The sequence below is a fragment of the Perna viridis genome, chromosome 3 (genome assembly GCF_037379345.1).
Source record: "Perna viridis isolate PV_CMFRI_1.1 ecotype Kerala chromosome 3, ASM3737934v1, whole genome shotgun sequence".
NCBI classification, from domain to species: Eukaryota; Metazoa; Mollusca; class Bivalvia; order Mytilida; family Mytilidae; genus Perna; species Perna viridis.
The window spans coordinates 28,254,350-28,827,856 of record NC_142447.1 but is presented as its reverse complement, the minus strand read 5'-3'; the positions used below and the strand labels follow the sequence as shown (position 1 = coordinate 28,827,856).

Below are 573,507 nucleotides of genomic sequence, written 5' to 3'. Positions count from 1 at the left end.
AAGAATGTAATCCAGGGACACAGACTAGTCGGGGAAAACAGTTACACATATTAAAGAACACTTGCAGAGAGTGGATTACACATTAACAAAATTATACATGTACTTACGAAGGCAATCGGCTAAGTTTAATTGGTTAACATTCATGTTAAATATTTGTCAAATGTGCTTACAATAATAGGTGTTATGATATAATAATGTTAGTCAAGTACTTATTTAGTGATTTACAAAAAAATATGTACCGCCGTCCACAAGATAAAGTGATATCATATCAAAAAAATCAATAGGAGGTTCACATCTTCGATATGTATTTAGGCGCCGTATAAGACGAAGTCGAAGCTTCTAAACATGCTTTAACATTTGGAGATGTAAGTAAAAATCGTGGACATAACCACTGAAGAATAAATATTTAACGAATAAGTGGTAAGTTTGTCAATTCAAAAAGTTAAGAGGACTTATAATTCTAGATAAAAAGAACAACATAAACATTTGACAGTGACAAAGAAGAATATGAAATACGAGGTGAAAAAGAAATCGAAAGAATCTATTTCAAAACTGTACAAATTGTCAAACAAATTCTACCAAAATGTTGAGCCAACGTTCGCAAATATTGTGCCAACGTTGAACAAACATTGATCCGTCATTGAAAAGCAAAATCATACTAGGTGATGTTTAATTTTTGGCTTTATATTTGTTTCGTTGATATTGAAAGAAAAGTGGACTATATATTATAGTAACCCATATAATATATATTCCTTTTGAATGAAACCAGACGTACTGACGGAAATTACGTTGATAAAAAATTGGCTAGACGTCGGGCTTCGGTATGAATACGACAATATATGGTTAGAATGTTGTGAAAGCTGTTTTAACGTTTTTTTGTTTTTTTTTGCTAATGTTTATTTTGGCATTGAATCAAAGTTATTTGCTTCATTGTCCATGTTTTTATAATTCACAACTTAAGCAAAAACTGATCTAAATGCAATGGCCCATCGTTAATTACCAATTTCAAAGATGAAACATATTTAACTTGTTACAATAAATCATATTGGAAAAATAAAAATTTCTATTCAAAAAAAGATTTTTACTGATATTGCTTTAAATGTTTAAAGTAAAATTAAAAGTTATCAAAATCATTTTATATTTTGATGAAAGGAAATTTTGTTTGGGTTTAATAGACGTAATTGTAGTAAAATTTAATGGGAAAATCGCTTTTATAATTTATAATTTAGTAAAATAACGATTCCAATCTCAAACATATTCTACAAAATAAGATTATGATTTAGATTTATTATTACTTCGAAAATGGATTGAATTGAATTATGTGCATACTAAAAGCATGGGTGTGCCTACGGATGTATTAGCTTCAGCGATAAAAAAGTCAATAAATACGAATGTGTCATACAACTCATAACATGTACCTTAATTATCTTGTTCACAAGTGTCAGAAAGTAAAATGCAGTATAAAGTTTACAGAAAAATAAGAATAAATGAGGAAAATAAAGAGTGCTTCAATAGCTTTATTTTAAATGGTTTAAGTATGTTCCTGTCTTATGAAATGCCGAGGTGATTCGTCACATTTCAATATAATCAATGAACCTGTTCAAATACATTTGTTAGGTCCTTAAACAACTCTTCATTTGTTCATTTCCTTGGATCTGCTGTACATCGTGAACAATGTTTTGACTGGTTATTATGTAAAACTTGCGGCCGGAATTTTTTCAATACTTTATTGTGTAGAATATAACCAAATTTTAAAAGTGTTAATATCTCCAGTGAGCAATTTTTATTTTCACTTTTATTCTCGAATACAGTTTCTATGAGGAATACTGAAGGATTTCCTATAAAAATATTCGGGATTTAAAAATGCATGAATTACTTCTGCCTGGTTCTCAGACAGGACTTTACGTAATTCCAGATAAGGTAATTGCAATTTATAAAAGAAAAAAAAAGGTTTGAGAAGGAAACCTCCTGAGCTAGTTATAATTTTAATTTTGTTGCAACAACGACAATAGCAAAAAAGAGTCTTCCCCGATGTAACATTGTGTTTGATGTATTACAAGATTTAACTGTGGAAACATTTCACACAAATATTATTTCCATCGTCGGATCATTAACATTTATAATCATAGTTGTCCATTCACATTCGAAGCATGTAGTTAATTATATATTTTCGGTTCGCTACTTTTTGTAGATCGTCTTTGTTTCACGTGTTCACGTTTAAGCCAAGCTTTTGAATTTGAACGTATTTGAATCCCCCACTGCTGACACTTAGGTATTTTATTGCCAATATTTTTTAAGATGACAAATTATGGGTTATGTTGCTACAAGATTGAAGTCATCACTACAGAAGTTTTATGGTCGTCATCATGAACTCGTGGATCGTTATGGTGTATCCATGAGCACCATGAAAACTGATGTATTCAACGGGTCATAGTTTTCCTTTCTTCGTTTGTCTACCCCGGACTTGACTTTTTATGAGCAACTCGGCGGGTGTTTCTAGAAAAGCAGAGGACGCTTACCCTACCGGTGCACCTGGTCCATGCTCCCAGTTTTTAGTGGAGTCCGAGTTGCTCAATTACTTTTGTTACTTTGTATGTATGATTTTAGTTACTTTATGTTCTTTGTTGTGAATGTCTGCATTCTTTTGATTACCGCTATAACCTTGGTTCCCATGATTACTCTTATGAACATTTAATCGTCAAAATAAAATTTTACTGAATATTTAATAAATTGAACAAGCTTATATTATACTGATTATTTAAACTTAATAATTACTAATTACATAATAACTATAATGCATGTTGACAAACAAAGTCTATGTTAATACTGACTTGTAAAATTCAGGAAGAGACAACTGCGATATCTCAAACAGTCAAGTTTCTGTAGGCCTCCATAACTTAATTATTTATTATAGGTTATAGTATGTACTGTACATTAAAATACCTCGTTATCATAAAATATGCAACATTTGTCTGAATGATCACATTTGCAAGTCTGTATTTATTCATATTAAGGTACATTCGTCCTCTTTTTTCAGAGTTAAACGCACTTTTTACATTTGTTCGTAGGAAGATGGTAAATTGATGATTGAATCGTCTACGTGTAAATTTAACGCATCAGCACTTGTGAAATTTGCACTCATTTCTTTCCGTAGACACTAACGCAATTACAAGTGTGAATCTGATAAAAGAAATATCGATAGCATAACAGGCGTGTTTCTAACTTGGAAATTAGAACATGGTAAAAATTGAATAACCAATTGACGAATTGTTCTATTAGGCCGATTTATGTCTAAACTTTTTTTTCATTTTGAATTTAAGAAGTTATTTTAAAGTAATTTCGGGAAATTAAATCAAATCAATCACGGACCAAGCTGTTTGTTCCAAGATATCTTGTGGAAAAAATTACGTGCTGTTTTTAAACAATGCCATTGCTTTCTATTATACATTCCTGCATAAATTAATACATTTGTATGTTTTTATGTGATGTGTCAAATATAATTTTGTCTACAATCTATAGCTTAAACACCTTTTTGGGCTTGCGTGAATACAATTTTTTTAAACAAACATATCTTATAATGAACTAGTTCCAGTATGGAGTTAAATTCTATTTAAAAAAATAGCAATATATATCTAACTTCCAATTGCTTCATTTATATATATATCCCTTTGACGGTTTCAACTACAAAATATATTAAAATCAATTATGTGCGGCCATACAATTTCAAAGGAGACACCTCAATGCATGGCTGGTCACTATCTCTCTGGCCTTACCAGTAAAAGTAACTGAGGAAACAAATTGCTCACGTGAATTATTTCCATATTCATGTAGTATTTGCCATTGTGGTCTTCATGTGTAATCGACACCATTAATGTTTATAGTATGCGAGATATAAAAAAAGAAAACTTTTTGTTGTTGAAAATTTAAAAGCTAGTATGCACAACTCTTATGTTCATGATAAAGATAATTGCGACATTCTGCTTGGAGGTTTTAAATGCGTCGTTGACACGGTCTTAGATAGTTCGAAACCGCAACGAACAAATGATACGGGTACAACCGAACTGAAATCGCTCATGGAAATTTATGATGTTTGGCGGGATCATAACCCTGATACAAAGCGATTCACCTTTCAATGTTACAATTCAAAATTGATTGCATTTTTTGTTCCTCTATTTTAAAATATTAAATATTAAATTATTAAATTATTTTCCATTCAGCGATCATGATATGGTATCTATTAAAGTAATTAAGAATGGGCGAATTCCAGAGAGGCCTTGGACTCTGAATATTATAAAATCCGTCGAATTCAAAAAGGTTTTTTGAAATATGGTGGGAATTTAAGAAATCTGAAATCCAATTGTTCTCTAGTTTAAGTGAGTGGTGGTAATCAACTAAAATTAAGCTAAAATCCCTAACAGTTGATACCAGTAAACGACAGAATCGATTAAACGAAAATAAAGGGGATAAGGAGGGGATAAGAGGATATGGAAATAAAAGAAAACCAATTAGGATTTTTCAAATCTCATTGTTCTGACTCAAATGGTGAAAATGAGAAAATCATTATCTTAGAAAAGTCAACTAAGAATTATTACTTTAATCAATATGAAGCGGCAAAAAACCGTTCAAGGGCAAAGGGTGAAAGGCCCACTTCTTCGATTTGGAAAAACGAGGGCAAGAAAAGTAAAGGAATAGAACTAAGTGTTCAGATAATACCTATACATGACATCAGTTCTATTCTTAGGGAACACGTTAAATTTTATTCAGACTTATGTAAAACGGAAGGGTGGAGAGAAAACCATGGTCACCTGTTGACGCGTCTTATTGGAAAAAAAGACTTAGTGAGGAGGAAAAATTTAGTTAGATAAAGTTGTCACTTTTGATGATGTTGAAAAAGTTCTGATTAAATATTAACCCCCCCCCCCAAAAAAAAAAAAAAAAAAAAAAAGAAAAGAAATCACCAGGAGAGGACGGAATAATCTCGAAATTCTATCTTTTATACTTGAATGTTATAAAACATGAAGTTATGTTAGTACTGCAAGAAAAATTCATCTTTATGATTCCCATTAAAAGGGAATAATAACTCTTCTTTTTAAAATTGGTAACAGAGATGAAATCTGTAATCGATGCCCTTTAACTCTTCTAAACAGTGATTATAAAGTTATCGCAAAAGTATTAACAGAAAGACTCAAATCTGTTATTCCTCAGTTAATTAACACTTACCAAAAAGGCTTTATTAAAGGAGAAGTATTTCAGATGCAAATTGACAAATGCAAGACATTATTGACTTTGTTGATGAGACAAATGAGGGAGAAGTAATAATATTTTTTGACCAACAAAAAGCTTTTGATAGGATGGAAGGGGGATGGTTAAACTGTTTTAGAAACAAATTTACTTTGAAACAAAATTTCGATTATGGATTCAAACATTTTTTAAAATGGGATTGTGACAACTAAAACTAATGGTTACATCTCAAACTATTTCCCTATCACTAGATCTGCCAGACAGGGATGTCCAATTGCACCCTATCTTTATATATTACAAGCTGAGCTAATGGCATGTACCATCAGGAGAGATAATTAAATTAACATTAATTACACTTCTAAGTGTAGTGGGGAAATCGAATCTGAATTAAACATATTTGCTGATGATACTCAAATGTTAAATTAATTTAAGATGAAGCTTCAACAAACAAATCCTTTGAGATTTTATCAATATATGAAAAAGCGTCAGGGTCAGACTTGTACTATAAGAAAATCAAAGTTATTAAAACAGGCCGTCTCAAGGCCAGCGAAGTCATTTCAACAATATTTCATGCGCGACTAAAAATGTTAAAACGCTTGGAATTAAGCATGGTTATAACATTTCTAAAATGTGGTCCTCGAAGAAAGAAAACAAATTAAAAATTAATATATGTTTGGAAAAGCAGAAATTTAACACTCTCTGTCAAGAACATTATTCTTTTATTATGTGGTTACGTAATTCAAACACGAAGAATTCCAGATAAATATGTACTACAACTAGATAATTTAATCTAGAAATTTATTTGAGACGGGAAGGTAAATCAAGCAAATGTTTGCTGCCTGGATGAGGAAAGAGAATGGGTATGGGAATGGTTATCATATTTTCCTTTATTAATAGTATTATTAAGAAGCATATTTATAAAATAGTACAAGCTCCGCTGATGAGTTGGAATGCATTAGGTGAATATTAGTTATGTAAATTTGATAATGAATTAAATGAAGATTAATTCATACACAAAGCTAGGAAAGGTTTAATAATACATCCAAAATAAAAAAAAAACATTATTGGAAATTTATACACCGCATATTATACACTGATAACAGACTGCAAGTAATGCGTATATCAAATATCAAATGCCATTTTTGTCACGAAAGAAATAAATATTGAGACCACAAAACACTTATTTTATGATTGCAATGTTATGAATGAAATAGTTTACGAATTTAATTAACATTTTCGTTAGTCATGTTTTTTTTTTAAATTAAGACTAACAACAAGCAAATTGTGTTTGCTTGATGCTTATAAGAACCACGAATTCAGTAACCTCTTTGATTCCTTTTTTGTACTTCTAAATTTGTAATATGGAAAATTCGTAACCAAATTAAATTTCTGACGAAACGAAACAGCACACTTGTGGTGCATGTAGAAATTGCAAGTTCAGTTTAAAAAATGAACTTCATATCTTATCTAAAAATTCCAAATTTAAAAATCTAAAATTTAAAAATTTGTAGATTAAAAATCATATAAATATGATAATAATCACGGTAGTATGTTTTATTTTTTAGATACTGGTTTTATAACAAAATACAGAAAGACAAAGAAAATTAATCTAATAGAAATATTAGATATGATCTATCGTTTATTAAGGTAGATCATATATAATATTTCTATTAGATTAATTTTCTTTGTCTTTCTCTAAGTTGACCCTGAATGAACAAACCTTTGTATTTTAATGTAAAAAACTGTATTGTTTTATAACTAAGCCTTACATAAGCCAATATTTTACATTTTATCATGATTCCGTAGGAAATTATCAATATTTCGCAAACTTCTAATAATCTAAAGGATAAAATCTTAATAAAGTTTATAATATGGGGTAGGCATTGCCTAAATCAGCGAGCACCAAAAGCTTTACCATACATGTACCGTTTGTGTGAAATAAAAATAGACTACAAAAAGGGGGGTCTACCCGGAAGAAAATGTTTGCTTCGCAAATGCAATATTTTTGTTTATATCTAAGCAGCAAGCGAATTCAACCATTTCATTTCAAAATCTGCCCTGTTAATTAATGGGGAAGTTTTTTTCGTTAAATGAATAACTTGAGAATTTTTTTTGCCCCAAACTCCAACCCCATACCCTCTTTTCCCTCGCTCTCAAAATGGTCGATAACATTATAGCACTTCGCAATACTTTACATATTTTATCCCTAAAGGGCATCTCTAGCAACATCCTTTTCAGTTTTTGGCCCGTCTGATCAATCTCTACAGATACCGGAAAATTACAGTTTTCCACGGATGATTGGAATATTTTACACATATCATGTGACGTAAATAAAATTCAGACGATAGCTGCAAATTGGTTGCCTTTACTATCTCAGAAAAGCTATGCTTCGATTTGGATAACATAATCGAAGTTAATTTTTTTTCCAAGGCGGGTTAGGTTCTTGACAACAGCGACAGTTGAACAGAGAAGATACACGTACGTACGTCAAAAGTGTTTCCCGAACTCTTTAAAAGCATCATGTTAAAGTCTTTTAATTAGTTAAAAAATAGAGAAAGACTCGAAAACTATCAAAAGATGAATTTATGTTTACTGAATCCTGATCTTATCTTAACCTGCGTACTTTTATTTGTTTTGTTTAAGGAGGCGATGACTTTTCTCCGTAAGGTTAGTTACTTTATATTACTTCCGGGACATGACTTTTTTTTCGTTAGTATATTCGGGAAACTTAAGGGAAATTTAGACAATACATGTAATAACCGTAGAGCTCACAGCGCTTCGCGGCGCTCGCTATAAATTTCATATAAAGAAAACTTAACTAACATTCTTCATATTTCAAAAAGAAAATTGGGTGTCACCGAAAACTTTTTTCTTGCACTATTAACCCCCGCCCCCCCCCCAAAAAAAAAAATCCTATCAGATTTCAATAGAATATTTTACCGTCTACTCTCTCCCCTTGAAAGAGACTTTTCACAAAAAAATGTTTTAACTTAACTATTAGAATTTTTATTTAAAAAATCATGTGAGATAATTTATCTAAATTTATTTTGCATCATTTCAAACACTTTTGGTTAATGGAAACTATATATGTCTGTTTGATTTGGCAATATTACATACAATAATGTAGTTTACCTAGATCTTACCCACCTTTGTTGTTCGAGATTATATATTTTGATAGACGAATAAACGAATTACAAACATAAATGACCATCTGCAGTGTTGTTATCTTGTAGGCATAAATAAGTAACAATATAATCGTTTGTTATATCTTCTTTAACAGAAACCATATACACATCAAATATGAATGTAGCAGGTTTATGATGATTTATTTTCAATATTCAATAATCATTATCGGAAATAAGCAATAAAAGTTTAATAAAGCAAATTTCTGTGTTTCCTATACTGAGTTTATTGTTTCGTGTTGGCGATAACATTACATCTATTGCAAACATTTACTGGTATTTATTAGAATTGTAATTTCCGATATATAGTAACAAGTTAGGCTAGTTCTGTTAGTTTTGCACAAAGTTTAATTATGTTATTTTGCAAAGTAGTAAAAATAAAACTCTAATAATCACAATATGTTGCTAATTGATTCGATATGTTTTTTTTCTGATCTTAAATAGAATACTGAAGAAAAGTTTTCTGCAATATGATGTCATACAATTTTTTTTCCAAAAGTTTGAATACAAAAAGTGCAGCATCAATCCGGGAAATCATAGTGCAATTGATATTGGACTTGTTTTAAAGCATTTTGTGGCCGTTTATTTCTCCTTTATTCCGGACAAAAATAGCTCTTGCTTTTTAGTGATATTTTAATATAACAGAATGGCCAGGTGAAATGAGAGATTTTGGCAAACTGAAAGAGAAGTATATTTAAATGGTTCTGCACACGATGGCAGCGGAAATTGCATCGTATTTTCGATTAAAAATAAAATATTTGTAACCAATTGAAGAAATGTGATACATTATTGAAACGGTTTTAAAAAAAAGTATATTTTGTCATCGCTATTCTCCCCTGTTGGATAACTAAATTTATTTAATATAAACAACTATCATTTAAAATATTCTTTTTGTAATCGTTATTTCTTTGATAGATATTTCGATAAACACCAGGGTAGAGTGAAAAATCAACTTCCATATATTTCTATGATTTGAGAGAGTATTTATTGCCAGGAGTCTGCAAGAAAAGTCACGATTCGTCACACAAATAGGGTTTATTATACTTTAATGAAATTGAACATCAAAGTGTAATTAAGGGAACCAAGATTATAGCGGTAATCAAAAGAATGCAATCCAGGTCAGACATGGAAAACAGACATACACAACAAAGAACATAAAGTATCTAAAATCATACATACAAAGTATCAAAAGCAAATAAGCAACTCGGAATCAAAACTCAAAACATAGACCAGGTGCACCAGTAGGGTAAGTGTCCTCTGCTTTTCTAGAAACACCCGCCGAGTTGCTCATTAAAAGTCACGTCCGGGGAAGACAAACGAGAAAAGGAAAAATATGACCCGTTGAATAAATCAGTTTTCATGATCCACGAGTTCATGATTACGGCCATAAAACTTCTGTAGTAATGACGTCAATATTGTAGCAACATAACCCTGTTCCAGAAGCCTTTTTGTTAGAGTTCTAGCGCGATAGAAAAAGTCTGCGTAGTTTCGGCAAGCTATGGCATAACGTATGACTTGTAATATGAACATTCCATACGCAGGTGTTGGAGGGATGTTGTCACAAATGAAAGGAACATTTTGTCAATAGTTTTCCTTTACCACCGACTTCTAAGTGTAGGTCAAGATATGAGGCTAACTTCACAGTGTCTGATATATCCTTTATCTCAAGTTCTTTGGGGTAGATGCGATGTATCAAATCCCCGAAATTAGGATTGTTTAAAGATAATACGTCATCTATATAGTGGAAACTAAAATTAAAGGATCCTTCATTGCAGGGTATACTTGTTATAGTAATGATCTAATAATTGTTTTAGAACAATCGACCAATCCATACTTTATTGCCAAACACACGAAAAGCTACCAAGTTAATTTGTATAGAGTCTTGGAGTTATTTTGAAGAAAAATAAAACAAAATAGACACATTGCATCAACGTAAGATGCTTCAAGCGCAGTAATGGGAATCAAATACCTTTAGAATCGCAATTGTAATTGTAAATGCACAAGGAATTATTATTACATGTGTCACAAAATAGAACTCGATCTATTGTCTTATCTTCATCTCACATTAAAAAAGCATGAGCATGATGACAATGCAGAAATAGAGAAGACTTCTTTTCGTTTGTCCTTTACCTAAAAGTACTAAAGGGAAAGCATTCATTATATCTTGTTTTTTAAGTGTGCTGTCCTCATTGTTGCCCCTCATCGTTCTATACAATGATTTCCCCCTTTTTATACCTTCATTATGGTCATTTTTTTGTAATGAGATTGCAAATGATTCACAATAAATGATAGAGTTTACTATTTACATAAAACCTTTTACTGACGTTTGGTTGTCCTAATTCTCCTGTCGCCACCTTTAAACTCTACTGGTGTCATCCTGACCTGCCAGACCGCTGTATGGAGTACTAGGCATGCAACCATTATATGTCATAGATATTCTTCGTTTTGAATCAGATATGACCTTCTCCCAGCAGCGCCGTGGATGTTTTGCAAGAAGCAGTAACTATGTATTTTTACGAATCACTCGATTTTCATTTCCTAATTTCAGCAATGTTCGTGCTTCTACCATTTATATGTAGTTGCTTTGTGTTTTTTTTAAATTGTTCGTTGACTTTTGTCTATATAAGATGTTCTGAGTTTGTTATATTTAATCATTTTTACTTCGTTTAAGTGCAAAAAGTAGTGTCAAAGACATATTACCAATTATTTTTTTATTCCTTTTTGCTGTGGTTATATCATCCGCGCACACTGCGTATATTTAACTGTCAAATCATAAATCATGCGTTATCATTTTTTTTTAAAGTTTTCCTTTGCGTCTTACTTGCCAATGGATTAATGATTTCTTTTTTTATTATTTACATTTGCATTATCATTTTCAACCTTTGTTTTGTTTTAGCAAAAAATAAAAAGCAGAAAATGGAACAAACAGAATAAGAAAGATTTCCGGTTGGAGCTGGTGTTGTTTCCGACGGGAGAGTGGTACATGTACTATTCAGTAGAAAGGGTGGTTTTCATGACGCGAAGGTGGTATTCCAGAATAATTTATCTTTGTATACCAATTAAAACAAATATATATACATGAAGTTTAATACAAGTCTATGGACTAAGACTTGATTAACTGAGAATACAATGCAAATACCAAAATTGAATATATTTTTATAAGAATTAACACATTGGTGACCTTGGGCTGATATTTTCAGATGGGGTTGTTCTCTCTTTGGCATACTTCCCATACCTGTCATCGTTGCATACATTAAATAATTAATGAGCAACCGGACGTGGATATATGGACCATGTTCATCGACAAAGTAAGGTTTTCTGATTTCTGGACAGAAAAGGAGGAGAGAGTGATTTTATATTAGATATCTAGCAGTTAAACATATTTGTATGATACAAAGCTTATTCGTTCTCATCTATATGTCTTAATTAACATAATAGTAAGTTCCGTGCACGGAACAAATTGCGGTTGGGATTTGTACTTAGTGAACAAATCTTTCAACGTTTGTGATGTACTATGGAAAACTAATCACATCAGCTGACATACATTATGGTACTTTTGAAATTTTAAAACGATAAGAATCTATTTTCATGATGTTGAGATCTCCTTTTAGAAAGAGGTATTAAAATAATGGATTACTTCTCACCTGGTAAATACAATAAGGTACAAGTTTACTTAATTAGATAAAATAATACTTGTCACTCGGTAGATAATGTTTCTATCTTACGATGTAAAATAAACTAGATTTACAGTTGAACCATAATAATATACTGTAGTATTAACAGTATTAAGGTATAATGTACCTTATATCAGGACCTAAAGAAAATATTCCAACTAAATGGTTATTGCATATAATGACAATGCAGTGGACCAGTTTCTTCTTGATTTTGAAAAGACGACGCCTATGTTTTGCACGAAATGGCGACCATTTTTGTGCAAGATTCTACTGTGAAATCGGTTAATTCTTAGGAAATTCCCGGTTCACTTAAGTTATTTGCTATTTAATAATGTTTCAGATGTTGTTTTAAATAGATTTGAATAATTGAAAAACCTGTCCACACGAACTTCAGACAGGAAAGCTTGATTGTTAATTTTTCCAGTTAAGAATACAAGCACGTTGCACGTCTAGTCATAATGTATCTATTTTCAGTTCTTATTACAGTCTGTGTACTCTTCAAATAGAACTACTTCGTCTGGTATCCCTTGTATAATAAAAAGATTGTATATTTTACTGTAAGAAGCAATACAAAATGTGAAATGTGAAATGTAAAAGGTTCCATTGGATATGCTACAAGCTATGCCAGTGTTGTAAATACAAAGTATTTAAACCTGGTAAGAGTTAACCGGTATGTACTAAATAAATCTGTAACATATTTTTCTTATCAGACAGCAACATGAAACGATGATAATGGTGGTGATGATGATACTTGACATTGTTTTCTTACCTACATAATGGTTATGTCGACAACTTTACACACTCAGCGAAGGTAAAATATGTCGATTATCTTCTATTCTTCTCTTAGTTGGCTCATTAGTATGAAATTAATTAGTGTGGAGAATAAGTTGTGTCTTGTGTTTTGGTTTTAATTTGGCCCATTATTGTTTACACTATTTATTATGGTTTACTTTCAAGAATGCAAAATATACACCTATTAGATAATTTCTATCTTTATTGTAATAAAAACAAATCAAACGCTGAGTTCTTGACCGATCATACTTGCACATAGATGAAGTAAGTAGCGAGAAATGCTACTAAAACAATAACTAATTGACGAAGGGTTATCTAATGATCAATTTTCAGTCTTCAAATATTATTGGTCAGGTTAATCAATATATTTACCACAAGGACAATATATTTGCAACTAAATTTTGAGAAGGGTAATAACAATGTCTTCCACCTAAACACAGTTTAGAAGGAATAAATATTAAAGAGTATCACAATAAAAAAATAATGAAGGTTACATTCAGACAGTTTCCTATTTCAATCGTAAAAATGAGTCTTAAAGTACTGTACAAAAATAACAACTTTATTGATTGCATATGTTTAATGGCAATACATATATTTAATCGTAATGATATGCAACAACAACAAAAAAAGTAAAACAAAATACAAAATAAGTTCGACAAAAAAAATAAATAAATAAAAAAAAAAAAAAGAAAGAACAGGCGAGGAAAATTACAACCCGTGACAAGTACTTCCGTCAGTACTTCAAAGAGTATCTTTAATGTGTATTTTCATAACAAAAATCCATCAGACTTAGACGTTATAAGCATTCATAGAAAATTTTTTTTACATCTAATTCATATAATTATCAAATCGCAAAAAAAAGTATGAATTTCACGTTGATTAAAAGGCAATTTCTGTTGATAACACGAATGTAAAACATATTAAACAATCCGAACCTCGTTCGTTTGTCTTTGAAATTTAAGTAGCTGTCTTTGTAAGAATCATGCGAAATCTGAAAAATGTGATACACCCCAAAAAAAAAAAAAAAAAAAAAGCTATATTTTTATTTTTGTAATTAAGTTGTTTTATGGGTACATACTATGAAATGAGTAATTATTCATTCAAATCTTCCTGCTCTTAGGAGATAATCAACATTGAAAATCCAGTAGATTCTATTGTATTTGAGCGTCATTTACAGAGTTATTTCCCTTAATTTTGAAATCTAGAGTGCATTCTATATAATTTTATATCCTAAGAGCACGGGTTATATGAAAAATCACATGTTATTTTCTGTTTACTATGACATTTCAAACAAAATATCAAAAAAGAAAATATGTAGGCTTTTACCCATGAATCACATTTTGCATGATTCTTAGCTGGAGTGCTACTTAATAACTTATTGGCTTTCCTCATGAAATTCAATTGAACGTTGTAAAAGGAATATTTATTGTTTTGTAACGATAATGAGAATAGACCAACAAAACATTATACTTCCGTTCAAAGTGTTATGAAAGTTATTTTCTTAGACTAAACTGAAATTCATCAAAAGATTAAAAACTGTAAATAAATTCTTTGAACCCAACTACAGACGAATTTATAAAAGAACATTCAATATGTAGCATATCTTAAGACAATGAGCAGTATTTGTGATTTAACTCACGTAGAACGTAAACAGAACCAAAGCCCAGATTTTGACATAATTGTCCTTTCTTTGATAGTTTTGTACCTTGTATGTATCAAATGATGGTTTTGAAGCATGTTAAATAAAATACATTGTTATTGGTTGGACCTCGTTGTGATTCCGCCTTGACAGAGTGTGCCAGAGAGAGACATATTTTGTAATTATGTTCTCTTGCTGTATTTTCATCTTGCTTAATGAGATGGATGTCGCTGGCGGTGCATGCCACGCGTACCGCTCCTGAGCACCTGGTGTCTTTTCCAATTAGCCCTGGCATCACTTTTTATATAATATCTGCATCTTTCATATGTAATTTCATTTATTTTGTTCGCTACATTGTGAATATAGATTGTTTCTGTTTTCTAGCCTACGGCCATGTTCTTAGGTATTGATATATCTGAGCTGTCCTGTTATTGACGCCTCGGTATTTTTGTTGCCGATATTTGAAATTTGTTTGTAATTCCAAGCCAAAAATATTTGACTTAGCTGACATCATTATTAAAAAGGTTTTAAGGATTGATTTGATTGTCTTATAATCCCGATAATGTTTTTTTTGATAAATTACGCCTGTCATTATATAAATAAAAATGGTTATATTTAAGGCAGTGGTTGGTTATGTCATTCGAACATTGTGAGGAATGATCATGTATATCTAACGGTTGATGTTTGGCTTATAAACTTTGAGGCTGCATCCAATTATGTCAAAAATCTACACGTGTTCTTTCATTCAGATACAAAACAAAAGGCTATATGTTGTCTTTGTGTGTGTCTCTATGGTATCATTATTATAAACACAATAAACTGACAACTAATTTTCTGTTTAACTATTCCTTATAAGGAAACAGAAGCACAATCTATATATCATGGAGTTATTACCCTTTCACAAACAGTATATCTAAAACATTTTAAATAATTTAAATACTAACACCCCAATTTTCACAAAGACATAACTCGCGTCAACATTTATAACATCAATAAAATAGCATCTATTTTCGATTCCAATTAAATTTGACACACTTTGGTGGTATATACCAGACGGTTTCACAGTTCTTCCTTTTTAGTGTACACATTTTACCTTAAATAAAGGAAAATGATGCCAGAAGGTGTATGTTCAAGACTCATTGCATTTCAGTATATATCATTGTAAACACTTTTAAAGCGAACACATTTCGGTGTATATGGTTATATGATTTACTAAATTATAATGATCATTGACTTGGGTCAAGCAGGAAAAAACGAACCACGAGACAGACACTTAATTCCATCCACAACACGACTGTAATGAAAATTATCGGTGCAATTATTAACTCACAGCGAAGCGTACCAGTGATTATAAAAAAAAATCAAAGCAAAGACACATATTCATTTGGAAATAAATGCTATATTCGTGAGGTATTTCTGTGCAACGGAGGATATTTTATCATTAAATGAGTGTTTCAAAACTACCGGGAATTAAGGAACATTCGATTCTTCAATACTTTCACTGGAGTAGCCTCGGATTTGACGGTCAACTTGACTGTGGGTGGTCTCTGATATCTATACAAACGAACTACAATTGTCAGTGACAAAATGTATTTGTAGACGTGTTGTGTCAATAATAAGTGTTTTTACGGGTTAATTGATGTTTTGATACAGCTTTTGCAAACAAGAACTATCGTGTCTAGTATATAGATTGGTTCCTCTTATTTTTGGCGTCTTTTTGTTTCTGTCCATTCATTTGTCTTCTCATCAATTTCAATCCTGTAAAAACATGCATTATGATGGGCATTTTTCGGATAAATAAATTGAAAAAAAAAGAAAATTCAAAACGCACATTGTTTTCGATTAGAAAAATAAACCGACGATAAACCTAACGACTGTACATATGTTTGAACGCAAGAACATCCTTAACGACTAACTAATCAAACAGTAAGTTATGCAACCATGGCTTTAAACTTATCACTAAGAACCAGAAACAGATGATGACATAGAAAGTTATGATGCTCGACATTGCTTGTTTTGTTTAATGATGATTGCGCCAGCAATTTTGCACACTTAGTGAAGATTAATTTCTCCGATGACCTACCATGATGAGCTGGTGTACAGAAACAGAGAATTGGAAGATGCTTTGAAATCAATCAAAATAATATTCTCTGTTTGGTTACTTGATGGTGTGAACGCCATAACTAATTAATTAATATTTCCTTTCTGTCAAAGAAGCAAAAAGGTATAGTTTGGTATTATTTCTATATAGGTTTATTGTATTAAGCTCTATCTATTTTCACGTATCAATTATTCGTATCTTCTGTACTGTTTTGACTATTTGTTTTACCAGTTTTGACTGGTGACAAATTGACGCTGACTATTTGTGTTGAAATATACCTGGAATCATAAACCGTAATAGAGCGTGAGGTTAAGCGCGTAATAAAACCTAGTTTAACCCACTTTTCATTTTCAAATGCCCGTAACTAGTCAGGATCATTGCGGTGACTTTCCAACTTTCCGATTTTTACTCTGATATAGCCATTTATTATACAGACTTTCCTTTTAGACTCTTGTTTTTGACTATTGTCTAAATTTAATCAGTCAATTAAAAACTCGTGCATTATGTTAATTCGCGCTTACTTATTGGAACTGTTTTTTTAGTATTCAGAAAAAGAAAAAACGATTGAGCAGGCAGAAATGTGTGCAAATCTTAATCGGCAAATATTAAAGGCTTAAGTTAATTGCAAGTAATATATACATGTGTAATTACATTTTATGCGGTAGTCTTTAGTCTATATCCAAATGTCTAATTCTATGAACAACGTTTCGATATCTACAAACTACTACAAACGCTGTACTAAAAATAAATCAGACTGAATTTTTAAACAAAATTAGAATTGAAAACAAAAATATTAGAAGACAGAATGACTATCAAGTGGATATCTACCATTAACAAATATAAAGCACGCATGTGGCGTTTACGAGCAAAACCATAAAAAATGAGCCAGTCGTATCTATAAATACAATGGCACCATCCAGAAACATCTTTAGATCATGAAGTAGTAAAGTATCGAAATAACAAGGAACATAAGAAACATGCTGAGATAATAATTAATGTTTTGTTTGATATCAGTCAAGAAAAAATTCTTCTTTTCGTAGTATGAAAATGAGGACGATTAAGAAGGTAGGCCTAGAGGAAAGGAGATAACTCTTGAAATCAGTGGTATGTTTATCATATTCAATTTCGCCAAGGTCTTTCAAGCTTTCCTTTTAAACAGAATAAAATCAATCCAAGTTACTTTGATGCTTTTACGAGATTGATGTAAAATGCTGAATACAAACGTTCCAATGATTTACCCTAGGTCTACCTCCTTCAAAAACCTATTGATCCCTGCATGCTTGTATCCATCTTTTGTTCAAAAGATGAAAAGAAAAGGCATATTTTAAAACAGAGTCTGGCCACATTAGCCAAGGTTGGTCTTCATGTTGGCTTGGCCAGGCCAGACCATATGATTAATAATAATAGCCTTGACTAGTCTCTAGTCTGAACATAATTTGGTCCGAATATTTTTTGCTTAAAATAAGAATAAACCTATCTTATATCATTTCGTCAATACAATTGAAGTCATTGTTCAGTCATTATGTATAAATTATTTAAATTATAATATTAATTTAATGCCTTAAGAGGACAAGTTTGCTTACGGACTGAAATAGATTTCTAATATAATGAGTTTTGCTCATAAAGCAATGACTGTAGAGGTAGTGTTACCTGTTATAATCTCTGGTCTGAAATGTTTGTTTTATGCTCATTTTTTACTTCTTTAAATATAATTGCCAACACTTTATGTCATTTGTACAGTCATAATTGAGCTGATTTCATGATGAATGGCACAGTGGTCAGCTAATCAATTTGAAGGAGATCCAACTACCAAAATTAAGTTATCCTAATGATATGAACTATAACTTATGACATCCCTTTAAAGTACATCGGCCAAACATTACCAATCATATTTACACCTAGTTAAATAGGCATGGTCCAAACATTATTTAGATGTATTATGGAAGAAAAAAACACAGAAGGCAATTTCCTCTTTTATTTTAAGTTAGCAATTGAATAACTGAAGGTTGTTATTAATCAGTTGTACAAACAATTAATCTATTAAGCTGGACATGACCTACATTTTTTTTGTCAAAGTGTAAACCATTGGTGGAAAATATGTAACATATTGTAAGATATTAAGTGAGAAAGTGTTTATCTAAACTGAAAAAAAGACATATCTCCTTTCTGTCAGGAATGCCTGATGTAAAAATGTAGTAGTTATAATGATACAAAAATGTTAATTTCGTTATGACACGTACCCGCATGCAAATGGACATTTTCTGTGGTCATGTAACTCATAAGACTACGGAAAAGCGATGATTACATTTATAACTGAACTTCGTGGTGAAAGATTTCTGAAGGACAATTTAAATTTAAAATATAACATTGCTTGCATAAACAAAGCCTTAATAAACCAAGAGTTTTTCTTTTCTTTTCTTAAACACAAGGCGAAACTTATTAGGTATTTTTTTTTATTTCACACATGTGTTAACCTATCAAAAGCTAATTTGTATTGGTGTTTATTTTAAACTCATACGTATTATTAATATAGGAAAGACAAAAAACCAACAAACAAACAAACAAACAAACCAAACCAAAAAAAAAAACAAAAAAACAAAAACAAAAAACAAAACGTAAAATTCCATTTGTATACTGAAAAAACTACATTTTATGAAGAGCAAATAAGGTCTTTTAGAATGCTGGAATTTTTTATCGACAACATATTTGTCCAGTATGGTGGACGCGTTTTTCCACAAATGTTCTGCATTCCAATGGAAACAAATTGTGCTCTTCTTGCTGACGTATTCCCTCACTCATATGAGGCTGACTTTATAGCTGATCTGACTCATAAGAAGGAACATCGTTTAGCTATATCCTTTTATCTCAGATTCCGCTATAACGATGGCTAATTATCGTTAAATAATTTTGTTTCGCATCTACCAAAAAGAACTTCAGAGGGTAATAAAGGGAACCAGAAATCAAAAGAATATAATCCAGGGAAAAAGACCAGACATGGAAAAAAGACATAATAATAACCAAAATAATACATCTGAAGTAACAAAAGTAAATGAGCAACTCGGACTCCACTAAAACTGAGAGTATGGATCAGGTGCACCGGTAGGGTAAGCATCCTCTGCTTTTCTAGAAACACCCGCCGAGTTGCTCATAAAAATCAAGTCCAGGGTAAGGAAAACTATGACACATGGTTTAGATGCCAGCTGTGGATATCGATTTAAAAATTTTGAAAGAGGTTTGGTGCTACATTTGGCAGATCCAGCTGTGTAACGTTGTTTGTATGGATTCTTGTGGAGTTTAGGAATCCAGTACACAGACGGTAAATCACAATCATCAAAATCATGATTTTACTACATCGGGGTCCTTGAAAACTGATGTAGCATTGACACTATTTATTAACCTACTTAAAACTTTCATCCGTTTGAAAATAAAAGACCTTACAGCCTTTACTCATTCTAACAGAGAATCAATGTCTTCTTGTTTTATCCATTTTCTTGCGTAGTCCTCCGCAGCACCCATAAGAACTTTAAAGTTATAATTCTAATTTATGGAGCGTTGTTTACGGTACTCTGGACCTTTCGAAATGACCTTACGCAGAGATTCGTCTTCGATGATGCTTAAATCTCCCGTAACGACGTGACCGGAAGGACAATATTTGAATAGCTAGTTTTTTGCAAGAACAGTCAAGTGGTTTAGCCTTGAAGTCTTGGAGCCTTAATTTGTTTTTGAAATACGAGGGAACTTTGTTCGTTACGTCTGTGGAGACCAATATCCAAAATTGATGAAGTAGGTTCGGAAACATGAATGTCAAGACTTGTTTTGTAAAGTGAGTATAGTAGCATGAGAGGTATAGAGTAGAGTTTAGTTCGAATATGATGAAGTCCAATGAGTGTTTGTAGGAAAGGAAGAAGACCATCTATGGAGACATCATGCATTTTAGGTGATGTATAGTGGCGATGGCCATGACTACTACTCCGTACTGGATTTTTGTCAAATAAATTCATCATACTTATGATATTGTTATATAGACTTTTGTTGTTGTCATTACACCGGTAAGGTCTGCATATCCAGTATTCCTCTCTTTCCCTACGATAGCTTTTACTTAGGATAGGACTGTTCGTTGGATGGTATTTTTTTTTCAAGAAAACGAACTTTCATAGAGTTGAGTGAATGATCCTATTGATTGAAATATTGATAAACTGTCGGAAATTTGGTGGTATTAATTCCCGAACGATGACCGCAATGAGGAATGGTATATTGGTTACATGGAAAATTAATACCACTCTGTAGTTGTAGCTCTAGTACCACATATAGAATTATATAAGTAAATTAAAAGTAAGGTGTGAGTCAGGTTACGAGATTACACAATGATGTTTGTTAAGTGCTTGTTTTTTTTATATCTCACTCACAATTTAACTTGACAACAAAAAGTACACGGAGACGAAAATAACTGACAATATTCAGAAACAAAAAGACCGTACATAAAAAAGTAAATGATGTGTTCAACTCTATCTTTGGGGCATTGAAAAAAAGAAACAATCATCTGTTGTTCTTCTATGATACCACTCGATTTGCTCATGTAATGAACATACGTTATAAGAAGTCAGTAAAGTGAATGAATGGTGGAGATTACCACACCAGATTGGTTGAAAAATTGAACATAGCAGATGTAGAGCATTTCTAGTTATGATCTATATATCTAAACTTTCTACAGAACAAAGCACATTGTTCAAACATTACATGAACCCATAGCGTTTTCTTTTTAATTTAAAATCAATCATTGAATTAATAATTGCAACATGTAATAGACATTTAATACTTTATATGCTTCAGTACAGCAAGGTAAGGAAATACGACGGGTTTCGTTTACCGGGTGGGGCTTACCGGAGATTCAAATTGAATTAAATGGCAATAAAGAGAAACAGTAAAAGAGTTATATATGTGATAAGCTGCCAATCCTCGCAACATGTAAATATAGCTATAGTGTCATTATATTTTAAACACACGCCAAAACCAACAAAAATACAATTTATAATAAACTGGAGATTCAATTACATTCACAGCAAGATTAACACATTGAACCAATAAAATCAAATAATATTGTTCCCTGGTATGGGATTGTACTATTTAATGTATGTGTGAAATGACCACTTTTAATAGCATCACGAGTTTTGAATTGATAAAAATTGTTTTAAGGGCACTGGGTGGATTTTGGATTTTTGTATTATTTTTTCTATATGATTTGTGCTGTTTAATCGCATTATCCTGTTTGACGTCCTCTAAAATCTAACACGAGTTGTATCAAAATATAATTTTGCAAGAAATCCCCAATTCAGGGATATTTCATATTCATAACCTAAACATTAATAAAACTTAATTTTATAAATAGGAATAAATCTGCCTATTCTCAAAACGTTAGTGGTAGGTTGCTCTTGGTAGAATCGAAGATTTTATTAATTACATATCAAACATGCTCTTTCGTCACTGAAATAAAAGGGGAAAAGCCTATCAATAGTGGGTAACCTTTCCAATTTTGTTATTGGTTAAACATCATACCAACAATGTTTTATAGGTTACTAACGCTTCGGCATACTACGTAGAATGAGATAAAGCTGGTCTGAAACTGACAAGACGTGGACAATAATTAGCATCAATTACCAAACGGTGTGATGGATTCATTTGTCTTATGTCCATTATTAAGGAAACTTAGTGACGTTATTTTGTTATTAATGATCTTCAAAGACAATCAATATCGTTCGAATATATAACAGTTAGTCCCTGAGATTAAATGTGAAGAAGAAATGGACATATCTCTCATGTTTTTTTGAAGTTATTTTTCCCCGTGTTGTGTAACCAGTTCATTTTCTGGCTATTACTTGCAAGGCATAATTTTATACATTTTGGCAGTATGCTATATTCTATTTATCGTGTTCATATATTCTGACTATATAGTTTCTATTTTTATTCCCTGCTAAAGCATTAACAGACAAATTACAATGCTCAATTGTCATACTGGAAACAAATAAAAATAACATAACAAAAGCAAAAAATGAACAGAATGTTCAATATTCTGAATTCTTTTTCTTTTTCACAGAAACGTCTATAACGACAAAAATTCTTCTTTTCTAAAATAAATGCAATTGATGTCAAAGCTTTCCAACATATTGATAGAATTTGATTACCATACAGCTATGATTTACAAGCAGTTTTGAATTAACATACGTGTTCAAAGTGAATTCGATTAAGCACCCGATGTGATTACAGCAATGAATCCTTAGTGTCCATGGTATCTTTACAATGTCTGGATAAATTTCCTTTTTGATTAGTACTATCATAAAAGACACAGCGATACACACAGCGTTTATCAATGTTACTTTGATACCCGTGAATGCCATTAAAGTTATGGTTTCATTCGGAGTATATTGATTTCGACAAACGGAGATAAAGACATAAAATTGACATTTGAAATTCTTTAAATCTCTATACTTTATTTCACCTTCCAATGATTAAAGGTTTGTTTCGGTAGAAGATAAAAGGTCATAGTGAATAGCCGTATCTGACAAATATTCAATATTCTAAGTTTCGGATAAAATTGAAAGAAAAACACACAAATATTTTTCAATATCAGTTAACATCAACAAGAGCTTAATCGGATAAGAACATTTTTCATTCATCTATGCAACTACCAACATTCATTTTATCACTTAAATCCCAATACCCTTGGTGAGAGATAAATCTTTAAGCCTTACTACTGCACAACGATGTTTTATTAAATGGTGAAAAAAGAAACGAATTTGAACAGAAAACTACTATTACTATTAAATCAAGTAACATCACGGGTAACAACAATTAAAGCAGAAAAGATTTGAAAGTATCGTACTAGTTACATTTTCCTTCCCAGAAAGTTTCATGTAGAACGTATTGAAAACCGGAAACCGATCTGCATTTTATTTTTTACTTCCAGGATCTCAAAAAGCTGCAATACAATGCAAAATATTCCCTTAATATCTTTTCTCAATACTTTAGATTGGAATCATCACTACAGAAATTTCATGGTCGTCATCATGAACTCGTGGATCGTTATAGTGTACCCATCTGCGCCGTGAAAACTGATTTATTCACCTGTCATAGTTTTCCTTTTCTCTATTGTCTACCCCGGACTTGACCTTTTATGAGCAACTCGGCGGGTGTTTCTAGAAAAGCAGAGGACGCTTACCCTACCGGTGCATCTGGTCCATGCTCCCATATTCAGAGAAGTCCGAGTTGATCATTTGCTTTTGTTACTCTGTATGTATGTTTTAGTTACTTCATGTTCTTTGTTGTGTATGTATGTTTTCCATGTCTGGTCTTTGTCCCTGGTTTTTTACTCTTTTGATTACCGCTATAACATTGGTTCCCTTGATTATTATTTGTAATGTAGAAATACGTATCTGTCATTTTATCGGAATTTTCACACAAAAAGCTTTGTTTTCCTTTCAACACTGAACTCAAAGCTGAGTAAATGACAAATTTTCGCACATTTGAATGGCAGGCTGGTATCCATTCTTGCGAAACCACAGAGTCGCGAGACGAGACCTACATACCTATATAAATCCAGTAGAAAGACATGAACAAATAACGGCAACGGAGACAAAACCAAATACAAAATTGTTTAGTGAACCGATTGCCCATTACTAATATCTCCATAAAAAGATATCGAAGATTTATTTACAAAGTGGGAAAATATAGATCAATCTAGGTATTGTATTTTGACAAAACGGAAGTTTAAAACATCAACTTGAACACGTTATTGCACTTGCTTGTACTAGAATAACAAATTCAGGCCAAAGCCATTACATCAGTACATAATGTACCGTCGAAACGAACACGACATATTTATCAATAAGTCGTCAGATTTCTCTCTAACCTTAAATGATTTACTTCTACAAAAACGGACGATCTAGTATCACTTATGATTTATCCTATATGAGTGTATACAAGTTATGTTCTCCCACGGTTATCTTCTGTTCCAATCAACTCGCTGTAATGTTCTTATTTGTTATTTAGAATGTATGTTAAAATGTACGGAATCGTATAATACCTCGTTTTCATAAAGTAACAAACATTTGCGTTTCAATAAAAACAATTCCCAAGAATACGACCTTCCAATATATATTCCAGAATTTGAACGGAAGCTTAAATAATCTGAAATTGGAAAAGAACCTGAAATACAAATCATTGTTTTATAGATGACATTCATGTTTTTAAACAATAAATACAAATGTATTGGGCGAATGAAGAGTGAGGCGATGTACATTGAAATATTTTAAATATTTATTTTAAATTTTATGTATTAACTCGAAATCAGAACTTGTTCAATATCAAATAATTTTTTAAAACAATACAATACATCCATGCAACCAAATTGGCATGTCTAAAAAACACTTTTTATGTATAAAAAGGGTTATTTAATTTATATTGATTAGTACTATTCCTCGCAAAGTGCCATATTCAGTTAGGAACACTATTACCAATATAAAAACTTGGACCATGGACCAGGTACACCGATGGGGTAAGCGTTCTCATGTCTTCCAGAAACACCAGCTGAGTTGGCTATAAACTGTCACATCCGGGGCGAACGAAAGAAGGACACGGAAAATTAAGCATTATGAACCAGTGACTGGTTCACATGTTACATTAACACTATTTGTGGAAAAATCTAAAAGTCACGATACGAAAAATCCGCATAGTTTAGAAAGGAAAATTTGTGAAAATACGGAATAAAAAGTCATCTTGTATCGTAAAGTTGGGTCATGGGTTTCCCATTAGAGTAGATCAAGTTACGAGGCTAACTTCATAATGTGTGTAGTGTCCTATGGGTCAAATTTTAAATGGTAGATGCGATCTATAATATTCCCGAATCTGATCCTTTTTTAAGACAATGTCTCAGCGAAAACTGGCTGAAATATTTTCCTTCTTTTTGATAAGACCAGCTATATCATCAGTCAGTCTTAAAATAGAGAAAGAGTAGGTCATCGATTGGCGGAGCTCAATTCAACTCCTACTGGAATACCGACCGACCGTTAGAAAACAATGCCACCATATTGAACAAATATGTTATCATAGAAAAAAATTGAGCATTTTGAAAACCACATTGTTATGTTTACTAAAATGATCTGGAATTCTTTGTTGCAAAGAATTGAGAAACTCTACCAAATGCCACGTATCTGTATCTCGATGTTCCATCTTTTTTATAGTTACATCAATGTAGAATGATTTTAGGTTAGAATTGCGACAATCTAAAAGGAAAAGTAGTGTAAAGAAATGAAAAATCATAGGTCTATCTAGAAATGATGGTTTCCAGACGATCTTTCGAATTTATAAGTATTCACATTGAAACCACTACGGTATAATGTTAAACACTAGACACATCTGGACAAGTCAGAACGATAGATGGTTAGATGGTAAAATTAGTAGTTTTAAAAGGTATATGTAATTTATTTGACAAAATTGATAAGTAGCGGAAAAAAAATTAATACCCATAATACATCATATGCTTTGATAATAGGTAAAAATTTTGAACGATGACCTGTCAAAAAAGCCCGAAATTCTAAAGAGAAAGAAGCAGTGAACGTGCTTGCTGTTTTACTTGTTATAATGACTAAAAAAATGTTGAGTAAATAGACTTGTATATCTGATCTACATAACACTCACAGTTACAGGATATCGACTGACTGATTAAATTAAATAAAGTTTGTACAATTATGATTTCTCACCATATTTCATTGTCTAGTGACATTAGTTGTAAAATATTTATTCACCAACACTGTAATATTTCTTCCAGATTGATTGCGACAATTAACGAGTCCATAAAATACAGAAAAGTGCAACATTGTTTGGTGTTTGAACAGTACTAAATGGCTAGAATACCCATCATTGATTCGCAATAAATCACACTATCTTTTTTTGTCTTATGTTTTTCGGATAAATCACGAGATGAATACAGATGTTGTTTTTAAATCAATTGTTTAAATATGTATTTTCCTTCAAACAGTGTGTTTCGATATTAAGTGTTCAAAACAGACATTTACTAAATGCATTTCATCTTATGTTCGACGTTACGATGATAAAAATGGACTACGACATACAAGAATAAACTAACTATTCTTTTATATGTTTATCTTGTTAGTACTTAATTTGCAGTAATTTTAAAATACTTAAATACTCTATTTTGCAGAGCCATTCTTGTAATATAAATGTAAGCTTTTTATGATAAAGTAATCGATAAATTTCAGTCGACTTGTTAAAACTTCAACTGATATCTATATATTCAAACACCAATCATAGGAACTTAACGTCTTTATGGGACCAGCGTGAATGCTTTGGGTTCTGAAATAGAAATTGCTCAAAGTCGTTCTAAAGTAATTGTTTGACCTATAACCAAGAGAACGAAATGGTCATCTTAGTCATGTTATTCATAATATTATTATCTGATATAAATGAATATACTTATAATTCAAACAATTTCAATGTTTATGGCTATGCATGAAATATAACAATCCTTTTCAGCGAGAACACTCTGAAAACCTCGTTAGTTAAATCATCAACCATTAGTTACATGAGTTTTGAAAAAAATGTATGCATATGAAATCACTTTCAATGCAAATGTTAAACGCCAATTAAAGACTGTTTGATCTAATGAAACAATAACACAACAACAAAAAAACAAACAAACAAACAAAAAATTACAGAAATGTAGTTTAGGTCATTATTGTCCGGACCGGGTAAACCCCCGCACATGTGTCCAAATATTAATCATGCTAAAACACGAAGGTACATAAGTCTATGTATATATATTTCAACCATGAATAGCTGGTTTAGTGTTTGTGTGTGTGTGTTTTAACGAGAACTATCATTAGGAGAATCATTACATACGGTATCAACTTCACAAACAAAACAAATCATATTAATGACATTTAATTCCTTTTTATTTTAATTCGAAAATTTCGAAAACAAATAACGTTGTATTAATTTACATGACATATATGTAATACGAAAATATATTCACAAGACACACCCTTCATCGCGCAATTTTTAGACCTCCACCTCGAATTTGGAGTAGTCATCTCATTATAAAAACGTATGACAAACGAGACTATTTTGATCTTAAAATCATAAATTACCCTTTCTTGTGCAGCAAAATACCAGCTTCCCTGTGTTTATATTTGTCAGTTGTTAAGGTACGTCTGATATAAAAGCGACTATTCTGACTTCTTATGATGTCACTATTGCCTTACACGTGTTTTTGTGCCAAGGTTATAAAAGAATACGGAAACTGTAAGACCCTTTATAAGCCAATATGTAAAATGGCAACATCGCTTTTCCAAGATTTTGGCATTGCAGAGACATTTTCTACTATCCATGATCCTGCATATAAATAGATAACATCGTCGCTGTCTGGAAAATTTACTAGCGAATAGCAGGTAGAAGAACTGGAGATTTGAACTGAACAAAACAGTTCAACATATACAGCCATAGCATCAAAGGACGATAGATTATCAATCACAAATCGGTATTATTTTCTTTGCCTTTGGGGTTCCATGGAAGACGAAGATTGTGGTCTTACTTTTTGTACTGGATTATTGGTTCATTCAGAAATTTAGCAGCTTAAAAGCAATAGGTAGAACATAAAATGCAACACAGCAACAACGCTCATCAGCTGCTTTTCAATATTTTATTAATCTTAATTTGATTTCAATGGTTGTGGGATATCATGTTTATTCACATACATTTTTGTTATTTTTCATGGAAAGTTAATCTATCGATAGTATTGTTAAACTTTCAAATGGCTACAAAGTACACACATAAATAGTATAATTTGTTACAATTCTATAAATTCATCAGGCAACCCACTTAAAAATATTCTGGCTTCATATCAAACTTAGGCCTTAAACTGACCTTTGAATGCCAATACATTAGCGTAATCAATTTACTCTATTGACGATGTCCAACGTCAAGTAATCCATGACCATTTACCATTGTTCTGAAGGGTTATTTGACTTGAACCAAATCAATTTCTCAAGTGTTGATAGTAGTAATCGACCTTTACAATAGCTGTGATTAGACACTATAAATACCACTTATTGTAACATTTTAAACACTGAGCAAACTAAGATTTAAGCTTCCTTTGCAAATGGTTTGTCTAAACTCGATAATTAAATAACTGAATTTCTCTAGGAATGCATTATGTATTAGCAACATAACCATTTAACTCTGTGTCTATGAAATGTAAGTCTACTCGTATGATTCATTTTAACAAAAGCTTTGGAGTACTTTAACAATTATTAAGTTTTAACAAAGTATAGATATATGACGGCGCAAACAATTGGAAGCTTAGCCTTTTGGAGCAAATGTTTCTAATATCAAAATTTTAAGCATTGCGTTAATTGTTTGAACCGTTCTGAAGTAAGAATCAAAAGTATGAATGTACCTAAAGACCTTCGTCTCAGCATTACAAACATGGCTACATTATACTCTACCACCTCAATAGTGTACGGTATTTGACTTTCTGGACAAGTCATTATTTCATGCATATTGAGTTTGGTTATTTGTTTAACTTTTACCTCAGTTCTTGCTTTATAGAAATTAGCAATTAATGAACATCTTAATTGCAACCATAACACTGTATCGTGATCATTCTGCTACTATTAGTGTCTAGATCCGTTTCAGTAATATACCAATTTTCTTCTATTACTGTTTTCTCTGATAGAAATCTTTTTATGGGAAGAAATGATTGTCTAGCCATGATAAAAACTAATTTCTTCCAGTCAGAATGAAACTATATAGTGCATTTGATTTAATTACTGCATAAATGAAAACAATCATGAAGATCAAGGTCAATGTTCTTTCAGATCAAGGAAATCGCAAAAGGAACAAGGAATACGAATGAAGACGCACAAATCGATTGATATGATTCATTGCCTTGTACATACATGTATTTGTCAGTGTTACGTACGCTACGTTTGTACCATTTTAAAGCAGTCTTAGTAGTTATTTTTAAATTATGTACAGGTAAGGGGTTTTCACAAATAATATTGTCCTGCCAGTTGATTTACTGCAGAAGCTCCCACGTACATTATGAAAAACTTACAATGCATCATAACATGTTTTGAAAACAAGTTGAAAATATCTTATGTACCTATATTGGTATGGCAAATAATAAAGGTTTTTTTTATTTACTAATTACAGTAACACCTGAACTAAAACCCAATTCATCACATATTTTTCCGTTCCGATTTGACTTTTTTATTTGCAATACAAAACTAAAGAACTTCAATCGACAAAATATTTTTGAATATGTACTTTAATCAATTTTGATTTTACATTTTATTGCATAACAACTGTAAATAATGTGATTTGATTTGATAATAATTACATATTCTTTTTCCTCTGATATTCATTGATGTATGATTTATTTGAAGCATTCCACTTTCGATAACGTTATGTGTGACGTCATTTCCCATTGATAAAAATCACGTCGAATGGATTTCAATTTCGCTTTGTTCCTTGGTGGATTTGACAACAACGGCTTGTTGATAACTTTTAGGATATTTGGGGCTCTGTTTAAGAATAAGTATTTAAAATGGTTGTGAGTAATTTTAGAAATTTATGCTAAAACAAAACAAGTAGAAAACAATGATGTGTCAGTGTGCTTGTTTTTGTGATATAGGCATTTGAAATTGTTGCGGGAAAAAGATTTTCTTGATTTTCAATGGGCTTTGCCTGAGTAGGTTACATCAATTTATTACATCACAAACATAACAAGAATTTTACAATATCTTCTCAAATAACAATTTAAAATGTGTTGAATGAAATTATGAAAAGAACGATTGGGATCACTTGGCAAAACATAATGAACACAATGCTACGAAATTGATCAAACCAGAGGAAACCGAAAACTGACCATGCGCAGCGAACATCCTTAATATAATTTGTGGTGACCTATATTTACTATTTCATTTCTTCAATACACTTGAAAGCAAAAACAATATCTAGGGTTCGTTCCTATTCACCGATGTCAACATCAACCTGTTTTCATGACGTTTCACAATCGATGGACCAGTCGCCCATTTCCAAGACATTTGTTGATTGATTAGGGCAATCAATGACTCAGTAGAATTAGCCTCATATATAAATGTTGATGAAGCTTTTGGTTTTTGTATCGTCGTAATTTTCCGTTTTATTTTGGAATATTCTTTCCTGTCACAACGACTTTCTTAAACTTCACTATTCATGCAAGAACGTTAACGACTACATATAAACAAAGCCATTCTGTCAAAATAAGATGGCTGCTGTCATGAACTATATTGACTTGTGAATGACGATAAATTATAAAATTAGATTTTGGTAATGAGTTTTCTTTTTTGTATACTTTCGAAAATCACCTGCATCTATTCGGTTGTTTTGTCACTGATTTTCTTTCTTTCTCCTTATTAATTAATATTCTCGGTACATTTTCTTGACTATTTTTAACTATACACGTTAAACCATTATTTTTTTAAAACTCTATTTTTACAGAAGAACCATGATATTGAGAAAACTCCTTCAACCATGTAATGTATGTATTGATAAATACAAACATAGGTCCCTAAAATGGACGACTTACTCCCGTAGTGGTATTAATTCAATGTGGATCCTGAAAATTCGAAAGATCTTTTGGAGACAATCAGTTCAAGACTATTATCTGAATACAATAGCATTAAAACCTATGATTTTCCAACACTGTATACTTCTATTCCCCATACTCAGTTAAAATCCCGACTTAAAAACATTATGCATCGTTGTTTTTCCAAAACAGATGGTACACTTAGATACAAATATATAGTTCTTGGTAGATATTCCTCATACTTTGTAAGAAATAATTCCAAATCATCTTCCAAATATACAGAGGAAGATGTTTACAAAATGCTGGAATTTTTAATCGACAACATATTTGTCCAGTGTGGTGGACGTGTTTTTCAACAAACGGTCGGCATTCCAATGGGAACAAATTGTGCTCCTTTACTAGTAGACCTATTCCTTCACTCTTATGAGGCTCACTTTATAGCTAATCTGATCAAAAAGAACGAATATTGTTTGGCTAGATCCTTCAATCTCAGTTTCCGCTATATAGATGACGTGTCATCTTTAAACAATCCTAATTTCGGGGATTTGATACATTGCATCTACCCAAAAGAACTTGAGATAAAAGATACTACAGACACTGTGAAATCAGCCGCATATCTTGACCTACACTTAGAAATCGATGGTATAGGAAAACTATTGACCAAACTTTACGACAAACGTGATGACTTTTCATTCAGAATTGTCAACTTTCCTTTCATCTGTGGCAACATCCCTTCGGCTCCTGCGTATGGAGTGTTCATATCACAACTCATACGTTATGCCAGAGCTTGCCGAAACTACGCAGACTTTTTGTATCGCGCTGGAACTCTGACAAATAGGCTTCTAGAACAGGGTTATGTTGCTACAAGATTGAAGTCATCACTACAGAAGTTTTATGGTCGTCATCATGAACTTGTGGATCGTTATGGTGTATCCATCAGCACCATGAAAACTGATTTATTCAACGGGTCATGGTTTTCCATTCCTCGTTTGTCTACCACGGACTTGACTTTTTATGAGCAACTCGGCGGGTGTTTCTAGAAAAGCAGAGGACGCTTACCCTACCGGTGCACCTGGTCCATGCTCCCAGTTTTTAGTGGTGTCCGAGTTGATCATTTACTTTTGTTACTTTGTATGTATGATTTTAGTTACTTCATGTTCTTTGTTGTGTATGACTGTTTTCCATGTCTGGTCTTTGTCCCTGGATTACACTCTTTTGATTACCGCTATAACCTTGGTTCCCTTGATTACTCTTGCATATTAATGCTTACATTTCAGACAAGTGGTTTGTAATGTTGTTTCACCTGACTATATGGTATTCTTTGCATTTACCTTTAATTAAATATAACTGATTTATTTTTAGATTTTAAATTCCATGAGACATTGCCAATCAACCAATACTAAAATCCAGTTACAAAAAAAAAAGACTTTTGCAAAGTAAACGCAGATATGGAGACTAAGCCACATTGGTCCAAGCTCTTATATTATTAAACATAACATATGGCTGTACATTTGTACATATAGAGGTATACATTCAACGTTGATTTTGAAAAATTCTGAAGATCGTCTGAAACATCTTAATGCTAGATTATTATCAAAATATAATAGCATCATAATAACATCTATGAACAAATTTACAACAAACATGATGTATTCTTACTCTGTATTGTCGACTTTCCTTTCATCTGTGGCAACATCCCTTCAGCACCTGTGTATGGAGATTTCATATCACAACTCATACCTTTTGCCAGAGCTTGCCGTACTTACGCAAGCGTTTTGTATCGCGCTAGACTTCTTACAATTAGGTAATGCATGGTCTTTGTTCCTGGATAACATTCTTTTAATTTTCGCTAGAATCTTGGTTCCTTTGATTTTTATTTTATAATGAAATATTAAGAAAAGAAATTTAGAATTCACCAACATTTCAATTGACTAAAGTGATATTGTGAACAAACACAAACACTACCTCTTTACATGATGAGCCTAGTAGCATGGAAGTTCTTCCTATGTACTAGCTTTCCAAACTTCAGAAATCACCCTATAAATATAGATTCATTTCCTCTTCAAGTAATTGCACTACAACCAGACTTTTTATATGGTGCGCTCAATGCCATTAAAAAGTCTGATTTCAAACTTATGTAACAAAGCTTATGAAAACTACTTTTTTAAATTGTTAAAGAGTAATCAATGAAACTAAGGTTTGAGCGGCAATCAAAAGACCAGACATGGAAAACAGACATACACAACAAAGAACATAAAGTAACTAAAATAATATACACAACGTAACAAAAGCAAATAAGCAACTCGGACTCCACTAAAAACTGGGAGCATGAACCAAGTGCATCGATAGGGTAATCGTCCTCTGCTTTTCTAGAAAAGTCATGTCCGGGGTAGACGAAAGAGGAAAGGAGAACTATGACACGTTGAACAAATCAGTTTTCATGGCGCAGATGGATACACCGTTGCGATCCATGAGTTGATGATGACGACCATAAAACTTCTGAAGTGATGACTTCAATCCTGTAGCAACATAGCCCTGTTCCAGAAGTCTATTTATTAGAAGTCTTGTTCGATACAGCAAGTCTGCATAGATTCGGTAAGCTCTGGCATAACGTATGAGTTGATATGAACACTCCATACGCAGGTGTTGTTGCCACAGACGAAAGGAAAATTTACAATTCTGAATGAAAAGTCATCACGTTTGTCGTAAAGTTTGGTCAATAGTTTTCCTTTACCGCTTGAAGTGCTTGGTAAATTACATGTCAAAGTGGAATCTTTCGAATCACTTCAAAGTTTTGATGTTTTCATACACTACACTTCCACTTATTATAATAAAACAAAACAAAAGATCACATATCTTGTCAAATGGTCATTTACTAGTAATAGATCGGGATGTGAATATATTTGTTCTGATTCTTTTAGATCATATTTAGTTAACGAAAAACATAAAATTCACGTTTATTCGACTTCGTTTGATATGCTTAAAACACTCGAATTCCTGTTGGATTGTATTTTCTTATGCTCTGACGAAACGTATTTCGTCAAGTTATTAGAATTCCTATAGGAACCAATTGTGCACCACATATTTTGGACATCTTTTTGTACTGTTTCGAATCACGATTTACGGCTAGAAAAAATAAAGACCCTTCCAAACAACATTTGGCAGAAAAATTTAATAACACCTTTAGTTATTTGGACGATATCTTGCCTTTTGACAACGATTACTTTAATATGTATACTAAAGATATATAAAATATATATCTTGTAGAAGTCTTTGCATAAAGCAAATATACATTAAAATTTACGATAAAAGGGATGACTTTTCATTCCCTATTGTCAACTATCAGTTTTCAGATGGTGACGTCTCCTTGTTATCGTCCTATGGTGTTTACATATCACAATTGGTTCTATTTTCGCGCACTTGTAACAACGATTCGGAATTTAACGAAAGGAATCTTTATATAACCAAGAAATTACTAAATTACAAGGTTTTTGAATGTCACAATCTCGTAAAAACATTCACAATTTTGTTTCAACAGATACAAGGAACTCATTCTCAAATACAGATGTACTTGTAAAGGATTAATATGTGCGAGTATCTCTCACCCTTTGTTTTACGGTACTATGCTAGACAAAGCACAAAAAGCTTGATACTCACCCAATGTTATCTAAACCTTTGAATAGGCTCATTTGTAAGTAATATAGTTTTGATGATAATGTCAAATCGTTAGGGATAGCATTTTAGGTATTAACACTGATTTGCTCATATGGTCTTTGCATAGAAATTAAAACAATATTATATTTAAAAGCAGTTTTTGGCATGACGTGGGTTGTGTCCTTATTATATGACTTGTGATGTGCAGTGATTCTCAACCCCGCATGGGAAAAACTGGTATTGATTTTACATACAATGGAAATATAACTTTTAGGAGGTTTAAACTGGTCTGGTGCTGGCAGGTCATTTAACTGCTAGTTATTCTTAGTTGAGTATATAGGGCAACTCCTTCGATGTATCTGTGTATGGTGTTTTGGGGCCAGCTGCAGTCTGACTTGTGGTATGAGGATTTTCTCGTCGTTCATTGGTGGCCGTGGGCTATTTTTATCCCGTTGGGCTTGTTGTCTCTTTGACATATGCACCATACCTATTCTCGTTATATTGAGATTATCTGCAAAAAAAAAAAAAAAAAAAAAAAAAAAACAAATGCATTTTTGTCTATTCAACCTTTGTATTTTTTTATGTCTATATTTACTATATTGCTTCATTAGCATATCAGGTCCAAAAGAGGAAGTCGTATTTCGACTTATGTAAATAGAAAAATTAGATTTTATTTGACAATAATTATAATTTGGCCGATAAAAAAGTATGATATAAAAAATTACATGTCTACGTATACTTATCTTGTCAAGAACGGTACATTTCTTGTTCAAGATTTAATAAATACATTCACAATTTACATCATATTACCGAATAAGCTTGAATAAATATTTGCAAGTAGGTTAAAACATATTAAGAATAAAAAATAATTTTAATGCTTATCAAAGTAAGTACAAATTTTCGATGTTCCATTGAAATGTTGATATATTAACCATTGAATTAAAAGTATACTCAATTGCTTCAAATTAAGCACTTAGAAACATAAATATACTGTCGCTTTTAATACAAATGTATTGTTAATTTCAATAAAGTGATTCATGAAATCATGCATTATTTCAATTAATCAACGCCGATTAAATATTTGCACTGAACTTGTAAATTAAAAGATGCGTTTACCGATCCATTTTACGTGCAAACATTACATGAACAAACTTTAAAGTGGTTAACTTTGCACTTCAGTATTAATTAGATATAGATTTTTCTGTTAAATCATATTTTATAAAAATAAAATGTAATTTACAATTCGTGCTATATATGGTTTAATATATGTTTACTCTTCTATAGCATTACATTGTACATTTATGGGTTGTCTATATCTATATTAGGACATTTGAAATATCTATTTTGATATATAAGAGTATATAAGAGATATATAAGAAAAATTCCCAACGATGTTAGAACTGTCAAATTTGCGAAGCAAATTTTTGGTCGTTCCCTCCGCGGTACTCGAACTCGTACTGCTGTGACATCTATGGCAACAGCGCCCTATACCACTCGGCCAGCTAGGCTATATAAAAAAATATAGCTTTCGCTGGCCGGGTCATTCCTCCTCGTAGGATTAAGCTAGGGCTGTACACGATGTATGGTAGTACGGGACAGTTCATCTAGGTGTTATTATGTAGGTTAGAGGATCAAATTAATGATGCATGTAACATGTAACTTTTCATATGTTAATGTCGAACCAGACGATAATCGACGAGCTGTTATTATTTTTCTGGTGTTTCTTCTTTTCTATTCGTATTTTGTCTTTTGAATTAAACAGAGGTTATAATTAAAACATTGATTATCTGAAACTTAATCGGATAGCTCAACTTGACTTTAAAGGTAGTGACACAAAGTTTTAACACAAAGTAAACGTATTTTCAATGGGAACTTAAACAAATTAATAATTTAGTAAACTAGATGGTTAGGAAATTTGATGTAGAAGTGAGACCGCTTAAGAAACTTTGCATAAGGTGGGCAAAGAATATGCTTGGTTACTTGGTAGTTGGTACATCAAGATAGTTTTTAAGTGTCAGTCCCTGTAAGAATCAGGCAGTCGGTGGTACATGGTATGAAAAAAACCATCATTTTAATAGCGTAACTTGACTATTTGCACCATCAGAATCAAGGAAAAAGACAAGACTTCCTATATCATGTTGATAAATTGAGTTATAATTTCATTGAAATGCACTGAAAATAAACATTTCAAGAGCAGTTAACTGTGTCAAAAACCTCATTTCTTTAGCATTCTGTTGAAAAATTTCTGAGCAAAGCCAGTAATGCAGAGATCAAATAATGTTCTTTTCCAGATTTCAATTATTTCACATTTCCTTCGAATATGTAGCTTCAAATTGTCAAATTTTCTATAGCCATATGATGGGTACTATTAATTTAATGCAACCTAATAACAAATGTCAGAAGTAAAGACAAAAATAGAAATATTCAATTTGTCTGGCTCTGTACAGATATTTAATGGTCAGTAGTATCATGAAACTGTTGTTGCGGTATCGTTTACAAGATAAGTGTCGTATATAAAATACAAACGATAATTCTTAGTATGCATTTGTTAAAGCTGCTAAGGGCTTAAAACAAATTATTCATATTTGCTCCTTGAAGTATGTTTGTTTGTTTGTTTGTTGGGGTTTAACGCCCGAGCAGCAATATTTCAGCCATATTCAGGCGATGAACATGAAGTGGATGATAAAATGAACATGAAATGATGATGAAATGAAAAATGGGACGGGACACAAGAATAATGGGGGTCGAGAAATGTTTGACAACCCAAGCATGTAACAACCAGGGGTACCCCATTAAACTACCTGGGCCACACAACCCAGTTGCTATGTGGGCAGAGCGCCCTAGCCCCCGGCTAAGGTTCTGAGCACTATTTAGTCGCCTTTTACGACAAGCTTAGCGCTGCTGCAGGCCTACTCTTTTGACACCCGGACCTGCACGGGTCCCTCGAAGTATGAGTAATCCAATTTATCATTTGATATTAATCAACAAAAATTTCAGCTTACATGCATATACTAGAGTACCAGAGACGGATAAAATACTTGATCATGTACTTAGTCTATTTCTGAATGTCCAAATGACTATATGACACGAAGTTGTTTATACCCCTGAGAGACACACATCATGTTGTCAGTGGAGGTACCTAGACATTAAAGTTCTATGTTTACCAACTGGACTTGATGGTGATGTGTTGTTACAGACAATGAACCGTAAAACTCTACCATATAAACAATTCAGGGACGGTACACAATTGTTATTAAAAATAAGTGTATTATTTCTTTTTCCTTGTCCAATGATAATTATTTTTAAATACCTGTTAAGAGGAAATAAATTGCAATGATGAAGACATCATTGTCATGTTGTGTCATGAATTCAAGAATCAAGCAACCTAACTCAAACGAAATTATAAAAGATTGAAAAATAAATAATTAGTCATAAATAAGAAATAGAATATACAAATATAAAACGTTTACGACCTTAATTTCATAAATAATGCGCTTTTTTTTTGTTTTGATACGGTCTGTCAAAGCCTGTCATATTTGGTGATTTAGTATTACGATAAAATATTTAAAACAACACACACACAAAAAAAAAAAAAAAAAAAAAAAAAAAAAGACTCAAATATTGTAACGTCTACACTCAACAATGTACGCAAAATCAGCAGTACAAATTGTCAAATAGGTATAACATGTGTAAAATATATCATTGTTATCTATTTGGCGTTGGTATATCTTACATTAAATTTCTTCACAAGCAAGTGTTGGTATTGTCATATATTGATCTGTTATGTTGATATAACAGTAAAATCCTACTTCTAACTATTTGTGTTTATGCTATATTTTCCTGTGAACTAAAAACCTACAAAATAATTTTGTATAATATGATAAAACTTTTTCTTTTAACAAATTATTTAATAATAAATTAACGTTTAAATATTTCTCAACATGAAAGACGTTAAGTAGTTAATTCCTAACTTAAAATTTATTAGCTAATTATAATGCATTAAACGTTAAAAACTTGGTGCAAAAATATGAATTTGATGCCAACATCAACACTACTAACATATTTTGAGGATTATTTAGAGTTCAAAGTGTAGAGTCCTCAAATAGGGGTGAACTTTTTATTCATCTGCAGTGATTACACGGCGTACTAAATACATCATGTTAGTACAAAGGTATAAATTTAGTGAAATGCTTATGGGAAAAGAATGCAAAATTCATAATTGTTGTCCTCTGGAATATTAAAAAAAATAATAAGAAAACAAGACAAGATTTTATTTGTAAAGAAATAATTCTTATATAGAAATGGATTGTTCCTGTTAAATCATAGTCATTAAGGTAATTATGTATTCGGATGAGAATGAGAAGAAGCCGTGAGTCAGTTTCACGTTTAACTTAAAATTTACCTTGAATAAAAAATTGTATTTTTACCAGAATATTTGATATTTTCTGCTTTGATATGCAATTCTCCTTGGAATATTTTGTTTCGAAACTTCCCCAATAATTTGAAACCTTCTAAAAGATTAGAACATGCACTTTAGTGATTAACAAACCAATTTCCTCTCTAAAGATTTGCTATCGGGTAAACAATGAATGACTTCAACATGTGCTTGGTCCCCTAGACACAGATATTTCGAAAATAGAACAATGTTCAATTTTGCAATTTTGTTTTTAGGACTTTCAGAACTCGATCTTCTATAACACTTACATTGATACATAGCGCTCATCTTTTCAAGAATATACGCATATTATTGTCAAAACTGACGTATAGATAGTATTTACTAATTTACACTTTTCATGATGTAATGCATGTCATACTGACACATTGATTTACAATTCTCCCGGATGAAGTTTCGTAATTTCAGCGTATTGGATGATATGTTTCCGAACAAAAAGAAAAGCCGAGACAGGTAATGCTGACATTACTTATTATATTTTGTATTCAGATTATTTCAATTTATAACGATGTAGCATTTTATCGAATATTCCAGCCAACATTTACTAAATCTTAATTTGAAAGGTATTATTCTTTTTATGTCCTTTAAGTTGCGCTTTCAAAATTCATATACGTTATAAAGAAAACCGCATTATGTCACCCGTTGACACTCTGTTTGTTTGTTACTTTTCCAATAATTTAAGAAAACAAATTTTCAATGAGATTTCCGCGAAATTGTCCAATTAAAATGCGTTTAGTTTTTTTCTACGCGTTTCTAAAGGGCCATTCCTAGATGGAGACGGCTTAAATATGTCAAGCATATCGCCCATTCAAATTCAGTGTTGGATAAAAGTAATCCAGGGAACCAAGATCTGAGCGAAAATCAAAGGAATATTCAAAGGATAACGAATGTACAGGGAAGCAGACGCACAAAAAAGAACATGAAATAACCAAAACTGGGAGCGTTGACAGGTGCACCAGTAGGATAAGCGTCCCCTGCTTTTATAGAAACACCCGTCGAGTTGCTCATAAATGTCATGCACAGGTTAGACGAGATAGTAAAGGAAAACACTATGACAAGGTGAACAAATCTGCCCTAAGATGGTACAGAAGGACAATGAATTCGTGATGACAACCACAAAACTTTCGTAGAAATGCCTTTAATTTTGTAACACCATATCCTTGTTCCAGAAGCCTAATTGGAAGATATAATTTAAATACATAAATAGATTTCAAATGGTAAACATAAATTACATCGGAAAATTACCTGCTAATTAAAAACTCTTTATTTTGGTTGATTAATCACACATTCATATGTACACACAGGGTGAAATGTTTTTTTTAGAATCAGAAGATAAAATTTCTTTAGTAACCACGTAATGCAGGTAGCACAGGAAGACTATGAAACCCAGACAAAGTCCAACTGAATACACGCAGGTACACGCAGGTAAAGAACATTTTAATTTAAAGTTTCTGTTTGATGTTTAAAAGTAATCAGTGAGACTTGCATTAAATAAGTAAAGTTCTTTTAACGTGTAATACACATGTACGAGAATTAATACGTCCAGTGTAGTTTTAACAGTACTTACCCCCAGTCAACTGCTTCTCATCATGCGAACGATTCCGCTAATTTGTCCGACGTCACTGTCTGAACAGAGTTCCTCTCTATTTTGAACAGCATAAGAAATAGGGTGCACAAATTAAAACATAACGCCAGTTTCAATTCTTTATTTTAGAAAAATACAAAAATGGATAAATTGTTGAGAGTAAGCTTTATCCTGCTTTATTTATGCGTTACATAAATTAAAGGCCAGATTAGTAAATAAGATAATACAATTTCAAGAGAAACCGTGATGGATGTCCGGAATATTGTAAATTCATTGACAACGTTAATGATAGCAGAAATATATTAGGAAAATGTTTATACATCCATATAAATTGAGTTACAACACGCGTTAACAAAACATCTACAGTAAGCTTTAGGTAACATTTCGTATTCAACATTTCATCGTTAAAATTTCGGACTTAAGACATACATGTACATGTAACAGTCCAAACTTAAACAATACAGAGTTCAGAGTTCTTACTTCATATTTTAGGAGTTTTAACTTCAAAATTCAGAGTTCTAATGTCATATTTTAGAGTTTCAACTTTAAAATTCAGAGTAAAAATACACTTCAGAGTTCTAACTTCATACTTTCAGAGTTTTTATTTTAAAAAATCACTTTTCAGAGTTTTTATATATTAAAAAAAATCACCTTCCAAAGTTTTAAGTTAAAGATTTTGTCATATATACATACATGTTGTTTACAGTTGGGTGTTCGGCTTTCAAATCACTCGACCCAAGAAACGATAGTGAAGACCGGGAACATCATAAAACAATATTTTACAAAGGGATTCTTACAGAATTGAATCCAGAACACATTGCTGTGTAATATTTGAAAAAAACTTGATTTACGACACATGTGTAGAACATATGTAGCTAAAATTAGAAAATATAACATCAAGGAAACACTTTCCGACCAGCCCGAAGCCAAACTCTGAACCAAGGTCACGCAGCTTACAGTTCTGGGGATCTATAATTTCCCGCACTTTTCCGACCCAGTCGGTATAGTTCCGCTTTTTGCCCTTTGACCTTAAAGACGCTCTTCCATGGAAATGCGAGTCACCCGATCAAAATAATGTTTCCAAATACTGCTAACTTAGTGGCGTTTGAAACAATTGTATCGGAAATTAAAATTGCGTGCCTTGTATTATTTCCTGATGAAAATTTTAAGTGAAAATATTTACTGTCGGCTATCTTTTTTTAAAGATAGTACTTGTTCCTTCTATCAGCAGTCAAAAAATATCTACGTCATAGATTCGTAATGATAAATTTAAATACTATTAGCTTTTCAGTTGTTTTCTAGATTATTGAATATATTTGAGGAAAAAAAAGATCAAATTGAAAATTCTGATATGTTACCCATTGCCTGATTCTAACACAAAATGGTATTTAAATATGTGTTTTGTATGTAATTAAACAAACGAATATAGTTTAACAAATCCTTTAATCTGTATTAGATGTATTAACACGGTATATTTAATCTTTCATTCATACGATATTCTACATTGGTGACAGTCATCCATGTATATCGAAACACAATTGCTAAATTCCCTTCATTCGCTGTGAGCATCTGATTTGAATCAATTAAATTGTAACAAGAGTAAATGAAAGCATGTAAAATTCTGTGCCATTAAATATAATGTTAGGATTTTAATTTGTGTGGTTCAGTAGCTGAATGAAAGCGGAATATCACTGTGCTGCTTGATTACGCTTCTGTTGTAGGTAAATTCAATAGCCGAAGAACGCCCCATGCATCATGATATAGTTGGCAATGCTCTTTACATTTACAAATAATACATTTAGTTTGGATTTATAGCTGATTCTGATTTACTTTATTGTGTTAAATGAAAATGTCCAACTCGTCATGTGGCTGATGTCAGGTTTTCACGGGAATTTTACATTTCGGAGTTCGTTACGGTGTTACATATTTTTTTCTTGGATTACCTTCTCAATTTCACAAACATTTGGTAAGTATTATTTTAGAACTTAAATGTTTGTAACATCACTTACTTGGATATGTATTACTATTGATAGAGTGTGTTATTGTTTTTAGAAAAAGTTTATGTAAAATGGCATAATGTACAAATCATGTGCACTACATTCCATGAAAGAAACCGAAACATTTATTTTATTACTGACAACATTAAATAAATGTTTATTTTTATTTATAAAATTTCATTTCAATTTATAAAGTTACGAAATTATCGAAATCATGACAATTTACTTGAATCAAATGCATGTTATTTGACGCAATTGGTGGCAGGAATGTTTAATACTACTCCAAATGACAATTAAATTAAATACACAAAAAACAAGCCATACTTATAAATGTATGATTTTTCTATGACTATTTTGAGAAATGAAGACTTACTCAAAAGTCAATATGTAGTTTATCTAGATTAAATACTTTGTAAAATAATAAAACGATAAAAATTACATTTATTTTTAAATTATTTCTTTCGGATAATTTAATATTGAGCATGTTGAGAGATCCAAAATCCCCTTTGCGTCCAAGTGGTATTACCCTTTTTTAAAATGAGATTAAAGAGATAAAAAGGAAACATCTGAGAAAAGTTATGTTACACATACGTGTATATGTATACTACTATTTGTAAAACATACCAAAATAACTGAGCTATTTCTTCTCTGTGATAAAACCACTTTATACAAAACACGTGCAATTCATTTATAAGAGAAACATAACCATTATATATGCATTACACAAGCAGTAAGTGTACTTAATGCAACTTTAAACGAACATTTCGAATGGAGTCAAAACCTCAAGTGTTATTACTGTTGTAAAGTACAAACAGAATTTAACACATCAAATATGTTTTGACAACCTTATTATAAAAGCAAAACCTTAGATATTCACGTCCTATTTTTCATAAATTTTGTTCAAAAGTTTGTGTTTGGGATGATGCACGTTTGGTATTTTCGATATGCTTGCAAGATTTTACTTGTTATTGACTTGCTTATTTTTTCTTATGTTTGATGACATTTGGGTGTATTACAAGTAAATTGATATATTACAAGTGAAATATTACTGACTGTATCAAACGCTTTATCTGCATAGTGTACTGTATTGCGTGTAAGGCTGATCTGTAAGGGACCATTGTATTTAAACCTGAGTTATGAAATAATAACTGGATAAGTTAAGATTGAGGCCCTATTGTATAAAAGATTGAACTTTTATACATGTATGCAGATTGCAAGCGAGATTATAGAATTATATATGAAGTCATTTAATGTAATATTATCCAATATTAAGTTTTTTTTCAGTATTTAAATGTTTATTTTTAGTATTTAAATGTAGGACGGTACATTGTATCAAGCTTGAATATTGCGTCAATTTCAGAGTTTCACTTAGTGGTCCTATCTAGCTGCTCTCTAATCTGCACACTTAAAGTGTTTAGATTCGTTCAGGGCATGACATATTTTTTTGGTCAGTATGAAAACATTCTATATGTAGTACATGCAAGCACCTTTACCCACTTTTTTGTGTTCGGAGTAATTTTTAAATATAACAAAGTGAAGAAGGAATCATTACATAAAGCAATGACATATCTACGACCATCATAAGGATAACTGATTAGCTGATTTATAACTGCAATCACGGCTATGTATTCGAAGAACTTTATTGATGAAATGCATACTGATTTAGACTTAGCATGCAGTATTTGTTTTAATTGATGACAATAGTTAGATTTAATTTGGGCAACCAAAGTCGTTTAAATGGCTTAAAAGAACCCCCTTTTCAGAACATCTTTAAACGAAAATATTCATTTGATAAGCGGAGTGGTAATGATGTACGACATTATTTGTCGTGTGGCATGTTGGTTGCGTGATTGACACACAGGCTGCTAACCCTCTATACTTTATCTGCAACGACATAGGAGGTAGAAACCTACATAGTAGCAAAAAACTTTAATGTAATACTTGATGGTAAACAGAAGCGGTTCAAATGCATCCAATTTGTGTGAGTTACAAGTAGGAAATTAAAGCTTTTAAATGTCAAGCGATTTTCCAATACCAAGGCATGCACGTTCAATTATACACGTATTTCTGATTTTCACGACAAGAACTACATTGTATACTCATCTAAAATTAACAAACCCGTATAAGTATCTTGAAGTGAAAGTATCGAAGCACTAACTTAATGAAAGTTAATAACTACAACTAAAATATCTACATGTATGAGGTAATTCCTTCAATATACATGCTTATAAAGTAAGATGTTTGTTTGAAACATTTTGACTTATTTGTGTGTGGGGGGGATGGGGGGGGGGTGTTGGTACTTTTATAAAGTAAAATGGCATTGCCTTTTATACATTTTAACATTTGCTTATGATTAAAAAAAATTTTATGTGTACTATTTAAACATTTAGCGTTGTGTTACGTTTGGATATAGTATCCTACCTTGCTCCATAAAATCTGCGACCGACCTTTGCGACAGTATGAAGCTGCATCCTGCATGTATGTTATCTAAGTCTTGACTGGAACTAACGCTAAGCCAAACTTTTATACGTTCATTGCTGAAAAAATTGACTATTTGGCCTTCTGGCAGGTTTCTATTCAAAATTGATAAGTGCGCAAGATTTGTATTATTGTCTACTTCTGCCCGATTCTTAGGCGGAACTATTACACTTGCTAATAGATTTTTACTACGAAATCTGCAAAATAAAACAAAGGAAAATTATAATTATCAATACAAAAATATTCATCATTCATTTCATGTTATAGCTGGTATAATCAATGTTCGTTTTTTTTTTCTAAATTTCTAAAACAAAATTCGTAATTGTTTGGGAACAATAGAAAAATCTTAAATATGAGAATGTGCAGCTGTCATAGAACATGAATTGTTGTTAACATCCTTAACGTTTCATGCTTCAAAGTAATGTAATGCATGTAAAATCCGAATATTTATATTCATCGTTGATGATTGGCATTTCTTACTGTTGTGCAATTGTGCAATTATCGATACTGTTTGTGCTTCAGTTTTCAATACCTTGGTAAACATGTTAAGTTGTTCATCGTTTTGATAAAAAAATAATCAATGGCACGTTTAATAGATTGCAAGAGCTTTTCAGAGAGAACCAACAATTTATTCAATGTTAGACTTGTATAAAAATATTGACATTTATACTTTGATGCAATAATAATGGTACAAAGTCGTACCGATGTACAACATTATAAGCTAAGTGTACGCATGATAAACATAAACCATATATTCATCTCTGTATCCATTAACAGAATATTTAGCAATACTTAGCATAGAATGTATAGAAGACAATGTCAATGGCAAATTTTACCCTAAAGCGAAATTTAGTCGCTGGAGGAAATGCGTCAGGGTCTTAAGCGCTTAATAAATGGTTATCATAATACGATACCACAATTAACCTTTAGTTATTTGAAAAAGCATGCTTTTATATTTATTAAAATTCGAAATGAAATTCCCAGCCATTAACTAGTCGTTTCACGGTGAGATTCCTGGCGTTCTTCTGTGCAAAACCAGTACTTGCCAACCATTACAAGTGTAGATGCGTGACATGTATAAATCTGATTAAGTTAAACTTATGATAATGACTAGAGACAAGTGCCCTCAAACTACCTATTACCTCCATTTAGACGAAAATGAATCCTGTCAATTTACGTCGCTTTTTTTCAACGTTAGATGTAGCATTTCGATAACAGTAAAATGAAGCTAAAATACATATCCAAAATTTTATTCCATGAAAGTAGAAAAAGACCACCATGATTAGAACGAGAAACAGAATATATATAATCCAAGATCAGACTTAACTACAAGAACAAACAAAACCACTTATATAGGTTACAGACCACCAATTCAACCAATGAGCATTTGGAACGTACGCAAAAAATAGTCCTACGCAGAAATTACCCCTGTTCCTCATAGTGCTGTGAAAAAAGTTCTCATCTTATTTAAAAAATTTAAACAGTTTCTGAAAGGAAAAACATTTCTGTACATTTTATAGGTGCATTTTGCTTCTTGTGATGTGAAGCCTAATCTCCATAATGATTTTTAATTATACCCCTATCTTGTGAAAACACTGGGATTTCCCATGCTATTTATAGACCCTTCACTTCCGGTGACCAGTACTGCACTGCAAGTCTGCTAACCCCACATGCCATTCTGAGGATTGTGAGCTGACATATGTAGAATCATGCTGATATATAGTCCTCTGCAGGTTAAAGTTAAGGTAAAGTCCAGAGAAGCCATTGAATATTGTGAAATTAGCATAGAAGCCTATGGGAAGTGGAATTAGTGGTTTTTAGCCTATATAACAACATATTAAACTAAATTAGAAAACGCACCGAGTAAGTCAGCAACCCGGATTACAATTAAACTTAGTAATATTAACAGAAATGTTTTCTTTTTCATTTCGTTTGTTTGTTTGTTTGGTTTTTTTTTGTTTATACATCTTTTTGTCTAATATCAAATTTATAGTTCCATAAGCTTCCTCTGTGTCAAATATGTAAACGCAATCTGAAAATCCGAGCTATAACAAACTTGCAAATTGTGCCCATGCTTATCCTTATTATTCTTGATTCAACCTATGCGGTCATATCAAGATGTGATCATATGGTGTTGTTTTATGGAGAATTTTCTTAAGCAGAAAATTATCTTTTAAGAGAGACTAATAGCATGAGCACCAGATTTTCAAACGAAAAGCCATTTTGACAACATGATAGCTAGTGACAAATAAAAAGAAATAAAAATGTATACATTAAATTGTCATCTAAACAATACTAAAATCACACGTATTCCGGAAGAATGCAAAATTCCTGATTGTATTTTAAAAAAAAATCCGCAGTTGTACTTCTCATTAAAGATAGTTTCCAACAAATGGAAATGTATGACCCACTTAATATGAATTTTGGAAAATAACACTGCGAATTGGTCAATCAGATGAATTTTTTTAATGAATTGTTCGATAAAAGTAGTTTGATTTATGACGAGCATAGTCCTGTCTTAATGACTTTCGTAAAAACCGCAGATATTCCTACCAAGGAAAAAGACACAATTATCTTATTGTTATACAAGCAAAATGTATCAGATATCATATTGTAATCCACACACTGGAACAGAGGGACTGGTGCATTAAAGAAAACGGTCAATGAGGGTCGTCGCCATTGTAATAAAGTTAAGGTTTTAATTGCCCTTATATATACTTTTTTTTCTATTTTTCAGACGCAAGACATGTACAATTATAGACTAATTAGTTTCTTTTAAAATTCGAAACTAACTTTGTGGGATGGACAAGGTGTATAAATGATACAGTATGACAAAATAATAAGTGCCGACAGCTAGAATCGAAAATTGTGTGCAAATAATTTTGGATGTTTTGAAATAGATATAAATCTTCTTCATATGAATGAAAAGGGTAAAGGCGCACAATTGTTACATGTACCTGTTGTAATGCCTATTGTTTGTGTGTATACAGATCAATCACGAAAGTTTAATATAGATGTTATTGAATAATTATTGTATTTGCTGTTGCTGTTTTAGCATAACAATAAACAAAGTATGTTATCTAATTATCTTTTTCCATCAAAAATATAACGTTAATGCTAAATCAAGATGCTTAGTCCTTCTGTTTGCTGGGAATGTGAATTGAACTGATGTGTCTGTCATTATTAATTCATTATTGATACAAATTTTGGTAAATCAAAAAGACAGTTCAAATTTTCGAATCTATTACATAACATAAACTTGCAAGTCAACTTATACAATGATAGTAAAATAAATGTTTTGCTTTATCATAGTACAATGAAAAGGTTACATAGATGACAAACAGTACTTTTGGAAGAATCAACATTTTTAAGTCAATGGCTTTCATCTGCCAAATAGTTATTATCACTAATGCTACTACCAACATGTCATTATCCACATCATTATTCAGCAATTCTTAAGATTATAAAAGTTATATATATCACTAACCAAAACGAACTTTTTTTCCCAATTAACAACCAGTATACTTTCAAATATTATCAAATGGATTTGATTACCAATTCGGTTGTATTCAAATTTATATGGCATGTTATCATGTTTTATTTTCAAAAGTAGAATATTTGGTTTTATCGTAGAATTGTTCGCCTGCTGTATGTTATTTCATTTGTTTGGTCTTGGCTTTTGTCTTTTTGACTTATATTAACATATATCCAACCTACTCTATGATATAACTGGCTCGGTATAAAAAAATCAAGATTTTAATAGTTGCCTTTTCATCTTTATGGTGTTAATCACTCACAACAGTTCTGCACCCTTTTTTATTAGTTATTTCTAGACACTTGAAAGCTGTAATTCAATGAGTGTAATTTCTAAAAAAAAAATGTGAGGTGAAAAGAGCATCTATTGTATTGCTTTACCTTTGTTCAAACGGCTTGGTTGTTTTGCAGTTTTATATACAATAACGTGAACATAAAAGAGCTATTAATTTCATTTCCGATGTTTAATGTAAGGCAAGGATGGGTAAAACAACTATGGAGATATTCTCAACCGCAGAGCGCTTTGACAGTTGCTTTTTTCTAAAGTTACTCTTTTACTTGAAAGAACAAAACTTATTTATCTGCAACATTATAATTGGACATCAATTTCAATACTAAGCTAAATGCATATTAAAGTTATGTTTGTTCTAAATATTGCATTGTATGTTTATTACTAGTTTAATGCTAACATTTTGTAATTCTTAGTTGATAAAACTGGTTATATGCAATAAACTATCATTACACCTGAACTATTGCCAAATAATAGAAACAAAGTTATATGTTATTTAAACATCTTTTCCGGAACAATATGTATCAAACGTTCTCCATGTTTGATTTTGATCACTGCAATCGTTCTCTTCGACAATGTCAGTGAAGTAAAATCTAGATTGCTTTAAAATTCATAAAAAGCGTAATGTAGACCTTTGAATTTGTGCGTAAACCCCATGGAATTATAGTATTTCAATATCTTAATTCAGTATATTGTACTTATACACTCGACCATTCATTCTCTTATCAAATTGTTTCTCCAATCATAATGTCGGGAATAGTAAATTAAGATATGACCTAGGCTTTAGAGGGTCTACAAAAACAAACCAAAAAAAAAAAAGAAAACGCGAGACTCGCCTAAGAAACAATTGTCTAGTATATAACGCCTAAATAAGGCACTATTTTTATAAAACGAACTACGTAAGCGCTTCGTTTTAATTGAATTTTCTGTTGTAGATCCTTATTCTTTATATGGTCTCAGGTGTTTTACAATGGAAATGTTTGTCATGAAGATGCCGTATATTTTTGATCACATATGTCTCATTCATTGGGAATAATTTCACATGTCGGAAGTTTGACCGAACATGACAAGATCTATCATGTTCATTAACTGGATTAAAGGAAGACTGAGAAGTGTAGGAATATCATTTAGATGACTCTGACAGGGGAATAATCATTTGATAAACGTCACGTTACAATGCCAGAACACAACCAGCATCGATTAAAAAAAAATACCAAAACTTCGGATTGATAACCATTGTTACACCTTTCAAATATTCTACAACTATTTATATCACAACTGCATTTTTTTCAAATGCCCTGATTGATGTCCCCGATCCTAGCGGCGAGGTTAAAACATTAATTTAAATTCTGTTATTTACAAATAATTAAGTATTATACCTTTTTCGTAAATAAATCGTATTACGATTTAAAATATTTTCTTAACTGTAAAAAAAACCTACTCGACGTGGCCCGGCTAGTTCATTTTATACTTTAAAGATATCAGTTTGTACCATTTGATTTAATTATTGGTTAACAACTGTTTGATAACAATACGGTCACGTTAAAACATTTAAACATGAACTTTGTCGTTGTCATAGTATGTGGACATATTTTTATTTATTTATTATTTTTTTTTTGCTAATAAACATATTGTCTCCAACACATCTTGCATGGGTAACGAGGTCCATGAAAATGTTTCTGAAAAAAAAAACTTGAAAATAATAGGAACCATGAAGTTAAACAAAAGAGAAAAGGATATTTAACAGTATGTGAAGGAAGACGTTTCTAAAACATTTAGCAACGTCAATCAGGACATACTCATAAGAAACAAAGGTATATATTTGTCCGTTTAAGGATCGTTTATTATTTTTGACCAAATTATGCAAAACTATAGATTATGGGCTGTGTTAGCTTCATCAATCGCGAAGCGGTTTATGAACTATCGTAAACTGTCCCTAAGTTGGTTATGCAAGCATAATTTTGTACAATTTTAATTTGCCCATTCAGAAAACCTTTATTTTGTTAAGAATTATTTAAATAACGGACCGCTGACCAATCGACGTTAATGATGTCACAAAACCAAATTAGTCTATGGAAAACAAACTTTTTTCCCAGAAAATAAACAATCAAATAAAATTATATTTAATTGAACCGAGAAGAAAAAACTGAAAAGGAGCCAATGTAATGTGCATATTGTGCATATTATTTTTTAAGCTGCTTTTACTCGTCGTGTTTTACTTGTATCTATCGTCCACATTAGCATATTCCAATATAATGTATGACGTATTTTTGGTAGTTTTAACCACGAGTTCAAAGTTTCTTCATTTATCATCAATTATAAATTCATACCTTCCAAAACATTTAAGCTACTACATGTATAAATAATTTTCTGTCCCACACAACTAAGTTGTATGTATTAAGATTAGAGAAAAGACTTAAACTATGGACCTGTAGTTAAACAGGTGTAATTTAGACCATGTGTCACCAAAAATGTATATTTTAAGTTTGTAACGTTCATATTTTCGAACAATGAAGCATGTCATCAAAGAATGATTTTCCCATACAAAATATTTTTGTAGGTGATGTTGATATCCCACCTTACTTTTGATAAGATATTAAGCCACTACTAATCAGGATTTAAGTTTTAAGTATCATGAATAGAATTAAATGAACATTTAAAACATTACAACCGAAGTTGAAAAAGTGTTTTTATATAATCCTGTACATTAGTAGAAATCTTCAGCAAGTTTTTTGATTATCATAAAGCAATTTATACCAGCGTGATACTAACTATTTACCAACATTAGAAATAAAAAGAGAATAAAATAGTTTATATATAAATTCAATTGATGGTGTTTACAGTTACAACGAATAGTTTATGAGCAGAACAAGTTAGAACTTCATGGACATTCATAACGTTAAACGTTAAAGGATATATTGTAATTTGTCAACGAGTCTCCGTAATATTTACAAAAACCGGAAATATGCTCTTCCTTGCATTAATGCAGTAATTTGGAGAAATGTTGATGAACATATTTGGAAGTATTCTATTACGATATATTCTTTATTTAAGCGAGTCAACAACCACGGTTTTATTATTACTGTGCTCGACAAGTTCAGTACAAGGTAAGTACATTTTTATCGTCTTTCCCATGTACTCTGAATACCGAAAAAAAAGATTCCTACTATAGTAGTTTCTGCAGCGTCTTTTATATTAGAAAAAAGTATCAAGCTCTGTGGGAATGTTTAGAAAGACTATTTGAGAAATAAAAAAAAAAAATAATTGAAAATTTTAAAGTGTTACGTAAGATTAATGCATTGAATTAATCATCTCAGAATAGTCACGTTTGTCCTGGAGTTGTGATTCCAACTCAATATATACTGTGTAGCTTTACAAACATGGAGTAGTACCTTTGAAATCTCTCTCTGTGCATCGTTAGAAATTTCATTTATGGTCAGTGTGATGATAAATGTACCATTATGTCACATTATAAATTGATCTAATATCAGTGATATTGTGTAATATAAAGACTAATTTGCAAATAAAGCAATTCTTATAGCATCTTTTTATTACCTTATTGTATCACAAATGAGATTGCTACAAACTAACAAGAAAAACCTAAAGCCTAGGCCAAAGTGCGATTGTGAACAATATATTTTGTAGCTTTGTTAATTTTAGCATCCCTATTCATCAACATTATCTCAACTGAAATTCGATAACAATCGGCACCCTAACCACCAAGTCTGTTTTGTACTTACATAAAAAAGAAAATGACTTTCAAATCCATTCGTTTAAAGATTACCGACGCTACTTTGCAATTCACTTTCCTTACTTTTGCCTGGTTATATCAGGTTCTTACCTTGTATCATTGCGAAATAGAAGATATACAATTATATGAAGAGGCAGTCACATAGCTAACAGCCAATAACTATTAACACTACTGAATCGCCCATAATCACTTTTCACGTTTTTTATATGTAAATATTTCACAAACGGTGTATATATGGAACTTGAGGAGATAAAGAGTTATAGTCAAATAACAATATCGTCTCTTTAACGATGGATTTGAAAAGAAAACATCACATAACATTTTATGACATGTACGATGATCATTTTGAAAAGGGAATTACATTTAGACATTGTATTAAACATCTTCCGATGATTCGTCTTGAGGAAATATGTTTAGCTGACTATACTAATATGCAATCTCCAGGAAATATAATCCGATTGTAAAACGAACTTAAATTGCTAGTTTTTGAATGTCTGAAGGGAATATTTGTGTATAAAATCCACCCAAAAATAGTTTTGACATTGTTTTATAAACGGATCCGATAAAGCAAGATATTGTATTAAAGCTGATGTTACAGCCACAATGGGCTGCGATGTATACATCAAAATAGTTGAGCGTTCTATTGCTAAAGAAAATTAAAATGTTATCATTTGGGGTACCAATAGTTTCAAAACATATCCTAATTTCGTGAAAACAGGGGTAGAGATGAGGAAAATATATGCACAGTAGCATTAGTAAAACTACGTAAAATGAAAATCGAATTCAGATTCAGAGTAAGATTTCTGTTTGATCACTTCTTTAAACAACATCTACTCTTTGAAATGTGTACTGAACAATTGTTTATGAAACAGTATATCTATTTATAACATGATAAAGACTTCTTTGAATATGAAAATAATCTATCGGTATTGATCTTAACATACGCAAGATGTTAAAGGCAATGCGCAAATTGTTTCTCAACATGAAAGAATTAAATGATGCCTTCAAATAAAAAAATATTAGCTAATTTACATGCAGCTTAAGGCGGACATTTGCGTGCAGTGTTGTGCTATAATGTTATTTAAAACAATTTTATCAGTTAAAGAAGTTTTTGCCCATGACATCTATCAGTGGTGGTGTCATATTGGGTAGGATTATTCAATGCAGATTTGAAATACATTATAGAATGAATTAGATGCAAGTTTCTAATGTAAGTTTTCTATTTGCCCACTCTTCCGATATATTTAGTAAGAAAATCTTATCATTTACAAGAAAAAATTATACCACCTAGATGCTCATTGCATTTAAACAAACAAACAAACAAATAAACAAAAACAAATACAAAACAAAAACAAAATCAAAAAAACCAATACAATTATACTCAAACAAATCCCAATTTCCGACGACTTTTTAAAGGATTTACGCGCAACTTACTCTATTCCAGACTCTCCAGCTACTAGATGCCTTATCGTAGAACATACGATACAATGATTTGAACTGTTTCTTCCTATTCAGTTGTAGTTAATTATTAACTGTGACTTTATGATACATTACTTATATTCACAGTCAATGATTTTGTCGAATCATTCTGATCCATACTTTATGCCTCTACATATATGAAAATACATAGTTTGATTCGATGTATGTGAAAACTAAACATTTTTATCGTTACAAGTGTGGACACAGACTGGTATTGCCCGAGGGACAAGTATGGACGCAGACTGGTATTGCCCGAAGAGCAAATTGAACATACATACGTTTTCTCTTCAACGTGTTTGCATTGTCTAGAAAACTTCTCCATTTATTATTACCAATAATTGAATTATGCACATGTTGAAAAATATCCATTAACATGTGTTACTAAACATCTATATGTGGAACAAATTGCACTATGGATTGCCATAAGACTAGTCACATACGTATTACAATGCTTCCTCCTTGAAGGCGTACTTGCATGGTTGAGTTCAAGAGTAATCAAAGGAACCAAGGTTATAGCGGTAATCAAAAGAATATAATCCAGGGACAAAGACCAGACAAGGAAAACAGACACACACAACAAAGAACATAAAGTAACTAAAATCATACATACAAAGTAACAAAAGCAAATGAGCGACTCATGTTAAGGATTGGTCAATTCACTTTATATAAGTTGGCTTGAAAAAATTCTGGACTCTCATGTTTTAGATTAACAGAAACCTACAGTGTGGTATCTGTTAGTTGCATAGATGGTCTTTATTTGAAAATAGTAGGGGCCATAAACTCAAAATCAAATATAAGAGCATTTCTTTATATAGTTGTTAGTAAAATCATATCAAACTTTCATAACAATTGATTAACCACAACTATAAAGTCATTGCACGAAAACTGTGACGCCGCTTTCAGCACCATACAAGTATACAATGTTTTACGGTGACATTATTATATTAAATATATACGCATATAAGCAAATCGGGGTTTGGAAATGTTCCATTTTCAATTCCCTAAAAATCCTGTCAATAACTCTTACTTAAGACCAACTTAGTAGCGTGTGATTTGTTGAGAATTTATATCTATAAGGTCTGTTTTTACATTAATCCTAGTTTCTCTTTTAATCATAGGTGAAATCGTAACAATCATCTGAAAAAAAAAATTATCATCATCATCACCAATCGTTATACTGGAATCAACAACATTATAAAAATCAACCATGTGGCACATTTGAATATTTTGATCATTTTCAAGTTGAATCTAAGACTTAAAATCGACTTTCCAAAGTTATAGTAGAACACCACATACAACGAATACATAAAATGTATGCGAATATTAGGCACAAATGAGCAATGATAGCATAGCACCATCTGGGTAATATATTGATGCAATATTTTGTTCCAAATATACCCGAAAATGTGTGTAAATAAGCATGTTTTTGAGCTATAAATATAAAATAGAAAACTGTAGATTAAAAGTGAATACACTTAATATAACGCACCTGTATTACAAATGGTTTTGCGAGTACTAATATTATGATTTAATCATAATGAATTCAACGTAAACAAATATTTTGAAGATTAAACATATCGTTTTAAATCGATCGAATAAACAAATAGCGTACACATTTTACATGACAAAAAAAGAAGACGCTGATACCTCTTTCTTTTATTAGACATAACACAAACTAAAATATTGTACGTCATTGAAGTAGAAAATTCTTTTTAACAAACACCGAAACATTGGTAAAATAATTTTTCTTTCATTCGGCTACCTTCAATGTAAATATTTGAATAAAATCAAATTTAGTTTTGTTAAAAATTAATCGGAACGTGTTAAAATTATAGAAACGTGGTGTCGTGATTTAGCATGATGTTATGTTTAAACAATCAGGGGCAACGACTGAATGATAAATAAATCATTCTATATATTTGTGGTAAGGTTGCTGAATAAATAGAGGAATATCGAAGAATGTTCCAATTCTTAGTGGGTGATGATCCTCCTGTTCAAGATAAATTCAATCCCTTCTGCACATACCATACATATAACGGATCTCTACCGGTCACAGTTTCTATCAGGAGAGATTTAATTTTGATTTGTTTTCAATGCAATGAATATGTTTATATCGCCATGCAGATGATACTGGAAAAAAGCTGCTATTCCACTTTTCGGAATTATATCAAATGGCATACGTTTCTATTGTGTGTTCTATTGTGGGTATCACAGAATTTGGGTAAGTTATCAAAACTTTGTTGACTTCACCTTTAATAGTTACGTTTGTATTTCATTATATTCGCTACATTGTGTATGTAAATCTCATTACTTTCCTGTTTTGACGTTCAGGGCATGTACTTGGATTCTAAATGCCCCATTATTGACGCATCGGTACTTGTATTGTCTATACATAAGATATAAAACGTGTGGACTATTCAATTACTATGATCTTTTGCTGTGCAGACATTTTACATCTGTTCTTCCGACTATAAGTATGTCACATGAACAAGATATCACTGGCGAATGTTTAATATAAGAAATTTGATATATGTAGTCTCCCTGATTCGACCAATATATAACATGCCATATATCTTAATGACAGAAAAAAATACTGAACCAAATCAACATTGTTTCTAATGGTGTACATACATACGTTTTTTGTAAGTAATACAGTGTCAAAAGACTTAGCGATTTATATTAATAAATACAGTAAAAACATGTATAAACCGGTAAATTGATTAAACAAGGTATCTTCCTAAATCCCTTCAAATCAGTTTCAAAACATTTTGAACCACTGTAAACTGAACACCTCTCTAAACTGGACAAATCTCTCATTCCAATTGGAGTTTGGTTTAGACAGGTTTCACTGTATACATATATACTGTATATATATATATTATTGCTCGTAACATAATGGGTAGACTATAAAAATACTTTAATCCGTATTTTAGCTCATCAGTACATTATTTTGTTATACTTGTGTATCTTAAGTGAACACTCATTTAATAATTCTAACGATACAGTCATAACGATATCATTTTGTTATTTAATTAATATTTAATCTTGATTTCACAAAGCACCTTTAATATCATCAACAACAACAAAAAAGTTAAACTTCTGATGATACCATTCTTTCAGGAAATAATAGCCTATTTTGTGTTTTTTTCTTTATGCCTTTGCAGCGTTTGAATTATGGTAACAATAGAATATTTAAATATAAGTTATGAATGTGTTTTAATTGTTTTTTTTTCTGTATCTGCTTTTTTTCACTGCAAGATTTTTCTCACGATAGACTAAAACAAATAAGTTATGTACGAATGAGAGTAACTTATGCCTTCATATAGTTTGTAATCCAACATACATATAATTTATCAGAAATTATGGAGGGTTTTTTGTTACAACAAACTCCTTTAAATCATCTACTTGCAAGCATGATGAATGTCTAACACGAACTTAAACTACAGTAGGACCTGAGTTCACACTGGTTTAGAACGGGTATTATTGATTTTTTTGTGGACTTTAAATTTTGATTTTGCAGACGTTGTTTTGCCGATGGATGTCCCCTAACATTTAATGTATCTGTATTGTCCATGTAGTGTTTGCCAATATGTATAACCTAAGTGTTGTTTTTTTTTTTGTACGCAATGGAACGCAATGTTACGTTTACAAGGTAATGTAAAGGTGAACGTTCCGTTGTTATGACAGTAAACATTAGGACATACACAGATGATTAGAGACGTGTAAACGAAGCATTGCATTACTTGTCTTATTATATGATGATTTTATCGTAAACATAATATTTAGTCTGATGTATTGCTACAACCACTACAGCTAAGGTATTCCATACTGGAAGGAAGTCCGAATTTTAATTAAAAATTCGGTCATTGAAGATAAACATTTTACTTCATTTCGTAGAAATAATTTTAGCTTTTGAAGTTTTTTGTTAACTTATATTGTACTGCCGTCACGAACTTTTGCACAAAGAGTCGAGCAATTTTTTTTTAATTGCATTCTGACATTTAATGAAATCCAATCAAACAGAATTAGGAATTGTGTCTTTTTTCAAAATTTCTTTTAAATATTTATAGCAATTTATTAGTAGTAATAACGTAAATTTGCGATTGGCAAGTTTGGGTGGAAATTAATTGGCATGGTTGTCGGTACCTCAATTTTTGTAACTTTAGTATTCAGCAAGTCGCCCGGAAACAGTACGTTGATATATAGTTGGTGGTACGTGCTAGACAGACTATCAATATTTCATTTCCTGAACACTTATGAATTTTACATGGGAAATAAGTCCTGCAACTAGTATCATTATGCTCCATCACCATTATATAGATTGTGCTTTTATGAGATAGATCGGCCTAAATTAAGGAGACAAGTATCGTAAACAAGACAAAAATAACGATAGAGTGTGTACGTCCAAAGTATGCAAATTCAATGGTTTATTCAATATTTATGTAACTACTATTTAAAATCAAAATTAATGTATAACGTCTGTGATTTTGGTTACGCCGACTTGTTGTATATGATCATTTTTAGATTTAACAGTAATGTTTCTATTAATGTTTTTGTTGTTGTTGAGATTTGATTTGGTATCATCTTTTCTTTCTAGTTTTCTGTTCATGTTAATAGCTCTAGTAGGATGTTGCTGTTTTATTTTGTTGGAGATAAATCTTGCTATTGACAAACATTAGAACAAAGATAGACAACATTATTGTAAGAACCACCACAGGCCAACCGATCTACTGATTGAAAATGGTTCTTTTCAATAGCCGGATGTTAATTCAATTTGTATAATCAAATATAACACCCCATCAAAATATTATTTTCCAAACTAAATCCAACGGACTTAATTGATGCATCTGTAATGAAAAGTAATTGTTGTTTTGATATTAATGTAATTTGCAAGCCTTACTATACTCTGGCATGCAATTATGCAATAAATAGTTTTATCATCTTTAGTCTTTATTTGCAGTTGTGTAAGCTTCAACGGTTCGTTTTCCAATTCTCTATAGCTTTAACAAGTAACGCACAGATATGATTAATATACAAGTTTATTCTAGCTTAATTGATACTGCAGTTTTAGCTAAGTGTGATCATGTTTGAAGGCAGAATGATGCTTTGTAAAACATCTTACTTATTTTTTTTTTATTGCTCCTGATATTTAAACCCCCGCTCCTTTGAAGATGGGTATATTATTTTATCTATATCCGTCATTCCGCAATACAATTTTTTGTTATAACATTCTCAGCTTCTGTTAATCACAGGATATTGAAATTTCATACAAAGCTTCATATGTATATATTCAATCGTTGAATTAGTTTCATATGACGTCTACTCCTTGTTTGGCAGACAAACTTGATTTTTTTATACAGTAGTAATATAAAAAAAATGCCACATTTTTCTGGGATACTATTAATTACGGGTAGCTGACATTTTATACCACACCCCCTATAAGGATGTTGTACCATGACTACTCATGTGACATCTACTTGCCCATAAAAATACATTTTCCTTATATTGTGATGGAAATCAGGGGTATCACAAGTAAGCCGTCGCTCACTGATTTCTTGTTTACATCTGATTTGTGTTGAACTATAACGATAATTAAGATTGTATTCAAAAGTTCATTCAACCGAAGTTTTGTATCATTTTTCTTAAGAATACAATAATGGACTAAACAATGTTTCTTACGAAATTCATCGGTGTGTAAAATCAGACCACCTCTCAAAAAAGCCCGATTGACTTTTATGTCAGTTTGTGTGTGAATGGTCCGTTTTTACACACCCATAAATTGTGGAGAAAATATATGAAATGTATAGCTTTATCTCTTGGAGTATCTAATTTAATAGTGAATTAATACCCGTAATTGACATTGAAAGCGCCGGCAATCCCAATAACAACGCATTTTTGTTGTCATTTCAATATTCGAAGTAAATAGGTCTTTCTGATAACCATTCTTTAAAAATTGTTATTTCGAATATACGATGTTGAAAAATGAATGGAATACAGCAGATGATATCGTTTTGTTCGTTACATCATCTCATTTTGTTCTTTTATTTTATTTATTTATTTATTTTTGTCGAGACGATGTATTTTGACGATATCTACATGGAATTTAAACATTTATCGATGATGTTGTAGAAGCCAGTAGTAGTTGATTAGTGCATTGTTTGTATGAGTAGAAGTTTTGTAATATTGATTACATCTTTTTTATATCAGTCAAAAATATATCAATATTTACCTTTTAAAAAAAGATAAACTTCAATTTCTTTCTATTTTACGTACCGCTTATCCATATTTTGTTATTTTTACAAAATTAAAAATAAATTGATCGACGTTTATATAGTAATTTAAAAGGTAGAAAACTTCATATCAATAGACGAGTACCTGATTCTGTCTTTCTTTTAAATGAATTTTAATAATTTATGATTTGTTACTTATGGGATAACTGTGCGTAGTGTTTGCAAAAGTTGTACCATAATTAGCCATAATGTATCATAGTGTTCGACTATCAGCAAAATACTTTAATAAGTAACAATTTAATGTACACTCGTGTACTTGGTCTATCTCTATATATTCATAATGAACCTATTTTAAGAGGTATCATGGCATGCACGTGCATACATTGACATGTGTTTGGGTGTACCTGACTAAGTTACCGATAAATATAATCATTAATGCATCCGTCAAATTATCTTTTGACAATTGACAACATCAAGTCTGTAAAATTCTTCTTCATGAATTTACTATTTTATTGAATAACAATATTTGCAGGTTTTTTGTATTTCTTCTTGCACTTGAAGATTGGTATCCCGTTTTAAAACCATTTGTTCATAATACGCAAGAAATGACTGACGCTGAAACGTTGCATGCAATAGGTGTTGTAAAAGCCGGAATGACATTTATAGCATAAGGTGTTAAATTTAAAAGTGAGTTCCTCGGTCTGTAATTTGAGTTTTGAAGAAATCTTTGAATGACACTGGACGCAGGATATATAAGGTAATGACAGAGAGCTCTGGAAGACCTAAGTAAACCATATCAAGGGAGATGACAAATCAACAACCGTTTAACATAAATAAAATGCTGCGTATTATAAGAATCACTAGATGTGAGGTCAATACAGGATTTCACTGAGAGATTGATGGACAATTAAGCGATAGATACTCTCACAGAGACATTAAATGGCCAGGTATTTGTGGGCTTGCATACAACTATATCAGATGTAGTATTCGCTCCTAACAGAAATGGTTGGTCTGATGAAAGTCAAATTTTGCTTAAGCAAATTGGTGGTAGATTGCTGGTTTTGTGAAAACTTAAAACACTACTTGTACTCGGAAAGATTATTCCCATACTTTGGTATAATGGGGATGTAGAATGGTAATGGGGGTTTTGTATGGCGATTGGGATTGTGAATGGAAGGAATAGAGGATATAGGTTTAAAAGTATTTGCTCAAATAAATGGTATACTTAATTTGACAACAACAATATTCTGAACTAAAAATGTAAATATGAAAACGTAAAAAATAAAGTTAGTTATTTAATTATATAATGCAGATAAAATGTAATGAATAGTAGTATATTTATTGTATTTACATAGTAATACACGTACCTGATGTTTCTTATTTCATAAGCATGCCATTTGTATGTTTAAATGTATAAAATGTCATTACTGAAAACCATTAATAAAAGCATAGTGCTTGTTTCCGAATCATGTTTCTCAAACTTTGATTTGTTTTGTACATATGTTTGATACTTATCAATAGAGTGTGTTTAAACTGAAAAGGGAATTTGGGCAATGGGGTATGGGGCTGTTATTGGGTGTAATGTAAATTGTCACTTTAACTTTTTCATGCTGATGTGCAGGCTTTGATCGACGCATGTTTTAGGAACTATACCGTTTGGAGTAGTAATTATAGCTGAAAATGTCTTGAGATGTTAAATCTCCATCTGGCAAAAATATCAGTATCAGATATTACGCCCACTTATAGTACCTAATATTGTCAAGTACCTAACTTTCTGGCGTCCAGTATTCATAGTTATAACATACTAGAACCCAAAGACGTAGAACTGTAAAGGCGGCCTGTAATAAATATCAAACAATATTGAACCTGTCTGGGACTGAATTAGTTCAGTTTGTTATTGTTCCTATACATGGTAGATGGATTTGGTTTCCTATTTAATAGTTTTGGCTTTGAGTACTTCTTGTATACAATCGATTTGGGATTTATTAGAACTTTCTACATGTTTCATTCAAATGCTGCTCATTAGAGGTTACTCCTTGAACACGTGTACAGGATATCGGATTTTACAATGTATATCATTGGTATTTTTTTTACCTGTACATGTTTCGAACATATATTTCATATGATGAAGACATGGGTATTTTATACAGATAACAGCAGGTTCTAAACATTGTCTTGACTAGATAATAAGGACCTTTACATCGTCTAGACAGTACAAGAGAATATTTGTCAATAAACAAAACACCTTTCCTATCGACTAATGACCTACTTTTATCATGTTATTATTGCCCTGGTTGCAAATAAAAATGCATACTAGTAATTGCTGGAAAATTATTATTATCATAAAAAATGCACTTATAAATACGTTTTTATTAACAATATAGAATATTCATGATAACTGTTTAATCCAACTTAAATTCTGACATCTCATATAACAATTCTTCAAAATATCTTGTTATATTTTTTGCTTTCTCTTTGTAAATCGTATTGTTAATTGTTGCTGAGGAAGGTCAGATTGTACCGTTATATTGAATGTTAAACATAAAGAAACTATACATGGTAAAACGACGATACATTCACCAATTATAAAGCTTTCGTGATGTCTAAATCCAATATGTGATATCGCTTATTAATGGTAGTGCTCATGACTGGGGTGAGTAAGTTAAAATACATTTCAAAAGCCAGTCGAATCCAGAAGTACAAGTTTGTTTTTCTCTGATTTGTCGTAAATGAATTTGAAATTCAGATTTGTACTAGTTGAATTTATTATAGATTAGAATCTTAATGTCTGAAAGAAACAAATGAGACATTACGATACGTCTATTTGTTTCCGTTGAATGTCTTGCAAAATCTGCAACCATGTTGTGTGCAAGTCTTTATAAAAATTAGGCAAATGGGAAGAATCAGAAACATTCATGTCAAATGTCCACCGATCTAACAATGTAATTTTACTCAGGAATGTTTTCTTCTCGGTTTTGAAAATAACACTTTTTTTTATTTCTGCATCATTGATTTGCTCAAATTTTTTTTAAAAGAATGTAAATAAAATTAGGTTTTTGACAAAGTACATTTACAATGCATGTTGATGGATTTGATGGAATTATAACTCAGTTGACCAAACTGATATATAAAATTTTGTCATTTCCTTGTTTCTTACGGTACAAATAATCAAATTATACTTTCTTTGTTGTGTATGTTTGTTTTCCATGTCTGGTCTTTGTCCCTGGATTACATTCTTTTGATTACCGCTATAACCTTGGTTCCCTTGATTACTCTTTAAAAATGGCAGGTTATACCATACCATGTTTCATACCATACTTGATTCTTACAGAAACTGGTATTTAAGTGTGTATTCATCCAATAAAAACTACAAACATGAAAATCGTTTAATTTATTTAATTTGTGAGCCGCCCAAACCTCAATGTTTGATATACATGTATGCTTAAACAACAAATTACGTTGTTCATGCACAGTGTCAATTTCTTAAACATTTCAACTTAATTTGGAGACAAAAACACGATTAACAATAGCATCATTTTGCCTAAAATGCAATCTTTTGGATTAATAACACATTTTATGTCATTATCAAATTGATATTTTGTACATTTTTTTTTCAAAATAGGGTAAATGGTACGATGGAAACTACTACAATTAATTTGCATATATTAAGTGCTGGCTCTAAGACATTCAATGGAAACAAATATACATGCTGTAATAGTGTTTATGAATCTTTCTGATAATACGTTTGTTGTTTTATATAATAAAACGGTAGTTCAAAAAAAGTGCAAAGCCTGCTTGTAACTGTGTTTTAGTGTTGCATGTAATAGTAAACATTAAAACGCCGAATAACACAACGTAGAATATAATATGACCGACTAAAATGCCACGGTAACACAGAAGCGACGGATGCTATTCTGAAAGCATAAAAAAGTACCAGTTGAAGCACTTTGATATACTCTTTCCAATGTCAACTTATTAATGGAACTAGATATAGACCTGTGAAGGTGCATTTTGTGTCTACTCGGCAACGTTTAATTACATAAGATTTTAAATAATTTAAATAATCAATCTATTTATTTTTAATGACACGAATACCTACTTAGTGCTATTCATCTACAATTTACAACTTTACAAATGTTTCAAAGGCAAGATTACAGGACCGTTAATCATTCATCATAGGATATTTATTGATAAGATATTGTAAGAAACGTTTGAGATATAATTACGTCTCCTCTTCACAAAAATCAGTTGTTGCCAGATTTTAAGTATATCTCGTATCTTCCAAGTTTAAATTTCTTTTGAAAAACTTACAATAAAATTCATCATTCTTCCTTTGAATTATCGTGCATTTCTTTACGAGCTGATTTTTTTTTATTAAAACAGTTTTTTTAGCGTTTTGAATGGAATGATTGGTACTAGTTTGGGTTCTGTGATTAATTGTTTAAAAACAGACTGTTTGAAAACAGTATGTAGTTATAAATAAAACAAATAAGTCATGTTTGGATTGAATTGTCATTATATCGAGCATCGCCAAGCGGTGTGAGCTCTACGGTTTTAACGTGTACTATATTAATTTCCCTCAAGGTTCCCCAATATACTAACGAAAAAAAGTCATGCCCGGAAGTAACAAAAAAATGACTCACCGTTTCCTCAAATCAAACAAATAAAAATATAGAGGTTAAGATTAAATTCATTAAAAATAATTTCATCTTTTCTGAGAGTTTTCGAGTCATTTCATTTTTTTACTTATTAGAAGTTAGTATGATGTGTTTTTAAAAACTAGGATGTATGTACGTGTATCTCCGCTGTTCCACTATTGCTTTTGTCAAGAATCTAACTCGCCTCGAAAAAAACATAACTCCGATTTTATTATACAAATCGAACTATAGCTTTTCTAAGATTGGAAAAGCAATCATTTTCTTCTTGGAATTTACAACTGTCAGTTGCGTCTGAATTTTGTTGACGTCACATGATATGTGTAAAATATTTCCATCGCCAGAGGAAAACTATAGTATTTCCGGTATCTGTACAAATTAATCCGACCCCCTTAAACTTAACAAAAATGTCATAAGTGTTGAAATTGTAAAGTAAGGCGAAGTGCTACAAAGTTATCGACCTTTTTTAAAGAAAGAAGAAAGGGGAATATGGCTAGTATTTTGGAAAAAAAACATTTTGTACTAATTCATTGAAAAAAGACTTTTCCCCATTATTTAGCAGGGCGGATTTACAAATAAAAATATTGATTTCGCTTACTGCTGAAATATAAATACAAATATTGCACTTGCGAAACAAAATATCTCTTCCGACCATACCTCTTTGAGCCAAGGGGTTTTTATATCCTTAACCATTTGTATGAGTATCGAACAGATGGTACACGTATGGTAAAGCTCACGTGCTCGCTGATTAAGGCGATGCCTACACCATATTAAGGTTTATGAACAAACCATCTTTCTTGTCTCTTATGCTTAAGTGTGGTATATAACATGTACATACATTCTATCCAAGTTCCTTTAACAGAGTTTTAAAGTGTTCTAAGTTTAGAACGAAAAAAAAATACTATAGTTTGAATACGCAATTCGTACAATAAATAAATAAATAAATAAATAAATAAATAAATAAATAAATTCAAAATATTGCTTGCATATTTTGTGCTTTAAGCGTATCAAAATAAAAGAACTCATTCCACCAGGTGAATATTATTAACATAATATTACAGCATAAATACGTGTGCAATAAATGATTGAGAAGGTGCATGCTTAAAGTATTCAAATAGACAATACAATGTTTTGAGTAAGAAAGTTAATTAACTATTACAGCTGTTCATATACGAAAGTGTCCCTTAAACAATGTACAATTATAAAAGGCGTTTTTTTGTGCAATAAAACACAGTAATTAGTGACTGAAGAAACTATGTTACTTCAGATAATTGTGTAAATTGCTTTTAGCAGATGGTCTTGATGCATGTTACCTTTACTATGTACTAAAGTTCATATATTGCTCCTTCGGGATTGCCAAAACTTTATGCAGAATTAATATCCCCCATCGAAGTTTGGGAAAATATTGTTTTTACTTATTGTTTATAATTCTTCAAAATGGCCGCTATTCAAACTTTATAAAATTTGTCAGAAGACAGGTACAAATCGTAGAAGGTTCATACTTGGTTTACAATTAGGTGTATAGGCTTTGGATTGACTCTATTGAAATATTATAAATGGCGGCCATTCCAAAATAGCCGCCGGTCAAACGTTAGAAAATTAAAAACAAAATTCAAAATTACATTATGAAGTCGTATAAGGTGATTTCAAATGGTCATGTGATAATTGGGAAGCTAGGAGAACACCCTGTTACGCTATGCACAACAATTTTGCCTAGTTTGTACTTTATTTTACATTTAGTTCGTTGAATTTGACCCTGTATAGGAAACAAATCAATACGTGTTAAGGTTTAATTACTGAAATGAAATCATATATGAGTTATCATGTATAGTTTTCTCATTTCTAAAATGTTCCATGAAAATAACTCAAATATATTTTACAAAAATAATCAAATGTACTTTATATATTGTTAGAAAAGCCATAGATTATATCAATGTACAAAAAGGGAAATCCTTGACCATGGAACATCTGTTCATAATTTCAGACTGGATTAAAATCATCGCACATAAAGAAATAAATGTGTCAATGGACACCATCATATCTATAATTAATGCACTTGAAATAGTCGCACTGTTTAATAATGTATATAACGAGATCGATTCATACTAAGGACTAGTAAGCTCTTTATTTGTAGACTCTTCTTATTTAAGACGGGCGCCAATGTTGTTTTACTATTGTAATGAAATAAGTATATACACGCCGTTCGTCCTAAAAAAGTGTCAAAAGATTAAGCATTGTTCAAACGAATTGTCACGATGACATTGTCATGGGTTTGAACAATCTTATTTAAACATTCAACTGATTACTTTATTATGTTACAATGCGCAATATAAGGTAAAAAGCATGTGGGAATCACATACTCACATTAACGTCTTAATAAATCATACACATGTATATATTTCTTTTTATATACGAGAACTGATATAAAACAGTCCAATTTATATAAAACAAATATATGAGTAAAAAACAAATGACACAAATTTTATATCAAAAACAATGGTTTTCCAAAAAAATAAAATATATTTCAAGCGTTCATCGTGACACAACACAACAAAATACGTCACAGATAGCTCCTGGGCCAATAGGACGGATCAAGATGATATTCAAGAATTTTAGTTTGTGGAATTTAATAGAAAGATAGCCGACTCCAATAGCAGACTCGAATTCTGTTGCTATAACGATCTGATGTACTGTGGGTCTTATTATCATCTTTTAATGTACGATCGCGAAAGGGTAAAAAGACGTATTGCGCGGTGCTGACGCTACGACGTCCATCAATTATTGGACAGGTTTGCCTAAGATGAGTAACCAGTTTTGATATTTTTTTTTATTAACAGATCGCATTTTATTGCACACGTATTTATACTGCTTTGGGCACACTATGTATGAAACAGTACTTAACAGTACGTTAAACAATCCTAGTTTTGGGGATTTGATACATCGCGTCTACTCAAGAGAACTTGAGATGAAGGATACTACAGACACTGTGAAGTCAAACTCATATCTTGACCTAAAGTTAGAGATCAATGATAAAGGAAAAACTATTAACTAACCTTTACGAAAAACGCGATGGCTTTTCATTCAAAATTGTCAACTTGCCTTTCTTCTGTAACAACATCCCTTCAGCACCTGCGTATTGAGTTTTTATATCACAGCTCATACGTTATACCAGAGCTTGCCGTAACTTCAATAGCATTTTGTATCGAGCTAGACTTCTCACAGTAAGGCTTTTTGGAACAGGATTATGTTGCTTCAAGATTGAAGTCATCACTTCAGAAATTTTATGGTCGTCATCATGAACTGGTGGATCGTTACAGTGTATCCATCTGCACCATGAAAACTGATTTGTTCAACGTGTCATATTTTCCTTTCTTCTGTCGTCTACCCAGGACTTGAATTTTTATGAGCAACTCGATGGGTGTTTAGGCAGAGGACGCCTATCCTACCGGTGCACCTGGTCCATTCTCTCTTTAAGTGAAGTCCGAGTTGCTCATTTACTTTTGTTACTTTGTATGCATTATTTGTGTTTCTGTATGATCATTGTCTGTTTTTTCATGTCTTGTCTTTTACCCTGGATTACATTCTTATGATTCCCGCAAGAATCTTGGTTCCCATGATAACTCTTCGAAATGGGTAAACATCCCATTTAATGTGGTATGGATAATAGGGAGTGGGGTGTAGGGCAATATGAGATTGGGGATGAGGGCAAAGGAAATCTGAAATCTGAATTTATAGGTTTCATGTTTATAACAATAAAAGTTTTTTTACTTATGTTTGTAAAATATATTGAATGTTTTAATTTTAGTTACTTTATGTTCTTTGTTGTGTATGTCTGTTTTCCAAGTCTGGTCTTTGAAGATACTATTACATTCTTTTGATTACCGCTATAACCTTGGTTCCTTTGATTACTCTTTAAATGAAGAGTAATGATAAGTGAAATATTGATATGCATTTTCTATGTCTTTTCCGTATAGGTCAAGGTTGAACATAAATGGGAAATAGGGCAAGGAGATAGAGGAAAGTGGAAGCTTCACTCAGTTGACACTATATAACTAAGTAAATAACTACGGAATTAAATAAAATCACACATTGATTGCAGTATTTTGACGTTGTCAACCCACTCATTTACTGACTGAATAGTAAATTTCGGTGTACTCTTGTACTTCCGACATTCCATTGAAGCTAATAAGTATCCTATGTAGATCAGCAGAACAAAAACTGCATAGAGATAGAAATGCACAGTAAATATGATAATTATATTATTTCTTTTGACTTCTACATGTACGTGTGTATGGACAAATTTCGTCACCAAAATATATGCTACACGGAATATCGTACAATTGTTATTAAATGCCTCGTTGTAATAAGTTGGTAGTTACAACCAATACATGTAGGTACTTTTGATCTTTATATTTATACAGGTCGAATCAACTAAAGCTAATCAGAGTTAAGCAGGTATTACAAACCATGATTGGTATCAAACAAACAAGTGATAGATTTAATGTGCAAGCTAAATTGTAACTAAAATAATTTTATACAATAGAGCTGACGGTTATTTTGTTTGTGTATAAAATGCCATTTTTAAAGCTTGTTATTTTCAGAATATCAGACAGACTGAAAGGTAAACTTATTCTTACCTTCCTGGTTGTATAAATATATATGTGATGAAAATAATGCTATTATTGATGATTCAATTCAAAATATGATTTTGCATACATGTTCTTTTTTGTTCGCCGAAGACTATTAAATATAAAATTCTTCGTTAGAGGTCGATAATTTGAATGATGGAGTATACAAAACAATTGGTCTAAATTGTTGGCTATAACCTACCATTATCACGCGCAATAACGTTGATATCATATTCTGGTTTTCGTATACAAGGTAAGAGTCGTCTTTGTTTCCAATATGTTGCCTCAATATATTTACATTAAGAAAATTGTCATGAATTGAAGACATAGGCAAAGTTTTAATATTGATTGTTAGATACAATTGGATGGTTCAATTTTAACAAACATGTGTTACTTTGTTACTAAGAGGATTACATTTAACCTGACCACAAAATAACTTCATATATTACATATGTAAAACCAAAACATTTAAAGCACAATGTCGATAGTTTTTGCATTTGTTTTTTTTAAATTTCTTAATTTCTTGGGACTTCCCGGAGATGACATCTTGTGACAATGCACTAGACAAAATATAATATCTGACAATATCGGACGTCTGATAAACGCCTTGGTAAAATTGTGTTCACATTTCGTTCAATTAAGTCAAACAGTTTCAAAGAAAATGACAAAATTGCACAATTTCTCATGAGCCTTCGATGTTGAACTTTGACCGCGTCTTTTCGAAAACTTCAACGACAGAACTTGATCGAAACGCCTTTTAAATAATAAAATTAGTCTTAGGGTATTTCGACCTATTAAAATTTCAAAATTAACCCATTTGTTCTCGTACAAAAATTAATGGCTGTAAGAGAGAATAAATTGCTTTCTGAATTAGTTTACAAAAAATACCATAGGACCAGCAAAGCAACTCTTTATCTACACAATTCTTCAATAGACACGGTTTGCCTTTTATTTACTGTAAATCATTGTCTGGGGTAATCCATGAAGAACATTTTGTGGAAAGTTCATTAGAGTTTGTCGAGTAATTTTCCGACTTCGCACAAATCTTGATAAATAAATGTGATAATAATTGAGGTATCTCTGGCAGTTTAATTGTAATTATGAACTTCTATCTGGTAGTTTTATTGGTAAAATGTAATTAGAATACTGGTTTTCATTACACTGTATGTGTAGTTTGACTGTTTATTGCTTAATTAATAACTGATAAATAACAACGTTGAAAAAAGGATTAATGAATTAATTAGTTGGAACTCAATATTTGACAGTGCAGCATTATCATTGACTCAACTCAATGTTTAAGGAAGATCGTCCTTCATGGTTAAGGTAAAACTTATTTAACGTCGTGAATACACAAACATGTACAAGTCTATTATCAATTTCATTTTCATCGTCTGAATATAGCTGAAATATTGCTGCTCGGACGTTAAACCCCAACAAACAAACAAACAAACAAACAAACATATTAATATAAGCTTCAATAAAGCTCTGTATAGCTTTTTAATTAGACGGCGAGATTTACAAGCAATTGATATTATGAGCTTAGCGTGTGGTCGTCAGGTTTGTGAAGGAGGAAAGTCCGATCTTCTGGGCTGAAAAATCTGTGACCCTTGAAAACCTATACACACTGTGGGGCTTTAATCTCGTTGTTACAGTTTAATTCGGCCAACCCACCCCTATAAAAGTTCTGGTATTAAGATCTTACATTGTAGTGTAAAACATGATTACACATTAATTCCACTTTCAGCATATCAATCTAAACATATTGAACCAATCAAACAATATCATTGATTTGACTTTATAAACAAAAGAATAAAAAATCGTGAATATGCAAGTTACATTTACTTTTTCATTCTAAATTTGTGTTATAAGGTAAGGTAAAATAAAAAAAAACAAATTCATTAAACGAACTGAAAGGCGTTGTTTTTTGTTTATTTATTTTGTTTTTTTTTTGTTGGTTTTATATTCGTCTCAACACACACACACACACACACACACACACACACACACACACACACACACACACACACACACACACACACACACACACATATGTCATTATATATGTTTTGCTTATTTATCTATATGTTTTTATACCATATTTAACAATGATACTATACGTTGTGACACAACTTAACAAGCGACAAACACAATAGCAAACACCTTTTTAAGATAAAGTTCTAATCTTTATACCATTTTTAAGTATGTTTCGATTGGTTTCCGGTTTGTTCAGTATGTCTTCAAATCGTAATAATACTGCAATGCAGATCAGTTCATGTTAAAATATTTGAATGCTACTATATCAAAAATTGTACAGAAAGTCATACATTTAATTAGATATATATTCATAGTTCAGTAAAGGGAAAAACATTCCTGTAAAATGGTACATTAAAACTGATTTAAAAGATGAAATGAGATCACATGCTAGTTTATATCAGCTGAATTTGTCTTTATGCCATTCATAACTGATAAAGCAAACATTACTGGCTTGTTACATTGAATAAGTTCGTCGGCTTACTTACCTTTAGACTTGTACGTGTATATTCAATTGTATATATCTTCAATAGTATTGTCATTTGTGACAAAACTGTGCATTTAGAGATGATAAAAATAAACATGTTTTAGTTATAAAGAAGCGCATAGTCAAATCCTTGGAATGAAATGATTAATTTTCGTATTTCTGCATTCTTTGCTATAAACTGATCTTAATGTATTTTTCACTAGTGTTAAAAATGAACATCTATATAATCCAATTATTTACAAGACGTGATATCTATAGAGATTTTAGTCACTCGGTATATAACTTATTACATTCTGTGAAATATAATGCAATTTACATTTTATGACTTTCCTTATCATTTCACTTTGTAGCTGTTATATCATCTGACTATTAACATTAGTTAAATATTTAACCAGCATAGGTTAAAATGCCTGTAACGTAGTAGTTATTAAGTTGTAATGAGAAAAATAGTGATATTTTAACGAATGGATCCAAACTATTCATTTTTCAAATAGGGTGTTACAATAGATGGAACCTACAAAATAAAAAATAAGAATGTAAAATCGTTGATTATGTTAGGTTAAAAGCAGAAGTTCATATGCACTTTCAGATAATTTCATATTGTTATGTTTTACCTAACAAACTTTGATTTACTACCTGATGAAGAAGCTTTCTATGCAAACTGTTTTATTTCCCATTATTTACTCATAACACACAGGTTTCAATAGCTCGATAAAAGCGTTCTAAATGACCAATTATATGATGATTATTTTAATACTCAAGTGTTTCTCTACATGAAAGGCGTTAAGCGTTTATTCTAAACACAAATCATTAGCCAATTTTCGTGCATTTAGCGAATTAATTTGCGTGCAGATACAACTTGCTAATGCCAAAAATAATAGTTGAACTAATTAAAACTAGCTTTTTTCTTTGATTTTATATGATCACTTGTGCAACAAAGAAAGTACTTAAACCCAAACCTGCGTTAAATAAACTAAGTCTTGTAAACTGTGACTTTTTAAAGTTAGTATTATTTAAAGGTTTTCGTTATTTGAGTATTATTTATAGTTTCAAATGTTTTATGCTTATATGCTAATGGATATATAACTCGCTAAGTACAAATACACACATATCGAGGGATATTTTCTGCAAGGTTCCTAAATACATTAGTAAATCGACTATATATATTTCAGAAATAAATTTATGGAATTTTCATTTTTTTTTTTTTTTTTGTAGTCACGACTTAATTTTCAAGGAAATCTTGACTTATGGTCCGTAAATTACCGTAAATTCATTGTTTATGTTTAAATTATTTTTAGAAGTTCATAAGTTAAAACATAAGTTGTGTTGTTCTGTTTTTTTTTTTTTTAAAAAAGAAAAACAAGGTCATGATTTCGTTGTTTTATTTTTCAGTTTGACGGTTGGTAACACATTCTTTGATACAAATACTTTGAGAGTCCAAAGCTTAAATGGTATTTTCTTATTATAATTAACAGGAATTTGATGTTGTTACTCTTGTAAACAAAATTATTACCGTGTTAATAAAGATGAAGAAAACGTCAAATACCATGTTATCTACAGCTTCAACACAGCAGTAAACTCACTTACATATAAATCTACAACTATAACTTGATGCTACTCAGAAAAGTATTTTTTAAAACTAAGTTCAGTAGTTAAAATAAAAACTGAAACATTTTTTTCAGTTTGCCATTTTATCTTATAGGTATTTTTTATTTGGATAAATTGATTTTTTCTATTGTCAATGAACATAATATTAGTTTCAAAGTCAATGGATTTAGCAGAAATGAAGTAAAAAGATCGTACTTCATCAGATAATACAACTGATGTGGAAACAAATTCATCTGAAAAGGTTCATTTATCGGATACTAGTAGACAAAAATCGAAACGCTGCAAGTTTATATCATAGTAATTACTTTCTTGATAAGAATCAGAGTGATAAGACTTTTATATGCAGGAAATGTTGAAGGCTCATTAAATTTTCAACAGAACATAAAACCAAACCAAAAAAATACGTTGATTTATTAGTTAGATCAATAATAGATGTCTAATAAGGGGTTTATCTGTGGAGGAGTGCACTCTCCGTGCATTGTCTCTTTACCCGGGTAAAATTCATGCTGAAACTGTAATAAGTATGTATATTACTGCATTTGTTATATAGCATGATTAAAACTTTGTCAATGTAAATCAGACCTCAACCTCCTACCAAAACCAAAACAAAACAAAACAAAAACGAAAACGGAGCAAAAAAGTAGCAAAAGAACATGCGAACTTGTTGATCGGACCTCCTTTTAAATGTGTTAAGACATCCATTCGATATATTTGGGTATATGATAACTAAGAAAAAAGTATGATTTGAGGATATCGCTGTCATCGTTTGGTTCTTTGCTTTTACCATTTATAATTTAGTAGTTTGTGATATTTTGAAGACTCTATTGCAACAGCATTTGTATAACAAAATGATTTTATATGCCAATAATGCAGCTTTTGACTGAAGCATAATTATATTCGGGCATATTTTCTAAATGAAGATATTATCATACATCTATGACTGGGTTTATCATTGTTTACTCGTTCCAATATATAAACATACTTCGATCTGAGTGCTGGAAATTTATTAATTGTTGTGATGTCATTATTGCGACTGACCTACAATCGAAATGATTTAAATTATTGAAATATTATCATGAAAAATCTCAAAATCACCAATATTAAAATGACAACCCGCAGTTACAGATGCACGCATTTTTGTTTTTTTGTTTTTGTTTTTTTTTTTTAATTTTGTTCCTGTTTCTAATTAAATATACGAACCAAACGATCATTATGTTGGTGGGATGTTTCTCACAAACAGAAGTTAAGTGCATTATGTTAATGTTTCATGTATCCAATACGCTATGTTTTGTTTGTTTGTTATTGTTTGTACATTGAAATAGCTTGTTGATATCAGTTTTTGTAACCCTCTAACATGTCTTGACATACCGTACTGTTTTTTTTATTTGTTTTTTTTTTATTATTTAAATTTTATCTTTATCCTATAATATAACGAGAACGGATATGGTGAATATGCCAAAAGAGACAACAACCCAAACGGAATAAAACATGTTTAAGTCTCTCTCTTCAGTAAAGATTGGCGAGTATGTTCGTTTGTTTGTTTGTTATTTTTTTCAAAATAATTTTATCTTCCTTTTTAACATTTAAAACAATAAATATACAAAATCATTCAACAAAGTTGAAGTATAACACTTCACTCAGTCTTGAGTGGATTGATTCATTACTCATTGTGATAAAATGCAGGTGATAATTACTTTTTGAAAACATCATTAATTTCTTATAATGTGCTAATTCTTTCTCACAATTAGGATGTTCTCGACATGAAAAGAATTTGTAAATGGAACCATATTCAATTCATTAGCCAATTATGATGCAAACCTATGAAAACAGATTAGATTCCTGCCAAAAATAACAGTTTAATGGATTAGAACTACTCTATAATTCTATATGATCACTTTTACATGAATGTCCTAGGTACACAAATAAAACAGTGTTAATCATGTTCTTTAAACAACTCAATATATTTAGAAAATAAACTGTGATTATCGCGAAGAATAATCGCGCTGTAAGAGTACCTATATATATTGGACGACTGAATATAACATGTCAGTGTTTGATAGAAATAGAAAATATATGCATTTATTCACCAGTAAACATTTTAATGACACATTGCATTTTGAAATTATGCCAACAGCTTCGTGTAGATGGAGGATTTAAGTAATTGACACTATAGATTGTTTTCTCATAGATGTTCTTCAAATAGTTGTATATTTAATCATTTTTGATACAGTTTTTGACTGAAAAATAACAAATATGATCTGCTTACGAAATACCTCCGTGCTTTTATGCACTAAATAGATCTGCAATCCATTTTGTGTTAAACAATTGATTAAAAATGCATCAAATTAACCAAGATGTAATGCAAAGTCCGGGAAAATGATTGAAGAAAATGCTGTCATACACTTAGAAATTACTCATTTGATAGGGATTATTGTGCATTTTCTAAACGTTTGATTATCATAACACATTGTTAAGAGGTAAAAATAGTTTCGAGTCACAATTAAAAGATATGAACGACTGTTGCCATCCATTTAATACAAAAGTAACATTTTTACCCCTTCGATAATGGTAAGCAGCACATGTAGTGGTGTTTGCTTAATTGATTGCAAACAAATTACATTATCGTGTTATTGTAATGGTTACCTTTAAAGTTGTCGGTACATTTCCTCATTCACAAGCTGTGAACACATTTGATGCTCATCGGAAACAAAACAAATATTATTGTTTAGGTTTATTTTTCATTTCAATGTAATTTGTTAGACAGGGTTGGCGACGTTAGATTTATACCGAATATTCCTAAAAGTTATTCGGGTATTATCCCCTCAACATTCGAACAATTAATTTCCAAATGCGCCTAGAGTTATGTTTAATTGGCATATATAGTACTTGTGCACTGTAGAAACAAATTAAACATGATTAAAAGATAAACAAATATTATATCGATATTTTATGTAAATCTTTATAGCTACAAAACCTAAATCATTAATGATTAAATTGTAGTGACCTGATTCATATGGCATGAATCATAGACTGCCTATTTTTTTAATGGCGTGTAATGAAATGTCATCGGAAAATAACATAGTCTTTACGTGTTTGTTTTTAGCCATAATGAACATTTACATGCAACCTTTTGTTTGAATTTGATCAATCGTTTATCTGTCATTCTTTATAAAATTATGGTTGTGTATTAATATATGATCCAGAGATTCATACCATTTCCTTTCTTGTTTGTTTTTGTTTGTGATTGTGAGAGTTTAAACTTGTATCGTTGCTCTCGTGTAACCATACTAACTTACGATTAAATATGTTAAGTCATCGTAATTTTTACCATTATTGCAGGTCTTAAAACAGAATACGACTATAAAAGACGATATCCAACTCCATCATTTTCATCTGACTCAGGGAATATAACATTTTTGGTTGGAAGCACAGCCAATTTGTCTTGTGTCATTGAAAATCTCGGCGCCAGAACGGTAAGCTTTCTTATGCTATTTCTTGATTTATGGTTTATACGTTCCAGCATGATGAACAACTATGAGAGTTTCCCAGACGAGATGCATTCAATATTCAGTGCTACTGTGTAATGATGACAAACGTCTTATCTACATTATATATCAAAGAAAAAATAGATTGATCTGCTCTTTAGGTTGAAATGAAATTTGACTTTGTCATGTAAATGATATAGAAGCTGATAGGCAGTGTTGACAAGCTTCTTTATCGGTACTTTTTATCATCAAGGAAAATGAATGTTCGGTTCTCTCCAGGCTAGAATGTTGTTATCTCTTCTATCTAACATATGAATCAACAAGTGTAAATGACTAATATACTTATCGACAAACCGTTGATAATGATACTGTGCAATTATCCACAACTTAACTCATTCGGCAATGCGATGACCTGACATTCCAAATATAAAAACACATGGAATTCTCAACTGTATTTATAGTCATACCCTTCAACGCGTTAAGTAATGAGCTGACAACACATGTCAAGTTCACGACGTTTGAAGTTAACCAGTAAATTTTTCAGATTTCAAGACTGAAGCTTTGTGCAATAGTAATTAAAACATTGTCAAGAAGAATAGGGTTGACATTGAATGAATTGTTTTGATAAAACAAAGTTTCATCGTCATACAGACGAGCCAACAAATAATTATTCAATGCATTGAATACGTACACTTAATTTGTGCATGTACTTTGAATGTAAGAGTCCTATCCTAAAAAAATCTCGGTTGCATTTGTGACATTTTTCGTTTCATTATAAATTGGGGTGAAGTGCATTGATCATACATAGGTTTTATATTCGATTAAACCAAATTTAGACGAAAAGGTTGACTAGGCGTACAAATATTCTTGTATATGTAATTTTGTAGACTTCATATATTTCAAACGACCAGTTGACAGCAGTGAATAATTTTAAAGCACATGTATATATTTCCAACAATGGTTTACACGTGCTTTATTCATTGTTTAAATAAATCAACTTAACAAAGCATGCATCATTTGTATATGTGGCATCGTACCAATCTATTTGCATAAAACATATAGCAACTAATCAATAAATCAACAAATATCATCAGTGCATGCTATATAGCAGATAGCCTACGGAGACAGGAAGGCAATCATATTTGATTTGGCTCTTTAAGTCATGCAAAAATTGACCGAGCAACCCTCGGTCGATTCACATTTATATTTATTGACATCTTTGTATCGTACGTGGGAAGATGTCATCAATGTTTCCGTAAATTTGGCTCTGAAATCTGTCAAGTTTGCAAAACATTTTGGACATTTATTCAATTAGCATTTATTACAGTACTTATTCCACAATATTGCTAAAAGGTGTATCAACACTTAGAACACACAGACTTTGCCCTGACTGTGATTCAAATAAAGACCAAATTATGTTGAAATCATGTACACGTATCGATTCCTTAAGGATTGTTCCATATCAAGTGCTATTAATGTATTTAGAGCTATTTAAAGTCAGTCACAACACAACACATGTCTCTTGTATGATGATTTTCAAGACAGATATTTAATTTGCATTTTCCAAATGTTGTTATATGTCGAATAACTCTAGTCTAAGTACAAGACTGCAATGACATCAATCAATCCTTAGGTTATTATGTATGAATATCTATATTATTTCTTCTATACGAGTCATATATTTTTTTATATTATATCGGAAAATCGGAAAATTTAAATAAAAAGAGTAAAAATGATTTTTTAGTCATAAAATCAACAATTATTTACAGGTAATATGGAGGAAATTACCTGACGAAAGTCCAATAACTATTGGAGAAACTATTTATAAAAAGTACGATGAACGTCTTTCCATTAGTCACGATTCCTCCAGAAATAACTGGGACCTTTTAATCAAAGACTTAAAGACGGAGGATACGGGTGTATATGAATGTCAAGTTGCTTCATCTAATAAAAATATTCGCCAGCATTTGTTTCTCAGAGTAAAAGGTGAGATTTTAAGTCCTGCAATTGGTCAATTAATCCCCCATCTAATCAACCTGAAAAACGAACCAGTCGAGGAAACGTTTAGAGTAAAGAGCCCAAAGTATTTCAAAGAACAACCCCTAATATTTTGATATATCATGATATACCAACCCTCTGCTGTTATATTTCAACCCCCTCTTTAAGTTGGACATTCTTTTTGCATATGTGTACCTCTCCTTTTGATGAAAAATCAAACCCTGTTGAATTATTTTAACCTCCTACTATGATTAATTAACCCATGGTATGACATTTAGCATACCCGGGGTCGTTATTTAAAGCAATCCCTTGCTTTCATAAGGGGTTAAATTATTGTGAGGTTAAGTATTTCGCGGGTGTCAAAATATCGTAAGACACCGTTTGAAATATCGACATAACATACCGATGCGTCAATTTTAGGACATTTTAGATTCACCAACATCTAATGGCCTGAACGTGAAAACAGAAAACAAAGATATACATACACAATTTAGCGAACAGAATAAAAAACATAAAATAAAAACTGATGATAATGAATACAAGACAACACATAATAAACTAAAGTCCTGGCAATATGAACTCCATTAAACACCGACAGTGACATCAAGTGCTCCGGAAGGGTAAGCATGTCTTGCTCCGATATCAGCACCCATCAAACTGGATGTGAGTAAAATTAGGCTAGAGTCTAGCTACAATAATGTAGAGTGAAGTAATCATACATGATGAACTATGAACAATTAACTGTTCAATAACTCAAAATAGTGTTAATTCATATTTACATTTCTACTAACAGATCGTCCTGTCGAAGAGAAAACAGAACCACCACCAGGTACAACCGAATTAAGCCATAATAACAAATAAAGGTTTTAGGTTTTTGTCAGTAAGAAGGACAAAGCAAGAATTATCTCAAAGCCCATAGTTATATTTGTGTTCAAGAAGATGGACCAAAATGACGAAAAAGCAAGAAAAAAGGAATATAGAATACAGCACCTTGTTACATTTATGTTCAAACTTGTAGAAACTAAAGGGGAAAATATTTTAAATAAAGTTAGAATGAACATAGAAAATACACTTAAATATACAATTTAAACGGATGATAATAGGCGTGCAGTACATTATATAACCTAACTACTGAATATTCTATTCTCTTACGTTTTTTTCTTTAAAATTTGTTTCAGTTATTTCAATAGCTGGTCCCGAAGTAAAACATGTTGGGGAAGAAGTTATCATTAATTGTAGTGCAACATTCACAGGAGTGGCAGGAATTGATTGGTTCTTTGAGGGGTACCTGTTAGAGTCAAATATTGACGAAGGAATAATAATAAAAGAGCGATACTCCGGTATAACAAAGACTGTACATAGCACTTTAACACTGAAAAAGGCTTCGATGAAAAATAAAGGGAAATACACGTGTAGGTCAGCCGACGAGTATGTCAAGAAATTCGAACTTACAATACTCAGCGACGGTTCGTATTATATATCATTACGTGAAGTTATGTAGATTATTTGGTACAGCGACTAATTAGCGTCTGGTATTCCAACCATGCGAAAAGACGGTTCTTTGATTAAAACGAAAAATGTGTTAAATCCTCCTAAATTATAAAAAAACGCTTAACTTTGCAAACGTGATAAATGAGTGTGTCGTTAACATACATTAGAGTGTTTTAGTTCAGATTATTCCCTGTGTAGTTTGATGAATGACTGAAAAAAACACGACAAATCACAGTGGATAAACTTTAATATGGTTTGCTTTTTACTTATACTTTAAACTGAAACAAGGGACGAGATACTAATAGGATGATCAATTGGAACGAATGAGTAAACAAAATATGATCACGTGTGCCGATGAACGCCTAGATTTTACGAGTCCGAGCACGAGTTAAATCTTAATGCGTTCTGGGCACGTGTGATCTTATTTTGGTCATTCAAGATGACCAATTGGTCATCCTATTTATTATATATAGATTTCCACCATTATTCATTGCTATTTTCAACATAAATTTTAATTTTTTGTAAATGGTGGATTGATATTCGTATTGTAACCTTCGGCGGGAGAATGTGCGAGATTGAAATCACCGATTTTATTTCACATTGTAAATTAGTATAATTTTTTAAACTGGGAACGTTCGATAAATCACACTGCTTTCTATATAATAACAGATAATATAACTTCGTTACAATTAACGGACTCGATATTTATTTGACTATTTATACTTTTTTCAGTGAAAACCAATAACAAGAAGCGAGGTATGTTTTACTAAGTGAAACTTATAGTATAAATGCATATCGGGCATGAACTACAGACAAACATTGCATATCAAAATATTGCTAAGTCATCGTTACTTTAAAATTATTACAACAGATCAGAATACAGCTAAATTACATCTTTCGATTTTGTGTGTTTCAGTTTGTTAATAATGTGAGTTAAGGCAAATGCAGATAAAATAACTTGTTATAAGATTTGTGATTGAGAGATTGTTAAAAAATTTTGTGTCATTTTTTTTACCAATACTATGTATATTCCATCATATTTTTACTAAAAAAAAATTTTCAATTTCAGCAAAAAAAGTACCGAAGCGTCGGCAGTGAAATGATTCAAATACAATAAAATCAAAACACATGGCCTGAACATGAATCAAAGGCGATCTGCATACACAATATAACTAATCGAATAAATTAGATATCACATAAAAACTGAAGATAAGGGAAATAAGACGTCACACAAAAAACTAATTTTCTATCAATATGAACTCCCGTACAAAGACTGGAGTGGCATCTGGTGTTGCAGGAGGGTAAGCATGTCTTGCTGCGCCAGCGACACCAGTTATATGGCAAGTGAGTGCAATACGATAATCTAGCAACAGTAATGCAGGTCTGCGCCTTTTCAAACACTATTCAAATGAAATATTAACAAAACAACATTAATAAGTAAAACAATCAAATACAAAGATGTTGATAACTCTCGGTTTTCTTTGCAGTACTTATATGCGCTGTCTGGCATATTCTTGCAAATTCCTTTAACATAAAATATATATTTTTACACATGATTTTGTTGTTACAACTGTGCATGCTAATTTAATACCTAATAATAATTTTTTCCAGTTATTTCCGACTTTTTAGGCACTGAATCGTCAACTTCTGGTCAACAAAGCAATACCTCTACACGTTGGAAGACGCATTATCCAACTGTGTTAATATTTCTGGTTACGTGTATTTGGATACCAAATTTACAGACGTGATAACAAGAGTTCTTAAATTAAACAATTATCAAGGAAACAACTAGTGTGTTTCCTGAACAAATGGAATATGTTTCTATAGCTGGGACATAAGTTAAACTGGCCGTATTTTCGAGTCATTGCCATTTAACTTCATAAAATTGTGAAAAACGTTTTCAAAAAAAACATAAAGTATGAAATCATATCACTGGTAACATGTACCATCTCCGTGTACATTTTTGCACACTTTAACCAGTTCATGTTAATATGAATTCAATTGGTACCCTTTTATGTTCAGTGAATCATTTTTGTACTGCGTTTATGGGGAATTCACAAGAAAACAGTACGAAACATGAATATTTAATACAGATATGGAAATCAAGATCAATTGAATAAAACACAGTTGGTTTCAGTTTTGAAATGTCGTATTTGTTAATTTGATTTTTTTTTATTATGTCGTAAAATTTTGTACTCAATAATTTAAAAGATTTCATAGATTGTATAATGTTTCTTTGGACTATTTGGTTTAGCTTTATTGAAAAAAATACTAAATATTGTAGGTCGGATACAAACTAAGGAAACAAGTATTTTGTTAGACTTTCCGAATGTTATTTGTTTTGTTAGACACTAGACCAAATGTTGAACATTGCGTTTTAGTTTGGTTCATTTTTTAAAGTCATACAGAATGGGGGTCATAACCTATCTTATGTAGCCTAGCATTTAAAGGTCATTTAAATCCTTGCAATATGTGTTTTCCTGGCAATAATGTATTCATTTCGAGATATATTTTTATTGTGTACAAATTTCGGTAGTGGTAGTATATATTCCCGTTTTTAAATCAGGAAATATTACTTGTAATTGTCTACTATTACTGACACTTTCATTGTTGCGTTCAATGTTTAGCAGGTCTCTTGAAGGACTTCCAGGCAAAATGTTTTTAAGATACATATGTATTTATATTTTCGTTTACTTATGAATGGTTCGTGGATGGGACTTTGCTTTTCAAACAAATAATGATAACAAAACGAAAATCCTCTTTTGAACATAGTTCTTCCAGAATGAATGATTGTCCATTGATCTATAAAAAAAATATTACAATTTTTGTTGTACTCAAAATATACCTGAGTTTGCGCTAAAGTACTAAAATATGTTATCGTTATCATGATGTTATAATTTAGGTTCGTTTATCGTTCATGTATTATTTATTTCATTCGTACATTCGAAATAAATATTTATTGTGTTTTGTTACATATTTTATTCTTATCTTTCCTTTTTTGTCTTGTAACTGACAAAAAGGTTTGTACATTCACAACTATGTTGCAGAGCCAGTGGTCCTTTTCACAAAAAATTGTAAGAGTAAAACTAGTCATAAGTTATGATGTCACAATACTTTGATTTACAATGACGTCATAATTTACGACTAATTTCACTCTTACGATTTTTTTTGTGAAAAGGACCATTGGTACTTAAAGATATTGATAAGCAGTAACTTAGTTTTTTTTTCTTTTTAAATCTTTTCAATGATACAATTACCTAAACGTATCATTTATACTCTCACACATGGCATGGTTATTTTAGCCTTATCTTGCTTGGCCTTAACTTTAACTTGGCAATATTATAAAAAGAGATGTCATTGACTGTAATAATTTGATAGCCAGCTGACTCGGCCTGACTCGGCATAAACGTAACCTTTTTTTTAGTTCTCATGAAACTAAATCTTTAAGATTTTGATTCCAATAATATTGTGCGTTTTGTTTTTCATATTCTGATTTATTATAACTATGGATATTCAGTTATCTTACTAGGTAAATACAGGTGTTTGCTACATTAAAATCTTAGTCTCAGATTTGACTAAAAACTCTAGGTTTTGTTCGACAGGTTAAGTATATTTTTCTTTGTATTCAGGTAAACTGACAATTTAGGCTAATCCGACGGAATTTTACTCATCAGCACTTATATAGTCAATAACAAAAATATTTCCTCTGTTAAATTTTGATATTATTAGTGTGTTGAATAACCCCAATAGATGTTCAGTTTGCTATCTTTAAGATTTTGTAGTGACTGTCTTGTTAAGCAGTAAAACGGAGGCAAGGAAAAACACATATATTCTGAAATAATACAAACCACAAACCAACCAAATTGCATGACGGATAGCAACGGACAGTGAGTGTTTGACTATTTTGGGGTATATTAACGGATTACCATGTTACAAAAAATGCAATTTAATGGATATTAATCATTATATAGATGGAACGTGATATACAATTTCTTTTCCTTTTCTAATGGCGTTGAAACATTCAAATTTTATTCCATCAAGTTTCAGCCAATGTCTAGTACTCCATAGATATTTTTGTTCTCAAATAGTGCCAGTTTATCAGTTTAACGAGGAAGGTTTTTTTTAAATTATTGAGTGCTGATGATTGTAAAGCACTTTATCTAGTAACAGACCCTCCCTCTTCGTAACGATTATTGCAGTACTTAACAGTCAAAAATCGTATTTTATCAAAATACAAATTTATAACTCGGGGAAGAAATAAATGTTACTGTTAAATTATATTGAATAGGAGTCTTAACGACTTCCCTATTTTCAATAATCAGGTAGCTTTTGTAATGTTCTAAATGAGTTTTCATCATACAATACCCGACAAAGTTATAACTGATTACTACTGCTCATCGGTAATCTTGAGATCGTTTACCAGAAGGAAAACCTTATGGCTTGATTATATACAATTTCGTCATTAGTTCAATAGGGTTTTATGTAATTTGTCATTGAAGTTGTAAGGGATTAATTGCTCATTAATCACGCTATAATGTAAAATGAAAATTAAAATACGCTCTATGTGATATGATAAAATTGGTTGCTGCGATATCTTCAAGCAATATTTGGAATTTGATTGGATCGACTTCCTTTGTTGTACCGATAGACAGGAAAAAGATAAATTACGCATTTCCGTTTTCGGTTTCAATATACAACACTTCAATAGAACATGACGAGTGTTTGATTACCTCAGTTGTTTCGCTGATTACATTAGTTTTATCAATCACCGTAATTGGCGTCTGATTCTAGGTTTGTTTTCATTTCATTTATCATTGTGATTTTATTGATATGGGAAAAGTAAATTTCGCCATTTGTTGTTTGTCTCCAGTATTCTTATTAGGCATATGAATCTGGCCTGTGACAGTACAATTTATGATAGCATTATGACATCGATGTTATCGTTAAACGACAATGTATCTACAATTTATGGGACATTGTCAATTAATATTCTGCAACAGTCAGCTATACATTAATTTCTACAAAGAAATACAACTTTTAGGTTAGAATTATATTAATTATGACAATCAAATAACATTCACAACATCTTATACAGTGATTCAAAACACTGTAAAGTCCCCGCCATCATATTCTGTTGTGTTTGAAACATAATTATATAAGTTGAAAACAGATAAGATATCAGATTTTAAGAATAAAATATCAAATTTCTTTTGAAATATAAAAAGTATCGTTACAGTGACTTATTACTAAAACAAAATCGTAAAAATGGAGAAATATTCAAGTGTCTTATGTAAGAAAATTCATTAAAAAAAACAAACAAAACAGCAAACAATAAAACAAATATTACATAAATGAAGAGACACTTAAAATGTAACAAACGGACGACGAGAACGTACAGGCATTTACAAACGGACAACGAAAACTTAAAGGCATTTACAAACGGACAACGAAAAGTAACAGGCATTTAAAAACGGACAACGAGAATGTTCAGGCATTTACAAACGGACAACGAGAACGTATAGACCTTTACAAATGGACAACGAGAACGTACAGGCATTTACAAACGGACAACGAGAACTTAAAGGCATTTACAAACGGACAACGAAAAGTAACAGGCATTTACAAACGGACAACGAGAACATTCAGGCATTTACAAACGGACAACGAGAACGTACAGACATTTACAAACGGACAACGATAACTTGCAGGCATTCACAAACGGACAACGAGAACTTACAGGCATTCATACCTAAAGTGTATGTAATGCAACTTAAAAAATATATATTATACAGAAATTAAACAAATAAATTACTGAAACTCCATTTTATCATTGGTTTACCACGGGCTGGCCATATATGTCGCATTGTTCCAGTCCGAGCAAGCGAGCGATTAAATAACGACATAAATTGCCAGTCCATGGTAAAACAATTACAAAATGTAGTTTCAGTGATTTATTTCGATTCTAATAGGACTAGTTTCTTCATGTTTTTGAATAGACGCAGCCTGTGTGTTGCACGAAATGTTGGTCATGTGTTTATCACTTTTTTACCCTGGCTGTGGTCTAAAGAGCTTTGAGGCACGTCATATTAGAATGTGCAGTGAAATACCCGGTATGTATCCCATTTCTATCGTAAACTAACAATGCCAACCGATAAATTATTCAATGAAAATTATATTCAAACGCCTTAATATACCATAGCATCAATGTATGATATAAGTACATACGATACCATAACGCTATATCTGGATTTACATAGATTTAATCTGCCTCTGTTGTAAATTAAACCTGTGTTCGTTATTATGTCAATTACTAAATTATTTCAAGACTTTAGTAGAACAATTAACCTTTTCTTCATGAATAGAAAACTACAGTAACCCGTTGAACAAAGCAAATAATTCGCTACAAAATCATAAGATTTTCTATTCAAAATACTCTACATTATGTAAAGGCTTGGCAAGATCAGCACTAGTCATACTGAATCAGAAAAGTATTAAGTCAAATTACTCTATCTGATGTGATGGACTCTTTTATGTAATGATCTAGAAAGATCGGGAGTGTCGATTGAAAGCACACAAATTGAATTTTTCATAAAAGTTCAAATAATCAAACCACAACATCAAACCTTTACAAAAGACCCACTAAGCAAACAATCCATTTCACGATTTAGTTGTTTTGAGCCACGCTCAATAATATGAAGTTAATTTCTTTTGGTATTTTTAGTTATAATCTAGTTATTTATATGGACCCTCTGGTTTCAATTTCGATTTTCGAATTGATTCAGTCGATGAATTACGAGTTTTCTTATCAATGTTTGATTGAATATTCTTCACAAAGAAGAACAGTTTACAGTATCAGTTTAATTGATGTATTATTTCATAATACTGTTCTACACACTATCAGCTTTGTTATATCAGCCTTTATTTAAATTGCCAATTAGAAGTTTTCAGAAAATAAGATAAAAAATAAAAAAGGGCAACGATATGATTATTATCCGTATATATAACATATTTATAAGTTTTTGTTAAAAGAACTATACTGTTAACAACATATTGAAGCAAATAATAATTTACTGTGTACACATTGTATATATAATATACTATAATTTAGTAATGTTCATGAAAACATCGGTTCACTCTAATATCATGAGAAAGTCTTAAAATACATTCACTAGAAACCTCCATTTAAAAATTCCTCGTAGAATCTGTTACAAAAGTTACACCACCAAAAACGTATTAATCATGCGGTCATAACTAATGGATGGACGTCAACGAAACGAAACTGGAGTTGCTTTGGGGGTTTGAATTCCTTGGATGAGTAAAACACGTGAAGATATTGACGTCACAAAGAGTAATCAAGGGAACCAAGGTTATAGTGGTAATCAAAAGACTGTAATCCAGGGACAAAGAACATAAAGTAACTATAATCATACATACAAAGTAACAAAAGCAAATGAGCAACTCGGACTCCACTAAAAACTGGGAGCATGGACCAGGTGCGCCAGTAGGGTAAGCGTCCTTTGCTTTTCTAGATTCAAAACAACGTTGTATCATGTCTTGTCAAATCAAGGGATAGTGGTAGACTATAAAAGAATTTCAAAGATCGTTTTGCGTATGAAAAGTGAGTGTCAGTGTGTGCGTATGGCATTAAACTAGTTTAAAACTTTAAATCGGCAATGGTATCAAATCAATTTTCCGTAGAAGATCCCAATGTTACATATTTATTGTGAAATGGCACTCAGTATTCTTTATTATTCTTTCAGTACTTCTATTGTGAATTACAACTTATTAATAAAATCAAAGGATCCAAATCACGTATACTTAGTTACCAGAAGCCTTGTAACAATATGTTAAATGACAAAACTGAAACTTAACTTCGCAAAAGTGCTTCTCCAACAAAGTCCATGTAATCCTTTACGACAACGCGAACAAACAATCCGTGACCGGGCCCAAGAACACACAACACAATTATCAAATGTTCAGCATTCCTACTGTATGTAAAAGTGCATTCATGATGTAACTAATCTGAATTTCTTCTACATGAATAGGATCAAAAACTTTTTTCGCGATGACAAAATTGGATTACATATCTTGCATGAGTTGACTTCAACAATTATCCACAGTTTAACCCGAACTTATGTGCCTTTGAGGGTATAAATTGAGTCATTACAGTTCTTGATTTTGATCCTACCAATGATCTAGCTATAGGTAATTCGCGCTCTGGAAAATAATGACTTTCAAAAATAATTGGCATGATTCTCAAGTGGCATAATTTTTTCTTTGTTAACCGAATGAAGGAACCTAAGAATTAATTAAAATCGATTTCTTTTGAAAACCAAGGTGTCGATATGATTTTTTATTTTTTTTTATTCCAGTATAACTTTCAATTGTTGGATTCCTTACAATATCCATATTACAAACGACGGTTAAGAATCCCTTTAGCTCATTTCGGGTCAGTCGAGCATGTTTGTTCCATAACCGGAATCTAACGTGGTCTGTTGATGGCATCCTGTTATCATTTTTGTGGCATATCTTGAGGATGACTTATTATAGCTTACCTACATATGATTCATAAAGAAGATGTTTATAACATATTAATTTAGAAAACTAAATTCCTTTACCATTAGAGCTGACCACAGAAATATTTCGGTGTATATGGGATTGGCAATGATGTCATTGAGCAACAAACTAATCAATCATTTAATCAATTTACTACAACTTGATATCATTTGTTGCAAGATAATTCAAGAAAAGCGAGTATTGATAGAACGCGACAAATAAACACCCGTTTGTTTCAAGAACAATCTTTTTAAAAAGATTCATGGTGAACATGAAAATGATATGGGTTCATCTCGGTATTACAGCATCTTTTTTGTTTAATGGTCAATGATTAATAATAAATTATTTGTATCTTTTGAGTAAATATTTTTTACATTAAAACTCTCCGATTATGTTTTCCGTATATCTTAAATCAAATACATTTGATAAAAAATGAATATCAAACGTTTAGTGTATTAAGATTGAAGTTTGGAACCTACAACGCAAGCGCTTGCACCGAGAAATTGTGTAACCATTTATTACCGTCCGAGGAAAAACGGACCAACGACATTAAGAAGTTTGAATTTTCCAAGTCCACGATATTACTATAGATTATAGATTTTCTAACATGTTTATATATATAATGTGATCCAGGGACAAAAACCACACATGGAAAACGGACAAACACAACAAAGAACATATAGTAATCAAAAGAAAATACATACAAAGTAACAAAAGTAAATGAGCAACTTGGACTCCACAAAAGCTGGGAGCATAGACCAGATACACCGGTAAGGTAAGAGTCCTCTGCTTTCTAGAAACATCCGCCTAGTTGCTCATAAAAGGTCAAGTCCGGGGTAGACGATAGAGGAAAGGAAAATTATTACACGTTGAACAAATCAATTTTCATTCATGTTTCTCAATGTTTGGTCTTTGTCCCTGGGTTACATTGATTTGATTACCGCTATAACCTTGGTTCTCTTGATTACTTTTTCATGGTGCAGATGGATACACTGTAACGATCCACGAGTTCATGATGACGATCATAATACTTCTGTAGTGATGACTTCAATCTTGTAGCAATATAACCCGGTTCCAGAAGCCTAATTTGCATTTACTTTACTACTGGTTAAAATTATATACAATTTCAGATTGTGCTAAAAAGAATAAATAGTAACAGGGCTTCGTACTTCAATGGCTTAATTCCACCAGTTGAAGGGTATCAGTCAGACATCTTGCGATACAAATGACATCATTTTTTCTCTATGTTTTCCCAAAGCTATTTAAACCAAATAAAGTATTCATGTTGGTAAATTACCATAGTTTATTGTTTTCCCAAACAATCAAAGATGTTTTTATGAGCTGATATTAATCTCTGTCATTTTACATTTATTTGGAACCTCTCAGACAAATGTAATAATCAAACGATCTGAATCTCCATCGGTTTCAATTATGTTCACAATTGGCGTTTCTCAATTGCCTGATTGCTTCATATCAGATCTTTATCAAGTAATTTCGACAAACAGACGGCCACCATCCCTTCTTGGATTTGATTAAAGAAAAAACCTAAGTGACTAAATTGTTATGACATTTAATTGTTTTAATGGGGGGAAAGTTGGTCAAGACGGCACGATAATTGAATGTTTTCATTCTCATATGCTTGTCATGTGGAAAGAATAAATTGATCTACCCCAACTATTTCAATGGGATTTCATTGCGGTTGAAAATGTAAATTACAGAAACGAAAACATCGGTAACAATCTGCAATAATATCGTATTTCCTGCATACACATATTATTTGTATCACATCTACACGATTTATTAACCAAACATAAATAATAAACTACAAATAGTTTTCTTTAATATGTTATACCCTTTACTTCTCTGAACAATTGTTAGATAAATCTACGATAATTATTTTTGATTTAAAAAGATATCTCCCTGAACTTGCTTCCAAGATAATTCAACTTTAATATTTGGAATTAAAAACAAAATTGTATACAGATTTGTAAGGGATTTTGCTTATCTCTCGAGCAAATAAATAATGGTCAACCGAATGACTAAAAATTATACTTTATTTGGTTTTCTGTATTGTGTATGTATATCGGCTTTGCTTCACACTGCTGACGCTTCATTTTTCCCCGATTTTCAAATTATTTCTATTTTATTTTGTAATAAAAAGTAGGGTAACTGCGACTTATTACGTTTTGTATCAGATTTACATTTGTTTTACAGTTTTACAAAACAAAATTCCCGCAAGAACTCCCTTTCAAAAGAAGCTTTTAGAAATGATGATTGTATATTTCTGATTTTTTCAGGAAGATTTTAAGATGAACGACACTGGCTTAATTTGATACTATATTTTGATTCATATGATTTGATGTTTAGTTTTATTGATTAAATCGTACCATAGAATCAGTCCTTTGGTTAAATCCTTGAATAAGACAGTTTGCGATTTTTTTTAATTACAAAAGTATCTTCATTAGTCATCCACCACAAAAATTTGGAGGTTTCATCTAAATTCTTAAATTTTGACAATAGTAATCGACCAATGAATATAAAACAGCACGTTTATTGTTGTAAAAGGGAACATTTTCATTTTGTGTACAGAAATTGCATATTCTCAAGTTCCTGTCAAAGGTTTGTTTTTATGCCTTTCTGTTTCCACTCTTAGATTGTGTGAGCTGATACGAAATTCACAGATTTCTCAGTTGAAAATTTTCTAAATTTAAGTATTTTTCTCTTCTGAATGAGAAATAAGTATTTATTTTTCCAGTTTATTATCCTTTTTATTTTACCATGCTACATTGAGCAGTGACTTCAGCTTTTACATTATCAGTCCTTTAAGTTTATAGAGGAGTATACCAATTTAACGAAAGACAACTCAAGCCAAGAAAAAAAAAACAGAAACTATGAGCGGTAGTATTAACCAATTTTAGGTGCCTTATTTTTTATACAATTTCTTCTTGTACATTTCTTTTTTTTTAATAAACACCAATCGTGCACATATCTGTATTTTCGCCTAGGTCTTATGTACGGACAAAGATGTGGATGAATACCAAAGAGACATAAATGCACTATTGTTACCTATACTCCGCTTCTGTACATAGGTGTAAATTATTGCAGAATATTAGCTTCTCGGATCTGTCATACGTAGTGCTTAACTTATGTCTCTGTTTGTACCAAATGAACATTTTACCGTCGTAGATAGAGATTGAAGAAGCTTGTAAATTTGATTTTAAAAATTTTCTCGCAATAAGAGTAAAGGCATTGCCTTTGAATGGCTGAGCTATTCTTACTCAAATTACATTTAACATTGTTGATGTATTACACCGCAGTGATGTCCCGACCAACGGGAATATGCAAGACTTCCTGAAACACATGATATGCGTCTGCGTTATACGTTCAAACGAACACACCCTAACTGCGGACATCATTTCCTATTTATGTCAATTTCGGCAGAAAGATTTTTTTCCTTTCACATTTCATAGCATCTATACATAAAGGACGTCGTTCACTACTACGAACTGATGAAAAAAAAATGTGATAAAATAGTATCGGAAATGGAAAATAATAATTGCTTAGCTCATCAGTTTATCAATACTTAATAGAGACAGTATGGCAGAAGAAAAAAAGAAGAGTAACAAGATTAGAATATATATGCAAACGCTGATCGAATAATTACATCGCTAGAGTAGCATATTTTTTCTCGTTTCGTCTTTCGTGTAACAGTTGATAGGGTCTGTCATTATTTTCAGTTACACTAAAATCCACTCTCCGTATCATAAGAACGACATGGACGTTCGCTGTCACTATTGCGTTCTTGTTCTGTTTCTACATCGTCCATGATTTGTAAATCGACATCTGAGTGAGAACAATCATTAGTTCCTTCCCTTTCTTCTGTCATTTCCGTTGGACCGATTCTAATAAAACTCAATCCATTCTTCTTCATATTCATGACCACTAACCGAATCTCGTGAACAAAGTTTGTGGATAAATTTTATTTTACAGATAATAATTACTGTAATAGCAGCAAGTGCTCCAATTGAAATACAAACCCCAAAACTACGCGATACTTGGAGACTGTAAATGTAGATGTTGTGTCTTTGTTACCATCGCGTATTTGACATTATAAGTTAAAAGAAAATATATAAAGTAAGTAACTGCTGTTTCCATGATTTATGATAACTCATTTACTGCAATCAAGATGACAATTCACATGCATGAACTACCAGAGTAAGGAAGGAAAACGAAAGTTTAGTTTAACATGGGTATTTATTACAAACATTTTGCCGTTTTGTTCTTTTTATAATTGTCATTGTCATGATCCCCCTTTAACAAGCACACATGTGATCTACCTGACCACTTCACCTAATGCATTTTCCGAATTTAATCGATTGATCGTAGTTAGCAGATATTGCATCCACCGTTTTAATGACAAGGACATTCGATTTATCAAGCCTTCCCTGCTTTGCACTACCAACATATATGGACACGTTGATCTTAAGTTTCAGTGTGCTAGCTCAAAAAAGCAACATCCGAAAGAAAGGCGTTTGTCCCACTTAAACACTTTATCATATATCCGAGCCAACCAATCGTCTTTTTGTCTCCCTATCGCAGACACAGGAACAGTATCTACTGTAAAATGATAACCGATTTAGTCACCGTGTCATAGTTTTCCTTTCCTCTTTCGTCTATCCTGGACTTAACATTTATGAGCATTCCGGTGGGTGTTTCTAGACAAGCAGAGGGTGCTAAACCTGACTGTGACCTGGTCCATGCTTTCAGTTTTTGGTGGAGTCCGATTTGCGCATTTGCTTTTTTTTCTTCGTACGTGTTATTTTTGGCTATTTTGTGTTTTTTTTTTTTTTTTTGTTGTGTGTGCCTGTTTTCACTGTCTGGTCTTTGTTCTAGGATTATCATCTTATGATTTCTACTCGAATCTTAGTTCTCTTGATTACTTTTTAGTATTACTTTGCTATGGATCCAAACCATGACTTCCAATACTCGAATGGATCATAATACCAAGAGAAAAACGATGTGGTCAACTTTGACAAAAGTCCCATTCTTTTATTATGTGTTTGGTTTGTGTGATATCTTTCCTTTTATGTTTATCATTTAAGTACGCGTTGTCTCTGTCGCTCTCTTTTGGATTATTACACTTTTTTTCAAACATATCTTAAGAAAATATAAAACGACAGAAATTGAACTTATCAATTTGAACGACCACTGAAGACAGCTGTCTTACTTTTTTAGTATTCAATAGAACATAGTACGTGGATTTGTTATTTGTCATTTCACCCAATCCACGAATGTTCCGTCTATTTATTCACAAAATATTTTGCCATTAAAATTGAATGTAAATTATTCATATTTTAGTTTTATTCGAGTTCACTGCACCGGTAAAATATTGTGCATGATACTTTGGAGTACTGTAAACGAATACTGTGACATTATCTTGATGACAATTGATAGCATACTGGTCATGTTCATTACTGATGACAGTTGATAGCATACTGGTCATGTTCATTACTTAATGACAGTTTGTAGCATACTAATAATGTTCATTACTTGATGACAGTTGGTAGCATACTGGTCATGTTCATTATCTTGATGACAGTTGGTAGCATACTGGTCATGTTCATTATCTTGATGACAGTTGGTAGCATACTGGTCATGTGCATTACCTGATGACAGTTGGTAGCCTACTGGTCATGTTCATTACTTAATGACAGTTGGTAGCATACTGGTCATGTTCATTACTTGATGACAGTTGGTAGCATACTGGTCATGTTCATTACTTAATGACAGTTGGTAGCATACTGGTCATGTTCATTGTGTACGTCTTGATGACAGTTTGTAGCATACTGATCATGTTCATTATAGGATGACAGTTGGTAGCCTACTGGTCATGTTCATTACTTAATAACAGTTGGTAGCATACTGGTCATGTTCATTACTTGATGACAGTTGGTAGCATACCGGTCATGTTAATCACTTGATGACAGTGGTAGCATACTAGTCATGTTCGTTGTCTTGATGACAGTTGGTAGCATACTTGTCATGTTCATTACTTAATGACAGTTGGTAGCATACTAATCAAGTTCATTACTTGATGACAGTTGGTAGCATACTGGTCATGTTCATTATCTTGATGACAGTTGGTAGCATACTGGTCATGTTCATTACTTAATGACAGTTGGTAGCATACTGGTCATGTTCATTACTTGATGACAGATGTAGCATACTGGTCATGTTCATTACTTTATGACAGATGTAGCATACTGGTCATGTTCATTATCTGATACAAAATACGGTAAATCTGAAGAAATCATCGCAGTTTGAAATGTGGGAGTTACGTTTGTCAATTTAACTTAACTATTTAAAATCCAACGATTTTGAAAAGCTTCAAGTGTAATCTTTGTATTAAGTATTATTGACCAAATTTTCAATATATAATAACAAAATAAAGACAAAAGTGTTCCCAAAGCAGGCTTATCATTAGCAATATTAAGGAATTACTTCCTTACATTCAAGTGATACAGTCAGTGTATGGTTTCAATACAATTGTGTTAATTATTTGTTTTTATAATTTAATTAATTAGAGAAAAGGAAACTTCAAAAAGTGACAGAGGATCAGTGGTACATGTATGTATGCCATTGGTACACCAGAGAGTGTATTAAATTTCTCTGTGTACTTGTAATCTGACAGCACGAATTTCTAACAAATGGTGACTTCCAATTATTTTTGATAAGCAATTTTCTACATTTACAATGTAAATTATAACTTACATCTTAATGTCAATCTTATCTTACACTCCACTGGGCGGTTTTGAAGAACCCGACACTTATACAGTCCTTCATCTGCCTGTGTTACATTTGTAATTTCAAGGTCTTATTTTCCGTCTTCTGAGTTTCCGATCACCCTTAACCTGCTAGATGCAGGAACGTTTCTACTGATATTGAAAAAATCGCTGTGTGGAGTTAATTCCAGTGGTCCGTACCACGTAACTGATTGGTGGGAAATAAAAGGAGAGCGTAGTATAGCAACTGTACCAACATTTATAATGTATTCAGACTGAAAGCTGCAAACTAACACAAATTGAAAGTTTCAGAAATATATCATAATAGTTAATATTATTATAACAGTTTATTGAGAAAAGGGCGTTAAGAATTCTAAATGACAGATTGCCAGGAAGCAAACTACATGTATTTGGCATAACTCTATTGCGTTAACGTTGCCTATAAATTCATGCTTTAACAAAATAAGAATGAAAATAAAAATAGCAGGTAAATATATATATATATATATATATATATATATATATATATATATATATGTGTGTGTGTGTGTGTGTGTGTGTGTGTGTGTGTGTGTGTGTGTGTGTGTGATCATCTGATGGGATGAAGCACCTATATCATCTTATTTGCTATTGCTTTACTATCTAGATATATATATATAAGTCTTAGAATGTGACGACTATTCACTATACTGCTCCATTGAATTGATACAGGGAAGATAACGTAAGCATAGAAGGGTCTGAAAAATTCCCAACGATGTTAGAATTTTCAAATTTGCGAAGCAAATTTTTGGTCGTTCGATTTGCGGGACTCAAACTCCTGTCACATCTATAGAAACACTGCCTGCACAAAGTCCAGTGCTCGTTTTTTTTCTCTTCGAAGTAGATAAAAAAAGATTTTCCCTCTTACCTGATCTATGAATTAAACTCACAATAAAGTATAGCTGGAGCTGTTTCATCTTTGGTAGTACACGGGAAATTAAATAATGATACATTGCGGCATCTAACAACGAAATCATATAGTTACAGAAATATAATCGCAGTAAGCCAACTGTCTATAATTTCCGTTTTGTAATAAATAAAGACATAACAATTGAATTTGTATTATTTAATCATATTGTTGATTTGATTAACAAATTTGTAAACAAAACTTTTAAAACTAATACAGTGATCTGTTTAAATTTTCCAAACACCCAGTATTCTCTCTGCAGTTATGCTAAATTGAAATCTTCAACACAAACTTGTGTTTTTCGACTAGGGCCTTATTGAATATTTTTTAGCAACCAGACTTATCAAAATAACTACAATATAATACCTTGAAGCTGCTGTCGGTGTGTCTTAAGTTTATCACCTTCCAAACTGCAGCATGAATGTAAATACTTTTAGATACAGATGATATACACAGTTTGGCCGTAAATAAAACTTCGAAAACTGTGTTACAATCTTATACCTGAAGAACCTGAATTGACCAAGTCTTACAATAACAGTACGATTACACTTTCCTTTGTTTTTTAAATGCCGGTAATCATACAAAAATTTATGACAAAAGAGTTATTTTCATTGTATGCATCACTGCACTTATGTCATGGAATTTCATTTTTGTTCCTCAAATACATCAACTTGATTTTTAACTAGAAACTATAGCATAAAGATTCATGTAATAATCATGAAACAACAGTCCGGGTATATATTTATATGATCATGGTAAGTAAACATTGTTTACCCTATATAAAATCCTGGGTATAGAATATACTTTAATATTTATAGAAGAGAAAGTAAATACTTTGTTGCAATATTTTAACAATAATTCAACACTAATAATAAATTTATAATGGATAATATTAGCAAAAAAAAATAAATAAATAAAAAAAAAAACTAAAAAAAAAAAAAAAAAACAGTTTTATGTAGTTTTAGATGGAAGCCAGTAGAACAACGGAAACTGGTCGACCCACAAAAAGTAATTCTACACAGTTCATCCTTTTCTTTATACAAGAAACACCACTGATATAAATATTGTAAATTACCAATTTATGTGAAGTTTGTATACTAGGACCACCACTTATATTCATAACACATTTTGCAGATAATTTTATACAATTTAGAAGTCTATTTTAGATGCTTATTGTGATGACTTTCTTCATTGATACTGCGCGTCCGTATGCATATGGTAGGTAAAATAAGATTTAGATACTTTAAATGTTCGTTTTCACTACTCTCTGCTCTCAAAAAGAAAATTCAGTCACGTATTGCTTTCCGAACGTAGAAACATTTCCTTTCTGAGAGTAAGATCAACTGCATCACACACACACACACACACACACACACACACACACGAGCGCACGAATTTCTTTAATCGGACGAAATAAGCTTAAATGGACATTGAAACTTTATTTCACCCCTACAGTGTTCCACGTCGCAATTCAGCATTTGGTTGCGGGACGTTTGAATGAAATAGTCTAAAATGTTCGCATATATTTAACTTCGTACTAGATTCTGTTTTTTTTTCTGTCTTATTGTCAATAGAAAGCAATCATTTAAAGATATCTATAAAAGCCATTATTTATGGCAAAAATATCTTAGCAAATATTTTGGTCATATTACCTTTATTTCAAAGGGTAAAAGTGTAAAATATAAAAAGATAGGAGCGAAATCATAAAAGGAGAATAGAATGCTCCAACATGGTTGTTTCCTTAACAATACATAATGATTTTCATAATGTTAATATGCATTGGGATCGAGATACATTTTATATTCATTTAGCTTCTCCTGTTAAATGGATGCTATCAAGTAAACCTGCTGTGTTTGGTAAAGATGTAACATTGACATGCTCCTTATCGGAGGAGCCCAACAAGCACATCATTGGAGCAAAGGAATAAACGCGTCAATAATATCTATCAATGGTATCACAATAAATGACAGCAAATATTCAAATGACATTAGTAGTAAAGACCGGACATCGACATTGACAATAATGTCACAAGATGAAAACGACGTAAACGTCCCATACACGTGTCAGTATGGCTTCAATATTTACAAACAAGTTTTAAACATGACTGTTGAAGATTAAAATTTTGAACGTAAGTTTATTTTCATTTGCATGTGTCAAAATAAGATAACCAAATAATATCTTAGTGTAATATATGTTATTTGCTAAATGATGTAATGGGAAAGGAATGAAGGGAACGAACCTGGATTCGAACGGTAATAAAAAGGAAATAATCCTGAGGTAACAATTAGTACAAATATATAGACAAAAAAGACGCACATAACAAAGAACATACACGCGCACACACACGGACTCCACTGAAAACTGGATGCATGGACCAGGCGCACAGGTAAGGGAACGCATTCTCTGCTTTTCTAATTACGATAAAGTCCTTTTCTCTTTTAATTTGCTTAACCTTTATTATGACATTTCAAATCTATAATCTTTATTCTTTTTGATTAAAGGATTGTAACATGCTCGCTTAAACTTTGGTGTTCAGGATACAAATTTAACTATTAACTATTTCGAGTGGAGAAATAATTCACCCCATTCATAACTGAAAGAGAATTTATGTTAAATGGATGGACCTTCATTTTTTCGTTTGATTTCTAGATCATCCTGCAGAAACAAAGTCTCACAAAGAAAACAAGAAGAAAGATTTTAAAATGACTATTTCCTTTGAGGAGGCGTATCCATCCCGAAGTTGTACTGCTATGTACGGAGTAAGTATTCAATATTTTGAGTGCTGACAAAAGAATAACAATACCACATGATATACTAGACTTATGATTCATATGCTTTTAAAAAATTTCAAAACGTCTTCAGTACGTTTTTGATACTATAAGTAGCAGTCTTTGTAAGAACCATGCAAAATCTGAAAAATGTGATATACCCCCAAAAAGGGGACATATTTTTATTTTTGTAATTAGGTTGTTTTATGTGTATATATTATGAAATGTGTAATAATTCATTCCAATCTGTTTGCTCTTATGAGATAATCAACACTGAAAATCCAATAGATTCTATTGTATTTGAGTGTCACTTACAGAGTCATCTCCCTTAATTTTGAAATATACAGTGCATTAAATATAATTTTTATCTCCTAAGAACACAAGTTATTTGAAAAAAAAACGAATGTTAATTTTCTGTTTATTATGGGAAGTGGTAAGTGAATTATAATATATTAATCACTATGCCTTCACCATTAATTTATGAATATAAATATTTCATGGGAAATGTTAAAACGACATAAATAAATGCTATTTTTTAGAATTTGTATACAGGAAATGAATTTAACGGATAACTTGTTTGTCAAAACAAAACCCGTATGTTTGTTTTATCGAGCGGAGATAGAACTGCATTACCACAATACACCAGAGACGTGCGTTCACCATCCTTTTGATTTGGTATGTCATGTTGGTACAAAGAGGATAAGCCAGAAATTTGAAATTGAAAAGGACATGTGTATGAATACGAAGCCTGACGACAAATCTCCTGAAGGTACTTTAATAAATGATTTCGTTAAATATGTATTACAGCTCATAATAATATAAAACAAGCTTAGAAGACACAATACAAGGTAGCCACAGGACATTGTCGTACAAGTATGTTAAAAATGTTTCATCTCATAGTAGGTTTCATTGAAAAAAAAGTAAAAATTCGATTCTTGCTAGATATTGTTGAAAAAAAGAATAGACTCAGTTGTTTCTCATAGAAAATCCAATTCAAGTTCATAATAATTTTAGATGTACCATATCTACAACTGACGATAAAATAATAGTATCATTTCAGGTTATCATGTAAAAGACCAGCTGGTTGGATCAGTCTCCCATGCAATATTTTGTATGTGTTCATTTTTTATTTGATAATAGTTTTAATTATAGTTTGCATTGCAAAGAAGATTGACTAACAAATCTAAGTTGAAATTACTGTCTTATTTTATGAATGAATGATAATGAGCTTGGATTTCTCGTGTTGCTGAGGCCAATGAAATCCAACCTTAAGAATGTGTGAAACGACTTTATGTGCTTATTTCACAGATTTCACAGAGTGAATTATCAAAATTTATTACACTGGAAAAATTTGATAAAACACTGCTATCTATACAATAATATGTTTTATTTGCCTTTACAATATAGTGCTTCTATAAGTCGCATGATTTTGTATGTAAAATACTAATGCAAGTACATTTGTACATGACTTGTACTCGTAAGTACTTGTATATCTTTCCCAAAAAATCATTGCTGAGCACTGCGTCGCTCCTTTCTGTCACGTCTTCGGACCATGGTGGGTTTTTTTTTTCAAGAATGAGAGAAAAATAGATTCCAAAACATGTTAACAAGTGTTCTGCGCTTTCTCCGTGTTTTTGGTTGGTATACGTAGAAAATTAAAAAAAAAAAAAAACTTAAGTAAATGTTGAAGAGTTTGGATGTTTTGAGTATCATTTACATCACAAATGGATGGTAGAGTGCTATAGTCGGGGACTCCGATAATGTACACTTTTTTTATCTAATAAACATTATAATTCAACAATTTCAGTCAATAATGTTTTATATTTGTTGTCTCATATTAATATTTAACTATATTGAAAATGTTATTCGTTTTTATCTACAATAACTCAGGACATATATACATTAATTTTCAATGTAGTATTTCACCTTTAACTTTATAGAATCAGTACGTAATAATAAGAGAAGCGGCATTTAAGTGCCACTCAATATGAAGATCATACAGTACATGTAGGTGATCCATGCATGCATGACTGTCAACATTCTCCCGAATTCCCTTTATTTCTCATGCAGAGACAGTTACAGAAGACATTACCACATTTAGTTTGTCATTCGACTGTTGCCTTTAAAATGTCTCGATTGTGAATGAAATTGAAACTAATTTGCACGAGATGTCGTTCTTCATTTGGTTTGTTTTTCTTCTTTGTTTTTATTAAAGTGGAAGTTGAATGTATGGTTTCCTCAAAAATGAAGATCTGAACACATAAAGGGCTATTGTTATGTAAAAATATAACACATGTAGACCGAAAAAGCATTGTTTGTTTTTGGGGTATTTTCTACACCATGAATTACCTCTACCATTGGCAGTGACTGAATTTTATATGGACTGGTACTTAAATGCAAATTAACAAAGTGGTTACACGAAATCTACTTTAAATCACAAGTAGCAATTTCTGATCACTTTAAAACTCGGAAGCATTTTTGATTCTTGGGGCAGGAGTGATTTAGACCATTTATAGGAAAAAATGTTTCTGTGGATTATGTGTATGAGCTATGGAATATGTTATACTAGCTCAGTCTGCACTATTCGAACAGACAAACATGGTATAAAAGAAGCTCTGTGTGAGGATAAGGGGCTTCAAAGTGTTCCTAATAACCTTCCTACGGATCTACTGAGGCTTGTCTTGAATGGAAATAAATTATCTATTATTACGAAAAGAGCATTTTACCGGTATAGATGTTTAAAGGAACTTTTTATTAATAAGAATGAATTACGTTATTTAGAGCCAAATGCATTTAGTGGATTAACAAATCTTAGGCATCTGTCCATGTCAGGTAACAAGTTAAAATTGTCTTCATCATATCCACCGGGAGCGTTCCGTGGAATCAGGAAACTTTCCATTCTAGATATTAGTCGTAATATGGAGAAGTCTCTGGCAAGTATTTTGAATTATACCCTTCCTGTAAATGAACTCCCGATGCTTCGACAACTCTCGATTGACCTCGCAAACAAACCAATGTTCGGAAGACACTTCAAAAGGATTAGGAATCTGACCATTTTACACTTTGATTATTGCAAAATTCAATTAATCAGAAATAAAACTTTTTCAAACTTGCCATTGAATATAAGAACTCTGAATTTGACTTCTTGTCGTGGTAAACCATACAAGATCGAAGTTAAAGCTTTTCAATATTTCCGGTTTTTACAAATATTAGATCTGACGAGTAGCTCTGTAGAATTAGCAGAAGTTTTGAATGCACTTCAGTCTTTCAAAGACAGGAAAATGAAAGCTTTACTTCTCCGAGGACTAATAGCATATAATACTGTTGTAACAATTGATCTGACACGTATCATCGGCAGTATTTGTGTAGAAACTATTGATATTTCTGACCTCGATATAATTTCTATCGACAAGAATGCATTGTTAATGCTTAGATATCCACATTGCTGGAAAAACGTGTTCATTTCGGCGAACAGATTCACATTTACTGATATATCAGTAATTACTCCCGTGTTAAAGATGCCAAAAAACATAAAGGTTCTTGACTATTCTTATACACCAATTCGATATTCTAATGTCGATTTCTTAAACATTGACTTTAATAATGAAAACAGTAATTTCTACCGAACCAAAAAAGAACCAGCAGTTACTCCAAAATTATCAATAACTGTTCCTCAGCTCTCGCTAACATTTTTTCGGATAACTCACACAATGGCTCGGTGGTGGGTTGAGGAACTTCGGGTTATTAATTCATCTGTAAGACATTTAGAAATGTCTTACTTCGATACAGAGATTTTCCCACGGTTTATTGTTGAAGGATATAATTCTCTGGAATATCTAGATATATCGGGTATAAGTGCAACAATTACTTTTGGAAAGTTTCCGTTTTTAGAACATCTTTCAGTCTTAATTTCGAGAGATGCGGAGTTGTATAAGCTTATACCTAGCCATGAGAATATCTTTGACTGGGCATCTAAAGTAGAAACACTGGATATTTCCCACAACTACCTTTGGTACATCAAGAAAAATTCTTTTGGTGACCTTCCATTTCTAAGGTGCCTAAATCTTTCGAATAATATGTTTCAAATAATACCAGAGACATTAACGAATTTTATTTCTATTGTCCAACTTGATATTTCTTTCAATCATCTCACCACTATACAGACTATCGTAAGGGAATGGATAAGCACTCAAATTGAACGTTTGGGTCATTATGACCTATATTTGAAGAGCAACGCACTAATTTGTTCGTGCGAAAGTGCTGATTTTATTCTTTGGATATCTGTTTCCGAAGTGAATTTTGACAATGCTGGGAATTACACGTGTTTGGTTCGAGGTCGAGGCGGGAACGATGTGGCTAACTACACCAAAAATGTTTTAGAAGACTACAATCACTATTTTATAGCTTGCAAAAGTAAAGTTTTGCTAAAGATAGGTATTTCTTTGTTAGTATTTTTGGTTTCGATTGTCATTTGCACTACATTGCTATACAACTTCCGATGGAGACTAATATTTTGGTTCTACCGAAAATTTCGGAGGTATGCAGAGAAACATTTAAAACTCGATTTTGAATATGATGTCTATGTGTCTTATTCGGATGACAACGTAACCTTTTTGACGAAGCACTTGCAACCCAAGATAGAGCGTGAATGGGGACTGAAAATGTGTTTTGGGGACAGAGACTTCAGTGTTGGTGACTCTACTGCAGATGTACGAGCAAATGCGATTCATAAAAGCAGACATGTAGTATTTCTTGTTACGCCAACGTTCGTTCAAAGCGAGTGGGGCAGATTCGAGATCGAAAGAGTAAAATATGAAAAGTTTTCTAAAGCCCTTCAGAAAGTCATTGTAGTCACTGAAGATGTTTCAGTCACGGAAATACCTGCAGAATTTGCCACATTATGGAAAGACGTTTTACTTATCGAGTGGCCAAATGACGCCGAAGAAATGAACATGGTTTGGCAAAAATTACGACTTTGGTTCTTTTAATCAAAATTAATGGACCTAGAGCTACAATACTGATTTGAAACGCTTGTTAAACTTACTTTATTATATTGACAGTTCAATTCTTGATATGTTGATTATTTATTTGTTCGAAGCCTATAGGAAATGTGTATTGGTTCAAAACCCTTAGCTTTTCTTTGGTCACATACAAAAGAATGAATGTTGCAGGAAAACAGTATTAAATAAATATATAAGTTTATAAATATATTTAAACGCCTTGCGGGTGGTCAAATTCAATTATTGTAAGCACAAATGAACGTAAGACCCATCCGTGTCTGGACCTGTGGCACCGTCATATATAACTGCCAGCATACAAGTTTCTTAAATATGATCAAAATTATAGTGTGGGGTACAAATTTTCATAAGAAATGTACAGAATAATGATGAAATACACTGCTGAAAATAGCTTAGTTAAAAAAAAATCAAATTTCTGGATAAAAGGAGGTGCTCATCTTCAATATACACATAAACACAGTGAATAGTTCGAATACTATTGGTTAAATACTTTTAGAGTTATAGATCACACTAAATTGGTACCCCGTAAGCGTGACGAGTGGACGGACAGAGTCGAGCAGCTGCTAGACCTATTTTCACCGTTGGTGACTGACGTAGGTAAAAACTTACAATTTGAACTGCAAAATCATCATTTTTATACATGAGTTTAGTCCAGAAATGACTAAAAGAGGTCAAGATAATATGATGTGTGACTGAGGTCGACTTAACCCACCAGGGATCTATGACAAGATCTGATAAGTCAGAAGATTCCGCACTTGGGGCGTAAAGGAAGTACAGTACTGTACTTGACATAGAAATCGATTCCTTCCTGCTCAATCGTGATACGTAAAAATTGTAAAAGGGGCATGCAGGTACATTTTACATGTATACTGATAAATATGTTAATCTTTTTGCCTCTGTAGCAGATGAAAAGTGTTATTATTATGTGTATGATTATAAAAAAAACAACTAATATTAATTATAAATTATTATTATAGTATTGATTGTTGAAACATATTGAGTGAAGTTGGAAAAGAACTCTCATAACCACATATATTGTTGACATCATGGTTTCCGTCAACTTCGTGTTATTCAAGGAATAAAATGTTCTGCACAACGCAGCTGGATAAGACAAAAAAAAAAAACCTACATTTATTATAATTGCGTTATGATATTTGACAGAAACTAACAACATATCATAGTTAGTTTTCGAACATTAAAATTTTTCTCTAAAAATTGTTGAAGATTAAAATACAATGCACACTGACATGATGAATCCTGTCTTAACTAAATTCTTATCAGGCATCATGAGAGTATTGTTATTGTATGGCAATGCATAGTTTCCTGTCGGCAGAAAAATACATTTGTACGTTAAAGAGCTTAGATTGAAAAGTGCGAGGAACCGAGCTTAGGTACAAGGGCAATAATTAAGATAAAACATCTGTAACGTTTCATCGTAAAATATAATGTACCAAATATCAATTCAATCAACATTGACAGTTATTTAATTAGTTTTGAAGTCAAGGATCATGATCACAACTCAGCAAAAAACTAGACTTGTTCCTATCGGGACTAATACCACCACAGCTCGTTGAACCCTGTACACTTGGGGACCAATGTGGACACAATTCAGACACAATTTTTATTTTGCTACCATTACCAACTCCAAACCACAATCAGCACTACTTTTTGTGTTGTTGACAATATATGATTGCAAATGTACTTAAAACAAAATATGAACATTCTAATATGGTAAATTAACACCCAAGATTTCATAACAATCCTGCAAGTTGTTGAAGAAAGGTTCCGGACAACACATAAGACCAAGGTTTGAAGAGAAACGCCCTAGCCCAACAGCCGTCATTTCTACAATTTTTGTCCAAACATAAATTCCTGACAATATGCACATCTTCAAATGGTATTCTATAACCATAATGATTTTCATTACAATCCTGCTAGTCGTTCAGGAGGAGTTGTGGACAACGCATTAGGCCAAGTTTTGCTGAAAAATGCCTAAGTCCAAACGGTCATCAGTTCTACATTTTTTGTCTAAACATAAATTCCTGACAATATGCACATCCAAATATGGTAATCTAACACCACATTAAGTTTCATGACACTCCTGCAAGTTGTTGAACGCACGAGACCAAGTTTTCCTGAAAAAAAACGCCTAAGTTCAACAGTCATTTCTACATTTTGTGTCCAGACATAAATTCCTGACAGTATATGCATCTCTATGCGGTTATACTTCATCCCACAAAGTCTCTTAACAATGTTGCAAGCTGCTAACAGTTTGGACAGACAGACAGGGTGAAACTTATATACCCCATAAATCGCATTTGCGGCAGGTACATAATAAACGAACCGGAATTAACGAAATTCCAACCTGATCTGAAAGTTGTAATGATAAAACAATCTACAAATATGAAGCTATAATCTGCAAAGATCAGAAAGTACGGAAACTGTCACCTAACTGACAATCAGACGGAGTTCAGACCGAATATACAACCTTTCAGTGAAAGCTTAACTTTCCAGAACACTCAAGTCCCCCCCCCCCCCCCAAAAAAAAAAAATGCAACCACGTCATATCAAAACACAATTTAAATCCCTCAATAGAGAATTGATTTCTATGGGGTGGTTCTTGGAAAAAATTTTAAAGGCAGAGTTGCGCCGATGAAAAAAAAAAGGCAGGACCTATGTTTTCTCAAAAATAAAAGCAGGATAGAAACTGTGGTCCTAGCCCCACCTCAAAAAAAATTAAATGGTCGCTCCCTTACCTTAAGAAATTTTCAGTCTGAATTTGTTTGCAGAAGTCAGACAGATTTAGAAAATTAAAGACTGGGGAAAGGGTAAAAAAAAGTCTCAAAATATTCATAATTTACGTTCTTTGTCAAATATTAATAAAACATCCGAAAGAATAGGGTGATGGGTGTTGACCTCAAGACTCCACTATCCCTCGACTGGACCCAGATTTACAGCAGGTTTATTACTTCCCAACGGTTAATTAATTCAATTATGATACGACCGCAGTGGTCAAACCCTGAACAGTTGAAACAAGTGTGGACACAATATTAGTGTTTGACACTCTTAAGCATAAGGACTTGCCGTTCATTATGGACACAACGACTGGTTTGGACACTCTATTGCACAAAATTTGAAATTCGATTAAAAAGTCAAAATCAGACAAAAACGTCGATTTTTTTATGTGTGGTCCCTTCGACTCCTTTTAACTTGAAACCCGTAAGCGATATCTGAAATCTGAATGAAAAAGGCAGGCAGGGGTTTTCATAAGGAATCCAGTTAAAAAACATTTCGAAATCGAACCATTAACTAAAAAGTCGATTTTTTGGGGGGGCGTGGCCCAATTTTGACCACTTTTAACTAGAAAACGGTCCAAAGCGCATCAACTTTGCAGATACATTTGTTTACCAGAACTGAATAAGGAACACAATAAAAAAAGATCTGCTGATACATTTGTTTACCAGAACTGAATAAAAAACACAATAAAAAATCAAAATCAGACGATAAGCAAAAATTCTACATGGATTTTAATAAAACACCCGTTTTACTCTTTTCGGCCGTTATTCCATATTATATAGGATCCTCACTTTAGTGGTTATATTAATCATATCATATCAAAATTTCATAGCAATTAGTCACCCACAACTGAAGTTATCATACGAAAATGAAGTGTCCACAGATGAATGCGCCATAACATCATATACGAGCGCCAAAAAATTGGTGGTATAAAAATCAGTATTTACAAATATAAAAACCTGTTCTTTTTTGTTCCATTTCAATGCGCATTTCAAGTTGACAAGTGAAGATCTGTCACAAAGGCAGATTATTTTTCCAATTTATTTTCAAAAGTGACATGTACGTGTATCCATTGAAAATTTAGAGAAAACAAAACAAGATGTTGCACGCTACGTCGTGCTAAGAACATCCCCAATGCACCATTTCAGTCAAAGTTGGTAAAGGGATATACTGTGCGAGTAAACATGCAGAAGCAATATACCAAATATCTAAGCGTTCCTTCCAGTAGAAGCTGAGAAATCTGTCATGTAGATAAGCGATGAACCTGAAATGGGGAGACACGGTACAAGTCATCACGAAAGAGCAATACTAGTATTCCAAATATCTTGGCATTCCCTCTGGTAGAAGCTGAGAAATCTGTAACAAACTAGTGTAACGGACAGATGGACGGACAAGGTGAATACCACTTCACCTGCCAACTTATTAAAATCCCCAAGGGGGGTGGTTAAGTGGGACAACGTCGGAACAGGCAATATCGTGATTACATGGGTTTTACACTGTATTGATGTATGAATGACACCCCTCCTGCATTAAAAAGTCTTTTTTTCAGTTGATCAAGTGTTTTTGACAATAACTGTACATGAAATATAATACAAAGAATTTAATAAGCCACTTACTGTGGTGATTTCCTCAAAATATAATTGAAATTCTGAAGTCTGAATACTCTCAAAAAGCAATTAAAAATATAAACATATTCCCATATTACTGGTGTTTTCAAACAACATTGTGAACACCTTCCCAATTTTTCATATTTATGTAATTTTAAAGAGGAAATTAGATTGATATACATCAACAAGTCCATGAAGAACATGAATGTATTGTTGTCAATGTATGAAAGCAGAGCTCCCTAAATTCTTCCTTTTGAATATTTTTTTGAATTGAGCATGAGAGGTTATGGCAACTGGGTAAATATTAAACAGTAAACACATATTGTAATAATTAGAAAGTGCATGGTACATTTATTTATTTCTGCTGTAGTATCATTAATATCATATTTTACCAGAAGTAACTCATTTCAGGCAGAAAAAAAATTATATGTTTCCTGCTACCCTACCTACCCCATTTTTGTGCCTATCCTTAGCATTTCATGGCCATTTTCAATTTTTTGCTCAAGCACCATTAAATTCTAAACTGTTTCCCCATTAACTCAATGTAAAATGTTTTGAAAATAAAATAATTCCCCTACCTACCTGCCCAATTGGATCTTGTTGGTAGCAGGAAACAAAACTATCATTTTTTTGCCTTAGCCTATATCTGGTAGTATATCACATAGGTCACCTCTAAATGTAGACATGGATTGTCTAATGCAAAAAAAATGACAGCTTTCTATAATTTAAATGTATTTTAATCCCTGTATTTAATGGTACATGATTGGCTAATAAACTTAACTTACATGTATACCATTATCACTGATAAACTTACCAAATTACTATTCAACTGTACTTTCACCTTGTGCAGTGAACATGTACCGGTACATGCATATACAAGTAACACACAAAATTAAGGATTCAGGGTATTTTATATAAGAACTCTCCATGTTGATCATACACAATATTTTCTTTTTGATAAAATGACCTTTTTCTTCTTCTAGTTGTGACTGATCTTGAATAACTATTGTCCTCAAGTTCAGCATATGGTATCTTCTTTGTAACAACCTTACCAAATTTATCAGGAGTGTATACTTCTGGTTCTGAGTTCCATTTCTTTATTTTTGAGTTTGTATCAACAGCACCCAAATTCTCATTTTGCAAAGCTTTAATCTTAGAAGAATTGATCTTTGTAGCTGTATTAGTTTCAATACCATGTTTGTCAAATTTTGCATTTGAATTTTCATATCTAAAACTTTGATTTTCTTCTGAACTTTGATGATAAGACTGGTAGTCAGATATAGAATCCTCGTTTGAAAGGTTGTGATCAAACACCTTTTGTTTTTTCTTCCATTTGAGTGAATGGTCAAGTTTGTTACGCTCCCTCCATGTTGACTCTTTAATTGTGGAAATATTTCTCATTTTATGATGTTTATTCATGTCCAATACTGTTCTATTATATTCATCCACCCTTTTCACACTAACTTGTCCTTTTTGTGAGATATAATCATTAGGATTGTTAGACTTTTTGGTAACATCAGAAGTCATTTGTGATTTTGTGCCTTCTTCCCTAGGACTAAATAAATTAGATTCACTTAATATTCCATTTTGCTTCTTAGTAACAATATTATTTTCTTCTACCTCCTCTGCATACTTTGCTTCAGGAAGTAAAACATACTGTTCCTGTTGAATTTCTGCCCCACTAGTCATTTTATCATAGTACATTAACATTGATTGAAATGGACCAATTTTCTTTGAAGGTCTTAGTAACTTACTATGAGCTGCAATAGTCTGTCTTGTTACAATCTTTGTTAAGGGCAGTGATTTTATACCTGCAGCATTACCAACCTTAGCTAATTTCTCCCTCAATTTTTCCATTTCTTGATCATCTAATTCAATGTCACCATTTTCTACATTTTGTTTGATAGTTTCAGTATTTTTTATTGCTTTATTGTCATGTTTTCTAATCTCTGCCTCATTCCTGGGAACATAAGTTGATTTCAATATATCTGAAACTCCATTTTTAGAAACAGGAAAAGTCTCTACTAATCTGTCCACATTCCACTCTTCAGGGTTTTCCTTTAAAAAACAACAATATATTAAAGATCACTAAAATACAAAGATGTAACAATGATGTACAATTAGTACAATGTAAAACTACTAGATGAGTGTTTTGTATCATATAGATTATAATGTTAAGAGTTATTCAATTGCTTGACAATGAGACAGCAGAGGTCAATCCAAAAAAAAATGGCCAATTATGGACCCAACATTCAAGTTTGGTACAGACCGGATGTTTAAAACATAACAGTTTTCTGAACAGAATCAAAGTGGTCAAAGAGCTTTTCAGTTCTTAATTTAGTGCAAGAAATAAGCAACTTACACAAAATTGAAGATAATAAGTCACCTAAAAGTACATGGCCAAACTGTTGGGTCAAGAATGGACACAGCATTCAAACTTGATACTGCTTTGTATTTTGTTTATAATTAGATAATTTACACAGGACATGAATTTGACCTGAATTGCAGCGGTCACTTTCTGGCCCCTTATTCCTAATTGACTGAAGTCAAAACCTCCAGGATCAATCCAATCCTTCCTTTGGGGGTATGGCACTTGTGGTACAATTTCAAAGTGATTCATTCCATTTTCTTCAAATTACCCAAAAATATAAAAAAAAATTACTTGTTTCTGACCCCTTTATGGCCATAATTCTTACTAATGGCTCAAATCACAACCCTGTGAATCAATCCCAGTCTTCCTTTGGTGGCATCTTGTAGTAAAATTTATGAGATCAAGTTTTTGTGCGAACATAAGAAAAATGCTTGTTTCAAGCTGTATGGAAAACACACTATTAATAGCTTATTACATTGAATTATCTACAATGTGTAACAGCATTATAATCCAAGTTCAAATTGACTGTAAGGTTGATAAGCTCACATTGTTCGAAGGGGTATATATGTACACATATATACATGTACATGTTGAGAGGATTTTTATACACAGCATTGCCTCATACAAAGGAATACAAAAGTGTATTGGATTGGAAAATTGTGATTTTCATCAAATCCTTGAGTTTTCCTCAAGTATTCATGCAATCTCAAGTTATCTAATTGGTCGCAATTTCAGTTTAGGAAAAATTTGAGGAAAATCACAATTTGAGATTTTTTTTATGAAACTGGGCCCTGGACTCACAAAAATTTCAAATAAATGGTCTCTTTTAGAAAAAAAAACAAATGTATTATGTAGTACTAAACAGTCAATTCTAAAAATTTCAGCTCATTCTGTTGAAATAAAGCTGTTTCGAGGCAGTCAAACCAAAAATTTCAACTGCTTTTTCCTAAATGAAGTACAAATTAATTAAATTCTTGATGTTAGGTGGTTCAAGAAATATGACAGTGCATAAAAATCAGTATAATATAAATATCAGGCAATCTACCACAAGAGGAAAACATTCATGGAGAAGTTGGAAAAAAAGGTAAAAATAATAAAATCCTTTTCGATTCAATTTCTCACAATTTTTAGTTCCTAAAGTTTGTATGTACATGTAATTAGGTACTTTTAATAAAAGTGCTGTTAGCATTAAAGGTTTTTGATTCTAATAAAAACTGAAGCATGAACTAACTTTCGAAGATTACATGGTGTAAAATAAAACATTTTAACTGAATTTTTATCCAACACTGTAATTATACTCAATTAAAACCAATTTCACCTTACGAAAATAATTTCCCTGATGAATGTAAGATTTTCGAGAACGAGACACTTTTATCAATTTGAATTTTCCCGCAAATTTTACTTGGTTAAAATCACTTCTTTTCAATTCCTGATAATTAATCATAAAATATGACAGGGTGAATATTTTGAGTGATAAATGTTTTTAAATGAAATATGCTTAACACATTTAAGTGTAAGTTTTTGTAAGAATCAGGCAAACTGGGAAAAACAGAAACATGTAAGTCAAAAACCTGTCGATCTGACAATATATTTTTACTCAAGAGTGATTTCTATATTTAAAAAGACTATTATTTGATCTCTGCATCACTGGATTTGCTCTGAAATTTTTCAATAGATTGTTAGAAAAGTGATATTTTCAACAGAGTTATCTGCCCTTGAAATGTTAATTTCAGTGCATTTCAATGAAGTTGTAACTCAATTTACCAACATGATATGGAAAATCTTGTCTTTCTCCTTGAATCTGGTCACATGCAAATAGAAAAAAATTAAAACTTTCAAAATGGTGGTTTTTTTCATACCATGTTTCACCCACTGCCTGATTCTTACAGAGACTGACACTTAATGTTTCTTGACACATTACTGCAAGAACTAAATTCCTTAATTGAATTTTATCACTAAATATCATTCAAGGCCAAAGGAGTCCCTCAAATCTCCAGTTTATTATAAGACTAGATCTTAATTTCATTTTACAGAAAAAATAAAATATTATTGAGCTAAATATTTGAAAGAAACATATATACTGGTTATGACAGGAAATGAATGATAAAAAAGAACAACATTTGAACTATATTTTCATGTTGAGTTCAGAAATAGTAGGGAACTTCCCTGGCATGGACCGATGGCATAGGGTGCATGTATTTTAATCCTAAGGGATCAAAAACCCAAAAATCAGCCAGCTGATGCTGAGAGGAGAACAAAAAAAAAACAAAAGGAATACCAACAGATATTTCATACCTGATGAAGATATCTCATTTGCTCCTTGGCTTGCCAAGTAAGTACATTGAGTTCAGGCTTTTTCTTAAATAATTTCTTTTTGATGATTGTTCTCTTTAATCTGTGTCTGTCATGTTTCTCCAATCTAGTAAGAAAGAATAAAAAGCAAAAAGCCATACATGTAGTAAAATTTTTTATCATCTGTAATATATGCAATCAGAAGAAGATTTATATGCATGGAGAGATCAATTTATGGTTTGGGCTAATCCATCTGGTGAATATTTGAAATTCTGATAATGTGACATTCTGTGATAAAAGTCATTTTTTCAGCTTTGGGTGATTTACATGTATGTATTTTATGTTTTTAGACCTACCAATGTATAGCCAATGTATAGGTACCCCTGTGCAAATCTTTCCTATGGATCTGTCCATGGTGGTATACATGTAAATACTCTATTAAAATCAATACAATCTACATCTGTATTGATTGCAAGGTCAGTGTACAATTAAGTCACTTCTTTTAACTTTTTTGTTACATTTTTTTTGTAAATTAGAAATGCTGTGGAAATTTTTAATCGATATTCTCTTTAATGTGAAGTATATATGTATAAGCAGCCACAGAAAATAATGTATTGTCAAATTAGATATAAACACAACAGTTTAGCCTATGTAAGCTACAAAAAATGCAGTTAACATACAATGTATATCAAGCACTTCAAAATGCACTTTCTTGATAAATGAATGATTTTAATGCAAAATTTTATACTTGAAATTTAATTTAAAAAAAAACACAAAATCTACCTACATGTATTTGTAAAAAAAAATTATATGAATTGGATTGTAAGGCAAGGATCATTTGATACATGTACATTGTATCTTTCAGATCAAGACTGAGTTGAATTATAATACACATACTGACAAGTGTGTGATACACAATACACAAAATATGTACATGTATAAATGTATGACACAGGTTATAAATATTTAATAACACTACCGTAATTTTTTTAAAATTCTTTGTACATTTAAACACATTTTAATTTGGCATTGGATACACATATTTAGCAAGTTCTATCATATTCTCCTCTCACAGAAGTTGCTATTTTACTGACACTGGAAATGTATGTTGCTTGCTCTAGAACGGCCTTCAGTTTAATGATTCGAGTATAGAAGAAAGGACTTCTCTTATTCCTTCTGAGATTCAGTGTAAGAAGACAGCCACATCAGAAAATAGCTTCAGACACTGAATCCAAAAAGAAAAAAAAATAACTACATGTACAATGTATACCTCCTAAAATCTGCAAATACATTTTGTAAAAGTACAATTATGTAAATCAAGGTCATTTGATTTTTTGTGGTTGGAGTTGAAAGTTTGTATTTCTCCTCTTGTCAAGTGCTATTTGTCATTTTTGGTTGAAAACTTCGGCAGTTCTTTCTTCTTTAAATCAGTTATTAAAACTGACTACTTGTATTTTATTTCTATTAATTTAGTTCTCTTGACCTTTATAGAATGTGGCTACTTTATTTCCTTATTTACAATTCTAATCAGCATGTAAATAACCTTTTTAATTCTCTTCTGGTCTCTGGGTCTTTCAAGTTAACATTAGCAATGAAGTCTACAAGTTGACTCTTTTCAGGATTACCAGCTAAATCGGCTAAATCGACCTCATTATCATCTTCTACAGCCAGAAATTCTTGAAATTCCGCATTTGACAATGGTTTTTTCCTTGAACCACCTCTTCCTCTAATAAAACGAAAAGTGGTTTCAATAATTGAAGGTCTACAGCCACCGATCAATATCTTCTGCTGGATATTTTTGCAAAGATATCGAAAAGTCATCTTGCAGCATGGCTATGTTGACAAATTAAAGGTAAAGGGTTGGTTTAAAACCTCACATTTTTGATGTACGTATGACTGAAAGTGTACCATAATAATGATTATTATTTATGAAATGCTGTGTATTGTTATGATTTATTTAAAATAAAATTTGAAATCCAAATACACAGTATATGATATTTCAAATCCGTTATGTCGTAATATAAACGACCAGTCAATTCAAAACGAAATGAACTCTTCATTCTAGAAATAGGACAACTTCCGGATATTGTTATATTTTTAAAGCATCAATGAAATGGAAAATCAAAACACTGTTACATTCTCTGCATACCAAATCCCTGAATATGTATTGAATGATTTGTGCAGGTTATTATTATTACCCGAATAGTAGTGTAATAGGGATACAGTAAATATCATTTTGTATTGTTCAGATCATAGACATGCACTTGTTTTATTAACACTTAACTTATGGATCAACAGAAATGAGAAAAAAAAACATTTTTAGTTCTTTGTGTGTGTCTGTTTTCCTTGTCTGGTTTTTGTGCCTTGATTACATTCTTTTGTTTTCTGCTGGAATTTTGGTTCCATTGATTACCCTCACTGGCCTCAGTACATCTGTACATGTCATCACATGTCCTGGTCAAGAAAAAGTTCTTACCAACCAATTTCTCATCCTCTCCTGTGAAACGAGTTCATGTAAAAAAATTAGGAAGAAAACATCCAACAGATTCCTGATATTTTGCTCTAAAAATGAGCTTGTGCAATGATTTTCATCCAGGAAAAAAAATTTGGTGAGCAGATAAGGTAGAATTGCTTCCCTTTTGAAAACATACATGAATCAGCCTTCGAATTTAGCCAGGGGCCCCGGCCTCTGAAATTATGTTGTTGGGAAGCCCAATGGACTTCTAAAAATTTTGGGGTGTTGCAGTGTTCTGTTTATTTTTGGGTTCTTAGACATATTTAAATAGTCTGAAAGTACACTTTGTATACTACTACCGGTGCACCTGGTCCATGCTCTCAGTTTTTAGTGGAGTCCGAGTTGCTCATTTGCTTTTGTTACTTTGTACGTATAATTTTAGTTACTTTATGTTCTTGGTTGTGTATGTCTGTTTTCCAAGTCTGGTCTTTGTCCCTGGATTACATTCTTTTGACTACCGCTATAACCTTGGTTCCCTTAATTACTCTTCTGAATCAAATGTGCGTTTGTTTGTTATGTAATTTCATTATGACAGGATAGTCTTATTACTAGACATAGATTCAAATGATATAGGAAATTTTTATCGGGCCACTGAAAAATCATTTGGACTTCCAATATTTGTAACTTTGGAAGTCCGAATAACTTCTGTCTGAAAAAGTTAACTGCGAAGACTGATGTATATGGCAAAATCTATTCTCTGACCAGTGGTATTATGTTAAAACTTACTGCATACCCTCTACCTACTTTTCTAAAGATACAATGTATCATGCATGCATATGTATCTGGAATGTATTCAATTATTCTCACTAAATCCATGTTAAGTGGTTTAACCTGTCTCTGGGGCAAGTGTTTCCCGTTGCAATTACAAGATATTAAACTATTCAGATGAAACCTCATTTAGTGGATAGTATTTCACATTTTTTTTTTGCAGGATTTTTTTTTTATTCTGAAAAACTGTCCACACCTTATTATTTCCCCACTTGATTAATGATCATGATACAATGTATATTCACCATATTATGAAATACTAAAGGTATACCTAATTGTACTCAGAATATTATTTCATACTTTAATACTAAATAAAATCCAGAATTTATACTGGAAAAAATAAGTCATGTGAAGAGAATTAAAAATAGCAGTGTTTATGTGTACTATTAATAGATTAAGTTGGATATGCTGACGTACATTTTTGTACTGTTGCCATAATTTAATGGGTGTGAACAATTTTTCATAATTATTAAAGTAAGGAATATTTTCAAAGTGTAAAAAAAATCAATTTGGTTTTAATTGAAGCAGTACTTAAAACCAACATCGATAAATGTATAAATATGCTTATAGTGTTTTGCTATCTAAAGTTATATGTGTACTTTGTAAAATTTCAATGTTAAACATGTTACATGTAAATAATATCCTAGGAATTATTTACTTTTTTTTTTATATATGTTATACATATACATGTACAAAAATGTACATGTAAGTAAATATTTTCAGGATGATACTTAACCATTAAATTATAAATATATTCTGAATAACAAAAACTGTGCATAAAACATCCCAATGGCCATGAAATAATATTCTGGATACTGATTGATATTCATAAAATAGGGAATAAAAGCACAGATTATTTTATTTTGAGTTTCTTATTACAGGTGCAAATCTTAAACTTTCGATCCAGAGAAATATATTAACAATTGCCTGCTAAGAAGCAATAAATGTACAATGTTGATGTATCACATTTATTGAATTGATTATTAATATTCTGTGTGATTATTTTATTCTTTCAGTCGTTTCATTATAAACATACCAGAGGAAGAAAGACAGGATCTGATTAGAATATTCTTCCAGATTGAATTGGCTCATTGGTTTTACCTGGACTTTTATTGTGCAGAAAACACAGAACTAAAAACATGTGGAATCAAGGACTTCTCAGCTCAAGATATCCTTTCATTCAATTAGATGCATGTAGATACATGTGGTAAAAAATTAGAATTTTATTGAGAATAAAATTGAAATGAAAAAATTACATTAATCAGCTTGATAAGAACAAGAACTGAAGTGCAGTTTTTAAGAAAATTAAAATCCATCAGGTACAATGTACATGTACATGTTCATGTACAAAAAAATGTAGCGGGTTTACATGTACTTAAACTTGAAATTCATTGAAGGCTTACAGTGTGGCTATGAGTGGGTGGTAGTTTATTTTACAGTTATTTTTGAAAATCTAAATGGGTAGATATTCTGCTAAATTCAAATTTATTTGCACACTTTTCCTGATTTGTAATTTTCTTAGGCTTCATAACTGGTACATGGGGTAAAAACTCTGAAATAATTATATTTGAGTTGTAGGAGTTCCTATTTTTAGTGCATGTCTTTCTTGGAATGATGTTGACAATAAGAAAAATAAAAACTGCATACATGTACATGTAGAGTTTCAGTGTTAGATATTACTATTGTGTTTTGGTTTGATTTAGTACAACTATATTTGCTTTCATCATTTTAACATAATGGAAGTCAAGGACATTTCCTTTGTGAGCTTTCTCATTGTATTTCTAGTTACTGGTAGATTAAGTTTTATGATTTTTAAAATGCCTTAACTCCATGTACTTTTCAAACATTGTCCTTTCTTGAGTGGACATGCTGGAGAAGTAGACAAGATCTTAGCCAACTGGAAATCATACAAGATGAGTGTTCCTACATATGGTGCCATCATTCTTGATACAGACTTGAAACATGTAAGGTTGATTTATGCATATCATGCTCGTACATTTAAGGTTGATTTATGCATAATCATGCTCATACATATAAGGTTGATAGTCAGTCTGACATGCTAATAATTCTTCATAGTATGATTTAATTTTTTTTTTCTCTTCCCACTATCATGCAATTGTATATCTCTTAATTTAATCTTAATTACTTAAAACAACCTACTAAGACTGGAATACTTTATTTGTCAAAATTTTCCAGGTAAGACATATTAAAAACCTTGCAGATTACCTACACCTTTACAAAATAAACTCCAATAAATCTCCATGAATATCCATGTATACATGTAAAATGAAAAATGAACAAATTTACCTGATCAACAGTGAAATCAAAATAATCTCAAAGAACTAAATGAAATTAATAGAACTAACTCACAAATTTTAATCTATTATACTTGTAACTTATAGAAATATATAAATATTGATAAAAAACAATTGTTGGTATTTATTTCTGTCTAGAGAGAAAATTATAAACTTCAAATTAAAAAATAAGACCACTACATTGAATTACAGTACATGTACATGTAGATATCAATTATATTGTCACCAGTAATTAATGATACACCTACCTGTAGTTTGACTTCTATAATTATTTGCTTTAATATTTTGGTGTTTTTTCATGTATATGTGTATTGACAGTTGCTGTTAGCACAGGGATTCTGGACCAAATCATCCTGGGGGTTCCCAAAAGGTAAAGTCAATGAAAATGAAGAACCTTATGACTGTGCCATCAGGGAGGTATGTATTGTAATGTTATGTTCTTATTGTGGTAAAAAAATGTAAAATCTTATCATGTAGTCTGATGGGGATGTAAAAATAATCAAAATGCCAATTTTAGAATATAAATGTAATTATACCCCACCACACAAAGTAGCTAGGTATTAGGTGAAATCCTCTGAAAGCTTTCTTGTTTTTCCCCTGTTGGTTTCAAGTTGATAACTGGAGAACAGATCATTGATTTTTTTTAAACTTTGTAACATAAAATATAGGTAAATTTAAATCTAAAATGCAGTTTTTTTTATTTAGGTTACTCCTTGATACACATATACAGCATTTTTAAATTTGCAATATATTTTTGTATTGAAAAAGACACTTATACAGAACAAAATGTAATGAAATATTAATACCTATATATATCCTGCAAAAGTTAGTTATGGATAAAACATCAATAATTAATTAGGTACAGCTCTGAATTATAATGTGCATCACTATTTTAACTCTAAATGTTGATATGCATCACTTTTTTTAACTGAATGTTAATGTGCATCACTATTTTAACTGAATGTTAAGGTGCATCACAATTTAGCTCTGAATGTTAATGTGCATCACTATTTTAAGTGAGAATCATTCTGTTTGTTTTCCTCTTTGTACTCTTTTTGTTATTTAGTGTTTCTTGTTTTGTTCAAGTATTTTATGTCATTTGTGCTCCCTTTTGCTACACGTACTTCTGTCTATAAATCCTAAAAAGAAAATGCCATGACATATTCCATTTTTCATTTTCTTTTTCGTAAAATGAAATAAGTTAAATTGGGATATCATCTACTTATAAAAATCGACTGTCTTTGGATATTCTTTGTTTACAACAGTACAACGCTGAGTTCTATGCCTTTTATACAAGTGCAAAAAAAATTAATGTTGAAAATGGTATCATATTGTTTTCCATTGTGTGTAGACATTTCATGTCCATTTAAGTAGCTGTCTTTGTAATCATGCAAAATCTGAAAAATGTGATACACCTAAAAAAAGGCTACATATTTTTATTTTTGTAATTAAGTTGTTTTATGGGTCTATACTATGAAATGTGTTGTTATTCATTCTAATCTGCCTGCTCCTGGGAGATAATCAACATTGAAAATCCAATAGATTCTGATGTATTTGAGTGTCATTTACAGAGTTATCTCCCTTAATTTAGAACTCTACAGTTCATTCTATATAATTTTTATCTCCTATGAACATGGGTTATATAAAAAACATGTAACTTTAAGTTAACAATGACATTTCAAACAAAATATCAAAAATAAAAATATATATGCTTTCCAACCATGAATCACATTTTGCATGATTCTTACGTGGAATACTATTTAACAACTTGAGTATGAGTCTATGTATCTTTATGAAATTGTACGACAAGGGGCCATACCACTAAAGAAAGTGATGGATTGATTTAGGGTTGTGACTTGAACTGTTTAGGAATTAAGGACCAAAAAGGGTACAGAAACAAACATTTTTATGAAGTCTTGACAATAAATTGAGTAAATGTTAATTTATCTCTTTGAAATTGTACCATAAGGCATCATACCACAAAGAGAAGACTGTGATTGATTTTGGTTGCTGTGTCTTGAACTGTTTAGGATTAAAGGTTGATAAAAGGCCCAAATCAAGCATTTAACTGATATCTGGATACTAACTTGACTATAATTGAATGGATTAATATTGTACCACAATGTGCCGTTCCTCCAAATAAAGACTTAGATGAAATTTTGGGGTTGTGATTGTTAAGGAATGAGGGGACAGAAACAAGCATTTTCATGTTGTCTGGACAATAAATTAAGTAAATGGAAATGGATCTCTTTTAAATTGTACCAACATGTGTCATTCTACAACAAAAGGCTTTAGTTGGTTTTTTGGGATTGTACTTATTGAGGAATGAGGTGCTTCTTCAATTCTGGTCAAATAATTATGTAGCAGTCTTTCTAAAAATCAGACAGAAGGTGATTCATGAGTGTCAAAAGACCATCAAATTCAATTTTTCTTCTTGTTCAGAGACAGTTACTGATCACATAACCAGTTTTAGTTTTTCATTTGGTTGTTGCACTTTTAAGAAAAAAAAATTATAGATTGTACATGGAATTTGCATTTTGCAAGAGTTTTCATTCTTCATTTGGCTACATTTTGTTGATTTTAGTGGGCAATGAATGTTAAATGTTCTAAAAAGTGCAGATCTGAATGCAGAAAAGGTTATCGTTATATGAAAGTTTAGCATATGTAGATTGAAAAAGCATTGTTTATTTGGTGGCTTTTTCTTCACCATAAATCAATTTACCATTGGCAGTGTCTGAATTTTATATGGACTGGTACTTAATTGCAATCTAAATTCTGAGCTGTTTCAAACTTGCATGGTATGTCCATACTAGCCCCTACTGTTCAGGGTTCAAACCCTGGTCTTATCAAGCTGCACCCTGCAAAGCTTTTTATTAATACTTTATGGGTACTACATGTGTATGCTACTGTCAACCAAAATTTTAATTTCTGTAAAAACAGGGATAAACTTTCCCCATTTCAATAGTTGTCAATATTTTTTTGTCCTTTACTAAAATGTTATTAAACTGCTAGGTCCATTAAATATACCTTGGTATGAAGACAGGAGAAGTTACTTACGGACAATTTTTGAGATGGTGACTGTGGAAAATGGAGACACTGTGACTCCACACAAAATATCTCCACTGTGGAGAGTGGAGAAATTAAAATTTGTGTTGACAGTAGTGTACATGTGCATGTTTTTATCTTTGACCTTCCTGTTTGCTGAATTATGAACTAATGATTTAATTTCAGATGTTACATGCTTTCTAATTGGATAAAAACATTTCTCCATCATCTTATAGACCAAATTTTGTAATGTGACTGTGTTGTTGTCAACCTTTTTTCCTTAAATTTTGATACTAGAATTAAATTATAAGGAATGACTGTTATAATTTTTTGGTCTTTTCAGTGCCCTTGGTGCAAACTTGAAAATAATCTGCTACGCATTTTCTTTAGTCCATTGTATCATTTTGTTTAAATTGATTAGAATTCATAACATACATGTATAATAACTGCTAGCTGACAAAAATAGCCATATTTTTTTCCCTTTATTGAACCTGTGATTGGTCACATCAAATCAGGTCGATTTGTATGTGTTATACTTTGCCGTCATTGATTTATGTAATACCGGTATTTCAGAAATATGAATGTTTTTTTTTTGTTTTTTCTTAGGTCATGGAAGAAACTGGATTTGACATCAGTAACTTGATAGACAAGACTGACTACATGGAAAATTATTTTAATGATCAGCTCACAAGACTATATATAGTACCTGGAGTTCCTCTGGATACTAAATTCAAACCAAAGACAAGAAAAGAGATAAAAGTGAGTTTTTAAGTTTTGGATACTGTACTTTGCTTATCATTATCTTCTGTACAAAAGGCAAAATTAAGTTCAAGTGTGCAATCCATCTTATCATTCAATTGATTGATAATGATAAGACTATTTTAGCCAAAAAACAAAATTAAAAAAAAAAGATAAATAAATAAATGAATTCAGCCTTATGCACCACTGGGCACAAAGAGGATAGGTAGGTAGGCACTATTTTAGACAATGTACTAGTTAACTGTTAACCTATTTTTACATACAAAGTTCACATCTAGGCTTGGAATCCAATCAAGATTTTTAGGCAGTTAATTTTCTTTTTGAAATGTTTTAAAAGAAATATGTTACTGTCAAGGCAATCTTCATTTATATTTGCTAAACCATACACAAAAAAATAATGCATCAAGTATGATAAGTCCTTAATTTTTCAAGTTAAAACCTTTTCCTTTTGTCAATTTTTTTCTTGATTACTCAAACAGAAAGTAGAGTATAAACTATCCCATATTAAAATACCATTTACAAAAACTGACACCAAAAAAATAAGCCATATGTACATTAGATTACACTATCACTGTCTGAATTGTGATAAAAAATGAATCTGACGATCCATCTAAGTATGCATAAATCCTTTCTACACAAAAGGATATGACTTAAAAACATATGCAACCAACATTGAACTGATGATGGAGGTGCCACTGAGATTGGTTTCATTAAAACAAAATAATGTAACAGTATTTGGATAAATACTTAAATGAAATAACTTTTACAGGCAGGTTACTTTTAATATTTGAATAGATACCAATAGTGAAATTAAACTAATACTGTTAATCATTGGATTGAATAGTGTTTAATACTGGTATGTTCTATTTTTAGACTGACCGGTAGTTGATGTTTAAAGTTTATAAGCACAGTTTAGGTTGGTAAACAATCTATCAGATGTGATCAAGATTGTTTCTTAACACATATACATGTGTATGACAATACTTTTTTTTATAGTATATTCTTTAATACACCTGACATTCTGTTGTAGAGTTTACAATGGTTCCCTATTGAGGCTTTACCAGCACACAAAAGAGACTTGACACCTAAAATGTTAAACATGACACCAAACAATTTTTTCATGGTTATTCCTTTTGTCAAGTAAGTAGAGAGTATGCAGGTTATCAGTATCAGTGTACACTGGTGAAATTACAATTATATTTTTGTCAGAAGAAATTGCTAGGTAAACACTGTAATTGTACTAATTTTCTCACCTACATATACATATTTTTGCTATACACATATATGGTTTTCAGACATTTTTCCAAGTTTCTAAATTTTCATTATGTTGAAAGTTATCATATGTTCACTTACATGTAAGTGTGAATAAATCCGTGTATTTACTGATCACAGAATTCATGAAAATAATGCAATGCAAATGACAGGCTGTATACAAAACTCAAAAAGAGACTAATACACAAACATATAGGGTATATTGTCCATTCTAGTATGACATGTTTCAAAACTCTTTAGACCACAAAGGGGATAAACATATGACCAACATTTCGTGCAACACATAGGCTGTGTCTATTCAAAAATATGAGGAAACTAGTCCTATTAGAATCAAAATAAATCTACAATTCAGATTGACTGCAATTATTTTAATTTTCTCAAACATCTCCTTCTAAGATCATGTAAATGTCAATGTACAATTGTTTTTTATTATATGTATGGTACATATGAGTATTTTTGATACATGTGTAGAGGGTATTATTGTATCCCCATCTGTCCATCATACTTTTTTTGTAACATTTTTCTTGGTATTTACTTGTCACAAACACTTGTTTTTTTGACACAAGTGTGCTATATTGTGTAATTCAATTTGAGACTAACAACAAGAATTTCCCGTTTGCTGACTGGGTTGATATTTTGACCATACTCTAAAGTTGGGGTTTTTGGGGTATCACTAGTGGGCATTGGTTCACAGATATCTTGTGTAACACTGTCCAAGAATGTCTTGTTTTTACACTAATCTTTGTAATAATGTCAGAAAGTTGTATACTTATATAAATCAACTAATAAAAGAATAATAAGCTGTATTTTTTTGTTGACAGAAATATTAGAAAGTGGTTAAAAAATAGACTATATCCTCAAGACAGTGATTCTGACATACCTGGTGGTAAACAGAAAACCATCAAGTATTGGGACCGTGAAAATAAGAAACAAAAGCTTCAACAACACTTTGCTCAACAATGTCAACAGGAATTCCAAGATTTATTCCCCTTTAAAGAAAATCAACAGAACAGAACAAGATCTGTTTCACCCAGGAAAGACCCCTACCAAAAGTCAAGATCTCAGAGTTCCCCTGTGCAGCAAAAACAACATAAAATTCTGGTTCCTATTTTCATAATTAATTCAATTTGCATTTCCTTTCTTTCCAAGTATATGGTTTCAAAATAACCTAAATTAATTTTTGAGTGTATCAACTAATCAGTAGTGTAATTAAAAAAATATACATCATATTCTATGTACCCTTTCTATGAAATGTGTTTGAAAACAGTAACTGAATAAATTATAGACAAAATACTGGTAAGTGGAGGAACAAAAAGTCTTGATATTTACCTTTTCAATCAGTTTCCAGCTTAGACTTTTACAACTTTATTTACTCTTTCAGAACAGGGATGGTACAATATCAGGAACTCCAAGAAGAAGTCTGGTCAGCCAGTTTGATGATCAAGGTAAGCTTACTTGTCAATCATTTCCTGTTTTCACTTCCAGGTTATGTACTGTGGTTTTGATGTATCTCAATTGTCTTTTATTGATGCCTCAATATTTTTTGCTGATATTTTTGTGTATATGTTGGACATGATACCATATGAAAAATACAAATAAAGAAAAATAGCACCACAAAAAATACACTTTATACAATACCCCTATTTGTTTAGAATATTAGAAATTCAAGATTTGATAAATTGCTTATGAAGAAAATCTCCTGCACTTAGATATACCTGTCATTTCCTGCCTCAGTAACAGACTGATGTACTAAATCCAGCCTCCTTATACACATTAGTTCACCAAAAGAACTTTGTCAAATCCCAACAAATTTGGTTGAAGTGTTCATAGCAATGAAAGCTTTTGATTGGATTGATTTACATATAAATCTATCGAAGGGTTGGAACATTTTTTCAGAGGGAACGAAAATAAATGATAGAAGTAATGGATATAGACCTGTCCCCTGAATAGCACCTTCATTTTTGTCAAATTCCTTCAAATTTAGATAAAGCAGTAAAAACATAAAAAAAACAACTTGGAATGGATTGAATTTCTTAGTGCTCACTTTAAAGTTCTTTCATTGAAATGTTTTGACAGGTAAAAAAACTAAAGACAGACAGGACAGACCAGATTATCTAAGCAGACTCATGGGCACTGGAGAAAATCTAACAGAATCTCATGAATATTCTCCAAGATCAAACAAAGACCTGCCTGAATATGGAAAAAGATATGACAGAATGAACCAAAACAGACCACCTTACAATAAACAATTGTATGAAAAGACAGGAAATCCGTTACAAGACAGACAAAGACATCCACACAACAGTCCCAGGATGAAATCAAATCAAATGGAAAAGAATAAATCAATTTTTTACAAGCCTTATATTCAAGATAAGAAATTTGTTCCAATTACTGACCCTGATGGTCTTGGTTCAGAGACTTGGCTTAACTTCAGACTTGACATAGATGCTGTGATGTCTTGTTTAGCATGACTACCGTAAAGGTGTTATTAAATCATTGGATGGTGAATCCGCATTCCATTTAATGGTCTGTGTCAGTAGGAAAGCTTTGAATATGCACTTAAAATGCCATCTTGTTTGTAAGTGGAAAGATATTTATTTTCTGGGAAGTTGAATGGTTGGTGCTGCCAAACAGTCTTAGTTTCAAATACTATGTAGTGGAGAATAGCTGCTGGTGTGTAAGAGGAGTTTTAAGAAAATAGAATCTGTAAATGTAGTGCTAAAAGAAATAAAATTCTGAAGACCAAGCTGAATTTTCTATACTTCAAGTTAATTTAGCTTTCTAACATCATGTCCTCAGCTACTTTCATACAAATAACCATTTGATTGCACATTTTTAAGGTTCTGCTAAATTCAAAATTTAGGACATTAATTGTTAAGATCATTTTAGTCAAGATGTTAAGACTGCAATTATTATCTTCGTGAAAACTTTGCTTAAAACTTCTTTATACAGTATTCTATATATATTCATGTTTTCTTCCTTCACAAAACATGTTACTACAGCTATATTTTGCTAACAACAAAAGCAAAACATCAAATTGGAAAATAAATGTACAGATTTACCAGGACAGATTTTTGTTTGGAAATGCTGTAGCTATAACTAGTGCAGTGTAAGCTGGCAATAATTTGTGACAAATTGCCAGATTTGAATGAAAACTTTAATATTTTATGTTTTTTAAGCTGGATCATGGCATAAAATATCTCAGTTCATTTAAATTTAAAGAAATTGCACTTTTTAAAAGAAAATTAATGCTAGTTTGCATTGCAAAATACAATGAGGACCATGACTTTATGAACATGATGAATTTCAGACTACAAATCTTGTTTTTGACCAGTATGGACCAGGTGCACAGGTAGGGTAAGCGTCCTCTGCTTTTCTAGAAATATCGGCCAAGTTGCTCATAAAAAGTCCAGTCTATAACTATAACACATTGAACAAATCAGTTTTCATGGCTCAGATGGATACACCATACTGATCTACATATTGATGATGACGGCCATGAAACTTTTGTAGTGATGACTTCAATCTTGTAGCAGCATAACCCTGCTCCAAAAGCCTATTTTTTAGAATTTTAGCGTGATACAAAAAGTGTGTAGTCTCGGCAAGCTCTGGCATAACGTATGAGTTGTGATATGAAAACTCCATACTCAGGTGCTGAAGGGATATTGCCACATGAAAGGAAAGTTGACAATTTTGAATGAAAAGTCATCAAGTTTGTCGTAAAGTTTGGTCAATAGTTTTCCTTTATCATTGATTTCTAAATGTAGGTCAAGATATGAGACTGACTTCACAGTGTCTGTAGTATCCTTTATCTCAATTTCTTTTGGGTAGATGCGATAGGATTGTTTAAAGATAATACGTCATCTATATAGCGGAAACTGAGATTAAAGGATCTAGCTAAATGATATTTCTTTCGGATCAGATCAGCTATAAAGTCAGCCTCATAAGAGTGAAGGAATAGGTCAGCAAGTAAAGGAGCACAATTTGTTCCCATTGGAATGCCGACCGTTTGTTGAAAAACGCGTCCACCACACTGGACAAATATGCTGTCGATTAAAAATTCCAGCATTTTGTAATCATCTTCTTCTGTATATTTGGAAGATGATTTGGAATTATTTCTTACAAAGTATGGGGAATCTCTACCAAGAACTATATATTTGTATCTAGTTGTACCATCTTTTTGGAAAAACAACGATGTATAATGTTTTTAAGTCGGGATGTTAACTGAGTATGTGGAATAGAAGTATACAGTGTTGAAAAATCATAGGTTTTAAAGCTATGAATGAAACCATTTTATGAAGGAATGTCTTAGATATTGAGTTCAGCTGAACTTTTAAAAACTATGAAAAAAAATGTTGTATAATAGAATCAAGCTGTAGTTGTGGTCATCCGATATGTGCTCGCCTCTAATGCAGAAAGACGTGTGTTTGATCCCGGCCAAATTCCAACAAAGACTTTTAAAAAGGAAGTCATTGCTTCTCCTCCAGCCCGCGGTATTTAGGTGATATAGTGAGGACTGTTTTGTTTACAGTCGGAATAATGTGTCCAAAGTGGTGACATGCCTTTTAGCGGGCGGTTGCTTCTGTCAGCTAGCAGACACAATTTTACGATTCACCTTGTCGGACTAGTATAGAGCAGGGTGTCTGTGATAGGGTAAACGTTCTCGTCTTGATATGCTTGAAATATCTGATAAAAAGCGTTAAACTATCAATGAATTAACTTGAAGTCGAATAAAGATATGCCTGCAGAGCAATTTACTGTCTAAAGAATTTGACTTTTGATTCAAGTTTTATTTTGATATCTACTATATGATGACTTGAATTGTCTCACAGACCTATTCTATGTGTAGGTCTAATCACGATCCAAAGAGAGGTGTCAAGTTTGCGAAATTAAACAATATTTTTAAAAGGCCATTCACTGCAAATGATGAGCGACTCGGTAGGTGTTTTAGGCAGAAGACGTTTACATGTACATAGCAGGTCTTTACTCCCAGTTTTTTTTATGAATTTACTCCTAGTGTTAAAGTGTGTTTTTTGTTTCGGCTTCTGTTTCTTTCATTGTTCTCAATCTCTTGATTTTCGAAGTTCTTATTTAAATTTACCGTTTCCGTGGATTTTTTTGATTTTATTGGTCTTGGAAAATTTAATTTTCTGCAGAATTATATAGACTGAGACCAATTGCAAACGGTGGTACTTTTTATTTCAGTCAGTGTAATTACAAAGAAGGATGGGTTTTAATTCCGATCAAAGTTTGAAACTAAGGACTATTCAAAAGTCATTCGGAAAGAACATGTTTCTCTATTTTTTTTTAGCCCGACGCTATTTATGTTCCGAAAAACCTACCAAGGCTACCATAATAAATGACTTTCAACTATTCAGTCAGTCCATCACAACAAACAAAATTACAATAAAGTAGATACATTTTGAACTAGTACACATTCCTGTTCTGTGTGGAGCATAGGACTGTTCTCCAACTCACTTTATTTTTGGTTGTTCTTTTAATTTGCCTCATTCCAGGTCTTTCCGATATTTTCTAGCTCTTTCATTCGTGTAGCTGTGCAAAGGTCGCCTTTGTTTTCTGTCATCGTGGATTCCAATCTAATGCCTCTCTAGGTTTTGCGACTCATCCTCCTTTTTTAGTTTTAACTTTCATAATTTTTTGTTATCTTGTTGATTTAAAGCCCCATTTTTTTCAGGTCTCATTCACTCGTTTGGACGTTTCTCTGATGGCCTTTATCTGGTTTGACTGTAGGGAGAGGTAATCCGCATATTCAAGGTATTCTAGCCAATATCCATTGTTTTCGGGCTTGTCAAATGCCTTTTGGGTAATGTTAACAATCAATATTAAGAAAAGTGGAGGTGAGAGTAAGCAGCCTTGTTTCACTCCATTTTTTACCTGAAAGGGGCCAGTGAGAGTTGTTTCATGTATCACTTGCACTGATAAAGTTTTGTACAGGGTCTTGGTTGTATGTACTTTCTTAGATGGTATTCCACTGTGTTTTAGCAGATGCCACATTCCATCACTGTCAAAGGCTTTCAAAGTCTATAAATTTTATGTATACAACGATGATTGCCATTCAACTGATTGCTCCACGATTATTCTGAGAGTTGCAATTTGGGCAGTGCAACTTCTATTGGATATGAAGCCTGCCTGTTCATCACGCAGAGCTTTGTCCACAGTATCTTTCATCCTGTTCAGTATCACTACACAGGATTTTACCAGCTACTGTCAGAATATTTATAACAGCTTAAGTCTCCCTTTTAGGCAGTTTGACAAGTAGCCCTTTATTCCATTCTGTAGGTATTTTGTCAGCCTCCCAAATTTTATCTAGCGATTTGGACAAATATTTGCAGATCTCTTCTCCATGTTTCAAAGCCTCTGGTGGTAGTCCGTCCACTCTAGCTGCTTTACCATACTTAAGTGACTTTAAGGCTTTCTTGATCTCATATTTCTTTTTAATTTATGTTTAGATCTACCCTAGTTGTACCCGGCTGTTCTGGTTCTGGTCTATTCAAGACGCTAATGAAGTGCTCATTCTATCTGTTCATTTAGCTTGGTAAGGTCCTTTCCATTGTTGCCTTTGACTGTTTTAGACTTGCATGTTTTGCGTCTATTTAAGGTGTTTGCGATGTCATATAGGATCTTTATACAGTCAGTATAAAGACATGTTATACATGTATGTAGCACTTTCTGCTTTCGTAGCAAGTAAGTTGTCATATTCTCTCTAGTAATTCCTGCTCCACTATTTTTACTTCCTTATCTAGTGCTTCGTGTTAAGAATATGCATCATTCTGTTATGTTCTTGTTTTTGCAGTGCTGACTTTTTTTTTATTGCAATTAAAGTTTGACAGTTTGTGTTAAAATGACCCAAATAGTTTTTTGAAAGTGTTGTATTTGAAAAGTTTGTATAGTGTGTAATACGCAGTACATTTTACGTAATACAATAATTTGAAGGCCATTTGTACGCAACTTACATGTTCATTTCCGTATCTCAAGATAGATGTAAATTTCGACATTTTCTTTTGCTCCTGATCTGAATCAGCCAATCATTTGGTTCATTTTTACTGCAAAGTTTTTCACAAGGTTTCCCGCAGAAATGAATGCTTGTTTATCAGTTTATGTTCTCCTCGTTCTTTTAGTTTTTCATGGAGGAGTGTTTTCGTCGGGAAAATCCATTGGTTCCGATTCTGGTAAGAACTAATCAAAAGTTATCTTTCTAGCTCCTTCTTTTTTCAAATCTTCTTCTTTTTGTCGTTCTCATTCACACTTGGATGTTTTGCATCCTTTTATCTTGGTAATCTGTAAGGCATCCACTGTTCCATATAACATTTCCTGTATTGTTATTGGTGATATTTGTGGTCTCAATATCTGATATCGCATGTCTGTAAAATGTGGGTTTTATCATGTTCTGCCTCATTACAGTGATACATTGAAGATATTATAAGATGTAGGTGTATTATGTTGTGCCCTTTGGTCAGTTTGAAGAAGCCAGTTTGGTCAAGTATCGACAATCATTTGCAGCTTTATTCTCTACAAGCACCTTATTTACAAAAAAAGATAAGTTTCATTATGATGTTTTGAACTGTCAGGTACCTTTTTGTTTGTTATAATTATTTTTTTCACTTAACAGGTGTCACTTTTTATGGTAAAGTTGCTGACAGAATCTTCAATCTTCTATTTAGCAAAAATCAACAATTGAGTAATGCAGGTTGTACAAGTATGTCTTATTCCTCTAAATATCATACACACAATTCCATTCATTTTAATATGAACTTTTTTGTTCGAGGTATGGAGATATAGTTGGGTGACCTTTGAACACGATCATTTATATAACTGAATATGTTATGATTGAATTGCATGAAAGCCGGTACGTTTGAATTCACATGCAATTATTCTTACGGAAACATGTAGCCAGAGTAAAAACATAGATGAATTAAAAACAAATGTTAAAATAAATTTTTATTTTTCCATTATAATATGCGATAAATGGATGCGTAATACAAAAATACCAATCATATAAATTGCAAATTTCGACGATGGTAATGATAAAGCTTTGATATAATGTAACATCTTGTATAAGTGAAAAGTCACTGTACACACTATTTAATTTCTTTTGTGTACAGCTATCAAACCTTCCGATTGTGGTGAGTTGAATAAGATATTTTGTCCGACTGGTATCTATACGATCTATTCTGACGACACAAATGGTTTTGATGTCTTCTGCGAGATGAAGAAAGATGGTGGTGGATGGACCGTACGTTTAGTTGGGATGTATCAACAAATAATTTTAAGAAGGAATATCGTAACATATAATAACAACATAAAGAAAAATACCAACAAAAGAAAAATATAAAAAAAAATATGCGTATATGCGATAACAAATACAATCTGGTACACAACAGAGATTTAGAAATGATTTACCACATTAACATTATTATGAGAAAAGAAAAGCGTTCAGATCTTAATTTGTAGGTATTTCAACACCGCCAGAACGGATTAGTGAATTTTTATAGAAACTGGGCTGCATATAAGCAGGGTTTCGGTTCACTGAGCGAAGAATTTTGGTTAGGTAAGATGATATTTAATCTAATAGTAAAATCATATACATGTAGAAAGCGTATTATTCAGCATAGGTAACATATATGTTTTTGACGTTTATAGATAACTATATATACTTATTTACTTATCATCTTCCGTCCGACTTGAGCATAAGGTTCCATGCCCTTGTCACAGCCTATTTTAAAATCACATATAAATTTCTCAACACTGTTTCAACAGTTTCGTGCTCAGTGACCGTTAGTCTTCATATTGGTCTCTTTACCTGGAGGGGGAATTCACCCAAGCTCTATTTAAGCGGTGTGGGATCCTCGAATCTTTGACACCTCTTCACTCCTTGTGATCAGACACGTCTTCCCTGTGGTTTGCTTATGTTATATGCGGACTTTGTCATATACAATAGGTCTTTGTTTGATGTTCGATATGACTAGAATATTGCACATAATTATATACATTATATTAATGTGTGATACAGGAAATCTATTGCAAGAAAGTGATAAAAGAACCAGTAGCTATAAGTTCTTTTTTTAGTTCTGCTGAATAAGATTCTATAAAAAGCAAAGCTATTTTACAATTTAAAAAAAAAACTAAAAACGTTTTCACTCTATCGGTGCACCTTGACCATACTCCCAGTATTTAGTGGAATCCGAGTTGCTCATTTGCTTTTGTTACCTTGTATGTATTATTTTAGTTACTTAATGTTCTTTGTTGAGTTTTCCATGTTTTGGTCTTTGTCCGGTAATTACTTTCTTTTGATTTCCACCAGAACCTTGGTTCCCTTGATTACTCTTTCACAAATCATTCCGAATTGTACTGGTCACAGTTATAAACACTATTTCATAGCAAGTAATGAGAACTCATGTTTAATAACTGTATATAAAGCATTCTTAATTTAAGCTATTATAAAACTTGTTTTAGGTAACGACCATATAAATCAAATAGCATCGCAAGGATCCTACACCCTTAGAGTTGATCTGGCAGATTTTGATAACAATTACAAATATGCCAAGTATTTAAAGTTTCCAGTAGGACCAGAAAGCAGTGGATATAAACTTGAAGTCAGTGGTTATAGTGGGGATGCAGGTAATATTAATGGACTATCAAATTTTCCTAAATATTGTAATGTATTAAAATTACATTGTATCTTTAAATGAATTACCGATGCATTTATACCTGCTATTCATTTACTTGCACTTCTTACGCGGGTTAAAGTATGATTTGTATTGTGCTTATTCTAGAAATATATTATTTTAGTTGACATTGTTCTAAACTTTACATGCGTATGATCAATGTTCGATCAGTAGCTGAAACTGTTTCATTCAATCAGACAGTACAGAGTATTTTTGACCAATGAATATATACTTGCGTGATTGGATTGATTGATTGGTTGCATATGAATATATAAATTTTATACGTGTTGTTTTCAAGAACTATCGGTTTTGTACATACCTTAATTTTTAAAGTTACTTGTCGCGCATGTAGAAAGGGTAAAAAAAGGTAGAATTATATAATTCGTAAAAATAATTACTGTACTGAATCAGCGTAACTCATTTCAAGATACAAAAATATGTAATATAATGTGAAAGTTATTTTTATGTATAATGTGTAGGTGACAGTATGCAACGTCATAATAATAATAAGTTCTCAACGAAAGACAGGGATAATGACAAAAGGAGCAGTAACTGTGCACTGTTGTATAAGGGAGGTTGGTGGTATGCAGACTGCCATCACAGTAATTTAAATGGACAGTACTTTAAAGGGGTCCATGCTTCCCATGCTGATGGCGTTAATTGGTATCACTGGAGAGGATTTAATTACTCTTTGAAGGCAACAACAATGATGATGAGAAGAACAAAATTATTTTAAATTAATTGGTGAAATGAATCTGAGTTATTGATAATATTGGACAAGTGTGTATGTGGGTGTTCTGTCTCATTTTTTCATTTTTATACTTATGGTTTAAACCAAAAATGACATACACAATTTACCAACACATATCAATTGCAGGTCTATGATCATAACAATAATAGCACGTGTGAACCTTCCTGGAAATTAAACTTTTAAGATTTTGATTTAAACCATCGTACAACCCATACTGACCTCTGATAGTTGGTATAAGATATGCTGTCAGAATTCATGCAGACAAAACAATACGACTTGAGTTACCGTCTATTGTTTTGTCATAAAAAACAATAATCTGTAGTATCCTTTATCTCAAGTTCTTTTTGGTAGATCGATGTATCAAATCCCCGAAATTAGGATTGTTCAAAGATAATACGTCATCTATATAGCGAAAACTGAGATTGAAGGATCTAGCCAAACGATATTCTTTCTTTCTGATCAGATTAGCTATAAAGTCAGCCTCATAAGAATGAAGAAATAGGTCAGCCCCTTGTAAGAAATAATTCCAGATACAAATATATAGTTCTTGGTAGAGATTCCTCATACTTTGTAAGAAATAATTCCAAATCATCTTCCAAATATACAGATGAAGATGTTTACAAAATGCTGGAATTTTTAATCGACAACATATTTGTCCAGTGTGGTGGACGCGTTTTTCAACAAACGGTCAGCATTCCAAAGGGAACAAATTGTGCTCCTTTACTTGCTGACCTATTCCTTCACTCTTATGAGACTGACTTTATAGCTGATCTGATCAGAAAGAAAGAATATCGTTTGGCTAGATCCTTCAATCTCAGTTTCCGCTATATAGATGACGTATTATCTTTAAACAAACCTAATTTCGGGGATTTGATACATCGCATCTACCCAACAAACCTAAGATAAAGGATACTACAGACACTGTGAAGTCAGCCTCATATCTTAACCTACCCTTAGAAATCGATGGTAAAGGAAAACTATTGACCAAACTTTACGACAAACGTGATGACTTTTCATTCAGAATTGTCAACTTTACTTTCATCTGTGGCAACATCCTTTCAGCACCTGCGCATGGAGTGTTCATATCACAACTCATACGTTATGCCAGAGCTTGCCGAACTACGCAGACTTTTTGTATCGCGCTAGAACTCAAACAAATAGGCTTCTGGAACAGGTTTATGTTGCTATAAGATTGAAGTCATCACTACAGAAGTTTTATGGTCATCATCATGAACTCGTGGATCGTTATGGTATATCCATCAGCACCATGAAAAATGATGTATTCAACGGGTCATAGTTTTCCTTTCCTCGTTTGTCTACCCCGGACTTGACTTTTTATGAGCAACTCGGCGGGTGTTTCTAGAAAAGCAGAGGACGCTTACCCTACCGGTGCACCTGGTCCATGCTCCCAGTTTTTAGTGGAGTCCGAGTTGCTCATTTACTTTTGCTACTTTGTATGTATGATTTTAGTTACTTTATGTTCTTTGTTGTATATGTCTGTTTTCCATGTCTGGTCTTTGTCCCTGGATTACATTCTTTTGATTACCTCTATAACCATGGTTCCCTTGATTACTCATTCAGCAAGTAAAGGAGCACAATTTGTTCCCATTGGAATGTGTATGTATGATTTTAGTTACTTTATGTTCTTTGTTGTATATGTCTGTTTTCCATGTCTGGTCTTTGTCCCTGGATTACATTCTTTTGATTACCTCTATAACCATGGTTCCCTTGATTACTCATTCAGCAAGTAAAGGAGCACAATTTGTTCCCATTGGAATGCTGACCGTTTGTTGAAAAACGCGTCCACCACACTGGACAAATATGTTGTCGATTAAAAATTCCAGCATTTTGTAAACATCTTCAACTGTATATTTGGAAGATGATTTGGAATTGTTTCTTACAAAGTATGAGGAATCTCTACCAAGAACTATATATTTGTATCTAGGTGTACCATCTTTTTTGGAAAAACAACGATGTATAATGTTTTTAAGTCGGGATTTTAACCGATTATTGGGAATAGAAGTATACAGTGTTGAAAAATCGTAGGTTTTAATGCTATTATATTCAGATAATAGTCAGACTTTTAAAAGTTTTTGGCAGATATATTTTTAACATCATATAAACTTTGAAACTATTTATCGAAAAAATCATCATGTGATAAAAAGTTTCCCATTAGCACTAATGCAATTTTTAACTAAAAATTACCATATTTATTGTACGCGTGCGCATGGAAAAGGAATAGCTCAGGTAAATATAAACAAGAATAGAAGCCTTGTGCTTTTGGTATATTTTGAACTTGACATTTGACTTTTGGGGTGCTTTTGATAAATTAAAAAAGATCATGCCATGCTTAAAATAGCCCAGAAGCACACAACTTTTGTTTTTATTTGTATTCAAATGGATATTACTTTTACCTGGTGACTCATACAAAATATATGGATATTTTATTGAAAGTTTTGCGTTATGGGTAATGTGAAACGTTTTTATTTCCAGATGATTATTTTGGGGTATATGCTTCATGAGTATGATACTGAAAATGTATTAGTCTATTTAAACTTTTGACATAAATCTTTAAAGATTTTTTATCATATAGACATCAAATTAATCATACGTTACCACAAAATATAATCATGGTAAAACTATGATATTTGAAAACGAAACAGAAAAAACTGACAAAAAGATACAATTCTTAAATCTTGAAATTTCGACTTTTTATTTATGTTTTGATTGTGATTAAAGAGAATATTTAGGTGAAAGTTTACGCCATTATCGTGGATTCACCACTGATGCAAAGAGGGTGTCATTTACAGTTTGTGTATCCTATAAATGAGCAGTTTGTATTATTTGAGAAGTTCAAATATTTACTACTTGGTCTCATTTAAAAGTAAAAACACTATCTAAATGTTTTCATTATCTCTTAAAGCTAGTTTGAAGTGTTTCTAATTGCAGGTAAAGAAATTCTGCAAAATCTTATTTTTTAACTGAAAACTAAGTGCCTGAAATGAGTAGATATGTTGGATACGTCGTCATCTTGATTGAACAATGTGACAAAATGTTTGTATTACAGTTTTTGGTATGTTTTGTTTTCTTTCAGTGTGAGAACAAATTTATAGGATACAGATAATATCATTCATTTTTCTCGGACAGATAGCTTTTCCTTCATTAATGATGCCAGAAAGATCTATCGAATGCTACCAAATATGATATTTTTTACATCTTATACTTATAAAGTCGAATATATGCGTCTTTTTTAGGAGAACACAAACGATCCCATTATTAGCGTTCTTGATACATTGTCACTGTAGAAAACGGCAAAAGTCATCATAATAATCCCGAAACTGTTCAACAGAAAATATAAGATTTATATAAGTTTATTTTGTATTAATGTGTACATACAATATAGTGGTCTGGCAATGACAAATTTGTTATGTATGTCATTTATGGTGATGTAGGGAACACTTTTGCATTTAGCTAAATAAAAATGTGCCCTCAATTTTATACCATTCCACGAAAGCTCAAATATTGTGCCACTTTATAATATCTTTACATGTTAAGCTTCTTCATTTGTGTTCTTCCGGGATGGCTTAGACGTTAAAACAATTGAGTCATAAAATTCTGAGCTGTTTTATTAAGGACGTACTAATATAGTCTAATACTGAAACAAAACAAACATCCATAAACATTCTTGGCAGCAAATTGAATCACAAATAGAATGGTGTAAAGGTATCTTAATTTCTTCATTAAGTTGATACATGGAAAGACACTTGATGACTCTCAAAGCCCTTTACCTATTTAACTAAATAACTGAATAACTAGGGAAATAAGTACCGAGTCTACCAAAGCTGCATTTCTTTTTTTTCTCTTCGACTAAATGTTGTTCTAAATTTCTAATAGACCCATCATCACTAATTGTCTTTTATTATGTATTCAAAAAAGTTACAAATTGTTGATTGAATAAAATTTCGAATTAACATCAGTTGATATTTACCAAGAACACAACAATATCATAATTACAAATATAGTGCCATTATTCTCTCCTAAAGACGTTACAAAGTGAGGGTGAAGACAATAACATTTAATGAGATATCAAATCCAAACGTTAAAAAAGAAGTTCAAAAGGGTTATTGGAAGAGTAATCAAGGGAACCAATGTTATAGCGGTAATCAAAAGAATGTAATCCAGGGACAAAGACTAGATATGGAAAACAGACATAAACAACAAAGAACATAAAGTAACTAAAATCATAAATACAAAGTAACAAAAGCAAATAAGCAACTCGGACTCCACTAAAAACATGGAACCATGTTGACCAAATTTTATAAGCTCGTAAACAACACTGCACTTGAACTAGTAATCTCTTGACATATGTAAGTGTCGGACACACGGACATTTAATTGCACACTTGAATTTTGTCACAATAACAGACAAACGGCCTTCATAGTGTTCAAACTGAGTTCGTACCTTCAAGTTATGTGAATGATGTGATTCATTTGCATCTAAACCAATTGAACTTATCTCACCCTTTGTTGAGTATTGTCGATATTGACTGCAACAATGGCATTCAGTGTGTCAGTCATGTTCTTTGTATGTTTTTTGCAGTAGTCATGTCTACATCTGATGGTGATACATACACGAAATCCAAATCAGGTAAGGAATATATATCTAAGCTTTCACTTCAGTCTTTACTGAGAAGCATTATCATATCTTAAATATCTTCAATAAATATTTACTAAAAAGAACTAACACACAAATACAACTTTGCGCCGTTTCATCATAATCATGAAGCGCTTTTTTGACGTTTTTTTTTTTGTAGGTTTAGGTCTTTATTGTGAAATCTGTAAGAAACTCTCCATTGATAATAATCATTTAACAATGTTTCCATTATGTCGAAGTTCTATTTTAGTTACTGCGTTGAAGGACGACTAGAAATTTCGATTTTTTATATTTCGACTTATATTTCTACTTTTTATATTTCGACTTGTTCAACGTGTCATAGTTTTCCTTTCCTCTTTATTTAAATTTTAAAGTTCAAATATTTTACCATAATGTTTTAATTAAAAGACAACTTATGTACTTTGATTAGATTGAAAAGTAATGCTCATGCTTATGAATACTAGCGATCTGAACAAATTTGTTTGTGCACTAAATGGTACATGTCTTTTAGTTACACCCAGAACCTAAAAGTAGTGCAAGTTAAGCAGAATAATGTGCACAAATGGCATCTATACAATCTACCCGGAAGATACAGAAAGATTTGAAGTCTTCTGTGAAACGGATAAAGTATGTGGAGTAAGGACTGTATGTTTCTGCTTTATTATGTTGTTTTCATTCCTTATTGACTACGGCAATTATATATTAAAAAAACAAAACAAACAAAAACAACAAACAACAAACAACAACAACAACAAAAAAACACAAAAAGCAACAACTGGACAATCAATTCTACTTTTAAAGCACCCCATTAACTCAGAAGTAAATATTGCGTGTGTTTATAATTATGATTTTGTTATTTTAGCCAAAAATTCAATTTTTACTTTTATGATTGTAAGAATAATCACGCATCACCATTGAAGGAATGTAGCCAATATCTGAAGAAAGTATCTTGTTTCGATTTAGGCAGAATAAACCGCGAAGTAGTTAATGCGTAAATCGGATCCAAAGTTCTTTATACAAGATAATATATTCAGATATAGGAGTTACATTCCTTGTAATTTAATATTTTGGCAAAAACTATGATAAATTCATATCAACATATTCCAATACACACGACTTTTTTTTAGACAGGATTATTGGTAAAAGTAGTCCAGTTAAAATGGGCGTGGTATAAAGTTCAAAACCTTGTTCATTGATCAGGTGATAAGAAAATTTTGTATCCAGGATAAAATAAAAACGGCGACATATTTTCTAACAATACATGTAGCAGTTACTAAATAAATGATATCATGAAACAGGTTCTTACTAATTTTCATACTGTCTTAAGCATCATCTTAAAATGGATACAAAACAATTTCGACATATTTAATTTTGGACTGTACAACATTGTGGTTGATTATGCACTTAATAGTAATATAACAAAACACAAAACTGTTTAATGGTGTGAAAAAAAGGGATAGCAAAATGTTCAAAATGGCACCCTTCCTATAAACTACAATTTAAATTTTGCTGAAAATCAACATTAACCTGTATTTGGTAGTCTGAAACAACTGTGCAAAGTTTCAACAAACTATATTGATCCGTTGACAAGTTATCATCTAGAAAACATTGAGGAACGGACAGATGGACGGACTCACAACCTTTCGGATTGTATCACATGATACCTTGCCGCTTTGTGAGGCGGTGTATGAAAATAAAGCAAACTATTGTTACGTCGAATATATAGTAAAAAGGGTGACTATAAGGGATTAACGTCATACTCCATTGACATTTGTCACATTCTTGAAGAATGATGTCTGTTATTCGTCACAAGTTTTGATTTTGTTAACAGTGGTGTTGCTTTTATCTAGATGTTTTGATCAACATTTTATTTATAGAGATGTTAAATATAAGGAGAATGGATATATTAAATACATGTATGTCAAAACGACAACAACTCCACCAGTATGACAAAATGTCAGCTAGTTGTAGTGTAGTTTAAATAGTCAAAATTTCCATGGCCGTCAGAATGGATTGGCGAAATTTTACAGATATTCTGACGCAAATACACATGGACGGATTTGGTGTATTGCATGGAGAGTTTTGGAGGGGTAAGACTAAACACTTTTAAAAACATCAAGTTTCTGACTGGCCTTTTGAATCGATATGGTTAGAAAAAAAGGAGGAACGCGGGAAGTGACCAACACTTCAACTCTACCAGACTGTGCAAAATAAACATAGGACAGTCAACAAACAAATCAACAACAGAAAGTACATACAAGGTCTGTTTTAACTTTTATGCATGATTCTATTGATTCAAAATGGTCTAAATAATCCAAGGTACATAATTGAATTTTAGGTAGTATATCTAGATAACGAATACTTTCAGAAAGATTTGTCACAAGGATTCTACGCACTTACAGTTCACCGTACATAAATATGCAAATATATCGGAATTTTCTATGGAACCCAAAATCAATGGCCAATAACTCAAAAATGTAGTGTAGGTGCGTATATTAATCGTTACACCTTTTTTAATCTATATTAGATGTCTTCACATCCAAATCGTTTTAATAAATATATTGCGTATTATAAAAGTTAAAGTTAAATGTATAACTGAGAAACGATAGGGATATAGTTAGAAATTAAATTTTCCGATAAATGGAATTAGGGGAAAAGAAATAAAACATTCAGTAGCTGTCTTTGTAAGAATCATGCAAAATCTGAAAAAAATGTGATACACCCCAAAAAGGCTACATATTTTTATTTTTGTAATTAGGTTGTTTCATGGGTCTATACTAAGAAATGTGTAATTATTTTATTCAAATCTGCTTGCTGTTAGGAGATAATCCACATTGAAAATCCAGAAGATTCTATTGTATTTGATTGCCATACACAGAGTTATCTCCCTTAATTTTGAAATCTACTGTACATTCTATATAATTTTTATCTCCTATGAACATGGCTTATATGAAAAAACACATGTTAATTTCTCTTTACTATGACATTTCAAACAAAATATAAAAAATAAAAAATATGTAGGCTTTTTGCCCATTTTGCATTATCCTTAGCTGGAGTCCTACTTAAACAATCAACCTAGATTGAGTATCACTTTAACCTTAATGGAAAATTATAGTTATCACTTTTGTTTTGGCTTAGCTTATAAGTTGTGTTGTAATAACTTTGCGCAATAAAAGTAAATTAAATTTTGGGATAAAAGCATCAACAGCTGATAAGATATTTTGTAATAATGACCCTCATTCATAGATTTAGTTTCCATGATATTCAATACACTGGATAACAAAAGAGATGACAGTGTTCTAATGTTTGGATAATGGTTTCCCGATATTGAAATCGAACAAATCATCATAGGAAGAGGATACTAAATTGTTGAAAAAATGCCATAAATATTTTTTAAATTAAGGATGAACAGTTTTTTTAAGTAGATACCAATATTCCCATTTTAGTTTAAAAATGCATGTGCTGTTCATTTGTTACAGTGTAAATAACTTAATTATAACAAAAAAAGTTTTAAAGTAGTATATCTTCGGTAAATACATTTTGTTTTTTTTTAAATAAGTTGTCACAAAAATGCATTATTACTGCCTTGTTGCCACATGTTTGTACCATTACATGAAAGCTGGTCTTAACTTTGTTGACATTACAGTGCCATGTTTATTTGAACTTTTGTATTTTTATTCTTTCGGACTAAGTATATACAAATATAAAAATCAAAGTCCACGTCTTGAATGTTTCATGTTAGAAATTTTGAGAATATTTGGTATTACCACAGAGGATTAATAGTTTATTGGGATTCATTAGTCAGGGATAATGGTCAGGCACCGGTCAGATTTAAATTCCATACGAAATTTTTTTTTTCATTACAAATGAGTATTTTGTACTGTGCTTTACTTACTATTATGCTTCTGGAACATGGTTATATTATTACAAGATTAAAATAATCACTACAAAAATTATGCTCGTGGATCGTTATAGTTAAGCTATCAGCACCACGAAAACTAAATTTTTTATCGTGTCATAGGTCTCCTTTGATATATTTGTTTATAATCTTCTTGGTTTAATTGATTATATATAAAAGAGGTTGTGCCTAAGAGGTGTGTTAGGCTTAAGTGTGTATCTTAAGTATTTCCATCTAATTTGGAGAGGATAAGTCACATAATTTCAAGATTTTACCTAAACGAAAATCGTATTGAAGTGCAAACTACTTTTCAAATTTCCGCTATCTAGATGGTTCTTAGTCTTAGGTTAGCAACCTTATATAACGCATATATATGAAAAATACTAACTCCAAAAGAGGTATCACATGACCTATACAAGAAATCGAAATTCAAGGTTATGATTATAAATGAATGATAACAATACGATACTAAAGCTCTAATCTCTAATTTGATGGGCTAGATCCTGCCTACACACTACTCTGTGTGACAACGAAAGATATCTAATTACATGTACTCAGAATGTTAAATATTGTTATATCAGACAATACAAGTGTTGGTTTATCTCCGTTAAACGTAATTTATTCCTGGTTGACATTATTCTACTGTTTTTATCAATTTATAACGCCCAAGATACATGCACGATCAAATATTTTTCAATGGTAATCTAGCTTCGCGTGAAATTCATATTTATTGAGCTTCACTTTGGAACTTCACATGAAATTTAGGTGAATTTCACTCTAAAATTAACGTGATGCCTATCAAATTCTAAAAAATCCTAAGTTATCCTTTTATTTGACTTTAAAAACTAATCCAGATAACGTGATAATCTGGAGTAGCCATATATCGTTGCTATCGATTGGCACTACGAGATTGCTAAATGACTGCTGTTTTTGAGTAATTTGCTAGCTGTATACTCGTATCCAACAGCAGTTGTCTCAGTAAATTTTTCATAACTTTTTCATAAAACATCGAGAGAGTATGTCCTATTTTTGTTTTCTGTTTGAATTTTCATATTTGGTAGTTTTTGTGTCCATTTCATTTATTGTTGGTTTCATAGGATGAGCATTTGATATCCCCGCAGCTTGTCAAAAATTCAGATATTTCATTTTGTTGTGCATTGTAAAAATTCTGTGTAATGTATCATTTGATGTATAATGTAGGCTTATTGCATGAATATTGGTGAGCATAAGCCTGTGCAATATGACGCTCTGCTAGGAACAATTATCACCAATTTGTATGCAATACCCTTTTATTATACATCGTATATTAATATTGTTACAAATGGATCTGAATAATTATTTTAACTGAGGTGTTTTACATACCGTTCAAATATTTCACATGGTCCAATATAGTCATATTAGCAGTAATACAATATGACTGCATTTTTCCTTGGACGGTTTTTACTTTCAATAAATATGTATGAATATGTTTAATCATTTCATTTTATTCTTTCAAATTAAACATGTTCAATGAATTTTGATTTTTACTCAGTCCTCCAAACTGTCCGACGTGTCGATTTGCAAGATCTTCATATAAGTTCTCGGTCAGTGCACAGTAATACATAGAACATTGAAATTCAAGTTGAATGTTTAGTTATTCCAAACTTTGCCTTTACCAGCTACTTAATTGACTTCGATTATTTTTTTTAGGATTTCACCAAATCCCCTCATTTCAAAAGAAAGGCGATGTCCTGTTCTATTATTTAATTTTGTTGCCTGAATGACAACTGTGCAATAGGAAAATCGACATTCGGAATGTACTTTTTTTCTGGAATCGATTTTCATATATATATCGTCTAAACAAAAGTCAACAATCGCTCTTACGGGGTGATGCATCGTTAAAAGCGATGCGAAACATAACATTAAATTAAATAAACGTCTATGGTAACCATCACCAGAAGATGGTAAAATTTATATTTAATATTTCGGATAACTGATATCCTTCTTCAGCGTAAAACTCATAAAACCTTATGAGAATAAAACTTATAAAACTTTAGGAGCATAAAACTCACAAAGTTCAAGATCAAAACAGATTCAGAAGCTGAATTGCATACCCTGAGGATGATTGTACCTTTATCAAAGACATACATGAGCAAATGATAAGAAGCCAGAATGGAAATAACAAAGGGGGTCTTTTTATAAAAATTAAAAATAAAAAATAACTGTGGAAAACAATTAAAACAAGTCAAAATATTGTAGTACGGCGTATTGATGTATAGCATGTACTGCTGTACCAGCCTTCGACCAAGACCAAAAAATGGATTATTTTTTCTCGTTTATTCCATCTGGAGAACTTGTTTGTAATTTCTTCATCCAAAAGTTTTCCGAGACACTCTTTTACATTTTGACCAGTCTTTATTATGTTTTATGATCGTAACAACAATGTTGTGGAGATCCTCTTGGGTGTTTGCGGCGGATCTAAGATGGCGACTTAGAAGGAGGTCTGGTTTACATTTGTAGATATATATATGTATATATATATACAAACGTCTCATAATGTGACGACTCTTTTCGCTACACTGCTCCTTCGGATCAACTGATAAAGGGAAGATAAAGTACACATATAGAAATGTCTGAAAAATTCCCAACGATGTTAGAACTGTCAAATTTGCGATGCAAATTTCTGGTCGTTCCCTACGCTGGACCCGAACTCGTACCGCTGTGACATCTATGGCAACACCGCCTGCACAAAGTTCAGCGCCCTAGACCACACGGCCAGCTAGGCTATATATTTCCTTGCTTTTGTCGTCATTGTTGGTTCCATTGCAAGGCATAATTTACAACGGCGGTTTTCGGCTTTCCTATGGTATGTTCTATTCAGATCCATTTTTTCCTTTTGATCTGTGATTAAATGGAGAGCTGATTGTCCCTGTACGATAACTCATCATTTGTCACTTTATCCTGCCATTGGATTTTAAGACAGCAGTTTATAAATGTTTGAAGCTTGTGCGTTACTGCTTTTGTTGTGCGCCATGTCTCAGAAGCATATAGTAACACTGATTTTACATTGGAATTAAAGATTTAGATTTTGGGTTATTACAAAAAAATTTCCTTAAATGGCCATAGAGTCTTACAATGTACATTCAAGTGAGGCAATTCCAAGCGGCATTTTATGTCTGTCTTAACCCCCATCATTACTTTCAATACTGCCTAGATATGTGAATTTGACTACATCTTCTAATTCATTTTCAATATATTTGAGTTTTACTGCATTTTAACCATTTATTCGCATAATCTTTGATATTTTTTCTTGATTTTTAAGGAGTCCAAGCTTTGGCCATGTTGTTCTAATGGTGATATTTTTGTTTCGAGATCTGAGATAGGGCAACGATATCGTCTGCGAAATCCAGGTTTTATAGATATTTTTGAAATTTCCACTGTATACCTCTTGAATGTAGTTCTGTGGTTGTTTCCATTACCCAGTTGACAGACAGCAAAGAAAGGAAAGGTTGAATGTAGGATACCCTGGTGCACTCCTTTTAGTATGTTGAATGGTTCAGTAAGTACATATTTATTGATGACTTGGCATGTGCTTGGTTCCTATGCTGATCTTATTACTTTTATCAGTTTTTCGAGTATATCATAGTGTTGTAGAAGTTTCCAAAGTTATGTTTAATCAATGCTATCAAAAGCCTTTGTTAAGTCCACAAAACAAACATTTTAGTGAGGAATTCCACTCAATATACTGTTCAATGATGGTCCCAAGTTCCGTTATTTCGTCTGTACATGATCGACTTTGTTTAAAACCAGCTTGTTAATCGCGCATAAATTTGTCAGAAGAATTCTATTTAGGATTAATGCAATGTCCTATTCGGCTATTTTATTTTGTTGTCTGGACGACAAGTGTGCAATGTGAAAATCGATATTTGTTTGTTTGTTTGTTGGGTTTAACGTCCGAGCAGCAATATTTCAGCTATATTCAGGCGATGAACATGAAGTGGATGATAAAATGAACATGAAATGATGATGAAATGAAAAATGGGATGGGACACAAAGATAATGGGGTCGGCAAATTTTGATTGCCACTGAAAATAGGGAGAGTTGGATAGGGTCGGGGTATTTAGCCTCCTGTGGCGGAGCCCTATGGTTCCTACTCCGGGAGAATACCACAGTAGTTTTTTAACGTGCGAGGAACATGGCATCTTTGCCCAACACGGTGCACCACTATGGTTTACGGTCAGGTTTTCCGTATTATAGCCTGACAACCCCAGCATGTAACACACCAGGGATACCCCATTCTACCTCCCGGGGCACACAACCCAGCCGCCCCTTGGGCAGAACGCCGCAGCCCCGGTCAAGGTTCTGAGCACTATTTAGTCTCCCTTTATGACAAACTTAGCGCTGCTGAAGGCCTATTCTTTTGACACCCGGACCTGCACAGGTGAAAATCGACATTTGAAAAGTCTCTGTATTTTTTATAGAATAAATATATATAAAAGAGCAAGAAACGGAGTTAAACTATCGGTGCATATTGCACATTCAATTTTATATAGGCAACACAGGTGGAGGGGAAACTATAAAGACTTTTTTAAACATCGGTACTATTTTTACACCTTGAAATTTGTTTTCTTTCTTTGATGATGTTTTATAGGTAAACAAAGTCAACAATACGTTGTACGAAATATCAATCTTATTTTTTGTAGAGCTACCTAATGTGACCCTTACGTCCAATTATAAAATGAAATATTGTATGACCAGTTAAAGTAAGCTTGTATTCACAGAACTTGGTTCAAAGTTATCGGGAAAGCAGCCAACCGAATGCAATTTTAGTACAAGTTTTTGATATATGTGAAAACTTGCAACTTCAAACTCATTTTGAAAAGCTACCTTGCAGATAGAATCGAGAACGTTGTGTCGTTGTGTTCATTTTGTTTCTAAAATTAAGACACATGCGTATTACAGCTAAGTTTATGAGCAAAACTTAAAAATGATGAATATCCGGTAATCAAAAGCTTTGATTTGTATAGACATTAGCCAAACTTAAAGTTAAGAAGTCACATCATAGAGTAATGTCATGAAACAAATAGGAGATTAGCTACAATTGATTATGCAACTGATTCAACTGAAATTTACCCTGCAGTTCGTACAAAGTGCCTAATTACTTGGTTAATTGCGATCAGATTATACGTATTATACAATCAACTTTTCTGCGCACTTTCATGACCTTAATATTGTAACAACAAACAACGCCCGGAAATATTATATTGTTAGGTTTTTGACAAATGACCTTCATTGAGCGTTACTTTAATGCGTAGCATTTGTGTTACGACAGATTTGTTTTGTCTTCTTATAAATTTCATTTGATCTTATCCAGTTTGTTAATATATAAAGGACATTCAATCGACATTTATTGCAGCAATGAATCTTAGTTTTCATGTCTTTTTCTTTTCATTACTTTTAGCTGGGGACGTGCTTGCATCTGGTAGTGATAAGTTTACTTCAACAAGATCTGGTAAGAGTACATGTACATGTTTTTTACCAGTTTCTACACAGAGATTTAAAAGGTTTATTTGAAAAAGTCATGATTTTAAATTATTTTAACCCCTTCATTTTAAACGACTACACAACCGTTTCTTCTTTTCTTTTATGGTTCCTCCCATTTTTTTTTATCTCAATAATTGAAGCTGCTCCAATAATAATATATTCGTCATTAAACTCTTTTTCCTCTTTTTTTAGAACGTTTGTGATTTTATGGCACATTTTTATCATTTTTTGCAGGCGTTTATTTTTATGGTCGAGCTGCGGATACAATTGCTAATATTCTTTCAGCAAACAGAAAACAATGGAATGGTGAAAAATGCCAAGGTTTACTAAAATTTAAGTCACCAAGCATTCACAAATAATTGTTATTAAATCACCATGCCTTAACAAACAGCTTGACATTTAAAACAAAATCACTGTTTTGTTGTCCTTACCTGTGGATTAAGTATTCGTTTCCTACGTTAAAGTAACCATTAATGTTCCAATTTTTGTGAAATGTGTAAACCAACGATGTAACAATGTTACAGAAAATCAAAGGTTGTTTATATCACTTTCTATGTGATCATATTCAGAATTGAAATACCCCTCTCATTCACACTGATTTTACCCGATGACACAACACTTACTTCTAGTAGAATACTACACTTTTTAACTAAGTTTCACAAACAGCAGCATGGTTTAATTTGACGCAAGTATATGCATAAAATCCCCCGAAATCAAATATTTTATTAATAATTTATCTCAAATTATAGACAACTTTTCACTTTCAGTCGTATTAAAATGTTGGAATTCAGCCATGGATATATCAACAGGTACTGTTATTTTAATGCACACACTTCACAATGATACAAAATTATGCTAAAATTAATTTTTCTTACCAAAGATGCAAGACCATCAGACTGCGGAGAGTTAGACAAGAGAGTATGTCCATCAGGTATTTATACAATTTACCCTGATAAATCTTCTGGATTTGATGTATTCTGCGACATGGAGAAAGATGGCGGTGGTTGGACTGTAAGTATACTTTTGATCATAAAATTCTTTAAGTAATTCATGTTATTATTTGATATGATAGATTAGATATCAAAACACACAACAAAACACAACAAAAACATTAATAACATTAGATAAAACAGAACCAGTTAAAGAGTAATCAAGGGAACCAAGGTTATAGCGGTAATCAAAAGAATGTAATCCAGGGACAAAGACCAGACATGGAAAACAGACATACACAACAAAGAACATAAAGTAACTAAATCATACATACAAAGTAACAAAAGTGAATGAGCAACTCGGACTCCACTAAAAACTGGGAGCATGGACCAGGTGCACCGGTAGGGTAAGCGTCCTCTGCTTTTCTAGAAACACCCGCCGAGTTGCTCATAAAAAGTCAAGTCCGGGGTAGACAAACGAGGAAAGGAAAACTATGACCCGTTGAATAAATCAGTTTTCATGGCACAGATGGATACACCATAACGATCCATGATGACAGTTCATGATGACGACCATAAAACTTCTGTAGTGATGACTTCAATCTTATAGCAACATAAACCTGTTCCAGAAGCCTATTTGTCAGAGTTCTAGCTCGATACAAAAAGTCTGCGTAGTCCCGGCAAGTCTGGCATAACGTACGAGTTGTGATAAGAACACTCCATACGCAGGTGCTAAAGGGATGTTGCCACAGATGAAAGGAAAGTTGACAATTCTGAATGAAAAGTCATCACGTTTGTCGTAAAGTTTGGTCAATAGTTTTCCTTTACCATCGATTTCTAAGTGTAGGTCAAGATATGAGGCTGACTTTACAGTGTCTGTAGTATCTTTTATCTCAAGTTCTTTTGGGTAGATGCGATGTATCAAATTCCCGAAACTAGGATTGTTTAAAGATAACACGTCATCTATATAGCGGAAACTGAGATTGAAGGATCTAGCCAAACAATATTCTTTCTTTCTGATCAGATCAGCTATAAAGTCAGCCTCATAAGAGTGAAATGAATAGGTCAGCTAGTAAAGGAGCACAATTTGTTCCCATTGGAATGCCGACCGTTTGTTGAAAAACACGTCCACCACACTGGACAAATATGTTGTCAATTAAAAATTCCAGCATTTTGTAAACATCTTCCTCTGTTATTTCTTACAAAGTATGAGGAATCTCTACCAAGAACTTTATATTTGTATCTAGGTGTACCATCTTTTTTGGAAAAACAACGATGTATAATGTTTTTAAGTGATTTTAACTGAGTATGGGGAATAGAAGTATACAGTGTTGAAAAATCATAGGTTTTAATGCTATTATATTCAGATAATAGTCTTGAACTGATTGTCTCCAAAAGATCTTAAACAATCAAAATATTTTGTTTTTTTTCTGTCTTTCCCATTGTCTCCCTGCCTTTTTTCGGAAAGCTCACCTGAACCAAAAGTCCGGTTGAGCAATGAATCATCACTTGTCTGTGATTTTCCTTCTGTAGTCATCAAGTAAATAGTAACAATATTTGGTCATCAGCACACCTTGGGTATATACTTACAGAATTGTGTCGATCATATCGATCAAAATATGTTTGCAATGGCTTATTTATAGAACACAGGGTAAAATGGAAATATATCTCAAAACTATTTCGGATTTTCAAAAATAAATGGAATTCGCTCTCTCTCTCTCTCTCTCTCTCACTCTCTCTCTCTTTACTAACAGGTATTCCAACGCCGCCAAAATGGATTGGTAAATTTTTACAGAGACTGGGAAGCATACAAAGAAGGATTCGGCTCTCTACGTGGAGAATTTTGGCTAGGTATTATTAGTTTTTTTCCAAGTATAATATTACATTTTCAAATGCTGTACACATTTTTTCACACAACCTAAAAGTATTCACTATTATACACTGCATTCAGAACAAATATTTGTTTTGTGTACTGATCATATTACACTAAATATTTAAAAACAATCATGATGATTACTACTTTAAGAAAACAAATGATAACCCTGGTTAAGGCGAAGTACAAGGTACATAATCCAATGGAAACAGACAAAATAATAGAGAGGAAAAACTATAAGTAAAGGGATAAAACTAACGAAGAGTTTTTGCTGACTTTTATCAAAAGTTATTCTAAAAAAAAGAAGCCATTGAGATAACCATAGAAATGATAATGCACGATAATGGATATGCTGACACTACGTGTCTGCTTATTTTCGACCTCATTATTAAAATAACGAAACATATCGGCCAATGAAAAGGCATATTTGGTCAATTAGTTCACATTCAAAAATATCTACCACTTTGGTCAATGTATTGTCAACAAAATTGAAAATAATCTCATTTGTATTGTAAGAAAGTTACTCTGTTTTGTACTCGCAACATATGAATCTCACACGTTCTTAGACAAACAAATATAAGTTATACATTTGAATTTGCATTTAAGCTGTACTTATAGAATAGGTGTGTACAGTTGAAAACACCGAAGAAATTAAATATGGTTTTCATAACAATCAACAGTTGAGATTTTTCCAGTACAAGTATCACCCTCTTTAAATATCTTCAGGTAATGATCACATTAACAAAATTACGTCACAGGAAATATACACACTTCGAGTTGATTTGGTTGATTTCAAGAACAATCACAAATATGCAAAGTATTCGAAGTTTTCTGTTGGACCTTTGAATAGCGAATATAAACTTGAAGTCGGTGGCTACAGTGGGAATGCAGGTAGGAAATGTATTTATTTATGGGAATCGTTGTTAAACTTAATTTACTATACATTTGATATCAATTTCCGTAAATGTTGGATCTTCACAAAATCTTACGTGTATCACTTACATGTTGTCACGTGTCAACGCCAAATAGGATTTGAAATCCCATTGTGTTTTCCACATCAACCGTGTTGTCTAATGAACGGTTGCACGTTGCCGATAAATTAAGATTGTGACTCCATGTATATTTCGTCTGCATGACCTGACTGACCGAGCAGCCAACATGGAGTTCTGTTCACGTATACCCATGTGTACATCTTATATCTTTGTTACTCCAGTGAAAGCTACACTGCTAGAAAATTTGCAGCGCATTAATGGTAATGAACAAAAAAAAACAACACAAATTATCTTCCTTAGTTTAAATCACTTTGAAGTGCCAAAAGAATGCACCCGACAATTACAAGAATTCAGGTTCACAAATGATGTAAAATCTCATGTACAGTAGTTTTTTTAAACAGTTACCTTTGTAATTGATGACAAATTTGCTTTTTATATTCAGGTAACGACTTTGGGGGTCACGACGGTCAAAAATTTTCAACTAAGGATAAAGACAATGACGTATATAGCGGCAACTGTGCTGAATCATATAAAGGGGGGTGGTGGTATAGCAGTTGTCATAGCAGTAATCTCAACGGACTGTATCTAAGAGGAAATCATACCTCTTTTGCGGATGGTATCAACTGGAAAACTTGGACGGGTTATAACTACTCGCTTAAGGCTACAACTATGATGATCAAAAGAACTAAATTATTTTAAATCCGAATAATAGTAAATAAATTGACAACATCTATTCTTATTCTTCTTTTTTGTGTAGATGTTTGTTTACAGATTGAAGCATACTGTCAATATGATTTATAATATTTTATAAACAACATTTACCAAAAAGCAGAGAATACCCATTTAAACATGATACTTAAACACTGACCTTCTTCATAATATGTTTTGATAGAATAAATTGTTGAAATACAAATGATATATTTTTAATTCAGACCAACCACACTGGCAATGATTACATTCCACGCTATTTATGAGATAAAATGTCAAATCCTTGAATGCATATTTACTTTATTTTGAAATGTCCAATGGGTTGAATTTTTATCACTTTCTAGTCCATGACCAAGTACTTTCCGTTTGAGAAGTCATCCCTTGTGTATAAAACCAACAACAATGTTGATTTTTATAACACCAATATAAGGTCAATGTATGAACATTTCAGTGCCGTCAACAAGTTTTATGTGTAATATAAAATTGGGTTTGACTAATAGAAAAAAGGTATCATTTCGTTTGAAAAGACAAAGTGAAAAACAGTTGTAGTCACTTTGGTCTTTAATTTTATGAAATTCATGAGTAAAAATCACTGGATGCACTCATCTTCTTCATAATATTGTTTGACAGAATAAATTGTTGCAATTATGTAAAGTTGATAGCTGTTGGTATACATTTGACACATTTTGTGGGAATCTAGTTTCTTTACAGTGTTTCACTTGGGTCTGTTAAACTTTTGCAATCCTTAAGGTATTTAACAAAACTTATTTGAAATCACCAGTACAACATGTCGAAATTACGTATATATAAGAACACCGCGTACATTTTACCGCTGCATTAGTATATTGCACCTGTCATTACGAAATGGATAATCTATCAAGAAAATGAAGAATTGTGTTAAATAAAATATCATACATAAAAAAACTGACTCATTACGTTATACATCACTTTTCAGTAAGTAATCCTTTTCGCACTTTTGTCATTGAATGATACAAAAAAGTTTTTAAACTGCCTTCCTTTTTATATGATACTCGAATGTGTTGGAAGCATCATATTTCTCTTTTATTATAAGGTAGTGTGAACTTTCAATCTTAAATCGGTCTGTTAGTTGAGCATCAAAATATAGGCAACAATCATAAAGTATAGTGAGTAATTAAAATTACTATAGCTTTTTTGTCAAATGCCTACTAGTTTTTCAGTATCTACAGTTTTATACGGCATGGAAAACACCCGACAATATATTTTTTCTTCAGTACGATCAGTTTATCGTGCTGTTAAGGAGGATAAGTAGGATACAATTTTCGACCTAGCTTCGAAGAGTTATTACAAAAAAAATTCCAAGACTCTGTATGTTTCTAATTTATTCCGCGGATGAGTCTGTTGAAAATTTGAAGTAAGTAAGATAAGTACAAGAAATATATTTTGATTGACATATTCATATAGTTTCTTTTCCAATTTAAAGATCTAACTTCCCTTCGTAATGTATTTTTTTATAAAATACTAATCATCAATGTCTAGATCGATAATCTATTTAACAATATTAGAGTTTTATACCCCCGCAAACACAGCTTTGGGTAAAAAGGAATCACCCCGTCCGTCAGTCGGTCTGTCCGTATCTTCGTCTGTCCATATGTCTTGTAAGCGCAACTCCTCCTAAACCGCACAAGGGATTTATATGAAACTTTAAAGAAAGGTTGTATATCATATGTAGATGTGCATCAACAAGCATTACTTTCGGAGGACTCCAAGATGAGAAAATGATTTACATGTTTAAACCTCGTAAGCTCAAGGCCTTCCTAACCACTCAATAGATTTAGGTGAAACTTTACAGTAAGGTTGGCCTCATATGTAAATGTGTATGAAAGAATAAAATTGCTGCTATATTGAAATTAGTGTTCGAGTCTGTATAACTTGAAAGAGTAATCAAGGGGACCAAGGTTATAGCGGAATCAAAAGAATGTAATCCAGGGACAAAGACCAGACATGGAAAACAGACACACACAATAAAGAACATAAAGTAACTAACATCATGCATGCAAAGTAACAATCTTAAGTAACAAAAGCAAATGAGCAACTCGGACTAAACTAAGAACTGGGACCATGGACCAAGTGCACCGGTAGGGTAAGCATCCTCTTCTTTTCTAAAAGCATCCACCGAGTTGTTCATAAAAAATCAAGTCCGGGGTAGACGAAAGAGGAAAAGAAAACTATGACACGTTAAACAAATCAGTTTTCATGGCGCAGATGGATACACCGTAGCGACACCATAAAACTACTGTAGTGATGACTTCAATCTTGTAGCAACATAACCCTGTTCCAGAAGCCTATTTGTTAGAAGTCTAGCGCGATACAAAAAAGTCTGCGTAGTTTCAGCAAGCTCTGTCATAACGTACGAGTTGTGATAAGAACACTCCATACGCAGGTGCTAAAGGGATGTTGCCACAGATGAAAGAAAAGCTGACAATTTTGAATGAAAGTCATCACGTTTGTCGTTAGGTTTTGTCAATAGTTTTCCTTTACCATCGATTTCTAAGTGTAGGTCAAGATATGAGGCTGACCTAACAGAGTCTGTAGTATCATTTATCTCAAGTTCTTTGGGGTAGATGCGATGTACCAAATCCCCGAAATTAGGATTGTTTAAAGACAATACGTCATCTATATAACGAAAACAGAGATTAAAAATTTCATAAAAAAATGCTTAAAAGGGTCCATAGCATGGGACAACAATTTTACAGACCCTTATTTCATCTGCAAACATTAAGCGCACTAGAGCGTTCACCAAAGTTCACTCTGCTAAACGTGATTTACCACAAAATTGAAAAACAAATTATAACTTTTATTCTGCTTATGACAAATGGAAACTAAAATGTATGTATTTGAGGGACAACCACTGCTTTGTGATCTAGTTATCTAGAAAACCTGAAAGTAATAAGCATAACTGTGAGTAAAATATCATGTTTCTTATTCTTTTTACAGTAAATCTGGAAATGTTTGCAACGATCAGGTTTCATGTAACTTTGAGTTGTGTTAAGGGAATGAAATATAATTTACAACTAATATGAAATTAACATGATTCTAACAGACTATGCTGGGCCTCTATGTTAAAATGAGAAAAACACACATTCATTAATGCCATGAATAGCTCATCAGTGATTACAATAAGTTCCTTATTCAAGTGGACCTTTCATGCCTCGATGCCTACCCGCCCATTACACATGGTACATTTTTACCATTCAATCAATAATCGCTTATTGTAACAGAGTGAACTACGGAGCTCAAGTTGTCACTGAACTGTGATTGTATAATATATACGATCGTACCGCGTAAACAAGATTTTAATATCACACGAATATTTCAGCAGTGACTTCAAAGATATCAGAAGGCTAGGGGGTAAATGATAAACTTCTTAAAATTCTAAAATGTTTCATCCCGCACCTGGTATTGATTAAGATTGTTTTTATGTTATTGAGTATGTAATTTTTGCATGCATGAACAATAATAATTTTGTTTTTATTATGATTGTCTTATGATTTTGAAATCGGATTACATTATTTTCATTCTTAGTGTTATTTCTTTATTATCGCGCATTTAATACATATACATCGGTATTATAAAGGTAAGGTTAGATATCGGTATAAATACAGAACTTCCGCTGGGAATATTATGATCCAAAACTTAAAGTGTATGTAATGTGAAGGACCCCGCCGGATTTGTTGTGTTAAGATAAAATGTTAATGAAATATGTATTGAAGGAAACATACCTTTCAAAACACTTCACAAGCCGACAAGACAAATCTTAAAAGGGGCTTGATTGTGCTGCATCAAGGACGCGATCGGCTGCATTTTGTCCCGACAGAAACACAAATGGCTTTTGCAGATTCATTAAGTGTTGTAATCTACCTATCTGCCTACACAGGTGATGTGTTTGTATCTGGGGAATCAATTTGTTACGATTCTGCATCAGGTAAGTTTGTTTAATAGGTGAAATATAATTTCAATTAATATTAAGTCTTTCAAATCATTATAAATATAACGTTGTGCAATATTTCAATCTAGCCTTTTGTTTAAGTTGAAATCATTGATGAATATTGTTTTTATCACCTTTGCACATTTTTCCTTCTAAAGTGTAGACATTTGTTATATTTTATTTACTGATGTTACATTCAATGGTAGAGCTGCTGAACGAATTGTCGAACGTCTATTGAGCGGACGAAAATCAGCGAATAAGGAAGGTTGCAGAAGTAAGTGTAGAGTTTTATTAACAAGTTATTTTTTTTTCAATATATCTATATTATCTATATATATACGTTTCAATGATTGAAGAAATTTTCAGCATGTAGTTCAGCCTTGAATTGGTGTGATTTGTTTGTTTACTTTGTGCATGTGTGTCTCTTTGAATGTGATATGAGTATAAGTTCCTGCTTCAACTAATAAGCTTATACTTCTAAGTTATGAATAAGATTATTGGAAGTTGAATGCAAATGTTTTTGCACAATTGAGTATTCAAGACGAACGTATAAATGCTTGGTAATTCCTCTAAAATAGAATTATAGATGTCATTTTGTTCCGACAGATTGATTATTAGTAAATTAAAAAAAATGTTTATTATTGCCAAATGCCAAATACAACATTTGGCATTTACAATAGGGACTTTATCTTGTGCCATTCTTATCTCATAAAATTCTTCCGTCCATCTTTTCTTTATATTTTTAAAGCAACCAGACCTTCAGATTGTGATGAGTTAAACAAGATAATATGTCCAACTGGAATTTATACAATATACACCGATGATGCATCCGAGTTTGACGTCTTATGTGACATGGATAAAGATGGCGGCGGTAAGTTCATGACTTTTCAGTTTATTTGATTACCGCTATAACCTTGGTTCCTTAGATTACTCTTTTATAGTAATGATAAAAAAATAAGAGCAATAAAGTGTTGTACAAAGTTTTATATACTCTTTTGCAGTTGAGACAACAAACTTCCAAACATCAAAACCTGTGATAAGCACCCTTATTCAAATTTAAAATACAAATTAGTTTACAGTGTTATTGACACATTTAGAATGAGTAAACCTGCTCATTCGTATAAAAAAAGGCTTCTCCGTACAATGTGAACTGTTCAAATCTAATGACATTTTAATCCAGATCACAATGTTTACATTGTCAAATCGGCTGTGATTTTGTTACCAAGACGGTTGTTGATAGTTTGACGAAAACAAAGAGTTACCGCCTTATATTATGTCAAATATTCTTTTCAAGGTTCTCGTTCCTACTAAGTAATTGTTTATTTTCAAATTCGTATGAATTTACATTTTTGCCAACATAGAATAGTTAATGAGGAGGATGGACGGTATAAACATGCACATTTTATTTCACTTTAAAACTGTTTTGTTTATTGTTGTTTATCGAATATGACAATTGAAAAAGAAAAAAAAACACCTTTATTTATGTTTCAACTTCACCACCAGTTTTCCTTAATGCTTATCAAAGAAATGATTAAACTTATTAGTTGATGTTCATATTCCATGACATTAATTAATATTTCAAATTTCAGTAACCGACCACAGATGAAAGGCAGCCCAAAATACTATAAATCAAATTACCAAAACATTGCATGCTTTTCATCGTAACATAACCTCTCTTAATACCTTAAAATACTTGATATACCTTTCCATATTTTTTTTGGAAATTTGACTTGTTTTATGTTTCAATATTTAATGTCAAATGAAAAGCGTTTTTACAGATTTATTTAGGAATAATTTAGTCGATATGTAGAATTTATCTAAATTATTATGAATAACTATTGTTCTTTTGAGTCAAAATAGTTCATGCTATAACAGTACCTCTTCAATACGTGTATTCTAAAAACAAAACAAAACATCAAATCTATAAATGCCTGCCTAGTCACGTGGCTTACAAAATGGACTAATTATTAATCATAAAGATAAGTGGTTGGGGAGGGTCGTATATGCATATGAAATATCGAATATTTTAAACAATGACAACATAAATGTTATGTCGGTAATAAGTTTAAGCCCATTGAAATGATAAAAAAAGTTTAAAATAGATATTGGACATAAACTCTGTCAAAGGAAAAGTACATCCACGTTGCACAAGTACTAATATCAGAAAAGTTTGCAAAATCACACATCATCTAAAAATGATACTTCAGAAATGCTAACACTTCTAATTTTATTACTATTCAATAAAAAGGTTGCATAAATAATCATGAATTAGTCCTCGCAGAGTATCATACACTACTTGCAATACGACATCAGCCTTACATTCACCAATCTCCAAGCAATAACCATACAAAATCTCATACAATATATATGTCAATACTATTATCGAATTGATAATATAAGATTATTGCAAGAATATTTGGAAGTATTGTGCTGAAAATATCACAATGAACGAGCTTGAGAGTGCATAAGTATACTTTTATGGAAAATATTTGTACTATAAAAATGTGGGACTCTATTGTAATTTGAGGTTGGTTATTTACTTTTGTCTCTAATATGACGCTATGTTTGAAACATTTACGTAAATATGAATACATGTATTTTTAATATGTAACTTTTCTGAAATGGACGAGCGAAAGATTAGTACACACTCAGGCTGATTCATAATTTTGTCAGGCATCAAATCTAGACCTATGTATTACTTTTTTATTATTGATCGATGACACTCACTATCTAAGGTGACAAATATATTCTTGTATTATCATAGGTGTTCCAACGACGTAAGAGTGGATTGGTATTTTTTTACAGAAACTGGACAGCGTACCAAAACGGATTCGGTTCATTAAACCGGAGAGTTTTGGATAGGTAAGGAAATATTGTCATTATCTTAGGAATTTGTTTACCACATATGACATGAAAAAAACCATGATAATATTTAATTAAAAAAATATAATTAACCAAAAGTCAATTTTGATAATGGACATCAGACTTATAGAAATGTGCATCACGAATACAAATATTAATTTAATACATGTTCCGATGCAAATCATATGACCATTGATATTTTTAATTTGAAATAATTATCTAAACTTAAAAAAAATCTTTCCAGTATGAGAAATGTTTTCTTTAGAGATAAGACAGTATACTTATTAAGATCCACGAGTATTAAATCGACAGCTTGCACTATCAAATAAAATAAACAAAACTTATTTTGTATTACAAGTACTATTTTGTATCATATCGTTTTAGATAATATACCATATTTTTAAACCCTAGAAATGTCAAACAAACAAACTCACCACCGACGAAGTTAAACCTATCATACAGAGCTACACTAATAAAACCTACTTATATCTAACATCATCTCCATCAAATAACATGACAGTGGTTCTAAACTCTGCAAGCGGACTTGAAAGATTTTGATAACAAACACAAATATGCAAAGTTCGCCACGTTTTCAGTAGGATCCAAAAGCAGTGGGTACAAACTTACAAACTTGGTTTTAGTGGAAACGCAGGTATTTATCTCAAGACATCATTATTTTCTTTCACCGTTTGATATATTTGCCGCCAAATTTATCTGTTTATATGAAATTCATTTCATCTTGGTATCAACAGTTTTGCACAGATAAAGCAAGGGCGGTCACAAACTCATTTTCTTAAAATATTTTGCAAATTCTTATATCCATTTCATTTTTTTACTCAATCGAAAAACAAACAATTGTTTTCAAATTCACTTTGTTTGACTATTTTTGTTCAGAGTTATACTATTTACTTACTTACTCACGTTATAATTGTCCAACCATCTTCAATTCTTTTCTTAAGTTCCGCAATAAAGATGAAGTTCTCAAATGCATAGCAATTTTTGAAGACGATTCAAAAAGTGCATTCATGAATATAGAATATGTTAACATATATTTTTTTATACTAGGCCGAGTAGGAGTTTCATTCAAATATTCAATCAGCCAGACACTAGTTTGCGTTAGAAATGTGTAGTTTATTTTCTTTAATAATTCTTTTTTCTTTAAGGAATTAAATATTCATTTTTCGATTTGACTCAATACCCAGAAACAAAACAAATCGTATAATACATAAACTTAACTTGTGGTGTTCATCAAAATCTTGTCTAGTGGATTGTTGACTATTTGAATGGTAGATATCAAAAGGTTGTTCTTGATGGTTTTGCCTCTAGTACACAAGGTATCTCAGCAGGTGTACCACAAGGTTCAGTAGTTGAACCCTTCTTATTCTTTATATACATAAACAGAATTGTTGATGATGTCAGCAATCACATTCGACATTTTGCTGACGATACTTCACTATTTGCAATAATTGAAAATAATATTAGTTATGTTACTGAATCTTTGACAAATGATCTCGGGCATATTAATACATGGGCAAATAACTGGGCTGTGAATTTTAACCCGTCTAAAACTGACAGCATGAATTTGTCACGAAGAAATATAAACTTCCCTGTTATTTACTTTGGTCAAGGCGAAGAAGAAATTGAGCAAGTTGACCATCATTGTCATCTTGGCTTAAATTTCCAAAACCATGCAAATTGGAAGTTGCATATTAATACTATTTACAAAAAAAGGCCTGCTCTAGACTTAGTTTATTGCGACAGCTGAAACACTCATTTGATAGAAAATCCCTTAATACTTTTTATTTAGAATTCATACGACCAGTTGTCGAATAATCAGATTCTGTCTGGGACATTGTACTCAACAGGTGTCAAATTTAGTAGAGGGTGTTCAAACTGAAGCAGCTCGCATTATAACTGGTTTAAGGAGAAAAACATCTCTTAACAAGTTATATGATGAACCTGGCCTTGAGCAACTGCAACAGACGAAAATACACAAACTTATAACATTTTACAAGATAATAAATGGTCTTACACCTGACTATATGCGAGAAATGGTCGCTCCATATTATCCAAAGCAACATAGTTATGCCTTGCGACAGGAAGGTCAAAACTTTATTCTGCCGCAGGACATCTAATTATAATAGCTTTTTAGCGGTTGAGAAATGAAGCCAGTGATTTAAAATCCCAATTGTTTCATGATTTCTTAGTAGATTATCCCTCTTGTCGATGCTGCTCTAGTCCATGTGAGGATAATTTTCATTACTTCTATGACTGCCCAGCGTATATTGATATTAGAAACATTCTTTTCGAAAATCTGTCACATGTGGGTGTAAATGTCGATCTCGATCTCCAAACTTGAAATATGAGAACAACATGTTTCCTATTAAACAAGTTCATCAGTGTTTTAGTGATTCAAATATATTTTTGATACTCTTTTATCTAGTTAAATGATATTGTGACATTGTAAACCTTTTTATCAAAACATCAACTATGCCTATTATTTGTATATACTTTACATCTTTATTCTTTTTTTATAAGAAAATGAAAATTTCCTGCTATTGCCAAATAGCTTATTATTTACATTTCTAGTGTCTGTAATATCTATATTTTCCCTCTCTTGTATTTGGTCCTTTCTATTTCATTTTAATATTCTTTTCTTCTTTCGTTTTTGTATGGTTTTCTCTCTCACAATATTTCCACTATTAATATACTGATTAAGATAACTGTTGTTGGCCTCTGTACTTATCCTAGTACTTTAATTCAGAAATTAAAATTTACAGTTTCTATGTAATAAAAGACAGAGGGAATAGGTCTTTCATATAGTGACAAATAATTATTAGTAATTCAACTAATTTACATTCTATTGCAATACTTGTGTTTACATATGTTACTCATTAATCCATTGTCCAAAATGGCCATGGCCTGCTGCCACATGTCTATTGGTTAATAATTCATGTATCAAATATTGTGCTATATTGATAATTTTAATTTTGTACCTTGTATCATGGAGAGGGCTTATATAGGCTTAGCCTGCTGCCCAATCCATTTCAGCTTTATACTGAATAAAATATTGTTTAAACTAATTAAACTGACGAAATATACTTATTCTGTGTGTAATCAAAATATTAATATTTCTAAAATATTTAAAGGTGGCAGTATGCAACGTCAGAACAGTATGAAATTCACTACAAAAGATAATGACGATGACAAATCATCAAATAACTGTTAAACAGTTAAAAGCTGCTCGGTGGTATGAATAATGTCATAACAGTAATCTTAATGGACAATATTGGAAAGGAAACCACTCTTCCTATACCGATGGTATCAACTGGAAAACATAGATGGGGTACCACTACTCCCTGAAAACCACTATGATGATGATAAAGAGAATGTAAGGGCAATCAAGGGAAAGAGCAATATCTCAATAATACAAAAAAAGTTTTGTAATTATATTTATTGGTTTCGATTATTGCACAATCTATTCTTAAAATATATAAGTCGATACTCATTTCTCTCTTTTACCGTAAAGTGTTCTCTTTGTATGTTTCAAAATTCATCAGGATATATTAAACACGTGATATCAGTGGGACAAAAAAGACAGCATTCTTTAAAACGGAATTTATCAAATAACATACGTAACAAAGAGCGAAGTAAATGACAACTAATTAACGAGTGTGAATGAAATATAAATGAAGTCTAAACTGGATATATTCAAGATATTATTCAAATCAGTTTAGAATATAAATTAAAGTTTCTTGGATTTCTTGTCAAAACGTGTGAACAATAAAACAAAAGTTACAAAATGTTGATGACCATGTTATATAAAAATCATGTGTATTGCTTCTAGTTGAAATAATAATGGTCCTGGTACAAGCATTTTCGATGGAAATGGTGGGTTAAACCAAGTTTTGTAGCGCCTTAAACCTCCCAATTCCATTAGTTAGTTAATTCCGGTTATGTGACATTACAAAAAAGACGCAAAAAGATGCCTCCTGGAATAACAGCTAAAATCAGTAGTAACTGTAGAGATGTAATATTTATGACATAATGAAAATATAATATCTAACATCGTTAAGAAATCCTTCTTAATCGTTCCGAATAGACACCTGCTCCAAAGGGAGATAAATGTTGACAAAATGTTGGTCCGTAAGTCGGGAATAGTCTAGAGGAGTAATAATATGAAACGCCTATTACTTTTGGGCGAATTTAAATACGAATAACCTTGTATACCTTTGCGTCCATGCTTGGAACAAAGTCAGGATATAGACATGGCTATGTCAGTAAAAATGTATGGTGCGCAGTACTGGTCGAATCTTAATATTTCTTACCAGAAAACGTTAAAAACATCATAACGTTTAAGAGATATTCTCCACTTGCGGAGCTTGGGATGCAGCCATATTTTGTCCTATTTTTGCAGAGTTACCCCCCGTAAGGGCACGTATAATTTCGAAGTCTCTCTAATCGATGTTCGGATTCGGGTGCAGAAAAAAGAGGTAACTCGAATAAAAATGGAATCCCCAGCAGACAAACACAACGCTGTTTCTAAAATTTACAGGGTGTTTCATTTTGTTGGTAGGTTACATAAGGGTGATTTCCATTTGTATCCCGGGTAAGGAAAATTTATGGCAGGGTTATTAGAACGAGAAATTCCCTTTTGACTTTCGAGATTTTCTAAAGTATCGTCGATATCGGATGGAAAACCTTACGTGTTCCGAATAGACACCTGCTCCAAAGGGAGATAAATTTTGATAAAATGTTGGTCCGCATGTCGGGAATAGTCTAGAAGAGTAATAATATGAAACGTCTATTACTTTTGGGCGAATTTTAATACGAATGACCTGGTATACCTTTGATTCCATGCTTGGAACACCATATCACAGCAAATTAAAAAATGTAAGATGTGGTTAAAAGTTTTTAGCCATATCAAAGTTAATCAACTATAACATTCACTGCAAGTAATATATAAACCCTGAAAGTATCAAATAGCGATAAAAATATATTGAATTATTTATTTGCTTTATTTTCAGGCTCCGTGCTCCTCTCCAAATATAAACATACAATCTAGCCAATTATAAGAGAAAATAAAAAAAGATCACTTCTTATAATTACTTTAAAATTGTAGCTATGTAATAAGCAGTTCAACAAATAGATAAACAACATTGATATGCTATCTAGAACTGATGACAACAAAATATAGTTAGTTCTTTGTGACGCTCTAAATACACCTATTTATACAAAGTACGGCAATATAAACATGTCAATTAATTCACTGAGGCACTTGTCTATCGTAAGACAATTATCAAAACTTAAAAACTCCCTCCATGCGAGGTCAACACCTAATTGTTTGATATAAGTTTAGATATGTCAACTTTGTCATTCCGGAAATACAACTGAATCAATATTATACAAAACCGGAAACGGAGAAACACGTAAATTTTTCGTAGCAGTACAAATTTTCGGGGCATTACAAAAACAAAAAAAAACAAAATCAGAAATCACTTGAGTGTTTGTCTTCATAGCGTGATGTTGTCTAGTGACGGGGAAATTGCAAAATGACTAATTGACCAGCTATGTTTATAAAACAAGGTAATACAGACTAATATGTATTCTAAGTACTTTGGCATACAGTTTTTAACTATCTTATGACACAGAATTGTACTTACATCTTGTTGGACAGATCCAGTTATTTAAATCGTCTTCAAAATAGTGTGGGCTCCTTGCACACGTGTGTAGGATAATACGCACACTGATAAAGATTTAACCTTTTTCAATAGCAGTATGTGGCACACCATTTACACTATTATCGTATTATTTCTATGGAGATGTTGGTTAATTAAAAGACAAGGAACAGTAAACTGGGATGAATTAATTGTAATAGACTAGTAATACATGTACGTGTATAATGCATGTTTATAATACATGTATCACTGTTCGGTATTTTTTTATTTTTAAATAATGATGTAATTATATACAGCGTCTATTGTCTTATAGTGCTAGATTATCATAAGTTTAAATTCATCACCCATTTACTTTTTATTCTATATTTGATACTTATGGGAAAATTGTCTTTAAATATGTAATTTAAAATAGTTTAAACACATTTTCTAAATTTGTTTTAAAACGTTTTTAAATTTATTAAATTTTTGTTCTTACATTTCTATTTATTTATTTATTGAACATTACAGAAGACCGTATTAAAACCATGTCTGGAAATGTTTTTACCCTATTTCAAAGGAATGTATTGAAAATATTATCAGAAAATACTTTTTCGTAACATATAAGAAACATTTTTATAGCATATCCAAATAATGTTTAAAAAATAGATCCAAAAACATTACAGTTTTTGTTATTTAAACATTTAAAAACATTTCAATAAACAGTTCTGAACACCCTTTTCAAACTTAAACGGTAAACGATAAGTTTCAAAAACTTTATCAAAACATTAAAAAAAAAACAAAATGTTTTAAAAACGATTTTAAAATGTTCTGTTGAAAATATTTTAGCAAACTACCAATAAAATCTGAATAAAATATTTCCAAAAAGGTTCGTACTATCTGGGTACTCATATCAAATCAACAGTTACACGATTGATGACTACTTTATAACAATTTGGGGAAATGCTATTCATTGCCCATCATACAAATGACACAAATGTTCTGAAAATTTACGCACAATCCACAAAAATGTTTTCGAGTTTGAAATACGAAAAGAAGACTTAAATAAATCATTATAGTGTTTACGACCACCATTTTGCAACCTGATATGACAATGTTGAAAATATGTGTTGAACTTCCCGTATTTTTACTGCTATAAATCAAACATAGGTTAATTAAAAAAGAATGTACATATATACCGATCTAAATAAAAATATATTCACATACCTATGTGTGTTGAACAAAAGTCTTTATTTTAATACCTCAACAAATTTATCAACTATGGGACATAAAGTAGAAATAAAACAACTTGATTAAAATAAAAATACTATGAAAGTTTATTGTGTTGAGACAGAACTGAGCGTATCAGTATAGGAAATACCTGTCAGTGTGATTGTTTGTGTGTTGTTTTATGAATTTCTAGTTTCCTTTTACATATGGTAACATCCCTGCAGCACCTGCGTATGGAGTTTCATATCACAAATCATAGTTTATGCCAGATGTTGCCGTCACTACGTGCAATGTTTGGTTATGTTGTTTTAGTATTTAATTCATCACCCCAGAGGTTTTATGCTCGTCATCAACAATTCGTGGATTGTTATGATGTATCCATCTGCACTATGAGCATCGATTTGTTCAGCAAGTTTTTCTTTCCTCTTTCGTCTACTCCAGACGTGATATTTTATGAACATCTCGTCGGTTTTTTTTCTAGAAAGGAGAGGACGCTATTTCTATCGGTGCACATGGTTCATTCTCCCAGTTTTAAGAGGGGTCCGGGTTCCTCATGTACTTTTCTTTTTTTTAACTTGTTTGTTTCATTTTTTTTTGTTACGTGTCTATTATTTCTGTCTGGATTATACTCCTTTGATTACTCTTTGTACTATAACGTGACTTAGTGGCATGTAATGGGTAATTATAGTTTCAATTGCACTACCCCGAACTTGACTTTTTATAAGTACATGTAACAAAAATGATTAAAACAATGATGTTGCTGCTGGTTTTATTGTGTTTGTCTAGGCAAGGACAGATGAAACCATCTTATTACGTCGTTGTAATCATTTTATTTAATCATTTAAACATAAAGGTAATTTTCCCCAAAAGAAATATATAATAAGGTGTACACACAACATTGTTTGTTCAGACAAAGACTTTTCGTAGGGAAAATTGTGGACAATAATTAAGAAAATATTCATGCTTATACTTTCAGAGACCTTGAGTCTACATGTTTCTATATGACCCAGAAGTAACAGACAAAAAAACTACAAAATAGGATAGGACACTTTAGTCTCTCCATAATGTAGTTAATTTGTCAGGAAATATATTCCATCCCTGTTTTGTTTGATATCAAAACGAAGAAAAAGGTTGGCTAAAATATAGCGTGCATTGCTCATATCATAAGATCTGTCTGGATTTTATACAGGCAGTCTCTCTGAAATTGTAATTTTTGGTTAGTTCTAAAATTGTGATTAAAGATATACGATGATGAAACTGATTAACAATTTATGTTGTACTTTTTCAATTTTGTGGGTACTTTAAAAAAAAATTCATATGTTGATCATTCGATAGGGTTGATAAACGTTGGAACAACTATTTAGATAAATATTTCATCAAAATGTCTCTCGGAAAATATATAACATGAGGAAAATATAAGTTACATAAAGTGTTGAAAAGTATTAATGTTGATATATAGTAGCTGTGAAGAAGATCCGTCTTGTCTGTAAGGTAGGGTTAAATGCCACGTTCATGGTAGCGTTCTCGCATCGAATACGGAAGGTCGTGGGCGGGCCATGGGTTCAATCCCTGACCGAATCACACCAAAACATCAAATTGACTGTCATTGCTCTTTTGTAAGCATGCGGCGTAAGAAAGATAGAGTGACAACCGGTTAGCTCAGGTGTCAATATAATATGCCAGAATAAAGGGAGACCTTTCTTATTTGCACACGTTTTATTTCTATTTAGTATAATTCATATATTTTATGGATTGAACAATAGATAGACTAACTACATATAGCAAATTGTTTTTTCTTATCTACATTAATCACGTCTCGACAGTTGCATACAAAAAACGTGCAACTTTAATTTTACATTGTTTTACCTCGCAAATTTAAATTATATAACAGATCATCAAATTTAAAACAGCAAATAAACATCTTACAGCTGTATTTTTGTGTAGACCGAAATGGATTGGACACTACAAGCATTGCTGTCAGTTGTCGAGTGTTTCAGACTGCAAAATATCTTCAAAATAAAAACTATATGTCCTTCTGTGTGCATAGGAAAAGCAAATTTACTTTTAAGTCTTAGTATAAATGATAGAATATTGAAAATAATCCGTAAGTATAAGACGACATCTTGGCTTTCATGTAAGACTGTTATATTATATATATTTCACTTGTAATTCATTTTGTTATTTGAAGCTGCAGTTCTACTTCTTGGAGGATTAAACCAATAATGGCTCGTGGTGTACCAGTTGTGTTTTTCTTATCAAGTTTAGCAGTAGTAAACATTACCTATGGGAATAGCACTGACGACAAAACAACATCCGGTAAGGGCCGAAAATGATAGGTAGAACATTACTTAGTAGAGTTATTCTAAATGTTTTCAATTTCTTGCTCTTCAAATCACAAGCAATTCAATTCACAAAAAAAACACCTTCAACCATTAACCTAGTTTTCTTTTACACTGTGCAATTATTCAAAATATTATTATAATTTCTCGTGTTACAACGTAAAGATGGATATCATTGTATTTAGAAATTGAGTATACCCAGTTTATACACGTGACAAGTACGGTTTGTCATTACATCAGTTCAGACGTTTCAAATTTCACTTTACATGTAGAACAAGAGGCTGTTGTCATTTTTGATTTTCTATTACTATAATTTGCTCATGTTTTCATTTATCTCCATTTATAATTACTGTCATAGTAATTATCTTCAGATGTTCATTGCATTTAGTTCTGACACACGTTTCCACTCCAATTAGGTTGTTTTTTTTTTCTGCCTTGCGAAATCTTTGATGATAGAGTTATTTTTTCTTGTTATCCTCATATTGAATTTATGTATGATATAACACATGATTACGTGATTATTTTTATATTGTATTAATGAGATGTATATTCCAGTTATAAATTATGTTAGTGACATGTATTTTATTTTTCTATAACAAAAACCAGTATCCTCTATGTACCATGGGCTATGGGAAATCGTATAGATATATGTTTTACTGTGATTTAGAGTATAGCATAACTACTTTCAATTGACATACACTGTCATGTCCACGTTGTATATATTTATAATAAAACAAAGAAAAACTAACAAACAACACAAAAATCTAATTTAAATCATAAAAACAACAACAACAACAAATACGTGTTAAACAACATCAAATGTAGTACATATCAAATATTTTTTTTCATGTGTTTCATTCATTAGTGAAATCTCTGAGTACATAGTTGATATTCTATTTGGCAGAAGAAAACAGTGGAAAAATAAAGGCTGTATAAGTAAGTTTATCAAAAATGACATTCAGTCTTAAAAATAGAATATTATTTACTCACCGGCTGTAAGAAAATATAGGACTGAAGACTTGAAAAAGAACCAATATTTAAAAGGTTATATATATATATATATTCTAACATCGTTGGGAATTTTTCAGACCTTTCAATACGTTTACATATCTTCCCTGTATCAATTTGATCCGATGAAGCAGTGTAGCGAATAGAGTCATCACATTCTAAGACGTTTGTATAATATTGATTTGTTGTGATATGCATCATTAATTTGATCCTCTATCCTACATAATAACATCTAAATGAACTGTCCCGTACTACCATGTATCGTGTACTAAGTTACAGCCCTAGATTAATCCTACGCGGAGGAATGACCCGGCCAGCGAAAGCTATATTTTTATATAGCCTAGCTAGCCGAGTGGTCTAGGGCACTGGACTTTGTGCAGGCGGTGTTGCCATAGATGTCACAGCCGTACGAGTTCGAGTCTCGCGTAGGGAACGACCAAAAATTTTGCCAACGCAAATTTGACAGTTCTAACATCGTTGGGAATTTTACGGACCTTTCTATACGTTTACATATCTTCCCTGTATCAATTTGACCCGATCGGCAGTGTAGCGAATAGCGTCGTCACATTCTAAGACGTTTGTATATATATATATATATATACAGAAACAGTAATCAAGGGAACCAAGGTTATAGCGGTAATCAAAAGAATGTAATCCAGGGACAAAGACCAGACATGGAAAAGACATACACATAAAAAAAAAACATAAAGTAACTAAAATCATACATACAAAGTAACAAAAGCAAATAAGCAACTCGGACTCCACTAAAAACTGGGAGCATGGACCAGGTCAACCGGTAGGGTAAGCGTCCTCTGCACTTCTAGAAACACCCGTCGAGTTGCTCATAAAAAGTCAAGTCCGGGGTAGACCAACGAGGAATGGAAAACCATGACCCGTTGAATAAATAAGTTTTTATGGTGCAGACTGATACACCATAACGATCCACGAATTTATGATGACGACCATAAAACTTCTGCAGTGATGACATCAATCTTGTAGCAACATAACCCTGTTCCAGAAGCCTACTTGTTAGAGTTCTAGCGCAATACAAAATGTCTGCGTAGTTTCGGCATTCTCTGGCGTATGAGTTGTGATATGAACACTCCATACGCAGGTGCTGATGGCATGTTGCCACAGGTGAAAGGAAAGTACGGTTTAATCTATAAAAATGTTTAAAGGTATTTTTCCAAAATTTGCGACCAATCAAGTGTTTTTGACTGTTGAATAAGTACAATCAATTATACTTGCCTATATTTGACTAATTTGAAAGTTTTCACGAACATTTCTTTTTATTATTTTGATCATTCCAATGAAATAAAGACAGGTTATTGACTACGAAAGAAATAAAATTAAACATGCAAATGTTTCACATGAAATTCATGTGTAAGCGAATTTTACGTATAATTCACATGCAATTAATCATAACATGATTTTCACGTAAAATTCTCTTATCATGAAATTCATGCTAAGATTTAACATGTAAATTTCGTGAACATTTCTAGAAATAATTTTACCTGTGTACAAAAAATTTCATGGCATATAAAATGTGTACATGTGATCGAACTGAACAGCTTTGTTTCACCTCATCAGTGTAAAAACGCAAATTCAAATCTTCCCACGAGTATCTTGACCGAAACTAAACTTTATGCTACTAACGCTTAATCATTGAAATGTTAAAATATTTTTACATTTTTCCTCGCTTTGCCTAAGATACAAGACATTCCGATTGTGGTGATTTAGACAAAAGAGTTTGCGCGACTGGGATATATACGATCTACCCTGACAAATCATACGGACATATGGACAAAGCAAGCGGAGGCTGGACTGTAAGTATAAATACAATTATTCAAATTTTAAACGTAAGTTTAAGAGATAATAGGACATTACAGGGTTTAAAAGTTTTATCACTTCACGAATAAAAACAATTATTAATATTAAATTGGTGAATCTTGAATTAATTTTATATGTCATGATGATGGGTGATATACAATGAATATTTAATGTGTTAGTGTTAAGGCAGAAATATAAAATATAATAACTGAAAAAGTTTTTTCGAATGCTTCAATTTGTTTTAAGAACAAGATTTTCATAAATGTATCTTGTCTGTTTAAATTAATTGACAAAAACGTAAGTTACAATCCCTTAGTTTCCGTTGGTCCGTTCACATAGCAATTAAAACCTGAATATGTTTTAACAGATCACTTACTTTCTAAGATACAGAACCGATTTCAGTAATCCCAATTTATCTTGTACTACCAATTAGCCTCTTTCAAAATAAAGTTTGGAATAAAGAGAAACGAACCAAACAGGAGCACATTTCGAGTGATAATTATGCTTACCAACTGACGAAAAAAACAAGACCAAATATACTTAGGGGAGACGAAACATACATTCTTATCAATAATTTAATCCAATACATACGCTTTATTCCTATTACAGGTATTTCAACGACGTCAAAACGGACCTGTAATTTTTTATAGAGACTGGGAAGCGTACAAATTTGGATTTGGCTCTTTAAACGGATAAGTTTGGCTAGGTTTGGAGTTATATGCATATTTGAATATTGTGCAAATATTATCAATATTGTTCAGTTCAGATCGTCTTCCTTTTTGTAATTTTATCAATTTTGAAAACAAGTATTCATTTTTTTCTGATCTAATCGAGAAAAAATATAACCCTTAACTATAATTCTGTAAATAGCTTGGATATTTCCGACGAAGATATTTAAGTTTGTTTCTTAAAACGCTTTTGGAAACAAATAGGTTCAGAAGTCATGAATCAATTAGTTCCGTTTTGATTTGTTTTAAACAGAATAGAATGAAATGCTAGAGCAAATATTACATATATAACCATGGCAACAAGTAAATGGCGTAATGGCGGAACCCAGACATAGGGCACTTTACATTATGTAGTTGGTAAAGAATGAATCGTCACAAAATTAACTCGTAAAATATTAGAAAATGATTTGTACCGATAAATGATACATAAACCATGCGTACAATGTAGATTTCCACGTTATTAGAATTTTTTATGTTTATGGTTTCATATTGATATTAGTTTTACAAACTTTTCGATAATGAAATCCTTTACAATGCTTTTGTATGTTGGCAATTACGATAAACCTAATACATATATCAAATAGAAATATTCAAATAACAATGTCGGTTTTCCTGCTTCGTTTAGTTGAAATATAAAAAGAATTTTATTCCGACAATTATTTTAGGGAACGACATAATTCATAAAATTACGTCACAGGAAGTGTATGCACTACGAATTGATATGGAAGATTTTGAGAACAACCACAGATATGCAGAATATTCTACATTCACTGTTGGAACAATAAGCAGCGGTTATAAACTTCAAGTGACTGGCTGCAAGAGTAATGCAGGTTTGATGTGCAATTTTTATTCCATCCAAACTTAAAGGCGTTTTACTTTTTTAATATTTCTTTTTTATTTGTTTATTTATTTTATTTTTTTCTTTGTAATTATATCAACTGATTTCGTCTATTGGTATAAATGGCTACACATATAGGTAATATCTTACGGATCAAATCAAAATTTGGAAAATGTTTTACTGTTCCTTCTATCTAACAATTCATTTTTCTTTTATCGTTAAGGTGACACTTTTAGATATCATAATGGGATGAAGTTTACAACTAAAAATAAAGACAATGACTTATACAGTCGTAATTGTGCATTGTTGTATAAGGGCGGGTGGTAGTATGATAAATGCCACTCGAGTAATTTAAATGGTTTGTACCTGAAGGGATATCACACCTCGTTTGCAAATGATATCAACTGGAAAACATTGACAGCTTTTAGCAACAACTATGATGATAAAGAGATCTAATTTTTTTTAATTCATGTTCATATAACAAACGTGCCTTTCTTTCATTTTTTTTTACAAATTTGTTACTTCGGTAAAATGAATTGTGGAAATGTCCCAATGAAGTGTGAAAGTAACAAAGATTCCACCAAAATAAAAATACCATAAATGAAACAAATTAACTGCAGAGAAAACACAAAAAAATGAATAAAAGAATTAAATACACTAAAACGGCAAGTATTAAGAAAGCGCATGGATTGGATACGCCTCATATGCTTTTTAATAAAAAAAAAGAACCGCTGAGTTGTTCATTTGACGTCAAACCTTCTTTACGACGAAGAGGGATACTTCGACATTGTGAGGAGGTCGGTTCTCATGGTGGATAGATGTCGATCGTAAAACTCTGAAAGTACGTTTTTTAACATTTCTAACGAACAAAGGTAAAAAGCATCAAGTTTGGACATATAATCCCGGCCTCATTATTATTAGAGAAACTATTTCAGTATTGTTTATTTAGCATGTATTTATGATGACATACTGACTAGAAGCATACATGCATTTTAAGAAAAGTCAAAAAAAATATGATAGGCAAAGTGGAATTAAACAAACAAACAAACAAAAATCGTACATTCAATGAAAAATTAAACAGAAAAACAAAAATTAAAAACACAACAAAATAAAAGAAACAAACGACAAACAAAATGATTGAAATTGCTCATCTCCTCAAAACAAAAAAGTCGATATGAAAACGAAGAAAACTACTACATGTGTAGTGGTAAATGATAAATCAGTATATCATATCAGTTGTTATAATTGATGGTAACAGTTTTGAGGCAATATATCGAGTAAAATGTTTTGACAGAACCTAGGTTATACTTCCAGAGAGAAGCTGACAGTATTGAATAAAGTCAAAATCTGCATTTAACACAAACATTATGTGCTCATGCATAATTGTATAAGAAACTTATGGCATGTGTACAATACTACATTAACACCATTTATAATTAAACCACTTCACAATAAGTTTACATACCGAAATCTATGCTCATATAACATATAAAAATTAAGAAACAAGCATATCATAATTTGCAATATGAATGATTGGTGTTTTTGTATTCTGTATTCAGATCTGTACATTTGAGGAAACCATACTTACTTCTTCCACTAAAATCAACCAGTGAAAACCAAATCAAGAACAATAACTCTTACAAACTGCCTAACTATATAACTATATAATAGATGTTAAGCAGAAAATGGACGATTCAGTAAAATTTCGGCTACTAACGATAGCACCCCGCGGGACGGTGGCCCTTGGGGTGATATAGGAGTCTCAAGTTGATAAAGCATGTGATACAGTTTTTGACATTTAAAATTCAGTTTAGCTTACTTAATATCAATACCCTATATCACAACCCTTTACGTATATCGCATTCCTTATATCACACCCTTCCTCAGACCATACATGAAGTATAATTTAAATTTGTAATATAATGTACCACCAAACCTCTTTCAAAACTTTTAACTTCTATACTCACATCTGTTAAGGAGAATCTCCAGTCTTACCACAGCACTTGTTACTTCCGTAGTGATTTTGATTCAACATGGATCCTGAAAAATTCGAAAAATCTTTTGGAGACCCTCAATTGAAGATTATTATTATATTCTGTATTAGCATTATAACAAACTATTTTTTTAAAACCGTATATTTTTATTCCTCGACTCAAAACATCGTTATTTCTCCAACAAAGATGGTAAACCTAGATATAATTATATTGTTCTTGGTAGAAATTCCTCATACTTTGTAAAAACATAATTCCAAACAATCTTCCAAATAAACAGAACATTTTTTTAAAATGCCGGAATTTTTAATCCACACATACATGTATCTGTCTAGTGTGATCGATGCGTTTTTCAACAAACGGTCGGTATTCCAATGGAAACAAATTGTGCTCCTCTACTTTCTGACCTGACCTATAACTACACTCTTATGAGGCTAACTTTATAGCTGATCTGATCCGAAAGAAAGAACATCGTTTGGCTAGATCCTTTAATCTCAGTTTCAGCTATATAGATGACGTACTATCTTTAAATAATCCTAGCTTCAGGGACTTGATACATCGCATCTACCCCGTAAGAATTTGAGATAAAGGATACTACAGACACTGTGAAGTCTGCCTCATATCTTGACCTACACTTAGAGATCGATGATAAAGGAAAACTATTGCGTAAATATAACGACAAACATGATGACTTTTCATTCAGAATTGTCAACTTTCCTTTCATCTGTGGCAACATTCCTTCAGCACCTGCGTATGAGGTTTTCATATCACAACTCATACTTTATGCCAGAGCTTGCCGTAACTACGCAGACTTTTTACATCGCGCTAGGACTCTTACAGTTAGGCTTCTCGAAAAGGGTTATGTTGCTACAAGATTGAAGTCATCACTACACTACATCATGAACTCGTGGATCGTTATGGTGTATCCATCTGCACCATGAAAACTGATTTGTTCAGTGTGTCATAGTTTTCCTTTCCTTGTTTGTCTACCTCGGACTTGACTTTTTATGAGCAACTCGGCGGGTGTTTCTAGAAGAGCAGAGGACGCTTACCTACTGGTACACCTGGTCTATGCATAAAGTTTTTAGTGGAGTACGAGTTACTCCTTTGCTTTTGTTACTTTGTATGCACATTAGTTACTTAATGTTCTTTGTTGTGTATGTCTGTTTTCCATGTTTGGTCTTTGTCCCTGGATTACTTTACTTCAACATTACTTCAAGTTTCCTACTAAGGATACAGCGGATCCTTAGAAGGAAACTTGAAGTAATGTTGAAGTATATGATCTATTTGACATGACATGAATAAATCCGTATTACATGCATAATCAACCCCAGACCTATATCACTTTCGGCCAGTGGCCCTTTGGGTAATAAAGGAGCCTGGGGTTGATATGGCATGTGATTTAAATTTTGACATGTAATATTGGATATATTTATACATTTCAGGACCTGTATCGGTACTGTTCAGTGTGTTAACATTTTATTATTATAACAAATTAACAAATTTATATCTATTTGCAATATTGAACAAAACGGTTATATCCGACGATTCGCCTACTTCAGCAAAAGTTCTGTATCAGATGAAAATATAAGAGAACAGAACATAATGTGATCATTCTCATTGTCTTTTATTTGTAAATTTATATTTGTGTAAAACCTGTTTGTGGTAGTTATTTCCAACAAAAACCTATTAAAAATATTCTTTAGGTAACGACCATCTCCATCATATAACATCACAGGGATTCTACACTCTAAAAGTTGACTTGGCTGACTTCGAAAACAACCACAAATATGCAAAGTACTCCAAGTTTGCTATTGGACCTGAAAGCAGTGGATATAAACTTGTAATCAGTGCCTACAGAAATGCAGGTTCGGGCTATTGATAATTTTGTCAGTTTATTTCATTTTTAATATTTTTTTTACTGTCGTTTTACCTAAATGAGCGTCATAGATATGTATCACAAATGAAATTTCATTTTTGCGCTTACATGATAGGTAAAATCATACAAAATCGATATTCAGCATTTTATTTAAAGGTAATACACTAAAGAGTGTGCTACAATTTCTTTGATCTCAAATTTCCTAACCCGAATATCTAATTTAAGGTGACAGCATTAAACGACATAACGGTATGAGGTATGAAATTTTCAACGAAGGACAAGGATAATGACACATATTTCAAAAGCTGCGTCCAGGCATATAAGGGCGCTTGGTGGTACAAGGACTGCGTTGATAGTAACCTAAATGGATATTATTTAAGTGGTAATCACAGTTCAACTGCTGATGGTGTCGACCGGAAACATTGGAAGGGGTATCACTACTCTCTGAAAACCATTAAGATGATGATTAGGAGAATATAAGCTATTTCTTTATAATTAGTTTATCGCAGGTCATATTCATGTTAGATTTGCGGGCAGAATGTGATCTTATTAAATGTTTACTTCTTTGTTTTGTTATTTAATTATTGCTTTCATCACACTTAGAAACCGGCTAGAATATATTGCTTTTAAGTAATTCATAACTGTTTTCTAACTGTCTCTGAGGTGCATTACAGAAATTTCAGAAATGATACAATTTGCATATTTGTTTTATGTTTCACTTTTTCCCTATGGTTCTTAAGTTAGAGTTTTATCCAACACCTTAAACGTAAAAAGGGAAAAGAGTGTTTTTTTTTTTTTTTTTTTTGTTTTTTTTTAATTTATTTTATTTTTTTTTATTTGGCTAAAATACACAAAAACGTCACAAACAAAATTCCCCCGTATTTCAAAGAGGCATCAATTATTTCATATTCCTATACTTCACCTATTGCATCTAATATTTTTAATTATAAAAGGCTATTGCAGTACCTCGCGATTGCGATTGAGGATTTCAAGGCTAAGCCACTTAACTATTCTTGCAAAAACACACCATTAAAATACAGGCCTTCCGCTCCCGTCATCACTGGAGATTTAAACATAATCGAAAATAACTCTCTTCGTCAGGTCCTTTCTAAATGTCCCAATTGCAGGTACCATGAACCACATCCCATATTTGGAATTATAACTTTAAAAGTTCTTACGTGCCAAGGAGGAATACGCAAGAAAATGGATAAAACGAGAACAAGAAATCATCGATTCTCTGTCAGAATGGGTGAAGGATGGGAGGTCTTAAATTTTGAAACGTATGATAGTTTAAAGTAGGTCAATGAGTGTCAATGCCACATCAGTTTTCAAAGACCCTAATGTAGCAAACATTGGATACTATACATGATAAATATGTTGTCATACTAGCTTACAAAGCCCAAAACATCATTGTTTTTGTTTGCAAAACGTATTACATCCAAGTTTATTATCAGAGGTCGATGTAGAAAATAATAGCAGTAATAAGACCTATAATGCTACCATACTCTCCAAAGAAGAGATAGTGAAAAACCTCGTTTGGTCTCTGTACCAAAGGCGATGAGTGTGATTTACTGTATTTTTACTGGATTCTTAAACTCCAACTCCACAAGTATCCATACAAACAACGCTTCATATCTGGATCTGCAAAATGAACCATCAAACATTTTTCAGAACTTTAAACTTCTATACTCAAGAGGGTCTCCATTCCTACCACGATACTTGTTACTCCCGTAGTGGTATCAATTCAATTTGGATCCTGAAAAATTCTGGAGACCCTCAATTCAAGATTATTATCAGAATATAATAGCATTAAAACCTATATTTTTTTTTCAACTCTTTATACTTCAATTCCCCATACTCAGTTACAGCTAAAATCCCGACTTAAAACATAATACATCATTGTTACTCGGAAAAAAGAGGAAACACCTAGACACAAATATGTAGTTCTTGGTAGAGATTCATCATACTTTGTAAAACAATTTTTTAGCGACGTGGTTGACGCATTTTTTTAACAAACGGTCTGCATTCCGATGATACAAATTGTGCTTCTCTACTTCCTAACGTATTCCTACACTCTTATGTCTTTATAGCAGATTTAATCCACAAAAAATGGAACTTCGTTTTGAATGATCCTTTAATCTCAGTTTCCGTTATATAGATGACGTATTTAAGTAATCCTAGTTTCAGATATTTTATACATCGTATCTACCCCAAAAAACTTGCGATAAAGAATACTACAGACATTGTGAATCAGCCTCATATCTTGACCACACGTAGAGATCGATGGTATAGAAAAACTATTGAACCATCAATACGACAAACGCGATGACTTTTCATTCCGTCTTGTCAATTTTCCTTTTATCTGAGGCAACATACTTTCAGCACCTGCATATGGAGTTATGCCAGAGCCTGCCGTAACTACGCAGACTTTTTTGTATCGTGCTAGACTTCTGGAAAAGGGTTATGTTGCTACAAGATTGAAGTCATCATTAAAGAAGTTTTATCTCCGTCATCATGAACTCGTGGATCGTTACGGCGTATCCATCTTTACCATGAAAACTGATTTGTTCAAGGTGTCATAGTTTCCCTTTCCTCTTTCGTCTACCCCCGACTTGACTTTTTATGAGCAATTCGTCTGTGTTTATTTTTTAAGAAAAGCAGAGGAGGCTAATCCTACCGGTGTACCTGGTCCATCTCTGTCTACCCCGGACTTGACTTTTTATGAGAAACTCGTCTGTTTATTTTTTTAAGAAAAGCAGAGGAGGCTTACCCTACCGGTGCACCTGGTCCATGCTCCCAGTTTTTAGTGGAGTCCGAGTTGCTCATTTGGTTTTGTTACCTTGTATGTATGATTTTAGTTACTTTGTGTTCTTTGTTGTGTGTGTCTGTTTTCCATGTCTGGTCTTTGTCCCTGGATTACATTATTTTGATTACCGCTATAACCTTGGTTCCCTTGTTTACTCTTTCAATATATGCTTTGAATGAATTCAACCAATACAAAGCTCCGCATTTTTGCATGACCTGATTGATTCTATTTTGATCCGTTCTTAAAATTCAAGAGGTTATTTTTCATAATCAATCTTTATGCGTACATATGTACTTCCATGATCACATACCACAACCGGAGGCGCTCAGAACCTATCGTAATAGACAATCATGTTCTTCATTGTATTGCGTAATAAGTAATGCGTATCTGCAAGTATCACACGTGACTTTTTTGTATAGTTAAAAGACTACTTACACACAATTTGGTCATATAAACTTCAAAATCTGTAGTCACCATGTCTACTTTTATTGAGACAATGAACCTCAGTTTTTCTGTCATTGTTATCCTTTCCGCTGTTTTGGGAGGGGTGTTTTCATCTGGTGGTGATACATGTATATCATTTAGATCAGGTAAGAGCATCATCTCATATTTTGATTGAAAGATAATCGATATCACCGTAAAAGACTTTTATACTTTTCACGTAATTTGATACATTTTAAACTAAGTTGTAGATGTTTTGTTTGAAAGTGTACTATTTATTTACTGCTATTTCACTAGTTAATACATTAAATTGCTGTGTAAAGTGTTGAACGGCCAATTCTATACATTTAACAATCTTTTTAAGCAAGCATGGAAATATTGTAGCAAGAGAGAAATACATACTGTTTTCGCGATATTTGTAGGGAATTCAAAAGATAACAAATATGTTATCTTTACTTCATAAAACGTGTGCTTCTTTTGAGGACGTACTTATGCTAAATACCATTTACGAAAATGTCTTTTTACAGGTGTTACTTTTTATGGAAACGCAGCTGAGAGAATTGTTGATATTATGTCTGTCAGCAAATTACAGGGATACAGTGCTCAATGCAAAGGTTTGGATTAAATCAAGCAATAATGCTATTATTGTTTGAGCATTATTTTTTCAACATTTAAGTTTTGTTCGTGTGCACATTAGATAAACTTGTCAAATGTTAAAGTAAATATACATATCAGATAAATATATATAGAAGGGTCTGAAAGAGTAATCAAGGGAACCAAGGTTCCAACGATGTTAGAACTGTCAAATTTGCGATTCAGATGTTTTGGTTGTTCTGTCCGCGGGACTCGAACTCGTACCGCTGTGACATCTATGACAACTATGGCAACACCGCCTGCACGAAGTCCAGTGCCCTACAAGTAGACCACTCGGCCAACTAAGCTTTACAATATATCTTTCTTTGGCCGGGTTATTCCTCCTCGTAAGATTAATCTAGAGATTTAACTAAGTACATGATGTATGGTAGTACGGGACAGTTCATTTAGGTATTATTGTGTAGGATAGGGGATCAAATTAACGGTACAAGTCACAATGTTAGAAATCGTATTCTGGACAAGTAGTTACAAGTATGTCAATTGATTTTGGTTTAAAAAAAATTAATTAATTAAAACTTGTCACAGATGAATTTTGAATACGACACTGGATAATGCCATAAATTTTAAATAAAGGAATTCATATCGAAGTAATGCAATCATCATTTAAAACAAATTGTAGTGTTTTTATATTAACTACAATCAATTGCTTTTATCAAAACTTGATATTTATCTAAATAATTCATCGAATTGTGTATTGTTTCTTTTTTCTTTTTTACTAAATACATATGTATAAGAAAAACGATCCTTTCATAATATATATTTTCGGTTTTTACTCTTTCAAAATAATTTTTCACAAAATTAAACTTTTTAAACTCCACAACTAATATCAAGGCCGTAATCTCATTGTCTAAAGGTTACATGTTTATGTAAAATAAAAACATCATAAAACATTTTTAAAAAATCGGTTACAAAACTTGTAAATGAATAATGTATATTCTTCAATGAACTGCAACTTAAAGTGCTTCTTCCCTTAGATACATATGTAGGCAGCAAAATTCAGCAACATTTGAGAGAGTACTCGGGTAAGTCTACATGAGCTCTACATTTCTTTGAAGCGAAACTTATCCTAAATCGCTCAAGAATTTTTGATGAAATTGTATATTAAGGTTTCGCAACTCATGTAAACGAAGGCTAATATCTATTGTGTAACGAACTTAATTATATTATTATCATTTTTGTATTTATAATTTATTATTTTGCCCATAGTGTGAAATAGATGATGTAGTTTACAAATATCTTGGCCATTTTTTTAAGGTAAGTAATACCCGCTAAATGATTTTCCCGCCAAACAGGTGCGAATACGCACGGGTGATTTTTACAGGTAAAACGGCTAGGCAGAGCACACCTAGATTTTGAAGTGACTGGACGGGTTGTGCCCAAGTTTATAATTCACATATTTTGTTTTAGTAAACAATTATTTTTATTTGTGTCTCTATAAATGCTGGCCAACTGACAATCCGACTATCCTACGTCTTTACATATTGTCTGATGGCTTCAAAGGCAGAAAAGCTAACCTAAGGGTTTTAAATGTTAAGACTTCGTTAGCACAACTTCTCCTAAAATGTTTTTAGTAAAGAGGCATATAGAACGAATACGAGAAATTGCATTATCAAAAAATCAAGAAAAACAAAATAGCCGTTTTATTTGTTTAGGTCATAGATGCCATAAATAGATATTTTATTTCATTCTTAGTGGAGTGGGAGTAAGAATTTTCTATACAAAGGAAGGAAAGGGAAACTTAATATAATTTAAATAACTTCATGCTTATTTAAACACTCTTACCAGCAATATATTTCTTCAATATTATAATAGGATACCCCTTGTGTTGTTTAACTGTCAAGCACCTGTTAAAATTAAACGAATCAAATTTAAGTACCCTTTTTTCTGACAGCATTTAATATAATGTGCAGGGATTGCCAACTGCCCACCGTCAATTGTGAAGGAATTTGCATTTTGGAAGCCTCAAATCATAGTCCCATAAATTACTATCTACGTGTGGTCAGTGTTTACTTATATGGCCTATGGACCATCAATTAAGTTCAGGTAATTTCGCTTATGGGTTATCTTATAATGTTAGAAAAGACTGAAGAGTAACTGTACATCATTTTTCTGTACAAACAAACGTAGGAACAAGCAATTAGATCAATGGGCATGAAAAAACACTAGTACACATATTTCAAAGAACGTTCATCAGAGAGAACAAAATCATGTTAAAATCATTAGATATTCATTTGATAGCTACACGACCATCAGACTGTGGTGAGTTGGATAAGAATGTTTGTCCCACTGGTATCTATACAATTTACCCTGATAAATCTGCTGGATTCGATGTATTATGTGATATGGAAAAAGATGGCGGCGGTTGGACTGTACGTATGCGCTTTCAAAACTGCAAGTAAAACATTTTGAATGAGTCCATCTTAGATGAAAGGATCTTTAACCTATTTGCAATCAGGGGAAACAACTTTAGTCATGACATCTTGAATCTTAAGTGACAAATTATGTTGTAAGATATGAAAATTGTTTAATTAAACCATAATTTATAAGTATTTTACATAACTCATTCAATAGACCTGTAGATTCTGACATGTCCATTTTTTTCTCATTATAAATATCTTCAATAAAACACATCTATTTATGACATTTTTTTTTATAACGTTAACCAAAAAGAATTTTAGAAGAAACTCTTTTTCTGTTCGGATATAAAATTTTGTCAATTATCTCATAGACCCCATTTTTTACGTGAGAATGACTACATCACCCTTTTTTAATGATTTACTTGTCGAATTTTGATAATTGAATTATATTATAAGAAATGACTATAATATGTTTCACTCTATTAGAAATAGCATTAATGTTCGTGGTGTAGACTTGACAGATTTTTAGTGTGCACCACTTCTTTGAAGTTATTTCTTTTTATAGACCGAAAAAATATGTCATTCCTTAAATGGAGTAATACAAATTAGAGAAAAGTACATATTTTATTTAAATATATTTTCTTACAAATACAGGTATTCCAACGCCGCCTAAATGGGTTGGTCAATTTTTACAGAGACTGGGAGGCATACAAACGAGGATTCGGCTCCTTAAATGGAGAATTTTGGCTAGGTAAAATTATTTACGATGGATAATCTTACCATCAAATATTATTATACATTTTTTTTATTGTCTACTGTCTATGTTTTTGCAATGCAAACGTATTTGTATGTTAAATAGATATTGCATTATTTATTTGAATTATTAAAACATATCATGGGAACTGTTTTATCACATTCAATAGTCAAATTGATCTTGGTTAAAATGAAGTTCACAGAATATACTTTATTAATTGTCTCATTTTCCATAGTAACAAATAATGTTGCACTCCATTAACGTATCCTAGTAAGCAATAAAGCAAACATAATGCATTTCACAGTTGAGTAGAAATGTGTTAGACATCACTTAGACATCATCTTGCGTTTCTTTACTCGTTTCTAATCTGTTCTATGTGATTTAAGGGAATGAACATATCTATAAAATTACGAACCAGGAAATCTACACACTTCGGATCGACTTGACTGATTTTAAAAACAACCATAAATATGCGAAATACTCCAAGTTTTCTGTCGGACCAGAGAGTAATTGGTACACACTAGAAGTTAGTGGCTACAGTGGGGACGCAGGTAGAAAATACTCTTATCTTAATTCATTTTTTGGTATTCTGCATTTGTACTCTCTACTATCTTATTACGTAGGCAACCAAATTCATTGTGAAAGTGGTTGTTCATTTGCAAATCAAAAGCTGACATTATATATACAATAGTAAAATGATTTAGTACACTTCAAACCAGTCTAGTATCTTATAACTCCATTTTCTGTTGACAAACAAATTTAAACGATAAACAATGAATGATTTAACACACTCACAAAATATGTAACACGTAAAATTATTTAAATCACGAATATCAAAACTTTTTTTTCATTTTGCTGCTTTAAATGTTCAATTTGATCTTTAAAGGTAACGACTTAGGATATCATAACGACAAAAAGTTTACAACTAAGGATAAGGATAATGACTTATATAGTACCAACTGCGCCAACGAGTTTAAGGGAGGATGGTGGTATGGGAGTTGTCACAACAGTAACCTCAACGGATTGTACCTGAAAGGAAATCATTCTTCATATGGAAATGGTGTCAACTGGAGAACATGGACGAATTATAACTACTCTCTAAAGGCAACTACTATGATGATTAAAAGAGCTAAATTGTTTTAAACCGTATAGATATTAATAAAACATCTTTTTGAATTGTACTTTCCTTCGTAAATACACAGTTTGGATCAAACTGTAAATTTGAGAATAAACCAACGGTTTATTTTAAAACAACAGAAACAATAACATAAACAAATAATTGAAGGAAATACTGTTTTTATGATACCTTCAGAGAAATTAAAAAGAACAAACTTAAGGTATAAAATGATAACACAAACTTCTGGTAATACTAAGCATTTCTTGCTATTAATAAGCAAAATGTCAGATGTCGACTACATAGATATACGACAATTTCAAGAAAAAGAACTTTAACAAAATATCATGTTAAGACACATTCCACGTAGTCACTGACACGAACTTTAGTTTTTTTTTCTTCTGATTTTACGTATTCAAGTTCATGTATAAAATGTTATTGCTTTGGCGAAACACGCTTGACATGGGTTACCACCTTAATTAATGCATTATAATAGTTATTTATACAAAATACAAAGAATCCACAAAATAACGAAATATTCAATGATAAATAAGTAGCAGAAAACTACTTAATGGATAATGCATACTTAAGCCTAAGGTAAGCGCACTTTTTTAATTGAGTCCAGGTTATACAGATGATAAAAAATCACCAAATAATCATAAGTCTTGTGACCATCTCAATTTTATCTGGACATTTTCAATACTCATAACACGACGAAGTTTTCTCACATTGACATACCTAGCTGTCTGCTTTTAGTTCCATTAATAATTATCCTATCAAATGTCGTATCACTTCAAATGCTTAAGTGCCTGTCTTGTGCGTAATACTTAAAATTGCAATCGCTTCTTGGACTTCCGGCATAGGGCTTATATCATATGGAAATTTGATACTTTGGTAGATGACCAGAAGGCATAAATCTTTATTTGTATGGAGTTTAGGAAACACAACATAGTTAGAACCTTTACAATATTGACTATTCAAAATACACCACCAGACTATATTCCGAAAATAGTCTCAAACACAAGAAAGACAAGAAAGAATACGTGTAACAGAAAGTAGTTGACTTAACTTTTTGCATCGCGGGAAATCAACCGGAACTCGCGCAAGTTTCATTCATCGCAAATGATTGATGATTGATTAGTAGGGTTTAACGCCCAAGCAGCAATATTTCAGCTTTATTCAGGTGATAAAGATGAAATAGATGATAAAATGAACATGAAATGATGATGATGATGATGATGATGATGATGATGATGATGATGATGATGATGAAAAAGGGATGGGACACAAGGATAAAAGGGTCGACAAATTTCGCTTGCCACTAGCAAAGGAAAGGGATGGATGGGTAGGGTCGGGCAATTTAACCTCCTGTGGCGGAGCGCAAATCTTTCTACTCATAATTACATTCAATAACAACAGTACGTGTTCCTAAAACTCTGCACTATTGAACCCGAAAAGAGCTAAGGCGTTGACATTTGATTGTTACATGTAGTTTTGGTTAGACATGAATAGTCATGCTTAAATAGAAACATTTTACACTTATTCAAGTTAAAAACAGTACTTTGTATATTGTTATGAAATGCATCAATGTCGGCATGTATATACCGGTGGTGATTAAATAGCATTTGCATGTTATAAATATTTGGCAATTTTATAATTGGTAAATCAGAGGTCACATCAAAACAAAGAACAATTTACAAAAAAAAAAAAAAAACAATCATTGTTTTACAAGAAACTGAGTATTTTTCAACCAATGGCAGACGTCTAAAAAGGAATTTGATAAGAGACCTTTTGAGAAGCATTTCCTTATACCCCTGATTCAGAAGTATGTTACGCAGTTGATGATGGCGTTCGAGGAAATCACAGTGTGTAACATGTAGTACTTGATCAAGCGTAGCGAATCAATTATGAAATATATACACCATATGCAAGAGATGTAGGGATATTCATATTCCTGCACAAATTTTAAAAACAAAGTCGTATCTTTTATCAAAAAAGTTCTGAGATGACCACTGTTGTAACCATTAATTCCGAAGGTAAATATCTAGTAAAATTCTGTGTGGTCCGGCAATAATTTGGCAAATTTTATATGGCATATGTCATGATTACTGGCAAATTTAAACGCTAGAACGCGTTAGGCATCACTGGTAACAGTAATGTTTCATCCTTATTAAAGTATGTCCCACCTCGATAATTTAGGGAAAAATTGATATTTCTTTCCCTTGGTATAGATGAAGCTATATTTGTGTAACCTTTTATGATTGATACATTGGGCTTTGGTCAGATGGATTTCGCTCAGAGATTGTTAAAAATGCGTATGAACATAAGCGACAGATCGTAAGGTGTTTTAAGTTAAACTATTTATTGGCTAATGTGTTAAATGCGTAAAAATATCAGTGGCTTTTCTCTCTAGCTCTTTCAAGTCATTTTGTGCACATGAACTGTTGCGAGATAACAATATGGCGTTTAAACACATTAAGAGGCTGTCTTTAAGAAAAGCATTGAAAAACTTTTGTCCAAAAGTCATTTTTCCATTGACAGAAAATCTATGTTGGGGTTGGAAGGTAGTAAGTTAAGAATCCCAAAAATGCTAATTATTCTTGTCAAACATTGTTCTATTTATAGTAACAGTCATTTTTTTAAGTATTTACATATATTTTTTTTATTTTACGGCATTTTTCATCATTAAATTTGGACTATTTCCTTCGTTGAAAAATTAAAGTGTTAGAATGTTAAATACAAAATAATTATAAAAATGTGTAAGAACAACACTCCATTAAGTTAAAGTCAGTTTTATGTTTATTTTGAAAATTGGAACGCTGCCAAGTAAATGAATATTGAAGGGTTTTTCTTCTGTTTTGATATAGGTAACTCGGAAGCATGTCATAGCCGAAGTAACACTTAAAAGTAACTATAGTTACTTTAAAAATATCAGTGTTGCTTTAAATAACCTATTTGTACTTGAAAAAGAGTTATTTTTCGTAAAAATGCGAAATTTGTTGAGCATGCAGCTTTTTTTCATATGTTATATATGCCATATGCCAATCTTCATACAATTTATACATTAAATGCAGTCAACTAAAAGATTGAAATCAGAAAAACTCTGAATAGCATTTAAATACAAGTTGGAAAACAATATTTTATATAAAGGCAATATTTGGGACGAGATTACTTTGGTCCGATTTGGCCAATAGGAAAATTAGAAGTTCCCATCCCCGACATTCTGTTCCTTCTTTGTTTTTTGGAAAACGTTCATATTCTACGTCAAAATAAAACTTACACAGCTTAAATAAGATGATTAACTCGCACTTTAGTATCTTTTTATCGGAAGGGTCTGTATCTAACTTTGTCACGAACAAATATCGACGTAATAATGCTGGAGTAGTGGAGATCGTGGATTGTTATAAAACACTGCTTAACCATTCAAAGATTTGGCTACGAGCCAAACGCAGACTGTCATTTTGCATGAATTAAAGCGATGCTTTAATGGCCTTAGGAGAACACAGAACAACATTTTTTAATGTTGCGATATACGTGTGTGAAGGATACGCCAAAATGATGTATTGATAAATGTACGGAATCACGGAAATTCTCGCGCCAATAATCATGGATTCAATAAAGACAGGTAGACAAATGTACGGATATAATCATTAATTTGAAAAATAAGAAATCAAAAAGCCCAAAACATTTCGATTACTACTGCAAAAAGCACACATATATATTTTGTAGTTGCATATGTACAAAAATTTACAATGTATGGTTCAATGAGTAATCAAGGGAACCAAGGTTATAGCGGTAATCAAAAGAATATAATCCAGGGACAAAGACCAGACATGGAAAACAGACACACACAACAAAGAACATAAAGTAACTGAAATCATACATACAAAGTAACAGAAGTAAATGAGCAACTCGGACTCCACTAAAAACTGGGAGCATGGACCAGGTGCACCGGTAGAGTAAGGTCCTGTACTGAATAGGCATGGTATAGTCCTTTTTCATATTCCTGACTTGGCTTCGTTTTTTTAAGATTTTTAGGAAAGGGGAGTATAAATGTTTACAAATTTGTCATCTGACAGACTGGTTTTCTGTCAAATTGGAGCAATGGACAGAAGTAGATTTCAAATTCAAATATTCAAGAGCCGTGGTAAGTACTTGGATTCTTTTGAATAACTTATTTTAAACCATTCATATTTACCGAAATGAAAATAGTTAAAGTTTCCAATAAAAATGTTTACTGTTTTCCCTTTCTCGAACGAGACCGCCAACCAGGTCTATCGTGAGTGGTGGGTTACGTCCCTTTGAAAAACTTCGCAAATATTAAAAACGACTATAAGCCTGATTCCCAATGTGGTGAATACTTTTTGTATTGGCCGTATGCAATACAACCTAATTCCTTTTTTGATTCAGTGTCTTGGGCTGTTTTCTGATTTGGCCGCCTAAAGGAACTAAGAACAAGCTACAGGAAACACTGATAAATACTGACCATATATTACCATTTGTAAATGTAATTCTAAAATTGGTTCATAAAAGATATTTTCCCTTTCAGGGGTCCAATAGAATTTTCAGTAATATTGGCTGCCGGGCCCTCGCAAAGCCTGTTCCCTCCTTTGGTATCTTGAAAAACAAGACAAAAAGTAACAAAACATATTCCTAAAATTACTTTGTAAAATGCTGAATAACTATGGTATTTATTTATATTCGGAGTTACTTACAAAATGTAACAGCGAATGCATGTTTTTGTTTTCGTGTAGAGTATACCAGGTTGTTTCTCTTTTTTTTTGGGGGGGGGGTCACTTTCAGTGTTGTAGATACAAATTTACAATGAGCTGCAATGAACGTAGAAATGTCTAAATTATTTTATTTCATTTTATTTTTTGTTGAAATGAATACAATCCTTAATGATTTTAATTATCTTACACATATCATTCGCAAGGAAATTTGTTTGAATTACAAGTGTGAGAGAATGCAAGAAGGTGATTGAAGCATTACAATTCCCGTCTATCGTTTCCTTTATCAAATAATAAATGTTCATGAGTCCTCTTATAATACTTGTACATGTACATACATTTAAAGGGGATTCCTAGTATTCATTGAAATTCTGAGTAATACAATTTATTCATTAAAGGGCATTGTTTTAAAATTGTTAAAAGATGTCAATAAAGACAGAAATATATATATTTTAAACTATCATGAAAATAAATAGCTTGTCCATTTCTATTGCAGGCAAACAAGTGTTCTAGGAGAGTGTGCGGGTGCAGAAAGTGTTGAAACGCTAAGAGCATACGATTGAAAAAGAACCGAATGGATAAATCCAGACTTTGAATTCTGGAACTTATGATGGGAATTGGAAACAAACTGGACAAAACATTACCAACCTTACTAAATAATGCACACGAAAAAAATATTTTTGTGTTTGAAATTCATGTATTACCTATATATACATACATGTATAAGTTACAGTTACATATATATATATATATATGTACACTATATATGTACACGTATGTCCGCAATTAGGACTGTCTAATGGTATTGCATAAATATACATGTACATGTATGTCATGTTTTGGAAATTAAAAGTGAATCTCTTTTCTCATAGAGATATTGGCATATTTTAATTCTATAAAAGTTAAGTTGGTTGCCAGTGTGAGATAGACGTTGTACAGAATGTACATGTAAATCCATGCTGTTTTTCTATGATCCATTCTTAAAAATATCTCCCCTTTAAAGGAGACAAATCCTAGTGTTAAAGATTCATTGTCAGTTTTATGGATGTGCCATAAATGATACTAGTGCTTTTATGTGGAAAATATTTTTAATGATGATGAATGCTTTTGATCTTGTGGTAGATATTTACATTTATGAATGATTACTTCTTCTCTGGTGAACATGCTGGCAGAATACCTAGATTGGGTATTCCGTGTTTCACCTCCTCCCCAGCTTATGTTTTGCTATTAAATGTCAGTATATAGGAGTTACTTATGTTATTAACATAATGTATGAGGTTGCAAATCTTTTTCTAGATTTTTCTTTCTTGTAAAGACGCTTTAATTGAAGTAAAGGATAAATGATGAACACCAAAATGATTTTGGTTTCTAGCAATTTTCACCCCACCATGCCAACTTCCTCATGCTATAAAAATGTCATTTGATAAATTCCCAGCCGCAGCCCTTGTTTCGTTATACAACTAGGGTGCATCACCATGTTTTTATAAAAAAAAATACATCTTAAGCGTTAGTTCGGCAATTAGAAGAAGTTAAAATGTGGTTAAAATAAGATTTTTTTTTATTTGGAAAATTTCCAAATTTCAAAACCTATTTATAGATTTTTGGGCACTGATTATAACAATTTGCTTGTTGTTTAAGAAAAGGCTAATTATACTTTATTTAGTAAATTAAGTTCATTGATCATATTTTTAAAACTTGCATGTTTTTACCTGAAAACTGGCATTTTCCAAGGAAATTATCAGAAAACAAAATGGCGGCCATATATCGGCAATCTTGAATTTTACGGAGAAAATATTTTGCAGGTTCTACCCAATGCACTATAAATTATTAGTAATTGCTGAAATGACTTTTGGACGATTTTGCATGTTGTTGTTTTTTCAGAGACAGTCTGTTAAAAGCAATAGTTTTGTGAATTTGTGCTGAAACGGGCAAATGGAGTCATGAAAAGCGTTATGGAAAGATCTATCGATTCAACTAAATCGTTAGATGGGTATTTATCAATTAAGTTTACTGTGAAATAACGTTACACGAAGGGTCAATATTATCAAATTGTTTTACTAGTTCAGAAAACGAGTGATAAACACTTAGATAATAGAAAAAAACAAACGTAGGTTCTGCGTTTTTTTTTTATTTTAGTAAAACGTGTGAATTTGTAAATCAGAAAACAATTATTCAAAAATTATATTATAACCGAATTAGTGAACACTTGTATTACTGGATAAAATCAAATCTCCTACATAAAATAAACGACGTTAATATCAGAAATGTGACATCACAAAACATGTAATAAAATGAAATCCACAATGACTATAGGTTTAAACAGCTAAGCTATGCATTCGAGATGGTGCTTAACATTGTCATTCACATTGTGGATATTTTTATATGTTTTTATTTCGGTTAACTGTGATCATTATGCATTTTCATTGAAAGACAATAGCATGTGTTAAATATGTTATTACATGGCATTGTCTATATCGCCTTGGTATCAGCGCAGGAAATTATATCTCAGAAAGAGTCGATTTATATGAGGAAATATTCGTGAAGACGCCTTTTAAGACTTTTGATGAACGAACTTAACTACCAAAATGCTGAATTTTGTAACATTATGAAGGCCTTTGTAAGAAGTTTCTGTGGTGAACTTTTGGAAACTTCGAAGTTAAAGATAATCATCAAAGGTAGTAGTGTTACAAAATTTGTGTATTTCTGGCCATTATCTTTAAAACCACTTCACTCCATCAAATTTGCGTATCGTTTTACCAACATATATCTGCGAATTTTTTAAATAATCAATTTGATATTTTTGGCTGTACGTCTTGGTAGTATAGTCTGGGATATAACGAGAATGGGTAAAGTGAATCAGTTAAAGAGACAACAACTTAACCGAGATGAAAAAATATCAACTGAAGGGCACCCAAGGTGTATTGTATGCACGTTGCTAATGACGTCCAAATTTCATATAGGTATTCTTTCTAAAGACTTCATCCATGAATGTTTTTCCAAGAAGAAATATTATCAATTTTCTAAAGTCTCTAATATTTTAAATATTGAAAGATTTCAGATACCCTGAATAACATTGACACACATATTTTATAAATGGAATTAGAACTTGACGTTATTTTCTGTTGACGTCATGATAAAGTGACTTGAGCAGCCACTTGCCCAAGAGCAGAAAGTAATCAAGGGAACCAAAGTTATAGCGGTAATCAAACAAATGCAATCCAGGGACAAAGAGCAGACATGGAAAACAGATATACATAACAAAGAACACAAAGTAACTATAATCATACACACAAAGCAACAAAAGCAAATGAGCAACTCGGACTTCACTAAAAACTGAGAGCATGGACCTGTGCGATAAAATGATTTCAGGCTGAGAAGCAGAGGTTATCCTTGAGTGAGCTTTGCTCACAGCTTTTCTAGTTTTCGGCCGGCTTTGCCTTCGTAGTTTTTTTTTCTTTAAAAACAATTAGTCTAAATTATTTTAAAGTTAACTAAAATTAAAATTAGACAAAAATAAAAAAAATGCATAGTGTGGCAAAAATATACATAAGTATTCAGTAGATCGATACCTGTCAGTACGGAAGCTATTAAAGTCATTATTCTTTTTATTTTCTCTCCAGCTGCTGTACCAATCAAGTGCAATATACGGTTATTCCTTTTTAAAGGTCATTTAATGCAAATAAGTGAAAAAAAATACTGCAGAGTTTATTTTTGATCATTCGTAAGGTTAGGTAACCATCGGAACAACTTTCTAGATGAATATTTTGTCAAATAGTCTAAAAAATAATTGATTAAATATAACCTTAAAAACAAAAGGAAATGGTATATAAAATGTTGAACAGTATATTTGATGATGTATAAAAGCTGTATGGATGATCTGTCTGTTCTATATGATAGGTCTCGTAAGTATCATGGTAGTCTGCTCGTCTTGACAGCAGTAGTTTGCTGGTACGATCCTCGGCCGAATCACACCAAATACTTTAATATAGGTTTTAAATGCTCTTTTGTACAGCATGTGCCATATAGGAGATAGAGTAAAGACTTGTTGGATCAGAGTCAGAATATCGAGTCTGACAGGTGTGACATTCCTAACTATGGGCCGTTGCTTCTACATCACATGTGAGTTGGCAAAATCAGAATCCAGCTCAGCGTGTCGCAATTTCGGAACCAGTTTAATTGTTCTAAAATGCTTCCGATAAGATATTGAGCACTTGACTTATAAAAAATCCGTAGTCAAACAATATAAGGCAGATTTTTTTTATTTATCTAAGATACTTGTAGTGATAGAAACGTCTTTTCATTTTCCAACATCGCTTGCAAGATATGAGCATTATATACTTGAGTAATCAAGGTAACCAAGATTCTAGCGGAAATCAAAATATTGTAATCCAGAGACAAAAAGCAGACATATAAAACAGACAAACACAACTGAGAACATTAAGTAACTGAGATAATACATAAAAGTAATAGAAGTAAATGAGCAACTCAGACCCACTAAAAACTTGGAGCATAGACCAGGTGCACCGGTAGGGTAAGCGTCCTAAAGTAGCTTTCATTTTGTAAAGTCTTTAAATTATGAGTTATGTTGCCATTCGATATTAATAACTTATGAAATATAGTTTCAACTTAAAATCCTGGTATGTGCTATTAGATGTATTTTAGATAGAAATACTTTTTTGTTGTCCATGCCTGGATTACATTCGTTTGATTACCGCTATAACCTTGGTTCCCTTAATAATTGTTTCATTACTTTGGAATGATTTAACACGAGTAAAAATTGTTTTTCTGATATATGGACTGTAAGGCCATGTTATTGTAATCTTTGACAGTTTTTTTAATTATAAATTGCTTGCTTTGTTATTGACAATTGTATTTTTATAGTATTTATATGAATGTTTTATAAATATGTTAACTAATGATATACAGCAAAGCGAAGATTTAAAACTGCGTTTATCAGGTCTCGACAGTTGCATACATAAATTTGTTTAACTATATCTACCATTGTTTTACCTTAAAATTTTACATGCTTAAATTATACCATAGGTTGCCACATAACGAACATAGAGACATCTTGTTAGATACTATTTGTTTGTAGTATGAAATACATTTACAAGAATCACAGCCTGTTTTCGTGTGTTTGAGTCTACAAAAATAGTCTACAATTCAAAAATAAAAACAAATGTGTTCTATTGTGTCCAATGGACAATCAAATTGACCCTCATACTTTTGCGTTGTGTGAATAAATGGCCGAGTATAGCCCAAATAAAAAAATTTTTTTTTTACATAAAACTAATTTTATATACTTGTACATTCAGGTACCGCAATATCTTTACATTTTCGGGTTGATTTCGATCAATTCATTCTCAGATAATCTAAACAAATAAATATGGGCAATAAAAATATACACTATAAAAATTTGTTCTGAAGAAAGACACAAAAACCCTTTACTATAAAGGTTCTTCAATTCGTGGATACCAATTTTCGTGAATCAGGCACGAACATCAACATCAATTTGTTTATATGAATTGCGTTCGTCTATCGGCGATGTTGGTTAGACTACACATCAAAGATAATAACTTTATTTAACAAACCATTTTTCCTGTATCGTTAAGGGATATCATAATGGGAAGAAGCTTACACCTTAAGATAAACATAATGAACAATACTGTGGCTATTGTTGTATAGTGGTGGGTGGTGATGTTAATACCATTCGAGTTATTTAAATGGTTTGTACCTGAAGAGAAATCCCCTCTTGTATACAATTGGTATCAACTGGAAACATGGACAGCCTTTAATTACTCATTGTATGCAACAACCATTGTAATCGGCAGTATTTTATTTTCTTCGCACTACATCGTCTCCTTCATATAAACACTATCTGTTTAGATTTGAGAAATGTTTTACGATTATTTGGTATTGACAGTTCAGTAACTTTCTAGAGGTTGAAGTACCGCTTTAAGTCTTATTGCAACATAACCTTATTCCGAACGGGTATAATAAGTTAATAGTGAAAAAAAATCTATCTAGTTTAGGTCTCAGTATCGTATTAATTTTCCCATAGACTTCTATAGTGAAGTGCATATTTTTAGGAATTTTTAAAAAATATGTAAATTGATTCAATAAAACTTTCACTTATGTAGCATTTCTAAAGACATGTGAAAAAATAATTTCCCGCAAAGAAAATAGGGTGAGTCCACGAAGATCGGACAGAAAAGTAGTCTCGAACTATAAATAGCCATTTTCCATACTTTCACTTTCGTTTTGCACTCACCAAACCAACCTTTTCAGTGGAACATTTTTATGATATCATGTTAGATTTTCTTTTTAAAAAAGTTCTTCATCTTACAGTGTGATGTTTGCTCTATTTTATAAGTCATTGTTCATATCTTTTGACAAAATATTAGTTTGTAGAGAGGCAAAAAGAAAATGCACTATATTTTTATAGCATCCATGTTTTGACGTACACCTGCTCAGGGATATGCAATACGATACTGGTACCTATTACTAATAAACATTTCAATATAATCATAAAAGTTGTTGTTTTTCTGCTAGAGTATTCATTTTCATACTGAAAATTCAGAATATCATTGCCCTTCTATAAACATGAGTTTTCTATTAAAATTTTTATATAGGTACCCTATTCCAGGCATGAGACTAATATCTCAATGTTAGCCAGAAAATATTACTTTTGATAAAAAGCTGCTGCATTAGTCAAACTAAACAAATTTGTGGTTTATTCTGACATGGTAGATACATGAGCTGTACTATGAGTTCCAAATCATTATTTAATCCTCCCTTGTGAGTTCCATATATGGAAATATTAATATCCAAACCTCCTTTTTTTGTCTTTAACTCAAGGGAGCCTCTTGTTTAAAGTAAAGTATAATGAACGGTACAACCAACTGTTTTAAACTATAGATATGGTCATTTCAATTATAATAAATCCAAAAACAATTATACCAATATCATAGTTTTAAACAAATATAGCTTTTCATATGCAGAAAATACAGATTTTAAGCCATTTTGGTACCCCAGGCAGATACAAATGGACCTCAATATGACAGGAAAGGGACTTTTTTTTTTCTTTAAAACAGATAGCTATGATGCAAGAAAAATAATTTATTGGTATAAATATTATAATAAAAACTGTCTGCTTTAGATACTTTATGAAAAAAATCAGTTTTTATATGAAAAAACACCTTTATTTTTCTTGCCGCATTAGAATCTGTCCATTTGAACCACTAAAAAAAGTCCACTAAAAATTGGCTGTTGACTTTTGTGATATTTCTGTGTTTAAATCAACCACACAGTTATATGGCAACTCATTTGAGCTATTTATTTGAAAGAAAAACAAAAAATAAAAAAAAATAGTTATTTTTTCATATATAAAAGGCAATGTATGGAAAATGACTATTTTCAAGTCCTAACCACATACTTAAAATGTGTTGTAGCTTGAAAACTATCCTTTATGCAGGAGTATTACTTGCTTTAGGTTACATGAATATAGATATGCTCATCATAAACAGTCAAGATAATAATTTTATTGAACTGATATTATACAAATTCATGAAAACAAAATGCATTTCCAAATTTGGTAAAGATTAACCATAAATGCAAAAAACCAGAGCTACCATAAAAAATCAGGTTCAAAAGTTGGCTAATTCATCTTAAAAGTGTTACCTGCATTGGGGTACTACTTTTTCAGCTGGTAAAGACCACTTGCTGAATATCCAACTTTACTTGAAAAACTGGCTTACTAGGTCTCAGTATCGTATTAATTTTCCCATAGACTTCTATAGTGAAGTGCATATTTTTAGGAATTTTTAAAAAATATATAAATTGATTCAATAAAACTTTCACTTATGTAGCATTTCTAAAGACATGTGAAAAAATAATTTCCCGCAAAGAAAATAGGGTGAGTCCACGAAGATCGGACAGAAAAGTAGTCTCGAACTATAAATAGCCATTTTCCATACTTTCACTTTCGTTTTGCACTCACCAAACCAACCTTTTCAGTGGAACATTTTTATGATATCATGTTAGATTTTCTTTTTAAAAAGTTCTTCATCTTACAGTGTGATGTTTGCTCTATTTTATAAGTCATTGTTCATATCTTTTGACAAAATATTAGTTTGTAGAGAGGCAAAAAGAAAATGCACTATATTTTTATAGCATCCATGTTTTGACGTACACCTGCTCAGGGATATGCAATACGATACTGGTACCTTTAGGCAGGCTGTAGTATAAAATTAGTGGTGTAAAATAAAATATCCATACAAGAAGACGCAGACAGAATGTTTCCAAAATAAAAAAAAAAAAATATGAAAAATCATCGTTTTTTTGTCGTAAATTTTAATCCAATGTTTTTTTCATCCTTTTCATGACTTCTACTTGTAAGACAAGATATGAAGCACACGGTAAGTCTGTAATGTCAAGTGCCTTTGGAACAGATATGCTGTCCATGTTGTAGGATAATTGAACGATAGTACTCAATCTAATTGGGTTAACAGAGTTAAAAGGACTTGATCAAGTGCTCTTCTTTCTTCGAAACCAAATTTGATGTGACGTCTGTCAAATTGCAGTAAAGCAAAGAAATTGATCAGTGAACAGTGGAAAGGGAGATACAAACTGGTATTATTTTTATGTATCCAATGAGGAGATGTACATAATATCAATATCCAAACTGTATTGTTTAATGCCAGTTTGTAAACTGGCCGTTTTTAATCAACTTTACTCTTACTAATCTTCGTGGACATGCGAAATCACTTTTTCCCTTTTCAGAGATCGAACTTGTAATTTATAAATATTACTTTCAATAATGGAAAAAAAACCGTTTTAATATGTTGAATGTATTAATAGTCTTTTCACAAATCAAACAGAATCTGAAGTTTCTTTACTATTTTGAATTATTGAATTAGAGAAAACAATTGATCCAAGTCTTTGGTTACAGGGGCAGCTATTTTTGACATAAGATATAATCTTCATTACATCAGAAATATCAATGAAAATGTGGCAGTTTATCTGATATAGTACGTGTATTAAGTGAACAAATCTGAATCTAAAAGAAAAATGAAAGTGGTTGTGAAAATTCATATGTGCTGCTACACACAAATGTTATTTCTTGCGTAACCAAATGTAAAAATAATACATTACAAGATAACTAGGAAAAGATAAATACCACATATACGCCATAATCATGATGTATGCTAGGAATATATGGAAACCTATGTTAATGTTTATCATTTATTTGAGGCTAATTCATGCGGTTTTGAAATTAAAGAAACACATTTATGCATGTTTACATAGATACTATAAACTTAGAATAAGACTATTTTCATATTCCCTTAATCCCTGCTTGCCTTAAAACAACAAATTATTTCTTTAAACGATAAATATTACATTATTGTTTTGAAGAATAAACAATTCATAATTCATCGTGCATATCGGTTCATATAACTGTTAGGACGATTGTTTTGATAAATATTTCGTCAAACGTCTGAAAACAATTTAATTTTTTAAAATCGAACAAAATTAATGGCTTAAACGGGTATAAATGTTGTTGCTAATATTTTGGGAGATACATTTATATGTATATGTAACTGTTGATAAGGTAAGCTTTAAAGTAGTGATCCCTTGGTGAAAATTGTTAGGTTCTCATAATATTTCTCGAATAAACTCTTTGGATTGTCAATCACGAAGTAGGCTTTATACAAATATACTTATTGATTATGCCCAATGATACTGAGGTTAGGCTGATTTTATGATACGTGAAGAAATGCACACTCTTATTTGTCTTTTCTTGGTTCTTTTCAATTTAAATGTCAATTCATAATTGAAAGATAATCTACCTATAACACACCTGTTCAATACTATCTGTACATGAAATCTAAGCAAAAGTATTGTTTGATGTTTTAGTGAAATAACATTATGATTGTTTGACAATTATTTATAGTAGGCAATTATGTTTTTGCCTACATATCAATTAGCTTACACACAATTGATTTGATTTACTTTGATGTGGAAAATCCTCTTTCCCTTTGATGTATACATTTTGCAGTATAGCTTGACATTTTAAGAATGTCTATAAACTTGCCTCAGTTTCCCGATTTTGTGTTCTTTCAAAACATTGTACCATTTAGTCATATATTTAACAATTTTGTAAGGAAATCTTATCATTTATACATCATAGAATAAGTACTTTTAATTTCCGTGTTTTATGGCTACCCAAGGGGAACAGGTGACCACGATTACCTATAGTATTGAAACTTATAACGGGATGCTTGTCGTTATTATGATAATACCGTTTAAAAATAATATCAATAATAGGAATGTAATAGGAAACTTTTCAAGAGCGTTTGATCGGATGTATTTTAATACATTTTATTTTCTATATTTTAATTTCAGCAATTGTGTCCCCGGTGCTAATGGTGATAACCATGATGATCGGTATTCAAGTTACACTTTTACTATTCGTTGAGCCAAAAGCAACGTTAGGTTTTGCAAGACCTCTTATTTTCGATGAAACATCTGGTAAAAGAGCATTTTTATGTTGAAAATTTAAGTAGCACTCCAGCTAAGAATCATTCAAAATGTGATATATGGTTGATATTTTGTTTAACATTTTAGATTTTACAGAAATTAACATGTGATTTTTCATATATATTATTATCTTAGGAGATTACAATTATATAGAATTTACTGTGGAATTCACAATTAAGGTGATATATCAATAAATAACAGTAAAATACAATAGACACTGTTGGATTTTCAATGTGGATTATCTCCTAAAGGCAGACAGATTGGAACTAATAATTATATTTTTCATCATATAGACCTATAAAGCAACTTAATAACGGAATGTTTTAAACATCTGACCATTTTTTTTATTCTTCATAATATTCTTTTAATTCCGTGATAAAAAAAGTTTTTTGTGATAAATTTATTGGTGAGACTTTGCTTTTCATAATTTTACTCTACGTAAAAACATACCGTTCATAGTGCAAGGTAAATACGTTAAGACCAATTAAGAGAATTTGTAACAGTAATGTTCTCTAAAAAATTCATCTTACTGAACAACACCAGATTAAGACTCAATCAAAGAAAAAGACGCATTCATTACCATTCTTATGCCATTGTTTAGGACCCATTTTTACAATTCGATCATATTTTCCTGGAACTATAAATGTCTTGTATTATTCAAACAAATATTATTAAAAACGAATAAATTAAAACGAAGAATTTTCCAGTTTTATATATACAATTTTTTTTTATTTGCAGGAATTACATTCTTTGGTAAAAAGTGTAATAGAATTATGGATATTCTATTTGGTGGAAGTAGACAAATGAATAGTAATAGATGCACAGGTGGGTTAATATTACGATGAAGATATTTTTGCATTCGTAATATTAAATCTCGCGAATGCGTGAAATTTAATGTAATTTCATTTAATTAAAAACTAAATTTTTTGGTAACTGATTATAAGTATAAACATTTTGTATTTTGAATATCTTTGTGTAACTTAATAAGAAATAAGCCATGGTTTTTGTATTAATAATTGAACGATTTATTTCTTTGACATATCTCCGGTCAGACAAATCTCAAGTCATTGGACAGCAAAATGGAGGAAATGCATAAGATAAAACAAAACAAGCGAATCATGTTCTTTTCGAGGGAATATCAAAAATCTAAATCTGGTCTTTCTTTTCCCTTTCCTGTATAGATCACGGCTTATATTTTTTTTAGAAAATGATACACCAAGCATTAGCTTTTAATACTTTCTTGGTATACCTATGTAATCTATAAAGCACGAAGTGTTCAAATCATCAATGAAAATAATAAATACAAATTTAAAACTCGCATCTTTATGTCGTTTCTTTTTTACTTTTATCGCGATATATAATGATTTGAATTTTCCGCGCCACCAAAATCGGTTGAGCTGTGACGTCACGAAGTAGGTTTGTAAAGTGAAAGTAAATAGTTTATTGATTACGATGTCCAAAGAAATCGCAAATTTGGGAATATTTCCATATAATTGCAACCTAAAATAAACATACCTAGAGATTGAGACACAATATGTAAGCAAATATTAGACAACAGTAACGAACATCAGGATTTGCAGGCAGAAAACTAGCATGTCTGAGGAAAATCTAATGGCTTCTTCTGAAAAAGTTTCGTGTTGCCGGTCAAAAAACTTTTACAATGTCTCCTTTTTATCATTCGTGCAATCGTAAGCTTGACAAGACAACATGTTTTGGTGATTAAATAAACAGAATCGTAAAAATATTTACGGAATATTCTTTGTTCACATATTACATGCAGTACTTGTATCAGTACAAAAACCGAATTAGGGATGTCACGAGCCAATCAGAAGCGATCGGTAAAAATAAATAAAGTATGCTTGTAATCTTCCTTCAGATAGAGTTCTGCAAGATGGCTATCCACATATATCTCAAAGATTTCGAAGTTCGCATAGCATTGAGCATTTTATAAAAGCGCATTTTGCTTTAAAGGTTATTTATTTTTGTTTTCGTGGGTATGATTTATCACAAAAGCCAAAAGTAATGCAAAAATGGTCTTACCCTTCAACATTCTTATGTATACTGTAGAGGACTATGCAAAGTCATGAAAAACGAGAACAAAAAGTCAACGTCAGAGTAGGTAAAAGCTGTGAGGTTTTTAATTTTGAAACGTATGAAAGTTTAAAGTAGGCCAATGACTGTAAATGCTATTTCCGCTTTAAAGATTCGGAAGTAGCAAATTTATTGTCAACTTTACATAACAAATATGTTGTCGTACCATCATACAAAGCCTAAATAACATTGTTTTGTCTGCAAGACACGGTACATCCAATGCTTCTTATTGGAGATGGACGTAGACAATAGCAAAATGACCTATACCGCAATCACCCTCTTTAAAAGAAAGGAAAATGAAAACCAATAATCAGTGGTATCATCTTTTTGTTACTCTACTAAAGACGATGACATTTATATACCGTCAGTATACTGGATATTTCAAAACTCAACAAGAATTCATTCAAACATTACTTCTTAACTGGATCTGCAAAACATACTTCCTAACTTCACTTGAAACTTTGAACTTCCTTACTCACAGCTGTCAAAGAGCATCGTCAGTTTTACCAAGTCATTTGTTACTTCTGAAGTGGTATCAATTCACTGTGGATCCTGTAAAAAAATCTCAAAAAGAAAATCTCAATGCAAGATACTTATCAGACTACAATAGCATTAAAACCTATATACCGGCGAAGACGTAATCAACTGGAATTTTTTATCGACAACACATTTTTCCAGTGTGGTAACAGCATTTGTCAACAAACTATTGGCATTCATATCTTGACCTACACTTAGAGATCGATGGTAAATGAAAACTCGTGACAAAACTATACAATAAATGCGATGAATTCTCATCCATGTGTTGTAAGCTTTCCTTTCATCTGTGCTATATCACTTCACCTCCTGCGTATGGAGATTTCATATCAAATCTCATACGTTATGCCGTTATTATTGGATTTTTGTACCGCGTTTGACTTTTTACAAATATGCTTTTGAGCTACAGCATTGAAGTTAAGGGTCGTCAGCATGAGCTCATGGTTCGTTACAGTGTACCCAACTGCACTATGACATCCAATTTGTGCATCGTGTTATGGTTATCCTATTCTCTTTTGTCTTCTTCGGACATAACATAGCATGAGCAACTCAGCGTGTGTTTCTAGAAAAGCAGAGAACGCTTACCCTACCGGTGCACTTTGTCCAAGTTGCTTATTTGCTTATGTTTCTTTGAACGTGTTGTATGGCTTTTGTCATGTTCTTTGTTGTGAATGACTACTGTCCCTCCCTGTCTTGTCCTTATCCTTGGGTCATATTCTTTTGATTTCTGCTGAAATCTTTTTACATTGATAAGAATCTTTTTACATTGATAAGAATCTTTTTACATTGATAAGAATCTTTTTACATTGATAAGAATCTTGTTACATTGATAACTCTTTGATATTATGTAAGTTTTTTATATTTTATAAGTTTCAAGACCTTCAGATTGTGGAGAAATAGACAGAATAGTTTGCCTTTCTGGAATCTATACAGTATACCCTGGCGGTGTTTCAGAGATTAAAGTATATTGTGAGATGATGATAGATGGTGGTGGCTGGACTGTAAGTTTGTAGTATTGTCATAAAATACGGGGATAAATTTAACCGGATCATTTAGATTCAGCCATTGATATTTTCTATAAAATATAGCATGACCTATATAAATATAGCACATTAGTTATTCTGGAGATTTTTTATTAGCGATTAAAAATACCAAGTAAATCTTTAGGTCAAGTGAATGAAAGGACGAGTTCCTGACTCAATTTTTTGTTAATATCTGATGATGACGTATTCATTATTTTCTTGTAAAAATCTTTTAACTAACATCTTTATGTTGTAAATGAAGAGGACGTTTAGCTGAATGCTTGTATACATATTACCTAATAGGGAGTTGTTTATATATGAATTTGTTTAAAAGGACAAAATAAATAGAGATTACTTATGTAAATTTGCGTTATATAAATTAAAAAAAACACACCATTCAAATAGATATTTTGTAGGATTCAAACTAATATTTCAACTGTAGCAGCTATACTAAATTTTAATTTTATCACATGAAATGCATTCTGTTACAATTTTATGTTTATCTACTTTCCAGAGTCGTCAGGTGTATTAGCGCGTATGTAAACTTATTTACGTCAATTTAAGGGATATTAATTTTTTTTTTTACATTAGGTGTTCCACCATCGTAAAGATGGCATAATTAATTTTTATAGAGATTGGTCATCGTACAAACGTGGGTTCGGTTCGTTGACAGGAGAGTATTGGTTAGGTAATATTGAATTATAATACACAATTTAAAGGAGTGCAATGAATGATCATACTAAAATACTGTAAATTCATAAAATATTGCGCTGTTTTTATTTTTGCAAAAATGCCACCGACTTAAAAATCACAATACTTTAAATTCCCTTTTGGAAGATGCAGGGTTTTACAGATTTAAAAGGAGGTCTATAGTCTTACCACAACATTTGTTACACCCGCGTGGTATTTTTTAAAGGTTGATACTGATTAGTTGGAAAAAAGATTTCCCTCAAAGCCTGCTAATCTACGAAATATAATAGCATCAAGATCTATGATTTGTCAATTCTATTATTATTATATTATTATAATACTATTCCCCATTTGAAATCCTGACTCAAAACATTATTCATTGTTGTTAGTATAAAACAGATGGTACACCTAGATACAAATACATAGTACTTGGAAGCACCTGGTTCATGCTCCCAGTTTCAGACTCCGAGTTGCTCATTTACTTTTGTTTCTTTGTACGATTTATTTTGGTAATTTTATGTTCTATGTTGTGTGAATCTGTTTTCCCTGTCTGGTCTTTATCCCTGGATTCGGTTCGTTTGATTTCCAAAATCTTGGTTCCCGTGATCACTCTTTCAACGAAAGGTCGGTACTCCAGAGGAAATTAATTGCTCTCGGATACTCGCATACCTTTTACACCCCTCTTATGAGGCTCATTTTATAGCTGTATTGATCTAAAAGAAAGAAGATCATTCCGTCAGGTTTTTTGATCTCAGTTTCCAACATATACATGATTGTTTTGATTCGGGAATTTTAGACTTTGCATCCCATCAAAAACAATTGAAATAAAGGGCATTACAGATACTGTGAAGTCTGTTTCAAGTCTTCACCTACCCTTTGAGATCTATAAAGTTAATGAACACGCTATTTCATTTACATTCGGTTCGCCAACTCCACTTCATTTTTGGCAATATTCCTTCAGCACCTGCATATGGAGTTTTCACACTACAGCTCATACTTCGCCACAGATGTATTGCAAAAATTAATTGAAATGTGTATTTCTATGTTTTATACAATAATCATATTTTTATTCTTTTTTAAGGTTTAATGTTTTTCAATAGCATGAAATTGTAACTATTAAGTATGGTGTATTATTGAGTTCGAAAACACAAGACAGCAGTAACGACATAACAAATTAATCACGTGATAACAATTTACAGAAATTAGTGCAACGTCTAAATGTAAACACATACTGTTATTCTCATTCGTATCTTCCTTGGTCAATCTTTTTTTAAATTTTTAGTCAGAAAAAACATATTTTTGTCTTAATTCCTATTTGTTTTCATTAACAATACTATAAAACGACAATCTTTATCAAATTACATCGCAGGGCTTTTACACACTAAGGATTGGTCTTGAAGATTTCGATGACAATCATAGATATGAAAAATACTATGAAAAATATGAAGTTTTCCATTGGACCAGAGAGTAGTGGGTATAAGCTTGAAGTCAGTGCCGCCAGCGGTAATGCACGTACGTAGACTTTTCAACTTTCAAGAGAAAGATAATTGGTGGTAAATAATTATTACAAAATTGAAAAATGCTTGGTTGCCAAAAATTTTTCTTTCGGAGATATATACGAATTTTGGATGAATATTACAAATTGTCAAGAAAAGTCTATACACTTGTATTTTTATAGTTTGTGAAATAGACAAAACTACTTATATAAATAATATAAAGTCTTGTAAACTTTTGACTACATTAAGGTTTGAGTTACCTTGATTCGTCATAGACTTTTAAAAAGGTATAAAAATGCGTCACTTTACTTTTTGCATTTTTGTGGACTTGTACTGTAACAGCGTGTGTACTGAGTGAGTGTCATATAATTCTGTCAAGCAAATACAACCCCCTTTCATGACAGGGACAACCAACAATGAACAGAATCATTTAATATCAAATATGACCGTCAGTATATGATCAAGAATACCATTATAGTTGAAGATAAAACAAAAACGTAACTGGCCATGACTAACAGATGCTCAGTTATCAGGTATCTAAGAGCATTATATAGAAAAGGATACTTCTGTGGTGGTGTAATGTCGCGGTTTTGCCATATGACCGGATATGAAGACGATTACTCTATCTTAAAACAGAACAGTTATTCTCCAGCAATTTAAACCAGCTCGCGACAACATTCAACGCAGCATCAGGTAAATGAATTCATTATTGCGTCCACAAGTGACCCCATTGCTTGAGTGTTTTTTTTTTCAAAATATACAAGGCAGGATAACTCGGCTTTATTTAAGATAAATACCTCCCTAATGCTAACTCGATTTATTCCAGAACGTATGGATCGCTTTATCTGGAAATCAAGTTTGGTAACCTATGGTTTTGAATTTTTTTATTTGAGTATCTACAAATTCATTCAAGGTTAACTATCAGAAAAAAAAACTTGTTAGATAAACTTCATGAGGTCGGGTATGGGGAAGAACACAATAATCATCCTTCTTTGTTTGTTGAGCATGCTCACCTACCATCCAGGAGTTAACATAAAAGGGTCTAGTTTTATAATTTGTTTTATTTGCTTGTTTGTTTTTGTTTTTGTTTTTGTTTGATTTGTTTTTAATGAATTTCTGGTGTGAATAAAACTACCATCTCTGGAAACGATCATAACATCATCTTGCGTGTTTTCGGGTAAATATAGTATTCAAAGTTTATGGAAAATCAGTATTGTAATACAAAATTTCAGATGTCTTATTCGTACAGCAACCAAATTAATGTTAAAATGCGCAATTGCTTAATACTGTTGCTTTATTTGTATGACCTATTTTACCGTGTCCACTGGTTATATTTGACAATTGCATGATGTGAATATGGACATAATGTTTAATTTAACTTACAGATGATAGCTTATTATTTCATAATGGTATGAAATTTTCAACAAAGGACAGGGAATATGATAATGCACCTAATAAAAACTGTGCCAAAGTATATGAGGGTGCTTGGTGGTTTCAGAGATGTGGTTTTAGTCATCTAAATGGACAATATCTTAGGGGAAACCACTCCTCGGCTGGTAAAGGTGTATTTTGGAATTTTTGGAAAGGAAATAAATACTCACTGAAAACCACTACTATGATGATTCGGAGAGCTTGAGTATTTTGTGAAGGTATAATTATATTTTTATTGTGTTTTTCATACGATTTTGTGAAACTTTATACTCAAATAAAAGACATGTCAATTTAATGTTAAAACCGAGAAATTAGATAGCTAGTTTCTTTGTCAAAAAGTCGGATGTTTTCCAATTCTTCGTATTCATTATGTTTTTGTGACATTTTTATTTGTATTGCTTACTCAGGAAATACTGCAAAAATGAGATATTTCAGAATCGAATTTTGAACGCGTTTTTTGTGTCTGTTGTACTAACTTTTCTTTTATATCCTTTTTGTTCTGTCAAATGTAATTTCAGTTCAGTTCAGAATTAAATATTGAATAGACACAACACCATTATTAATTGGATAAAAAAGAAATAAACAACCGATACTTTACTGTTATTTAAGGTTATGGACTCAAATATTATCAAAACAGAATTGGAAACAGACACAAAGTACCAGGGAGAAGGGAGGCATTTATTGCGATATTATGCCACTCTCATAAAGTAATTTGGTGTCCATTTACCATTTGAGGTAGATTTTGAGACGCTTCTTATATCTTTTTAGTCTTAACAATACTGGATATTCTCAACGTTAATTTCTCCATGTGACAAATTTTATTTCATTTATTGTTTACAACACAATTATTAAACGGGTTAACATGTATATGAATACATGTAAAACATTTCCCATTAAATTTTAAAATGATAATTTTTATTTATAAACAAATATGAACATTTAACGATCCTTGCTGACTGCGAATTAGATAAGTCACTAAACATATAGATATCAACATACATATCTATTTGTAAAAATATGCTTTTTCATATGGACAATGCCTAACCTATAATATGATTGTTCTACAACAAGCCAATAGAATAGTTTGGTCAATAGTTTTCCTTTATCATCGATGTATCAAATCCCCGGAATGAGGATTTTTTAAAGATACAACGTCATCTTTATAGGTGAAACTGAGATAAACGATAATCTTGACCCGTGCAGGTCCAGGTGTTAAAAGAATAGGACTGCAGCAGCGCAAAGCTTGTCGTAAAAGGCGACTAAATAGTGCTCAGAACCCTAGCCGGGGGCTAGGGCGCTTTGCCCACAGAGCAACTGGGTTGTGTTCCCCAGGTGGTGGAATGGGGTTCCCCTGGTGTGTCACGGAAAACCTGATCGCAAACCATAGTAGTGCACCGTGTTGGGAAAAATGCCACGTTCCTCGCACGTTATAGAACCCTACTGTGGTATTCTCCCGGAATAGGAACCATAGGGCTCCGCCACAGGAGGCTAAATCGCCCGACCTTACCAACCTCTCCCTATTTACATTGCAATCAAAATTTCTCGATCCCATTTTCCTTGTGTCCCATCCCATTTTTCATTTCATAATCATTTCATGTTCATATTATCATCCATTTCGTGTTCATTGCCTGAATATAGCTGAAATATTGCTGCTTGGGAGTTAAACCCCAACAAACAAACAAACAAACTAAACGATAATCTTTTTTTCGGATCAGATCAGCTATAAAGTCAACCTCATAAGAGTGAAGGAACAGGTCAGCAAGTAGAGTAGCACATTTTGTTCCCATTGGAATGCCGACCCTTTGCTAAAAAATACGTCCACCACACTGGACAAATATATTGTCGATTAAAAATTCCAGCATTTTGTAAACATCTTCCTCTGTGTATTTGGAAGATGATTTGGAAGCGTATGTGTTTTATAACGAACACAAAGTGAGCTCGACAACAACTGTGTGCAAAAAAATACATTTCATGGGTCTGGATTCGTCACTTAGAGCTGAATATATAGATATAAATATAAATTCATATTTGTAAACAAAATTCTGTTTCATATGGACCATTCCCAAACTATAATATAATTGTTCTAGAAGAAGCCATGCTTAGCAATAAACCATATTGTATGGTTTAACGAGCTTTTACCTTTTGATATAAAGTAATTTAGTGTTTTTTTCTTTATTACCTCTAATCATTGTGTCTTTGGGTTTTTCGTTGGGTACGTGTTTTCTGTATATATTTTATGTTCTTGTGGTGTTCCTTGTATTGTATCTGAAAAAAATATAGCCCCGACTGTATGTTTCAAATCAAAGAATAGCTTTTCTAGAATAGAGAAGTCAATCATATTTGGATATTTAAAAAAAAAATGTCAGTTGCGCTTTATGCGTCACATGTTATGTGTTAAATATTCCCACCATCCGCGGAGAACAGTGATAATTCCGGACTTTTTACAATGGTTGACGGATCGATGACCGGTGACCGATCTGATCGGAGTTTTGTTATGTAAAATGACGAATGATTTGTTAAAAATAAAACAACTGTAAAATAAAAGTATAAATCGATGTTCAAATTTATTGCATTGTGTAAATATGTGTAAAATTGACAAAGAAAACACAGGAAACCGTAAAATATATAAACCGCTCTGTGGTCACGTGATGCAATCACCGGTTTGATAGATCAGTTTGACGGATCAATGACTGATCGGAAACTGATCGGTGATCGATGACCGATCGCAATTTTTGTTGCACGGATCGGTTTAGGTACTGTAATATGATGCAGCCGGAGCTGCTCGTCAAGATAAAAGTGAAGGTTTAAAAATGCCGAATCTCTCGGTGCTCGTTACTAAAGGAAATGTACATGTGTACACCATACTAAATGGATAATGAACAAATGACTCAACAAAGAAAATGAATTTACGTTTTATTTATATTATACAGGCAATTTTATTTTACATGATATTCACACGAGTTTCATCCGATTTTCAACATATGTATCAAATCTGGAATTCACATAAAAGTCATATGAATCAAGTCTTCACATGGAATTCAATTGAATATAATGTTATAAGACAAGTCCGGAATTTATAAACTATAGCAACAGATAAATTAAGTAAATTCACGTGAAAATCACAGTAATTTTATGTGAAGGTTACGTGCATTTCTCATGAAACCCGATTTACATGAATTTCACAACAGCATTTACTTCTATAAAATATTATTTGAAAGAAATAAGCCCATAGGGTTTTTACAATGGCAATCGGTTGTAGTATTTGAGTTCGCGTGTGTGTGTGTGTGTGTGTGTGTGTGTGTGTGTGTGTGTTATATTTTCAATGGTATATAAAGGGGACTCAATTATTAGCAGATATGAAGATATGAAGCTTACATGTATGAATGGTCTTTTTTTTATTTGAAAGATTACCTTTTCTATGTTGCAGTACAAAAGCAGTAGCTTTTATTTCTACTGTAAACAGTGGGTTACTTGTCATATGTTGTAAGCGACCAGATTTTCATTTATTTTTAGGTTCCTCTATTTAAAAAAATATAATGATCATTACGTATATTAAGCAACACGTCGTTTCAGTTGTAAACTTTTTTAAAAACCGTTAAAAGTTTTAGTTAAATATTTTATCACACTGAAGTGTTCTTATCATCTTCATGGCATGAACACACATAACTTTGACGGAATTTGCACTTCTGTTGTGGTTATAAGGGATTTCATTCACAAATCAAGTCTAAACTTAGTCACTTACAAAATGAGTGGTTATGTAAAAGTCTAATCTTCGAACTGCCTTTGACGACATTTCTGTACTCTTTTGACAAAACGACACATGTTGCAATATTTGTGAAACCAAGAAAGAAAATTTGGAAAATATTTGCTTCAACAAAATTTGATGCTTTGGATGCTAATATTAAAATTGTTCATTTCCGTTATTATTTTCAAAATTATATGCATATGAATTTTATATTTCCTACAATTGAATGAAAGTGGTTCATTTCTTTTGTTGACGAATATATTTTCTATATTTTGACCATATGCTTAATGGAAAAAAAGCTTTGCTTTGCCGATTTACTGTTTGTTTTTTTTTTCTGAAATTTTATAACATATCTTTGAACAAGCTTTTTAGACAATAAAGTGTAAGCATAGTGAGCGGAAACAAAAAGCAGATAAAAACAAAAAGGTTGACATAGTAATTATGTTATACTTTCCTTGAAAAATAAAAATATGATAATAACTATTCGACACGATTAAATATACAAATTAATCAAAATACCTGTTTTGTATCGTTAATACAAATTACTGTCGACAAATACGATTTCACTCTTACTTGTTAATGATAGATCAACACTGAAACAGGGTTAAGTAAATTGACCTTGACATATAAGTTTGACGGTTCGGTATTTTACTTAGAATTCAATTTGACGGATATTGTATTTGTAGTTTTATTCGATACATTTAGTATGCTATTATAGATTTGATACATGCCCTGATTTTTATTAAAATTTAAAATATGCACTAACAAACTGATGGTTCTATGAATAAAACGCCTTGGATTATAATAGGATAATACAAGTCGATGTCACCGGCATATTTAAAAACTCATTGAAAAGTTATTTTCGTAATGCGGAAAAAAGTGATATATTTAAGAATTATTTTTTTGTACACGATAGAACATCACGGGGTTGGATTTGGCTCTATTTCGACACTTTCGGTTTCGAGTACTTTAGATCTTTCTATATATTTGAGATGTAGGCTGATGATGAGAGGTAACTCATTGAAACGTGTATACAGCATATCGACATATGTTATATATATGATTGGTATTTTTGTATTTAGAAGTACGTTTGCCATCTTCAAAAAGTCGCCTTACAGAAATTTTAATATTCATTTCTTTTACTTTGTGCTAGAATGTTATAACATAAGCTTAAATGCTTTAATAAGGATGTAATAGCTATGATTTATTAGATATTTGTGAAAACATTTCAAATTGCAACCAGAGGTTTAGGTGGATCTATAGATATATATGAGAAGTAATGAACAAAACTGCTCTGTCACATATTGTTCCTTTTGATTAATTGCACAATTGTAAAACCAACCTGTTCGGCTCATTATAGTTGGTTCCTTTTTTATAGACAAATAAGTCAAATATGTTGGATTCAACCAAAAGTTTAGTGTTCCTCCATTGATTCCCGTTGAATAAAGCAAAACGATTAAAAAGTACTCCACACAGGCAGGATTTCATTATTTTATATATTTTCTTCAGCAATTAAATAAAGAAATATGGCATTGGTTTGATAACGCTTATACCAAACATTTTCTAAATTCAGTTCCGATTGTACCAGTCCTAATATTATACGAGTTCTGGGCCTTAAATTTGACGTCATTCAAAAATGTGACTGATACCAACTAAAACATGGGTGAAGATGATTCAAAGACAACATCATTGTATAGTTCATTCATTATCATTGGATTTGCGAACTTAAAAAATGACAGGATTTAAATGTACGATACGGTAAAACTTCCATAATTAAATAAAATCACGGAAAGTAAACTGTAGACATACTTTCTAACAATGCACATGCGTGAACAAATATAGTCTTTGCGCATGAAACATGTTTATACATTAGGTACCTTCTGCATCTCGAAAAGTTGCATTCTCGGTCAAATATATACGTATTTTCTTTGGTCTTTTTTCAACGTTGGAGTATTTTTGTTATAATGTTAATTTGTGTCTCACTGATATATGTTTTAATGTTGACCAGAGGAATGTTGACGAATGGCAAATCTATTGATGCTGAAATGACATCTGGTAAGGCGCATGTATCGTATTGGTTTTCTTTCTGATGATGATTTGAAATCTTGTGGCAATGCTTAAAATTGTGTACAGATACTTCATGTATGTCATATTCTTATAATGTCTCAGACTACCTACGTACGAAATACCAAATCTCAAACAAATTATTTTTGCCAATTACCTGCCTTTGTGTGTTCCCATCGTAATGACAGATGTAAACATTACATGTAATTTTAAATGTAGGAAATTTAAGGCGATTTTGTATTAACCTTAAACGAATTTGTAAAGTTCTGTCCCCTCTGAATGTTACCGATCTTAATCTCAAGATTAAAATACTTGAAAAAAAGACAGATATTGTCATAGGTTACAAATATCGGCATTAAATACAGAAACGTCATCAGTGGGGTAATTCAAATACGTCAAAAACACAAAGCATAGCCTAAAACGTAAACTCATGAAACACAGATGATCTACATACACATGTATCGAACCAAATAAAAAAGATTATATATAAAAATTGAAGATAAGGTAAACAAGACGTCACAAGAAACGGGGGTGACATCAGGTGCTCCGGAAAGTGTAAGCATGTCCTGCTTTGCGAGCGATACCCGCCATATTACAAGTAAGTATAATCCGGTAATAATCCAGCAACAATAGTGCAGTTCAAAGACTATCGACATTAGGGTCGAAATCATTTTTAACTTAGAATTTTTAACTTAGTTTCATGATGTAAGCGAAGTGATTTTGGAAATAGGTGACAAATATCCGAAAGTGAAAAAAAATTAATGGTAACGAAAAATCCCCATATAAGATATCAATTATCAAATGTTTTTGAATTTTTAAAATTTGATCTTGAACTTGATATCTCAAGGCAAAAAAATCACGTGATAAAAATTAAGGTTTTTAAAAAAAAGAAAGAAAATTTTAAGATTATATATTTGTAGGCGTTAAAGTTTTTGGTAAGGCTGCTAACAGAATTGTTGATCATCTATTGGCAGGGAGAACAAAGTGGAATTAAGAAGGCTGCAAAGGTATTTGAGAAGTTTCGGGCTTACAATGTAATTCTTGAAAACAAACAAATTGTTATAGGTCTTTGATTATTCATCTATAAGTGTATTTCGCTTGTGTGTGATGTATTACGGAGGTTGTAAGATAAAACTTAATTATCATAGTATTGTTGCAGGTAATATACAAGCAAGTTACTTTAGATTAAAAGGCATATTGTGCATCAAGAATTCAAATCAAAGAATCAGAGAAGTCCTGATATTTGCAACATGTTTTTATTCACGTTAAACCAACTCATTTTCGTCGATACTTATTTTTGTTGCGTTTCAGGATATCAAAACACTCACTAAAACATGTTATTCAGAAATAAGGAACTTATTTGCAGCGACTTATTTTTCGCGATTGGTACTTATTTTCTCCTCTGCAGACCTATAACCGCTCCCTGATTTACTACGTATCAATCTGCTAGTTGATAGACTCGAGTCTGACATGCAGGATGTGAAAAAAAGATTCACAGAGCATGTGCACTACTTATTTCAAATCCGGGAATATATTTTTGGTGTACTGCGTTTAGCGCTAAGTTAAGCAGAGGTGTTAAGCTTTGGAAATAAATAGGTTTACAGTACACTTACATATTTACTTAATGCAAACTTTAAAAGCGTATATATCTGATCGGTCAACAAAGTATTTTCGTCATTACAACGATGGATCTTTGTACTTTTTGCAGTAATACTTTAATTTGTAGCATACATATATAATCTCATAGAATTATACAACATAAGGGAAACAAAACCAATATAATCGGTGTGAATACTCAATTAACTTCTAATATTATGCCTAATAAAATTGAACTAATCTTATCATGCATTACATGCTGTCGAAAAGGCATAACAATACTACAATAGTTCTGAAGTAGAAGGAGTAGTATGATATAAAAAAAAAAAACATAAGTTAAGCCAAATCAAAATTGAAATATAAAATGGAGGTAATGTTCACTTCGTTTGCTTTGTTTGTATGTTTACACATGACTTGTTTCTTTGTCTGTGACATTCTATTTCACATATCTACTATTCACCAATGTTTCTAGTCACTGAGATACTATTCTTCTGTTAGTTCCTCTTTATTGTTTACCATTTTTATGTAATTGCTTTCTACTTATGATGTAATTGTCATTTTGAAAGAACTCAAGTTACAAAATAAATGTATTACTGCTGATAATTTATGCTGTTCTGATCACATCGTGTGGTTCTGGTTATACATTTATATACATGTACAATAGTAATTAATGATATCAAAATAATTCAAAATAATGGAATATATAATCGAATAAAAGTTTGATTTTAAATCAATGATGTGCAAACAAAACATAAAATAACAAATACTGATTTTGGACATGCTTTGATCATATTAATTAAACAATGATCTTTATTCAATTAAAGAAAAACGTGTTTTCATCATGTTTAAATAAAATACCAGGGCCAAAATCAAAATGAATAGGCAAAAAAGGCTATCAAAATTTCAAGGTTTGGCAAATAATATTTTCTTTCTGGCCTACTAGGACAAAAATGAGGTTACATTATTGGGACATGCCAGATCAGGCTGAAAACAGTCTATGGTTATGAGCATGTCAATCAATGCGATAATATTGAAAAGTTATACGATTTATACATCTACTTATTGATGATTTTTAAAACGTACGTTTTGTTTGTTTTTTATCTTTATATTTACAATTACCACATTTAAAGTATAAGATTATAACTATTGATCAACATAAAACTATGAATTGGCCCGCGAGAAATTACCTTACTTGTCTGAATTGTATATTAGAAAGTTACTGTATTCACTTCTCGTTTGTCTTCCAGTATTTTCTGGAGAGTCAATTAATTTTATATATCAAATTTCATAAACCAATTAAAAGTCCTGGTCAGGACATGTGGCCATTCCCCCCGAGTCAGACAAACAGAAATATGAATTTTATTGAAATAACACTTCTATTCGCAAAGGTCGTTCAATGAAATATCTGAATTGGTCTACTATTCAAAATTATCCACTATGAAATATCATAATTTGTTACAGATTTGGAAAAAAAAATGGGTTCATATTAAAATATAGAGATGTTTTATCCATTCGAAAGCAAATGGTGTCATTCCCAGTAATAATTTAGGAACTCATATTGCTAGTGGTTATGGTATTGTGTGTTGTCTTTCCATATCTTCAATTCTAGTATGCAATTGTATTTGATTGTGTTGCCTTTATTGTGTATGTGGATCGTTTTTGTTTCCTATCTATTGTCATATCTTTGGATTGTGAAATGATTTCAATTGATGAACTGAATTGTCTTTCTGTTTTGATGTTTCGTTATTTTGCTTTGAAACAAAAAGTGGAAATAGTATAATAGTAACTGATCTTTAAACCATTTTTACTTTTTCCTTCTATACATACATCTTAACTGAGGTTATTGTGTTTAATAAATGAAGTTACCAGGCCATCTGACAGTGGGGAGTTGGATAGAATACTCTAACTGGTATCTATACGATCTCTCCTGACGATACAGATGGTTTTGATGTCCTTTGCGAAATGGATGTAGATGGTGGTGGATGGACCGTAAGTCTGTTATGTTGAAATGATAATAAAAACGGAAAACTAAATGCAACAAAAATAAGGTATATTTACATGAATCGATTTTCGTACAAAGCAATAATGACTTTTCACAATCCCTAAAATATCCTGTGTATATTTTTGCTACTGCCGACAGTACATGTTGTTAGTTTTTTAACTTTCCACAAAAGTGCAGTTTGGAAGATTTAGAATTTTTAACATCAATCATAGTAAGTAATCGTACCAATACCGAGGTACAAACGAGTGAAAACAACACAGTGAACAACGAAATGACATCATCTGAACACAGAGAAAACTTTGAAATATACACAGACATACGTATCGCACTAACTCTTTTGAAACTAGGCTACATAAAAGTTATCGGAAAAGTTGAGGGATAATTAATATGACAAAAGAAAGTCTATTTGACTGCTGGACCCTGATACTGACATTACATATTGTTATTTAGGTCATGCTAGTTATCATAGACCATTCAAAATATTTATGAGCTACAACATGTAAGTAGTTTTTCCTTAAGTCGCCTAATCCTTTCTGGAATGCAAGTGTAATGATCGCAACATTTAAAAAGCGTATGAGTTGGGAGACCAAAACTCAATACAGTGGAGCACATGGACCGTTACTTCATGTATGTAAAATGTTTAGTACATTGTGGGGTAATAGCAATATAATTGTAGACTGATTGAGAATTTATAATTTGAGAATGTAAATTTGTATATATCTAAATTCAGAGATTAATATGCTGAAGTCATTTTTTTTCAATGTCGTATCAGAAAAGTGATACATAAATTTTTATCAGCAGGTACAGAGAGAAGTAACAATTTCATAAATGTCATAAGAGTTTTGAGAACAACATAGACATGATCATCAGTATTTACTATATTATAGTCTTTTGTTTGAATATTTGTTTTCCAAAAGACACTGTTAGTAAAAAATGGAAATATACTGTTGTTGACAGCAGAAACGTAATTTTAGACATTGCTCCGAATCATTACTCAATTTCTCCTAAAATAATGAGTAATGATTGCTTTTGTGAATAAGTCTTCATGCTGATTTCCCGTTTTAATGTTATTTAATCACCACCGATATATTTACGCCTCAATGGCAGAGGGGGTTTAGTGCGTTGTAAAACCTAGATTTAAACCACCATTTCATTCGAAATGCCTATACTAAGTCAGGACTATTGCGGTAACAGCTGCTCCGGTGATGCAATATCTTTTTTATCAGATTTGTTTTGGACTTGACTTGATTACGGATCCGATAAGTGTTCGGTGATTTTGTTGTCCCTTTTTTAATCTTTGAGTTTCCCCGATATAAAATTATTATTTAATAATATTATTCTAAAGTGTTTTTAAAATGTTCTTTTTGTTACATTTTGTGAGTTTGCGTGTGTTTACCTTTTTTTACTGATTATGTTTTCTTTATTATTATTAAAACAATCACTCTCTCTGTTTTCTTTCATGAATCTTAGTTATCACAATACTGCAATCTGCAATACTTATCATTAAAAAAACTGATAACCAACTTCCATACTCCCAGGTGTTCCAACGCAGAAATAAATGGATTGGTGAATATGTATAGGAACTGGGCGGTATATAAACAAGAATTTGGTTCATTGTACGGAGAATTTTGATTAGCTGAGTCGATGCAGACAATATGTCATTCGGAGCGAACATCGAGTTTTCATCGTGGAACGTTGGAGTAACAACACGAAAATGTACGCTGATTAAGAACATATAATTTAAAAGTGTCAGAACATATTTACAAAGTACAGTACAGCTGCAATATTTTAAAATTATTGGAACGAATGATAAACTTTGGCGGGGAAACGTTGGGAACTTAATATTTAACCGTAGACATTTTTTCTAGTATTACTTAATAAGTTATATCTTAACATTTCAGCAACTTAACAAACAAATCAATGTGTCTGTCATTATAATTTTCAAAGGATATGAAGTGAGACGTTTTAGAATTTCATTTCATTTTTTTACAAAAGGCAAAAGGTCACAATATGTGCCCTATACTAAATAAAATGTTCGTAAACAGAGACAACCTTGATCTGTTGAAAAAGTTACCGCTTGGTGAGTCATTTTAAACCACGAAAGTCAATACAAAACGTTGTCAAAAACATTTTTTGTAACTTGTGGAATTACCTTCTTAGTAAATAAAGATAAATGTCCAAACAAAAAAATAAACTTGCAAATACTGTTTTATGTCCTGGCATCTGTATTCAAAATTAGGCAAATAACACTATGAAACAAGTACCCACACGTAAGTTGAAATACACTCCCAGAACAAGTTGAATTAGAAATGGGATCCTAAGGAAAGTATTAGATGGAAAAAGCTACGTATTTTAATACATTTCTATTCCTTGACTGTATTATTTCTGGTCAGTAAATTCCATTTACATTTATTTTCCTAATATTCACTTGTTGCTGAAACTATCCTCAATCAGAATCTGTCATTTGTTAGTTTAAAAAAAATTGTAATTGAAGGCAGATGGAAATTTGCCCTTAATTTCAAAAAAGAATACTGTAAAATACTATATATATGCTGGATGCTTTATTATCTTGTGAAAATGACGATTTTAGAGATTTTCAGCCCTAATATCCTTCCTTTGACATTTGATGATCTAAGCTAATTAAAAAGCATTTGTTTGAAAATGTTCACGCTGCCTACAGATAAAGCATGTTTTATTTATGATTACTGATTCTGTCCACCTATCAATATCACATAAAAACTAGTAACACTTCAAAATCATATTTCGCTCTAAGAAAATGTACACATGTAATGCCATTGGTTAATGTTTCTGCTTATTCGAAAATGGTTCCTTATTGATATTTTAAGTAACAACAATCTCAACTAAATTACCTCTCAAGGGACCTACATGCTTAGAATTGAACTGGAAGATTTTGACAAAAAACCATGAATATGCCAGGTGTGCCAAATTCTTTGTTGGACCCGTAAAAAGTGGTTATAAAGCTGCAGCCTAGGCAATAAATCGACGTTGACACGGTGGTCACCATACAAGTTCTTGTGAGGTATCAACTTCCCACTTATACAATATACCATCCGACTATTCCTAGTAATATCTTATAATGAAATAATGTTTCGATTTAAGTCGATTCGTAGGTATGATATTATACACTATTTGGTCATTTGTATACACACACACACACACACACACACACACACACACACATATATATATATATATATATATATATATATATATATATATATATATATATATATAAACACAATAAGGTATAATCACTATTAACTTAACTGCTAAAGATGGAAGGTTCAATTGTGGTACGGTAAGCGTAAAATAAACTCCCATGTTTGATTGTTTTTTTCTGTTGCAATTTTAGTCTATCCATGAAGTTTGACTTCTAGAAGAATAGCAAAATAATGTAGTACAAGTACTAAAATAAATTCTAATTTGATAATAACATATCAATCCAACAAAATCAATATTTTATGACATCGATTACTCCTTCAATGTATTATTTTTTGAATATTTTCTACTGGCGACAATGTATTGATATTTGTTTTCTGAGTTTTTTTCTCCGTAGAAAGGAAAATATATATATAACAAATGATTAATATACTATTTCAATTAATTGATTTTTTATTAACCAAATTTGTCAAAGATTTAAATCGAAATTTTATAACGATATCTGGTTTTTCTTCTTCTACAAGAGAATGTAAGTATTTTATAGCAGTCCACCTAAGAATCATGCATTTGTCACTGAAAGTGATTTATTGATGTCAGATATTTTATCCAATTTGACTTTAAATTAGTTGTATATATAAGAAAAACAATGAATAAAATGAGAAAATGAAAAATGTTTTCATCGTTACCATAGCAACAACCACTGCTTATCAACCACCAATGTAGGGCCTAATAATCACAAAAATGTCACAATTAGAATGTATTTAATATATATCTAATGGTGGAAATTTACCAAACTAAATAATTATATTAATGAAGTGTGTCTTATGGAAAAGAGTAATCAAGTGAACCAACGTTATAGCGGTAATCAAAAGAATTTAATCCAGGGACAAAGATCAGACATGGAAAACAGACACCCACAACAAAGACCATAAAGTAACTAAAATCATACATATAAAGTAACAAAAGTAAATGAGCAACTCGGACTCCACCAAAAACTGGAAGCATGGACCAGGTGCACCGATAGGGTAAGCGTCCTCTGCTCTTCTAGAAACACCCGCCGAGTGTTTACAATAAAGTACAAAGCAATCTGATTGGTTGAGAACTGGTTACCAAAGCAACCAAAATTCTTAATTTTTGACAATTTGAAATATACAAAAATAGCCTATGTTCAGACCCGTTTTGCTAACAAGAGCAAGAAGATATTATCCAAATGTATGCTGATGTGTAGTAGATGCTCTCCACTGAATTATATCAAAAATAAACATATGTAGCATATCTTTTTACATTTTTTACTCATTTGGACTATAAATCGCCCCCATAAAGATTTTTCTTCTTCTTAACGCTTTTCATACAAACTTTGTCCAGACCATAACTTTTTCGTCTTTTGACCTAGACTTCTAATATTTGGTATGTTGGTATATCCTCTCGGGGCAGAGTGTCACGTACCAGAGTGGGTGACCTTTGACCTTAACATTTAACATTAAGGACAAATAACATACAAATTTTGGCAAAATATGATACACAATTTTGTCTGTGCCATTACCTTTTGGTCTGTTTACTTAGATATCTGACCTGTTTGACATTAATGTAAATCACATCAAGTTAGAGTGTAATGTTCTAGATTGGATGACTTTTGATCTTTGCCTTTGACTCCAAGGTCAAATGACATTCAAAATTTTGGCCAAATATCATACAAAATTTTGTCCGGGCTATACTTTTCTTTTGTCTTTTTACTTAGACATCTAATATTTGGTATGGGGTTATGTTTTCTCAAGGTGAGGCGCCTCGTACTAGTTGGTTGACATTTGAACTTGACCTTTGACCTCATGGTCAAATAACATATCAACTTTTGACTTGATGAGTGTTAATGAGGACAGATGTCATATGACTGATTCTAAATTGTTTTTATTAATATCTGTATTTTGAGAGAATTCAATCAGACCCAAGAATAACATTTCTTGTCTTTGTTGATCAACTCTTGACATTATATCCCATTCCATTTTTTAACTCCTGTTTTACTGAAATGCACATCTTCTTATCAAAATGTCCCAGGATTACATTCTTTTGATTTCCGCTAGAATCTTGGTTCCCATGATTACTCTTGTAAACATGAGCATGTAGGTTCTTGTTTACAGAATATTTCAAAATGTTTTATAATTTTGTTGTTCAAACATAATGTCACAATACTGTGACTTCCTCGACATGGAATTTTGTGCCAGAAATTTATATAAGAACAATTGGAAAATCAACATTATTTTTTTTTTAATTTATTATAGAAACATTATAAATGGATGAATGGATAACTAGAGGCCTAAGAGAGACTGAATCGTTCACCTGGTTTACCATTTGCTTATTAGAAAATGGCTATGAGACAGGCTTAAAATTAACTGAATAGTCAAATGCAGGAAATGCTTTTAATAGCATTTTATGACCTGAACCAGAAGTTTACTGAATGCAAGTTTTTGAATTATTTCGAAAACAACTCTTCTGACCCCTATGTTCTATTTTTAGTATAGGCAGCCATATACATTTTAATGGATTAAAAAAACACAAGTCATTTCGTGCACAATACACTAAAGAATTAATATGCTTTATTTCCATTAACTGATCTTAAATTGTTTTAGAGAAGATTTTCAAAATTGCACATGTACATGTGGAAAAATTAAGAATTGTTTCAGGAGCCATAACTCCTACATTAGTAGAGGAATCGTTTAGAAAATGTCGGTATTGGTCAATCTTAAAAACTAGGAAACTGCACCTTTTGACTGTCACAAATTGTCATTATTAAGGATTTCACTTTTCATTTATTCGGTAGCCTTTTTGATGTACTAATATTCATACTTGCCATTGAGCACATTATGATAGGGAAAACATAACTTACTGGCTTTTATTATCCTTTGTATATTGCTAGGTTGGATATCTTAAATGAATCTACATTGTTTTATTCATTTCTTGGCAGGCATGCATCGCATTGAAATGTTCATACATATTACTATTAAGCCTATCATGATGCTGACCAATTTAATCGAATGGAAAAAAGGGGGCTTTGATTGACATTTCTCAATAACTCTGTGTACGTATTTTAAACAAAACTTTCCACACAAAATGAAATGTATTTAATTGATCAATAATTAATACATTTAGGATACGTATAGTTAGACTTTTTTTTTTAATGTATAGGTGACGTAATGAAAAAGCATAATGGTAAGGGCTTTTCAACGAAAGACAAAGATCATGACCAATCAAGCACTTGGCATTGCTCTATGTTATTTAAAGGCGGTTGGTGGTATGCAAGTTGTCACAGTAGTTATCTGAATGGGTTGTTTCTGAAGAGATTTCATACTTGTCATGCTGACGGCGTAATTTAGTTTCACTGGTATCAATAACTACTACTTGAAACATCGAATGTTGATCAAGAGAACTAAACTGTTTTTACATACTTTATAAATATAAATTTTATATTTTATTTAATGTTTATTAACTTTATTTCTTTCCCCCCTTTTTGTAACAAGAAACATTTCACTTTTATTGGCATAAAATATTGATAATCTCAGTTGATGTTAGATATTGAAAGAGAAATAATGATAAATATAATAATAAGTATTAGTAATAGTAATAATAGAAAAAAAATTATTGGTCTTCTTATATTTCTAATGACATACTACAACTGGTTGGTATTTGACAAGTTATTAGTGATTCAACTTCCGGTCTGGTTGGTATTTGACAAGTAATTAGTGATTCAACTTCCGGTCTGGTTGGTATTTGACAAGTTATTAGTGATTCAACAAGATTCAAACTGAAGCAAGAAAATTGTGTTATATCCAATCAAATGGACACAGTATGTACACAACTTGTTAAAATCATATTATATTAGCTAAAAATTACAAGTCATGTTGCAAGTCTAAGTGTCTAAATAGCATTCTCAGCAACCAAGATTCTGAAATTTAAAAGAATATCAATCAGAAATCAAATCCAGCCATTGGAAATAGATACGCTAAACAAAGAACATAAATTAATCCAAAAAATACATACAAAGTATAAAAAGTAAATGAGCAAAATGGACTCCACTAAAAACTTGGAGCATTGACCAGGTGCACAGGTGGGGTAAAAGTGCTCTGCTTTGCTTGTAACACCCGCCGATTTGCTCATAAGAAGTCAAGTCCAGCCTAAACGAAAGATGCAAGAACAACAATGACACGTTGCACAAATCAGTTTTCACGGTGCAGATGAAAACACCGTAATGATCCACGTTTCAGAATGATGACCATACGATTTTGTACTGATGACTTCAATCTCGTAGCAATATAACCCGGTTACAGAAGCCTAATTTAAAGAGGTATAGCGCGATACAAAATTCTGCGTAGTTACGGCAAATTCTGGCATAAGGCACCGACTTTCGTTCAGGAATATGGCAGATTTCTTTTTTTTGATAGTCATATTTACGATAAACAATAAATGGAAAATATTATATAAATATCAAGGGAGGACATATTAAAGTATAGACTCAGATAATCAAACTTTTTTTTCTTGTTAAGACCAAATAGAATTTTATCAATTAGGCAAGAAACAATCTATGAGTAAATTCATGATTGTATATAATATTTAATTAAAATTCTTGCACACTAATATAGAAAATAAGGGCTGACAAGAGACAACCTTGGAGTAATTCTTGTATGTTCATTGAAGGATGGTGAGAGTGTTGGATTGTGGATGACTTGGCATTTGGTGTTTTCTGAAGAGTCCTTGGATAATCTTTACAATTTAATACCTTCCAAAGTTCATTTCTGTTAACTGAGGGCTGACTGCAATTCTATTTACTCCTCGATGATGACCCGTACTGTGGCAATTTGGTCAATACATGATCGACCGCATTGGATTCTGGGGAGTAGCTGAATTCCACTCCAGTTTTTGGCAGTTGTTTAGGTCGCCCTTCTTTGGAAACAAAATGATGTTACTTAAAGTCCAGGGATTTCGACTGTTTCCCAGATGTTTTCCAACAGGCCAGTATCAACATCAAGGTCTTCTCCAGGAGGTAGATTAGGAGCATCTGATATATCTTCTCCGTTTAAAAGTGGTCGATCTAGGTTTGTTATCACATTGCCATCTTTTCTTTCACTGGATTGGATGTGTAGGCGTATGATGTTGCACTCAGTTATAGTGTCATTTCTGCCCATTACATTCTTTGTTTTTAAAGCGAGCTATGACGTTCTTTTATCCTGTGTGATCCTTTCTCTTTACTTCGTTCCTAATGCGTATATGTTCGCTCGTCAACCATTCATTCAGCAATCTTGTCTTGACCTAATCAAGTTATAGCTTAATAGACATACGCTTCTCAGTTGTCTCGATTGTATCGTCAGAAACCATGATTTGTATTCCTTTGAGATGAAGTTATTCTTGGCATGTGGTGTTATATGTGGACTTTACTCTTTCCAATTTTTTGTCTACTGCGCCTCTTCCTTATTTTATACTTTAGCCTTCCAATCTGATCTTGTCTGGTTGCCATGACTATTTTGATCTTCAATTTAGCCACCATAAGTTCATGATCGGATGCAATATCAGCTCCTCGATAAGCTCTAATGGCTGTCATGTTCTTTCTCCATCTCCTGGCGACTCTAATGTGGTCTATCTGATTTCTAGTTGTCATCTCTGCAGACAGCCGGGTTGTTTTGTTTATATCCTTGTGAGGGATGTGGAATGTCGAACCTCCTATGACCATATCGTTCTAGCAGCAACAATCTGCATTCTGAGTTCTCCATTTTTTTTAATGTTACCAATTCATTCCTTCCCTGTGATGAGCTCTCCCTGTGTTATCTTTTCAAACTTTGGCATTCATGTCACCCATTACAATCAAGATACCCCAAGTGTTGTTCAATCTAGGGTAGCTTGGAGCTGGTTCTAAAACTCTTTTTTTCTTCTTCCACTGCTAAGTTAGTAAGAGCGTAGAATTGAATGACTGCTACTTTTTGTATATTTGACATAAATCTTTCTTGCCACGATAAATCTTTCACACACAGGATTTCATTCGATGAATGATGATTTGGACTTCATGTTAAGTGAGATATCTACTCCATGTTGATGGTTGCCATCCTCGTTTCGTGGTCCAGAGTACAGTAGTTTGCCCTGACGATAGTATGACCGCTTCGTCCCAAAATATCAAGGTTGTAGTCTCCATTTCTATTGCAGCCTTGGCAGGTTTCATATAATGTCTACATGCCCCAACTTACAATCATTGAGGCAGTCTTAAGGGAGAAACGGCGGACGAAAAATTATAGTTAAGTGAAATCGAATGTAGTTGGTAATACATATACACATATCACAAGTATATTTCAGGAATGTTGCATTGGCTTCAGATCATATAGTGAAAATATTAATTATTTTCGTAATTAAATATAATATGTAAAAGATGCATGTATAAATAACGGTATATACATGTGATTATTTTATCTTCAACAGATAAAAAGTATTATTGAGTACTATTTATAGTTTAATTGTTAATGAAAGACGTGCATTAGAAAGGTTTGACCAGGTTCTGCTGTAGTTGTAGTTCTAATAGTTGAGAGCATTCACATGGTCTTTAATTATTTCAGATCAGTGCTTTTGAGATTGTGTGTAATGTTGGATAGTATTTTGTTACAAATGTTAATAACGTATTATTATTATTTTTTATTGACTTTAAGTCTGAGAACAGTATAAAAATGGTCGGTGCCTAACGTATGCATTGTGATATAAAAAATCAACTAATAGCTGCAGAACGGGTGTTGGCACAGATGAAAGGAAAGTTGACAATACAGAATAAAAAGTCATTGCGTTTGTCTCATAATTTGGTAAGGGTTTTCCTTTATCATCGATCCCTTAAAAAATCAAGAAAAAAAAGTATCAATCTTGGAAGACAATTTAATGTATTCATGCATTTTCTATTTTTGTTGAGCATATTTGATTATGTAGTTCCATTACAACTTCCATATCGAATAACTATTTTTATAAGTCAACGGTATAAACATTGATATATCTTTGAAAAACATATGCTTTTAGCAAGTAAACTTTAACTATATATATTTTCTTTATATATTTACTATATATTCTTTTATGTGCCCCGTTTAACATCTTAATTCTAAATTTTGTCGAGAACACATATTTATTTGTACAACGTTCGGAAGTTAATACTTAAAAACCCAAACAGAGATTTGAGTGGAAGCAATATATTTCAAAGTGTCGTCCTTCAGTGAAAACTGCTTTGCCAAAACACCAGGCAATAGACATATTTCGAGATTCATTTTAGGCTCAATAAAATAGGTTAAATATATTAGCTTTTTTGTCTATGCGTATATTTTTGTTTCAAATATTATGTTCAAAAAGGATTAGAAAAAAGTGCTTTGAATGTTCTAGTGTGGACAGCTGTTTGATAACCGTAACTAAGAACCCAACTTAAAAATTAGAATCAACTGTAGTATGGTAAAACCGACAACCTTTCTGCGCACTTAGGACGTGAAACATCTTGAACGACTTCTTCTTGAACAGTTTTCATTCGTGCCGCAGTTTTAAAGTATCCAATTACTTCAATAGAGTAATACAGTAAGGGTGGTTTTGGAAGAGAGAGATGGTTAATATCACACCGCACATCGTTGTAATATTCATCTTAGTTACCGAGAGCAGCTTTGTGTTTGGAAAATCTATTGGCACCGAATCATCATCCGGTAAGACTAGTCTATAATAAATTTGGAGGAATATTGGCGTTCTGTTAATAATATTTCATAATATATGGTCTATGTAAAAACAGAAACTAACGGTTTGCATATAGATTCTCCTTCAGTCTCGAGAGGATTAAACGATTTGTGTTACATTCTTTTGATTACCGCTATAACATTGGTTCCCTTGATTACTCTTCCACCTCAGATAGTACAATTTTATATTTCAACCCAAAAGCTAAAGTGGGTGGGCTAAATTTTGAATTTAATTATCGAGAATGGGGAAACCAGCATTCGAAGAGAATCTGTTCCTCCCATGAAATCTTTAGAAAACTATGAAACGTAAAATGGTGGGAAATTTCTTGCAGAAATTTAATTTAGCTAGATCCCATAATCTCAGTTTCCGCTATATTGATGAAGTATTATCCTAGTTTCGGGGATTTGATACATAGCTTCTACCCGAAAGAACTTGTGATAAAGGATATTACAGACACAATGAAGTCAGCCTAGCATTTTGACATACACTTAGCGATCGATGGAATCGTGGATCGTTTCGGTAAAAAAACGACCGTTCAACGTGTCATATTTTTTCCTCTTCTCTTTCGTCTATCCCGGACTTGATTTTTTAGGAGCAACTCGGTGGGTGTTTATAAAAAAGCAGAGGACATTACTCTTCCGGTGCACCTGGTATATACCCCCAGTTTTTATTGGAGTCCGTTTACTCAATCATTTTTAATACTTTGTATGTATTATTTTGGTGAATTTATGTTTTCTGTCGTGAATGTCTGCTTTCCATGTCTGGTCTTTGTCCCTAGATAACATTCTTTTGACTAAGCTTAGAATCTTGGTTTCCTTGCATTGATGCTTTATGTCATATTTAATTTGACCTTATTCATTTACAGGGGTTACATTCTTCGGGAAAGTTGCTGATAGAATTGTTGATCGTATACTAGGCGGAAGTAAACAATTAAAAAACAAAGACTGCATAAGTAGGTTGATCAATAATCAAAATGGTCACTATGTACAAGCACTTCCAACATCATTATTTGACATTTCTGTTGTCTTTAAAATTACTTACCTGTAATAATTTAGAACTTGTCTATAATAAAGCATTTGAATACTGTTTCTACGAGTCAAAGAACTATCAGATATGACTTGATTTAGGTATGATTTTAGGTGGCTTGCAGTGGTATGATTCCTATACGTTCAAATCCAAAAAACGTGACCTAACGTGAACACATGAAAGACGATATCTATACACAATGTATCGAAATGAATATTGCAGATTACATATGTGATTAGGGAAACAAGACGTCACACATATGAATAAATCTCTAGCAATATAAAGTACCGCAAGTACTTAAGTTCGTACATGTTATAAACAAAAAAAATAGGGTTTTTTTCAAACGTTGTAAAACATTTAATGTTTATTTTTCTTAAATAACTATTTTTTTTTGTATGACTACTTTCGTGCTTATGTTTCATTATTCCAAAATTATATATACAACAAGAAATATGTCCATAAGAAATTATAATATGGCTCCAACATGCATGCATAATTATTGTACTTCCACAGCTAACAGACCATCAGACTGTGGAGAGTTAGACAAAATATTTTGTACTTCTGGAATCTATACAATTTATCCAGATGACACAGATGGTTTTGATGTTTTCTGTGAGATGGAGAAAGATGGCGGTGGTTGGACCGTAAGTTTTTGTTTAGTTCTAATCTTTATCAATTTTATTTCAACTATTTGTTAAAATTGATTTCAAAATTCATTAAGATGACATTTGCATAAAAAATGAAAACAAAAAAATATGCTCGGTATCTGCAAAGGACTCTAGGGATTTAAAATGTTTTACTTCTTGTTTTAGTTTAGTTTAGTTTAAACATATTTTATATGCAAATAAACAAATTTGGATTAGACATGAGTGATTCCAACTCACATGGTCTTCTATATACATGTAAGATAAAACACAATAAATTGCTGAACAAATAACGACCAGTGTAATGTACAGAAATTGGTATCTTAACCTTTTTACATTAGTAGGTCTAAATCACAAATCACAATAGACACGTGGCTTATAATAATATTATCATACACGAATAATAAAAGCTTGCCAGCCTCCAGGTACTGGTTAGCAAAGCTATCTGTAGCCTAATCCTACAACGTTACACAGTATGGACCTTTTCGAGTTTAGTTGTCAGGGCCTCAACATAATCAGGGACACTGGTTCTCTCAGAGTATTTGTATTACTTGTAGTCAAATCAAATCTATGGCCACAATTGTCTCTTTACCCATCATCATAAAGTGGGAGTTTAACCTAAGGTTTCATGAACAGAGGACCTATATACCAACATAAGAAACGGAAGAAGTTTGTCCCAATCTTTCTGGTTTTTAGAAGCAAACTTGCTAATCATGTCCTCAATGGTTCGATTTAATCTTTCCACTAACCCTGAACCTTGGGGATGAAATGGACTATTTCTAGTCTTGTCCATATTCAACTTTTTACACATTTCTGTAACCAGAGCTGATGTAAACTGTGTCCCCTGGTCTGAATGAATTTACAGTGGTAAACCAAATCTACAAATAAATTCTTCAAGTAATTTGTCTGCAACCGTGGCAGCTTTAATGTTGGGAAGGGCGTATGCTTCAGCATACCGAGTAAAATAATCTGTCACAATCAGGATGTATTTATTTCTGTTTTGGGTAATTGATACTGGTCCCAAGATGTCTAGAGATATTCTCTCTAAAGGTTTCCCCATTACATAGGTTTTTATTTGACCTCTATTTTGCCGGGTAGGTTGGTTCCTCTTTTGACATTCTGAGCAACGCTTACACCATCTTCAATAAATTTTGTATACCCAGCCCAATAAAACCTATGCCTCACTCTGGCCACTGTATGGTTAAACCCTAAATGTCCTGCTGATAAATCATTGTGCAATCTTGTCAGGATTTGATTGCGATAATCAGCAGGTAAAATATATTGTTGCGTTATTTCACTGGAATGTGTATCTTCCCACTTCCGGTAGAGAATACCTTCACTAATTGTAAGACGATTCCATTGACTCCAATAAGTCTTATGTGCCTGGCTTAACATAGAAATTTCTGGCAATTTAGGTTTTTCAGGGTTTTGTTTCTAGGTTAAAACAGTTTTAATTACAGGGTCATTTAATTGGGTCTGTCTCAGTTCGTCCTTAGATTTGAATTCTAGCCAATTGTGGAAATTGGGGTTGGTTCAACACCTTTGTCAGTTAACACATCAACAACACTTAATGACACTTCATTGACTGTGTATTCATTTTCTGTTTGATCACGTTTGTCGCAATGCTTGCAATCAGTGCAGGGTCTACGGGACAGACCATCAGCATTACAATGCCTTACCCAAGCCCTATGTTTAATGGTAAAAGTGTAGGTTCCAAGAATTTCTAACCAGCGTGCTAGCTGTCTCTCTTGGTCAAACGAATTAAGGGCCCCGTGGTCAGTCCTAATTGTAAATTTTACTCAATACAAATAATGGTTGTATTGGTTCACTGCAGCTACAATAGCCAACAACTCTCTCCTCGTCACACAGTACTGGCGCTCAGTTTTCGACAGTGTACGACTGTAATATGCTATTTCGCACTATCTTTCCTCATCCGAAACTTGGGATAGCACAGCCCTGATACAAGTGTCACTAGCATCAGTGTCGGGAATAAATTCTGTCAGACAGGAATAGGTCAGAATTGGGCTAGTTTCTAGCTTGGTTTTTAGGGTTTCAAAAGCTTTGTTACACAGCTCATCCCATTTAAAAAGTATATTTTGCTGTGAGAGGCGATGCAGTGGTTGTGCAAGCTTGGCAAAATCCTTGATAAATTTTCTGTAATAAGAACAGATGGACACAAATGCTCGCATATCCTTCACAGTTTTTGGAATAGGCCAAGATTTAATAGTTTCAACCTTGCCCGGGTCAGGAGAAATACCCTCCCCATTTACAACATGCCCTAGAAATGACACCCGTTTCTGTAAAATGAAACACTTTTCATGAGATATCTTGAGGCCAGTTTGCTTTATCCTGTTAAGTTCTTCTCTAAGTCTGACTAGGTGTTCATAAAAGGTTTGTGAAAAGACAGTTATATCATCAAGATATACTACGCATGTTTCCCACTCTAACCCTGACAAGACATATTCCATAAGTCTGGAAAAAGTTACCCCTGCGTTGTACAGTCCAAAGGCATGCGAACAAAGTTGAATTACCCTTTACTAGTGACAAATGCCGTCTTTATTGCATCATGTCCATCTCTACTTGATGGTATCCACTTGATAGGTCTACTGTACTGTACCATGTATTGCATCTAGACAATCATCTATTCTTGGGAAGTGAAAGCTATATTTCACTGTCAAGTCATTTAATTTTCTGAAGTCAATACAGAGACGAATGGATTGATCTCGCTCGCGTACCACTACAATAGGGGAGCTCAAGGGAGAGGTAGATACACGCACAATGCCATTGTCCAGCATTTGCTCTTTTTCATCGTCTACTTCTTGTCTTTGAGCAAGGGGTATCCGTCGGAGTTTTGTTTAACCAGTGGGGCATTATTGGTGTTTATTTGGGGTTTAATCACACCAGTCTGTCCAAGGTCACTTTTGGTCTTGGCAAAGGTATTTGCATATTGGGCAAGCAGGTTTTCTACATTGTGATATTGATCAATATTCAGGTTTTCTTTGCACTTATCAATTACTACCTCCATATGGTCAGGCAACATGTGATCAGACAAATCTGTATTGTCAGAGACAGCTGACTGGTCAACTATATCAGAGTCGCGTATGGTCTCCCCTGTACCAGCACAAGTATTTTTATACAACGTTTTCTACCTTGTGATATTGATCAGTATTCAGGTTTTCTTTGCACTTATCAATTACTACCTCCATATGATCAGGCAACATGTGGTCAGACAAATCTGTATTGTCAGAGACAGCTGACTGGTCAACTATATCAAAGTCGCGTATGGTCTCCCCTGTACCAGCACAAGTATTTTTATACAACGTTTTCTACATTGTGATATTGATCAGTATTCAGGTTTTCTTTGCACTTATCAATTACTACCTCCATATGATCAGGCAACATGTGGTCAGACAAATCTGTATTGTCAGAGACAGCTGACTGGTCAACTATATCAAAGTCGCGTATGGTCTCCCCTGTACCAGCACAAGTATTTTTATACAAGGTTTTTGGTAAGTTTGACAGATCCATAACTCTCAGAGGTATCTTTTCACCTATGTAAGTACATACTGATCTTGCCATTATGACCTCTTGATTTTTCAATGAATCACTGGTATTATCCATTACCATGGTAGTGCCACAAGGTATGGTTTCTGGAAGTTTGGCAAAAATAATGGTCTCACTATTTGGAGGCAAGGTTACTCGCTTCTCAAGGGTAATCCTGATTACTTTGGGTACCTGACTCTCTAACTGGCAATCAATAGATTCTTTATTAAAAACAAAGCTTTTATTTTTAATGTCAATCACACAGTGATTGTCGAACATAAAATCATACCCCAAATACTATAGGAATATCAATTTTAGCTACCAGAAAATTTTTGTAAATATATTGCTTGCCTATTAATAAAGGCACTTTTATGCAGGCAACAGGTTTAACATTTCTACCATCACCTACTTTCAAGTCATTTTCATAAGTATTTAATCTAGCTTTACAATGGTTAGGTAACTTTTAAAAAATTCGGGGGGTTCAAAACACAGGTAGATGCACCCGTATCTAATAAACAATGTAAACTTGTATCAAAAAGTTGTGCTTTCACGAAAAGTCCATTATTATTATGGTTAACTTTTAAAATATTGGGTCATTTTACATCAACATTTGCTGGGAGATAATCCTCTTTACCAGCAGTCATTAGTTTTCCTGACCTCCAACATGGTTATTTTTGGACTGTCCTTTATAATGGAATTTTTGGTTATCAGGCCTATTAATATTAATAAACTGCCCATTGTACATTTGCTGAACGAATTTCTGGTTCTCAGCCATGCGTTTCTTACACTGGGACTTGTAATGCCCTAGTTCACCACAATAGAAACATCTCCTATTCTCTTGGTGATCTGTTTTGCATGTTTCATGCTTGGGTTGTGTGGCACATTTTCACTTGAAAGTTTTCTTAAGAATGGCCTTCTGTGACTCGAATGGAAAGCCTCATATTTCAATGCCAGGTTAAGTGCATCATCAGTTGTATCAATATTGGACTGCGTAATAGCCCAAGCTACGTCAAAGTCATTAATGGCCTCCCTAGAACAACGGTAAGCTATGCTATCTTGGGTCTCTTGTAGAGCCTGAGGATATGGCAACCGCACTAATCTCTTAATATCCTGGGCAAGCTCTGGTAAGGATTCACCCTTTTTACGGGTTCGGGTATCAATGAGGGGTCTGAACATTTCTGTTTGATTTGCTGGAGCAAATCTTCTATCTAAAGTAGTGATTATCTCATTATAAGTAGGGGACAGTTGGTATCAATGTTTCCTAAAATTGCTAGAGCACTGCCCTCCATGCATGAAATAAGTTTTCTGACTTCATTAGACCAACCATTTAACTGAGCTACAATTTCAAAATGGACCTTATAGTCAGACCATCTTGACTTGCCTCTGAAATTGTTTGGTTTTGTATAACCTACATTTCCAAACTCGGGTAACTTTGTTTGAGACACAGATATATTTTTGGCTAATGACTTGTTTATGACGGCCCTTATAGTAGTAGGTTTAATCAGGGTGCCTGAATTTGGTGCACCTGAAACTAAATTGCTACCACAAGTTTTTTTTAATAGGCATAAATGCACATTTAGTTTGAATTTTGTTCCAGGGCTATTGATACACTTAATTCTCGATTGTTTGACTTATTCTTGTCATTCTCAGGATAAATTTGTGAATTTGATAACCTTAAGCTTTGGCTAATGGCAGATTTTTCAAAACTTGCAGACAATGGGAATATTTTATCTACTACATTATCTGTTCGTTTTTCCATGGCTGCGGTCAAATTCATTATTTTCTTGTTTCAGAGAGTCAAATTTTGTGTCAAATCTTGTTTCAAACTCAGTGGCCTGGCTATTTAGTTTTACATCAAAATCACTTGCTAACTGCAGTAGTTTCCGGTTGAAACTAGAAGTGATTCTTTCAACTCTCTCATTTATGTGTGCATCAAATTGGTTCTTAAAGCCTTCTACTTTCTGGTTTTGGTCAATAATTCCTCTGTTGAAATCACTCAGAACACTAGTAAGAACATCGACTTTTGTACTGAGCAAGTGTACTTCATAAGGGTGCACATTTGATGGTGTTAATATTTCTGGTGAAATGTACCATAACTCTGTATGCTCATGACTGGGGGTTGGTTAGAACTTGATAATTCAGGCCCTCTTTTACTCAACACATCCTTCATCATGTGAAATATCTGCATCATAATCACTATAATGATCAGTCATTTTTATAACACAATTCAGAGTTAATCATTTGTAAAAATATAGAATGAGGGAAATCGTATTCCACCGCCAGGCACCAAAATGTCGCGTTTGAGCGGGAGTCACCCAAAACACTGGTTTTATTTATTTTTCTGGTAGCAAAGTTAACCTTGGTAGCAGGTTAAGTGTGGCCGAACATGATATGGCACTGGTTTGTTTAATATATATAAGTAAAATATATATTGTTTAGTCTAAGGAAGAGAAACTTAAATACATAACAATTCATTGATACACGAATATTAATAAAACAGCAATTTTCATACAATAAGCACACGCTTGATTAATCCAAGGACCCCCTTAAATGTATGTGTGACTGGAATAGGATTCAGAGTTCATAGTAGTAGCAAGGTAAATATTTAGGACTGGTATTCAGGTCAGGTCGGGTCACCACGTCATAAATCAATAATGTATGTAAATTAGTAGGCGTACATCTAAACTAGGTATCCACTGGGGTGCATACAGATACAGATGAAATCCAACAGGTCAGGTTTTAATAGCTTATACAGAAAATGCACGGTATGGTTCCTTGGTCTCCGAATCTGAATTGTCGTCTGTGTAAGCGTAATTCATATGAAACTCCGCATCTCCACTGTGATGCTGTGGTGCGCCATTGATTAGACGAATAAACGATCCCCCGATTACAGGGCCTCACACTGTGTAGTTGACGTCCAGAAATTGGATAATGGCGCTGAATGAAAATAAAGTAAACATCTACTACTTCGAACGGGGTAAAGGGCCTTAACACATACTAGTAAGTAAAAGGGTAACAATATATCCCTTAACGTTATTGTGAGGATAAATCTGAAGGGGTCAAGAAATAGGAATCAGGCCGAACCAAAACAGGGACTGAGAAACAGTGAGGACAAGCCATGCCTAAACGACTTTCCCCGAATAGCATACAATACAATAAATATAACAATGTCTTTATCAACAAATGGCTGATAATAATATCAGCATACACGAATAATAAAAGCTTGCCAGACTGCAGGTACTGGTTAACATAGCTATCTGTAGCCTACTCCTACAACGTTACATTCCATTACTTGGTTTGTAAAATATACAACCTTGGTTTTGTCACGGTAGATGTCTACCTTCCAGACCATTGTTGTAGTTAATCAACTTTTGAGTTAATGGTATGCTGTATTGTTATGTGATTCTGTGACGAACAGCCTATTGATGTATCATTATCAAATAATCTTGTAAAACTATTCAAATCATCAGATACATCATTTATAAAATAGTAAGAGTCCAAGAACAGAACCTTGTGGAACTGCCATACCTTATCAGATTCCTTCGAAATATCACAGAACACAACACATGTATTATATCTTTTGTTTTGAGCTTCATATGTATTATGATAAATCTCAGTTAGTTGATGAACTGTACTGTGCCAAGCCATGATCCCCGACTGAAATTTATATAACAATGAGTTTGTAATAAGATAGTTGTAAATGTACTTACATGTTACTCTATCAAAGACCTTTCCGATGCAACTTAATAGCACCATCGGTCGATAATTAGAAGGCAGAGACTTTTACCATTTTTAAAGCAAGGCATACCTGAAGCAAGCTTCCAAAACTCCAGAAACATCCCGTCGATAATGATTTATTAAATAGAATATTTAACGGGACATATATACTATCAGCGGTGTACTTGTATATTTGGTGACTAATACTATTATACCCTGACGCCTTTCTCAATTTCAGGACTTTTAGAACACCAAAAACGTTTTTTCTAGTAACTATAATGTTGTTTATTGACTGATTATTTTGGTTGCAAATTCTGGATTTTCATGGTTAATCGTAGAAATTGGTTAAGGAAGTCCGACATGAATTCGAGATCAAGTTTGTTTCTAGTTGAATCGTGAAGTGCTGATATATGCGTAAATGAATCCAAGCCTTTCATGATCTTTTTTACTAAACCCCAGAATATCTTGGGGCTTGAACCGGCATTAAGCATGTCATCTACGCTTAAGCAGAATAGTTCCCTAGCGTACTTGATTAAGTTAGTCACCTTCAGTGTGACATCACCATGCTACACATCACGATTAGGAGATACTACAACCGGGTATAGAAGAGTTCCCTGTTCATTATCATCATACCGCGTTCCCTTATTTATATAATTAGGAATGTTACAGATCTCAATAATGTCCTTCAATGTGTTCTTACTCTCCGATAATGAATTCACGTTAAGATCACCAGTGATAACGACATTTGGCGTTTAATTCAAGGCCTGTTCAATGGATACTTGAAAACTTTCCGGAGAGGGATTTGTCGCTTCAATAGACAGCACGTAATAGCAACTTAAAACGAGAAGAGCAAACTTCTAGTCATATAAGCTCTCTGTTCGAATATTCTAGATCATCGCGATGAATTACTATGAGCTAACCCGTATGATATATTGACACATACCCTTGGCAATTTCGATCTTTGCGAATGGGGTTGTTAGAAAACCCGGTTATATGAATATGGGGTGGGATGGTTCCATCTCAGTAGGTTTCAGAAATACACAAGATCGATGATTCATGAGTTAGGTTTTCAACTTAAGAAAGCTTGTGCTTAAAGCTCCTAATATAAATATGCATGATTGCAAAAAGATTATCAACCTAGGGATCCGGATTTTCACTGATGTCATTGCTGAGTATTAAAAGAATCACAAGTATGAAATAATTGTTTTCAGTGAATGGCTCAAAAATGTATGTCTGGTAAGCGAAAACGAATGATTTTAAGGCAGGCATAAGGATTCCTAGAAACAAATAGTGTATACTGTATCCGTATATATACACAGGCCTCCTCTAGACACGAGAAAAACATGAAGGCATGTAGTCGCTCCACGTCATGCGGCAAAGAACAACGTACGCAGTTTTCGAAAAACAAAATAATTCAGCACTCGAGGTATTAGTTGTCAAAACTGAAAATGACAAAGAAAATAGGAAATAAACTAAAATACAGATAACAGATACAGATTCTCCCATTATAGGATTAAAACAGACCAGGAACAGTTCGGAAATGTTACTGGTTTATGTCATATTTTTTTGGTAATGTCTTTAATTAGTGTTTATATTATGATCAAATTATTATATACATATGGAGTTATATATATTAGTTAATCTTTTCTATTGTCAGCTGTTGAAAATGTATAGTTAAGTAAATTCCATATAATGAGAATGATACATTAACGTTATACAAAACCAAATTAAAATATAAATATTTACATCATTAAAGATAAATAACAATGAACTATAAATATACCGAGTAATCTGAACTGAATGACACTCGAAAATGTAGATTTTGCACATCAAAAATGATATATTAAACAGGCTTGAACAAGTATGTAACATTTGTCAAGTTTGTCATTTTATTTTTTTTATTTTTTTTATTCATTAAGGAATTATAGATATGAATTATACAATGGATTCCTTTGAATTCTTTCTTTTCATTGTAGATAGAGTTTTTAACTTTCCAGTTACGGAAACGGCATATAATTTGAGCCTTTCCTCGTCGGTCAATTTCACCAATGATGTGGGATCTCAAATATTATCTTCCGATATTTGAAAACCATGCATTTGTTTGCAAATGCTGATTTTTTTGTTGTCTGTTTCTTGTAACTAATATTGTAGCAGTGGTACATTGTGGAACCTCAGCACTTCAATTTGATCTTCGAGTTCGTAAACATAATCTGTGAGGCTTTGATTTTGATCTTCAACCTGCTCAATAACTTGAGATAATTCCGTGATAATATCATCTTGTTTTACTTATTTATCTGCGTATTTAGACACGGCATCGCTTACAGCTTTTCCTACGATTGTCTCAATTGTATCAGTTCCAGTTGCTTCTATGGTATCTGACATTTTTGCTACCAACGAGTCTATGAATTTTGAACTTGAAAGCACTGCATTGAGGGTGGTATTTATTAATTCGGTCGTGTTACATTTTCCCCCGGTTGGTTTGAATGTTTCCGGTTCATATAAATTATCCTGGCTGGCTTACACAGGACAGGTCCGAGGCCGAACTACCCAATGGGGATAGTAATGGATGACTATGTGGTTGACTATCAACATTTTGGCTCAGCGGGGTCGTTAAAACCATCACTCTTATTGCTTGGTGTCTTTGCGTATTATTCTTTGATACCGTGGATGTTATGACAGATTTCTATGTTGAAATGTATGTTTTCGTTTAAGCGGTCTGTTTGGTCAATATACAGAAATAAGAACATGGGTCAAATATTCTACTTCTGCAAGTCTTTGCAAGTCTGTATGATTAAATTGACCAGTTTTGACCATGTGTAACATGTTTATTTCCGAATGTTTCTTCCGGGTTTTACTTAGCTGTTTACACCTGTCGCCATCTTGTTTATATCTTGCTTTAGGTCTTACAACGGCGTCTGAATGGTATGGTAAACTTTTACAGAAACTGGGCAGCGTACAAAAACGGATTCGGTTCATTAAGCGGAGAATTCTGGATAGGTATAATCGAAGTGATGGCTCAACAAATGCTAGGAGAGTTATCAAATAAAGGAAAAGTCACCATTCACGACTTCTTAATGTCAATAATCTTTGAAGCCAAGCTAGCAAACGTTACACAGTACACTATCTTACATTATCTGCTCTGTCATGTTGGTTTTTTAAAGGATTTTTAAAGTTCATCACTTATTTCACTTAAATGCATGATCTCAGTGGAAAAAGACATACATTCAAGATTGTCAAACACTCGATAAATAACAATAAAAATTGCTTGTAGAATATTTCATCAATATACTTGAGCAAATTGATAAGTTTAAGCACATCATATAAACATTGACCCTGTCATAAGTGTACATATACAGAAGGTATTCAGAACATATGTTTTTTTTTCAGGAAACGATCATCTTCACCAAATTAGTTCTCAGGGATTTTACTCTGTACGAGTAGACCTAGGAGATTTCGAGAATAATCATAAATATGCGAAGTACACCAAATTTTCTGTTGGACCTGAGAGCTCCGGATATGAACTCAAAATTGAAGGCTACAGTGGTGATGCAGGTACGTTGCTTCATTTCCATTTCCTTGTAACTGAATTATTAAACGAATACAAAATGTATGACGTAACAAGCGATATTTTCTGTTACATTCGTATTATAGTATTACATCCAATGTTTGTTATTAGAGGTAGACGTAAAAATAATAATAGTTATAAGGCCTATACTGCTACCACACTCTCCAAAGAAGAGATCTGTGCTATCCTTTTTTGGTCTCTCTACCCAAGACGATTATTATAATCTACCGTCTATGCACTGGATCACTTCAAACAACGCTACATAGCTGGATCAGCAAAATGTACCGGCAAACCTCTTTCATAACTTTTAACTTCTATACTCACAGCTGTCAAAGGGGGTCTCAAGTCCTACCACGACACTTGTTTTTCCCGTATTGGTATTCGGAAGGTCTTCTGGAAACCCTCAAATCAAGATTATTATCAGAATACAATAGCATTAAAACTTGTGATTTTCACCTCTTTACACTTCTATTCCCCATACTCAATTAAAAACCCGACTCTAAATTATTATAAATCGATGCTTCTAAAAACAGACGGTACACCTAGATACACGTATATAGTTCTTGGAAGATATTTCCCATACTTTGTAAAATATCCAAATCATATACAAAATATATCGAACAAGATGTTTTAAAAATGCAGGAATTTTTTTCCACAATATATTTTTCTAGTATGGTGGACGCATTTTTCAACAAACGGTTAGCATTCCAATGGGAGGAAATTGTGCCCCTCTACATGGTTGACCTATTCGTAACTCTCATGAGGGTGATTTATATCTGATCTGATCAAAAAGAAGGAACATCGTTTAGCAAAATCATCTTATCTCCGTTTTCGCTAGTTTCTGGGATTTATACATCGCATCTACCCCCAAAGAACTTGAATTAAAGGATACTACACAGTAAAGTCAGCCGCATATCTAGACCTACACTTAGAGATCGATGGTAAAGGAAAACCTTTGACCAACTAAACGATAAACGCGATGACTTTTCATCCCTATTGTCAATTTGTCTTTCATCAATGTCAACATCCCTTCAGCACCTGCATATTGAGTTTTCATAACTCACGCGTTATGCCAAAGCTTTCTGTAACTATGCAGACTTTTTGTACCGCGCTATATTTCTTACAATTAGGCTTCTAGAACAGGGTTATTTTGCTACAAGATTGAAGTCATCACTACAGAGGTTTTATGGTCATCATCATGTACTCCTGTGTCGTTACGATGTATCCATCTGCACCATGGAAACTGATTTGTTCAACGTATCAGGGTTTTCTTTTCCTCTTTCGTCTACCCTGGACTTGACTTTTTATGAGCAATTCAATGGGAATTTCTACAAAAGCACTAGAACACTCTTATCCCACCGGTGTACCTGATCCATGCGCCTAGCGTTTAGTGGAGTACGAGTTGCGCACTTACTTAGTTATTTTGTATGCATCATTCTGGTTATTTGATGTTCTTTGTTGTGTGTGTCTGTTTCCATATTTGGTCCTTGTCCCTGGATAACATTCTTTAGATTTTCAAGAGAATCTTCGTTCCCTTGGTTACTCTTTCATAGTAAACGTTTACAATATGTAAACAAATACTTGCAAATGCTGTTTAGATGTGGTAATTCCTTTTATCACCTATCATTCTTATAATAAATGTATCTATTTAATCCACTTGTTATTTCGTGACACAAATTGGGAATTCATTGACAATCGCAAATTTTATTTTCCCATTAATCAATATTCTTTGTGAAACTTATTTCAATGCCAAAGAGGAGCATGTAATATAGAAAAATAACGGCACAACCTAAACTTTGTTTAGTTTTGAAAAAGGATTCATTTTGCAAGTACAGGCCTGCAGTAACTAAAATGATTGTTTTGTTTGACATCATCACAAACAGTCTAATATCTTATTACATTAAGATGAATAGTTTCTGTTTTACATTTTAAAAGGTAACAGTTTAGGAGGTCATAATGGAAATAAATTTACCACAAAAGACAAAGACAATGATCGATCGAATGACAACTGTGCCGAACGGTTTAAGGGAGCATGGTGGTATACCAGCTGTCATAGTAGTAATTTAAATGGATTATATCTGAGGGGAAATCACACGTCAGCAGCTGATGGAGTTAACTGGCATGGTTGGAAAGGACATAATTATTCTCTACAGACAACAACCATGATGATCAAAAGACTTTGAGTCGTTTTGTTTAACAGTACTTTATAAGCGATTTTGAAGAACCGCTTTCTTTTACTTCATTGTGCGCTCATAAAAGAGCAGTTATTCAGATGTGATGTCTTATATAAACTATGGCGACTATATTGTTTTCTTGTATTTAAGTTGCATACAAGCTCAAACTAAAACATTTTAAAGAAACACAAATTAAAACACCCTTAAAAACAATAATCCAAAATTGTTTCATTATTTGGTCTTTTATACTGTATAGTGTATATTGTACGTATAGTGATTCTTATATACAATACGATTAATGCCTATTGCTCTTGTCAGAATTGTAGCCACTTACGAAAAAAAAAAGAATTCGAAAAGACAGCAAGGGGCTATCACAGACACGCCGAAAGAATCAACTCCTTATACACAAAGCAGTACCGATCACCAGATAGTGAATGAGAGAGATAAACTCTGAGGGCCTCAACTTTTTTTTTTATTTTTATCATTGCCTTCCTATGGATGCTTCTGTTAGTTTCAGTTTTGGGGTTTTTTATGATTGATACCAGAAACATGGAGCTGCGCTTGTCAGAGATATACAGAATTTGAATTACAGAGGTATTTATAAGTAAATAAACTGAAAATCTTATAAACTTTGGTTGGTTTATTAAATTTTGCTTGGCAGACAATTGTTCCGGGCAGAGCTTTCTGGTGTCGCCTGATAATTGCAACTTGCTAAAAAAACAACCTTGGCTTGGGATTAGGCTTTCTTTAAGTATGAAAGCGGATTTAGTGGTTTAGTTGATTGTTTTAGAAGGTTTAATTGGCTTTCAGTTATGCTCTGTTCGAGGGGTCTAATGAGGCTATTGATCTATATACAGATAGTGCAGGGGCAGACATAACGGATGCGGAAATAAATTCATGCTCAGTGGCCAAGTTATTGGAAACTGAGGAATATTTTGTCAGAAATTACATCGTCATTGTTAATTCTGGTAGTTGTTGCCTTTTATATTCGGTTCAAATACTTAGTAATCAAGACAATTATGCTTTTATCGATAATTAAGTTAGTTACCCTTCTGAATAAAACGTTTAGCTAGTCGCACATTGTCATTGGTCTTATGGGGAGTTTGTTTTAATTTTACTGCAGAGGAAAGCTTAATATTGCAGTTCTGCTAAAATATCATAGCCGATGCATTATTTCTTTGTTGTAAATTTCAGTTTCTGTGAGTTTTCTATGCTCATTCAGAACCTTCTTTGTATCCCAAGTAAGTCATAGTTTTTTTTCTTTCTGCTTTATAATTTCTAATCCATCCTTTAGCCAAAAATACCTGGAAACGTTACAATGATGCAGTCGAACGCGGTCTTTCTTTGACTAAGGCATAGGGGTTGACCTACTTCTAGACTGTATTGCTAACTTGTCTTTTCTGTGTTGCTTCTTCAATCATTTTTACTTTCGTAGCAGGAATAAGTCATCCTCATACGATAGCAATTTTACTAGATCCACTAAACACTTTCAAGTTAAAAACGTGTTTGACGGAGCACACCGAAAAGTAGGTAAGAGCAGAGATATCTGAGCCTCGATTTCGTTAAAATTACTTGTGTTAATGACTAAGGCCTTGCTCTCAATTTGTTTCTCGAGTTAGGAGGAGTCATTTTTTCTGCAACCTTAAGTCTTTCCTTTTATGCACTGTTAGAGGTTGGTAAGATTATGGCTTATAGTCGAAATAATACTGGGTCTAACACATTTGAAGGGGAAGATGTAAGCTTGAAATAAAAATATATTAGAACTCTGATATGAATTGTATGAAAAGTTCTAAATCTTATGTTTTTGCTCCCTTTTTACGATTCATTTCTAAATAGGTATCAGTTAAATTCTGTCCACAAGCAGGTGTTAAACTTTTTTTAATATTCCTATATTCCATGTAATACCCGTCGTAATTAATTTAGGATAGGCGGGACTACAGATTTGTCAAAAAGAGGGGTCTCATTTGACGAGATAAAATAGCGAGTATAATGGTCATCTAACACTTAACCCAAGTATCCTTGAGTTTATTAACAATATTGATTTTGTCTTTAAAGGTCATATAGAATACGGGGGTCATCGGTTGAATGCTGGGCCGAAAGAGGTGCTAACAACAGACCAAGTGTATTTAATTTAGGACTGGAATCTAATAGGTCAAATTTCACGGCTCATGTGGCATGAGATGGGAGGGTTTTGTCCCGACTTAGAACATTATCAAAGGCTAAACCCATATCCAGATGCCGTGATCGGGCACCTTGGTCAGGTGATTAGGCCAAATAAAGAAGAAGGAGCTCATTGGGTGTATCAGATAAGATTAACTACGATTCAGAGCTCTCATACCTAATACTAAGTTTGAGTGAAGTGAAAGTTACTTGCTATTCTGCAACAGTAAAAACTAGATAAAACATTCAATGAAATAATAATGAGCGATCTGAGGCCTGGGTGAATATAAAGCATCCCGATATCCTCGAAGATGAAAGGGATTTTCATAAAATATACGGCACACATAACAATGACAATGATATTATACTAAATAGCGATCAGGCTGTTATGAAAACCATTTTATACGTCAGGGAAAAGAATTTGAATTGATGTAATAAACATTTATATTCGTTTGAATATGTTTTTATCCTCCTAATTATCATTTTGCACTTGGTTTAAAAAGTTATTGAACTGCTCAAATGGCGGGATCTGACCAGACGAAAACGGCGGTATAAGGACCCACAAATATTTGTTATACCATATTTCATGCCATATTTTCGTACAAAGGGGTAGGGAAAGGTTTGATTAAGCGTGGCTTATTCTTGTGAACCAAACTGAACGGTTTGTTACTGGTAAGAGTTTTGAATACATAGGCCTTTCAAACGGGTTTTAAAGGAAATAATTACAAGTCTTACTTTTTTCACAACCGAAAAAAAACATATTTTTTCAGCTGATGATTTCCTATGGACCTCTCTGAGTTTCCCTTGATTTCTTTCATGCATTTGTTGCGTTTCGCAATATCCAGTTTTTTTCTGTTATTTTATGATATATACATATTGTGTTGACACTATGTTTTGTAACCATAATATAAAAGAACCATAAAAATGTATATGCTGGTAAAAAAAAAAACACAAAATGCGCCAAGACAAAATTCATTTATTTTTAACCATAAAGTATATATGTAGAACATGTTGATAAAAGCGTTAGGTCCTTACATGTATTATTCGCCATTTAATTTACTTTGTGATGACGATATATTCGTGTATTTAAATCAGTCAGGTTCATGGCTTTTGTGTAGTGTTATCAAGTCAAAATATTGTATTGTACGTATAGTTATATATCACAGTATGGTCTATTTGGAATTGTGCCCATCAAACGGAGGATAGAAATGCATCTATTCTGTTTCAATTTTATTGATTTGGCCAAAGTTGCCCTTCTTTTACGAATTTAAATTTCTTTTCGTTGCTACTGACAGTTGTATTGAGTTACTTTGCAAATGCTAAAATTTTTCATGGCAAATCAGGAATCAATAATTTGAAAAATATAAATAGAAGATTCTTTAAACCAGTTCATCTCACTGAACATAGTATCACATAAAAAGAGTGTATACCTTTATATTGATATCGTTTGAAGCAATTATGAAAAGTAAATCTGAAGTACCAATCAAAAATGGGGGACATGAAAAAGGATGACTCGTTGGGCAAAAGCACGTTCGAGAACATAAAACAACGAGAAAGATAAAATAAAAAATAAAAAAAACACAAAGAGAGGAATAGCACAAAATACCAAAACATCGGAGCGAATTCGGGTGCTTCGAAATGATGAGCAGTTCCGACTTCATGCAAGACACCCGCCTAGCTTTGGCAAAAAACCAAAACCAGCATCCGCACTGTAACCACTGACTTCTACTTTTTAACTACTGCCCTCAGGTTCAACGGAACAGTTTGAATATTTTGGTAGAGCGTAATATGATTGGGACGTAATCTGATGGAGATAGTCGTTTCCTGTATGACAAAGAAAATTTGAGTGTAAAACTTCAGCATTTATATTGCAAAATAACATAAGATACATATTGATAGAAAAGAACTTTGAAGTTTTCATTTATGAACATTTGTCTTGTTCCTTATTTGCATATTAAATGAACATGTATTAGGAAAAGTAGTTCGGTTTCATCAGATAAGGAAATCACAAATATCTTAGAAAAGTTTAAAATAAAATACATTCACTGTTGTTAATAACATAAATGATACATAAAACTTGTATCTAATATTTATATTTGTATTTTTAAAGAGATATAAGAAATATAGAAAATGCCACATTCCGATTAGTCAGATCCATTTTGACAGTCGCTATTAAATATATCTATTAAGCATGTTAGAGAATGTCAAATAATCGTCTTATATTTCCCAGCATGCAATGTTTTCACCATTTCATAGAAATAAAGTTTAACCCGCATTGTGTAAGCTGTTGGAAAGTGAAAAAACAGAAAAGCGCAGAAAATGCTTAAGCACTTACAATATGACCACTCACTCAAGGAACTTGGAATGACATCAAGGGCTTCAAAAGGGGAAAACAAGCCAGCTCTGCCAGCGGCACCGGTAATTAAAATCGTAAGTTTCACATTCGATGGTTTGCATATCTGGGTATGATATTCAAATGAAGACATCTTCACTTCATATCGGTCAATAATATTGTAAAGGCAACTTTAAAAACTCTTTGTTCAAATCGGTCAATTAAATTGTGATGACGACCATGAAACTTCTGTAATGAAAGCAATAAATGCTGGACATTAGGGCCTTATTTGACCGTATATTTGCTGTACCAAAAAGTCATGCACAAATCAAATGCACAACAGTTAGTGAAATGTATACCTCAGGCTGGAGATGTAAGTATTTTGTCAGTAAAAAAGGAGACGCATACAATTTGAAAGACAACATCATCACGTCTATCATAAAGGCTTTCATTTTAATCATTCTGTAATTGGGGTAAAAAGTACGGTCTTGGTATGAAGTAGACTAGGTTTATTAATTAATTTCATGTTGATTTCAGTTAACTAAATAACAGCAATTCTGTAAGTATCGAATAGTTGTAGGTGATTCATCATACATGACAAAAACAAATACTAGTATTGAAGGACTAGGCTGGTTTCTCTTTCTTCTGAAGTATACCTTGTAAACACCTGGCTAAACAGATCATCCAAGACTGACGCACATACTGTTCCAACAGGTATTCCAATTGTCTGTTTAAAGCAATGTACTACATTGTTTAAAAATCAGTTGATTTGATTAATATTAAAATGGTCGGGATTTGAAATGTAAATGAATAAAGCAATAAACAGTCAAAAGGGGGCAGACGTGATAGCATTAAAGAGTCCATCAAAACGCTTATCAATAAATGCCACTTACTAAATCAATATTTGCAATGTTTGAAATATCATACATGTACATGTATTTGTTGAAATTAACTAGGTTACTAAGGTTTAACTATGAGTTGCCACACAAAAGAAGTGGATGAATACTTGCATTGACTTCAAAGAGCTGTGCGTAAACTTCATTTCTACTGTATATCGACTGTTGTTAATTATTTTTCTAAAACGATGCAACTTCCTAAATTTTGTGTTTCAATAGAAACAAAAAACCGGTCAAAGTCTATCATGAGAAAAACAAGAAAATATTAACTTTAATGAAATGCAATACAGATAATGATATTATTATGTTGACAAAGCAGAAAAGGATCTTTCCCAACGTTGTCGGAAAAAGAAAATGGTAATTATAATTTTCAGTTTCAGTATGGAGAGGAGTAACTTGCTCCATTCCTTACTTGGTATAACGATGCGTCATTTAATTTGTCTTTTGGGAACCGTGGATTTAACATTTAATTTGACTCTAGCATATCTAAGTCATTAAAATACTTATTTCTCAAGGCATCTTCTGCTAAATGTAAAAATGAAAAAAATTCGCAGTATAAATAAGATTTACGATATATTTCTATTATGACAGTGCATGCAGTACTGACATTTTCAATCTACTTTTCCAAATATTACTTATCCGTGGTTTAGAACCGCCTAGTGGACGATCGACAATTCTGTCAGTCAAGGGAACCAATGTTATAGCGGTAATCAAAAGAATGTAATCCAGGGACAAAGACCAGACATGGAAAACAGTCACACACAACAAAGAACATAAAGTAAATAAAATCATACAAACAAAGTAACAAAAGTAAATGAGCAACTCGGACTCCACTAAAAACTAGAAGCTGACATTTGTAAATGATACAGTTATAGCAGAACTGAATTGGCGATTGTTTGTTTGTGTTTCTTGTTTTGTTCACCTGTTTGTTTGTTTTGATGGATATTGATTTTGTTTTGTTTGATGTTATTTTGATGACTATTTAAGAGTTTGTTTCTTACTTACTAAATCAATGATAACTACCTTACTATGAAAAAAGAATATCTGCCGACTTTCTTTATTTTTCAATTTAAAAATGACGTTGATTCAACTGTACTTAATGAATTCATTTGTTTTCAAAATATGAAAACATAACATTTGACTACTGTGAAGAACTAAATATTGAATTCGTGTTAAAATGTAACCCATGCCCCTCATAAAAAAAAACTTTGACCCCGTCGTACTCTCGAGAACTTTTTACAACATTTAGTGATTCACCGGCAGCTGAAATATTTCTTACATCCGAGATATGAGCATTTGTTTCAACGTTAAAAAAGAAAGGTGGGGACGTTTTATATGGCAAATGGCTATTGCTGAAATAATATCAACCAATACTTTTGATTTCAGCATGTTTATCTACTGTGGTGACGGTGCCAATAGATATCCCTGACACAATTACGTTCAAAGCATAGAAAGATATGACTGTGATCGCATGAGTCATTTCAGATCTAAAGCCAACTCAGTCCTGCAGTACTGAATGTAAAATGAAAGACAACCTTACAAACAAGGCAAACGGTATTAAGGGGCTCATTTTATATTTATGCAGGCAGGATGAGGTAATATGAAGGCAACGAACCGCCGTGCATACAGTGTTTTGCCCGTGTTTTACTGGACGTAGGTAAAAAGTAAATATTAGCAAGGTGTTATACTAGAGTAATCAATATAAATAGAGGTTTTTATTAATTCCTGAAGGATGTTAGACTTTGAAACCTTTTTCGTGTTCCCATTGACAGTATCCCACAGACATTTTGATCAATGACAGTGTTGACTTCTTTGACACTCTCACGACTCTGAAGTGTCAACTTGCTGAAAAAAAAACATTTTTTTTAATGTAAAGTCAATATGAATTGTATCTTTTGTCTAATGTTACACATTGCACACTTCAGTGCGTATTGTTGTTTACCTTCAAATGTGTAACCATCCATGTATAATAAATACTTTCAACATTTTGAGGGCATGTTTCCGGGTGGGTCATTTTGACCGGAACTACGTATTCCAGAGTTTCAGGTCTGTTTTAAAGCATCGGGAGGCTCATGTCATGAAAGTTATTGGGCAGAATGGAATCTTTTTCGATAGCTGTGCAATACTCATGGTAATGAATCTATAGTAAGATAGATATTAGGATACAAGATGTCTTCTGGTTTGTGGAAATCACTCTTGACGATGTTCCGAGTAATTGAAAAGTTTGCGAGATATCCCTTCTTTTACTAAATGATTTAACCTTTGATTTTACCTAATCCTAATTACTTTTTCAGTGAGTTTTTTGGCAGAGCTTAGCTGTACGAGTATTTGCCCTTTGTAATATGAGATAAATGGCAGTGGCTAGGTAAAAGATCTTAAATATAGAAATTTAAAGCATTGCTAAGCCCTTTAAACCACTATATACTTCTAAAAATACCATATATAGATTACAAATTAAAATCAAAAATACTTTTTTTTATTCTACAACTTTCTCCTTTCTGTTGAATGAAGTAAATTTACATATATTGTTATCATCAGGCAGCCCATTGTCTCATTTTTGGTACCACAAAAATTGCAGTGACACTTACTGTTATTGAGTGATATGCAATATATGAACGTTTATCCCAAAGACAAATTGCTTATTTGTTGTCAGTGTCAAAACTCCTAGAGTATAAATGCTTCGGTGTAAAATGGCTTCTTTGGTATTTGCTGTATATAAAGTACTACGGTCGGAATTTAGGAAAAAAATTATGAAGATGGAAATTTCGAATTTTCCCCCAGAAAGTCCTATAAATTCGACTCTGTAGGTTTAAAACGTCTCATACTTTGTATCATTTGAGAGATAATTCAATTAACGACTTCATTCTACCAATTTCGTAATTTTTTTTAAATTACACCTTACCCTAGAATACAAGTTTCAGTATGAAACAGAATGCTCATTAACACCGTTAAACTCAAAGTTTTGGCATTCATAATTATCATAGTTCTTGTTTTCGTTCGTTTTGGGGTTACAGTTATTATATAATTGTAAAAAGTGGACTTTTCAGAATTTCATTCATATCAAGTTGAACTGCACGGCGTAGCCACCAAGACAATAGACTTTAGTCAGGGTTTTAGAAACACCCACTGGTGTTATTGAATGCTATGAACATTTGCAGTGAATGTAACTTACATGACTTGTGGTTTTAAGGAGTAATCAAGGGAACCAAGGTTATAGCGGTAATCAAAAGAATGCAATCCAGAGACAAAGATCAGGCATGAAAAACAGACATACAAAACAAAAAACAGAAAGTTACTAAAATCATACACACAAAGCAACAAAAGCAAATGAGCGATTCGGACTCCACTAAAAAACTGGGAGCATGGATCAGGTGCACCGGTAGGGTAAGAGTCATCTGCTTTCTTGAAACACCCGCCGAGTTACTCATAAAAAGTCAAGTCCGGGGAAGACGAAAAAGGAAAGGAAAACTATGACATTTTGAACAAATCAGTTTTCATGGCGCAGATGGATACACCGTAACGATCCACGAGTTCATGATGAGGGCCATAAAACTTCCGTAGTGATGACTTCAATCTTGTAGCAACATAACCCTGTTCTAGAAGCCTATTTGTTAGAATTCTAGCGCGATACAAAAAGTCTGCGTCGTTTCGGCAAGCTCTAGCATAACGTATGAGTTGTGATATGAACACTCCATACGCAGGTGCTGAAGAGATGTTGCCACAGATGAAAGGACATTTGACAATTGTGAATGAAAGGTCATCACGTTTGTCGTAAAGATTAGTCAGTAGTTTTCCTTTAACATCGATTTCTAAGTGTAGGTCGAGATATGAGGCTGACTTCACAGTATCTGTAGTATTCTTTATCTCAAGTTCTTTGGGGTAGATGCGATATATCAAATCTCCAAATATTAAGATTGTTTAAAGATAATACGTCATCTATATAGCGGAAACGGAGATAAAATGATCCTGCTAAACGATGTTCCTTCTTTTAATATCAGATCAGCTATAAAGTCAGCCTCATACGAGTGATGAAAAATTCCAGCATTTTGTAAATATCTTCTGTATATTTGGAAGATGATTTGGAATTATTTCTTACAAAGTATGAGGAATCTCTATCAAGAACTATGTATTTGTATTTAGGTGTACCATCTGTTTTGGAAAAACAACGATGTATCATGTCTTTAAGTCGAGATTTTAACTGAGTATGGGGACTAGAAATATACAGTGTTGAAAAATCATAGGTTTAAATGCTATTATATTCTGATAATAGTCTTGCACTGATTGTCTCCAAAAGATCTTTCGAATATTTCAGGATCCACATTGAATTAATACCACTACGGCAATAACACGTGTTATGGTAGGACTGCAGAACCTCTTTGACAGCTGTGAGCATAGACGTTAATAGTTTTGAAAGAGGTTTGGTGGTACATTTTGCATATCCAGCTATGTAATGTTGTTTGTATGGATTCTTGTGGAGTTTAGGAATCCAGTACATAGACGGTAAATCACAAACATCGTCCTTGATAGCGAGACCAAAAGAGGATAGCACAGATTTATGATTTTCCACAATCTCTTCTTGGAGAGTGTGGTAGCAGTATAAGTCTTATCACTGCTACTATTTTCTAGTCTATCTCTGTCTCTATCTTGATCGCTTTGTCTGCTGGTACGACAACATATTTGTCATGTATAGTAGACACCGTAACCAGATTGTATTTGCTGGTTTTGGTTTAGACATGTCTTCAAGCTTCCTATCGTATTAATTGGGGTCATATGAGTGGGACTGGTTCGAAGATCTAATTTCGACAAGATATGACACCTCTGTTAGTAATTGTTTGACAGAAACGTATTACATATATCTATCGGAATTCTAAAACACGAAAATACCAATCTAATATTTCAGTATACTGTACACGTGTTTCAAGGCGTATTCTCTCAAAAGCCATTTTTAACCAAATAAAACACCATATAAAGAAGATGAAATTCCAATTTAGAAATCAGGATACTAGATGCTTTTAGGAGGTAAATCAGGTTGAGTGTGATTTATTTCATAATCAAGGTAAAGTTCCGAAATTCCTGTTCGATTATATTGCTCGTTTGTTGCTCTCAAAAAACTCAATAAGTTTGCTTTCTCTTATAAGCAATATCTAAGTGTGTCTGCGTCTATGAATAAATTATTTTTCTTGTGTATGAGACTGTTCTCGGGAGATAGTACATTGATGTACTTAGTTTTACTTACGGTTTATTAATAAATAACACGAACAAAAGCATGAAGCTACTGATCTTTTTTGTACTCTGGAGGTGACTATTGTTGATAATGAGGCGATTCCTTTGGTTAAGACAGACTATGTACTTCTATGCTTTCAAAGAATTTTGAAAATTTCGCCATTGCAACATTGTGTCAGGGCAGCTTGAACGATCTGGCACATATGCACGTGTATTACGATATGCTAGATATGGAGAAAACAGTGGCACGTTTTTCCAGATTTGTTCTGATGAAGATGAAGTGTAGTCGCTTTTGCGATATTTTTGTAATGAAATATATATAATAATGAAATTAAAACTATCTTGATCTTATCCTGGATCCGCCCCTGTTGTATGTTAATTTTGTGTTGCGTTATTTTGATTCGAACTATTCTCTTGATTATAGCTAACAAAAACAAAACGTATGTGAGTTTTAATGTTATGAATAGGCAGATATTAATGACCATTAATGTAACGCAACTCACAGATAAGAAATAAAGAGATGCAAAGAATACTTTCCACTATTTGCTTCCAAATCAAAATTCTTCAATTTTTACGATAGAGTAAGTTATAAGCATAGATAATTCATACAGAGCATTTAGTCTGTAACATTTATAGGTATTATAATGACTGAAAATTGAATATCCCAAAATATTACATATTATGTAACAGTCTTCCTTGTTTATTGGTTATTATGATCACGTGATGCAAAGGATAATCCACGTACATGAAGCCCTCTTTCTATTTTTTTAAATATATTGACGTTACTATTTATGTGTATACTGACGCTATGTTTCAGCCAATCATGTGGGAAGGGCCGCAGACGAAATAAACAAAAAGAAAATACATTATCTACATATGTTATATAAGATTAAGGACTTTCACTCAATCAATGCCTTATATGTTAGATAATTGACGTGTATTAAAACCAATCAATATTCGCGGCATTTTTTTTTCGATTTAAAATGATTTTGTTTGGTCGTTGATTATATTTTGTTCTCATCAGAACTATACAAATCAAGACGGAGGACATGCTTTTTATTTGTTTTTGGCGTCTATTCGATGGCTATGGCTCTCTTTGTTTGCTTCGTCTGCTTTATCCCAATTTCTTATTTTTTTTGTTTTTTCTGTTGCCTGCTTTCTATTTTTCCTCTCTTGGTTATTAAAAATTTTACCCTAATTTAAATTTTAATTAACCGAACTTGCAAAAGTTATTTTATTCATGGTCAGGTCAGCAAATTGCAAAACTTCGAATCTGTGAAAAAAAAATTGTATAGAAGAATTACAAATTTATTGAGTATTTATCAGAAATGTATAAACATCTGGATAGGGGTGCATTTTTCAAATTTGTTCCCATTTGCCTGATTCTTACTAAGACTTTTACTTAAAACAATCTTCTGATCATCATAGTAGTTGTTTTGAGTGAGTAGTTATATCCCCTCCAGTGGTACCAGTTCACTCCATCGGCAAATGATGAATGGTTACCTCTAAGGTATAGGCCGTTTAGATTACTTTGGTGACAATTTTTGTACCACCATCCTGCTTTATATACTTTAGCACAATTAACGTTCGATTTATCATTATCTTTGTCCTTAGTGGAGAATTTCTGACCATTTGAATGACTCTTCATACTGTCTCCTAAACATAGACGAAACGGAAATTGATACAATTTACTCTGTCTAGCATTTAAGTAAGAAATTTAAATTTAAATTACAAATATGGTATTGCACCTATGGCACTACATGATTTTTGTTATATAAAAAGTCTTATTTTGCTTTTTTATATTTTGAAAAAGAATACAATTTCTTACAAACAATAAATTCATTCCACGTTCATACAGATATGGGAAAGAGGAGAATGCTTATTTTATAAGCGTTCGATTTGTAGATTATTATCCTCAAAATTATATGTTCGAGATGATTACGATTCGCTACAAATTCTATAGTTACTTTGTTCAGCAAATAGACCGTTAAGAGAAGTCTTTTTTTTTAAACAATATTTCCATAACAAACCAACAAACCTGCATCTCCACTGTAACCGCTGAGTTCTAGTGTGTAACTATTGCTCTCAGGTCCAACAGATATCTTTGAATATTTTGCATATTTGTGGTTATTCTCAAAATCGGTCAAATCAATTCTAAGGGCATAAAATGCCTGGGACGTGATTTGATGGAGATAGTCGTTTCCTGTACGACAAAGAATATTCAAGGGTGAAACGTATACATCTGTATTACAAGATATGATAGAGAGAGTTTAATAAAGAAATCGAAGTTGATATATTTAACATTCATGAACATTTGTCAAATTGCTTCCTTACAAATTAAATCAACATTTATTAGGAAAGGTAGTTCAGCTTTTTTATGCATAGGATATGGAAATCTTAGAAAAGTTCAAATTCAAATAATTCGCTGACACATATTTATACATATTTAGTTGTCTTATAATATGAATTATATAAGATGCTTTTATCTTATATTTGTAATCATTATTTAAAAAGGGGTTGGGAATCGAAAGAGACGAAATCGATTAGTCAGGTCCATTTGCCAATGAAAACATGTCGTAATAAATGACCTGATACCTATCTTACTTATCCCTTCATGTTGAATATTTCGAGTGAAGTTTTTAATACGAGCCGTTCAAGTATTTTGTATATTTTCATGAGTGACAAATCATACCTAACCAAAACTCTCCACTCAATGAACCAAATCCACGCTTGTACGCTGCCCAGTTTCTGTAAAAATTCACTTGTCCATTTTCCCGATGCTGGAACACCTGTGTTAAATGGATGTTTCAGTTGTTTCACAGACGACTTTTGTTACTAATTGGCAAAAAAAAAGATAGGAGTTTTATTTTGGTTATTTTATGCTCTTTGTTTTGTGTGTTTGTATTCCTTGTCTGATTTTTGTCCCTGGATTACATTCTTTTGATTTCCGCGAGAATCTAGGTTCTATTGATTTCTCTTTAAAAGGAAAAAAATCCCTAAGATGAAACAGTGATATAATTACATCTGTATCAGCTTTTTTAAGCCTCAAACATTAAGTTAACACTTAACTATTCACATGATTGTGATTTATAGGACGATGAACAATGAATTAAAAAAATATGAAATGTGATATATATGATTGCCAATGATAGTCATTCACCAAAAGCCAAGTAACGAACATTTGAATTTATACATTTCACCACGGTCTTAAATGATTGGCAAAATCCATAAAGCAAAAAAAAATAAAAGACAAAAATCGACCTAATCTCTAGGAAAAACGTGAAACGTAGTGCAGTGGATGTAAACACCACTGGACTACAGGTTCCTGGCTTGGGACAGTATCGTAAACTATGTGGAGGGGTACTGATTTGTTCAAAGTGTCATAGTTTTCCTTTCCTCTTTCGTCTACTCCGGACTTGACTTTTTATGAGCAACTCATAACTCGGGTGTTTCAAGAAAAGCAGAGGACGCTTACCCTACCGGTGCACCTGGGCCATCCTCCCAGTTTTAGTGGAGTCCGAGTAGCTCATTTGCTTTTGTTACTTTGTATGTATGATTATAGCTACTTTATGTTCTTAGTTGTGTATGTTTTCCATGTCTGGTCTTTGTCCCTCGAGTACATTCTTTTGATTACCCTATAACCTTGGTTCCCTTTATTACTCTAAAACATATTTGCGAGCCCTCAACTCTCCCCTAACCTGCGACAGTGGTGGGGTAAATACAACAATAAAACGAACTATAAAAATCTGTTGAATTCGGATTTAACTATTGACATCGATAGAGAATACAAACACTATAAAATAAACAATAGGACAGAGGACAATAATCTGTATCTACCGAGAGTGAGTACTCGCTTTTTATGTCGGCTAGTTCAAAATCCACAAAGCACATGATAAGTACGCCTTATTTACTCAAACAAGTATATCAAGAAAAACCTTCCAATAGTATGTCTAAGTAAAAGAAGTTCTTCCTGCAAATGCCAAGATAAAAGCAATTGCGTTCACATGCACATTAACATAATAACGTTACGTTGAATTCTTTAATCTGGAACTTTTAAAAGAACTACTAAATGCCACCGGCATACTAGAAACATGGAACAGAGTACCAACAAAATTGATCATATTGTTGTCTTATGCTAATCAATAAGATTTATCCAAAAAAATAGAACAAAATGTTTAAGTAAAACAAGGTATTCTTGCAAATGCCAAGATAAAAGTAATGACAGGAATTAGGATGAAATGTAAATGATTAGATTAAATTTGAAATCAACAATAAGAGACTCGCTGTTAGAACCAATTAAAACATAATGAAACAATGATACGGTAAAGATAACTCACGTATGCTTTATAAAATATTTTTCCCGGACTAAATGAATTTTTAAACTTTCTAACTTTATTTATGACGTTACCACAAAAACTAGGATGTTGAATCCCATTTCTGATTAAGTCACGAAAAGTAAAACTAATTTTCAGCATCAAATCTTCATATCTATGGATGAATTCAGTAAAACTCGTAACTAATCTATGGTAACGACAACCTTGACCCGACAATTTTCCGGTTATACCGATTTCTTTCATAAAAGTCGTAAATATCGCTACAAACACGGGCATATCGGACAAATTGAGAAATATATACGCCGTATGAAGGAGCAATAGGAATGTCACCAATCATTTTATCCAAAAGAATTGACAAATAGATAATATTATTGGTGAAATATATATCTTTACAGATCATTTTTAACTAAGAAGCAGTTTAAATTATTTTAGTCACAGTTCTTAATTTCGCCAATACCGAAAAGGAAATGTTTTAACTATTTTGACTTTCAAGTTGTATGTATACAAATAAGTTAAAGTTAATATGTAATCATACGGTCCATCCACCGCCATCTCTGTTCATTTCACAGAATACATCAAAACCATTTGTGTCATCAGGATAAATTGTATAGACACCAGAAGGACAGGCAGTTTTGTCTAACTCACCACAGTCTGATGGTCTGGGGGCTGTTTTGGAAATAAAAATTAGATGAACTAAATATTTCTATTTTCTAAAGGAACGGAACAGAGGAAAATTCAGAGACAACAGAATCCTAAGACATTGACAAACGTTTAAACATGAAACGCAGATGATCCCCATACTCAATGTAGACACCAGAACAAAATTTAGTCACATAATTCAAATACAGAAGATAGGATAAACAATATCCTAGCTCTTGTAATATGACATCCCACAAATATAACCGGAAATGAAGGAAGGGGAAGCAATTGGGCTCAGCCAGCGGCACCCATCAATTTGCAGGTGATTGAATTCCGGTAAGCGTCACATTCGATAGGTTGTCAATCCTGACGTAAAATCTTAACAAAGAAATCTTATTAGACTCTTCTTTCGCTCAATGAAATTGTAATGACGATTCTAAACAATCTGTGATTAAATCAGACAACCAAATTGTTATGACGACCATAAACTTTTGTGATGAAAACAACTCCCTGTCCCTGTCAACTTATCCCTGTCTTAGAAGCTTATTTAGCAATATCTTCGCTTTACCTAGAAATTTCGTGTGCAAATCAGATGCGAGACAGAAATGGATAAATTGCGAAATGTATAGTCTAAAAACTGAAGTTTTTAGCAAATTGTCAATAAGATAGGAGAAGCATGCAATCGGAAAGTCAAAATCACGTCTATCATAAAGTTTCGATTCTGACCGTCTCGCAACCGAAGAATCAAGTACAGTCTAGGTATGGAACGGACGAAGAATTGTCAAGAGTTTTTAATTTCAAATCCATTAAAGTACAAATAGTTCTGTTTGTTAGCATTATTCGGAGATAATACTATATAATAGAATCTGGAATAAAATGAATAGGCTGGTAGCTTCCCATGTTTCCTTGACAGTGTGTGACCAATTCAATGCATGAAACCAACAAATAACATACAGAAAAAGTCAACAGAAAACATATACGATTACAAAGGAACGATATGGAACTTTTAAAAAGTTTGGTAAAGTCCGAGATTTCAGTTTGACACTAAATCTAAATTATTATGTTTTGCGTAAAATCAATTTTGACTGTCGATATTTGTTTATTTTTATTTCTCGAAAACGATGCAATTTGCTACATTTATAACATGGCAAAAAAATGAAAATGATATAATATCTTTAAATGAATGCTAAACAAATAGGGACATTCCTATGTTGAGAAAGCAGTTATTGATCGTATCCGCAATGTGGTAAAAGGAAATGGTTATATCAGATTTTCATTAAAATAATGTCGGTATGGAAAGCAGTAAGTGGTCATTATCGACATCTGAAAATATATCCATTAATGAGGTGACATAACTATAAATATCTTTCTATTTAACCTTTAGAGAACTGTGGGGTTTTGCCATTAATACTTGACAAAAACATATTTCTTTTTCATTGAAATACTTATTTCTCACAGCATCTATTGCTAAATGCTCACAGTATTAATTATAAATTAATTATATAATATATTGACATTTTAAACCTACTGTTGCAAGTTTTACTGCTCCATGGTTTTGTACCACCTAATAGACGATCGACAATTCTGTCAGCAGATGTGCCATAGAAGCTGACGCCTGAAAATGATACACTTAATATACTGAATGGTGAAGGTTTGTTTGTTTATCTTGTGGTGTTTTGTTTGACTGTTAAGTTATTCTGGGTTGTTTTTGTTTTGTTTTGTTTTGTGTTTGTGTTTGTTTTTTTATTTTAGATTGATATTAAACCAGTTTAAATATATATAACATATATGTCTCATAACCCTTGATCCGTTTTAAGATGATGTAATAATGCAAATCATCATAAATATCCAAAATATGAGCATTTACTTCAACGTAAAGAATGGAAGACGATGAAGTTTGATATTCCGAATGGCTACTGCTAAAAGAATACCAACCATTACTCTTGATTTCAGCCTTCTTATCCGCTATGTCATCGCCGACAATAGATATTCCTGACACAATTATGTTCACGGCATAAAAAGATATGACTGTAATCGCTTTAGTCATTTTAGCCGTAGAACAATCTTAGTCCTATATAAAACTGAATATAAAATTAGGAAGAAATCTAACAAATAACGCTAAGTGACATATGATCGGAAATCCGTCGACAATGAACACAGTAAGGGCTCTTGTCGATAAGATTTACGCACATTATCTACTGCGCTTTATTACAGTGAATTACAATTTTCTTCAGTTTATTACGATATAGGAAAAAAATAACTGGTGCATTTCATAACGATATACAATGTACTGTTTTTAACTTGTGTAGCAAAGTGTAAAATGTTCCTATTTAAGCATGACTATTGGTTTTTAGTCAAAAATACATGTAAAAATTAAATGTCAACGCCCTAGTTATTTTCGGTGTCAATAGTACAGGGCTTTGGGAACGCGTACTGTTGTTATTGAATGCAATTATGAGTAGGAACCTTCAAGTTTGCGCTTCGCCACAGGAGGCTAAAATTGCCCGACCGTACCCATCCCTCCCTTTTTCTTGTGGCAATCAAAATTTGTCGACCCTATTATCCTTGTGTCCCATCCCTTTTTTCATTTCATCATCATCATCATTTCATGTTCATTTTATCATCCATTTCATGTTCGTCGCCTGAATGTAGCCGAAATATTGCTGCTCCGGAGTTAACCCCCAATAATCAATCATCAATCATTTGCAATGAATGAAACTTGCGCGAGTTCCGGTTAAGTCTTCTACTTTCTATTACAGATATTCTTTAAGTATGTCAGCAACTATGGGTAACTTGTCTTTTTTGTGTTTGAGACTATTTTCGGAATAGAGTCTGGTGGTGTGGTTAACTTTTACTTGCGGGTTATTGATGTATAACATTAATAAAAGTCACCAAGGTACTGGTCCTTTAGTACTCCGGAGATGGCTTTTTTATGTAAAAAGTGTTAGATCTTCACCGCAATGTTGTCAATCTTGAGAAGATGCTGATGAGGATCTAAGATTAACGGTTTGTTGAAGTCTATCAACATAGCATCTATTTGTTCTCTGCCATACTTCCAGCTGACAGTAAGACTTTTAACTGTGAAATACCAGGTATTTTGTAGCTGCAACTCACAGGATCATCATGTTGAGTCTGAATGTACATTCATGATGTCTAGATTTAGATGGTTACGACTTGTTTGTGAAATAGATGAACACATAACAAAAGATACCCCGTGACGAATTGCTTCCGGTCATGTTGATACAGTACCTAAGCCGGATAAGGTTGTTTAATTAATGTGCTATTTTAATTGTCTATATGTCTTTTAAAAAATTGGTTGGGATGTTGTTAGGTCCTTGGGTTTATGTAATTATTATTATAGGTACTATAGCAGTTTTTCAACAGCTTATTGGTGTTTCATAAAATCCCATTTCTTGATTGCATTTGGTTCTTAGATATTGCATATTGGAAATATCTTTCTTATTAAAGACATTGCTAAATAGATTTGTTTATGGTTGTTTTAGGTCATACGATGTCCCTTCGGTTGAGATGCCATTGATGTCAAATTTCTGTTTATGTAATCGTTGAAAGGTAGACTCTTAATTTGGGTTTTGTTACTGTGTATGAATTATGTATTTAACATAAATGTTGTGTGCCTTTGCGTCATACTTTCTGAACGTTGGCCTTCTTTTTAAGCTAAGTAGTTATTATATAATCCTTGTTCTTTTTTTTAACCTTAAAAAATCTATTCCTTTGAAAACAATAAAAATATAAAAGATGTCCAATAATTTATTTTGATATACAAATACATCGATGATTTTTTTCTATTAACAATCCTTCTTTTGGTAAATGGTTACCTTCAATATATCCACCAGAGCTCGAGATAAAGGGGACTACAGAAACAGCTTGTTCTACATCTATTTTGGATCTATATCTCGAATTTGACAATAGTGGCCATCTCACCACTAAGATTTATGATAAAACAGACAGGTTTTAACATTAAAAATTTTCATTTCCTGTGCAGCAATATATCTTTATCTCCTGCATATGGTGTTAATATTTTACTATTGCTATAGCAAGTACTAATTACTCTGATTTCCTTGAACGCCATAAACATCTGCGTAAGAGACTCGAGACTCCTGAATCAGAAGTATGAGCAAATGTGTCTCGAACGGCCTCTTACCAAATTCTTTTTTAATTATCAGTTCATGGTTGAACATTATTCAATTTCCTCTTAAAATGATAAGCAATGGTTGTCTTTTTTTTTCTTAGAGCTGATGTTACTGCTGATTTACCAATTATAACGCAATGGCATACAAAACCTATTTAATAACCACCGGTTTATTTACGCCTCAATGAAAGAGGGAGGTCTAGCGCGCTGTAAAACCTAGATTTAACCCACTATTTCGTTCGAAATTCCTGTACCAAGTCAGGACCATTGTGGTTGCCCCCTGTTGGTGTAATATATATTTTGGCATATTTGTTTTGGACTTGACTTGATTATGGATTGGATTGGTGTTCGGTAATTTTGTTGTTAGTACCCTTATTCAGTACAAGTTTTTTTTTTTTTTTTTTTTTTTTTTTTTTTTTTTTTTTTTTTTTTTTTTTTTTTTTTTGGGGGGGGGGCGGGGCCCCCCCCGCATTTGTAGATGCTTTGGGTAGCATTCTGTTATACTGTCATCTAAGAGCTCAATGTTGTCTGCTGTGCGGTTGTGTTGATTTATACAGATCCAATATTTTTAATTCCAACTCTTCAGTAACACACATTTTAAGTCAGACTATTTTTACTGCTGGGGATTTTTATAATTGGTAGAATAAATCTGAAGACAAAATCAGGGACGTCACTGACATTGGATTAGAATTTATAATGACAAGTGACTGTCTGGTTGTAGCATAAATATTTAGGATGTTGTTAACATTCTTTTCATTACTGTGTCCAATGAACGTTGAGATATCGGAATAATCACTGCTAATAAAAGAGGTCTTCACGCAGATGATGCCAGGTAGGTTGGAGTCACATGACAGATAAAATAGTTGCTTTGTCTTCTTCTGTTTTTTTTACGCAAATAGGTCTGTGTGAGTCTTAAATCATCTAAACACTGTTAATACTACTGTTTATTGACTATCGTCACAGTACTTTCTGTGCTGCTATGTACTGGTATGATAAAATCTCTTTCATTAAAGTATATTTCTTCATAGAGTCACATGGTATTGACCAACTTGTACTTTCCTTCCGTTTATACTATGGTATAGCACAAATTCGTTTAAACTGAGATGGTCTGTGTTTTTGCCTTCTACTGCATATACTACAGTACTTAGTAAATTTCTGGGACGTATGTTTCAATCTATCCCCTTTCTTGACAGTTTTTGTTGCAAAGAAAAAGGTAGACCACAGATTAATGGGCTGAATAAGCTTTAACTACAAACAGTAACAAATTGTGTTTATTTGGAGTATTGCTAAACATTTTTCATGACTAAAATGCAGTGAAGCCATTCTCAATTGACCCCTTTAGAACTAAAAATTGTTCAGTTTGAACAGGTGATCAGTTTACCTAGTTTTAAAATATATTTAAATTACTGTATAGGAACTTTTTATACAAAGAGTGACTGGTTTATATAAGTTTTTGGGTTATTCAGGGTTCAGTTTAGACATGTTTCACTGTATTGCCTATTTTGACAATTTAGTAGGTAGTTGATGCCTATTGTACTGACATGTAGAAATGTAATTCACTTGTTTATGCATAAAACTTCATGATGTAAGGTAAAGCCTGTTTGATACTGAGCTCAGTGTATTCTTGAAATTGTACACAAATAATAAACATAACATATTTTTATTTATTTATTTTTCAAATGTCCTTTAATCTAGATGCCCAGACCTCACTAGTAGGATCTACAGGAACAACAAATCCATCTGGTATCCTACTAGCACATGGAGTACCTTCAGGTACGATGTATCTGTCCCAATCACACCTGCAAATAAAAAAAACAATTGACTGATTGTATGGTAATGACATCACAAGTACAGAGCAACACATGTTATGTTGTGTAGTACTTTTTTGGCAGTTATTTGTTTTACAATGTGGCGGATTATTTCAGGGGTGTAAAACATGGGAATTCTGAGGCAAAAACGTACTTACACCTGGAGTTGATATTTTGTTGAATTTATTTTGCCATTTTCTGACAAGCCAATAAAACATGTCAAATTTACCCCCTAAGAATAATTCACTACTTTACTGTATTAAATCACAATACCTAGATGATAAACATACAAAGTTTCTTTGTAGTATTTTCTAAAAATAATATTTTAATGTACCAGTATCAAAATCTGTCGATCAGGATATGAAAAATATACCTTTTTAGGTTCAATTTGGATTTATCAAAAGGAAGTCTACCCATGCAAACAAGAAAAGCTTTTTTAGTACTGACCTAGCTAACCAATGTTCATATGCAATGCATTCATCTTGATATCTATGAAATTATTCATTTTAAATATTGCCTGAACCACTCAAGCTTCCATAAACTTTTTAACAAAGCTGATACCATTGGTCATAAATTAAAGACTAACATACATATTCATAGAAGTGCATGTAGTGTCATTTAAATCTAAGATTAGATTAAGGCCTGAAATAGACTTGACAGATCTTTACCTGGTCTGAATTAGTGAATCAATATTTGACCTGGCTTGATCATAATACTGTCTGAACAGAAACATTGGATCACCAGGATTCAGGGGCTCTGAAAAAAATAATAATAATTCTTGTTAGATAAATATTCCACAAACAGCCCAAAATGAATTTTAAACAAACAACTGCAATGGACATTTTCTTTTTTTTTAAACAGCAATATTTCAGCTATATTCAGGCAATGAACATTAAATGGGTGATAAAAAGAACATGAAATGATGATGAAATGAAAAAATGGAACAGGACACAAAGATAATAGGGTTAAGAAATTTTGATTGCCAATGGAAATAGGGAGAGGTGGATAGGTTCTGGCAATTTAGCCTCCTATGGCCGAGCCCAATGGTTCCTACTCTGACAGAATACCATAAAAGGGTTCTTTAATGTGCAGGGAATGTGGCAACTTCTCCAACAGTGGGTACCTCTATGGTTTGCGGTCAGGATTTTCATATTATGGCCTGACAATCCCAGCATGTAACATGCCAGAGGTACCCCATTCCACCACCTGGGGCACACAACCCAATCGCTCTGTGGGCAGTGTGTGTGATGTTGAAAAATTAATTTCAGATTGTGACAGTACCAATAATATGGTAAAATATTTTTTTAAAAAACCACGATAAAGATACATATCAAATATGAAATCACTTTGTCAAGGAGAGGCTTAAATTGTACACTTTTATTGGTGTATTTTCTTCGTGACTCCTCCATGATAGTCAAATACCAACTTCATACAATAAGAATGTTTCCATATATAAACTGATTCTTCAAAAATAGGGCATTAAAAAGGAAGAAGCCACTATGTTCAAAATGGTCTAACTCAAAAACTGCACTTTGGATTTTGTTGAACTTTGAACGTAACCTATATTTTATATATACTTATTAAACAACACGGAAAATTTATTGATCAAATTTTATGTTATCATTCAGAAACTGTTAGGGATGAATGTACGGACAGACAGACACAAAACTTTTCTATGCGTATCACATAATATCTTTGCCACATCAAGTGGCAGGCTATAAAACTTACTACCGTGTTCTTCTGTGTATAACGTGCATTTGTGAATACCACCAGAGATGATTTTACAAGGTCAACAAAACAAAGCAGAAATTGGCAAAATCGGAAGTAAATATACAATAAAAAAGAATTGTTATGGTAAAATCCAGATTTGAAAAAGCAGAAGTCATTAAAAAAAGGAAGAAAATCGTCCCTGATACCACACATCCCCTTCTTGGCAAGGAAGATCATTGAAAAAAGTTAGATTCCGTGAAAAACACCCACTGAGTAGCAAGGAAAAATCACCAGCAGAAGACCACATTGAGATTAAAGGATTCCGGTAAATTCCCTGAAATGTGTATCCTTTCATCATTAATCTTTTAAATAAAAGTATTTTTTTATGTTTCCCTGCACCTTTGCAAGCAATTGATTAAAATACTGCAATGTATTGGATCCATTTAAGGAGTCGGCTAAAATGTTTACATTTCCTGTTTGTATGCAAATCAGGTATTTCACTAAAATAATGGCGTCAACACCAACCATTTATAAAAGAAGATGTTTTAATTTGCCAAGCTTGTGTATTGTTAAACAAACTATGAAATGCAAGAAAACAGCATTGATGGATAAAACAACCTTTATATAGCAGGAAAACTTTATTTGTTTAATTCACATAAAACTGTTCTCAAAATGGCTCGATGTTGCCTCTGTTGACAACTTCGGTTCAGATTCCCGAAAATTATGTTTCCTGAAAAAATCTAAAAACTCATTGTTTTGATGTATACCATGCACACCCTTCTGGAACAAAGAAAAAAATGAAAAATGTGTGTGGTATACACGGAAGAATAAAGTACTACACTTGTATTGTGTACAATCAACCAATAGCTGATTAAAATCAGCAGTATTTCATATATAGTAAAGGTATATTTACCATCTTCTCCAAACAGCATTCTATCTACTTTCTTTCTTTCTTTGTTCTCTTTGTTCTGTAACTGGAATCTTTCTTTTTCTTTGTTCTCTTCTTGTTCAGTTTCCATCATCACCTGTAACCCAAGGCAATAGAGAAGAAAGTATGAAAATATTAAGGAAAGTAATTTCATATCTCTGACACACCACAAACATTAAAAGGCCATTGAAATTAAATATTATCTGGTATAGCCTTCTAGCATTGCAACTTTAGTAACACTAAGATGCTATTAAATTTACATTGTTCAACACACCAGTAAAAATATCATATTATACCACACTGGTTAGGGTGGGGGACTGTGAGTATATTGAAGTCCCCTTCTCCATCAAACAGTCCATTACCCTTTTCTGTAACAGATTTCCCAATGTCAAGATAGGGTGTAATAATCCTAGACCACATGCTTCAAAAGCAAGTTATTTTTCACAATATAACAATTGCTCATTCAAATTTTATACAATTATCACCTAAATTCATTAGCCACCAGTACTAATTATTACCATCATTATGTATTACTAATAATGTTAATCATGATTTTTTTTTTTGTATCAATTCCAAGCACCACATACCCTCAGAGCTTTGTTCTCAGCATCATAAACTTTTTTCTGTTTTTTCAGGGTCTCTAAACATTCATCTATCTTATCAGTGAAACTACCATCACATTCTGGTTTAGTATGCACTCCTGTTAAACAATATATCAATAATTATTACACAGATAGCAGTGTTTTATTGAATGTTCCCAGTGTATTAAATTTCGATAATTCACACTGTGAAATAAATTTGGAAATTCTAATTTTTACTCTCAGACTTTCTCCCCCAATATGTCACAACTTTGATATCAATCCCACAAATAGAATTTAAAACTAATATTGTAAATTTTGATATAATATGAAAAAAACCTATATAATAAATAGGATAATCAATTGGTTATTGTTAATAACCAAAATATGATCACTTGTGCCAAGAACACTTGAAGATTTAACTTTTGCATGGAACAAGTTCTGCTCACTCATAAAATTTAGGCATTCTTCAACACTCCATGATAATATTTTGGTTATTCAATCTTGCCAATTAATTATCCAATTATTATTGATACAATGACTAATACTGATAACAACCTTGCTTTTGCTTGTAGACATTATCAATATTTCAGGCAATTTTACTGTCCCTTGGGCAGTCAATTTATCACCATAATGCCCTCTACGTATTATATTGTATAAATATTTCATTCTGATTATCTAAATAATCAATTTTCTTAAAATGACAACTATACTAATTTAAAACCCTAAAGTATACCTTGATTATTAAGTCTATCTTTTCTGAGCTTCCTCAGCTTTGAAAGATTTTTAAGTAGGTCTATAGATCGAGTAACATCTTGTGTTTTCTTTCTAACTTCACACAGTATAATGTCTGCATTCTTCTTCACTTCTTTTTCCTAAATGTATAAAAAAAGTGTTCCCTTATAATTTTAATGCATATAAATTGTGAAAAAAAAAATTTGTAAATATTTAAATATGGGATTTATTAATATGGTATTATCTAGTGAATCATCCAAACTTATCTACTTATAATTAGCCTACACAAATTTAACAAGTTGGCTAGAAACTGTTTTATGTTCACAATATGATTATTAAATGATTAAATAGATCTTTTATATTACTCAATGAGCTGCAAAAACAAGTTAAAATGCACAATCAAACAGGTGAGACTTAATAAAATAGAGCAAAGTACCAGCAATTGCAAATTACTGCATTTTTTCAATTATTTTGAATTATCTGGTATAATTTAACATGACATTTAAAGATTTCTTTTACTATAGTAGTGAATACAACATTTTGAATAAAGTAAAAGACTAGTGTAATGGTGAACAAGTGGCACACATATTTAACATTTTACTTCAGTTTTTCAAGCAATCAAATATAACCTGTATTTTTTCCTTTTCTCTATCGTGTAGAACTTTCAATCTACTGTCAATCTGTCTGTGAAGCTGTTCTCTGCTTCCCATGTCTTTCTGTTTAGCTTCATACCTAGCTTGTTTCTGTCGTTTCAACCTTTCCTACAATTAGAAAAAAATACATGTACATGTAGCATTAGAAATTGTGGTCATGCTACTAATAAACTCATTGTCTTATGACTTTGTATTTAAATGAGTATGTCTTACTTCTTATCATGTGATCAGTATAATTTGTCATACAAATTTGTTTTTTCCTCTAAAAAATAGAACTCTGTGAGTAAAAGACTATGATTATATTTTCTGTTCAAAATGGCAATTTTTTTTACCTCTAATACCGTTGCAATAACACAACAGAATAAAGAAAAAAAAAAACTTCCATTACATATCCATCTGTAACACTGTTATATAAATAAATTATAGTTACTGACAATGTATTAACATACTTATACATGAACACCAAAGGGTTCAAGTTAACAAGACCAATACATGTCTGGACCTGCATCACCATCATATATTTGTCAGCACATAAGTGTCTTCAATATGTACATGTATTTAAACACCAACTACAAATGTACATTGTGGGTAACAAATTCCCATGTACATTGTCCTAATAATAGCATACATAGCAGAAAATATGGCTAATTTCAACATGCTTTAAATATAAGTAAAAATTAATTAAATTTTTCAATAATATGAGATGCACATCTTCAATATGTATATGTATATAATCACTGTGCAAAGTTCGAACGATATTGCCTAAATACTTTTTGAGTTAAAGATTACACAAAGAGAGTACCCATTAAAATAAAGGATGAACAGACACACAGATGTAGTGGAGTTAGCTAATAGAGCTGCTGTCACCATTGGTGATGTAGGTAAAAAATGATAGAAGATAAACTATCTGATACCCACATTTACTTGGAGGAATGTTTGCCCCGAAAACTATAACCTGGAGGAATGTTTGCCCCACACCAAAACTATAACCTGGAGGAATGTTTGCCCCACACCAAAACTGTAACCTGCAACCTAATTAAAATCAGCTATTACGACTCACACACTTGTACTATACTGAGCATAGGACAAGGACAGTGGGGCAAATCATGATCAAGCATAAATTAATTAGATTGTGCAGCTTTTCACTTTGCAGCATCATACATGATATGTACATTTTATATTTGTTAAAAGTTACACATCAACAAGAGTTGGAACAAAATCTAACCCAATATTAACATGGTGTAAGCAAATATTTTGTAAAACCAATAAATGACCATTACACTCAGGTTTGGCTCCACTAAATTATTACGCTTTATGGACATTTGAAATTTCAATGACAAAAAAGTAGTTTGACATTGAAAGTTGAATGAATGCATCACATTTTGTATACTTATATGTGATGTTTAAAGGATAAAATTATTCTAAAGGATATATTCATTCAGGTAAGTTATATCTTTTATGTTCCTCACATACTGAAAATAATAATAAGTAAAAATGTTGATAATTTTCTATTTTTTAACACATGTATTGTAGCCAGTCTTAAGTACATCTAAGTTCAGTACCAACATTGTTTTCCCAAAAAAAAGTTCATGAGGAATGATAAAATACATACATGTACTTACATGTATTTCCAAATTACAGTAAAACCTGTCTTAACCCCCCTTTTCTGGACTGTAGAATATGTTGTTTACACAGCGGTTCGGTTCACTTGGGTCCTAAATATATTTTAACTTACACAAAGGGATTTTAAAAAAGTGTCTAGTGTAGACTGTTTTTTTTTTCATGGTCTGGATTCTAGAGGTTGCACTGTATGCTATAAATTGTGATTTCAAATTTTTTTGTTGACAGATTTACTTAATGGAAGTATATTTTGTGTAATAATATGAGTAATGTTTAAAAAATACAACACAATTATAAAAAAAAATTCAACGAAGTAATTCATCCATAAATGTGATTTTTTTAGATTTACAACTGAAGGAGAGCAGGAGATGGAGAATTCATAGCCAATGTCATACTCAACTTACTACCTCTGGTAAAAATGGATTTAAATGGTCATAATAAAGAGAAAATAAAGTAAAAGATATTCTAATTCATAGACACGACATGTAAAAACTATTTATAATCTATTATAAAACAAACCCTTTTCTGTTTTCGTAGCAGAATCTTCTTCTGTAACTCTGCTGTATCAATAGCCTTCAAATGTTTTCTAATACTGTCCATCTCTTCCTATAGATACATTTACATCAAAATCAAGTTTTGAAATACCAGTTATATGCAAGAGTAAAACAAGCAAAAATTTTAAAACATATGCGTGTACATTTTCATCATTTATTGTGAATCAAATTGTAGCAAACTCTATACATTCCTCATAGACAATAACAGTTTATTGACTTGAAAAAAAAATATACATGTACGGATGAGGTATAGAATCGGGTTTAACGCTAGGTTTACAGAGTGCTCTTTTCTGATTCATGCGAAATTTGTATATTGTTTCAATTTCTAGTCAAATATACTGTTATAGTCCTTACGCTGGAATCCTAATCACTTTTTAAATCAAGGACAATTTTATAAGGCATGTTTATTGCTTTTTGGCCCCACTAGTGGCCCGACAGTGACAATACGATAAATAAGTAGTTCATGCAATAGAAGAAAAGTAGGCACAACCAAAGTGTTATGTGTTATACAAGTATACTACCAAAGACAGTATATCATCAATTAATATACTGTCAATGCATTTTGGTTACTTAAAAAAACAGATGATTACAGTATAAAAATCTTTAACATGATTGTGAATGTATTTTTGTGTACTTTTTGACATGCCATTGAGGTAAATAGTCCCAATTTCTTGGTTAACAGTACATGTATGTAAAAAATATAAAACATAATCAAGATTTTTGCATTCAAGAAACATGGCTAGATAAAAATAATTTTGTTAAATAATGATTTTGTTACTTATTCCTATAAAACTGGTCTTACTCTGATTTTGTTTGAGGCTTTCATTTCATCATCAAATTGATCCTGGTCACAAGATGATAAAACTTTGATCTGCTTTTGTAATGATGCCATTAAAAACATCATTCTTTTTATCTTCTCTTGAGCATCACATATCTAAAATAAAAACAAATACATGTACATGTACATTTTCACAATTTATGGTGATTAAACCTTTGATAAGCAACATACATGTAAGTCTATAGCTTTCAAGCAAAATTCTTGAAAATTACAAAAGGTTTTTAAATTAACCATCTTATTTGCCTAGTGTTAGATGTTTTTGTAATTCTATTTAAAGTTCTCAATGTTAGTTCTTCATCATACTACAGTATCATGTAATCAAATCCCCGAAGTTTCTAAATGTGTCTGAGGCACATGTATTAAACAACTTCAGACCCAGAATCAAAATTCAATTATTACTGTACTTAAATATTATTAGTCATGTGGATAGGAATGAGCATGCCCACTAGTTTTTCAATCTGGGTTTGTTCCCTGACCTTTGAATTTGGGGTGCATAGTTTATTTTTGGGGGTAAGAATTATTAGTTTGTATTTTTTTTTTATGGGGATACTGTAGAACTATAATAGGTACTTTGTATATGTATTGTAATATGTTTTGTAATGTTGTTTTGTGGTCTATGCTTAATTTGATACATGTAAAAAACAATGAAAGTTGAATAAAAAATACATGCAACTTCCCTGATTGGACATTGAGCTTAAATGCAGGCAATCAAATTACCAGACATACTTAAGATTATTTCACTTCCACTTTTGATGTAAATTAATTTTATTCTAAGATATTGACATTTTGACAAATTTTCAAAATGAACAGTATGGAAGACCAGAAATTCAAAGATTAAAATAAAAATAGAATATTTTAAAATGGATATGCATGAACATTTTGACCTGCATGTCCATTCATGTACTGCAGGACATGAATGGACATGCTGAGGAATATACTTGTATATTCTTCTTCAGTCATGCATGTACATAATACAATGTACATGTATATGTGTAAGTGCTTGTGATAATAAATGTTAAATGATTATTAAAAAATGGACATTCAATGAAAAGGAAGTCACAAAACCAATGGTTCATATACATGTATGTAGTAGATATTGAATATGGCTGATTAAAAAGTATTCAAAAAGACCTATCAAATACATAAGCCACACATTAATAGTATAGATCTTTGCTCTCGTGACATGTGGACTGGATAATGCAAAATTTTTTACTAACACTAACAGAGGAATATGTACATGTACATTTCGTATTTTTTTACAGAATGTAAATACAATGTAAATGTAGTTACAAAAATGCATTTATGTACATTTACATGTACAATGTACTTACACCAGAGGAGCCAGTAGATATACAAGCATCTTGCTTCTTTTTCAGCCTCCTATGTTTGAGCCAGTCATTTATCCACTGTAAGTCTTTCTCTTTTCTTGAAGTTTCAACTTTATCAACTGAAGAGCCATCAGATTGTTGTTGATTATGACAACTGTTGTGAAGTGTCTGAGGATCAAGTTGAAGTGATTGTTGGTGGAAGAATTGATTTGGTACATGTATATTTGACGGTGGTGGCCTACTCTCCACATTGATAAATGAACTAGGTGGTACATGAGGTGGACGAATACCGGGATTTTGTCGAAAATGTTGATTTTGATGCTGCATTATACTAGGTGGCCTACCTATGAACTGAGGAGTAGCATGTTGCTGTTGATTTCTTTGGTTCATAAAAGTATAACTACATTCAGAAGTTGGAGGTGTGGAAAAAAAATGACAATTACTACTTATAGGGAACCCTTGCATAGAACCATCAAAAGCAGGTGGACGCTGGAGTGTGTTGGTTCCAAAATTTAATTCATTATGATCACTATGAGAAGAAATATCTTCTTGTGAGTCCGAAACATCCAAACCAGGAATCTGGATGCCTGTTTTCATGGCTCCTGACAGTACACCTTCATGCACCTTTAAAAAAAAGTTGTCACCATTATTACTTTTATCAGCTTTTTGATAGTTCTTATCTTGTGATGACCATGGAATTTTACTTTCAATATTTGTGGGAAGTCTTTGACTCTGTTGGTTGTAGAACTTTTGACCACCACTTATAACACCTGATTGCTCATTTGGCCATTCAAATTTATTAGGTATATCAACACTAGCACTTAATCTACAACTTGGTACTGGTAGACTACTGCTAGTGCTAGGAGTAGGAGGCATGGAAGAATTAGCTTGTGCTACAGAACCACACATATCCATAGACTGTTGTTGAAAATGAGGAACAGGGTTGGTGGTTGCTCTTGGAGGCTGTGTATATTGCATATTTTGTCTGAAACTATTTGGATTTCTTTGAATGAAGTCGTTTCTTTGGTATCTTCCTTGAAAGTTTTGTTTTTGACCATAATTTGCCGTTGGGAAACGAGTACCGCGACTTCCATACCCTCCGCCTTGTTCCTGTCTATTGTACATTACAATTACTGTTTTATAACCGTGTACTCAACGTTTAAAGTAAAAAACGATCGGTTGTTTGACGTGACATGTATTTTCAAGAGATAAGGATTTCTTTTGAGCAGATACTTGTACCAATGGGCGCAGCCATCTTGTTTCCCTGTCTCACTAATTAAAGACAAGACACTTCAAGAAGCACCAAGAAGGCTAGAAATAGCGACAAGACGATAAATAAGCGTCGTAGCGCCAAGCAGATTTTTTTTAATTTAAAGGGAAGTAGAAATGTTCGTAAATACATCTCTATAACGGGAAGAACTTCGAATAGATTCTTGAGAAGGGTCTTAGGGGCTTCAAGCCCAGATGTCTGACCTCGGGACAAGGTAAACAAGATAAAGATAAAAGTAATAATCTTCAATTAGAAAAAAGATTGCAACTGGTTCTGCAAATGTTTACTCGGTGTACATAAAAAAAATCATCTACGTTTGCTTCTAGATGTGAATTAGGTAGAACACCCATTTTAATGTTATATAAGTACACTGACTCTTAAGTATTTTACAAGTTTCCCTTGATTACTCTTTAACCAATTTCCATCTACACATGTCACAGAATAGTCAAAGAAGCTTTTGAGGTAGATTGAGGTCTCAACACTGAAGGACAGAAATGGTATTCTTTTATTACTAATACTGCTAAAAAGATGAATATAAATTTAGACAAATTATCAGATAAAGGAATTTCATACAAAATAAATAATTATTATAAGAAATCAACTGAAGATCAGCTAGAATCCTTTACAAAACATGGTACTGGTTCTAAACTGCATACTTTTGTAAGCTGTTATTCAACATTATCTTGATTTTGATTTACCATAAACAAGGAATTAAAATGCTATACATAAATACTTGCCATAATCAACAATAAATAACTTAACAAAACTTCGAATATATAGTGCTCATGCACTACTTATGGAAAAGCGCAGATATTCTAGACAAATAAACCCCAAGAAATCAAATATTATGCACTATGTGCAATAAGATTGAAGATGAAAAACATTTCTTTTTATTTTGTAAAATGTATTATCAGTTTAGAGAGACTTAATTTACAAACCTAAATATAAACACATGCAAATTACATTGAAACCCAGAGTGATGAGACCTCATCTATTTTGAATAGATTGATGAACCCAAGAAATATTCATGAAACGAAACATATATGCAGTTTTATTCAGTCCCCTTTTTCTAATATTTAATGTTTGTAACTGAGCAAACATGTTTAGATATTTTATCCTTTGTCTTTTTTCATGTATTGTCCTTAAGGATTATATACCTAGACATTGTATGTGGAAGACATCAATATTTTATTAATTATCCAATAGTCTTAGATAAAGTAAAAACAGTAAGGGAGCAACCATATGATTTTATGGGGGAGCTAGGATTAAATTTGAAAAAAAAGGCAAGATGGTAGCATATAGTAAACAAAATCCAGAATGGACATTCGGGGGAAAAAAGGGCAGATGGAATCTGCTTTTAAAAAAATCAGGATAAGTTTTTAGTAAAGACTTTTTAAAAACTTCGAAAAAATTTATCCGAGTTGCTCATACAATGTCACGTCCGGGGTAGAAGAGAGGGAAATGGCAAAATATGATGAGGCGAACATGCAAATCGGTCCTCAAAATACAGTAACATATCTAGACAATGACGGATACACCATATACCGATCCCTGATCGACTTCATGATGACGACCATAAAACTGTACTGATTACAATCTTGTAGCAGCATAACCCTGTTTGGGAAGTCTAGTTGAAAGAAGTCTTAAGTTATAAATTTAATAAGATATAGATTTTTTATGATATATTTATTTTTTTACACTCATAAACAATATATTCACATAAAAATACCATGAATATGTTTGCCTTTTAGGCATCCTACACAAGGCACGGATATACCGCAAAGAAAGTATTATATAAGATATTTTATTTCTTTTCTATAATCATGTCAAATAAACAGTATCAAGCCATGCAGTATGTATTCCTTTGAACAGCCGAACGTACAATGCACACCCATGCTTAATACCGAACACACTGCTTGATGTTAGACCTTTTTGGAAGATATCGACCAAATGCGTTTCCTCTGCCCTGGCTCACGTGCACAAGTTTACACTTGGTTTGGAAAGGACCCGTTTACCATCGGTATTTTTTCTTCACGACTTTCTTTTCGTATCTTAAGAAATTTTGAAATCCAGCGTATACTAGATTGTATTTAACTCGATTAAGGTTGTCAACGCAAAGTTTGTTGAAGTAGGGCGTTAGAGCAGATAGGAAATATGCACTCCGTAATTTGAACACTGTCGAAGATGAGTTTCACTTTTGATATTACAATGCAAATATTATTTAGCATTAAGAAGACCATCCTCCTAAGTCTGGGTTTTGGGCCACCTTCTCTCCCTCAAAACCGTGACTTTGAAGGATGTAAGAAAGCGGTATATTAAAACTCATTTCCTTATTTATACTGATGAAATTTCTTTGTACTGAAAACGTGATTGGAAAATATGTGTAATTTATGTAGATATACCTGATGTATTCTTTCAAACCTAAGACTGACCTGATAACTGTTTTGATATGGTTTGTATTGTTGTGTACTGATGGGTATTTTTTATAATAGCTCGTGTTGCTATATCTTAAAATTATCAATAAAGAAAACTTTTCCTTCTTCGTTCAATCTTTTCCTCTGAATATCTTCTACCAAATAAACTTCCTTTTGTCATTTTGTTTTTATTCTATTAATATTATATTCATATTTCAATCAAAATACTTCTTTTTTTTAATACTTTAAATTTTGAAAGCACTATGATATTTTTTTTTCAAACCGTTAATTGTTTTAATATAAAAATACCTGTAAGGATATATTTTTTAAAATTTTAATTGTATAAAATGTTCATGTATTGTTCCAGTTTTATTAGAGCCCCGATTAACATCATAGATAGGCCATTTACAAAAAAAAAGCAGCAGTTCCATTAGAAAGAACAATCACAAATGGCATGCATTAAATCATTCAGGTATACTGCGGCTAAGCTATGAAACGAGCTGCCGAACCACACTAGAACTCATGCAAACTTATGTCAGTCAGTTTAAAAGTCTCTTTAATGCATGGAATGGCAGATTGTTCAAGTGCATCTTATGCACATAACCTCTCGCTTTTGTTAAACTTCAGTGCTTTTTATGTCCTTATAGTGCTATCTGATTTTTTTTCTTGAAATATTCCACTTATTCCACAAAGAAACAAATTAATAGAAAAACTAAATAAAGTTGATAATCTTGTATTCTCTAATTTATTTTTTACAATGAAAGAATTAGTTTCCCTATTAAACAGTCGCCTATTCAATGTAGTCAAACTAATTACAAAATTTATGAAAATGTTTTGAAATCAGAAAAAATACATAAGTTTATTAAACTGTATACCACTGTTGCACCATAATAAAATTCTTGTTCATATTGATATGTCATATTACTTTTATTTGCACTATGTTTTGTATTGCATTATGCTATAACCATTTAATGTAAAATGTGTTTGTGCTAATAGATATCGTCTATAATTGTCTATTGTCTTATTATTTTTTGTTTTACTTTTTCCTGTTCAAAATTGATTTTTTAAAAGTTTGAACTCATTATTTTCTTGTCATTTTATTGAAATAGTATTATACTTACTTTATTATTTCGCTTTTGATTTAAAAATAACTTTTTGTCGTTTTTTTTCTAGAATTCATGACGCTTCTTGCACTTGTTGTCGTTTCTTGTCGCTAATTAGTTTGACCCTCCTGAAGTCTCGTTATATGATAAAAAAGACATTATTCTCTCCAATTTTCATTTAAATTGTTTCTATAGAATAGGATTTTTTTCTATTTTAGATTATTAAAGATTATTATGAGTTAGTACTTGGTTAAAATTAAAAATAATTTTCTTGTTTATGTACTCTGTGTCACGTGATCAAAATAAAACCAACATGTCGTCTGACAGCAGGGGTAGTCGACTGGTTTCTGACTTGAATAGTGTCTTTAAGAAGGATCCCGAGATGTAATAATGAATAATTACCATTTTATATAGTTATTTACGGATCTCATGTACTTGGCGATCGCAATACTCAACTAAGACAAAAAATAAGAAGAACTATACTTCCACATTTATCAACAATAGACAATACACTAATTGTCTACATGTACATAAGCAAATGTAAATTTATGGCTTATCCATGATGTATCTGATGTTGAAATATCAGTAGTAATATTAGGTTTTTAATTTTTTCAACCAGAGGGAGTTCAAATATTCTGTGTATCACTGTTTTGCTGAAATGTAAAGTATTGGTTTTCTTTTATTTTCTGTTTTCCTAGGCCTAGGTATGGTCAAAAATGTGGTACCCATACCCGTACCAACTTTTCCCCATACCCAAATAATGTTTTGCTAAAATATTTATTCTTATGGTATGTTAAGAACTGAAAATTGCATGAGATGTGAGAAAGTCTCTTTCACTTCATTTCTCATCAAGAAAATGATGTATTTTTGATATTTCTTGTTTGATCGGTTTTCTGAAGTCAAAAGGTCCAAAATGTGTAACCAGAAGTTACCATATCCAACTATTTATTGACTATTTCTAACTATTCTGTCCGATTTTTACGTTTTTCTACAATCATTAAGAGGTTAAAGCTTCACCTTAAGACTAAGATAAAGTTTTGAAAGATTTGATATTGTTTTAAGAAAGAAGTGATTGAGTTTAATATCTGCACCATACCTAGCATCTATCCCCATACCAGCAAAGGATGGATACGATTTTATCCAGAATGAAAAACAAAGTCTCATAAACAGTCTAATGCGATTTTAATTTATTGTCAATGAAAATTTTGATAATATTATAATGTTCTAATGTTAAATACGCATTGAATTAGCAAAGATAACAGAAATACTGGACTTTGATTTTGGGTGCGGGAATTTCGGGTTACACATTTTAGACCTTTTGAATACCGAAATTTGAATAAAACCATTTGTTTTCGACAAACATTTTACAAATCATTAATTCTTGCCTTACCATCATATCATTTTGCAACTTTCAGCTGGAAATAACAAGTAATAATGAAGAAATTTTCAAAATAGTATTTGGGTACAGGGAAAAGTTGGTACGGGTACAGGTTACACATTTTAGACCACACTGTTTTCCCAGCCTACATTTAAATATGTAAGTTTTATATTTATAAGGGATGCAAAGTTTTCTTTCTGGGCTATCTTTCAGCTGACTGCTGCATGACGTGTTGTATGTTGTGCAGCTATCCAATAATTTTCATTCTCACTCGATTGGTATGAGATTGAAAATTATCATATAGCAAGATCAAAGAAATTTTAAACAAAATTGTGATAATAGTTATTATGACAACACTAAAACACCACAGTAATAACTCTGGGGGAAAAAACACTGGTACAATACTAGAAGACAATACATGTACTTATATGTACATGTAATCCAAGATTGTGCTCTGACTTCCAACAGCTCTTGGGCATGTGAAGTGAGAGCAATTTTGGACTAGGACTTAAAGAAAGCTGTTGGAAGTCAGAGCCACCTCAAATTAATGTACTACAAAACAACAGAAATTTTTATTTTTGAAAAAATGACAATTCTAATACAATACTGGAATACTGCAACATTTTTTTATACCAGTATTGTGGTCGCCAAGTACTGGAGATTTCCAGTTTGTTTAGGTAATATACTGTACAAACAATGTATCTCAATACTAGAAAATGAAAAACTGTAGAGTGATATCAGTTTCAAAGTTGCTGTCTTTGAAATCATTAGGGTTTGGGCAGTAACTCTGGTTGTAGTCAGAACAATTAGTTAAAGAGTGACAACTGGTTGGCCAAAATCAGAATTATATGTCTGAGTAGGGTGACATGTTTACCTGCAGATTGCTGCTTCTGTGAGCTACATTATAGCACAATAAGGATCAAGCTCAGGGTGTTGGACTAGTACAAAACGGGGTCTGTTTAATTGGTCAAACCTTTTAATCTTTAATGTATGAAATATCTGCCATAGTATTAACCATAATCAATCAATGTATTAATGAATTTCTAATTTCCTATTAATCATTCACTATTCTTTCAGTGATGAGTATGACTTCCTCCCTGTGGGGGAACCAAAGCACAACAGAAGTCCCTTAATTTTACAGGACCATAAATTAGGATTAGAGATGTGGAGTGTAAAAATTCTTCATCAGTATGCGTACAATACCCTGATGTCTTGGAGAGTCAAAGCTGCTAATGCCAAATTTTTAGGCAAGTTTTCGACAATTGTAACTTGTACTAAAATTATTTATAAGAAAAGAGAGAAATAATATTAATTAAATGATGAAATTGAGGCTAAATCTATAATTACATGTTACATGTACATGCACTTGTCCAATATTTGAAAAGCTGTATGCATTTATTAGTTATACATGTATTTATGTTAGAATCCTATTGGTACAGCTAAAGAGAAGCATAGTCTGTATTACATCTCATCTTTAAATGCTTGGGCATCATGGTTATTCATTTGTATATACATGCATGCACAGTATTTGTGGTGATTTCTGTGTTTGCTTTCAAAACAAGGTTATCCAAATTCTAGATAAGTAGCAACAGTAGCACCCTTTTAATACATGAATGTATATGTACCTTGTACATGTATTTAATATTATAGTTCATTCATCCTATCATCAATCATTGTTTAACTAAAAATCATAATATTGATATGTTAAATTTATCAAGTTCTCCTAGGGTTAATGTAATCTTAATGTAGCTTGCCAGGGATCACTTTTGGAGTGGGTCAAAAGCCATATTGGTCCTAAAAATGCAAAAATGCCCCAAAAAGTGCATGGGTAAATGGACCATTTTTTTGTATAAATACTTGTCATGCATTATATGGTATTGGCTCATTGTAATATTTGAAATCACCCATTTCATGTCCCAAGAATGGGTCATTGGCCCAATATGATTAAAGTTTTAGAGTTACATTGTATCACTGTTTGTTTTAAAAGCAAGGGAAGCACTAAATTATAGATCTCATCTTTGGCAGATTGAGAGAAAGCTTGAGGAAATATTTTCTGCCTGGATCTGAATTTGTTTCAACTTGTGATGTTATGGGGTCATGTCACTTTCATTGGTTACCAGTATTGTTTTTTTTAATTTGGTCTGTTCAAAGAATCAGATATTAAATTTTATTTTATTAAAAAAAGTAAGATCTTTAATGACATTTCAGTTTCAGAAATACATGTACATGTATATCAAGCTTGAATATAAAACCCATACTTGCCACAGTTTATCATTTTGTTTTTTTTTCAAGTTGTGCTTCTTGTAGCAATTTATTCAAATGTACAATATTAATATAATTAAAAAAATCCGGTCATTATATTGCATCCTAGCAATCACTCCATTACTCAAGAGTGGAAGAGAAACAGATATGGAAAGGGAATTATCTGGGTTAATGTACAATGTAGTATATATATTTTATTGTTTTATTTTATATCTAGCTCCACCTGATCTGATAAGTCTGACTAGGGCTATAATACTAGTAAATCCTGACTGTGCCATTGCTTGGAATGTAAGGTATGGTTTTAAATTTGTCAGTGAACTTGAACATGAAGTGGTCTTGTATTTTCACATTGTAACTTATTATACCCCATGCAACTACGTTGTGAAGGGTATAATGCTTTTGACCTGTCAGTCCGTTTGTCAGTCCCTCATCAGTTTTCTGGACTTTTTTTTCTAAACGCTTGCAGATATTGACATGATTTTTGGTGTATAAGTTCACTATGATAAGTTACAGGTCAAGTTTATGTTTTGTTCCGCTCTAATGAATTTTATCGAAATTACAGGCCTTAAACTTAGCAAAATTTACCAAAATGACAGTATTCCGGTATTTTTTTCTACACACTTAAAGATATTGACATGATTTTTGGTATATAAGTTCACAATGATATGTTGCAGGTCAAGTTTACATTTTGTTCCGCTTTGATGATTTTTACTGAAATTACGGACCTTGAAAGAGTAATCAAGGGAACCAAGGTTATAGCTGTAATCAAAAGAATGTAATCCAGGGACAAAGACCAGACATGGAAAACAGACATATACAACAAAGAACAAAAAGTAACTAAAATCATACATACAAAGTAACAAAAGCAAATTGAGCAACTCGGACTCCACTTAAGACTGGGAGCATGGACCAGGTGCACCAGTAGGGTAAGTGTCCTCTGCTTTTCTAGAAACACCTGCCGAGTTACTCACAAAAAGTCAAGTCCGGGGTAGACAAACGAGGAAAGGAAAACTATGACCTGTCGAATACATCAGTTTTCATGGTGCAGATGGATACACCATAATGATCCACAAGTTCATGATGACGACCATAAAACTTCTGTTATGATGACTTCAATCTTGTAGCAACATAACCCTGTTCCAGAAGCCTATTTGTTAGAGCTCTAGCGCGATTCAAAAAGTCTGTGTAGTTTCGGCAAGCTCTGGCAAAACATATGAGTTGTGATATGAACACGCCATACACAGGTGCTGAAGGGATGTTGCCACAGATGAAACTAAAGTCATCACGTTTGTCGTGAAGTTTGGTCAGTAGTTTTCCTTTACCATCGATTTCTAAGTGTAGGTCAAGATATGAGGCTGACTTCACAGTGTCTGTTGTATCCTTTATCTCGAGTTCTTTGGGGTAGATGCGATGTATCAAATCCCTGAAATTAGGATAATATGTCATCTATATAGCAGACTCTGAGATTAAAGGATCTAGCTAAACGATATTCTTTCTTTCAAATCAGATCAGCTGTAAAGTCAGCCTCATAAGAGTGAAGGAATAGGTCAGTGAGTTAAGGAGCAAAACTTAGCAAAATATTAACAGAAAAAAAAGTTTTCCTGACTTTTTTTCTAAACGCTTGCACATATTGACATGATTTTTAGTACAGAAATTTATCGTGATAAGTTACAGATCAAGAAAATGTTTTGTTCTGCTTCGATGATTTTTACAGAAATTACTGGCCTTGAACTTAGCTAAAATCACGGAAATAACCGTTTTTTAGACTTTTTTTCGAAACGCTTGCAGATTATGACATGATTTTTGGTGTATAAGTTCATCATGATAAGTTACAGGTCAAGTGTACGTTTTGTTCCGCTACAATGATATTTACTTTGGATTAACTAAAACTCAAAAGAAATCACAATATGGAGTTTGATACTACCATTCTGAGTAACAGAATTTAGTTAGAAGATAAAGGTCTAAAGCCTAAAAAACAGGTTCCTTCTACATGTATTTCTCTTACAAACAAATTTACTTGAGTATCCAACATGGGGACACGTGTGGTATGTGTTTGTGCTTACTAAGGTTCTTTAATTCTAAATAAATTAACGATTTGTTTCAAGAATAGCCTTGAAAATTTTGCTTAACTTCCATTTTGTAAAATTAATTTTTGGTACTAACATCAAGGCTTATTCAGTGAATGTTGAGGACAATATTATATGATTATGAAACAGTTATAAAATATTTTACCATTTAGGAAAAAGTAAAGATTTCTCCCTCCTTGTGTGTGTGGTTTTTGTTTTGTCATTAGTTAGTTTAAAAACATTACTGAAATGATATTTACAGAAAGGAGTTGATAGATAATGGTGACTTGTCCATTGCTGATGACCTTAAACTGGGTTCACTGGTGCTTGGAAAGCACCCCAAAAGTCCAGAAACATTCAGCCACAGGTATATGTTCTCATAAAAGAAACAATTGTATTGTTTTTCCTATTTCTATTTATAGTTTTCATGAGGCTAAGTAACATAAATGGTAGATTTTCATTCATCCTTCACAAAACTATGGGGCAGGTGGGAGAATTTTATTTTTTCAAGATACTTGCTAGCCTTATTTTAGCTATTTGAAGTATAGATATGTTCTAAATCCATAGCATCATCAGTTTCAGATTAACAGAAGAAACATCATTTTAGTCATCAAGAAATAAAATATTTGTGTTGAAAAAAATTCTGATTTTTAAAATTCCTGGCCCAATCTTTTTATTTTTGTAAATTTTTTTAGGGGTGGGAGAAGATGAGAATCTACTAATAAGTAATTGAACATATTTTTGTTTTAATGTGGTTCCACTAAAAGTACTATCTTAAAGTGTTAATAAGGTATAAATTTGTTAATTTTGTCATTATACTGGACACAGCTTTACAGATGGTCTCACTAATCACTTCTAATGTTTCTATCACTTTATATGTGTAAAAAGTGAATTTCCAGGACAACTAACATCTAAAAATAACATACTATATGTGAAGCTGGGAAAATAAAGCTTTCAAAATCATTATAATAATGCCAGTAATGGTACAATGATGGTAAAACTGTTACACAAAATTTACTTGAATAAATCCACATTTTTACCTTTTCTGCAAACTGATAGCATGGGTGCAAATTACTCACACATGTAAACAATATTCATATACTTTCATGATAAATTACAAATATGATATTATAGTACACACTCTCAGCTTTATTGTCCCCCGCCACAATGCAGAGCGGGGACATAGAAATGCTGGTGTACGTCTGTCGGTCCATGCGTCCGAAATATTGTGGACACAACTCCTCAGAAACAGCTGAACAGAATTTGACCAAATTTTGTAGGATTGTTTGTTACCATATGTAGTTGATCATACTTAACCTCTATTTTGATTCAACAATTTTTATGGGAGTTATGGGACTTCGTTCACTTTTCACATTATTCAAATAGCAACACCTTGTGGATGCAACTCCTCAGAAACCGCTGAACAGAATTTGACCAAATTTTGTAGGATTGTTTGTCACCATATGTAGTTGATCATACTTAACCTCTATTTTGATTCAACAATTTTTATGGGAGTTATGGGACTTCGTTCATTTTTCACATTATTCGAATAGCAATACCTTGTGGATGCAACTCCTTAGAAACCGCTGAACAGAATTTGACCAAATTTTGTAGGATTGTTTGTCACCATATGTAGTTGATCATACTTAACCTCTATTTTGATTCAACAATTTTCATGGGAGTTATGGGACTTCGTTCATTTTTCATATTATTCGCATAGCAACATCTTGTGGATGCAACTCCTCAGAAACCATTGAACAGAATTTGACCAAATTATGTAGGATTGTTTGTCACCATATGTAGTTGATCATACTTAACCACTATTTTGATTCAACAATTTTTATGGGAGTTATGGGACTTTGTTCATTTTTCACATTCTTTTTTTGTGGTTTTTTTTTGTTGTATGAAGAATTCTTAACCTAACTTAATTTGATTCATTAAGAACCTTGAATCACCACATGGACTTATGAAAGCACATAAGTTTTGAATCTGCTATTTATACAAGTGTCAAACATTTGTAATTCAACTCTTTCTACAGTGACGGGGAACATATGGCTATGCGTAACATTCTTGTTTTGAGGCTAAAAACCACTAATTCCACTTCCCATAGGCTTCTATGCTAATTTCACAATATTCAATGGCTTCTCTGGACTTCACCTTAACTTTAACCTGCAGAGGACTATATATCAGCATGATTCTACATATGTCAGCTCACAATCCTCAGAATGGCATGTGGGGTTAGCAGACTTGCAGTGCAGTACTGGTCACCGGAAGTGAAGTGTCTATAAATAGCATGAGAAATCCCAGTGTTTTCACAAGATAGGGGTATATTTAGAAATCATTATGGAGATTAGACTTCACATCACAAGAAGCAAAATGCACCTATGCAATGTACAGAAATGTTTTTCCTTTCAGAAACTGTTTAAATTTTTTAAATGAGATGAGAACTTTTTTCACAGCACTATGAGGAACAGGGGTAATTTCTGCATAGGACTATTTTTGCGTATGTTCCAAATGCTCATTGGTTGAATTGGTGGTCTGTAACCTAAATTGACTACTTTTGATCAATATACACACAGATTATGCACTTACAATGCATAGATCTAGGTTCATTGTGTTTTTGGTACTACATGTATATAGAGGGGTGGCCATTTGACCTGGAAGTGGTATTAGTGAGGCCTGAATACACTTACATGTAGCCATTTGTTAAAACTGATTAACTCTATTTGCTTCCCATGTGACGAAACATGTAAGCCTCTTATTTGTTATTTTAGATAAATGTACAATATAAATTAAGACTGAATGTTTGTTAATGTGTTTTTGGTTATATAGTAGTTCTATAGGAGATGTTTCCTATAACATAAAGGTATACTCATTGGACCTGCTTTTTGGTTAAGATATACTCATTGGACCTGCTTTTTGGTTAAGATATACCCATTGGACCTGCTTTTTGGTTAAGATATACTCATTGGACCTGCTTTTTGGTTGTATAGAAAAAAATTTGAGCACATTATCTTTATATTTGGGAAACCTATGATTTTTTAAGTATTTTGTTTTTTATTAGAAAACTTTCCCATAAATTGTCTTCATTCCAGTTGGCTTTGTTTTATACCTGGAAAACGTGATTTTGATACTTAATTTTATTACAATGTTTACATGCTAGAAAGTATACATTTGTATATACCCAGTGTTTGTATTCAAATTTGTAAGATTCTTGAAAGAGAAATCAAAGGAACAAAGATTTGAGCAGAAATCAAAAGAATATAATCCAGCGACAAATACCAGACAAGGAAAACAGACTCATGCAACAAATAACATAAAATAACCAAAATAACACATACAAAGTAACAAAAGTAAATGAGCAACCCAGACTCCACTAAAAACTGGGAGCATGGACCATGTGCACTGTTAGGGTAAGAATCCTCTTCTTTTCTAGAAACACCAGAATAAACACTCTGAAAAAAGGATTTAGTTTTCAAGGCTTTATCAGCTTAACATTTGTAATAATGCAGTTTTATGTACTGTAGACTTGTGCTTATTTTATAAAGGTGAAAACTAATAAACAACCCAAATTGATATTATTCAAGGAAAGTGATGCTCTATATACATTTTTGTTAAAATGTTATTTGATTAAGGATGATCTACCTTAGGCATAGTAATAGTGCTTACCTTCTCTATATGTGTATTACAGGAGGTGAATACTTCAGACTTTGGCCGACTCTTGTCTGTGTTTATTTCAGGAGGTGGTTATTTCAGACTTTGATTGACTCTGTCTATATTTATTACAGGAGGTGGTTATTTCAGACTTTGATTGACACATGCTTGACCAACAGTAGTGGTAGTACTGTGAGTAACAACAGTGTTTACAGTAACTTTGTCAATATGGATGCTATTGATGTTAACCTTGACCCTAATGCACAAAATGGACTTCCCGCTGATCCTGCCACAATACAGCAGGACTATAGGGACCATGCATTTAAGGAATTCAAAATTTGTCAGAGGGCTAGTGATGGATATCGTTCTAATTACAATGCATGGACGCATAGAATATGGATTCTTAAGAATTGCTTCAATTGTTCTATTCAGGTAGATTATTGTATAAATTGATATTTAGGGCGGTTATGAAGAAATCAGAAGTTTCACATAAAGTTTCATTGCCCAAATTTTTTTGTATTAATGGTACACAAAGGTATTTGATATTAAAAAATTGGTTGAATATATTTCATCTTTCATCTAAAAGGAATATGTAGCCCAAATTAAATTGTTCATAGTGGATTTACTTGAAATTCCAATTATCTTTCCCGTGTCAAAATAAATCATATTTTGCCAAAAATGTATCTACAGTATAGTATTAATTTCTAAGTATATTTATTTTTTATTCCCATCTGTCTGTCTGTAAGTTCATCTATATCTATTAGCTGCTTATGGTATGGGTAGTACATGATTTATTACCAGGAATGATGGATAACCCATTAGCAAGTTCTGTGTAACATAAATAATACTTTTAGGTATTCAAAATGTATATGATTCTACCATGTGCTTACTATACTGTTGCAGGTGTTATTCGGAGAACTTCACACCACCGAAATTTGGGTATCAAAAAATATCTCTGACCATAGTGGCTGGCATTATAGACAGTTTTTATTAGGCTTTCTTCAGAAACAGGCAAAAGATCTGGAAGAACAGTTTTCTGTGTGTTATAAAAGTTTGATACAAAAGGAACTATCTATGACCACAGATCTCATTAAAAGCTACAAAGGACATGAAGCACTCTGGTATCATAGGTAGGTATCATGCATACAAGGTATATACTTCAAATTTTAGTGGATTGTGTAGATTTTCTTATACATTTCAAATTTTCATTTGCAAATAGATTATTATCATATTTTTAGATCACCTGGCCGATGGCCACGTGAGCTATTGCCATCACTTGGCATCTGTCGTTAACAATTTTTCAAAACTTTTCTCCTCTGAAACCACTTCACTAATTTGAAACAAACTTGTTAGACATGTTTCTTGGGGTATCCTGCATAGAACTGATACGGGGATTTTTGATCCGTCGAAAAATATGGCTGCCGTTACTAAAAATAGAACGTAGGGGTCAGAGAGTGGTTTTTTTGCATATATCTCCTACTTTGTTAGGTTTAGCCAAATTCTGACTGGGGCATGATGAGATCTATCTGCAGTCAAATTTTCATTTTAATCTATCAAGCCATGTTGGAGTTATTGCCCTTTTTCAACATTTTTTGCTATTTTTAATGTTATTTCTTTCAAAACTCTTCTCCTCTGACACCACTTGACCAATGGGAACCAAACTTACTTTGAATGTTGCTTGGGGTATTGTGCATGGAACTGATAATGGGATTTTTGATCCTCAAAAACATGACCGTTGCTACTAAAAATAGAACATAGGGGTCAGACAGTGGTTTTTCGCATTTATCTGAATTCTGACATGGGGCAAAAGTGTTCAGCATGATGAGATCTACCTGTGATCAAATTTTGGTGTAAGTCTGTTGACCCATGTTGGAGTTATTGCCCCTTTTGGACGTTTTTTCCTGTTTATAATGTTATTACTTCAAAAAGATTTTCTCCTCCGAAACTGCTCTACAGAATTCAATGAAAGTTTGTATTTTTGTTTTAAAGGGCATCCTTAACAAAATGAATGTTTGGATTTTTTATCTGTTATAAAGCATGGTCACTGTTTCTAAAAATAGAACATTGGGGTCAGACAGCAGATTTTTGCATATATCTTTCAAAACCATTCGGTTTAACCAAAATCTGACAGAGTTAAATTATTCAGCAGGAAGAGATCTATCTGTGGTCAAATTTTGGTGAGAATTTGTTGACCCATGTTGGAGTTATTGCCCTTTTTGGACGTTTTTTTTTCTGTTTATGATGTTATTACTTTAAAAAATCTTCTCCTCAGAAACTGCTCTACAGAATTCAATGAAAGTTGACATTTTTGTTTTATAGAGTATCCTTAATGAAATGACTGATTTTTAATCACTGGAAAAACATGGCTGCCATTTCTAAAAATAGAACAATGGAGTCAGACAGCAGATTTTTGCATACATCTCCAAATCTGTTAGGTTTAGCCAATAGCTTTCAATTGCTGACATGATCCTTATTATAAGGCTTACAAATGTGGCCAATGAATCAAATGGAGTCAAAATTGTCTGATAACTCCTTGTTAGAGTTATTTCTCTTAAAAGGCAAAAATTTAATCAGGTGAGTGATTCAGGCTCCTGGGAGCCTCTTGTTATAGTTGAGGCAATTAAATCCAAAATCTATATGTAATGCATGTGGCAAGATATTAACTTCCAAGTCTATAAAGGTATGATGACTTAACTGTTTGCAGCAAGCAGTTTTTTTCCTTGTGTCACCAATAGTGAATGCCTAAACCTTGTCTGTCCATCACATTTAGGGGATACATACTACATGTATCTAGATTAGAGACATTGTTATGATATCTTTCTATCCATCAGACCTTCTACAACACATTTGGATACATCTCCTGTAAAACCACATTAGAAAAAAATAATAGATTGCGTTTATATTTGTTACTTTGTATTGTTATAAGTGTAGATTTCCATATTGCACCACCATTTTGAAATATCAAGTTTTGTGGGATTGAGTATAATAACTTTCAAATCTTATCAGCAGCAATGTACTTACTGTTATGAATTTGCATGAAGTCATCAATTTTTTTTTTTTATGGGATACCCGGCAACTGTGTGGATACCACATAAAATTTTGATTTACCAAGATGCAGGAACAATAAATCACATGTGACGGTACAAACTTTTGTCTCACCTGGCCTAAAAGCCATGTGAGCTATTGTCATAATTTGGCGTTTGTCGTTACCTGCTGTTCTTAGCTTTCTTTCTAACATCATCTCCTCTGAAACTACTGGACCAATTAGAATGAAACTTGGCATGTTCCTTAGGGTATCCTGCACAAACTGATCATTTAAAATTTTTGAAATGTTGAAAAACCAAAAAACATGGTAGCTGTTACTTAAAAGAGAACGTAGGGGTCAAAATACAGTTTTTTTTTTTTTTTGTAAATAACTCAAAAACTTCAATTTAGCAAATTGTTTGGTGATATTGTTCTGCAACAGAAGACTATCTTTGCCAAAATTTTCAAAATGATTTGTCGCCAGATGTAGGAGTTACAGCCCCTTAAACATATTTTTTGTCATTTTTCACATCGACAACTTTGAAAACCTTCTTTTCTAAAACCATGAAACAAAATGTAATGAAAGTTGTCTTAATTGTTACTCAGTGTATGCTGCATGAACTGATTATTAAAATTTTGCAACAGTCGAAAAACATGGTTGTTGTTACTAAAAGTAGAACATAGGGGTCAAAATGTTATTTTTGCTATTTTTCCTCAACTATAGAAGAATGATAAGAATGATAGGGGTGATGAAAGCTAATTATAAAATGAGCATGTTATTATGAGTTGACTGGTAGTATTGAATTTTTTTCCATTTTGTGGCCATTCTCACAAGCTTAGATAAATAGGCACATTTGAACATTTTGCCATGTCCCTTATTTTCACCGTTATGTGGTGGGGTATCCCTTAATGTTCCATTAATGCCCTATTTTACCACTCATGGATTTTTCCTGTATTAGTCATAAACAGCAATGCTCACTTAATTAATACCCCACATCACCATTCAATAAAATGCACTTTTTGACCTCCAAATCGTTTTGGATTAAAATCTAAAATAGGAGGTGTGCAATGAAAATATGTTCAAACTCTACAAAAGTTTCATTAAACTCCATTCAGTGGTGTTGAAGGTGAAGCAAATAAAATATGAGTACCCCTTGTGTAATGGAAGGAAGTAGACAGAAGGAAGGAAAGACAGACAGACACCCCTATTGCTATATACCCCCACCCACTTGCAAGAAGGAGTATCAGATGCAGATGTGTAACATTTCCTGGAAAAAATATTAAGTTTTGATAATTTAAAAAAGAATTTGTCTTTGAAATTACAAAAAATGCCTCTTCTGTTCACCATTTTAATCTTTTGCTACCAACTTTGTCTTAGATGAAACCAGCAACAGTTGATTGAAGCAGTACAATTTTTTTTTACATTAAAAATCAATACAAATTTTGTCAGGGTTGAGAGTTTTTCTACATGTGCAAGCATCAATGAGCAGATCCCACATTTTGTTGTAAAATACCTCAGATTTTAAAGACAGCAGACCAAAGACAAGAGAAATTTAGTTGTCATTGATTGAGTAAAGTTGATAAAAGAACTTTGGCGTAGATTTAAATGTGCCATCATTGAAAATATCAGTTATTTTATTACAAAGGCATACCATGTTGGTAAAACATGAAAGATAACTATTCCTGAATCCCTATTATTTACTTGCGTATAACTATCAGTTTTGTAAATGTTGTTACATCTTTATCTGGCAAAGCATCATGGAAACCCATTTTACTTTTAGATAATTTGGGGATCAAATTCTTTCTCCTTTTCCTGTACAAGGACATACATGTAGCAACATTTTTTATATCCTTTTGACTTAGGAAATATTTATCTATTTTCAGCAGCTCCCCTTTGATTTATTTTGATGGTCTTTGCTATATGCCACACACAGAATCGCAGCTGCCAAGTTTCTGCTTTGTGTTATCTTTCTGATGATTGTAGGTGTTCTTTGTTTTCATGATGGCAAAGCCTTCTGGGTCTGTAGTTAGAGATGCTTTTCTGTACTACATCTACAAAGACAAGAGTATACTACTATTATTGTGTAATATAACAAGGAGTACTTATTGATTTCACATTAGAGGATTAGAAATATGATGTTGCAAGCTTTGCCTGGCAAGGCATATTCTTACTTGTGCAGGAAGTTAATATTGAAGAACAACTAAAATCTCTTACATTATATGCCTTATCTGCCTTTTAGCCACATATCAAATTTGATATCAATCCATCCATTGGGAGCAGAGATTTTTGTGACAAAAGTTTTCTCTATCATTCCGAATTGTAAAAAGTGGCAAAGTCTCACATAACAGGAAGTTGATAACTGACAGCATCCACAGTGGTGTACAACATATGCCCCATTTATGTAAAGCTACACACAAAATTTGAAATCAATACATTGATTTGGATCCAAGATTTTTGTGACAAGAAACTTTCTGTCAATCCATATTCTTAGAAGTGACAATGGCCCACAAAACAGGAAGCTGTCATATGATAGCACCCAAAATGGCTTACAATGTATGCCCCATCTATGTAAAGCTACATGCCAAGTTTGAAATTAATCCATCCATTGGGAGCTAAGATGAATGGAATGATGGATTGACAAACAAGGTGATTTTCATTATTCACCCACTTGTTGAGTGGAGGTATAGAAAATCATTCAGTTACTTTTTAACCTCAAATTTTTTAATTTAATGATATGTAACTTCTTAACATTAAGAAACAATAGTTTAAATACATGTACATATGCATGAACATAATTGATAAATTTTATCCATATTATTCAAAGTATTTGCTCAAGTTGTTTAATAATCAGATGTGTTATTCATTTTGTCAGATTAAATCAACACAATTAAAACAAATGATTCTTTATTGGATTTCTCATTGGATTTCAACTTACTGGGATGATATGGTTGTATCTACTTTAAGGCAGGTACAAGATTGCAAGCTTCATTTTTGTAAAACTAGAGGCTCCTTGCAAAATTATATGCAAGGTATATACACATGTGGCACAAAAGTTATAGTTGATTTTTGAAAAAGGCTGCACAAAATTAAGACCCCCAATTCCCTGAAATGTAATATCAATAATAAATGTAAACTTAAAAATTTTGGGAAATGTAGAATTGAAAATTTGGTAAATTCCTGGAAACATAACATGCCCAGGTTATAGTAACAGTATATTAAGAGGTGTACCACTGTAATCTCTTAGTGTGGCATGGAATTAAAAAAAAATCTAATTTGTTTAATTGACAACTTTTTTTACATTTTATGATCTAAAGTAGGGTATAAGAATTGAATTAAAGCGCATATGAGGCATACAGTTTTGAAAAATCAATTGTTTATGAATTATCTATCTTATTTTGATAATTAGCCTGTCACATTTATTGTAAAAAGCCTTTTAGGGTTAATCTGCTTGTTTCATCATTCTGAATTTTACAGTTGGATAGTATTTATCTAGAATTTGTGTAAAATCAAAGAATTAAGTTTCTCCATATTTTTATAACATTTTTATTTAGTATGAGGAAAATACATGTGTCAAGAAACATTTAATGTGTTAAGCATGTTCCATTTTACACATTATCAGTCCATAACTGTTCATATTTTATGATTTTACGATAAACAAACAGGAAGAGCAGTGATTTTAAACAAGTAAATTTGGCGGGAAAATTCAAATTTATAAAAAGTGTCTAGTTATGGAAAATCTTATGTTCATCAAGGAAATTATCTTATAAACCTGAAATTGGTTTTATTTGAATATTTTCAAAATAATTTTTTAATGTAAATGCAAATTAACTTTTGGACAGGTTTAAAAATTTGGGAAAAAGGTAAAATTGAACAGAATTTGTAAATGTGTGGGAATTTGGATACTGTTTAACTATTATTTTATACTTCAGAAAAAAGAACTTCCAGTGCTAATGACATTTTGATTGACTAATTTCCTTCAAATTTTGTTAAATAGTACATTTTTTTAATATAAGAACTTGGATGGGATATACAACATACTTTTTTACTCTTGTCTTTGTTTCCCCACCTATTTTTTTTCCAGAAATTTTAACACATTCTTGCTGTTGGTATGTCATATGGAGGGATCCATTTTTGGAAAAATTCAATAATAACTTTCTGTTTACCAAGGACTTCGTTTTATTTTTTTACTTTATATTTTTGAAAGTTGAAATTTTTCTCACACTTTTCTCAGCAACTGCTCATCATATCTGCTTGAAATTTCAACACATTCGTCCTGTAGGTATGTAATATGTTATATGGTGGGATATATTTTCAGAAATGTTTTACAACTTCCTGTTTACAGAAAACTCCGGTTTTTTTTTTCTTATACATGTATCACGATTGAAAGTGAGAGTATCACTAGTGAATCACCATTCACAGATTTCTTGTTTTTCGTGCTTAAGTTTTAGAAGGTTGCAATAGTAGTAAATATATATCTTTTATTTTTATTATTCCAGGAGATTCATATTCCAGAACCTTTGCCAGAGTTATTCAGCAGGGACACTTGTAGAATTGTTTCATTCTCAGATATATAATGAAGATGACCTTGTGTTAAATAATAGTAAAAAAAAGACCAAGTTAGAAAATGAAAGACAAGTTTTATTGCTAAGGGAAATTGATTCTGTGTCAAAAGGTGATTTAACAAGCAAAGACAGGTACCATAGGACCCTTGCACAGAGATATATTGACTGGATACAAAAGTTTGCAAGGTCTTTAGAGAGCTAGCAGTACATTCAAGAAAGAGTTGATTGAAACCCACAAATAAAATTATGGATATTGTTGTGAGCATTTATTTGGGCATTTTTAATATATTGTCTCATACCTAACATATCATTTTTTTTAAATAGGAATACTGTGGAAGTATTTAAATTTGTGGATACCAATTTTTGTAAGTTAGGGAAGAAATACAAGTTTGTGAAATCTTGAATTCATGCTTTTGAAGTGTTAAATATACACATCAGTTGAAATATCCTTTTCATTAGGAACCCGATTTCATGGTTTTGCTTACCCAAAAGAACTACGATTGGTACCCCATGAACAATAGTACTTCCACAGTATAAGGAACAAAATTTTTTGTTTAAAGTGCTTCAATCTTTTACAAGTGACCTGGAAGTTGTTGAATTAAAGCTCAAATATAGAAGATTTATAACTCACTGCTTTTATTTACAATGGTATTAAAAAACACAGTAGTTCCTGGACTTACACAACTATAAAAGCAGGATATGTAATATGAAGTAGAGAGATAGGATTAGCTTTTCAAAAGTTACAAAAATGATAAAATTACCCACTGAAAGGACCGAGGAGTGATGTATACTAATTAACAAGAGATAAAACATGCTTCTGATACTACTTGATCAATTAAATTTCCTCAAATTTCAAAACAGTAGAAAAATGCACATTTCAAACAGAAAAGTTGTGATTTGTTATTTTCTCCTCAGAGAAGAATTTTCCATACCTGGAAACCTTTAAAATCTCTAAACTGGCAGAAGTTAGTATTTTTTTTTTATTGACATTGTCACAAGAAATTAAAAGTTAAAAACCTAAACATTCAAACATTCCAAGTCTGAAATATAATTATGTGAGACTTAGTATTAAACAGTCTATCTTCAATTTCATATCATAAGTATTTGTCACTTATGACCACTCTTTACAGAAACTATGCATGACTGGCTATAAACTAAGTATATTATCCGTGGTAAAACTCATGAATACAAATTCAAACTTAACAAATTGTCCTTCTTGTAATACCACTAATACATCTATGGTCTTACCAATCAAGATTTGGGTACTAAGCTTCTTTGCCTTCATTTTTAGTAGTTTAATTCTAATGGGATACATTTTAAAAATCCTCCTTTATTGGTATGGATCTTTATTTTTTACAAAGACTTTGAATTAGTATACCACTAGTAAAGAACATATAGGGGCACTTACTATATGTCTGATATGATAATCTGTATTACCGTACTTACTGGATTCTATTGATACTTAACACAGTGATACATCACTAAATAGAGATAAGCATACTTTCATTAATTTTGGTTTTGACAAGCTTTGTAAAAGGAATAGGCATTAAACTTATTGAATTTTGAGGTAAAAGTCCTTTTGTAGGACTGTTCTACTGGTAAATGTATGTTCGTTTTCTTCTGTTTCTTTGTAAGTACTTTATACTATGTCAGTCAGGTCATTTGTTAAAACTTTACAGAGTGCTAACTGTCATTTTATAAGGTCATGCATTGCATTCTGTACACCCATATGAGATACTTTTTAAGGCAAATCATAGTCCGTCTATCAATCCATATACATGTATCTAATAATAATGGACATGGAAAAATACTTTCACTGATAATTACAATGTTTGACATCATGAAAGGAGGCTTCTTATAATTTTTCATTGATTACTTGTTTTTGTTTATATGATATTACATCAACAGCTTTTTATTGTCAAAATATTTTCCTATTCCTTGTAATGTTCACACAATGTCGTACATAGATCTTGTAAGTGTAAACATATATGTCAATCGTGTATTTGAAAGAAAGACTTTGTAAGTGTTACAAATGTAAGCCAAGAGTGTATTTGATAAAAAGATTATGTTAGTGTTACAAATTTATGACGGTAGTGTATTTGATACTATGACTATGTATGCTTTAAAACTCGAGTCCCTATATATTGTTACAAATGTAAGTTTATTGGTATATTTGATAGGAAGAACTTAATGGGTAAAAGATAATGACTTTGTTAAAAAAAACTAACCATTAAATAATCAGTAGATTTAAATTTGAGGCTTTTAAATAATGCTACGACTGTAAGATTCAAGTTTTTATACCCCCACATTGAAGAAGAGGGTATATTCTGTTTTAGCTCTGTCCTTCCGTCCGTCCGACCTTCCGTTCGTAACCAAAACATTCATAATTTTTTTCTCAGGAACTTCTGATCATGGCCACTTGATATTTGGTTTGCAGCCTTGGCTAGTGTTTCTATATGGTGTTTACTAATTTCTGTCCTTTCATACAACTACTGAAGTAGTAGTTCACAGATCCCTTGTTTTTTCATAGGCAATACTAATTGCTCTATTTACGTTTTAAACAATTGAAATTTGTAGTATAATCATTTACAGTCAGGTAAATGTACTTGAATTTTAACAGATATTTTAATTGCATAATCTTCTAGTCAGAAATCTTGTATACACAATACAATCCTCTTATCTCTTCCCAGGATGATACAAGATGTGCATAAACTTCTTGATCAGATAAATGTTTAGACTTCATCTTGTAATGTGCACATAAGCAAGGAAAATGTTGAAGTTTGATCAGAAACATACTGCAAAATTACACATTTTGTTAGGAAGAAAAGAGAGGTATAATTACTTAATCGTAATTGCCCTTAGATTATGTAAATATAATTCAGTTTACTTAGTATGTAAAGGCGTTATAGGTAGCAATCATGTATCATCACTGTATACAGTACATACTTAAAATTAGAGTCAATGAAGTGTTCCATCATTGCTTCAAAGGCTATTTCAGAAACATAACTTGTTCTTTAGAAACCAAATTATTGATATCTAGGATTACATGTACATGTATACAGATCTGATATTGCTGGTAAAAGGTCAAAGCTAGTAAATGTACCATCATTTCACTGTTACAACACATGGGAATTATAAATGGTATATAATGTTTTCCTGTAGTGTCAACAAAATGTACCAACAAAACCATGTTATGGAGTTGTATGATTATTGCAGTTTATTGAATGAAATGTATCATTTATTAGTTAACCTTGTGTTTTTGTATTGTATTTAAATATCCATTGCGAATCTTTGTAATACCATTATGTTATAAAGTGACAAAAGGAAAGTTTGTTTTACATTTTGTTGGACTACTTAAACTTAAGTGCTTGACAAATTCCGACAAAACTTGGGTAAAATTTAATGCTTTTGTTTTGTTTTGTTTTGTTTTTGTCTTTTTAAGCTCACCTGGCCATAACCCAAGTGAGCTATTGCCATCACTTGTCGTCCGTCGTCGTCGTTAACAATTTTTCAAACATCTTCTCCTCTGAAACTACTTAATAGATTTGCATGAAACTTAAAGTGATTGTTCCTTAGAGTATCCTGCACAAAGTGACCGTTTAGATTTTTGATCGGTTAAAAATCATGGCTGCCATTACTAAAAATAGAACATAGGGGCAGCAGATTTTTGCATATATCTCCAAAACCGTTAGGTTTAGCCATATTCTGACTGGGATAAAAGTATTCAGCATGATGAGGTCTACATGTGGTCAAATTTTGGTGAAAATCTTGACCCATGTTGGAGTTATTGCCCTTTTTGGACATTTTTTGCAGTTTTTGATGTTATTCCTGTAAAAAATCTTCTCAGAAACTGCTATACAGAATTCAATGAAAGTTGGTATTTTTGTTTTTTAGGGTATTCTTAAAAAATGACCGTTTGGATTTTTGATTGGTTAAAAAACATTGCCGCCTTTACTAAAAATATAACATAGAAGTCGTACAGTAGTTTTTTGCTTATATCTGCAAAACCGTTAGGTTTGGCCAATATCTTTCAATTGCTAAAATATTCTTATTATAAGGCCTACAAAAGTATTTAAGGGATCAAAGTTGTCAGACGACTCCATGTAAGGGTTATTGCCCATGAAATGGCAAAAAAAAAAGTTTTTTTAGTTTTCAGTCAATATCTTGAAAACTATAATAGATTGAAAGAAACTTCCGATTGATGAAATGATCCTCATGATAAGTCCCACCAAAGTCGTCATGGAGTCGAAATTGTCGGACAACTTCTTGTTAGAGTTATTGCCCTTGAAAAGCAAAAATTTTACCAGGTGAGCGATTCAGGCTCCTAGGAGCCTCTTGTTTTGTTTTTGTTTTTTTTTTATTTTATTTATTTTTGTGGCCCTTATATAGGGTCACCTTTCCTTTCCACTTGATTTAAGTAGATGGGCCAATTTTCAAAGACTCATACTGAGTTCTCCGGTCAGGTATCTCGAAGGTTGGGCTCCACCACCAACACCAGTTGGTTCCACTGACGACTAACATCGAACGTGAGAGGCTTGTATTGGTATTCAAGGTCGCTAAAAACTTCCATCATCATGTACCAAATGTATTACTCGAAGATAATGTTTTGGTTGGCCCTCTACGAACGATTTATTTATGATGTCGCTGGCAGGTGCCGTATAAGCTTTTTGTCAGTTTTCAAATTTAAATTATACAATAAGGTCTTTATTCAAGGAATTGCATTCATAATATAAACTTATGACAAAAGAGTATCTGTTATTATAAAATTAGATTTTTAAATAGTAGAATTGACATAGGTGTTTCATTGGCGTAGCCAGAATCACTTCGGTAGACTGTCCATCCCCGTGTTCTTCGTTTATGTGAAATTCGTTAACATAAGGTTGGAATAATTTGAAATTCGGATGTGGCTATATAGGCTGGGGCATACGTTGCAAGTGATTTCGGTTGCTGTCCGGTATCAATTTTCTGTTTCGTGGGACTTAGCCGTGTTTCACTATATTGACTGATAGAGAAACTTTTCGTCTCAAAAATATCGGCTGCCACTAGACAGATTGATAATAAATGTGGCTTTTGGCTTTAAGAAGCTGTCCATGTAAAAAATCATGCAGATTCATAATATTGGCGGCACATGGTAAATTGTATCCCACTGATTTTTTTGTTGCAATGTACATGTAAATATCTTATGTTTTTCGGATAGTTGTTGTAAATCAACAATTATGGAACGCCGCAGCTGCCTTATGTATACTTATTTCTATATATGCACATACTTTTCCTCTATATGAACATATTTTTTCTATATATGCACGTACTTTTTCTCTATATGCACAAACTTTTCTATATATGCATATACTTGTCTAATATATGCACATGCTTTTTCTCTATGTGCACATACTTTTGCTCTTTATGCACATACTTTTTCTATATATGCACATACTTTTTCTCTATAGTTTTTCTATATATGCACATAGTTCTCCATATGTATAATTTTACCTGATTTTCTTGGTAGTTCTTCATGGGTATACGCGTATTCAATGTGAAAATGGCCATGGATTGAAGGAATCCTTGGTAAAAATACGCATTAAACAAAAGGCAGAGTGTGTTAAAGAGAATTGGGTTGCAAGAAGTGTACGAACATTTTGAACTTAAAGCCATAACTCCTGATATCATTAGTCTGCTCTCAAAATAAACTTATCAAATGTTAGGTATCCCAAATGCAACTAACATGATGAAATTCCGGACAGAGAGTCTTAAATATGGAAAATCCAAACCACATAAAATAGGAGGATATTCAGGAGCACCGAAATTTGATATTGATAAATTAACATTAGACAATTTGTTAGATTGTGGCTTCCAAATATCCGAAATAGAAAAAAAAAAACTTTTTAGTATCGGAGCGCACAATATATTGTTGAATGGTCCACTTTGGATTGTCAAAGGCACAGTTTTCCGAAATAGAAGGTGATGATCTGGAAAGAGTTTTTTTTTCCGGAAACCATTAAAGATTTCCCTGTGGCGAGCAAATGCTTCGACAACTGTTAAGAACGAATGGTTTAAAAAATACAACGATGGCGACTCAAGGACATCATTCATGAAATAGGTTCGTCTGGCAGACTAATGATATCAGGAGTTATGACTTCAAGTTCAAAATTTTCGTATACTCCTTGCAATCCCATTTTCTTTAACACAGTCAGCACCAAAGGCTCTGCCTTCTGTTTAATGCTTACTTTTACCCAGCATTCCTTCAATCCGGAAATAGTAAAGTATATGCATGGCCATTCTCATATTGTATGAGTATACCCGTGAAGAACTACCAAGAAAATCAGGTAAAATTATACACATGGAGAACTATATGCATATATAGAAAAACTATAGAGAAAAAGTGTGTGCATATATAGACAAGTATGTGCATATATAGAAAAAGTATGTGCATATATAGACAAGTATGTGCATATAAAGAAAAAGAATGTGCATATATAGAAAAAGTATGTGCGTATATAGACAAGTATATGCATATATAGAAAAAGGATGTGCATATATAGGCAAGTATGTGCATATGAAGAAAAAGAATGTGCACATATATAAAAAGGTATGTGCATATATAGACAAGTATATTCATATATAGAAAAAAATATGCGCATATAGAGGAAAAGTATGTACATATATAAACAAGTATGTGCATATAAAAAAAAGAATGTGCATATAAAGAAAAAGTATGTGCATATATAGGCAAGTGTATGCATATATAGACAAGTATGTGCATATAGAGAAAAAGTATGTGCATATGTAGACAAGTATGTGCATATAAAGAAAAAGAATGTGCATATATAGAAAAAGTATGTGCATATATAGACAAGTATATGCATATAGAGAAAAAGTATGTGCATATAAAGAAAAAAATGTGCATATAAAGAAAAAAATGTGCATTTATAGAAAAAGTATATGCATATATATATACAAGTATGTGCATATAAAGAAAAAGAATGTGCATAAAGAGAAAAAGTATGTGCATATATAGAAAATGTTTGTGCGTATGCAGAAATAAGTAGACGTAAGGCAGCGGCGGCGTTCCATAAACATTGGATGGTTTAGAAATTGACTTTAATGTTCCCTAACAAAGCAACCAAATTTTGCTCAAATTAGAGTTTTCCACTTTTTTTCCAACGAATTTCAATGCTTTCTATGTTTCATTTCTCTTTAATCGTTGAAGTTAATCAAATACCAACTTTCAACTTTGAGATATGATGCATTTGTGATATGAAATGGGTGAATTTTTTTTTAAAACAAATTTTGTCATGTGCCATCCACTACCTGGTTCTTGAATGGACTATACTTTGTAAGCGATTTTGGTTGATGTTCCGTATCAACTTCCTGATTCAGTGGCGTCAGTCAAATCTCGACAAAAATCTGTTTTATGTCGACTATTATTATTTTCTGATTGATTTTTGTCATTTGTTTTGTCTTTATAAAAAGTGTATATTATGGTCAAATTGACAGTTTTTATGGGGTTTGATCTTTTAAATATCTTGTAGAAACAAAACAAAAAAATGTTTGTAATGTGAATCAAAGCACTTAAACTCGTCTGCCGAGGGCGATAGGAAATGTCCATTCAGTAAACATAAATTTGACATGGAATACTTTTCTGTTATGGAAGTCATTGTTCTGTTTGTGTGTTTGGTTCAGCTAAGTTATGCAGTTTTTGTTCAGACTCAGTTCGGATGGGTTCAAGGTACACAGACTAATGATGCCCTCGTGTTCTATGGAATACCCTACGCCCAGCAACCGGAAAGGTAAGCTATTCATCAAGTTAAGGCACAGAAGACGATTCAGTTCATTATCAACTTTTATATACACAAAAGCAACAACGAAAAACATTTTAAATTCTTTTGTGTACATTTTCGTAAAAATTTACATTACAATTTTGACCTCAAAGCGAAGTTAAATGCAATATAAAACATTATGCCACACTGACAAATAAAAAAGTCTAAAAATGCTAAACATTTTAAGTTGCAAAATTCGTCGAGTCCAGCTCTCCGTAGTATACAACTATTTGTGTTAGATCTGTACGTATACTTTACTTGTCCTTATGTATATTAGCAAACAATGTACTAAGTATCATTCTGTGTAAGAATCAGGCAATGGGTGGCACATCATTTTCTCTAACTTAATCATTTTTGCATAAAATATATTCAGTACATCTAGAAAACAACCAAAAAGCCATTTAAGTTTATCCTGATGCGTCTGTGACGTAGATATTTTTTGACTGCTTATAAGAGTGGAAAAATTTTCCCGCTATTTTTCGTACTGCATTTCAACTAAATTTGACCTATCAATATCTTAAAAAGGCAAATTTTACAAACCCGTTGATGGTTATTTTTGGAGGTTATCAAGTATAATTAATTGGTAAATGCAAGAAAATCTCTGCGTTTTTTTTTCCTTCGTGTGCCACACCATATATACATTTTGCCCGTTTCTTTGACCGAGAAGTACTAAAATGTTAACAAATTGTCACATAATAAATCATTATTGATCACAATTGGACATTTACTTACTTGTACATTCTCGCGTCTTTTCTTCGGGTCAGTAAGGTTAGCATTAGAAACAAATTCCTTAGTTTTTGTACAACCGGAAAAAATGGTATGGCGGTGGCGTGACATGTCGTCATCCGTAGACATTTGATTCTGGATCAAGACTTGCATAAGTAGAAGTCTGAAGATTTCTTTGAAATCATCATAAAAGTGCTATACCATAAAAGAAAGGCTTGATTAATTTTAAGTTATTATTTGAGCCGTGTAAGAATTAGGGATCAAAACCAAGCATTCTCCTAATGTCGGGGCAATAAAAAGCGTATGGATCGCTTTGAATTTGTCAAACAAAACATTTTCTTCCATGATTTTAGGGGGGTTGTAAATTGAATTGTTTATAAATGTGGACCAAAAAAGGGCCACAGAAACAATCATTTTTTCTAATTTGAGTAACAGTGAATGAATATCTATAAATTTGAACACATGGTACCATAACACTAATGAAAGGAGTTGATTTATTTTGGATGTTGAAACAGAGGTGATCTAACTAATTTAGAAACAAGAGTAAAAAAAGGAACCTGGAACAAGCATTTTCTTAATACACGGGCAAAAATTAGCGCATTTAAATGTGTATCGCTACAATTGTAATATAAGGTGCAATACCAAATTTGAAAGAACTTGGAGAGCACATAAATGGTTTAGAAATTGTGGCCAAAAAGGGGTCGGAAACAAGCATTATTCCTTATATGACCAGATGATAGCTGAGTAAAAGTGTATAAATGTCCTTACAAATAAATGGGACTGAGGTGGATTTCTTTTTATTGTTTTGCGTATTGAACTTTTATAAATTATAAAAAGGCAAACTTTGCCAGATTCAAACCTTTTCCTGATATCCGGACAATAACTTGAGTAAAATTGTATGAATCTCTACAACTTTGCCGTACCATCAAAGAAAATCAGGGCTTTACTTTTGCTGTAGTGACATTGAGCTGTTGATTTAGTGACCAAAAGGGGCCACATCGATTCTGGTTAAAATTTGGTCCTGTGTCAAATAATTTTGTTCAATGTCAAAAATTTAATCGCAGTTAAAATTCAGAGCATATTAGGCTTAAATGCCGGGATTCATGCTTGCTCCAATCGTATTGGAGTAGAACTAGAACTAGAACTCTACAGTCGTATCAAATTACACTCCGAACATGTAATATAATATTTTTCTAGATGGGAACATGCCGTACCGCCAGTTCCTTGGGGTGGAATTTATGATGCAACTAAACCCCGACCAATGTGTCTACAGCCTCCGTGTAGCAGGATAGATCCACCGGGCACCTGTCAAGAAAATGTAAGGTTGATTTCTGAGTACTGCTGAATTCTTAAGGCATTTTTGGGCTATCGTGAGACGTCCGGGAAGACGGATGGATGTATAGCGATAAATGATAGTTTCCTCGCATAATGGACTTACAAGTAATATTTAACTCAACTAACAATTGTAAAATATAATCTTAGTCACTGACTTTAATATTTAACCAGTTGGATGAAGCATTACTTTATATCGGTATACCGAATCCTCCCATATGCATATAGGTGAATTCAGGGTTTTGATTGCAAACTCTATCAGAGGAAACGAAGATAGACTTAAGATGTATATTTATTTTATCGCTACATTCTTCATCATAGCGTTGAACAATATCGGGAGTTTCTTGCATATATATTTCGACGCAAAAGTGTAATGACCTGCCTTGAAAAACAAAAAATGTACACAAAAAAATTGCTTGTACATTTGTATTTGTTTTCATACGCGGACATATTATTACATATTATTAAAAACCACTACTGTATATGCATTGTAGATGTCAGAAAATTGTCTTTTTGTCAATGTATTCGTACCACCAAATGCCAGGAGTGGTGAGAGGAAATCCGTTATGGTATTCATCCATGGTGGAGACTATACTCAGATGTCTGGTGGTGCTCCAGCATTTAATGGCGAACATTTCGCCAACAAAGGCGACGTGATATTGGTGACGTTCAACTACAGACTTGGTATCTATAACCTTTAAAATATTTCAAGTGAAGGTTTTCGCAGAATCTTTTTGTATCGTAAAATCAGGAAGTTGGAAAATCGATCATTCACCTAAAATCAAAGTACCAACATGATATTTCTTCTATTGAATTTTATTTTCTTTGATAATGATATTTTCCAATGACACCATATCTTAAAAACATAAATCATATATAATTGTCGTTTAATTTTATGATTGAACATTATCGTTTGTAAGAACGATCTTTTCCCATGATATGATGTTTACAGCAATTAGACCCTGCCTTTGCCTTCATAAAGCTGAGGTTTACATCATTTGAATGAGTCAACAACATAAAAAAATGCCGCTTGTTTTTATGTTTAACATGCTTTTTCTTATCAAATAAAATTGCTAACACGTAATATATGTGCATGCAACATATTTCTTCACGTCGATAATAAATGCTTATACATGTACTTTAACACGTAGTTTCTTTGAGGAAACAACAAGATTAACTGACAAAAAGATATCCGTTCGTTAACTCGTAATAGTGATGCATGAACTTTCTGCTTGTGTTTTCCCCATTTATTCCTTATCATTTATTATGCGGGTCGCTTTAAAAGGTGATGATGTTGTCTGTCCGTTCGCCCGTCCCTATTAACACATCTAAAACCGCTGCATGAAATAAGAATAAACTTTCACATATTGTTATCACATAATAATTATGTGATAACAAAAATATGTGAAAGTTTCTTCGTATTCCATGCAGCGGATATAGATGTGTTAATAGCGACGGGCGAACGGACAGACAATATGATCACCTTTTAAAGCGGTCCATACAATAAATGATAAAATAAATTATTATAATATCATTTTGAGCCTATTCTTACTTACATAAATGACTTTGGGGTTTCCTGTTCCAAAACAAGGACTTAGTCATTGGTGGACCAATGGACGTTTCAAACAAAATCCCTGAAACTTTGATGAAACTTTCACATACTCATTATCACATTATGTCATCGTGCACTTTTTGTTTTGTTTTCATTGACAAATGAATGACTCGTGCGATTTCCTGATGCAGAATTTGAATACCCCACCCTTGGTGGGGGCAACTTCTTATCCGCAACTCTTCTAAATAATACTAAATGGAACTTTCACGCTTTCTTTATCACATGGTGCATTGGGCAACTTTTAAAATGTTCTTTTTTTTTCACCTGAATGACATTTGGCGTTTCCTGTGTGGATTCTTGGGGAGAATGTGGGTATCACTGAGAGACCTTTGCCCACAATTTATTCTAGCGTTTATGTATACGTATGCATTTGTTGGCTGGAATTGGCAGGTATCTGTGACCATATGATAAATTCTAAATTTTCAAATTTTATTTACATTGTGAAAATTTACACACGGTCTCAAATTTTACGCACACCAACTGAACAAAACAAATTAGATTTTATCATCATAGTTGATTTTTTTTTATTTTATTTTTAAGGTGCTTTAGGATACTTTGCCTTTGACAATGTATCAGGGAATTTTGGTATAACCGACCAGAGATTGGCACTACAATGGGTTTATACGAACATTGGAAGGTTTGGTGGGTCTCGAAATGTACGTATAAATATATCTATTCAATTGAAAAAAGCTTTTTGATTTGAATACTTCAAAAATGGTGAAGAGATTGAGAAGATTCTTCCATTACTATACTAATTACAAAACTGTACTTTTCTTGATATGGGACTAAATACTTCAATATTCTAAAGATACAGAAAATCGAATTAATGATTTCCATCTTTTACTTTGTTTTGCTAGAACTCACTTGATGCAGTGTACACGGTTCCAGTACGATTTGTCATATAAAAAATATTTTATAGATTACATTATTTGGTCAAGGCTCTGGTGCAACATCTGTGGCAATACACATGTCATCAAGGAAATCGTTGGGATATTTTAGAAGTGCAATAATCATGAGTCTACCATTCAGTTTACCGCTGAAGACATCCGAGCAAGCTTTAGCTCTTGGGCAAAACTTAACAATGTTACTAAATTGTAAAGATATTGAATGTTTAAGGTCGAAATCACCTTGGGATATTTTAGATGCGCAAGTTAATGCTTTCCTTCCGTCTGGTACTATGTTGCAAAGATTGAGGCCATGGGGACCTTTCATTGACGGTGATGACGTAGTAAGCGATGTACAGACAGCATTTCGGAGAGGTCAGGTTCACAATATTCCATTAATTATTGGCACTACAACGGCAGATGGGGCCGATTTAATTTTCAAAACATATCCAGTGCCTGTCAATGCGTTGGAATTCGAAACTATTTTAACTGCAATGAATCCGGACCAAGCACGATTGTGGTACACATTGTACACACCTCAGTCACAGAATGAAACCAGACGAGAACTAATTCAGTTTATTACAGATTATGTTTTTACTTGTCCAGTCAGGAGTATAGCAGCGTCAATGACTAGAATTAATAATACATGGGTATATGCTTTCGGTAGATCTATGGATTATCTAACGGGAAGTGAATTTGCACCTCAGTGCGCCTTAAGTGCTTGCCATGGTGCAGATCTTGCGTACCTGTTCCAAAATATTGGAAATTTAGGGTTCAATTATTCAATGATTGATATGCAATTATCAGACGAAGTATTGATTTACTGGTCTAGTTTTACAAAGTTAAACAATCCTAACGGTGATTTAGTAAGCACTGAAGATGGTGTGTTGGAGTGGTACCGGTATACAGGTCTGCCACCAGTTATCCGCCCAGTGTTAGGGATAGGACACCCACAATCGTCGATACAAGCAGACTACAGAGGGTTAATATGTAATCTTTTTGATCAAAATAATTTCAGAGTTTGACAAAGACTATGTATAGTAGATCATACAAATAAAGTGCCAAATTAGTTTTAGATTTCATTTGTTGATCGTTGTGAGAAGGTATTTTTACTGCACAAAAGAAAGTTTTCTGGCTGGAGGTTGTAAAATAGAAAAGTCATGCTATTTCTGGTGTCTGCAGTAATGATTTTACTTGTTAAGTGTAAATATTTCTAAGAATTAGGAAAATGGGAAAAATCAGAAACATGCATGTCAAAACACCACAGATCTGACAATTTAATTTCACTCAAGAGTGCTTTCTCTTTTTGAAAAGACCAATATTTGATCTTTGCATGGCTGAATTTGCTCAGAATTTTTCAACAGAATGTTAGAAAAAAATAGGATTTTGACAGAGTTATCTGTCTTTGAAATGTTCGTTTTCAGTGCATTTCAATCAAATTATAATTCAATCTACTAAAATGATATGGAAAATCTTGTCCTTTTTTTCATTGATTCTGATAGTGCAAATAGTCAAATAAAACTTTCAAAATTGTGTTTTCATACCATGTTTCACCCACTGCCCGATTCTTACAGAGACTGACAATTATCTATATCATAGAAGCTAGGAGTTTAGCCTTGTTTGCTCTAGTGTTTTTCGCAATGCCGTTGTTTTTTCAACAAAAAAATCAGACTTGCAGTAATGGAATTATCGAATTGAAACTTGAAGAAAAACAAACGGAAGTACATGCATGTTATAATTCCAATATTAAGTGAAACTCCTCCAAGAGTTACAAAACAAATCTGCGTGAATCATGGAATTTTTTGACGTATGAGTGTTTCTTATCATTTAAAGGATCGATTGCATCCGATTTTTTTTACGTTTAATAAACAACAAACTCCTTGTGCTATTAAAGACAGGAGGGGAACCCCGTACAATGTGGTTATTGCAAATACTGAATGATATGAACATGATTGATTGCCAAGAATTCCTAGAATTTTGTATTCATTTTACAATATACCCCCTCTGCACCAAAATCTGTACATTTTCACCATTAGTGAGCACAGCTAATTGGGGGACATATCAATACCCTTTTTTAGACATTTATTTCAATATTCCAGTTGATGAAGCCAAGTTTTGATCATTTATAGATCAGTTTTACTGTGTAATGCAAAAAGAGACTTCAATGCTAGAATTCAATTAAAGTGATGATTGTAAATTTTTTAAGGTATTTCCAACATCCATGTATATACACGTGTCGTGTTGAATAGTCTTAATAACTATGATAGGTTAAAGTCATCTTTGTTGAAGACTGGGTAGCGAAACTTATTTTTGTACACAAATCACAAAGGTGAAAAAGGTCAACCTTGAATTGGTATCTGTGACATCTGTGCAAAATGCCATTAGCTTATACATGTAATTTATATTTTAAATGAGTGCAACATCTTGAAAATCTCCGGATAGCGAAGTTTATATTATCTGTTATACCTGGATTACCATCTAATGGTCAGCAGTTTGCTTTTTATTTTCTTTTAAAAACTGTCGATTTCAAACACATTTTTATAACAACGGGAAAATCAATAAAAATGTTTTAATTTAGAAAAATAATCTTTTTTCTCCATTATAAGAATTTATTGATGTGAAGAAAGCACGCCATGTTCCGCTTGATTTACTTAAATGTACTTTTTTATAGAAATGTTAGCAATGATTAAAAAAGCATATTAAATTTTGATTTCAATAACTGGCCATGTGGCTAGTAAAAACTCATTTGAAGGTAATTTACATCCGCCACTCGGTCTGGCTAAATAAAAAAAATAAAATATCAAGATAGCTGCTAACAAAGAAGACAGGAAGTTGGCTCAAGCACACATACAGACGCATTTTGTATTGAAATACTCTTCCAGAGAGGGTGGGATAAATAAACTGTTGCATATTACATCAGATTGGACTTTATAAAGAATTATTCATAACATGTTGATGAGTGCGTGGTTAATTGAACTCATCAGTATAAGCGTTGATTATAGTGGAGTGTAGATTATCTCGATTTCCCGCGATTACGGAGAAACCAGTACAGCTAGTATTATAACACACTTACATGTTGAACATTTGCTCTTGAAGGATTTTTTTCTTTTTTGATTTATTTTATCTTCAAATTTGAAACACCATGTTAACAATAATAATTTGTGTTTTATGTGGGATCTTTACTGCTGTACAGGGTAAGTACGATTTAATTATATTTGTGGTTACTTTTGAAGTTAGCTAATTGGGCAACGCTATTTTGAAATTAGCTAATGGTTCATAGCAATAGCTACGAATAGTTTTGTAAGAAAACCAACTCGTTTTTTTAATGCGTAGAAAACGAATTCGAAATACATTTCTTATGTAACTGACTGAATACTGATCGTAGGTTAAGTCCAAGTAGAAAATAAGTTAACGATATATTTCATTTGATTCAGTATGATAAAAAGACTGTCATCAAAACCAATAATTACCAATGAACTCTTATTACAAAGACTTGTTTAAAACATGTATGCATTTGTATTTAAATAATTCAACCCCCCCCCCCTTTTAAAGCTTTAGAACTACACAGATTTCTTTTATCAAGATTCTGTAGAAATTATCAAACCTAAATCATGCAATGTTTTCTATTTAAAGATTGGCATATCACAAACTGAGGAATGTAGCCAGAAAAGCAATTTAAAATTGTTCCCACAGTAAGCGGAAACGCGTTTTTTTCTTGTGTGTTTTTGTGATCGTCAACATCATAAAAAACTTACGATACATGGCACTTTGTCAATGTAGTAATTGCAGTTTTGGCATTAAATCTGACTAAGCATCATTATTTTTGTGACGACTTTATAAAAGGTGACGGGATCTCCTGTTGTTGTTTTTTTTTTCATATTGCTGTTGCAATTTGCAGTCAACTTGGTTTCCGTCCTTGCTTTCAGTGCATTAATTTAAAGTTAATCTGAATGTACAAATCATCTAAGATCGCCCTATAGAAGTAGTTCTAAATAAACATGTATTTTTATCTGTAGGCGCCATAAAACAGTCATAAGCCTCATCCCACTTAACTGGTGCGTCTAAAAAGCTGTATTTCTTATAATTGTTACTTGGAATAGCTTAGTGAGAAAATTGATAGATCGATTGATTGATTGATTGATTGATTGATTGATTGATTGTTGGGGTTTAACGTCCGAGCAGCAATATTTCAGCAATATTCAGACGATGAACATGAAATGGATGATAAAATGAACATGATATGATGATGAAATGAAAAATGGGATGGGACACAAGGATAATAGGGTCGACAAATTTTTATTGCCACTAGAAAAAGGGAGGGATGGGGGAGGTCTAGCAATTTAGCCTCCTGTGGCGGAGCGCAAAGTTACCTACTCCTATCGAATGCCACAGCAGGGTTCTTTAACGTACAAGGAACGTGGCATCTTTACCAACACGGTGCACCACTATGGTTTGCGGTCAGGTTTTCCGTATTATAGCCTGACAACCCCAGCATGTAACACGCCAGGGGTACTCCATTCCACCACCTGGGGCACACATCCCAGTTGCTCTGTGGGCAGAGCGCCTAGCCCCTGGCTAGTTTTCTGAGCACTATTTAGTCGCCTTTTACGAAAGCTTAGCGCTGCTGCAGGTGGCGAGAGAAAATTGAGACAATCGCATATTAAACATTAGACATACATTACAAATGTCATTGTTGAAAAAAGCAAAGTTGACAATTGGAATCACGAAGAAAAATATCTTGAAACGCAAAGAAATGCATATACTGTAGCAATAGTTATGACAAACCATCCTTATTTTTATATAACACCGGAACTATTCTGGTCAATCCCATGTGGAATAAAAATAAGATATCAATTCCACATCTGTTAAAAGTTTGACTTCTAAACTGTTTGTTCAGGTCTTTTGCTGCAGTAATACATCACGTTTATGATGCGAATTAGTTCTGGATCATTTACTGTAGATAATCTATTGACCATAAAGATATTTGGCGCGTGGTACAACTATTCGCGTTTTGTTTTACACGAATATTCGGCACATCTTGACCTGCAATATTCCCAAGTTGTTGTTGTCACATGCACCTAATTACCTCTTAGAAATGCATAAAACAATCTTATCTGACTGGTTGTTTTAGTAGATTAGGTGTTAATTAACACTTTGATTTACGAAGATATCATTAGTTGTGTTTTGTTTTGATAAGTAAACCAGTTACATTGTAATTAATTAATCAGATTATTCGGAGGTAGCATATTAATCCTGGCCACGATTGTTTATGCATCCTTAATGCAAGTTTTTTTTTATGTACCCCTATATGAGCGTATTAATAATTTGTTCATCACGTGTTTTGATTGGACACGTTACTTAGACAGTAATATAATTATTAACTCAGTTTCAATATTTACGTGTTCACTTTACATCAAATTGACCCCGTATCGAGATTCTCATTTTATATTATGGCTGATGTGTTACGTATTTTAGTCATAATAGCATCAAAATGACGGCATCTCCCAATGCTACATGTATCTACTGTGACGGATAATAAACACGTAGTAAATTAACAAGTGATGGTAGTTTCGTATTGTAGATAGTAACGATACATTTACTAACGACACTAGAAAAGGGTGAATACGAAATCAGCTGTCATTTTACTGTGTAAAAAAAGTTGGACCAACTGTCGTTTCGATTCTCAGTATCCCTATTGTATATTATACCAATTAATGTGATTTGGAGTATTTGTTGAATCAAAGGGAGGTCGTATGCGATGAACACTTCCTATGTAATAAATTGTTATGTAAACTGTTATTTATATATAGAATACCTTTAATATCCTAAGAACTGACATCAGAAATAGAGAGTAAAATAGTATTGGGAGTACCATTTAAAAAAAAATGAGATCATGATACTTGGAAATTCATGAAAACCCATATCCTTTGAATATACCTTAAATTAGTCATTCAAATAAAACCCCACCCATGCTGCAATATATGTGTTCTGGGAATTCTACATGACCATGTGCTCTACCATCTGTATGCTATTGAGTAAGGATCATTAGTTCATACGCACTACACTTGGTGGCCTGCTGAGACACAACGATTAGGAAAATTACTGTTAAATAATCGCACTCTGAATTTCTTGAAGTGTTAAATGAAAAAGATATCATCTTGACATGATCATATTTTTGGTTAAAACCTGATTATTCAGAACACAAATCTAGCAAATGTATATTATTCATGTTAATTTTGCAAGTTTTTCATGTCGAAAATGATTCCTGTGAGTTTGGCTTTCTGTTCATTTCTATAGCGATATCTTTGAAGTAACGAATGATGTGTATCATTTTTAATGATTGTATATTTTGATTTATTTCTGCTTTGGAATATTCTGTTATTTACAGAACCTTGAAGACATACATATAAATAGGAGAAAAAACAAAAAATTGAAAGCACGCCAATCTCGATTTTTATAGAAACGTAATTCTGCATGACTTTTCACAGATGAAAAACACCGATATGACCGATTAAGTTATCTCATGTCGATAAGCAACTAACTTACATACAAATATATGCATGTGTCCATGGAAATACACAGATCATAATAATCAAGTTTCTGTGAACGAAGAGGTCATATCTCATCCGCACTGGCAAGATAATGTTAATTTTTTCTGCACTTTGACACATTAAATGAACATCGTGTAGCTTTTCTTAAATACGTTTTTCTTAATCACGTGTATGCTTATTTATAAGTTGCTCCTTCGCTTGTACATACCTTTGATTATGGTATGGAATGAAATGACGTCCGTTTCTAGAAAAAAATGCTGTTTTTGCCATAGACCATCGTACATGTATCATTCTTTTGTTCTGATTCACTTAGCGTCCGTCGTCGTCGTTAACATTTTTTAAAAATTATTCTCTGAACAACTTGGCCAATTTGAAACAAACTTGGGAGAAACGTCTCTGAGGATGTCCTATATAAAAATGGTGTGGGGATTTTTTATCCTTCGAAAAACATGGCCGCCGTTACTAAAAATAGAACATAGTGGTCAGACAGACGTTTTTCGCTACTTTTAATGTTATTCCTTCAGAAAGTCTTCTTTTCTGACATTCCCTGACTAATTAGAACCAAACATGATATAAATTTTCCTTACGGTGTTCTACGTAGAACTGATCGGGAGATTTTTAATCCTTCGAAAAACATGGCCGTCGTTACTAAAATAAAACATAGGGGTCAGACAGAAGTTTTTCGCATATAACTAAAGAAAACCGTTAGGTTTAGCCATTTTCTGACGAGGAACAAGTGTTCAGCATAATGAGATCTATCTAGATAGCCATGGTTAAATTTTCATGTAAATCTATTTATTGGAGTAATTGCCCTTCTTCGACATCTGTTTGCTATTTTTAATTTCATAATTTAAAAAACTTCTCAGAATTTAATGAAAATTGATATGATTGTTCCTTAATTAGGTATTAGCGTTAGAAATTTTTACCAAGAAAAACATGGTGGCTTTTACAAAACAAATGTTGATTATGGAACCAGATGAGCGATTCAGGCCCTGAAGAGCCTCTAGTTTTAATAAAAATTTTAAAAAATGGCGATTATATGATGAGGAAATGTGAATTCTCGTCTATAATTCAAATGCTTTGGCATTGACATATTCCGATTTGTTTATTTTCCATGTATGACATACAATAATCAGTTCAGAGACTTACTAGAATTTGTGACAGGAATGAGCTGCTAGATATGTATCAATTAACTTTCAATGACGATTATTTTTCTTTATGGTAACACTCGCTGCTAAATGTCACTGAAACTATATGTTTACAGTCCCTGATTCAACCAACGTTCCCATTCATACGGTACACAGTACACGGAAAACTGACACGGTTCACGGATACTAGCTTGTTGTATTAAGTTGTATTGACAAATATTGATAACAGACAGCAAACAAATTTCCTTTTCATTCAATCTGTGTACTAGTTAGAATTTTTCACCTTATAAATACCTGTATATAATTCGACACTCCAAACACGTGTCTAAATGAAACAATAAAATTAATTCGAAATGTCTGGCGTTAAGTTTACCGCACTGTTGTATTTATATATATATGCACAGTTACATGTAAAGCATTAAAGTAATCATACATGATCAGTTTTTGTGCTCATTATTATATTTTGATTTTGCGCACGTGCAATATTACATGTAGATGTATTTATGAAAATATTCATTGAAATTGCAGTTTACATGCGTATACTTGTAGTTTGAGGTACGTTCTCCGACATATTGGACATCATAAGCAATATCAAATTAAGTCGCAAAAGAAAAAATAAGAGGCTCCCAGGAGCCTGAAATTTGTGCTTGCTATTTTATATATATAATATGAACCAAATAACATTTTTATATATTCGTGTACATCTGCATTGTGCAAATACTTTGTTGAAAAAAGTTCTTCTCTGATTTTTTCTTTATTTGTTTTATATTTCTTTTCATGGAATTAGGAAAATATATACTGAGTTCGAAATAACTTCAAAACTTCGCATCGTAAGTATTTTCAACCCCATATATGATACACTGATATTCGTAATATATGTGTCCAATACTAATCTCATTTTTTAGCTCATCACTTTGCGTCCGTCGTCGTCGTCGTCGTGGGCAAATTTTCAATAATTTTCTCCTCAGAAACTACTAGACTGACAGGTTTTAAACTTGGCATGATTGTTCCTTAGGGTGTTCTGCACAAAATAACAGTTGGGAATTTTTATCCATGGGAAAACATGGCCGCCGTTAGTAAAAATAGAACATAGGGGTCAGATGGCAGTTTTTTGCAAATTACTTAAAAACCGTTGCCTTCAGTAAATTTCTGGCGTGGGGGTTTTATTGTTCAGCATCATGAGACGGACCTATGCCGAAATTTTCAAAACGATTCGTCAACTGATGTAAGAGTTACGGCCCCTGAGACAGTTTTTATGGCATTTTTCGCATGTGCAACTTTGAAAATCTTCTTCTCAAAATCCATTGCACAGAATTCAATGACATTTGGCATATATGTTCCTTAGGGTATCCCACACAAAATGACCGTTTGGATTTTTTATTTGTGAAAAAAACATGGTAGCTGTTACTTAAAATTGAACATAGGAGTCAGAAGGCAGTTTTTTTGTAAATAACTCAAAAAGCGTGCCTTTAGCAAATTTCTGGCATAGGGTAAAATTGTTAAGCATCATGAGAAGGACCTAGTATGCCGAATTTTTCAAAACCATTCATTGACTGATGTAGGAGTTACGGCCCCTGAAACAGTTTTTTTTTTGGTTTTTTTTTCACATGTACAACAAAATCTTCTCTAAAACCATTTAAGATCACTGAATGAAAATAAGCATAATAGTTCTTTAATGTATTGTGCTCAAAATGACTGTTGTGATTTTTAATCCGTGAATAAATATGGCTGCCTATACTAAAAATGGAACTTACGGGTCGGAAGACAGTTTTTTGAAAATAATTCCAAAAATGTTGTCTTTAGCAAAATTCTGGTTCAGGTCATGAAAATGCTATTAAAAGCATTTCCTGCATTTGACAGTTTAGTTGATTTTAACTTAGCCTGTCTCATTCCTCAAGTTTTTCAAATACGCAAATGGTTAACCAGGTGAGCGATTTAGGCTCTCTTGAGCCTCTATTTTTCTACTCTCTCGTTTCACTTTGCTCAGCCTTTACTTCTACTTGATACTCCTTACATGAAATGCTGAATTCGTTCCTAAATATATATATGTGTTCAAGATTTATACATGTGTTTATATATTGTATTAGGCTATGTCCCAATTGATACAAAGTTCACAAAGCAAGGATACTGGGGATTTTAAAACGGAGTTCGATTCAGACTGTCATTTGCTCGTTTCTCCAAAATCATGCAGCATATTACGACGATTTCCTAACGAATTCCGATCAAATAGTCTACCAATAGCAAGTTTTCTTTTTAGCTCACCTGGCCGTAGGCTTCACTTGGCGTCCGTCGTCGCCGTCGTCGTCGTTAACAATTCATTCAAACATCTTCTCCTCTAATGAAAGTTGGTATTTTTGCTTTTTATGGTATCCTTAACAAAATGACCATTTGGATTTTTGATCGGTTAAAAACATGGCCGCCGTTACTAAAAATAGAACATAGGGTCAGACAGCAGATTTTTGCATATATCTCCAAAACCGTTAGGTTTAGCTAAATTTTGACAGGGATTAAAGTATTCAGCATGATGAGATCTATGTGGTCAAATTTTGGTGAAAATCTGTTTAGCCATGTTATTACCCTTTTTGGACATCTTTTTGCTGTTGTTGATGTTATTACTTTCAAAAATGTTCTCGTCAGAAACTACTATACAGAATTCAATGAAAGTTGCTATTTTTGTTTTGTAGGGTATCCTTAACAAAATGACCAAATTTATTCTTGATCGGTTAAAAAACATTGCTACCTTTACTAAAAATAGAACCGTACAGTAGTTTTTTTCTGCATATATCTCCAAAAATGTTAGGTTTGGCCAATATCTGCAGTTGCTAAAATATCCTTATTATAAGGCCTACAAAAGTCTCCAGGGATCAAAGTTGGCAGATGACACCATGTTAGGGTTATTGCCCTTGAGAGGTGAAAAATGACTTTTTTTAGTTTTCAGCCTATATCTTGAAAACTATGATAGATAGAATAAAACTTTCAATCGCTGAAATCATTCTTGTTATAAGGCTTACAACAGTCTCCAGAGATCAAAGTTGTCAGACGACTCCATATAAGAGTTACTGCCTTTGAAAGGCAAAACATTACGTTTTTTGCAGTTTTCAGGCAATATCTTGAAAACTATAATAGATAGAATGAAACTTTCTAATGATGAGATGATCCTCATGATAAGTCCTACCAAAGTCTTCATGTTGTCAAAATTGTCGGACATCTTGTTGGAGTCATTGCCCTTGAAAGGCAAAAAATTAACAAGGTGAGCGATTCAGGCTCCTGGGAGCCTCTTATTTTTTCTTTTGCGACTTAATTTGATATTGCTTATGATGTCCAATATGTCGGAGAACGTACCTCAAACTACAAGTATACGCATGTAAACTGCAATTTCAAAACAGATGGTAGTACATGGAGGCAGACATCAGCCTAAATAACAATGAAAATGTTTTTGTTCATTATGTCAAATGTTACCTTAGTAGATTTGTTTTTAACAAACTCTATAAAAATAGAATGCAGATGATACATGTATCAGTAATGAAGCTATACATGTACATTTGGGACTTTCGATGATGGATGAACTGACTATACTGTACAAACCCGGATGTGGAAGCTATCCGGAACAAATATTGTCTAAAGGCAAGAGAAAATTTGATGTCACTATATACATTGTACTATGTTTCCAGAAATTGTAGCGCTCTCTAGGAAACATGAAAAAGGAACAAAATATATATGTTGTTGCAACTCGAAGATCAGGTTATCTTTCACTCGTTAGAAACACCATTGGCTTTTCACTCATTCCGCTAGGGTCCACACGTAAAATGTACTTGAATTTCTCAAATTCATGAAAGAACCCAATCTTTAATCTTCATTCATGTAAGAACCAATCATTCTGCAATTCATTGAAAATGATGCAACAGAACCATCTCGATGTGTGTACAAATATTATTTACCCGGTTTTTTATACTTCATAATTAATAAACTTTCGAAGTGATCACACAAGACAAATATCTATTGCTGATAACAGCACAAAACACGAAAAGAAGAATGCATTTTGCAAAGTACATGAATATCTATATATTTATTGGTGACACGCGTTTATTTGGACGCAGTGTAATGTAATAAATCAGAACATTACGTAACGTACACTCATATTTTTCCAAGTTCTATAATGACGTTACTATTCATAGTAACTAGTATTTTGACATCTTCAACAACGCCTCTAAATTAACACTGATGAAGTATATGTCAACATCCGTGTGGGGGTTTGTCATTGAAGAAGATATTTAGTACAAGTGACTGCATGTAACGACTGGATGTCAAAGAACAGCTTGTAAGACATATTAAGAACACCAAAGCGTCAAAATAGGGGACATCTGTTGACAAAACCACAAACGAACGACAGAAGACAAGTACCACATAGGTGATACAAATACATCAACACATGCGCAGAAACGAAATACAAATACGGACTGCAAGAGACCCTTTACCCTTTAGTGCTAAGTCGATCATACTTCCTCAAGGTAGGGCTTGGGTAGAAAAAAATTTCCTCGCGGAAATGTATATTGAGCATGTTCCACCAAATATCCTCCAGTTAACAGGTAAAGGTACTGAACGTATTAATGATGCTACTTAACTACTAGAAACATTAAAAGTGATCTACGTTTACTACTCTCGCAAGGAAGTGTGCATCTTGTTTTTTTTTTTTTCTTTCAAAGTGCGTATTTTTATAATTATGTATACAAGACACTTGACCTTAAAAGTTGAGTGTATGGGTGTGTATGTTCCTTTACACTTTAGATTATTAGATAACAGTTACTAAATTTCAATTTTTTTTCGAAGAGGTGTAATCACTATTTCAAAGCTTTCACAATTCTTCCACACTTAAAATATTTATTCAAATCACAGTAGAACAGTTATATGATTTGTGATAAAGAGTACATTCCACATTCTAGATTTCAGAGCTAGTAATCTCAAAGAATCACCATTGTCATGATTATGGTAGTATTGTGAACCATGAAGCGATTATGTTTAATCTGCAGAGAGATCGACCATATTCATGTCTTCAACCATTATATGCGACAAACATCCTTAAATCAATATATATATCTTCATTGTTCTTTTATAAAGAGAAAAAAGTGTAGCTTTTCGGCTTATTACGTTTTTGAACGAAGAAATAAAAATAAATAATGATATATTCCATTCTATCATTTCTTTTATCTCAAAAAGAAGAGAAAAAAATTAATGGTTGGAATCATCTGTCTACACACGATATTCACATGGTGTTTTCTCACTTAACAATTCTTGCTTTGTAATATATTTTGCCAAGAGTGCACACTACTAACAGTAAAACAGTCATATTGTATTTTCGCTGATTACTTTCCTATAAGCAAGTTTCTTTTAGCAACAAGTTTGGCACTTAACCACAATTTCTGGTCATTGAAATCAAGACTTTGACATTTGCGCTTTTCATATCATGGCTAATGATGAAATGAAACGTAAACAAAGAAGTTAAAAGAGCGTTTCGTGATGATTATTTGATCATAATAATCTATCTATTAATTTTACTGTTGAAATGAGTGACACCCCCTCCCCCCCCCCAAAAAAAAAAAAAAAACAAAACAAAACAATAAACAAAACAAAACAAAAAAACAAAACAAATAAAACAAAACAAAACAAAACAAACAAAAAAATACAGCGGTGGACGGACGAGCGAACAGGCGAGAGAACAAACACCATGACCACTACATTGCCCCCCACCCCCCGCGTTTAAAGCGCAGGACTGATGTAGGAATGATGTCGGAGTCTTCACTGTACTCTGCTGACCAACTCAATTCATTATTAAAATAATAAATGTGAAGCTATTTGTGATTAGTTACTGATACAGGCCCCTTCTGTTTGTGAAAGTGAATGCTATTGTAGACGTGTACACGTAATAGTTTTACTTTGGTTCTACTTTTAATTGTTGTATGAACTTGAAGTTAGTGTTTTCTATGCGCATTTATTATAACTATACTAAAATAGAAGTGCACTGTCTCCCTGCAAGATGGTGTTAATGTTTCAAAATGACCTTTGGCTATTTTTGTAATGGTGCTAAGCTGTTCGTTTGTGTTTTAAGCAGCCAAACATTTCAAAACCATTTAATGTATGGTTCTTGCCCAATAAGTTGACTAAACCGTTAAATAGACTGCATGTAATTCGTAAGAGATATAGTTGTGATATTGTTGTCAAGTCGTGAAGGATAGCATTTTATTTTGTATATTAAGATTGACTAGCTTATAGGGTTTTTACATAGAAACTCTCACCCTACATTTAAAAGCAGTTTTCGGCATAACACGGGTTGTGTCTTTATTGTATGACACATGATGTACCGTGGTTCTCAATCCAGCATGGGATGAATTTGGATTGATTGATATTACGTATACGACAAGGGCATAACTTTTTGTAGGTTTAAACTGGTCTGGAGCTGGCATGTCAGTTAACTGCTAATAGTCCTTCGTTTGTTCAATTGTGTTACGAATAACCAATTCTTTATTTCTGTTTTAAAAAGTGATTCAGAGCTTTTTGAACTGATTTTTAGGTGTGTTTAATTTGTGTAATATTTTCATATATTTATAAAAAAAAAAACAAAAAAAAAACACTTCACTGGAACACTTATTAAGCATGATACGCAAGTTCTTGTGACTAACTAAGTTAAACCATCAAACGACAAGTTATGTGTTGTGCACCTACCTATTGCTAATCTTATCGGTGTTTTATTGCTTTGACGCAGGAGATTAATACCGCAAATATAAACACCAGTTACGGTGAATGATAGAAACGCACACATCGAGAGGTAAAATCTAGAAGATTGTTGACACGATATCTCCAGTTGGTTTTCTATTAAAGTGCAAAATTTTATCTGAGCTTTCCGTAAAAGATGGCCTTATAAGCTTACTTACTTTAGTGTTTGAAGCATTGAAAATGGTTCTTGGTTTAAAAAAAAACTAGACTAGTTATACATTTTCTTAAAAATCTAGTATTATAAAGTGACGTTTAATTAGATATATGTTTGATAAAAATGTTCACGGTTCACGATTTAATGCATGTAGTCTAGACGCCAAACTTTAATTTAGTCGCCACACATATTTTGTTTCAATACAAAGCTATGGCTTTAATAAAAAGAAAAAGAAACGGTCTGATTGTTGACAATATATGACTGCAAAGTACTAAAACATATGATAGTACCACTTTATATAAAACAAACTTGTTCAATTTACGAGTGCTCGTCAAATGCATTTTAAAGCAATTATGTGCAAAAATTCGCACATTTTTATTTCTTTTTGGGTTTATTACAGCTAAAAGAAATACAAATACCTGCTGAGATCTGTTGAGAACATAAATACATTTCTTAAATTTTTACTTTGCCATCTGGAAATGTTTGTACAGGGTTCATTTAAATGAACATATTCACTTAATCATCCAGCATAAACAAAACTGTGAGGAAAATTACGGTTCTGTTTTACAACTTGTTTTTGTTACATGTAGTACGGTACCTCTTAAATCTAGTTCTCCAATGATCTTAATTAAGCAAACTGCAATAAAAAATGCTGTTACTTTGTTTAGAAGATTGGCAAAGTTCAAAATCTCTAGGAAAACTTACTTTTATTGTAATTGTACTGATAATAAAGTCACTATCTGATGAAAAAGTTGGTGTATGTAGAAGTTCAGCATTTACGTCTACTGATATTCTGATTCAGAGAACAACTAAAGGTTTCGGGCTTTTTTAGCGTTTACTGTATTAATATATAAACCTAGTAAGCGAGCTTAAAATCTGGAATTTGATTTGATTTATCATGGAAGTTAAAAATACTCACGGACTTTAAAGTTTTAGGCACCAGGGCTTGAATTGATTGCCACAGTGTCAATATGGTTGTTAAATCCTACTTTCATTTTTGCTATTTCCATTTTCATTTGACAGCTCTCTATATATATACGTCTCAGAATGTGACGACTCTATTCGCTACACTGCGAAATTGGATCAAATTGATACAGGGAAAATAATGTAACCATGGAAGGGTCTGAAAAATTCCCAACGACGTTAGAACCTCAAATTTGTGAAGCATATGTTTGAACGTTCAATCCGCGGGACTCGAACTCGAACCGTTGTGACATCTTTGGCTCCAACGCCTACACAAAGTCCAGCGCCCTAGCCCGTTCGGCCAGCTAGGCTGTATAAAATTATAGCTTTCGCTGGCCGGGTCATTCCTCCACGTAGAATTAATCTAGGGCTGCAACTTAGTACACGATGTATGGTAGTACGGGACACCTCATCTAGATGTTATAATGTAGGATAGAGGATCAAATTAACGATACATGTCGCAACAAATAAATATTATACAAACGTCTTAGTATGTGACGATTCTATTCGCTACAATGCTCCATCGGATCAAATTGATACATGGAAGATAAGGTAAGCATAGAAGGGTCTGAAAAATTCCCAACGAGGTTAGAACTATCAAATTTGCGAAGCAAATTTTTGGTCGTTCCATCGGATGGACTCGAACTCGTACCGCTGTGACATCTACGGCGACACCGCCTGCACAATTATCATCTATGAATATTAGTATAGAATATAATGTGCTTCAACTGGTATCAAACAATATAAAGCTGTTGACATTCTTCTGAAAAATATCGGCTAATTAATTACAATTCTGCAAATGTCAGCCCGCTTTAGAACATTTATCAAGTGCAAGGACAATAATTGGTAATACTTTTTATCTACATATGTCACATACATGTATGTTTTCCACACAACAATGTTTACTCTGTAATCACGTTAGCGCATGACAAACCGGAAAACAGATCATATTGTAGTTCTACTGATGAGATTTATTCACATTTGTTTCCTCAAACAACAATAACACTCTACAAATCTATAAGCTTATTTAATTTAAAGTAAAGTCCTATGAATTTTGAAGATACATTGTTTTTTATTTATGACAAAATGATAATTTACTTAGATATTCGAAATTTGAATTTCCTACAGGTGCATTACATTCACGCTAAAAGTCTTCAATTGTGAGGACATAATCATAGTCGGTCAAGGACAAACTCCTCCTTAGACATTTAATCCATTCCTGATTTACAACTTACAGCTTACAAAGCCCAAAAACTACATTGTTTTTGTCAGCAAAACGTATTGCATCCAATGTGTATTTTCAGATGTAGACATAGAAAATAACAGCCGTGATAAGACCTATACTGCCACTACACTCTCAAAAGAAGAGATAGTGGATAACCATAAATCTGTGCTATCCTCTTTTGGTCTCTCTACCAAAGATAATGATTGCGATTTATCGTCTATGTACTGGATTCCTTAACTCCGTACAAACAACTTTACATAGCAGGATCTGTTAAATGTACCACCAAACCTCTTCCAATACTTTTAACTTCTATACTCAAAGCTGTCAAAAAGGATCTCAAGTCTTACCACAGCACTTGTTACTCCCGTAGTGGTATTAATTCAATGTGGATCCTCGAAAGATCTTTTGGAGACCCTAAATTCAGGATTATTATCAGAATATAAATGCATTAAAACCTGTGATTTTTTCAACACTGTATATTGCTATTCCTCATACTCAGTTAAAATCCCGACTCAGAAACATAATACATCGTTGTTTCTTCAAAGAAAGATGGCACACTTAGATATAATTATATAATTCATGGTAGAAATTCCTCATACTTAGTAAAAAATAATTCTAAATCATCTTCCAAATATAAAGATGTTGTCAAAATGCTCGATTTTTTATCGACAATATATTTGTCCAGTGTAGTGGGCGCATTTTTCTACAAACGGTCGGTATTCCAATGGGAACAAATTGTGCTCCTCTACTTGCTGACTTATTCCTACACTCTTATGATGTTGACTTTATAGCTGATCTGATCCGGAAGAAAGAACATCGTTTGGCTAGATCCTTCAGTTTCCGCTATATAGATGACGTATTATTGTTAAACAATCCTAGTTTCGGGGACTTGATACATTGCATCTACCAAAGAACTTGAGATAAAGGATACTACAGACACTGTGAAGTCAGCCTCATATCTTAACCTACACTTAAAGATCGATGGTAAGGGAAAACTATTGACCAAACTTTACGACAAACGTGCTGATTTTCCATTCAGAATAGTTAACTTTCCTTTCATCTGTGGCAACATCCCTTCAGCACCTGCGTATGGACACATCACAACTCATACGTTATGCCAGACGTTTTGTATCGCGTTAGGACTCTTACAGTTAGGCTTCTGGAACAAGGTTGCTACAAGATTGAAGTCATCACTACAGAGGTTTTATGGTCGCCATCATGAACTGATGGATCGTTATGGTGTATTCATCTGCACCATGAAAACTAATCTGTTCATCTAGTAAAATTTTCCATTCCTCTTTCCTCTACCCCGGACCTGACTTTTTATAAGCAACTCGGCGGGTGTTTCTAGAAAAGCAGAGGACGCTTACCCTACCGGTATACCTGGTCTATGCTCCTAGTTTTTAGTTGAGTACGAGTTGCTCATATGCTTTTGTGACTTTGAATGTATTATTTTAGTTACTTATGTTCTTTGTTGTGTGTGTCTGTTTTCCTTGATTGGTCTTTGTCCCTGGATTACTTTCTTTTGATTTCCACTAGAACCTTGGTTCTCTGATTACTCTTACAATGAAAACGGTAGACATAGTATTTATTTTCCCATAACCGACAATACTTATCTTTTTAAGATTTTCAGTAATTTCTAATTAAAGGTAAGACCCAAAAAATCATTTTCTGTTGTAGTCCTGTCACTCACAGACCCAAAATCACCATGGCAATAGTAGTTGACCATCTATTTTTTTAACTTTGAAGGTACCAGAAGTTTTGCATTTATTTTTTGTTCGGCACTCAGTTGGCATATGCAGTCTTTTTGAAATTTCACAATATGTAATTTCAAGGATGAAACAATAAACTTATTTGTCTTTTAATTTGTGTAATATTTTCATATATTTATAAGAACACTTCACTGGAACAATTATTAGGCATGATACACAAGTTTCTTATGAGTAACTACAACTACGTTAAACCATCAAACGGAAACTCTTGTGTAGTATACCTCCCTTTTGCTAATCTTATTTAATACTTTAAAAATCTGAGATAAAAAAAATCATCATTACAAAATTTGTCAGTATACCAATCTGTTCTTTCAAAGTTCTACTTCCTTTCATAATAATAGGGTACACGATTGGTCGACCTAATGCACAGGAGTAAATCCTACTATTTTTGTCTCTTCTCTACTCGAAAGAGTAATCAAGGGAACCAAGGTTATAGCGGTAATCAAAAGAAGGCAATCCATGGACAAAGACCAGACATGGAAAACGGACATACACAAATAAGAACATAAAGTAACTAAAATCATACATACAAAGTCAGAAAAGCAAATGAGCAACTCGGACACCATTAAAAACTGGGAACATGGACCAGGTGCACCGGTAGGGTAAGCGTCCTAAAACATTGTGCATCTATGCATTGATTTATTATCTTTTTGATATATAATAAATCCTTTTGGTTTACTGTTGAAGACCCGCGCGAAATAAAACAAAAATATGTAATATTCACGACAAAGTATTGAACACGAAAATCACGAAGCTGTTTTCATTATTCTGTACTAATTTGCATGAAAAACGTGGTTTATTGTAGGTGTGACAGGTATGAACGCTTTGTAATTGAGGTTTTACCCTCTGAGCATCACTGAATTAACAATAGTTAGATGTTTGTTTAATGACTTTATCAGATTAGTAGTTTTAACTTATTAAACCTTACATAGTGTAATATTACTAAAAACTGAGATAGCTAGAAGTATATTAGAAACTTTTACTGCGCAAAATATTGAAAATTTACTTGAATATAAAATCTGCTTTGTTAATAGTCATTTGGATGTATAAATTTATCTAAATTTCTGACATGTTACAGTGTTTAATATTTTTCCTTATGTGTATACATATACATCTAATCATAATATTTGACAATGATATATTACCTGTACCCCTCAGTCTCACAAAGACAAGGGATCATCTCTGTCGCTATGGAAAGATATAGTAGTGAATATATATCAATATATATATACTTAGATATAGTATAACTAATATATATATATATATATATATATATATATATATATATATATATATATATATATATATATATACTTAGAAATGTCTAAGTATATGTCTTTATATATATTCAGTGTCATATATACATGTAAGAACAGTGAAGAATTTGGATTTGGACATTTCATAAGTATCAAATTCGAAGAAATGATAAACCGAAGTCTTAAAAAATACTGGAATACTACTTTAACAACGAGGAAGGTCATCATCTGGTTTGTTTTGAACAAAGTGTCAAAAATTACTTAAGGAAATGATAAGAAGTCGATCCTTGTACCCTTAGTCATAACTCTTAATTTAAATATCATAAACTTTAAAATAATCATATATTTGACACTTGTCAGAAATTCCCTCTTAGATGTAGTGACTTAATAAGCTTTACTTTGATGGGTTGTATATTTAGTTGAATGGGATAAAATTACACTTTTAAAATGTCTAAGAAATATATCAGTTTAATTTATTAATGCTGACACATAGTTGGGTTGGTAAAAAATTCCCCTTCCCGATTCATGAGTATGTGTTCAGTCAATTTTTGTTACCTTTATTTAGTCACAGGACAATGAATAAAAAATTCAAATCATAAAAATATTGCAAGTTTTGTATGCTACACAGTTTGAAGGAGTGACCTCTCATTTGCGGCATTAAAATCAAATACTAAGGAAGTTCAAGATTCAAAGACGGATAAGACACCGCGTTTTCCAAACAAGTTAAAGGATCGAATAGTTTGTTTGTTTGTTTGTTTGTTTTTGTTTTTGTTTTTTGTTTTGTTTTTTTTTTAGTTTTTTTTTTGTCTTGGGTATGTTTTATTTGCCTTACACTTACAGCTATAAACAATTATAAATAATACGTCACATTTAAACCACTTGGTTTCTGGTCAAATGGTCAAATTCTTATCCTATGTTAAATATTTAATCACAATCAAACTTTACAACTTTACATCAACAGATACCAAATTCATCTACAAATCAAGTAGCAAGTAAAACAAACAAGCTTAATAAATCCAAGCTTTAACTTCCCTGCTGCTAGATCATTGCCCACTATATGATGATATACGTTTGCATCCATTTACTTTTAAAAACAGTCATTGACCTGTAGTGTGTTCACCCTTTTCTTGAGTTACCCGACTTTATATATTCGTCTCAGGCGTAAAAAAGCATTGTTTAAAAACACAATTATTATAGACTACATCGTGTTATATCTCTCAATAGTGGCAAGTATGTTTTGTTTGGCATAATACCTAACACTAAACAGAAATAAATATGAAATTGATATCTTAATTGGTAGATGTTAATCAATGCATGATAATAAGATAATATATACATGTACATGTGCACGGTTCTTCTATCATGTGCTTTCTATATCATAAATATTTCGACCAGTTCTATATCATATGTACACATAATGATAGTTTTCACTTGAATCGCTAGAATCTTGGTTCCCTTAAAAACAATAAGAAACCAACACAATCAAGTTCGAAACGTTGTATGTTTTTTCTCCATTTCCAGTTTCCTACTAAAACTGACCTAACTTTAGTTATAAAAACAATTATATTATGACAAAATGCACATAAATCAATCACTTCAGTACTGTTTGGGTTGGCAGTATGTCTGGTATTATCGGCGATACCCGTATCAGTTTCAAACTGTTGTTCGAAAACACCTATTGTTAAAGCAATAACACTAAACTGCTCATTCTGTATCTGTTTCAAACAAAATACTGGTCAATATAAAATATTTGAACGTAAAAGTACGTTAAAGTTAAATAATATATGGTTATGCTCGAAACATTAATTTTATTTTGAGAAGTTCAAAAGTATTTTTAAAGATCGGGCACATTTTTTGGAATGCTCAAAGTTTTGACCGAACATGAGAAACCAAGGTTAACATATATTACTAGAAGTTTAAAAGAAATTACTTAACTCATGGATACTTCTGAATTTATCGATGGAAAAAATGTTCGCAATTTTTCAATAACAGGTGTCGTATTTATTTACGTTTATATTGATAACATTCTTAAAACAGCTGTTAGATTTCGTTGACAATTTTCAGTTAAATCTGCATGTTAATTGCAAAATAATGTCAGCAATAACATACATTATATATTGGAGATTACTCGCAATTTATTTGAGATCCTGTCTCTTGTAAACGCTAATGTTAGATTATTCGATTTCCTATTTAACTTTGTCTAGGAAACCATAAATCTAGCAGCAGTCTTTTGAATTATTTCACAGGAACAATCTTAAGATACAAAAAATTACAATCGTTTTGCTATAAAACGTTTAGAAACCATTATTTTATTTTTTTCTGTACATTTCTGATGCAATAAATATTTAAACATTAGTACATTTTGATTTTTGTTCCAGATTATTTCATTATCTAAACAAATGATAAAAAGGATAGTTACCAGACAAAAATAACGTTCTGTAATCGCACTAAATCGTATTTTATAGCATATGTAATACAGCATGACTTTCAATGATAAAAAAGTGATAAAAACGTTTAGTTAACCAATGTTTGTGGAAAAAATGTGAAAAAAAATCCAATGGCATTCATGAAAAGTTTTGTTTTGGAAAAAAAAATACACAATTAACTTCCTAATCTTGAATTCTGCAGGTAGAACCTACACGACACCTGGTATCTACACTCAAGTTTCTTAAATCAATGGGAAATTATGGGAATATGTGTGTATCTGCACCAAAATGATATTGTATGTAATTTGTTTTATCTGCGCTTTTTATACAGCCGGAAAAAATTGGGGTCGTACTTTGGTACGTCGGCCGTTGTTACTTTGTTTCTTCTTTGTTATGAAATGAGTTCCTGTTTAATTTAGAGTATGTGGCCGTTACTATTTTAGAATAACGAGCCGAAAAGGGAAAACAATCGGAGTTTTTTAAACCGATGTAGCATGCTTGTTTTTCGTCAAATTTTGATGATTCCTTTTTTATTGTGTTTCTTATTTAATTCTGGTAAGCGAGTAGATTTGACGCGTTTTAAACCATTTCTGAGTTATGAGGAGTCAATGGGGCAACAAAAATTGCCTTTGTTTTTAATTTTTGGTCCGATTTCGAAAATTTTGATATTGGATTCCTTATTAGATCTTTGCCTGTGTATTTGCAATCGGATTTCAATTATCGCTCACAGCTTTCGAGTTATAAGGAATCAAAAGGACTACGCCCCAAAGAAAATAAACTTTTTTTTTAATTTTCGGTCTGATTTTGAAAATATTTATTTGATTTTCAAATTTGTGCAACATAGTGTCCAAACCAGTTGTTGTGTCCATAATGAATTGTAAGTCACTATGCTTAAATGAGTCAAAACTTACATTGTAATATTGTGTCCAGACTCATGGATCGACCACTGCGGTCGTATCATGCTGCGCTCCCGAGGCTTTTTATTCGACAATAAAATATTGGAATCCACTTGCATCGTGTTCGCCCTTTTCTTGTTTCAACATAATAGTAATTCATGCAATATTGTTCATTGTATTATTATCTAACTGTGATAAAGTCAATTTGTTTTGTTGTACTTTTTCCTGGCACAAGTGTGAAAATAAATATAACCAAGTTGTACATTAATGTTATAAACAAATCTTTTCCGCTGGTAATGATGTTTTATGCACATGACAGACTTATGGTGTTTGCTATGATAATGAGTGCTAGTTGTCCCTGAAGAAGGCCGAAAGTTTAGACCTGTCATTTGTATCTATACTCGGCGTCACATAAATAACATACTGTTAAAATTTGAATAAAAATATTTTCTACGACTTTATTGACACCTACCTCCTTTAAATTGTCTTAAATGACTTGCTCATTCGTTTAGCCAAACGGCTTCTCCCTACACATTGAATCGTTAAATTCCGGTCAGATTTTAATTCTCGGTGCCAATATTTACATTGTAAAAAGTCGGCCATGTTTACAGTGATCGGGTTGCTAGGAGATGTTGTTTACGTTTAAATGGTTTGTCCAAAAACCGAAGAACCCAGAATGCATTTCGGCGTTATTTCGGATATCTCGGATTTATTTTACGCGAACAACGTACAATACCGAAAAGTTGATCAAGCAGACGATTGTCACCGGAGTTCGACGGGAACTTACGAACTTCGTTTGTAAACAAATCGTCCCGTAAAAACCAACATGGCGGATATTAGTATGGGATTTTCCCGTAAGGATTTGTTACGCATGATTTAAGCTAATAAGCGACTTCTTCAGGGAGAAGCTGTTTGGCTAAACGAATGAGCAAGTCATTTAAGACAATCTAAACGACGGTTGGTGTCAATAAAGTCGTAGAAAATATTTTTATTCAAATTTTAACAGTATGTTATTTATGTGACGCCGAGTATAGTTCCTTTTTACCTTTTCAATGTGGCTATTTTTACTGATTGTTTATGTACATCTCTTCAGTATTGTTTTGACTTCTGATTATACGAACTTTAACTGTTGGGAATTATGTGCTGCCGTAAATGATTAACTGTAATAGAAGTGGGAGGTTTAGCGTGATATGAAACCTGGAAATTCAATCGGAAATTCCGGTACCAAATCCGGACCATTGCGATGGTTTCAATGTTTCCGGTTTTTACTTTGATATTGCCACTAGTTATACGGACTTCCTTATTTGACTAAAGTTTATTTGTTCGGTCATTTTGTTCTTATCATTTATTGTAAAAATCTGCTGACCCAATAATTGTTTGTCAATATGGTTTACCGAGAGTTATACATTTTTTTTAATAGTAATGTTATTGCGACATTTGTCGTTATTATACCTTACATATTGAAGGATTAATTCTATTGGATGAAATATAATCACGTGACATAGATTAATTTGGATATTTTTTTGTTTTAATCTCAAGAAAGATTGAATAACCCCCAAAATTCATGCCATCATTGAATGACCCTATTATTCACCGGTGAATAACCCATCAAAAATAAATGAGCAGGTGAATAACCCATCTTTGCAAATTTTTGTCAGACCTTTGTTCGGTATAATAAAACAATTACGACACTCTAATTCTGGCTAAAGCCCTCAGGGAAATAACCCTAGTTCGGGTTGACAATTTTGGATATTTACCTCCCCAGAGGGCGTTAATTGTATATTGTCGTAAATAAAAATATATATACGCTAATGAATCTCTATAGATTTGTTCTACAAATTCATACACAACAAGGCAATTGTGGTAGTTGTTGTCTTAACTCTAAGAATTGGGGAAAGCGAACATTTGTCCCGGTCTCCAGACAATTAACACGAGTTTAAGTATTCCGAATTAAGAATACATTTTCATGATGTTATCATTCCCTGTCCTCTTTAAAAAAAATAAATTGGAAAAGTACATTTTTATTCATGTTTCAGTCTCAGTAGAACTGAGGACAGCGGACTTAGTCGGACACGTTCATAATAGTGATATCGATTTTTCAATTTCTGTGTTCTGTTGAATTTCGTTTTGAATTATGAACTTGTGTAACATGTGACCTCATTAACGTTCATTGATCTGCTATCCGCGATTTGAATAATCATAAGCTAAATAACATTCTGAATAAATGTTAAAATCTTAATATGGAATGGAATCTTTATAAAGAGGTTTCCGATTTTTGACTACGTTATGCACTATAACCAATTTATACGTTTCACAAACTGCGATGAAAATATAATTAAGTAGCTTTGCTAAACTGCGGTTTTTCGTTGTTAATATGTAAAATAGTGTAGTAAGTTTAAAAATATGAGTGTTATAATTCTCTTCCGACATTAAGACTTTTTTTATTATTTTGCCTTGAGAACTCAGCTGAATAAAAATCACCCTGAACTAGAATATCGATAACAATTACACCTGGTAACAAACATTGGGTTTCGAAAAAGTAAAATCTGCTTTCGTCTTAGTCAAGTCAGTAGATAAAAATTACATCATGTTTTTCATTCATGCATTTTTTACACATTAGTAAAGATAACATATATGTTGCAAAGAAGTTCTAATTTTGTATTCGGACAGTTTTAGAAATCTTATCGACACAATACTTATTTGTACATATGAACAATTAACACTATCGATTTATATCTACAGTTCCATTTAATAACATTTTAAACGTAGTATCGACGATTTTTGATCATTACCTTTAGAGTTCCATTATCCAGTTGATTTTTTCGACTTTTATATTTGTTTTCTAACAGTAGTAGCTGTTCTTATCGAGGAATTTTACTTAAATTATAGAAGAAATTGGGTCATGAAATATTTTGCAATTTATGTCATTCACATGTTCATTGTGCGTGAAATATATCGGATTAAAATTCTGAGGAATGTTATCGAACATTCACGAAAATGATTTACCAGGACATCCATACGACGAATGCGGGACTTATGATTATGATGTTGAAGTGGAAATAAGGACAGATAAAACCCTGGATAATGAAGCTATCAATTAAATACATCATGTTTTTGCTTAATGTTTTAAAAATGATAAACTTTGTATTTGATAGCCGACCGCCACCATAGCGACTGAAACTGTTGTTCATGATTTGCTTGTTCGTCCGCTTTGATTATTTTTCAGCATCATACTTCAAGGGTTATTGACATTTTCTAAAAGGATACATGTATCCACATCATAACATGTTCATTCAGCAAAAAACAAATTTACTACGTGTCTATGCTATCAATTATGTCAGGTAATTAGCAGGCATTATAAATAGCAGCATGCAAATATAACTGTTAGATAGTAGTTATGTCATGTACCGTTAATAAACACAATATGGTGCATGATATTTGTTTTTGATTCTGTACATATGACACTAGTCACTGCAGATATGATCGTTTGATGAAATGTGACAATGGAGTGAAATCAATGTAAATAGGACAGTTGCCAAATTTATAAAGCCGAATTCCGTTCAACAATAGATATACATGGAGTTGTTCTTAACTTTTGCCCATAAATAACATGATAGGAAAATGAGCAAACAAAACTTCAAAACGTTGTGAAAAAAATATTGATTGTAAAAGATTAAAACATTGCACATGTCTATATTATCACATTTGTCTATTGACAATATACATGTATAATGGAAATAGTATAATATGTGTTTTTTTTAATGTTTTAACAGGTTATACGAAGTACAAAAGTGGTAAATAAAAATTGGCCCAAACAGGTTACATGTATTTCGTATAACCTTTTAAAAAATAGAAACATTCCTTATGATTTAAGTACCACTCTGTGTAAGAATCAGGCAACGGGTAGCACATCATATATCTGAATTTGGTCTTTTCTTACCTCAAAATATTCAATACATTTAGAAAACAACTTAACAGCTATTTAAATTTATCCTGAAGCATTGGTGACGAAAATATTTTTTACTGCTTATATAAGGAAAAAGTTCGGGAAAATTTTACCGCCATTTTTCCATTTGAAAATTTGACCTATCGATATCTTAAAAAGGCTAACTTTTCAAACACTTTGATAGTAATTTCTTGAGGTTATGAGGTATAAATACTTGGATTATGCAATAAAATGTCTGTGTATTTTTTTTCTTCATGTTCCACACCTTATACATATTTTGCCTGATTCTTAGACGGACAAGTACTTAATTTCTAATGTATGACAGACCAAATATGAATTGATTCGTGATCAAAACGTTATTTCGTTTGGGATTTATTTATTTGAATCGCGGAGTGCGGACCAATCGTCGTTAATGTCGTTATTGTACAAAATGTACCCACCCAGGTTATACAAAATAATCTGGTTTGATCAAAGAGAATCAACCAATCAGAAATCTTGTAACAAATCAAATTGAATTATTTATAATTATAATAATTTCATTCTTAATGAACAAGGAAGTGCAAAAGACAATATTCTTCTATTAGTAACTTGGTATATCATCATCCGTCAAAACTAATATTATATGAGATTCGATCTATGATAAATAAGATAATCAATTGGTTATTCATTATTTCTAATGGAATGTTCATACTACTCTCCTGGCGTCAGTTTCACAAAAAGTCGTAAGTGTGAAATTGATCATAAATCATGACGTCACAATTCTATTTTAGTTTATGACGTCATTACTTACGATCAATTTTACACTTACGACTTTTTGTGAAACTGACTCCTGATGTATCCAACCAAGACAATATATATTTTACGGGGCAAAATGGTATTCTCCTAGCGCAATTCCAAACAGCACAAGGATTATTCTGGATCATATTGGTTTAAAGTTTGAAAATATCAAAGATAAAATTGAAAGACATTTTATGTGCTTAGGACAATTTCCTGCTAAATTTAAAAAAAATCATTATTTTATTATTTTTTCATGATTCATAAGTAAGACAGTCAAATTAAAGATTGGTGTGTATATGCTTAAAATGCTGATGCCGAAAGTCAAAAAAAAAAAACTTGCTCGACAAAATGATACAAACAAAACATCAAATAAATGAGATATCCATTACATTTTATTGTTTTAGTGTTTCATAATAAAATTTCGTACTACAATGTAATAAATTAAAGTTCATTGAATAAAATATGTTAAAAGTAATGTTCATTGAATATAATATGTCCGAAAAACATTCAACATTTTCAGAAATGCATATTTCACTTTCAAAATGTTTAGTAATATCCTCTGACCATTAAATATAGTGTGATTCCAGATAATACTAAAACTTAGTAGGATCCAGAACCCTCCTACGGCAAATCGATATATCCCAACTTCTCCTAGGATAAATTACACTTCCAATTTACACTGGTTAAAATATAAAACAAATTGTAATTCAAATTTGTCATAGGAGGAATTATAATTCCAATTTGCCCTAACAGAAATCCGGATCCTACTGGATTCCAATTTGCCCTAACATATACACATACACGATAAAACGTATCATAATGTGTATTATCGACAACCAAATATAATTGTACATAAAATAAAAGGCTTTATGGCAGTACAAAATACCAATTATTGAAACGATCCTATCAAGAAAATGATGTTAATTGTAATTTTCTATGATTAATCTTTATAAAAAACGCGAGTACAATGAATGGGTTCCTGTATCTAATAAAGACCTTAAAATCATAACAATTCATTTTGTATTTGACCCAGTAAGGTATACATTTAGGTGATGTTTTCCATATATCTACGTATTATTCCTGAACTCTGATGTTATTGCAATGACAAATAGAACTTGATGTTTCGTTTACTTTTTGTCTACAGATAATACATCTCAGCGATTCTCATTATTTCAATGCGAGTGTTGTAATTATTCCACCAAAAGTGTGTATTACAATTTGCCAAAACAATCAAATTGTGTTTGCTAATGACTTACTACAACTTAACATTTTTACTACTTAACCACAATGCATTTTGCGTTGTAATCTGTCTACCGATTTAATGACATATTCATGTTTCTTGCGATGTTTAGGGTCGTTCTTGAAAGGAATGCTGCATTAATGATATCTTCATGATCTCTTAAATCACACTATCTGATACGATCTTTGTAAATTAATGTAGATCTTTTAGTGGTAATGAAGTATTTATCTCTTTATAAACAAGAGCAAAAGTCATGTAAAAGTATCTATTAGACTATTGCTGTTAAGACCATGCTTTGAAATAACGTTCCGATATCTTAAATGAAGTTGCACAATTCAATTGTAATGACATAATTGTTCTTCGTTTTACATTACATGAAGAAGCGATGACTGATTTTTTTTTCAAACACACGAAACGAATAATGTATCATAGATTAACGAAATAGTCGAAAGCTCAAAAACAACAATGACTATAAGTATGATGAACAACTACACAATGCAATGGCATGAACCAGTTATCTACCACTAAGTTACTAAAAACATTCCAAGTGTGATCCCGGGCCAATTTGGCAGTCTTCAAATTTTTAACCAGATAATACAAAAACAGATTATGTGTGTCATGTAGTTTATTAAAAGACTTGAATGCTGACATTTTTTTTAGCCATGTTATGGAATTTCAACGAGTTATACTTGCCTCAGTGGCTATTTTAGCCAAATCTGTCATCTTGACCAACATGTACAACTGACTTGTGACAGGATCAATACGAAATGACTGCGTACATATTTATTGACTTATAATATATTGTTGTAAATGAGGGGTACAAAAATATTTCTAAACTTCCAGATTTTGCACTGAACAAAAATACCAAAGAATTATTCATTAATTAACTATTAAGATTAAATTGTAAATTATTTACTTGCAAAATTTTAACGATCTATGGAAATAGGTTTTCAATAATACATTGCACGTGTTAGCTTAATGAGACAAAGTCATGAACATTTCATGTCTAAAATTGACTTAAAGAAAATCTCTCAAACGTGTTGGTGCACGTCTTTGTCATGCAGTAAATGGCCATCCCGTTCTTCAAATTCCGTATCGGCCCTATGTATTACAATTTACTGCATCGCATATCGTTGAATTCCAAAACCTTATACATCTACGTTACTATTATCAGGACTTCTCAGTGCCAAATTGAACAACAATCCACTTGGATAACAACCTTTTTCTATAGATAATACACCCTAACAATTGTTGATATTGAGTCATTTCGCCCAGTCATCAGTTACATTGTTTATAAACACAATTATCTAACATTACATCTTCAATACATCTCATAATGCGTAAACTATGGACAATTATGTTTGTTCTGGCACTGAACCAGGAACAAAAAAAAAGTTAGTTCTACAAATAGATATAAGTTTTGATAATGAATAATGAGAGTTGCGTAATACTTTATTAATTTCTTAAATCACCACCGACTGTGATCAAAGTTACGGTACCAGACATGTAGTGATATAAATACACCGTAAATATGTCTTATAATATCAGCTGGACTAAGTGTTTTTATAGACCTACAGTAGCTCGTGAGCTTTAACAATTTTAACTACAAAAAACTATAAAAAAGTCAGTAAAGTTAGAACCTATTTTACAGTGCTCTCCCCTGGACATACACGAATTTGAAAATCGTGGCTTCATGCTAATTAAGACTGAATGGCCATCAAATCTTTCTTTTTATTCTAATTCTTCTTTGAGTAATAAAATGTATACATTCCTCATTTGTAGGTACTACATAAATGATATTCCAAAGATCTGTTACGTCTAAACAATGTTCTATCATTTTACTTGACTATAACGATGACGAACCACGTCATACTATATCAACATGTGGAATTAAAAATTGCAGAACATGCAACATTCTAATAACCGGCTCTTTCTTAAGTAGTACTCTTACGAACAAAACCTTCCACACAAGAAATCATGATGACTTAAGTTGCAAATGGACGAACTTACTCTAGGGATTAGAATGCAACTTATGCGATCTAGTATATGTCGGTGAAACACAAAAACGATTAAACAAACGAATGTGCGGTCATCATTTTGGAATTAGTACCAACCAGTTTTCGACCGTATATAAACATTTCAATCAGCTGGATCATTCAATCCTCTCTATGAGAGTTCGCACTCCTAAAAAAATATACCATCCAACGAACATTCTTGTCCTAAGTAAAAGAAATACTGGATACCCAGAGCTGGCCGTAATTTCGCAGACTTTTTGTACCACGCTAGATTTCTTATAACTGGGCGTCTGGAACAGGATTATGTTGCTACAAGATTGAAGTCATCACTACAATAGTATTATAGTTGTCATCATGAACTCGTGGAGATAAGTTGTATCCATCTGCACTATAAAAACTGATTTATTCGTGTCAAAATTTTCCTTTCATCTTTGTATGAGCAACTCGGTGGTTGTCTCTTGAAAAGCAACGGTGCACATGGTCCATGCTCCAGTTTTTAGTGGAGTCCGAGTTGCTCATTTAGTTGAAATTTTAATATATTCATCATGTAGAGAAGCCATATTGTGGGATCTATTTTCGGAAAAAAATCGATAACAACTTCCTGTTTATCGAGGACTTTTTTTATTTCCCTTATATCGTGATTAAAAGCGGGGGTATCGATCACTATTGAGCCATTGTGCACAGATTCTTAGTAAAACAGCGTATTTTAATAGGCAAAACATTTGTGTTATTAATGAAAATCAAACGGTTCCCAAGTCATTAGCAGTATGCAGTGTGGATTGGGTTGAAATCTTGTTTTAACCTGAAAACATTCATTACTTTGTTCGTGATGTGTTTTTTATGACTGTGATTTAATCTATACATTTTGTATTGTCCTATTTGTTGCAAAATACAACAATTAAGATAATCTTATAAAATTGTAATAAAACTGTTCTTTAAGTTATATAAATAATTTTAAAAACGGAACTACCATTAAGCATTATTCATTGACATTTTTAAGATATGGTGAACCGAGAGGCTTGGAATTAGTGCCTTTCAGTTTTACTTTGTTTTATTTCGTACTAAAAATGTGATGGTCAATACTTCATGTAACGTTCTGGCTCTTATAAATACAACGAGTTAAACTATGGGATAACATAGTTTGAAGATAATATTTTTAAGACTACTGCAATGTTTTCACCTAGATAATTCTTAAAATGCACCCTAATATTCCTGTTTTCTTAGAAATATTCAAAAAGCAGCGGTAACATTTCCCCTCAGTCCATTATTGTCTATTTTGTTTTATCCCTGGGTTCATGTTAGATCTTAAAACATATCAACTATCCACACAATTTCACTATTTTGTCAGTTATTTTGAATGATGGCGCTGATGTTGGTTACGATATTTAAAATCAAAGTAAAGAATTAGAAAGAAACAAACAGAAGGTATAGCTGTGTTTCCTATCTGGACTTTGTATGCCATATATATCAAGTGTGTCGAAGTTAATATATATACAATAAGAAATACAATAGGAAATTAATAGAATATTAGAAATGTAATCCTACAATACAGCCTTTTGGTTCTTCTTTTAAAATATTGTGCATTCCTGATGAAAAGTATTTGGTTATTAAAAACTTTTAAACAGATGTCACTCGTCTGTTAAAAACCCCCATTCTCTGGGTTGATAAAATTCCTCAGAACGCTGCTAGATTTTTTCGAATCGGTTTATTTGATAAAATCAGGGTGTGCATATAGTGCAAGTTTGTATATAAATATACAGTCCACAGCTGTTTGTGCAGGTCGTAGAATTTGCTTGGCAATAGAAGTTTAGTAAATATTTCATACTCTTCAGATTTACGTGAATGACACGCGCATAATTGTAGTTGATGTGATACCAGTGTTAATACATATACAAGATGAACATATTATCTCTTTTAGGCTTTCCTGTATTGGACGAAACACCGCTCACTATTAGTGTTGTAGAAGGGGAAACAGTCATTCTGCCATGTCCAGTTCAAAATTTAGGTCGAGCGTCGGTGAGCAAATATATCCAATTATTTATATTTCATGAACTTGTTCATTAAAAAAAATTTGAATGTATCAAATCAATTTATGTTATATGTAAAACAATCTATACTAGCCATAAAAAAGCGCAATCAAAACACTTATTCATTTACACAAACTATTAAGTACAATGTATAAAATATTTCAAATTCACAAGAAAACACGAAAATTATAAATTGAATACTTGTAAAAGTTATATCATATGCTACAAATTCCAGTTGATATGGTTTTCACCATTGGGATCAGCTATAGCAACGGATACAGCCAATTATATGGGAGCCAGGTATAATGTAACAAAATCCCAACCTGGTGACTTTAATCTAGTCATACAAAATGTGACAGGAGCAGATGCTGGTGTTTATGTGTGTATGGTTACGGCTCATAAAGCGGAGAAACGAGTTACATTGCAAATAAGTTGTAGGTGTCTTATCGTTAGATTTAAAGAGGTAGACCTAGGGTAAGGGACACAAACCCTTAAAAATCATTTGAACATTTGTATTCAGCATTTTATCTCAATGTCATGCTAGCATTAAAGTAACTTGGATTGATTTCATTCTGTTTCAAATGAAGGCTTGATAGGCTTTAGTGAAAATGTTTTAGGATACAAACATATCACTGATTTCAAGAGCTATGTCCCTTACCCTAGGTCTTACTCCTTAAACTACTTACGTCTCCTAATTTTTTTTCACTACAACATTTAATAATAGAGGCGTATTCATTGCAATAATATGTCGTAACTCGCCTTGTTTTGATGCTAGTTACAAGCAGACGATGAGTCTTTAAAAATGTTCGTATCCCTTATACCATGCATGCTTTTTCTTGTATTCATTTGTATACCCTTTGAACATATTTTAAACTTTATGCATAATGTCTTCATTATTAGATCTAAATGTGATTTAAAACAGCAAGTTTTGAAGTGAAAATGAAATGTGTACACTTGTATGTTATTTTGACTAATTCAAAATTAGTATTCGCCTTTTAAAATTTTATTATTGCGATTGAAAGAGCTGGTTGTATTCATGGGTGATGGACAAACTGAAAGCTAAAAAATGATACAGATGTACAGGAATTAATATTGATATGAAAGAATACGTTTTTGTCATTACTACATTTTCTTACATTTCAACGTATGCGTTATTTTAATACTATTTGGTAAAAACAAAGTCTTGTTTATTCCTTTTTTTACTAGCACCCCCAGCCATCAATGTAAAGTTGTCGTCACCAGTTTTAAAAACAATCAAAGAAGGAGATTCTTTAATGCTGCGATGCTCAGCTACAGGAAAGCCGGAACCTGTTATACGATGGTTCAGAACAACAGATACGGATACGGTTCAAAGGACAAGAGAAGGTATTTATTGCTGCGTACACCTGTACATATATTTTGTCTTCTGTATAACAACTAAGTGACAATTTTTTTTAAACGAGTGCTCAAATATGGTCTTTATTTCTCGTAAATAAGTTTACACTGGTTTTTTTTGTTTTTTGTTTGTTTGTTTGTTTGTTTGTTTGTTTTTTTTTTGTTTTTTTGAAGAATTATTTAACAATACCTTCAAATGCAGACCAAGCCCGATAGAAAACGAGTGGGTGCAATATAGCCTAAAAATGTATTGACCTCTACAGGGTGTGAGATCTCTCCCTATACAACTTATACTGAAGGCTATACAGAGCCAAGTCACAGCTCTTTGAATTACTTTTAACTAAAACGTTACGTAATGTTACAGATCTCGGCATAACAGGGATGTCATTTATGGTAAGAAATGTAACCAGGGAAGCAGCTGGGTCGTATGAATGTGTTGCATCAAATGGACTTGGGCCAACAGCTTCAAGAGAAATTATAGTTACAGTGCATTGTGAGTCTTACATTAAGATACCTGCTTAAGAATTTAATATTATAGTGATCACAAAGACGTTTGAGTACAATAATATTAATCACATAAATACATGTACCACCAGGGTGTGATATTAAAAGTTTCGTTATGCTGTACACGTGTTTCAAGAAAAAAAACTAAAAGCACTAGAACCAAGCATGTAGGAAAGTCTAGATCCAAAATTAAAGTATAAACTATAACAAATCAAGAACAAAAATATCGAAATATGGAGCCAAATCGAAGAAAAGAATATCTACTTTCAAAGGAGCTACATTATGTACATAATAGCGGTAACCATCTTTAATACAATGTACGATACCTCAATTTTTCCGGGTTTCGAATTTGGCGCTGCTGAAAAATTCTGTAAATTCGGGTCAGACAAATCTGACTACTGGGCTGATATTAGCATGCACATGAGTAGATGTACGATTTTTAAAGATCTTTTGTTATACATGACAAGATGTAATATCGACAATAATGATATTTCGTTTGTTATATTAAATTTGACGTTTTTATACGACCGCATTTTTTTCTTTGTTCGTATAATGGTATCACCTTGCCGTCGTCATCCTTGACGTCCGCTAACTTTAGATATTAGCGAAAACTTATCTGATCTTTTTTGTAATTTTAACATTTATTTTTCCTATAGAAATGGCGGAGTGCCCAGTATGTTTTTAAGGTTTTGCCCATCCATTTCGGAAATAAGGGGCTAAAAGTGGAAAACGGGTGTCGATTCATATGATTCAAATGTCAATCTGTTCCTTTTGAAATTCTGTTTTAACGATTTTTTTTTACAGAATATGCTTTGATTTTACGGTTTTGGAGTCAAAGGGGTACAAAAATTAGTCACGCCCAAAAAATTAACTATTTTCTATTCTTTGTCCGATTTTGATTTCTTCATAGGATTCCTTATGAAAGTTCTTGCCTGCATTTTATTCTACCAGATTTCAGATATCTCTCACGATTTTCAAGTTATAAGGTGTCAAAGGGGCCACACCCAAAAACATCAGCTTTTTTATTCTTGCCAGATAATATTTTATTGGATTCCTTATGAAAATTCCTTCTTGCAAAAACTAGTATTGCTTCCAAACTAATCCAAAGTGAATAGAGTTCGACCCCTGCGTTCGTATCATGCTTCGCTCTGCGAATCACTTCGTTATCTTTGATTACGTAGACTTGGTCACAGCAGAAGCAACAAACAAACACAACAACAGAGGTTCCGGTATAAGTGTAGATTTAATTAGTTTGTAACATTATCCACGACATTACTTGGTCCACGGAGAAACTGCTTATCATCCAACTATTACCTGAAATTCATAAAATATGTAACTGTAGTTTTATAATTCACATATTTCGTCACATTCGACATTATCATTGGTCTGAATAATTTTAGTTCCGCCACACATTTATCCTCAAGATGACAAAAAAACAGCAGAAAATGGTCAAACGTCGATATTTGAGTGTTTAGTGGAAGGATACCCTTTACCAAAGATGGCCTGGGCAAAGGATGGGAACGTGATTTCATTCTCCAGGAGGGATACTAGTAAATATAGACCAACACTCTACGAAGAAAAGGAAACCTTGATTTATTCTTTAAGAATTGATGATGTAAACGATGGTGACTACGGAGTATATTCATGCCAGGCAAATAACCAATATGGAAAGACATCACACGACTATCTATTAGAAAAGAAAGGTAATAAGCAGACTAAGTATGCATTGTTTTAATTAATTATAAGCATGTTCACATTAACAAATATATATATATATATATATATATATATATATATATATATATATATATATATATATATATATATATATTTACCGTGTATACGAACGTCTCAGAATGTGATGATTCTTTTCGCTATGTGAACATTGCTCCATCGGATCAAATTGATACAACGAGGATAAAGAACATTTGGACAAGATGTGCTTCCTCTTTAATCATTAAGGTTAATTTTATATCTTTTCGACACATATTACATCGTAACAAAAAAAAATACCTTTTTTAGTATTCGTTCTTATCAAATTTCAGGTGTACCAAAAATACGCGTTGAATCTTCGCTGATACGAAAGATGAAATCTGAAAATGCAGAGTTGGTTTGTCGAGTTAGAGGATTTCCTAAAGGTGTGGTTTGGTTTAAAAATGGAGTGGAAGTGAGGTCAAAAAAACGGCATGCAGTAGAACAATACATTGAGGATGACGTAACTGTGTCGTCATTAACCATCGTTCAATTGGAAAATTCGGATTTTGCTAATTATGTTTGCCAGGCTTATAACAACTACGGTAGTGACGAAATGGATATTCGACTTGAAAAATTAAGTAAGTCATGGATTAGTTTACACTCCCTTTTTTTCAGGGGATATTCAACCATTTTTGGTTGTACTGACAACATTTTGGTTTGAACACTATATTCAAACTGTGCTTCTTATCGATGACCCCTACAATGCTATCCAAATTACTGTGTTTGAAAATCGTGTTAGAATTCAAACCACAAGGCGCATTTTGTTAGTATTCCAAAAGACAAAGACGTGTAATTATTTTTTTTAAATGCCCTTCCCCAAAAAGGTGAGAATAAACATGAATTGTGTTTTGCGATTGCAGTTAAAAAATGACTGGTGAAATAAGGGATTAATACAGTATATAGGAACTTTCAAAACATGAAAAAATAACATTATTTTTTAAATCAAAAAAATTAAGTTCAAATTTATTTTAACTTTCATCATTTAAAATGTTACAGCTATTGATTTAAGTGGGCCAGCTAAAGCAAAACTAAGACAAGAAATTGTATTAGTATGTAATGCAACTACCAATTCTATCGGAACGGACAGTATAACATGGTTGAAAAATGGACGACCACTGAAGACGTCATCACGAATATCAATGGTACGTGATATTGGCACAGAAGATAAAAGAATATACAGCAAGTTATATATTAAAGACATGAAACTTGGAGACAAAGGGTCATATACGTGTAGAACTAAGTCGTCTGTATTTAAATCACACACGCTTGGCGTAATTGAAGTTCCTGGTAAGTAATGTAAAAGTTCAAATGTGTATGATAAAATAAGAAATTAAGAATAATTTTTGCTTTAAGTATGTCGTTGATTGTTTTCTGTCTATTTCAGGATATTATCTAACAACATATAAAACAATATATTTATTCTATTCCTATTTATTTCTGACATATAATTTATGAAACGCAGAAAATAAAATCCTATTACCCGTATTTTGCCAAAACCATAGTTGACGTACAAACTTCGAATGTTTGTGTTAACAAATAAAAGTAAATGTCAATTTAATATCAACAAAATTATTTTTTGTTTTCCCAGATGTACTTTCTGACTTTTAGCCTGTATTATATAGGTACTTTTTGTCATATAATAGTTGTCTCAACTTTGCTTTTAGCATATATCAACCTGAAAATATACTACAAGCGCATTATATTAATGTTATCTCTCGTATTATCTATCCTGATTGTTCCTTCAAATTAGTTGACAATATTTTGTTAGGGGTAATTGGAAATCATTTTTATTCATAGAGTAGGTATTATTGTGACGATCCCTATGTTTATTGATGAAAAATGTGCTACCTTAACGATCCTAAGTTCTCGTGACAAATCATGTGACAATTTAATAATGATATATGGTGCTGTTGTTCTCGTCCGAGTCATTTATCGTTCAAGCTTTATACAAAAGGGAATATGCGAGACTTCCTAACATAACACACGCCTAGCGTCTGCGTTAAAGGTTCAAACAATCACTTCCGTTTAACTGCATACGCCATTTCTGACAGATTCATGTTTCAGTGCATCCAAAATCATGAGAAGTCAGTGAAGCCTCGTCCCTATTATTATTGGTTATTATGCTAAAACGTTAGAAAAGGAGCAACACATGATGTTTTTGTTGACATTCGAGTGTTTCCCTTGTTTAATATGGCTTGCCAGTAATCTATGTTCACTTTCAGATCCTTTTGTAAGTATCGATAAAAAACTATCAAGTCCGACCAATATGCAAGTGAATGAGAACAGTGGAGCTGTACACCTGAGATGTGCAGTCGAAGGGTATCCCAGAGTACTTATAACTTGGCATAAATATGATGGCAATGATGATGGTAGAAAAAAATACACTAGTAAGTATTTGAGATAATAGCGGTGAGTCGCATTATAACAAGTTAACATAACCTATAAACGTTGGCATCAAGCAGTGATCACATTTTTTATATTGTATGAAGTGATAAGTATGTCGGGCCGTAAGTTATACCTATGTACAAAACGCCCAACCAAAAAGATAACGAACAAACCAACCAAAACCCTTATTCAGTTAAGCTACATTAAAATAATAGAATATATTCAAATTGTAACTTAATGCAAGATTAAGCTGAAAGCAATTACTCATGTTTCTAAGTTATATTATCAACAGAAGTAGCAATACCTCAGAGGTAGCATGAACAACAACAACAAAAAAACAAATCGCACAATATATTTACCGAAAATTACAGTAACACCACGGTTTTTTTCTGTGCATGAGTTAAATATGTGTTCAACAAACCTGAATTTTGTCTTTCACCATTATAACAGGGTTAACCTCAACAGATGAGGTGCTGGAATTAGAAAGTGATCGGTCTGTATCAGGAACCTACAGATGTATTGCTTCCAATGGCATGCAGGCTGAGGAAACATGGGATATTACAGTCGACGTCCACTGTAAGATTGCCTGATCTCATTTATTCCTCTAGCTAATTGCATGATCTTTACCATTTATTTAATAACATTACAATTAGTTTTGGTTCATTAATACCGTTTATATGGAGGAACTAAAGTATTTTTTTTTTATTTTAACATGTAAAATGCAGGCTCGGTGAACTATTGACGAAAGTGCAACAGACGTTCAGTTAAAATAATTTGAAGCTAACCATAACATTCCTTCTTCTTAACTTCCTGTAGTTATTAAATTTAATTTCAAAACTTAACTGATAGATTTGTTGCCTTGTAGTTTGTTTTTTGTTTTTGTTTTTTGTTTTGTTCATTTCATCCGTTTTCCAGATCCCGTTAAAGTTTCAGTAACGTATAACAGACTTTACAAGACATTAAGTTCTACACTCATAACAGAATGCAACATTACAGGAAACCCGATCACTCGAAAATTTTGGTCTTCAACAAAAGGTCCAAATGCAACGTTTGACCATACATTAGATGTTGTCGACCATGTTAGTTATGTTACTGTCTCAATGAAAATAATGACATTGCGTTTAGAAGATTTTGGAACATACACATGCATCGGCGAAAACCATATGAGCAACGATAGTGCTAGTGTCATAGTATCGCCAATATGTAAGCAACCAATCGAAAAGAACGTTTTGTTGAGTGAAAATTTTACTCATTGCCTTTTGTATTTATTCATAAGTCTAAAACTTAAATTAATTCTTATGCAGTCGGTATAATTTCACTTTTTACCCTTTAAGACGCTCTTGAAATCAAGTCATCTGACCTGAATTCTGTTTCCCGATAGGCCAAATACTGAACACTTACTTGGCGTTCGAAAAAAACTGTATACTGATAACTTAAAGTGGCGTTCAAAAAAACAGGGTAGTAAAAGAGTTTAAAAATCCCTCACTAAAACTGTATAAAAAAATTGAAATTGCGTGTAATGTGTTACTTCCTGAATGAAATGGAGAAAAAGTAAAAAGAACAAATTTTACTGCGTCGTCTATCTTATTTTAAAGATAGTACTTGCTAAATTTGTGTACGAAAAGAGGTGTGGGAAATTTTCGTCATCAAAACTTAACTTTTCGATGCCTTATTCCTAGCATGCCACTTGACTTCCTACAATTGCTTAATAGAGCGATGTGCACTAGTTAATGAGAGTTTCGCAATACATGTTTCGATACTCACGGTTTTAGCATTTAGACATGTTTTTAATGGTAGTTTTATACGCCCGTCTGTCGAAACAGAGTGTATTATGGTATTCGGATGTCCGTCCGTCGTCCACACTTCACACAATAACTAAAAAATGCTCTAACATTATTCGAGCTCTCTTATAATTTTCACAAATTTCCGCTTTTCCGTTTTTTTTTATTTCTTAAACTTTTTTGGGCACACAAATGGGATGATGTTATGTTATTGGACTACAATTCAAAAACCCATGCAGCAAAGTCAATGAAACTAAAGTGAATTGTTTATTGATAATTTCTTAATTTCAATAAATTCTGATTTAACGATTTAAAGTTACGGGACTTTGTTCATAAATTTTGGGATTTCACAGTTTTTACTATTATAAATCACTAGTAGTTGCACCCATTTTTAAGAAACTTTGGAAAATAGTTTATTACTACCCTCTTTAATTGCTATATACTTCTGATTTTTTGACTTATTCAGTAAAATTATTTTATTAATGTAAGCTTCTTCTCGATTTTTATGTATTTTGTACAAATTATTTAATCAAAATAAAATTCAAGCTGTATCAAGCTTGAACTTTGTGTCCATATTTGCCCCATTTGTTCAGTGTTCAACCTCTGCGGATGTATCTAGCTGGGCTCCGTGAAGCATTTTTATTTGTACTGTCGTCATAAATAAAATTAAAATAATGAAAGTGTTTTTAAATAGGATGTAAAGAACCTTTCTAGTTGTTTTTAACTTCATTGAAATATTTTCTGCTTGAAAGTAGAGGTTGATTTTCAAAATTCGAATTAAAACATATATGTTAACATTTGAACCTGGAGAGATGTCAAATGCTTTATATGTTGCATTAAACACTTTGACAGTTCTTTTACTGTCACAGTGGCTGTTTTGATATGAAACATGCACAAGTACAAGTCTTCTTTATGTTCAAAGATTTTAATACGCTTTTTTATACACAGCAGGTATAAAAAGTTTAAAGATGCGTATTTGTTGTATTATCTCAACTTATTAATTGATGATAGATCGAATTTACTTTTATGTTTTACAGTAATATATGTGAATAAGAAATGATACCTGATTTAATTTCAAATAAAAAAAATTACAATCATCATCCGGATATAGGTTGCTATGAATGAATTAAATAAAATTATGCTAACAACTGTACAATATATTTTATAAATACTATATAAATTCTAGTCATTACAACAACTACATCAACGACAACAATGAGGACAACAAAACCAACAACAACATTAAAGACAACCCTGCCGATTACAACAACAACCACTACTACACAACGACCCGCAATAACTGAACTTGTCATATCTACTGAGGTAAAGACAGGACCGGAAACTACAGAGCGGTATGTCCCGGAACCACCATATATACGTGATACGAAAACAACTCCTGAGTCAGAGCCAGAGCCGAAAGAGAAATATGACATAAAAACAACCTCAGAATCGGAGCCAAAACCAACAGGTCTGCAAATTTATCATCTCTTAATCTTTTTGTTTTATTTACACAATTCTGCGCTTTATAATGAAACTTCATTTTAAGGGAACATGATGTACATGTTATTATGTTTTATTCTGTTTAGAGTAATCTAACAGTTGAATCCTTGTCATTTAATTAAAGAATTTGCGTTAGAATTTCTTTTAGTGTATATTGTATATAATTACTGTCGAAGAAAATGAGTGGAAACGAGGTCATATCAAGCATCTAAATAATTTTTCTTTGTTCGTTATTGCGGAATTCGTTTGTAATTGATTTGATATTGTAGTCGAAGTTTATCATGAATTTGTAAACACTTAACAGGGATTTGGATTGAACTTTTTGAAAAGCAAAAGATTTTTTTTACAAATTATAACAGTTAAATAAATAAGATTGTATTTGAACAGTCAGTCCAATATTTATTTCTACGACATTGATCATGGTTTATTAAAGTAAACTAAAATACAAACAGGTTTTTTTTTAAATGCATTTTATTCTTTTCAGACAAAGAACTTGTAAAGCAGGAACAGGAATCAGATGAAAACAAAGGTTCGATGGTAGCAATGGGTCAATTGTTACTGATACTGACACTTTCTATTACATTCCAAATGTTGTAATAGTGTCGGAGGAAAATGTGATTGTACCGTATAAGTAATTATTACACAATGCGTATGAATGTCTTCAGGTGTTAAATATTGTTTTTCAGTTCATGAAATCAGTTTTAAAAGGAGTCTGTTTTCATATAATTCGTGGTTAAGTTATCGGGATAATACAAAAAATACGAACATTGGCATACTCGAATCAAACAATGTCATAATCATAATACATTATCTGTATTCTCAAGATGATAATAAATGTTTAGTTCATAATAGATAGTAAATGTATTACAGAAACTTTAACGATGAAAACAGTAGTAATAAGTGTTTTATACTGAATACTTGTAAAATAAATGCTCAATTCATAATTGTTAAAACATGTGGTTCATGCTGTGACTACGTAAATTGTTTATAACTGTTCATGGTGTACTTAATCGTGGGTGTAATTGTGTGTGATTGAAAGCAACATCGTGACATTGTATTTATTAATATATCTATATACGTGTATGCCATTAAATAATCAGTGTACGTAATTTTCAATGCTAAATATCATCTTCATATTTCACCAACTGTTAAGCACTTCTCTGTCTAAGAATCAGGCAAACTGTGTACAAGGTGTGTTACACGAAGGACAAAAACAGAGATCCAATTACTTATATCTTATAACCTCTAGAAATAGTTATCAAAGTGTTTTTGAAGTTTGTCTTTTTAAGATATTGATAGGTCAAATTTAGTTAAAATACACTATGGAAAAATGACGGGAAAATTTCCCTGTATAAGCAGTCAAAAAATATCTACGACACATGTAGATGCTTCAGGGTAACTTTAAGTTACTCTAGCTTTTCGGTTGTTTTCTAGATGTAAGACAAAAAAGACAAAAAATTAAAATGACGTACCACCCATTGCCTGATTCTTACACAAAATGGTATTTAAAGTTTTTAAGACAAGAGCTAACGTTATTGGAATTGCTTGATAATCACATTCTATCGAACATCAGACTGACTTAACCCTGTATTATACATTGTTTTGTTTTTACATGTATATATTTAAAGTTTGAACATGTTTGTCCATTCGTCACTTGTATACTGTACTTCTATGATATTTATGATATATATCAAAATAGTCTAAATGTTGAAACGTTGCTTTCTGCAGACAGTATTGATAAGGCAGCTTCGGAAATTTATAATTTCTTCATTTTAACTGCAGCTGGGATAGATGGTGTTTTCTTTTAAGAATGTGTTCGTTTTCCTTAATAATCAAGTGCCTTAATCATGTTAAATTTTGTGTTCATTTCTACTTTATTGTTAATGATATATCACATAAGATTTCTTATAAGAATCGTATAGTTCTTCATGATTTTCTAAAAAGAACTGGGATGCAAATTTTTTTTGTGTTGTACTTTCATTCAGAAATCAGAAAATCGCCATGGCATAAGGGGTTGGCCATCTTCTTTTCAGCCATCATCAAAAGTCTGTTTTGATATTTTATAGTACTGAACTCGTGTGTTTTCAGCAGCCTTCTTTAAAACTTCGTGAAAGAAGTATTTTCAAAAATAAAAGAAACTAAACTGATTTTTTTTTTCATTTTAACATTCAAAATCTAAAGAATCACCATTGATACCTTTCTCAACAACAATCAGGCCATTCAAGGCTCTACTTCCTTTTATCAGAATTGCTCAACCTAATGCAGGGAAATAAGTACTACCTTTTCCACTGTATGGTTTAAATGACCCTTAAAATTAGTTTGACATCATTTGAAATTTTAGTCACAGTGATTAATGCCTACGTCCTTTAGCACTAGGGTAAAGCGGATGACCGTAACGGACGTTACGGTCATCCCTAGATGGAGGATGGAAATTCGGGTAAGAATATTTTTCATTAATAAAGTTGTTAATTCAAGTTATTAAACAAAATAAATATGACAAATAGTAAGCCATTCATCAATGCTTGATATTTGAATCGGGAAGCATATGGGTAAAATGTATGATTAATGAGAAATTACAAGGTAAGATGTAGGTGTTAATCCACAGCTAAAAATAGACCGGGAAAACAGAAGAAACAATACATCATTCTTATACATGTTGAAGTTTATATTTTTAGAGATTTCGTGTGTTTAGATTTACTATTTTACAAATAATCTTCCCATTTTCTCCTTTGTAACGTGCATTCTGACATTATTAGGGGACGACCATTAGATACTTAAGAGGGCATGGCAGATTTTGAAAATAAACAACTGTCTCTGATTATTTAGGAAATAAATAATCTGTCCTGATCATAGGTCTCACTAACCACTTCTAACGTTTCCATTACTTTACATGTTAAAAAAGTAATTTTCAAAGTCTCACTGTGAATTCCCAGGACAAATGACATCTTAAAGCTGCATACCGTTGCGAAGCTTGGAAAATAAGGCTTCCAAAATCATTATGCTAATGGTACGATCATAGTAGAAATTCTTCGCAAAATTTACTTGAATAAATAATACTGAAAATCCACATTTTTACCTGTTCTGCTAACTGACAGCATGGAGGCAAATTACTCACACATGTAAACAATATTCATACACTTTTGTAGTTAATTACATATATGATTTTAAAGTACACATTCTCAGCTTTATTTTGACTACTTTTAATCATAATACACACAAATAATGCACTTACAATGCATATGTCTAGGTTCAATGTGTTTTTGGTACTACATAGGGGGGTGGCCATTTGACCCGGAAGTGGTTAGTGAGACCATACCAGAAAATAAATAGTCTAACTTTGCAAATTGCTAGAAAATAAATATATTGGCTAGTGAATTGAAATAAATATTCTGATCTTGGTTAGTAAATTGAAAATAAATATTCTGACCTGTGCAAAACCTTTAAAACAAATTTGCAAGCTGCGCTCTCTATAGTTTCATAAATTAGAAAAGTAGTCATGTTTAAATACTCCACAAGTTTTATACAACACCCTAATATTCTCCAGTGGCAATATTAAATGCATGTAAACAAATGTACATTATTGGGGTAATGTGTAGTTGAATATTGCAATTGTAGATTTCATTCATATACATAGATATGCGAATCTGTCACTTGGTACAAATTCCCTCGCGACATTTCCCGCAAAATTTAGGACATATTTCAGGTCCAGAAATACCATCTGTCGGATATAGTAGAAACTATGCCTTGTATTATAGAGAATGAACATTTAACAATGTCTTTATTAATGAACATAAAAAGGTACACATGCTTTGATATAGAATCCAAACCACATAATTTGGTAACCCGGATATGGACATTTAAATTTTCAATAAAAAAATAGCGTTTTCTATGAGTATGGAAAATAAATTATCTAGCCAAGGTTATGTTGAAAATAAGTGATTTGACTTGCACCAGGCTGGAAATAAAATTTCTGACCTGAACAAAATTGCCAGCCCCCCCCCCCTTCCCCCCAAGAATCTAATGGTCTTCCCCTTACATACAAGAACGATTGCTAGCTTGAACCAATAGATTTGTAGCAAGTAAATTTACCACATGAATCTGTTGAATCAACAAAACTGTAAGACTTAATATTCTTATATCATTTGGTAAGAACAAATGTTTACCTCTTCTGGTTATTTTCTTATCATAGCTGTAACAGTTTCCCATTTCTTCTATAATTGATCATATTCATAACAGTTTAGATCTCACATAAAATTATATTATGAAATAAGAAATTGTATGCCACACATACACTCCATGTCGTGTGCAAGGCAACAATATTTCCTACGGAGATACTTTGCTGTTCGACTGTTACTTTCAGGATTTTTGAGGCGCCGAATCCATCTCTATTTTTTTTCAGTATTTTGTACAAAACACCGCTTGTAGTAGAAGCCATTTGGAATGAATTTATTAAGTATATCAATTTTAACATAATTCTGTGAAATATTTTGCAATTCAACGTTATCATTATGTAAAGTACGAAATAATTTTGTGTTTCGCGTATCTATTGTCGCATGATCTTATGGTCATCCCGCCGATCTTTTTACCTTGTAATTTCTCATTAATCACACATTTTGCTCATATGCTTCCCGCTTCAAATATGAAGCATTTGTGAATGACCCAAGCAAGCTCCATGCAGTGGCGGGCGTTCGTTTCCACTCTAGAGTAAATTTCGAATATCAGACGCTGTTCGGAGCTTGAGGAAATCGATTTCTACAATACTAGCATAACTGAGGGTCCCGAAGACCGACATGATTCTTAAAAGAACCAACGTGTGCTCATCACATGTCGATTTCGAAAACATAAATGAGTGTGAACTATAATAGTGGTATTTTTTATGTGTGTATACAAAGTTCATCGTTTTGAAAGTGCCATATTCAAATAAAAAATATAAATATTTTACGTGTCTGTTTTATGTGTTTCAACACTTTATTTGCAAGCACGACTAGAAAACTGAGAGCAATGAGTATGAAATAAGAGGTTTGTAGTTGGTTGTTCGTATGGAATAAGTTTCAAATTTTAGGAAAAAAATTCCAAATTTTTCTCCGTTTGGTTTCTATTGCATTATCTATAATTATGATGGTTATCTCGAGATGTAATACCGGTAATTAAAGGAATTAGAAAGCTGATTTCGACCAAGCAGAGTTCGATAAGTGAACCATTCGAAATATCCTAGTAAGCAGAACTTGTATTCCACGGGAAGTAGAATATCATTGTCCCAGCTATTCATTTCTTTGAAGTTTGGAGGCGAGCAACTATATTGAAACATTTTCTTCTGAATACTTAGTACTATAGAGACGGCATTTGTCCAAAACTCGTGCTTATGAGAATAAATATTGATAAAAATCGTTTTTAAATCGCGCACCATATTCCATTCAGAGGATATTTGCATTACATGGTGCACAGTTGTATTTTGATAAACATGCCGAAATAACGTTATAAATCGCGAATGATATTTTCAGCTAATGAAAAACTAGATTACTATACACTAACCATTACCTCGATGGTTGTTTCAGCAGAGGACAATTATTCTGAGGATTAACCCTGACCCTGTTTATGGCTCTCTGTGGAAACTTCAGTAAACATCTTAAACCTAATATGTAATGTTTCGATTTTTTTCCCTTTTTTTGTCTATTGTTTTTTTATGATTTTTGCTTTTGTATTTTGTTTTTGTTTTTGTTTGGTTTTTTTTTTTTCACATTCAAGACAGGTGGGCAATGACAAAGAGAAAACGTATTGCACGCGGCCAACGAGAATAAATACTTGGATGCACCACCATGAATGCATTAAGAACAAAACCGTATACAAAACAAAAAAAGCAGATACCGTTAGTAATACTTTTAAACCGAGATTAATATATAACTAAAGACGAAATACAGCAACTGATACCCATTTTGTATAGTAAGGTTATTCAGCAAGTATTACAAGTCATGTATATAACCAATCCTACCGACAAAAGATTTAATAAAAATATCAAGTTGGTCTGCTTACTACTTGCAATGGCACAGCTCTCTTGACTACTTAACTACACTAAGCTATAAATGATTCGTTTTAATAGTACATAAAAAATTTCAGGATTACTGATTCAACATTTAAACATATTCTTTTTAATTCACTGCAATTATTGCAAATGTACTCTGTAAAACATTATTGTTAATATAAGCCAAGTGAAAATTATCTTTATTAAAACAGGTAAGTTTTAACTGGTGTCCATTTACAAAACAATTAAATTTAAAACAATAGGTCATATTCTATGTAATCTGAAAAAGTCTAAGTGTTACTTTCTCAGTTAGCCAACCATTTTGTTCTAAAATAGATTGGTTCAGCTTGGTTACTTATAAACAAAAACTGACACCCTTTTATAGAATTTTTTTGTTTAGATGGTTACCGTTAAAGTATTTCAGTCCTTTTGAATATCTATCACTATGTAATTCAAAAACCAACAAGGAAATGTAAGACATTCTATAAGGAACAAGTTTATATAAGTTATGTGATGTTCCGAAAAAATGGGTTGTGTTGGATCGAAGGACGGATTCCCGTCAAAAGATTCAAGACGGAAACATGACCTGATAGAAGCTAAAAATGAAAAGGTATGATAATCAACTTATTTAAAAATAAAGTTATTTTACTTTTTTTTTCTTTTTTTCTTTGCGTCCTCGATAATGTATAACATACACAGTTATACACGTCTGTTAGGTTCTGTATTGTACCACTATGTCGAGATCTTGAATCACAGCACGGTATAGATACAACTCCCAGCAAATAATCTATTTCTTCGATAAAAAAAAACAAAAGAAAATAAAGTGGAACATGTTTACAACATATCAGAAGTATCACACTTATGCTGCTGTTTCTACAGAAATTACATATCGGAACAGTGAACTTTATTGTTTTGTATATTTTACCTCAATTAACTCTGCAATCAAAAATGTACTATGGAGCCACAGATACCCTCTGAATACTATCAGACTCGACGCGATTTATTTGATAACACTCGTCTGACGAGGTCCAATTTACTTGTTTACTTTTCGCTTGACTATTTCCTTGAAAGTGTTTCAGTATTTATGTTCATAAAGAATTTCCTTGCATCCTTCCTCAACTCAAATTTCGACCAATCAAATCACTTCAAATTAAAATTTTGATGACACCCTAGGATTAAAGGGAATCTTATCTTAGATTTTTTATGAAACCCATGCTATTATTCTAAGTTAATAAGTTACTTTCATATTTGAGTAAAAACTGGAATATATTTCAAATAAAAATATTCAATACATTATGTAGATCAATGAAGACCTCATTACACCAGGGAGTAACTATCCTCGACCAAGAAACCCAAGAGACAGGAAAACCCATATCTACACACCTGGGGGTTACTCAGAACTTGAGCAAAATGCTCGTATGGTGAGTCATCGCAAGTTTAATACGAAAACCCGAGCATTGATTAGGGTTCCACCAAAATCAACTGTTGAAATGTTTTCATCCGTCATTTTAATTATTTATTTCACGTAGCTCTAATATCTTGATGTGTCATTCTACACAAATCATGCTAATCTATGCTAAAGTATGCTATGATAAAGTATATACATGGTCTTTCTCATATTGAATATGAGTATACCCATAAAAAACTACCAAGAAAATCAGGTAAAAGTATACACATGAAGAACAATGTGTATACAGAGAAAAACTATAGAGGAAAAGTATGTGTATATATAGACAAATATGTGCATATATAGAAACATTATGTGCATATATAGAAAAATTATGTGCATATAGAAAAAAATATGTGCATATATAGAAAAATTATGTGCATATATAGAAAAATTATGTGCATATATAGAACTAAGTACATATTAAGGCAGCTGCGGCGTTCCATACAGATTACTTTGATTGGTATTTTTGTTATATTTTTTTCTACACTGACTGCATGGTGTTATAGATGTAACGTAAGTGTTCATTGACAGGATAAAACCGATATTTGTATCGTGTCAATTTCAGGCTGATATGTCAATGTGCATATCGTGGCATGCTTTCTCTAAATACCTTACTCAAGGTATGACCACGGATATCGAGAAAGTAAGGTCCTTGTTTGTCTGGATGGGCTGTCAGAATTTTAGATCCGGAAAAATACCTAATGGAAGGGAAGATTCACCTCTGAGTTATATGAAGAAGGTGCAAAAGAAAACAATGACATATGCTGCATTCTTCGTAAAAATGTGCCGGTAAGACATAGCTCTTGGAAAATATGAATTTGTGGCTTTCTATTCTTTTTTAAATTTGTCAAAAAATTTTTAACTCAAAGCCTACTTTATTTTATCACATCTTTTGAGGAAAGTACATGTGAGAATGGTGAAAATAAAAATTCCTGCAAATATTGCGACCTCGTGAAATGCTCACAAACATTTAACTGATTCAAAGGTTAACTTTAACTTCTTGCTTTCCAGATATTTTCGCCGATTGTAAAATGGATCCTTACACCGATAACTGACCTTAGTATATAAGTTACTTAAATATTTTGTTAAAAAAAAAACAGGAGCTGATGGGACAAGCACGGTGTTCTTACCTTTCCACTCTGGAGACTAGATTTCGAAATTTGTCATTGAAATGGCTTCTCCGTGAACTTTTCTTCGAACTGATAATGGAGATTTATTATTGACGTGAAAGGTGGATTCCTCTCGCCTGATTTTATGCAAATGCCCCATCCAAAAACACTGATGTAATTCATTTAAGAGACTGTCCATATAGAAACCAGGTAATCCCTGTATGATATGGCACATGGTAAATTTTATCCCACGGAATGTTTTGTTCCAGTGTAATGTTTCCATCATATATGTATATGTTAAATTTGACAAAGGTTTTGTTTACATGACAATGGATGCCTCAGAAAACGATTTTACAGTTCCGAAGAAAGCAACCAAATTTTGCACAAAATGAAAGAGTTATCTCCCTATTTCAATGAATTTCAATGCTTTGTATGTAACATAAGTTTCTCTTTAACCGTTAGAGTTAATCAAAAACCAACATTGATTTTTGAGAAAGGGTGCATTTACGATATGTAATAAATGACATTTATCATGTGCCACTCACAAGATGAAATTTATTATGTGCCATTCACTGCCTGGTTTTTGCGTGGACGCCCTCTCAAAAAACTTAATATGGTAATGTGATAAACCTAACTTAATTGATTTTTTTTCTTGTTACAGGGTTGTTGGCTTGAAGGCAGTTCTTGTTAAAGGGGTAGCGAAGAGTGTAGTGTATGACGTTGGTGACACCCAAGAAGAACTACTGAAGTTACGGAACAGTTGGTGTGCAGTCCATGTGAGTGGAGATTGGAGATTAATCTTTCCATTGTGGGCATATTCAGCTGTGGAAGGTAGAGAATCCGACAAATTTACTCTTATTGAGGGTAATTAATTAAAAGAGGTGAAGGCATGCATAATTGGTCAGAAAATCATTCACGACCTAAGTTGTTTTTAAATGGATATTATTGTGTGATGTGATTATATCAATAAATAAAAATCTTGACCACAATTTCTTCATGTTTTATTCCCGATTGTCCAGTATTTTGAAATTATTGCGTTCTGATTGTCAAAAAAAAAAATTCTGATTGTCCTACTTTAATTGTTGTTAATTAAACAATGCATGATCATCATTTGAATTTGAGGGTAGCAAGGGGTTTTTATTGTAAATAAATCAATAATAAATAAATATTACTATAGATTTAGTACAATTTTTTTTCTTAATATTGATGAAAGGTAATTTTAATTTGAAATATATATTTGTGTCTTATTATATTATTATTATTATCTTGTTTTGGATATTTTAACCTAAAGCAAACAATATTATAAAAACAAATCATACTTTTTAAAAGAAAAGTATTTAATATATTTCTGTAAATATCAAGTATTTATAATGCTTTAGGAATCAAATACTATATAAATTAATATTTCTATAAAAAATATCTGAATACAAACGAATCGGCTGTCGAATACAGAATACAGAAACATGATTGATTGATTGTTGGTGCTTAAGACCAAAACAGCAACATTTCAGCTTTATCCAGGCGATGAACATGAAATGGATGATGAAATGAGCATGAAATGATGATGAAATGAAAAATGGGATGGGACACGAGGCATATATGGTCGACGAACTTTGACTGCCACTGGAAATAGGGAGAGGTGGTTAGGGTTGGGCAATTTAGCCTCCTGTGGCGGAACGCAAAGGTTCCTACTCGTAATCAATACCACAACAGGGGTCTTTAACGTGCGAGGAACGTGGCATCTTTCCCAACACGGTACACCACTATGTTTTGCAGTCAGGTTTTCCTTATTATGGCCTGACGACCCCGGCATGTACATGTAGAACAGCAGGGTTACCCCATTCAACCACCTTGTGCACACAACCCAGTTGCTCTATAGGCAGAGCGCCTTAGCCCCGCCAGGGTTCTGAGCACTATTTAGTCGTCTTTTATGACAAGCTTAGCACTACAGCTATAAGTTATAAAATATCAGCTAAAAAATACTGATACGACAAACCAAAGGAAGACAAAATAAAAACCTAAAGTAACACTAGTATTGTTTTTTTTTCTTTTAGTGAACACCCTTTATAGAACCTCAAAACTATCTTTTTCAAAATATTTTCTAATTAACCAACATGTATATTTCTTATCAAAACATTCCCAATTGTGCAACAGTTTATTTATCCCTTTTTATCTGTAATTTTCAAATGTTGGACAATCGGAAAGCATTTACAGTGATGCAAGATGAACAGTTAAGTTGCGTTAAAGAATAAATTTCTGAATATGAATAACTGAAGTAGTCCGTTTTTATGTATCTATGTGAGATAAAAAAGACTTGGTATATTTGCGATTTAAATATTTTTTAATTGTAGGTGGTAATATGTCTCCAAGTAAGGTATATCCAGGTTTAACAATGAGAAAGTTCAACGAGTTTTTTTTCTTGACTGATCCTGATGTATTTGTGCATTTCGCATTTCCCGACGACCCCGATTGGCAACTGTTAACGGTTCCACTTACATTCGAACGATTCTCACAAGAACCATACTACCGTCAGCCATTTTTCGAGAATAAATTACATCTTCCGGCTCTTTTCCCAGGCATACATTGGGCAAAACATGGAATTAAAGAAATTACGATTAAGAGTACGAAAGAAAATTGGACGGGTGTTCTAACATATCAATTGTTTTTCAATAAAGAAGAATCTTCTGACACGAAAATATCGCGAAGAATCGAAAACACGTTAGGAAATTGGGTTCTTATGGAACGATTTGAAAACAGTTGGAAATTTGTCGTGCGTTTTCCAATGAATGGTGTTTATAAACTAACTATAAATGGCGGTGTTTCACCCAATGATAAACAGTGGATTTGTGATTTTAAATTAATATGTGAAACAGGAATAGAGGACATTCCACCTATGCCCTGTGACACTGGTGCTGTTGGGTGGGGACCAAGTGATTTTTTGGAGCGTTCTGGTATCGTGAACCCCTCACAAAAACACGGAACGATACTATCAAAACTTAGACAAAGGATACACTTAGGTTTCTCTTTAACAAAGAAACTCGTCGTTCGTTCTGAATTAGTGGCAAACAAATATAAACATTCTGATTTAGAAGGATGTGTGGAACAAAGACTAGCTAATCGGGAACTTTCCATTTACGTGAGAGTACCTGGTGAAGGCGAATTCGCATTGCGTATGTACAGTAAAGAGAAAAAGAAGGACCCAGAAGAAAACGTTTGTAACTACCTCATTACCACTGATGACCCTAGAAAGCCAAAGACTTACAAACGTGAGGTAAGATTAATAATTGATTCCCATTGAAACAGTTGGAAATCGATGCAATGGTGCTCGGATTTCAGCAAAACCGTTACTCCAGCAACACAATACTACAAAAATGTTCAAGCGGAAGACAATTTGAAATATCACAATTCCTTTTCAAGTAAATTTGTAGATCTTTGATGTTCAATTGCATTTATTATATCCTGTAACATTAGCTTTAATCCTATGAAACGCCTGCTTCTCTAGATTGTATGCTTCTATTTGACACAGCTAAATTAACAGACTGTCTTTTTTTCTTTATGACAGAATGCCTTTGAAAGAAATCTTCGAAAGCAGTTAGTCATGAAGTCACAAGAAACTAATGATCCTAATGAAATAGGCGCCATTATTGATCAATTTGATAAATTAGCACTTGAAGATAAAGGAGACCTCAGAAGGGCAAAGAACAGGAGAGATTTTCTAAAAATTCGGAAAGGCACGTAAGATTGCTTGTATCTATCATATGTAATCATATGGTGAAACTTGAATTCTTAGGCGTGTATCAGACGATAAACGCGTATGAAAAAATCTGAAAAATAATCCAACAATCATTAAATGACAATATATTAAATATGAACAAAATTCTACGTAACTTTCTGATTTCAAAACATAGGCAATGTTGGAAACAGAAAAATGAGGTCGCTTCAAATAGAACTTCGATGCAATGTGTAACATTTTAAAAGACTACATGTCATATTTATATGCAGAAGATACTGTGCAACATAAGAAAACTCTAAAATTGTAAATATCACCACATAATCTTCACTATCTTGTAGATCTCATTGATGCTACGGTACGCCGCCATTATGGGACTCTTGACAGTGCAATTAAGAAAGCCCGAGAATCAAAATTTGTATCGAAATTAAAAGAGACTACAAAGAAAGCAGAAGTTGTCCGTGATGAAATTTATTCCAACTGGATTCATAACATCTTGGAAATGAAGCCTTCCACGGTAGCGGAACTAAAGGCTTATAAGAACCCCCCGCCTGCTATATTTGATACAATGAAAGCAGTTTACCTGCTGCTTGGAGAAAAAGAAGGAAAATTGACGGTATGTAACCATGGTAACACAAGCATGCTATATTACATTTTCATCTATTGTTTGACTTGTTGTTGATATATAAATAATCAAGTTTCAACTTAACAAGAAGCAAACACACAGTATGTATATCCCGTTCGATCATTTCATTCCAAGGTAGCAGCTATTTGATTTTCTGGGAAAGGTTATTATGGATTTTTTGCCGAGACAAACTTTTTTTCGCCTTTGGCAAAAATCTATATTTTCTTTAATCACTTAAAGTTATAAAAGGCTGAGAGCAAAACTCACAATTTTTATTTACATTATTTGTTTTCTTCAAAACATTTTTTTTCGTATAAATTCATAGCCCCCTCCCAGAAAATCCAATGGTTACTGCCCAAATCAAATAATATAAAAGTTTTTTTTTTAAATGCAAGGGTTCAAGTATAGTTATTGTGTACAATCAGGGGTATATACAAACATAAAATTAGAAAAGTGACGGTTTCATTATTGGATTGGGTGCACGGGAAAGTAGGGTTTTTGACAATCAAAATTTCAAAGAAAGAAAGAAAAACCTGAATTTTCTAGTTATACGAACACATAACTGAATTTGACCCTGGAAATGTCAAATGTTCACATGTAAGAATGTAATTTCGAAGTTCTAGTGTACATGTAAATAATTAATCGATATTGTATGTTTGTTTTCCACCTTTTGAAGTTGAATAAAACCTAAATCGTGGCCTCTGTTTAAGGCTTACTTATACATTACAACTTGCCAAACATGTCAATGTACTCCATTATTATAACTGTTAGTTATATTTTTCAGTATTTATAATACTTTATCAAGGATATGTTTTGTAGACATGGGAGGATGTTCATTTATTGCTCACAACACTGGGTAACGACTCGCTTCTTCATCGAGTGCAGCACTTCCAGACACCACAATTAAGAGAGAGTGCTTTAGAAGCGGCAGAGAAATTAATTGATAACCATAATGTTGACAGTATAAAGTCTAAAAGTCCAGCAGCAGGAACATTTTATGTTTGGGTAGGTTGCTATTTCAAAGTAACTGCGTTTTTTAAATGTAGTCAGGGAGTTACAGTGTTACAAAGTCTGGAGTAGTTTGTTCATCACCAACCTCAATAGGTCTACATAAACAAGCAATGCCGTGTTTTGTTTTCAACCACAGACGTGCGCTCGTTATACATGCAACGAAAAAATAAGGTTAGTGGCGGATCCAAGGGTATGGAGGTTGTAAACCCCATTTGTTGTAATTGTTTTGTTAACTTTGTGCAAATTAAAATGAACATTTCATAGCCTGGAACCCCACCACCTTTTATAAATCTCTGAATCTACAGGGAATATGAGATTGGGGAATATTGTAAGGTACTCACTGACAAGACAAGTCATATTGCAGCGATATGCTGATTGTAAATTTCAAAACTTTCCTTATTTTTACAACAACTCTTCCTCATTCTCAGACTATAAACCTATCAATAGCCATTTAAAAAAATCAGATAAGTACAATCCTACTTTATTGTAGGTACGAGATTTAGTGGCAATGATAAAAGACGAACGAAACAATCCAAAACAGAAGAAGAGGCGGAGAGAAAAAAGTACTTTCAGTGGCACGACTATAAATACCGCCAGGTCAACAAAATAATATGGAATTCAAATAGTACTAGAATTATGCTATATGCTGTCACGGAGATAAAGTTCCTGATACTATTTTATTTTTGGATTGTTTGTTTTAGACTTGCTAGCTAGCCTACTGATCCTTTTCGGATTTTTTTATTCATTAAAGTTCTTTAAAACGTATTGGTATGAGAGAGCTCTTCACAAGAACTACGTATCTTATCAGAGAATTAATTATATTGTTGCCAGCAGAACTAACTGCAACATGTCTAATTAACTCGTAGAGAGGGACTTGTAGCTAGCTAGCCTAGTTGGTTTAAAGGAAGTTATTCGATCAAATTAAAGTTATAGCTTTTCAAGTCCCATTATGTGCGAGAATCAGGAGATGGGTGGCACATCGTTTTTCTCAACCTGCTTTTTTTGCCTCAAAAATATTAAATACATCTAGAAAACAACCGAAAAACTAGTTACATTAATCTTGAAGCATCTGTGATGTAAATATTTACTTACTGCTTATATAGGGCAAAAGTATAGGAAATTTTTTCTGCCATTTTCCATAGTGCATTTCAAATAAATTTGACCATTCTATATCTTAAAAAGGCAAACTTTACAAATACTTATGTTTATTCTGGATTTTATGAGGTAAAATACTTGGATAATGCAATAAAATCTCTATTTTTTCCTCATGTGGTCACATCTTATACACATTTTGCCTGGTTCTTAGATAGAGAAGTACTTAAATAATTCATGTAGCAATTGTTCATCATTAAGTATGTACAACTGTATACATGTATTTAATTCAATATGATAATATGGATATTAAACATTTTAAAAAACCCAAAATTTGGTATCAACTTTGAAAGTCAATATAACAATACATGATAGCTTATAGCAGCCTATCTATCTACTACGTTATAATTTGGACAGTTAATGTGCAAAGTTGAACTCTGAACCTTGGATTAAAGTGGTATTAGATAATGGGTTATCAATTTAGATTTTGGAAGATTTCTTCCAATTTTCAGTATTCTGTTCCAATTAAATAGTTTTATTTCTTTGTTTCTTTCATGACAAGTTATACCTACCGCTTACTTTACCTTTATATATTGTCTGTGTTAAGGAATATTCTCAACATTGAAGTTATATTCCAACATGTGAAATAGTTAATACTTTGTGATTGTGATCTTTGGCTGAACAAAATCAAGTGGATATTAAAACATTTATTTGAATTTTGATAAAGAAACCATGAAAATCCATGTGAACACATTAGTATCATAAAAAACACATTTAAAAAAATACTGAACACATGTACATTGTTTATAAAATCAATTTAAAAAAAACAAAAATATAAAACCACCTGAAAACATTTACTTAAAAGCAACATGAAAGTCAAAGTATACATACCATATCCATTCTTGTTATACTTGAATGCACTAATGCCTTGTGCCAAGTTGTGGAAATACTCAGCTGTTAAATAATAAATATCGAACTAGAAAACTGGAGCAAAATTTACTTCCCCCACACTCCCCTCCCCAGAAACCCTATATGAAATCCCACAAGTAATTCACATGGAAATTCAAAATATGAGGTGCACAATGGTAGTATCTGATGAAGGATGTGTGTAAATTTCATTGAATTCCATCTAGTACTTTCAGAAGAGTTGCAGAAATAACATAAGGATGGAAGGCCAGCAAAATCATGCATATACCCCTATTTTCAAGCAGAAGGGAGGGGTTGATTAACCTAATAAAAAGTTCATATAAATATTTAGGTTATCTTGCATGGTTTACCAGGTTGAAAGTGAGTTTAATTTTTGTAATGAAAGCACACTTCTCACATTCTTGTTAGGGAAACACCTTTTAAAAATTTGACCCTAGTCAAATGATACATTGTAATTATATCTGAATTTACAGTACTGATAAATTATATATATATATAGAGAGAGAGATAAAAGTAAACACTGATATTCTACCAAGTCAGATATGTAAAATGGCATATACATGTGTATAATTCATATTTTAAGAAACATATATGAAGCACTGTCTGTTTAAATTAAAAGGTATATATAAAACGAAACAGGTGGACACACATAGGTTTGCATTCTAAAACAATGAACAATAATCCTGGTAAATAACAAAATACATGCTAAAAGTGGCTATAAAAAGGAACAAAAGTGCAACAGTTCTGAAGCTAGCATGAATCAAAGTGCTGATAGCACTGGCAGTTTTTAATTCTTGTGAAAATTGTAGAATGAAGTTCATGCTAAACAAAATTTTAAAGACTATATGATGTTAAATGAAATTGTGATCATACATTTCACTTTTAAATACTATTGAGAACTTGTCCTTTTATAATATGTATAAACTGAAAGTCAATTGATACCACTGATCCAACTTCACAAACATTTCAAATTTTGTTCCATTTCACCTTTTTCCCCAATTTTAAATCTATCCAAAAGTTAATGTGCATTTACATTCAAAAGCTATCTTAGCAGAGTATTTATCCTACATAACAATTATACTTTAATAAAACAAATATCAGCTTAAGAAAATAATTTCCTTAACACAAGATATTCATAAACTAGACACTTTTATCAATTTGAATTTTCCCACCAAATTTACTTGGTTAAATCAATCTTCTTCACTTCCTGCTTATAAATGGTAAAATATTAATGATTGGATGGATAATTTGACTTACAAGTGTGTTAAAATGAAAATATTTAACACATTTTATCCTTCCAGACACATTACTGCAAGAAATAAATTTCCTGAATGTAAATTTGTTACTAAATATATCCTTCAAGGCCAAAAATGAGTACCTCATATCTTGAGTTGATATGTAGACTAGATCTTAATTTTATTTGCATAAATAACAGAATATTATTGAGCTGATAAATTGCAAGAGACATATTTACTTGTTATAAAAGAGGTATTGAATGATATAAAAGGAATTACATTGGGACTACATTTTTGTGTAGTGTTCAGAAATAGTAAGGAAGGATAGACCGGTGACATAAGGTATTTTGATCCTGTAGGATCAAAAACCCAAAAAATTAAACAACTTTAAGACATCAAATAGCATAAAACAAAGAGAGTTAAAAATCTGATACATTGACCTCTAATTAACTTATTGATGCATTAAGTGGTGTATTGATGTTACAAATAAGTCTCAAATTTGTTGGTATATTTTCTTGATGTGATTTTCTGTCAAAATCAATCGTCACTCTTCATATTAATATTTTGGCAATGTATCAAACCTAAGTCACAAATCATAAACTAAGACAGTATTTCATCCTTTCTGTTCCACTCAAAATTTCCACATCACATGTGATTTTAAGCAATGATGGTTCAGTAAAAGAGTAGCTATTTATGTACAGAGATATTTTAAGAGTAAAATAGTGATCAAATTTTAGCACAGGATCTTCATGTAGATCAACAGATTTAAATCAGTAATCGATCAAATACCTTTAACTAAGAGTATGTAACAGGTAATCAGTTTTAGATTTATTACTGATTGAACTATTTGAAAAAGGATTATATCTGAAAGCTTGTTACCTCCCCTTCTACAGTCTGGGAGAAGACAACACCTTATATGTATATGCCTAGTTAAGTTTCATCAAATTGTTGAAAGTGGCAACAGACACACAGCCAAGGAATTGTCTGCAATGTGAAGTTTTAGAACACACCATTCAATGATCATCTTGATGTACTATACAGAGAGAACAATGACATAATAAGTTTTATGACAGGAGTCAATAATATTGTCATAATAGGAATGAAATAGTACTGTAAGTAATGTATTAGATCATATATGGACACTAAGCCTAAAACACTCAATGTTCCTGTTTGTGAGGTTGCTTGCCAATATAAACTCATATGGGATAACATGGTGGCATCTATATCCTGGCTTATCGATTCACCCTAAAATTGAAGAGTATAAAATCAAATTGTTAGGCATGTTAGTGCAATAATACTCTTTTGAGAAAATATAAGGCACAAAACTTGATGCTAACAAATTATTGATTGGTTTTGTAAAAATAAGCCATGGGCTACACTGTGATGTATGTACTTAAATATTTGTATATTTTCCAAGTTAAATGTACTGGCAGTTGTAGGGGGAATCTAAAAAAAAACTATGTGAATATGACATGGGTGACAAAAGCAAACCAAAGCTCAAAAGTAGATTTACGTTGAGCTCATCACATGAAAAAAGGCTTACGTATAGACAATGACAGTGTAATGATGAAATACTCAAATGTAACGACTGCAGTATAAAATATAATGTTAAATAAAGCCTAAAGAGAAGCTAACAGACACTGTTTTTCACAATTCTAGAACTTGACAAATCCTGATCATCAAAGTAGAACTTGACAAATACTGATCGTCAATCAAAACTTGACAAATACTGATCATCAGTCTAGAACTTTCCAAACATTGATTTTATATTGCAGTATAAAATATAATATTTAATAGCTAACAGACACAATTTTCCAACAATCACATTTCTAGAACCTGACAAATACTGATAGCCAGTCTATAACTTGACAAATACTGATAGCCAGTCTATAACTTGACAAATACTGATAGCCAGTCTAGAACCTGACAAATACTGATAGCCAGTCTATAACTTGACAAATACTGATAGCCAGTCTAGAACCTGACAAATACCGATAGCCAGTCTAGAACCTGACAAATACTGATAGCCAGTCTAGAACCTGACAAATACTGATAGCCAGTCTAGAAACCTGACAAATACTGATAGCCAGTCTAGAACCTGACAAATACTGATAGTCATTCTAGAACCTAAAAAATATTGATATTATATTGCAGTATAAAATATAGCATTTAATAGCTAACAGACACTGTTTTCCAACAGTCACAATTCTAGAACCTGACAAATACTGATAGCCAGGCTAGAACCTGACAAATACTGATAGTCAGTCTATAACTTGACAAGTACTGATAGTCAGTCTATAACTTTACAAATACTGATCATCATTCTAGAACCTCACAAATACTGATAGCCAGTCTAGAAACCTGACAAATACTGATAGCCAGTCTAGAACCTGACAAATACTGATAGCCAGTCTAGAAACCTGACAAATACTGATCATCATTCTAGAACTTGACAAATACTGATAGTCAGTCTATAACCTGACAAATACTGATAGCCAGTCTAGAAACCTGACAAATACTGATAGCCAGTCTAGAACCTGACAAATACTGATAGTCATTCTAGAACCTAAAAAATATTGATATTATATTGCAGTATAAAATATAGCATTTAATAGCTAACAGACACTGTTTTCCAACAGTCACAATTCTAGAACCTGACAAATACTGATAGCCAGTCTAGAACCTGACAAATACTGATAGTCAGTCTATAACTTGACAAATACTGATAGTCAGTCTATAACTTGACAAATACTGATAGTCAGTCTATAACTTTACAAATACTGATCATCATTCTAGAACCTGACAAATACTGATAGCCAGTCTAGAAACCTGACAAATACTGATAGCCAGTCTAGAACCTGACAAATACTGATAGCCAGTCTAGAAACCTGACAAATACTGATAGCCAGTCTAGAAACCTGACAAATACTGATAGCCAGTCTATAACTTGACAAATACTGATAGCCAGTCTAGAAACCTGACAAATACTGATAGCCAGTCTAGAACCTGACAAATACTGATAGCCAGTCTAGAAACCTGACAAATACTGATAGCCAGTCTATAACTTGACAAATACTGATAGCCAGTCTATAACTTGACAAATACTGATAGCCAGTCTAGTAACCTGACAAATACTGATCATCATTCTAGAACCTGACAAATACTGATAGTCAGTCTATAACCTGACAAATACTGATAGCCAGTCTATAACTTGACAAATACTGATAGTCAGTCTAGAACCTGACAAATACCGATAGCCAGTCTAGAACCTGACAAATACTGATAGCCAGTCTAGAAACCTGACAAATACTGATAGCCAGTCTAGAAACCTGACAAATACTGATAGCCAGTCTAGAACCTGACAAATACTGATAGTCATTCTAGAACCTGACAAATACTGATAGCCAGTCTAGAACCTGACAAATACTGATAGCCAGTCTAGAAACCTGACAAATACTGATAGCCAGTCTAGAAACCTGACAAATACTGATAGCCAGTCTAAAACCTGACAAATACTGATAGCCAGTCTATAACTTGACAAATACTGATAGCCAGTCTAGAACCTGACAAATACCGATAGCCAGTCTAGAACTTGACAAATACTGATAGCCAGTCTAGAACCTGACAAATACTGATAGGCAGTAGAAGAACTAATTGTCAGTCTAGAAGTTGAGTCTCCATTAAGATATCAGAGACTAATTTTCCAACAATCTGTATGGCAACTTTGCTCTGTTACAAAATAAAAAAAAAACTGACTTATTTTGTGAATAAATGCCACAATTTGGAAATTTTAGTACAAAATAGGACAGAACTACTTACCAGAAGTTTGTTTAATCTTGTGATGCTTTCTTCCACTGCCTTCTCAACAAGGTAAGCATTGAGTAAGAAATAAAACAGAGTTCCAGTCCATGTACTGATCACTATAAGTATACTGACCCTTCCAATAAAACATAAAAAAAATGCGTCTTAACAATGACAATTACTGTATCAATACAGCAATTAAGAGTGCAATATAGAACTGAATAAGTACAATACATTATATCAATATCCTCCAAATATACCAAAGAAAGATGTTTTCAAAATGCAAGAATTGTTTATTGACAACAAATCTGTCTAGTGTGGTGGACATTTTCAATAAACAGTTGGTATTCCAATGGGAACATATTATGCTCCTCTACTCTCTGATCTTTTCCTAGTTTATGGGATTTTATACTTCCCAACTACCCCAAAAAACTTGAGATAAAGGATACTACAGACACTGTGAAGTCATCCTCATATCTTGACCTTCACTATGAGATCTTTGGTAAAGGAAAACTATAGACCTAACTATACATCAAACATAAAGACTTTTTATTCCATATTGTCAACTTTCCTTTCATTGAAAAATCCTTTCTGCACCTCATTATCACACCTCACACCTTATGCCGGGAATTGCCATAACTATGCAGACTCTTTGTACTGCACTAGACTTCTAACAATTAAGTCTGGAACAGGGTCATGTTGCTACAAGATTGAAGTCACCAAAACAGTATTATGGTCGTCATCATAAACTTGTGGATTGTACTGGTGTCCCATCTGCACTATGAGAACTGATTTTTTTAAATTGTCATAGTTTTCCTTTCCTCTTTTGTCTATCCCTGGCTTGAGTTTATATGAGTAACTCAGCATGTATTTCTAGAAAAGCAGAGGAGGTTTACTCTACCGATGCAACTAATCCATGCTCCCAGTTTTAAGTGGAGTCTGAGTCGCTCGATTACCTTTTGTTGCATTGTATATATTATTTTGGTTATTTTAAGTCCTTTGTTGTGTGTTTCTGTTTTCCATGTCTTGTATTTGTCCCTGTATTACATTCTTTTGATTTCTGCTAGAATCTTGATTCCCTTGATTACTCTAGCACAAGGCAGATCCAAACACCCTTTTAAGAGGGGTGTTCAAGGCTGTTATTTGCTCTTTTGTTCGTTTTTGCCCAAATTTCCACAAAATTGTTTTTTAAAAATAGAGGGGGATTTCAACCCCAGAATTACTGCATGCCTGGATCAATCAATGGATGTGAGACTTTTTGTGTTCTGTCTAAGGCAGATTAAAATAAAAGACTTAAACAATGGGAGTTCCTGCTTATCCATGGAACATATAGAAAAAGAAAAAGGGTCTCACTGCAAGGATATAAGCTTAAAAAGTGGGTCAAAAGGAAGAAAATGATGCCTTAGGTTTTGGTTGATTCTGTTGGCTACTGCACGTGTGTATGAAAAAAACTTTTCTTTGTAACATTCTTACCACTGTTTGATTCTGTTGGGAGAAAGTTTACTTTTTGCAAGCATGTTGTCAACCAGGAAGTAAATCAGTGCACCCATACCAAAAGTATACACCAGTATATACATCACATACATCAATGGTACTTTACTCATGTCAAATGAGGCATGAATCTGGTCCTGTAAAGTATTGAAAGCAGATACCAAATGCATAAAGAGGTCTATGTGTAGTTTTTGACATATTTTTTTTGACAATGGTGATAAGAATGAATTTTAGTAAAGTGATAAAAACTTGCAATCTTCAGCAAACATTGACTAACATTTGGGAAGCGAGGTACTGCCCACCAATATCAAGTAAATGAACTTTGACCCCTGAATTACCTGTAGTTGTGAAATACACAATCAGATTATAGTGCATTCACTATAAAAATCACTTTAACTCTACATATGCATCTTTACATGTACACTGACTCCACATTTTTTTATCAAAGAAGGAAAGCATGCATATGCCTTATACAAACTACATGATAACTACAAATTATATTTTCTGAATAGTGCAAGTTGGTCTCAATTTATTTAACAACAGAAAGTGTTAATCAAGTCTTGAATATAGTGATATTAAAGAGTAATATCACATATCCAGGCCAATCCAAAAAGAAGTTTATGAATGCAAGAAGTTGCTCATCAATAAAATACATTGAACAAGGACTGTACTTACTAAGAGTCGTCTAAAATCTTTGTGCCAGTTTCTGAGGTCACTTCTCATTCCTTGAGAGACTTGAATGTGGTGATTGCCATTGAAATCTTTCAATAATCTGTGGTATTTTTGTAACTCTTCTACAGTTGACCCTGGTATTATAACAAAATATCATGTTTTTTAATGTTTTTTGTAAAGTTAAAAAAATGGGCTCCCACATGTACATGTATTTAGCATGTCAAAAAACATGTCAGGAAAGGAATTAAAAAAGTGTCATGTAATTTAATATTGTTTCTATAATCCTCGTCTACTGTGGCTTTATTTTGTGACTATGTCTCAAATGAAATACTGCTTACACTAGGAAACATGCATGCATGATATTTAGTAAAAATAGAGTTTTAGAGAGTGGTAACATACACTGCAAATTATAAACCAATTTTTCGAAGAACGTTATATGATTTGATATTATGATACACGTTAGTACAACACAGGTTTGGAATATTTCTTAAATATTACAGAGTATTTGTTAATAACAGCTCAGTCAGTGTACAAAGAATAAAATGATACCAACAGTCTTATATATGGGTACCAGTAATTAATTTCCTAATGAAGCATTTTTTAAATTTAAAATCAGGACAAAAATAACAGCCATGTTTTAAACTGTTAGTTTTGCTACCTCTGTTGAGGTAAAATTTTTATGAAATGTATTTATAACTTTGCTACAAATTAGACCATGCATAAAACAACAAATCATTACTCATGAATATTCAAGCACCTTCATTAGGTCTCTTAAAATTCGTACAAGGTTAACATTTATTAACTTATGAAATTTGCATTTCAATATATTTCTCCAATTTCTCCAAAAAAAATTTATTCATTAATGTCTGAATATTCTTACTGTTAATATTTAACTTATTCATACTTATCTCACATGGATATTACCATGTAACTTATCAAAGCCATATACCACAGCTGGAATCAATAATATGGACACCAAAAGTAGATCTATAATTTCTCGCCTTGAAAGCCTCATATCCTCCATGCCGGGCCATAAACAAACCCCACCCCCAACATTCAGTTTGTCAGCCCTCTGTCTCACGTTTATATGCTTTCCTGTCAGTACTTCTCTGTCCTTCAGAACCCTACCTAAAGCAACAATATACCATTCAAATACAAAACCTGCTTTAGAAAAAAACATTATTTCAATGTCTTACAATCTTTAAGGCAAAAAAATAATGTCTGTTTCCTGCTACCATAAATATCCTAGTTTTTTGTGCCCACCCTAAACATTTTATGGCCATTCTGGCTCAAGCACTGTTAAATTCTTAAGTGTTTCTCCATGAGCTCAATATAACATGTTTTTGAACCTACCTACAAAATGTTCATTACCTATTTTTTTCTTGCTGGTAGCAGGAAACAAGACTTATTTTGAGGGGGCCTTAGATAATTAATGCTATATGCCAAGCAGGTTGACAATACAAGTGCATGCAGACACGAATCCTTGTTTATGAAAATTTTTAACTTACACAGTGTAGGTTTATCATCTTTGACTAGTGACTTAACTTTCCAAAAAAGAGGGACACAGTATTATCTACAGTAAGTACTCCTCTTCCCATTAAAAAACATAAAAATAACTTCAATCATATCTATCTTGAAACCTATGTTTACATTTATTGTCATGCTTCTATTCATTTGACTTAGAAAAATTGAAGTTTGTTTGGATTGGTCATATTGATTTTCAATTATAATAAATGAAAAAATTGTGTGCAACTATGAATTGATTATTAAAATGTTTTTCTTTTACCTGGTCCTGGGTCTGGTTTATTAATCATATAGTAGTCCAGGTGACCATGACATCTGCTGAGGCATTTTAAGCCAAAGAAGGCAACCAAACAAAATGGAAATACATGTAAGCTTCACAAGATGGCATAATTAACAATTTGGACTCAGCTATGAGGTTCTTCCCAAGTCAAAATCTAGGACACACATATATACACATAAAAATGTCAATAATGGGTATTTATTATTTCAATACTTCATAAACTGAAACATCCTAGAATGTTTTCATGTACTTTGCATACCTCAAATTGGTATTTCTTTAGTACAGTTTACTCTCTAAAATAAAATTGTGAAAATGTGATTTACATGTATCATGCACATACATACATGTACATTTAAGGTATGATTATTTTTTTTTAAAATGCAGGCAAGGGAAATGGGTATATCATTTGTTTACCGTTTCTTTACATTTAATGGAAGTACTCCCAATCTTGATTTTTTTTTCATTTAAAGTGAAATAATAGTATTTTTTATGATGAGAGTGCAAACCTTGACACTTAGATAGGACCTCAACATGATGTCCAGGGAGAATATTTGCCATGAAATATGCATTTGCATTTTCCTTTGTATTTTTTTGGAGAAAAAAATTTCAACATAAAAGAATGTACCCCCAAACCAATTCTGCATATATTGTTGATGAAAAGAAGAAATATAAATTGACAAGTGTGTTGCAGACAATTCAGAAGGTTTGCGACAATTATTCATTAATATCATCAAAATTCATTGGATGGTAGCAGAAATCAAACCTTGGACCTCTCATTTTGTAGTCAGTGATCTAAACAACTGAGCTAAAGAGTTTTTAGTGCAGATAATTGAGGCTGGTTATATATACATATTCAATTTTTTATTATTCTAATCATGGTCCCTCTGGTATTTACATTCAATAATAGTATCCATCAGATGATATAAGAAATTACACAATAATACAATTTTACTACACTACACCCCCCTTTTCTTTTTTGAGGGACAGATACCATCCAGGACTCTGAGCAGCACACAGGTTTTCTACTCTTAACTACTGACAAACAGCAAACCTAGAGTAGTCCATTGCTTAACTCAGAAACGACCAAAACACCATGCACCATGTGCAACTCGGTCCCCATGACCCATAATGAATCCCTTTTTCAAATTTGCTGCTACATAGCACCATTATTGTGAGAACTCATCTGGTGGTGGCTGTGGGAATTGAACCTGGGACCTCTAATTTTATATTCAGCACACTATCCTACTGAGCTGAAGAGTTAACTCCCTAGCACAGATAATTAAGGCCAGCTATATGTACATTACCAATTTTACTACACTACATTAAAATAATGGAAATTTTGACGATTTTATCTGTCCACTTTTTTGTAAATAGATAATTTATGCATAATAAGAACAAACACATTTAAGATACCTGGTGTCATTTGAAGCTTCTCCAGTGTAGGACTGACTTGCTTTTCCTTGTTTATTTGACTGCTTGAGAGTTGTTTTTCTAATCTCTCTCTGAGATGGTAAAAACCGCTCCTGGAAGGTGTTGAAGCAGGTGTGGAATTGACAGTAGAACGCTGTCTGGTACTCTCAGTCGAACGTCTCTGTCTACTTGACATTTTTGTACCACAAGAATCTCTAAATCGATTTTACGCAGGTATTAAATCAATGAAACCGGTTCCCGCAATATTAGAGTAAATATGATACAGGGGAAAGAAATGAAGCTAAGTCCGTTGATGGGGGCGACAGGGGAGTGAAACGGTGTATTGTAACATGCTGTAAATGTTGGTATGGATGTTTAAGGTTACAGACCACCAATTCAACCAATGAGCATTTGGAATGTACGCAAAAATAGTCCTACGCAGAAATTACCCCTGTTCCTCATAGTGCTGTGAAAAAAGTTCTCATCTCATTTAAAAAATTTAAACAGTTTCTGAAACATTTCTGTACATTTTATAGGTGCATTTTGCTTCTTGTGATGTGAAGCCTAATCTCCATAATGATTTCTAAATATACCCCTATCTTGTGAAAACACTGGGATTTCCCATGCTATTTATAGACACTTCACTTCCGGTGACCAGTACTGCACTGCAAGTCTGCTAACCCCACATGCCATTCTGAGGATTGTGAGCTGACATATGTAGAATCATGCTGATATATAGTCCTCTGCAGGTTAAAGTTAAGGTAAAGTCCAGAGAAGCCATTGAATTTTGTGAAATTAGCATAGAAGCCTATGGGAAGTGGAATTAGTGGTTTTTAGCCTTAATTACCCAACAATTTATATACGATGCAATATGAATTAGTTTTCAATACTTTTTAAAGCCATAAAATAATGATTTACTTACAATATTAAAATAAACATTAATTCCAATATTTTTTAACATGATTTCATCTTTCTATTAACAGAAATATTTGCGATTTAAATTTACAAAATACGTATCAGGACTGCATTAGCCAAATTAAGGAAATGGTATATTTAATAAAGAAACGTTATCCCAAATCCGACCTAATCGTATCACGTGAATCATATTAATTCTAGGTCACCTGAAAAAAATAAGACCAAAACTAGCTGTAGTCGATATATGCATCTTTATATTAATAGATTACCACCGCTGTAACCCTTGCGACCCCACCCGATTCATTTACCGTAGTGAATTGTGTACAAAATATGTATATTAATGAGTGATACTTTTTAGGAAATTCATGTCAAAAGAATAGGCCAGCAGCAGCGCTAAGCTTGTCGTAAAATGCGACTAAATACTGCTCAGAACCTTAGCCAGGGGCTAGGGCGCTCTGCCCACAGAGCAACTGGGTTGTGTGCCTCAGGTGGTGGAATGGGGTACCAGTGGCGTGTTACATGCTGGTGTTGTCAGGCTATAATACGGAAAACCTGACCGCAAACCATAGTGGTGCACCGTAATGGGAAAGATGCCACGTTCCTCGCACGTTAAAGAACCCTACTGTGGTATTCTCCCGGAATAGGAACCATAGGGCTCCGCCACAGGAGGCTAAATTGCCTGACCTTACCCATCGCCCCCTTTTTTCTAGTGGCAATCAAAATTTGTCGACCCTATTATCCTTGTGTCCTATCCCATTTTTCATTTCATCATCATTTCATGTTCATTTTATCACCCCCTTCATGTTCATCGCCTGAATATAGCTGAAATATTGCTGCTCGGGCGTTAAACCCCAACAAACAAACAAACGAACAGAAAATCATGAATATGTAAGATCGCTTTTTTTAAAAAAGAAAAATATATCTAATAAAATTCGCTTCAGAAATCTTCGGATGTTCTCTGTTGATATCGACTGAATTGAAACTGCAATAGCCCTGATGGGGAAAAACAATAAGTTTAAATGCCAATTCTGAAAGACCTCGATATGGGTTTGCTGATGAAGTGAGCTTCGAGATGACTTTCCCATTGTCATCAGTATTTCCATCAAATAAAATATAGTCCCCCTGAAACCAATAAACCGGAGGCGCTAAGGATTCATGCACATCAATTAAAGCTCTGGATATCTACGATCTGACTACTATCGACAATATATACTGGTTAACAAATTTGGAAACATGTACAGTGCCCACAGAAGGGGACCGGCAAAGACTAAAGTGCCTTAAGTACAAAAGAGTTCCTTTCCGTCTACAACAGAAACAAATTCCGTATTTTAATTTGTAAACCTTTGAAATCATTTTTTGTAGAATGCTAATACGGACAACCTGTAGTTCATCCAAAACTGAGGTCAAACTAGTCCTACACTCACTTAGAGCATTACATTGATAACTACATATATGTACAATGACAACCTTTTGTCTACCTCGAAAACGAAGCCCACTAACGAAGCCGCCCTAAAAGTATTCATACACTAGCTTTTGGTGCCTGGTGTGAAAGTCAATATTGACTTTATGTAGTACATCAGAGACCATTATCGAAGTAGGGTCTTCAAAATTGGGATCCAGCTAGTTCTGTGTGCTCTTTGGTTAATATATTTGCTTCATTTTTCTACCTTCACATTTAATGATTTTTAAGTCGCTAATAATCTGTTATCAACTTCTTTCACTCGTAACTTCAGTAATGTTAAGCATAATTATATATTACTGTGCCACCTTATGCTGCTGATCAATTCTAGCTACATACCAGATCAAAATGTACCTCTTAAATATCATACAAATGGGTTCTGCGTGTGTTTTTGCTTGTATGAGAACGGGAAGTTTACATTAAAAGATGAAATGATTTTACTTATAATGTAATATTACTCAGTCTCATATATATATATAGAGCAGACGGTCTGGTATATATTGCGGCCCTGATAATGTTTTTGACCTATAGTCATTTCCAGTTGCCATTGCTGGTTCATAATCTGGTTCCCTGGTCAATATCATAAGCGATCAAAGATCGCTAGAAATCGATTCAATGGCGTGGCATAATGTGTAAAGCTTCTGTTAGCATAAAATATCTTTTGGCTGTGATAAGTATAGTTGCAGAGAACTGTGAAAAGAGTGTGGACGGACACTATGTTCGCTTTCAAAGTAGGGTTATAAAACACTGCTGCTTTAAGTTCAAATTTTGACAATAAAACCAATCTTTCAAGTAGTATCCCCGATTATCATGGTCGACTTGGATTTATTAGGTGCAGAATATCTTAAATATGTAATTGCAGTTCCGACTGCAATTGGTAAAAAAATAACAGACGGCCTGGTGTAAAGGAGTTCCAGTTTCCTGTTAGGTTAGTTAAGAACTTTTAAAAAGTTTTGGCCCTCAAATTCCTTTATTTTCCATGCTAAATTTATAGAAAGCGACTACAGTTACGAAACTACGAGCTAGAATAACGTCTATTAGTGGAGTCTGAAGAATGTAACTTCGGTGAACTAGCTTAATTATATTAGTACATACTACGGGGCGCCGAATGGGACTTAATCTTTTTTAAATCAAAATCAATTTTATGTCACTAAGGTCACTAAGGTCAATTCTACGTCACAAAATTGAATTTTGTGTCACAAAAATCAATTAACTTTTGTGACACAGAATAGACTTTTGTCTCACAAAATTGAATTTTGTGACACAGAATTGACTTTTGTGACACAAAATTGAAAATGTGTAGTATGTTATAAATTTTGTTAATTCATTTTTGTTGAACAAAATTCACTTATGTCCATACAAAATTGAATTTTGAGTACAAAACCACAAGAGTCCCATTCGGCGCCCCGTACATACGACTAGGCGTATTGGACCTGCAAACCAGAATCTGTCTGGATCAGCGAATTACGCTCTACTGTCTTGGAATGTCTGAAATATCCGCTATTTCTCTTTGTACTACAATTAATCATACCCAAAATGTTTTACATCATTACGTGTAATGAATTTTGCAAAGTCTCCTAGCTATTTTCTGCAAGATACCGATATATTTTCTGAAAATAACAATGGGTAAAAAATTATTATGACAGGAACACTGGAGGTACATGTATTAACAGAAAGTTGTCAAATTTATGGTTGAAAAAAAAGCCTTGGCTAAGAGACTCAACTTCCAAATATGGTCTGTACTGCCCGCATTTTGTTCGGTAATGTGAACGCTGGTGACAAATCTTCCCCTATATTGTGAAACAAGAAGGAAATTTACCCGAAATATATTGAAAATTCCACCAACAATGCCTCCAACAACATCAACAACAGTACGCTCATTCAGAGTTTTTAAACGCGTGAAAACCTATCATAATGGCAATGGGACAAGAAAGGTTGTCTTCTCTTGCCCATCTGAACATTCACACAGACACTGATATCGATTTAAAAACTGTTATAGACAAGTTTTACTTACAGTAATACTTAGTGTACATTTTTCGAAGAGTGGAAGCTTTAAAACCTGCAGACATCATTTAGCTGAAAAGGCAAATAAAGCCATGTATAGTCTACTGAAAAAATGCGAATCCATAATCTTTCAATTAAATGCCAGCGCTATCTGTTTGATAAACTTGTCAAGCCGATCTTACTGTATGGTTGTGAAATATGGGACTTTGGTAATAATGAAATTATAGAAAAATCTATTTGAAGTTTTGTAAACTTCTACTCCGAGTTAAACCAATAACGCCTAGCTCCATGGTTTATGGGGAACTAGGAAGATGTCCTTTAGTCTTAGATATTAAAGTAAGTATGCTTTCTTTTTGGGTGAAACTCGTAAACGGTCCAGAACAAAAACTAAGTACCATTACTTATAAGCTGATAATAAACCTACCAAACACGATATCTTTTTCGTCATCTTGGCTTAAAGGTATTGAAAACATTTTGAATGAATGTGGCCTGCAATACATTGGCTCTATCAATTTATCTACAATGGTAAATGGCTAAAAAGCACTGTTGAAAAAAACTCTTCATGAACAATTCATCCAAAGTTGATATTCAAATATTGAAAATGGTGCTAAAACATTAAATTACCGACTATTCAAAAAAGATCATGGTATCTCGCTAATTTTACGACAAAAGATATCTACATTGCATCCACTCTAGAAGAATATTTCAAAAATTTAACTTTTTTTAAAATTCTTTCTTAAAAGACAAACTTTTAAATGTATCCTTATTTGATTTACTTTTCGAGCATAAAGGGTCCCAAATTTGGACCTGGTTATGCCATTCCTGCTTTTAATTTTTCCCAAATTTGTTTTAATATGTGTTTTATTGTATCAGAAATTGGTCCTTGTAATTCCTATCATTGTGGCTGATAAAGGTGGGTAGTCAAGCGTTGGTACACGTAAATGTATGTGTAGTATTAAGCAGCTGTAACTTTATATATCAACAGCTCTTAATAAAAACTATACAAATATGAAGCCTAATTTCTTGGCACTTCATATATTTACTAAATTTATACATATGCCCTCTGAAATTGTAAAAATAGTTGTGTTTATTATTCCACAAAGTAACACAATGTTACGCTTTTTAGATTTTTTCTAGATATTCAAAACAGCAGCATTATAAAAGTTCCTCATAAAGGCATAATGAATAGACACACAAGTACCAAGGAAGGGCACATAAGAAAAATAGGACAAGCTGTGGATACCTGTTTTCTACTGTCTCGCAGATCTTTTTTTAGAATAAAAAAAATGAGAAAAATGTCAACTGTTGACAATATTCATGACCTTAATTATAATACTATATCGTTTGTTAAAAATTGAATGAACATACATATGTGTGAAAGAATTACAATAACTTATATATAAATATAAACGTCTCAGAATGTGACGACTCTATTCGCTACACTGCTCCATCGGATCAAATTAATACAGGGAAGATAATGTAAACATATAGAAAGGTCAGAAAATTCCCCACGATGTTAGAACTGTCAAATTGGCGATACAGATTATAAATATATATATATACATGTATATATATATTTATAATCTGTATCGCCAATTTGACATTTAAGGGAAGATATGTAAACGTATAAAAAGGTCTGAAAAATTCCCAACGATGTTAGAACTGTCAAATTTGCGATGCAAATTTTTGGTCGTTCCCTCCGCGGGGCTCGAACTCGTACCGCTGTGACATCTATGGCAACTAGTAATTTTCTTTTTGTTGTTGTTGAGAGCAAAAAAAAAAGATAGATTTATACTAAAAATGCGTGTGTATTAAAGACATATTTCTTGTATGCACCATTTCTCATTATCCTCGAATCTTTCCAACTTAATTGAAATATAAAATCGCTCAATTTATGAGGTATTATAGAGTGAATAAAAAAAGTTTGGTTTTTTAATATGTAAGATTTTTAAGCTGCACAGTAGTTTTTACGGAAAGACTTTGTATCCTCGTTTAAAAGTCCATGAGAAAGGTACTTATTCATTGTAAAATTACTGTTTGAGCGAACAGTTTCGACAAGTTCAACCCAGGGCCTAATCAAGACGTCAATGACAAGAACAAGTTTTAGTAAATTCTCTTTGAAAAATAGCAATATTGACATTTTTGTTCATTTTATCTTCATTTGTATGAAGAAAAGTTTTCCCTGTCAATAAAAGAAGATCCAAAAATACACGAATAAACATGCAGTATATAAATATTCATTGCTTTAAAAAAAAATGACCAGTTGATCGGTTTATTTTGCTTAAAAACTTGGGTTGCATGTATATTTTTGATATATTTGAGATCTTCCTTGACTCAGTGCCTCAACACTTTGATTTAGTTGGGCGCCAAATCTAACGGGAGATCATGATTTGACTCACAAAATTATACCCCGTAACCGAGGATCGAACCTTGTTCTCTGGGTGACAAGCCTGCGACAAACTGGCTAGGCTAAAGAATTAATCCCTTAGCCAAGTCAATTAACTGGCTATCTAAATCTCACTACCTACCACAATGCAGGAAGGCCGTTCTGCCACAATATACACGCAAAAAGATTTGCTCTACATTACTTCAATTTTTAAATCAAAAAGTTGTCAGCATAGACCTTTAATTACAGGTCTATATTGTCTATGTCTTCCCAAATAACCTGTATAATATTCGAGAAGACCCCGACAGTTTATTGATTGAATTTGCCATTTGTTGAAAAAATATTTTAAACTAGTTTTAAGATTAATTTTTGATGAGATAGAAGCTTTCCAAAACCAAGACCTCTCACCGTAATTTGTGTGTGCTTTCAACTTTGACTAGCTACGCCACTACCACAATAATGTACATGTATGCTTATTTATGGAAAACGCATTATATTTATATAAAGCACTTATTTCACTGGTACATGATTGGTTGGGCAATGGAAAATTTTGTAGATATTGAGGACATTATCCTATCTTTACTGCATTGAAGCAGGAGTAAGGACCTTTAATTTGTTTCTTTAAAGTGATATATGCATACAAGGTGTCGCCCGTGTTAAGTTCAACTAAAATAGTCCCAGATCCTGTGTGATACGTTTTAGATGGATGACTTCCTTGTACAATCACGTTTGAAAGAGTAATAGAATTCTTCTTCAATTGATAATCAAAGTAACTCATGCTATTGTGGGCAATAAATACAGAAAACAAGTATACTCCGGGTTTTTCACATTTAAACTTTCCTGTACGACTGAATTCCGCCAGATTTATTATTCCAACACTAGTCTTGGTAGGAGAGAACTTTATAATACCAGATGGATGTTGTATGTCACTCGATATACAAAATGTCAGGGCAACTGAAACGATATGAACAAAATGTGAGTATATTTACATGTACGTTGAGAAATGATTTCAGATTTTATTTTTGTGGAGGTATATTCATTTTTAATGAACAAAGAAGAATGTCTGTTTTGTGAAGGATGGAAACAATGTAGTATTAAAACTAAATGAACTTGACATGAAAATTGAGTTGTTCATATGTTCCTGCTGAGTCCTAAGTCACAAATAATATCCAGCTGATCATACAGGAAATCGAAGTTGCTTCATTCTCAGAAAAAGGAAGAATTTATTTAAGCTTAAGCAAGTAATACAGTATTTGATATTCTTGTTACAAAAGTGAATAAGTGAGATGCATAATTCTTGATTTCATCAATTACTTCTTTGACTTTTTCTTTCAATTCTTGCGTCAGTTTTGCTTTTTCATCTAAACAAAACAAAAATATTTTCTTTTATTTCTGTTAGGGGTTCATTTGATATTTACATGATTGGTTAACAAGGAGTGAATTCGCAAAGATCTGAAGATAAAATTCACATACAAATATAACCTATCAGGTTCATACCAAATTTTGAGTCATCCCTTCGGGTTGTCAAGTCTAAAAAGCTGGCAACTGCTGTGATGTGTAACCCAGATGAATGTTGCACCACCGGCCCAAAGTATGTTACAAAAACATGTATTGAAGCTTCAAGTATTGAAAAGGTTTTTTAGTTTTTATTAAGTTTTTTTTAAGTTTTTTTTTCTTGTTTTGTTTTGTTTTGTTTTGTTTCACTTTTCTTCTTTGTCTACAAGACTTAAAGGAAACACTATTTTATATCAGCAAAAGGGTGTCAAGAGTGAACCGGTATTTTCGAAGAATCATATTAAGACGACGATATGCCTTATCGACAACAGCGTGTATGTGGTCGTGCCACAGACCGTTGCTAGAGAAAGTAATTCCGAGGTGTTTATGATTGGGTACCTCCTGAATCAGAACAGAATTCATTTTGAGGCTCGGATGAATAGGCTTATTGACCTTGCTAGATATAGTCATAGTCTCCGTTTTCTGAGGATTAAAATTTACTAGGTATGAGCCCATCTATGGATCTTTTCCAAATCCGAGTTCAGAATCTCAGCAGATTGCACTGGATCGTCAACTACGAGAAATATACTATTATCATCGGCGAAAAGTTTAATCTGGGCATCAATATCAGTTACGATATCGTTTATGAATAAAATAAATAGTAAAGATCCAAGTATGGAACCCTGCGGTACGCCCGCGTTCATATCCGCCAGATATGAGTTACTCCCATTAAGAACTACTCTCTGACGTCTCTCGAAAAAATAATTTTCAACCCATTTTGAAACATTACCAGAAAACCCGTATTTTGCAATTTGAAAAGTAAACCCTTGTGTCAAACACGATCAAAAGCCTTACTGTCACAACATATAACCCAGAACTTCTTCCCACTGTCAAACACTTTCCCAATCTCGTTCGATATGTTAACAAGTTGATTCACCGCCGAATCACATTGAGTGAAACCGTATTGATGAGGGGGTAATGATCTTGTTATCGAACAAGAAATTGTACATATATTTGTAAACGCACCGTTCCATACATTTTGACATTACGCTTAACAGCGCTATACTTTAATAGATATAAACAATTCACCAAAGTTTCATAAAAGTTAGTGAAAGTGGTTTTTTTTTTAGTTATTGTCCGAAAACTTTTTTATTTTGATGAAATTTTATAGGAAGGTCGTGTATCATACGTAGATGTGCATGTATGAACTAACCATTGTCGGAAGACTCCAAAGGGAGATAGTCCAAATTAAAGGTTTTACATGTTAAAACCTCGTAAGCGCAATTCCTCCTAAACCACTCAAGGGATCTTGATGAAATTTTAATGGAAGGTTGGATATTATACAGAAGTGCAAGAAGGAATATAATAACTTTGGGATGACTCCAAAGAGAGATAAATCCAAATTAAAGGTTATTTGAGTCCATTTGAAGCGGGGTATTCTCTTCGTGAGCTTGCTTTCTATTTACCTTTATAAATCACTGTATTATTGACTTAATTATTATAAAACAAAGTCGGACATCAATTTTTTTAAAATTTTCATGCATTCTTGACAACAAAAAAGAGCACCCAGAAACGTAATGTTTGTCGGTTAATCTTGCTTTTTATCATTTTTTTTTTTGTGAATTGTAGCTACGACTATGTAGATTTTACATGTAGTATATCCGATACCGTATTAATTCGTTATTAAAAAATGAGGTCATACTATCTCTATACATGCTTTATCTATATTAGCCCTAGAAATGATAAGATGTAAAGTAATCCTAAACCAACCCCTTTCATTCGTGATAAGAGCACCATACAATTTTGTTTCCGTCCGTCCGTTCACACGAAAACCACAGATCAGCATTAACACTTTTAAAATGCAACTATATGTATATGCATATGGAAATCAGTAGTCTAAAAAGTTACGTGTTGCACTACCCACCAAATAACGACACAATTCGAAATTCATAATTTTATTTCCAACAATGTCATAATTGTGTTAACACACAAAAATACTGAGCACCATTAAATAAAATAATCCTAATCAAACACACCCCCGCATTATCACTATACCTATCTACATCACATTATAATATTTAACATAAAAACAGATTGGTAACAAAGAAACAATTGACCATATTCTATTACCCCTATTTAATTTTGATGAAACATTTGACACTTGACCTCATGTTGGGATACATTATCACACTTACATGTACTCTGATACTGCAAAAATATCAAATTCTCGTATAAAATGGGTGAAGAACACCTAGTGGTATATAAACTTACTCTAGGCTTTTAACTGCAATTGACATTTAACAAAGTTAGTATGGAAAATCATCGTGAGATGCGGTTTTTTTCAAATTTGATATTTAGTATAATACATGTTAAATCAATATGATAGTCTTCCAAAAAGTCAAAGTTTAGGATATACTGTAACATACAACTGTGGTTTTTTTTTTTAATATACAATGCCATGTACCTCGCAAACATCGGCTTAGAAACTGAAGTACCCCCCTGACTAGTATGTTACCTCTTTCATACAACATCAAGGCACTAATATTATATGAAGGAGAATATCGAATACATGAAAAAGTAAATTTAATTTATAGTATAGTCCCTTTTGTTATATCTTTCAATTTGGAAAAAAATATTGCACAATATTCTTTATTCTGTTCAACAACATATTATGTATTGTCCTGTTTAATTTGAAGAATGGTATTGATAACATTTTCATTAAAATGCTTCTATTTATAAATTACACAGTACACTTAAGGCAAGGCACGTTAGCATGGATATCTGTTTTACACTACATCCACACAATTATAGGAATGAAAAAAAATGAAAGTGCTGAAATGACTGTGTATATAATGAACCATTCAAACAAATCATAACCCATTCTTATTTTACAATGCATTTGTGGCAATGCATAAATATGTGTGCGCCTATAACTGTTTAAATGTGAAATTCTTAAAGAAACAAAAAAGCAATACAATTAACATTTGTTTTATATTCATAACCACGAACTCAAAAAGTGACTAAACATTCAATGAATATGTTTTGAAATGAAATTATCATTTGAACGATATTACAAAACTTCTAAAACTAAAAAAACGCATGTAACACAACACTATTATAGCACGTATCTTATTAATTTGCCGACTATGACAAAAATAAATTTATATACTTCATTTTACCATCTTCACTTTCAAGCCTCGAGATCGTGTCTCTCTGGATTGACATGACTAAGCTTAAAATTTACTAATAACAGTAAAACTGATCAGAACCTTTTAGTTTACAGGATCACATCCATGTGATGAAAATTAAAATAAAATACTGTGTTAAGTAACATATGTAGCTCGGAAACAACCTCACTTCTAATATTATAGATTTATGAGGATGTCCATGTAAAAATCGGGCAGGTCCTATGATATGGTTGTCAAAGGTAAATTTTATCCCGCTGATTTTTATATAGTCAAATAATATTTTTCAAAGCGACAACGGATGGCTCGGAAAACGATTTTAAACTTCCCTAACAAAGCAATTGCACAAAATTAATGTGTTATCTCCCTTTTTTTCAAGTGACCAGTGATATGTATCAATATTATACATGTACCATATTCTACGTAAAGCTTGTTGTATTGTCTCTAAATAGAAGGAATCCGTGAGTAAAATAAAATGTCTGAGTGTCCTGGACTTCAGACATGCAATTTACGAAATTCAATCTGATTTACCACCAACTACATTCCTCTTCATTTTGAAGATAATTGGCGACTATACAAAATTATGCAATGTATCTGGGCGGATCCTGAAGGGTGCCCGAGGCGGACTGGTTCTCTCATAATCAATTCATGACATCTGCAAACATTTCATATGGATTACCCACTAAAGCTTTTTAAAGGCTCATTTATTTAAGGCCTCTCTTTGATATTAAATGTATAAATGGAGACGGTGTGACATTTGATGTACAAGTTGGAATCTCTTATTCCAAAGCAAAATAAAACCAATAGAACAAAAAATACAGTATTAAATACAATTGTCTTTAAACTTTTCCTAGACTAAAATAGATAATGATTAAACTGCCAATATTGTGTGATGACACCTGTCACACAAACTCGCATGACAGGTCCACTACCATCATAATCCAAACACAGTCCAGTCCCACGATGTTTCAAATGTCCACCCTGTAATATGAAAACAGTTGTCTGAGAAACTAAACGTTAATGTGTTATCCATCCATTCCCGTTACATCAGATAGTGATTAAATTGCCAGTGTTGTGAAATAACTGAAGTTTGACAGACATTCATTATAGGACCAATGCCATCATAGTCCAAACATAATCCAGTTCTTTTGTGTTTTATTTGTCCACTCTGTAATGTAAAGGCAATCATTGACAACTGATTTTACCAGCTTTGACCCGACAATTTCGCGTCCTATACTGGTTTTACCTCACATTTCCATCGGAGATACCGGTACCAGTCCTAGTCAGGACCATTGCAGTTGTTAAAAACTTTCCAGTTTTTTTGCCTTGATATTGCCATTTTATATATGGACTTTTCATTTTTGACCATTCCTTTTGAGTGTATTCAGTTCAACGGTTCAGTAAATTTGTTATTACCCTTTATTATCACTTAAACTGATGCATGAACAGATGGATGCTTCAGTAGATTTGATCTGTAATTGTTTTAGCTTTTATGGCTGACATGTATGGTTTATAAAAGGGTGTGCTTGCAGAAGTATATTCAGTTTGCCTCACAGAGGAAAAAAAAACAAAAAACAGTGTGAATTTTAAAACATGTTATTTAAAAAACTGCTATTAACGAGAATAATAACAAAAATGTCATAAATGAGGTACGATTTGTTTAGATATCTAACATTTCTTTGACTACTTCCATATTATTTTTCTTATCATAAAAATACATACACGCACATTGTACATTTCCCGGATACCATGCATACATCGGAGGTATTCTGAATTAAATATACGGTGCAAATGCGTACATCATTAGAACACGGCATGGATAGCTACAGATGTTTTTTTTTCATTATACATATGTAACTAAAAGTATGCTCTGCTTCTGCTAGCAATATTCTGCATCATTAATAAGAAAAAAAAATTCAAGAATATGGTTACCTTTTTATGGTGCCATTCGTCTCTGGGTCCAATAATACAATCCTCTAACACAGGCCTCCCTCCTTCACGTTGGTCCTTCAGTACAACACATTGTAATGATGTTCTCAATAGTCCATCTTTTGTCCAAGAAAATCCCTACAAAACATAGTCAATTCTACATAGTCACAAGTAGCTCTACATAGTCACAAGTAGCTCTACATAGTCACAAGTAGCTAGCACTAATTATTATACAACCATCAGTTTGATCCTTGTCTGGAACTTCCAACTAATCATTTTATGGTTGAAATGTAAAACTATATTAATTAAATTTGAATGAAGTTTGACGGGACAAAAAAAAAACTATGAGCACTGAAGTATTTGTGCCCAGCTTTCATGCATTTAATAGTTACAATAGCTGTATGAAAGTTGGGAACAGAAACCATGACCGCTGAGCTATACTATCTTCTTTATTTTCACGATGTAAAGAGTTTTAAAATATACCTGAGTTGATAGTTTGTAATGACAGTCTTCAACATACAATGGTTCTGGTGCTTGGAAGAGATAACTATGGTTATCAAGACATTTGTTGTTCTGTAAATTCCTTGCCTTAAAAATATAATCCGAACACCTTATTTATTTTGTATACATAAATATACGAGGCTCTCATATAAGCGAAGTTGATGAGGTCGTGAGTATTAAGTTATGGAGCAAACACACAGCTAAGTCAGTTCATTTGGTGATATTGCTAATATAAGTGAAGTTCAAAGAGTATTCCCATTATATACCAAACATTGCATGAATTGCATGATGTATATAATAGGCTGCTAACACGATTAGATGGACAGAGGAATACTGTGACGGGGTATAAAACTTCATTGGGGAGGGTAACGAACGGTTTTCTAATAAAGGATTAAGAGGATGCGGACAAAAGCCACAGGGTACAAGTATAAATGCAAACGCTATTAATCTGTAGCTCATCAATATATATATTACTGTGAATCTAGAATAAAGAAAGCTAGAGACAAATTAAACATATATACGACATACATGCATTTGTACTTCACAACGCATATCATAATTTCAAATAAAACCTACAACTTAACTACCAATAATGCTTATAGTTTGGACACAGAGGCATAAATTTGAAATTTGATTATCTTAGGAGTTTTTCCCCATTTATGCATCTAAACGTACACTGTTAAAATTGTAAAATAACTATTCATACAATACATTATTCCTGACTTACGTATGACCTCATGCAAACAATATATTTACTGAGCTCTAATACCCATTTCTGGTTTTGATTAATTTTACGATCGATTTTTGCATCCATAAATTTCAATTTATATTGGAGCTGGGCATTTGACCGTAAGGAGACTAGCTATGGTCAGATCAAATATAAAATTGATAGGAAACATAAAAAGATGTACATTATTATATAAGATGGGAAAGTTCACCTATTAACATATGTAAGTGATGAATAATCATAAGTAAAGTGACAATTTATCACAGGTTTATGAAGATAAAATGATAGTATTGTAGGTCACTCACTACAGTTCAAGTCCATACATATAGCTCAAATCTAATATTTGTATTTTATTCACAGTTTTCAATTGGATACTATTACTTTCCTATGAATGAACAATTAGTATTTACTACTGAAAAACACATGTTGAATTATCATATATTTTAGCAATCGCCGGCCCTCTACAATTGAATAGAAATTCCAAATTCAATCGTTTGGTTGGTTTTGGCTGTATAATTCTAAATCACTTACTATGAAAAATAGGTTACAGATATGGAGATTGTATCCTGACTTTATGAGGCAGTTTTGGCCAAGAATGTAATTAAAATATCTGAATTTTTAACTTCTAAAAAATTCTGTAAACACCTGACACCTCTTACGTCTTTTGTTGGAATTCAAATTACAAGTGCTTTATTGTTTTGTGCGATGGCTTGTTTTCGTTTTCTTCAGTTTTTGTATGTAACAGTTTTTTATTCTGTTCGCTACATTGTGCATGCAGATGGTCTCTCGTTTAGGCAATGTACTAGAAATTTGACGCTTCGGTATTTTTTCGCAGATATATACAATATTGGGTAGAGTTCTCCACTGAACGTTCGACCCTGCTTAATTTCAAATAACATTTCTATTCTAGAAGTAGCCATAAGAAGATACAAACCTGCATATCAAATCACTTGTAATATGAATTAAAAGTATTAACCGCAATGCTCTTAGTGTGAGCATTTTTGTTTGCATTTTATTACTGTTCAATTTGCATGTCCGCTATTTAAACTTACAGATCCCCATGCAAAGACGTTGTGATCAAATATAGATAATTCCTGCCATATATTTGTGATGAACCACGTAAAGTTTTTGCATTGAAGTCTTTCTTTTAACTTCAGTCTGTCGGACAGGTCACCTGGGTTTAGAGCCTATCAAAATACACGCACAGATTTTAAGTTAAAAGACTTTTAAGTTTGTCTAGAAATAAATGACGGTATGAACGACCATATTCAAGATTTTGTGCTAACAAAATTTTGAATCCTGATGAAATCATGATTTTCAGTCTGGATATCATTCCGAAACAAAGGCCTACAACCCTGCTCGCCATACACCCTATCAGTTAGATCTGTTAACCTACCACGGTAAGGATTAGAATGGAGTTCCCCCTTTAACCTGAAGGATGTCGTATCATCTTAATTTATGCGCGTGACTGTGTATCATGGAAACACCTGGTTCCAGTGTTATGGTGCAAATCATTATTGTTCACGGACTCGTCGCCTTGTTCGGACTATTGCATTTCTTGCCCTGAAGATCAAACTTAACTAATATACTCATAGCAATGAGCTTATGTAAATAGAACACGTATAAGTAAAAGACTATTAACATGATACTTATAACTTAAAGAATCAAGGCATTTCAAACAATACCACCTAACCACACTTTTTCCCACGACATGAATTAATTTCTTAAGAAAACTATAGACTATGGCAAATTTAAATGGTCGGCTAGCTACTACACATGTATAAAAGTTGTAAATAATGATAAAAAAGAAAAAAAGTCTACCTCCATTTCTGGAAAATGGTCATAGACAAACTTTTTATGGTTTGGTTCCATCCAGACCTCTACAGCTCTCTTATAATTGTACACTTCTATATTACGTCTTCCTCCGGGGAACTCGTACGGTTGTACCCGGGCTATATGTCCCAAATGTGAGCAGGGCAAATGTACAAACCGCCCGCCACACATCCAAACCTATTGCAAACAAAGATTTAAAAAAAATGTAATGGCAAGTTAGTTGTACTGAAAAATTAATTGATTAAATGTAGGCCAAAAAAAAAAACCAAAATAAATCTTTAAGAATGAAGAGGCATTATTTCAATGTTACTCCTGCCAATATAAAAACCAAGTTTTGTTCACCATATTTTTTTCATGTCGAAATAAACCAAAACAGAGATTACCTGAAGTCAAAATTGAAAACAGTGAGACTTAACTAACAGACAATTCAGAGCATTTCTAATTTCATGTACATGCCCTCACTGATTAAAGGCTTACCCTCCAGGACATGATTAAAGGCTTACCCTCCAGGACATTATTTATGGCTTACCCTCCAGACATGATTAAAGGCCTTACTCTCCAGGACATCATTAAAGGCTTACCCTCCAGGACATCATTAAAGGCTTAGGCTTACCCTCCAGGACATTTCCAGGTTCTCCCCACCCCATACAGTCATTCCTTCGTCGTAGGCTCCAATCTCACCGAAGTATTTGCTGTTAACGGCATAAGCTGCACCGACCATCACCGTACCTCTGTTGTATAAAGAACATAATTAGTACAAAACCACATTTAAAATTCAATCTGTCAATTTTTACGAAGGAAAAATATCAATTTAAAAGTTCATTACAATTAGATTGCTAAACCAGGGCCTGATTCAGACACGTTGAAAAGCAGGGGTGCCGGTCGAGGTTCCCCAGATAAAGGGGGATGCTAGGACATCATTTGCCATTTTTTGTTAATGTTATATATGAAAATGACAAATTTTCCGGTAAAAAGGGGATGGCACTCCCTCTTGGATCTGCCATAGTACACCATCAATCAAATTAGAAGGCAGAAAGCCTTATATAATTCAGAAACTAACATGAACAAAGTTTATAATTCGCAATAAGATATAAAAAAGTCTTACAGCGTAAGAAAAATGACAGCTTTCATTGATAGAAAGCTGGCTTACCTGCTTAATTTATATTACAAGACAAAGTAGCAGTGAAGAAAAAAGTAAATTGATTTTGGGACAGCTTTGACATTATTAGAAAAAAAACAGCAGGGAGATTCTTCTTTAAGTGTATATGCATGTATGATTAATTGAAGAGAATATAGGTATGCAAATTGTCTAGTGTTATTGCATAAATATAGCCGTTTGTCTAAAACAACTAAATACTAAATGCAAATGTATAATGTAATAAAATCAAAGTACTTATGTTCTGAATCAATATTATCGATCTTTTGTGTGTTTTACGCCTCAAATAATTGTCAAATTGCAACAAAATGGGATAAAGGAAAGTACGGGGATCCAAATGTTTGAAAGAAAACAAGCTTCTTGTTTTAATGGTTGACATTGAACTCTTTGTTTAATTCCTTAAATTCACCATTCTGATTTACGAAAGACATTAAATAAACACAAACCAAAAAATCGTGATGCATCGTAAGGGGGGGGGGGGGGCATCAGTTTGTGTAATATTCGGGTTTCAATGTTGCTTTACATGGAACACCTAGGTGAATGAACACAACACTCTCCAACATAATGCATAATTGAACTACAAACTATTAGTAGGCCTGCCCTGGCTTCTAAATTTTCAAGTCGAAACTGTCAAATCATTCAAACTTAAGCCACAGCCATTGAAATTAAGCATGTCCCCAGGTAAATGTCCCTGTAAACTAGCTACATTTCTCAGTTGATAAGCTACATAGCTTAAGTCCTACAAGTTATCGCATAGACACCCACATGTATGTATCATGTAAAGGCGCTTTGTTTCCGGACACCTAGTTCCATACACACGCACATTAATATGAACGTCAAAGTCTTAGAATAAAATTTGTCAACAATAATGTCTGGTGAAAGAAACACTAGCAATTGACTTCAAAGGTCATGAAGGTTCCGATATCACGAGGCGGTAATCGTAATAAAATACACGATACAGTGGGTAATATGGTTGTCTTGGGGGTTATGCAACCCTTTTGTAAGAAGTTTGGCAAAAAATTAGCGGCAAATAATAGCCATTTGTGGGCAACTTGAATGTATCGACATATTGAATATAGTATAGTGAACAATTGGTGTAGAGAAATAAACAGATACTGATCAGAGGTTAGAGGTCAACTATTTTTATTTGGATCGTTCATAGAAACCAAATTAATCAGCATATTTATTTCGCAGTAAAAATTAACATGATAGAATTTAATAATGTATTAAGAATGCCTATAAAGTGGACCAAACTACCTGCATTTGAACATTAATGGGGTACGCCAATGGTACTATTTTCCTGCGGTAGTTTAAGATAATTGCAGATGGTAATTGGTTTTACAAATCTGAAGGCTCTGGCGACTGCTATATCAATTCTGATCTTTCTTCTAAATTGATAAATATACATATAATAGCTTTTGTGCAAAGGGAGACAGACCTTACACAGGGACCAAACTTTTCAAATCAATTGCAAGGGCCCCACACCGTGATTTTAAACTGTATTAACAAAATCTTGGAAAAGGATAGTTTACCTAAAATGTTTTCAAAACAAATCATTCATACAAGATATCAACGATGTCAATTTAGTGTTTAATGTTTTACTTGTCGTGCACACTGTACAGGTATATTTTGGATATGAATAAAGTGCAACGTCTAGTATATATTTTTTTTTCATTTTTAGCTTTTAGGATGAATTTTATTTTCATTTTTGCTTGTCGATTGTAGGATACGCACGTTATTCAAAAGTTGACGGATCCGTTTTAAAATATTGAAGATCAAACCGCATACCACCAGAATTAAGACAGTGATCGATCTATCATAATGCCTAAATTCACAAATCATCTTGATTTCAGATATTCCCAAATACATGAAATCCACAAATCCTCTAGCTCTAATGACAAGTATACGTCTTTGTTGAGGCAAATATAAATATGATATTATTATAAAACTAGACCGTGGTCAAGTAGCTGAAGGGAAAATAAGATTCCGTGATTAAACATGATGATTCATTCCTTTTGACGTTGATGTGTGGTGCTTGGTGACATGTGATAATAATATAATAACTGGCTTTTTTTTACATACGGTCTTACATCTTCTTCTGTGGCTCCAATCTGGTCTTGTCTAAAAAAAGTCTCAAAGAAAACCAATCTCCAATCGAACCCATAACGGGTCATGTAGCCCTCGTTAAAACGGTACTCAAAACTTTCAGCATTTACGTAATCTAACACACCCATAGCGATTGTTTTTCGGTCTTTTTTCACTTCTGTTAAAAGGGGTTGTAACCTAAACAGGAAACACGATTTAAGTAAACGATCGAAACATTAAAGAACATTTGAGAATATTCAATAAAACTAATTTACTTATAGACACACAGAGGTATCTTGCAATTGTATCGTTCAATAAAAAATCAGATCGTGTGCTCTCATGAAGGAACACAATGCATACTCCTGCCACATTAAGTCGCATAAACGTGATAGTGTACGTTCTTGAAAAAAAATACGAAAATTTGAAGACTGTTTTGTTTGTAGTTCACAGTTACGTCCCAGTAAGGAAGTGGTGAGGTCTCCGTATATTTTAAATAATATATATTAATAAATGAGTGACTATCAATTATTATGAAATGTTCACATGCAGCTTAACATAATTAAAGCGATTGTGGTTTAACGTTTTATTTCATGCCTTTCAGGATGAGAACAGTTTGACCAACCAACAAACCAAATTGGTTGTTATCGTGCACGTTAATAGAAGTACCAGTCCGCAGATAGGCTGTTCACCCTACCTATTACTCTGATTTCGAGCCCAAAATCTCTTATATATGCCGCATGCTTTATAGCGAAAAAACAGTGACTAGATGCATCAATTTTACAGTAAACCCACAACCTCTTCACTCGAAACAAGAAAGCTACCACTAAGACGGGCAACAGATGCGGTTCAATATCTGGTCGTATTAAACTAAATGTTGAATTTTAGTCTGAATTAGAATTTTTTCTGGTCAAGGTTCTATGCGATTATAATTATTTTCAAAATGCATCTTTGAATCAGTTCAAATGAAATTCATATTCCGATTCGAAGTTGCGTTTAGTAATCTCCTTTAATATTTATAAATAACACAAATACAATACCAGTATAAGCATACAGATGTGTATCAATGCCTAGCTACTTTTGTACTTTTATATTCGTTTCGATGGAGTAAATTATACATAAAAAGTTGTCGAAGCATCACTGCATGAAGTGATGTATGAAATCATGTTGTGTTATCAGAAGATATATAGTATAAAAAAATGATAAATACCCGAGTGGCTTTGGATGAAAATGACAGAAAGAAAGCGGATATAGATTACCTTCATAATACAATATGAAATTATCTTTATATAACATTTTATGAATGTATCCTTAATTACAAGGGCAAGCTCTGAATGACCTCAGATAATGTGACAGAATTCAGAGGGAACGTATATAACGGGAAACCTACAGGAATACCGAAGATATTATTCTTAATCGTTCGCCAGTTATGTAAACGCAAGTTGGTCTGATAACTGTCGGCGAGCAGTTTGTAGCGGCGTTATTACTTACCAATCGAGATTGACCTCCATGTGACTATCAAAAAAGACTACAACCTCTCCAGTGGAGACTCTCCATCCTTTCAATCTGGCTTTGATTAAACCTTCACGTCGTGAATTACGAAGTAACTTTACTATGCCTTCAGGAAAATTGTCTTTTATATATTTTTCTAATGGTGCTTTAAGTTCAGCTGAAAAAAGAAAGATGGGAAACCAATTACATGTAAGCCGTGTTAACTCAAACTCTTTCAAATTTGAAAGGGTGTAATCATTGCTTAAAATGAGAATTAAACGTGAGATAAGGGAAATAAACAAAGAAGGACAGTTGATCAATTAATTGATTTTTGGTGTTTAAGTGCCAGTCCCTGTAAGAATCAGGCAGCAGGTGAAACATGGTAAGAAAAAACCCATCAATTTGAAGGAGTAATTTGACTATTTGCACCATCAGAATCAGGGCAAACGGAAAAGATTTTCCATATCACATTGGACCATTCAGTTACAATTTCATTGAAATGCACTGAAAATGAAAATTTCAAGGACAAATAACTCTGCCAAAAACCTCATTTTTATACGATTCTACTGAAAAAAAAATCTGTGCAAATCCAATGATGCAGTGATCAAATAATGGTCTTTTCAAATATAGAAAGCATTCTTGAGTGATATTTTATTGTCAAATCGGTGGGGTTTTGACATGCAAGTTTCTGATTTTTCCCATTTTGCCTGATTCTTACTAACACTTACACTTAACGCCCAAACAGCAATATCTCAGCTATATCCGGGCGATGAACATAAAATGGATGATAAAATGAACATGAAGTGATTTAATGAAAAATGTGTTAGAACACAACCCAGTTGCTTTGTGGGCAGGGTGCCCTAGCCCCCGGCCAGGATTCTGAGCACGATTTAGTTGCCTTTTACGACAAGCTTAGCGCTACTGTGGGCCTATTCTTTTAACATCCGGACCCGCATAGGGCGACAGTTGATCAAGTAACCATTGATACCCCCGTATTCTTAACTTTTGCAAAACACTACATTCAACAATATTTTCAACTTTCCAACGAGAAAAAAACGTCCATAAAACAGTACTGCAAATGGATTAATGCGAGCTACTTCATTTTCGAATTTGACCAGTGTTCCGCAGTTCAAAAAAAACAAAGCTACAATGTGTTCAAACATAGAAAAGGATTCTTTTTAAAATATTCCCTTAAAACTCAGTGTGAGGGACGAAACAGATGAACAAAATAAAAAAAAATAGAATGAGAATCATACACTTCGACGAGAAAGTCAAACACATGAAAAGCTTAAATTATCATCTTCTAAGGTCAGTGAAAGATGCGGAAGTTACAATTCCATTATTTAATATTATTATTATTATTATTATTATTATTATTATTATTATTATTATCATTATTTTCTCATGGAGTCAAATTTTGAGTACATTGGTGCAACGACTGAAAAGAACATAGTTTTGATCAATTTGGATATAACGTATGCATGTCATTACTGACAATTTGTACGGTTTACGTTGCTTATTATCATTCATTTGGAGCACAACTTTATATTTATCTTAATGTGGTCGAAAAGTTAGTTACAATTTTAAGGTGTAAGTGGGACGAACACACTGTCGTATCTATAGATAAATATACTTACGTTGTACATTTACATGTATCTTTGTGTAGTGCTTATACAAATACTACAGTCTTTATCGCCACTTCTTACATGTACACATAATTTACCTTAAGCAATTTCATGAACGAATGTAGATAACCATCTTTAAAAGTTGAAAATAGCTAACTCTATTCAACCATGAGATAAATTTAATGTCTGTTTAAATTTATCTATTCTTCCACTTCCTTATCAATATCTTAAAACAATATTTTAGACTGGTGTATACAGCCTAACTCTAATAGAGGGTATCGTGACCAATTATTCTATCGCAATATATAATTGTTTATTCACATTTTTTTTTAAATTCATGCCTTTTCTTTATGTAATATAGTCTATATTGTAAAATTAAACAATTAAAACAAACTCAAAAAGTGTCAGAGAAGAGTAACTAAAAAAAGCCTTAAATACCGGTATGAATGCAAAACTAAACAGAAAAAAATGTCTGAAAAGGTTAAACAGCACAGACGTACGATTAAATAAAAAAGCCAAAATGCTTAACACCTAACTACAGAAGCAAGATTTCACGCTGAAAAAACTTTCCTTACAGGGTAACTACACAGGAAAAATTGCAACACATGCTTTCATTTGTTTTAAAACATACGGAAACATATGCTTAGGAACGGTATGGTAAAACCATGCTTTTGTGCTTTTAAAAATAGATGAAATTATGTTTTTGAAAATCATCTGAAAGCCATACTCATTTTCTGTAAGAAATCCTTCTGAAAACATATAAATATGAAATACTTTTTTAGGAATTAATACGTTAGTCAGAAACATATGTTTTTCATGGTGGTCCTAAACATACGAAAAACATAATTTTTATGATAAATATTTTTTTTGTGTTTTCAAAACGTATGACAAAAACATGTTCTTTTTTTCTTGTGTACCATACTACTAGACTGTATAAACCAATCGTTTTTTTATGTTATAGGAATGACAGGGGCAATACTACAAAGGTCATAACTAGTATAACTCTTAACAGTGGGTACAGTACAATCTGTATAAACCAAACAACTTATGTACTTAATTTGGTTTGGTTTAGACAGGTGTTCATTATGACAAGATTCAAAATACTTTTAAAGTGATATAAATGGACCCTATAAAGTGCCTGGTTTCGACAGGCTTTTGGAGTTTTAAGTGTACGGTTTCGACGTGTTTCACTGAATTTGGAAAAGCCTATTAGTAAATTAAATCTAAAACACTTTTAGCCTGCGAAATTAAGAACTTACCCATTTGGCTGTTGTCATCAACTAAGATGATCTCCTGAAGTAAATGCCTTGGTGTTCTGTTTATTATGCTGTATAGAGTACGGATAAGAATTGATGGCCACTCATCATAGAAGGGTATTATAATACTAGTTGTTGGTAGATCGTGTTCGTAAGTCCGGTATTTACACCTGAAATTTAAAGTGGCATAAATTATGTTTGTTTATATATACTGTTTTTTGCTGTATTTGGTTTTTTTTTACATAATTATTTACACTTACGTTTGTAATAGCATAGACAATGTCAATGCAGCTCTAAACAAGGATGTACGCTACCAAAAGGTTCCGCGCATGGAATAGGATTTACGCGGTGTTCTGTCTATTCATTAATGCATAACCAAAGATCATATTTTTAGCATGTAAAAATATATCTTGGTACTTGAGGGAGTAATTTTTGGTATCAAAATCTTTCTTCTGTGTGGTATTTTTCATAGTCCATCATTCTATTTATAGTAAATACATGTACATATTCAATTTTTGAATTAACGAAAATTTAAAGGTATTTTTTAACATTTAAGTATGATCTGTCAAATCTTCTTAGTTTTAGTTCTATTTCTAGAACAGGTCATACAGACGCCCACTCGTTCAACTTGTTACTAGTGCTTGTAATAATTCTGATAAGCGAATAATTGTAAAATTCTGTGGTAGATATAATACTAATAAATTTTGCCTTATCCAAACTATACGAATATACAGCATGCTATACATATAACAAGCTGCAACCTAAAAGACATTTTGAGATATAATCAATAACAATATGCTTTTTAAATGTCTATTAACGGTTTGAATTGACGCATTATTTCGCCATATATGAGATAAAGATGACGAAGTTAACAAAACATAAAAGACGGTTAAAAAGGTTTGATCAAAATCGGGGACATAGAAAATGGCGCTGTTACTTGGTACTCGTGGATTGATATTATACAACGTTTGTATAGACGTGCATTTTAGAGGAACATATTTCGGGGTGTCAGTAATTGAATAATACGCTAATCTTTTTGGACAATAACATGTGTTGAACATTACGTAACATGATTTACTCCAGATTTGTTTTCGCTTGTCTCATCGTTACGTTTGTCCGTTTGTCTGTAAACGCCAACCGATTAATGAATTTTATATTGCTAAGCTGTATTAAACACAAGTCAAAGATTGGTCGATGTAACTTAGCATGGTCAAAAGACATACAACTACTGACTGTAATAAATATTGAAGTGTCCCTGCTATGACAATGAATGTACTGTTTATCAGTAATGTATTAAAATAAACATACAAAGATTACTGTCAATGCCAAGTAAAATATCTGTCTGAAGCTACATTATAAATTTCAATACAAATGAAATACTGTAGGGCTGTGCAAACAAATATGAACAACTGATACGGAAATAATTGAATTCGGAACCATACTTTGTATACCTGCGAATGAAGAATAGACATCTCTCCTTACACACTGTAAATTGTGTAAAATAAATCTATTTTGTATGAATCAAACAAAATTAGAATTAAGGGATCCATTCGAAAACTGGTTAGTACATTTCAATGCAAGTCTGCTTTAGAAATTTTAAAAATGGAATTGACAATTAGTCGTAATATGAATCCTAGTGAAACAATATTGAATTGAAAATACATATGTACTAGCTAAGTAGTGATTTTTTTCACTGAAGACAATTTCATTCCATTGAATTATTCAACCAAAAAAAAAAGAAAGATTATATCATATCTTGATCCATCAACAACTCAATACACGATTATGGAGTGGATAGCTACTTCATACAAAACATTTAATCAAAACCCGCTGTTGCTGTATCATTATTAATTTTTATAATTTAAGAAAACCAGAAATTTGATATGTATTGGAAAGTTCAATATTTTGAAAAAAAACATTTATACAAGTTTTGTTTAACTTTTTTGTTTTTGTATTTCAAAATATGTTACAGACATGACCTATGACACGTTATGGTAAACCGAGTAGGGCAGTAAGTAACAAATGTTTTATTACGAGATCTGTTGCTGCATCAATTACTGTATGTATTGTCTTATAAATCGTTCATTTTTAAGTCAATATTTTTTTAAGTTCCTACAAGTGGGTCAAATTTTTAAGGGAAGTATTATTCTTAGAGTTCTGTGACTCCAGAATTTTGAGCTGCCACTATAACCAAGAATTCAATAACTAAATATACGTATACAATCAACATAAGTTATATGAACACTTTGTCACTTACCCCGGGGGTCGGGAGTCAGGCACAAGACGATTCAAAGGAATGATGTCACTTGCAATCACGTTTACTTGAAACTTCTGCATTACTGTTGAAACGTTTCGCTTCTCCTCCCCAACAAACGTTACCCCTCGTCCCTTTTCGCCGTTTTTCATTGGGTCATTTTTGCCATAATTGTCAATGAGTATATTACCAGTTCTTAAATTACTATTCTTTCTAAAATCCTCTGCTTTTATAGTAACTTTAATACCAACATCTGCTGATATGTCAAAAGTTGAAGAAGTTTGGGACAAATTCACTCTCTGGACAAACGTTGTTTTCATTTGACGAATATAATCTTCTTTTGAAATGAAACCCTGTTTAAGCAACCAATTCGCGCTTTTGTAATGTATTACAACTTCGTAGGTGGCTAACAAAAGCAGAACAAAAGCTCCAGCAGAAAAGTAACGAAGTGCTAAACGCCGCATTGTGGCAAGTATATGAAATGTCTTTTAGCGTTCAAATCACTCCATAGAAATAATAAAGTGCTTAAAATAGAATGTTCCACCACTTTACGTTGGACTCCGTTTCCTTTTCCTCCAACCCATACGTAAAATTCCTTTCCAATGATATGCAACTGACTTCTTTGGCTTTATTACCTAAATGAAATGGAAAAAATATTTGTATTGATCACAGGGGAAATTACACGATATTCCTGCATTGGAAAGATAGATCCGGTTGGCATAACCATTTACAGGTGTTCATTTCTCATGGTCCCTTCTTATCGTTGGCTGATCGGCATCACATTTTGAAGTTCCTTTCATTTCGAATACTCTTGGCCCACATTTTATTAAAGTCTCTCTCAACCACATATCAAACAGTCACCTGCATTCTCATTAATAACGTACTTTGTTTTTACCTGATAAACGACTCAGGTAGATAGATCAGGTAGAATATTATAATCCTCCCTTTTATTGATTTTAACAAGAGGTCGGTCATGTAGAACTAATATTTTGTTGACTATTTTTAAATTTAAACTTCTAGGTATGCTGGACTACACACATTTAACATATCAATAGAAGACAACAACAATGAAAATGAATCTGAAGGTTATATCGCATGTATAAACTGAAGATATAGTTTCACGATTTCGGTGTCAAAACAGAAATGAACCATCACAAGAAGAAATATCTTTATCTGGTGACGAAACCAGTTCATTTTGATTCCATTCTATGGAGAAAATTTTCCTCTATAGGACAACATCGCCATCAATAATTTCTGACCACAGATCATCAAGCCTATTACGTTAATCTAAACCAACATTCCTGCATGAAATTTTTTTTCTGTTATGAAATTAATTTTTTTTTTCTGAAAATGATGTGATCATTATCATGAAGATTTTTTTACTGACGAATAAAGAAAAGAGGATAGAAAAAAAACTCCGAAAACGCGAGAGAAAAAAAAAATTATTTCAGGATGTCAAGTAGACACATGTATCATGCCTTATTTTCAATGCATTAAAACAGGTTAAGATCGTCCTACTCTGTTAAATGAATTAAGCAAACGAAGTTCAAGAATTTGAAAAAAAAATAGAGACATCAACTGTCAATCATCTATCAGAGGAAGAGTTGATATTCATACCCGCTGCTCAAGAATGAAGAGACAACTGACGATTGAAGCGCACACAGAACACATTTTAAACGCATATAAAGTACAAAATGGAAGTTTATACGCAACGTTGCTAACGTTTAATAAGGAAGATTAAAAAATTAGAGGCTCTAAAGAGCCTGAGTCGCTCACCTGGATCGATAAGCAACATTCTATTATTGTAAAATCAGCCGTGTTTTTTTTCTTCTTAAAGCTGCGTTAAAATTCCTAACGCTCATAACCTAGGAAACAATCATATCAAGTTTTACAAAATTCTGTCCAGTAGTTCCTAAGGAGAATTTAAAAGCAATAACATTAAAAATAACGAAAAGAAAAACCTGAAACAAGTGGTCCCAGGAGCTTGAATCGCTCACCTGCATAAATGCTTTACCTTTCAATGGTAGTAACTCTAACAGAAGTTGTCCGACAATTCTGACTCAAAGAAGAATTTGGTAAGACTTATCATAAGGATCATTTCATCAATTGAAAACTTCTTTTCATATATCATAGTTTTCAAGATATTGATCGAAAACTAAAAACAAACACAAGTTTTCACCTTTCAACCCAATATCTCTAAAAAGTAGTTATCTGACTAAAGCTAAAGGGAGGATGGCTGGGATCTTATTGAAAAAAAAAATAAATATTCAAAATTTCTGGATTGATTGAATCTTTTTTTTCAACACACAAACAGCAATATTTCAGCGGTATCCGGGAGATGGACATGATACGAGTGATAAAATTAACATGAAATGATGATGAAATGAAGAATGGGACACAAGAATAAAAGGGTCGAAGAGTTTCGAATGCCACTGGAAATTGGGAGAGATGGGTAGGGCCAGGCAAATAAGCCTCCTGTGGCGGACCCAAAGCTCCTTCTCAGCAGGATTCTTAAACATGCGAGGAACGTGGCATTTTTTCCAACACGGTGCACCATTGGTTTGCGGTCAGGTTTTCCGTCTTATGAGCTGACGAACCTGCTTGTAGTTAGCCAGGGGTACCTCATTCCAGCACATGGGGCACAAAACCCAGTCGCTCTATGGGCAGAGCGCCCTAGTCCCGGCTAGGGTTCGGAGCTTTATTTAGTCACCTTTTCCGACAAGCTTAGCACCGCTGCGGGCTTATTATTGGACACCCGGACCCACACGGGGCCCAAATGTTGGAAATTTTGGAAACTTGAAAACTATTTTTACATATCCATTTAAAAAAATAAAATAATGTATCTATATTTTCCCCATTACAGATTTTCAAATAAAAAATTATGATTTCTGTTACTACTGAAATATAGATAAAAAAAACTTTGCGTTTGCACGAAAGAAAATTCTTATCCGACATCAACCCCCTTTTTTCAAAGGGGGGACGCTCTTTATTTATATTACATTTTTTACTTGATTGTGTTAATTCAAACTTTAAATTTCGTGAAGGTACTTGGATAGAGCAATCCACTTCAGGCTAGTTATATTGCAAGACAACAATTATTAATGTGGATCAGATTTTAATCGGTACAAATGACAATTTGTGATTTTAGTTTCTTACTACTAGTATGTCGAATTTATTACTATACAAATCACTTTACAGGAAGATTACATCAACCAAATCGGCTGGTCTCCAGGACAGAAATCTTCTTTCCGAACCAAGCTAGAATGGGCGAATTTGTATGGAGTAGGACAAGGCATTGTCTATTTATGCGAAAATCGTGAGCTTCACCATACTTTAAAAAAATCGATTTCACCTTTAGTCCGGTGACCAAGCCAGGTTTAATCGTCATGAACAACAAGCGGCTATCAATATTATCATTCGATTCAGAATTGACTGAACCTAGTTTCAAAAATTTTGATCGTAAAAAAATCATGGTGCACATTTTTCTAAAATTGGGTTCAAAGGACAACACAATTTTTCAAAAAAAAAAGATATTTTGTTTTGTGAAAAACACACATTTTCATCTCAAAATTATTGCAATTGATTACAAAGTATTTTCAAGTCATATGGACAAATAATTCATGAAATAAGTAGCATTAATAAAATTTTATGAGTATGTAAAAAGGGGGGGTACATTGTAGCTCAGGTACCTTTTCAGCTCATTTTTTTTCTAATTGCAAACGCATTAGTTATGCAATCTATGTTAAACCTGAAGCAGATTATTACAAAATGTAATAAAACATCATTAAAAAAAGTACTTTTATTTATTGAATAACCGAATTAACACTTCGTTCTTATTTAGGGTGCTACTCGTCAGATTTAGGACGAAAGGGCAACGATTAATTCACCGAAAGGAGCAATAATTATTTCACAATATTATTTTACAATAAAAAAGTACATCTTGAAATCTTCCACCAGTAACCAATGCCTTGTCAGAATAATATTGTTAAAATACATAAGGAAATGTCTACATTAACATCAACATCAATGTACAGTAAGAACTATGAACCTTATTCGATAGTTGTATTTTCAAACTTTTGAACGCTGTGATATGATGGTTCATTGGGTCATCCTTGACTTCTACTAATAAATGTGTAAAATCTTTTTTACATGTATGTCTCTAATTCCCGACATGCGTAAAGCTCTATGCAAAATAGGTATTGTTAATAGCATACACAAGAATTCTTACACTGTGTCTTTCCTTTGCATGAACAAAGAAGACCCAGTCAGATACGCCAGCAGACATATTCCATTAAAGAACGACAGGACGCAAAAATTTATTTGACATCCGCAATCCAAATGTTAACAGGCAAAGTAAGTGTAATTTTGGGAGTATTGCAGATAGTCAAATCTTGGTTTGGAAGGAGGCTCGTAATATGTGATGTATTGAGGCAGATTAAAGGGCGGATAGTGCGCAAGACTCGCATCTTTAGCTAATTCCACACTAAGTTTTGTTTATGTAACCGTGTTATACGGTGTACCTCCTCTTTGGGACATAAATCCTTGCTACAAAATTTATAGAATGTAATATTGCTTCGTCCTGATCATTATCGCCTAAACCTTCAACATCACTACAATCACGTCTGTATCAGAAGTACCATTCAATAGTTTGAAGACGGACTTTTTTTACCTATTCCAAAGAAAGAAGTTGTGTCGCATCCAGTAAATACAAGAACTGCAAGAAGAATATTGCATATAGTTGGAAAAAACCTTCGACAGTCTTTTACACTGCTGTTGATACCGAACTGGACCTAAAGCTCCTGTGTGTCTTTCGTGTATTGAAAGAAGTATAAGCAAAAAACAACCACGTCAGTATCAGAAGATTTAATTTTTATCTCGTACCTTGTACATCATTTCAGCATACATTACTTGGAAAATCATTTGGGTGTTAGCCTCCTCCTGTGTACTATTGTGAAAGTATATCACTTTTCGTGGATTATGGAATTAAGAAACATAAGTTCGTGGATTCATGAATTCTTGGTTTTGATGTTTTCAGTAATACACATAAACGGAGATCTCCTTTTCATAGTGAACAAGATTTCGTGGTTTGGCTTTTCCGCGAAATCAACGAAAATTGTTACCCCACGAACAATTATTATAGTACTTTCACGGTAAACAAATCAGGGCAATCACTGACCAGCCTTTCTGATAACATTTTTAAACAAATTCAGGCATTCAGGCATAAAATATTTGTAACCCGATACAAGGAAAGGTTCATTTTGAAATGAATTCTCCAAGGAAAGAAATCAGTGCCTGCTTATTTTCACCAAGAGAAAGAAATTTCTTCCAATCATGGACATTCCTGTTTTCTATAAACTTTGCTTCACCAGATCAGATTTGCATTTTTTTCGCATAGTTTCATCCTTATGAAACAACGATACAGGAATCGGACCAACAGGATGAGAGAGAATTTTTCAATGGTGACATATAATTCTCTTAAATTAGATAGAACTAGAGCACAACGAAATACTATTTCTGGATTGATATGACCTTCATAATTTCCCAAGATTCACATTTTAAGACGTTTTGGCGTTCATGTGACCAAAGGTTTGGGATAGGGCTATATACACTTCCTGAAATGTCAATGCTAAGTGCAACAAACTTTTTACACATAGTTTTCCCCTCATGTACGGCTGTTAGAAGGGACTCTTGTACCTCTTTCGTCGCATGCATACCAGTTAAACTATTCATAAATGTAAGACAGTTGGAATGAGCTTCAACGTCAAAAGTGTCAGTCATTGTTTGATTCAGATGGTTTACTATGCATATGGTCGTCATTTCGCTTTAAAGCTGACCGTTTTGTCTCATCGTGCGTATTGTTGGGGATATTGGCAAGACTAGAGCTATCACGCATTGCGCTGCTAAAAGCTGCTAAAATGTTACGTTAGAGTCCATCTCACTAAAGCAGTCGTTTGGTTTGTTATACAAACAATACCACATGAACCCTTGGAATTTTTTATGATGGTTTTCACTATGCCCATATCACTACAAACGCCAATAAAAGAACCGCGTATATATCGGATGGAAAGCTCACCTGGTTCAAAAGCTGATTACATTTCAACTGGAAGTTCCAGCATGAAAGAAGATAGAAGGGCGTCCATCTTGAATAGTTGGTTCGGTTTTTAATGGAGGAGTAAGGCAGCATTTTGGATGATGTCCTCGCTCTTCTCTTACATTTGACAGGAGACATGTACCACTGATATGAACATATCAAAATACCTGAAGGTAGGTATCACAACCCCATAATGGAAATCCATCGATGAGAGGCTGTAAATGTTTTCATATAATTTACTTAATCTGAGGCGCAAAGCCACGTTAACATCACAGTTACTGTTAAAACTAGAGTGAAATTCTGACAAAGACTTCCAGGATGCTAATTGGATATTAATAAAATAATCAAAGTTATGCACGAACGAAAAAAGGTGGCCATGTATAGTACCTGTAGGGCTTGAAAAACCAGTGTTAAACCCCTAATTGCTCTATTGAACTCTTTTCCGCTAACCATATGACCAGCATACACACCAGAATCGACTAACAAGTCAATGAGACCCCATGCAAAACTTTGTTGAAATGAAACATGAGAGACTGTGAAAGCCACCTAGTCTTAGAATATGTCGATCAAATATGTCAGGTTTCGACCATTAGACTTGTAGAGCCAAAGTTGCTGATCAAATGTTTGTACAGCATATTTCTGTCTAGCTTCATTTGTCATGTCAAGGCACACTTTTTCATGACGGTATACACAGGACATTTGTAGCTATATCGTTTGTCTTGGCATTTATTACAAAGGTGTACGCAACCGTAGATAATTCGGCTTGCTTTTTAGACATGATATAATTAAAACCAGTCTAAAATGGCGCGATTTGCATCGTGCTTGGGACAGTGGAAAATCTATTGGTAACTCAATTGCAACAATGTATCTAGACAAAAGTCTTGACAGAGCCCAAATCACATCTACAGAGCTGTCTTTGTGTACCACATTGGTTTGCACTAATAATTGATCAAATGCATCAGTACGAGAAGTTTCAGCTCGAATCTTTGGCTTTACAAAGTGAAGAACATCTTTAAGAAAGTTGTCGTTTCATCTATAGATCCTGATCTATCTGATCCTCGATCTATACGGACATCACCGCTGTCAACTTCACCAGATGACTTAGTTTGAAACACCACTCTAGCCATGTAGTGGAACGTGTTCTTTAGTCTGTAGCTTCCGTGTTCAGATCAATATTATCAGATCCTTATTGAATCAGATGACCCCTTGTGAAATTGGCATAATTCCCCATGGAATGTAACGGTCATCAACCAAGCGGCGGTCGAAGTTTTGCTACACTTGTAAGGAATCGGCGCAATGACACACACACAATTCATGAGCACTTAAAGTTTCAACAAAGCGCTTTGAACTGAACTCATGGTAAACTTGAATTACAAGTCCAAGACTCAAAGGCGTTATCGTTGGCTGCTACGATACACTCCGTTAACGCAAGGCATTGTTCATGTTATCAGACTGCATTTCTGAAGGCATGTAACAAAAAATAAATGACTTCTCGCCTATGATCCGATAGAAAAGCATAATAAAAGTGCTTAGCACTGTTTCCAGACAGTGTGATAGTGATACATCAGTTGGTTTAGTGTAGTAACCTTTGCTCGGATGTCTAGTCGAATGACACTTGCTACTGAATGGATAAGCTGGTCATATGACTGTTGAATAGGAGGTCGATTTGCTCGACTCTCCTGTGACCGTTTCAATTCTGCCTTAAGATTTCGGGCTGCTTTTATAGCATCAGCCACTGTTTTAGAGCTACTCATTATCAGATTGGACATATATTGTCCCTGTTGAGATTGTACAACAATCTTCGTACCAAAATGATTTTCAAGCCAACGTTGTAATTTTCTTTGTTGCGCATTTTCAGGAAGGTAAACATTAAACTTGTAAAACAAACATGAAAAGAAGAATTAGGTTTTTTTCAGCAAATACTCACTGGTATCATTTATCAGATTATTAAACGCGGCTTTATAACTTAAAGTTAAGAGTTATTATCTTGGACATCCTTGTTTGGCTGCTCTCCAAGAAGATATTTCAAGAGATATTGACTGTGGAAAAGGGCCCTCGCCATAAAGGAATCGTTGTATTTTTTTTTTCAGAAGTAGTACTGGATCGTCGTTATGGTTAGATACAGATGCTAGAAGCATGACTCTGTTGTAAAGCGACAACTGATCCATAGAAGTGAGTAAATATCGAACATGCAATGCATTCGAAGTACAAAGCAAAACATATTGTGTAATATACGAATATATTGGGAATAATTAAATTTTCTGGACGAAAATGTGAAGTCGCAGTCTTATATTGCTATTACTTATTTTCCATACATAATAGTATCTAAGTTGCAGATTTAACCAAACAAAATTGAGTGATTGTTAAAACACAAATGTTATATTTTCAATTAAAACAATGTCAACAACACGTTTACCAATTGAAAGGTGATGAAACCGATTTTTGGGGGGATTTTATGGATTTGAAAGCGTTATAATTCGAAAATTAAAGGCATACCGGTTAACGTTTAATTTAAGATCTGTATACCTTTTTATCCTGCAATGAGGTTATTTGTTAAACGAATAAAGGTATACGGTTATTTTTTTTTTTGCTGTATCCGTACATTAGCAGGTTATCGACTTTCTGGCTCCTCCCACTCACGTGACCGGTGGAACTACTTTTTTCTGGTATGCACAAATTAATCATGACCGCCACCATAGATACGATATAAACAATTTGCGATTGTGTATCCGGTTAATCTTTTTTTCGCTGTTTTGTATCGTTTTCAGTTTTTTTAGCTGAATGAAATAAAAGATTTTATGTAAACCAAGTAATGATTTTGTTTGTATTTTTTTTTCACCGTCATATATATGGCAAATCCAAAATCTCGTTCAGATTTGATTCATTATCAGTTTGCAGACGACTTGTCATTCCAGTCATATCGGACTCGGAGCCAGAGTTTCCGTCACAATTTAACATAAACTGGTCCCCACTTAAAGAAATTGAAGCATTACAATATGATAAAACTCTTGAAGAGACAAATGACCAGGAAACTGTTATGCTCTTGGATTTATTCCTGCCTAAACCCCAAGATAATGAATCAGAGGAACACTACATTATAGATCTGTCCATACAACTGTCTCCTCTTCTTCAAAAATCTCAAACAAATATGTCAAATCCCAAAGAAACTAGTGCACAAATTTCATCCCTGAAATCTACTGCCATATACCAAACAGAAACAAGTCAGCTTCCACCTTCCTCGCGAAATTCAAAACCTTAATGTTCTTAAAATCGACTTTACAACATTTAAAATATTTTTATTTATTGTTCATTTTACTTATTTGTCTCTTGGAATTAAATAAATTTTGATACATTGCTTATTTTCTTCAAACAGTTTTGACGGATTATAAGGTGCGGATTAAATTTCAATGTTGACTGAGTCATGCGCCATACGTATTAATTTTTTTCTTCCGGTTTAGCGATCGGAGCCTCGCATTTCCTACCCGTTCCGTCGCCTCATCACATATCTTTAATAATTTTCGACAATGTACCTATATTGTATATTTTTTTCGGCTAAATCTTTTTTGTTGATTTTCAAAAAAATACCACCATTCGACCTTTTAACGACCAAGCTAATATCAAAGTGTAATAATTTCTTTACTTTTATGCAAATTTTTAGCCGTATGTTATGGAGTAAAATTATAAATTCCGTTAATAAGCAACTTTTTAAAGGTTGGTCACCGGACTACTTTGCAAGCAGCATCAGCAAAACTCCTTAATAATAATCTGCCATCTTGCTAGCCGGGATAATTTTCATTTTGATTGGTCGACTCTATGTAGCATAACCATCATATTAAAAAAAAACTTCAACGTCATGAAAGGGTTACCAAATTTCCGAGATGCAGACGTGTGAGGTTTGGTAGGAGTTCGAAAGATTAAAAAACAAAAAACAAAAACAAAAACAAAAAACAAAATTTTTTTTAGTTTTTTTATGTTTTCCTATTCAAAATCAACGTTTTGTACAGTTTCCGGAAACATATCAGTTCTTTACGTGTGATGGTAATATTTTATACATAACCTTCAACAAAGACAAACTTTAATGCAACTGACTGCATTCCAAAAAGAAAAAAAAACGCTTGTCTTCCCATATCTTAGAAAAGCTATCCTTCCATTTTGGATAATTCAACGGAGTAATAGCGATCGCAGCTCAAGCCGAACCACAACTTAAGTGCATAGAGCTCTACGGCAACATGCACCTGCACAATGATGAGTCATTGAAAAAAAAATCGTTCAAAAGACAGTTATGTCGAGGAGATAATACAAAATTAAATTAGTTAACAATAAGAGTTCCAATTATCCTTTCAAAAACTAACACGATATCTTGGAGTATAAAAATCTAGTTGAATAGCAAACTTTTATCTTCGTACATGTTTACCTTATGAGTATGTCAAACTGCAATTGTGACGTCGTCCCTTTTAATTTCGACCCACACTTAATTCCAAAGAACAGCATAAAAGAAGTTTACGCTGTAAAAAAAAAAAATAATAAGCAAAATTTTTAATCAACTAATGATCTTCGTCTGTATGATAATTTTTAATTTCAAAAACTGTTCGCCAATTTTAGTGAATTTTTATTAGAAAGAGTAATCAAGAGAACCAAGGTTATAGCGGTAATCAAAAGAAAGAATTCAAAAACAAATTACAAAATGTTACATTTCTTTTAAGTAGAAAAAAGTAGAATATGCTCTAGTATATAAAAAGATGAAGTTATATTCTTAAACTCTACATTTTTATTTTGTAAATATTAGAAAGAAATGCTGTGCTCGCTTATATACAATGCGGCAATTGTCTACTCCAGTTATTTTTTATGAGGCAGGTTAGGTTCCACAACAGCCAGTGATATACGGAGGAAGATAGTTAGCGTCTAACTTTTCCTGAACTTCAAAAACAAATTACAAAATGTTACATTTCTTTTAAGTAGAAAAAAGTAGAACATGCTCTAGTCTATAAAAAGATGAAGTTATATTCTTAAACTCTACATTTTTATTTTGTGTAATTAAATTGGAGAATGTAATAAACTCAGTGCATTTGGGTGTTACTGCAGTCAAGCTCCACGCAGCGACAGTCGTTCTTTTCACTTCAGACTGTGACAGGCCTTTTGAAATTCTCTGGCATTATTCAAATCAATCGGATAACGTCGAGTAAATATATTCACTTTTCCTGTCTTTCATTAATTTTTTTTACATTTCTGAGAGGCTAGAGTGAATTTCGAATGTCAGACGATTAGGAGAGTGTCCATGAGAAAGAACTGCAAACCTTCCGAAAGTGATATTGGCAATTACATATAAACTTTAGTACATCTGGTAAGACCCCATGAGAAACTTGTAAGTGCAAAATATTTTTTTCTGAAAATTAAAAATGGCGGAGATATAGCCGCCATTTTGTTTTAAGGAATGAAAAAAGTACCTTTTCATAGTTGAGACATTCAAAAGAAGATCCAAAAATAGATATTAAGCCTATAATTACCATAATCTAAACCAAGGTCTTTCAGCTAGGTGTATTCAACTATATCAAAGAGTAATCATGGGAACCAAGCTTATAGCCAACCATAACAAATATATAGGTTAATGTTATAATAATGACCTTGAATAAAATATTTGACCTTGAATTTGGCCAATGCCAACAATTAGAAAATGGCCATTTTTACCACATTTCAAAGCCCTGTATTTCCTTAAATAACACTTTTAACAAGCTGAATTGTTTATAAGCAATAAGATGCATCCTTATAATATGTACATGTATAACCAGACAGTAGTTTCAGATATGACAATAAAAGGGCACTTTAAAGAAGCCAAGATTTGGTGGATATCTGAGAATCAGAAATTAGCATTTTTTACTTCCTGTGCTTGTAATTGTTTCTTTTTCAGTTTTTAAGCTTGACAGAGAAAATTACTAGAGAAGGTAAAACATGGTAATATAAATCTACAAAAAACATAAGTAGTATCAAAATATAGTGGATGCCATACAACCCTCAATTTGTCTGTGTGTCCATCTGCCACTTTTAAATCATGTCACTGTTTTTCTCTTTAACTTGTTTTTCTTTCATGATAGACTTTTAACATTTGGCATATGAGCAGATAAAATCTCAAGATGATGTGTTGAATACCAGGATTGGTGACAGTTGACCTTGAACTTTGACCTTTAAGGAAAATTTTGTGTTCAATGTGGCTATTTCTAATTAAATAAATTGTGCCCGGACTATAAATATGATATTTCTTTTATCTTTTGACATACATAAATGTATGTAGCCTTAAGATATTTGGCATGTGGGTGGATTATCTAAAGAATATAGGTTTTCAGAGTTGATGACCTTAAACTTTCAACATGAGGTCAACTCTAGCAATATTTTTTTAGAATTTTTTTTATTATGAAATATCTTAAAAGCAGCAAAAAGTTCTCCTAAATACCAGATAGTCATTTTACCTTAACTTCACTATATGTACATGTACAGATATCAAAGTGTAAAAAAAAACTTGAGTGATTGTCCACCAGGTCAGAGGTGTGTGGTTACAATGTATTTCCTGCGTCATTTTATGTAATACTTGTAATGCATCACTCATGATCCATGACAGGGTCTGTATCAGTCTCTTGCTAACCACACAACAATGAATCACTCCAATAAATGTATTTAAGTATCTCTACCTGAAACAGAATAAACAAGGGCTTATATTTTTTGTAAAATAGATTTACTCTACATGCACATTTCGTACATGTATCAATCAATTCAAAACAAGAAGTACTATAATAACCCATGTTCAAAACATACACTACTACATAAAATACATTTGTAGTTTAATACCTCATTACTTGGCATAAATTTATTTGTCTGATTACAAATACATAAACATGCATTTATATATTAAATATCACAAGCATGTATATTGTATATTGTTGATACAGATTATTAAAATATCAGAATTTATTGACATATGTTGTTTTATGTAGACCCTATGTGGCCTATCCCTCTTACAAAATTCTAACTTAAAAAACGTTATGTTTTTTATGTTAAGACACTGAAAATTTTTAGAAAGAATTCAAAGGATAATCAAGCATATTTGTTATTTAGCAAATGAAAAAAAAAGAATTAAAAAACTTGTGATGAGGCCCAACTTTGGACCCAAATAACCTGAAGATGCTAAACTCTATGTAAAATCTGTTAAATCACCTTTCAACCAATTTGAATAGGAACATTTTTTTTATAAACCTATACACATATTGAACATGTTGAGTATGTTTGGTCTATTTGGTTTTGTCTCATGACCATTTATTGTATATGCATTGGCACAATAAAATATTTGTATTTGTACAATAAAAGTACTTTATATTATAATCAGTAATATCCCTGCAATCCATTTTCATTTGATTAGTTCATCTTTTATACGCAAACATTGTGTGTCCTTGTCCCAGCTTACATGTTCAATGTAATATAATGCCATGATTTGCAGGTCCTCTTCTATCAATTTAGTTAAATATGAGACTGTCTTAAATGTTTCTAAATGTTTAACCTGGTTAACTTAACCTCATTGTAATCCAGTGAAGTCAAAAACAGTAAAAGTATGATGTCGATTTGTACATGCATGAAATAACTTACATGTAATATACTGTTACTAAATATCAAATAATAATAATAATATTTAGCTCAAGAGTCTATAACCTACCGGTGCACCTGGTCCATGCTATGTCATATGTCAGTTTTCCATGTCTGGTCTTTGTCCCTGGATTACATTCTTTTGAATACCGCTATAATCTTGGTTCCCTTGATTACTCTTTCAAGGAAGCTCCATTTTTGTTTTGGTTTTGTTCTTTAATGACTTTATTCATTCCTTTATAGATATAAACAAGGCTTTCTCATTGACTGAAACAGTGAAAGGCAGGGTATTTATGAAAGTTAATCCCTTTCGGGATTCGGCGCTGGTGATATTTTTTTGTTTTGATCCCCACCGATCGGAATGATACATAAATCTATGGCAAGCCAAAGTGGACAAAAATGAGCATTTTCTAATATTAAAAAAATGATTTTTTTAATATTACAAATTCATTTTCTAATATTACAAATTAGATTTATTATATCATAAAACACTTTTTTCAAAATTTAAAAATCATTTTTTTAATATTTCAAATTCAGTTGAATTTCTAATATTAAAAAACTATTTTCTAATATTACAAATTAGATTTATTATATCACAAAACACTTTTTTTTCAAAATTTAAAAATATTTTTTTAATATTTAAAATTCAATAGAATTTCTAATATTAAAAAACTGTTTTTTAATATTAGAAATTGATTTTCTAATATTAGAAAATGAACTTGTCGTATTCAATGAGGATTTTTTTTTAATATTAGAAAATCATTTTGTAATATTAAAAAAATGTCACTGATTTTCTAATATTACAAATTCAATTTGTAATATTACAAAATCTGTGATAATTTATATTACTAAATCAGGAATTTGTAATATTGGAAAATGAATTTTTAATACCAGAAAATTAATTTATAATATTAGAAAATGAATTTGTAATATCATTAGAAAATAAGTGTTTTCTAATATTATAAAATGATTTTTTTTAATATTACAAATTCATTTTCTAATATTACATGTTAGATTTCTAATATCACAACACACTTTTTTAATATTAAAAATTCAATTGAATTTCTAATATTAAAAACGAATTTTTAATATAAGATTAATTTTCAAAAAAAAGGATTTGTGAATTCAGTTGCAATTTTTTAATATCAGAAAATCATTTTGTAATATTAAAAAATGTGACTGATTTTCTACTATTACAAATTCATTTTCTTATATTACAAATTCAATTTGTAATATTACAAAATGTGTGATATTTTATAACATTACTAAACCAGGAATTTGTAATATTAGAAAATGGATTTTTTAACATTACAGAATGAATTTCTAATATTAAAATTTTTTTTTCTAATATTCAAAAACTGATTTTGTAATATTAAAAATTCATTTTCTAATATTACAAAATATTGATTTTTTCCACTTTGGTTTGCCATATGAATCCTTTGTATTTTTTAGCCTTAGAAATGAAGTTACATGTACATCCTGACGAATAATTTGCGATACATTCATTTTCTGTAATTCGGGATATAAGAACACATACCAATTCATGTCAGTAGGTACTTTTGAATAATTTTTTGTAATTACTCATAAATTCCTCTAGACATTTCTTTACTGGCCAAATACATGTACAAGGGAATGAAACGTTTCCACTTCACTGTACTACATCGTACCAAGACTAACTCCTCCCATATATGTGGGTTCTAAGAAAATGGTTTTCAATGAATTCTGTACGTCAAACTGTGTTTATTTGATTCGAAATCAATTAATTATGTAACTCTGATATAAAAGTTGTAAGGATATATTTATACATCTTGCATTATAACTGAATAAATCGCGGAAGAACACAGTGCTTAAAAATTGTCCCATTTTCACCAAAATTTGGCAAAAATACCTCTATATTACATGTTGAAAATATGTGAAAACATATTAAATGCCAAGCATGAAACTTTCTAGTGTATTAAAAAAAAACATTTTCTACATTTCAATTACAACAATGATAATTTGTCAGTGTTATTTTATCTTTTATATGCTTCGTGATTACCAAAAATGAATGTCAAGTCGTATGAAAATTATGTCCCCCAATTTGTTTTTTCATCCTTTTGATTACCACTATAACCTTGGTTCCCTGGATTACTCTTGCATGGCCTTTGAACTTAGAAATTAGTCGAAAATCCTCATAATTACCTTTTTCAGTTCAAATTCTCTGAAACTTCCGAACCAGTCAGCGCAACTGCTTGGTAGTGTCCTAACAGATTTTTATGAAGCTGTTCTGTGGACAAGGTGGATACTGCAAGTGGATCCAGTTTGCGGGACGTGGGGAGACATGTGTTTTTGCAGCCAAAAATTGTCTTCTATCATCGGAAACTTGGCACACAGCCAATTTTTACGTAAGGCTATACAAGTGGCTATTTTCCACTTTTATGAATATAAATTTATCAACTTCACATAGACGTAGCGTATGCTGTTGGTGTCATTTTTGGTAAAAATGAAATACGTTGATTTTACAATATTTCACTAGCGAATGTGCAAGCGCGTGTCTAAACATTTCAAAATACTTTGATGCAGGCACGCTGATCCCGATTTCACCAGGACATCATTGCATATGAACAGACAGGAGTGCGCGCAAGGGGGGGGGGTCTTTTTCCTGTTTTCTTTTCAACATTTCTTTCATTATTTTATCAGATTCGCTAAAATCGTATTTTTTTATTCATTACGTCCACACTCGAAATAATTTGATCTAGTATCGTAACTTTTTTATACTTTTTATTTTTTTTTTAAATTGACGTTAAAAGAGTTGCAAAACAGGACGTTACTTTGGAAACGTCAAAAATGCGCTTTGTGACATTTTTGTCAGACACGGTTTAATAACATAATAACATCTAAATGAACTGTCCCGTACTACCATACATCGTGTACTAAGTTACAGCCCTAGATTAATCCTATGAGGAGGAATGACCTGGCCAGCGAAAGCTATATTTTATATAGCCTTGCTGGCCGAGTGGTCAAGGGCGCTGGACTTCGTGTAGGCGGTGTTGCCATAGGTGTCACAGCGGTTCGAGTCCCGCGGACGGAACGACCAAAAATTTGCATCGCAAATTTGATAGTTCTAACATCGTTGGGAATTTTTCAGACCCTTCTATACGTTAACATATCTTCCCTGTATCAATTTGATCTGATGGAGCTGTGTAGTGAATAGAGTCGGCACATTCTGAGACGTTTGTAAAAAAAAAAATAACGTGACATCACAACATACGTGCGTATTTATCTACTATTAGACAATAAAACTCATTATTTTTAGAATAAACATGATATTCTGAATATTTATTCAGTCCTTTAAGCGTGAATATACTTTGGTAAAAATACTATTCGTTGTTATATTTTACAACCGTAAGCAAGAAAGTAGCCAATAGCCAACGTCGAAAAAATTAAGATTTGTGACATAAATGAAATACGGACAAAAAGGCTTTTAACAAAAAGACTGGTTGAACATTTTATATATACTTTCATTGGGTTTATGTAATAAATTGTCAATATAGTTAATAAAAGTCCCGATTAAAAAAAGCTGCTCGCATAACTTTAACAGTTTGTCTTCAAATCGATTTCTTTCCATTTTTACAATGTCCACATCAAAGGGGAGACATTTGTGATATTGTTATACCATTTCATCGTATCATTACGTCATGAAAAATATGACATCGTCTGCAGCACAAACTGCTCTTTCCAAAAAAGTTTGTATTATCAAAATACGCCAAGAGACAACTATGATATATTGGTGAAATGGGAAGCAAGCATTTCTTAATGTTACCCGTCCACATATGAAATGGACGTTCTTGTGATCGAATAATGCTTTCCCCCCACAATTAACGACATCTTTCGAAGATTTATGATTGTAATCCTAAAACAACAACCATTTTCAATCATTTTAATATCTACATTGCCTTTGATAACTCCGCATTCTAATAGCAATATTTCGGTTTTCGTAACCAGCCCCGGTTCAATTGAATGTGATACCAACAATGTACGCAACGTGTAGATTTTTGTCACCTCATACAACAAAGCAAACATTAATAACTGATTAACATGGTCCAAATTTGATCATGAAAACCGGCACATCATTAAGGAAACACCCCTTATATCTAAAAAAAAGTCTGGTCATAATCATAATGCATTTTGGGGAATCTTTTATGACCTTCTTTTATTCCTAAAATAAAATTTACGGCAATTCCAAAATGACTTTTGGACGAATTTTCCAGTTTTGCATGGTTTTCTCAACGACAGGCACTTAAATTTCGGAGCATTCCGAACATGGGATGGAAAGGAAATTGTTACCAAAATTCTTACCTTAAACAAGTCGTTAAGTCGTTACAGTGTTTAAAGAAAAGTAAATGAATATATATGTCTGATTAGAAGTAACGTGTGGTAAGCAGAATTGTTTAAATTTTTCAACGTTTTCGTTATATGAAATATGAAGCTAAATAAATATAATCTGTAAGAGGACGAACTTGAATATGCCTTTAACAGTTTTACATCATGTAGGATTATTTTTTCTTTTTTAAGAATAATCAAGGAAGCCAAGATTCGAGCAGAAATTGAAAGAATATACTTAAACAGGGAAAATATACACACAAAAAAAGAACTTGAAATAACCAAAATAACACGTACAAAGAAACAAAAGTAAATGAGCAACGGGAACACCACTCAAAATTAGGAGCGTGGACTCGTTGCACCGATAGGTGAAGCGTCCTTTGCTTTTCAAGAAAGACCCACAGAGTTGCTCACAAAATATCACGTCCGGGTCTATAACAAAAAAAAAAGACTATGACAAATCGGTTCTCATGGATTAATCATAACGATCTACATGCATAAAACTTATGTAGTGACGACTTTAATCTTGTAACAACATAATCCTATTCCATAAGCTTTATTTTAAGAAGTCTAGCTCTGGATCTCACGTGGCGCTTGGAATTCTTAGTCTGTATGTTATCCCAGGTGGTTAATGGCATGAAAATGTTATTCCGGCTAAGGATGCTTTGCAAAGTAAACACGCTGACAACTGATACTTTTCACATCCGGGCATATAGTTTTGTACTTTTTGTGGAGTATCCCTATAGAGTAGACTCGGCGAATGACTACTTTGATAGTGTATTATTATACACCTACTGCCTGCAGTTGACGGTGGTACATGTATATACTGAATATTACATGTCAAAATCTGTATCGCATATTGTATACCCTAGACTCCTATATCACACCAAGGGCCACCGGCCCGCGGGGAAATACAAGTCAATGGTTGATACAGCATGCAATACAGATTTTAACATATCATGTTCATCATATCATATACTTAAACCATACTTCAAGTATAGTCTGTGATTGATTTGATTGATTGATTGTTGGGGTTTAACGTCCGAGCAGCAATATTTCAGCTATATTCAGACGATGAACATGAAATGGACGACAAAATGAACATGAAATGATGATGAAATGAAAAAGGGATGGGACACAAGGACAATGGGGTCGACAAATTTTGATTGCCACTTGAAATAGGGAGAGGTGGGTAGGGGCGGGCAATTTAACCTCCTTTGGCGGAGCCTTATGGTTCCTACTCCAGGAGAATACCACAGTAGGGATCTTTAACGTGCAAGGAACGTGGTATCTTTCCCAACACGGTGCACCACTATGGTTTGCGGTCAGGTTTTCCGTATTATAGCCTGACAACCCCAGCATGTAACACGCCAGGGGTACCCCATTCCAACACCTGGGGCACACATCCCAGTTGCTCTGTGGGCAAAGCGCCCTAGCCCCCGGCTAGGGTTCTGAGCACTATTTAGTCGCCTTTTACGACAAGCTTAGCGCTGCTGCAGGCCTATTCTTTTAACACCCGGACCTGCACGGGGCTATAGTCTGTGAAGGGGTGCTATATAAGGTAATGCGATAAGGGTAGATGATATAGGGGTTAAACGAACACTTATAAGGCATATACAAAAAAAGTTATATTTTTATAGTTTTCCTTTCCTGGTTTGTCTACCCCGGACTTGACTTTTTATGAGCAACTCGGCGGGTGCTTCTAGAAAAGCGGAGGACGCTTACCCTACCGGTGCACCTGGTCCATGCTCCCAATTTTAAGCGGAGTCCGAGTTGCTCATTTGCTTTTGTTACTTTGTATGTATGATTTTAGTTACTTTGTGTTCTTTGTTGTGTATGTCTGTTTTCCATGTCTGGTCTTTGTCCCTGGATTACATTCTTTTGGTTACCGCTACAACCTTAGTTCCCTTGATTACTCTTTAATCTAAATATATGATTTACTAGATTAACGCACGAGGAAAGAATGTCGCCCTAGATGAACTCTGAGTGAGGTGATCTATTATACCACCCTCAACTTCTGACAAGATGTGTTTTATTATACTGAATATTATTCACTCCTTATTTGGATATTCTTTTTAGAATTTGTCTGAATGTATTTCCGAAAATTCTCTTCCACTTTTCTTATTAGTGTCACCAAGACGAAAAATAACTTCGTTACATTAAGAGCGAAAAGTATAATATTCATACACCTCGGAGTATTATAGTGAAGCGGAAATGGTCGATGATTTCCAATTATAATGAATTAATACTAGTTATCGGGATCAACTAAAAAATTACATTATAAAGAAAAATGTACGATCTCCGTGAATTATCCGACCAACACCAAACAAGAATGATTCAACAAAATGACGGAATCCTACTTCGCTGCACAATTCTTGTTTGTTCTCCTTTTTGTATGTTACTTCCCTGAACATTCATTTTTCAGATATCATTACCCCAATACCCCAACACGCGGCGTTTAGACTGAATAATCTACCATTACATGTAAGTATTCAAAAAGAGATTAGCGCCCTTAGATAAAGCGCATCTTTTATGCAGTAATTCTTTTCGTTCGGAATGAGTTTTGAAAAAAAGAATATTAATGCACTTTCGGACAAACATGTAGGCTGATGGGCTGTTAGACGAACAGATTGTACAAAATATTTTGTTTTTTTGCCATTTGATTTGATAACGCTTTTTTACACTGTTTTCTCTCTGGAGATTTGTTTCATTTTTAATTGCTATTTTCCTATAATTTATACATGTACACGTCTGTTTGTCTATGGACCAGCTGCCTACATATTTGTCCTATAGTGTTTAAAATTTATGTTTTCAAAACTCATTCCGAACAAAAGAATTACTACATAAAAAATGCGCTTTATTTTATGGCGCTAATCTCTTTTTACATACTAAAGTGTAGATTATTGAGTCTAAACGCCGCGTGTTGGGGTATTGGGGTAAAAAAAATGGTTTATCGAAATTGGATGTGTAGGAAAGTAACATAGAAATAGGAAAATAAATTAATATTTTGCAGGACTCCGTCGTTATGTTGAAACATTCTTGTTCTGTGTTTGTCAAGTAATTCACGTTCATTACCGTAGGAGATCGTACATTTTTCTTTTTTTTCAATGTAAATTTTTAATCGATCCCGTTAACTATTATAGATATTATAACTGGAAATCATTGGACATTCCAGCTTCATTAAAATAAGGCCTTGTGTAAATTTTTATATAACATTTTTCGCCCTTTATGATACGAGTTGCGGACCTACATTGTACATGTAAGTTATTTTTCAAAAAAAGTGAGAGAGTGGGCGATAATTTTTGGAGATACATTGGAACAAATTCTAAAAACTATCCAAATACCAATTGAAAGATATTCAGTATATTAATAAAACACATATTGTGTGCAGTTGAGGGTGGTATAATAGATCACCTTATTTAGAGTTTGCCTAGGGCAATATTCTTCCCCCGTGCGGTAATCTACTAGTATACCACCGTCAACTGCAGGCAGTAGATGTATATTATTTCACTATCAAAGCAGTAATTCGCCGAGTCTACTCTATACAGGGAGATTCCACAAAAGGGACAAGACTATATGCCTGGCTGTAAAAAGCGCCAGTTATAATCGTGTTTACTTCTCAATGCGTCCTTAGCGGGAGTAACAACTTCATGGCATTAACTGCATGGGCTCACATAACGACTGAGAATTCCAAACGCAGTAGCGTAACACCATTAAGGCAGTGTAAGCATGTGCTTACAAATTATTTTGACAATTTATTAATTTTTTTTTAGTTTTTCACAACCTTAGCTTTACATCTAGAAATTATCTCTATTAAACATAAGATCATTTAAATGTAACTGTGGTGTTTAAGTTCTATAGGTTAAACTAGCGTCCGTGTGTTGATCTTGAACTTTATAAAACCTAAAAGGACACCGTTTACATTGACGTGATGAATACATGCGTCTGGGATAAACACGCTTTAATCGACGTCTCGAAATCAAAACATTATCATCCTCAAGTGAAGTCATCCCTCTTCATCAGAACATACTTTGAGCAAAGGACAAAGTAAATTATCACAATACTATTTAAAACAGATATAGAACCTCAAGTTTTGTCGGAGCCAGATACGTCTGCTCGTCCTGCTCAATGTTGCACTGAATGTGTAGATAATACGCTAGCGCTTAAATCATTACAGCCACAAAACTTTGATATCGCATCGTACAAGGGAAAAGTTGACGGCAAACAAAAGTTATTTCTACTGAAAAACAAATGGGTTGTTCCGCTTCGTTTGTATTTCCTCTTACAGAAGTTCGAGGAGTTAAAAGTGGTTTAATCGAACATGGCTCGATAAACATCCTTGGTTAAGATATTCCGAGTCAGAAAATGGAGTGTATTGTTTGTATTGCGTTTTATTCAATAATTCTGATAAGTCTTTTGTAAGAACCCCTGCAAATGATTGGGCAAATTTGACAACTTTGATAAAATGCCATTTGGGCCAACCTGGTCATGACAAGTGTAGTGCAATGAGTGAATTTTTTTATGAAAATTGCTGAAGGTAAAAGGAATGATGTTGAGTAGCTCATTTCAAAATAAAATATCAAGAAACAGGGCTATCTTGAAAGACTATTTTGAAGGCTATTTGTGTGTTAAGCAGAACATTCCTCTACGTGGTCATACCGAAGATAAAAGTAATTTCATTGCTCTTATGAAATTTAGGGCAGAAAATGATAGGATTTTGTCTGACCATTTTCAAATTTATGCAGTCCCCCAAACGCTAGATTTCTATCAACCTAGATACAAAATGAGTTAATTCATATTTGTGGCCAACAGTTAAGACAGGATATCGTCGATGGGTGTAATTAGCATAATTGCAGATGAAACTACTGATATTTCTACCGTCGAACAGGTTTCTTTATGCTTGCGTTCTGTCGGTACCGTCAAAGAGGGTGAATCGGGTGTAAAAAGCTCTGGCGAAAACTGTAATGGATAAACTAAATGAGTATGGGGTCACTACGCATGCAATGAGAGGTCAGGGGTACGATGGATCGGCGAATGTCAGGTAAAAAATCGGGCGTTCGCACTCATATTCAAGCTGAAATTCCAGAAGCTCATTCTATGCATTGTTTTGCTCACTGCTTGAACTTAGCTGTTGCCAAATCATGTCATCTTCCTATAATTCGCAATACCGTTGACATAGGTAAGGATGTTTCGTTTGCTTTTGGGTATTCTTCAAAGAGGACTGGATTGAAAACAATGCTAGTCTGAGCAGGCTGACCCAGAACAGCTAGAGGCTTTTGATGGTAGGACAAAAATAAAGAGTATGTGCAAGATGAAACGGTCGAGTAGAGCTGACGACTGGACACATTCATTGCTGACCATCCAATAATTGTTGACACCTTGGAAGATCTCGCGCCAGGTGGTGATAAAAATGCAAAGCAGCTGAAGCTGGTCATTCAAGATTTTGGATTCATGGTCGCATTGGTTGTAACAGAACGCGTCTTGCAAGTTATCTCAAAACTATCAACTTTGTTACTAAAACCCTCACTTGGCCTGGTAGAGGCAGCGCCAGAAGCCAAGACTGTATTTTTTTTCTTTTAGGAGAATCAGACAAGATGATAGCTAGAGTGGTATAGGTATATCCTCAAACTGGCAAAAGATCAACGTAAAGAACCAAGCAAACCTAGAACAGCAGGGAGGCAATAGCATAAATTGAATCATTGCAGAGCATTTCATTTATCACTATAATAGTACATAATAAAACGAAAAACGTATACATGTAGCTTTTTTATGTAACAGAAAATATTGAATTAATAAGAAAAAAACTATAGAGGCTCCCTCAAGCTTGAATTGCTCACCTTGTTCAATTACTCTATCAAGGAGTCGCCTTACAACTTCGACCCAATGCAGACTAAAAGTAATCCGTTTCATCAAATGAATTTTTTTCTACCTATAATGGTTTTCAAGATGTTTGCTAAAAACTCAAAAATGTTACTTCTCACCTTCATTAGTTTGATTAACAGGTTTCAACTATTGACACTTTCATTAATTGTGATGCATTGTTCCAAAAAAGATTTGTAAAAAGATTTTGATCCCGTGAGTCAGTCTTTGAACTCGTTTTAATTTCATCTGCAACTACCTTTCATCGTTTTTTGACACGACCTTGCAAAATGCAAAAGACTATGACATCTATTATGCTAGTGTTTGTAAAACATCACAGTTCCGTTGCTTCCTTTTTCTGCATGATTAAACTTCACATTTACTTTTGTCAACTATGTATTATATCCATCTTATGTTAAAAGTTTAAGATGAAAGTTCACAAATGTCAACTATGTTGCACCAAGTATATTTATCATTTACACCATTCATTCTTTGTCCTGTATACAGAGAGAAAAGGGTAAGTGGACATCAGATTCAGTCACTTAAAAGGGGTACGTTCGGTTAATACAAGATTCGGCCTTGAATATTAACATGGTCAAACCAGTATTGCATGTATTGCAATTGGGATCAGGGCTCGGAGCGCCCTCCCGTCTTCTCCGGAAAAAAAATGATTGAATTGAATGAAAATCACTGTTCAAACATGGGCGCACCCTTTCTTTGGCCAACCAGTGGCCCCACTCGTTTCTCAATTCCACCCCTGTACTGCATCAGTAGTTAGTTTTCAGTTATGTTTACAATGTTGGTCACCTGAATGTAAACCATTCCACTTTACAAAATGTACTTCTTGCTGATACTTTCAATACAAGTACATGTAGCTAGAATACATAAATTGCAAATTCACTATTTATGATTTGCATCGTGATGTATTTCGCCAGTGAAAATCGCTTGTCTTATCATCGTTAACTATTATAATTTGAACGAACAAATTAGTAAAGCATATTGAAGAAATCTGTTAATAACAGCTATCAAATCCAAAGTTATCATTTAAACATGCTTAAACTGAATGCATACTCAGATCTAATTTTATATCATATATTCAGATTAAAATATATAACTTTTTTGTATATGCATTATAAGTGTTTGTTTAATCCCTAAATCATCTACCGAGTATCACATACCCTATATCATACTCCTAGACCTATATAGCATACCCTATATCGCACCCCTTCACAGAACATACTTGAAGTATTGCTAAAATATATGATATAATGAACATGACATGTTAAAATCTGTATCATATGCTGTGTCTACCCTCGATATATATCATCCGGCTGGCCGTTGGCCGTTGAGGTGATAAAGGAGTCTCGGGTTGATACAGCATGTGATACAGATTTTGACATGTAATATTCAATATATAATGATAAGGAGATATATGCTGTACACGTGTTTCAAAGAGTAATCAAGGCAACCAAGATTCTAGCAGAAATCAAAGGGACGCAATTTAGGGACAAAGACCAGGCATGGAAGACAGAAACACACAACAAAGAACATGAAATAGCTAAAATAATACGTACATTTTGTACAAAGAAAAAAAGTAAATGAGCAACTCGGACTCCACTAAAAATGGGAGCTTGGACCAGGTAAATCGATTGAGAAAGTGTCCTCTGCTTTTCTAGAAACACTCACCGAGTTGCTCATAAACAGTCAAACCTGGGATTGACAACAGAGGAATGGAAAACTATGACACGTTGAACAAATCCGTTCTCGTGGTGCAGATGGATATACCGTAAAGGTCCGCGAGTTCACAACTTCTGTAGTGATGACTTCGATTTTGTAGCAACATAACCCTGTTCCAGAAGCCTAATTGTATGAAGTCTAGCGCGGTACAAGAAGTCTGCGTAGATACGGCAAGCTCTGGTATAACGTAGGAGTCGTGATATGAAAACTCCATACGCAGGTGCTGAAGAATTTAAATACATTGAAAGATCTAAATAAAAAACAAGGAGCTGGCGTTGGTTTTTCCTTAATTTTCAAATGTATGTGAGTAATATATGATATGAATCGGGTCAGACGGACTGGTGAATACCCTCGGGGACCTTTGGTCTACTGTGATGATATATTTTGGCATATTTCGTATTTGGGAAGATTTTATGTTAAACATTTTGTTAATTTATGAAATTAATTGTTTAAATCACTTAAACATTACATTTTCCAAGGAGTATAATTGAGAAGTAGTCAAAAGGATGTTTCCAAATTAACAAGAAAGAAACAGGGTAATACTTAATATCTAGGTCCGTTAATCAACTCAAAAGGATCTTATGAAGACGTCGATTAAAGAATAAGATAATCAATTAGTATATCATAAACGGAATGCAGAGACGGAGATAATTTGGTATATAAAAAGATGTTGCAGCCAGCTTAATCATTTCTGGTTTGCAATAAAATATATATCGGATTCTCTTCTATCTCACTAACAGGTATATGATGGACTTTAATTCAAATAGATTATTAATTCCTTTGATAAATTCTCAAATTATTACTATTTCACAGCAAAGCAAATTTAGATTTTATTCAGTAAACTAATTTTATCAGGAAAAAAGCCCATTGCAGGTCCGGGTGTCAAAAGACAAGCCTGGAGCAGCGCTAAGCTTGTCGTGAAAGGCGACTAAATAGTGCTCAGAAACCTAACCGGGGTCTAGGCGCTCTGCCCACAGAGCAACTGGGTTGTGTGCCCCAGGTGGTGGAATAGGGTACCCCTGGCGTATTGCATGCTGGGGTTGTTAGGCTATAATACGGAAAACCTGACTGCAAACCACAGTGGTGCACTGTTTTCGGAAAGATGCCACGTTCCTCGCACATTAAAGAACCCTGCTGTGGTATTTGATAGGAGTAGGAACAGGAAGCTAAATTACCCAACCCTACCCATCCCAAAATTTGTCAACCCTATTATCCTGGTGTCCCATCCCTTTTTTCATTTCATCATCATCATTTCATGTTCATCTATCATTTATTTCATGTTCATCGCCTGGATATAGCTGAAATATTGCTGCTCGGGCGTTGAACCCCAACAATCATTCAGGAAAACAATTTAATCCTTATTGCTTAGTACAACGTTGGGTTATAAGTAGTTTACAAATCGTACCTGAATTAATGAATGAAAATATTTTAGTTATATTAGGTCAAGGGATCAAATAATAGTAAATCAAATCCGCTTAACTTTATGTTATATTTGGTTGTTTTGACATGTTTTTTGTTTTATTTATATATATTGTTATTTTATCAATGACTTCTGGTTTGCAATAAAATATATATCGGATTCTCTTCTCTCTCACTTACAGAGTGAGCTAGTTCTATCCAAAGGCTTTTTTCGGCAGTTTTGTCCCAAAACAAGCATAACACTACCACTACTTGCATCGACCCACTGGTTGCTAAATACAGTAAAAGACGGTACACCAAAAGCAGTACTCCTATTGGTATTGCAAATTAAATTTCGATATGTTATACACGTGTTTCAAGAAGTACTCAAAATCCAAATTTTTCGAGGTAGGAAGACAGCACCGAGAAGTTCTACCAAGCGCAATTCAAGAAATGAAACCTCAGTATTTTAAGCTTTTGATTTTTGTAACACTTCAAATATAAGTGTACACTTCATGCTATAGATTGTATCGGGCACAAGCGAATGTATTGGAAGCTGTATTTGTCGTACAAAAACACCGAACCTGCGTGGTTGCTGTTTATGAAGTATGAAAGACTTTTCAGAAACTTTTCAAAAACTGGGAAATTGAATGCCTGCATCCAAGTCAATTTTACAGAGCTCCATGAAAGTAAATAGTTTAGAGTATTTCGAATGAAACAAAAAGGCAAAGATAAAAAATAAATACTACTTACGAAAGCTTGACATGTTATAACTATTTCTTTACCACAGTAATGCCGTTCCAAGTCACTAAGCTTCCAATACACAATACATATTTTTTTCAGATTTAAAACATAGAGATGAAACATGTTTTCAGTATAAATCCATGCAACTCCTGGTGGTAAATGAAACGAAAACTAATTGGTTTTTCTTCAGTAATTCATGTCTACATGAAAACCCGTACGAAAAGGGCAGATTATTAATTCATGATCGCTAAAGAACTATAAATTTAACAAATAGTTCACGATGAGAGTAATATGGCAATATATAGCCTGGTTAGTCGCCCCAAAAAATTATGGACAGAATAGTTGCTGATTCTTAAACTATGGCCACACGTTCTTAAAGGAGAACACCATGTTATTCTGCAAGTCATGGATATCGAAACTAATCTGTTAAATATTCATGAAAATTAAATTGAAACAAAAAAATTTCCTTTTCTTAATTAATTAATCGAGATTTATAATTAGAAAATTTGAGTTTCCCGCCCCTATGGGTGCCACCATAATCGGTTAAATTGTGACGTCATGAAGTCAGTTTGTAAAGTAAAAGTAAATAGGTAATTGATTACGATGTCCCAAAAATCGCTTGGACTTTTCCCCTATAATTTCAACCCAAAATAGATAGAAGAGATTGAGGCACAACCTGTAAGCCAAATGTCAGACATTATTGACGAACAACGGGATTTGCAGCCAGATGACTGGTATTTGTAAGGAAAATCTTATGACTACTTCCGAAGAATGATGCTGATAAAAAAAAAAAGAAAACTTTTAGAACATTTCTCTTTTGTCATTCGTGCAATCGTAAGCTTGACAAGTCATTATGTTTTGGTGATTAGATAAAATTCTTTGTTTACATATTATTTGCAGTACTTGCATCAGTACCAAACCGACTTAGTGACGTCACAAGCCAATCGGAAACTATCGGTAAAAAATCAATAAAGTCTGCCTATGATCTTCCTTCAGATAGGAGAGTTCTGCAAGATGGCTATCCACTTACATTTCAAGGATTTCGAACTTTGCATAGCCTTGAGCATTTTATAAAAGCGCATTTTGCATTTAATGTTATATTTTTTTTTGTTTACGTGGGTATAATTTATCATAAGAGCCTAACTTAATGCAAAGGTGGTCTTTCTCTTTAATTTGAAAGCGAAGCGGTACATATAATTTCCTACCGGTTCATATGACGTTATGGCCCCGTGAGAAAGAATAGGCCCACAGCAGCGCTAAGCTTGTCGTAAAATGCAAACAATTAGAGCTCGGAACCATGGCTGGGGGCAAGGGCGCTTTGCCAACAGAGCAACTGGGTTGTGTGCTCCAGGAGGTGAAATAGGGTACCCCTGCCTTGCTACATGCTGGGGTCGTCAGGCCATAATACGGAAAACCTGATACCAAACCATAGTAATTGAAAGATGGCACATTCCTTGCACGTTAAAGAATCTTGCTGTGCTATCCGAGTAGGAACCTTTGTTCTCCCCCACAGAAGGCTAAATGCCCGATCCTATCCACCTCTCCCTATTTCCGGTGGCAGTCGACACCCGTCAACCCTATTGTCCTTGTGTCCTTTCCCTTTTTTCATTTCATCATTAATTTCATGTTCATTTTATCATACAAGTCATGTTCATTGCCTGGATATAGCTGAAATATTGCTACTCTGGCGTTAAACCCAAACAATCAATCAATCAATCGTATGACAATATGTGGACTGGCAGATATATCTAAGAAAATAAACAAATAAAGGTCTTAAAAGTATATTTATATCCGGTAATGATGTGTTGCAATGCCGTATACAGTTAACCGATTGTTTGTGTTTGGAGGAGGTAACATTCTTATCGAAATACTTTGTCTTAATTTGTAAACAAAGAGAAATTCGTGAGGAAAGTTGTTGTGGTCTATAATGACAACACTACAGAAAACAGGAACACGAAGACAATGAAATAAAAAAACAACTTCAAGTAGAGAAATTTAATGATTCACGATACAAAAAAAGAGAATCAAAGTTAAACACAATGAACAATACGCAGATAGATTATAAGAACGACAAAAAAAAAAAAAAATCCAGTAATCCAGTCTCATGCAAGAATTCGGGATGAGTTAAAGAACTTCCTGGAGAAATGCACATTATCTATTTGCATGGCCGGAAGTAATTATGTCCAATGGACTAAAATGAGTGGTGAAATAGCCAGAGATGCCCGTTTTATGTTTGCAAGTATTTTGCAAAATCTAATTTTGTACAATGGTTAAATCTGTCCGCAGGATGGAGATACAGCATATCGGTCGATTTGCACATGTCAAAGTCACGATTATCTCCCAAGAACACCATCATACCAACTTATAAACAACACCATTAATGATAATAGATGAAGAAAAGATTTTAGAGTACGCAGAGAATTCAAAAGGCAGTTAACTTTGTTAGTTTTCAGTGGAAGCACATAAAAAAATTCATGGATTTATATGAATTTCATTTTCCATAAAACTGTTATCTTGTTGGCTGGAATACACTGAAGAAGAGATTTGAATCTCTCAGTTGCACAAAGTTTTTTTTTCATTACAGTAAGTGTTTTCAAAAGCAAAAGACAGAACGAAGATAACAAAAAACAACTAAACAAATATTATATGAGTGTATCTATGCAGAGTATGGTAAAACTAGTGTATAGAAATGGTTGTATTATGGATAGTATAGTTGGTGATATCTTAAACTTACCTTTTTTCAATAAGTATTATAAAAAGTTCAAATATACACTGTTAAATTGTGAAAAGGTTGCATGAGAAAATTTGAATTTTTATCATGAACAAATAGCAGATTTTAGTCACTGATTATATTTGTAGTTATGTAAAAGTCATAAAAATGTATATTAAACTTACTTTCACACTTAATTAGTTTTACGTTGACGTAATTGTTACGTATTAAAACAAAATATATTCAAATTGTAAATCAATGATCATAAGCACTTTGTGTAATGTTCTGTAAACTATATAATCTTTAATCAATGATATATTACTTAGTTTATTTCCCCCTAGCAATAAGTTAAAATTGTCAAGAATAAAACTTTCTTCACACGTATGGTTTTTGAGAAAATGCTATTTTATAGCCGCCTAATTCATCCACAAAAAAAACATTTGTAACAAATTAAAGACTACACATCAAATCAAATAGTAAGCATTGCCATGGGTTGCACATGCGCAATCTGTCCATGGTTCTTGAGCGAAGCGAGGAATAACTGTAATCAAGCCAGTTTTATTGTTGTCTTAAGGTACTATGTGGTGACGTCATCAAGTCTTGAAACATGACAGGATTGACTACCTAGTAGGATTTGGACAAGTTGCTTACGTACGAACACATGTGGATTCGCTTTGTTGTTATTATTTTTTTAAATTAATTAAATTGAATTGCTTTAATTAAGTACGTAAGATAATTTTTTTCTTACCATTTATCTCTTGTAATCTTCTGTTTTTACTTCTCAACTAAAACCTTGTAAAACGTCATCTTTATGGAAGACTGATCACTGTTGGAAATAATTTTCAAAAAATTATACATTTGAATAATACATCAATCCACGTAGTGCAGGTGTTTTTGTATATAATAAATCAATGTTAAGCTAAAAGTGAAATGTAGCGAATACATGTACACTCAAGGATGCTATTGATTACTTTCCATGTCGATCATCTTTTCTATATATATATATATATATATATAGAAAGGTCTGAAAAATTCCCAACGATGTTAGAACTGTCAAATTTGCGAAGCAAATTTTTGTTGTTCCCTCCACGGGACTCGAACTCATACCGCTGTGACACCTATGGCAACACCGCCTGCACTAAGTCCAGCGCCCTAGACCACCCGGCCAGCTAGGCTATATAAAAATATAGCTTTCGCTGGCCGGGTCATTCCTCCTCGTAGGATTAATCTAGGGCTGTAACTTAGTACACGATGTATGGTAGTACGGGACAGTTCATTTAGATGTTATTATGTAGGATAGAGGATCAAATTAATGATGCATGTCACAACAAATCAATATTATACAACGTCTCAGAATGTGACGACTCTATCCGCGTTGGGAAAGATGCCACATTCCTCGCACGTTAAAATAACCCTAATGTGGTATTCTCCCGGAGTAGGAACCATAGGGCTCCGCCACAGGAGGCTAAATTGCCCGACCCTACCTACCTCTCCTTATTTCCAGTGGCAATCAAAATTTGTTGATCCCATTATCCTTGTGTCCCATCCCATTTTTCCTTTCATCATCATTTCATATTCATTTTATCATCCACTTCATGTTCATCGTCTGAATATAGCTGAATTATTGCTGCTCGGGCGTTAAACCGCAACAAAAAAACTGACAAACTGATACATAGATCGTTCCTCAAGATAAGTTCCTCGTTCCCACAAAGTACAGATATCATTCCCTCAAGATAATATGTTCCTACAAGATGACATGTCGTTCCCACAGGATTATATGTCGTTTCCACCAGATATTATGTCGTATTATCTTGTTGGAACGACATATTATCTTGAAGGAACGATTTATTAATGTATCTTTTGGGAACGACATAGTATCTTGATGGAACAATATATGTATCTTGTGGGAACGACATATTATCTTGAGGAAGGATCTATGTATCTTGTGGGAACGAGAAACTTATCTCGTGGGAACTACATACTACTTCAGGGAACATATTATCTTGAGGGAACGATATGTGTATTTAGTGGGAACGACTTATTTTCTTGTGGGAACTACATACTACTTGAGGGAACAACATAATATTTTTTTTCATGGCCGCATTCTGTATGCCGTTGTGCATAAAAAATGGAAGCATTTTTGTTTCGGTAATTTGCAGTAGAAAAATGCACATTCTCAATAATTCGTGTAAGTGAATACAATATCGCGGATAAAATTCACCTTGATAAACACCAAATTGGCAAAATGTAACTGTGAATTTAAGCATTTGGAGGGAACCAAATATTTATCGTATCGAATCTTGCAAATCTACTTTTAAAATACATATGAAGAAAAAAATCCTCAAGACTTTTATTAGAGTGAATTAAGTCTGCGTCCGATTTAATTGTATTAAAACCACCATGAACATATATCAATAAGGTTCTGCACGACCTGAAAACACTAAAACAAGTGGTATGGCTTTTCCAATAAAGACATTGCTTATTGCACGTGATGATATCATTGAATCTAAGCCTGAACAGTGCCTGTTTTTTTTTCATGTCACTACATATGCCAACAGCCCGTGTTGCTTCAACAGGAATACTGCTCGCATCAATTATCCCGTATACTAAAGAATCTAAGGAGCAATCCTGAATTTCTGAATTACCACAGACGATCAAATACTTGTCATTTCCAACTTTAACATTTTCCGTAAATGCAACCGTTAATGTACTGATTGGTCTTTCGTGGCGCAATCAATAAATCAACAAGTATATCTACAACATGCAGCCAAAGGCGACAATAATAATTATAAAAAAGACGAACGCCAAAAATAAAAAGGAGCCGTTTATGAACTCAACCCATATTCCTTTGGCAATACAATTATCCGAACGTACAAATCGTTTTATTACCATTTAAACATATTCGTACTAAATATAAGCTTAAATGAAAGAACAATTTAAACATACCATGTACATGCACATAAATGAAGACTGAATGAAACAAACCGAACCATGAGCTTCACTGAGTACATGTCTATGCGTAACAGATATTAGGTAGCTGTCTTTGTAAGAATCATGCAAAATATGAAAAAAAGTGATACACCCCAAAAAGGCTACATATTTTTATTTTTGTAGTGAAGTTGTTTTATGGGTCTATATTATGAAATGTGTAATTATTCATTCAAGTCTGCCTGCTCTTCGGAGATTATCAACATTGAAAATCCAATAGATTCTATTGTATTTGAGTGCCATTCACAGAGTTATCTCCCTTAATTTTGTATTACACGTGCATTCTATACAATTTTTATCTCCTATGAGCACAGGTTGTATGAAAAACCAAATGTTAATTTTTGTTTTCTAAAGCATTTTAAACAAAATATAAAAAAAAAAATAAAAATATATAGGCTTTCCAACCATGTATCACATCTTGCATGATTCTTAGCTGGAGTGCTACTTAGAACATTAATGCTTTCTGTTATTAAATCTGATGCAGCAGGTGTGTTTATAATACCTTTAAAACAATTTGTACATGGATTAGTTTTATCAGATCCCACACAGGCTGTGTTTGCAGTGCTCTTTAGATTTGAAGTCGTATCACTGCTCTATCTGTATCAATAAATTGGAAATTAATGCTTTAAAAAGTGATATCTTTTCTGACAAATAAGTAAAATTTTAATGGTGAAATATCATGTCAATGTAGGAAGTCCTATGGTTGCTTTGTCAATATTTCCATCGAATATCTTTTGCAAACCTCTCTCTCTATATATATAAATATAGAAAGGTCTGAAAAATTCCCAACGATGTTAGAACTGTCAAATGTTAGAACTGTCAAATGTGCGATGCAAATTTTTTGTCGTTCCTTCCGCGGGACTCGAACTCGTACCGTTGTGACATCTATGGCAACACCGCCTGCACAAAGTCCAGCGCCCTAGACCACTCGGCCAGCTAGGCTATATAAAAATACAGCTTTCGCTGGCCGGGTCATTCCTCCTCGTAGGATTAATCTAGGGCTGTAACTTAGTACACGATGTATGGTAGTACGGGACAGTTCATTTAGATGTTATTATGTAGGATAGAGGATCAAATTAATGATGCATGTCACAACAAATCAATATTATACAATGTCTCAGAATGTGACGACTCTATTTGCTACACTGCTCCATCGGATCAAATTGATACAGGGAATAAACGTATATAAAGGTCTGAAAAATTCCCAACGCTGTTAGAACTGTCAAATTTGCGATTTGCGGTGTTGCCATAGATGTCACAGCAGTACGAGTTCGAGTCCCGCGGAGGGAACGACCAAAAATTTGCATCGCAAATTTGACAGTTCTAACATCGTCGGGAATTTTTCAGACCTTTATATATATATATATATATATATAAAAGCAACACAAAATGGTTCCTTCAAATATTAATGAACAAAAAAAGGAAACAAAAACAAAAAAAAACGACTCCAATAAATTACTCAATGTTAACATGGCTTGAAAAACGAAAATTCGGTTATGTAAATTGGCACCAGAAGATTATCGGCAGCAATAATACTTCTTACAATATACAGACTGGGGATCTACATTCCATTTTTTAATTCGTTAGCTTTGTCCGAATGAAACTAATACATTAACTCTTGTCATCAGTTTTAACCTTTGGAATCTATTTGTATGATGGAATTAGACCCACTATCACGGGAACAACTAAATGAAATTAAGACGTTTGATTGTAATTTTGAAGGAAATTGCATTTCTTCAAAATTCAACAGAGGTTTACACTGCTTGAGACGTTAAGGTTTCCCGCACGCACGATTAACAAACGCACGCTAAACTTCACCAAACGCACGATAAACGAACGCTCCCAGCGCACGAAAGATGAACGATGGAAAATAATAATATTAAGAAATAATGAAGAAAGAAAAAAAAAGAAAATTAAAGAAACTGTATAAATTAATAATAGCAAAAAATATAAAAATAATATTTGAATCAAGGAAATAATCAAAGTACAAAAATAAACGAACGTTTCTATCGTGCGTTTAAACGAACGCTCCTATCTTGCATTTAAACGAACGCTCCGGCCCAACGTGTGTTTAAGGAGGTAGACCTAGGGTAAGGGACACAACTCTTATAAAATCATTCAAACGTTTGTATTTAGCATTTTACATCAATCCAATGTAAGCATCTAATTAATTTGGATTCAGTTTATTCTGCTTCAAACAAAAGCTTGAGAGGCTTTGGTGATATTGAATATAATACAAACATATTTGATTCACTGTTTTTATGAGTTATGTCTCTTACCCTAGGTCTACCTCCTTAAACGAACGCTCCTATCGTGCGTTTAAACGCTTCTATTATGCGTTTGATGTGTAAACGCACGATAAACGATGCACGAACGCTAAAATGGAAAACGTGAACGTTTCAAGGAGTGTAACACGGTACAAATAGTGCGTGTGATTATGTTAATCTTTGAGTTCCGTAATTGTTGATAAATTATTTTTAGATATATATATATTAAAATATAATAGCTGTATGTAATATATTAACATATAATGTATCTGTTCTACACCGGTTGTATTTGTAGTGCTCTTGACATTTGAAGCATTTATTACAAAAGCTGATCTATTGGTTTTAATAAATTGGCAATGCTCTTTAAACGACATCTGCTGTGGGAACAGCTTTAACGTGATAACGATTTGATAAAAGTCAATTAACTTAAGAGATTATCCCATTACCATTATCAGTGCTGTTGTTTATGCCGTAAACTTTCGATATTTTGTTTCCAACAAAAGTCTATTACATCAACATTTCAATCGAACTCTTGCTTCTTTCTTTAAGTTTTTCTTTAATTTTTTTCATGCTGGGACCAAGAAAGGTAACCCAAAGTCTCTAGATCAAACATCAGAATTTTAAAATGTAGTCATGCACGAATCATTGTGGTGTTAAGTTGGATAAGTAGAATATATAAATGAAGTCACGACTCATTGTTGTGTTATGTTGGATAAGTAGAATATATAGGTGACATGAAACAGAATCTGGTGGTAAATCAGAAATAAGCAAATATATGTAGTTGTCATATACTTCTTTATTTGAGTTCAGATCATCAGTCTATCGGTTGAAACAACCGTAAGACGTGATAAGCACAATTATCATCTCTACAATCTTGATTGTGGAAAATTGCTGTATGCTTCCCTGTCTAGTGGTAAATATGTTTTTGCTTGATTAGAAAGGTAAAACATCGGATCAGATACTGACTGTGGATCACAGCCCTCTTTAACTAGATCAACTTTTTGCTGCTTAAACGTAGTAGTAAGTCGGGTCGCACCTTCCAACCTGAGGAATAATGGTCTAGCATAACTTGGTAAGTTCTTTACACAGAAGTCGTGAATTTTCTTCAGTTTATCTGGTGTGAGCTTTTCATTATCTTTCAGTTGAATGGATGCCATACCAGCCCTGCCGTCATGACCTGGTAATTACGACAAAATGTTAATTTTTGTCATTGTCTACATTTACATAAATGATTTTAATACATTAACATGAGCAATCGGTGGATTGTAAAGATGGTGTTCATAGTCCCAAACTTTACTATGATATATGTAAACCCTTTTTTTTGGTTCTGTGTATGCATTTATTTTGCTTTTCTGAACGCATTACTATTTTTTACTTCCTCTTATCGTTTTTTTTAATTCTTAGAGCAGCCGATATATATAAAATCTACATCGATAACGAGTTGATTATGGAATTTCTCACATCGAGTGAATTAAATTTTATAGTTTTGATCGCGAGGCTAGTCCAGCTATTCAAACCATAAAATTTATTTCACGAGATGTGAGAAATTCATAATCAGCAAGCTTTGAGTGTAGATTCTGTTTCTCTAATGCCCTAAAAGCGTTCAAAATACCAACAACAAAAAAATGAAAAGCGCGCGAAACGTTATGATTCCGATTCGTAGGAAACATGTTGACGTCACACAAACGCAAACATTTTAAACAAAGAAACCAGACGATTTCAAAGTTTTTTTCACTTCAGATCTTCCCGAGTCCCTTCATAGTTCTTATTTAAGGTAAGAAAACACCAAAATTATCTCATTTAACTGAAATATAACTACAATGGCAATCGAGACGATTCAAGATGGAGTCCAAGACAATCGATTTCTAAGCCAATCGAACTCTAAGAACAAATGTCACTAGTGATGAGAACATCTTTTTCCACATCGGTGAAGCGGTATGCAAATTGAAGAAAATTAGAGAAAACATGTTTAACAAACATAGTGTACAATAATATGGAGTAGGCATTGCCTAAATCAGCGAGCGCCACACGTGTACCATTTGTGCGAGAGTCGTAAAAATGATAAAGGTAACTACAAAAAGGGTCGGATGAAAATTTTTGTTTCGCAAATGCAATATTTTAATTTATATTTCAACGACATTTAAAAGAAATCAATATTTTTATTTGAAATTTTGCCTTGTTAGTGGGGGAAATTGTTTTTCAATGAATGAGTAACTTGAGAGAAAAAAAGAAAAAAAAAACGTTTGTTCAAAATCCCAACCCTATCGCCCCTTTTCCCTCGCTTTCAAAATGGTCGATAACTTAATAGCACTTCGACATACTTTATAATTTTTAACGCTTAATGGCATCTCTAGCAACGATCTTTTCAGTTTTAGCCGCTCAGATCAATTTGAACAGACACCGGAAATTTTACAGTTCTCCACGGATGGTGGGAATATTTTACACATATCATGTGACGTAAACAAAATTGAGACGCAACTGACAGCTGCAAATTCCGAACAAGAAAATGATTGTCTTTCCTATCTTAGAAAAGCTATGCTTCAATTTGGATAACACAATCGGAGATATATTTTTTCCAAGGCGGGTTAGGTTCTTGACAACAGCAACAGTTGAACTGCGGATATACAAAGACGTACTTCCACGTTTTTCCCGAACTTTTTAAAAACATCATATTCACTTCTTTTAATTATTAAAAAAAATATAGAAAGACTCTGAAACTATCAGAAAAGATGAACTTATTTATACTGAAACGTAATCTTAACCTATATATTTTTATTTGTTTGATTTAAGGAAGCGGTCACTTTTTGTTACTTCCGGGACATGACTTGTTTCGTTAGTATATTGGGGAACCTTAAAGGAAATTTAGATAATACACGTAATAATCGTAGAGCTCACACCGCTTGGCGGTGCTCGCTATAATCGATAATTGACTAGATAACAACATGAGGATGATCAAACCCATTCGACGATATTCGACAAAAATATGGCAATGATTGTCAAACTAAAATGTAGAAAACTTGGTGTACAGTGTTTTCCCTGAACTCTGCGCATCCGGTATGTCTGCGCTGACGTCATATCCGTAAATAGAAAATTGATCATCACCTGTTTTCATCCGTAAAACAAAATATCAATCAAGAATACAAGACATATTTGGTAAGTTTCGTTCTTTCAATACCACTTGTAAGTAAAATTATTACAAAAAATCTCTAAAATTATGTAGAAGTCGATAAATTGACTGGATTAGAGGGGATTCCCTAATGTGTAATGACCCATGAAATGATGACCTAAACAATGCACTACATGTGATTTAGAATCGCTTATCTGTTATACATTTTCATATATTAGCTCAAAACCATGTTCCTTTCTTAATAATCTCCGAAGGATATGATTTGCCATATGCAAATTTAAACATATATAAAGATAAACGAAAGTTTTATCTGCCATCATCACACAAGAGCGTCTGCTTTACTTTGACATTGACCTTAGATAGTGCTATATTCTGATTGGTTAGAACATCATTCTAAAGTAGTAAATAAAGGAAAGATTTCAATGTGTTAGTAATACTGATGTTGATGAAAAAAAAACTTTAATTTCTTTTAATTTTAGACAATGCAAAAGAAAAAAAGAGCAAATTATAATTTAGAAATGTTAAGAGGCTTTTGATGATGTCAGAATTAGGGGAGAAAGTATAAGAGGTGCAGCTAGAAGACATGGTGTCCCAGAGAGCACACTCAGATTACGATTAAACAATATTACAGGGGTTGATAACTTAAGAATGCGTAGTCCGACCATTTTTACAACTTCAGCTGAGATTGAGTTAGCAAGGCATTGTGTGTCAATGGCAGAAAAAGGTTATGGGTATGCACGATGGCAAATAATAGAAATGGCAGCTAATATGTGCACTTTAAAAGGAAGAAACAAAGCTCCGACTAAACATTGGTTTTATGGTTTTTTGTCCCGAAATTCTAATGTCAAAATGGTCCAGCCTAAAAAAAGAGAAAAGGTCAGAAATGATGCCAAGGCTGAGTATATTACAAAGTATTTTGAGGAGTTGAAATGTATTCTCGATGAATACAGTCTTACAAAACCAACCCTCACAAATCTGGAATGTTGATGAGACTGGAATCTCTCTTGACCATTCCCCACCCAAAGTACTTTCTCGTCGTGGCCGTGATGCATTTTCTGTTACTTCAGGAAGGTCATCAACAACAACATTAGTGGCTGCAGTAAGCGCACTTGGTGAGACCATACCTCCTTACATTATATATAAAGGTCAGCGTCTGACACATGAGTTGGTAAGCAAAGGAATGGCTGGTACCAAATACAATACATCTACTAATGGATGGGTTAACACTGAGATTTTCTTGGATTTTTTCAATAACCATTTTCTTGTTCATGTCACTCAACAGCCTTTAATTCTATTATATGATGGGCACTCTACCCACATCACCATTGATAATTGAATCTGCCAGGAAATCAAATGTTCATCTATTTGTTCTCCCTCCACATAGTTCTCACATGTTGCAACCCCTGGACGTGTCTGTCTTTAGTCCATTCAAAAAAAGTTTGAATACTGAATTCCACAAACGTATGCATGAGAAACCTAATTCAGTAATTACACGTGATCAGCTACCTTCATTCATTAACACTGCATACAACAGTTTTATGACCGTTGCAAACATCATGTCAGGTTTCCGTAGGACAGGGATTTTCCCACTGAACCCAGAGGCTGTTCAGCCAAAAAGGTCAGTGCAACAAATTAATCCAGTGTCATCAACAAACAAGTCTAGCAGGAAAGAACGTACAGATATGAGGTCCATCAAAGTACTGTTTGCACAGAAAGTAGAAACATTTGAAAAGTCAAATCAAACTGAGAAACCCAAGAAGAAAAGAACAACTTTTGTACCTCCCTATGGCGCAGCAATTACTGAAGAAACATTCAGAGACTTACTGATCCAGAAGGAGACAGAAAAGGAAAAAAACTAAATCAAATAAAACACAGAAGAGGGAAAAGAAAAATGATGAGTCAAACTGAGATAGAAGAACCAGCTCAAAAGGAAAGAAAACCATTTGAAACACCATATGCTAGCATTTAGAAAGAAATTCCATCAACATCAAATGCAGTGTCAAAAGCAAACAAATCAGTTCAAAATAAATAAATGGAAAATTTAGGAAGGGGTCTTCAAAAGAAAACAAATCTAAAGGAAAAGGGCTTGCAAAGTCAACAAAAACAAAAACTTCTGAAAAGAACTCAAATGTTTTAGAGGATGGTGATGAACTTGAAGTTGAGGATACAGAAACTTGCATTGTGTGTGGAAAATGTCAGCCAGATGAACTGAGACTGGATATAAGCCTTATAATTGTTAACTGGGCACAGTGTGATTGCTGTCTCAAGTGGGTCCATTTGAAGTATTGTACCGAGGAGGAACACATATCTAAAACTGATAAATTCTACTGTCCCTTGTGTGTTACCTCACAGAGCATCTTATAAATAGCTTGATTTTGTGACTGTACCATAGACATTTACAATAGATATATATTAATTGGTTATTAAACCTTATAACTGCCTAATCAGTTCATTTAATAAAAGAAACTCGTAAATTTAGCTCCATTTAAAAATCACATTATCACTAACGTATCACAACAACTAGAATTCGAACCCATTGTTTTGCAACTTTTATTGGTTAAAATCAACTAAAACAGTTTGTTTTGTTCAATGAATGTTCTGAACAATTTGTAAAACTTAATTTGAAATTTCATAATCATTCCTTTATCCATACCCAGGTGTTTATTCTATGCATGCGCAGAATGACCGGACTTTCATTGTTAACAAGAAAACAGCATGTTTGTCATATTGTCATATAGAAAACAAATAAATCAAATTTGCTAATGCCACTGGTTATAAAGAATGATTTCCTGAAAAAAAAAACATGGTATGCAGATTTAGTATTCTAAAGTTTAAAGGACAGTTAACCATGAGCTTATGTTTATAAAAGCCTGCAAGTCTTAGGTGCGCAGACATACCGGACTGCTCCGTAATGGTATTTACTAGTTCACATTGGTTAATTTTTTTTTTTTTTTTTTGCAATACATACCTGGAACAATGACCCCATATACATTAGAATCAATAATAAAATCAATGTCTGATAGTGTATTTGCTACTTCAGTTGTACACACGTTTTCCCCTTTCCATCTACAAATAAAACAAATAACGATTCTGCCAATGCAAATTCATTCAAATGGTTTTTATTATTAGATGGTTTATGATAGTCTGTTTTCTATTTTGCAAGATTTAAAAAAAAGGCCTGCATAAAACACATATACATCAAAAACATACTACCAGTTCATCAATAAAATGCTACTATTCATACGCCGTGGTTTCTGCAATCACTTCAGAAGCTTCAAATCGATAAGTTCTTACACTTGAACATGTAACTATTGTCCTTCATACATATATTTAGCTGTTGATTGCAAACTTTTAAAAAACTTGTGATACGCTAGATAAAACTTAAGTATCAATAAATACTGAACATTACATGTCAAAATCTGTATCACATACCATAACATCCCTCAACATATTTCACCCAAGGGCCAGTGCCCCCCCCCCCTCCCCCCGGGGTGATATAGGAGTCTTGGGTTGATATGGCATGTGATACATATTTTGACGTGTCACGTTCATTATATCATGATATATATCTTAACTATAATATTTTAAGTATGTTCCGATTAGGGGTGTGATATTGGGTATGTGATATAGGTCTAGGGTTGTGGTATAGGGTATGTGTGATATAAGATATTCGATATAGGATAATTATCATAGGGTTTATACAGTAATTTCTTACAATGCATATACAAAACAAAACAAAACAAAAGAAAAAAAAAACGTATATTTTAATCTAAATATATGGTAAAACTGTTAATAGTTAATATATAACCTACTATTTTATGCATTTATTTCAATTGTAGATTTAAAAAGATGTTGTACATACAATAGATTATATATTGATCAGCTCAAATATATCGGAAGAGACATGTAGAAAACATTTTTTTTTAAATAACATATATGAAAATCACTTTTGATACAAAAAGCCTCATGCTACATGGTAGACCCTGTTGAAATTTATCGTCGAGCAATTTTGAAAAGAACTCTACACTTTTTTTAAATTCAGCTGTTGTGTATATTCATCGTTATTGTATTTTTTCTGAATAAAATATTGTTTCCATAATTAATGTAAAGGACAGAAACAATATTGATGTATTTATTTTAAATATTTCGCCCCGTGCAGGTCCGGGTGTTAAAAGAATAGGCCTGCAGCAGCGCTAAGCTTGTCGTATAAGGCGACTAAATAGTGCTCAGAAACCTAGCCGGGGGCTAGGCGCTCTGCCCACAGAGCAACTGGGATGTGTGCCCCAGGTGGTGGAATGGGGTACCCCTGGCGTGTTACATGCTGGGGTTGTCAGGCTATAATACGGAAAACCTGACCGCAAACCATAGTGGTGCACCGTGTTGGGAAAGATGCCACGTTCCTCGCACGTTAAAGAACCCTGCTGTGGTAATCGATAGGAGTAGGAACCTTTGCGCTCCGCCACAGGAGGCTAAATTGCCCGACCTTACCCATCCCCCCTTTTTACAGTGGCAATCAAAATTTGTCGACCCTATTATCCTTTTTTTTCATTTCATGTTCATTTTATCATCCATTTCATGTTCATCGTCTGAATATAGCTGAAATATTGCTGCTCGGACGTTAAACCCAAACAAACAACAACAACATTTTAAATATTTCAGTAATAGGGCATTGCCGCTTATATATTTTTTGTTTATATTCTCCGAATCAGTGGCTTTCTAAGGTCAGGTTAATTGATTACATTAAATTCATTATTTAAAGTAGTTTGGTTTTAGAATCCCACAATAACACTAAAATACAGATAGGTAATATACCTGAACGTGTCGCCTAACCTGTCTTTGAAGTACACAAAGTAATCTTTGTCTAAGTACATTAAATCTCCAGAGTTGAAGTATTTGTCACCATCTACGAATACGTTTCTTAGTATTTTCTTCTCACTCATTTCCTGTGGTCCTTTATAAAACTTATCTTTGAAAGTTGATGGAATTCCAGAAATGAAGAGGGCAGATTCACCTGCAGCAATACATTAAAAATTGTACTTACAATTAATTTGAATACTCATTTTAAATTCTTTAAGTCAGGCGAAACAAACAATACGGAAATCAGGTACCACAATTAAACAGAAAGGGAACTAAACAATGAAATAGTTTTAAGATATACTGCCGTCGTGAATTATTTCTTAACTTGATACTTATGAATATTACCAAATGATTATATGTAACATTCGTAAATTATGTTCTGTCACATATTTTTTTATTATGTGTTTATGTGTTTAACATTCGTTAAAGGATCAAGATTTTTTTAACTGCCGTCTAATCAAATCCAATTGGGAGATTATCAATCATTATTTGGTCCGAACTTAATACAGTAGATTCCGCTTAATTGCATAGCCTATTTGCCAGTAAAAAAATATGCAAATAACCGGGCTATTCTTATAACCGAAATTACGATTTTACCGGAAGTGCGAGTTCAGGTAAGACGACGATACTGTGGATCAACCAGGGTTATCACTGTTCAACATTTCTGATCTGGTATTTAATTGTTATAGACCTTCTCATTGTATTGTTCTTTTATCAATAAATAATAATATATATTGTGTTTGTCTTGTTTATTGACCTTCTTTACGCTGTGTGTATTTATAAGTAAAACCACGTGTTTCTCATCTATAAATAGTCAAGTAATTTCCTGACCTTTCTACGAAAGCAAATCCCATATTTCATATTTCAGGCAGGATTCAGTGTAATATTCATCAATGTTTGCAGTTTTTGGGCTTTTGAAATGGTCTGTGTGTTTTTATTCCTCAGTTCATTGTACACTGACAGTTGTGTATTATACGCGTCATTGACCTCGATTTATTCCTATGAAGAGTGAATAGTATGGGGCACCTTAGGGTAGTTGAATTTCATTAGACATTGTACTGAATGAATGACTTTTAATTTTCGTATGATATTTATGCCTAGTAACCCAAGCTCACTCAAAACTGTTCAGCTCATGAAAGAAAATTAAATTTACATTGATAATCATTTGTAGTCGGAAGAATTTAAATAGGGACAAAAAATACCCCAAGCCGAACCTCAAGCCGCATCACAAGATGATGTTCGGCATGTCGTCAGAAGTCATTGTTCACCTAGGTGCTTGTTTATTTTAATGTAATTAGAAATCATTTATATTGTCTTTGATGTCCATGATTTTTTTAATCCATTATTAACACCTCCTGATTGATGATAATATAGTGTTTACAACAATAAATATGATTGACATATTTATGAACCGAAGGCTTAAAATAGAATTTGGGAAAACCTGTCTTTACCTGGACGAGGCAAAATTCTCTATGCAATAAACCGAAATGCACCTCCAAGGCCTATGCAAATAAGCGATTTTTTCCCTAATAGAATAATAGGAAATGGTTTTGTGCAGGAGAAAATTATGCTAATAACCGAAATATGCAATTAAGCGATATGCGATTAAGTGGAGTCGACTGTATTGTGCCATGGAGCATTTCTAATCTATATGTATCCAACCGGAGCTCCCCAGCCTTTCTTGTTACACAAAACAAATCCTTGGAGGCACTAGGCGAAATAATCTGTCCGGATTTGACCGATCCGATTCTAAATTTATAATTTTAGTGGTTGAAATTTTTACCATTACTTTTTTCCTAGCTACTCGCTTCGCGACAAAATTCTTGACAAAGCTATTGTTTTTATTTCTAGTGATATCTGATCAATTTTTTAAATTCTCCTTTTTGCATCCGAGGTAGTGTAGCGGAAATGGCCGAGTAATTTCAATTGATATGTATCGTAACCGAATGGTATACAACGTTCACATTTCCCTATCTCCATTCCCCTCACGGATAGAACTATGGTATACATTGTACATGTAGCAAACTACAACTTTTTTACCTTGCATGCTTGTTTGCTAATATTACTGGACTACAATAAAAGTCAACAACTGGTTTTATTATTTCAACGTCCACGTAATAACGGTTTATCTAGCCGAATCACGCCGGTTTATATAACTGGTAGTGTCCTGAAATTTCAGTACCTTTTGATCCAGTATCGATAAGTATAAAACAGTATATGACGATACCTACTTAAGTTTTACCACGAAGTACACATTACTATTGACAAGTCAACGATGTACATTTCTTTCTCTTCTTAGACTCATTTTAATAGCCTACACTGGTGTAATTGACCCCGCAGTAAATCGAAACAAACTTCTTTTGTCAAGGTATATATACTGAATATTATATGTCAAAAACTGCATCACATGCGGGGACCCTAGGGGTGATATAGGAGTCGCGGGTTGATATCACATGTGATACAGATTTTGACTTGTCATGTTCATTACATCATATATTTTAACTATACTTCAAGTGCGGTCCGTGAATGGGTGCGATATAGGTCTATGGGTGTGATATAGGGTATGCGATATAGGTCTTGAGTTGTGATAAATGGAATATGATATAGAGTAAACGATATAGGGTTTAAAAAAACACTTATAAAAAAGGTATATTGTAATCTAAGTATATGATATATAAAGACTTTAGTAACATTCCTTAAACAAATAGGTAGCTATGGTTAATATATGACTTCATCAGACTGTGCGTTTAAGGTAATCTAATGCAACAGTAACCTATGCCAGCAGGAACACACTTGTTTTCTTTATTTCTGTATGGTTTTTCGTTCTTCTGGTCATACTTTATCAAATGTTGGTCAACTGGCCATGGTGCCAACTTTTTCTGTAAAAGAATAATATTTATACATTTTGCTGAAATGTAAATATAAGTATTGGTGGCACGTTTTCAACTTCACCTTCAAATGAGCATGTCTTTGTTTTAGATACCTTAACTTTAAAAAATATCATACAACAAAAAACGTTCTTCAGAGTTCACTTGCATATTGTATCGAGATATAATTTTTTTGGTCTCTTTGCGGAATGGTTTTGTTATGTCAGGGATTGAGAAATCACCGAGTTTGATACTAGTTGCTTTGACTTTACCACAATGCTGTGTCCATCTGATATGGAAACAATTAAAAGAATTTGATTTACTTCCTTCTTTTCATATAGCGGTTTTAAAATATGAAAATTGGCTGGTGGTTCAAAAAGTGACCGTAATCCCTTAACTTCGTGGAGTCCATGCTACTAATCTACTCTTTTGTGTTTATGAGTTTGTATTTATATATAAAACCCTCTTTTGACGATATTATCTTTTGATTTGTGTGGCAATTTAAGTTGAGATACAGTTACCATTAGAGGAGACAGTCTTCCGATAGCTCCTGGTCTTCCATTCATTGAAAAGAAGTTTCCCGTCCCTTCTGTAGAACCATAGAACTCAGCGATGGAATTTATGTTGAATCTCTTCATGAATTTCTCCCAGATGTCTTTCCTTAAGCCGTTACCAATAGCAACACGTATATTATGCTCTTTGTCTTTCGAACTCTAGAAACAAATTAAATTGGAGTTCTAGAGTAAGCGCCAAATGAGAACAAAATATGTAAATTTTATAATACTTACCATTAAACTTAATTTTGAATTTCCTACATGTATTTTTTTCTTTTTCTTTTCTTTCTTTCTCTTTTTTTTTTTTTTTTTTTTTTTTGGGGGGGGGGGGTTCCGTATTTGTGAAAGATTAATCTTTTTTCAGTATTTCAAATAAATATTCTAACAGTACCTCTGGTAATGCCAGTAGATATCTACAGAGTTCTCCGATATATTGTATAACTGTTACATTATGCTTCCTGCAGTCATCGAAAAAGTGGTGCGATGAAAACTTTTCCCTTAGAACTAATTTACCTCCTGTAAAAAAATATTTACATTATTCAGGTTATTCATATAAAAATACACGTGAGTATACCGTCAGAGAACAATTTAACATTCCAGCAGGTCTGAAATACCAGAAATTACTGTAAAACCAAAATAAATGCAAAAATATGGAAACAAAATTCAAAACATTCTGTATTACTCATATTCATTTAGTAAAGTGCTCTAGAGAGACTGAATCATATTAATTGGAATCGTTGTAAACCATTTAGTTACAGGACAGCAGCGATAGCATTTACTGGCGATTTCAATATCATTATAGAGCAATAGGTAATCATTACATAGTTCTACCTATTTTTGACATGATTAGAAGAGGCAGTGAAGCAAATGTAGACGATGATATTCATAAAAAGTCAAGCGAGGAAGACGAAAGACAAAGACTATGACACGTTAAACAAATCAGTTTTCATGGCGCAGACGGATACACCGTAACGATCCACGAGTTCCTGATGACGACCATAAAACTTCCGTAGTGGTGACTTCAATCTTGTAGCAATATAACTCTGTTCCAGCTGGTTTCGATTTCACAAGAAGTCGTAAGTGTAAAGTTGATCGTAAGTAATGACGTCATAAAGTAATTTAGAATTGTGACGTCATGATTTACGATCAATTTCACACTTGCGACTTTTTGTGAAACCGAAGTTTATAAATGTCGTCAGCACTATACTTAATGTAATTTACCATACCAGGTCTGGGTTTCATCAAAATATCTCAAGTTCAGAATTTCTTCAAATCTTGAGTTGATTAAAATCTATGAAAACGGGTGCAGACCCTTGGTGACTAAGTTAGCGAATGATTTGTCACTTACCCATTCGAAGCGTTGTCAACACAGATGCCAACCCCACAGTGTGGTATAGTGGTAATACAGTGTAAACAACATCATCTGATCCGAAATTAACCGCCAACAAAAACCTGGTCAATGAGAGTATTTTTGCCTGGCTGATCGGTGTCGGTTTTGGAAGGCCTGTAAATTACATAGCCGAAAAACTGATTACAAGTTGGGTCATTTATTGCACATAGTTCAATTACTTAATTTGATATTTTTTTACTCTTTTGGGTAAGATATATTTTTTTCCATAAAAAAACTTGGTCCTGTAACGTCTTTAACGTCGATTAGGTCGAAGTTCTCGATTCAAATAATTCCAAACTAAATAAGGCTATGATGAAGGAATAAATCTTAATTTTAACTGCGATGTATTAGAATTTGAATCATAAGGGTTATAAGGACCAAATTATGCTTACATAACAATCTTATGGAACAGATTACGATTGTTCATAAATCGCTTCGCTGTTTATGAAGGGTAAACTGCCCAAAAGTTGGTTATTTCGCGTAACTTACAACATTAAAACAATCCTTAATTAGTGCACACTAGTTTTATAATTTTTATAAATAAAAGTATGTAAGTAGGTATAGGAGCAATATTTCATAACTACATTGTAAAGCTCTGTTAAATTACCAGTAGTCCCTGAAGTGAATACATAGCATATCGGTGAGTCTACATCTATTGAAGCCCGTAGTGTTCGGCATATTTCTGCTGGTGGTGTGAACATCATTAACGCGTCCCAGGATTTGAAGTTTTCATATCCTGTTACAGTTCCTGATAAATAGATAGGTGTATCAATGCTATCAATGATATCCTCGACTGCCTCTCGGAGTTCTTGTCCTGAAACATAAATTTATCTTTAAGAAGAGATAATTAATAATGATGGTAAGGATTTTAATATCAAATGAGTAAAATGATGAAAATAACTATTGTCCGACAATCGTCTTTTCTTTTTTGATAACGTAATAAGAAATTCCAGTTTGTCAACATGCCAACAATTGCAAATGACTCTAAAAGGGTTAAAATACCTTATGAAACACCTTTATCAAAATATATAAATACATTTTTTCTTATCGTCAGTACATTACCGCCAAACATGCTTATAATATAAAATTAAATAAAGACAATATAAACATCTTGTTATGTATACCTTGTCCAACAATCAGTAGCTTTGCTTCACTGGCATTTATTGTATGCAGCAACGGTTTCTGTCTGTTATGTGGATTAAGAAAGGAACAGGCAACGCCTATCTTTTGTAAACCTTAGAAATAATAGTTTTGTCAATACACATGGCTAGAGGCAACGATTTTGATTAATAATTATAATTAGCTTTGTAGATTAATAGGCAAATTTATGGTCTATTCGTTTTTATTTGTTTTGTTTTTGTTTTATGTTTTTTACTTGTTGAATTCCTACGATCACATTGATTACATTTCCAACAACCAATAAACTACTATATTCAGCGTGACATATATTAAAGAATTTATGAAAGCATTTGACTTTTCAAATAAATTGAAATGCACTCTAGTCACAACTATGATTGAATTGGTATATTGGCCTGATCACTGTAACACAGCAGGGTAGACTTACTCTCCGAAGGACTTGGTGTTTCATTTCGTAAATTTATTTTTCTGTTTTTTTTTCTTCCAATGTTTATTTGTCATCGATAGATATACTTTAATCAGTCTCTGTCAATTATTGTTACAAATATTTTTTCATTAATTTCTGTTTTTATTGCATAACTATGTAACTTAAGCAGCAAGGGACTATTTTACTTTACCTAGAAATGTCCAAATAAATGCTGGTTCATTCAACATGAGAATGGCTACAGTATCTCCTAACTTTAATCCTAATGTAAACGCGATATTTGCCACTTTACAAGCCTGTTCATTCATAAACTCGTAAGTGTAAATCCTGTCATTGAAAATGACAAAAGGATTTGTCGGAACTTGCTTCACAGACCTTTCAAACAGGTCAATAGCAAGAAAATCGCCTTTTGAATCTTTTTTGGATTCTTCCGCAATTTTTTTGCCATGTTTCATCATTTCTAAATCATATCCTATCCATGGAAAGAGGGTACGCCATGCTACCAACGAAAAACCAATAGAACCACCGATTCCAATAATTGCTTTATCTCTGACAGACGGCATTGTTGATGTTGTTAATATGACAGATAGATTTTGTCAGTGATGCCACTAAGATCTATGGTAAGTAAACAAAACAAAATTGTAAATAAACAATGTCGTTTGAATTTTACTTAAGCATGAGATAATAGATAAATTTGTAAACCTGTGAACATATCTTTATAATTTTTTTCGTTCAATTCCAAAATAAATACCCACCTGGATGACAAGTTTGACTAAAAATTCACAGACTGATATAATTTTGCAAACATATATGACATAATATTTATCAATATCAATGATAACAAGTAAGTATATGAAGTAAGTATATGAAGGTCATTTACAACCATAGAAGTTATTAATAATAACAATAATAATAAATATTAATTCATCTTGTGAACTTAAAATCACAAGAACAATTAAAATCATAGTATGTAGTTATATGTTTTACCTGTTGAAGCTGTAAAAATTAGTCGGCAGCTTGAACAGCTCGAAGCTATCCGGTAAAAAACAGGTCAATGACACAGATTACGAGATAGTGATATCAAGGAGCAATGTACGCGGAAGTTAATAACTTTTCTGTTCCGTTCTACTTACGTATTGGACAACTTGAATGAATGGTTGCGTGCATTTTGAATCCTACACTTTTATTCATTAACAGAATTCATTTATTAAAAAAAACTAAGAGCGTGGGTATTTAGTTTGTTATACATTTCAAAATAACATGACTGGTGTAAGTATTGTTGTTGTTATTTGTATTTGTGTTTTTATTTGTATTTGTGTTTTTATTGTGTTTGTTGTTTTTTCTATATTAAATGTTTTCTTTCTTCTGAAGATATCAGCAATATGAAAGCTATTTAAATGGTCTGAAAATTTGAAAACGATGTTAGAACTGTAAGCAAATTTTTCGTTATTTCCTCTCCGGGACTCGAACTCGTGTCGCTGTGATGTCTATGGCAGCACCGCCTACACTAATTCCAGTGTCCTAGACCATTCGGTCCGTAAATTATTTGTTTACAAGGCTACTTAAAGTATAGCTTTCTTTCTCCTCGTATGCTTGATCAATGCATATGAGAATTTAGGGTTGCAGCTTAACTCGGTCGATATATGTCAGCACAAGTCAGCTCATCTAGGTGTTGTAATGTATAGAAGATCAACACTCTGTACATTAAATAAATATCATACATACGTCTCAGAACTATTTACTACACTGTTCCATCGTTTTATGTTAGACTTATGGAAGATAATGTAAGTATATATTATATAAGGGTGTTAAAACTCTCCCACCGATATTAAAACTATCAAATTGTGCTTGGTCTCTCTGTGGGACACGAACTCTTACCATGTGATATGTATGGCAACACCGCTTTACAAAATATCGCCTTCGCTATTTACTGTTTTTTATACAGCCTACATCGATTTGGATCTTAATCTAGGTTATACAAAACAGGGCCTTCCCTGGCTGGGTGTCCTCTGTTGGTTTAATTAGTACGCAAATTATGGTAGTACAGGCGGCTCATCATTGTGTTGTTAGAATGAAATCAACAATACACGTTACAACAAATAAATGTCATATATATATACAACGTCTCAGAATGTGACGACTCTATTTACTACAGTGCTTAGGAACCTAGCCAGGGGCTAGGCGCTCTGCTCACAGAGCAACTGAGACGTGTGCCCCTGGCGTGTTACACCCTGGGGTTGTTGGGCTATAATACGGAAAATCTGACCGCAAACCATAGTGGTGCACCTTGTTTGGAAAGGTGCCCCGTTCCTCGCACGTTAAGAAGCCTGCTGTGGTATTCAATAGGAGTAGGAACTTTCGCGCTCCGCCACAGGAGGCTAAATTGCCCGACCCTACCCATCCCTCCCTTTTTCTAGTGGCAATCTAAATTTGTCGACCCTATTGTCCTTGTGTCCCATCCCTTTTTTCACCACTCTACCACTCTCTCCAAAGAAGAGATTGTGGAAAACCATAAATCTGTGCTATCCTCTTATGGTCTCTCTACCAAGGACGATGATTGTGATTTACCGTATATGTACTGGATTCCTAAACTTCACAAGAATCCGTACAAACAACGTTTCATAGCTGGATCTGCAAAATGTACCACCAAACCCCTTTCAAAACTTTTAATTTCTATACTCACAACTGTCAAAGAGGGTCTGCAGTCATACCACAACACTTGTTACTCCCGTAGTGGTATTAATTCAATGTAGATCCTGAAAAATTCGAAAGATCTTTTGGAGACAATCAGTTCAAGACTATTATCTGAATATAATAGCATTAAAACCTATGATTTTTAAACACTGTATACTTCTATTCCCCATACTTAGTTAAAATCCCGACTTAAAAACATTATACATCGTTGTTTTTCCAAAAAAAGATGGTACACCTAGATACAAATATATAGTTCTTGGTAGAGATTCCTCATACTTTGTAAAAACTAATTCCAAATCATCTTCCAAATATACAGAGGAAGATGTTTACAAAATTCTTTTTTGTCCTGTGTGGTGGACGTGTTTTTCAACAAACGGTCGGCATTACAATGGGAACAAATTGTGCTCCTTTACTTGCTGACCTATTCCTTCATTCTTATTAGGCTGACTTTATAGCTGATCTGATCAAAAGAAAGAATATCGTTTGGCTAGATCCTTCAATCTGAGTTTCCGCTATATAGATGATGTATTATCTTTAAACAATCCTAAATTCGGGGATTTGATACATCGCATCTACCCAAAAGAACTTGAGATAAAGGATACTACAGACACTGTGAAGTCAGCCTCATATCTTGACCTACACTTAGAAATCGATGGTAAGGGAAAGCTATTGACCAAACTTTACGACAAACGTGATGACTTTTCATTCAGAATTGTCAACTTTCCTTTCATCTGTGGCAACATCCCTTCGGCTCCTGCGTATGGAGTGTTCATATCACAACTCGTACGTTATGCCAGAGCTTGCCGAAACCACGTAGACTTTTTTGTATCGCGCTAGAACTCTAACAAATAGGCTTCTGGAACAGGGTTATGTTGCTGCAAAATTGAAGTCATCACTACAGAAGTTTTATGGTCGTCATCATGAACTCGTGGATCGTTATGGTGTATCCATCAGCACCATGAAAACTGATTTATTCAACGGGTCATAGTTTTCCTTTCCTCGTTTGTCTACCCCAGACTTGATTTTTAATGAGCAACTCGGCGGGTGTTTCTAGAAAGCAGAGGACGCTTACCCTACCGGTGCACCTGGTCCAAGCTCCCAATTTTTAGTGGAGTCCGAGTTGCTCATTTACCTTTGTTACTTTGTATGTATGATTTTAGTTACTTAATGTTCTTTGTTGTGTATGTCTGCTTTCCATGTGTGGTCTTTGTCCCTGGATTAAATTCTTTTGATTACCGCTATAACCGTGGTTCCTTTGATTACTCTATATGAAGGTCAAGGTGAGAGGCGAACTTCATTCCATTAGTATTCAGTTTTTAGTCCTTTTTCGGTAACATAATAAAAATTTTGCAAATCATGCAAGCTATATTTCTTTGGTTACAGCATATCCTAAACATTTGATTTCAGTGTATTCTAAACATTCTCTTATTACCTGTTGAGTCTCCAAGACATTGAAAATAAGATCGAGGCCTTATGTTTATACAATTAAACTGATTTTTCTTACCATTATACACACATTAAACTGACACTTTAGTGAATCAGCGTAAATACATTCACTGAAGGGAAATAGGAATATATATATAAGAAAAGTAACAAAAAATGCCTCATGTTTTGCAAAAGGATAATTCAATGCACACATACAATAGGTGATGTGCATGTCCCTGTCCTTGATCCAGCTTATTCAAGTATCAATCCATATACAATTCAGAGATTGCCTGTGATAGATTTGTAAGAAAACCCACCTAAAACGATGTTTGTCGTAAGCTCTATGTTATTTTTTTAGAAAACCATACATTTATATCCCACTTAAATCAACCAAATCAAGAACGATAACTATTGCAAAATGCCTAATCCGAACACAATCTTTTAAAATTTATATCTATATCTCGAAAGAGCAACAACCAATTGACAAAGTGGGACTGGTTATGTAGTTTTTGACTATCTATAAATTAGAAAAAGAAGTGAATTTGTTTATATGACATGCATGAATAACCTGTCGGATACTTTTTTAATATTACTATTTCAATAATGTCAGCTGAGATTATCAACTTCAGTTGATGTCCGTCAAATGCTCTGTCATTGAAACCATCATTGCAGTATCATATTATAATAAATTTTACATTGTCCCTTTATGTTCCTATTTTCTTTTTTTTTCTCTTTTGTTTAGCTAGTTTAATAGGTTATGCTATTCTTTGTTGTTGTTGTTTTTATTTATTGATTTTGTTTTTGATCCTTGTTATATAATTAAAGTAATAATTCAATAACGCACGTGTTAATTGTGTAATTACAAAAGAGTATACAGATTAGATATTTTTACTGAAAAAAGAAATCTGGATATTTTTTTAAATTAATAAATAAAATGATGAAATGAAAATGATACAAGGGATCTTGAAAAAATATGAATCGACACTTATGACCGCGATGCATGTCTGAAACCAGTTAGATAAACGCACATATCGCTCACACATTGATCTCTCGTTTTTAAAGAACCTGATTCAAGTACTATCATAGCATGTTATTTCTGGTGTTTAGTTTAGAAATATATCTGACCGCCATTTCTTCCTGGTTTTTATAAGGGAAAATAGAATAAAGCTGTTTCCTCATTGATTATTTCCAGGCATCAAAGGTGGATGAAGAAAAGTCATTTGGAATGCCACGCATGCTGACTGCTGTATGTCAAGGTAATTTCAGACTTCATGTGCTTGCTTCTTTATCTATAGCTCTTTTTATTTACTTATGCCTTGGAAAGTATATAAACAAATATTAATATGCTTTTTTTAGAGTTGAAAGAACTCATGGTGTCACAAGTGTATGATTGTTTTACCGTTACTTTTTTCTTTCTAATTTAGAAGCAGTTACAGACCACGTAACCATGCCTTGTCTTCGTTGGTCATTTCGTTTTTGCACTTTACCAAAGATAAATTAGCAGATTGCGTATGAAATTGGCATCTTTCGAGGCTGTGTAATATGACGTGTATTGCTGAAAAGGCATCGTTTGTGTAGGCAACTAATTTTACTTCAAAACGTCTACTTTTTACAATTACTGACACTTACTGAATACTGTTCTTATACTTACTCTGTGTAAGGAATACAAACAAACTAATCTATTGGTGCGTCATTTGCAGATATATTCAAAGTAATAAGTAGATCCATCTTTCGTAGTTTATTACACACTTCTAAATTTGCTTTGTGGAAAGTTCCTTGACAACTTTCTTACTCTGTAATAGTTTTTGGACGAACAACTTAGTTTCTGCATATCCAACTACAATGTGTAATTCTAATACACAATTTTATTTTACTTTAATCAACATTTTAATTAATTGAAATTCTTGGTTATGAAAGCTTTATTACATTCACAATCAATCGAAATTCAGTTTAACTTTTTATAATCTAGATTGAAGAACAAATTTATACGAGTTTTTATTCAGTGGTAGATAAGTGTTATCTTCATTGGATATATAATATAATTTATCAGATATCACATTAGGGTCAAACCCTTCCTTGATAAGATCAACTTTATGGTGTTTGAATGTTGATGTGACTCGAGTATCCTTTTCAATCCTCAGAAACAAGGGTCTAGCATATCTAGGCATGTTTTTAACACAATGTCTATATAATTGTGTCAGTTTTTCTGTTGTCAACTGTTCTGTCGGCTTCAATTGTATCGCTGCCATTCCAGCCCTGCCATCATAGCCTGAAGCGAAGATTTTGTTTATTAATTTGTATATAAAGATAAACTATTATCAATTTAACCCATCTTTGATTACAATTATTTCGTGTTTTATTTTGTTTATTTGTTTGTATGAATGTCTTTTAAAAGAATAATCAAGGGAACGAAGGTTATAGCGGTAATCAAAAGAATACAATCTAGGGACAAAGACCAGATACGGAAAACAGACACACACTATTGAAACTATTTTATGTTTAAATATTTGGCCGACTTTGTAGTTGGAACTTAATTTAATAAACACTGTTATACTATTATTAATTGTTATTTGTTACATATAAAGATAATTCAGATTCTGGACGGAAATATTTACCTGGAACTGTTACGCCATAGACATTAGCGTCTTGAATAAAGTCAAGGGATGATAATATATTTTCCACTTCAGTTGTAGACACGTTTTCACCCTTCCATCTGAAATAGCACATTAAAATCAACGTTGAAGGGTGAATACTTAGAAAATACACAGGACTGGATTACCGAGCAGATGCCATAAACGTGAAAACTTATAGAACATTAATTTAAAATTACCTAAATGTATCTCCCAAACGGTCTTGGAAGTATAAAAAGTAGTCTTTGTCCATGTAGAGAAGATCACCAGTATTGAAGTATTCATCTCCATCAACAAAGGCATTTCTGACTATCTTTTTCTCGTTTATTTCCTTTGATCCCATATAAAAGCCTTTCGTTGTTGGTGGTATTCCTTGAAGAAGCAATCCAGTTTCACCTAATAAAGATATGAACCGTTGAGTGTTTGATTTGAGAAATGAGGAAAATGTTTGACGTTAAAAAATTTATTATTCAAATAGATTGAAGTAGATTTACGTCTCCGGCTCCTAAAAATGACTTTTTTTTTAATTAAAAATGGGACAGAAATTTCAAAATCAGGATTTTTTTCACGTCGCTCTCTTGTATTTAGGCACTATAATATACAAATCTTTCAATTTTTGGTGACCAAAATAATGTTTCCTCTCTGAAACTGATGTGGCTATGGATTAAGATCATGTTTATACATCATATAGCTAAAATTAGTCTAGCAAATATCAGGTCAAGAGTAAAAAAAAATAATAAAAAAAATAAAATTATAAAACCCTTCCCAACTATCCCACATTTTTGGTGAGAGTTGGATGAAATTTACTTGGCCTAAACAAGACATGGCTTTGTCTGTAGCCAGCAATTGGATGAGGAGCTGCTTGTTCTTTCTAAAACAAAACGGAGCATGAGAAAATATGGGACTCGTATAGGCCGGGAAGTTTTCCCTGCGATAGCACAAGATAGCCTAGGACTCACGCAGACGGGTAGCTTCCCTGAAATAGCACGAGAAAGTCTGGGACTTGTGCAGGAAAGCAGCCCACGTCACAATCAATTATGCATGGCCAATCTATAGTGATCACCTTGTATAGCACCCAAAAATATATCAATTAGACAAAGAGCAATCTATGATGAAATTCGTGATTGTTTATTATATCTAATTTAAATTCTTGCACACTTATATAGAAAATAAAGAGTTACAGGAGACAACGTTGGCGTAGTCCTGTATATACATCGAAGGAAGGTGAGATTGTTGAATTGTAGATGACTTGGCATTTACTGTTTTCGTAGAATCCTTGAAAATCTTTACTACTTGACAGGGATTCTTTAGTGTCTTAGTACCTTCCAAAGAGTATTTCTGTTAACTATGTCGAAGGCCTTCTTGAAGTCCACGAAGTTGATGTAGAGAGTTGATTGCCATTCTATGGACTGCTCGAAGATGAATGTGGCAATTGTGTCAAAACATGATCGGTCGCACCGGAATCCTGCTTGCTCATCACGGATGTTTGTATCTATTGCTGCCTTGATTCCTTCCAGAATGACTCTTGCTAGGACTTTACATGGAAGTTAGAGTAGCTGAATTCCTTCACAGTGTTTGGCCGTTGCTCAGGTCGCCCTACTTTGGAAGCTCAATGATGTAACCTAAACTACACTTATCATGGCTTTCCACTGTTTCCCAGATGTTTTCAAAAGCTCAGGCACGATACTGTAGGGCCCCGTGCAGGTCCAAGTGTCAGAAGTATCAATATGACAAGTTTTATATGTTGTAAATTTCGATATTTTATATATTAATAGGCCCGCGGCAGCGCTAAGCTTGTCGTAAAAGGCGACTAAATAGCGCTCAGAACCCTGACGGGCGGCTAGGTCGCTCTGCCTACAGAGCAACTGGATTGTGTGTCCCAGGTGGTGGAATTAGATAACCCTGGCATTTTACATGCTAGGTTTGTCAGGCTGTAATACGAAAAACCTGACCGCAAACCATAGTGGTTCAACGTGTTGGAAAAGATGCCACGTTCCTTGCACGTTAAATTACCCTTCTGTGGTATGCTACGGGAGTAAGAACCATTATGCTCCGCCACTGAAGGCTAAATTGTCCGATCCTACCCACCTCTCCCAATTTCCAGTGGTAATCAAAATGTGTCAACCCCATTATCCTTGTGTCCCATCCCATTTTCCATTTCATCAGTATTTCATGTTCATTTTATCATCTATTTCATGTTTGTCGCCTGAATATAGCTGAAATATTTCTGCTGGGGCGTTAAACCCCAAATATCAATCAATCAATCAATCAATCAATCAAGATCTTTCAGGTGTTTTCTGGGTTGATCTTCAAGACCTCAGGTGGAATTTGGTCCGGTCCTTGGGCTTTTCCAGTCCTTATTCTCCGTAGGACTTTATTATTTTGTGATTGGGCCAGTATGCACATCAAAATCTTCTCCAGGGGGTAGATCAGGAGCGTCTTGTATATTTTCTCCATTTCAAAGTGGTCGATCTATATTTGTTATCACAATGCCATCTTTGTCTTACCCTAGTTTGGATGTGTTGGTCTTTCTACTTGGCAGTTGGCGTCTTGTGTTGTACGCCGTGTTGTTGTCATTTCTAGCCATTGCATTCTTTGCTTTTGAAGCAAGGTCGTCGATATTTCTCTACTCTTTTCCTGATGCTTATGGGTTACCTCGTCAACTATTCTTTCTGCAATCTTGTCTTGACCTGGTCAAGTTGTATTTTAACAGACCTACACTTCTCAGTTGTCTCGATTGTATCATCAGATAACCATGGCTTGTATTCTTTTGAGAATCCAAGTTATTCTTGGCATGTGTTGTTATATGTGGAATTTACTCTCTCCCATTTTTTGTCTACTGTGCCTCTTCCTTATGTCATACTTTCTACTTCTAATCTGATCTTGCGTAGATGTCCTGGCTATCTTGATCTGAAATTTAGCCACCACAAGTTGATGATCGGACGTACATCAGCACCTCTATAAGCTCTAACGATCTTTCTCCATCTCCCGGTGACTGTGATATTGTCTATCAGGTTTCTTGTTTTCTTTTCTGGGGATACCTTGGTTGTTTTGTGTATATCCTTGTGAGGGAATGGGAATGTCGTACCTCCTATGATCATATCGCTGTGGGAGCAAAAATCTGCAAAGAGTTGTCCATTTTCGTTGATGTTACCCCTTTCCCGTGACACATTCTCTCCCTGTGTTATATTTTCAAACTTTGGCATTCATGTCACCCATAAGAATCAAGATGTCCCGTGGTGTTTTCAATCTAGAGTAGCTTAAAGCTGGCGGTAAAACTCCTGTTTGTCTTCTTCCTCAGCAACGTTGGTAGAAGCGTTGCATTGAATGACTGTTGCTTGTTTGTATCTTTGAAATAAATCTTGCCATGATAATTCTTTCACTAAAAGGATTGCATTCAATGAGTGATGATTTGGCCATTTTACTGAGATTCCTTCTCCATGCTGATGGTTACCATCCTCTTGGTGGTCCAGGGTACAGTTGAGTTTGCCCTGAAGATAGTATGACCGCTCCAGATGATTTCCATCTCACTTCGTTACAAAAATCAAGGTTGTATCTCTCCATTTCTATTGCAGCCTGGGCGGCTTTTCCGGTTTCGTATAATGTCTGAACATTCCAGCTCTAAATCACTGAGGCGGTCTTAAGGGAGAAAAGTTTAATTGGCGGATAAAAAATTATAGTTTAGTAAAATCAAATGTAGTTTGTAATACATATACACATTTCAAGAATGTTGCATTGACTTCCGATCATTTAGTGAAAATATTAATTAGTTTCGTTATTAAATGTATTATGTGAAAGATGCATATCTAAAGAATGATATATACAGGTGACAATTTTATATTAAACAGACAAAAATACTATGGAGTAATATTTATGTACATTATTAAGGTTTGACCACAGTCTGCTATATAGTGGTCGTTCAAGTAGTTGAGAACATTCAAGGTCATTAATTATATAAGACCAGTGCTTTCGTAACAAATACGAGATTGTGTGTAATGTTGGATAGTATTTTGCTACAAATGTTAATAAATTTTTACTATTTTTAATTGACTTAATGTCTGTGAGCACATGCTCTGCTAGTGGGCAGAACAAGCTGTATATTTTGCAGTCGAGTAGCTTTTTAATGAATTAATTGATATTATACATTAGGCATATTGGACTAAAATAACTATTAATTCTTAAATGTCGTAAGGTTTCACCCTGTTCCATTTGGATTTAATTGCACTTTCTCTAAGACATTTACTGAGGACTTCGATAACGTATAAACAAATTTGAGTAGTTCAGGTTCTTATTAGCAATATTAATGTTAAATAGCATTTGAAGCTGATAAAAAAAAACTCATTAAGGACAATAAAACCATCATCTCAGGACTTATTATGCTGTACTTGTTCGGGAACTTTTCAACCAAAAATTTGATAACTTACACTTAATTTTATGTCACATATGTTAGGGCTAGGGAGTGTTCCCATTGCATGTCATATCAAGAACTATTTCTAATATTAGAAGTAACTTGTCATTGCTCAAATGTATAGCACAGTCTTCTATTTTATTTCCAAGTATACGTTTTCAGTGGTCTTAATTAGTTCATTACTGAACATGGTTGTATACATGCTTGTCATGTCATAAGTATATACATAGGAAAGTTGTTGTCATTTAGGAACTGTAAAAGTTTCGAGCTGTCTCGTACACAAGTTCCTTGGTTTCTAAATTTAGGTAGCAAAAATTAGTCATGATGTCTACGCAATTTCCATAATGGGAAATAATCGGACGGTCTGGTATTCTTATCTCTTCTCTGTTATAATGTTTAGTGATAATTCGTGTATTTTTCTGCATTTTTCTAATACTTTGTATAACATACTGGATTAATATAAAACAAAGGTCTCTAGATATTGATATCCATTTAGTTGCTCTATAACATCATGATAAACCGATGTGTTACATACTTCCTCATACATAATTTAACATGTTGAATGGCAGTTTATGATTCATTCACTATATTTACATGAGATTTCTCTCCTCTTTTTCTTTTTTTACTTTTATTTTCTACCCAAACATTTTTTTATAGAAACAGAATACAAAATTATTTTTTTTACCATTGTGGAACTTTATTTATTTTTTTCTAGCCACAGAAAAATTATTTTTTTTTAAATATTTTTCTTCAAAAAAGTTAAATTAATATTTTTTTTCAAGAATATCCAACCCCCCCCTATAAAAATGGTGGTCACTATCTTAGGCGTCATATGACCGGACACAATATAAAGCATATTTAATATTTAAAACCTCAATTATCGATTTTACCAAACAAAATCGTAAATGTAAAAATAATTGCATGTAATGACACCACAACACCACAAAGTTATGTTTATCATATAACGTCATGACGTACGATCAATTTTACACGTAGGACTGTTTTCAACTCGATCCCTAAATTTACTGGGTTATTGAACTCGGAACTTGACCCACTATCGTCGCTCTCGATACGGGTCTGCTATTGAATTATTATGGAGAATAATAGTTAAATTTAAGTGCTTTATTATATTAAATTTTATACACCCATCTTGCTTGAAAAGTTTTCAAAATTAAATTATGTCATAAAAATGTTTCCATGTGCAATAATATTCATTTTTTTATTATGTCAAATATTTGTTTTCTCAAGTCAGCAATTTCTGGCGTCTTTTTGTCTTGTTTCGTTTTCAACTTTATATTTTCGTGTTACTTGAGTATAAAGGGCAACTCTTTCGCTGTACATTTGTGCAGTGATATACTGTGGTTAGCTACAGCATGCCCTGTGGTATGAGGGTTTCCTCGTCGTTCATTGAAGACCAATGGGTGGCCTTTGGCTGACATTTTCATCCCGGTGGGGTTGTTATCTCTTTGACATCTACACCATACCTATTCTCGTTATATTTTATTGTTTACATGCGTAACGTCACGTATGACACTGTCTATGATAGTAATCAGTAATGTTTTGAAAAAATTTGACAGTTCTAACATCGTTGGGAATTTTTCAGACCTATCTATACGTTTACATATCTTCCCTGTATCAATTTGATCCGATGGAACAGTGTAGCGAATAGAGTCGTCACATTCTGAGACGTTCGTATAATATTGATTTGTTGTAGCATGCATCATTAATTTTATATATATATATACACAGACTACCTATTTTTACAGGGATACATCTATTGTTTTGGTCTCGGAGTGGTGTGTAAGTCTCAATTTCACATTTTACGATTCCAACTCCAAATGGGTTAACTTTCCTCTGAAAGTATATTCATATATCATAAAACATTTTTCCTCCACTTTGCGTACTAGCTTTATATATAATGCGTTTAAACTCGGAAGTTAAAATAATTTTTTCACAACATTATGAATTGCATGTCAACGAACATTTTGAGAAACCTTAAATGCAAAAAGAAAAAAAAATCAAACAGTTACATCAATGTAAGAATATAAGCAAATTTTCTCGGAAAAATATTGAATGATCCCTAGTAAAACGTTCTTTTTGCATTTTATTTGTAACTATACACGTGCAGTATTTTATCAAAACCGACAAAACAAAATCTATGAAACCCAATGCTTAGACACTTGGCCATTGTTTCCTGGTTGCAAAACGTATGGAAGATGTTAGTCTAATTTTTATCTAAACGGTTGTCATAACAGTGATAGTGCTGAAAGTCGAAATGTATTACCGACAAAGATGTAAGATGTTTTACGTATCAAACAAAGCTCACATGAGCCAAACAATAAAGGCCTGAAAGGTAAGCCTCTTTCTAGAATAGCAGGAACATGTCACTTGAGTCGCATATAAAATAAAATTGAAGCCTTAAACTTACAAGTAAAGGGGAAAGTCGACCAATTGATCCAACTCTGCCACTGCTATTGAAAAACGCGGAAACGGCCTCTGTGGCACCATATAGTTCAGTTACTTGCTTGATGTTAAATCTTTTCATGAACTTTTCCCAGATATCCATTCTGAGCCCATTTCCAAATGCGAGACGTACCTTATGGTCTCTGTCTTTACTATTCTTTTAAAAAATAAAAAAAGAACTGGTTGTAATGTAAAGTACTCGTCCGTTCTAGTTACGTTCCATATGTTTATGAATGACTTCTTAAGGAAATAAATGGCAAGGGGGTGACTAGAATAAACAACCAATTTCTTTGATTTTAGTCACTTTTAACGGTAAAAAATTAGCTGGTTTCAAACAAATGGAATTTGTGATAAGATACTTCAATCTTACATGTTTTCAACTAGTTGTTTTAGCCTGCACTGTGAGCAATAATCTAACTTTTTGGTGTTTTTTGCATTCTTTACTTAATGACTTCAATGAAAACTCTTGCTGTTTTTCATTTTGATTCTTTCGACAAAACGTAGCTTCTTTCATTGCACAAGAGTACCTCCGGTAGAGCCAAAAGATATCGGCATAACTCTCCAATATACTGTACAACTGTTACATTATATCTACGACAATCATCGAAGAAATGGTGTGCTGAAAACTTTTCCCTCACTACTACAGTATTTCCTACAACATGGAAATAAAAACAACATGATTTTGAATTAAAAAAAAAGAAACACGATATATATTATTTGCAGATAACTTGATATTTGGCTAGACCATGAAAACAGAAAAAAAACTAAGTATAACAAAATAACTAAAAGAATACACACAGTAACTTAAAAATTAATTACCGACCCGGACATACCTGAAACTTTTTCAAGTTTTTTATAGTCAGTTTAAGTTTAATCAATCATCGCAAAAAAGAAATTGGATCCAATTAATTACCTAGAAGGTGTACTTTTTATATTCTTAGTCAGGAAAAAAAACAGTATTGAAAGTATATATCCCGAAAAATCAATAAATATGTATCTGAAAGCCAATTCAAACACGATTCAACAACTTACACATACAATGATGACGTATTCAAGTATTTCATTTTAGGTCATTTCGAATCATGACTTTCATGTTAACAGGTATAGAAGAACTCCTGACCTGATAATTAGCTGTTACCATTGCTACATTTCATTTATGAGTATTTACTAAAACAAAACAATGCTTATGTAGAGGGCATTATCATGAAAAATGTACGCCATTTTCCATTCCAAATACCAGTTATGAATTTATCGCCCCGTGCAGGTCCGGGTGTTAAACGAATAGGCCTGCAGCAGCGCTAAGCTTGTCGTAAAAGGCGACTAAATAGTGCTCAGAAACCTAGCCAGGGGCTAGGCGCTCTGCCCACAGAGCAACTGAGATGTGTGCCCCAGGTGGTGGAATGGGGTACCCCTGGCATGTTACATGCTGGGGTAGTCAGGCTATAATATGGAAAACCTGACCGCAAACCATAATGGTGCACCGTGTTGGGAAAGATGTCACGTTCCTCGCACGTTTAAGAACACTGCTGTGGTATTCTCCCGGAATAGGAACCATAGGGCTCCGCTACAAGAGGCTAAATTGCCCGACCTTAGCCATCCCCCTTTTTCTAGTGGCAATCAAAATTTGTCGACCCTGTTATCCTTGTGTCCCATCCTTTTTTCATTTCATCATCATTTCATGTTCATTTTATCATCCATTTCATATTTCTCGTCTGAATATAGCTGAAATATTGCTGCTCGGACGTTAAACCCCAACAAACAAAGTTATTAATTTATCGAAAATTTCATCTGTATATGATACAAGAATTGTATTGTGTTTATTTCATGGAAGAACTAAAAGCGAGTATTAGTATGAGGTAATGTCTTCTTTTTATTGCACATCAATGAATTATTGACTATTTTTAAATCCGTGATCCTTATTTTTGATTAAGTATGATGTACCAGACGAACATGTTGCAAGTGAAGCAGCACATCCAGTTATATGATACATCGGCAGGCAGCTGTATACAATGTCGTCTTTCTTCACTCCTAAAAATGTCCACATTTTGGACATTTGCATACCTTTTTGTTGGTTAATTATTGCAGGTTTTGGCAAGCCTGAAGTGCAAGCATAAACATATGTTTAGTTAAAAAAATTCAAACTTTCAAGATGCTTTTCGTTAACTTTAAGCCATTTCTAGTGATGCTGGAAAGACAATGTATCAGTGGGAGTTATAAACTCTTACTATCTAATTATTGTTATATTGACGAAGAACTATAGGCAAGAGAATGAATTTATGTCACGTGTATGGTATATTTTTTTAAATAGTATTTTAAAATATTAAATCACTGTTTTAAACCCAAAATCAAAATGCTTGTTCGCATGATAAGAAATCCTTCATGAAACTTTACAACAAGTTTATGTCAAGAAATCAATAATTATCTTAACAACACTGTGTTTGAATAAAAAAAGTTTTTATTGATGCATTATCCGTTTGAGTGTCTATACATACAAAGTGAACGAGTAGGTTAATATACTTCACAACGATCTGCTCTTAAACCCAGACATTTTACCTGTTGTTCCAGAAGTGAACATGTAAAATAAGGTAGTACTTAAATCCGTCGAATTCCTCATTGTTTTACTAATATCTGCACTGGAGGCTTTAAGCATTAACTGATCCCAAGATTTGTATCCGGATAGTGGTTTCTTAAATTCACATCCCATCAAGTAGACTGGGATACTTACATTTTGTTTAATATCAACTAATGCGTTTTCTAATTCTTCCCCTGTAATAAAGAGTATCAGGGAACCACGATTCTACGGGAAATCTAAAGAATGTAATCTAGGAACACAGAACAGACACACACAACAAAGAACATGAAATAATCAAAAATAATACATACAAAGTAACAAGAGTGAATAAGCATTAATTAGTTATACTTTTGCTTATGTTTTTTTTATTGAAATATGGAAAGTTTATATATAGATACATAATTACAGTATTACTCATTACTATAAACAGTTAAAAGTAAGAAAACTTTCTCTTGTGTAGTTAATGATGGAAGTACCTATATTGTGCAACATTGAATGTATACATTCTATATACCTTTTCCACATATAAGAAGCTTTGACTCTCCGACGTTTATACAATGCAAAAGGGATTTCTGTCGGATGTTTGTATTGAGTAAAACAGCAGCAACACCAATTTTCATGAAACCTGTTAAAGCAGAAATACAATACGAGAAGAGTACAAATTTAAGCATAATTAATCAATTTTAAAGCGCAACAGCAGTTATTTCATTTTATATAAAGATTCTACATTCTACAGAAATTCAGTTAGAATGAACAATGATTTATATGATAAAAACTAATAAGTTTTAGCTACATTTGTTGATGAATTCGCAAACAAAATACTCGGTATATTACTAAGCGTTGCAACCTACAGAAATTAAGCAGTTGTCGTTTTAAAATATCTCTTTTTTATTGGTTATGTTCCTTAAACTGCTTTATTGGTGTCTTGGCGGAGAAATTGATAAGGTCACAAAAAAAGCAAAGAAAAAAAGTTTTTATTGTATTTGACGATGAATTATGAAAATAAGAATTGTACCTAAGAGAGTCCATATGTATGCTGGCTCATTATGCATAAACATTATAGCAGTATCTCCAAATTTCAATCCCAAAGTTAGCGCTATATTTGCCACTTTACATGCTTGTTCGTTCATAAACTCATAGCTGTATATCCTATCCTCAAATATCATACATGTTCGCCTTGGTACTCGGTTGACAGACCTCTCAAACAAATCAATTAGAAAACGATTGTTTTTTATATCATCGTCTATTGACTTTTTCATTTTTATGCCTTCTTTAATTACGGGAATGTCATATCTAATCCACGGAAAAAAACTCCTCCATGCTGCTAAAGACAAACCAACTGTTCCGCCTATTCCAAGAAGGACTTTTTCTTGAACTGATGACATACTAATGGAATTCTATCATGCAAGGAACTCTAAATGGAATTCAAGGAAGTCGAATGGTAAGCAAAAAACCAAAAATAACATGTTAACTAAATACGTAAATGCATGTGTTTTGTTTGTTTGTTTTGTCTGTTTGTTTGTTTGTTTTTTGTTTGATTTTAGTTGTTTTTACTATTTGTTTTTTGTGTGTGTGCTCTTGTCCACCCTGTTCATACAGTCTAAAAATATACACATTAAACTAAAAGAGTATTTCAGTTGAAAAGTTCTTCTATATGTCACATACTTATACACAATAATAATACACGGGGTAATATGAAAATAATATACGAAGAGGCTTAGAATATTGGAACAAATGTTATACCTTGCCAGTGCAAAAAAAAAAAAGCAATGACGACAGATAAATTGAGAGCCAGAAAACAACGATTTTGATCCAACGTTTACAACTTTAAAACAATTTTAGGTTTGTGACATCACAACTCGGTCAATTTACGCAAAAAATTAATGCGTTTTGACTTCACTACTCAGATTGAATGGTTTCAATTGAAAAAGAAATATTAAGATTGTATGGTTTTGTGTTTTCTCTGTTTTTTTTTAAAAAAGTACACATAGTTTTAGGATACACTATAACCTATTTTAAAACTACAGAAAAAAAGACAATCATTTCTACACCGAGCAACAGGAGATTAGTATGCAAGAGTTTCTCCTTATCGACATATTTGTCACTTTTGGAGGGATAATATTTCAAAAAATTATCTTCCTTTTAGTATCATGTGAAGGACAAAATGGTTAAAGCGCCTAGATCCTTTAATTTCAAATATCAATAAATTTATGGTGTTCTCTTCATTATTAATTCTAAACTTGGAGAATGGCTTCCGTTTATTTATCCACCAGAAATAGAAATTAAAGAAACTATTATTCGGGCTCTTCGGCATCATTTTTAGACCTTCACATCAGATATAACGACAGCAGTCATTTCAGTACATACATTTATGACAAATGGGACGATTTTGATTTTAAAATCATAAATTTCCCTTTCTTGTGCAGTAATACACCAGGCGTCAATTTTACAAAAAGTCGTAAGTGTAAAAGAGTAATCAAGGGAACCAAGGTTATAGCGGTAATCAAAAGAATGTAATCCAGGGACAAAGACCACACATGAAAAACATAAAAGACATACACAACAAAGAACATAAAGTAACTAAAATCATACATACAAAGTAACAAAAGAAATGGGCAACTCGGACTCCACTAAAAACTGGGAGCATGGACCAGGTGCACCGGTAGGGTGAGCTTCCTCTGCTTGTCTAGAAACACCCACTGAGTTGCTCATAAAAAGTCAAGTCGGGGGTAGACAAACGAGGAAAGGAAAACTACGACCCGTTGAATAAATCAGTTTTCATGGTGCTGATGGATACACCATAACGATCCACGAGTTCATGATGACGACCATAAAACTTCTGTAGTGATGACTTCAATCTTGTAGCAACATAACCCTTTTATGAAGCCTATTTGTTAGAGTTCCAGCGCGATACAAAACGTCTGCGTAGTTTCGGCAAGCTCTGGCATAACGTATGAGTTGTGATATGAACACTCCATACGCAGGTGCTGAAGGGATGTTGCCACAGATGAAAGAAAAGTTGACAATTCTGAATGAAAAGTCATCACGTTTGTCGTAAAGTTTTGTCAATAGTTTTCCTTTACCATCGATTTCTAAGTGTAGGTCAAGATATGAGGCTGACTTCACAGTGTCTGTAGTATCCTTTATCTCAAGTTCTTTTGGGTAGATGCGATGTATCAAATCCCCGAAATTAGGATTGTTTAAAGATAATATGTCATCTACATAGCGGAAACTGAGATTGGAGGATCTAGCCAACCAATATTCTTTCTTTCCGATCAGATCAGCTATAAAGTCAGCCTCATAAGAGTGAAGGAATAGGTTAGCAAGTAAAGGGGCACAATTTGTTCCCATTGGAATGCCGACCGTTTGTTGAAAAACACGTCCACCACACTGGACAAATATGTTGTCGATTAAAAATTCCAGCATTTTGTAAACATCTTCCTCTGTATATTTGGAAGATGATTTGGAATTATTTCTTACAAAGTATGAGGAATCTCTACCAAGAACTATATATTTGTATCTAGGTGTACCATTTTTGTTTTGGAAAAACAACGATGTATAATGTTTTTAACTCGGGATTTTAACTGAGTATGGGGAATAGAAGTATAGAGTGTTGAAAAATAATAGGTTTTAATGCTATTATAATCAGACAATAGTCTTGAACTGATTGTCTCCAAAAGATCTTTCGAATTTTTCAGGATCCACATTGAATTAATACCAATACGGGAGTAACAAGTGTTGTGGTAGGACTGCAGACCCTCTTTGACAGTTGTGAGTATCGTAGTTTTGAAAGAGGTTTGGTGGTACATTTTGCAGATCCAGCTATGAAACGTTGTTTGTATGGATTCTTGTGGAGTTTAGGAATCCAGTACATAGACGGTAAATCACAATCATCATCCTTGGTAGAGAGACCAAACGAGAATAGCACATATTTATGGTTTTCCACAATCTCTTTTTTGGAAAGTGTGGTAGCAGAATAGGTTTTATCACTGCTATTATTTTCTACGTCTACCTCTGATAATAAACATTGGATGTAAAACGTTTTGCAGACAAAAACAATGTTGTTTTGGGCTTTATCTGCTGGTACGACAACATATTTGTCATGTATAGTAGACAATGTTTTTGCTACATCGGGGTCTTTGAAAACTTATGTAGCCTTGGCACTCATTGACCTACTTAAAACTTTAATTCGTTTCAAAATTATAAAGACCTCACGACCTGTAACCACTCTGACAGAGAATCAATGTCTTCTTGTTCTCGTTTTATCCATTTTCTTGCATAGTCTTCGACGGCATTCATAAGAACTTTAAAGTTATAATTCTAATTTATGGAGCGTGGTTCACGGTACTTGGGACCTTTAGAAAGGATATTACGCAGACATTCGTTGTCGATGATAGTTAAATCTCCCGTATCGACGTGACCAGAAGGACCATATTTGAATGGAGAGGTTTTGCAAGAACAGTCAAGTGGTTTAGCCTTGAAGTCCTCAATCTCGAGGTTCTGCAATAGCCTTTAATAATTGAAAATTTTTGATGCAATGGGTGAAGTATAGGAATATGAAATAATTGGTATGGATTTGTCTTTGAAATATGGGGGAAATTTGTAAAGTTGTCCATAAGTAATGACCTTACAACATAAAATAGTATTGTTATGTTATAACTGACAATCAATTTTACACTGACGACTTTTTGTGAAAATGACGCCTACTTCAGTTGCATTTTACGGTGTTTGTATTTCTCACTTGTTAATTCATGTCAGACCTTATAGCGACTACTCTGACTTCTTAACACGCCACCGTTGCCTAGGAAACAGGCTTTTTGACCACGGTTATAAGAAAATACGTCTCATATGCTGCCTTAAAAAGTCTTATTTCCAATATCCATATTTTATTGAAAAATAATCTGTTTCTGACAAACATATTATAGATGATGGATATTCATAATGTCTACGAATTGATTTTTTGTAGTTTTATTTGTATATCATTATACATCTTGAACTTGACCCACATTCATTTATTGTACATGTTCTATATATTGTTTAGACTACATATCAAACCGATTTTGAGTGGTGACATCTATATGCTACCCGTTTGTGTTGAAAAATATACCGGAAATAATTAACTGTAATGGAAGCAGGGGGTTTAGCGAGCTCTGAAACCTGGTTCATACCACCTTTTATTTCGAAATATTTGTACGATGTCAGGACCATTGCGGTAGTTTCCAACTTTCCAAATTTTACCCTGATGTTGCCATTAAATATACTGACTTTCCTTTTAACTACTGTCTAAATCTTAAAAGTTCGGAAATGTTGTGATTTCCTTTATATACCACCGAAAAAAAACTGTAAAGATTGAGAGATTAACGTTCACAAAAATATATTTACCTTGAAGGTTAAGTCCCATACGCATATATGCAAATTGGTCTAAAGATCGTTCAACATACCGACTGTTATCTCTCGCTATAAGGTGGATGTCGGCATGATCGTGTCAAGGTAAACGCTTGACATTTATACTTTGCACTAACACGTCTTTTGCGTTAAATAGAGCAGACGATGAGTTAAATTTAATCGTGAATCATCGTGTCCGTATAAATTGATAACAAAAAATATGCATAATAAACCGGTAAAAAGTAGAATCATTTGGTAAAAATGGAAGTAAATGCAAATAAAATACAAATGAAACGTAAAATCAGGTTTGATTTGTATTTAATTCGTATTTATAACAATTTGTACCTTTTAATTTGTATTATTCATATATACATTAACTAAGACATGTCATTTTCGTAATTTTTGTTTCTGTTGAAATATGCCTTTGAATTATTTGTACTAAATTGTACTTTTCCTGTATAATTTCATTTGATATCTACAAATAAAATGCAAAAACAAGACAAAAAATCGACCTAGATAAAATCCGTATGCGTGAACTTCTGGTGACATAAAATCTCATTTTCTGTAAGGGTCGATAAAATGAAAACAAGACATGTACTTACCTATGTATCCGTTATTGCTATTTTTAACCAAGGTGAAAGTATTTTAACTAGGTGAATGTTCTCTCGGCAATTTTCGGAATTAATGGCCAAAAATTATTAGATTAGAGCTATCGATCTTCTTTGATTAAAAAAGCCTTGTTTTCTGTAATTACTGACATTCATTGAATCAGCAAAATTCATGCAGTAGAATCACAACTGAACAAATTTGGCAGCTAAAGAAGCTTTAAACCAAATATACTCCTTTCACCTGATATACTTTTTTTTTTAATTTATTTTCATTGCACTGTTGCTTTTCTGTTGTTTTGGTTCTTTTCATTGTACTGTTAAATCTAATTAATTTTTAATAGTCATGATTTAATGCATACTCTCAATCTTCTAATTTATGTATTATATTATTTTTTGGAAAAGACATCATAAGTTTGAAAAACTTGTGTCCTATCCCTTTTGTGAAGTTAACAAATAAAATTGTTGTGAACTATAAAAACCTCTTTACAGAATCGCATTTAAATTACTAATTTTTCTTTGATAATAATATATCTTACAGCTACTAAAGGTTACGCCACAAGAAAAATATAAGCATAGTAGTAAAATATAATAATTTAACATACACAATTAAACTGTAGAAACAATAACACCAACCTATATAGTAACGGGTTTTCTGAAACAAGCAATGCTGTCTACAGACATATTGAAGATACATTACCGAAGTATGTATACACTGATTGCTGACTTTGTCGATGTGGTCAACATTTAATTTGAGGATGGATTTGACGAAATTGTCAAATTGGAGACGTACTGTCATTTAAACTCGTTCCAATAACAATTTGTTATACAGTATACATATTTTAAAATATCTAAATTGACGTGCATACCTTAGTATTGTCTATGTTGGCATGTCACAGACTATGAGTACTTACTGTTCATCAGCTGTGTCTTAACTAGCAGTCTGTCTAAAAAGTGACAGGAGGTGATTCATGCACGTGAAAAACTCATTGAATTCAGTTTTATTTTTTTTTTGTTCAGAAACCGTTATAGATCACATAACTAGTCATAGGTTTTCGTTTGGTTGTTGCGCTTTTTTAACAATAATATAGATTGTACATGAAAATGACACTTTGCAAGAGTTATCGTTCATGATTTGATGTCATTTGTTTAATTTTAGTGGGAGATGATTGTGTGATTTTCTAAAAAGTGCAGATCTGAGTGCAGGAATGATTATGTCTCGTGAAAGTATAGCGTATGTAGACTGAAAAAGCATCGTTTGTTCGGTTGGTTTTTATTCGCCATGAATCATTTTACCATTGACAGTGTCTGAATTTTATATGGACTGGTACTTAAATGGAATGTTTAGTGCCACGATGATCCTTAATGTGTGAAAAGGCATAGCTGTAATGGTTGATTTATGGTCTTCTCTATTGCAAGACACATACTCAATGTAAGTAAATTGTCGAAAATACAGCCAACAAGTGTATGAGGCTGAGGGAATGATGGGAATGCGGAGTTTTGCTGAGCATTTTCCATCTCCTGCACTAAATTCCCCTTAAGGCTCATATCTATTACTTTCAACAGCTGTAAATTGAAATGAAATACGAATATTTTATTCGATCATACACAAGAATTGTTTGCCCAAATCCAAATTTCTTTGAGTATCTTCATTCTTTCTGTTGTTTGGAATTTCGTTAATTAGAAGTATTCAGTGAACATTGCTTCAGGAAAATATATTTTTTTTCATTATGCATCTTTTAAGAGCAATTACTATACATTACGAATTTGAATAGAATTGAAGAGAAAACAAGATAAATGGTTTTTTTATAAATTTAAAATGAATTTAATTTGCTTACATAAACGAGTTCCTTGGGTCATGGTGCCAATTTTATGTCTTACAACATGACCTTGTTTCCTGTCTGTTAACGAAATGCATAGACCAAACAAAATTTCTGTATTTAAGGCTTAGTTTAAAATACAGGCAAAAATGCATATTTACACAGCATACAGCACAACTATATTTTACACCTTATAAGTGTTTTAAGACGACGATTACTACGGGATAAAGTTTTATTCAAAATTGTACATATCAAATAAAAACGGTAAATCTTCACATTACCAAATTTTGTCTAAGCTTTATGCTTATATGTTTTGTTTTTGAGTTACATTGCGGACACTCATTACAAATAACGTTTATAATTTAGATTGTATGAGGTTGTTATAAGACTTCCCATCCAGTGGAAGGTAAGTTTTTATTTCATCAGAAACATAGAACAATTGATCTGGTATCACATTTGGATCAAAACCTTCTTTCACAAGGTCAACTTTATGTTGTTTGAAAGTTGTTGTGATCCGTGTTTTCTTTTCAATTCGAAGGAACAAGGGTCGAGCGTAGCTTGGCAGATTTTTCTCGCAATGTTTGTAAATTTGCTTCAATCTATCTGCTGTTAACTGCTCCGTTTCCTTAAGATGCAATGCTGCCATACCTGCTCTGCCATCATGACCTGAAGAATGATTTACACGTAATTTTTTGAATTATCAGATAAATGTTTCTATCAGCATTTCATATTTTTATGAAATTGTTTTCATCAAAATTTATGAATTGTTTGTGTTGATGCAAAAAGGTTGTATATTTAAAGCATTGTAATGCATTCTTCTCAATGTCAAAGACTCTACATCGGAATAATATTCGAGATGTTTCGTTTAATTTAGTAAATTGTAAATCTTACCGGGAACTGTAACACCATACACATTTGCGTCCTGAAGAAATCCTAGAGCTGATATGACGTTCGCCACCTCGGTTGTAGAGACATTTTCACCCTTCCATCTGTATTAGGTTGAAATTAAATTAAGGAAACATTTCACTTCTATCTTGAATTACAGATATGATATGAAAGGAAATATATAGAGTGTGGTGACCTGTAGAAATCAGTTTATTAAATTGTTCGTTACTTGGCTTTTGGCCATGGTGATTGTCTCACTGGTATATAAGATGGGATATAAATGTCGTAAATTCATACTTGATTATTTTATTATGTGTAGAAGTGATATTACGTTAGGTACACACGAAGAGAAATACTACACAACACAAGAAGCATAATAAAAAACATTTGATAAAAATTCGTACAAACCATATAATACAAGGAATTAAAAAAAAATACATAGAAAAACAAGCAGGACGAATCTCACTTAAAATCGAGGATGAATTAATAAGCTCCAGAAGTGTGTGCAGTACAAAATTAGTATGTATTGTCCTTGTTGGAGTTTTTACTCCTTGTTAGGAACTGAAAGTAGTATGTATTGTCCTTGTTGGAGTGTTTACCCCTTGTTAGCAATATAATTAAATGATCACAGAAAGTTATAGAATCATTCACTGTTGTACAATTATGGCTGCTCAGTGCATGCGATATCATGTTTTATGAAACACCGAGACCGTTGGCCGAGGTCTATATCTCTTAATTATTCCATAAAGCATGATATTGCACGCGGTCAGCTGCCATAATTGTTTTATTACATGTCTCTATAGATATTTTAAGAATTTCCCATTCAGTTTATATGAAGTACTTTTCGTCTTGATTATGGAAACTAATATTTGGTATGCATTTAATGTGGTAAGGTCTGACAGGTATGTACAAACCGTATTTTTGATATGCATTTGTTTTGGATGTCTCTTTAAAAGTAAACAAATTTAAATTTAGGCGAATATCTATATTTGACCAATTAATTTTGACTCTGATTCTGATAATTGTGCTACAGAAAATTTACAGTGAATGACGTCAGCCGTGTAGTATCACCAATAACTAAACGCCAAATCAATATCGCGAATTATCTCTGGCTTTGTAGAAATCTCGGATTCTGATTGGTTGATGGCACATGTTCAGAAAAGAACATATACCTCAAAATTGCTAACCCATATACCCGAACGTTGCTAGCTATTACTCTGGGGGAAAGTCACGCGCGTACTTATTCTTTGATTTCTACTCCATTTGCTGTTTGTTTTCAATGAAAATGAATTCAATGATGTAGAAGCACTTATATGTCTGTTACTAAACTGGATCATTTATTCCTGATTTTATTTCATGTAATAACCACACCTCCTGTGCTGTGATAACCACACCTCCTGTGCTGCAATAACCACACCTCCTGTGCTGTGATGAAAATGTCACGACGTATTCATGAATGAAATTCCTGACCTAATCATGCAAATGACTCACGTCAACGTCACAAACTTGTGGTGTTGCAGCGCGCGACGTTCTCTGCCAAATTAAAGTTGGCCGCTATCTCTTATTTTTAAAAGTTGAATATTTTGGTATTACCTTACGTTTGCAAAAGAATATCCAAATTTTCGATTTTTCATATTTTTTTACTAAGAGTAAGAAAAACGTCACTTCAACGTTAAACATTTGTTTCTATTTGTCCCTTAAGGTTACAAACCACCAATGAGCATTTGGAACGTACGCAAAAATAGTCCTACGCAGAAATTACCTCTGTTCCTCATAGTGCTGTGAAAAAAGTTCTCATTTTATTTAAAAAATTTAAACAGTTTCTGAAAGGACAAACATATCTGTACATTTTATAGGTGCATTTTGCTTCTTGTGATGTGAAGCCTAATCTCCATAATGATTTCTAAATATACCCCTATCTTGTGCACTGGGATTTCCCATGCTTTTTATAGACCCTTCACTTCCGGTGACCAGTACTGAACTGCAAGTCTGCTAACCCCACATGCCACTCAGAGGATTGTGAGCTGACATATGTAGAATCATGCTGATATATGGTCCTCTGCAGGTTAAAGTTAAGGTAAAGTCCAGAGAAGCCGTTGAATATTGTGAAATTAGCATAGAAGCCTATGGGAAGTGGAATTAGTGGTTTCTAGCCTAAATGCTGCTATTTAGGCAAAGACAAGAGGATAATATTATTATCCACGTAAATATCCATACATATGGAGATTTTACACCCTTCAATACCCTTTACACCCATCGGCTTCGCTTGGGAACTTCATGAAGTTAAAATCTCCATATTTACGGATATCGACGTAGATAATTTATGTATAATATGGGTGCGTCAAAAAGACATTGCTCGAATGGAAAAATAAAATACGAAATGTGATAATACATATTATTGCTATATTTGAAACATAAATACCTAAAGGTATCACCCATTCGGTCCGTAAAGTAAACAAAGTAGTCCTTGTCCATATACACCAAGTCACCAGTATCAAAATACTCATCTCCTTCAACAAATGCATTTCTAACTATCTTTCTCTCATTTATTTCCGCGGAACCTTTATAAAATCGTTTTGTTGTTGGAGGTATGCCTTGTAAGAGCAACCCTGGTTCGCCTAAAATATTGAGGAAAGGAGAACTATTACACGTCGAAGAAACTGGAACGGTAAGGTGCAGATGCATATACACCATAACGTTCCACGAATTTAATATGACGACCATAAAACTTCTATAATGATGGCTTTTATCTTGTAGCAACATAACCCTGGTGCTGGACCTCATTGTAAGTAGTCTAGCGCGGTACATAAAGTGCGCGTAATTACGGCGAGCTCTGGCATAAGGTATGAGTTGTGATATGAAAACTCCATACGCAGGTGTAGAAATATGTTGTAACAGATGAGCAGAAAGTTGACAGTACAAAATGAAAAGTCATCGCGTTTGTCGTAAAGTTCGGTCATGATTTTTTTGCTCTTACCGTCGATCTCTATGTGTAGGTCAAAATATGAGGCTGACTTCACTGTTTCTGTAATATTCTTTATCTCAAGTTCTTTGGAGTAGATGCGATGTATTAAACTAGGATGTTTATGTTGCCGATCAAAAATTGAGAATTTTGAAAAAAAAATCTTTGGTATATTAGGAAGAGGATTTGGAATTTTTTTTATAAAGTATAAGGAATCTCTACCAAGTACTACATATTTATATCTAGGTGTACCGCCTTTTTCGGGGTAACAACGATTTATAATGTTTTTAATCAGGATTTTAACTGAGTATGGGGAATAGAATTATAAGAAGTTGAAAAATCATAAGTTTTTTTGCTATTGTATTCTAATAACAATCTTCATTGAGAGTTTTCAGAAGATCTATCGATTTTTTTAGGATCCATATTGATTTAGTACCACTATGGAAGTAACAAGTGTCGAGGTAGGACTAGAGACCCTTTGTGACAGCTTTGAGTATAGAAGTTAAGTTTTGAAAGAGGTTTGGTGGTATATTTTGCAGAAACAGCTATGTAGCTTTCTTTGTATTGATTCTTGTTTTTGCTACATCGGGGTCTTTTAAAACTTAAGTAGCATTTACACTCATTGATCTACTTAAAATTTTCATACGTTACAAAATTAAAAATCTCACAGCCTTTACCCACTCTAACAGTGAATCGAATTTTTCATGTTCTCGTTTAATCAATTTTATTGCATAGTCCTCCACGGCATCCATAAGAATTTTAAAGTTATAATTCCAGTTTATGGAGTGTGATTCATAGTACTAGGGACCTTTAGAATTTATATGATGTTGATATCTCCCGTAATGACGTAACCGGAAGGACCATATTAAATTGGAGAGCTTTTTGCAAGAACACTCGGGTGGTTTAGACTTCGAGTCTTCAATCTCGAGGTCCCGCAATAGCCTTTTATAATTGAAAATATGCTATAGGTGAAGTATAGGAATATAAAATAGTCGGTATTGATTTGTCTTTGAAATACGGGGGAATTATGTAAAGTAAACAAAGTAGTCCTTGTCCATATACACCAAGTCTCCTTATCCGTCTTGGAATTTTGTCAAATAAATTCATCACATTTATGTTTTTGATATACTAGTTTGAAAGTTTACCTATACTTGTGATGTTACTATTGCATCCCTAATGTATTGCAGTACCTAGTCTGCTTATCCAGTGTTATCCTGCTTATCCTGCGGTAGCTTTTACTTAGGGCAGGATTGTTCATTGAATAGTATATTATTTATTTCAAGAATACGAATTTTCATAGAGAGGATTGAATGATCCTGTTGATTAAAATCATGAAAATGTCTGGAATTCGTTGGTATTAATTCCCGAACGATGAACGCACATACGTTTGTTCAATCGTTCTTGTGTTTCACCGACATATACTAAACCACATAAGTTGCATTCTAATCCGTAAATTTAGTTCGTCGATATTATGACATCTTGTGTAAAAGACTTATTCGTAAGGGTACTAGTGAAGAAAGAGTCAGTTATTAGAATGTTGCATGTTTTGCAATATTTAATTCCATATTTTGATATAGTACAATATGGTTCGTCATCGTTGTAATCAAATATGTCATTTAAAATGATATAACATGGTTGAATTAGTTTGAAATAGTCAGAATGTTTGTACTGGAATAGATGGTAAGCAGACTGGACGTGCGACTGTGTACACTTTGTTGGAATTGTAGAGGCACTATCCATACTAAATGTGGGCGTGCTTAGATTCCCATCTGGGGACACCACAGTCTTACAAACAACAGTGTATTCGGTCTATAGTCAGGTTCGGATCTTTTTGGACTAAGCAATGTCCGAGCTCAGGGACAAAACCCACCAGCAGAGATATCGATCAGTGGTGTGAAAGAGTAATCAAGGGAACCAAGATTCTAGCGAAAATTAAAAGAATGAAATACAGGGACAAAGAAAAACAGACATGCAAAACAAAGAACATAAAATAACCAAAAATAACACGTACAAAGCAACAAAAGCAAATGAGATAAGCTTAAAGTGGTATTGGCATAAACTTAAAGAAATCCTATAGAGCAATGTAAGTATCTCTAAACTCACCTATGTTAACAGGAATACATCTGTTATTGTCATCTCTCAGTGGCCCATCCTTCACTTTGTCATACTTTACGATACCAACACCATATGGACTAAGTCTCCTCTGAAATTATTTCATACGTTATTGCAATATCCTTACAATCCCACCATAGCAACTATTAAAACACACACACACACAAATTCCACAAATCATACATTTGCAACTACAAAAAAATATATATCGATCATATAAATAATGCTTATTTCGATCACACACTATCAGCCCTAGAACCACACACCTAGGAAGTTCTGGATTCCAATTCAATTTTTAAAAAAGTAGTTAAAATATAATCTAAATAAAAAGTTTTACGATGCGAAACATAATACGACCGCAGAGGTCGAACCTTGAGCAGTTGGGGCAAGTGTGCACACAATATTTGTTTTTGACACACGTAAGCATAGAGACTTACAATTTATTATGGACACAACAACTGTTTCTGACACAATATAGCAAACAAATTGAAATTCAAGAGAAAAATGTCTAAATCAGACCAAAAAATAAAAAGTAGATTGTTTGGGGGTGTGTCCCCTTTGACCCCTTGTAACTAAAAAACTGTAAGAGGTATCTGAAAAACGCAGGCACAGATTTCCATTAAAGTATTGTTAAAGGAGTGACAACAATTTAGCCGCATCCTTAATTCATGAAATGAAACCTCAGGGTTTAAAGCTTTAAGCAAATATGATGACGAACGCCTGTAACAGTTAATGATTTACAAAATAGCTTTGATGCATTATGATACAAAGAATAATAGCAACTTAAACACATGCAAGTTACTTTAAAATTGATTGCGTTAGTCATAGTATAAGGTTAATAACCGATCTCCCATCGATCCCGGTTATTTGATGAGCGACATAACAGAAAACCAGGAGCGATCGAGATCGGCTTTTAATTAGAATGGGGTATATACTTCTTTAATCATCTGCAGAAAAAGCATATTTCAGTTATTATAAGGGATGTTACAGTTACACGACTGGTAACACAACAATATTTGTTATAATGATTGATCCAAAGCATTATTGAGTCCATGACTCAATTGTGTTTGAATTTTATATTTATTTTATTTATTAGCATTGAGTAAGCATATCGATCAAAACTCACTAGTAGGGGTGAAATCCGTCCAATCGATCCAATTTTACCACTGATGTTGCTTAAAAAAGAAACACCCTCGGTTGCTCCATATAATTCGATCACTTGTTTGATATTAAATCTGTTCATGAATTTCTCCCATATGTCCATTCTAAGACCATTTCCAAATGCCAGCCGCACCTTGTGGTCTTTATCTTTAGGACTCTAGATCGATATAGAATTGGCATAGCAGTGAAATTTTGACATTGGGGTCAATGGAAGAATAATACAATGTGGTGTTTCAAGAATCACGAATCCTCATACAAAGAACATATTGAACGATGAACATAAAATGCTATTCTGTCATCTTCGTTATGATTTATGATTACACTTAAAATCCATTATTAACGTAGCAAAATGTATAAATCCAAGACAAATTTAGAATGATAGTAGATAATCTCAAATTACTAATTATTTGCGTCATTCCATAAGTATTCTTATTTTTTACTATTTAACATTTGCCTTTTTGTTTTGTTTGCTTTTTTTGTGTTGTTTGTGTCTGTTGTTTTGTTTTTGTCTTCCAAGAACAAATAAATCCAATTGAAATTAGATTATCACTTTAACTTTTCATCCAGTAACTACAACCATCTGAGCTCATCCTTTACTTCGGTCTTTCTAAGACACAGCGTTCACTTGAGGGAGATATCAGAGGTTCATTTACACTAAGTGTGATACACGAACACACACACACACACACACACACACACACACAAGAATAATAGCAAAATGAAAATATTTGTCAAACGTACTTTAAGTACACACTGAATACATATATAATTATGGTGTATGTGTATAATTTATGCATCGCTAGTACTACAGGATTTAAGACACGTTTCTTGCAGGACTATAACTAGGCCACTTTGCAAATTTTATTATGAATCATGAACGTTAACATTTACACTGATCGGCAAAACTCGTTGATACTATGTTTACTAACAGTACAAGGTAAGATTAGCCCGTGCAGTCGATTCTATTGTGACTGGTCAATAATCCGCGACCAAGAGCAAATCGCACTGAAAGTTGAAGAACTGCAATACATTATGTACATTACAACTGTCAAAAATTCTAAGCCAACAAATTTTTGGGCAAAAAAAATAAACAAATTAATAATATTATACTTCTGCGTAATAATCTAATTTCATGTATATGTAACATCATTGTGTCCATCATTTTGTTATGTGGCAGTGACGTCTTCAACCTTTTTTGGTGATTTACTGGTTAATTTTGATACTAAAAATGACTGTTATATTTTGTCGATCTATTTTAAATAACCCCAATTTCCGTGGTACACGCTTATTAATAAAAATAACCCGCTATGCATTGATTGAGGTTATTTCCTCATAGACCGAATAATATAACATTCATTCCTTTAATATATAAGTTACGAGAGAAAAAAAACATTTTAAGTAGAATACATGCAAGCTTCGCAAAGCGTTCTCTCTTACTGACAGATGTGGATAGGCTTTTTGAATATCAATGGACAGAATTCACTGGGTTAAAGCCGATGTCCGTAAACTGTCTTTACACTCTTCTCAAAATGCCGGATGAAAATTCGGACAAGAATATTTTTATAACAAAATAAATATGATAAATAGTTGGTAATTCTTCCTAACTTGGAAACACACGTGTTAATTGTATGATAAGTGAAAGAATAATCAAGGGAACCAAGGTTCTTGCGGTAATCAAAAGAATGTAATCCAGGGAAAAAGACCAGACATGGAAAACAGACATACACAACAAAGAACATGCAGTAACTAAACTCATACATACAAATTAACAAAAGCAAATGAGCAACTCAACTCGGACTCCACTAAAAAATGGGAGCATGGTAGTAATGACTTCAACCTTGTAGCAACATAACCCGGTTCCAGAAGTGTTAGAATTCTAGCGCGATACAAAAAGAAGTCTGCGTAGTTCCGGCAAGCTCAAACATATTATTGCCATTCCCTAATTATAGACATTAAAATTGCAATCGACAGAAGACTAAATACCGTTTTTCCGTTCAAAAGTAAAAAGCTCCTTTACTTTTAAAAGTTGTTATCAGATTTCAGGTTTTCCTAGTAGTTAAAGCTAGTCACATTCAACAGTTGTATCATCTTTATATCAGGGATAGCTTATTATCATAAAATTCATGGCCTTAAAGACACTACCAAATATTTCATTGTCGGTAAAACAGTTGAAGGTTTAAAACGCCAAAAAAGTCCAACAAAAAGATGTTAGGACACCAATAACAATTTCTATGTTAAACAAGCTGGTTAAAAACTTAGAGAGTTACTGTTAATTCCTTAATTTTTGAAGCTCAGTTCTCAGTTGCCTTTTCATTGTTTTTTTTTGGATTTTCAGAATAAGTGAATTCACGAAAAGTAGCACTAAGTCAAAATCTGATCTGACTCTAGTTAAGGACATCCTAATCCATGTCAAGCTTATATACTGGTCCTAAACTCAACAAAGAGACAACCCGATGAAAATAACTATTCTGTCAAATGAAAGGCCTTGCTACCCAGTTGTCAAATGAACAAATATCTCTACTAACGGCTTCAATGCGACAACAAAAAATTATTTTTTACACATTAGTACCCGTCCACATAAAATTCAGACAATGCTAATGGTAAAGTGATTTATGGTGTAGAAAAAGCATCAAACAAACGATGCTTTTTCCGTCTACATATGCTATACTATCACATGATAATTATTTTTGCAGATCTGCACTTTTTAGAAAACCATACATTCTTCTCCCACTTAAGTAAAAAAAAAAATCAAACCAAATATAGAGCGATAACTCTTGAAACGCGCCAATTTTATGTGCAATCTATAAAAAATTATCTCAAAAGCGCAACAACCAAATGAAAAACTAAGACTGGTTATGTGATCTGTAACTGTTTCTGAACTAAAAATTATTTTGGTGGGTTTTTGATATGCATGAATCGTTTTCTGTCTGATTTTTAGAAATACTGCTACTTTTATCAATCATCTTTGACTAGGTATCAATTCAATCATGTCCTTAAAAAAGGCTTATTATTTTAAGCCTTCAACAAGGCCATCACATTCGGTCGCAAAGTTTTCGCATAGGAGGGGCCACACACCTGACAAAGAAGGGGTCCCTGAAAAATAAATAATGTAAATGAGTTGGTGGAAATCTCATGCTTTTGAACGTTATGTTATACATTTTGTACTCTAACTTCAGTCGACTAACAAGCTACAAGTAATTTCCTCTTTACTGGGCAGAACTGGACGCCATAAGCAGAATAAGGAATGATCATTAGGGCTGAAAAACAAGGGTGTTAATGTCTGTTGTATAGGGGAAAAGGGGCTGTCATATAAGGAGCTTGATAAATTTGTGGACTTTATCATCTCACCCTGAATTTTTTACATTACACTGTGGTGCAAATGATATAACAGACCAAATAACAGGCCTCAAACTCGCTCAAAAAGGAGATACTGGCACCGGGTTTCGGGAAAGGGCGTCAAGACGGGTGGACCCCCATTAACTTCCCGATGGTTATGGAACTTCTAGGGATTTGATACTATGTTCACATAGGTCACAGGCGGTCAGTTAGTTAAGGTAACCAGTAGGCTGCCTTTGTGCTTATCAATAAATTATCTGCTGCCAATAAAAGCAAACTCAGTACATAAATTGTATTTCTATGAAAGTTTGTATATGAATTTCATGTTTTATAAGTCGTTTTGATTAACAGTTGTATTAGGATATCTGATGCTTATGAATCATCAGTGGCCACAATTCAAGGTGAACTACGATAACAATTTCAAATCGTGTATTGCTAGCAATTCCGTTATTAAATCGATAATGCCACGATCCAAATGTAACAATGATAAACTCTAAAATCTAATCCGGGTCAAACAAGAAAAAATACCTATTATATTCATATTCACAGTACACATTGAGCAACTCAATTTCGGGTATACTAAGTAACTCATTTGTCGAGCAATCAGGGTCTACCAACCTGTCTGTGCACGTGCAATCCAGTTTGAACATATCATAATTAGTGCACCTTTATTAGTTCACAGACGTTAATGTCGCAATATAGTCAAACTAAGAACAGCACACAAAATATATCTACCAGTTTTGGTTTAAGACTTTTGATGAACTGTACCAAAAACACACTTTTTCGGACCAAAAAAATGAAACGTTGGACATTACGTTTATCTTAGCAAATATGGTTTTTTTTATTTAAAAAAATGTATTTTGGACGTAAACTAAAATTTTTCACTATACATAGACTGTTTTTTTACACATTTTTACCGTTTATAAGAAAATTTTGTAGAACCCAAAAGAATTGGTAAAATATACCTTAGGTAGTACAATACAGTTAGGTCGTTTCTGAATATTTGGTCTCATTTTGTTGAAATAAAGCTGTTTTGAGGCAGTCCGCACAGCAATTTTTAGTGTTTTGTCATAAAAAAGTGCATATTTTTTAAATCCTTGGTGTGTGGAGGTTCAAGTCATTTACACGTAATTTAATGATTATTGTTATAAAATCCAGTAGCCATGGTAACATACTGAAAAAATATTACTGAGTTTTAGTACAAATCAGGGGTGCCTTTCCAAATCTAACAGCCAATTACTATGTTTTATAAAGTATCAGGCACTTCGACACTACTACAGGATGAAAGCATGCATGGAGTAGTTGAAAAAAGGGTAAAAATAATAAGACCATTTTCGATTCATTCTCTCACAATTTTAGTTCCAAAAGTTCGTGCGAAATAAGGTATTTTGAAAATCAGCCATTTGATGCTGAGGAGAGAACCTAATACGGCAGTGGACTGAAACGTTCCGGATACCATTCTTCCTTTAAATTACACCAGTTTACCATTACATGCATTACATCTGTCTATGTATAAATGCTTAACTACATTTAAACAATATATCCACCAAATTTCAACTTATAATTTTAAGTTTTACAAAATTTGACCGGGGTAACTTGGTGTGCAAAACAGTGCGCATTAATGTAACTGTATAGTGCACCCTAATGTAACTGTATAGTGCACCCTTAGTCGGAATCGGGACCAAAAACGTACGCAACGTCGTCACGATCATACCGTTCGTTACTCTATTGTTCAGTTACGGTCATCCCACACCATGGTTAATGAAAAATTTCAATGTAAAAATATCAACGAGATGTGGGATGACCGTATCTGAGCAATATTTTACACAGATGCTTACCGCTTCATTTTCTAATCTAGGAAGAATTACCAACTATTTATCATATATATTATATATATATTTTGATCAATTTGTTCAAAATATTGCTCCCTAAGTTTTCTCCGCCATATTGAAATGACCGTAACGATTTACGCACGTGAGTATTTACATAAGACGTCGTTTGATACCGACATCATTAGACGTTGTCCGTAGCTTGGCGTATACAGTCGACTACACACACGTTTCATATCTTAAATATGTATGATAATTGAGATACATTTGGTACTTAATAAATAGACTAGATTGACTTTCTTTTTGTTGTATCTTTATAGCTACAATTAATATACCGACTGTAAAATTAAAATGAGTCTACCTGCGGTAAGGCAAGAAGGTATCTACATAACTCTCCTATATACTGTATCACAGTTACGTTGTATCTACGACAATTATCAAAGAAATGATGGGCTGAAAACTTTGATTGTATTACTACTGTAGCCCCTACAAAAACATTAAATTCAAATAAAATTCAAATAACAGTTATGAAAACTCGGAAATTACATGTATAATTTTGAGTTGCAAGCGTTTTACTTTCTTTTTGATAAAAAGTAATCACAAAATTACAGAACTAATTAATTGTAGGTAATAGTCAAAAAGGAAAGTCCGTATTCCGAATGGCTATTTCAAGGGAAAGGACGGAAAGTTGGAGACCACTGCAATGGTCCTGACTTTGTACAGGCATTTCCAATGAAAATTGTCGGTTAAACCCGTTTTTATAGCGCGCTAAACCTGCAATTTCCATTATGGTTAATTATTTCCGGTATATTACAATACCAACATCAAACAGGCAGCATAAAATTGCAATCGGGTAAAATAAATTCGTATTGGATATTCGTCATACTTTGAAAGGTCTGCTACGGCTAAAAATTCAAGACATAGTCTTAAGAAATCTTAATCGAGAATTTCTGAGATTTCCTAGTCTTAACATATACTGACGGTGATAGATTATTTCTCACTTTTTAAATTGATTTGTGATCAGTATGTAAATTCAAAGCGCCCTGCTCCTAAATCCACAGTTGCAAGATATCATAATCCGGAAAAGTAAGCCTGTCCTTGTTAAATCCGGATCCAGTGAAAGTCTTGCCACGTTAATGAAGCTCTCTCATACACTATCAGGCAGTGTCACAAAGAAGTCCAATAAAAAAACTCGAAGCGATTTACACTTAGGCTATATCATTTATAAAATTTCAAGTAATGTAAATAATATGAAAATGGTGAACATTTATCCAAATTTGATACAACCAGGAAATGCACATCTACTTTTAAATTTCTCAAAATGATAATGCAATCGTAAACAAATCTAACACAAATAATTTTTTTCTCAATAAAATAAGTGTAATTTTGATATTTAGGAGCGAATATTGCTTACCAATTACACATGTCAACAAGACACTACCGCAACCTGCCATGTGGTACAATGGTAACGTACAGTATAGGATGTCATCTTCTACTACTCCTAAGACACACGACATACGTCCGATTTGCAAACATTTACGATGATCTAATATTCCAGGTTTCGGCAATCCTTCGAATACAAATTTACTTAAATGACAGTATTTATGTTAAAATCATTTTAACACTATGACATTGACTATGACTTGTCAATGTGCTTATTTTTTTTTTAAATTCGTTCAGAAACAATTACAAAATGAGAACTTGTTTACAGCACTAGTAGAAACAAGGGATAATAGATCACTATGGAGATTAGGATTTACATCACACGAAAAAATATGCCCTGAATAAAGTTGCAGAAATGTATTTTATTTCAGAAACAGTTTAAATGAGAACTTCTTTCACAGCACTACGAGGAACAGGAGTTAATTTCTGCGTAGGACTATTATTGTAGGTAACTTGACTAATTCAAGCCCTCGCCGTCAATGATTCTTTTCGAATCACGAGTTAATGCAGCGATCGACAGCGAGTCACATATAACGACTGTATTACAAATTCAGGTAATCTCATCGGTTGAATTTGTGGTGTGTAACCTAATAATAAGGCGTAAGATCGAGAACATTGCAATGGGATGCCAAGGGAACAGAATCTTGATTTGATTATTACAAAGAATGTTTGAATGATACATAGTTTGTAGAAGCATTTCAGATATTTTAAGGTTAGGTACATATATTTCCACATAAACTTTATTGTTCTTTTAGCCTTCAAATCCGATATCTTCTGTTTTACCAGTATAAAAACGTCGTCGCAATATACCAAATGGATTCGTGTTGTTTATTGGTCTGATTGGTCCGCTTTGGTTGACATATCAGATATGGATTCCATCTCAATGATTTCTAGTTTGATTAACAAACGTTAGTTCATTTCATGACCTTTTTTTATCTCTTATCCATGCACAATGTTTTTAAAACCCCAATACCGTTTTTCCTTTTAATTTTAATTACCTGTTGTACCGGAAGTAAACATATAGAATACTGGGGTGCTTCCCTCTATAGAACTCCTCAAAGTTTTACTGATCTCTGATGAAGATGCTGTAAGCATTGATTGGTCCCATGAATGGTATCCCTGCCGTGGTTCGTCAAAACCCAACCCCATCAGATAGACATTAACAGTAATGTCTACTTTGATATCTTCTATTGCTTGTTCTAAATCACCATCTGAATTGCAGAAAAGCATATTAACACAGGATTAATACCCAGTGTGATTATTATGATCACCGTAATATTTTTATGCAGAGTAATCATGTAAGAAATGTAGTTAGTATGGTTCTGAATCATAATAAACACTAGTCGGTTAATAAAAGATATCCCAGAATGAGCAACTCTTTTAAAGAAGCAAAAAGTACTCAAAAAATAAGGACTGGAGTTCTTGGTTGATGTAAATGAAAAAGGCAATCCAATATTATAACGAACATTTAAGAATATTAGGCTAGCACTCATCAATATTGATGTGTTAATTAATAAAGAATAGTTGGTGTAGCTAACTTACCAATATACTTTGTTATAACAATTACTATATCTTTTAATAAACCGTTTACCTTTTCCAACAACGAGAAGTTTCGCTTCGCTGGTGTTTATACAATGTAAGAGTGGTCCTTTTTTTATATTGGTATTGAGTAAACTGATTACAACACCTATCTTCATGAAGCCTATAAAGTTAGATAAAAAGTGCTATCTTATTGCAATCTATGAAATAAATGGACCAATAAATAACTTTCAAAACAAAGTGGACATTTTTGGTAAAAATCTATGTATTACGATTTTTTACGATGTGTAACGATAATTAACGGATTATAACGAACTGTGACCAATTTTAACGAGTCAGTGTCGTTAATAAGGGCGCCTCTTTTCGCCGAGAAGCTCTGGGGCTTGATGCAAGTAAATGCAATAAGGGCTTTCAGTTCGACTATCGAGAACTGGGAATTCTAGCTCATTGTGCGTTCTGTCGATTGTTGGAACATCCACTTATAGGACATACTGACCATTTAAACAGCAGAAAAAAAATACATAATATTTAAAGCTCCACATATAAGACAATTTACTAAGCAATCTTAACGTTGATACTGAAGTACCAAAATGAAATAAACTTAGATATAATTGACTTTGAACTAAAGCAACCGAAATCTGTGTCTAACAAATGCATGGATCAATAAATGTAAGTATTGGACTTTTAAGTGTCGGTCTCTGTAAGAATTAGGCAGTGAGTGAAACATAGTACATGTATGCTGAAACACCATTTTTAAAATTTGATTTGACTGCACCATCAGAATCAAAGAAAACAAGATAAGATTTTCTATAACATTTTGATGAATTGAAATCTCTTTAAATGAACTTTTCTTAGGCAGATAACTCTGTCGAAAACCTTTTTTCTAACATTCTGTTGAAAACTGAGTAAATCTGTTGATGCAGAGATCAAAATATAATGGTATTTTCAAATAGAGAAAGAATCCTTAAGTGAAATTACAATATCAGATGTGATATTGTCAAATCGGTGGGTTTTTTTTTACATGCGTGACATAACATTAAAGTTATGTATGTATGTATGTATGTATGTATGTATTATGTATGTAGACAAAAGAAAAGAAAAACAAAAGTGTAGAAACAAAATAGAAAAAATATTAAAAAAGCAGAAATCGAAAAGTAAATTGATAATCTATATTTCACCAAAAACAAAGAACATATGAAAATGACATCTATAAGATAAGAGAGCTACCATTTGATTTCTATGGGGGGTTCGGGTGGAGGCAAGAATCAAACTTTCTATCCTACCTTTTTATTATAAGAAAAATTTGGTCCTGCCTTTTTTCTTAATATAAACAAAAAAAAAGTGTTAAGGCAATATAATATCCTGCCTTTTTATTTTTTTATTATGGTCTGTCCGGGCTATTTTTTTATTATGGTCTGTCCGGGCTATTTTTATATTATGGTCTGTCCGGGCTATTTTTATTTCTTAAAAATTTCAATCCTACCTTTTTATTTAAAATCCGAGTCTCCAACCCCATGAAAATCAAATGGTACTTCCCTAATCATTCTTTGTTGCTGGAGTAGGTCTTGTCACATCCAATGATTTATGTGAGGACGACAATATCGAAATTGGGCTGTTGCAGTAGAACATAGTTCATACTCCAAGAAACAAGACATGAATATACGTTAAAAATTGAAACTCCTTGCAACTTTGTCAAGTTCTTGCGCAGAGTATGATTGACGAAAAAAAGACCATACGATGAAAGACAAATGGAAAAATCTCCGCGATGTTGTAGTCGATTCAGGTACTTATATCTGTTTGATTTTTCATCCATTTCTTAGAAACGCTGCAGACTTTTTTGTTTTGTTTTGTTGTTGTTGTTGTTGTTGTTTTTTTTTTTTTTTTTTTGTCTTAATCTGGTAACCTAATCGAAGACAGTTCAACGGCAATACTTATCAATATTATGGTTCGTAAGTTGATATCCGTTCTGATGAACAAGTTAATTGGCATAATTAATGACTTCGAGTTAAAACAAGGTAACCTGTTCGTTTATTGACCTACCGATTGTTTTTATAGAAAATATGTCAACTTCACTGAACAAAGAAGATGTGGATAAAATGCTGATCAAGAAACAAGGATCTGTGCATTTTTCAAAGAAAAAAAAGATACATAATTTTAAACCTCAGTTAAATTGCATTTACTGGTCGAGTATAATATCATGTATGGTATTTCAAAGGAGATTAAATGTATTTATTAGCTAAACGGTGTGTGCTAACACATTAAATTCAATCAAATGGTAAAAGGAGTCATGCAATAGTTTAGAATTATCAATGCACATTAGTCAGAGGAGGCTAAAATAAATTTTGCTATTAATAGTAATGAAAAAACAAAACACAAAGCCACACTTTAAAAAGGGAGTATTGAAGCAAAACTAGCGACCCCGACCTTTTTAAGTTCTGTTGTTTTGTTGTTTGTTTTTTTCTGTTTTGGACTGCTTTTTCTTTGTTTTGGTCATTATCTTGTTCCTATACACTGAGCATTTATTACAATGATAAGTATCTTGCTTAACAAGTGACGTGGTAAATCAAAAGGCTCATTTTTGGTTGTATTGAAATTTGGAAAAGAGATTTTCTGGCACATCCGGTTTTGTATGTATCTTTGTACAGCACATACGGATGTATATTTCGAGTATATGCACAAGTATTTCTCTTAAAGTCATATATCATTACAATATTATATTGTATTATCTATACCTAACAGCGTCCACAAGAATGCTGGTTCATTATGCATAAACATGATAGCAGTATCTCCAAACCTCAGTCCCAAACTTAGTGCTGCATTTGCCACTTTACAAGCCTGTTTGTTGATAAACTCGTACGTATACAATCTGTCCTCAAATATCAGACATGTTCGCTTTGGTACACGATTGACAGAGGTCTCGAACAAATCTATCAAAAACCGGCTGTTTTCCAAATCATCTTCAATCATCTTTGCTACCTGTTTGCCCTTTTTTATGACTGGAATGTCATATCCGATCCACGGAAAGAAACCCCTCCATGCTGCAATAGACACGCCCACCGTGCCGCCTATTCCGAGAAGGACTTTTTCTTTGACTGATGACATTCTAGAATATAATTACAAGTATGTTAATCTTAACTATTCGTGTTTATACAGTTATTACATTTGAACTATACAAAGCCAATCGAATGACCAAAAAATAATAATAATAATAATAAGCAATTCGAAAATAAAAAAAAACGACAAAAGAGAGTTCAACAAATTACGAATTTAACTTTTCGTTTTGTATTTGTTTTGTTTCGTTTCACTTAATTATTTTTTTTTCTGGTTCCAAGCTTGCTCATATTAGGCTGCATTGCACTTATAGCTTTGTCGTGAACTTGTTATTTAGTAATAGTTCATTATGCTGGGGGTCATATCGTAATATATGAACCGGTTGATATATAAATATATAAACACAAACTGGGTGATCCCAGATTGGAGGGGGTGTGCCTCGCTTCACCTCGACAGGATGTTACTTGCAATGCTTTCTTAGTTTTGGTTGTTATGTGTATTTTATTTATTTTTTGTTGTTGTGTACATGTAGATTGTCCCTGTTTTCGGTTTTCACTATTTGGCTATGTCTTTGAACGGCCCTCGTGTTTTGATGCTACGATGTCAAGTTCGTGGTAGTTTCACTTTCGATCAATTAGGAGTCACAGCTTGAACAAACAGTTATGCTTTAGCAATCTAATCAGTTTAAAGAATTTAAAAAAAACTTACCTCCAAGTTTTATTACTGATCAATTCGCTTACTCAGACGTGCTAAATGTATGTAATCTAAGTAGAAATATGTCGGTATGACATTTAAATTCGGTGTCAAGGTGAACATTGAGTGTATTATTTAGTTCAACTTGAAAATTGACTTGCATCGTCGGAAATCCAAGGTTATGGACTTTATATCTTTTGTAGTCTATGACGCTAAGCAGAATAGTTTAGGTAAACACAGACTTAACAATAAATATATTTTACAAAACTCGTAATAGGATTCAGAAACAAACTAAATAGTTTAATTGTACAAAGATTAGTGTCTGCAAAAAAGGCGTATAAATCAAATACTATGTGGAATGATTTGTTAACTGACTAAAGAAAACAATAGAAAAATGGAATGACGAAAGTGAAGAGAATCAGCCAATTATAAACATTTTACTTATGCCCGTTTTTTTTGTTTGTTTGTTGGGGTTTAACGCCCGAGCAGCGATATTTCAGCTATATTCAGACGATGAACATTAAATTGATGATAAAATGAACATGAAATGATGATGAAATGAAAAAGGGATGGGACACAAGGACAAAGGGGTCGACAAATTTTGATTGCCAATGGAAATAGGGAGAGGTGGGTAGGGTCGGGCAATTAAGCCTCCTGTTGCGGAGCCCTATGGTTCCTACTCCGGGAGAATACCACAGTAGGGTTCTTTAACGTGCGAGGAACGTGGCATCTTTCCCAACACGGTGCACCACCATGGTTTGCGGTCAGGTTTTCCGTATTATAGCCTGACAACCCCAGCATGTAACACGCCAGGGGTACCCCATTCCACCACCTGGGGCACACATCCCAGTTGCTCTGTGGGCAGAGCGCCCCAGCCACCGGTTAGGGTTCTGAGCACTATTTAGTCGCCTTTTACGACAAGCTTAGCGCTGCTGCAGGCCTATTCTTTTAACACCCGGACCTGCACCGGGCTACTTATGCCCGAAGAAGCTTCTTAAATTTAAGAAAAACTTCTACATTTTGTTCAGCATTTAGAGCATTGGAGACGTAAAAATACGACTTACAAATAGTTACAGAATTTAACCTCTATTTGACTTTTTTTTATTGCTTTGAAGAAAATCTGTACAGGCGAAATTAGTAATGATTTGATACAGGGCACTATCTTTATTCGCGGTTAGCCAGTTCCAGACATTAGAAATATGGCAAAATGTTTGCACAATGAGCATGAGTATTCGCAGCTATAGATAAACATTGTTCATCTTACAAAGTTCGATGCAACTCCAAAGTCCTCAATCTGTCTCTTCTGTCATTTTTTATGATAATAATTTTTATATCGTCAGTCTTAAGCCTGTTGATGGAAAACATTTCAGTTTTAGAGAATGCAGCTTCGTACAAAGCATGATAAGGTCTGCACATATGTATGTATAACGAAACGGCACGTTGATCAGGTCTGGATGTCATAAAAAAAATTAAATCATTGAGTTTTTCTCCAATATCCAGTTTCAAGTGATTTGATTGGTCAAACTTTTGGTGGAGGATAGATTTGAGATTATGAAACCGGATTCAGTAAATAAAGCCGTATTCTCTTTTGTCAGCCTTTCTTCTAAATGATTTTGGTACCCGTATTTACAATGAACAGTACAAAGGAAACGTTTTGTCTATGTTTCGTCTAAACTGACAAAAAATGCATAATTTGAAAATATAAAATAAATTCACAACTTCACAAACAAAGGGGGAATTGTACGTTTAGAAAATGTTATAAATTGTTATATATACATGTATCAAAAGGGGGAAATGTAAGAAAATTAATGCTTTTCTCTGACAAAATCTAATGCAGACTGAAATTGAAGACGACGCGGTAAATTTGAATAGTCAGACAAAGAGCATCTTCAAAAGAAGTGAATCATTGACATACACAGTCTCACTGGAACAGAAATTCGAAAATTACTTAGCAATGCCGGTGCTTCTAATAATGTGCAAGTTCAGAGATGAAGTGATATAGGAAAGGATGGGGTTTTACTGACAAAGATTTAAGGGAAATTATCAATACGGTACATAAAATCATGTTAACCATCTAGTGTAGTATTCTCTTCCGTATATAATGCAAGGTATGAGGCATATAAACATAGTATATTTGTTGTCCTTAGCTTAAGTTCAATTTGATGGATGAGTTAGAGATAATCACCGAATCGAGTATTGTTCCGTTACAACACATCATTTATAAAACAGAAAAGTGAGGCAAAATTAAAATTCAATTGAACAAAAAAGCTGAAAGGAAGTCGCCCTCATAGAATGAGGACACAAATCAGTAAGGGGCACATTTACTTCTCATTTAAACTCAACTGATAATATGTGAAAAAAATGGCAGATACATGTATAATGTCGATATATCTCTTAAAAGTTTATTGTAAAAACAAAAGTTTGGGTCGTTTTATCAGGAAGAGTTTTAGCCAACAACTAGACAGTGGTATCTGTGGCTACTAAATACATTTTCTGAATCCGGTGCAATTACACATTCTGTTGAAAATCAGTCAAGTCCTAAACGCAGTGAACTTAATGCTTTGGGTGTTTTTCACACCCATGCAAGGAGTAAATGTCCTCATGCTCTCAAACGAAATCAATGCTCGAAATTTCTGCACATTCCATTTGCAAATAAAGGTATATTGATCCGCTCAAAATCAGCACCATTCTTACGTGTAACTAAAGGAGAAGTAAAGAAAGAAATACCGCGGTATTTCAAAAATCAGGGTTGTCTCTTTTGACTCCTGTCCTTAAAACTGAACTAGGGATCAAAGATTAACCAGGTAATCCTTCATATAAACGTTCGACAAGGAACCACAAGTCCTTTATAGTCTCGTTTGGTATTCCTTCAAGTCGGAATTCAGGGGATTTATCTTATTATACTACTTAAAATTCAAAAAAAGTTACATACGGCTGACCAAGATTTTGTCCGCAGTGAAGGAGGGACAATGGAAAGACCGTGATGGTATACACATAGTAATTATCATAAATTATGTGGATTCTCATTCATTCATTCATATATTTATTTCCTCATAAATGAGATTACACAATGAAACATCATATTAAATCAACACTAAACTGGAGGAGAGAAGAACAGAACACAATTAATGACGAAGTATACATATATATATCACACATACTATATAAAATGCGATCTCATAAAGAAGTTATAAAATTTACTCAATTTGATAATTTGCTGATGACACGTCGTGCATTACTAAAGAATCAGTTTTGTCGATCGGCCGAACTTGGCGACACATTGTGCAACATGCGAGTGGTATATCTGAACAAAGTAATATAACTATCGCTTTCGAAACTAAATATAGGCTCACGACCTAGAAGAATTTCGTCGTCGTATGAAAAATAGTTCAAGACAAAGTGGCAGTTCAAAATTCTCCATTAAATCTCACAGAAGTTAATTCAATTAAAACTTTAGCGCTTTTAAAATTATATACAATGTACTATCTTACCCACGATAATTAAATTGAACATCCGTTTTTAAAACGAAATCAATTACATGCAATTGTAATTCAATTCCATTAATTTGATGTGTTAGACTATGATTCTACATATTTACAAGTAACCACTATAGAACCGAAAGACAAAAGATGTTATACCGAGGATCTGTAACAGGTGATCAGAATTCTAGAGTTTCTTCTTATTGACATCATTTTATCATTTTTTCAGAACGTTATCGTCATAATAATGGATTACTACACCGTATGTAAACGGTTTATTTTCAGAAATGAAAAGACTAAAAGCTGTTTGTGTTGGTAAGATGCATATACAGCTGATAGCTGAATAGTTTTTTTTTAACCTTACATTCTTTAAACAGACTGTGGAAATTGATATTTTACTTAAATGAAAAAAGAGGTTATTTGAGAATGAGTTGTTTGACATTAATCAACTTGATAACGTAGCCTACGAAAGTATATGGGAGAACCTAAAACGCATGCAATTAATGTACTATTTAGAGAATATTTATTTATATGACCATAATCCTATATATATATACGTATGAAAGTATGAATTTCGTAAAATATCTAAGCGTAGTAATATAATCTGTTGTAATGTCTTGTGAAATCTAACACCAGGTATACAATCATGTATAATTTTATTTTTAAATTTCAAATGTTTGTTTGAAAATATAGTTTGTTGAGTTTTATCCAGAAGTTAACTTGACATGTAAGTTTAAAATTTTTTGGGACTTTTCAAAAGGTCTAAATTTCTGTAACTAAGCTTTAGCGTCAAGTTTAATATTTTTTGTTACGGACTCCCATAAACCTGTTATTACAAGGCCGTGTTTAAATTGAGATTTTCTTCAAATCCTTCTTCAACTCAAATTGCGATGTAGTTGATGATTTGAGGAAAACTCTAGGATTTACGGAAATCTCGGTTCGAGATTTTTATGACACCAAGGCCTGGTCTATACATGTATGTTGGTACAGTGACATGCAACACGATTAGAGAGTGCGGACACGTAAATACAAAAATAACTAACTGAAATTGTTTGAAAAGGTTTACAACAATTCCATGTATATTATTTTAATGTTACAATTACGTTAAATCAACTTTTTCACACACTAAAATGTATTTTCTATAATAATCTCAAAATACAAAATAAAACCATAGTTTAGAATAAAAATTCATAAATTTCACTCTCATGACATTACATCTACAAATGTACAGCCACAAATTGTACATTTTGGGGACACAATATGCTGGATCTGTTCTATCAAAAGAACCTTCAAATATATTGGATGTACATACAGGTATAGTACACAGTTACCTGTATTGGATGTACATACAGGTATAGTACACAGTTACCTATATTGGATGTACATACAGGTATAGTACACAGTTACCTATATTAGTGAGTGAACCATGCTAAATTTACACATTATAACCTACAATATATATTAAAAAAATGATATAAAAATTCAACAACATTCTTATTGTCGGAGGGTCAATACAATTCAAAGTCCTATACCGGTCAGAATTTTATAAAGTCAAATGCCCATTTTAGGAAAATTATTTGGCAATTACTTTATGTGAAACTCATCAGTAGGACTCAAATACCAAACATTTATTGTGTCTTAATATCTGTAACTATCTGAATAAAGTCAAAGATACTGTTAATAATTCCAAGAGCAATATTTTGGCAAGAAACACTTAAGTAAGATGCAAACTAGAGAATTTTATATCACTCATTGGAAAGGTGAACTGCCCTTGCTAAGGAAACCAAAACTGGACCTATGTCTAGTTGAAATATTCAAAAAAAATAGTCTGGGATCGTGGATCTAAAATTTCAACCTAATGATGACTTTGGTATAAGGCTCCTAAATCATATCATTGCGCATGTGCCGCCGCGTTGATTCTCAGAGGAAACTGGTATTATAATTGATGAAATAGGGAAAATATCTTGTGTATGTATAAATAAAAATCATTTACTGTTCGTGATTTGACTTTTTAGTATTAAAAGAAAATTTATAATATTAAAATTTATTGTTTGTATTAACATTAGAAACTGAATTTTTAATATTAGAGAAATTGAATTTTTAATATTAGAGAAATTGAATTTTTAATATTAGAGAAATTGAATTTTTAATATTAGAGAAATTGAATTTTGAATAATTCAAAAATCAATTTTTAAAACCAACATATTTTTTATATCAAAAGTATGGCTTTGATATACACCAAACTCAATTTTAAATATTATAAAATCAATTTTAGACATTAAATATAATGGCTTTTAAATTATTTGATAAATCAGTTGTTAATATTTAAAAAGAGTTGCTTGTTTGTTTGTCTCTTTTTAAATATTAATAAAAAGCTTCATGGAGCGTAGCATGATACGACTAACCCAGAAAAGTTGGAGGAAAGTGTGGACACAATATTATTTTTGACACACTTAGGCATAGGGACTTTCAATTCTTTATGAACACCACAACTTGGTTTGGACACGGATTTTCATAAGGTATCAAATAAAATAAAAAAATGAATAAATTATAATCAATTTATTGTCTGAACATCAGGAAAATGCATGTTTCAGCCCCTTTTCGGCCCCTTATTTCTGAAAAGTTCAGGTCATTACCCCCATAATCTTTTTCGCTAAATGATTGTCATTTAATGATACGAGTTTCTGAAGAAAAAATGGTTTCTTGTCTCGATAGATACAGTTATCGGACAAAGTCATAATAAGCCCTCACGAATATCAGAACGAGTCCTTTGTTTAAGCCGAGTATATGTTAAACTTTGAAATGTTGAAAATGATTCAATGCACTAATATCCGCTGTTTTAAGGTTTGTCCATATTTCACATCCAAATAGCACAGAAGGCAGTACAACAGATGTATAAAACTGAACCATTACTTTTGGATTTGTTGATTTACAATGAAGTTTGTTTAGTGCAAATAACGCATTTCTACCCTCTCTACAATCGTTTGAGATACGATCAGGCGATTTAAATGAACAGTTAATTTGAACTCTTAAGATTAACATATTCGTCTTGTATAGGAATTGATCTTCCAAGGATGGGTCAATTTTCGGTCGCGAGGGTGTTTTGAAAATTGTAATGCCGCTTATTTTTGTGGATTGAACCAAACGCGCATGCATTTGTAGGCATTATTCTACAGACATCTACATGTAGCATCTTCTGAAAGCCAGAAGGTAATAAGCTAAATAAGCAAACGTCATCTGCTAATGCTGGACAACAACTGATAACATGAAAAACGCTAGTTAGTTACTAAGTTTTTTTTAACTCGGATAACATTTCATCAATAAAAATATAGTACAGAAAACCCGACAGAACATCCCCTTGTCCAACACCTGTTGAAACTGGGTAAAATGAGAAACATGACCGGTTTGCAACTACACCACTATATGTTCACTTGTATCAGTATGTATATCATTTGTAATAACCCAGTCTATTAGTGATACCTACGCTACGCAGCTTGTACATTAACGTCACCCTCCTTACAGAGTCACAAGCTTTCTTGCTGCCAAGAAATGCTACATAAACCTTACTGGATAATTCAACATTGTGGTAAATCGTTTCAAGTAAATTAAAAGATGCAGTGGAACAACCGAGGTTTTTTAAATCCTAACCCGAATAATTCAGTCGTTATATTCCACTCACTATCGACCGCTTCATTAACGTGAGTCGGAGAGAATCGGTGACGGTGAGGGCTTAAATTATTCGAGTCATTATAATCCTGCTGTTCCCGAGGTCAAACGAGGAAATACGAACTTTTAGTTGTCTTAGATAACTTAAGTACCGAAGAAAGTAAACTAACAGGTATGCAATTGGATATAAAATAACAAAGTTATAAAGTTTTCAAAATTGGGATTCTAATCGTAAAATTGTCAATTGTTTATTAAATTGTTTATTTGCCAACCAATTTGACACTTAATGATATGCAAATTAGTGAATATGACATCACTAATGAGATTGGCGAACTCTCCTATAAGGGTGTCTTCTAGCTATTCCAACATTTTAAAAATATATATTCTAGATATTCCTACATGCAGAGAACAATGGATGTTGTTTTAGTAGGTTTTGTTGTTTTAGTAATTATTGCCTAATTAATTTTACAGGTAAATTTAGGATTAAACATTGGATTTAAACATTTTATTAGCAAAATTATAATGTGTTATAGAGAAATGTGGGGCTATTTTTGCCAAATTTATAACTTTTTTCATGGTAATAAACATATAAAATATAGACTTAAAATGTTGAAATATTGGAAAGAAGATAGAGAATGAAAATTAAATTCAGTTAATTAATAAACAAACGAAGAAGCCGTCCATGCCTGCACCTTGCTCCAGTACCAAGCCGATGGTAAACGTGTCCCAAGAAAACGCAAATACCGAGAGATCGACTCCGGACTGACAACACTAAAGCTTCATCTACAGAACCAGGAACTCACATCAGTCGTTTGCTTCTAGAGAAGACTTGTGAACTTTTGATTAGTGCTTGAGCTGTTGTGCTTTGTATGTTTTATTTATGCATTTATTGTATGATTCTTTTAAACAAATCATGTGTACTTTAAATTTATTTACTGCTTTTTCATTTATTTACAATGTTATCAGTGCTTGGATATTATGTACTTAAAGTGTGTATTATCAATGACTTATTGTCATCATGAATATTGAATATTTAATAAAATTGTGAAAAAAAAATCTTATTTTTAATTTGTTAAAAAAGAAAACTTTAAATGACACCTAAACACTTGCAAGTCTAAAATTCATAAGAATTTTCACATGAAAACTTTACAGATCCCAAATAAAATTTCATACATACAGCAAACATGTGACAGGTATCGCCAACACATTTAGAATTCCAATTAAAGTTTTGTTTTTACAGTATACACAAACTTAATCCCTTGTTTATACAACCGTTCTGGCTATTCCTACATAGATTTTATAATTTTTACCTATAGATTTTAGAATGTTGGAATAGCCAGAATAAACCCCTATAAGACCTAGCTTCCATTTTTATTGGAATTCGACCTTCGAGAACAATACGATTGGAAAGTGTGCATATGAATTGCAAGACACCATTTCCACCATATTTCAAGTGCTCATTCTGAATTCGGTCATGGCCTGGGACCTTTTTAACTTTCAAATACGAAATTGCTATTGAGACCTCATACTCTGTTATTACATCACCAGGCAATTGTTCAATTTTGTCGCTACAAGATTGTAAAATAACAGTGTACTTGGCTTCAATATCATGTTTAACTCAAAATCAAACATTTCACAATAATGTTCATTGTAAATGTCCGCAAAATATGCTGCAAACGAATTTGCCCACTTTATTTTGCCATTTCTCTATAGTAGGAGATTGGAATCCATGCTTTCACTTTAGTTCGTAGATATATAACATGTTCGCTGCACCATTTCGTTCTATGCATCCCGTAGGTGTTAGTAAGAATGCTGCTTTTTATGTCCCCGAAACGCGTTCATCGACAATGACTTAACAAGAAACTTGAATAGCACAACATCTAATGAAATCAAACAAACAAAAACCATACACCGACTTGTTTAAGGTAAGAATGTTGAACTGTAACCATAACCATTCTTCTTGCAATCTTTCCGTTTTTCCTATTCAGTTTCCGTTCCGTTTTCCGCGTTTTACTAATACCGTTATCCCTAATGCACTTAAAACAGCTATAATTATCAACAGTTTGTAAAGTATATTAAACAAAAACCGAATTATTATAAATTTTGTGAAATGCACAAATGCCAAGAAAGAGAGAAAACCGGGAGCCATACAAGACTGGCTTTTAATTAGACTGGAATGTACTCCACAAGTTACCATAAATCTTTACAAAAAGCAGTCTGAGAAAGAGATTTAATGCTCGTTGCAGGAAAGTAATTTTTTTTCAAAATAATACAAATTAAAAAACAAAAACTAAAAATATGATGCTGATTGAAAATTGACTATAAGGGTGTCTACTGTACCTATTTAATAGCATTTTTGAAATAGAATACGAAATAAGAAGGGAAATAGATTGTCAACAAATACTTTATAAGTAAAGTGTCGATTCTACATGTATACTTTTTTGAAAATCTTATGGAAGTTTGGAGTGAAAAATGTTTCACAGCCGTTTGTTCCATTCACACCTGTTTTAAGTTACAGTACAATATAGGTTTAAGAAAGGTCAAAGTGTGACCTCTAAATCAAGGCAACAAGGTAGGTAATGTTTCACACAAAATAAAGTTGTATGATTATTCCTCTAATGATGTGATGAAAATACTGAAAATACAATGTAACCTTCAAAATCTTCACGTAACCGACAATATAAAGTCAATCTAATTAAAATTAGATCAGTTACTCCCCTTTAATATGACATGCAACATAAGAATTAACATGGAGCAAGTGCCAGTTCTAAATTTAATCAGATTGATATAAATTAACAGTATAAAGGAAGGAGACCTGTGTCAGAACAATTTTTAAATGTGTGTACTAAGAGTAAAAATATCTTCCATAAGAAAATAACTTAAAATATTAATAATAAACTGTTTATTTCAAATTATAATTCCTGAGTAATTAAACAACTTACTGCAGATAGAACGTTTGAAAAAGCTATATATTATTATAATCATTTAATGAAGACGTCCAGTAATCCCCAGTAAATCAAAAATAGTCAGCTTGACTGCCATTTAAAGTCACCTGTCAAATACAAAATGTTTTCTATCACATTAAAATATGCTCCTTAAAAAGATATACTTCAGAGGTTCTACTGAATGTAACCAAATCTTAAACCTTAGAGTGATTTTACAAAATTCATTGTTCAGGATAGTCCATTTTTTATCAAGAATTTTTAGCATTTGTTTATATTCCATGAACCTTGCAAACATTTCAATACTCATCATATAATAAGACAAATGAAGAAAGCATTGTAACCTTGTCAACCAGCTTTCCTTATTCTTTACTTAGAATCTATTCCTCTATTTATCTACTTAGAATCTATTCCTCTATTTATCTATTTACACCTACAATTTATCTTCAACATTGGTAATATCACCAATGAATGAAAATAGTCTATCAATTACTAATAGGATAATTAATTGGAAAGAGTGAATAACCAAAATATGATCACGAGTGCCAAATGCCTAGATTTAATGAATTAGCAGAACTTGTTCTGTGCACGAGTTAAATTGTGTTCTGGGCAAGAGTGATCATATTTTGCTTATTCATGATAACCAATTAATTATCCTATTTTTTATATAGATTTCCTCCATTATTTGTTGCTGTTTTCATCATAAATTTCAAATTTTGTGAACGGTGGATTGATATTTGTGTTCTGACGTATTGGCAGGAGAAAGCCAAAGAGTGAAATTACAGAATTTATTTAAGTGTGAAATATCAATTTTTTTTTACACTGGAAGCATTGGGTAAATCACAGCTATCTATATAATAATATATTGTTATTGTTTTAGTTTGAAAAATCAATAACCAACTCTTAAGGAACATTAAATTTCAGTTCCTGAATTCCTGAAATCAATAAAGAAAAGTTCATGACAACTCACTTGAATATGACATGATATTAATCTATATTGTAAAAATAGTTTCGTTTTAGATTTGGTTGGTCAAGCTGTCACATATATTTCACGAAAAAATATAATTGCATGAAATTTTGTAAACTGAATTTCACATGACAATTGTTTATGTTCATTCACTCAATTTGTTTTCTTTATATGCTGAGTTAGAATACAGAATAAGTCACATTAAATGTATTATGTGCCTAACTAGCTACAACCTTGACTGCAGAAAACTACCATAAGCATGATTATCCAAAGGTAGATAAGTCTTATTGTCATTTGAAATATAGTACAGAGGATCTGATATAACATTAGGGTCAAAGCCTTCTTTTACAAGGTCAACCTTGTGTTGTTTAAAGGTCACAGTGATTCTTGTATCAGCCTCTATCCTCAGAAACAATGGTCTCGCATAGCTTGGTAAATTTTTCATACAATGATTATAAATTTTCTTCAATCTTTCTGGTGTTAATTTTTCGTTGTGTTTCATGTGTAAAGCTGCCATTCCAGCCCTGCCATCATGACCTTAAATTAAAGAAAAATATTGTCTGAAAAATATCAGAGTTAACAAGCAGAACTGATTTGACTAAAAGAAAACATTCTCTCTTAAGGAGGTAGACCTTGGAGAAGGGACACAACTCTTACAAATCATTGACACATGCAAGCTTTAGTGAGCATGTTAAATTCCTAATTTTACCAAAGAGAGTGGAAAAATAATTCAAATAAAGAATAGATTGAAGAAGAATCTGTTTCTCCAATGAAATCTTGAAAACTCAATAAATGTAAAATGGTGGGAAAACTCTTGCAGAAACTTCATCACTGCCCAGTGGTTTAAAAGTCGTATTTCTTAAGCTATGCAGTAGAATTTTCATAACTTAACAATTCTACAGGATAAGAAAAAGGTACTATTGACATATGTGATAATAATTAGCAAATGATTAACTATAACACATATAAAGACGGATAAAAAAATGAGTTGCAACCCAAATAGAACCAAAAAACGTTACAGAATGCCTTTGGGTACAAAAGTAAAATGCATGTTATTGAAATAGATTAAGTTATTAAAGAGGCATTCCTTTTACAATAAAATTATACAAAATGATTTGTTAATTCAAAAATAAATAGTCTCACCTGGAATCGAAACCCCATACACATTAGCATCCTGTATAAAGTCGACTCCTGACAATACATTGGCTACCTCATTCGTGGATACATTCTCACCTTTCCATCTGGAATACATAAAAATAATGTTGGTGCAAATTCCTTTCCTAAAAATCAGCTTATCTTCAATTGTGCATTAAAAACTAAATTCACCTTATTTAAACATATCCTCAATTGATCCTGACCTAAATGTATCCTCAACTGACTCTAACCTACATGCATCTTGTATAGACTCTAACGTAAATGTATCTTCAATTTACAGTTGCCCAAATGTAGCTTCAATTCATCCTCACATAAAAGTATATTCGATTGATCCTTACTTAAATGTATCTTCAATTCACCATTACCTGAATGCATCTTCAATTCACCATTACCTAAATGTATCCCCAACTCTATCTTGAAAGTATACGAAGTAATCTTTGTCCAGGTACAATAGATCACCAAAATTGAAATAAGCATCACCATCTTTAAAGACATTTCTCAGAATCTTTTTCTCATTAGTTTCTTTTGGACCTTTGTAGAACCCATCACTATAAGTTGGGGGAATCCCTGCTATCAATAGACCTGGTTCACCTAAAATATAAGAGATTTCTTAAGTTGGTCTGAGGATATACCAGTACTTAAATAATATGCTATAAATAAAGCATATGCTACATTCATCTATCTTTCTTTTTGTATGTTAAGTTCCATTTATAAAAAAAAATTAGCATGCTAATGGAACATTAAATGATACCTTGCAAGCTTTTTTATGTATTCAACATCCACTGACATATGCTAAATTACAAATCGTCACAGAGAAACAACAAATCGAACTCAAAAAACTTCATCTTGACTTCATAATCTCAACAAAAAGCTTTGTGGTGCACAGCATAATACAACTGCAGTGGTCGAACCCTGAAAAGTTGGGACACAATACTAGTTTTAGGGACTTACAATTCATGATAGACATAACAAGTGGTTTGGACACTATATGCATAAAATTTGAAATTCAATTAAAAATTTTCAGACCAAAAATTAAAAAGTCTTTTTTTTTGGGGTGTGACCCCTTTAGACCCCTTCTGTATGGAAAACTGTAAAAGGTATCTGAAATCAGACTGAAAATATAGGCAGGGATTTTCATAAGAAACCCAATAAATTTTTTTGCAATTTTATAAAAGTAACTTCCACCTTTTTTTCTGCATTTGAAGAAAGCTTACTCAAATCTAAAAAATTAATTTCACCAATTCATGTCCTAAGAAAAATTACTCAAAGTCAGCAGAAAATAATTGGTGGAAAAATGGGGAAAATAATTGAAAATTAAAATTTAAACTTTTTCTAGACTCCATAATACTTGAAAAGAACAAACTATTACAATTCTTTAATATTACAAGAAAGATAACTCCAATTCATAAAATAAAGAGCTTCGCGAAGTGCAGCATGATACAGACTGTGTGTCGAACTCGGTTTACTTGGGGCAAAGGTGGACACGATATAAGGTTTTGACACACTTAAGCATAGGAACTTACAGATCATAATGGATACAACAACTGTTATGGACACAATAGAGCACAAAATTTAAAATTCAATTAAAAATATTTTTGGAAATCAGACCAAAAATTAAAATGTCAATTTTTTTGGGAAAGTAAGCCCTTTGGCACCTTGTAACTCCAAAACCATAAGAGATATCCAAAATTTAATTGAATACTGCATGGAGGGATTTTTAAAGAGAACCCAATAAAAAAAATTCCAATTCAGACCAAAAGTTAAAAAGTCCATTTTTTTTGGGTGTGGTCCTTTTGACCCCTTATATTATGAAAACTGACAGAGATACTAGGTCTGACCATTGTGGTATAGAATATTATGTAACAATATCATACACATTCCTATGCATTTACCAGAAATATTAAGTTCTATGAAATGCTTGTTTTTGGCCGCTATTTGACCCCTAATTCTAAAATGGTTGGGGCCATAACCCCTAAAATTGATGAAAATTTTCCTTTTGTGATTTGGAACCTTTTAATAAAACTTTACTTAGATCAAACAACTATTATTCAAGTTATTGCAAATAAACCAAGTGTCTAAAGATGACTCCACAGGCAATGATGACAATAACAATGCCATACCATTATAGGACCGCAAACTTTTGTGGTCCTATATAAAATTGGCAGAAAACCAAACTTAAATGGCCATTTCTTATTAGTAAAAATTCCAAAATTTTGAAATTCGAACTTGATCTGTATTTTATGACATTATAATTACACAAAACTTAAAATGTACTCTGATAACTTCTAAAGTTATTATATGGAAACCTTTGGGGATGGACATATGAATGGATGGAACCTTAATATTTTTGGAGGGTATTACATAATATGTCACTTCATGTGGCAGGATAAAAACTCATGAAAAGTTATTATGGTATTTGTATCTAAAATAGTAAATTTTTATTAATCATTATCCTTGAAACAAATATTAAGTCATAAATGATGAAGCTGCCTAGTTACTTTAAACAGTACTGGTATTATATTCATAAAAATAGTATGATTCTATGAATTATTTACAATTATTTCTGTTGATTTGATTAGCTCATACTGATATTTCATAATTTGTTGAGTTTTTTCAATGCCAAGAGAGAATGCAAAAGATTTAGAGCCTATAGATTACATTAAACAGACAGATAGAAATATTTGTAATAAAAGCCCACGAAAAGAAATAAAAGAAAGTCTAAATTATTCACCCAATGCAAAATTTTAAGATAAACAGTTTAGTATTATTGTATGTAAGTACAGTGTATATTTAATTCTAAATAAGATGTTTATGTCACAATTTAACATGTGTTTGATTTTTGAAATTAAAAAATACATGTAATAAAGCTAAACAAACAAATCCTCACTAAAATTATGCATTTTGTCAGAGCATTACAAAGCCTAGCATTATCCCTTGTCATGACTGTCCTAAGGAAAGAGTAATCAAGGGAACCAAGGTTATAGCGGTAATCAAAAGAATGTAATCCAGGGACAAAGACCAGACATTCAAATTGTTAAAATCAGACTACCAATCTGACATAATACATTTACTTACCAATTGCTACAGGAACACACCTTTTGTCTTTATTTCTATATGGTTCTTCTTTAACGCTGTCATACTTGACAATTTCCAAACCAACAGGATGTAGTGCTTTCTGAAAAAAAAAAAACCAGAAATCATATCAATTGTATATTCATTCATTTAGATAACTCTGGAGGAATTAATTTCATTTTTTAACCTGAAATGAAGAAACACAATGAAGAAATCGTTTGGTCTAAATGTTGCAAAGACCACAACAAACATATTAATGTGTTACAAACAGCTAATAGATAAAAAATTAGAAAGCATTGAAAAGTTTCTTTTGAATATTTTATATCTAGAAATGTTCAACTCCTGACAAGTAACATCTTCATGTGTTACAAACAGCCAATGGATAAAAAATTAAAAAGCATTGAAAAGTTACTTTTGAATATTTTATATCAAGAAATGTTCAACCCCTGACACTAGTGCTACCCCCTACCTAAACTTGACTAGATAATCAAAATATGAACTGAGTCATCAAGAAGTAGTTATTAAGCCAGATATCAAATTCCATATGGTACACTTATACATTAAGTGGCTTTACAACATGTCTATAGACAATAACACTGCAATGATTTGAAATAAAACTGATATATGGAAAAGGATTAGAACAACAGAAAAATATGAAGCTGTGCCAAGCTTTTTTAAAATAAAGCTGAATTTGTGTATCAAAGCTTTTGTTAAGTCAATGCACTTTTATTGTCTTCATAGTGCAGCAAAACAACATTTTAGGCACTTTAACCTTTTTTTATTCAAAGCAGATGGCAATTTCAAAACAGTGTAACATTTGTGATGTCATAAGTACAAGTTATACTCAGTTACTATCAGTATATCACTAGTTAATATACAGCAAGAGCATTTTGACTGCTCAACTTAATCAATTGTAATACAAATGAATTTATCTTTATAAAAAGATATAAGTTAATCATCAAGTTTAAAATTTGCATTTTAAATGTACTCACTAAAAGAGGAGACAACCTGCCTACTGCTCCAACTTTACCACTGGGGCTAAATAATGCTGATGTTCCCTCAGATGCTCCATAGAATTCACAAATAGACTTTATATTAAATCTTTTCATGAACTTTTCCCAAATATCTGTTCTTAAACCATTACCTACTGCTATTCTTATCTTATGTTGAGTATCTTTTGGGTTCTACAAGAAGAGCACAGATACTTTCATCCACATAAAATGATTTTCTGTAACTGTCTCTTTCCTTTAAACTATCAGTTTTATATTTATAATGGAATCCATTACAATATGTTACAAAATATTCAATTTTATTTGAAAAAAAAATTAGTTGAAACAAGGCACCCCCAAATCTGGGATCACCCTTTCCTAGGTTATATGCTAGTGGGGCTACACATTTGATAGTGGGAGCAAGTCCCTGTGCCCCAAAGCATCATAATATTTTCCTCTTGTGACTTTGGCTTTATTTGACACCATTTAAGGAATACTTATCCACCAATCAAAACTTTAAAATTCATAAATAATTCAGAAATAGGATGTTGCCCTGATATTGTCATTTGTTATACAGACTTTCCTTTTAGATTATTCCTTTTGACTACTGCATAGATTTTATAAGTTCGGTAATTTTGTAATTACCCACCATTCAGTTGGTCATCATGAGTAAGTGAAATATGATCATGCATGCCACCAACATTTGTAGATTTAACTCATGCATGGAACAAGTTCCACACACTTCTTAAGTATCAGTCTTTGAAAGAAGTGTTCAAATTCTGTAAAATGTGATAGAACTAAAACAAGACTAAATATTTTTATTTTTGTTACTAAGTTGCTTTATAGGTCTATATGATGTAATGTGAATATATTCATTTCAATCTGTCTGTGGAGATAATCTACATGGAAAATCCAATAGTTTCTATTGTATTTTAGTGTCATTTACAGAGTTATCTCCCTTCTTTTTGATTTCTACAGTACATTCTATGTAATTTTTATCTCCTATGAACAAGGGTTATATGAAAAGCCATATGCTACTTTTTGTTAACAATGTCATTCTAAACAAAATATCAATGCATGATTCTTCAGTGGAGTACTACTTAAATCTTAGCATTCTTTTAGGACTTCTGATCTTTTCCGTTATTCACTCTCTCCAAATATCCATTCTAAAATATTTCATAGGCACCAGCATGTGATTGATTCCATATCAATATTACTAACAATAGTATAAATATATAGTATTTATAATTATTTCAAACGGTGAAAAATCTGATTTCCTGATTGGATAAAAGGTGGTCATGTGTCATTCTTAATTCAACAGTAGAATCTCCATCAGTCAATACCACGAAGAAAAAACAGACCAGAAAACCAGTCATTATCAGAACATTTCATGATAATGACCAGCTAAGGATTTAGAGTTACACCCCTTTAATAAAACAGTTACAATTCAGACATATACATGTATCAATAGCTATTAAGCTTGGGTAAATATTAAAAACAAATTGTACATACATTGTATACACCAAAAACGTAAAAAAAAACAAAAACTTCATCAGTTCACCAGGAAAATGAACCAAACCAAAAACAGTTCTATGAAACTTTTAATAACTTTTGTTATTTTCCATTGAACATGTTGAAAGGAAAAAAAATATTGAGTGAATGTGCATACAACAACATCACACAGAACACAGAGTATATTTATTTTAGGACATGATACAATTTTTCAGATTGCTTGTTTATAACTTGGAGCAGTAAATGGGTATGGAGTCACACTTCTTTCAGGTTAATTTTATGTACAACAAAAAAACAACCAAGGATATTGTTCCTCAATGAAATAAACATAATGTTGTTGATAAACTGGTCAATACAAATATATACCAACTATATGGACCAGATTGTGATAAATACAGACTGGCTATTTATCAATAAACTTGATTTGTGATAAATACATACCCGGCAATGGATTTATGGACTGGCTGCATTGACTGGGTTTTGATACAGGCTGGGTATAGGGACCAGATTGTGATAAATACAGACTGGGTTTATGGACTATATTGTGATTCATACAGACTGTCTACATGAACATGTAGTAAACCTGTCTTTTCTCTTTTTGATTTTGAGCTGGTTCTCAAGTATAAATGTCATGTACACTTATACATGTACATGACAATTTCATCAATCCACTGATACTTTGACTTACATCTTTTTTCAAATTCATTCCCAATTTTGTCTCTTCAGCCACCAGCTCCATAAAAGTAAAAAAATACTTAACTCTGAGAATATTCTTAACTTCCATGGTAACACCAATCAATATCTTTCAAATTGATGCATCACAATTAGTTAAGAATTTTCTCACACTTTTCAAGTTTTGTGGCTAGAAAATCATTTCCAATACCTATCACTGACCATTTAGATAAAAAAAAGGTTGAATAATGTGTAAGTAGTCAGACCTACAAAAAATTATATTACTGTCAGAAAAAGTGGTGTAAGTAATTCTGTTCAGTATATTCTCAATATATTACCTCTGGTAAAGCTAATAGATATCTACAGAGTTCACCTATATACTGTATTACTGTAATATTGTGTCTTCTACAGTCATCAAAGAAATGATGGGCAGAAAATTTAGATCGTAATACCATTGTACTACCTAGGAGAAAAAAACAAATATTAAATTATAGAATACCTCCAAGATAAGTAACATACAATATTTTTCTGTTGCCATGGTAGTAATAAGGGTATCTAAAGGACTTGATTGGTTGTTTTTGAACCTCTTGTTTTTGTATGTCACAATACCTTTTACCTCTAAATCATTCTTGATCAATTTTATCAGAAGTGATTGAGCTGGTATGTAGCAAAATCAAGAATAGAAATCTGAGTGAAGATGACCAACAATAAGTTGCTTATTGCTATTTGGTTGAGGACCAATTTCATGGCAACAATTTCAACAACAGCACATTTCTCCTTAGTTTCAAGTCATAAACTCTAATGTTACTCTTTAAGAGCCCTTGACGCATAACATTCTTTTTTCTTCAGAATTCTTTCTTCTTTTAAAAATGTTTGTTTTCACTAATGGGCATGTGAAAAGGTTTGTTGTCACTAATGGGCATGTAAAAAGGTTTGTTTTCACTAATGAGCATGTAAAAAGGTTTGTTTTCACTAATGGGCATGTAAAAATGTTTGTTTTCACTAATGGGCACGTAAAAAGGTTTGTTGTCACTAATGGGCACGTAAAAAGATTTGTTTTAACTAATGGGCACGTAAAAAGGTTTGTTTTCACTAATGGGCATGTAAAAAGGTTTGTTGTCACTAATGGGAACGTGAAAAGGTTTGTTGTCATTAATGGGCATGTAAAAAGGTTTGTTTTCACTAATGGGCATGTAAAAAGGTTTGTTTTCACTAATGGGCATGTAAAAAGGTTTGTTTTCACTAATGGGCATGTAAAAAGGTTTGTTGTCACTAATGGGCATGTAAAAAGGTTTGTTGTCATTAATGGGCATGTAAAAAGGTTTGTTTTCACTAATGGGCATGTAAAAAGGTTTGTTGTCATTAATGGGCATGTAAAAAGGTTTGTTTTCACTAATGGGCATGTAAAAAGGTTTGTTTTCACTAATGGGCATGTAAAAAGGTTTGTTGTCACTAATGGGCATGTAAAAAGGTTTGTTGTCATTAATGGGCATGTAAAAAGGTTTGTTTTCACTAATGGGCATGTAAAAAGGTTTGTTGTCACTAATGGGCATGTAAAAAGATTTGTTGTCATTAATGGGCATGTAAAATGGTTTGTTTTCACTAATGGGCATGTAAAAAGGTTTGTTTTCACTAATGGGCATGTAAAAAGGTTTGTTGTCATTAATGGGCATGTAAAAAGGTTTGTTGTCACTAATGAGCATGTAAAAAGGTTTGTTTTCACTAATGGGCATGTAAAAAGGTTTGTTTTCACTAATGGGCATGTAAAAAGGTTTGTTTTCACTAATGGGCATGTAAAAAGGTTTGTTGTCATTAATGGGCATGTAAAAAGGTTTGTTGTCACTAATGGGCACGTGAAAAGGTTTTGCTTGTTTTTTTTTTTAAACCGGATTCAATGCAACTTTTATATTAGGTATGTATGTTATGATGTTAACAAAGTTATGTACCGCAGACAAAACACAAAACAAAAAAAGAAATCTGTGAACCAATGCCTGTTAGTAATATCCCCACTATACAACTTCAGTATATGCATTACAACCATAAAGAGAAAAAACATTTTTTGAAGAAGCAAGTATTTTAATCATAAAAGTATACTTAATGACACAGAGGGAATTCTTAGTTTATTAATAAACCATTAGTTACTCATTCAGGATTGATTGATTTGAGTGAAACACGCTATGAGCCTGTGGCAGATATTTCAAGCATTTCGTGACAAGAAAGTTTAATCATTTTAACAGACATTGCTTTGTACAAGTCCACATATGTGAGCCAGATTTTTAAAGTGCTTGCTCACTGAAGCAACAGCCTGCAGGTTAGCATGTCATCCCACTAGATACATTATAATGTCTCTGAGCTAACTAGTAATCTCCATCTCCAATATGCCATGTACTTGGTGGAGAAGCAATGACTATCAATTCTAAAATCAATTATGAGACCACCAGATGGTTTTACTTATTCATAAAGAATACCTAAATACACTTGCTATTCAAAATTGTAACATTTGGGAAATTATTGATAATTTCTGTTTCTTTATTTCAAAGCACCCAATTGACACAACTAGTCACAGTATAGCTATATACATATCAAGTATTGGTAATTGTGACAAGTAGATGAAGAGAAAATTTTTTGGAATTAAAATAGAGACAGACATACTTACAAAGTGTAAAAAAGTATACATCTCCTGAGATCAAAGGTATAAAATTTTTTTATATGTTATAGACAGCAGTGATTTACCTAATATTCCCTGTGTAAAAATTAAATTTAAATGTAATTTAAATCTTGGGCTTTATCCCTCAAATACATCACAATGCATCACAACAAATATATCAATCTGCCGTACACACAATTTAAATGGATGTTGAAAGTAGCAACGAATAACATAGAAAATCTATGAATAATTAAATAGGATAATCAATTGTTTATCATGTATTACCAAAATATGATCACTCGGGCCAAGAATGCATTATGATTTAAATGTGCACAGATTAAGTTCTGCACACCCGTTAAATCTAGCTGTTTTTCAACACTCTTGATCATATTTTTGTTATTCACTCATACCAATGAATTATCGTATTAGTCTTACCACAATCAATAATAGTAAAGAGAGCCAGACAGGCAGCACTGTGGTAGAGTGGAGTAACAGTATATACAATATCTTCAGGCTGCAGGTCACCAAGGTATAAAAACTTGGACATCCCAATGGCTTTGGACTGATTTATTATTGCCGGTTTTGGAAGACCTGAAATTTTGAACTCATTAGAGTCACAAAAGTAATGATTAGACAATGAATATTGCTTATAATTATGACACATACTTTTGTATAATGTTATTGATATGATTTCCTTCCATACCAAGCAGTTTTCAAACAAACAGTCCGAGAGAGACAGGTACAAATGTTCATCTGATTATTTTTGTCCAAGGTAAACTAGCTAGCTAGAATTTTAAATTATCCTTGATAATCTTCAACTGCTCTCCAATGTTGGAAATGAAGTCTATAAATTTCTACATATAACATATGGTGAAACAGTCTTCTTTCATCATTGGCTATTATGATCATAGGATGCAAAGAATATTCCACATACATGAAACCTTCCTTCTATTTTTAAATATATTGATGCTATGCTTCTATTTATATGTATATTGATGCTATACTTATAAATTTAGATCTGGATACAAACTGTTCTATTCTGCAATTACTCTCAGCCAATCATGGTGTAAAACAACAACACTCAAGTCCATATACAAAATACATTATCTACATATGCAATATTTAGCAAATAGCTAACTGTATGGAGGGTCATATGGCATTATATGAACAGGTATGTCATCCTAAAAAAGTTAAATGGACTGAACCGCAGCTAAGGTCCATATAATTTTTAAAGGCCACATACCAGTCCATACAATGCCATTTGACCCTCTGTACAATTAACTACTTGCTATGTTATACTTTTCCAGTTAACAAGTTTCATTCAAAAATGCATCAACTTTACTGTGTGATGCTGAAGATATCCTTTTTCTACAACATGCAAGCCAATTTTGTCTTTTTTAGCTGTGCCATTGCTAATTTTGCAAATACATGTACATTGACTCCTGTATAGCCTTCAATACATCTTCTGCAAACAAAGCAAATCTGCCAGACAACATTTTTGTTTTTATTGAAAATTAAATAATGGAATCAAATACGGAACAACACTGTCAATGAAAATAAGCCACACTTTCCAGTATAATATAATTTCCAGCCGATCCATATAGCATTTTATGGACTGATGAAATTTAAATACGGAAATAGACATAATATCTGACAAGTATTATATTTGCTAAATATTAAACTTTTAAGACCTTTATTTTATTTCTTAGATATATCTGCCAGTCCACATAATGCCATATAGACTGCCTCGTTTTCAAATTAAGAACATGACATCATAATATAAAAAAAAATGTGTATCAGTTTTATTTTTTTTTTCACCAGATTGATCAAGAGTGCAGCACATTTGAAAAGTATAATGCAGCAAATATTCCATGATTCTTTGGGTCAATTGGCAATATATAAACCTACTGGTGGCCTGAAAAAATCATATGTACTGAGGCGTAGCTGAGGTCCATTGAATTCTTAACATCCAACAAGTATAATTATGATTGAGTACTTATTTTAACTCCACTTTCATTAAAAAAGAATGAGTTTTTTTATCTGCTTCTATATCCCTGGGTATATTGTGAGGATACCTGTCAAACTGACCAATTACATGTATTTCACTGAAGTAGAATATCATACTTGATCTACCTGTTTTTTTTTCTGATATGTAGATGTTACAACACCTGCAAATTATATGAGATCTACCTGTTGTTCCTGATATGAGGATATTACAACAACTGGATATTTTAGATCTACCAGTTGTTCCTGGTAGGACGATATTACAACAACTGGATATTATATGAGATCTACCTGTTGTTCCTGATATCATATGTAGATGATACAACACCTGGATATTATATTAAATCTACCTATTGTCCCTTATATATAGATCTTATAACACCTGGATATTATATTATATCTACCTGTTGTTCCTGGTATGTAGATGTTTTGACACCTGGAAAATATATTAGATCTACCAGTCATACCTGATGTGTAGATGTTACAACACCTGGGTGTTATATTAGATCTTCCTATTTTTCCTGATGTGTAGACATAACAACACCTGAATGTATGAGATCTACCTGTTTTTCCTGATGTGTAGATGTTACAACACCTGGATATTATATGAGATCTACCTGTTTTTTCTGATGTGTAGATGTTACAACACCTGGATATTATATGAGATCTACCTGTTGTTCCTGATATGTAGATGTAATAACACCTGGGTGTTATATTAGATCTACCTGTTGTTCCTGATGTGTAGATGTAACAACACCTGGATATTATATTTGATCTACCTGTTTTCCTGATAAGTTGGTATTACAACAACTGGATATTATATGACCTACCTGTTGTTCCTGATGTGTAGATGTAACAACATCTTGTCATTATATTCATTTTAGCTCTCATTGTTTTACTGATTTCAGCATGTGAGGCTGTCAACAGTTCCTGGTCCCAGGACATATATCCTGCCGGGACTTCCCCAGTTCCACTACCAACAAGATAAATTGGTATATCAATATCCTGTTTCACATCTTCTATGGCATTAAAAAGTTCTGTTCCTTTAAACACAAAATATAAGTAAGTGCAGTAAAAACTTGTCATCCTGAAACATTTACATTTTGTATTAGTTCTAGACTTGTTACCATGCCAATACTAGTGTGTATATATATGAAAAAGAGTGGTATACCACATTAAATTACTACAGTTATAGGTAGAATTTTGCCCTACATATATAAAGGATATAAGTAATGTGTCTTAATTATTTATTATTGGCATCAGACAATACTTATTATCCTTCACACAAATAATGGAGAACCTTCCTATAATACATCAGTGGTAAGTAAGAAGTTGCTCTTACAAGGTTTAACCATGCAAACCTTTAATTTGGATTAAATCCCTTAGGTGTCCTCTGATTTTAATTGTATTACTTCATTCACAACATATGATGTCTAGCCTGCCTACAAAATTTCATTAAAATCTCCTTGGTAGTTTAAGAAAAGTTGCTCTTACCAAAATATGTAGAGAAATAAATAGGCAGACAACTGGACTGTGTGATTCCTATATATTTCACTAACTTTGTTTTTAGGAGTGTAATAAATCTTTCACCACCATTCTAGCTCTATAAAGAATATAGGGATTATTTACCGGTATATCAGATGCAATGACATGTTTCTCAAATAAAACAAGACTGCAATGCAAAGATATTAGTCCCCTGCAGCTGCAAAAAAAAAAAATGAAGTGCAAAAGTCCCATAAGTCCTGTAAAATTTGTTGAATCAAAATAGCAGTGCTATATGATCAACAACAATCCTACAAAATTTGAAAAAAAATCCATTCAGCAGTTTCTGAGGAGTTGCGTTCACAAAATCATGTTTGAGGGACAGATGCATGGACACCATAATATAATTCTACATCCACTGTTGCAGTGAGCAACAAAAATTCCCAAAAACAAATGTAAAGGTATTACTGATACATGTACTATAGGAGTTGCTAAATTCTTTTCAAGATTCAAAGATTTGTATTAAAATTAAAATATTAAATAGGGGTTGGGCTCGAATGTTAACAAATGGCAGTCATATAAAAGGAAAATGCCTTATATAATTTTACAAAACTTCATTAGCAAGTATATAAAGGTGAATTCAAATACAGAAGTTGCAGCTGCCACTGCCTGTGCCAAAAACTTTTTCAGCTACTAGCCCAAATAAGAAATTTCAACATCTTTCTTTAAATGTAAAAAAAATTCCAATAAATTTGTATTTGCCATAATAAATTTTAATATATTTGTAAGACTCAGACAAAAGGGTAGTGGCAAAAAGGAACAGACGGAGGCTACTACTTATGGTCTTCATTTACATTATACCTTTCCCTAAGATAAGTGCCTTGGCTTCACTGACTTTAATGGAATGTAGAAGTGGCTTCTGACGATTGTTTGTGTTTAATAAAGCAACTGCTACACCAATTTTCTGAAGACCTGAAAGTTGTTAACAAGACAAAAAAGCATTATATATGTATGGTTCAAAAACTAGACAAGACAAAAGGACATGATAATGTAATGGAAAAAAAAATGCCCTAATATTGGATGTAGAAAGTTGAACAGTAGAACAATATCATGAATAAAATTAATTAATAGAACAATATCATGAATAAAAGTAATTAGAAAAGGTAAATATATCTGTTAATCTGCAATCAGGAATTTAATTATCCTTTTGGGAAACTTTGGAATTTTTTAAAAATACAGAGAAAGGGAAATAGATATTTGATTCCTAACTATTCATTAACGGTTCCTTTGACATCTTGCAGATGTCCTCCTAATTTTGATTTATATGGGAATACATTTAAAGTGAAAGAAATGTGCATGGAGTGCATACCCTTGATCCAGAAATGTGCATGGAGTGCATACCCTTGACCCAGAAATGTGCATGGAGTGCATACCCTTGACACAGAAACATATAGAAAAATGAAAATATTTTCTGTATGCAAATATTTTTACCAATCCAACATTGGAAGTGTATATGTAGGGGGCCTTGATTTTGACTTGGGAAGAGTCTTAATATTAGAACTGGGACATTTCAGATATAAAACATTTCATGTACTTTCAAGTATTTATTTGAGAGAAATGCCAAGAATCAATTGAAACTTAGCCAGTTAGCAAAGTTTAGCTCAGAATAAACCATTTATCTCTGCCTGTAAAACTTTTGGTTTTAAAGTTACAAAAATTGGTAAATGTCCATCACTTAAGTACCAGTCCATATAAATTCAGACACTGCCTATATTAGAGATGATTCATGGTGTAGAAAAACCCACCAAACAAATGATGTTTTTTCAGTCTACATAAGCTATATTTTTATTTAGGGATAGTATTCTCTGTGTTCAGATATGTATTTTTGAGGAAACAACACATTCATCTCCCACTAAAATCAACCAAATCAAACAAAATCAAGAACAATAACTCCTGCACAATGCCAATTTCAAACACAATGCATATCATTTTTATCTCAAATGTTAAACAACCAAATGAAAAACTTTGACTGTTTATCTGTTCTATAACTGTTTCTAAACAAGAAATAAAAGTTAATACCGAGGGGTTTCGACATTCATAAATCATCTTCTGTCTGATTTTTATAAAGACTGGTACTTAAAAGTAATGGACAAGGAGTGACACCACTTGGTTTTGTATAAAAACAGTACTAAACACTGTTACAAGGTCAAGGCTAATACCGGTACTCTTGAATCATACAGCTTATAAACTATGTTTAAATGATTGCATCTATCTAAAGGAAACTTGGAAATTTTTTCAAAAATGTATTTCAAAGATAAATGTCTTAAAATCTGATAACTCATGTATCAGGGTAATTCTGATGGTTTCTGACTCATTTCCTTTGACATTTTTACTCAGTGATTTGGATTAGAGGGGGCCATGCACTTTTTCTGTTGTGTTCCCATTTCGCCTTAGCTGTAAATTACAGGCAAAAATAGGTAAAAAAGTACTAAGGCAAAATGGGAATTTTTATATTTTTATGTTGTAAAAACAAAACACTAAACTAATGTGGTATTATACAATGATTAAGGCAAAATAATGAAAAATGAAATCAGTTTTTATATGTTTTTTTTTTCTTTTTAAGCCACTAATTTAAAATATTTGAATACTTTTTAAATTATGATTTGTCTTGATAAATTCATGCTGAAAATGTCCAATTAACATCTGAAAAAGTTTTACTGAGAATGAAATTCTATAGATCATAAAAATGGCACATTCTCAAAATTTTAATCTCAATCACTGTTTGCTGGCACTTTATGTCTTTTTTTTTTGGGTGGAGTTGAACTGAGCATGTACATGCACTTACCTAAAAATGTCCATATAAAGGCAGGTTCATTTGTCATTAATAGTGCAGTTGTTTCACCAAACTTAAACCCTAAACTTAAAGCCAAGTTAGCCACTCGACATGCCTGCATATTTACAAACTCATATGTGTAGATCCTGTCCTCAAAAATAATGAAAGGCTTCTTAGGATGACGCTGAACAGATGCTTCAAAAAGGTCAATCAGAAACTGGTTATTCATTAAATTTTGTTGAGCAATCTGACCAAACTTTTTCCCCATTTTCATGAGTTGCAGGTCATATCCAATCCACGGGAAGAAGGCCCTCCAGGCTGCCACAGAAGCTCCTATTGCCCCACCAACTCCTAAAAGGGCCTTTTCTTTGGCAGTAGGCATCGTTCTTTGGTGTTACATAAATTCTAAAAAAGCATAACGCAAACAAATATCAGATTATTACTTGTTACTAGATTATGTAGTGTTTAGGCAGAGCATTAAGTTTTATTTGTACTCCAGCAGGTATTTTAAAATTACAAGACAGAAAGAGACATACCATAACTGATCACTGACATGGTAGTACACCAGTTGTTGGCAACCCACAATTTTTTTTTATCCAAATAGATATTTTCCACTTTGTTTTAACTTTTGAACAGTAGGTCATGCCCAACAACTTCCAAAAAAAACTCTTAAGAAATAATAACGTTATTGGCTACCACTCTAAGAGTGGTGTACCACTACATATGTCGGTGATCTGCTGTGGTATGTCTCTTTCTGTACTGTATGCATGAAATGTTTCATTTTGACATTAATGTAAATGAATACATGAACATTTTTCAACTCTATATCAGAAGTACAAGTACAATGACTGAATTATACTGGATAGTAAGGACAAAATGGAGAAAACGCTTCATTCTTTGGTTAACATGGCATCACTTATTCTGAATTTCCTGTCTTTGAAGAGCTACAAATTCATTGAAAAATACCTCCTAATGTTAAATGGAAATATATAATGTCAAAGAAAATTATTCTTTATAAATTTATTTATTTAACCACATTGTTTTATTTGGGGAACTTATGTTTTAACTTTTTGTACACTTGTAAATGGAATTAGGTTTGAAACATCCCTTATCTGATCCAACACATTTATAAACTCCCTGCAGTATCTCAATTAAAAAAACAGGGCATCTAATGGGACACCAAAAGATACCCTGCCACATTGTGTTGTATCCATGGATACATGCTACATGTAAATTAAAAATCATCGTATAAGAAATAACTTCATTTATTCATATTCCAAGAACGATAACTAATTCATCAAGACAAAAAAATTGGAAGGGAAACATGAACTGAAAATGAAATTTGAAATTAATGTAGACCCCACTGCACCCAAATAGAACAAACTTTTACAATCCTTTGATATTCAAAGAAAGATACCTCCAAATCATAAAATACAAAAAGTCAGAGGTAAAAACAACTTCAAACAGTCAAAACTTTTTTTATAATACTGATAACTATACTAAGTTAGAAAAAGATCCTATGATATCTCCAATAGCTATCATTTGGAAACCATCAGTGGAAGGATAGATAGATGGCTCGACAACTTTTCATAGGGTATCACATAACACCTGACTGGTTCAGGTGGCAGGGCATAAGGAGAAGTATCAATTTCAGAGGAAATTAAGATACTCACGTAAGCACAGGAGCCTGAAATCTTACCAATAAATGCTGTACATAGCTCTTAATATATGGGTTAGAGTTACAATATATGTACAGCATTTTTCGGTAAAATTTCAGGCTTCTGTGATCATCTTGACCAAAGCTTGATTACAGATATTTAGTAGTTTTCATATGTTCCTTAAAAAAAAGCTTATATTACACTGTACCTTCATCTGTTTGTGTTTCTTTTAATGGTCATGTTCTGTTTTAAATTACAAAAAATACCAATCATATATAATGTATATGTATTAAAAATATGCGGAGAAATGATTGAGTGAGAATGTACAACTGAGGTCTCTAACAGACAACTTTTTAAATAAAAATTATGATATTTTTATATTATTATGAAAAATGTTTCTAATTTGAAGTAGAAAATGTTCAATTAAACATACAAAGCCGTTTTATCTTTCCACTTCTATAAATGAGTATGACTATGGTAAGTTTTTCTTATAATAAAACCAATCAGACCCATGTAGAGGTAATTCTAATAATAAAACAAATCAGACCCATGTAGAGGTAATTCTAATAATAAAACCAATCAGACCCATGTAGAGGTAATTTTGCAGTGTTAACAAAAACAGTAGGTTTCGTAGTTATTTGGAATTGAAATTTTTCAAAATTTCTTATTGGTTGGTTCTCCTTTAGCTTTAACAAACTTTCTTATTGGTTGGTTCTCCTTTAGCTTTACCAAACTTTCTTATTGGTTGGTTCTCCTTTGGCTTTAACAAACTTTCTTATTGGTTGGTTCTCCTTTAGCTTTACCAAACTTTCTTATTGGTTGGTTCTCCTTTAGCTTTAACAAACTTTCTTATTGGTTGGTTCTCCTTTAGCTTTAACAAACTTTCTTATTGGTTGCTTCTCCTTTAGCATTTACCTGTTATTTTGTATTACATATACTTGCTAAAGAACTGTGATATCATTGATGTTGATTGTTCCACACTTGACATTCCATTAATCTCAAATAAAATAACATTTTGATAACAAACATCAGAAATTAAATCGTACAGACGGTTTCTAATTCTTGAACAGGTTATACAAATTAATACTGACACTCACATTTCCTATATGTAAGGTGATAGGACATGCCACAGAAATAGGTACCATTTCCAGCTGGCAAATGTGAATAATTGGGGAAAAACAAGCATAATTCTACGGTAAGTCAATCAAATTCACGTTATGAATTATACAGATAGTCAGTAACATCATTGTCCTATCATCTGTTGTACCAGTAATTATTTTCGTATTTGTAAAATAAATTCATGATGAATACTGAATAAATACATAACAAATATTGTTATTATATGTCCTAGTGTATATGGGATTAAGTCTCTTTTTTTCTGACAAAATATATGAAAAAGTCGACATTTTTTCAAAAGCAAAATACTGTGAAAGTACATGTACTTTAATTCGTGGATACCAATTTTTGTAGATTTGGGAAGAAACATAAGTTCGGGGAGTCTTGAATTCGTAGATTTCAGGTTCTCAAATACATATCAATAGGATTCTCTTTTTCATTGGAACCAAATTAGGAGATTTGGCCTACCCATCCGTGAGAATTGGTATCACACGAACAATAGCAGTATATGAAGTTCACCAGAAAAACCTTATCTCTCATTGTGTCTGGCGATCTTGAATACTCATTCAGTCATTGTACACTAGCACTTATCCCTTTTGGGATTCAGTGCTGGAGATATATATATATATTTTTTTGTTTAACCACCGCCATCGGTTGCCAAAACAAAAAAAAAAAGATATCTCCTGGACTGAATCACAAAAGGGATTACACATATTACACACTATATATCAGTTTCAATTTTAAATCAATTGTATTTAATAAAAATCTAAATTCAATCTTTCCATTGTTTCCTTATTTCATAGATCTTAGACCTGTAATTAAATTATAGGTCTCTGCTTTTTCGATTATCAAACTTCACCTGGTTTTCGTTGAAAGTTTACATGTAAATCGATAGCGGGGCTGGTGAAAGGTCAAATTGTAGATCGTTAACACAATATACAAGATTTACAATTCGCGCTAGAACTAACTTCTACTCTGAATACTTTACGCCAGCACCAGTTAAACCATGGAACAAACTTCTGCAGAATACCAGGAGTTCTAACTCCACTAACGCTTTAAGAAATAGAATTCACTTTTGATAAAATGCCCGAAATATTTTGATGATATATTACGGACTATACTATAGTCTATATATCAGTTCATCAATTTTAAATCTCTTTATATTTATTTAAATATAAATTCAATCTTTCGTTCGTTTCTTTATTTCATAATTAAATTATAGGTCTCTGCTTATTTCGATCATTAAAGTTCACCTGGTTTATGTTGAAAATTTACATAATTCATGAACATCGATAGGGGCTGCGGGTAAAAGGTCAATTAGTAGATCTTAAATAGAATATAAAAGATTTACCGGAACACTTGAAAAATCCGGAGAAAACATTGAATATAAAATATGGCAAATCAAGAGATTTACAAATTTGCGCTTTTTTTCCGTAGCTAAAATAGAAATAATGTTAATCATTTGCGCTGAATAATCTGTCTAAGTATATTTTTAAACATTCTTATTATAAATCAATCAACATCTATCAATAAACTTTATGAGGAAACGGGATGGGAAAAACTTTCGGACAAAAGAAAAAATCATAGACTTATATTATTAAGTGATTATCAACGAGGAAACTTCAGAGTATTTGCAATCGTTAATTCCAAACTCGGTAGAATTATACTAGACAATCACAAAATATTTCAGAAATTCGCCGCGGTGACTAGAACTAACTTCTACTCTGAATACTTTATGCCAGCATCAGTTAAACTGTGGAGCAAACTTCCACGGAATACTAGGAGTTCTAACTCCATTAACATTGTTAGAAATATGGTTATGGAACATGATAACAGGGGCGGATCCAGAGTTTTAGGTATTGGGAGCCCCCCAAAAAATTCTTGACAGAAACACCGGTGAGGATCACGAAGTGGTCCGATTATGCTTTGTTGGGCGGGAGGCATGTGCCCAAGAAAGTTTTGAAAAATTAAACTTAAAATCCTGCATTCTGAGGGTATCTTGAACAATTTTTAAAAATTATAAAATATAATTTTCTAAGGGGCGCCCGCCCCTCCATCGTCCGCCACTGGATAAAATGCCCGAATCTTTAATTTATTGGTACACCATTGACTAGGGCAAATATCATACATGCCAGATTGCGAATGAACTGTGCTTCACTCAACGACATCTGCTCAATCTTAACCTTGTAAAGTCCCCTAATTGCACCTGTGGTAATGTCTATCAACTTCCCATTTTTGCTCTTTTGTCCCAAATATACTATACTACGAAATGAAATCATATTTTCTATGGCACTTGATGTACCTATTGCAGTAAACGTATTATTGTATGGCTCAAATTTTCTAAATGATGAACATAATGTTACAGTAGAAGTTTTTTTTTTTTTAAATTCTGAAATTTAATATCAAAAGTAAAAGGTTTATAAATGCTTGACTTCCATGTACTGCATCTCTTCACTAATTTTGTAATTCCATTTTTCGTGTTCGTTTGTCTTATTTACTAGTCAGTTAACAAAATCATTCCACGCGTATTTTATTTAAGCATCTCCTTGTAAGTTTACTCTTATAGACACGGAAATATGTATTAAGCTATTTAGCTTCTTTCCGAATCCTACCATTAGTTTTGTATGTGAATGTGTATTTGCTTCTGCATGAGTTAAACAGTTATATTTACATCGGAAAAAAACTGGTCAAGCGCTGCATTCATTATAAGATTTTTCACGTTCATAAAACTTACTGTTACATGTATTCAATAATAGGAATATGAATTTTTCAAATATACGTGTAATTAAATAAATTTAATTAACTGGAAACTGTATATATTAGAGTATTTCAATAATAGGAATATGAATTTTTCAAATATACGTGTAATTAAATAAATTTAATTAACTGGAAATTGTATAGATTAGAGTATAACATAAGGTATATTATATTCATCATATAAGAATATAATATCAAGGATTTGTCTCAAACATGTAAATATAAAAATTTTACACTTCTCTCTCATTACATGTACATGTAAGTCTCTTACCTGTCAGCGGTCTGCCATTAATGTGAAAATGTGGAATATATCTGGTACACAGTGTAGATATCAATGTACCTTGATAGAAGTTCAAAGTTCATTTGTTTGCCAATAGATAAATACTAACAGTAAATATTCAGGTATTTTACCGTGTATTAACTAAAAATGTTGTAGTGTCACACTAATCTATATGTGAGTTATGAAACATGCCAAGAAGCCATAAACGTTCATCTATTCAGATACCAAAGAAAACCGTGTACTGGGCTGCTGGCTTTGGTATTGTTTGTTATTTCTTCCATTTGTCAGTTTATGTCCAGAGACTATCACGCGTGGTGGAGACAGACCCAAATGATGTGTACAAACTACTCAAAGATCCAGTCAACTTGCTTTTTCTACATCCAAAGGCGTAAGTTAGTTTGTTTGTTGGGGTTTAACGTCCGAGCAGCAATATTTCAGCTATATTCAGACGATGAACATGAAATTGATGATAAAATGAACATGAAATGATGATGAAATGAAAAAGGGATGGGACACAAGGACAATAGGGTCGACAAATTTTGATTGCCACTGGAAATTGAGAGAGATGGTTAGGGTCGGGCAATTTAGCCTCCTGTGGCAGAGCCCTATGGTTCCTACTCCGGGAGAATACCACAGTAGGGTTCTTTAACGTGCGAGGAACGTGGCATCTTTCCCAACACGGTGCACCACTATGGTTTGCGGTCAGGTTTTCCGTATTATAGCCTGACAACCCCAGCATGTAACATACCAGGGGTACCCCATTCCACCACCTGAGGCCCACAACCCAGTTGCTCTGTGGGCAGAGCGCCCTAGCCCCCGGCTAGGGTTCTGAGCACTATTTAGTCGCCTTTTACGACAAGCTTAGCGCTGCTGTAGGCCTATTCTATTGACACCCGGACCTGCACGGGGCCAAAGGCGTAAGTAACAGACATTATTGTATCTAACCTTAATTTTAAAGTTTACTAGTTCTAGTTATTAGGGGGACGACAATTGAAGAAGAAAAAGGGGGTGCTTGTATGATTTCTTCGGATCAAAATATTATTTTCCCCGTGTTCACAGTTAAACTTATTTACTTTTCACATTCATTGAATATAGTTATTTATTTTCGTTTATTTATAATGTTCGTATCATCTTGTGATTTGAAAGGATAAAAAATTTTAATTTGAAAAAAGGCCAGAGTAAAAATATACATTTTAAAATTCTATCAGCCCCCTTTAAAATCAAATAGTTGTCCCCTAAATAGATTTATTTCAACGAATTCACGAAGTTGTTTATAGACGGGAGCAGTTTTTTTATAAGGAGAACTTGAATAACTTTTTGTTGTTTGTATTATTTTCTTATTAATGTTGATTTTTCACTTTTGTATAATATCAGTTAAGAAACAACACGGTCTTGGGCGTTTGATATATAAATATCTGAGCATAGATCTGCTAATTGCAAGTCTATGATTTAAGGTTCCATTAGTACTGGGTCAGATCGATATTACGAATTTGTGTAGGTATATACATGGTAACAAGCGTAGTGACTTTATAAGGGGGGTCAAAACCACACATTAATGGTAGTGATGAAAACGACGGAAGGATAAGAACTATTATACGCATCCCTGTAACTATATACTATGACTATACATCAAACTGGAACACTTATCTAGCGAAATGATAGTAAACTTTCTTTGTTTTAAAAAGAATTATATTTTGCTAGCCTAGTCATTTATAGGCAACTTTTATTCCCTGTTTATGATTTTACATAATTCAGGTGCTTGTCCCAGGAAAGGCGTGCCGGCGTACGCGTACGCGTACGGCGTATACCTTTATCGGAGAACAAAGCCGTGAAGTAATATACTCATGTGCCAAAGAAACAATGGGCCAGACACAGAAAATATGTCGGGCAAGACAGACAGACAGATTTAGTAACTTCTATATATCCCCTGAGCTTTTCGGGGATGTAATTATGGTTCTTGAGAAAAAAAGCGTGGTCGGAACCATCCTTTCCGCTATTTTAAACGTTATTCACTTCTACGTAAAATGTGTCCTCGTTCAGAAAACAAGATAGACAGATCCAGCGGCGAAGCATCAAACTTCCTACATATTCCCAGTCCTCGGGCACGTCTCTTATTTAAGCAGTATGACGTATATACTACAACAAATTGCACTCTAGAAAAATAGTTATTTATATTTTCGATTTTTAAATTTTATTTCAGAGTGGAGATACATATACTTGACAAGCGGTCTCAGATGACCCTAGATTTTGCTGATTTTTACATGACTGAACAATTGTCATTTGGAAATACGACTACTCTAGTTAATCTAGTCGCTAATCCCGTGGACAGAAATGTTGCTATGAAAGTAAACACGTTTCTCAATTTACTTGAAGGTATGATAGTACATCTTTAGTGTTACCATAGCAATACGATTTGTCCTTTGACGAAGAAATTAAATGGCATTAAGTAGCAGTCTTAGTAAAAATCAGACAGAAAGTGATTAATTCAAGTCAAAAACCCACCGAATTCAGTTTTATTTCGTGTTCATAAACAGTTACTGGTCACATAAAAAGTCTTAGTTTTTCATTCGGTTGTTGCGCCTTTGAGATAAAAAATAAATTCATAGATTGTACATAAAAATTGGCACCTTGCAAGAGATACCATTCTTGATTTGGTTTCATTTGGTTGATTTTACATTTAGTAATAGATAAATGTATGATTTTTTTTAAAACTGCAGATCTGAATGCAGAAATGATCTTAAAATTGCAGAAATGTTAAAAGTTCAAGATTTTTGTGAAAGTTATATAAACGTATACTGTTATTTCTGGAATAACGTCATAAATTTCGTCAAAAACATCGTATATTCAGTGTTTGCGACCATTTTACTATACTACTGCTACCTAGAGATCAGCTTTAGTCAAATTTTCAAAAATGTCCAGAGTATGAGACCAAAAAGGATTCTTACCGAACTTTCTCCTTTGCATCTTTGGGAACAATTAATACTATTTTCTATAGATTCTGATGGAAATTTCGAGCATTTGAACCTTTTTTTTTAAATTGGCCCTTCTTGTGGTCAGAATCCTTAGGAAAATGTCTTAAGTCATTTTTAAGATGGTACCATTTTATGAAACTGTGACAACTTGCAGAGTTGCTTGTCTGCATCAACCCCTTTACAATGCATACTGTGATCCTAAAACAGATCATTCAGTTTATACCAAGACATGTTTTATCACAAATCCACCCTGATGAGCATATTTAGTGGACTTCGAATGAGGGTTTTTTTACATGCAGTACTTGAAAAACGAATCATTACTATATACACTGTTATGTCTCAAGCTTGGCTTTCTCAAGGAAAGTCATGTTTTTATCCGTCTATTTTTTTTATTTTCAGTATCCATTGACTGGAAACTTTATTCTATAACTCAGGGATCAACAGCACATACAAAACTGGAAGAAGAAATTCAAGTCAAGTGTCCCATGATCTTTAAGTACATAGTTGGTGATCTCATGACAGACTATCATACAATACTTGTGAACAGAATTGTACAAAAATACTCATCAGAGCCACCAATAGCACTGATATAAAATAATCCAACATGAAGCTCAATTCCTGTTAGTTAAACTATTACAAATTGTCATTTATGATGTGTCTAGAAATGTATGTGGATGTGTTCAAAATAAATCACTGAACTTCAGCTTTCCATTGCCTTATAGTTCAATTTTTCTTCACACATTGCATAAATTAATGGATTAAAATGTCTTCAATAAAAATTGAACATGCTCAACAGAAACCCAGTACAGAAAGGAAGGGTTTTTAGAATATATTTCATAAACATTCCCATAATCCAATTTTCCTTCCCCTTAAAAGTTTAATATACCGAATACGTTGCAATTAAATGGATCTAAAACTTTAAATTAAAATGAAGTGCTTCACAGGGCACAGCTTCATACAACATCAAGGACAGAATAATTAGAGCAAGATTCAAGCTTGATATCCATATCTTTAACAATAAAAAGATGAAGCATGTCAAAGAAAGCCTCAAGTTTATTTTTCGTTAAAATTAAACGAATCGATTAGTTTGGGATCCACTAGACCCAAAAGACAACATGGTAAAATTAAGCATAGCAAACAATGCCTTAAATATTGTAACTGGAACTGCGAGGTCATGAAAACACATCTATATAAGTTAATTCAATAAAGAGTTATGCGGATCTCAGTATGATACAACCTCAGCATGTTGATGCGGCAAGTGATGACACAATATTAGTTTTTGACACATTTTAGCACAGGGACTTTCAGTTAATTATGGACACAACAACTGGTTTAGGCTAATATATGACAAAATTTGAAATTTAAAGGTGAAAAAGTGTTGCTTTAAAGGTGCTTATCAAAGACCTTTGCCATGAATCCCTGTAACTAAACAAGAGGCTCCCAGGAGCCTGAATCGGTTACCTGGTTAAATTTTGCCTTTCAAGGGCAATAAATTTAACAAGTTGTCAAACAATTTTGACTCAAGAAGACTTTGGTAGGACTCATAAGGATCATTTCAGCAATTGAAAGTTTCTTTCTATCTGTAATTGTTTTCAAGATACTGACTGAAAACTGTTTAAAAACGTCATCTTTCATCTTTCAAGAACAACTCTTACAAGGAGTCGTCTGACAACATTGTTCCCTGAAGACTTTCGAAGGCCTTATAATAATAAGGATCATTTCAGCAATTGATAGTTTCTTTCAGTCTATTATTATTTTCAAGATATTGACTGAAAACTGTTAAAAAACGTCATCTTTCATCTTTCTAAGGCAATAACTCTTACAAGGAGTCGCCTGACAACTCTGATCCTTGAAGACTTTTGAAGGCTTATAATAAGGATCATTTCAGCAATTGATAAGTTTGGTAAACCTAACGGTTTAGGAGATTTAGGAAAAACTACTGTCTGACCCTTATAATCTATTTTTAGTAAATGCCACCATGCTTTTTAACGGATTAAAAATCACCACATCAGTTCTATGTAGGATATCCCAAGGAACATTCATACCAAGTTTGGTTCCAACTGGTCACGTAGTGTCAGAGGAGAAGATTTTTGAAAGATATAACATTAAAAATAGCAAAAAGAAAAAAGAAAAAAAAAGGGCAATAACTCCAACACGGTGAACAGATAAAAATGAAAAATTGACCACAGATAGATCTCATGATGCTGAACACTCTTACACTGTCAGAATTTCGCCATACCTTACGATTTCGGAGATATATGCGAAAGACTATTGTCTGACCTCTGTTCTATTTTTAGTAACAGTGGTCATGTTTTTCAACCGATCAAAAATCCCCACATCAGTTCTATGCAGGATACCCCAGTGAACATTCATACTAAGTTTGGTTCCAATTGGTCAAGTAGTGTCAGAGGAGGACAGTTTTGAAAAATTGTTAACAACGGATGATGACGACAGATGCCAAGTGATGGCAATAGCTAAAATGGCCTTTGGCCAGGTGAGCTAATAATGAAGTCGTACATCTAGTGCTAGGCATATCCCCACCTGTATAAGAAGTTGATATCAAAATCTTATATCCCATCTATACAAGGCAACACACTTTGATTTGATATCAATCCATTCATTGGGGGCCAAGGTTTTTGTGAAGAAAATTATCTCTTACATTCCAAATAGTGAAAAATTGCTGTCTCACAAAAACAGGAAGTTGATATCAGACAGCACCCAAAATCACTTACAACATATCTTTAGGCAGCCAAAAAATCAAATTTGAAATCAATCAATTTGAAAAGCCAAGATAATTAAAACAAAATAAGGACTGACAGACAAGGTGATTTCAATATATCACCCGCTTGTTGAGTAAGGGTTTAATACCACAAAACCATTACATAATAGAAGATTTTATTTTCTTTGCAAAATTGTGATTTAAATACAGACCAATTTAATATAGATGTGTACTAGATAAATGACCATCATATGATATAAATACACTATGTCATTTTTCTAACAATTAAAACATTAACAGTCACATCAGACAAAAAATTGCACCAATTAAATAATCTACTTATTTCACAAATTACAATTTAATCACAGTAAACATAAAATTTCTTCACTGACCTAAGAAACCAAATTTGTTAAGTATAACCTGCACACTATGAATACAACAGTGCTTGTGGTCAGAATTAGTTCATATTTCAAGCATAACTAGAAATACCAAAAACCAAAAGTTTTATATTTTTTCCCTATATAGAACATATGAAGTTAAACTGAAAAACACAAAGCTTTGAAAAGAATTCATTTCAGTCTGCTAAAGTTCAAGTCAGTAAAAATTCAGTTGGTTTGGCCTCTACTTTTTCACCAAAGTAAGGACTGAGTATTCAAAATTACACATTAACAGGCACTTTCTTTTACTCATAAAATTTCCTTTCCCCTACTAAATATTTCCATAATTTTATGAGTATTTTAACTTCTAGAAGCAGATTTATTATGACTCAAGTCTTTAATTGAAATTTAACTATAAAGGGAACTGTCATATTAATGGTATCTTCATACCAGTTAGACCAAAGATGAAGTTATATTTATATATAGTGAAACATAGTCAATAATTTTGTACCTTGAAACAAGAATTGACTAGGCATGAAATTTAAGAGGACATGTACAAGCAAATAAAAACAATGACATTTTAAATGTCAAACATCAAATTTAACCCACTAACAAAACAGTTAATAACATAGTGAACATTTATAAAGCACTCTGTACCATTACAATAGTACTGTATTCTTCCTAATTATAAATTTGTTTAAGTCAGGGTTCACCATACATTTGCAATAAGATGTATTCATTCATCTGCGAGTTTTTCAAACTGAATTTCTTCCAATGAGCAGTCTTTGCTATGTAATCAATTTTGTATTAATACATGTATTAGTCATTAAAATAATAGTGTTCTATTAACTTTATCCAGTCTTATCAAAAACAAACAATTTACACTGAAATTTGTAAGGAAAGTACAGTAAATAATTTGTGAAACCCATCCCCCAATATGAATTTGTAAGAAGTTTGGAAAGAATTCTAACTTTTACTACATGATTTAAACAATATAACTGGTATGTTTATCACTTCATAGCTATTATAGATTCCCATCAGGATGCAATTATCACCACCAAATGTTAAAGTTTTATATGTATGTATTTCAAACTCTCAACTTTTTCTAGGGGTTACATCTCACTGGAATAGCCCTTATTATGGCTTATTAATGGAATGATATACAAAAATGACTTCAATTAGGCCTAATACCAGGCAGTGGCAATTTCATTCAACAATGAATTAAATATTGAAAGCATCTATGGTCCATTTTCACAATATTATGAAGATCATGACCTGCATGAGCAACCTCTTGAACTTTGCACATTGTCCATTATGATCGTAAGTCTCATGCTATGGCCTTAGCTTCAGGTAAAAATGCTTCCCAACATTTGATTAACTGAAAAAAGAAAAATATGGGTATAATTACTAACATGTTAATGCATTCCCTTCTCAGGTTGCTAATTTTTGCAGATTCTGTCAAGTGAGCATATATGCAGGTATTAATTTTCGTGGTTTCAAAAAAATGATTAGCATTATACAGTATAAAAAATAAATTTCTTGTGTACTTTTTTTTATTGGTTTTCTGTCCACTGTGAAAATAGCCAAAATTAGTACACTGACAGTATTTTTTTCACTGTCATTTAACTGTTATATTAAAATATTCTTTTATTTGTTGTTTTTATGAGTATATTAAAAGTAAACTTCCTGGTGCTGGTGCTATTTTCAGTCTATTTTTTATTTGCAATCATAAAAAACTGCATCATGAGTGTGTGTGGTATGTCATTAAACTGAACAAATGCCAAAACTTGTAAACAAAACAAATAGATTTTCAAAAACAAACAGAAAATATGTAGTTTGAAGTAATTCAGATATAAAGTTTTCAAGTTATGGTGCGAGATGTAAACAGGGACAGGCAGTCAGAGATTGAGGAATATTTTTATACCATAATACAGCCATCATGATCTCAAAAGACAAACATATAAAAATGTATAATGAGGTAAACTTAAATGAGATGAGAGATAGCCTGGCAACCAAGATGCAATAACCAGTTAGTCTCAACAGGTTTTAAGCTCATTGATATAAAAGACTACAGCGAAATGATTACATTGAATGGTATTGCCTATGCATCATCATCTACATATTGCTTTTTTATATGGATGAGTCGTAGAATTAACCAGAAATGCAGACAGACAAACAGGGTGACTCTTATACATGCATACTCAAAAACTTAAATGAGGATAATTATAAAGTTAGATATTATACCTTTTGCTGATTTTCCATGAGTTGCTCTAGATATCGTATTACTGTCGATTTAAAATCCTCTACCCTGTGTCTGTCAAACCGACCCATCTCTTTTCTAATAGTCTGTGATATCTTTTCGAAATCTTCTTTTCCTTTCTCTACTTTCTCGGACCACTGAAAAGAATTTATTAAATAATAAATTTAGCTTTTCCAAGTCTCTTGCCTAGGTAGTTGACTACATTTTTATATCAACAAATATTAAGCCACAGTGTGTAACCTTAAACATGCAAAAATAAAAATATAACTATGTCAAAATCAATAAGTTCTTCAAAATGTTCAATGAGTCCCCTATTGAAAATCTGGAATTAAATCCACAATAGAGATTTCATCTTTTTCAATGAATTTCACTCATATCAAGAGGAAGGATTCTCAGACTACACTAAAAACTGGGAGCATGGATCAGGTACTCCGGTAGGGTAAGTGTCTTCTGCTTTTCTAGAAACACCAGCTGACTTGCTCATAAAAAGTCAAGTCCAGGGTAGATAAAAGAGGAAAGGAAAACTATGACATGCTGAACAAATCAGTTCTATAGTGCAGATGGATAAACCATAACGATCCACGAGTTCATGATGACGACTATAAAACTTTTGTAGTGATGACTTTTATCTTGTAGCAACATAACCTGGTTCCAGAAGCCTAGTTGTAAGAAGTCTACCAGGATACAAAAAGTCTGTGTAGTTACGGCAATTGTGGATTTGAGGCAAATCTCAACTTGAGATTTTTTTTTATGAAACCCAGGCCAGATCATCAATAGGGACAAGTATAAGTACATGTATCTATTTTTTTATGCTTTTTTATAGACAGTATACCTATAGTCACAAAGAACACCATCACCATTTCCAACAACTATCATAGTGAATATGTTGACAAAGAAAATACTGCTTTTGATTGAATGGATTTTTTTGGGGGGTGGAATGTTCTCTTTAATGACTGGTTTTCAGGGTAATATGAGAAAGACACTTTTAAATTATCAATGTAAGATGAGGCAATATGCTGAGTAAGAATGATATTTGTGTTTACTTCTACCAAAGTTTGCCACTTACTTTCCTCTTATTTCTTTGTTATTGAGCAACATCACTGTTACATGTGTCACTAGTTTTATTATGCATCAGCATATCAAAACAAAAGCATTGTAACCATAGATTGGTATTACATGTGCCTGAATGAGACCTGCTTGATAAAATATGTTTTCAAGTTTCTTATTAAACATTGAGTAGGATTATAAGTGTCTATATTCTACACGTTATAAATTGCTTGCTTATTTTTTCTCACTTTTACTACCATTGATGTGTAGGCAACACCCTTTTTTCATTCTTACCCCTATATCACTATTGTAGTATGGTCATTTACAATTAAAAAATATCCATGGGATAAATGTAATAAACAAACCTCTGTTATTTCAGCATTTGCCTGGCCAAGTTTATCATTTTTCATGGCTAATTCTATCTTGGCTTTATTTTCCCTTTTTTTAGTAAGTGTTGCTTCTGCATCCTTCCAAGTTTTGTAAGTTTTAAATCGTTCATGAAATACACTCTGAAGATGAAAAGAAACCATAAACCAAATGAACTCAAAGGAGTGTTATACACAGCATAAAAAGATTCTATGGTGAGATTATGTTTAACTTAAAGTTGATATAATATTTGTATCAAGTCTTTGTGCTGCCATACATACAGGATTACATACAATTAGCTGCCATACATACAGGATTACATACAATTAGCTGCCGTACATACAGGATTACATACAATTAGAAATGTGCCCATAGGAAAGTGCAATACAAATTTCAAATCATTCTCAAGAAAAATGTCCATGTTTAAGGTACGAACCTTACTGAATATTTTCATACCCCATGCACCCTCATATTAGACACTCAGTCACAGAGAGTGATCCCCCTCAAAGTATTTCTGTGAAAATAAATCTGAACTAGGGTTTAATGATTACCAATACTACTTTCAAGTTTGAAGAGCCCGTGATGGTTCGGGTGTTAAAAGAATAGGCCTGCAGCAGCGCTAAGCCTGTCATAAAAGGCAACTAAATAGTGCCCAGAACCTTAGCCGGGGGCTAGGGCGCTCTGCCCACAGAGCAACTGGGATGTGTGCCCAAGGTGGTGGAATGGGGTACCCCTGGTGTGTTACATGCTGGGGTTGTCAGGCTATAATACGGAAAACCTGACCGCAAACCATAGTGGTGCACTGTGTTGGGAAAGATGCCACGTTCCTCGCACGTTAAAGAACCCTACTGTGGTATTCTCCTGGAGTAGGAACCATAGGGCTCCGCCACAGGAGGCTAAATTGCCCAACCCTACCCATCTCTCCCAATTTCCAGTGGCAATCAAAATTTGTCGACCCCATTGTCCTTGTGTCCCATACCTTTTTCATTTCATCATTATTTCATGTTCAATTTATCATCAATTTCATGTTCATTGTCTGAATATAGCTGAAATATTGCTGCTCGGACGTTAAACCCCAACAAACAAACAAACAAACAAACAAGTTTGAAGAAAATGATAACAAAAATGAAGACCATTGATTCTAGAGTTACTACAAGTTGTGTATCAGATGGATGAAAGTATTATTAGTTATTCTATTGCATCATTAGCAAGGGAATAAAAAAACTTTAACCAAATGAGTCTTACAAGTCTTTCAACACATGGTATTAAACATCCCTTATTTTCATGTTAAAAACTTGTGAACATGCCAAGGTGTAGCATATAACTTAACAATGTGAAGTAACCAAAAATGTACATCTATCTATGAATAAACCTTTAGATTATTACAACCAGTTAAATCTTTTGAGACAGGCATATTCAAAGCACAAATAATAACTAGAAATACTGTGAGCAAGCTCACGAAGAGAACATCCTTACTTCAAATGGACTTTACTGTAAAACAATTGTTGAATTATCTCCTTTTAGCATCATACAACAGTTATTACATTCCTTCGTGCACATCTACATATGATGCCCAACCTTCCTGTAAATTTCATCAAAATCCTTTGAGCAGTTTAGAAGGAGTGGCACTTTAATACAAGGTTTACCATGTAAAACCCTGAATTTAGATTTTCTCCTTTTGGAGATCTCTGACAGTAACTATATTCTTCATGCACATCTAGATATGATACCCAACCTTCCTAGAAAATTTTATTAAAATACCTTAAGCAGTTTAGATAAGTTGTCCTTACAAGATTTCCTGGGTAAAACCCATAATTTGAATTATCTCCTTTTGAAGTTCTGTGGCAACAATTATATTCCTTAATGCACATCTACATATGATACCTAACCTTCCTATAAAATTTCATCAAAATCCTTTCAGCAGTTAAGGAAGAGTTGGCTTACAAGAAATGTGGACAAATGCACAGACAGACTGGAAAATTCTTATATAACCCCCCTCCCCCCCAAAAAAAACTTTGTTTGCCTGGGGGATTAATACCAAAAAAAATTCCAATACCAATGAATTCATTTTTAAAATTAACAAATAAAAAAAACTGTCTACCACGTATGTAAATAAAGACAATAGTTACAGAATATTAAAAATTACTGGTACTGAAAGATCACACGAGTATTCTATGGTAATTAAGTAGGACACATTGATATAATGTAGGGCAAATTTCTACCTAAAGAGCTATTTAAAAATTACTAAGTAGCCTACCTAGATTTGTATTGAAATTGGTGCCAGCTATTTTTTATTTTCTGTAACACTAACTCACCTTAACTGATCCTAATAATGAAATATAATCTTTTAGTAATTCTGCCATAAGGAAGAAGTCGTGGTCAGCTTGGTCCCGCTGAATTATCTCAATTCTTTCTTCTGTCTCAGCTAACTGTGACAGAGCTCGAGACAATGCTGTGTGCTCCTCTGCATTACCCAACATGGCAGCACTTTTTGAGAAGTGCATTGTTGTTAAACTTAATTCTGAAATAGTACATGAATCAAAACTTCAATTATTTGGACATTTTCCACAACCACAAGTGATAAAAGTTAAAATATGAAAATGATTGGTTTATTTTCCTTCATTGTGCAAACCCATTCTGTTCCTTTACATATACTTTAATTCAATTTTTAATACACTTTCTGACTGGTTGGGCTTCTTTGGGCAACACAGGTTAAGTTGTATAAACTAACTTGTTATTGTGATGTCAAATTAGTCTGTGATTAAAATAGATAACATCAAGTGGTCCTCATTCTGCCCTTCAAATAATCCCATTCTATTAACCCTTTCGGCACTAATCACAGCATATATCACGATGACCTGTTAGGCCATCACTGCTACTTGTGACATAAATTGTTTTGTCCACTACTGGATTTTGCATCCACCATACGGTTCATATTACTTGAGAGTGAATGTTGCTGAATTTCGTAATTTCTTTTTGTATAATTTCAACAAAAACAAATTCTTTGCTGAGTTCTTTCAATTTGTATTTTATTCGGGAAATACAGTTTTGATGTTGTTTATTAGGAGTAAAGTTTTCCTCAAAATGTTTTATTCGCATGTCAACTATTTTCACATATGTATAGAATTAAAATTAGATGACTTAAATGCTTAAAAATGATACCACAATATTTATCTGAATGTGTACAAACCTTTTCGATGATGAACTAAAGCCTCCATGCTGGTATGAAGTCTACGTAATTGTGAATCTAAACTTTCTACTTGTTGGTGCTTTTCATCAAACCACTGAAAATAGAAAAAAATCATTTCCTGAATCATAAAAAACATGGCTTGTTTTTCACAAGAATACATAATTTTTTCCATACAAGTAAACATGAAAACTTGCATGCAAATTCTTCTGTAACTTTATACAAATATTGACATCAAATACCAATTTCTTGTAAGTAAATAACAAAAAAGTATAAAAAAGCAAATAATGCAAACAAAATAGAAAAAATACACAAACATTCTAAAATGACATGACTCAATGACAGGACATAAATAATGCAATGATAAAACTAATAATTTTTTTTAATGTACTAAAATAGAGCAAAGCCTGAGAAACTAAATACATCATAATTTCATTTTAATACATGATTTTTCAAATGACTAAATTCAGCTACAAACAACTATACAATTTACAAATGTAAACCAATCTATCTTCACAGATAAATATTTTTGTGAAGCATATTTTTTTTATATTTTTTTAGGCCCAAATATTTTAGTTTCTCTGGCCAACTTACTACCAAACATCTGGTGGCTAAATTTTAAAAACAATTATAAGAGCAAAATGAAGCAAGATAAGAGATGGAGTTAAGCAAAAGTTTCAGAAGAAAACTAAAGGAAGTTCTAATAATGCCTGACCATTTCTTCCTTTAAAGCTCCATTTTATGGGCTGAGAAACTGGTGTTTGACATATTTACTTTCAATTCCTTTTGCACAGATTTTACGGTGCATCAATTATATCTCAATAAAAAATAATACACCTTTTAGAAATTTGACTTAAAATGCTAAATTATCCAATGAGAAACCAAATCTTTCTATGCAAATAAATTGGTTTACAAATTAATATATTATGTAATCATGACAACAGGTAGAATTACCTCCAAATTATGCCACTAATCACCAGAGGGCAAAAATGGATAGAAATATATCATATTTATAATTTGAACAGGAATATTTAAAACGAAGACATTAGAGTTATCATATCATAGTACCATTGTTTTCAAAATGACAAAAAATAAAACAACTACATGTACATGTAAATTTGTTGACAACATGTCCAGTCCAAGGACAGATGTCATGAAACCTTCCACTTTTATGAATGGTGTAAAAGATTAGCTTATTTTCCAGCTTATATATTGAATGTACTCAAAGTCAAACCTATACAGCTACAGAGTAAAAGAAAGTAAGCACTACTTTTATCCAATACCTAAATTAAAAAACCTAGCCCTCAATTGTATAATTTATTTAATCAGAGTAATTGCATTCAGCAAGTAATATAATAGTTAACAGGTTTTATATGATATAAATAAGTAGCAGGAAATTCACCAAGAACTTACCATTCAAATCACATTAGTTTAACTGTTATAAGGTAGACTACATTCTCAAAAGAATATGGCTTTTATTGCCACATGAGTGTGGTCTCTTACCTCATCAGACTCATCCATTTTAAATGATATCTTCTCCACAGCATCACCAACTTTGTGGAAGAGTCTCATTACCCCAGCCCCACTCAATGCTGATGTGTTGGTTGACTTGGGAAGTTCACCTTCCCTCTCCAAGAAATCTCTGAAGTCTGGATCCATTCGCAGTAATGGATGGGAGGCTGTCCTATTCAAAAATCTAAAAGGCACAAGGGTTTGAATTGAGAATATTCAAACAAATTTTGATTGAAATCTCAAGATCACACTCATTCTATTGCTTTTCTATGCATCAGAACTATGTCAGGTATTCTAATTATCGTCATCTTTTTTTCTAAATGTGTGTTTTTTGGTAATCGGTTGACAGTATAAAACTAATTTAGTAGTTGTCAACTTTTGTATAAGGGCCATAAAGAACTTGTAATTCCGTGGAAATCCATAATGTATCAAAGGTTAGATGGCGCCTATAGACAACTTTGACATTCTCTTTCAATCTGGAAAAGTTCTTTACTTATATTGAGGTCAACTGGGGTCAACAGTCAACTTGGTAGACATTGCAATTTAGTAATTGAGAAGGTTACTTCACTGGCATTTTCCTACATTTTCAACTAATCAATAATCCAGCTGTTGGTATTCCATCTTTTTCTTTTTTTTCCTACATTTTCAACTAATCAATAATCCAGCTGTTGGTATTCCATCTTTTTCTGTTTTTTTTCATGAAAATGGTTAACTAATAAGTTTAAATAAAATACCTTTCTAAAGAAGCTCTTCTTCTTTCTATGAACTCAGATGATCCTGAATCATCCTTTGATACTTTAATCTTTGTCATACCTTAAAAATTGGGAATTTACTGAGTACTACACATTCAGTATAGCATGGTGTTATCCAAAGTTACTTTTTTTAAAGTATGATAGCAAAATATTTACACATGTTAACAAAATATAACTTTATTTAAATTAAAATTGAAAACTAATAGTTTTTAATTATTTTGTTAAAAAATTTTTATGTAGATTATTTAAATAGTCTAAAACTATCTTTTATTCTTAGACTGTATAAGTACATATGGTGAAAATATACATTTTTAAATGCTGAGAATTTCTATTTTCTTGGCTGAGTTTAACATGGTTTTTGCCAACGCTTTAAACAGCATTTTTCAGGATTAACTGGAAGTGTTAATATTGGGATGCAAAATGAGGATCAACAGAGAAGCAAAACTTTGCATAAATAATTGTAATGGTGAAATCTAGATCTTGAGGTATTATTCCACCTTCAATACTGGGACCTTTCCATCAGCAATTCAATTCTACTATTCTAAACTTTTAAATTAAGATTTTAAATAAATAACTTTATCTATAAAATTACCTATTACACTTTTTTCTGGAGCTGGTGGTACAATAACACCTCTAGGAAGATGTTTCTCAGCTAATTTGGCATGAAGTCCTAAAAAGTCACTAAATCTACGTAGAACACTAAGCTCAGCTTTACGGAAGGCAGGAATGGTAGTCTTAAAGGAGAAAAAGGCATATTTAACGGTATCATATCATACATAATGCTAAATTAATATGGAAGTAATGATAGTCAATTTCAATGCTTACCTTTAGCCACAAGCCTGAAGCCTGGGGGTGCTAAAAAATTATTTGGGCTACTGAAATGATGTGTACTTTTCTTGTTTTGGGCTAGTTTAATCATGTACACCTCTCTATTATTCGAGCTAGTCGTTGAGAATTTTGAAGGAAAGGACTGCAGTCTTAGTTTAAGGTTTTTTTGTAATGATGTAAAATAATCTCCAAATCTCACAATACAATATTGTAATGCATGCTGGTCTATATAATTGAATAAGCAATGAACAGCAGCTGAGCATGTAGACAGAAGCAGGGGCTGGTCTGGCTTACGTTTTCTTATGTCTCTTGCATTTTGAAGTGTTTTAGACACTTTCTGATGGAACTGTTTTCAAATTGGATTTAAAATATATTCTTTTATTAGATAAATCAGTGTCTGAATGTATCATATGGTTTATCAGTGCTGTCAAGCTTGCACATAGCTATGTGTATATGACTAATGTTGTATAACCTCTGACCAGAAGATGTGAGTTTTGATCAGCTCAATAATTTACTTACATCTGATTGACACCTCCAATGAAAAATTATTTGAAGGAGTGACTATTTAAATAAATCATGAATCCATGTCTCATTACACTGTAATTGGCTTCAGAATTTGAATTCTGTATACACATATTTGTGAATAAAATAAATTAAACTTACACTTAATCTGAATCACCACAAATCACAAACTGAGTCTTCCTTGACAAAATTATTTTAGTAGTCTTAAACCCATACCTTAGTTCTTACTCTGTATACCATATAAGCACCCATACCATCTCCCATTTTCTGGGGGTCTGATATCTTAATGTCTATTGTATATTCATCTTTTTCTTCCTCAACCTGATCATATGAAGTAATACATGCATATTTAGAAAATGTGACACATCAAATTCTTCTTAAAATGCCTTTACTTCATCTAGAAGTGGCATTTGAGAAACAACATCTAATTTTAAAACAGTCAAAAGTAGTAACCATCCAAGAGTGCTTTAATGTACACCTGATGATACTAAATTGGAATAAGAAAACAATTTTGTTATGTGAACTTATCCATTGAATTTGTATCAGTCGAAGTAAATCTCTATGTTCAATTAACACATCTATTGAAGCTCTTGACAGTCTCTTCTGCAGTCAGTTTCAAAATCAACAGCTAGAAGATGTCATTTTGAACAATAAATTTAGTAAAACTGAACATACATCATCCTTAGATTTAGTTGCAGCTGTGACCTTGACAGCTGTAGCAGAACTATGTGATGATACAGATATCTGTGGTTTTGGTTCTTCAACAGTTTTTTCCTCAACAGTCTTGGGAGGGTCTACTGAATCAAATGGGTTTGATTCTGTACCAAATGGGTTGGACTCTCCATTCTGTTTTGGTTCTGGGTCTGGCACTGTTTCTTCATCTGAATCTAATTTAACTTCATCTCCTTCCCCTACAAAATACAAATGTATCTAGAGATCAGTCTTATTTTGTTTAAAAAAAAAACCACTTTGTACATTAACCAGTAAAGATTCTAACATTTTGGTTTTTTGTAATACTTTCTGTCCATTAACTGTCTGCTAAAAATGAATGTATGAATTTTAAATACTGAAGTGTTTTTTTCTGACTTCATGTGTATGTTTGCTCAATATTTTTATCAAATGGAAGAGAAATAGTTTTTAAACATCAAGAATTATATTTTGTCTCTAGAAAAAAAACTTTGACTAAAACTATCTAATAGATACCCTCCACTACTCTACCAATATCTGTATGGGCAAAATATAAAGTTGTCTTACAAGAAGTGTAGTTGCAAAGAATTTTGCATTAAAACCATATGGTAAAAATAGGGCATCTAAAGAGACATTAAATGATAGTCCATCATGTTACCTTAACACACAAAAAGAACTATCTTTCACAATACTTTAATATTCAAAGAAAGAGACATGTAACTCCAATTAATCCAATAAAATTGGGGGTAATAACAAACATAAAATTGTTTTTTTTTAATATTTGTGTAAATATTACAACCAAACTGAAATTTGTCATAGATTGGTGTTTTACAATACTCAATAAGTGCACAAAGTTTCAAAAAAATCCTTTATTATTTTCTAGTTATCAAGTGGAAACTGTTGGGAGACAGACATATGAATGGACAAGCAACTATTTTGTGGCAGGTATAAAAATATTAAATAAGTCTTTAAGCAGGAAGCTGTTGTTGCCTTAGTCTTAATTCCAATCATTTAATATGGCATACCTGCATGTACATGTATAAGCTTCTGTCAAAATATTAAGTAGCTGTGGTATGTAGTTAATGAGAAAGACTGTTGTGAAAATTTTGTATCTACATATAAATCATATGGCCGAAATATCTCCTAAATGAACTTGCACATGTTGAAGTACTAGGAATACCCCAACTCATGCATGAAGATGATATCATACTGTAATCAAAATCACTTACTTATAGCATTACTATATATATCATAAAGCTTCTGTAAAAATATCAAGTTGCTGTGATAAATACAGTAGTAGAATATACTCATGGAAAAGTGGACAGAAGGATGGACTGAAACCATGACCACTATATAATACAGAACATCACTCCTACTTTTAAAAAATGGGAGTATAATCAATCCCACTTTACAAGTGGGGTTATAATACATTGTACATGTGTAACTAGTTTTTTTGTACCTCCAAACAAATCTTCTGAGTTGATGTTGGCTTTAATAGGAATTCGTGTTGGTTCATCTGCTGGCTCTTCAACTACAGACTGTTCCTACATAACAAAAAGAATACCTCTGTCCTACTTCACTTAAACTTAAGGAGGTAGACCAAGGGTAAGGGACACAACTCTTACAAATCATTGTAACATTTGTATTCAGCATCTGACATCAATCTTATGTAAGCATCAAAGTAACTCAGATTGATTTCAGACTATTTCAAAGGAAAGCTTGAGAGACTTTGGTGAAATTGAATATGATACAAACATATCACTGAGATTTTTTCTCTACCCTAGGTCTACCTCCTTAAATCATAACTATAAAAATCTAATTTTACAAGATATCAATAGTTACAAATGTATTATCTCCTCATGCACATCTACATTTTGTACGTATTAGCTAAACCTTTCATATACATTGTAATTGAATAAAAATCCATTGTGTGGTTTAGTAAGAGTGTGAACATGATGTTAAACACTTAAGGCAAATTATTTCCTATTACAGGGATCAGACATTAACGATCTTCCAGCATGCGTACATTATATCTTCAAATAATGCCTAATCTTAAGATCTGTGAAGCTGTTTAGAAGCTGTGGTTACAAGATGTGAACATTAACTACTAAAAACTAAAGAAGTGAATTATTTTCCCTAACAATAATTCCAGCTAGTAGTGTGTCAATGATCGACAAAAGTCTCACATTGGTTGGTTGGCCATATAAATGTGATTAATTGATTGAGATTTTAATATTTGATTATAATCGGATTCATATAGCAAAGTCACTGGTCACCCTTTAATCAACATTTTCACATGTAAAATGTATTTTCTTTCATAACCCCAACATGTATACAAACTTAGATCCTAGTTTAAGACAATTTCCATTATTTTCACTCTCATAGCTTCTACAAACATATAACTACAAACTGCACATTTTGGAGATATGTATATATAGGTTCTTTTGATAGAACAGATCCGGTATCTCCAAAATAGGTCACTGTGTACTACCTTTATGTACATCAAAAATATTTAATGTACATTAAGGTAGTACACAGTGACATATATTAGTTAATTATATAAAAATTCAACAACATGCTTTAATAGTATTACAGGGTCAATTCAATTTAAAGTCCCATACTGGTGAGAATTTTATAAGTCAAATGCCCATTTTAGGCCAATTAGTTGGCAATCACTATAACTTTATGTGAAATTCTCATTAGGAATCAACTACAAAACATTTACTGTGTCTCAATATTTGTAACAACGTCAAGGAAACTGTTAATACATGTAATTCCAAGAGCAATTATAATAATTTTGGCAAAAAAACCACTTTAAATCAAGAACTCATCATGATCACCTCAGAAAAGAAAAAAAAATTCTCAAAAATAGGTAAGTGTGTATACTCAATAACCTGGTTAGGGCCAGTGCTCACTTTTCATAAACCACTTCTAAAAATTAAGTTATGTTCACATGTATGTCTTGTTTTTCTCATTGAATATAATAATATTGAATAAATTTTCTGATATAGTAAAATTACTAACATGAAACTCTATGAATACTTTAACAACATAATATAAATAATCATATAGAATCATGACTACAGAGTAACAAATCATGCAAGTATATTATTGTACTTTGTAGCATAATTTAGAATATACATGTAATTCAAATCATAAGTCTTTTTTTTTATTGACACATGCACAATATGAAGTTTCAGACTTAGAAAGAAAAACCAGAATACCTAGCACCAGTAGTCCTCATATCGAGAATTGTAATAATGCTTTAAGTGTCAGTATCTGTGAGAATGAGGCAGTGGGTGAAACATGGTATGAAAAAAACCCACCATTTTGATGGTTTAATTTGACTATTTTCACCATCAGAATCAAGGAAAACAGAAAAGATTTTCCATATCATGCTTGCCCATTGAGTTACAATTTCACTGAAATGCACTGAAAATGAACATTTCAAGGGCAGATAACTCTGTCAAAAACCTCATTTTTCTAACATTCTATTGAAAAATTTCTGAACAAAGCCAGTGATGCAGAGATTAAATACCGGTATTGGTCTTTTCAAATAATGAAGGTTTTCTTGAGTGATATTGCATTGTCAGATCAGTGGTGTTTTGACATGCATGTTTCTTATTTTTCCCATTTTGCCTGATTCTTGCAAACACTTACACTTAAACAGTACAGTTTGAAAGACTAAACATTTTTATATATGCATGTACTACTGCTCTAAAATGTAAAATGTATTCAACAATCATTTATCAATTTTATGGACCATACAAACATAACATGAAGTTACACACATTTAAGTGATAGGTATACCCCCATTTGTATGGGACATTGAATAAATCCAAAATTAAATCTAATTATTCAGAGCCCAGAATATTGCAACATGCTTCAAATATACCACCAACACATTGAGAGAGGTGGGGTGGGGGCGGGTAATTATACCGAACATTTACATTTTACACATAGGAGGTTTATAAACAAATGACAGGATTCTCATTATCAGTTTTTTTTTATGTAATCTGTTAGCACTAGTACAGTATTCTGCTTTTTTTTTTACTCATCTTCTAAAAATTGGTCAAAATCCAGTTTCAAAAGGGTAAAAACCTGAGCCTTTCTATTAAATCAGATCCATCATTTTTTATGTGATATGGAATATTATTGTTTATTTTATACAGACCCATAATCTTTTCTAAAAATAAAATGTGCAGAAACAAGATGTTTGTTTTTTGGCCCTTCAAAATCATTACTATCCTTGGAACATTGTGCTACAATTTCATATACTAGTACTTGTTCAAATGCAATTCAATACAAGTTATTGTACAGAAACCAGACTAAATGTTTCATATCTACATGTACATGTAGGTCTGAGATGATTCAGGATAAATCTAAATAGCCTGCTTTCCTGTCGTTTTCCAGTTGTATTGAATACATGTATATTTGAGGCAAAAAAAAAAAAAAAAACCAACTCGAGAATTATGATGAGCCACCCATTGCCTGATTCTTACACAGAATGGTACTAAACACAAAAACAACCTGAAAATAAAGCCTACATAGCCTAGACACATGATGACTGCTGTAAATTGGGGAAATACAGCATATTAACCAATGTATGCATATGGGTACTAGTGTGTAGGATGTGTAAGGTTGTAACACGTTTCAGTGCAAGGACCCAGGAATACATTTGAATTGCTAGATATTTCTTGGTCATTTATATGTGATATAACATAAATAAAATGAATTAGAATGAAAACAGGAAAATTGTAGTTGTGGGAGCCATATCAGTTAGGAGCCTATGTGCCATATACAAACCTGAGTTTCCTCTGGTTTAGTTTCATCGCTAGACTTCTGAAACAGGATAATGGCACAACAATTAAGCATCTCATACCTTATACACACATACATGTACCTGCCAACTTACAAGATTTAATTGTGTTTTCAAGATTTTGACCATTCGTCCTGCTAACACAATTTTTCAGGTCAAATATGTCATAAAACCAGATTTTGCCAAAATTACCTGAAAAATTTGGAAATAAAACCCCTTAATTTGTGTTTTAATCTCATTTCTTTGAATTGAAGAATCATTATTCTGTCAAAATGTGTTCATTGCTCTCTAAATAGGTAACAGTATTTTTTATGACAGCTAAATAATCTTAGAGGAGCAATTAGCTGATGAGGGTCTGACAATTAGAAAATGAATCCTGATTGGATCTACCACTATTTTATGAACAGCCAATCATTTTCTCAAGATCAACTTCTGCTCCACAATTAACTTGACAAATACTGTCAATCTAATAGGTCTAAAATTTGTAGAACCATGTATGTTAACAAATTATAAAATATCATTGTTTATAAACAAGAGGCTCCCAGGAGCCTGAATCGCTCCCCTGGTTAAAGTTTTGCAATAGCTCTAACAAGGAGATGTCCAACAATTTTGAGTCCATGAAGACTTTGGTAGGACTTATCATAAGGATCGTTTCATGGATTGAAAGTTTCATTCTATAGATCTATTAAAGTTTTAAAGATATTGACTGAAAACTGCTAAAAAAGTAACCCTGATCAGCTGATTGGTCCTCGGAGATTATTTAGCTGTCATAAAACGTACCCTTACCTGTTTAGACAGCAATAAACACCTTTTGTCAGATTAATGACTCTTTTAATTAAAGAAATGAGATTGAAACACGAATTAGGGGTTTGATTTCGGAGTTTTTAAGTAATTTTGACAAGATCGGGTTTTGTGTCAAATTTTACCCAAAAATCGTGAACAACAAAAAATGGTGGCGAAGTTTCGTGGTTTCGAGAGGACAAAACTTCTAACAGGGGCACATTTTCACGACCGAATAGGGACATGGCGTCCTGAAAAAAGGGCATGGTGTTCTGAAAAAAGGGCATGGCGCTGCGAAATGCTACTTTGCTTTAGATTTAACTCTAATTTCAGCCATTGATAGATATTGGCTAAACCTAACAGTTTTGAAGATAAATACAAACAAATGAATATTTGTTACATTTCCTCTTATACTGTACTGCATTTAATGAAAAGTAAAAGTTGCCAAAGTTGCAATCTTTCCATTTCATCATTTTATTTGGCATCATTCTGTCACATAGATCAAGTTTGAGTTGCTATGGCGAGAAAACATTCTGAACTATAATCCTTTCAGTTCAAAACTGAACACTAACTCCCCCATTCAATTGACTTTCATTGAAAGAAGGAAAGGTGTGCTCAATGTATTCTTAAATAGCAGAAATACATTTGAATGTAAACAAAAGTTTTCATTTTGACATTTTTAAATTAAATGTTCAGAATTTCAATTAGGTTTGGAGGAATCCACCACAAGAAAAGAGGGACGTACAACTTCAATTTATTATAGTGCATGCACAAGTTGCTCATCTGAAAAAGGCCCTTCTATGCTACAGTGGTTGTCTCTTTCACACAACTACAGTAAAACCCATGCAGTTTGCAAAAAAATGTCTTGAAAATGTTGTATCACAAGTTGTCCCGTGTAAAAACCCACATTATGCACATCATAAGAATATGATAACAATTCGGTTTCGAATGATAACAAGTACTATCTTTAAAAAAAAGACAGCCGACGCAGTTAAATTTTGTTCTTTTTACTAATAATTTTCTACATCTCATTAAAAAAAATAACATGTGGCACGCAATTTCGATTTTTTTAATGCCACTAAGTTATCAGTATTTGGCCAATCAGGAAACAGAGTTGCGATCAGGTGACTTCCGTTTCCATAGAAAACCGTCTTTAAGGTCAAAGGTTAAAATGCGAACTATACCAACTGTGTCTGGAAAAATCAGGTCTACAATGCACATTTTGTATCTCCTCTTTATGTACAGTATATACAACAAAAAATGTACAAGTCAAACAAAAAGTTGTTTCTTTCACCTTTAATGTCTGGTTCATGCAAACATGCAAGAAATTTTCAGAATCTCAATGTACATATAATGGGCAAGGAGCCTTCAACAAAATGAAATATTAAAGTGAAGACTTACTGGTCTGATGACCTGAGTCATTGAGTCTTACAAATATCATTTAATACGACAAACATTATTTCAAAATATATTTACGTACACTTCAAGGTGCAAACGTGGTGGTTAATCGTGTTTTAATGTATTATGATGAAAAGCAGAGTGATTTAGGTGAATAAAAATGAAAACAAGCTGTTAAGACAGCGACGTAGGCCAAGACTGGCTAGAGTCTTCAATGAGGAAAACCGGTGACAAGATGTCTTTTGTCTAAATACAGTATTCTATTGTTTTAACAAACGCAGTAGTATAAACGCATAGCTGAAAATGATGTTGACCATTTGGAAAATTGTAATAACCTCTTTAGCTTCGGAAAATATGTCGTCATCGTCATTTTCGTTAGAATCTTCCATCGGGGGTGGTTCTCGTTCGTCTGCCATCTTTGAAGTCACGTGATACAATCATTTCGTGATCAATGCAAATTACGAAGCCTTCAACAAAACGAATTATACATAGTGCTGATTTTAACGAAACGAAGCTTTAACGAAATTCCTTTTTGAAATGATTAGTATTTCGCAAAATGAAAGATACTGTCTCAATATCAAACAAAAAAAATCGTGGTCATTCTATCGACTTTTTTTTTTGTTTTAATATGAGCAATGCAAGCATTTTGAAGGATATGCATAGCAGACACCAAATATCATAGACCTGCACGTGCTACCTAGCAATTAGACCTGTATCTAAAATGATTCATCTCTTTAATTACAGGTCGTGGTCTATATACGTATATAATCTACTATAAAAATCCTTGATATGAGGCAGACGTAACATGTTCTGATTTATATACGTTAATTATACGTACAATTAACTAGGATTTATTTTTCTTCATAATTTGACAAACGATACGAAACTAGTAATATAAAGATCCTTAATTAATCTGTATCACAGGTCAGTGGTAAATTCCTGTCAGACTGAACTCATATGCATGTATCAGTGCTTCTAAAGTCATTGGTTAAATTCGTATTGATTACCGCTATATATGAACACTGAAATGAAAGCCCAGTTTCGAAGTGATGTTTTTGTATTATCAAAGCATAAAACACTGAAACCGCTTGGCTTATTCTCCTTCTTTTTCAACAGATCAAAAATAAGTAAGTGCATGCAGGGATCGAGTGTATAAACCTGTAATTACAGCGGTCCCCATAAGCGGCCCCCAGACCCCCTGCAGTAATTTTGCCTACACTTCAATTTGGCCTAAGCTACGCGCCTGGACAGATAAACATATATACAACTTTGTTCTATTTTGTAATGTTCGAAGCAATTCTTCGATGTTTGGATGCTGTTGCCATATCAGAACCTAATTGGTATGCAAAACAGTTAGAGAAGCTACGGACTAATGAAAAGAATTACGGATTAGACATTTATTACTTCGTTTCAAACTGTACTGTATTTTTTTTGGGTTCACCAAAGGAATGAGCAAACAGCTTCAAGGAAGCACAGTCGACATTATTCAAGGTCACGAGATGGTTGAAAATGTAAGAAAAACTTTAGTTAATGCTAGAGTAAATGTAACAGTATTTGATACCGTTTTCCGGTAGATGAAGTCCATGCATGGTCGCTGTTGTGGGTTTGGAATCACTTGAACGACAGATTCAATCACCTGTCATCTCAGCTAGGCATTCCAAGCTTTCAAAATTCTTCCAAGTACATGAAACATCCAATTCTGAAACAACAGCGATCTTAAATCATTATTCGGACGACTTACCTTCACCAGAGTCATTTCAACAGGAGATACTATTATGGAAGCAACTGTGGGTAGCTTGTCAAGATTGACCGGATACCATACAAGGTACTTTGGCTAACGAGAAGGTGTATAGATTTATGTTCCCCAATATAAGGAAAATTCTTTATCTGCATGCTGTTATTGACATCAGTCACCGGATCAAGCGTAGAAAGGGCAAAGTCTTCACTTCGATTTGTGAAAACCCCCATTTCGAAGTACAATGGGGAGCAACCGATTTAATACTCTAGTTCTTATGTTCATACATGAATATATTGAACTGAACCACGACAGGATAATGATATATGGATGCACAAAGGCACCCGAGACGGATGTTATTACGTAATTCATTGTCCCGGGAGGAGTGTCTGCAAGCAACTGATTGTTTCAGTTTTGTTATAATCTTTTGACAGTCACCTAGCTGTAGAGATTTAGTCATTATAGTTCGAAAAAATGTTTTCCTAAATTTATTTCCTGTAAGCCATCTTTTTTAACTACTATAAAAAGTATTGGATTACAAATGTTGTTTCGATGAAGTAGCTAAATGCAGTCTAAAATGTTAAGAGAGAGAATGCAGCCTGTTCCTAGCATGATTATCTTTGGCTGTATTTGTGCCAATTTCCTACTTGTACCAAAGGTTTCAACGACCAGGTCAACAAATGTGCTACAGTCTCATTCTTGTAAAGCTGGTATGAGGACTAATTGAATCAGAGATTTTTACCTGATCAAAAACACCCCTTATATGTTATTGGCGATTCGATTTCCTCGAAATTAAACACTTGAAATGTTTTACATATTTCTTATAGATATACAAGTGAAAATCACAACTCTTTCTTCACATGAAAGTGTCATTTCGTTAGTTATCGCTAGATCGCAGGAATTTGAACCATTTACCCCAGAGCTTCTGGTGGCCTTAAGCGGCCCCCAACCCCCCTGCCGTAAGGCCACTTCTTCCAGGTGGGGAGGGTCACTTTGTAACCCTCTATCTACGCCCCCTCTAAGCTTAAAACCTAGATCCGCCCCTGATTCCAGTAAAGTTTACTAAATCCTGATTACGTCTGATTACCAGAGATGCACGCAAAAATTGTTTGATCTCCATAAGGTTTCAATGATTCAATCAGTCTTCCTTGTATCAACCACGGCAATCGTTGAACCATCCACAGAGCCATGGAAAAAGAATATTGTTGAGGAGCATAGATGCCAACAACTGTATTTAACCATCTAGCTGCACATATACTATCGGATGAGGAAATTTCAAAACTATAGTTAAAACGAAGATTTTCCCTCGTGCTTGCTGTATTTTATATTACTACATTTATTAGTATTATATACTATATATAATAATGCTGTATTCAGTTTACTTATAAGAACAGGTAAACGATGTTAGTTATCAAGTCAAACTCTTTTAAATATGAAGCGATTTTCTGGTAATTGAACGTTTTGAGTTTTTCGTTTACATGATGTGTTCATTCTAAGTACATGTATATTAACGCTTACCATGCTGAATTGCTTAAAAATAATGTCTAGGTATAGATTTCGATATTTTCCAAACTTATGCAAATTAGTTGCATCATGGTGCTGATTGCTGATTGTTTTATATAAGTTTAAGGTATTTGATCACGGTTTGGAGTGGATGGGCTGAGGAGATGGTGGGTGGGTGGTCATGCGCGGGAAAATGGATCTGTTGCCTGAAAATGTTATTTTTCACCGGATGTGGTGCTCACCATGGGTAAGACTGTGTCCAAAGTGCAGATTTTCCAAAGCTTGTTCCCTCTTATGGTAATTTAAGCCAAAAATTGTTCATTACAGTGGTAAGTGGAAGGTCAGGGGTTCCCAGAGGGGTCACTCATGAGAAAAAAATGAGGATTTTTTTGCAATTTTTGGCTTTAAACCGGAATTGGTTAGTATATATGGGGTTGACATCGTGTGAGTGGTGAGAGATATCAATATTCTATAGAAACCAAGTGAAATGAAGCACTATGGATACATTCTGTAGTTGTTAGTGGTCGAGAATTGAACCCTACCCCTTAAAAGTCACAATTTATTTAGGCATTCTTAACTCATAACCTATTGTTCAGCTGTCAAGTCCCTATTTCTGATAAAACTCTGAATAAGATAGCCTCATTTTAAAGCACATTAACTCTGCTCGCATATGAAATTCAATTGTGTTTTTTCTAAGCTAAAAATAAAATTGCTAGAACCCAAAAATCAGAAAACAGACCATGACCGTATACGTATATCAGCTTAAGGATCGCACCCTGACCGTCCGCTGCCCGGCGTATTTGATAGTTATTTGATATTCAGTACATTGCTTGACCATGGCAAGTTACAGTTTAACTTCATCTGGTCCATTTATTTTTTTGCTACACGAGTTATGGCCTTTGGACTTAACATTCTCTGGACTGCAGAGGCCGAACCCTAACACTTGGGACAAGTATGGACACATCATTCATGCTTGATATAGCTCGGAATTTTGGTTGAGATAAAATATTTGATGCCCGATAAGAATTTGACGAGCATCAAAAAGCCCCCTTAGCTTTTCACAAAATGATCCCGGTCACAACCCATAAATTCAGTTGTAGTACAACTTCTGGGCAATGTTTTTTTCTCTCAAAGAGATATCTATTAAAATTATTGTCTGGACGTAATATACGAAAATGTCTGTTTCTGGCCCCTAATTCTTTGAGGGCTGTCACAACCCTCAGTATCAACCAATCCTTTTTTTGTGGTGGGGTAGTTTGGGATCAGTTTCAAAGAGATCAATGTTGATGTCTACACAAAATGTCAATGCTTGTTTCCAACCCATTATTCTTTCATCTTTAGTGGTATGACACCTTGTACAATTTCAAAAATATCCAATCAGTTTTAGCATGTGTAGTCATGCTAGTTTTTGTGCTTGCATAATAAACGTTTTTTTATGTAGGGCCCCTTTTTATCCTTAATTTATGTACAGTTCAAGTCACAACCCTTAAATCAATCCAAGCCATCTTTTTTGTGCTATAACACACTGTACAATACAACATCAAAGAGATTCATTCACTCTTAGTGGAGTTATTGTATGGACATTACGAAAGTGTTTGCTTATGGTCCCTAATTCTTAAACGATTCAAGTCACAAACCCTAAAATCCACTTCAGCCTTCCTATTGTGGTATGGCACCTTGTGGTTCGATTCATCATATCTATACACTTAAACATGAACACACGTTATTGTATGGATACTTAATGTATATGAATGAATGATGACAGCAGCAAACTATTTTTTGACTACATTTTTTGGCAGTTTTCCTCAGTATTTTTAATAGATGCACATGCATGTAATTCAAAATATATTTCTGATTACCAACTGGTAAGTGCCAAATAAAAAAAAAGCAATGCACAGCTCTGCTGTTTAGTTATGGAGAACAAAAAACAACTCACTTTATTCACTACTGGTACTTATTCAACAATAAAAAAACAGAAACTAATATAGCAATCTATGAATTTATTACATCAGGTATCTGTATTTACATACTCATAAACAATTACAATACTTTTAAATTTAACAAATATATAAATTTTTGCAAATTAACAATGCAGACTGAAGTGTACATATATAACATGATTCCTCCCATAGAATTGGACAGGACTACATTTATCAGTCCAGACTTGTTTTAATTACCTGCCTAATTAACTTGCTTTTTCCATTTTTGCAACTACTTTCTAACTTCATACGAAAATGGAATTGCTTCCTTTCAGAAGGAATCAATATGATTACTGCTTGACAAATTTTTAGATCCTTAGAAAATGCTTTTATATACAACCATGTATATATCCCTATGTGCGTCACTCACTGCAAATGATTGAATAAGAATTTGAACATATATAAGGAGGCAACATCTACTACACAAAGAACAAAAACTACAAAGTTTAGTTGAGTTTCACAATAACTTGTAAAATTTCAAGAACACAAAAATATTTCATGTCAAATCTTCTTGAAATCTAAGTACCATTTTTTTCTTGTGAAAATATGATAACTATAATGAACAAACTGAAAATGACTGTAAGATATCTGAAGTTTAACACAAAGTAAAACATTTAAAAACCCAGGCATACTGCAGATCTCTTTATATGCCAATGGATGAAGAACAGAAATTCAGACATTAATAAGACACCTGCAAAAATTGACTTCAATAATTACTAGTTGACATTTTCATACTACAAACTCTGAAGTGTTGAATAAATGTATTACAAGTACTGAGAAGAAGAAGATTAATATGGACAGAAAAAGAAGAGGAACAATACCATTTTGATTCTTTAAACTTTTTATAATTATAAAGACAACACAACTTTCAAAAACACTGTTTCAAACTTCATCAGATTTGTTACAAAAAAGTCATGGAGAGTGGGAAAATATTGTCTTAATAAAATACTGCTCCACAGAAAAAAGAGAAAGATTTCTACATCAGTATTGAAGCCAAAAAGCAGACTATCTAAAATACAAAAACCTTTCATAATATTCATATATTTATTATCACACAGTGAATGCTATCCATTCCAGTTGTTCATTTAAAAACAGATGGTCAATTAGCAAATGTACAGTTTTGAACTTAAAATAAGATATTCCCAGTTCCGTGTAAAGAAGGCAGTTCGTGGACAAATGCTATTGTGACACTTTAAAACTAAATGAATACTATCTAAAGTTAAACCTTGTTTAAACCAAAATCATTCAACGTGACAGATCCAAGATCAGTTTACAGAAGAAGTGAAAAGAGTACAATATAATTACATATTTCTTTTACATTTCAAGAAAATGTTTAATGGTATGAAATGAATTGCACAAAACTGATCTCTATGAGAGAACTCAATAAAGGGATATTATATTACATAGATGGTAGATTCTATGCAAAGTAATAAGAACTGAAGTTTTGTTTCTGATTTTTCTGATGTAATGCTTAGTGTGGTAAACTATTTATCACAAAGAAAACAGCTTCTGACAATTTGATTAGCACTGACTCTGAATCTGACACTGTGTTCTTATGAGTCACATAACATCTATGGCACCAATGACCAAACCTTTTATGATACATTAGAATAACCATAGCAATCTACCATCTACATGTACATGTAGAATCCCTGATTGATAACAGTATATAAATAACAAGACTACATGAAGGTTCCATCAGCCAACTTGCTCTGAATGATGGATGGCTTACGTGGCGGCAAGGATTCAGGTGTAGGAATAGCATCACCAATTGACTCTTGTAATATCATCTTTTCTGTTGGGGCCATTGGTGTCTTAGTATTGTTCATTTTTGCCTTGGCCATATTGTAGTCACCAGAATCAAAATATTTTTGCTGTAAAAATATAATAATCATTATTGGCATGATTAAGTTTAAAATTTAAATGCGCACTGATTTTCAGATTGATTGTATTAAGAACACGACATTCCATTTATAATAGATCTATTATTATTTAAAATTAAAGTTTGTTTTGTCTGCAAAAACATCCCCATCCAGCAAACTGGATCCACTTGCAGTATCCATGTCTACAGAACGGCTTCATAAAATTCTCTTGAGAGGGTGCAGAGAAGTAATTTCAGAAAATTTGAACTGACAAGGTAATTATAAGGAATTTCGACAAAAATTTGGTTCAATAATTTCAGAGGAGTTGCAATGACAAGGCAATTTATGAGAATTTTTGGCAAATTTCTTAGTTCAAAGGGGCACAACTCCAACAAAAATTAGAGGATCAAAATTACCTGGTAATATGCACAACTACATATGATGTTCTTGCTACATACCGCTAGAAAGCAAAAAAAAAAACATGTCTGAACCATACAAAACCTTGAATTTCTATTTAAAATGAATAAATTTACAGAGAATGTAAAAAAGAAAAGTCATAAACATTTAATCGGTGTAACTTTGAGCAAAAACCTGTATCCTAGCCTTTGATGACCAATTGGTAAATAGACAAATAGTTTATCTTAATTTTGGAGTATTTTTTTAGCCATTTTTTGATATATTGGGAAACTTTCATCAAGGGAAGGACCTTATTTTTTTAAGGTACATGTATCTCTGAAAAGTGTAAAAAAAGAAGAGAATGTAGTCATATCTCCTCAAAACTGAAAAACTACATAGAACGTGTACTAGTATCTACTTTGTATATCTGAAATTTTTTAGAGAATAATAAAATGCATTTTGTGTACCACTTGCTTTAGTGTATGTGAAAATACAGTGAACTTGTAGTTTATTGTACAGTTACTGTTTAAAATGGTCTTTGTAATGGCTGGAAAATTACTATGTATTTTTTTTGCATTCTTTGCCAAGCTACAAATGTAGCAGCAACTATTCTGACTTCTTATTGCACTACTATTGTCTGGTTTAACCCACCATTTCCATCTTAATTCCTGAACAGTCATCACCATTCTGGTAGTTTCCAACTTTCCAGCTTTTACCTTGATATTGCCATTCATTATACCTACTTTCCTTTTTATACAGGGGTTTCATTAATTTTTCAGGCAGGAGGTACTTTATAGAAAGTAGTAGGTACCAAATGAATTCAGCAAGGGTTTCTGGGGGCCGCTGAAGGTCCCCAGCAGGTCCAGAGCAACACCCTAGTTAGGAGCTGGAGGCATACCCCCAGAAGCTCCTGGATGTTAGCCTTTTTGATAATTTTGACTTGAAAATATGGAATTAAGTCTGCAATATTTGCTTCAGCTTTGTTTAAAATATGTGAATTTGAAATCAAGATCTATGATGAATCATAACTGATTTAGTCTCAAAAACACTGAAATCCAGACCCTGTGCAGGTCCAGGTGTTAAAAGAATAGGCCTGTAGCAGTGCTAAGCTTGTCGTAAAAGGCGACTAAAGAGTGCTCAGAAACCTAGCCGGGGGCTAGGCGCTCTGCCCACAGAGCAACTGGGATGTGTGCCCCAGGTGGTGGAATGGGGTATGGGGTATATCCCTGGTGTGTTACATGCTGGGGTTGTCAGGCTACAATACGGAAAACCTGACCGCAAACCATAGTGGTGCACTGTTGAGAAAGATGTCACATTCCTTGCATGTTAAAGAACCCTGCTGTGGTATTCGATAGGAGTAGGAACCTTTGCGCTCCGCCACAGGAGGCTAAATTGCACGACCTTACCCATCCCTCCCTTTTCCTAGTGGCAATCTAAATTTGTCGACCCTATTATCCTTGTGTCATCCATTTCATGTTCATTGTCTGAATATAGCTGAAATATTGCTGCTCAGATGTTAAACCCCAACAATCAATCAATCAATCTGAAATCCAGAAGCTCCGCATGATTCCCACCACATCCATTTCTAGACTAATGCTGATAAACTTTGTTGACTGTTAAATACTGTGCCATTTTAAATGAAATTTTGATAAATGTCATATTTTGTTCTTACGCTTTTATTTACTTGTTACAAAATTTGAACACTAACACATGCACATAAAAGCATTGGAACAAAACTAAACATTTATTAAATGAAATTCCATAATATGTGGTAGTTCCTAGTGCTGATTAAATAATTTTCATAATAAAACTTAGTTGTTGTTTATTGCCTAATTATAACTGTGACGTGTAGTGCAATTGCATGTGTCTTATTGAGAAATGTTGTTCTAAAAATCAGTCTGATGAGAAATTCGTTCCTTCTGAAAAAGAACAAGGTTAGCAGTTTTAGTTTGGATGACTCTTAGACAGACAGAATTTTTTTAACATTACAATGGTTTATTTTCTATTATCATTTATAGCTGTGTTGAATCTAGGATCCAATATCTTTTCATATTTTTTTGGAGCAAAGGTCAGACATGTTTTTTTTTCAAACAGGGTTGCCAGAATATTTTTACCAAAACTACCCCTACTCATCTGCACAAATCACACATATAATGGGAAAAATGATAGGTATGGGGCAATTCCTTCCAGAATCTTCACCTGTGTTTAGCTTTTTGTTCAGCACAAAATAATCAGCGATTGCTTTGACATTGTTAAGTCACCACATGTTTTCTATAAATGGACACTGTGGGTTAAATCGTCGTAGGTTAAAGCGCTTTACCAATAGGATTCCGATGCAGACCTCGATGAAGACATCCATATATTAAACAACAATGAATACCAGAGATCGTGATTTTGAAGACATAGCCCACAGACTGAACGATCTTAGATATCTATTTACTAGATTTCTCTTCATGATTTTTTTACTTTTATTTTATTCTGCCGGTACCAGGCGCTACCGTAGCCGGGTAAAAGTACTGGGTACCGGCTCTGAATGAAAGTACTGTTATAACCGTTCCTTTTGACTTTTGCCTAGAGTTTATCAGTTTAGTTACTTGCTCTGAATGTATTACAATCATAAGGACCACTATTTGTCTTACCCCTCTTTGAAGTCTTTTTGCCAATATTCCTGATGGACCGCCTGGCTTTGAAATATTTGGATATTTTGCTTTCAGTTTAGCTTCCTCCATCATCATTTTTTCCTGCAAAATGAACAAACAACTTCAAAAATTAAATAACAACAAAAGGTACAAGTACATACATACACTGTATATACTTTTTGTCCCACACCCTATGTACAGATGCGGTATAATGTGATTTACTACATTATATTTGTCACAAATGGGATCTATCCTTTTGTTTTATATCCTGGTGGTATTTAGATGTAAGCTTGAAAACCCAAAGTTTTTAATTCCTTTGCACAATTATTTTCACTTTAGTATTATCAAATACAGATCAAGTTTAGAAGTCAGCATCCCATTTGTAGTTTCGAGTTGCATGTATGCAGTTTTGAATATTTCCATGAGTGCAGACCAACAGTTTTCATTAAATACATTTTGTAGTACATGTACAAAATACTTTTTTGTACTATAAAATAAGATTAATTTTTATCTTAGCTACAATAATACATGTACATGTAGGTAGGTTTTATTATATGCTTATTTCAACTGGACATTAGGGTGTGATACATTTGTACATTGTACTCTGCAAAATTTTAAATTTTCAGTATGGCACACTGTTGACCAATAACCAGGGTTAGGGTTGATTATTCTCAAATTTAATCGATTATATGATTACTTTTGTCAAAGTCATCATGGTTACATATGTCATATGATTACTTCAGATATTACCACACACGAATAAAAGAAATTAAATTGACTTCTTTGGCATAGCTAGGGCTTTCGTTATCTTTTCAGTGAACAGGCTTAATAGAGAAAATGAACTGTCTTCAATATGTAACAAAGGGGGAATGGACCCATTTTAATTTTGAACCGTTCACTTCAACTTTTTGAACTGTCTATATTTTGACAGTAGCTGGTTCTTAATGAAACCTCTGCATAGGTAAAGTAATGAAAGTTACAGTTGAATTTTTAAAAATTTACTCTTACCTGTAGACCAAGTGTATTTACACTCTTGTTGTATCTTAATTTCCCTTCAGATTCTCTAAATATACATTTGTATCAACGAAAAAAGTAATGTCCCAGAAGTAACCATATGTGAATGTCCTTAAGGAGAAAATTTAACATTTTATTTTAAAGGGCCAAAACAAATAAACATGTTTGATTAAAGATCACGTTATTGTAAAAAGAAGTTACAAAAATTTGATCTTTTCAGTTAATCTTGAGGCCTTTTTTATTTTTTCCTAATTAAAAGAAATGAATATGGTTAAAAAAGTTTGGGAAATGTATGTACACATGCATGTACATGTAACTTCAAAATATCTCCATTGTTCATTTCTGCTAGGTGTTCAAGAGCCTAACCAGCATCAGAAAAATACATAGTTTTGATTATGTTATCCAAATTTAAGCATTTTCTAAAATAGGAAAGGTATTCAAATAAACAGTCATCAAAATCTTTTATGTGCATTTGTTTTTGTCATTGGTTTTGTGTAAAATATTCCTGCCTTCGATGGGGAAAAGATATTTTTCTGGAAATTATAAAAGTTAAGTAACAAAAAGTGACTGTCGTTGCATTTTCTTAACCCAAATAAATAAAAATATTTGATTAAAGATCTTGTCACAGTAACAGTAAGTTATTTTTTTCAGATGCACGTAGTCTTGACTTTTTTCCTATTTTTTTATTGAAAAGAAATGAATATGGTTGAAAAAGTATGGGAATGTGTGTACATATCAATATTTTTCTCCACTGTTCAGTTCCACTGGCTGTTCAAGAACCTAACCTGTCTGATACATGTACATGTATAACTGATGGTTTATCATATGAATTGTATAATCAGAATAAAAACATATCCTTTCAAAGATGCAAGTAGGAAAGGCAGTTTTTACAAAAATCAACAACAAACCAGAATGGAAACGCCATCCCACCCATTTGGGTCTCACTAATTAGCAACAAAAAGTGACAAGAAGCATCACTTTTTCAAGAGCTTTTTGTCACTTCTTGTTGCTTATAAGTGAGACCAATGATGGCATTTCCTGAGTGGTTTGTTGTTAATTTTTGAAAAATAAAAGGCAGAATTTCTTTAAATATCGCCGACTCTGTTGCAAACATCACAAATGCATGGTTCAACTTGAAGATGAGGTTCCAGGCTGCAGAAAAATGCCAAGTTCATGTAAGTGGTAGTTCAGATAAAAAGTTAGAAAACTTGTTTATTCCCTTTTCCCACTCATAAGCGAGCAAAGAACTCACTCTTACAGTCTACGCCAAACTTTTTTTTTTACTGGTCATTCGGACCTGTAAAGCTTACTGTTTTACTGGTCCAAAAAAACTTTTATTCATTTAAGTGATAAGAAATTGGTTATTTCATGGTTACTGAATATTCTCCTTTAATAGTGTTTAAGGTTTTGTTTAAACTTTTGTGGTGATTAGTAAAAAATTGTGTGTTTTATTTTAAAGCCTTTGACATGTACATTTTTTGTACTAGTAGTGTCTGTGATGTCCGATAATGAGATGAAATTCATGTCATTACGTTATCATCATACTGTAGCCAAGGACGATTCTCACACTATTTTTTGTTGAACGTCCGAACACGTTTTTCCTCATACTGTTTCTGCTTGTCAGTCAATTTTCTTTTAATCTTAACTGCTTTGCCAGGTACTGCACCCTCCGTATACCTTAAAAAGGACATTTTTCAAGGGAAACAACTCGATGACGGATGTACAATAAAACTCGAAAACGATGTCGGACTTTTGATCCGGATATTGGAGCGATCTTTATTGAACCGGCAGCAATTTTATCGGATTTGACCGAAGGTCCGACAAGTTTCGTATAGACTGATCTTATTGTACAGAAGTTTGTTTAAAAATTCATCATACTGACATTTGAGAAACTTTTGTCCAGCAAAACCATACATCGGGATTCATTTAAGCCTTAGAACTCTAAAAAAAAGGAAGGCTAGACAAAATATTTAAAAGACATCTATGTTATTTTTCAAAAAAGCTATATCCATTTGGAAGGATCTTAATAAAAGCCTGCAATCTATGCCGTCACGGAAACAGTTCTCTTCATAATTATATCAATATTTGGAATGCCTATTGCGGTCTCCTACTTACATTGTATTACATATTATAATATACCACAGAGGCCTCCATAACAATATATCTTCTAAATTGTGGCAGGACAGCCTACCTGTTTTGCAGTAGGTCATACCTTCCAAGTCTCCCAAATTTGTCTGGAGCCTCCTGCAAAATTGGCCCATCTCCTGCCCTCTCGCTTGGGTCCCAGGAAAATCTCCCGGATTTTAGGAAAATCAAAATCATTCGAGAAACTCAATCTTTTCTATCTGATCAACGTTAATTATGTAAACAAAACAAAAATACCTCAGGACAACAGCAGACAATGACAGGTAATTAACACATGTGTTTTTATAGTAATTAAAGCAAATCAGGTGAATTGTTTTTAGAATGAAATGTTAAATCATTCACTTGGAACATGTTAGCAAGATGGATATGTTCTGTGTCAGGACCTGCTACTTCAAATGATGAAAGTTGTTCTAAATGAAAAATACTGTGGCATATACTCCAAATCTTGGGAATTAGAATTTCCGTGGGTTAAGGCTAGTGATAGAGGAGTTCATGATGCTTTTTGTACCCTTTGTAATTCAAATAAATATATTGGAGCAGGGCAAGGCATGATTTGAAAAAAATCATGCAAAATTGACTGGTCATGAGAAGTTGGAAAAAGTTCAAAGTATATCTCATCATTCATGACAAATCCCAAAGAAAATGCACTAAAAAGTAAAATCACTAGAGCGGAGACTTTATTTGCAAACTTTGTTGCTGAACATAATCAAAGGTTTAATGATCAAACAATGAGTTTAAATTATCTGTATCGTATATATGTCACAGTATGCATTAAAATTACTTCAGAATTTTTCTGTAGTAAAAAATTCCTCATAAAAAATGGTATCACCCATAATGACCAGCTTCTTCATTCTGGAAAGCTGAAGATCTCCCTTATTTGCCCTTCCACAGGTTGGCAGGTATGCAGTAGGTAGTGAGATTTAAATAGCCAGATAATTGACTTGGCAGAAGGATTAATTCTTTAGCCGAATTGGTTTGTTGATGGCTTGTCACCAAGCTAGTCCTATAACATAAGTCTTCGCAGTTACACGTTTTTTATTGGATGTTTATATGGGCAACATGTTGCGCACGCATATAAACATCCAAATAAAAAACTATGCAACTATGAAGACTTATGCTATAGGACTATACTCGGCGTCACATAAACAACATACTGTGAAAATTTGAATAAAAATATTTTCTACGACTTTATTGACACCTACTACCGTTTAAATTGTCATAAATGACTTGCTCATTCGTTTAGCCAAACGGCTTCTCTCTAAACATTGAATCGTTAAATTCCGGTCAGATCTTAATTCTCGATGCCAATATTTACATTGTAAAAAGTCGGCCATGTTACAGTGATCGGGTTGCTAGGAGATGTTGTTTACGTTTAAATGGTTTGTCCAAAAACCGAAGAACCCAGAATGCATTTCGGCGTTATTTTGAATATCTCAAATTTATTTTATGCGAACAACGTACAATACTGAGAAGTTGATCAAGCAGACGATTGTCACCGGAGTTCGGCAGGAACTTACGAACTTTGTTTGTAAACAAATCGTCCCGTAGAAACCAACATGGCGGATATTAATATGGGATTTTCCCGTAAGGATTTGTTACGCATGATTTAAGCTAATAAGCGACTCGTTTGTACTAACACGTCATGCATATATGCGAACTATCTTCATATTGAATAAAAGAGAGACAACTGTAGCGGTAAGTCCCAATGGTTTAAAAAGTAGAGCTTCAATTCGAAAATGTGTTGTATGTGACGTCCAGTATAGCCCCAAGCGGTCTAGGGTTCGATCCACTGGCAAAGTGTATTTTTGACATTTGTGAGTCAAATCATCTATCCTGTTACAATATCATATGATCATTTTTAAGAGCCCCTGTGATTATCGTTTTAAATCTGGATTGACTATTCATGTTTTCCATTAAATGTGTTTTTTCACACCATTGCAATGTGCATGTTATGATGTATCGATATTTATAGTCAAACTTTAAGTAAGTTACATCACGAAAAAAGATGCGAAAAAAAAGCCAGTCTGATGACATAACAAAATTGTTCAAAACGTATAAATATTGTAACCTTTAAAGTCATTGTTGTTGGTTCTGGTTCGACAAATTGTGGTTCCTTCTTCTCGCTTGTTTCTTCAGAAGACATGGTACTTGTTTTCTTCAACAATTACTCTTTGATGGAGGCGCTCTCTAATATTTTAATTTCGTCCAATGAAAATGTACTTCTCAATTCACTGCACAAATGTGATTTAAGCTAATACCAACAATATCTGAAAATTACAAATAAATTCAGAAGACAACGTCCTTTATTATTCTAAAGTCATTCAAATAATTTTTAAGGAAACTGTGTGAAGGAGTTAATTTGTTTTACTCTAATAAAAGCGCTTAATTCAATTTACCACATTTGTGACCAACAGCATATAGGGTACTCATATATTTCAACAAGTCGAATAAGAGTTATCTCGCTTTTATTGAAAAAAAACTTTCGGTCGAAAGTACCAGTAAAAATTACTTTATTATAGAAGTTGTTGTCCCAAAAGTATTCTGTTCTATAATATATAACATGGTCATATATTTATCAAAATATAAAATTGTTGATCAATTTGTTAAAAGCTTACAAACTGTCAAGTCATATGAGTTTACTGATAACAATTGAATAATCTGATATGTTTAAAAAAAAATCTTTTCTGTTCATGAGTTTGAGCCTGGAAGTTTGATTTTAAATTTCTTCAAGGGAAGCGTGAAAGTGATCGATCGTATAAGGACTTAAGTAAAGATGTGGTTGAAATGCGCACGAGAAGCAAACCGCCCAAACATTGGGAAAGGATATGATGAAACACCGTTCAATGTATAACATAAATTCCAAAACACTGAATACTTTCATAGATCACCAAAAATATCTTATAAAAATGTCAATACACCTTTCAGTTAGCTCCGAAAGGCGCCGACAACTAAAGTAATATCATCCACGGTAACAGAACAGCGACAATTCTTTAAGATCAAAATAAAAAGTAATTTAACAACACAAAGACACATTAATGATCAATATGTCCTGACTGTGGACCGGTGCAAGATATCTGCAATGGGTTTTAACTAGTTTTTTAAGTCCTTGACCGTCCCTCTTGTATGGAAAAAAAAATGAAATGAAACAACAGACAAATGCACCATAAAATTCTCTCGCTTATTTATCCAATTTTCCCATGCATGGAATACCTCAAACATACACCACACAGACAAAAAGGAGATATCCACTTAAAGATGATCGTAGTTAATATAACGAAAGTAAGCTTAGTTCGAACGTACTAAAGTATGACATTACCATCAAAACTACTAGAATTAGAAATAATCGGTCATTACAATTCCATGCAGTGGACTTGATTTGGAGTATATAGTTACGCCAAATACGAAATAAACAATATTTGATGTTGTGCAATACTTAGAGAATGACTTGTATTGTGTACGTAGGGATGCACTTAGGGGTCTTATATTTCCAGTAACGAAATCAAGGTTCAAAGAATAATTCTTTTGGGTATATATCTTGAACTTACCACCAAAATATCACAAAGATATTTAATTTAAAAGTATTATTAAATTCATGCAGTATATCACGTTTCGAATGATCTTTATAGAGTTTAGAAATGAAGTGTAACAGTTATTCGTAACACTAGAGAAACAAATCGGCTATGAGAGGAGCACAATCAATGCTCACTGGAACACCAACAACCTGTCTGTATAAAGCATTACCAAATCGAATGTAAGTATTGTCAAATTATAAAAAAAACAACATTCAAACCATTAATATGTCCAGGTAATGTATTTATATCCCGTTTTAAAACACCAAAAATTACAAGAAATTAATTGAGATCTAGATTTATAAAAATGATTAGTAATTATCAATCGAATCATGAATGTATGAAGTCCATCTAACACCTCTAATGAATTATCCAAAAATAGTTGACACCATATGTTACTTTCATATCATTTATTGCAATAATTAAATACAAAGTTTTTAATAGTGGTTAAAGTAGAGATAAATAATTTAGAAACATTTGTAACTTTTGTAAGATGAAGACGAAGGAAACACAATTCCAACGATTTTTTGTGAAGTTTTGGTATCAGGTATATGGGAACAACCATTTGATTTCTTAGTGGGGATGGAAAATCATTACACTATAATTACTCCTTCAACATAATAGAATGGAGTTCTGTTCATCAATACTCCAACGATCGACGGTATCAAGTGAGAAAATATATATATCTATACCATATAATATACTATGATGACTAGTACTTTTACTCAAAACATATTTATACAGTTTGGATAATTTATGTTTCAATTTACAGACAGTAGGCATAGTTTCCTCATTTCCATTTGAAACCGGATTAACATCCTAAGTGAACTCTATGGAAGTTTTCTAGGAAAAGAAGAAGAATCTTGCCCATCCAGTGGACCTGATCCATACTCCCAGTTAATTGTGAAGTCCGTGTTACTAGTTTATTCTTTGAATTCTATGTGTTTTCTTCTAATTAAAATGATACTTGTTGTTAATTATGTCTTTTTCCTATTTTTGTGGCAGGACTATGCATATCCTGATCCTGGTTCTTGCTTTTGTACTAGAACAAACAACAGTCATATCAAAACAATTCATTTGTATACATTATTCAATATTAAATGTATCCAATATTTCTAATAGGTTTACGAAGTATCAAGAATTGACCAAATTGTCAAAAAAGTAAAACTTATGGGTAAATATAGTTATGTTAGACCATGCTGAATATATTTTGTCTATAGATATTCCTATTTTTTAAAGATGACTTTGGATTATCATATTTAAGATTTTTGATTTAAAAAAAATATAGGTAACCGACTTTACTTTTACGATAATTAAGCCTTAATGATAGCGATTTAATAAAATTTTATATAGATTGTACAGAGAATTTTCCCTTTGCAAACTATTTAAAAACTGGTCAATAGAAATTGTCAAGAGAATGCTTTTCTGACATTCTGTCATACTTTGAAAAGAGTTGAGGATAACTTATCTTTTTTGGTAGTAAAACAACTCCTAAAATGTGCATTTATCAATATTTCTATAGGAACTTTCTCCCCAATTATCTCCTCCTTGCAATTGGAAGAGACATTTTAAAGAAAATGTTTTTGATTTTATAAGAAATCAATAAATAGTTATATTTCAAAACTTTAATTAAGAAATAATTTCAAGATAATTTTTTACACCGTATGAAACACATTTTCTTATTGTAAATACATGATTTGAATGACTATACGAGAAGACAGAAAAATATATTCTGTGTAATAGGTATGAACTATCTGAAGAAATCTAAAAAGGAAATTAACAATTAGCGATAGTTTTTGCATGTTTATAGTTGTTCAATGTTTATATGAAGTAGGTTGTTGTACAAAAAGGTGATTTAAAAAAAACCACACAAAGGCAAAAAACAAAGGCATTCCTGCTTTGGAAACTGTTCAAGTCTTTATTAGGATTATGCATAGTCTCCATTGCAACCTAATTCAATTTAATTAAGACTGCCAAGTTTAATCCATAGGTCCCTTGAAATATCAAAGACTAGTTGTTCGAAATCGGGACCAAAAATAGAAAAGTGGACTTTTTAGTGCGTGGCCCCTTTAACCCTTATAACACGAAAACCGTAAGAGATGTACCAGTCCGATCATTGTGGTATAGAATATTTGTGGAACAATATCATAGACATTCTTAACCTTTTACTGAAGTTAAATAGTTAAATTCTATGAAATGCTTGTTTATGGTCCCCTTTTGACCCCCCTGCTTCTAAAACGGTTGACACCATAACCCCAAAAATCCTTTTGAGGTTTGTAACTTTTTTATAAAAAGTTCAATCTTCAAGTATTAACGGTATCGCACAAAAACCATGTGTTTGCGGACGACGAAGACGTACACGGCGCAATACCATTACACGACAAAAAAAAAAAAAACAAAAAAACAAAAAAAAAAACAAAAACAAAAAACAACAAAAAACA

At 32.7% G+C, this 573,507-nt stretch overlaps 24 protein-coding genes, 2 long non-coding RNA genes and 3 pseudogenes across 41 annotated transcripts; 17 read left to right on the top strand and 12 right to left on the bottom strand.

The window, feature by feature from the left end:
* Positions 1-42,812: 42,812 nt before the first annotated feature.
* LOC148621741 (uncharacterized) lies at positions 42,813-84,079 on the top strand (the record flags this gene model as incomplete). The annotated part of the gene is made up of 8 exons (XM_088574091.1): positions 42,813-42,928; positions 52,315-52,367; positions 77,469-77,602; positions 79,384-79,600; positions 80,406-80,441; positions 80,791-81,078; positions 81,836-81,859; positions 82,715-84,079. Coding segments are annotated over 8 exons (1,005 nt in total), but the record flags the coding sequence as incomplete, so codon positions are not given.
* Positions 84,080-99,161: 15,082 nt separating this feature from the next.
* On the top strand, positions 99,162-101,477 carry LOC148621740 (uncharacterized; annotated as a pseudogene).
* A 1,161-nt stretch (positions 101,478-102,638) lies between these two features.
* On the top strand, positions 102,639-105,336 carry LOC148621739 (toll-like receptor 4). Its single transcript, XM_088576414.1, has one exon. It carries the CDS (start codon positions 102,678-102,680, stop codon positions 105,141-105,143), a length of 2,466 nt encoding a protein of 821 aa, XP_088432540.1. The 5' UTR covers positions 102,639-102,677; the 3' UTR covers positions 105,144-105,336.
* A 4,955-nt stretch (positions 105,337-110,291) lies between these two features.
* Positions 110,292-116,090, bottom strand: LOC148621738 (uncharacterized). The gene is made up of 3 exons (XM_088576416.1): positions 115,783-116,090; positions 114,243-114,366; positions 110,292-111,634 (listed from the first exon to the last, which is right to left on the bottom strand). The coding sequence occupies exons 1-3, from the start codon at positions 116,058-116,060 to the stop codon at positions 110,477-110,479; spliced, it is 1,560 nt and encodes a 519-aa protein (XP_088432542.1). The 5' UTR covers positions 116,061-116,090; the 3' UTR covers positions 110,292-110,476.
* A 203-nt stretch (positions 116,091-116,293) lies between these two features.
* Positions 116,294-127,659, top strand: LOC148621737 (m7GpppN-mRNA hydrolase-like). The gene is made up of 9 exons (XM_088576417.1): positions 116,294-116,423; positions 118,539-118,690; positions 119,359-119,486; positions 120,156-120,254; positions 123,489-123,641; positions 124,672-124,781; positions 125,735-126,014; positions 126,295-126,358; positions 126,990-127,659. The coding sequence occupies exons 1-9, from the start codon at positions 116,353-116,355 to the stop codon at positions 127,382-127,384; spliced, it is 1,452 nt and encodes a 483-aa protein (XP_088432543.1). The 5' UTR covers positions 116,294-116,352; the 3' UTR covers positions 127,385-127,659.
* Positions 127,660-131,904: 4,245 nt separating this feature from the next.
* Positions 131,905-139,321, top strand: LOC148621736 (ficolin-2-like). 2 transcript variants are annotated; one of them, XM_088576420.1, is made up of 6 exons: positions 131,905-132,103; positions 132,544-132,630; positions 133,037-133,167; positions 133,386-133,482; positions 134,388-134,552; positions 138,300-139,321. In XM_088576420.1, the coding sequence occupies exons 1-6, from the start codon at positions 132,010-132,012 to the stop codon at positions 138,329-138,331; spliced, it is 606 nt and encodes a 201-aa protein (XP_088432546.1). In that variant the 5' UTR covers positions 131,905-132,009; the 3' UTR covers positions 138,332-139,321. The 2 variants fall into 2 exon arrangements, with proteins under 2 accessions (XP_088432546.1, XP_088432545.1); XM_088576419.1 differs by having other exon boundaries at positions 131,911-132,103; positions 135,079-139,321.
* Positions 139,322-149,182: 9,861 nt separating this feature from the next.
* On the top strand, positions 149,183-153,951 carry LOC148621735 (ficolin-1-like). The gene is made up of 6 exons (XM_088576418.1): positions 149,183-149,392; positions 149,659-149,745; positions 150,305-150,435; positions 152,108-152,204; positions 152,953-153,117; positions 153,661-153,951. Exons 1-6 carry the CDS (start codon positions 149,299-149,301, stop codon positions 153,915-153,917), a joined length of 831 nt encoding a protein of 276 aa, XP_088432544.1. The 5' UTR covers positions 149,183-149,298; the 3' UTR covers positions 153,918-153,951.
* Positions 153,952-156,915: 2,964 nt separating this feature from the next.
* Positions 156,916-165,721, top strand: LOC148621734 (uncharacterized). Its single transcript, XR_015921230.1, has 6 exons — positions 156,916-157,890; positions 158,100-158,167; positions 158,642-158,764; positions 160,658-160,755; positions 161,167-161,407; positions 163,905-165,721. It is a non-coding gene; the product is annotated as an uncharacterized LOC148621734 (long non-coding RNA).
* Positions 165,722-169,823: 4,102 nt separating this feature from the next.
* On the top strand, positions 169,824-179,277 carry LOC148621733 (fibrinogen-like protein A). 2 transcript variants are annotated; one of them, XM_088576421.1, is made up of 7 exons: positions 169,824-169,955; positions 170,844-170,914; positions 172,697-172,812; positions 173,426-173,522; positions 174,210-174,374; positions 178,080-178,241; positions 178,478-179,277. In XM_088576421.1, the coding sequence occupies exons 5-7, from the start codon at positions 174,266-174,268 to the stop codon at positions 178,537-178,539; spliced, it is 333 nt and encodes a 110-aa protein (XP_088432547.1). In that variant the 5' UTR covers positions 169,824-169,955; positions 170,844-170,914; positions 172,697-172,812; positions 173,426-173,522; positions 174,210-174,265; the 3' UTR covers positions 178,540-179,277. The 2 variants fall into 2 exon arrangements, with proteins under 2 accessions (XP_088432547.1, XP_088432548.1); XM_088576422.1 differs by having other exon boundaries at positions 169,832-169,955; positions 170,883-170,914.
* Positions 179,278-181,490: 2,213 nt separating this feature from the next.
* Positions 181,491-186,440, top strand: LOC148621732 (microfibril-associated glycoprotein 4-like). 2 transcript variants are annotated; one of them, XM_088576412.1, is made up of 7 exons: positions 181,491-181,648; positions 182,027-182,113; positions 183,128-183,175; positions 184,392-184,522; positions 185,165-185,261; positions 185,651-185,815; positions 186,151-186,440. In XM_088576412.1, the coding sequence occupies exons 1-7, from the start codon at positions 181,534-181,536 to the stop codon at positions 186,405-186,407; spliced, it is 900 nt and encodes a 299-aa protein (XP_088432538.1). In that variant the 5' UTR covers positions 181,491-181,533; the 3' UTR covers positions 186,408-186,440. The 2 variants fall into 2 exon arrangements, with proteins under 2 accessions (XP_088432538.1, XP_088432539.1); XM_088576413.1 differs by lacking the exon at positions 183,128-183,175.
* A 7,510-nt stretch (positions 186,441-193,950) lies between these two features.
* Positions 193,951-210,304, top strand: LOC148621731 (microfibril-associated glycoprotein 4-like; annotated as a pseudogene).
* An 18,729-nt stretch (positions 210,305-229,033) lies between these two features.
* LOC148621730 (ficolin-1-like) lies at positions 229,034-244,518 on the top strand. 2 transcript variants are annotated; one of them, XM_088576410.1, is made up of 6 exons: positions 229,034-229,192; positions 230,086-230,172; positions 230,760-230,890; positions 241,051-241,147; positions 241,538-241,702; positions 243,651-244,518. In XM_088576410.1, the coding sequence occupies exons 1-6, from the start codon at positions 229,096-229,098 to the stop codon at positions 243,896-243,898; spliced, it is 825 nt and encodes a 274-aa protein (XP_088432536.1). In that variant the 5' UTR covers positions 229,034-229,095; the 3' UTR covers positions 243,899-244,518. The 2 variants fall into 2 exon arrangements, with proteins under 2 accessions (XP_088432536.1, XP_088432537.1); XM_088576411.1 differs by lacking the exon at positions 230,086-230,172 and having other exon boundaries at positions 229,038-229,192.
* Positions 244,519-255,787: 11,269 nt separating this feature from the next.
* LOC148621729 (ficolin-2-like) lies at positions 255,788-261,598 on the bottom strand. Its single transcript, XM_088576409.1, has 6 exons — positions 261,409-261,598; positions 261,002-261,088; positions 259,370-259,500; positions 257,193-257,289; positions 256,539-256,703; positions 255,788-256,156 (listed from the first exon to the last, which is right to left on the bottom strand). The coding sequence occupies exons 1-6, from the start codon at positions 261,518-261,520 to the stop codon at positions 255,903-255,905; spliced, it is 846 nt and encodes a 281-aa protein (XP_088432535.1). The 5' UTR covers positions 261,521-261,598; the 3' UTR covers positions 255,788-255,902.
* A 3,680-nt stretch (positions 261,599-265,278) lies between these two features.
* On the bottom strand, positions 265,279-275,662 carry LOC148621728 (uncharacterized). The gene is made up of 9 exons (XM_088576408.1): positions 274,379-275,662; positions 273,012-273,143; positions 272,175-272,261; positions 270,012-270,143; positions 269,384-269,522; positions 268,657-268,769; positions 268,055-268,166; positions 266,100-266,187; positions 265,279-265,422 (listed from the first exon to the last, which is right to left on the bottom strand). Exons 1-9 carry the CDS (start codon positions 275,498-275,500, stop codon positions 265,299-265,301), a joined length of 2,049 nt encoding a protein of 682 aa, XP_088432534.1. The 5' UTR covers positions 275,501-275,662; the 3' UTR covers positions 265,279-265,298.
* A 3,770-nt stretch (positions 275,663-279,432) lies between these two features.
* Positions 279,433-299,397, top strand: LOC148621727 (protein prenyltransferase alpha subunit repeat-containing protein 1-like). Its single transcript, XM_088576406.1, has 7 exons — positions 279,433-279,546; positions 281,618-281,787; positions 283,020-283,095; positions 285,131-285,235; positions 288,657-288,954; positions 289,426-289,652; positions 296,044-299,397. Exons 1-7 carry the CDS (start codon positions 279,440-279,442, stop codon positions 296,309-296,311), a joined length of 1,251 nt encoding a protein of 416 aa, XP_088432532.1. The 5' UTR covers positions 279,433-279,439; the 3' UTR covers positions 296,312-299,397.
* A 4,300-nt stretch (positions 299,398-303,697) lies between these two features.
* On the top strand, positions 303,698-309,533 carry LOC148621726 (crystal protein-like). The gene is made up of 5 exons (XM_088574008.1): positions 303,698-303,896; positions 305,850-305,970; positions 306,479-306,668; positions 308,137-308,252; positions 308,516-309,533. Exons 1-5 carry the CDS (start codon positions 303,736-303,738, stop codon positions 309,503-309,505), a joined length of 1,578 nt encoding a protein of 525 aa, XP_088430134.1. The 5' UTR covers positions 303,698-303,735; the 3' UTR covers positions 309,506-309,533.
* Positions 309,534-311,325: 1,792 nt separating this feature from the next.
* On the top strand, positions 311,326-355,884 carry LOC148621725 (cell adhesion molecule DSCAML1-like). Of its 2 annotated transcripts, XM_088576404.1 has the most exons (13): positions 311,326-311,674; positions 341,536-341,633; positions 341,880-342,078; positions 342,851-343,009; positions 343,383-343,511; positions 344,923-345,225; positions 345,568-345,855; positions 346,274-346,564; positions 347,500-347,664; positions 348,113-348,238; positions 348,578-348,865; positions 350,630-350,911; positions 351,428-355,884. In XM_088576404.1, the coding sequence occupies exons 1-13, from the start codon at positions 311,623-311,625 to the stop codon at positions 351,538-351,540; spliced, it is 2,493 nt and encodes an 830-aa protein (XP_088432530.1). In that variant the 5' UTR covers positions 311,326-311,622; the 3' UTR covers positions 351,541-355,884. The 2 variants fall into 2 exon arrangements, with proteins under 2 accessions (XP_088432530.1, XP_088432531.1); XM_088576405.1 differs by lacking the exon at positions 348,578-348,865 and having other exon boundaries at positions 311,338-311,674; positions 351,428-353,090.
* A 1,460-nt stretch (positions 355,885-357,344) lies between these two features.
* Positions 357,345-365,652, top strand: LOC148621724 (lim and transglutaminase domain protein ltd-1-like). Of its 2 annotated transcripts, none has more exons than XM_088576402.1 (9): positions 357,345-357,572; positions 358,264-358,383; positions 358,978-359,201; positions 360,183-360,352; positions 361,873-362,792; positions 363,084-363,252; positions 363,593-363,867; positions 364,696-364,881; positions 365,378-365,652. In XM_088576402.1, exons 1-9 carry the CDS (start codon positions 357,489-357,491, stop codon positions 365,495-365,497), a joined length of 2,268 nt encoding a protein of 755 aa, XP_088432528.1. In that variant the 5' UTR covers positions 357,345-357,488; the 3' UTR covers positions 365,498-365,652. The 2 variants fall into 2 exon arrangements, with proteins under 2 accessions (XP_088432528.1, XP_088432527.1); XM_088576401.1 differs by having other exon boundaries at positions 360,183-360,385.
* Positions 365,653-366,671: 1,019 nt separating this feature from the next.
* On the bottom strand, positions 366,672-377,800 carry LOC148621723 (uncharacterized). The gene is made up of 6 exons (XM_088576403.1): positions 377,323-377,800; positions 375,030-375,233; positions 374,109-374,239; positions 373,416-373,570; positions 371,961-372,078; positions 366,672-369,386 (listed from the first exon to the last, which is right to left on the bottom strand). Exons 1-6 carry the CDS (start codon positions 377,513-377,515, stop codon positions 369,162-369,164), a joined length of 1,026 nt encoding a protein of 341 aa, XP_088432529.1. The 5' UTR covers positions 377,516-377,800; the 3' UTR covers positions 366,672-369,161.
* Positions 377,801-385,013: 7,213 nt separating this feature from the next.
* Positions 385,014-414,138, bottom strand: LOC148621722 (polypeptide N-acetylgalactosaminyltransferase 1-like). Of its 3 annotated transcripts, XM_088576398.1 has the most exons (11): positions 414,122-414,138; positions 403,620-404,251; positions 401,366-401,532; positions 398,482-398,659; positions 396,991-397,191; positions 394,366-394,483; positions 393,741-393,929; positions 392,972-393,106; positions 391,175-391,279; positions 390,695-390,829; positions 387,517-389,930 (listed from the first exon to the last, which is right to left on the bottom strand). In XM_088576398.1, the coding sequence occupies exons 2-11, from the start codon at positions 404,078-404,080 to the stop codon at positions 389,805-389,807; spliced, it is 1,815 nt and encodes a 604-aa protein (XP_088432524.1). In that variant the 5' UTR covers positions 404,081-404,251; positions 414,122-414,138; the 3' UTR covers positions 387,517-389,804. The 3 variants fall into 3 exon arrangements, with proteins under 3 accessions (XP_088432526.1, XP_088432524.1, XP_088432525.1); XM_088576400.1 differs by lacking the exons at positions 387,517-389,930; positions 414,122-414,138 and adding an exon at positions 385,014-385,037 and having other exon boundaries at positions 403,620-404,494; XM_088576399.1 differs by lacking the exon at positions 414,122-414,138 and having other exon boundaries at positions 387,517-389,743; positions 403,620-404,494.
* A 1,852-nt stretch (positions 414,139-415,990) lies between these two features.
* On the bottom strand, positions 415,991-437,936 carry LOC148621721 (uncharacterized). The gene is made up of 3 exons (XR_015921229.1): positions 437,090-437,936; positions 434,892-434,969; positions 415,991-416,387 (listed from the first exon to the last, which is right to left on the bottom strand). It is a non-coding gene; the product is annotated as an uncharacterized LOC148621721 (long non-coding RNA).
* A 2,238-nt stretch (positions 437,937-440,174) lies between these two features.
* On the bottom strand, positions 440,175-459,665 carry LOC148621719 (long-chain fatty acid transport protein 2-like). 3 transcript variants are annotated; one of them, XM_088576396.1, is made up of 11 exons: positions 459,525-459,665; positions 453,948-454,369; positions 453,318-453,428; positions 452,801-453,007; positions 452,152-452,307; positions 451,195-451,319; positions 450,771-450,962; positions 450,156-450,261; positions 447,338-447,536; positions 445,494-445,591; positions 440,175-440,575 (listed from the first exon to the last, which is right to left on the bottom strand). In XM_088576396.1, exons 2-11 carry the CDS (start codon positions 454,315-454,317, stop codon positions 440,265-440,267), a joined length of 1,875 nt encoding a protein of 624 aa, XP_088432522.1. In that variant the 5' UTR covers positions 454,318-454,369; positions 459,525-459,665; the 3' UTR covers positions 440,175-440,264. The 3 variants fall into 3 exon arrangements, with proteins under 3 accessions (XP_088432522.1, XP_088432519.1, XP_088432520.1); XM_088576393.1 differs by lacking the exon at positions 459,525-459,665 and adding an exon at positions 454,742-454,862; XM_088576394.1 differs by lacking the exon at positions 459,525-459,665 and adding an exon at positions 454,510-454,554.
* Positions 442,348-445,498, top strand: LOC148621720 (uncharacterized; annotated as a pseudogene).
* A 109-nt stretch (positions 459,666-459,774) lies between the features above and the next one.
* LOC148621718 (long-chain fatty acid transport protein 6-like) lies at positions 459,775-475,482 on the bottom strand. The gene is made up of 11 exons (XM_088576397.1): positions 475,329-475,482; positions 470,962-471,360; positions 470,461-470,571; positions 469,928-470,140; positions 469,316-469,471; positions 467,902-468,026; positions 467,340-467,531; positions 466,666-466,765; positions 460,704-460,899; positions 460,489-460,586; positions 459,775-460,142 (listed from the first exon to the last, which is right to left on the bottom strand). Exons 2-11 carry the CDS (start codon positions 471,329-471,331, stop codon positions 459,832-459,834), a joined length of 1,872 nt encoding a protein of 623 aa, XP_088432523.1. The 5' UTR covers positions 471,332-471,360; positions 475,329-475,482; the 3' UTR covers positions 459,775-459,831.
* A 2,492-nt stretch (positions 475,483-477,974) lies between these two features.
* LOC148621717 (long-chain fatty acid transport protein 2-like) lies at positions 477,975-496,925 on the bottom strand. Its single transcript, XM_088576392.1, has 11 exons — positions 496,783-496,925; positions 495,756-496,126; positions 493,076-493,186; positions 492,483-492,695; positions 491,456-491,611; positions 490,403-490,527; positions 484,842-485,033; positions 483,707-483,806; positions 481,064-481,259; positions 478,648-478,745; positions 477,975-478,422 (listed from the first exon to the last, which is right to left on the bottom strand). The coding sequence occupies exons 2-11, from the start codon at positions 496,123-496,125 to the stop codon at positions 478,112-478,114; spliced, it is 1,872 nt and encodes a 623-aa protein (XP_088432518.1). The 5' UTR covers position 496,126; positions 496,783-496,925; the 3' UTR covers positions 477,975-478,111.
* A 9,874-nt stretch (positions 496,926-506,799) lies between these two features.
* On the bottom strand, positions 506,800-530,079 carry LOC148621716 (long-chain fatty acid transport protein 2-like). Of its 5 annotated transcripts, none has more exons than XM_088576385.1 (11): positions 529,990-530,079; positions 524,200-524,592; positions 522,216-522,326; positions 520,703-520,915; positions 518,304-518,459; positions 515,560-515,684; positions 513,041-513,232; positions 512,052-512,151; positions 509,369-509,567; positions 508,965-509,062; positions 506,800-508,358 (listed from the first exon to the last, which is right to left on the bottom strand). In XM_088576385.1, the coding sequence occupies exons 2-11, from the start codon at positions 524,567-524,569 to the stop codon at positions 508,048-508,050; spliced, it is 1,875 nt and encodes a 624-aa protein (XP_088432511.1). In that variant the 5' UTR covers positions 524,570-524,592; positions 529,990-530,079; the 3' UTR covers positions 506,800-508,047. The 5 variants fall into 5 exon arrangements, with proteins under 5 accessions (XP_088432511.1, XP_088432513.1, XP_088432515.1 ...); XM_088576387.1 differs by lacking the exon at positions 529,990-530,079 and adding an exon at positions 528,215-528,301; XM_088576389.1 differs by lacking the exon at positions 529,990-530,079 and adding an exon at positions 527,930-528,007.
* A 5-nt stretch (positions 530,080-530,084) lies between these two features.
* On the top strand, positions 530,085-533,673 carry LOC148621715 (uncharacterized). Its single transcript, XM_088576391.1, has 3 exons — positions 530,085-530,386; positions 532,199-532,371; positions 533,370-533,673. The coding sequence occupies exons 1-3, from the start codon at positions 530,187-530,189 to the stop codon at positions 533,561-533,563; spliced, it is 567 nt and encodes a 188-aa protein (XP_088432517.1). The 5' UTR covers positions 530,085-530,186; the 3' UTR covers positions 533,564-533,673.
* A 2,175-nt stretch (positions 533,674-535,848) lies between these two features.
* Positions 535,849-554,650, bottom strand: LOC148621714 (sorting nexin-2-like). Of its 2 annotated transcripts, XM_088576383.1 has the most exons (13): positions 554,560-554,650; positions 552,034-552,069; positions 548,687-548,771; positions 547,216-547,451; positions 546,757-546,861; positions 545,783-545,924; positions 545,173-545,251; positions 544,430-544,622; positions 542,930-543,023; positions 542,055-542,260; positions 539,739-539,882; positions 538,311-538,463; positions 535,849-537,444 (listed from the first exon to the last, which is right to left on the bottom strand). In XM_088576383.1, exons 1-13 carry the CDS (start codon positions 554,638-554,640, stop codon positions 537,394-537,396), a joined length of 1,605 nt encoding a protein of 534 aa, XP_088432509.1. In that variant the 5' UTR covers positions 554,641-554,650; the 3' UTR covers positions 535,849-537,393. The 2 variants fall into 2 exon arrangements, with proteins under 2 accessions (XP_088432509.1, XP_088432510.1); XM_088576384.1 differs by lacking the exon at positions 552,034-552,069.
* Positions 554,651-559,447: 4,797 nt separating this feature from the next.
* LOC148621713 (cAMP-regulated phosphoprotein 19-like) lies at positions 559,448-569,707 on the bottom strand. The gene is made up of 3 exons (XM_088576382.1): positions 569,566-569,707; positions 564,339-564,440; positions 559,448-561,315 (listed from the first exon to the last, which is right to left on the bottom strand). The coding sequence occupies exons 1-3, from the start codon at positions 569,638-569,640 to the stop codon at positions 561,124-561,126; spliced, it is 369 nt and encodes a 122-aa protein (XP_088432508.1). The 5' UTR covers positions 569,641-569,707; the 3' UTR covers positions 559,448-561,123.
* Positions 569,708-573,507: the final 3,800 nt, after the last annotated feature.

What these genes read in the sequence shown, in the direction of transcription:
- LOC148621739 (XM_088576414.1), top strand. Translation starts at nt 102,678, where the DNA reads ATGTTTCTGTGGATTATGTGTATGAGCTATGGAATATGTTATACTAGC.
- LOC148621738 (XM_088576416.1), bottom strand. Translation starts at nt 116,060, where the DNA reads ATGACTTTTCGATATCTTTGCAAAAATATCCAGCAGAAGATATTGATC. An exon ending in ACCAGAAGAGAATTAAAAAG is followed by an intron (nt 114,367 to 115,782) that starts GTTATTTACATG and finishes CTTTCTTACTAG; the next exon opens with ATTGGAGAAACATGACAGAC. An exon ending in AAATGAGATATCTTCATCAG is followed by an intron (nt 111,635 to 114,242) that starts GTATGAAATATC and finishes TGTTTTTTAAAG; the next exon opens with GAAAACCCTGAAGAGTGGAA.
- LOC148621737 (XM_088576417.1), top strand. Translation starts at nt 116,353, where the DNA reads ATGGAAAATCAAAACACTGTTACATTCTCTGCATACCAAATCCCTGAA. An exon ending in GTATTGAATGATTTGTGCAG is followed by an intron (nt 116,424 to 118,538) that starts GTTATTATTATT and finishes TTATTCTTTCAG; the next exon opens with TCGTTTCATTATAAACATAC. An exon ending in CAAGGACTTCTCAGCTCAAG is followed by an intron (nt 118,691 to 119,358) that starts ATATCCTTTCAT and finishes AACTCCATGTAC; the next exon opens with TTTTCAAACATTGTCCTTTC.
- LOC148621736 (XM_088576419.1), top strand. Translation starts at nt 132,010, where the DNA reads ATGAATGCTTGTTTATCAGTTTATGTTCTCCTCGTTCTTTTAGTTTTT. An exon ending in GAGTAATGCAGGTTGTACAA is followed by an intron (nt 132,631 to 133,036) that starts GTATGTCTTATT and finishes TTTTGTGTACAG; the next exon opens with CTATCAAACCTTCCGATTGT. An exon ending in TGGTTATAGTGGGGATGCAG is followed by an intron (nt 134,553 to 135,078) that starts GTAATATTAATG and finishes TATAATGTGTAG; the next exon opens with GTGACAGTATGCAACGTCAT.
- LOC148621735 (XM_088576418.1), top strand. Translation starts at nt 149,299, where the DNA reads ATGAATCTTAGTTTTCATGTCTTTTTCTTTTCATTACTTTTAGCTGGG. An exon ending in AAGATGGCGGTGGTTGGACT is followed by an intron (nt 150,436 to 152,107) that starts GTAAGTATACTT and finishes CTTTACTAACAG; the next exon opens with GTATTCCAACGCCGCCAAAA. An exon ending in TGGCTACAGTGGGAATGCAG is followed by an intron (nt 153,118 to 153,660) that starts GTAGGAAATGTA and finishes TTTTATATTCAG; the next exon opens with GTAACGACTTTGGGGGTCAC.
- LOC148621733 (XM_088576421.1), top strand. Translation starts at nt 174,266, where the DNA reads ATGGAAGATTTTGAGAACAACCACAGATATGCAGAATATTCTACATTC. An exon ending in TGGCTGCAAGAGTAATGCAG is followed by an intron (nt 174,375 to 178,079) that starts GTTTGATGTGCA and finishes AATATTCTTTAG; the next exon opens with GTAACGACCATCTCCATCAT. An exon ending in CAGTGCCTACAGAAATGCAG is followed by an intron (nt 178,242 to 178,477) that starts GTTCGGGCTATT and finishes ATCTAATTTAAG; the next exon opens with GTGACAGCATTAAACGACAT.
- LOC148621732 (XM_088576412.1), top strand. Translation starts at nt 181,534, where the DNA reads ATGTCTACTTTTATTGAGACAATGAACCTCAGTTTTTCTGTCATTGTT. An exon ending in ATGTATATCATTTAGATCAG is followed by an intron (nt 181,649 to 182,026) that starts GTAAGAGCATCA and finishes GTCTTTTTACAG; the next exon opens with GTGTTACTTTTTATGGAAAC. An exon ending in AAATGGAGAATTTTGGCTAG is followed by an intron (nt 185,262 to 185,650) that starts GTAAAATTATTT and finishes ATGTGATTTAAG; the next exon opens with GGAATGAACATATCTATAAA.
- LOC148621730 (XM_088576410.1), top strand. Translation starts at nt 229,096, where the DNA reads ATGGTTAATATCACACCGCACATCGTTGTAATATTCATCTTAGTTACC. An exon ending in AAGATGGCGGTGGTTGGACC is followed by an intron (nt 230,891 to 241,050) that starts GTAAGTTTTTGT and finishes ATCTTGCTTTAG; the next exon opens with GTCTTACAACGGCGTCTGAA. An exon ending in AAGCGGAGAATTCTGGATAG is followed by an intron (nt 241,148 to 241,537) that starts GTATAATCGAAG and finishes TTTTTTTTTCAG; the next exon opens with GAAACGATCATCTTCACCAA.
- LOC148621729 (XM_088576409.1), bottom strand. Translation starts at nt 261,520, where the DNA reads ATGACTAAAGCGATTACAGTCATATCTTTTTATGCCGTGAACATAATT. An exon ending in GGCTGAAATCAAGAGTAATG is followed by an intron (nt 261,089 to 261,408) that starts GTTGGTATTCTT and finishes TATCATTTTCAG; the next exon opens with GCGTCAGCTTCTATGGCACA. An exon ending in GAGTGGAGAGTTTTGGTTAG is followed by an intron (nt 256,704 to 257,192) that starts GTATGATTTGTC and finishes TTTGTCGTACAG; the next exon opens with GAAACGACTATCTCCATCAA.
- LOC148621728 (XM_088576408.1), bottom strand. Translation starts at nt 275,500, where the DNA reads ATGTACAATAGACAGGAACAAGGCGGAGGGTATGGAAGTCGCGGTACT. An exon ending in AATGCTGTTTGGAGAAGATG is followed by an intron (nt 266,188 to 268,054) that starts GTAAATATACCT and finishes TATTTTTTTCAG; the next exon opens with AGCCCCTGAATCCTGGTGAT. An exon ending in GATTCACTAATTCAGACCAG is followed by an intron (nt 265,423 to 266,099) that starts GTAAAGATCTGT and finishes TTTTATTTGCAG; the next exon opens with GTGTGATTGGGACAGATACA.
- LOC148621727 (XM_088576406.1), top strand. Translation starts at nt 279,440, where the DNA reads ATGTACTCTGTGTCACGTGATCAAAATAAAACCAACATGTCGTCTGAC. An exon ending in GCCATTGCTTGGAATGTAAG is followed by an intron (nt 283,096 to 285,130) that starts GTATGGTTTTAA and finishes TGATATTTACAG; the next exon opens with AAAGGAGTTGATAGATAATG. An exon ending in GCTTCAATTGTTCTATTCAG is followed by an intron (nt 288,955 to 289,425) that starts GTAGATTATTGT and finishes ATACTGTTGCAG; the next exon opens with GTGTTATTCGGAGAACTTCA.
- LOC148621726 (XM_088574008.1), top strand. Translation starts at nt 303,736, where the DNA reads ATGGAATACTTTTCTGTTATGGAAGTCATTGTTCTGTTTGTGTGTTTG. An exon ending in CGGGCACCTGTCAAGAAAAT is followed by an intron (nt 305,971 to 306,478) that starts GTAAGGTTGATT and finishes TATGCATTGTAG; the next exon opens with ATGTCAGAAAATTGTCTTTT. An exon ending in GACGTTCAACTACAGACTTG is followed by an intron (nt 306,669 to 308,136) that starts GTATCTATAACC and finishes TTTATTTTTAAG; the next exon opens with GTGCTTTAGGATACTTTGCC.
- LOC148621725 (XM_088576404.1), top strand. Translation starts at nt 311,623, where the DNA reads ATGTTAACAATAATAATTTGTGTTTTATGTGGGATCTTTACTGCTGTA. An exon ending in GATCTTTACTGCTGTACAGG is followed by an intron (nt 311,675 to 341,535) that starts GTAAGTACGATT and finishes TATCTCTTTTAG; the next exon opens with GCTTTCCTGTATTGGACGAA. An exon ending in TGTCATAGTATCGCCAATAT is followed by an intron (nt 348,866 to 350,629) that starts GTAAGCAACCAA and finishes TATAAATTCTAG; the next exon opens with TCATTACAACAACTACATCA.
- LOC148621724 (XM_088576401.1), top strand. Translation starts at nt 357,489, where the DNA reads ATGGGTTGTGTTGGATCGAAGGACGGATTCCCGTCAAAAGATTCAAGA. An exon ending in CAAAGACTTACAAACGTGAG is followed by an intron (nt 362,793 to 363,083) that starts GTAAGATTAATA and finishes TCTTTATGACAG; the next exon opens with AATGCCTTTGAAAGAAATCT. An exon ending in CAGGAACATTTTATGTTTGG is followed by an intron (nt 364,882 to 365,377) that starts GTAGGTTGCTAT and finishes ACTTTATTGTAG; the next exon opens with GTACGAGATTTAGTGGCAAT.
- LOC148621723 (XM_088576403.1), bottom strand. Translation starts at nt 377,515, where the DNA reads ATGTCAAGTAGACAGAGACGTTCGACTGAGAGTACCAGACAGCGTTCT. An exon ending in CCCAACAGAATCAAACAGTG is followed by an intron (nt 372,079 to 373,415) that starts GTAAGAATGTTA and finishes TTTTATTGGAAG; the next exon opens with GGTCAGTATACTTATAGTGA. An exon ending in CAAGATTAAACAAACTTCTG is followed by an intron (nt 369,387 to 371,960) that starts GTAAGTAGTTCT and finishes CTTCAATTTTAG; the next exon opens with GGTGAATCGATAAGCCAGGA.
- LOC148621722 (XM_088576398.1), bottom strand. Translation starts at nt 404,080, where the DNA reads ATGCGGCGTTTAGCACTTCGTTACTTTTCTGCTGGAGCTTTTGTTCTG. An exon ending in ACCATTTTCCAGAAATGGAG is followed by an intron (nt 393,107 to 393,740) that starts GTAGACTTTTTT and finishes GTATTTTGATAG; the next exon opens with GCTCTAAACCCAGGTGACCT. An exon ending in ATTACAAACTATCAACTCAG is followed by an intron (nt 390,830 to 391,174) that starts GTATATTTTAAA and finishes TATGTTTTGTAG; the next exon opens with GGATTTTCTTGGACAAAAGA.
- LOC148621719 (XM_088576396.1), bottom strand. Translation starts at nt 454,317, where the DNA reads ATGCCGTCTGTCAGAGATAAAGCAATTATTGGAATCGGTGGTTCTATT. An exon ending in ATCTACTGGCATTACCAGAG is followed by an intron (nt 450,963 to 451,194) that starts GTACTGTTAGAA and finishes ATTTGTTTCTAG; the next exon opens with AGTTCGAAAGACAAAGAGCA. An exon ending in GTGTGTTCCTGCTGGCATAG is followed by an intron (nt 447,537 to 450,155) that starts GTTACTGTTGCA and finishes GTATTGCTGCAG; the next exon opens with GTGAATCTGCCCTCTTCATT.
- LOC148621718 (XM_088576397.1), bottom strand. Translation starts at nt 471,331, where the DNA reads ATGTCATCAGTTCAAGAAAAAGTCCTTCTTGGAATAGGCGGAACAGTT. An exon ending in ATCTTTTGGCTCTACCGGAG is followed by an intron (nt 467,532 to 467,901) that starts GTACTCTTGTGC and finishes ATTTTTTAAAAG; the next exon opens with AATAGTAAAGACAGAGACCA. An exon ending in CTATGGCGTAACAGTTCCAG is followed by an intron (nt 460,143 to 460,488) that starts GTAAATATTTCC and finishes TCTTCGCTTCAG; the next exon opens with GCTATGATGGCAGGGCTGGA.
- LOC148621717 (XM_088576392.1), bottom strand. Translation starts at nt 496,125, where the DNA reads ATGTCATCAGTCAAAGAAAAAGTCCTTCTCGGAATAGGCGGCACGGTG. An exon ending in CTTGTTGACATGTGTAATTG is followed by an intron (nt 490,528 to 491,455) that starts GTAAGCAATATT and finishes ATGTTTTTGTAG; the next exon opens with GGGCTACAGTAGTAATACAA. An exon ending in ATGTATTCCTGTTAACATAG is followed by an intron (nt 481,260 to 483,706) that starts GTGAGTTTAGAG and finishes TCAATATTTTAG; the next exon opens with GCGAACCAGGGTTGCTCTTA.
- LOC148621716 (XM_088576385.1), bottom strand. Translation starts at nt 524,569, where the DNA reads ATGCCTACTGCCAAAGAAAAGGCCCTTTTAGGAGTTGGTGGGGCAATA. An exon ending in CTACACATCAGGAACAACAG is followed by an intron (nt 518,460 to 520,702) that starts GTAGGTCATATA and finishes TCAAAATTTCAG; the next exon opens with GTCTTCCAAAACCGGCAATA. An exon ending in GTGTGTTCCTGTAGCAATTG is followed by an intron (nt 509,568 to 512,051) that starts GTAAGTAAATGT and finishes CTTATATTTTAG; the next exon opens with GTGAACCAGGTCTATTGATA.
- LOC148621715 (XM_088576391.1), top strand. Translation starts at nt 530,187, where the DNA reads ATGCCAAGAAGCCATAAACGTTCATCTATTCAGATACCAAAGAAAACC. An exon ending in CTTTTTCTACATCCAAAGGC is followed by an intron (nt 530,387 to 532,198) that starts GTAAGTTAGTTT and finishes ATTTTATTTCAG; the next exon opens with AGTGGAGATACATATACTTG. An exon ending in GTTTCTCAATTTACTTGAAG is followed by an intron (nt 532,372 to 533,369) that starts GTATGATAGTAC and finishes TTTTATTTTCAG; the next exon opens with TATCCATTGACTGGAAACTT.
- LOC148621714 (XM_088576383.1), bottom strand. Translation starts at nt 554,640, where the DNA reads ATGGCAGACGAACGAGAACCACCCCCGATGGAAGATTCTAACGAAAAT. An exon ending in CTCAGAAGATTTGTTTGGAG is followed by an intron (nt 547,452 to 548,686) that starts GTACAAAAAAAC and finishes TGTATTTTGTAG; the next exon opens with GGGAAGGAGATGAAGTTAAA. An exon ending in AAATGGATGAGTCTGATGAG is followed by an intron (nt 543,024 to 544,429) that starts GTAAGAGACCAC and finishes TTCTATTTTCAG; the next exon opens with TGGTTTGATGAAAAGCACCA.
- LOC148621713 (XM_088576382.1), bottom strand. Translation starts at nt 569,640, where the DNA reads ATGTCTTCTGAAGAAACAAGCGAGAAGAAGGAACCACAATTTGTCGAA. An exon ending in CAACAACAATGACTTTAAAG is followed by an intron (nt 564,441 to 569,565) that starts GTTACAATATTT and finishes TTCATTTTGCAG; the next exon opens with GAAAAAATGATGATGGAGGA. An exon ending in CAAAAAGACTTCAAAGAGGG is followed by an intron (nt 561,316 to 564,338) that starts GTAAGACAAATA and finishes ATATTTTTACAG; the next exon opens with CAAAAATATTTTGATTCTGG.